Source organism: Vicugna pacos, chromosome 8 (assembly GCF_048564905.1).
Source record: "Vicugna pacos chromosome 8, VicPac4, whole genome shotgun sequence".
Classification (NCBI taxonomy): domain Eukaryota; kingdom Metazoa; phylum Chordata; class Mammalia; order Artiodactyla; family Camelidae; genus Vicugna; species Vicugna pacos.
In genome coordinates this window covers 53,364,172-53,924,312 of record NC_132994.1, presented here as the reverse complement: position 1 = coordinate 53,924,312, position 560,141 = coordinate 53,364,172, and the positions used below count along the sequence as shown (strand labels likewise).

Sequence of the window (560,141 nt, the reverse complement as noted above, 5' to 3'; positions counted from 1 at the left end):
ACCAAACTTCCCTTTGAACTATCTGCATTAGAATCATAGGTTGTTTCTGTAACATGCAGTTTTCTGGACATCATTAGATATTCAAACCTAATATCATAGATAGAATTCAAATCTATGGTGGGTGTGGCCCCTGTATTAAATTTTTAAAGCTCTCTCTCCTTGCTACTTCAATTGTGGTCCACAGATGAGCAGTATCAACAAGTGGCAGGTTTTTATAAATGCAGAATCTCAGACCCCAGAACTTCTGAATGAAAATCTGCATTTTTTTCTGTCTTTCATGATTTAATAGATTTATTTTCAACTGAAGTATATTTTTAATTTCTGGTGTACAGCATAGTGATTCAGTTATACAGATACATATTCTTTTTCATTTTCTTTTCCATTATAGTTTATTACAGGATATTAATCATAGTTCCCTGTGCTTCAGTAGGACCTTGTTTATTTTATATATAGTATATATATACTAGTTAGTATCTGCAAATCTCCAACTCCCAATTTATCCCTCCATCGCTCCCCTCTGCCCCTTGTAGCCATAAGTTTTTTTCTCTATGTCTGTGAGTCTGTTTCTGTTTTGTATACAAGTTCATTTGTGTCATTTTTTTAAGATTCCACATATAAGTGAAAATCTGCATTTTAATAAGATCCTCAGATGATTCACATGCACATTAAAGTTTGAGAAACAAGAGTAGGAGATTCTAAAGTGCAGCCAGGGTTAAGGATGACTGCAAGTAAGCAATACATTCTACAGTTTAATAACAAATTACTGTTTCTAAGTTTTTTTCCCTTTGAAACAAATAGCATGGAGTTAAAGGGAACAAGAAAAGTTCACTTTGCTCTCTAAGATAGAATTTCCTATAAAGAGATGGGAGGAGAAAGAGGAAGTCCTATAAAGGGGAACATCTCTCACTAAAATCTTAATTTCTCTTAGAACGTTAAAAGGAGATTTCTCAGGCTGGAAACAACTAATTTATTACATTTACTAGGATATTCCTTTAGTTAATTTTATCTGGGGATATTTCTAAACATTCTTGAATTACCAATAGATTTACAGCCTGGATCACTGATCCTTGCAGAGTTATAAGGTCTCAATTCTCTTTCTCTTTTTTCCGCCAGTTACTATGAATTAAAGATATATAGTGTTTTATATTATCCTTTCTCACATCAAAAATACCACAAAATGTTCTCAGGCTTTAGAAAAAATGCAGCAGAACAATACTATCAAAAGAGAGATAGGAGCAGCAGGCATGCTTGAGGGATTGTGTGTGTGTGTGTGTGTGTGTGTGTGTGTGTGTTTCGGGGGATTGCTTTCTCCATAGTATCAAGAACATTATTCTGGGCTAATAATCTCTGATTTTATTTTTAAGTTTTTGTTTGCTTTTTTGGTTTAAATCATCAAAAAGCAAGCTAAGCATACAAGATTACTTTGCTAAACACCAACATTTCAGGAGAGTTTTACTTTGTTCAATATCTGGAAAGATAAACTAACCTACAATCTTTTGCACAGTCTGTAGCTCTCCAGATCTGTAAGAAAACCACAGAAACAACCACATTTATGCACACTGGCAGCATAGTAAAATCATGTGAGCTACAAGGTGGAAATAACAGGCTTGGACCAGAGTCACTGGAATGCACTTGTGATAGAAACACCTAGAAGAATGGCCCTCCAAATAAAGCCCCGTGAACAGCAAACAGCATTTAACCTGTGTGTTATATAGCATGTTTTCTCAGTAGCAAGTGCATAAGAGAAACTGCACTCCTTGTCATCTTTATTGTATTGTTTCTCCTTCAGGGTTTTAATAGAGGATTAACTATTAACTCTTAACAGATAATTAAAAGAATTACCCTATTAACTATCAAACTGGCCACAGCTATTTTACTAAGCTTCTCCAGGTCACCCATGGACTAGTTTACTATGCAAGAATGCCCGTTCTGTTGTTTCTGCCATCACTGTGAGTGGGTAATAAAAACCAGTGTTACCAGTGTAGTTGACCCACTTGTGACAATGGAATTGGGGCGTAATCAACGGGGGTGGGGGGCGGTGCGGCAGCAGAGGAGAGACACTAGCTAGTCCCTGGATTATTTTGCTTCGATAAAGCAATCTGTGATTTGTACAGTCTCTTTCTTGAACAGCCTGGTTCTTGGTACTTGGCTGGCAGCTCTGTCAGTTTCCTTGCCTGGAATGTTCTTTCATTGATTTTGCACAAGTGGTTCCTGCTGACCATCAGGTCTTCCCTGACTGCTTACTCCGAAGAAGCCCCAGGTCCCTCCCTATCAAAGGACTCTGCTTTATTTCCTTCAAAGCACTCATTACAATCATATATATATATATTTTTTTTTTTTTAAATTTGAATACTGTGTAGCTTTTCTCATCAGAGTGTTTGCTCCAAAAGAGAGGGACCTGTCCATCTTGTGACCAACTATATTCCCAGAACCAGAAGCGAGCTTGGCCCCTTGAAGTCTTTCAATAAATATCCATTGAATAAAAGAATGAGTCATGTTAGCCAAAGGAATCAATTGTCAAGAATATCTAATAATCCAGTGTGTCAAATATCAACATTAAGCTGCAATGAGAAAGCTGTAGTTGGGCAGAACAATTTGTTTAAAATTAAAACTTGGATATTTGTAAAATCTGCCACGTTAGATCTATTTAGATTAGAACAGGTTTATTTATCTTGTATTGCTCCTCTCCATCTGTTCCTCACAGAAAGAAAGTAGTACCTCAGCCCCCACCATTAACACTTGACCCTGTGGTTCTTACGCCTTAGACCAAGACAGGGAGGAATGTACTAATTTTTAAATGCTGGATTTTCCATTCTTGCAAAATCCTTACCTGGAAAACAACTGAGTTTTCAACTGAAATTAAAAAAAAAAAAGTCATATTTTGGGTGCATACTTTTTTGCCTTGTAACCCTCTACAAATGTATCTATTTCTAACTTTAAGTGCTATTTATTTGATTACAAAACAAATTTATTCACTGTACAACCTTTCAATCTAAGAGGTTTACAGTTGTCAACTCTTAAGTATCTCTGTAGTAGCATTTTATGCCATGTAAGTTTGAAGTGTAGCATTGCCAGAGAGAAAAAAAAAAAAAACTTGCTAAGGCAGAATTCCTGCTCAGCCTAGGCACCAGAACCTCCCATTTAATAGTTGGTGGGGTTCATATGATCCAATTATCCACAAATATCAGTACCTGAAAGTGTATTGTACCTTGATTATTTGCAAATGACATACATGCACAAAATCTGTAGTAATATGTGAACTCCACGCTCTAAAATCTTCTCTACCCCTACTCCCCAAACTCTAAGGAATATCCAGTAGATTCTGATCAGTTTCCAATTTCTGCTTATAAAAGATTTGATGATGACATTCAGTCAGTTTGGGACCTTAAGAAAGGTGCCTGGTCTTCCTGAACATCGGTTTTCCAAATGAGGAAAATAATAGTCTGCCTGCCCCACAGTGTAGTTGTGAGTAATTAAATGTACCAAGGCACATAAACTATTTAGCACAATACTGGACACATACTCAGAAAGAAAGGTTAGCTATTTTGTGACTAATTTAGTTCCAATTTGTAGTGTATCTTTTAATCATATTGATTATATTAGTAAAATACTGAAATTTTCATTTTGTGAAGATTTCATCCAATCTATACATGTACTTAATTTCTCAGTTGTAGGTGGCTTCCAGCTATTAGTACCAGCTGTGGGACTAGTACTGATGCCATGTGGGTCCTTTCATTGCACACTATTCCTTGTTACTCTTGTCCCACTCTAATGCATTGTCTCAGCATCTTTGTGTTTTCTCTTTCCATTTTAGTCCTTGATCATTCACTTTCTGAGTCATTAGCTAGTGAGTATTAGCTGATTATTGTGTAAGGCTCTGAATCCTGCTCATGTGCTCTCTGCCCAAAAGTCACACCTGTATCTCCCTGTGATTAATCTGTCCTCTCATAGCAGACAGGCCTCTCTGTTCTTCTCTCTATGGCATGAAACTGGCTTTCCATACGAAAAAGGGGTTTGGTAGAATGGGACTTTTTTTTTGGATGAAAGAGACATTTCCTCATGAAGTTAGAGTGAAAACAGATTCTCCCTGCCTCCATTGCCCACAAAAGTGAATATCATGACATTTCCCATCTGACCCGTTTAAGTACCTGCCCCCCAATAACTCAGGATATTGCCACTGAGTTGCTACTTGCTTAATGCCATGTGATATATGTGAGCATAGATTTGATGAAAAACAAGCACAAGCTCCTCAACAGCTTCTCCAACTACTGATGATTTATATGGTCAAGAGGCAGGAATGTTCTTTCTTATATTCAGAAGATTATTAAAAAACAAGAATTTTTAGTTTTCTAGTATAAATTGATATTATTAGCTGATCAATTTAAGTGTTATCATCAGTTACAATTTCTATTAGTATAAATTTAATAATAACTTTTTAGTACAAGTTAATGTCAGTTATTCGTGCTCAATATTGAGTTTTCAATGCTGCATTTGCCTTGATGACATTCTTCTAAAGTGATGCTTTTATTTTTCTGATTATAAAAGTAAAACGTATTTGTTGCAGTTTTTTAACACATAAAGACCTATAGATAAGAAAATTTAAATAATCTGGGCTTACTCTTCTCTTTCTCTTAGTCTATGCCCCCATCTGGCCATTATCAACACTTCTCATTATAAATTTGAATCATCAAGCCACAAATTTGGGGGAATTTTTTTCTTTTCCTGATCATTGAACCTATTTTCTGTCTCAGGCCTCTTTGGTGGTAGAAACACAATATTAGCCAATACACGATACACTTATTTCATTCTAATTTTTCCCAAAGTAAAATCAGAATTTTCTGATCTACCTTTTTTTTTTTTCAGGATTATATTTTCATTCCAGAGGTTTGCATAGGAACAAGGCATCTGGAAGGATGTGGATGTGGAGGGTGTCTAGTCCCCAGTCACCAAGCTCCAGGCCAAGTCTGATGGATGTTGTTTGCTGATGTCACCAAGGCATCATGCTCTTCACATGGTCGACACACAAAATGGCTGCCAGGAACCAACCCTAAACTGCTCCCAATCCTAAAGGATCATACTATTTAGGATATTATTTTTTCCCTAAAAGGCTGTCTTAGATTGAGTTACAATGCCTAAAGAAGGATCACAGTGTAGTCTGGCATAAAGTGAAGTGAGACAAATTTCCATTCCAAGGAGAACGAGTAATGGATCAGAAAGAACGAGACAGGGAAGGACAAAAAGCCTATATAAAGGGGTGTTACTGAGATCAGTGTTATGAACAATGGCTTTTGAGAAAGAGAAAAACGGCCTCTAACAGACAGGGCTGGCCTAGAACTATCAGCTAGACTGATATCTGGCTTGGCACTCAGAGCTAGGTCTCAGTGTTCTCCCTTTAGACATGAATAATTTCACAGAACACCAACATCAGACAAGGCCACTCTGCAATTATAATAGATTAGGACAAAAAATTCACTTTATAATTATATCTGAAAACAGACAAAAACACGAACATTCTTCAAGCCATAAAAATCACCAAGCGTCTCTCTAACCTCATTAATGTGACTGCTACCTCTTTACCAGTTATTGACAGAGCCTCACTTTATTAGACAAGATTTATGATGCCTAATCATAGAATTATCCTCACTTCCTGACAGCATCAGATCGAGAGCCAAGACAAGACAGAGTCCTGTCTTGAACTCTCCCCAAAATACCAGCTAAAAATTCTTTAAGTCTTTTCTAATTGCCTCTTACAGTTCCACAGCTGTCCCACAGTTCCCTGTGTGGTATGTTCTCTATGTCTGCAACCAGCATGAAACCCACCTTGTTCAACTTGTGTTTCTGGCAGTCTCTGGTTGTAGGCTAATGACACATTCTTCTGCTGGAACCTTCTGATGAGTTTACAGAATGCCTCTCAGCCTTGTCCATGAAAGAAGGAGGCCAAAGTAGCTATGCATGGACAAGACCAAGCAAGTTCCTGTCAGCTCCCTTGGTAACAGAGGAGCCATGAGGCAGAAAGTAAAGTTAGCCAAATTTCAATTCCAGCTACCTTTTGAGTCAAAGATATGAGTCTTCTCCAAAACTCTCTTATTAGTTCTTGCCACAGCATTCTGATCTTCTATAGATACTTTAAGTAACATGGGATTCCCTTGGACACAAAAGCCAAGTGGTTGGGCTGCTGGCACTGCAGCCTGGGCCAGTTGGAGAGCCTTCCTTTGCTTTGGGCATTACTCAAAGCTGGCAGCTTTTTAGGTCATCCAGTTAATAAATTAGGCAGTATTCCAATATGTGGAATAAACTACCTCCAAAATTTAAGCAGGCTTATTGAACATTGAAGAGTTCAACAACTCATTGTTTGTGAAGATATCTATCTTTCATGTCCAAGAGTCTCATATTCTAAAAAATTTACTGAGGTGTCAAACCCCTGGATTTTTAGGAGTACATGTCCTCTAAAGGACCTAGCATACAAGCAAATTTTCTTGTCCTGTCAGAATGATATCATCAATGCAATGAACGAATATGATGCTCTATGGAATGGCCAATGCCCCAGGAGCCAACTGAATCAGGTAGTGAAAAACTAATTCTTTGGGTATCTTCTGTATTTTGGCACAGAAAAAAGGAAAATACCTGTAAGATCCTAACAGGAAGACCATAAATAGAACAGTTGCTGTAAACAGAGTGACTACTTGATTAATCCGCCATCATTCTCCAAAATAGTCATCTTTGATTCGGGCCAAACTGAAGAATTAAGTGGGTGTGTGAGAAGAATCTCTATTCTTAACTTTCACGATGGCACTAGTCTTTGCGATTGTTTTTTACTTTCTATTTTGAGAAGGAGAGATAAACTTAACAAATTTCAAATAAAACCTGTACACTCAAAGTGACAAACAACGTTGAGGAAAAATTAAATGATCCATAAATGGAAAAGATACACATGTTTACGAATCCCCAAATTTAAATTGTTTAAACTGACATTTCTACCCAAATTTGTCTATAAATTCAATGTAATTCTAACTAGCTTTTTTTGGTATAAGTTTCCAAGTTGATTCTAAAATTTATGTAAGAATGCAAGAAATATGCAGAATAGCCAGAAAAAAAAATGGAGAACTTACACTAGCTGATCTTAAGACCTACTATAAAACTACAATAACCAAGGAAGTGCAATATAAACATAATAGATACACTGATCAATGGAACCAAACAGAGAATCCAGAAATAACACCCACACATATATAGTCAATTGATTTTCAACAGAAGTGTCAAGATAACTCAATAGGAGCAAAAGATAATTTCAACAAATGATGCTAGAACGGCTGGATATTCATATGGAAAAGAATGGAGTTTAGTCCTTACTTTTTACAAGATTAACTCAAAATGGATCACAGATGTTAACATAAACTAAAATTGTAAGACTACTTGAATAGCTAAAATTTCTAAAAACCACCAGTAGCAAGTGCATCTTTCCTATATTGATGATGGGATTGTAAAATGACATAATCACTTTGGAAAACTATTTGGTAGTCTCCTAAAATGTCCATATCACAATGAGATAGCAAATATGACTATATTCTCTAGAAAAATAGTAAAATACACTAAATTACTCACATTCCATTGGAAGTAGCAAATTTATTTTTTATTCTTGAAATTGAGAGTTAGAGAACCAGAAAAAAGATTCAAATGTATTTTTGAATATTAAAGAGATCCCTACTAGAATTAGACATAAAAGATACAGATGCCTTACAATTCAGAAGATGATAGAAAAGAGAACAAAATGTGGTCCACTCAACACACATGCTAACCCTGAAACTTAGAATACAGAAGTACTGGCATAGAAGATGAAGCCTTAGAAACTATAAAACAAAATGATGGGAAGAAGACTCAATATATTTGTTGCAACGATAAATTCAAGTTGCCTGAAAATCAAGTCAAAAAGAGGCAAACACTTAAGAATAATTTATAAAGCAGCATTCAAACTATCCTCTTTGGAAAAGTTATGTATAAATAAATCTGTTAGAAATATTGCAAATGAAAAAATGAGAGCAGCTAATTGTGGCAAAAATAAAGTAAAATAAGTAAAAATGGCAATATTGATTTCACATAAAGTAAATTTCATGGTAAAATACATTAGATTAAAGGAAGAACGTCAACATTTATAAAGAGGTATAGTCAGTAAGAAAAATATAACAGTTACGAATTTTCAGCCTGAAGACTTTATTTCCTTAAACATTTCTTGTTACACAGGTCTACTGGTGACAAATTTTCTCAGCTCTGTGTGTGTGTGTGTGTGTGTGGTGTGAGAAAAGTCTCCATTTGCCCTAGTTTTGAAACATATTGTCCATAGTATAAAATTCAAAGTGTTCTTTTTCTCTCAGAACTTTGAAAGTTATCTTCTAGTTGGTGTGATTTCTGACAAGAAATCTGTGATAATTCTTCTGTCACTCTACATAATGAGTACTTTTCCCTCTAGTCTCTTTCTAAAATTTCTGTTTATAATCAAATTTGGAAATGTATTTGATCCCTTTTTGGTGAATATTTTTCTGCCTCCATACCCACTTTCATCTAGGAATCTAATTACACGTATATTATACTGCTTGATGTTGCCCCCTAAGTGACACGCTCTGTTCATTTGTCTCAGTCTTCGTTTCTCTCTCTGTGCTTCATTTTGTATAGTTTCTATGTCCAAAAGTTAGCCCATTTTTTTTTCTACACTGCTTAATCAGCTATTGACCCCATTCAACTGTAGTTTCTGTTTCAGATACTGTATTTTTTTTTTAACTTTAGAAGTCCCATCTGGATTATTTCTCTCTCATCATGTGCATCTTTTCCTCTACCTTCTTGAACATATGGAGTATATTTATTATTACTGTTTTAACATCCTTGTATGTTAGTTCCATCTTCTTCTTAAATCCTGGGTCTATTTTCTGGAACTGTTTCTATTTTCATTTGATTATAATCACTTTTTTTTTTTTTACTTCTTTGCACTCCTAGTTATTCTGTGTTTGACAGCACTCATTGTGAATTTTATGTTGTTCTTTGCTGGGTTTTATTTTTATTATATTCCTTTAAATAACATTGGATTTTGTTCTGGCATATATTTAAGTTACTTGGAATCAAGTAAATCAAGTAAAACAATCATTTTGAAGCTTGTTTTTAAGTTTTAATGGGTGTGACAAAAGCATAAAGCCATAAAGCTTTAGCATAAAGCCAATTTATCCTCACAACTAAGGTGAAACTCTTCTGAGCAGTGCATTTTGTATGACAAATTATTTCCACTTGAATAGTGGAAACATGAACTACTACCAGCCAGTTTGAGCTCTGGGAATTGTTCTGCCTATTCTGTTTGTGATGTGTTCCCTCTCCATCTCAGGTAGTTTCTTCCCATGCATTAAGGAGATCAATATTCAACCAAGGACTTATGGGAGGTCTCTGCAGATCTCTAGAACTCTGTCCCTGTTCTTCTCCTTCCTCACTGGTACACTGCCCTGCAAATTCTAGCTGACATGGCCTTTGTGGATGCAAACCTCTTTCTCCTCAACCTAGGTCCCCTGGTCTCTAAATGCACCCTCCCTAAGCTAAGCAGTAAACTGATGCAATGTAGATCTCACTTTGTTTCTTTTCTTTAAGAGATCATAATATTGTGTTGTCTTTTGTCCTATGTCTAAAACCAATTGTTTTATAAGTATACAGCCTCGTTTTCTATTTGTTCAGTTGGAAAGTCCCTGTTACTACAAAAACAAGAGAATATGTTACACCTGGTAAACCATATCTTCAAATACCCCAGCATCTACAAAAACATAAGTAGGTGTGTTGAATTTAATTTTAATTGTTTAAGGGAATGAGGATATTTCATAGTATTGTTTTTCTCTTTAGTTACATGACATTTTTCCAAACTCTGAATGTCTACTTATTAGGAAAATTCTTTTTGAATCAGGGAACAACAACTAATTCAAAGAGATTGAAAATAATAAATCTTTCCCTGATTGTCTCTTCTACCCCTAGAAGAAGAAAGAGATTTCTAGGAAGTCATTTGTGTTCCGTCTTCCTCATGGAATCAATCAACTGATTCATCATGACAAAATGAAATTTAGTAACATAATATTGTTATGCCCTGTCTGGTTTCCAGTGCTCCTTTTAATATCAAAATTGCTTCCTAAAGGCATTGCATAATTTCTGCCTCTTTTAACAAGACTGGCAATTTCACACTTGTGAATTACCCAAATTTAGACACCAGAGACTCTTAAGTGCCTACATGTTCCTAAAGAGTCATTAAACTCACCAGCATTTGTTAACAGTAACTCCCTCTTGCCAAGCCCTTGATGAGTAATTCACTCTGCTGATCCATGTCTATATTTGTTCAAAGATAAAAATTGCTTTGAGAGGTGCTCAGCCCTGTAAGTCTGTTCACCAAAATAGTGCCACAAGTGATGTAGTAGTAACCACTGTGGGATGCACTTACCCTCATGGCCTTATTGTTGCTTTTTAATATGGTTTTAAGTGTGCCACAGCACTTTATTTCCCCCACAAAAGTCCCACATACACAAGGTGGCTGCTAATGTTTGTTCCTCTCCAAATGTAATCAATAGAAAAATAAAAACAAAAGAAATCTTGCCTTTCAAAACTAAAAATTAGACGTGAACTTGTGAACACAGAAAAATCCTGTGAATTAGAAAAAGCCCAGTATAATGGAAATCCTAAATCACAGAATTTTTAAAAAAGAAATCAAGTACTGTAACCCTAATAGGTTTGTACAAGCAACTATCATTCGAGTGTGCTTCAGTAAAGGACTGAAGTCATTAACAAACAAATTTGCCATCAATAAAATAGCTTGTTTTAAAACATGAGTTAAATACAACCACCATCACTCCCAAACTCACAAGCTTTCCTGTAATTTTGTGTAAATTATTATACTAATTGTCAAATTATTTCTTCAAATAATCTGTGCCAATGAAAACTTCAACTGCAGTGAAATATCTTAAATTATGAATTAGTGGTAATCTTACTATGAGTTTAAAAATCCTTGAAGATGTTGCTTTTTGAATATACAAGAAAGAAGTTATGTAAAAAGACAAGCTATTAATCCATCCTTCTAATTACAATAGAGAAATTATGTTGGAGTTCAACTTCCAGACTTATTCCTGATAACTTGAATGTTCTTGAAATAATTTAAATAGCTGTGAAATACTAATTTATTTGCCAATGTTGTATAAATCAGAAGCTCTCTGTCTCATCAGCATAGGTGAACCCAGTAGAGGGCTCAAAGGGCAAACATGTTTGCATTGTTGGGCCATTTTTATTGACCTACTGCAAAGTGCCTGGATTTTGAAATCAGACAGCCTTTGGTTTGCATTACCAATACATTTACTTCTTATGCTGGGAATTATGCATGGCATAGTTAGGGCTCAGAAAATCTATGTAAAATGAGCAAAGGAATGAACTGGGCAATTAACACACCATCCCTTTTCATAAAATGGAAGCAATATTAAGTTACTCTTAGGGTAAATATATTAGGTTATAAATATTAGAAATAATGCCTGAAATGATTTCAATGCAGTGCTGAAACTGTTAGTACTCAAAAAATGGCTTTTAAAAATCCACGTATCATTGAACAAACAACCAACTAGCACTTATTATCATCCCATAATCCCTCTCTCTTTTCTCACCACTCTTGTTACCAAATCTCCCTCACTCTAAGTAGACAGACTTGCTTTAAACTTCAAGTAGAAAATAGGGGCCAGTAAGGAATGCTCTTACCATCTGCATCCAAAACTACAAACACAGGTACAGGTGCACCCATCCTTTGACTCTTCCCTCCAGTCTCAATAGAAATGTCTCTTCTTTCTCTTGACCATTTTCCACAGAGTCCCCATTTTCTCCTATCTTCTCAAGGGCCATATTCTGCCCACCCCTCACCTCCTTCCTCTCTTATTTGTCTTCAGCACTTCTCTCTCACTCTGTGTTCTTTCAAATAAGCTCTCTCATGTGAAATAAGATAAACAACTGTTCCTTGACACCACTTTTCTCTCTGGTTGCTCTCTTCTCTCTTGTTGTCAGTATGGCTACACTTCTTGAAAGATTCACTTCTCCATGCATGACCTGGGAGCAGTTCCTCAATGAGGTTCCCATGAGCCTCTCTTCCTGAAAGAAATCTTAGAAAAGAGAGATTTGTAGGATGAACCATAGTTTCTGTCCTTGGACTCAGAGATGCAATGTGCACTCATCTCTCCCTTCTGCATTCAAGACTCCACTCATCTTTAGCAGTAACCTCAGAAAGTCTTGAGGCTGACCTGGTAATTTGACCCAAGTCTTCATTCTTGGGACCTAAGCTCTTTGTAATTATAGCCTTCCTCAGGTTAGGGTTGCTGAATGTGTCCTTTCAGGGTTACAGTTGGGTAATGGACCCCAGAGGATCTCCTGGTTCTGTATGTGTCCCTCCTTGCAGCTACTGTGGAAGAGCAGCCCAACTTTCTCCTGCTGATTGCCCCTGCAAAGATGGTGACTCCTTTTCTCACTGTCTGCTCCCGAGACACAGGGAATCCAAAATATTCTGACAGTAGCCATAGCCTATAACTCAGTGGGAACTTTACTGGTTGTTCCCCAGCAAGAGTGTATTCTCTTTGGGGACACAGACTTTGTAGCGATTAATTTTAAATGTCAACTTGACTGGGCTATGTGTGTGTCTGTGTTAGTGTCTCTGGATGAGATCAACATTTGAATTGGAAGACTGAGTAAATCAGATTGCCCTTCTCAATATGGGTGGGCCTCATGCAACCCATTAAAGGCCTGAATAGAATAAAATGGAAGAGTATAGGAGAATTTGCTCTCTCTGTCTGTCTTCAAGCTGGGACATCATTCTTCTCCCATCTTCAGGCTTGGATGCAGATTGGAGCTTACACCATCAGATCTCCTGGTTTTCATGTCTTCAGACTTAGACTAAAATGATACTATTCCCCTCCAGGGTTTCCAGCTTGCCAACTGCAGGTCATGGGACTTCTAGCCTCCATAATCATGTAAGCCAATTCCTTATAATCTCTTTCAAGGTATATGTGTGTGTGTGTGCGTAGAACCAGACTAATACAGATTTACAATCCTGCAGAGTCCAAAGTTGGAGAATGGTGGTGGGAATGTAGTTTGTTGCAGCCATTATGGAAAACAGTATGGAGATTCCTTAAAAATAGACTTACCATATGATCCAGCAATCCCACTCCTGGGTATATATCTGGAGGGAACTCTAATCTGAAAAGATACATGCATCTCAATGTTCATAGCAGCACTATATATACAATAGCCAAGCCATGGAAACAAACTAAATGTCCATTGACAGATAACTAGATAAAAAAGTTGTGGTATATTTATACAATGGAATACTATTTGGCTATAAAAAAGAATAAAATAATGCCATCTGTAGCAACATGATTGGACCTAGAGGTTGTCATTCTAAGTGAAGTAAGCCAGAAAAAGAAAGAAAAATACCATATGATATCACTCATATGTGTAATCTAAAGAAAGAAAAAAGAGGACACTAATGAACTCATCTACAAAACAGAAACAGACTCACAGACATAGTAAACAATCTTATGGTTACTGGGGGAAAGGGGGTGGGAAGGGATAAATTTAGTAGTTTTGAGATTTGCAAATGTTAAACACTATATACAAAAATAGATAAAAACAGACTTCTTTTGTATAGCACAGGGAACTATATTCAATGTCTTGTAGTGGCCTTTAATGACAAAGTATTTGAGAATGAATGTATGTATGTATGTATATGCATGACTGGCACATTGTGCTGTACACCAGAAATTGACACATTGTAACTGACTATACTTCAATTAAAAAAAAAAGTTGCAGAATGGAAAGCACAAAGGCCCCAGTGGATCACTAGGAGCAGGGCTATACATGATTCCATCTTTGGTACCCAGAACCATGTATTCTTCCTATTGGGGTCACAATGCCATATGGAAATCTCTGAATTAATGCATATACTACATCCTGAAGGACAGCACTCCATTCTCATAGAGTATTACTTTCAAACTGGCATTACCACTGTAATTTTGGAAGGCCATTCTGACCTCTGTGCTTCTAGGAAGCAATATAATAAGCATATCCCATGGTCTTAGCCTCACCCTCATAACACCATCACTATGAATTGGGTCCCCCTGTCTGATGCTGTGCTGTATAGGATGCCATGCCCATAGATCCAGTGTTCCATAAGCCCATGGAAAGCAGAGCTGGCTGAGTCTTTGTGGACAGGAACGACAAATCCACAGGCATCATATGTATCTATCCTAGAGTGGACAAAACGCTGGCCCTTCTAGGAGGTAAGAGCCCCCGTATGGTTGACTTGCCACCAAGTGGTTATTTGGTCTCCTAGAGAAATAATGCCATATCAAAGACTTGGCACCAGTCTTGACTGCTAACAAATTTGACATTCAGAGGCAGCAGTAAGTAGCTCAGCCCTCTGTGAGGCCATCTCTGCCACCATGGCCACTATGTTCACATTCCCATCCTGTCAGATCCAGGGTAACTAATCATAAAGACTGGATAATGTGAAATGGCCAAGTCGTTTTTGTCTACTTGGTGGTTTAGTGCCTCTTCCATGGTGTGTGCTTTCTAGCAGGCATTAACACCTGAAAAATATCTTCACTCTTTGTCCACTTCCCCTAGCTTTTATATTCTTTCCTCTTCTGTCTGCCACTTCCACTTCACTCAGATGATTGCTTTCTTCTGGTTTCTAAGATACACCAGAGCAGAAAGTTTGTTCCACTGCCTGCAGTCCTTGCCAGAGTGTTAAATTCTATCTCCCAAGAAAGCACCCCCAAATCAATAAAATTTTGTTTTTATAGTCTAACTTCTGGGCCCCTTGATCAAGCCCCATCCAAACCCCATCACAAGTGCACTTCCCTGGATCCTGCCACTACGTGCTAACTAAATCTGCCCACTCCTTTGATGTGGTATTTCTTCTCCCTCTTATCGGGCCCATCACATTTCCAGTGGGGGTGTATTAGGATTTAACCTTAGTTACCAGGTTGACAACCAGGAGACAGGGTGGGAGAATTCCTGAAAGGGACACTCATTGCCTTGTTGAGGGGAGGCCTTTAGCAGCACCTTCCAACAAGGGGAAGCAATAGTCCTTGCCAGGGAGAAAGGGGCCACCGGAATACGTTCTGAGGCTTCAGGAGATCTGTAGAGTCAAAAACCCCTTGGTAAATGGGGAATAATTATTCCTGGGTCTCTATCCCATGTGTCAGGGTCTTAGGACCCGCTTTGGCTTGGCATTTTGTTAGCGATGTTTGTCTCCGAGGCTCTGTGGTTTTAACTACAAAATCCTACAACTACTCCTCAGCTGGGTTATGTCCCTCCACTATAGAAGACAAGGGCTTATTTGTAACCTATTAAGAAGTCCCTCTGGAGCTCACAGTTTATCTTTTAACTATCTGTTAATCACATCTTAGTTTCCTATTATCCCGTGTAGGACATCAACACAACTTTGCAGTAATCAGCCCTCTAGCTGTCTGGTTTTCCAAATCACAATAAAATCTTAAGTAACTGGGTCTCCAACTGTACCAGCGTTCACATTCCTCTCAGGATGAGATCCTCCTCATTACCTCGGCAAAGAGCAAGGCAGTCCCCACATCCCATCTTAGTGCCTGTTTTTTCAGAACCTCCCCCTCAGCACCCCTGTGCCAGTTTATGTCCTCTAGAAAGCAGGTATCAAGATGATATTAGACACGCAAGATATTTATTAGAGTGAAATGTCTGAGATGCATAAAGGGGGATGGAGCCGAATTAGGCAGGGAGAGACTTGAGACTGGGATGCAGATCTGACACCTGTGAAAGGAGAAAGATGAAAGTGGTGCACGTCTGTGGCCACCACACTTGGTTCATTTTAACATACTGAGTCAGGAAAAGAGATCACCCAGTCCTGTTGGGGAGCTTGAGAATAAATTAATGATGAGTATCTAGGAAACTAACCTTGACAAGTCAATTCATAGGGAAAATAAAAAGTTGTACAAGAAAGAGATATGATTATAACTCACTATGGTTCAGTGCTGAATTATATTTGAATAATCATAATAAGCATAAATTTAACCATGACAAATTTACCAAAGTGATTTAATCAAAAACTACATTGGAATGATGGGAAAAGGAGAGTGTGAACAGAGGAGTAGGGGGTGGAAGAGACCAAAATTCATATCTTCTATAGTAGAAGGTCACTAGATAATTTCCAAGAATGAAGAATTAACAATGTAAGGAGTTTATTTTTAAAATATTAAAGTAACTAATAGATTCATTATTAAATATTAAACTAAAATGATTGAAAGTGGTGTCTCTAGGAAGCAGGAATCTGTTGTAGAAAGAGGTTTAGCAGAGGACTGCTGTTTTTCTTTTTAAGCCTCTGATATTATATGACTTTAAACTCTTATCAATATTTAACTTAGATTAAAATATTAAAATTAAATTTAAAGAGACAAATAAAGACTGTCTAATACTTAGTTGTAAATTCTAATGAACGATCTATGCAATTTCCAGATATTCTGCTTTTGAAAAGTACATTCATACTTATGTTGTGTACTGAGCTCATATTCATTTAAGGAACGTGCTTTTACTGTCATTTCCTATTTCACTGGAAGTGTTTTAGCGTGCAGAATTCAAAATATCATCTACCTTGTCGTTAAGCAGTTTTAAAAGAAAAGCTTTCAGGCCAGGCAGTGGGGGATTTCATGGGGTTTTTAGCTCGTCTTCTGATAATACACACTTGGCTTAAGATCCTCATGTGTCAGCTGTTATCAGCGGCCTGTGTGCGTCACTGAGTTCGCTTTGTGGTATTATCTGTAGCCAAAGGAAACACAGAGGAAATCATCACAGCAGCTCCACACATTTTAATCAGCTAAAAGAAAAATCCGCTCCCCCACTGGTATTGTCACACTTACTTTCAACAGCAAGCCGGTTATATTATAGCAATTGAAAAATGCAAAACAAAAAAAATATGGATTCTGATAGCTGCTAATTCAACCTTAAAAACAGTAATTGTATAAAGTCAATAATTCTAGGAAACCCTCTAGTGTCCAAATTTGTACGGGCCTTTTCCACAATTAGTGTCAATTAGACTTGTGCTCAGGGCCATTTCTACAATCTTTCCCTCTTTCTCTCACACATGATTCAGGGAAAGCTTTGTCTTCCGGTAGGTAAAATCCTTCGTCCCCAAAAGTAGATCTGGTGAAAATCTGAAAACAAATGGTAAGCAATACCACATCATCATCCATCATATGTATCATGCACAAGTTGCTCCACAACACGAGGTGGTAGAATTGCTTGATTTATCTTCTAGATCCGATTAGTCCTGGATCTGAGCCCCCAGCCACCTAGCTAGGAAAACAGCTGATCAAAATCAGGCATTGATATTTACTCCCATTCTTTTCAAGGGCGCCAGGGTTGACCAGGTCGAGAGGAAGCGGGGAGGACCCAGGTTCTAATCCCACTGTGGTTGCCCCCTTACAGTTCCCCTTTCAAGCACAGCGTTCTGCCACGGCACATTCATCCTTTCCCATCACCGAGGACTGCTGCAACCTACAGAGATTACAAAGATGTATCTTCCCTGTCTCCTCAATGGGCATCATCTCAACCACAGAAACTCTGATGGCTGCTCACAAGCTGTAGCTTCTAAGATTTCACCTTCACAAACGCCCTCATGACAATCTTTCATGGGAGCAGTCTGCCTCCTACTTTTTCCCTTTCCTTTTTTCTGTAAGTCAGTCTGCTCCATTAGGGCAGGGAAGAGGTGGGGCATGGGGGAAATGGCTCCATTAAATTATTAATGCCTTGTCCTGCCACACATATTAAAATGTTTTCAGTTACTTTCCAATTTTCCTTAAGGTAATGAAGAGTGAGTGTAAAATGCTTATTTTCATTCCTGAAATAATTACAGTAAGCCTCTGCCAACCCTGCTCTTGAAAATTTCTGGGGCTGGCAAAACGGTTGGCAATATTTTTTCACAGAAAATAAAGGTTGAGCAAGGAAAAAGTTTAAATAGCTAAATATACATAATATTTTAAAACAGAGTAAGTAAAAATATGGAAGATATATTGTCCAAAACAAATCATATTTGTTGTTAAAAATCTGTTCTGGGAGGAAATCTTCCATGAGCTCCTCCTTCAATGTTCTAGAACCACTGCTGCTGTCCTGTGATCTGTCAGGCAGATGTGCTCATAAATAAGTCTGAATATCCAGTTTAAAAAAATGAGACTCATCACCTACCAGCTTGAAATTTAATATCTTATATTTGCATTCTTCCTATATAAAAACCCCCAAAGCCCTGCCCTACACAGGCCTCATGAAAAGCAACTGAAAGAAGAAATTAAAAAAAAAAAAGAGGAAGAAAAGAACTACATCTATATATAGCACTCCACAACATTTGAGGTGCTAGAACTATAAAACTGTCAAATTTCTTTATTTTTCTACATCAACTAAAACCTGACTGTGAACCCCCATGTAACAAGAATGGCAATAATTTCTATATTAGTTATTATTGGTGCTCCCCTAGTTCCTTTTACAAAATGCATATGCCTTTTTATAAATTATCAAGAAGATTAAGCAGTATTATTTCCCCAAACTAGTCTGCTATACATTTGTTAAAAGGATAAAATATAATAAAATTTTTCCCTCTGTGTGATGCCTATAGACCAATATCCAGGTCTGAAAAATAAAAAAGAAATTCGAGGATTTAGTATTCTTTTGCTGCATGAGGATCATTGAAGCAACTGTCAAAATACAAATTTTTGGCTACCATCCCTGGAAATTATGACTTCATAGGTCTGGGGCAAGGCCCAGAAAGTTGTATTTTGTGTATTTAAAAAGTTTAATAAGTGATTTTGATAGCCAGATTTGGAAACATGTATAAAGGACTGAACTATGTGAAAGATTTCAGATTTTTCAAATTTGTTATAAAAATTTAAATCACTGTAAATGGACTGTAGAGTTCCAAAAATTGTGGTTGGCAAGAGATTACTATACTTTTATGAGATACAGTTTCATATGTATGGCCCTCAGCTTTTTGTTATTGTGGCAAAATATACCTAACATAGAATTTAGCATTTTAACCACTTTTAAGTATGTATGTTCAGTGACATTAAGTACATTCACCTAGTTATGTAGCCGTCACAACCATCTATCTCCAGAACTTTTCATTTTCCCCAACTAAAACTCCATTAAACCCTAACTCCCTGCCTCCAACCCCTGGCAACAACCATTCTTTCTGTCTCTATAAGTTTCACTACTCTAGATACCTCATATAAGTGGAATCGTAACAGTATTTATCCTTTCGTGACTGACCTATTTAACTCAGCACAATGTCCTCAAGGTTTATCCACGTTGTAGCATGTGTCAGAATTACTTTCCTTTTTTTAAGATCTTATTTATTTATTTACTCATGGACTTACTTATTGGTAGTTGAGAGTTCTCTGCCTGGGGGTGGGGATGGCATGTCCTTAGAAACAATTTTTTAAAGTACATAGATTTTTTTTTTCCCTCAATACAAAAATTTCTAGTATGAACACAGGAAATGTTTGCTAACTAAATATTGTGTACCGTGCACCTATTTTAACTCCTGTATTGTACCAATTTTGCCATATAGTTATGTCTTTATAGGTAAGGCTTTAGAATTTCCTTCCTTTTTGAGGCTGGATAATATTCCATTGTATGTATATATCACATTTTGTTTATCCACTATTGTGAATTATGCTGTTATGAATGTGAGTACACAAATACCTACTCAAATCCTTTTTTGAATACACACCCAGAAATGAAATTGCTATAATTCTTCTAATACTATTAATAAGATAGAGGAATGTTTGCATCTATTTATCCTAAAATTCTTAGTACATAATTCAATTCTGATTTTCTAAAGTGACAAATGTAGGCTTTTATGACATTTGTAGATCAAAGCGACAGTGTATACAAAAAACTGAACACACTCATGAGTTTTCTCTCCACTTGCTCCTTTTCAGGTCTGCACATCTAAGTTTGCTTTTATTTTTCTGTCTTCTGCATAATCTCCTATGACAATTCATCACTCCTATGACTTCAGTTATTTTCTCTAGCTTATGGTTTCCAGATTCACCATCAAGCCCTAGACTGTCTCCCCCAGTTTTGACTGGCTGATCAGCCATGCATTTGTGAATGAATAAGCTATCTCCTAGCCATTCCTTCTCTTTCCTGGATCTTTGACCTCTCTGAGTCTACCAGCTTCCCCATAGTTTGCACAGCTACTTAAAAAACAGAAGTTCCTTCTTTCCTTAAAAACAAAAATACTCAAGTCATGTCCAGTTTAGTGGGTCACCACACCTATTTCAAACTCTAGACATAGGTGTGTGCATGCATGCGCACACACACACACACACACAGACTTGGCCTTTGCTGTAATTAATGCACAGTATAAAGTGTTCACCTTACACTTTGCCCTAGTTAGTAGATCCAGTAACCAGAGTAGTAATTCTAGTTCTCAACCAAGACAGAAGATTAAAGTTCTTTCAATAAAGATTAAAAATAAAAAACAGGGCCATATCGGTCCCCTCACTCCTGTGTTGCTCAGATAACAAACGTAATTCCAAACCCCATGACTTCCCATGCCAATGCACACACACACATGCATATGCACACACGTACACACTGTCAAGGTGGAAGGTTATCACCTTAAGCCTGAAATACAGTAAGTCTCTGCCAGGTTCCTTTGTCCTGCCTGCTACCAGCTGCAGAAGCAATTAAATTACTTGCTCTCATCGACCAATAGCCAAAGGGCCTAAGGCTGTTTGAAGTCTCAGGTCTTCCAAGTACCAGAAATTATAAAACACGTTTCAAAAAAATCAACTAGCATCTCCAAAGTCAGAATTTCCATTCACAAGCTGCCTCCTTATCAGCCAGTACTTGGGAAGCCTCTGCAGAACTTCCCATGGCCACAGAGCTGTGACAGTGGGGGTGTGATCTAGGGTCCAGGGTAAACTTCAGATGAGATCCCATGTTCAGCTAACACACACAAAGCAGCATCTGGGGGGATGAGAGTTAAAAAATCCTTTATTAGAGTGGCACATGGCAAAGATTGTTTCTTTATTTCCAATAAATTCATAAGAGAACAGGATAATAGGACAAATTTTAAAGCCCAAATCTCAAAACCCTGAGATTTTGAATGGAAACCCTTCCATATTCCATCCATACCCAGCTGAACACCTCCTTTCTCACCTTTGCCTTACCTTTACTAATAAACTCCACCAAAAACACATTGAGTCTCCTGCTCCATCCTCTCTAACTACAACTGTATTTCCACAGCAGCACTGGACCTATTCTGCCAAGAGTTTAAAACAAAACTCAGAGAGGTACTGTTAAGTCTATTAAATTAGTTTCTTTATAAACTATATGTTGATAGTGGTGCAGTGAAACTGCCAGATTCACATATTACTAGTTGTACTGTAAAAGTTTATAATCGTTTTCTAAAGCAATTTGGCTATATATGTGACAAGAACCGTAAAAAAGTTACACCCTTTGATTTAATAATTATGCTTCCTTGTAATATAATCCAAAATGGGTAAAAATGATTATTTTTTATGATCATGATTTTTAATAGAAAAATGGAAGGCTATCAAACCAATGAGCAATGTTTAAGCAAGTTATGGGACAAATACTTAGACTGTTGCTATGTCTACCAATATAAATAAAGTTGTAAAATATAGTAAATGCAGAAATGCATTTGGTAGACTACTAAATACAGATTAATACAACTGTAACTATATAAAAATCTGCCAAAGACAGGAGCTTGTAAGGATAGATAACAAAATTTACAGGATGATGTGTTAAGGTAGTAACACTGTGCTCTTCCTTATATTGGAATAGCTTGTAAAATTTTTGCATTATTTTTTATAATAAAAGTATCTGACATTTTCATTCTAAGTGAAGTAAGCCAGAAAGAGAAAGAAAATTACCATATGAGATCACTCATATGTGGAATCTAAAAAACAAAAACAAAAACAAACAAACAAAAACAAAGCGTAAATACAGGACAGAAATAGACTCATAGACAGAGAATACAGACTTGTGATTGCCAGGGGGGTGGAAGGTGGGAAGGGATAGACTGGGATTTCAAAATTGTAGAATAGATAAACAAGATTATACTGTATAACACATGAAAATATACACAAAATGTTATGATAACTCACAGAGAAAAAAATGTGACAATGAGTGTGTATACGTCCATGAATGAATGAAAAATTGTGCTGAACACTGGAATTTGACACAACATTGTAAAATGATTATAAATCAATAAAAAATGTTTAAAAAAATCTGACATTTTTAAATGGTTAGCATCCTATGGCCATATAAAATCATTATTAGAACAGTTTAAAATGAATATGAATGCATATTCTCTAATATAGAGAATTTCAGTTTTAGTTTCTTTTTAATGCACATGGATTCTTTTTCTCATTAGGAATTCATCTAAGATGATTTCAAACAATCTAAAAACCTAATGCATTTACTCCATTTAGTCTGCTAAATCAGCTATTTTATAGTCTATTGACCAAATGGATGTCTCAAATGTGTGCAAATACAATGGGTTTTCAAGCTCAATTTCTTAATCATATATCCTGACCAAGGCTTGAAGTTTATTTTACCTCAAATACTAATTAAATGGTTCTGACTGTATAATTTTCGACAAGAGCAAATGAAATCCTCACAAATTATACGACTGTGGTGCTTTTATTGTTATATACATGTGAGAAAAAGTACCAACTAAGAGTAGAAAATATGAAAAATAAAAGGAGCAGAGGTGAGACATTTTGTTTCACTGATTATGTTCTGGACAAAGAAATGTGAAAGACGCAAACTGGTTGAGAAATGCTTTTGTTCATTTAAAAATAATTTTTAAAGTATCAGATCAGAACAAATGTATACAACATCTCATTCTTGTTTGTAGATAATGCTAATGAAAGATGTACCCAGACACAACACAGAGGCCACAGAGATAAAGACGAATAAAAGTTATGTGGAGTGGTAATTTAGGGAGAAGGAGAAAGAGTTGCAAAAGCAGGGGAACATATAAACTACCTTTTATCATCCACTCCTTCCCCATCTCCTGCCTGAGCTAAAGAATAAGGAAAGTTCTCTACAGACTGTTAGTGAATTTCAGAGCTCTCCAGTCTCTTCTTTTGTAAATGAATTGTCACTCTCAAGGATAAAAGAAAAAAATAAAGAAGAACAAGAAAATGTTTGTGTTCAAATGTTTGTTTTCAAAGCACATTCCAGGTGGCGTTTCAGCAAGTTCCCATCTGTTTCCTCTTTGCCAGTGAAAAGTCAGCTGAAACCAGTTTGACCTTTCCAAACTTCCGGATGTCCTATATGCCATTTGCACAATCATTGGATAACCAGACTACCACCAAAAAGGACATGTACTTTCCCTCCTCAGTGTCTTCTGAGCAGTAGTCAATCTGAATTTTGTACTAATTCAATCTGTATTTTTTATGGTTTTATGATACTTAGTCTCATGGTTTTATCTTAAATTTTTGTTGTTGATTGTTTCTAGCATTTTTCCAAGAGTCAATTTAAATTTGTCACAAGGCTCCCATTATATCAAGTCAAAATTGATCAACACACAGGATTGGAAGAACTTAGCAGACATCTAGTAAAAGCCTCATCATTTTATAGATAACCAACCTGAAATCCAAAGAACTCAAGCAGCTGGCTTAGTTTCTATAACTGTAAAACTCCTGTAGCTGCAAGCCACATGTCCTGGCCTGCAATACCGTATTCTTTCATCTTGGCCACCTGTACCCTATTCTCACTCCACTTTAGTTTCCTTTTTGAACTTAGTGAATCACAGGATTACAGGATCTGAGAGTTAAATTTATCTTCAGATTAATCAGTTTGATCACATAATTTTTAAAATATCTGTGTAGCAAAGGAAAAAACTCACAGACAAAATCAAAAGGCAAAAATAACTAGAGAAACAATTTGCAACAAGATAAAGGGCTTATCTCCTTAATAAATAGTTATTTAAGTCAATGAGAAAAAGATCAACAGCCCAAGAGAAAAATAGGCAAAAGATTTAATTGAGCAACTTGTCATCATCCTGGGAATCCCCTTTGCTGCTCTTCTGTGATAAGTCTCCTGTTTCCTGGGTCCTCTTTTTTGATTTATCTCATTTTCGAGGAGTGAATCCTCCAACATCTTCCTCAGAAAGGTTCCAAGAGAGGTAAATATTTTGAGATTCTTGAGGTCTGAAAATATTCTATCATACCTTTGATTGATATATACAGATCTCTATGCTTGAAAAAGTAATACACATAAATTGAAACAAGTATATTTATTTCATTCTTAGTCACAATTACTCATGAAAGGGATATGTTTGATATTGGGCACTGCACACTTCTCAAACCCTGGAATCAGAGTGGACACTATCACCCTCATTTCCAGTCCGGCATTGATTTTCACAGAGTACTTGCTTTTAATTACATCAACCCAGCTTTGTAAAGTTGACATCACTGAAAGAAATACAGATCAATCTAAAGTCAGAACTGTGAACTACCTCAGTCAAGTAATTTGCAAGGTATCCAAGAGATATCATTATCATTGCATTTCCTGGAAATTTTTAAAGTTTATAAGGACACCCTGTGAGTTTGCTGTAGTGCCCTGGGATGAGTCAGTGTATGGTTTGGGAACCTGTGGGCTAACCAATAGGGAAAAAAATAAATTAGGCCCCTTTTAGTATGTATGTATAGAATGTGTACTTTTTTTCTGTATCTGTGTATATATACACTAAATATACACACAATGTGCATATATATATACACACACACATATAAATGCACACACACAAATGTATGCCTTTTTTTCTATGTGTGTGTATATACTGAGATTGAACTACTTGTGGCAATGGTTGTTAAGGTCAGCCTGTAGACTTCATTGACTATGCTTATGTACAAGGGGCTATGATCCATTCAAGTAGAAAGGTTACTCTGAGAGAGGGTGAGGAGTCAGGGGAACAAACTGATAAATGTTGTTTAAAATAAATGATTCATGTACAGTCTAAATAATACTGTTTTATGGTATAAAAGGGCCCACTAGAAATGTAAGACTATCCATCCTTTAGAAAAAATAAAGGAAAAGGTAATAAAAGATAATTAGATGGGTTACATAATAAAGTGTGATGTACTGAGAAATTAAGTTTAAAACAAAGTGGCACAGTAAAATTGAAAATAAGAAAATCAGTAAAAGACCTATCCGGGAAATATAAACCGAGAGAGCACATGATAGCAGTTTCATATAATGTTGAACACAAGTCAAAAAGCACCAGATTTGGCAAAGAGGGGCACTTTAGAACAATAACTACAATCCACAGTATAGATCTCACAGCCATGAGTATTCATGTACCAAATAATATAAAGTATCCTTAAAACAAAAGCGAAAATACAGAAAGAAACAAATATAAACACAAATAGATATGAGTGGCTAATCCATCTCCCTCAGTGATAACAAATTAAGTGGAAGAAAAAACAGTGATGAACCAAATGACCTAACCGATAAGATAGACATGTAATTTAATCAAACTCATTGCATTTCTCAAGTGCCCATAAAGCATGTTTGAAATCAACTATTAGGCCACAAAAAACTAATACGTTCCTGAAAGTAAAAACAATATATAGATAATGTTTTCTACAACAAACATGGCAATTAATCACAAAATAAGAAATATTACATAACCTGCTACATGTTAAATTAAAAATTATTTTTCTAATATAATTTTTTATCAAGGAAAAAACTCTAAATTGAAATCAAGCATCTAAGGAATAGCAATAGCTCAAATATCTCATATCAGAGACAACAGGACACAGCTTGAGCAGAGAGAAATTTATGTACTCAAAAACATACATCTAAATTAGTAAGATTGAAATAAATTTACAAGGCATTCAAATAAGAAAGCTGGGAAAAACACAAAGTAAGCAAAAGGAAACAATAAGGATAAAACCAGAAAATAATGAAATGGGAAATAGAAGTGAAGAAGAGGTCAGTCTTTGGAAGAAAAGTCAATATCATAAATTATTAGCTAAGCTAATAAACCTTGAGAGAAGGAGCAAATACATAAACAACAAATAAAATGGGTGGCAGGGTTTAGCATAGAGTCTTGCACACTTGCACATAAAAGTGCTCAGTAAGTGTTTGTGGAATGATGAAAGGAATTAACTAATTAAACTATCTCAGATAAAAATTGTTTTATTACCATATTTCACTCAGTTCTAAGATGCACATTTTAACATCTTTGAGGTTGAGACTTTACTTGCTATTAATGGTATCTCACAATTGCTATGGGTGAATTTGGTTGTTATTTCTGGTCGCATGACTGGATAACTACAACACATCCACATTTCCCTCAACAATAATCATTTCAGAACATTTCAGAAGAAATACAAGTTCTATTCATTGGCTAAGCATCTTCTATTGTCACCTTCCAGTAAGATACAGTACCATCATCAAAATGTACAGAATGGGTATTGGATACAACTTGGAAGAAACTCCGTGAGGCAATAGTAGAGTTTTGTTTTAGGAAGTCCTGCACCTTCATGTTGGCACAGAAAACAGTGTTGTGTGGGAAAGCCTGACATTAATAACTTTGCCTCAAAAAGTGAATAGGAAAGAGGCAGACGTTGAATGTGGAGTTTCAATAATTGTCTCCAGAACCCTAATCCATTCTCTCTCTAGTTTGTCTGGTCCCTGTTGTAAAGTTTCTGATATAATAATGTAATAGGTCTCCTAGGACAAGAACTCAAACTGGCTCTCCCATTCCTTTGTCCCATTCTACAGCCCTGCCCAAGACTCAGCCCTGGGCTTGGAACCCTGTATCCTTTTCCTGGACCCCAGAAACTGACTGCCAAGATTCCCAAGCCTCACCAGACCTCGTGTCTCCATAGCTGAATTCCACTCTGCTGGTGGAATAGCCTAATACAACTTGGATGTCAATATATCAAACTGTTTTCCAGAATTATGACTGGAGATGACAATATCCTTGGAATACCAGTCCTAGTCAAACCTCCATGATCTGGACTCCTCCAAATTACGCAAGACTCAATTCACTAGAAATCCTTTGGCAAGACATGATTCTTGGCTTCAACAAAACAAAACAGTAGAGAAGAGCTCACACTTGGCATGAGACCCACACAACAGGGGGCTGAGAGGAAGGTCCAGAAAAAAATGTATTAAAACTATTCAAGTTTTCTAGGCCTATACACTGATACTTAGGGTTCACGTTTTTGAGAATTTTAAATAGTAGCCAAATATTATGGTTTTAGTATACATTTTTCTTAATTTTGAGAAGTTGAAACTAAAATAGAGGGCTATAAGAGCCTCTATGTAATTTTAATGGCAAACATTCACAGAAAGACATGAATAAAATTGAACAGTTTGGTAGCAATGTGGTCAGCATTTAACCACAAAGAGTGAGCCCTATGGCAAGACAAATAAGTGTATATTAATACAGCATATTAATTGTTTGATTAATACAGGAATCATTAAAAACGGTATCAGTATAACCTATTTACCTTTATCCATGTAGGGATTGCTAACACAATTTCTACATTTTTAACAGGAAAAAATTTGGTACAATATTTTTGCATAATATTTAGAAACATCTATTAGTAATCTAAATGGCCACACCCTTTGGCTCAATAATTCTACCTCTAGAAATCTATCCAGCAGAAAATACTTCCATAAGTGTACAAAAATGTAATGACATTCACTGTAGCATTTCTTATAAAACTAAAAATTTGGAAATAATCCAAATGGTCCTCAATAAGGACCTCAATAAGGAATTGGTTAAACACGTATAGTACACTCATTCAGTGGAATACTAGACAGTCAATATAAAAGAATTAGTAGCTCTTTATGTACTGATATAAAAAGATGTACAAAATGCACTTCAAAGTAAAAAAAAAAGGAGGGCTAATTGTAGAAGAGTATGTACAGTATGATTCCCATTTAAATTAAAAATACAATTTAAAAAACATATTCCTATATAGATATTTCAATAAAGATATACCTATTACTGCTAAAATTGTTGGACCAAGATAATAACATTTTTGCTTTCTGTGTTTTTTAATGTAGTTTTTACAACATATTATCACTATAATAAAAAAAGATACATAAATATTTTAAGACTCTGTTCCATTTGCCTTCACTGCAGCATTTTCTTATAACTGAGGTTCTTGAAAAAGAAGAAACATGTGTGATGCTGCCAGTACAAGAACAATTCAGAAAACGTCACTCCTGTATTCAAACTCCCTGTTACGGGTTTAACAGTGTCTTCCAAAAATTCACATATTGAAGTCCTAACTCCAAGTACCTCAGAATGTTCACTTATTTGGAAATAGAGTCACTGCAGGTGTAATTAAGTTAGTTAGTTAATAATTAGGTCATTAGGGTGGGTCACTAATCCAATATGATTGGTGTCCTTATGAAAAAGGGAAGACTGGGACACACACACACACACACACACACACACAGGATGCCATGTGAAGATGAAGGAAGAGATCAGGGTGATGCTTCTACAAGCCAAGGAATGCCAAAGATTGCCAACAGACCACCAGGAGCTAGGTGGGAAGCTTGGAACAGATTCTCTTCCACAGCCCTCAAAAGAAATTCTGCCTCCAGATGTAAAAGTTCTGTGCCAGTTTCCAGACTTTGGACTCAAACCACAGCATTCATTCTTAACTGAATTTCCAACTTGCCAATCTGTCCTACAGATTTGGGATTTTCCAGCCCCCAAAATCATATGATCCAATTCCTTAAAAATCTCTCTCTGTATACAGCCCTTTCCTTCACCCTGCCCCACTTCTAGTGAGTGGATTCCATAATCGCAGTTGAAAACTTTTCTCCGCTGGCCTGGGACACTCTTTCCCCTGGCAATCGTTGGTTTCTAAATAATCTAGCCAAGTAGAACTATCCCTTGCTTTCCCACATCCATATTTTTGTTTACACATTATTTCCACTCAGTACAAAAATAAATTATAGTATGTGAAATTAGCATGATAAATTGTGAAACATAATCGTGGTCTTGTTTTTGTGCTTTTAACAACCATAATATCAATACCATGGAATTTTATTTTTTACTTAAAAAGTTGGTAACAACACACTCAGTTAACACACAGTCTCCTTTTGAAAAGGGAACCCTCCTACACTGTTGGTGGGAAAATAAATTGGTCCAGCCACTATGGAAAACAGTCTGGAGGTTCCTCAAAAAACTAAATCTAGAGTTGCCATATGATCCAGCAATCCCACTCCTGGGCATATATCCAGAGAAAACTCTAATTCAAAAAGAGACATACACCCCAGTGTTCATAGCAACACTATTTGCAAGTAAGACGTGGAAGTAACCTAAATGCCCATTGACAGATGAATGGATAAAGAAGATGTGGGTGTGTGTGTGTGTGTGTGTATACCTATATACATATATATATACGTGTGTGTGTATATATATATATATGTAAACAGTGATGTATGTGTGTGTGTGTGTGTGTGTGTATATAGTGGACTATCACCAAGTCATAAAGAGTGAAATAATGCCATTTGCAGCAACATGGATGGACTTAGAGATTATCATACTAAGTGAAGTAAGTCAGACAGAAAGATGGATATCACATGATATCATTTATATGTAGAATCTAAAATATGATACAAATGAACTTATTTACAAGATGGAAATAGACTCACAGATATACAAAACAAACTTACGGTTGCCAAAGGGGAAGGTTGGGGTAGGGGAGGGATAAATTAGGAGTTTGGGTTTAGCAGAATCAAACTACTAAATATAAAACAGAAAAACAACAAGGACCTACTGTATAGCACAGGCAACTATATTCAATACCCTGCAATAAACCATAATGAAAGAGAATATGAAAAAGAATATATATATGTATAATTGAATCACTCTGCTGTATAACAGAAACTAACACAACACTATAAATCAACTATACTTCAATTTTAAAAAAAGACAGTCTTCTTTTAAAATTTGCTTCAAACATAAAGGAATTATCCAGCTCTCCAGGTTCTCCCCTTTTCTTTCCTCCCTTTTCAATAAATATCCACATTCCTCTCTGAATCTGTAAAAACCCTGCCATCCCACTAACTTGCTCAGATCTTACCTCCTTTCCTGATTACCTCAAAAGCAGTGTCTCTCAACCTTCACATTATTGTTGACGTTTGAGTCTAGAGAATTCTCTGATGGGCGTGGGGCGCTCCTCTGCATTGTAGGATGTTTAGCAACATCTCTGGCCTCTTTCCACTAGATTTCAGTAGCTCCCCTTCCCCATTTCTCCACCCTGCCAGTAGTAACAGCCAAAAATGTCTCCAGAAATTGTCCAAAACCCTTATGTGCAAAATCATCTCTGGTTGAGAACAACTGACCCATAACACACACACCTTCCCTCCGGCCAGAATAACATCAAGGGCCTCCTTCTGCGTTGCCAGTGGAAAGCTTTTATCATAGCTCACTTCCTTTTCTCACCTCGCTTTATCCCCAGGTGAAGGATGAGAGAAACAATATCAGAAAAATGAAAGAGATTTAGAAATAGAATAGATTAATGACATTGTTCTTTGGTTGAAGGAGAATTATTCAGCACAGCTGTTATGTTAATATTTCCACAAAACCTGCTGTGTATTAGAGGAGGGAAACAATTATACAAGATAAATGTGTTTTTGTTCTGTTATTTCATTGGTTCTATGTTAAAGAAAATGAACATCTCTCTCAAGAGCTTCCTAATGAAACCCAGTGATTCACCCTTTCTCAATTAAGAACAGACATCATAGTCAAATGAAGAAAAAGCGGTTCTTCAAGATGAACAACAGTACGTTGCAACGAAGCAAAATCTAATGACATGAAATACAAATAACTGTTCTAACACTTGCATGCTGTCGGCTGCTGGTGTGCAGCCAAAATGGAACTGCCGTACTTGGAATGACTGAGAAGTGAAGTCAGCTCTGGATTTTCTACACTAACGGAGACAAATGTATCTGACCTAGAAGGTCATCAGTCTTCATCCATAAACTCGGGTGTGTGAGAAATTTGTTTATTTGACTCAACCTAATTTCTGTGTCAAACTCTGATGCTGCAGCAGGAGTAGGAGGTGGTGAAAATTCTATTCAATAAATTCAGGACTCTCCTCTCTTACAACTCCACCTAGGAATTTTGCCACTTCCCTGGGTTTCTGCCAAGGATGGGCCCACAAGCCTGCCTGCACCATGGAGGGAGAGAAGGAGGAGTACAGACAGGAGTGTGAGGGCTACAGTCTGTCTCCCCTCTCTGCACCCTCACACCAGACACCCTTGCCACCCTCCCCAGGATCCACCCAGGCCTGTGCATGGCTGTGCAGCCCACACATCCCATGGTGGAGTCCAGGGCAGGTGCAGGAAGCTTCTTGGGTCCAGTCACAGAATCCAAGAGAGATGCCCCAGCCAGGCTTCAGGGGTTCAGAAGCCCTCTGTCTGAAGCCCACCTGCTTGTACCGCTATCACAACCTCTCTGTCTGTGTTTTCCATTCCTTTCCTACATACACTCTGGAGAATCTTTTCCTCTTGACAAGGAAAAAGCAACACTTATCCATGATATTTTATTTAATTTGTTTACACCCAGAGACCCACTATCACCTTAAAGTTGTGATCTTTTTGCCAGCAGTTTCCTGGATTTGTGGGGGATTTTGGCTTCTTTGTTTTGTTTTCTACCATGTCACAACTTTTCTCTAAGATACTGAGCAGAAAGCAAGTCTGCAGTTTAAATGGAAGGGTGTGGGATTAATAAAAAACAGATTTATATTTCTAAAAATATTATAATCAAAATATTACATGAATTTGTATTCTTATTTGATTATGAGTCTGTGTTGGATATTTCGAACACTCAATTCAAACAGAATAAGGGAACATATTATGGAGGTTTTCCCTCCTGAATACATTTCATTTAAATTTAAAAATACAGTAGTGTTGCTACTGTGTACATAGAAATTGCAGAGTATATAAGAGAGAAATCATATATGGGTAATTTCAATACGAGGATATAAAAATCCTGTCCGGATAGTCCCCTGGTGTTTAACCTAGGGAAGACAGAGATGTGCTGTAAAGTCAAAGTCTTAGACACTAATTGCATCTCTCCAGCTTCAAGGATTTCTCCCAGAAAAGGACAAATTCAGATCACAGAGGGTGCTATTAAGACAGCTTCCCCATCTTCTGCCAGGTGTCTGCTGTTTTCACCATACGGCAAAGATCTTGAGGACTAATTAATCCTGTTCCTCCACACCTAGAGTAGGATTTCTTCCAAATGACTTTAGCACTTAAGTTTCTTTGGATACAAGCAACAAAAACCAATTCTAGCTAACTTAAGATTAAAAAGAAGGTACTGACTCACATAGCTGAAAATTCCACAGTGGGAATGGTTTCAGACCAACTTGATTAGAACCTGACGGCTCTTGACATCCTCAGGTTCTCAGCTGAGGCAGCAGAGATGCTAGCTGGCTTCCTCAATAGCTCATACAAAGGTCTAGGTGGTTAATCCTAGGTCTTGTGCTAAACTGCGCACTGCAATCGTGGGAATACAATCGCCCACTGATAGTCTGGGATAGGGGTTAGCAAATTCTTCCTGTAAAGATCCAGAAAGTAAATGTTTTTGATGTAGGTAAAATGGTCATATGGTCTGTATCACAACTATGCAGCCTTGTAATTCAGAAGCAGCCATACATCAGTGAATGAGCAGGCTACCAGAGAACTTTATTTACGGACACTGAAATTAGAATTTTGTATAATTCTTACATATCGGGAGATATTATTCTTCTTTTGATTTTTTTGCAACCATTTCGTGATGTAAAAACCATTCTTAGGTTACAGGCTTTCATAAAACAGGCAGCATGTAGGACTTGGCCCACAGGCAGCAGTTTGCCAACCTCTGCTCTGGGGAACCCACTTCACTTGATGTATGCAGGCTGAAAATGAAGAGGTGGGTCCCTCTAAGCAAATTAGGGTAATGAGTGCTGAGCAATGCACACAATGTATCTTCACCCCAGCACCATGATGCTTCACAATTTTAGGCAAGGAAGGCTTGAGAAGTTGTTGCCTATTGAGAAGTTATTGCCCAGTGAACTCATAGAATTCATCCTGAAGCTGGAAGCATGACAAACGGCCCACCTCCAGCTCCTCAGTGCTGTTCCTAAACCTCTACCACTCACCACTAGAGTTTTCCAGGAAGCAGAGCCCACCTAACCGTCTATTTTCTATGCCGTCAGCAAAACAAGCAAGTCACCAACGAGGATAGCTCTCTATGTTCTGGATGTGGACCACGTAGTCAGTGCTCAGTTGCCAGTGTTACCAAGAAATCATATTGCTTGGAGCTAATCTGTGTATCTTTTCACTTATTTAACAAAGAGCTAGTTATTAATCCCCACCCATTGTTCTCAGCTCGACGGATGCAGCAGAGAACAAAAGAGGAAATATCCTGCTTTCCTGGAGCTTATTAATTAGTTAAAAGTAAATGAGGAAAACAGAAAAATAAAGCAGAGAAAGGAGTTAGAGAATGTTGTTTTAAAAATGTGGACAAAGAAAGCCTTACTGCAAAGATAACATTCAAGAAAAGATGTGAAGGAGAAGATTTCCCAAATATCTGGGGGGAAAGTATTTTAAATAATAAGACTAGCAAGTGCAAAGGCCCTGGAGCAGGAATAGGACTGGCATTTAAAAGGCAAGGATGGTAGAAGCAGAGTGAGTGAGGGGATGAATAAAAGGAGATGAAGTCAGAGAAGTAGTGGAGAAGGAGGCACAAATCACAAAGAGGCTTGGAGGATGTGGTACCAACTTTAATTTTTACTCTGAGTAGAGGTGGCATAAAAAGATTTTGAGTAGAGAAGGCATGATTTGACTCACTCTCTTAAGTGATCATTTTGACTACTGTGTTAAGAGTAGAGTTGTGGTGGGAAGGGCTGGAAGCAGGGAGACAAGTTGGGAGACTGTTATAATAGCCTCAATGCCTCAGCCCCCGCCCCCCCAAGCAAAGAGTATTCCACGAGTTGAACTAGAAATCTGTCTTCAAAATAATAAACTTCCATGGGCAGCCTATAATAGAAGAAGGCATCACATAGCTTTGAAGAACAGGTGTAAATAGTTAGCCCAGATAGCCACTTACCCCAAGCTGGATCCCACGTGAGCAGACATTATCAGAGGAGCCCCACCTGACACCCCCAGCACTGTACACAACTTGTTGAGAGAACAGGCTATCTGTAACCTGCTGCCTACTATTATCCTCAGTCTCTGAAAACACACTACTCTTTTCATTCTAGATGATGTCCACCCCATACTTTGGCTCAAATCCCTATAGCCAGCATTGTGTGCATTCACTCAAGCTCCTCACTGAGCTGCCTTTCTCACTGCTTTAACTGAGATAGGTTAACCAACAGGAATCATATTTGTGGCAAGAGGTAGCAGAGATGCCACCAGTGTACTTTCATTATGCACGAGTGTCTACTTCCTTATCCAGCATGCATATGTCCTCTTTGAGCTCAAAGCCTCTGCAGAAATACGCAGACATCAATTTTAGGCTATTTTCTGGCCTTGCAAGAGCCGCTTACTTCTTGTGAAAAAGAAGAAATAGCACCACAACCTCTACCATTTCCAAACCGCGATACAACAGCCAGTTCAGCAGCGCCACCTTGGGGGCTGCCACGGGAAATGCATATCTAAGGACATAAATGATAGTTTTTTACTTTCAAAACACACATTTGGTGTCAGGAAAAAGATGTTATCCTAGTATGAGTCGGTTTCAAGATGATCAAAGATGTTTAATGAATCCAGAGACTCATAAGATAATGGCAGAAATTCATCCCCCATTTCCCCACAATATCTGCCCAAATAACTGCTTTCACCCAAAAGGGCAAGGGTTTGAACATGGTTTAGTGTCTTTGTGGCCTCAAGGGCGCTGAAGTCCACGTTTACTGCTGACCTGCTGCTCATCTACCCTAACTCATTCTGACCCTAAGCCTGTATTTTTAAAATAAGCTGCACAGTAGCATCACAGAGGGAGAAGGTAAAGAATTCCAATGCCCATATTTCTCCCCAGGCAGTTAACTCAGAATTTCTGTGAGTGAGACCCAGGCATCACTCGGGGTGACTATACTGTGCAGAGTTGAGAACCTCACCTATAGCTATCAAAACCAATGCTTCAATTCCTTAAGTGGGGGCCAAACTCACTCAGGAAATTCCAACAAGAGTAAAATTTGTCCCTGAACCTCATTTAACAGAAAATAGGTCCCAGGCAAAATCAGTTCTCCCTGTGGGCTTGGGAGCTGTTAGTTATCAAAGCCCCCTTGGAGGTATGATGGTACTTCCCTCTGCCTTTGTTCTGTAACCCTGTAGCTAAGGCAAAGCTGCCAATCCAGCATCCTCTGCCTGCATCTATACCCCGTTCCTAGAAAAAAAGTGGTTCAATTTCTTCTTCTGCTTCTTGCCCAGCAGCCTCGTTGCCTTTGCACTTGTTATTCTCTCTTTTTTGAACACTCCCCTTTCTGCACCCTACTCCACTTGCCTGGCTTCTTCACCTGACTAGCTTGTGCCCAAGGCAATAAGCCTTCCCCAGTGACAAGAGATGGTCTCCTACCTGCTCTAGAGCAGTCCCTGCTTCTTGCTGCTATAGCAGCACACTGTATTGTGCTGCTTTTCATCAAGTCTAAGACACCATCAATTACGAGATACACTGTTATTCCGGAATGCTAAGGAACCAAAAAAGCTGTCAATAAAATTACAACACAGCTTTCTTATAACTTAGAATTTTCATTTCATACATATTGAAAGAATTCTTTTCTTACAATTTTGAGATATATCAAACAGTCCAGTTTTTTAGTCTTACTTATTTAACCAAATAATAGTCTCAGTTTTTATTCAATCAAATCACATGTCACAGAAAGTTAAGCAGCTGCTGTTCAAACTTAGCAGAAAGTTTCTGATATTGGTGTTTGACACCTGAATGATAGTCCTGCATGACAAAGGAATTGATCACATCAACTCCCTGTTTCAAAATTTCTTCCATCTCTTCAAACGGATTAGGCAATCCCTCATGCCTTTAGTTGAAGGACTTGGCATGTGATACCAGGATTTCTCAGACTTTAATGTGCATCTGAATCACCTGGGAATCTTTTTAAAATGTGGTTTCTGATTTTGTATGTCTGGGATGCAGCCTGAGATTCTGCATTTTTCACAAGTTCCCTGATGATGCTGATGCTGCTGGTCCAGAGACCACATGTGACCGGCAATCCTTTGCACGTACATCACTCACACCACCTTACACAACAAATTTAACTCGTAAGTATTTTCCATTTTTAGGACCCATCAGGCATTTCATTAATTTACAAGAAAGTAAAAAACAGGGTTCATCTCTCCAATGATAATTACCTCATTGATACCAAATAGACATCCCACTGCACTGTTTCTAGCCTTTCTGCACACAATACCTTTTCATTCTAATGCTGAATTATAGTGAATTTTGAAAAGCATTTTAAATGGCAGTTAGCTCAGCTCATACAGTGTCAACACAGTGCGTATCAGTGAAGGGAAGACAACGTAAACAGTGGTGACCAAGTTCTCACCCACATAAGCCAAGACTACTTATGACTGCTGCCTTGCCAACAGCATTTGTAAGGTGCTGTGAATTGGAACATGCAACCTGATTTCTGAGATGTGAAACTGAGAAAAAAAAAAAAAGAATGCCTTAGTATAGATGCAATACTGTAGTTGTCTATGTTCTTGCCTCCTTTCCCCAACTATGCTGTGAACTACTTGAGTGCAAAGACTAGGAAAGTGTTTGTCGTAAAGCACAGAACTCAGGGTCAGGCACGAGGTAAGTGAGTGAGGGATCATGCAGTCCTAATACTTTTCAGCCAATGTCATTTCAGCTGTCAGTGATTTGCTTATTTGTGAACACGTATTTGAAATCTCCAGTTATGCCTACCCAGGCCTTACTAGGAGTAAACTGGGACAACTAATGTGCCTTGTGAGCTAGCACCAGCCCAGGGTGATGGAGTAAGTGGGAGTGGTATTTAAAAAGGCTAAATGTGTGATTCTTTGAGATACTGAAACTGCAATTTGCTTTTTCGTATATTATGACTGGTTCGCTCCTGCTGTCCTGGCTAGACTGTTCTGTTTATCCATTTTTCTGGGTGATGGTTCAAATCAAATAGAAATCAGTATCCCTGTATTATTATTTACTTGGGCCTTTTAGTTCATGAACATCTTTGATACAAGTATAAGAGCCTCCCACCTCCAAAACGAAATGAAGAATTATGTGAACCGTATTATAAAAGCATTTCATGAAACAGTGTGTTCATTAACACAGAGATTGGAAATACACACTGAGTAAAAAAAGCCAAGGAAATCATGAAAACTCTCAGTAACTGCAGAAAATTAGATTTTCAGGATCTGAATTTTAACTCCTGAGCCATCGTGCACAGCAAGACAACTATTCAAATAAGAAAAGCCCTGCACCTAAAGCAATCTCGTTGAAATAGAAATGGACATTTTATAATTCAAAATATGGAATTTAAATAGAGTTGTTATATTTTCCTGCTGGAAAGGATCAGAGAAATCATCTTGTCCAAATCCTTTTATGTTCATAGAATTGGCATCTTTACAGAACTTTTCATCTTTACAAATCTGATTTTCTTTATTCATAAGAAAACATGAGAATGTTCAAACACTTGATTCACAACAGTAAAATTTCTCTTTTCATATATATTTAAATCCCAAAATTTTAAGTTACATATTCCCCACTTAAAGAAGGGAAGTGAAAAGATGGAGAAGGTTCTGACTGTATTCCCAGCCCTATATAATATAACCCATTAAGAAAAATGCAACCAGTGATCCTGGCTAGAGAGATATACAGCCAATGTTACTACTCAAAGGTACTAAAACAAACATTATTTTGTCTGAGATCTGGGAAATGGAGAAATTAAAGAAAGATCTCATATTTATATTAGGGTTACATGCTTGTAATGGTGGAAATATCCTTAAGATTTAAGCTTGCTTTTCTCTAAAACATAATTTTTAATGTCTTTTAATATTCATGTTTACTGTGAAGAAAATAAAGGTTGTCCTAAAAGAACACATTGTTTTAAACCAAATTCTTTACAGGAATCTGCTTGAGTCTAAAAATCCTCCCAAGAAGTAGTTAGATTTAGCAGCAATTTTCCACCACTGAAAGTACTTTTAGTATTTCTTTATTCAATCTTCTCCCAGCAGGTATTTCTTGAGTTTAGTCTTCTTTTCTATCGTCCTGGTATGAGCAAGAACCTGGAATGTCAACCAAAGCCTTTAAAAGGGTCTCATTTATGACTAAAGGAACTTAGTTATTGAGCTCAGAAGGTGCCTGGTTGTGTTCCCCCTTTTTTTCATATTAGTCCCTTCAGTGGATACCCACCCAATGGAGGGCCTGTGTAATGGCTGGCTACAAACTACCTTAAGCTGCTTTGCCCCTAACTAAACCCTGCTTCTCAGTGACTTACTTTCGTGTATAATTGGAGCAGACTGGCGGATCTGCCTACTGAGCAGGCAGAAAACCAAGAAACAAAATCTTTTTCAATTCTTTTGCAAGAAAAACGAAGTCAGAAAAGTCACACTCCAAAAAAAAAATTGGAGCTTTGGTGACCTCTTGTGGGATAATTTATTAGCAGTCTATAGTAATACAGTTCCAGAATGGAATCTGAGACAAGTTCTCTCTGTAGGTCCAGTACTCCGATGGGCCTGTTACAACCTAGAACTGCCTATACATGCATAAAGGTATCAATAAAGTGTTAACAATTAATTACATTAAGTTATACGTTCAGGAGAGCTTGTGTGTATATAAACATATATCAGGAGTGATTTAAATAAAATATTAAATATATTAAAATATCCTTGGAACTTCCCTCCAGAGGATGGGAAGGAATAGCCCAACGACTCATCAAATATTTGGTGTTCCTTGCAAGAGATCCAATCACAAGGGGGTTTGGGAAGAGATTATGAATAAATCAAAGATAATCTACCAGACACAGAATAAGGGCTCAATAAATGGAAAAATAAATAAATAAAACGAATCAGCTTCATACTTAATATTTAATATCATAGGTCTACAATGAGTAATAAAATAACTTGGGACATCTTCTGGCTAGATTCCTGATATATTTATGGTTGTTGGAAAGTAGAACAAATTTATTCATCAACAAACTATCCATTGCTATCATACACCAGGGACAGGATTCTAGGCTCAATGAACCAGGGTCCTAGCCAGTAGCATAATTACTATGGTAATTCTTTTGTCTTTTGTGATTAGCAAAAGCATGCAAAATTTGAAGAATAAGTAAAATTTGGTTTTTCTGCCACTTAATATTCAACCTATTTGTTACCCTTTACAATGTAGTTAAGTTAAAAAAATTACTGTTAGTAAAGAAATTGGTTTTCAGAATTTCAAAATTCTGATTTTCTTTTGAGTTTTTCAGTATCCTGCTATTAAATTCTTTTTCTTATTTCTCCTATTTAGAGATCATAATGCAATATAAGCACATGGCAAGGACAAGGAAGCATTACTAGTACTTTATATTCCTATTCTATATATTCTGCATTATTTGCATAGATTTGTATGTTGCAATTGGGTACCTGGTAAAAAAAATACACAGAAATATATGGTAAATATTGACCACTATTAATGAATAATTTATATTTTAAAAATTTAACTGGATTTGCATTAAGAGAAATTTGTCTCAGTTGGTCAGTTTGGCAGAAAATACAACTGAAGTGAAAAAATCCAACCTAATAAGAGTTTTCTAAGTAAGAGAATTTGTACTCATATAAAGAATGAACAGGAGAACAAGTAAGTTTGCTAAAAGCATCAGAAAATAGTAAGTAGGAAAAATAACTCCCTGTTTAGTCCTGTAACATTAAAATGCAACATACATATTACATCCCTCTCAGTACCTTTGGTCTTTTTACTCCTCTTCATCACGTATTATGGTAAGTTACCTCATTCACAGAGACGACTGTCAGAAGCAAAAACATTTTTTTTTTGGTTCACTGAAATTAGAGTTGGATGACACTGATTAGGTCATCTGATGCAATCTCTACTAAAATAAATCAGTATTCCTTCTACATCAAGAGTATGACAATTTGCTGTTTGATGATTCTGGACACCTCAAAGGTGACAACTGATGAAGAAGATAAAGTCATTGTCCCACACTTAGAACAATACTAGGATATTACCAAAAATATATAATACTGTATCTTGCTATTGAGTGGGAAGTAAAATAACTAAAAGTGAATTAATTTAAAACATCAAGCAACCAGACCTCAGGTTGTGATGTGTTTAAGCATGGCCACTTGGACTTTTACCATTGGCATTTCATCAGAATATCTCAATTTTCCATATACAATGGATATCACTTTTCAGAATTCTGTCTTAAGAGTGTTTCCTTAAGAATCAGATTTGTTTATAAATTCTTGATCAAGAAATCTAAAATATACCTGAAATTCATATAATTGACTCATTCCTCTCATTTTTTTCTTCCTTAACACCCAGTCATGGGATCAGTCTCATGATTCTGAGTGCATTAAGTTGAAATCTGAAATCTGAGTATTTTAGAAGAGAGGTAAATGGAAATAAAAACTGTTGAATACACATTGCAAGGCTAAGAACCAGTTTATCTAATACAGTTGCCCAGTATTAACCAGTTTTCCTCGCTTATGCTTGATTCTAAAGCTGATTATTTAAGAGATTGTGCCTTGAACACAAGCCATCAGAAACTACTCATAAAATAATATTTTTTTTATTTTTTTAAAAACTTATTTCAACCTTGGAAGTCAGGGTGTGTTAATAATTTATAGCTAGGATTTAGAATTAATATGTAAGAAGAATAATTTGAGAACTTAGTAATTGCTTTTCCTTTGCCTGGAGTACTTATCCTAGTTTACATAAGCATAATATTTTAATATCCTAATACTGATACTCATAAAGTATTTAATTTTAATTTTTAATGATATAAACTTCCAACATTAAAAACAGTCAAGTAGATTCTACTACCCAGATATAATTCTCTTCATATTTACCTATTACCTTTTAGTTCTTATCCAAAGATTGTCTTACTTTTACATAGCTGCAATGCTGGAGTAGATACACCCTATTCTAATAATTATTTCTATTTCCATGTTTTCTACAGTTTTAAGTCTCACTGTAGAGGCAAACAATACTTTATCATGTCAATATAACATCATTTACTAATCATTTACTTTATGGTTATATATGTTGTTCATAATTTATTTGCTACTGAATATGATGCTACAATGAGTGTCTTCAGTTTTTGGAGGGTTTTACTATGACCAATAGTTTGTTCTATGTCTCTTCTGAAGTAGTTTAGGAGCTGTCAGGATCATAGCCAAAAGGTGATGGCATACTTCAAAGGGTTTTTACCCAAGAGAGTTTAATGAAAGGACTATTTACCAGTGTGTGGGCAGGATAAACTGCACCCTCAAGGGAAGGTCAATTACATAGAAGCTAGCAAAAGTGAGACACCGTTATCAACCGAATAGAACTAAAGTGCAGAGACAGAAAGTTTGGTAAGAGGTGGAACTGTGGACAGCGGGGTACCCAGTGATAAGCAGTGGCTGTCGAGGAACACAGACATTACTAGAATTATGGTGAAGTTGAGAAAGGAGGGATAAACACCCCTACTTATCTCTCTTTCTGCTTTCCCATCTCCTACTTTGCCATCAATTGGATGAACTTGACTGGAAGCCAGGAAGGTAGCCGGGAAGAGAGGGTGCCTAGTGATGCAGTCTATAGAGGGCAGCATAAAGAATGTATTTGCATGAGGAGGTGGGATGGTAGACATAAAAACTAGCACGGAAACCCTGTAGTTCATTAATTCAAAAACTGAAGCAGAACAATATTTATTTAAAGTTGTAAATGTTTCTCAGAACACTCTGCCCCCTTTCCCGTTTTATTTTATTCCATAGCTTTTGCCATCTTTTAACATATTCTATAATGTATTGCTTTATTTTATTTATTTTCTTTCTCTCTCACAAGAAAGTAAGCTCTTTGAAGGCAGAATTCTGTTTTTTCCCCAATGCTGTGACCTCAATATGTATTTGTTGAAGGAATGAATATATTAAGTAAGGCGAAGAAAAAGAATCTTCATATAGGACTCTTTAAAAATACAAATAACTGTAAAGGTAAGAGATTTACTCTACATATTTAAAAGTTATAATATGGTTTTTTCAAAGCAAAGTCCTTGTACTTAAAACCATTTTCAAATGTTCTATAATATTCACAATAAATAATACAATAGGACTCAAATTTAATACATGTAAAAATATCCCTAATAATGCATATTTACTAATATGCATTAGTAAAATGAACAGAGTGCTTTCTTATTTAAAACTAACACCATTAATACAGTGTAATGCCAAAAGAGTTAACAGTAAAATAAATGCTTTATGTGAGTTAATTGTCTTTTAGAATGTCATATCTCTGAATTGAAAGCTAAGACACATAAATCACATTTTTAACGCTGCTGCTTTTCTGTGCAAGCTTGGATCTTCTGTTTACCTGCATTCTTAAGATTAAAAAGTTTTGAGACTAACGGTTCCAGCATGAAGCAGATGTGTAATGTACATCCAGTCCCTGCTATGTGCCATGTACTCTGTAGAAGCATCATCACATACAAATTGTGACAGATTGATATTAACTAATGTGTTTCCCCTTTCACCCCAACCTCCACCCCACCCTCAGACACTAGAATTTAAGCTTCATAGTAACGGAGACCTTATCTTTCTTGTTCACCACTGTATCGCCAGCTGCTTCAATAGCACTTGGCACACAGTAGATGCTCAATAAATATTTGTTGAATAAAAGTTTTCACTCCTTGGCAGCAAAACTGTATCAGGGAACTTAGGGACATTTTGTTTACCTCAGAATAGCAAATGACTTTGTAATCAAATCAATAATAACAGAATCAACCTAATATATTGGACATTTAAAATACATTAGGCAACAATCAAGTGAACCAATCACATTGGTGACCATATTTAACTCTTAAAAAGTAAAAAATGATAACTATTACTATCAATCATTATAGTATTATCACTACATTTTTACTGATGTTCCTTCCAGCAAATATTTGTAGATCCTTACTGCACCCAAGTAATGAACTTAAAAATTTAACAAGAGATGGTCTTTTCCCTTCAACGAGCTTATGAGTTAGCAAAGAAGACAAGACACACTTGTGTAAGAGAGACAGAAGCAAAATGCCACTGAAACAGAGGAAGTTGAGTCAGATTACCCGCTCAGGGTCTCCAATTCCCCACCTGGTAGCTGTTTGTCCTTAAGCATGGTACTTTCCCTTACAGCGACCGCTTCCGCAACATTAAAATAAGGACAATAGCACATACTTGATAGGGTTTTGTGACAATTAAATAAAATAAAGTATATAATGTGCTTAGCAAAATACCAAACATACAGCAAGAACTCACTAAATGCCAGTTGTTAGTGCTTCAGTTCCTATTAAAGGATTCTTCAACTTATTTAACTTTCATGCAGTCTGTTTTACATAAAGCTGATGAAACATTTGCTGGTATTACCTCTGATAATTGATCATTACAACCCATTCTTATTTAACTAATTAGTTTGGACAAAGAGTAACCTGCATCTGAACTTCACGGTATGTGTCTCAACAAACAAAATTATTACTCATTAATTAACATTACTGAGTAAGAAGTGATTATATGGGAAGTAGCTTTCTCAAGTTACTTCTCATCCAGTGAATTACGAGGAAAGCAGGGATTTTATTAAAAATGGAGAATTGTTAATGAAACTGGGAACCTTTGCCAATCTGTGTAAATAACCTTTAACTATGAGAGTTTAGCTCACTAAACTGCAGAAATGTCTATCATATAATCCTATTTTCCATTTACTTGCTTCTGGCACTATTCGAAACTTATTTCTCTCTAAGGTAACTATGTTTTGATCTATAAAATACTATCTTTAAACATAAATGTCTAGGTCAGAAAGTCATATAGAGCAAAATACTGTAGGAAATATGCTGGAATAGTGTAAGAATGATATAAAAATTGGATCAGTTATTAGTATTTGAGCAAGATTTTTTTCCCCTGGAAAGTAAAAGTCATTTGGTTTTTATGTTCACAGATGTAACATTTGAAGTATAAAACCAAAAGATTGATATTCTAATTCGGATATCATCACATAGCTATGTAAAATCATTAAGAAGATTTATCTGGTGTATCTTGCATTTCAATCTGCTTTCTACTAATAAATATTTGAGAAACAAAAGCCAAAAAGTTCTAGGTATTCAAGCATGCAATTAAAATTAGAAGTCTTCTGAAAAAAGTTTGATAGTGACATAATTGGCCTGGTTTCTATCCTATGCACATACAAAACTTTTGTCTCTGCATTTACCTTTATTATCGTAAAAGCATTAAAAAATGTAAATATGTGATAAAACTGCTAAAATTCTGGAACAACATTTTTAATCTAAAAAGTCAAAGTTGATTTATTCCAGACATCATGTGACAGAAATGGTATATCAAAAAGAAGTACATACTATGAGATTTTTGCTGCAAAGAAGGTTCACATGTACTTTCAAAGGAAAAGAATAGGAAAAGTGAGCATCTTTAAATGTCTTCAAGATTAATGCTAAGGTACTCTGAATTGACCGTGTCACAAAATAGCACAGGAATGTGTAACTTAATTTATAGTCTCTACATATTAAATGCTATGATTTTTAGAGACAGTTTTCACTTCAGCTATTTATTCAGATAGTATTTTTCCCCCAAATAATAATGTTTTTTTTCATCATTCTGTTTTAATCAGATTTAAGCACACGGCTGTAGCATGTTGAATTTGTAAGAAGCAAAGTCAGTCCAGTTTCAAGAGTTTGAGCTTCTTATTCCATATTTGAATTTATTTTTCCTGGAAAGGAAAAATAGTTATAGCAGTACTTGGGATGGTGCCATAAACATAGTGGAGGATTAATAGATATTTATCACTGTTGAAGTTAGAAGAAACACTGATCTGCACTCTGAACGGTATGTTGGAATAGGACCATATTGCTTGCACAAAAGTATAAACATTTGGTGAAGCATCTGAATCTTAGATAATTTTTGAAAATCATTATTTTGCAGGAGGTCTAATCTGCTGCAGAAAGGATAAAATGTTACTGATAATTGTGATTATGATGTATTAAAATACAAAGAACTGTTTAGAAAAGTAAACTCAACAGAATGCTGAGAATTCTTACTCTTTTGTATTATCATCTGACTGGCCTTGGCAGCCGACCCAGAAGAGAACCTCAGATGTAGACTTGTAGGAGACAGGGAAGTAAGCCAAGGTTGTGGGGACAGGGCCAGCCTGATGGATAGCACTCCCCCCAATTTCAGCTTCTAAGGGGACACACCAAACTTGAGTCCAGTCTAGCTTAATGTTGTCATCATTTCAAATAAGCCAGGTGGGAGCATGGCACCAGAAATTGGTTATGTGGGAAATGTTATTATCTAATGGATGACAGTTTTATGATTGGAGTGGGAAGGGTTGTCTGGGTTTTAAAGGGGTCTTAGCCAGTGGGCTGCGGAGAGAACACTGAGATACGATCCAGATCCCCCAGAGAGAAAGGGCTGGCAAGACTAGTGAGGTTCATTGGCCCAGACAACTTGGCTGGGGTTCAGGGCTGTAATCCATCACCAGCAACAAATGAAGTGCAAAGGCAGAACAGAGGCAAGAGTCTAGGTACACAGTAGAGATGGAGTCAAGACCAAGGAGCTTAACGTTGGTGGCCACATAGATGTTTACACAGGCTCACTCAACAGCATGCTTAGGGCAATAAATGAGTTCTAGACACTGATTACTGATAACAATGAAACTGCTGACATCCTGTCAAACTTGAGTCTCATTTGAGTAACAACTTGATGGAGTTGTGTCTATAGGTTGACGTCATGTAGTATCTGCTTGTTGGGCATGCCTATGCAAGAGCCGTCATTAACTTTTTTTCAAATTTTGGAATAAACTTAAATAAATCCAAAACTGTATTAAAATTGGCAATTCACTTATATACTAGAACGTCAGCTCCACAAAAGGTGCCTTTGTCTTTTCATTCACTGAAGTATGCCATGTGCCTAGCTGCCAAATGGGTGACATTCAACAGGCATTTGTCAAATTAAAGAATAAATTAGACAAATAGTAAGTGCCACACAAATGACCTGAAAGCTTCTATATGCCCTGAAGGTGACCCTTATCTCCTGTAGCCACAGGGCTGAAATTGCTGAAAATCAAACTCAGAACTGTATTCCACAACTGGCTGAATGACAATGAACTCCCAACCCCACAGGGTGTCTGCTGTTAAAGTGGAGGCATTGATTGGGAAGGGTGTGATCCTGAAAGTTAGAATGCGGATATGTGGGAAGATTCTGATGATGTTGGGGGTATTGAGCCCCGAAATTCTGATGAGTAAAAGCAACCTCTCCAACCCCAGTGGAAGAGATCTCTCCATCCCTGTTTGAGGAGATTAACTCTGCTTTGCCAGAGGAAACTGTAATGGCCTCCCCTGAGGCAGTTACCACGAAAACAAGGCTTAGTCTCCTCAGGACCTACTACTACCACACCTCTTTGCTTCTAAACCTATAACTAGACTTAAGTCTCAGAAAGCCCTTAACAGTGAGGTATAAAATGTGACCTATGAGAGGTGTGCCACACTCACAAAGACCAAACCAAAACAAAACTTAACTAGTTTTCTAGTTACTGTAAACAGAAATCCAAGGAATGTTTGTGGGAATGAATATTAAGATGTGGGATAATGGTAGAAGGAATATAAAATTGAATCAGGCTGAATTGATTGATACATACTCACTAAACAGAGATTTTGTATTTAGTGATGTTGCAGCTTGGGGAGTTAGAAAGAGTTCTAACAGTCTGGTTGGTTGGTTGGCTGGCTGAAACATGGACCAAAAGGTGGTCCACAATGAGTGAGTTCAAAATGCTGACCTGTAGTAGAGAATAACCTTTGTTTTGTTGGAGGTTTACAGGGACACAATGACCTGGCCCGCAGGGACGGCTGCAAGAACAAAGAATGCCTGCAGCAAGAAGATTGCAGCAATCAACCACACCCTCTCCCTTGTTTTGTTTTGTTTTGTTTGTATAAAAGGAGCTTGTATTCTGACTAGAAGAGGATGGTTCTCCAAGACATTAGTCGGCCATCCTCTCGGTCTGCCGGCTTTCCGAATAAAGTTGCTATTCCTTACCCCAATACCTTGTCTCCCGATTTATTGGCCTGTCGTGGGGCGAGCATAACAAGTTTGGACTCGGCAACAGACCTGCCTTAGTTTAATGTAGGGAAGGAATTCAAAGGCTTAGAGCAACTGGAAGTTTACAATGGATTTGTCATTTAAGACTTATTCACTCTGGGAGTCACCAGAACGCATACCTCTCACCAGAACTGTGAGAAGTAAATTTGTGAGTGGAACTCTAGCATTCATGAATAGCTCTGTGGTCACTCCTCTCTTTAAGCCAGACCTTACAGTGGGAACTGTAATCATTGATCTTGGAAACGTAAATGCAGTAGGAGTAACTGGATCCCGAGGAGGGCAGGGGACAAGTGAAGGCACTCAGCCACCAAAGGCAAGGTGGGTGTGATTACCATAATGGACCACAGAGTCAAAGCAGCAATCAGAATAGTCTCACTTGGACAGACCTATGGCATTGGCTAGTTGATCACGGTATTTCTAAAAGAGAAATAAACAGGAAATCTACTAAATTCTTACACTATCTGTATAAGCAAGAAAATTCTAAGTCATTTGAATAAAAATCTAAACTGATTCACAAAAACAGAGTCACAGTCTCTTAATCATTTCCCAGACTTGAGCCAGTTTATAGACCCAGAACCCCCTGAATGAAGGGGAGGCCAAATTCTGCTGAGGAAGGACCTCAATAAACTGTCAAAAATGCATACTGTTAATCTTTCTCCTAGTTTTTCCCACAGGGACCTATAGCTCCTTACCAGGGAACCTGGGCACCGAAGAATAGGAAATAATCACATCTTTCCAGGACTACTAGAAATTGGCGCTGAACTGACACTAATTTCTGGAGACCCAAAACATCACTGTGGTCCCCAAAGTAGAGTCTTATGGAAGTCAGGTGGTCAATGAAGTCTTAGCTCAGGTCCATCTCACAGTGGACCCAGTGGGTCCCCAAAATTATCCAGTAGTTATTTTCCTATTTTTGGAACACATAATTAGAACAGATACAGTCAACAACTCGCAGAATTCTCACAATGTTTTCCTGACTTGTGCAGTAAGGGTTACTAGGGTGGGGAAGGTCTAGTGGAAGCCACTAGATCTACCTTTACTTAGGAAAATATTAAACTGAAAGCAATACACCTTCCTTGAGGGGTTGCAGAGATTAGTGCTACCATGAAGAAAGGACATGAAAGATGCAGAGATGATGATTTCCACTACTTCCCCATTCAACTCACTTGGCTGTCTTACATAAAACATAGATGAATCTAAAAGAATGCCAGTAGATTATTGTAAGCTTATAGATGTGGTGACTCCAATTGCCTTACCAGATGTGGTTTCACTGGTTGAACAAATGATTAGCAGCCTTATTTGGTCTGGTCCAAAATGTCCATAAGACATTTGCTCCATGCCAAAAGATTAAAATCTGGTTCGCCCCAGAATGTCCATGAAATGATTTTGAACAGGACCAAATATCAAGGACCTTTTGGCACAGACCAAATTTCTCCACGGATGTTTTGGACCAAAACCAAATATGACCAATTATCAGACCTCTGTGAACGGGCAAAAATCCTGAAGATATTTGTGTCCTATGTGAATGTTCACCAAAGGATGACCTCAGCAGAGGAAGATTTTAAAAATCAAGTGGATAGGATGACCTATTCTATGGATATCAGTCTCTTTCCCCCGCCAACCCCTATCATCACTCATTGGGCTCATGAAAACACTGGCCATAGTAACAGGGATACACAGGGGTTATACATGGGCTCAGCAACATGGATTTCCACTCACCAAGGCCAACCTGGCTACAGCCACTGCTGGGTACCCAATTTGCTAGCAGCAGAGACCAACACTGAATTCCTGATATGGCACCATCCCCTGGGGTAATCAGCCAGCTGTTTGGTAGAAGGTTGATAACATTGCATCCCTTCCATCATGGAAGGGGCAGAGTTTTGTTCTTACTGGAATAAACACTGGATATGGATTTGCCTTCCCTCAATGAAAAGTTTCTGGCAAAACTACCATCTGCCAACTACAGAATATCTTATCCACCATCATGGTATCCCACACAGCATTGTTTCTGATCAAGGAACTCACTTCACAACAAATGAGGTATGGCAGTGGGCTCATGCTCATGGTATTCCCTAGTTTTCCTATGTCCCCCACCATCCTGAAGCAATCAGCTTGAGAGAATGGTGTAATGGTCTTTTGAAGACTCAGTTACAGTGCCAGCTAGGTGCCAATGCCTTGCAGGGCTGGGGAAAGATTCTCTATTTTTGCTCATATCTTTCATAAAAGTGCACAGCCAACTTTGCATAATTTGCTTTAAAAACAATGATCAAAATGTATCAGATTCATCTGCTCCCATGAGAAGGCAACATCATGACTAGGAAGGACTTAGGATCTCAGTACCCATTTGAAGATTTTCCAAAGGATCTGCCATAAAAAATACCTATAATATTCAAGGCACTGTCTTGGAGATACAAAAATTAATAAGATACATTGCTTTAAGGAGTTTATACCCTGGGGAGCAGATGGAGAAGTGAAAAAAATGTAGTGTGATATGCACAAGGGGTAAGGGTAATTTGAGATGACCCAGAATGTCACCTCATTCAGCCTACAGAACAGGGAAGGTTTACTAGAGGTAAGGCAGAAGAGCGCTTAGCAGAAGGTACACTTGCAAGGAAGAAGGGAGTTCCTGAGAGAGAGGAACTTGTGCATAGGTCCAGAGGTGAGAGCAAACAGGAATCATTCTAGAAACTGAAAATGATCACCAGTATATTCCCAGCACCTAGAACAGTGCCTGACAAATAATCAGTATTTGCTAAGCAGATGAGTATAAGGAAGGAAAGTGGTAGCATATGATGTTGCAAAGGCACACAGGTGTCAGATCATGAAGAGTCTTCCTAGTATGTCAAGTTAAAGATTTTGAAGCTTATTCTGAAGGATATTGGAAATTAAAAAATCTAAGCATGATGGCCATGAACAGAGTTGCTGACAGTTATGCACAGAATAGATTTAGAGGCACAACTGAAAGCAAGAAGTCTAGTAAGGAGGCCATCACAGGAATCCAAACAAGAAATAATGAGGGCTTGGGTAAAGGAAGCAGAAATAGGGAAATAATAAAGATCAACGAATTCTGGAGATGTTTAGGAAGTACAATGAACAAGACTTGGGAAGTATTTTGTGTTTGTATCTTTGGTGAGAGACAGACACTATTTGCTTTGAAAAACCTTAGGAATTTTACTGGCTATTTTGTGTCCACCACACAGTGTGTTAGTCAGTTGTCCTAGCTGACCCTATCTCTGAAAGGAAAACTTTCACAAGGTTATTATAATCCCTGGTACTACCATGCCTTCTCTGGTTTTCTGTCAGTTGTAAGTCCTTTCATTTCCATGGTAACCCATGTAATAAAGGCAAAAGAAAGAAAAATTTCTATATTTTTCAAAGCCCTTATTTCATTCTTTGGTCTTTGGCACCAAATTTAAATTATTCTGAAGAAATAACAAGTTAATTAAATATTTCCAGTGGGAAACATGTATTCTGTACCTTTCTCAGTCTATATTCGTCTATAAAGAAAGCTGTAGCTGGACTCAGAGATACTTACAGACCTTAATAATTTCCTTAAGAATGATAGGCTGGGATATTCAAAAGCAACAGGACGATCAGGCTGGCCACTCAGTGTTAGGCCACCTTGAAGAGATGATCTCAGATAGCAAAGACAACTGGGGAAGGGAAATAGTAAAAGTTTTATTCTCTCCCAAGTTCACTTCCGTTGTTCTGTTTTAATATTAGATCTTCTGATCAGTATCAGTCACCTATAGTTAATCTCAGGAATCTGCAAACTTAATTTATTGATACTTCTATATAATTCCACTTATCAGTAAGTTGAGATGGGGCCAGGAGACAATAATTTTTTTAATGACAAAAGATGAGGTAGAAAAAAATATCATGATTACTTTATTCACATAAATTACCCACTCTTCTTACTAATAGGCTCACAGTAAAACGAATGGTGAAGGAGAAAGAATAAAAGTTTTCAACTTTAGTCCCAAGGCTAATGTTAATATATGTTAATACTTTCATCCCCATGTGTTAAAATTCTTATTAAGTGAGGTTGAAACATCTTGTGGATCAGGAATCAGGTGGCATCATCAAGCAGGTGTGCGCTACAGCCATTATAAGCAGTCAGGTCTGTCCAGCAGCAGAAGATTGGACCACATGGCATTTCTTCCATATGCCCTGTTTCCTGTTGCCTTTTCTTTCCTGCTGATTCCTATTATTTGGATCCCATTTGGGATTTCTAGTTTTTTTTTTTTCTATTTGACTCTTAGCATTGCTTCTTCAATAAAATAATTGTCTCTGAATCTACTACACTGCCACTTTCCCCTTACATTAAACTTGAGGGCACCAGCAGATCTCCAGGCCTGACTGCTATGTGCCCAGGTCAGTCTGTGCAGTACGTGATGTTAGGATCCATTAGTGAACCACGGAAAATATTCACATCATGATTGGACAGGAAAGGAGTAGCTATGATTCAGAGAGCAAAGTCTGGATGTGGTGAGCATTCCTGGGCAGCCAGAGTGTCCAGTGCATATCAGACCAGTGATCAGCCTAGGAGCACCCACCTCTGTCCTCTCTTGTTACTCCCAACCAAGTTCCCCAGTGGGTTTTAAGTCAATTTGATAAAATGTTAGAACTAGCTCAGTAATTAGAGATCAGCATTTATTAGTAGACCCAGCTGTTTTTTCTTTTTCCAAAGGAATTTTCAATGTTTTCAAGAAGTTAAAATGCCTGAATTTCTAAAAAGTATCAGATTAAAATTAAAACTAGTGGGAAGGAGGCTTTGAGTTATTATGAGTGTTATGGAGGCTTTGACATTTTTCTAAGTGATATGGAGAGAATGAAATTCAGTCAAGATATAATTAGTGCCTATTGTATGTAGAGCACTGTGATAGATACTAGAAATACAAAGATGAACAGTCATCATCATTACCCTCAAGATACTTGCTATGAACTGAATGTTTGTGCCACCCCCGACCCCTGCAAATTCATATGTTAAATCCTAATGCTCAAGGTGATAGTATTTGGAGGTTGGGCCTCTGGGAGGTGATTAGGTCATGAGGGTGCAGCACTCATGAATGGGTTAGTGCCCTTTTAAGAAGGCTCCAGAGAGATCCCTTGAACCTTTCTGGCATAAGTGGGTACAGCAAAAAGATGGCAACCAGGAAGTAAAAACTCACCAGACATCAAATCTGCCACCACCTTGATCTTGGACTTCCCAGTGTCCAGAACTGAAAAAAAAATCAAATTTTTGTTGTTTATAAACTGCTTAGCCTCTGAGTATTTTTGTTATAGCAGCCCCAAAAGACTGAGACAGTATTTACCATACAGTAAGGGTATAGAAATACAAACATTCATTGTATACATAAATGTAATGTATGTAGTGTTAGTGTTCAAAGGCATCAGAGCAGAGCATAAATGTTCTAGTCTATTCTGAGGAATCAGAGACCATGTCAAAAGAGAGGTGGCAGGGCAGTTTGAAAGTTAAATAGCCTTTTTTAAATTTTTTACTGAGATGTAACTGACATATAACATTATACTAGTTTTAGGTGCCCAACATAATGATTTGATATTTGTATATATTGCAAAATGATCACTACAATAACTCTAGATAACAGCTGTCATACATAGTTACAAAACAATTTTATTCTTGTGAAGAGGACTTTTAAGATCTATTCTCAGCAACTTTCAAATATGTAATATATTATTATTAACTATAGTCACTATGCTGTACATTATATCCACAGGAACCATTTATTTTATAACTGCAAATTTGTACCTTTTGATCCCCTTTGACAGGTGGACAAGGTTGGTGATAGCATTTCAGCCAGAGAAAATAATATGCAAAATTATAAGAGCATGTGGTATTGTCCCTCCTTTAAACATAAGAGAAACTGACCTCTTCCAGGAACCACATAAAAGTTTTTGGGGTGGGGATGGGAGAGGAGTGATAGGGCTGGGAAGGCTCATTGTAGGCCACGTATGTCAAGTAATTGAGGCATGCCACTGGAAAATTCTGAACAGGGAAGTGACATGTTAAAGTGCTTTGGAAAATCCTAAGAGGGGTGTCAATTAAAGAAGGATGAGGCTTCTGCTCTCAGGGGCTTCTTCACCATCCAGGTAAGACGTGATGAGTGGATGTAGAGAGAATGGAACAGATATTTAGTAGGTTAAATGGACGGCAACTAATATAACAGTTAACACCTATAAAATTCTATTTGTTGGGCACAGATATTATATAACAACTAAGAATCCAGGTTCTGTAATCCAACTTTCTAAGTTCAAACACTGTGTCTCCATTCATTATTAACCATCATGAGTAAGTTGCTCAGCTTCCCTGTACCTTAGTTTCCTTATCTGTAAAGTAGGACCTACTTCATTGGACTGTGAAGATTAACTGGTTACCATATGAAAGACATTTAGAATGGTGCCTTAAAAAAGTATTAGTAATTCTTGTTACCTTATTTTACAGATGAGTAAACTTTAATATACTTAGATTAAGTATATTCCCAAAGATAAACAGCTAATATATGAAATGTATTTGAAATGCGTGTTTGTCTAACTCCGGAGCATGACTCCAAGTCATCTGACTAACAGACTGTGCTCAGTGATAGAAGCTTGAGAGAAAGGAAAAAATATTTCAGATGATTGATGATCTGTATATGATTTGAATGTTTTATTTACATTTTGGATTTCCTATAGTTTTAGGTTTGGTCCTTACATAATCTTTAATTCTAAGGATTTATTAAAGATACTAATTTTACCCTCTTCCAAGAGAATATTCTTTCTTCTCCAATAGTCCTTGGGTCCCCAGTTATCACTAATTAAACTGAGGGTGAACAACAGACCTAGAGGCTGGGCTGGACCAATCAAATTCTCTTTCTTGAATATTTGCACTAAGGAAGTTGGTAGATGACTAGATGATAGTGGATGGAACAGTGAGGTGAAACAATATTCTGTTTCAGGTTAACAAAATTAAATCATAGGCAGAATACTGACGACTTTGAATTGCAGACTAAAAGTTCTGATTTTATCATATTGGCAAGGGAAAAATCACCAAAGGTTTTGAGCAGGAAATTTACACTGTGAAAATAAATAAGGATATTGAATTTATAAGGTACATAAGGTGAATTGAAGGCCAAAGAGGTCAGGTTTATAGGGAACATGGATTTTTGTATCAAAGTAGTGATCTGATATGCAAAAATAAGGGGGACAGTTGCAAAAGTCTTCCTAAGGGAGAATTTATTGGACATGATGAGTGATAAAATATTAAATGTAATAAAAAAGGAGCCCAGACTAACTAAAAGATTTAAGTTTAGAATGCAAGTTACTAGAAATACAGACTCTAAGAAGCAAAGATCCTTTTAGAGCATTGGGTTAAAATTTTTGACACGCTGAGTTCTCAGTAATGACAGAACATTTAAGTGCAACTATCTAGTGTTATTATTAAAATACTATTAAATATTATTAAAATACTATTAAAAGATTCCAGAGCTGGAAAGTATCCTAGAAATGATCATAGTCAAATTGCTTTATCGCTCAAGTGAGAAACTTGAGCTCTAGAAGGCTAATTTATCTGATACAACACAAGTAATTAATATAGAAACAGAATTAGAACCTAAGCCTTTTGACTCCCAATTCAGTGCTTTTTTCAACTACATTCTACTGCCTCCTCTAATTTCGTTAGAGCAGAAGATGTATCAAAATTACACCACTGGGAGATACATATAGTGATAAATTATACTGAAGTCACGAAATCTGTAGAGAGTTTAGGGCAGAGATGGCAATCAATTTCCAACTCATATGCCAGCTGCAGTAAGTCAGTAATGACTGCATGGATGTTATATTTCATTGAAAATAATTCTGAATCTGTGTCTAGGTTTATTGAGAAAAAGTGATATGACTATTAGTAATCCTGGCCAACAACAAAGTTGAAGAAGTGGGCAGTGTCTATGCCACCTATTGCTATCACTAGTCAGAAGGAAAACTGCAGTCATAATCATGAGAAAGACCTGAAAATATTTTTTTTAAATAACAGCCAGAAAAATATCAAAATGATCAGCTTTGGATAAGGTAGTAACATGTCCTTTCTATTATTTCGTTCCTATCTTAAATGGGAGGTGTTAGATAAACTGCTGAATGCTTATGGGAAGCATGGAGAATCTGAATATTTGGGGAGCCATGATGGAAGAGGCTAAAATGGAATAAGGGAGAGAGAGAGAGAAAGAGAAACATAAACTATAAGTTAATCTCTTTTATATACTTTTTCTATATGTTCCAAACTTTAGCTTAATTTGATTTTACACAGAGACTACCTAATACAAATTTTTATGAAATAAATTGTATACACCAGAGTCAAGATTATTAACTGACTACATACATTTATCTCTTATTCCTAATAATCTAGGACATGGTTACAAAGAAAATACCCACACACACACACATGTATATATATGTACTGTATATAAATATGTACATAGAATCAATAAGGAAGACAGAAAGTAGATCATCAGACAAGAAATGTCATCAAATTTATTTAAGAGAGTAGCAGGTAGAAGAGAGGTATAGTGAGTTGAATGGTTGCCCTGCAAAAGATATCTTCATATCCTAATCTCCAGAACCTATGAATGTTACCTTATTTGGACAAGGGGTCTTTGCAGGTCTAATTAAGATAAGAATCTTTTTTTTTTTTTAATGGATGTACTGGGGATTGAACCCAGGACCTTGTGCATGTTAAGCACACACTCTACCACTGAACTATACCCACCCCCTCCAAGTTAAGGATTTTGCAATGAGGAGATCACCCTGGATTTTCCTGGTGGGCCCTAAATCCTACAACAAACATCCTAATAAGCATGCAGCACATGGAGATTACACAGAGAGAAGGCGGCCATGTGAAGACAGAAGCAGAGACAGCAGTGATGTGGCTACGAGCCAAGGAATGCCAACGGCAACCAGAAACTGGACAAGGCAAGGAATATATTGTCCTCACAGCCTCTGAGGGAGTAGGGCCCTGTTAACACCTTGATCTTCAACTTCTGGCCTCCAGAAGTAAACAGAGTTCTGTTGTTTAAAACTACCAAGTTTGTGTTAATTTATTTAAGCCACAAGAAATCAATGCAAGTGGTTTCTAAAAAGGAGCTGAGAAAACCAGCCTTGCAGAAATACAGAGAAGCTCAGAAAACAGCAACTGGAAGTGGGGAGTGGAATGTGGAGTTAAAACAGGGTAATTAATTTAAAGTGAGTATAAGTTATAATTGTCCCTCCCACCACACCTTCATTCCAACAGGGAGAATGCCCAGGAGGCAGGCATTCTTCTCTACAGAAACTGCATTGTTGAAAGAAGCAGGGTAGCTGATGTGGCTGTTCCCCAGCCAAACACCCTAAAGCAAGGTTGATCAGTTGGTAAGCCCAGTCCCCAACCATACAGCACTCATTGACTTATTTTTAACAAATAAATAGTGAAGGAATCCTAGCCATTTTTAAAGGCTCTAGGATTATGAGAGGACAGAGATAAACAAGGAAAAAAGAAGTTCACAAAGAAAGTTGAAATAATTCAAGAACAGGAAAGAACCAAAAAAAGGAAGGCAGTCTATTTATTGAATAGATTCAGAGATAGTTATGCCAGTTATTAATTTATCACCTCTCAGCTCCAAACTCATCCTTCTTTTCCCTGCTGGTGATCCTGAAAGTGGACTCTGCTGTCAACATTGGGCTTGGCTTCCTTGCTAGATGTACCGTCTGCCGACAGAGGGCACTGTGAGGACACTATAAGGTCAGGAGGGGAGGGGCTTTTTGTTCTGAAGTTCTTCGTCTCTTATGATCCAGTAGGGGTCCTGCAGTGTTTATTTGGGCAGGAGGGCTGCGTGCTCCCATGGCAACCACGCCCCCTCCTCAGATGTCTGAATCTCTGCCTCTGGGCCTCCTCCTGTGGAGGTTCCAGGTTCCTTCCTTATTCACTGTTCCCTCAACTTTGGGAGTAATAGCTGTTCTCTGCAGTTACTACCTCTGTATACCTTATAGTTCTCTTTTACCCCTTTTATTAATGAATACATCTTTTACTTAGTTCACAATTTAGTAGTTCACAATTATTTTCTCAATTCAAATTATTGGTGTAGTAATTTTTGTCCCCTTACCATATCCTGAATAACACAACAGTCAGTAACATTCTGAATCTTTAAAAATCTTATAAAAATAAACACTAGAGATCAGGTAAAACTTTCAGATTGCTAAAGTAAAATTTTCAATAGATGGTTAGAAGATAAAAGTGAGAAAAATCTCCCAGAAAATAGAACATCCAGTTAAAAAATAGAAATATGGGAGGTGAGATTGAGGTGCAGAAAGGGATCAGAGTGAAAGGGAAGTGTAAGGTTGCTAAGTATCTTCATCTTTAAAGATGTAGTGGTAAGAGATATGATACATAGTTGATCAAAAATTAAAGAAAATGCATATTCTGTAAACTTACAAAGATAACCAAAAAAAGGAAATACAGTAACAGTAGTACTTGCTTAGTGCTTTAGATGTATTGATCCACTTATAATAAATAGTCTGTTCAAGGAATGGACTATTATTTTCCCCATTTTACAGATGAGGAGAAAGGTTCAGAGAGATTGAGTAACTTGTCTAAGGCCATGCAGCTGGTAAATGGCAGAAGTGGGATTCTAGAGTATGTGCTCTTATCTATTACACTCTACTGCCTCCTTATATGACTTATTGGGAAGAGATGGTTAAGGAAGGTAGAAGGCAATGTAAATGAGTTTAATTGTCTCTCTTAGCAGTAGATTAAGGCAATATTTAAAACTGATGAATTAAGAATAGTGATAAGTGATAGAGAGGTAATCACTGGAAGAAACAAAAACAGAAAATGTTTAAAGAGGTTTACTCTCAAGAGAAGTACCTTGAGAAGAAAGTGATGAACCAGTGATTTTCTTCCAAGTCTTTCTGTACTATTAACACCTTGCTTTAATAATAATTTATTCTAAACATTTTCAAAGACATATGTTGGGGAGGAAGAAATGTTCTTCTACCCTTCTAGATTCTGCTGGCTGGTCCAAGAATTAAATTGACATGAGACAGAGTTACAGGACAAAATCAAACAAAAGCTTAATAACATGTATACGTGGGAGAGACCCAAGTGAACTGAGCAATTTACCAAACTGGCCAAAGCCCTCACTTTAAATACCATCTTCATCTAAAGACAAAAGAGGATGTTGGGGTTAGTGGCTTGGGACTTCAAAGGGGAGGAGGGCAACTGACATGGAGATGGAAAAGCAAATGTTTGGTATACATGGGACAAAGTAGACTCTGATGTCTAGGCCCTACCTGAGTCTCTTCCACCACATCTGGCCCATAATCCTTTCAGATATCTCTGGTGATAGCTGGAACAGGCCTTCCAGCTAAATTCTTTGGGGCAGTCAGGGGGAAGGTCAAAGGTTCTTCCTGAGTCTTTAGGGCCTTGATTGTTTTGAGCTTGAAATAACCTCCATGCCAAAGAGACATTTTGTGACAACAAACTTTGCTCTCCTACATACAAAATTATAAATCAACTTAGGGGAGAAAAAAATAGGATCATAAAGCTAAATTACTCACAAAAATATGTATTTCAAATTCTACATACTAATTATACCAAGATAATCTTACATATGAAAACAAGGGAAGTCCCTTCTCCCTTGTGGTAGAAAATATCTGACCTGAATCCCTCAGAGAAGGAGGCCTGGTAGTCACAACAAGGCTTAGGAAGCCCCTGTTTTCACATTTCACAAGAGAGATTAAGCTAGTTTTCAAACTAGTAAATAGATACCATTTGAACAAAAAAGATGAAAAGTTATGCATAAGCAGCCACAAAAGGCCTTATAACTCAGGAAGAGGAAGAAGTATCCAAAATGTGCCTTCTGTCCAACCAGAGGGCCTCTCATCATAGATCAAAGATAAGCTGTCTAAAGAGTGATGACAAGAAAGAGCTCTGGACTCCTGTAAGTGTTGCTAAACAGACTCTGGTGGTATAAGTACCATTCTCTACTATATTTAATAATCTATATTTTTAGCCCTGGAGTTAAATGCATATCATGAACTCTTATAAATTCAAACTAGGAGTAAATTAAACATCTGTAAGTTAAGTGATTTGGATAACAAATGGGTGCATAAGGTCTTACATATCTTTAAACTGAGATCTTTTAGGCACAGGGAGTGATATATGTTGATTTGCTGCCATCTAGTGCTCACTGCTTTAGAGACCTAGATTAAGAGTATGCTGCTTTTTTTTTTTTTTAATTCTTTCCTTAGTTTGCAGCAGTTTTTGTTTTTCATGGGGTTCTCTGAGACCCAAAACATTTTCCTAATAAAATGGTATTTGTATGTAGACAACAAATGTATAAACTGCTTTATATACTGTGGGAAGCTCAGTGAATTCTAACCTAACCTATACTATTGGCTCATTGAGTTTTCTTAACATGTCACCCTACAGAAAGTTTATGAAGAAGGCTCAATTATTTCCATGTTATCTGCTAAACTTGAGTTACAATTACTCTTAAAAGGCAACTACTATTAACTCATAAAATTCCCTGCAATGTGTACTAAGAGTTGAGAGAGAGGAATTCCTTTCTACCCAATGTGGCAAAAAGATACTCTGTGGGAAAAAAAAATCAGAAAGTAAGCTAGAAATGCTGACTAAATTGCATTGTTGAGCTCACTGAAAAGCAAATTAAATTCTCAAGGGCCCAAAAAGAGGAGAGAACTGAAACAAATGTGGTAAGCAGGGACTGAAGACATACCTCCAGACACATTTGCTGATGTGAGAATGTAGTCTGAGAGAAAAGAGGCAAGATGGCGGAGTAGAAGGACGCTTGTAAGTCACCCTCTCCCACAAATACACCAAGACCCACATCTACAGACCCACTCAGCCAACCAGAGCACCTGCGGAACTCCGACAGAACATCGCCCTCTTCAAAAGATAAAGACGCCAAAAATCTGGTAGGAGAAAAGGAAAAAAGAAAGAACAAAAGGCAAAGCAGCGCGGCACGGGTCCCGCGGGGAGGGAGCGGCAAAGGAGGACTGGTGCTCGCTCGCTGGGTCTCCCCTCTACAACTGAGAGGCCAGCGGGACGGAGGGGGAGCCTCCGAGGCTCGGATCTGTACAGAGCAGCCCTTGTCTGACAGAACTAAGTTAAACGGGCACAGAGCGTCCCCTTGACACCCAGCCTGAGACGCGGGCCGGCAGCGGCGGGCAGGGCCAGGCTGCACAAGCCGGGCGGAGGCCGGGGGCGGCTGCACTGAGGCAGCTCCGGGGGACTGCAAGGGGCTGGGCGCCGTGGCTGTGGGTGTACAGGACAGAACAACCTGGGCCCTCCATAAAACAGCAAGGTTGATGTGCTCTCGGGAGAAGGGTGCATACCCCCATCTCTGAAAACCCGCGGAAACTTTTCAGGGGAAGAGAGGCGGGGCCCAGGCACAGCCGCCATATTCTCCGGCGCTTAGCACCCAGGCGGGGGCAGGGGCGAAACCTGCATCTGCACCGAAGGGCTCAGCAGCCTCGAGGGCCAGACTGAGACGGGCTGTAGGCAGGTGGGATCCTTCCATCCTGGTCCCTCAGAGAACTTGCTACAAAGACAAACAAGGAGCTGGGTCTTGGCTCGGAGCAGGGACGAGGCTGCCCCTCTGTCTTCCCCGAGCCCACCCGCGGAGCGCGGCCAGGGCGGAGCGCGCAGCCGCACAGAGCAGAGGAGCTACCCAGGGCGCAGGCAGAGGGAGAGCGGGCCCCCCCCCCCCCCGCCTGTCGGGCAGGAACACAGCCCCTGACCGAGGTGCTGGGAGGGGGCACGACCCACCCTCCTGCCTGGCCAGTCTGCAACACCTGACTGCGGCATCCGGAGGGGCAATGACCCGCCCGCCCACAGCAGAGGAGAGCTGCATCTGACCCCGTGTTAGGAGGAGGCGCGATCGGCTTGCCGACAGGTGCTGGGAGCAGCACAGAAGAGGGCGCCAACGGAGGGCCTATGAAAACAAGCTGAGCTTCCAAAACAGGATGAAGACAGAAGGACTTCACATTAAAAGCACACAGACTCCAGGAGAACACCGACAACCCCTTTTTTTTTGTTCTTGTTTTTTTTTTGTTTGTTTGTTTTTTGTTTTGTTCTTAAATCTGTTTTTACCTGTTCTATTTTCAATTACTCTCTTAATTTTTACTTCTTAATTCATTTCTATTTCTCTTGGGTTTTGATGTCCTGTTATTGATTAGACATAGGCTTCAAATACATCTATTCATCTCCCCACCCATTTTTTTCTTTTTTTTTTTTAAAGGTTTTAAAAGGACGTCTCAACCCGATTAATACTCTGCTTCAACTCGCTCTTCTATTATTCATTATACACTGTTTTTAAACCCTCTTTCTCCCTTCTTTTAAAAATCTTTCTCTCTCTCTCATTATTTCTTTTTTTTCTAAGTTCTATTCATAAATAGGCATTAGATAGATAAAATCCTTAAGATCCAAAATAGACAACTGATACTCCATAAACCACAGTGCCAGAGAGGTATGAGCAAGATGAAGAAGCAGAGAAACCTTTCCCAATTAAAAGAATAAGAGGAATCCCCTGAAAGAAAGCTCAATGAAATAGACATTGATAGCCTACTAGATCAAGATTTCAAAAAAGGAGTGATCAAATTGCTGAAGGAATTAAAAGAGATAGTGCTTAGAGAGATAAAATATGTCAAAAATGAAATTGAAGCTATAAAGAAGAGCCAAGCAGAATGGGTAAACTCATTGACAGAGATGAGGAGTGATCTAATAGCTGTGAAAGCCGACTAGTTAATGCAGAGGAACGAATTAGTGATCTAGAAGACTGGCCAATAGAAAGCACCCATTCAGAAGAACTACAAGATAAGCAAATAAAAAATAATGATAATAGCATAAGGGACCTATGGGATAATATAAAGCGTCCCAATCTTCGCATAATAGGGGTCCCAGAAGGGGAAGAAGGATCACAGGGGATTGAAAAGGTTTTTGAAGAAATCATGACTGAAAACTTCCCAAACTTAAAGAAGGAATCAGATATCCAAGTACAGGAAGCTCAGAGGGTCCCAAACAGGAAGAATCCAAATAGACCCACACCAAGACATATCATAATCAAGATGGCCAGAGTCAAGGATAAAGAAATGATTCTAAAGGCAGCAAGAGAAAAGCAAAGAGTGAATTACAAGGGAACCCCCATAAGGCTCTCAGCTGATTTCTCTACACAAACACTACAGGCCAGAAGGGAGTGGCAAGATATATTCAAAGCCCTGAATGAAAAAAAGATGCAGCCTAGGATACTTTATCCAGCAAGGCTATCCTTTAGGATAGAAGGAGAAATAAAGAGTTTCACAGACAAAAAAAAAGCTGCAGGAGTTTGGCAACACTAAACCCATGCTAAAAGAAATATTGAAAGGGCTATTCTAAATAGAAAAGCAGCAGGATGCTACAGAAATGAGAAACTCACAACTGGAAAGGTGATAACTCATGAATTACAAATAAAGAAAACACGAAATTATAAAAGAAGACATACAAATCACTGAGAGTGGGAGAGGGAGGCAGGGAAATATAGAATTTTTTTTCTTTCTTTTTTAAATTTTTTTAACAGTAGGATGGGTTTGAGATCATGTTATTATCAGTTTAATAAAAACAGGTATAGGTTAATAGATTTACAAAAAAGGGTAACCACAAGTCAAAAATTTACAAGGGAGTCACAAAAATTAAATAAAATCCATGATAATACAAAGGAAAATTACCAAACCACAAAAGGAAGAAGAAAGCAACAAAGAGGATATACCAATTCAACTGCAAAGATAAGTTCAAAATGGCAATAAACACACATCTATCATTAATTACTGTAAATGTTAATGGACTAAATGCTCCAGTCAAAAGACATAGGGTGGCAGACTGGATAATAAAGCAAGAACCTTCAATATGCTGCATACAAGAGACCCACTTTAGGGAGAAGGACACATATAGATTGAGAGTGAAAGGATGGAAAAGGATATTCCATGCAAACGGAAAAGCCAAAAAAGCAGGTGTTGCAGTACTGATTTCAGACAAAATAGACTTTAAAACAAAGGCCATAAAGAAAGATAAAGAGGGACATTTTATAATGATTAAAGGAGTGATACAAGATGAAGACATTACACTCGTTAATATATACGCACCCAATATACGAGCACCTAAGTACATACAAGAATTACTAACAGAGATAAAGGGCGATATTGATGGGAATACAATCATAGTTGGAGATTTTAACACTGCATTAACATCACTAGACAGATCTTCCAGACAGAAAATAAACAAGGCAACAGAGAAATTAAATACTACAATAGAAAAACTAGATTTGTTGGATATTTTCAGAGCATTACACCCCCCAAAAATAGAATATACATTCTTTTCAAGTGCACATGGAACATTTTCCAGGATCGATCATGTCCTTGGACACAAAAGAAAACAAATTTAAGAAGATAGAAATTATCTCAAGCATCTTTACTAACCACAATGCCATGAAACTGGAAATCAACAACAGAGAAACAAAGGAGAAAAAAAGAAAAGCATGGAGATTAAACAATATGTTATTGAAAAAACAATGGATCAATGAGGAAATCAAAGCTGAAATTAAAAAATACCTTGAGACAAATGATTATGAAAGCACAACCACTCAAAACCTATGGGACACAGCAAAGGCAATGCTAAGAGGGAAGTTTGTAGCGATACAGGCCTTCTTCAAAAAAGAAGAACAATCTCAAATAAACAAGTTAACCCACCACCTGAATCAATTAGAAAAAGAACAACAAAAAGCCCCAAAAAGCAGCAGAAGGAAGGAAATAATAAAGATCAGAGAGGAATTAAATACAATAGAGATTAACAAGACCATAGAAAAAATCAACCAAACCAAAAGCTGGTTTTTTGAAAAAGTAAATAAAATCGACAAACCTCTGGCCAAACTCACAAAGAAGAAAAAAGAGAGAGCACAAATTAGCAAAATAAGAAAAGAAAATGGAGAAATTACAACAAACAAAATAGAAATACAGAATATCATACGAGAATATTATGAAAAACTATATGGAACCAAACTGGGTAACCTAGAGGAGATGGACAAGTTTCTGGAAACATACTGTCCACCAAAACTGAATCAAGAAGAAACTGAACACTTGAACAATCCGATCACTAGAAAGGAAATAGAAATAGCAATTAAAAACCTCCCTACAAATAAAAGTCCAGGACCAGGCAGCTTCACCGGGGAATTGTACCAAACATACAAAGAAGAACTCATACCAGTCCTTCTCAAACTCTTCCAGACGATTGAAAAGGAGGGAATACTCCCAAACTCATTCTATGAAGCCACCATCACCCTGATACCAAAACTAGGCAAAGACACTACAAAAAAAGAGAATTATAGGCCTATATCACTGATGAACATAGACGCCAAAATCCTCACCAAAATTTTAGCAAATAGAATCCAACAACACATAAAAAAGATTATACATCACGACCAAGTGGGGTTCATCCCAGGGACACAAGGCTGGTTCAACATACGCAAATCAATCAATGTAATACATCACATCAACAAGAGAAAGGACAAAAACCACATGATCATCTCAATTGATGCAGAAAAAGCATTTGATAAAATTCAACACCCATTTATGATAAAAACTCTCGCCAAAGTGGGTATAGAGGGAACATATCTCAACATAATAAAAGCTATATATGACAAACCTACAGCCAGCATAGTTCTCAACGGTGAAAAACTCAAAAGCTTCCCACTAAAATCTGGGACAAGACAAGGATGCCCACTATCACCACTCCTATTCAACATAGTCCTGGAAGTCCTAGCCACAGCAATCAGGCAAGAGAAAGAAATAAAAGGGATCCAAATTGGAAAAGAAGAGGTAATAGTGTCATTATATGCTGATGACATGTTACTATATATAGAAAACCCTAAAAGGTCCACACAAAAGCTACTAGAGCTGATTGAAGAATTCAGCAAGGTAGCAGGTTACAAAATTAATGTTCAAAAATCAGTTGCATTTCTTTACACTAACGATAAATCAACAGAAGAAGAAAGTAAAGAAACAATCCCCTTTAAAATAGCACCCAAAGTAATAAAATATCTGGGAATAAATCTAACCAAGGAGGTGAAAGAATTATACACAGAAAACTATAAACCATTGATGAAGGAAATTAAAGAAGACTTTAAAAAATGGAAAGATATTCCATGCTCTTGGATTGGAAGAATCAATATTGTTAAAATGGTCACACTGACCAAGGCAATCTACAGATTTAATGCAATCCCTATCCAATTACCCAGGACATATTTCACAGAACTAGAACAAATCATAATAAAATTTATATGGAACCATCAAAGACCTAGAATTGCTAAAGCATTACTGAAGAGAAAGAAAGAGGCTGGAGGAATAACTCTCCCAGACTTCAGACAATACTATAGAGCTACAGTCATCAAGACAGCATGGTATTGGTACCAAAACAGACATATGGACCAATGGAACAGAATAGAGAGCCCAGAAATGAACCCATAAACCTTTGGTCAACTCATCTTCGACAAAGGAGGCAAGAATATACAATGGAATAAAGACAGTCTCTTCAGCAAATGGTGTTGGGAAAACTGGACAGCAGCATGTAAAACAATGAAGCTAGAACACACCCTTACACCATATACAAAAATCAACTCAAAATGGATTAAAGACTTAAACATAAGACAAGATACAATAAACCTCCTAGAGGAAAACATAGGCAAAACATTATCTGACATACATTTCAAAAATTTTCTCCTAGAAGAAATAAAAGCAAGAATAAATAAATGGGACCTAATGAAACTTACAAGCTTCTGCAGAGCAAAGGAAACCAGAAATAAAACAAGAAGAAAACCTACGGAATGGGAGAAAATTTTTGCAAGTGAAACCGACAAAGGCTTGATCTCCAAAATATATAAGCAGCTCATACGACTCAATAAGAAAAAAATAAACAACCCAATCCAAAAATGGGCAGAAGACCTAAACAAGCAATTCTCCAAGGAAGACATACAAATGATCAAAAAGCACATGAAAAAATGCTCAATATCACTAATTATCAGAGAAATGCAAATCAAAACTACAATGAGGTATCACCTCACACCAGTCAGAATGGCCGTCATTCAAAAATCCAAAAATGACAAATGCTGGAGAGGCTGTGGAGAAAGGGGAACCCTCCTACACTGCTGGTGGGAATGCAGTTTGGTGCAGCCACTATGGAAAACAGTGTGGAGATTCTTCAAAAGACTAGGAATAGACTTACCATATGACCCAGGAATCCCACTCCTGGGCTTGTATCCAGAAGGAAATCTACTTCAGGATGACACCTGCACTCCAATGTTCATAGCAGCACTATTTACAATAGCCAAAACATGGAAACAGCCTAAATGTCCATCAATAGGTGACTGGATAAAGAAGAGGTGGTATATTTATACAATGGAATACTACTCAGCCATAAAAACTGACAACATAGCACCATTTGCAGCACCATGGATGCTCCTAGAGAATGTCATTCTAAGTGAAGTAAGCCAGAAAGAGAAAGAAAAATACCATATGAGATCGCTCATATGTGGAATCTAAAGACTCATGGACAAAGAATACAGACTTGTGGTTACCAGGGGGGTAGAGGGTGGGAAGGGATAGACTGGGATTTCAAAATTGTAGAATAGATAAACAAGATTACACTGTATAGCACAGGGAAATATACACAAAATTTTATGATAAATCACAGAGAAAAAAATGTGACAATGAGTGTGTATATGTCCATGAATGACTGAAAAATTGTGCTGAACACTGGGATTTGACACAACATTGTAAAATGATTATAAATCAATAAAAAATGTTAAAAAAAAAAGAAATTAGAATATAGTCTGAGAATGTAACGGCCTCCTAAGACATAGGAGATGAGGCCTTGTTCAGCGTGGGCACTAAGATCTTTGCATAAAACTGGCATCCTCAAAAGACCACACTAGCAAAGGGAGACAAGGAGGTTTGACTATCTAGGCTCAAATTTGGGTGGAGAAAAAAAACTCCCTTCTGAATTACACATATAGCTTCTCTCGTATGGGATCTGGGTTCAAATCTATACTTACCTCATAGATTGCAAGTGAGGTATAAGTAGAGGAAAAAGGTCAAAGATTACTCCAAGGTGTTTGGCTCGAATAACTGGAAAAAAATGGAGTTTTCCATTATGTGAGACGGAGAAAGCTTCAAGTGAGGTTTGTCTGAGGAGGCAGAAGATTAGGAGTTCAGGGTCAGAAAAAGTAAGTTAGAGTTGCCTATTAGACACCCAAGCAGAGATACCTAGCACGCACTGGGATATATGAGTCTGAAGTTCAGAGAAGAGAATGGGCTGGGGAGATAGCTTTGGTAGTAGTCTGTATGACCTCGGTTCTAGAGACTGGAAGAAAATCACTAAGTGAGTAAGTGTAGATAGAGAAGAAGTTCAAGGTTAGCTCTGGGATGTTTCAATATCAAGAGGTAAAGGAGATAAGCAAAAACTAGCAAAGGAGACCGACCTAGAAAGGGGAAAAGCAGGAAAATGTGCAAACAGTAGTTTAAAAATATAGGAAGGGAAGTCATTGTATTAAAAATAGCACTAAAATTATATAAAATGCTGATGAGTAAACTTAATAAGAATCTGAAAAACTTATAAAAGATCTCAATTTTAAAAACTCATCATATTTGGCATTTTTATTATAATTAATAAAGAAACTCTGGAATAAAAATTATATAGTATGACTCCATTAAAGTGAATGAAATAGATATATATTAGTGTCATAAAAAAACCTTTTGGAATAATAATACATGATAAACACAAAAATAATGGGGCAGGACAAAATCTGTAGTATGAAGTCGCCTTTATAATTAAGATATTTAATATATACATGAAAGTCTAGAAGAAGGTATAAAAAACTATTACCAGTAATTAACATATGGCAGACTTTTGGTCTCTACATTGCAAACATCTGGATGATTGAATTTTTACTATAAGCAATTATGAACATTATTAACAGAATTTTTAATGCAGTTTATATGATATATATAATTGTGTGGAAATGAAAGTATAATATAATGTTAATTCAAGAAACCAGAAATAAACATCTTACTATGATACGACCAAAATTAGAATATGCATGAAAAACAGGCTGAAAAAAATTGCCAAAAAAGCCAACTGAGATTTTCTTTGGGAGTGGTACTGATTATTTTTTTCCTTGGTTCTATGCCTTTTAAAATCTCTGTAAAGTTTTCTTACTTTTGTTTTTCTTGTTACTATGAAAATTTCCAAACACACAAAGAAAAAGCATAATAAAATACCAGGTACCTATCAGCCAGCTTCAACAACCATCAAAATTTAGATACATATGTGTCATCTTTCCCCGACCTGTTTTTATTGTTTCTGGAGTATTTTAAAGCAAATCTCAGACATCTTGTCACTCTATAGACTTAAAAAGGTCATATTCTTACATGACCACAATATCATTTTTTCATCTATTAAGAAATAAACAAAAATTCCTTAATATTGTATAATACTGAACCCATACTGAAACATCTGGAATTGCCTAAGACATGCCTTTATACAGTTGGTTTGTTTTTCAAGAGAATCCAAACAAGGTCCAATTACTGCATTCCATTACACTTCCAGAATCCTAATCCAGCAGGATTATGGGCTGGGTTGTCCCCTCAAAACTCGTATGTTGAAATCCTAACCCCTAGAACCTGAGAACATGACTATTTTTGGAGATAAGGTCTTTAAAGAGGTAACTAAGTTAAAATTAGGTCATTAGGGTGAGCCCTAATCCAATATGACTAATGTCCTTCTAAGAAGAGATTAGGACAGCACAGGTACAGAGGAAGGACCATGTGAAAACTCAGGGAGAAGGCAGCCATGTACAAGCCAAGGAGAGAGACCTCAGAAGAAAGCAACCTTGCTGCCACCTTGATTTTGGACTTATAACCTCCAGAATTGTGAGAAAATAAATTTCTGTGGTTTAAGCCATCTAGTCTGTGGTACTTTGTATGGCAGCCCTAGCAAACTAATACAAACAGAAGAGCCAACATCTGTTCTAATTGGTTTAATGTTCTGATTGGTTTTAGTCAATGAATTTATTGAATAAGTTTGGTTGATATACAGAACAGTTATTTCCAGTAGAGGTTAAATTGTTTTATTCAATAAATTCACTATTTTTATTTATTTAATGTTTTAAAAACCTTAAATCTATTTTCATGAATGACTGGCCAATTTAATTATTATTACTACCACTACTACTCTTAATTGTGTGCCTCTCCTAATACTAGTAGACTGACCTTGGTCATGTACTCTTGATTAATGAGAGTGAAAGCAGCATATTTGCTTTTCCAGTTTGAATGGGGCTAATGAATATGTTAACTATATACTCAATTGCCTACTGGATATATGCCACTGAAACCAAACATCTTTCCCTCTGTACCCATTCTTCCTTCCTTTCCACTGTTAATTAATCAGTCATTCTCCATCCAGTTACCCAAGCCAGAAACTTCAGTACATCTAAAACATTTTCTATGATTTTGAAATACTTTTAAACTTACAGAAAATTTTCAAGAATAGTATAAAGAATTTCAGCTTTGCTCCTAGACCTTTTGAGCAGAGAGACCTGGGGGGGAAAATAGATAGATAGATAGACAGATAGATAGATAGGAAGGAAGAAAGATAGATAGAAAGAAAGAAAGACAGACAGACAGACACATACACATACACATACACAAATACTTTTATCTGTATTTATTTCTGTATGTGTTTACATAAATATTGGAAACTGTGAGTTCACACAGACATAATCAATTCCATCCAATCCAATACCACCACAAGAGTCATTCTGGAATTCCTCCTTTTCCTATTTGTAACTAACTAATTTGTTTCTCTGTTAGGGAGAAACTTGGCTCCCATTAGCCTCAATATATTTATTTCTTTGCTTCCCTTTTGTTTAACCTTTATGGCCCTGACATGCTTGCCACCTCTTCATCTGACAAGAGAAGCAGCTGGTCATCATTTTTGATTATTTCCTATCACTCATTCCTCCATCCAATCAATCACCAAGTCCTAACATTCCTACTTCCTAAAAATCTCTTGCATTAGTATACTTCTCTCATTCTGACTGCTCCTACCCTTGCCCATACCACCATCATCTCTCACATGCCTTACAACAACAGCACTTTATCTGATATTCCTGGATCTAGATTTGCTTTCTTCCCATCCATTTATTACACTGCAGCCAGAGTTATCTTTCTGAAATTAAAAGTTTTACTCCATCGTTAAAATCCTTCAATAGTACCTCACTGACCTCACAATACTGCCTTCAGGGTCTCTTCATAACTTGCTTCTCTCTCTTGTCTTACTTCCTCCTAAAGTTGCTAACCTCATTCTAGACCTTTCAGTCAATCAAGCTGAATTGATTTCAACTTGTGGATTATGCCAAGCTTTCTTTTAGTGAACACTATATTCTATCTTTCTCTACCCATAAACCCTTCCCAACCTGGACAACCCTACACATTATTTAGGTCTTTACTTAAATGTCACTTTTACTGTAACATATTCCCTGACACCACTCCTCCCCCACCATCACCAATATACCTCTGCAAGCTATTGTAATGGTCCAGGCCAGAGATGATAACAGGTGTACGTCTCAGCCAGTCTGATAGACAGGGAATGCATTATTAAAATACCTGAGTAAGAATGACCAGCCAGAGTTACAACTTCTTTTTCTAAAAGTTGGTACTTACATTAGAGTTATGAGGATAGGTGCAAAGTACATAAAACACTTAAAATGCAAAGCTTCTGGAAAGAGCTCAATTTATGTTATCTATTACTCATTCAACAAATGTTCGTGAAGTATCAACTATCTGATACACAGTGATAGACACTGAGGCTAGAAAAATTAAAGTATAATGTAAACAATTAAAATATAACTTAGAGAATGAGCGTCCAAAGCATAGCAAGATATACATATAGCAGGACTGTTTGGCAGAATTAGTCAACCTGGTTAAGATTCAAAGGATGGACAACATTTGGGCTGAGACGTGAAGGAGCAGGAGTTTACAAGGAAGGATTCTTCAGGGAGAGGGGACAATATGTGCATGGAAAGATACGGATCATTTTTCATGGTATAATTCAATATTGCTGAAGCATAAAATTGAAATGACGCAATGAGAGATGAAAAGTCAGGGAGATGGGGTATCTTGTATCCTAGACAAAGTAACTTGATTTTCTCCTACAGATCATTTCTGAAGAATTTTCAGGAGGAGAATGGCATTATCAGATTAACATTTTTAGTGAGGTCATTCGGGAAGCAGTGTGCAGAATGGAATTAAGGGAAAAAACCTGGGGCCAAGAGATTGCTAAAGACGCATCTCACAATAATCCCAGTGAGAAGAGATGAAGCCTGGCATGAGGCAGTGGGATTTAAGATGGACAGGACTGCACCCTAGAGGGTTAAAAAGGTAGCATGGACATGATTTGATGTTAAGAGGCATTTAGGATATTCTACAGGAATTTAACTAGGACACTGGGAGGATCAAACCAAGATAGAAATCTAGAAAGAGAATTAGATTTAAAGTACAAAAATGGGGACCCACTGGGTTGGTAATACTTCTCACTGACTTCCCATAGGATTTAGAGAAACAAATGCTTTGTGGGGTGCGGTGATGTCAATGGGAATGGAAAAGCTGGCCTCCAAAGAAATACGCATAGTGCTCTTACCGTACAAACGAAGCAACAGGTTTTAGTGTGTGACAACAACTGCAGAAAATTCGAGACGAGGAGGACTTGTCTAGTACTTTTCCATCCCTGGTGACTCAGAGCTAAAGATGGCGCCTGTGGCAAAAATTAGAACGTGGGAGGGGGCATTTGGTGTAGAAAAAGATGAGTTTTTTTAGGTTGCTGTTCTGCTCTGAACACATAGTGAGATAACTCAGCACCAGACGAATCGTGGGTATTAAGATTTGGTCTGAGTACAACTCTGCAGTCTCCATGCTTCAAAGGAAATTTCATTTCGTGGGCGCGATGGCGTGGGGTAGAGGGGTGATTAGTGTGTTTCTTTGCCTCATTCTTGTTTCTGAGCCTTGGCGGGTTCCACCACAGCCTGACTCACTTTGTCTCCTCGCGTCTTTCCCAGCGCTGGATACAGTTCTGAGAAGAAGAGCGCGTCTTCGGTGATGGTAGCAGGCTCTGGGGGCCACCTGCGCATTCCCAGAGCCCCTTCCCGCTCCAGCGCGAGCAGACTTTCTCCTTCAAGGGCCGCGGCCACGCGCTTTCCGGGCGGGCGCGATGAGTCCAGTGCGCGGCCCGCGAGCGCGTGCCCGGCCGCAGTCAGAGGGCTCGCAGGCGGGCGCGCGCGCCACCCCCGCAGCCGCCGCACTGCAGTACCTCGGGCCCAGGCGCAGGCGGCGCGGGGGCGGGGCCAGGAGGAGGGGCGGGGCCGCGAGGGGCGCCGAGACCGGGCCGCGGTCCAGGCGGCGAGCGCTGGCCGCATCGGTTGTCATGGGAACGGCGGCGTAGGCAGGCGCTGACGTCAGCTGGCGGCGCTTGCCCGCACTGCGGCACCAGGCTCCATCTCAGAGCCCGGGTGGCTGGCGGCTGGGGCGGCTGTGGGGCCGCCTCACTCCCGGCCTGCCCCGCCTGGAGGGAGGAACCGCCCTGGACCGTCCGGGCGTCCACTCCAGTGGGACGAGCTGTCGGCTTCTCTGCTCCCTCTTCTCTGTAAGTACCCTGTAGGCCTCCTGGTGGCGGGAGCCCGGGCGCGGGCGCTCGCCCTGCCCTGGCCTTCTCTGGGGACAGCGGCGTGGAGGGCTGCTCGGGTCCGAGGGCGCGGGGGCGGTGCGCCGGCGGGGCCGTGCGGGGGCCGCGCTGAGCCACTGAGGTCTCGGGCCCAGCGCCGCCGAGTGGAGCGAGGTGGTTTTCGAGAGGTACGTCTACGTACTTTCCTGTTCCCTTTCCTGGGTTCTTCTCCAGAGCGTTTAGCGTGGTGTCCGGAAAGAGGGAATGCAATCTTTAACTTTATGTCTCCGGATTCTGGTTTAACAGCGTTTGAATGAAATGCGTACTAAGTACGTTTATTTCCTTTTAGGCTGTCAACCTGGTGCTGAAGCTTAAATCTATGAAATGCCTTTTTAATTACACCTGATAAAAAGTGATCGATGTGCTACGTTTAGGAGTCAAGTTACATTAATAGGGTCGTTTCAATATGTATACAAGCAGAAAAAAAAAGTATGTTATTTAGGAATCCCTACCAAATGGTTGTGCTGCATTTCAGAATTACTGTGAAAACATCGACTGAGGTGTATACGGCTTTTCCTTCTTTTGAGAAAAGGATGCTAACAGTTTTTTCACCTGTTGCGTTTACGATTGCTGTTAGTGCTTGCGCTTTCAGGAAGAAGATTGCCTGCTATGAGGACTCTGAGAAATAAAATATTTGAAAGAAATTCAGACACCGAAATTTTTTAAAATCGTATTTAGAATCTTAAATACTTATGGAGACTATCTTGATTTATTAATTGAATTATGTATACAAGGTTTTTGTTTCCTTTTTTCCTGCGTTATAAAATTCGGTTATGGAATGAATTATCCAAGCCTCTGCTTTTTCTTCCTGTGTTCTTTAGTCATTCATTGGCTGATAATCAGGTGTTTAGAGAGAAAGTAAAATGAGATGAAATGTAATGCAGTTAATTTTCCAATTTCGTATCTCTTAGCAGGTCGTGTAAAAGGGTTTTTGAGGGAGAAGCTTTTAAACCTAATGACGTATATAAGGTTCATGGATGTCATTTTAAGTTTGACCTTAATTTTTTCTGATGATGTTACATATCTAATATTAGTCATTAATTGTATAATGTATTTGCTGTAACATACACTAACATTTAGAGATAATCATTTCTGTAATGTTTTGATGTGTATATCATTAAATAATTTTTGTTTATTAATTGAATTGTTCATTAAACTACTAAATAATGGTAAATAATGGAAATAACTAGTTAATGTATCTTATCTGTCACATAATTATTTACTTTTAATACTGTAATAATGGACATAAAGCAATGTGCCAGCGACTGTGCTGATCACATTGTTTTTCAGTATTTTCTCCTTACAATATAGTAGGTGCCATTTCAATTTCCCAGGCAAGAAAAAAAGAAAACAATAAAACAATAAAAAACAAGAGTTAATGAAATTAAGTAGCTTGCCCTAGACCAGACATTCAATAAGTGTTAAAACAAGAGCCTGAATATTTTTGCCGTAGAATCATTATTACTGCCCCCCTCCTTTTGAAATGGGACTACATCCACGAAGACAGCATAGGCCCAGCCTGCCACAAGCTAGCTGTTTGGTGGTGGTCACAGAACATTTCAGCAGGGTGAAAATTCAGGGCTGAGGCAGAAGGAGGTATGAGGTATGAAGATCAAGGCACCATAGGAGCACATAGGAGAAATATTTAACTGGGAATTTTTTAAAAGTACATTTGAAAGGAATTCAAATACCAGAAGTTTTTTAAAACCATATTTAGAATTTTGTTTATTTATGGAGACAGCTCCCCGGAGAAGAGACTGTTTGCATTTAGTGTTAAAGGATAGTTAGGAGTTTGTTAGAGAGAGAAGAAGGGCATTTCTCTGGAGAAAGAGGCGTATAGGTAGTGGTATGAAGGCAAGAAAGTTTGGCATGTTTGAGGGCTTGTAAGTAGTTTCAAATGCCTGGAGCTTACAGTGGAGAAGTGTGGTTGGGGAAAGAGAGGTAGAAAAAAGGCAAGAGGTCATTTCATCAGTAGCCTTGGACCCTGGTGGTCAGGGCCTCATATTTTTTTTCTAGTGAATGAGTGATTGGGAGTTAGTGAAGAGGTCTAAACGGAGAAATGATACCATCACATTTGTATTCTTAGAAAGTTCCTCTGGTTGCAGTGTAGACGATGGTTTATTTTTTTAAAGGGTAGGGTGATAGAAGCATGGAAACAATCTTAAACAGCAAACTCCTTCTGTAGTTTTTTTTGTCCCTCAAAGCTTACTGCCTCATGTCACTGCCTTTCGGGGCAAGGGAGGGGGGAAGACAGTTGGAAGGAGAATTTTAGGAAGAATCATATACACGTTTCTTCTACAGGTCTTACCTTCCATTCATCCCTCCACCTGTGGCTGTCAGGTTTCTGGCCTTCCACAAACAACTTTGCCCATGTGACTTCCTCACTGCAGATCCAGTGCACTCTTAAAAACGCGCAGCAACTCTTGGTACCACACAATGTAGACCACTTCTTTCTTGAAACTCTTTTTCCCTTAGTTACTTCTCTCTCCTAGTTTTCACCTCTCTGATGTCTTTTTACTTTATTTTTTGGGGTTCCCAGAATTCTGTCTTTGGCACTTTTTTTTCCTGCAGCCATCACAAATGTAAATGATGCCCAAATCTTCAGCCTCTATCTGCTTGCTGGATTACTACACTGCTTACCAAACATAATCTGAATATATGTGCATGGATATATTGCCCCACATGCAGGTGTGTGTACACACATGTATACTGTGTATATGTGTATACACACACACACAAAAACACACACAAAAAGCAGCTGTCACTTTTGAAGGGCTTGCTATGCTCTAGGTATTGTGCTAAGTGTTTGACTTGCATATTCTTATTTAATCTTTACAAAAACTCTATGAGTGATTTATTATTATTATTCTCCTTTGAAGAATTAGGAAATTGAGGTCCACAGAGACCTCAGCTTAATCTACTGAAAGGTCGAACTGGATTTGAATCTGGGGATCTGACAATAGAGCCAGTGCTTATAGCTGCCTAGCACCCGTCAGATACCCAGCTCAACATGCCCCACTAAGCTCACTGAGTGCCCCCATAAGAAGTATCTATAGACACTGTGAACTCATCTACAAAACAGAAACAGACTGGCAGACTTAGTAAACAATCTTATGGCTACTGGGGAAAGGGGATGGGAGGGGATAAATTTGGGAGTTTGAGATTTACAAATGTTAGCCACTATATGTAAAAATAGATTTTTAAAAAACTTTCTTTTGTATAACACAGGAAACTATATTCAATATTTTGTAGTAACCTTTAATGGGAAAAAATATGAAAATGAATATATGTATGTATATACATGACTGGGACATGGTGCTGTACACCAGAGATTGACACATTGTAATTGACTGTGCTTCAATTTAAAAAAAAGTATCTATTATAGTTGTAGCTAATGTTTATTGATGCCTGTTCTGTCTAAGGTACTGTTTTAACCTTTTAATCATGTAACCCTTACAACAATCCTTTGCCTCTCCCTCCTTAGTTACTGTTAGATTTATTTTACAAATGAGAAAACATTTCCAAAGGTCACACAAGTAACTATAGGAGACTAGTTTCAGGATTTGGGTTTTAAACTACTGCACTGTATTCCATTTAATGGAACTACTTGTCTAATTATTCTGGCTTGAAGAACATGAGAATCATAGTTGACTCTTTGTCCTATCTCTTTAGTAGTTTTTATTGTCTAAAACGTCAATTTTCTGCTCAAGAGAAAACAAAGAAAAGAATGTCTTTTCTTGATAACTCATAGGCATGATATAGTTCATCTGTTTTCCTGTGTATTGAATGAGCATGGAATCTATAAATGTTAAATCCTTATTTGCTTTATATTTTTCTACTTATGTGCTGTCAGGTTTCAATCACTGATACATTTGCCTTTGCAGCCTTTTTTTTTCTCTTAATTTGGAGTAGATTGGAACATAGATGACCAGGCTTATTAGTTGTATATTTATTAGAGAGAGTAAAGGCTGACTCCTATCATAAAATAGAGGATTTTCTACAACGTGCATTTGATGACTGCTTTGTCTGTGTACTGGATAGTTGTTACATGGGTTAACTCACATAATTAGGTGTATTTGTATGATCATTCTTTTTTTTTTTTTTTAGCATTTCTGTCCAAAGTACCCCTAATACACATGACTGTGTATCCCCAGGGATCTGGAACCTTAACCGATAATTACTAAGTCAAATCAGATTGTTTTCCTTTTTTCTTTTTGAACACTCTTCAGTTTTATTATTAAAAACATATGCATGTTGTGTTCTAATGCAGGAATTAATATGTTTGTTTTGGACATACACCTCTATCTTTAAATAAAATGGGAAATTCAGGAATATATACCAAGTTTGTGGTTTTGATATGCAATGATACATACCCAGGTTATTTATTTGAGGAAAATGGAATGAATGCTTTGCTTAATATTTTCCAGCATAGCAGCATTTTCAGTGGTAGGTACAGAAATGTTAAATTCATTATCTGTGAATGTGCTGCCCACAAGCATACTTTACAGATGTAATAGTGATGCTTTCGGGAAAGTCAGTCCTGAGGTGGTGTTTGGTTTCTTAAAAGTGCACTGCAATGTTCATTTTTCACTGAAAATCTTTAAAAAGTGTATTAACGTTCTAAGTTACATGTTTATTGCCTTTCAAAAATTAAAAAAAAAATTTGTTTCAAATATATAAATACTTTACTAGTAGTCCAGTTTGCTTCACTTTAAAACTTTAAACTGATTCAGATGTATTCAAGTCATTTGCATAAGGGATAAGGGAACTTAGCTTTTTGGTATAAATCTGGTAAGGTAGTGAACAAACAATGACATAATCTTGCATGAAGAATATTTTATAATTTTTATTTGGAAATTTCATATTACAGATAAATCCTCTTTGTTTTATAGGTTCCTAATTGAGTCAGTGCTTTGCATTATAACTCAATGCTCTCCATAAAACTGAGATATGCCCACTGGTAAGACTTTTATGAAATTTTTATATGTAACACGTATTATTTATTTTAAAGTTTGGATTATTTTAAGGAGTTCTTTAGCCAATTAAGGAATAAAGTAGAAGTCATCAATAAAATATTACATGTAGAGAAATTTAATAGTTTGGTATTCAGTTTTCTATTTAATGTTGGTGATTAAAGTTAGTATGTATTCAATGGATGGCAATTTGGGACTTAGGTGGACAGGGTAAATAATAATGACAGCATATTTTTTATGATCAGAATGGATGTTTTACTGTAGAGCAGACTTTGGCAAACTTTTTCCTAAAGGCCAGACTAGTAATATTATAGGTTTGGTTTCTGCTATAGCTGCTCAACTCTGCCATTGAAGCGCGAAGGCAGCCATAACAATTCTTAACAGAGTGTGTATGGCTGTGTCTCAATAAAACTTTATTTATAAAACATGTGACTGGCCTACAGGCAGTAGTTTGCCAGCACCTGCTGTGAGGCATTCATTAATTCACTCGGCATTTATTTATTTAAAACATGTGTATTGAGTTCTCAACTCTATACTAGACCCCATGATAGTAGCTAGGGATGTAGTTACTAACTACTTAGTATAGTGGGGGAGATACAGTATATTTATATGTATAGATATGCAAATAATTATCTAAGTTCAAGTTGGCTTAACTGCTATGAAGGAAAAGAAGAGTCTGCCAGGGAAACAGGGAAATTTAAATGAGGTTGTCAGGAAGTGTTCCACCTTAGAGGCAACATTTTAACAAGCAGTTTAACACCAACCAGGTGTGAAGAGTTAGAGGAAGTTTGCACCAGGAAGAAGCAGCTTCACACGGGAAATTCTTGTTCTGGCAACAGAGCTAGGAAAACGGCAGTATGGCTAGAATGTAGGGACCTAAGGGGATATTTGTCTTGATTTGAAGCTGTACAGATAGGCAGACCAGGAAGTGAGAACCCTGTAGACCATATGAAGGATTTGTTTTATTTTGCCCTAAGTGAAATGGGAAACTCACAGGGTCTTAAGCAAGCATGAACTGATTTATGCTTTAAAGAGGAAATAACTTTCAGCTTTTTAGTATTTGTTGAAGGCTGATTATTGATCAGGCAAGTGTTAGTCATTTTTCATGCAAAATGATCTTTGACATAGGATTATTCTGATTTTACAGATAAGGAAGTTGAAATTTAGAGATGTTAAGTAACTTGTTTAAGGCCACATAACTAACAGTAGTAGATGCTACTGTGTATCATAAATAAAGAACTTAGCAAAGGAAACTTTTAGAGGGAATAGCCTGAAAGGTAAGAGGGATACAGGTGAGTGTGGTATCACCAAAGCCAAAAGAGATGTTTTTTGAGAAAGAAGATCTAGTCAGTTGTTTTAGTGTAGCCAGAGAACTCATGCTGGTTTATACAAGACAGTGGGATTTTTATGTTGTTGTTTATTTTAAGCATAATATATGTGATAATGGAGTTGTTTCAAAAATGACGTGAGTCTTTATTTCACTCATAGTTGAGAGTGAAGCCAAAGTGAAGACAAAAGTTCGCTTTGAGGAATTGCTTAAGGCCCACAATGATCTAAGACGTGAAAGGAAAAAACTGAAGAAAAAAATTGGCAAATCTGGAGAAAAACTCTCAGTGAGTAATTAATCATTTGGTAATGATGACTTACATATCTGCACAAAATTACAGCTTTCATATGAAAACTCTGAAAAACTGGAAATTTAAGAACAGTAAATCTATGTCATGGTCAATAACATGGTAAAATAAAGCTTTCTTTAGAATCAGCCTCCCTCTTGGAGTACTGAGTTCTTAAGTGCTGTCCTACAAGGGTAGCAGACAAACTGGTGAGAGTGACTGCCAATAACCGGGAAACTCAAAACTAGCCGTATTACACATTTTTTAAGAAAATCAAGATTTTATCCCTGAATTATGAAGAATTTATGAAGGAAGTAATATCTTACTTCAGATATTCAGTGGCTTATCTTTATTTAGACTTACTCATCTGTTTCTACCCAGCAGAACCGGAAGAAATCAATGGAATCATAAGGAGATAATTATTCTTTTGTACTTGAAGTACAGTTTCAAATGATAGAATTTTGGCACCACACTTGAAAGGATTGAAAATACAGAACTCAAAGCAATACTAAACAAATCAGCAATTAACATCAACCCAGTTCCCAGGGTTTTTAGAGTTTGTAATAGTATGTCAGCTAATGTCCTATTCACTCTTCAAATCTATCTTGCTATTTCCATTAAATTTTTTACTCCTTTGACCATAATCTCTGTGTACACACACACACACATACTCACACACACACACAAATGCACAAATAAATAACTTCATGCATGTTCTGCTAATTGATACAAAGAATACATACATTTCTTTGGCAGGAGTTTTATGAGTTATATGCATCCTACATTTTACTTGTAGCAAATTTTACCCTAGTCTATAATTTGAGACTTGTTCATTTTAATATTCCATCTGGCAGCCATCAGTATAACAGGTATATTGGCAAGTGAGGCAAAAAAAATAAAGTAATAACGTTGGCTAGAATACAGCCACCCATGTGTGAGGGGTTCATAGTACACCAGTGTACTACTGCATACCAATTAAGAACTGCTGATGGAATGGAGCAGATTAGGTCTCCCATAGTGGATGCTGCTCTAAAATGGAAAATGCTGCTGCTTCTGTACCTTTGTATGCAGCTTGGTAGGGAATAGTGGCATGAGGAGGATGGAACACTGCCGTCCCCTTGAGCAGGTGGTGTATATTGGGCAAAAGCAGAAAGAATGCTGAAAACAACTGCCGGATATTTTTATGGACTCAAAGTAGAACCTCATACTTTCTCTCATCGTCAGAACTGGGCTTTGTGAGCATGAACAAGGGGCAGTTTGGGCCAGGAATGTGAAATTAATTGGATAACCAGAAAATGGGCAGAAGACATGTCCATTTATTTAGGGTCCAGTTTAGATGTTGGGAACAACACAAGTGGGAGGCGATTAAACATGATCCAGTCAGCCTCTTTTGGCACATACCAGACTATTCAAGATCTCTCTTTATTTAGAGATAAGTATTCTAAAAAATGACATTTAGGAAGAGATTTTTCAGCTCAGAAGAAGAGGATTGTTCCTGGAAAACTTAGAGGAAACAAAATATTTTTGAAATGATTTATTTTAGCAAATAGAAGAGGAATACTTGCTTTAATTTACTAGCTAATGGTGTTTTCTATGTTTCAAGCACTCTTCTGAACATTTTATGTGTGTTCACCCATTTGTAATACAAACAATAAAATTTTGAAGTTTTCTTTCCTTTTTTAGATGGAGAAATTGGATCACAGAGAGGTTGAATAACTTACCCAAAGTTACATAGTTAGTGGTAGAACCAGGATTCAAACTCTTGACAGTCTGACTGCAGAATCCTCTCTCTCAATCACAACCCTTTAGGAGCTCTTTTAATAAGGCATGAACAAGAACAGTGAATGCCCTGTACAGAGCAGGCATATATTCTGGAATCAGAAGGATCTTCAGTGTTTTATAGTTATGCCTTAACCAATCTTCAGAATAACTTTATGAGTGAGTTCTGTTCCTGTTAACATGTAAGGAAGTACTGTAAGTAAAAAACATAAATAGGAAGATCATAAATCTTTAAGTGAGCTAAAGGCATGAGGAAAAAAACTAATTTCAATCTAACGTTGACTTATAAAATAAAAGCACTTTAAAAGGGATTCAGATTGGAACCCAGAGATGGTTTTTTTGCTTACCAAATAAATGTCTGAAAGTTTAGTAGCAAGGTAGAGAGCAAGGCTTTTAAGTATAACGCTCATAGAAAGGTGAAGTAGTGCAACAACTATAGACAACCTTTTCAGGAAGTTTGGTTGGGAAAAGGAATATTGTGAAGATGATACTCACTACATTCAGATATTTAAATACTGATAGCAGGAAAGTAACGGAGGGACTGATGATATGGGGCAGGAAGTTTTTCTAGAACACAGGTAAGGAAGACCACCTCTTTATAAGAAGGAAGGAGAAAAATATCATTTGGGGTGCATGCAAATTTATAGATTTGGTAGCAGAAAGTTCCAACTTCCCATATGATGGCTTCTATCTGTGAAAGCAAGTCCAGAAATGACAACATTGGACATTAGAGATGAGTGAAGAGAGTTTGAAATGGCCATTGCGTTCATGGAGTTAAACTCATCTAGGTGTTTTCAGTGCCAGGTATGAAAGAGTTGCAAATGAACAGATTATGCAGCATAGAAGAATTGTCCAGTATCTTTGAGATCTCAGTTGAATTCGTAGACCGTATTTTTATAATAGTACCAATTTTTGAAGTGGTTCAGGGTCTTCCAGCCATGTTCAACAGCCTCCTTGTAGTTACAGAGATGAAGGTCACTTAATTTGAATGATGCTTGCAGTTTTTCCATATAAGTGTATTGGATCAAAAGTACATGATATTGGCAAGTGATGACTGAAGTGATGGATTATGAAACCAAAGTATCAGGAGATGAAGATAAGAGGGACAGGATAAATAAGAAGGATATGTTGGGTTCCCAGTATAATGAACTGTTGATTATTTTACAGCACTAAGTCTGGAATGGTTTGACACTCAGCAGTAATAACTGGAACAAATGAACATAAATTGCTAAGTAGAGAATAAACACTCAAACTGTAGCTATTATCAATTTTGAAGTTGCATCTGAAATTTTACCTTTTAAAAGGGAGAATTTAAATCATGTTTTGTTCATTGTCCATCCTATATCATCTTGATTTCACTCCTTGATTTTCTCCTGTATCATTTTATCCTTATAACAGTTACTTCATAGGGGCTATGGATAACTTCTTTTATGAATAACAGCTTCCAAAAATGTTTTTTGTGTATTAAATTAATTTTAAAGGGTGGAAGATATTCTAAGTTCTCTCACTGTTAGTAATATCCTTTAGTTGTTTCATGTATTCATTCACCTTTATCAAGTACTCTGTTCCAAGGGCTCAGAGCTCAGTTCCCAGCAACCTGCTAAGGGCTGGTCCTGAAAATAGTCATGTCTTGGGATTTGCAGATTTAAGCAGCTAGGGCTGCTGGGTTAACCCTTTTCTGCACAACTTCTAAACATATCAATTAGGAAAAAAGGAAAGAAGACACAAATTACCAGTATTATGAATGTAGGAGGGCATTCACTGCAGATGTGTTACAGACTTTAAAAGGATAATAAGGGAGTATTATGAATAACTTTTTGACAACACACTTAGCAGCTTAGATGAAATGCATAAATTACTTGAAGGACACAAACTACCAAAGCTCACTCAAAAAGAGACACATAACTTAAATATTAAATATCTTAAAAAAAAAAAGTATCTGTGGTTAAGAACCTGCCCACAAAGAAAACTCAGTGGTTAGTTTTCTCTGGTGGCTTCATTGATAAATTTTACCAAACATTTGAGAAAGAAATCATATTAATTCTGTAGAAATTCTTTCAAACTATGCAAAAAGAGGGAATAATCCACTCTTTTTTGGAGGCAGTCATTAACAACCCTGATACTAAAGCTAGACAAAGACATTACAAGAAAACTACACCAGTACCTCTTTTGAACATAGAGCAGATATCTTCCACAAAATGTTAGGGAATCAATCTTGCATTATATAAAAAGGATAATAATACACTATGACCAAGTGAGGGTTTATCTCAGGAATATATCGCAACGTTTGAAAAATCAGTCAAGGTAATTCACCATATCATAAGTTTAAATAAAACCATTTGATCATCTCAATAAATACAGAAAAAAAACTTGACAAAATTCATCGCCTATTCTGATAACTATAAAAAAGAATAGAAAGGAATTTCCTTAGCTTGATAAAGGGCATCTACAAAAACCTACAGTTAAGATCATACTTATAAGTAAAAAACTGAAAGCTTTTGCCCCAAGCTTGAACACATCAGTCTCAAAAAAATGCCATTAGAGCTATTGAATGATTTTAGCAGAATATAAGGTCCAAATATAAAAACCAATTGTTATTTCTATACCAGTAATGAATATTTTGAATTGAAAATTTTAAATAGCATTTATGGCAGTAACAAAAATATATAGCAATCAAGGATAAATTTATAAAAAAAAATACAAACCTGTATACTGGAAACCCCCAAGCTGCTGGAAATAAAGACCAAATAAATAGATGCCCAATGTTTATGGATTGGAAGAATCATCATTGTCCAATAATTATTGGCAGATTATTGTCTATTCTTGGAAAATTGACCTATTGATTTAGTTGAGTCCTAATCAAAATGCCAGCAGGTTTTTTAAGAATTGAAAATTTAATTATGAAATCTATTTGGAAATTTAAACAACAGACCTAGAATTGCCAAAGCAAATTTGAAAAAGAACTAAGTTAAAGAAATTTTACAATCTGATTCAAAACTCATTGTAAAGCTATAGTAATTCACGATAACCTGGTATTGTCACGAAGACAGTTATATAGGTCATAGGGCAGAAGAGAGTCTAGAAGGAGACCCTAATGTATATAGTCATTGTTGACAAAATTGCCAAGGTACCTCACTGAGGAAAAGGTTAGTCTTTTCAACAAATAGTGCTGGAACAATAAGATATACGTATACAATTTTATGAACTATGACTGTTCAAATAGAAACAAGTCAATCACCTAAAATACAGAAGAGCTAAAACTGTATAACTTAGAGAAGAAGCAGGAAAAAACCTTGGTAACCTTAGTTATGAATAGATTTCTCAGGATACAAAAACATGAACCATAGAAGAAGAAAGGGATAAATTGGGCCTTGTGAAAATTGAAACATTGCTAAGAAAATGAAAAGATAAGTTACAAGTTGAGAGAAAATATTCACAACATATTGTCTGATAAAGTGTATTTAGAACACTTAAAGAACTCTCAGAACTTGATGATTTTAAAATAAACAATCTTATGAAAATAGGCAGAAGATTTGAACACTTAACCAAAGAAGAGATACAGATGTGGAAGGATAGGGGTTGACTTTGTAAAAGAACACATGGGTTGCTGGAAATGTTTTACATCATGATGTGGTGGTGTCATGGCTGTATGTATTTGCCAAAATTTACTTAAGTACACACTTAAAACTGGTGACTATTACAGTAATTCATGTAATTTATTAAGTTATGTCTCAATAAAGCTGATTTTAAAAACAAACAAATTGAAGCGAGAAACCTAAATGATGCCAAGACTGCAAAGACCAAAGGATAGGCAAAAATATAATAGAAAATGAACAGATGTATTTAGGACACTTCAAAATTCAGTGATAATCCATGAATTATGAAATTCCATAAAGTAGACCTTTTTTTAAGTATAGTACAAAAAACTAGAAATCAATAACAAAAGATTAAAATTTATAAACTACTTAGAAATGTAAAAACTGTCCTATGAAACTGTTAGCAAGAAAAAGGAAATCCAGAGCACCAGAACAGGATATTTAAAAAGTAATGAAACTATCAGTTCAATGAAGTGAAATGTATGGAATGCTACCAAAGATTCTCTGTGAATTGTATTTTAAATGAAGTTAGTACAAAGGTTGAAAGATCGGTAGAAGAGTGTAAATGAAAAACTGGACCTCATCTGATTAGCTTTCCCAGAGTTTCATTTACAAAATCTTTTCTTCTAGACCATTATTTTTCCTTCTAGTTCTGATTCTTGGTTATCTTTTCCAAAGTTACTTCCTTCAGGAATGTCCTCACAATTTGTATACATTGCCACTACGTTTCTGGTACTCACTGAGAAAGTAGAAGAAATATGCATATGCCCCATTTTGACATAATGGAAATTCAAGATTATTAGATATGACTGTATTCATAGAAAAAAGGTAGAAATAAGTTTCTGAAATGATTAGCAATGATTTTCCTAGTATGAAACAACCAGGATTGAGCTTTGGGTCTTTTTTCCCCTAAATGTTTTCTGATTTTTTCTTTTTTTTCTTTTTTTTTTTTTTTTTTTACTATTTTAAGTTTGGCATATATTATATCTATGAGAAACAGAACATATGAAAATGAACTTCTTTGAGAGAAAATACTTTTATTATATTTAATTAAGAGAAATTTTTTTGAGGATATGGCTTCATAATTTGTCCCTGAATAGATAGAATTTGGAAATACATTTTAGGTGAGCAAAAGAGTCTTGGAGATGGTACAATATTGGATATATATGGGATACTAGTTGTTTTAGCATTTTTCCATCTTTTTACATATATTAGATATTTTCTAACTACTTTTAAACATGGAGATTTTAAAAAATTGAACTTCAGTCTTCATCAGTAAGCTCATCCATTTCTGGGACAATTCTTCATTGATAACTAGCTTTCATCTTGTAAGCACTTTGGTTTTGCCCATTCTGTTTTTCAACATGTCTCTTAAGCTTTTATTTCTGTCACTCAAAATTATAATTCTAACATCTGCTGTTGTCTTTTTTAATCTCATATGCTTTTTAATTTCATTATATTAATTTCACTTATTTTAAATTATTTTGTTTATTTTTCTTCACTGTTAATTTTTCTGTTTTATTGGATTTGATGGCTTTTCCTTCATTGTGATACTTTCCTTCAGTGTTTGTCAGCTTTTAGTTGTTAGTCATTTTTCTATATGAGTATTTCTCTTCTGCCTGTTGGTTGTTTTCAACATAGTTTGCTTCTGCTGTTGGTGAGGGTGTGCCTACCTGAATAGATGCTGCAACACTTCTCTGTACACAACTGCTTTATCCTCTGGGTGAAAGTCACCAGGTAACACAGACGGAGGTGGAGGACAGAGCTGTCCTTACCAGCTTCTCAGTTGGTTGTTCTCAGGCTTATCCTTCCTTCTTGTATTATTTGACTCTGAGCTTATGGCTTTTTCAGAACCACCCTTTTCTCTGGAGAAGTCTTTTCCTGTGGGTTATGGTTTTTTCTGGTAGTTTCTTAATAGATCTAATCATGCCTATTTTTTATCCTTGGGGAATTTCTCAAAATATTAATTTTATTACTAGTAACATTCCTTTTTGATTTCTAACCTTATTTTCTATTAAAATATCTCTCATTTTGAATAATGTTGATTGGGGAAAGACGTACAGGTGTGTGCTTAGTTTGTCATTTGATGTAACTTGATAATACTTGATACTTAGCAGTATTTGCAGTGATACGTTTGAACTAATTGCAGGTAATCCGAGAGCTATAGACCTTTAGTTTTAGAATGTAATTATAAAGCAAGATAAATGACGTGTATGTGTTTTCTATTGGGGAACATGAAGTACTATAACCATGGCTCTTTTAGCAATTTCTCAAATATCCCTTAACTAGATTAGAGTATGGATCATTCTGCCAAAGAGGAAAGTAACATTTGAGATTCGAGCAATAATTCACTTCTGAAAAGTCAGTAAGTACTTTTCCCCATGTTAATTAACTAACTCATTTGAGCTGAAGTTAACTCACAAGATTACTAATCTAATGCTGGGAAAATAAACTAGGAAAGTGCCCACCATTGCCCTAGAGTGGTGTCACTGTGCTCAAGCAAAAAATGAAATAATCCTCACAGTATTACACATGGTTGAACACTCATTGTTATTTTATCTTCATGTAACTAAGCTGTGCTTAGCTGAAACTTTGTTATTGTGTTGTTTTTTCCTAGCTTGACGCTGTTAGAAGCAATCTTCAGAAAATTAAAGAAACTGAAAGTGATTATATAAGTGCTGCTAACATCAATAATCCAGATAAGACCATGCGAGTCCCTAAAAACAAACCGAGGAATCTAACGTCAGCCGCTGAAAACCCAGATGATGATGTTAGTGTAGAGGAAGACACGCAAGAAAAGGCAACTAAAAAGGCTGTAAAGACAGCGCTCCAGGTGACTGCACAAGAAGTGGAACTGGAAACTCCTGAGAAGAAGGGGGATTCCACACCTCAGAAAGCACCGACCAAGTCACAGCCGGGTGCCACCCCTCAGAAAAGTGAGAGGGCCAAGGAAGAAAGAGAAAATAACAGTTTAGATGAGGAAGATGAGCTGATGCAGGTATACCAGCTCCAAGTGGCTGAAGAAATGGCGAAGGAGATTAAGAAGAAAATCAGAAAGAAACTCAAAGAGCAGTTGACTTACTTTCCCTCAGATACTTCACTGCACGATGACAAATTGAGCGGTGAAAAAAGAAAAAAGAAAAAAAAGAAAGTTCCAATTCTGCCTAAATCTGAAACAAGGTATGTGACACCGATAAATATAAAATGTCCTCTTTAAAAAAACACTCTTATTTTCAGCTTTTGAATGATACCTGTAGTTTCACAAAGAAAATGTCTTCCAATTGGACATGTGGCCAGGACGGTACTAACAGCTCACCTGTATGTAGCACCTTCCTGTGTGCTAAATGCTTTACAAGGAATATGTACTATATTCCTTATAACAACCCTATGAAGAATAATAGTATTATCATCCAGTTCTGTGGATGAGGAAACTGAAGGGTTTTCAGTCACAGAACCAGTAAGAAGCACAGCCAAACCTTGGCAGTCTTGCTCCAGAGTCACCCACCACCTTTAACTCTTCACTTACATCTGCTTCTTAAATAATTACCCAATTATTACCCCCTTTATTGAGTTACAAGTGCCTATTTGAGTATATGAAAATAGCATTTTTCCATATTTTACAAATAATATTTACTCATTGAAGACTTACAGACACAGAGAAGAAAATAAAAGCAATCCAACCATCCAAAGATTACTATTAGCTTACCATTTTAGTGCATGAGAAATACATGTATCTCCCAATAGGAAATAATACCTATTTTAGGATTATCCTTGCCTCAATTCACTATTCACTTTGCTGCACCATAAGTAGTAATAATAGTTGGTACCTTTCTGATGGCTTGTACTTGGATTGTATTTGCAGTACATTGGTCGTCTCTGATGACCCAGTCGAAGCTGAACAAAAGGAATCTCCAGTTGGAGTAGTTACTTCAGATTCTCATCAAGATGATGAAATAAGCTCAGTGGAACAAAATGTAGACAACAACATGCAAGATGACACAAAATCCAAGCTGAAAAAAAAGAAAAAGAAGGCTAAAGCAGGTTTGTTATTCAAATTAAATGAAAAATGCATATCTTGGTAGGAAACACCTGATTCTAGGACTTTAGTCCTTGAAACTAAAGAAAATCTAGTCCCAAAGGGTATAATTGAAAAAAATCCAATGTAGTATATTTGGTACTTACGCTTGGATTCATCTAGATTATAGCATTCATTTATTTGTAACTGTGGGTCTCTGTAATATCAGTCTTACTTGTCGTCTCTAATTAGTGACTTGATTCAACTCTAGAATGACATTAACTTTATAGTTGCTATTGTGGCATAGAAGATTTTTCTTCTTTATGTCATTGCCCGTAAATAATTAAGACTTATAGCATTGAAATCTGTAAATGGTCAACAGCCCATAAACATTTCAGATGTTAAAGCTGCGTCTCTGTCGAACGTGGTATCTTCCCAGTGCCTCCTAATTCAGCGTCTCTCCTTCCTGCCCGCTTTTCATTTTACCTCTTGCATTCTCCCTTCCTCTTTACTCATTTCTTTTTTCTTATTTTTCTTTACTTATTCTTGCCTTTTTCTTACTTCTTACATCTTTTTTTTCTTTTCAATTTCTATTTAATTGCCAAAAATTGAAACTAAAATAAGCAATTTTAGAGTATATGGTACTTATTCATTGGATGATGCAATTGATGGTGTTCTGTGGTTCCTGTAATTAAATTTTTAAAAAGAAAAGTATACGTATTACAAATATGCTACTTACTGAATTTTCACAAACTGAATATGCCTATAAAGTCATCATCTACATCAAGAAAAGAGAACATCATGAGCACCCAGTAGTAGGACAACTACTCTCATGACATCTAACACATAGTTAATTTCCCCCTATTTTTCTGCTTTATTATAAATAGAATCATAAATACTGTGCTCTTTGTATCTGCCTTTTTTGCTCAAAATCATTTTTGTGAGATTTATACTGTTGTTGCATGCAGTTGAGCTTATTCATTATCAGTCCTGTTTTTGTACCGTGTAGATATCCATTGTGTGAATAAACCACAATTAATTACCTATTCTATTGATGGACTTTTGAGGTGTTTTCTAGTTTTAAGCGATTATAAATAAAGCTATAGTGAACACTCTAGTCACATTTTTTGGTGAGCATGTGTATACATTTTTGTTGGGCATATTCTTAGTAGAGTTGCTAAGTCATAGAGTATGTATATTTTAATAGAGACTTCCCACTTTCCACACTTGGGTTATCAATTGATACCACCAATATTTGAGAGTTTCCATTGCCCTACATCTTCACCAATATTTATATTGTCAGTGCTTTAAAATTTTAGTCATTCTTAGGAGTGTGTAGTGATGATTTCATTTTTGACTTTGATTTGATTTCTGTGTAACTGGTGAAGTTGAACATCTTGTTCATGTTTATTGACTACTTGGATTCCTTCACAGTAAATTTGTTCATATCTCTTGTGTATTTTTTAATAAATGAAATTGTCCACTTTTTTCTTATTAATTTGTGAGAATATTTTATATAACTAAATAGCAGATTTTTCCCAGATATGAATACATATATATTGCAAATACCTTCCCACTCTGGGTTTTATTATTTTTCTCCTATTGGTATCTTTTGAAAAACAGAATTTTTAAATTTTACATAACTCCATATTATCCATGTTTCTCCCTTTGATGGTAAGTGCTTTCTGTAATTTGTTTAAGAAATCTTTCCCAAATTCTGAAGATACTTCTCTATGTATTATTTTTCTAAAGGTCTTTTGTTCCACTTTTCACATTTAGATCTGCAGTTTATTTGGAATTGAGTCTTGTGTATGGGGATAGGTAGTACACAATGGTCCAGACCCATTTTTTCCTCATATAAATATACAATTGACCTAATACCACTTACTAAAGAGACCAGATTTTCATCTACATTTCAGTGTCACTTTTATCACAAATAACATGACTGTGTAAATGGGTCAGTTTCGCTAGTCTCTGTTCTTAGATGGTTTGCACCACCACCACCACCATGTCTTAATTACTTTAGCTTTATAATAGCTCTTGCTATTTGGTATTGAAAGTACTCCAGTGTTTTTCTTCAACATTGCCTGGGCTGTCCTTTACCCTTTGCACTTCCATATGAATTTTAGAAGCAGCTTCTCGATTCTTCATTCCTCCCCTCTGATTTTGATTCAGATTGGGTGAATCTGAAGAGATATACAATTTAGCAACTCTCTAAATAGATTTAAAATCTTTACAAAGTATTCTTGCCATCCGTAAAATTGTTACGCATCTCTGTTTATTTGTAAATTTCAGCAGTCTCTCTTTAGATTAATTTCTAAGTATGATTTTTTTTGTTTAATGGATATATAATTGACATACAATATTAAATAAGTTTCAGGTGTACAACATAATGATTTGATGTTTGTAATATATTGCAAAGTGATGTTTCTCAGTGCTATTGTACATAGCATTGCTTTTTAAATTTTTGTTTTCTGTTACTGATATTTATGTAGAAATGCAATTTAAAAATTTTTAATGTTGTATCCAGTGTTCTTGCTAAATCCATTTACTTCTTAGAGTTTACCCATATTTTGAATTTTCTGCATACACAGTCATATCATCTGTTAATAATGATAGCTTTATTGCTTCTTTTTCAGTTCTTATCTCTTATTCCTTATTCTTCATACACCGGCTAGGACTTCCATTACAGTGTTAAATAGAAGTGGCAATAACAAGTCGTCTTCTCTAGCTGCCAGCCTTGGATGAAAACTTTATTATTTCATCATTGAGTGTGATATTTGCTATAAGCTTTTTGTAAATACCCATTATCAGATTAATGAGCTACCCTCTATTCCTAATTGGCCAATAATTTTTTTAATCATGAAGAGATACTGAATTTTATCAGGTACTTTTTCTGCATCTGTCAACATCATCATATTAAATTTCACCCTTTTTTTTCTGTTAATGTGGCTTGTTATTTGATTAAGCCATCTTTGTGTTCTTGGCAGTGGTTGGGGAGACCCACTTTGTTGTGATATATTAACTCTCTCTTTTTTAATCTATTACTGGATTTGATTTACTGGTACTTTGTTAAGGGTTTTTGTATCTGTGTCATGAGAGAGATTGGTTTGTATTTTTCCTTTCTTAAAATACCCGGAGTTGTTGATATCAAGGTTTTGATGGTCTCAAAAAGAATGGAGGGATATTTCATCTTTTTGAAGCTATTGTATTGAGTATATTCATGTTTAGGATTGTTACATCTTTCTGTCAGATTGATGTTTTCATCATTGTCTTAGTCCATTCAAGCTGCTATAACAAAATATCGTAGACTTGATGGCTTAAACTATAAACATTTATTTCTCATGGTTTTGAAGGCTGGGAAGTCTAAGATCAAAGTGCCTGCAGATTCAGTGTCTGGTGAGGGCCCACTTCCGGGTTGCAGACTGGTGTCTTCTCACTGTCCTTATATGGTAGAAAGGGCAAGAGAGCTCTCTGGGGTCTCTTTGATAAGGACACTAATCCCATTCATGAAAACTACCCTCATGACCTAATCACCTCCCAAAGGCCCAGCCCCTTAATACAGTCACATCAGAGGTTAGAATTTCAACCTATGAATTGTTGGGGGGACACAGCGTTCAGTCTATAGCAGTCATTATGCAGTGTCCTTCTTTATCTCTGATAATCCATTTTCCCTTAAAGTCTGCTTATGATTTGAGTTTGCATAGTATGTTGTTTCCCATCCTAATTTCTCCACCATGTCCACGGTGCACCCTTAGGTGGTGCCAACCTGGTCAGGGAGGGGCAACCTTCAAACCTGTGTTTGGCCATGGTCTCCAGGTCTAGGCAGGGCTTGTTAGTACTCCATTCTGCCCCTCCCCATCCACTGGACTCCCTGCCTGTGTCTGCTTCACATCCCTTTGTCTGGGCCACAGTGTCTCTGCATTGCTTTCCTTTTTGCCTTCACCTCTTTTCTCCCCTGACCCCAGCACATGTGGGGTCTCAGTCCCCAGGCTGTGAACTCCCTGGGGACAAGCCCCCAGTAAATGTGAAGTGCTGTTGTTCACACCCCGGATATCCTCTTGTTTGTGATCTTTCTGTGTCCTTATATTTGTCATCTCACTGTTAGTCTTCTGTATGATCTAAGTATTTTATATTCTGTATTCTCCTTATCTTTTGAATTATTCAGGTTATTTTTTTAAAGTTTGCTCCCTCTATTTACTTATTAATTATACATCCTTCTATTATTTTTAAGCTGTTACTCTAGAGAACATTAAGTTCATTCTTGACTTATAATACAAATTAACTCCCTCACAAAATACACTTGCCCAACACTGCTAAACATTAGAGTAGTTTGACTCCATTTGAATTTTGTCAGTTGCTGTCTCTGCATCTGTCCCTCTCCTTTCTAGTTCTTCTCATGTATTTTAGTTCTACATACATTTTAAACTTCACAGGTATTAGTTACCATTCTGTAAAGTTGATATTAATTTATTTTCATCCCCAAATTTACTTTTTCCTTTATTTCCATTTTTCATCTGCTTGAAGCACTGTTTATTCTCTCTCTCAGTGCAAGCCTGCTGATTCACTCAGATGTTGTTGTGTTAAAATGCCTTTACCTTCATTTATGAAATGTATTTACTAGTATATAATTTCAGTTTACAGGAAATCATACAATTGTCTTCTGGCTTCCATCATTTTTGTTCCCAACTGCATTCTTATTTCTGCCCCATTGAAGGAACTGTTGTCTTTTTTTCCCTCTGGCTGCTCTTTAGGTTTTCCTTTTGTCTTTGGTGTCAGTATTTTATCATACTATGCCTACATAAAGCTTTATTGGAATTCACCCTGCTTGGAGTTTACTGGTTATACCATTTATCAGTTGTGGAAAATTCTTAGTCATTATTCCTTTGAATATGGCTCTTCACCATTCTCTCCTGTTTTTCTAGATTATAATTTCACAAACTCTCAAGTTTGTACACATGTTTCTTTTTATGGGTTTTTTTCCCCCATATTTTTCTGCTTTTTTCCCCATTAGGCTTTGGTTTGGATATTTATATTGATTTTTCTTCAGTTTCACTAATCATGTCTTCCTTTGTGTCCAATATGCTTTTAGACACATCCATTGAATTTTTAATTTCAGACATTATATTTTTCAGTTCCAGAATGCTTATTTTTTATGAATTCCAATTCTCTGTAGAAACTACATTTTTAAAAATTATTTTGTCCATCTTTCCCTTTATTTTCTTGAGCATATTAGTCATAACTTAAGTCCTTGTGTGCTAACTCCAGTTTGGATCATTTGTGGGTCTGCTTCTGTTTTCTGGTTTTTTCCTTGGTTATTAGTCATACAGTCTTGCCTCTTTCATGTCTAGTAACTGTTTATTGTATGCTGGCCATTGTGTGTAGAATCCCAGAGACTCCAGATGATTTTATCTTCCACTAGAGAGGATTTCCTCTTTGCTCTCTTAGACAGACAGAGTGGGCAACTGATTTCAACTAATCTGAGCTAAGTCAGATCTGGGTTGTAGTTTTGTTAAGGCTCTATCTCTGATTTGCCGTGTTCCTAGGCTGTGGCCTTCCAGGTGTTTCAAAGTGAGAGCCTGGCAGATATCTGTCTTCAGAGATTTTCAGCTTAGTCCTTTAGCCTTCTGCCCCATGCAGCTTCAAATTTTGGCAAATGTCTTGAGGGGGAGACTGGCCGTGTGTTTGAGGCCCCTCAAGTCTCCAATTTTGTCACTCCAGCCCCGCGTGAACGCCAAAATCTCTGCTGGTTTCTCTGTCCCCCAGTAGGGGCCTTCTGCCAGGGGCCACGCCTGGATTCTCAACCTCTAGATGCGCCCAGAATTGGTAAGTGACCCCAGGTGAAAAGTGGCTGTAGGCTGGAGGAGAATGACCATGTCCTCCAGGGCTTCCTCTTTGCCTGTTTTGTTTTAGGCCCCTCCCGCTGGTGGGTCATTGTTTCCTAGTACCACAAGACTGGGAGATTTCACTACCTCTTCAGCCTCTCACGTAGTCCCGGTATTCAGTTTTGTGAGGAAAATTATCCCTGTGTTTGAGACTCCTCAAACCTCCAGTTTTATCACTCTAACCCCATGCAACCACTAAAAATTTTGCTGGTTACTCCTTCTCTAAGTAGTGACCTTCTGCCTGGGTCCTCTGCTCATAACAAATGTCCCCAGACATTGCAACAGCTGCCAGTCCATCACCTCTGATTGATTCTCCCTCTCTGGAATTTTAGTCCATCTACTACTATACATTGTTTCTGTACTTTTCTGATGCCTTTAAAAATAAGGTTTTTGTCTTTTATTTGGCTTTTCAAGTTGTTGTTACCAGAAACATTGACCTGCTATGTTCTACTGCATCCTACTCAGAAGTAGAAATTAAAGTTATAAATGATTTGAGTGATACATATTCCTCTTAGAAAATACTTAGATATTTGCCTCTTATTTTTATTTTTGTCTTTGCCTCTTATTTTTTTCTCTTTGTGTTGTCGGTCCTTGCTAGGGAAAAAAAGAAAGATTCCTCGCCCTATTTTAATGCATTAGTAAATGCAGTATTTACTCTAAGAATGTAGTCTGCTCTTGTCTGGCTTTTTCTTTCCTTTTCCTTGAAGTGCCTTTGTTAACAAAGACAAATAATCATGGATCGAAAAGATTAGATTATATGCAAATTCAGTGTTTATTGTTGAGTATATTGTTATGGGAACAGTTAGGTATAACTTTGATTTTCTTCCATGCCTGTAGTTTCAGATGATAATGAAGACACTGATGGCGATGGTGTTCATGAAATAACAAGCCGAGATAGTCCAGTTTATCCCAAATGTTTGCTTGATGATGACCTTGTCCTGGGAGTTTACATTCACCGAACTGATCGACTTAAGTCAGATTTTATGATATCTCACCCGATGGTGAAAATTCATGTGGTTGATGAGAATACTGGTCAATATGTCAAGAAAGATGATAGGTAATTTTTTGATTGGACAGTTAACCCTTGCAATTGTAAATGTGTACAGTAGAAGTCCTCTTTTCTGCCTTTGACAGTCAGTGGGAATAGAGCTATAGATTCTAATTAGAGAATATGACAGTCAGTAGGAATAGAGCTACAGATTCTAATTAGAGTATAGTTTACATTTCTAGGTGTTTATCAGCCATTGATATTCATCAGTACGTTTTACAGAAGAAATGGGGAACATTTATTAATTCAGTAATTCATTTTAAGTGGAGTGGAGTTGAAAGAATTTCTCCCAAGCTTAATGGCTAACTTATGACATTTAAATTGCATTGTGAATCGTCTTATGTTGCACTGTAAATGCTTAGTTTTCTAACCTCATATTTTTCTTTTGAAATTAATATGTTATCTGTGCCTCAGGTAAGGCAAATATCTTGAATTTAATTTTTTTCATAATATTAATTCTATAGCTAATATGTGCTTGAAACCCAAATAAAAAGTATAATAAAAATAAATGACTCTACTAGAATTCAAAATAATTATTTGCTTAGAAAAAATGACAAGGATAGGAAATACAAAGATTATAAAAAAAAACTTTATTCACTTACTCATCTTGGAGCATACAAAGAAAATATGGCACACCTCAAAGTGCTTACAGTCCTGTTGTGCTCTTTTTGTTATTTAAATCTGCTGTACTAAATTAATCACAAACTCATTTAAGATTCTGAACGGTTACTTTCTTCCAGCTCTGCATGCCAAAAGTATAATCATACTTGTCACTTTATATTTAAATAGTAAAATAATTCTGTGACACTGACTGTTAGTTTATAAATGCAAGATGAAAGCAAGTTACTACCACTTTTAAGTCTCAAACAGTTTATGATTTTCTAGATAAAATAACTTTTCCTTATATTTCATGGCTACTTATTATTCCTGGTTGCCTCACCTTGAACACTCTTGTTATTTTTTCCTTTCTTTCTCAAACTTACGAAGAATTGTGTTAATGTAAGTATCTTTTTTGAACAGTGAACGGCCTGTTTCATCTTACTATGAAAAAGAAAGCGTGGATTATATTCTTCCTATTATGACCCAGCCGTATGATTTTAAACAGTTAAAATCAAGACTTCCGGAGTGGGAAGAACAAATTATATTTAATGAAAACTTTCCGTATTTGCTTCGAGATTTTGATGAGAGCCCTAAAGTCATCCTGTTCTTTGAGGTATGAATTGAACAGAGCAATTTAAACTAAATTTTAGTTAATATTTTAATAGCACAAATATAAGCTGTAATTTTAGTAGATCAATAATATAGCAAAAGTACTTTTTTTTTTTGCTTAGTCAAAGATGAAGGCGTTTATTAGCCTCTCAAATTTTCTTATCTTCATCTCTTGATTGTTCCCTCAGAAAGATAAGAAACTCTCACAGTTTGATCCCTAGGAATAATGTACTTGTACTGTGCTATAGAGATACAAGTAATAGTGTATTTGCTGAGCATTTACTAGTGCAAGTAGTTAGCCATTTGATTTACTCTTTATTGTTTAATCCTTACAACAATGCCATGACTATTAAGTGAAGTGATGAATCTAATCTGTCTAAACAATCTTCCATTCTTAACCCTTTTCACAAAATATAAACTCATTTATATCAGACTTCCTAAGAGTTTTTATACTACTAGAAGAAATAAAGATGAAAATACACAAATTACTTGACTAATGTAATGTGTCATATAACCACAATGAAGTAGAACTTCTTAAATGTGAAGGGTTAGTAGAGGGTCATAGCAGTCAGGGAAAGCTTTATAAAATGGATAGCCTTTGAACTGACTTTTTTAAAAAACTGAATTTGTTTAAAATAAAAAAACAAAAACAAAATGAGTTCACCTATTTCTTTCAACCCCCAATCCTCACCTCTAGCAACCACCAAGCTGTTCTTGTATCTGTGATCTTGGTTAGTTAGCTTAGATTACACATATAAGAGAGGTCACGTGGTGTTTGTCTTTCTCTGACTTATTTTACTTAGCATAATGCCCTTGGGATCCATGCATGTTGTCACAAATGGCAAGATTTCATTCTTTTTTATGACTTAATAATATTTCATTGTGTATATACACCACAACTTCTTTATTCATCAGTGGACACATGGATTGTTTCCATATCTTGGCTGTTGTAAATAATGCTGCAATGAACAGTTGCTGCAAATAACTACTTTTTAAATTAGTGTTTTTTTTTTTTATGACTACGCAGAAGTGAAATTGTTGGATCATATGGTAGGCCTATTTTTTATTTTTTAAGGGACCTCCGTATGTCTTCCACAATGGCTGCACCAATTTACATCCTCAACAACACTGCACAGGGGTTCCCTTTTCTCTACATCCTCACCAGCACTTGTTATTTAGTCTTTTAATGCTAGTCATTCTAACAGGTGTGAGTTGATAGCGCATTGTGGTTTTAATTTGCATCTTTCTCATGATTGATGGTATAGAGTATCTTTCTATCTTTTCATGTACCTGTTGGCCATCTGCATGTCTTCTTTAAAAAAATGTCTACTCAGATCTTCTGACCACTTTTTAATCAGATTTCTTTTTTTGCTATTGAGTTTTATGAGTTTTTTAAAATATAATTTGAATTTTAGCTGACTTATTCTAATTTTTTACTGTAAAGGAAATAAAGGTTCAGAGCATAAAGTGATTACCCCAAAGTTACTCTTATTTTAAGTGCAGAATTAGTGTTTAAAGATAATTTGAACTTAAAATACTACATTTCCTTTTTGTACTTCATGGTATCTCTCCGTAAGCAAGGAAAAGTAAAGAAAGCCTCTCCTCCAGTTTAAAAAAGATGAGAATTTTAGCATGGGAAAAGCGAGACATGACCAGAGCCAATAACTGATTTTGTAGAGTTACTTGTTTTTATGATCCTTAACTCAGATAATCTATGTGTGTTTATGATATGAATATTCTACCATTTACATCTGTGATGGTGTTATATGATTTGTAAAAGCTGTGCCTTTTAAAAAAGTGATGTGATTTATATATCAAGGTACTGTTTCTTTGTCATAGAAATTTGTCATTTTTTTATCATAATGTTCTATTATATTCATTTTAGTAACATGAGATTTAGGAAAGATTGTTGGATTATAAACACTTTCAATTACTTTTTAAGTTTTGACATTAAAATATTATTGTCTACAAAACTAATTTCTGATTTCAACTTTTTAAGGGTTTGTTGAGGACGACTTGATATTATCTATCAGCAGTCCTTAAAGCTATTATTCTACTTTTAGATATTTCTCTTAAATGACAAGTACACAAAAGATGTGTGTGTATGGATTTTTATTTAAGCACTGTTTATAATAACAGAAGTTTTAAGGAAACAGGTCTCTTCAGTAAGAGGTTTGGTTAAGTAAATTGTTTTTTTTTTTCAATTTATGGTATTTGTAATATAGAATACTAGGTAGCCATTAACATGATGGTATACATTTTATGGGTTGCATGTGTATATTGACTTGAAGAGCTATCCACTACATATCATATGAAAATAGTTTGCAAAATAGCATTGGATTTGTAGTAACATATGTATATTTAGGAAGACACAGAAAAAGGTTTAGATATGTGTAGACCTGTGGTCTTGATTACAAGTCGTTCTTACTCTTGTATACTTTTCTTCTATAATCAGTGTTTTTTCACTGTGAATGCATTATATCTGAAGGCAAATTTAAGTATATAAAGAAGAGGAATAGATGGAGTCTGTATTAGTTTTTAAGCAGTCTTCTGTAAAGATTTGTTATCTCCACTGAGCTTTTGATATTAACACCAGTGAGCTCAAAGTGATAGTCTGTGACAAGTACCTAGAATACAGGTAGTCCTGTGGCGGGTTGTGATTGCAAGTCCATAACATCCAGACAAGATGGAGATAGAAAAGAAATTCTCCTGAGAAGCCTAATGACAACATATATCCAAAGAGAAGATACCCAACTTCAGGAAGGTGATCCAAGGAAGGGCCCATAGATGAGGCCATGAATTTTTCAAACAAACTATCCTTTGAAATCTGCTCTCATACATAAAAAAAATGAGTAAAGCTTAAGAATTCTATGCCTGGTGTATTTGTGCCTAGACTATATTTGAGGTAATTAATACTTTGTCATGGATTTTAAATAAATCATAAGGGTTTATTAATAAAAAATGAAGTGGTCAGAAAATGAACCTCACTAACTCGGTGAGTTAACTTAAAAGTGAGTGAAATGAGATAAAAATGTTTTTCCTCTAACGGAGGATTTTTTAATTTTGGTAATATATTATTAGAAAATATTAAATTCTAGGTAGCTTAGTATTCTGTGAAGTAATTTTTTATGCTTATTTACAGATTCTTGATTTCCTAAGCATGGATGAAATTAAGAATAACTCTGAAATTCGAAACCAAGAATGTGGCTTCCGGAAAATTGCCTGGGCATTTCTCAAGGTATGTTTCTTATCCATTTTAAGCAGTTTTAAAATAAACTTGAAATCTGATTGGCCACTTTTTCCCAAGTCAGTTTGGTTTCGTATAAGGGGTAATGTTAACAAAGTAATATTGTGGTGGTGAAGGGTTATTAATTCAAGCTCAGGTGTTGCTCATTCAGATTCTTAACTATTTACTGAGTGCCTAGTGTTTCCAGGTACACTTTTTGGCTCTGAGGCTCCAGCATTGAAAAAGGCACAACCCTGCCATCATTATTCAGCTCAACAAATATTAATTATTAAACTCTTTCTATGTGCCAGCCACTGTTCCCATTGGTGAATAAAGAAGATAAACTCCTTGACCTCAAGGACTTCATATTCTAGCAAGAAAAATAAACATAAAACAATTGATTATACAATTTATCATGTAGTACAAATTTTGTGCATACTGTCAAGAGGCATGGGGTGGATGATGAAAACATCCTGCAGGGTCAGGAAAAGGTTTCCTATAGAAGAGACATTGAACCTGAGCATTAGCCAGATGGCAGTAGCAGGGAAGAGAGAGTTCTAGATAGAAGGTACAGTCTGTGCAAAGACCCTGATGTTAAAAAGAGCAAGAAATTCCTAGATGAGCAAAAGAAGGCCACTGAGATTGGAGGACAGAAGCTGAGAGGGAAGGTGGTGCCTGAAGAGCTTGCTGAGGTAGACAAGGTCTTGATTATGCATGGTCTTTGAGCCATTATAGCAACAGGGAACCATTATAGACTTTAAAGAGTGGTGGGAAGCCATTACAGGATTTTAAACAAAAGGATAAAATGATTTAATTTTTAGAAAGATTACTTTGCTGGGAGGAGAATGGATTGAGAAAGGCACAAATGTATGTACTGGAAATCAAGGTAGAAAATTCTTGCAGTAGTCTAGGTGTAAAACAATGGTGTCTTTGTCTAGGATGTCTAAGCAGAGATGAAAGATGTAGATAGACTGATGTTTAAAAAGGGAAGTTTTAATTTTATAGTTCTTTTATTTCTGGTATCCTTCATTTCTGATTTCAAACATAAATTTGAGTTATAAAAAGTTGAATAATTAACCTGTTTTATAGTATAAGACTTTTTCTGTTTGTGCATCCATCCATTCAACAAATATTTACTAAGTGGCTATGAAATGCACGGCACTGTGCTAACTACAGGACATTCACAGATAGATTAGGCATTGTTCTTTCCCTCCAGTTCAGTTTCTATATAAACATATTACGTACATGATTATGCTTTATAGAGCAAATGCTGTGAAAACCCAGTTTGGGCATTCAGTCCACGCTGAGGGTTAAAGAGAGACTTTAGAACAAGCGCAGTCTGATTGCTGGATGGCAGCCAGCTTGGCTGTGGTGAGGAAGTAATTAATTCTAGAGTGGCCTTAGGAATCACTTGGTCCATTGTACCTTCTAAAATCTTTCTTCTGTAACCTTTATACCTTTATCTAGACCCCCTCTCACACTAAATTTTTTTAGAAAAACAAAAACAAAAAAAGGTCACTTTCACATAGTAAATGTTGCCACCTTGTGGTCTTATTAGAAAGTGCACTTACTCCTTTTATGCTATAGTTTGTGCAGAACTGCAATGTTTACTATAAACTGCGCTTGGGAAACAGTGTATCTTGCAGCATTTTTACCTTAAGTGTCAAATGTATTTTTATTTATTTACCCATTTTATGCCATTGGCATAAACGGCAATCAGGAATAAAGGGTATGTTATTCTATGTGCTTCCTGTGTTATAACACTTATATATCTCTTTCATTAGACTGTAAGCATTTCAAGTCATCGGTGATTCTTTTCGGACAATTTGTTGAACATATTTTAGTCCTTATTTTACCAGACCTCCTTGTGTTTAATATATCACTCTTTAAACTCACTGTTCCATAATATCATCAACTTCTAGCATATTAATGGCACAGAGAAAGTGCTCCATGAGTACTTATTGAGGGAATTAATAAATGTATGGAAACAATGACTAGGAAAAATCCATCTTTGAGAAAGTGGCATGAATCAAATTAAAATACAGATGTTTTAATACCTATACCATTGGTTCCAGGAATGTCCTAGATAATTGTAAAGTTATTATAGTGGTCCAAATGAACCCCAAAGCACCTTTGTCCAGATAAAAATGAGACTTTATCCTAATTCTCAAGTGGAGGACACTTTCAGTTCTTTTAGCACATATATATGACTATTCTTTTAAACTAAAAAATAATTAAGCCTTATTTATTCAAGTTCCACATTATATGTTTTATAACCACAATGGCAGGATCTTGGCTGGATCTTAGTTTTCTTATGCTAAGCAGCTTACTAGTATAAGCTAAGTTGCCTGGTGAATATTAAAATAACTTATGGAAAATATGATTTAGAATCTGGGGAATAAATATCTTTTAAAAATGATATTACTCCTTTATAATATTCAGGCAGATAATACTACAGTTTATGAAGGGAGTCTCGAATACTTAATATTTAATGACTACACATCTTATTGCTCAATTTGAAACTATTCTTTACCCCTCTATATCATAACGGCACCCCTCAGCTTACAACCTCCATTGACTTTTTCCCTTTCCTCCTGTAGAGGGTAGGGAAAAGATGGGCTGTATTTTTGCTAAATCTCTTTCTTTACTGATGCCTCATTCCTGAACACACTGCAATCTGGATGGGGCCTCAGCTACTGAAGCTTCTCCAAACAAATCACTATGACTTCTATGTACCAAATTATTGAACATTTTCTAGTTCTTCTTTTATCAACCTATGTGTGTGATATCATTCCCTTAAAACTCTTGTTACCTTGCTTTTCTTGACACCATCCTTTCCTGATTTTCCTTATTCCATTCCTTCAGTCTCCTTCCAGGTCTTCCACTAACCTCTTTAATATCAATACTACGCATAGTTTCACCTTTAAACCGCTTCTCTTAGACCCACTTTTCTTGCGTGTGCTTCAGAATTAAGACGTTTCAGCTTGGGGTGACCTATAGATATCGCAGACTCTCCCAAACTGAACATCCTCCCTAACTCTCTTCCGTCTCCTCTATCTGCTTCTTAAGTTGGTAGCCCCACCACCTGCCCAGTCTTCTAAGTTTACAACCTTTGAGCTGCACTGTTTGTTTTGGGAGCCACTAGTCACATGTGGCCATTTGAATTCAGATTAATTTGTTAAAATTAAATATAATTAAAAATTAATTTCCAAAGTTGCACTAGCCACACGTCAAGTGCTCGATGGCCACACGTGACTAGTGGATGCTGTATTGGATTACACGGATAGAGAGCATGCCCGTCATCACAGAAAGTTCTGTTGGACAGCTCTGCCTTGACGTCTTTCTTGATTTTCCCTTTTTTACTTTCCAAGTTGCGTAAGTCAGTAACAGTTATTAAGAATGTTCCCTGTTCTCAGTCCCTTCTCTTCTAGTTTGTCACCTTCATGTTGTGAAGTGCTGCAAAAGCTCCCAACTGTCTCTGCTTATTTATAAAAGACATGAAGGTTAACAAAGATATTTTCTACTTAGAGTCATAGTCCAGTGAAAGAGCACCTATTTTGAATTGATGAGATTTTTTTTCTCATAAGAATATCCATTTATTTAGCTTAAATGTAAGTTGTCTTGTTTAGCAATTTTTTTAATTGAATAGACCTTTTAAAAAGATAGACTAAAATATTTTTAAAACATAATAAAGGGCTCAAATGAGTTTAATGTCTTAATTACTCTTTTAAAATAATTTTGACTTTTTAAAAATTAAAAAATCACAAAGTTTTACCATTAAAATATTGATGCTGAAAAAAATGGAAAATTTGTTTCTGTTTAAATAATAGCTTAATCTTTATCATTGTCATTTCAAACAAACATGTATTGATCACCTCCTTTGTACAAAGTAACACCTGCCACAGTAATGTCACTGCTTTACCAAGGGTCTGAAATTGTATAAGGGAAAAGATAGCTATCAGGAACACATTTTAGAAGTCATTTGGGTTACCTTGTGAAAATGATCTGAAACTGTGCTTAACCAGCTGTGTCAGTGTTCTTTCCTTTGCTTTACCAATCTAAGGAATTTCAGCATACCATATTAATCTTTTTAAAATGAGTTTTTGACTGTCTGCTTTCGCTTTATTGGATGCATTTATTTTCAATGAAGGTAACGTTTTATTTGAATTCTTATTTAAGCTTTTAGGAGCCAATGGAAATGTAAACATCAATTCAAAACTTCGCTTGCAGCTGTATTACCCACCTACTAAGCCTCGATCCCAGTCAAACGTCGTCGAGGTTTTTGAGTGGTGGTCAAAATTTCCAAGAAATCGTTATCCATCAACGCTCTATGTAACTGTAAGAGGACTGAAAGTTCCAGAATGTGTAAGTTAATAGCACATGCAAAAATATATCTTGTCTTGTTGAGATTAAAAGGTGACATGTTTCCATTTCTAAAAAGATAAAGTATCTAGAATTATTTTAATGGGTTTCTAAAATAGAAAGATACCTTCAGGGATTATGTAATAAGCATGTAATAGCTGATACTTAAAAGATACTTGGGTGAATTTTAAATACTAAATATAGATTTCAGTTTTAGGAAAACAGTTGTTTTTTTTTTAATAATACTAGTTTTTAAAACTTAAAGGTAAAATAGTGACTTAAAGTAGGAGTTGAAAAATATTTTCCATAGAGGACCAGCCAGCAGCTGTTTCAGACTTTGCAGGCCATGCGGTCTCTGTCGCAGCTACTCAGCTGTGCCGTTCTAGTGGAAAAGTAGCTACAGAGACATACGTAGGCGATAACTAAGCAAATGGATTTGGATGTGCTCAAGTAAAACTTTATTTACAAAAACGTCATCAGACTACGTTTGGCCCAGACTGTAGTTTGCAGACCTATGAATTAGAGGCACATTTTTTACAGTATTATTAAAATAATCAGAAAGTAATATTTCTCCTTCTGTTTTCCATAGATTAAGATTATGACTATTTTAGTAAAGCATTTGTCCTAAAATGAACTTTTGCTTTTGTCTTATTGCTATACGATATTTCAAGTCAGGTGCGTATTCTGTAGTTGATATTATGAACTGTGACCACAGGGTTGGTTTGCATTGGTTTGAAAGGAGTTAAATCAGTTTTAAGAAGTGGAGAATTTAAAAAACTTCAGAACTTTATGTTATCAGTTTTGTGATTATAAAGCCAGAGCTACCATAGCACAATGTCAGAGCCATAATATAACATCTCGTAGGTATTGGTGAAGAGGTGGAAACCAAGGGGCAGAGTTATTAAAACCATTTCTTGTAACTGTTTAGAGTTTTGTTTCTTTCCTTCCCACTTTTAAGGCTTTTTGGTTTAAGACTATAATTTCAAGCAGTTTTCATTTTATTTAGAATAATGTATAAATAAAAGAATTTTTTTTCTAGGTTACATTATTAAAACATTTCCACATTATATTGTTTGTTTCAATATTTTAATAACCATGCATTCTAGAAAAGAGAAAAAGATTAACATGCTGTATAAATTTTCTCATTTCCTATACATATTCAGATAAAGCCATCTTACCGCTCTATGACGGCTCTTCAGGAAGAAAAGGGTAAAACAGTGTATTGTGAACAACACGGTGAGTCAAGTTCAGTAGACACAGAACCTGGATTAGAAGATTCAAAGGAAGTGGTGAAGTGGAAGCGGCTGCCTGGGCAGGTGAGGTCTTCACTAGCTTTGGATTCATTTAGTTATTTTCTTCTTTATTTTTAAAACTCCAGCAGCTCCTATGGTAACTAGCTTGCTGCTTAAAACTCTCAGATTATCCTTGTTTTTAACCAGTCTTGTCTTTCTATTAATTCATTTGACAAATAATAATACAGTACCTACTAGGTGCATAAAGGTGCTATTTTAAGTTTGTTAGGAACCTGGGATTTTATTTGTTTTAGGGGCTGCAACAGATTGGGGGACTTAAACAACAGAAATTTATTTTCTCACGGTTCTGGAGGCTGGAAGTCCCAGGACTAAGGGTTGGCAGGGTTGGTTTACTCTGAGGCCTTTCTCCTTGGCTCCAGGTGGCTGCCCTCTTGCTGCCTCTTCATGGTCTTTTCTCTGTGCATGTGCATCCCTGGTGTCTCTTCCTTTTCTCAGAAGGACACTAGCCTTATTAGATCAGGGCTCTACCCTAACAAGCTCATTTTAACTTGGCCAGCTCTTTAAAGACCTTATATCCAAATGCTATTACATTCTGAGGTACTGGGGTTAGGACTTCAACATACGTATTTTGGGGGACAGAATTCAGCCCATAAATGCACCGTTTATGAATTTGTGAAATTTTTTACAGCCCCTGGCTTCTTCCTAAATCACACTTTGATAAAGATAGGTACATTCATATTCTTTAACCACAAGTTCAGCAGTATTTAAGCTTTTAGTGAAGTTTTCTTACTTGGTTAGCATATTTTGCAGTGGCAAGAATCATTATTGATCCAGTTTTGCAAATCGCTTACTTGTTTCCGTAAGAGTTTAGTGGTTCATTTTATACTCTCAGTATGTACATAAGTGACTATTTTCCTAGACCTTTTCACTGTCTGAGTTTTGCATCATATTTGATTTTCTTTTTGAGGGCAGTTTTACAGATACATCTTAAAGTCATTTTTAAGTACGTCAAACATAATAATATGGAGAAAATGACGTTTAGACTGGTCCCTTGGGGACCTTTCACATCAATTGGAGACATAGGAAACAGTTACAGTATTGTTCACTGTCAGGTGTGCTGCAAAGAAGTCTTGAAGAAATGTAAGTGTAAAAAGAATTGTTTAGGTCAGCAATTCTCAAAGTGTGACTGGGGACTGCTGGGGAAGTCCCAGGACCCTTTCAGGGGTCTGTGAAGTCAATCTGTTTGCATAATAAGATAGTAATGATTCTAATGATTTCATGATTGAGTTTGTCTTTTTGACTTTCATTCTCTCCAGCATGTACTGGAGTTTTCCAGAGGCTAAATGATACATGATATCACAAAAGAGGATGAAAACAGAAGCGGTAAATAAAATAAAAATCTATCTTTTATTAAGCCAGATATTAGAAAGATTTTCAAAAATATAGAGTAATTCCATTTTATGTATTTTTTCATAAAAAGAAATTATTTGTTAACATTTAATGGGGTTGCTCTTTTTTTAATAACAAATATTTTTAAAAATTATCCATTTTTATCTCTAATATTATAAATACCTAATAGATCTAGCCACAAAAACAAAAGCTTTTTGGGGTCCTTAAAATTTTTTAAGATTGGGAAGCATTCTAAGACTAAAACAGTTTGAGAATTGCAGATACGTAGAAGGTGAACTGGCGTGGTGGAGGAAGGATTCATTCAACAGGTTGGTGGATCTTGAGGTAGACTTTTAAGGGTGGCCAAGATAGGGCTGGGTGAGGAGGGCCGGGAAGAGTGTTTCATATTGGGGCAGTGTTGTAAATGGGAAAGGACCTGCTATGTTCCTTAGGCCCTCAAAACTTGGCTGCCTGGAAACCCGAGCTTGTGAAAGAGATAAAATGGTGTGATAGATTATGCCCACATTGTGCAGTGGCTTAGATGGTAGCCTGATACTTGATTGTGTGGGACTGAGAAATAAAGGGAATAAATAGAATAAATAGAAGGGAAGCATGATAGCAGTTGTACTCTAGGACAAATGCTGGATGGCTTGTAGAAGATCTTGAGGTAGGTTCCATCAGAATGAGAGAAATCTAGCAGGTGGCAGTTGCAGTCATTGATGATGTGTGAGGTAAAGAGGGTCCAACCTTGGGATATGGTCAGAAAAATTGAGAAATAAGAGGTGAATACAAAAGAAAGAAGGAAACTTAGTGACTCACAAGGTAGTAATGGAGGGAAAAGAGTTGAAGATGTTGAGGAGCCTGTATTGTTATTATTAAACTTTCATCATGTGCTAGTCTGAGTACAGTGTCAAACCCTGGGAACCCCAAGAAAATAATGGTGCCTTTGGTATCTTGGCTTAAAATGATGAGGCACAGAGTTTTCTTCAACTACATCTCCTCTAGAAGCAGCAGCAAGTGGCTATAAAACCTGACTTTTTCTTCAACTCTTGTCCTCTTTTTATCCCGCTCTCCCTTTTCTGACTCATCTGAGTGGAGAATAGAAGGAAAGAATGGGTAGCATGGTGTCTGGTACATTACTGGCACCTAATGTCTATTGAATTTTTCAGCTTTATATTAGCTTCTCTTAGTGCTGCCTTCTCATAATGCCGTTAAATCTTGATGCTACATGTGAAAAACCTGGTACCTATCTAGAAAGCAGGTCCTTGAGCTAATAGTCTTTGATTAGGCCAGTTAAACTGGGCTTAAGCCTCTGAATAATCTTTATTAACTATATTTAGTAATAATGGTTACTCACAGGGTTGCTGTGATGAATATATGAAAAGATATTCATAATAAAGTACCACATTCATGGCATGTAGTGAGGGCCAAATATATATTCATTTGAACTTTTTGAAAAGTAAGAAAGAAACACAAAAAGAAAAGCTCACTGAAGTTTTGAAGAGGTAGAATTCAGATAAATAGAAGTAGTATTTTCTACAGTAAATATTAATACACAAAAAGTTTTGGTTTCATCTGGTACTAAGGAATGAAAACATAAAAATTATGAAGAAATTTTTTTAAAATTAATGAATGAGAAACCAATAGGAGATGAGTGATTGCTTTGAAAATACATTTTTGAGCACAGCCAGAAATGAGGGTTATTTTAAGAGAGAAAGGGAAAGAGAATGAGTAGTCATACATCCTGGACTTCAGCAAGGCCCTAAATGGAATTGATACCTCAGAACAAGTTTGTGGTTCAGCAAAAATAAGGATATGACATAAATTCTTTTCTGTGGGTATGTAAAAATAATGTGGTAGTGACAACACTAGAGGATCAGATATTGAAATTTTCTATTTATATTTTAGGTAAATTAAGTACTAGTTAGACATGGAGTATAAATCCACTTAATTTTATAAAGAACTGAAACTGATTCTCTGTTGCAAAAGTAATTTATTGCAGTTTTCCATCATTCTGCTTATTTGCTTTTCTCTTCCTCTGAACCACAGTAAAGGATCTTTAAAAAAAAAATCACCAAAACACCACTGCAGTAATTGAGATTAACTAATTTTTATTAAACTAATTAATTTTAATGTTCCTTAATTTCTATTTGTAAAATGTATGTTTTTCAGGCTTGCCGTATCCCCAACAAGCACCTCTTCTCACTAAATGCAGGAGAACGAGGATGTTTTTGTCTCGCTTTCTCCCACAATGGAAGAATATTAGCAGCAGCCTGTGCCAGCCGGGATGGATATCCAATTATTTGTGAGTAACAGTTCTGCCTGTTTAATCTGATTGTCTATATGGAGGATATTTTTTTGATTTTAAAATTCACTGATATCTTAATTTGTGTAATTTACCAGTACTACTAAATTAAAATAGATTTGTCCATGTTAAGTAACAATTCTTTTATAATTTATACTCTTCTATCCAATGTATGTTCAGAAGTGGAATGAGGATGAGCATGAAGGATGGTAAATCTGTTTTTAAAACACACAGGAAGATTTTTTAAAAGCATTTTCCATTTTAAATACAGAAATTTTGCAACATGAAGGATTAACAAGTTGGTTGACAGCAGCGATAATTTGATTATGAAAGTCCTCAAATTTGTTATGCACTAGAACGATTATAATGGATTCTGGAGATCCTAGATGAAAAATTCTCATTATGTTAGAGAAGTCAGCAGAGAGGCCAAAATCATACCCTTAAAATGAGAATTATTATGCTCTTCTAGACTTAGAGACTTTAACTGCTTCCCCTTTACTTTTTATTTAATCATGAAAACCAACTCACCTCAGCAGGAAGCAGCTACTTCTCCATGGGCGTCTGCCCTAAGCACTGGTGTTGAATTTTCTGGGCTTAGCACGATTTATTCCTGGCTGATTCCTTTTTTTCCATCAGGGACTCATAACTGGCTTGGTTAGCATCTATTAAATAGATACTCCTTCTCACTGTTAGCTTAAAGACAGTTTGTGTAGTTTGATTACAACTACGCTGTTTTAAAAATTCTCTAAAACGTATGCACTGGGGGTAAAAAGAGGCTTAGGAAACATACTCCAGAATATTAATAGTTCTTTCTTTTCACTGTGCACTGGGCAGTAAAAAAATTATTTTCATTCTGATTTATATGTTTTTAACATTTCTATGATAAATATGTGTTAACCTCAGCTTAAAAAAAAGCTATATGAATTTAGATGTAATTACTGCTTAATCCTCAAAAAGGAAAAGAATAATCTTAGTCTTTGGTTTTTGATTGTTTGATTATGATGTGTCTACTTGGAATTCATTTAGATTGTAGGATGTGCAGATTAATGTTTTTCACAAATTTGGAAAGTTTTCCATCTTTATTTCTTGAACAATTCTTTCTTCTTTCTGTTGCTTCAATTCTTGAGACTCCTCCCATTTCTGTGTTGGGACACTTTGTGGCCTCTCTTAGATCTCTGCAGCTTTATTCATTTTTCTTCATTCTTCTTCTTTCTGTTGCTCAGACTGCGTAATTTCAATTGACCTATCTTCAAGTTTACTGATTCTTCTGCCTGTCCAAGTCTGCTATGAGCCTCTTTATTGAATTATTTATTTCACTTACTGTACTTTTCAACTCCAGAATTTCTTTTTTGTTTTTTGTTTTTTGGGTTTTTTTTCTATCTCTGTTTATTGGTGAGAAATCATCCTCACACCTTTATTCTTTAAACATGGTTTTCTTTAGAAAGGGAACAGGGTCAAATTAAAACACCCCAGAGCTCAGTGTTCTTACCAAGATTCAATTGTTTTTCTTGAATAAATGTCCCTCAGATTGTTGTGAGCCTTTGTTTAATTTCCAGCATTCTGAAAAAGTTAATTTTAACACTTTTAGCCAGTGTTCTCATTGCTTATAAGGGGTTGCAGATTTTCTAAGGTCCTTATTTTACTGTTCCGGTTCCAGTTCTGTACTGCTTAAAGGACAATTGGTTTTACCACTAGGTGGAAGTAGAGACTTAGAAACCTTGTTCTGTGTTGTCATTATCTTAGAAGATTTCATGTATACATAACATAGCGATACCACAAATGCCTTGTTTATAAGTTTAGATCTCTGTTAATTCTCTTACTATGTCTATCGTTTTTTAGGATTTGAATTTTTTCTAGCAATAGTGCAGTTTAAATTTTTTTTTGTTTCAAATAATTAAATTTTGTTTGAAATTTGATTGATTTTCAGATAAAATAATACCTTATTCATGAAGCCCAAATTACAGAATCTTTGAAGTGAATTGCAATTTAAAAGTTATTTAATTAATAAATTAATTATCAAAGATTATTGGGAGAATAGCAATGAAGAGATGAGAATAATTAATTGTAAACATATAAAATTTTATGTATGTAAATTCTTGTGTCTAAAGCAAATGAAAAATTATTTTTAAGTAGATTTTGAATTTTTTATGATGAAAATGTCTTTGGTGTAATATTCTTAGTGCTTACCTTATATACAAATTATAAATTATGCATCTTTATATTATTGGATTAAGAATCCTCTGTCTGGAAACATACTAATTTTTTGATACTTTCATTAGTGTATGAAATTCCTTCTGGACGTTTCATGAGAGAATTGTGTGGCCATCTCAATATCATTTATGATCTTTGCTGGTCAAAAGATGATCGCTGTATCCTTACTGCATCGTCTGATGGCACTGCCAGGTTAGTGTACTTGAGAAATAATCACTGTGTATGACGTTTGTCCTCAAGGAAAGCAAAGGGAGCATAAAGTGGTGTAATTACTCTTATGCTTCAATTATGTCTTGCTTATCAAGGGACTGTCTTGAATATGCATCATACAGGTCCACTGATTAAGTTAGAAGTAGTGAAAACTTTTTTCCTAAAGACATTTTTGTTAAATATATTTCATTTATGTAATACATAATGTTTCTTGTCCTCACTGTCTTTAAATGATCATTACATATGCTGTTCAGTTAATACTTTGACATGAGGTTTATTAAACAGCTGAGATCTTTCTTGGAATATAGGCTCTTGATGGCAGGGATTCCATCTTCACTGTTAGCCAGATGCAGAGGCCAGGACATGGTGGTGCTCAGTGCATAGTATAGGATCAATACACAAATGTGCATCTTTTGTTTTAAGAGCTTAATAGATTGTCAGATATTTGTACTTTTCAGAATGACAGTCTTAAAATAATTCAACTCCTTTCAATTTAATAAGTGTCACAATAAAATATTTAAAAGCTACTTTTTAAAGTTTTATTTACACTTTTTTGGCTGATTGTTTTACCATGGGTGTATTCTACAAATATTATTAGGCAGATTTTCAAGATGCTTTTATATATGTCACTTAATTGGATTCCAACAAATGTAAGTGGATACACGTAAGTACTATAACTATGGACACTGAGAGCAGTTTGAGGTCCACTCTGACTTCACCCTTATTTACTCTGCTTCCTGCTCTTTTAACACATGCTCTTTGAAGACACCTCTAGCGTCTAGCTCCCATCTTCTATTAATCAGCATCCTTTTCAGTATAAAATGTCTAATTGATTAAGATGTTATCATTACTGATTAGTTTATATTTAAATGAAGACCTGATTTCTGGCTAGCTGGGAACCTACTTTTAGTCCCTCTTAACAATATCCCCAATAACACATCTGGCTTCTCTGTTCTTTCAAGCATAACCATTCTGTCTGATGCACGGCTATGTTAGAGAAAAATACATAACCTTGGTAAGATCTGTCTGTGGGTTTGTAAGTCTTAAAATCACCTGAGCTCTCATCTCTGCTGAGCAATCCTTTTATTTATCTTTATTTAGCCATCTTTTCTCATTCTTCCAGCAGCAGATCCAAACTACATGACTCTTCAAGTTCTCTACACTAAAACACAATCTTCCCACTTTCATTAAATGACTACCTTCGGTTTACAGTGAAATTTAGCCAGACATGAAAGTCCTATATTTCCCTCTGATTTCCTACCTAATATTCATAAATTTACCAGTCTTTATCTCTGTACATCTCTCTTAACAAGGAAGTGTGGAGTAATCTTTGACCTGTGCTTTTAATCTCAAATCTTTCAATCCATAGTCTTGTTACTTTTATTTCCTATCTCTCTTGTTTCTTTAGTATCTTTCTCTATTGATTATGTCCTCTCATCTTAGACATATGATTAAGTCTCCTTAAGAAAATCTCCCTGCTTTCCAGACTACCACATTATTTTTCTTTCTATGCCATCAAGAGCATTCTGCTCACATTGTCTTTCCTTCAACCCAGTTAGGCTCATTTTCACTTCCACCGTGAGTTTACATAAACTTATTTTTGAGAGATCTCCAGTTTCTTACTAATTTTTAGATCTGCTGTCTAGTTTTAGTCCTTAACCCTGTTTGCCTTTACTGCAGTAATTATTGACCAATATATAAATATTGAAATATTTTCAAGTCATGGGTTTCATTTTACAACCTCTTCTGTTTTCTTCTTTTCACTCTGACCAATTCTCACTCTCATTCTCCACTTCCCTTTCTTCTGCCTGTTGTCTGTAAATGCTCATCCCCAGGACCCTTTACTCAATGTCTTCTGTAGGTTGGTGTGCTTATCCTGGTCTCTCTTATCTCCCTGGGTCTGACTGTCACGTACATGCTAATGATTTCTAGCTCCTACACTTTTTCCAAATTCAACTTTGTATTACAAACTTCTGTCTGGATTGCCTAGTGGCATCTCTAATCCAAAACAAAACTTACCTTACCCAGCCTGTCTCCCAAGCTGGGAACTCAAGAGTAGTTCTCATCTCTTCTTTCCTTTCCACATCGAAGTAGTTCTAAAGTGTGTTAGTTCTGCCTCCTGAGAGGCTCACATTGTCACATTCTGACCTCGCTGCTGTTGCCTTAATTCAAGCCCTTGTTAGTTATCTTTTGCTTAAACTGTTGTTACTAAGCTTTCCCAGTATTCAGTCTCTAGCTCCCCTGTCCTTGGTATGCTAAAATTATCTTTTCAAAACCATCTTTCGTAACGCCTTGATTTAAAAAAAAATCGATTACCACTGCCCTTTGGAAGATGTTCCAGTTCCTTAGCATGTCATGACAAGCATGACCCTCATTGACCTTACATCTTCTCTGTGCACCTCCCATGTACCTTCTGCCTCACCCATGTGATCTTTCGAAATACCCTTAACATCTAATCTTTGTTAAATGCCCTTTTCTTCCCCTTCCTGCCGAACTCATTCACTCAACAACATCTAAGTGCCTTTGATAAGCCAGAGTGGGCTCATAGTGATCATTTAAAATCCAGCTTAGATTTATCATTTCTTGAAATCACCTTAGATTTCATCACACAACATATATTTCAGTAAAGTATACTTTTTTCTTTATGTGGCTTTGAAATTGATACTACTTTAGGATTCTTTATATCCTAAAAATAATATTGTGAAAGATTAACTGAGCAAGGAGATAAACAATGTGACTAGAACCGAAAAGACAGTGAGATTTTTGAAAGAGGTAAGGAATACCTTTAATGAGTAACCTAAGTTAAAAGGAAGAGAATCAGAGTCGCTAACGCTCAAAAGTGACAAGAAGTTGGGTTTCTGCCCAGGTCTTTTTCTCTCTTCCCTTGGGGTCCCCGTCACATGTTATTGTTAGTATCCTGAGTAACCTTTCCCTACTGGTTAGCTCTCTGCCATGTGGATTTAACCTAAATCTCCTTTAGTTATCATCAGTGTAATTGGAGAACAATACAGATCATTAGCTCCTAATATAATCAGAAAGACTTGTCTGCATATGATGGTTCCCAAATAGATCCGTATGTCCTCACTCTGCACACATACTGTTTTAACTTTAGTATATTTTTTTCCTTTCCTAATTCTAATAATTTTTTGTGTTCATCTAGTCTTTACGAATTTGTATATCATTGTTCTTTGTCTATGATCAACCTGATTTTTTTTGACAAATCCATTAATGCGTTTCTTTTGATCTTGGATTCTACCACTGCTTGGGTGACTAAAGCCATCGTTGATACCAGTTCGACTTTTACATAAAAGCTGTATTCTTTTAAAATATTGTGTGTTTTAATTATATTGAGCTGTTTTTAAGATACAGTTGCTTCATTTCTGCTTGTTTCATAGTATTTCAGATAATGCTACTAAGATTTATTAGCAGACAATGTTTATCTTTTAGCAGTTTTCTTAATATTTCCTCCAAAAGTTAGTGATTTTGTTCTTTCAATAAGTACTATGTTTCATGTAGCATATGTTCATTGAAAGTGTTACTAGTAAAAATGTTTATGCAGTGACACACGTGCTTTACTTTTACTTGAAAACATGTTCTTTCACTTCCTTCATTATTAGTTTTGATTCTTAGTAATTGAAGATCATATCCTGTATTTTAAGCAGCTGCTGAGAAAACTTAAAGAATGTTATTCTTGAATAGCAACTGTATTTTTTTCTTTGTTCAGTAATTTGGAAAGGGCTTAATTTGCTTCAGTTCTTAGTAATTAAAAGGATGAATTGTAAATCCTCACATTAAAAATTAATAGATTTTTCTAATTCTGATAACTTAAATTTTTAAAACTCGAGTGCTTCACACTCATAAAGCTCCTGTTTGTTGCTAGATTTTTCCTTTTTACACATTGACTAGAAATGCAGAATATCTAACATGACACTTTAACTTAGAATTTACTCTTGTCAAAGCTGTAGCAATGACAGTAATAATAATTTCTTTTAAATCACCTATTATTTAGAGGAAGAGATAACAAGAGTATTAAACATAAAGTGAGTGCTCAATAGCGTGTTTTCTATCAAAATATTCTAATTATTTTAATGTTATTTTATTCAAGTATTTATATGGTAATTTCAGTATGGCTTCTAAGTCTGAGATACGTTCATTATGTAGGCTTTGAAATTACGAGTGAAAAGTTAATAGAGTATCCTGTTCTCTAAACCTCAACTGTAAGCACTTTGCAAAAGCAATTATATACAACTTAAGTGGGAAATCATTGAAATTTCTCCTCCTATTTTATTTTTATATGTATTTTATTAAATGCACTATTTTTACCAACTATTCAATATATGTTTAACCAATGTCAAAAAATAGGTTTAAAAATACAGACATTTCTAAATACAAATACAGTTTTTCATTTTGCAGTATAGATTACAGTTAGTAGGCAATCTAATTATTATGCTTGATAGTAACTATAAGAAATAGCTTTGTCAAAATGGAAAGAACTCTGGCCATCAAATAATGTGATCACATTATTTTTATTGTTATAAAATTTAGTTTACTATTAGTTGTTGTCACTTGCTTATTTATCAAATCCACTGCCTATATTGGTTCTTGGAGAAACATCTGCCTTTCAGGAGCAATATATAACTTTTTATCCTTTTCCAGGATATGGAAAAATGAAATAAACAATACAAATACTTTCAGAGTTTTACCTCATCCTTCTTTTGTTTACACGGCTAAATTCCATCCAGCTGTGAAAGAGCTGGTGGTTACAGGATGCTATGATTCTGTGATACGTATATGGAAAGTTGATATGAGAGAGGATCCTGCCATACTGATCCGACAATTTGACACTCACAAGAGTTTCATCAACTCTCTCTGTTTTGATATTGAAGGTATGTCAGAGGGTATATTCCAGCTGAAGTCTAGTTGAAGGAAAATTTTTAAAAATGTTTTTTATTTTACAGGATAATAATTATTTAAGTTTGAGAGGGATTTTGTGTATTGAATAAAATTAAATATGTTAGTGCATATGTAGATTTATGCATGTTTTGCAGATCATATGGTAGACCTAGGCATAGATTTGGCACTGAGGGAGCTCTGTTAGTAATTATAACGTCAGCAAATTCCTCAACATTTAGATTCAACTAATCTTTGCTGTAACAACCAGTCCTGTTCTAAATTTCATAAATACATTTTATTGGATTGGTGATTATTCCCTTAGTAGGTTTTTTTAAAGGGGGTTTTTTATGTTAAGGATAAAATGAGGAAGATGAGGGGAAAATCCCAAAAGAATATTGAAAATATATATTTTATTTATAGCAGCAGGATTTTTTTTTAAAGTACAGAAACATACAGAAGGGAAATTTATAATTATTTAAAGATTTAATCTTAGACTATGAGTATTGTAAATGGTGTTTTAAAGACATAAAATATAGATTATCAGCTGAAAGAATAAAGAAATTCATTATATCTATTAAACACAGTCACCTTTACATTATTTCAGACACTACATGTCTGTAGCTATAGTTAATTAGTATGGGATCTAGATCAAAATGATAATACTGCTAATGTACTCATTCTAGCCGCAAGGATGTTTATAAGGTGAAACACACTCGGGACAGGTCAGCCAAGGATAGACAGGGGTCTGAAGACTCTGCCATGATAGAAGTAGCTCAGATTATGAAGGAGGTGAAGAATTTCTTCAAATATTTGGTAAGATGTGAAAAAAAGAGGTCAGTCTGTTTTTCTTCGGTAGGTAAATATAGGGCCTGAGCTGCAGAAGACCTATTTTCTTCGCTCAGAATTAGAAAGAACATTCTAACATACAGAGCAGTTCATCGGTTGAATAAGCTGCTTTGTAAAATATTAAATTCACAGTTGCTGAACAACCATCTGTTTGTAATGGTTTGCAGACTATTCCTGAATGGGTGTGAAGTTGAACTTGATGATCTCTGAGGTCCCATTCAGCTGTAAGATAGATTGACTCTAAGAATTGTTGTTAAACTGGAACACCTGTTACTTAATAGTTTTATTCATTCCCTGATCATTTATTGAGTTCCTACCAGGTCTCAGACGTCATGCCAACTGTATATATTAGAATATAGGTATTTTTCTAGGAATATAAAATAGGTTATATATGTTAACAAAGGTGAGCAATACAGATCATATTGGATAATTCAAATGATTTATTTGGCTTTGAAGTTTTAGCCATGTACACATGTACTGAGATGCTTGTTTCTTTTTGTTTTCAAATTCAGGTAGGTGGCAAAGGGAAATAAATCATCAAAAATAATTCAAAAGAATGAAGAATTCATTTAAATTTAATTGAGTTTTGATTGTATGCCTTTTTAAAAACTATTTGCTTTTGTTTAATTTTTTTTAACAAATACCTTTTAATAGCCCTCCAGTTCTTTGTTTTATTGGGGTATAGTTTCCCTATTTCATAATATTTGTTTCTACCTTCATGTAATATTGATATGTGAGTAACTTTATTTTTTTAAATAGGCCATCACATGTATTCAGGAGACTGCACAGGGGTGATTGTTGTTTGGAACACGTACGTCAAAGTTAATGATGTGCAACATTCAGTGCGCCACTGGAGTGTAAATAAGGTATAAGGTCATTTCAAATTTGGGGATTAAAGAAATTGGAAAAAATCAGATCGCATGACTTTAAGATGTCAACACATTCTGTTTACTCTTTTCAAAGAAATTAAGTTTTTCTCAGTCCCTGAAAAATCAGTTACCATTGATTATCATGTCTTCCTGATGGCTAATTGATAATATAGCACCTTAGTGAAAATTTTCTTCATTTTGGCCAGGTTTTACTTTTTTTTTTTTTTTTTGAGCCCTCATTTGCGCAGTGATATTCAGGGATCCATTACTGAAATTTATGCAGAATGAGGTATATGTTATATACCAACTATATGTAATAACATATTTTCTGTTATTCATATTCTTTTTTTCTTGGTCCAATAACATCACTAAAAAATTGCTCAAGGTTTGTTAACAGTGCTATTTCTCAAAATTATGTAAGTATGAGGGGGAGTCTATCATTTAATCACAGTAATTATTTCATTTGAAATTTGCTAAATCAGCAGAAATGGATAATCTCATTTGGGGAGTAAGGTGTTTTTAATTTTTAAGATGGGTTTGTACTAAGCAATTTTGTTGGTGTGTATTTAGTATTTTTTAGTTAAAAATACAGAATAAATCATTAAACCTGAATTTGTTTTATATAAATTGATACAGTTTTTGTCTTACATGCTATACTTCTGTTCAGTTTTTTTGTTCTTCATAATTGATTATAACAATTGTCCTCATTTGAAAAAAAGACACTCTATGTGAAAAAGAATTTCCATGAACTTTAGTTAAATCTATTGAGTCTATCAGATCTGTTTAAAAACCAGTCTAGTCTATTTTCAGCCGTTCTCATCTAGTCTGTCAGTTTAATGAATGATGGCTTAGGATTCATGTTGTAGCCTAATTTCACACACTTTGAAAAGAGCTTTCTGATTACTTATATACCTGAGGGATTGGCAGGGCTCCAAAGACACTGTTGCTACTCATTTGAGTCTACAATACAGTGTCTGTTATTTGTATTAAAAATCATGTGTTTTCTTACCTCACTATAGTAACCAAAAGGCACATATACCTTGGAAATCTGCAGCCTGGTGGTTACTTGAGATAGTCAAAAACAATAAGTTAAGAAATGAGCTGGGGTGTCTTTTTGGCAGCTGATGCCCTCATACAGACTGGAGACTGCCATTTCTTTCTTGGTTCTCTCCAACCAGTGGTGTAGAGAACTTATGCAAAGTTATGCTCATCCGTCCCATAGGGTGAAGTGTACACTTGCTGTTACACACACTCCCTGGTATTGGACATGGTCTTTAAAACTAGAACGTTTTTAGTTTAAGCATGAATATAATAAAGAAAAATATGAAGGAAATCACTAACATATACTACAGACATTAAATCTGCCAGTACCTTTCTTAAATTTATACCTAACACTTAACTTGTTATGCAGCCTTGTTTTTGATTTTGCACATTTGCATGTGTGCAGGTGTTGCTCCAGTTACTCAAACCTCCAACAGTGCATCTCCACCCCCAAATTGGTGTAGTTTGGATCAGTGGAATCCACATCTGTGGTGTCAGTGTTTGACTTTATTCTGTAACTTTTAAAAAGTATCTGACAGCAAGTTTTAGCATCAAACAGCAGTAGCAGAGGCTCAGCTGCTGATAGTAGGATGGTGGCAGTTTGTATTCCACTCGACTGGCACCAACCCACCTCTGAAGAGGAGACCCTCTAGAAGTGAGCAGAAATAATAAGGGAACTTCGAGGGATAAGGTGGCCAAAGTCAGTATTCTGCCTGCAGGTTAAAGCAGACCCTCTTTTGACTCGTCAGACTTTAGTCTAAGCAGTTTTGCATTTGCAATGTTTTTATTTCTCCTGGTAATCCAAACTAGAAGGACTTTTGGAAATTCTTCTTATGCAAGCCTTGTGTAAGCAGATTCTCCTTCAGTGTTTTTGTCTTTCTTGACAACATTAGTCAGGTGTCTTGTATAGCTGCCTTATGTATAAAAAAAAAAAAGCCTAAAATTACAATCTAAACTAAATGATTTCAGAGTAAGAACCATATAGTTTACCTTTTTCAGGACAAGTGGAAGTAAATGTATGAAGAAATAATCTAAGACTGACATAGAACTTGAAATCTAATCCTGTACTTTTGAATTTATAAAAATTAGAAAGTTTCTTATATGATGATAAACAGAAAATGTAGTGTTAGAAGATGTGTTTGTAGAAAGTGCTTCTTGTTTAGGAATATACTACAAAAACACATACTAATTAAATATGACATTATGTAACAGCCAGAAATAGATCTTATCAGCTTTATTTTCATCCTTAACCTGAAGTTACTTGGAATAATTTTGCTAACAATTTTAAAGCATCCTGAATTGTGTAATTGAAAATGTTGACTTAAAATTAAATTTGTGTACTTAAAAGGGCTTCACTTTAAACAGAATGTATGGTGGTAATATTTTGTAATCTTTTTAAAAATCATTTTAGGAAATTAAAGAGAGTGAATTTAAGGGGATTCCAATAAGTTACTTGGAGGTTCATCCCAATGGAAAACGTTTGTTAATTCATACCAAGGACAGTACTTTGAGAATTATGGATCTCCGAATGTAAGTATATTTCAGTATTTATAGGTTAAACACTCATGGAATAAGTAACAAATTAATTCACATTTATAAAATGCAGCCATGGTTCTCAACTAGGCAGTTTTGTTCCTCCGAGGCCTCTGGCAGTGTCTAGAGGCATTTTTGAATGTTTATTCCACTTGTCAGGTAGATAGAGCTCAGAGATGCTCCTAAGCATCTTGCAGTGCATAAGACAGCCCCCCACAACAGTTATCTGACCCTAAGTGTGAACAGTTCTGAGGCTGAGATGTAGTCAATTGCTTTTTATTTTCACAATAAAAAGGAAACAATAAAAAAGAGTATCTTTTTTATCTCTCTGATATTGATATGGCATAATATTATGATCTATTATCATACCTGAATGAGAGGGCTTTTGATCAATACATCCTTGTTTTTCTTTTTGTTTTATTTCTAAATAAGGCAAATGAAGGGAAATATCCTTAATGTAAAAGGCAGAAGCAGAGTTCTGGAAAAACCAGCATGGATTTCTTTTGTGTGCTTTTGTTTTGATGTTAAAAGTTCCTGTAAAACATTTGAGAGAAAGCTGTTTTATAAAATTTCACTCCTGTGTTTAGAAAGGAAAATGTGGTTTATTAGTTTATTCTGCAATTATCTTTTCAGGGCTAACCATCAAGCCATTCAGTATTTATGTAGAACTGTTCAAGATACTGACATGGGTGCTGTGAGAGAATGAGAAGCAAAATTAGTTCATCAGGAGTTTATAATCTAGTTTGTACCTCCAAAATAACATTCAGTTAGGCTACATTATGGAATCTTTGAGGACTAGAATCTGCTTATTCTTTTTTTCTGGACATAGTACTCACATCATACCTGGCAGATAGGAAGTACTCAATATGTATTTTTTAATGAATATAAATAAATAATGTAAGAGTTGTATTTTTCATGGCAACAGTAAAGCTGATAGCTATCCTATAGTCTTCTGTTAAGGGCTCTCTGGTCTTTGAGCTCAGTCTTGAAGGATGGGTAGAATTGAGACAAGATGGTGGTGTTCTCAGTGGGATGGAAAACATGAAAAACCTGAAATAAAGTTCTAAGCTGGGATAACAGAAGTTGTGTTAAAGACAGAGTGAGTCAGTCTATATGAGCCTAGGTTTCTTGCTAAGGAATGCTGAGAGAGAATCAAATAGAGATTAGAGCCAGATTTTAGAAGGCCAGGCCTATGGAGTTTGGTTATTCTCTAGTTAAGCAGTATAGTATTCCACTTGTGATCATGCTTTCGCTCTAGAGGAACACTGAGTATAGTCAGATACTGCCTTCTCCACCTCCCTGTGCCTCTCTTTCCTCACCACTCAAATGGAAGAAATAATATACCATCCTCATAGGTGTTTTATGGGGAATAAAGTTTATTATACATTTGAAGTACTTAAAACATAAATACAACAGAAGTATTTGACCTCGTAACCTTGGATTTAGGAATTTATATTAAGAAAATAATTATAAAGCAGTGAAACAAATATGCAAGATTGTTCATAGAAATCATGTTCATGGTAAGAGAAAGCTGGAAATAACCCAAGTGTTATCCAACAATAGAAAATTTCTTAAGGTACATTTAGACAATGATATATGCCTATTAAAATGATAATGCATAATCTTTATTTTCTGACATGGAGGACCATTATTTCTGATTCCTTGTTGATTGAAAAAAGAGGATAACAGAACAGTATATGTACTACCCTCCCTGTAAACCAGGGATGATAATAGTACTTACCTGATGCATAATAGGCACTAAAACACTGTTAGCTGTTATTATTATATGTAAGAAAAAAGTCTGAAAGATCATATACCATATTTAATAGATGACTCAGTAGTATATTTTCTCTAATATTTCTGCAAAGATCAAATATTCATTGTTTGGTTTTTAAAATTTAACACATGGAAAAAATATAAGATTATAAAAATTCTGTTTATTTTTTAGTAATCAATTCCAATACTGTTTACAAAGTAGTCTCTCTCTCCATAGCTAGAAATAATCTCTCTTTTCCAAATCTGCAAAGAGCTCTTTCTGTTCTTCTTTTGTGATACTTTCTACATCCACTTTCTATTTTACGCTGATGCATTTCTTCTCTTTCCTGCTAAATTGTAAGCCCTCCTGAGCTCTGGGACTGTCTCTTCCTTATTCTGCGTCTATCATAGAATGTATCCTACATAACAGATTCTCACAAATTGTTTGTTAAATGCAAATGAAGTATTTAAAAGTTTTTCTATCGCAAGTCTTTTAAATGGGTAAGACAGGTTACATTTGTAAAATCTTTTTTGTTTCTAGATTAGCAGCAAGGAAATTTGTAGGTGCAGCAAATTATCGAGAGAAGATTCATAGTACTTTGACACCATGTGGGACTTTTCTCTTTGCTGGAAGTGAGGATGGTATAGTATATGTTTGGAACCCAGAAACAGGTAAATAATATTTCATTGAACTTTAAAATTTTATTTTGTTTTGTTTTTGGTGAAGTATAAAATCTACCATTTTATGGAATAATTTTCAAGAAACTTCTGATTTCACGTTCTCAGTTATGTTTTTCAAAATTGGAAACCCCATAATAAAATTCAGCTGCAGTCTGAATATATATTGAATTCTGATCTTTATTGTTTTGGTATTTTCACGGATTTAGAATTTCACATTATAATTCAAGGTTTATTCTTTCCTTGCCTGTAATGAGATATTGTCGGTCTTACAGAAGTATTTAATGAGGACTGTAACATAAAATACAGTGTTATAAACTGAATTTAGAATATAACTAGATATACAGATGGTTAAACATCTACAATACATTTTTATTAGAAACAAACATATTCCTATCAGAATTTTGGATGTCTGAAATGTGATAGCAATTTACCCAAATTACTGTAATTTAATTTTTTTTCAATGAAACAATTACATTGGGCAGTTCATTTGTGCTTCATCTTGTTTTTTAAAAGAAAAGCCAAAACTATATAAACTTTTTTTTTTAGCAACAGGAAGAATTTTATGAAATTTACTTTAAAATTTCTTTAATGCACAGCATTTGATTTGATCCCACCTTTTTTATTTTCTTGATCTTTCCCTTTGGGCATTTTTAACTAATCAGTTCACTTAGGTTTTTTTTCTTCTTTTTTTTTTCTTACTGCATTTTGATACTTTAGCATCAATTCATAAGTGTTAAAACTCTTTTCCCCTGCAATCAGTGAAACTGGATTCTTTGCTTTCTGAGTTCTGATTTTCATAGGTTCCTTAAACTTCTGCTATAGGCCTCTTTTAGTCATTATAACCATATGTATCTTTAAAGCAGATGGTACCTCAAGCAGTCTCTGGAAGAAATATAGAAAAATTAATTTCCCACTAAACCTTCCCCAACCAGAGAGCTCCTTCAGTTTTAGTCCTGACATTCCTCCCCTCGTTCTCCCTGGAGTTCTTTGTTAGTTGGCGTTTGCTCAACTCTGTTAGTTCTCAGAGTCAGGTTTCTCTGCTTCCAAGTTCTTTGTCTTTATTTTGTGCCTTGAAAACCTTAGTGAAAAGGCTGGACTGAAAAGTAGCAAAAGAAGGGCCAATAGAATGAAAAATAAAGATAATTATTTAATATAGTGGTACTCAAATATAAGTATCTGAGGTTTTCATGTTAAATAATGTGAGCTTTATCATTACTTATTATAAGTATTTTTAATAAGTTTGCAGAATAATCTTATAATGAGAACTCTCTGAGACAGTACAAATTATTGAATGTCTTTTCTTATTTAGGAGAACAAGTAGCAATGTATTCTGACCTGCCATTCAAGTCACCCATTCGAGACATTTCGTATCATCCACTTGAAAATATGATTGCATTTTGTGCATTTGGGCAGAATGAGCCAATTCTTCTATATATTTATGATTTTCATGGTAAGTCCATTGCTTGATAAGTGAAGAATATTTAGAGTAACCTTTACATTTTAGACTGAACCGTAAATTATGAGCTCTGTAAAAACTATCATTCTTTGTATTAACAAAGCTCTCTTGAATATACTATAGAAGCCAAACAGCTTAAATAGATCATATTATTATTATATTATAACATTTTATTTTTTCCAAGTGCTATTATTATGGAGTTTAAATATCATCAAAAGTACACATAATGGTTGTGCTCTAGTGTTGTAATCACAGAAAGGTAATTATCACTTTCTTTATAAATCAATTTAAATAAACAAAATTTACCTAAAAGTTATTTGGGAATATGGTAACTAAATTTAAAAGATAAGTAACATTTAGGAAATATGAATCTTTAATATTTATTGTTGTGTATTGAGTGAATTTCTTACTCTATGTATTTCTTTTTTACTAATGTGCAGAGTTTAAGTAAGTTGTAGTTTTGAGAGTTTTTTAACATAAAAAAGGCAAAAAGTCAAGTGTCAATGAAAATGAGATCTAGAATTAGAAATCTAATGTCTTTTTCTACACTGAGATTACACTATTCTATTATTTGGGGAAATAATAAGAAAATAAAGACTTTGGACACATTTTTCAGGAATAGTATGGCATTCTTAGAATTATTTGGATTTATGCTGTTTTTCATATATTTCTTTAATTTCTGTCCTGAAATTAGGATTTCATTGTTCTGCATCGTACCGGTAGTGCTGTCACTCTCAAAATTGCAGTTCCATCTTCTTCATACATAAATTCTTTTACAGAAATGAAGGTTGTTTTTACTAGTCTCTGGTTTGTTTGGGATATCATGTATATCATTCACTGTCTTTGCTAAGTTGGCTTAGGCACAATGTCATAAATGCATAAATATACGAATATGTATGTAGGTTATACTGCTGTGGGACTATTTGGACAGAATGTCTTAAATTAATGAAATGTGAGTGGCTAAGCCTATTGCATTAATACAGAGTGAATGGTTAATGTTTGTGATAAGTTGTTAGACAGTTGAGTTAAGTTCTAAATCTGAAGTCTTAATCATAATGTGGATTTTATTCTGCCTTTATAGGTGAATTATATTTGAAAATAATGTGTAAAATTGAGATTTATCTTGTTTTAAAGAATTTGACAAAGCAGAAATAATGAATTTCTCTAACACACATTCAGATTTACAGAACACTGTTGCTCACGATGAAATTGTTAAACAACACAATACTACTTACTATTATAAAACAATCTGGCAGAATTTAAACACTGCCTGATTATAGGAAGAGACAAGTGAATTTCTCAAATCACCCTATGTCCAAATCTGTTGTTTAATTCAAACATATATCCTGAAGCAGCTCTTTCTTTTGTCTACTTTAAATCTTCATATAAAGGAGGAGAGTTATACCTAAGTACTTTATAACTGGATCTGTTACACAGCAAAGAGGCGCACTGTTATTCCCTCGGCCTCTTAAGAAGTTTTACAACAGGTTTCATTTAAACTCTAATTTACTTTTTAGGCTTTTGAAAATTTCACTACAAATGCAAGTTAAAGTTCCACTCATCCTTTTTTCTTCAGTTTACTTTTTGTCTTTGATAGAAGGAGTTCATCATTAGATTAGCCCAGTTAAGTTTGCCCATTTGGTTTTTAGACAGTAGATATTTAGACTAAGAAGTCCATTCTAGAAGCGTAAATAGAAAGAGCCAAGTGTTTTAGGAGTTCAGAAACATTGGTTTTAGGCTCAGTTCTGTTTCCTTAGTGACCTTGTGCAAGCCTCTGGCCTTCCCTATCTAGTAGATGGTACTGCTACCAATACCTGTCCTAAGAGAGTTATTGTGAGCGTACTGTGAGACAGGGGCTGTGAAAATACTTTGTAAATTTGATAAGCATTATATTAAAACAAACAAACAAGATAAAATGGGTTGTTACCATGCCCCAGCCAGTATACACTTGAATTTATGGAATCATATGTTTTAGTATGCCGATAAGCATCTCTGTATGGAATAAAATTGAAAAAAGTTTTTTTTCCCCTTTTACTCTTTCTGTTGGTCAGCCTTTCCCTTTTGTTTACTAGAGTGTGTACCCTTCTAGGTCAGTTGTGTTAGAAAGTAAATGCATAAAGCTAAGAACATTATGTTATGTCTACACTGTCTTAATGTAGAGGAAGGATTTCCATGAATATTTTAGAAGTTTAAATATTCAAATAATATATATTTAAAAATTATTTTGTACAGTGTATTTAGAATACAGTTTTTGCTATACTAACACATGTTTACAAACAAAACTCAAAATGTTTCAACACATTTTCCCAACTCTTTGCTGCTTACTTGTAAAAAGCAGCAGCTTAGGAAGAAGTTATGTAATCTCAAGCAGTGCAAGATTTAGCACAGTTTTTGTGAATGGTATATAACCATGAAAAAAATGAAACATTGTTTCAGTCTTTAAAATATTTTACTCATTACATACAGACCAGAATCATGAAGTCACAGTCTTTAAATTTTTCATTGAAAAGTGTAACATTTGTTACTGACCCATTATCTCTTTGCCTTTTATTTTATTTATTTTTTACCACAGTAGTATTTTGCTCAAACTTTCTTGTCTGAAAATAAAGTTTTACATGTAGCTTTACATAAATGTTTTAGTGGTATAAAAATTGAAAGATACGAAACAGTTAACATGATTTTTAAAATTGTGTTTATCAGAGCTGCTGATACATTTTGGCAATTTTCAAGGAAAATGGAGCAAGCTCATTTTTTTTACTTTTATCAGTTAAATAAGCTGCAAATGAGACCACAGTGGTAACTGAATGTATCATCCATCTTTCAGTTCTAGCAAAATCTGTGAAGAGTCAGCAAGCGTCTTTCCCTGTTAAGCATGTGTTCAGGTTGTGGTCTTTTAAGTCTTTCATTCTACTGACTTTTTGCTTTTTTTGGTAAGAAATATGATTTTTACTTTCAGAAGGCAGTTTTATTTGCCTGATGTTGAAAGGGTTAATCATCTAGTAATACAAAATTTAGTCACAGAGTACCACAAATAATGTACTTTTAGGATTCCCATAATAACAGAGTACTAGTCAGAGAAACGGCTTCTACTGACTTAAATTTATGAAGCTAGACTTTAGCAGTTAATGTTCTGTTATTAATATTTGTCTGCCTCAACCTCTAGAATCCTGTACTATATTTAATAATAATCATAGCTAATACTTACAAAGAACTTTCCATATTTCTGGTACTGTTTTAAGCACTTTACATATATTTAAGTTTTCACAGTGATCTTATGAAATAGATATTATAATTATCCCCATTTTATGGGAGCCAGGACTTGGATCTATACAGTCTAGACTTGCAGTCCATACTTTCATTTGCTACAGTGAACTGCCTTTTAAACAGATTTCCTGAAATATTAGCTTTTAATTGTCTAATATGCAAGCCTTTTTTTTTTCCTACAAAACCATTTGCTGTATGCCTCTCTGTGGAGTCTGTGACTTCTTTGTATTATCTATATTTTGTGGAAAGTAGAGATGGAGGCTTACCTAGCTTTAATTACTAGTACCTCGTCTGAATACTGATATGTATTGAATATATATGTAGTATTGTGAGTAGATTCAAGTCTTAATTTGAAAAGTTCTCAGTATTACTTGATAATCCTAGGTAATGAGCCCAATTTTTTCACTAGGTGGCAGTATCTCCTCTGAATCAGTATTAACTCGGGCATGCTTTTCAGTCGTTGTGTCTTAGGTAAAACAAATCTTTACTGAGCATCTATTGTGTGCCAAGTTGAACACGGCTGTGAAACCCAGGCATCAGAACAATGCTCTTTTCCAACCTTTTGTGCTTCCTAAGTAGTTGGTAAACCTCTAGAAAAATTTTAGTTAAACTGAAAAGCAATCTACCATTGACACAAAACATAATTTTATTTATAGAATCCATGTTCGTTAATGACTACCTGCATTGTCATTGTTGAGAGCCTTATTTTTTACATTGTGATGTGTTTTTCCGGAGTTCAGGGCAATATGTACCTTTACAGTCCTATAAAAATGTTGTTACATAATTTGCTCAGTAACAAAAAGCCCATGGTGTTTATAAGGCCCTCTGTCTAACATACTACTTTTCTATGACTGATGTGCAATAAATATTTGAAATAATAATTAAAAATCCCATAGAATAGCATTTTCCTTTACATTTTATAAAAATATAGAATAAAAGGCATGATCTGTTAGTAAATGTGGGACTAATAATAGTCGTAGTAGTAGCAGCTGACATTTATCAAGTACTTATGCTAGTAAGCATGTGCTTATTCAGTATCCCCTACTCTCATGAGCATTTTACATACAGTGTCTCGTACAGTCCTCCCAAATCCCCACAAGGCGAGATGCCATTATTATCCTCATTTTGCAGATGATAAAACTGAGGCACAGGGAGAATGAAGTAATTTGCCTGAGGTCACACAGTTGGTAAGTGATAAAGCTAACCAGGCTGTCTGACTCCAGGGCCCTGCTCTTAAACATTCAGCTGTCTGTCACAGCTACTTATTTAGTCTTTCATTTCCTATTTCATGAAGTAACTTAAAAAGGTAGCCACATGTACCTGTGGTGACTTGTAGTGTTTGTTTTCAATTTTAATATGTAGGAAGACCCTTTAAGATTAAAAGGAACTTTAGTTATTTAGTATCATTATTGATTGTTCACTTTTTTACAAATGTTGGGGGTAATTATAATGCATTAAGCCATTATATTTTTAATGTAGTCCAAAATATGAGTTTTCTTTATTATGTAGTATTAAATTTTAATGTAACTACTTTTATAATATTTTTGCAATAAGATAATGCCTAGTTGAAATAAATTTGATATTTTAGTTGTATGTATAATTTAATAGTGTTCTCGAAGTACTAATTGTGAGTGATTCAAAAGTAAACTCAGATATTATAATCCTCATGCTTAGATAAGATTATGCAGTAACATGTATAACTGATTGTAGGTCAGAGTTTTAGATGCCCATCATTAGCCTAGTAGGATAAATTAAGAGATAGAAATGCCAAGTTTTAAGACATACTGAAACTACCTATTTCTTGGTCATTTCCTGAAATATCTATTCTAATATTCCACACATGATGTATACCTCTGATTGAAAGCTGTGTCATTCAAGGATTTAGGACATATGGAAAATGGCTTAATGGCTTGAGCACAAACTAGAGCCCTGAATTCCTCATCCAGGCATTTTCTTATGCTTATATTGGTGCTTTTTAAAGTGCCCCAGGAAGAAAGGATGGTACTGTGCAAAATAGACAACAGTGTGGTGGGAAAGACTGAAGTAGGAGTTAGAGCGTTGGGATTCTAGACAAAATGCCATCACTTTCTTTTTGACCCTGCTTAAAAAAAATTTAGCATTTCTACATCTGTTTTTTTCCCCTGAAAAATGGAAAAATACTTGTTCTATTTTATTGTAATGTTTTTATCAAAGTGAAACTATAAAGCAAGTCATGGAGTAGAGATATGTGAGCCAGGCTGCAGTAGGGAAATCCTAGCCATTTTCTGTAGCAGTGTATATGTTGTACACTTTCAGTTGAATAGCATGATGTGTGATAACTGACTGATGATGGGAGAGGAAATCAACAAAAGTACAATCCAGGTACTTCAGGGGAGTTTATTACATTTTGATGTTCAACTAGTAGATGTGCTGAATGATGGAAGATGCTCTCCCATTTGGTTGTCTATGAGACATGAATCTTTTACACTTTCTTGTGTAGCTTTTTGAGCAGTTTTATTAGTGGCACTTGTACCTTCTCCTTGACATAATTTATGTGTCAGGGAAATACAAGATTATTAACAGGCCCTGAAATATACCTAGGCTACTAGAATTGAAGTATTACTCAGTAGAACATCTTCAATCCAATGACATAATTTCTTAAGACTAGCTGAAGCAGGAACAAGTCAGGCCAGATAAAATACAATTAAAATATATATATATAAACTTTTGAACATTCTTGTCTTAATCAATTCAGACTGCTATAAAAAAAATTCCAGAGACTAGATGGATTATCAACAACAGAAATTTATTTTTCATTTTCTCACAGTTTTGAAGGGTGGGAAGTCTAAGATCAAGGCACCATCAGGTTCTGTGTCCAATGAGAGCCGACTTTCTGGTTCATAGACAGCACCTTTTGGCTGTAACCTCACATGATGGAAGGGGCAGGGGAGCTCTCTGGGGCCTCTTTTGAAAGAATACTAATCCCATTTATGAGAGCTCTGCTCTCATGATGCAAACACCTCCTAAGGGCCCCACCTCCTCCTACCATCACCTTGAGGGTTGGGATTTCAACATAGGAATTTTAGGGGAACACAACATTCAGACCACAGAAATTCTCTTCACGTAGCAGATACAAGAGGAAGAGGAGGGTGCTGTGTGACTGCTGGAGGTGGGGAAACTAGAAAAGTAGACCTGCCAGCTCGCACTAATCATATTATAATTAGAAATAGAAATATTTATAAGGAAATTAGGTATCCAATAAGATGGCTGTACACAGTAACAGGGCTCTTTGTAATAACACATCTTGACTGAAGAAAATATTACTGAAATATAGTGTAAGAGGAAGAGCATGCTGTTTTTAGATGTACTTTATTATAAAGTCAATAACATAAGTACATGTTTTAATAATAACAAGCCTTGTATTCTCTTCAAATGCAAAGGGCACAGGATTAAAGTATCTTATTTCGTCCATTCTTCCTCCTATAAAGATAAAAATCTCCTGAGAAAACCACATTATTCTTTTATAATTGTTTAAGGCCAGAACATACACAAAAGCAGTGAACTTACTATATAAACCAAAAGAGTGTCAACTATGAAAATATTAAAAAATTTTTTTTTAATTCTGTAAAATATGGAATCCCAAATTACAGTTGATTGTAGGTAAACTTAGAAGAATTTGGATGGATATAGCAGTCCTTTAAGCAAATGTAGTTGTCACCTCTGTCCCCAGCCCCTTGTCCGTTCCTCTGCTCTACCCCTTAGCACATAGCAGTAGTTTCTTGTTGACCTCCAAGAATTCAAACCCAAGAGGAGGCCAGTGTCTTTGTGTTCCCAGAGCCTGCTCTAGTGCACTCCTCAAAGAGTCATGGAAGGATAGGGATGAGACTGTTAAAATTGTGAGTTAGATTAGAGCGAAGTATTAACCATACAGAGTTAAATTAGCACAAAGCAGAGAAAATACCAAGTGAAGAAACACAGTATTTTAATTGCAACATCATACTCTAACCATGACCTATATAAAAATGTTTTAGAAACCTTTGAAATGTTAAAAACATAGAGCTTGAGGGAATTTCAGAAATCATCTATTATAACCTATTTTACAGCAAAGTAATCTTATACAAATGGATGTCTGTATTTGTAAAGGGTGGGGGAGGGGAAAGAATGCAAGAACTTGTAAGCGGCTTGTGTTTGTAGCATCTGAAAAACTAGGTCTTTGTGAATATTTCTGCAGTTTTTTTTACGGCTGTCTTCACAAAGCTAGAGGTGCTAAAGATAAAGTAGGGTGTTAATTTGACTCCTTGAAATCCAGTCAGATGGTTATTGTATAGAAGATTCCCTTTAGACAACAGAAGCAAGTATTCACAATTGTTAGAGGTTTATTTTTGTTATCTACATCCATATAGGTCATTTTAATCATTTCTGAAAGGCATCTTAGTGCCTGGAAAAATAAAGAAACATACATATTTAGGCAACGTCTTCTGTTATTTTCTACTAGTTGAATTCCTTTTTTAAAAAAGGAAAAGTATACATGCTTAGCATAACATAATACTTAGAAAATACAGTTTGGCAAGAAGAATAAGATAAACCAAAATCCTACTATCCTGTGTAACTGTTGCCTGTATCACCATACATGCTGTGTGTGTGCTCACTCGCTCAGAACTTGAAGTGACATCGTGGTTGGCGAATATGTTTCTGGCAAGTACAAAAATAGGGGGAGTCAGAAAATGCCATTAAGTAGTTAACCCCAGTTTTACTTTCCATTCACACTAGCAAAAAACAATTAAATGTTCAAAAGACAATTTTGAAAAGCAAATAAGGCAAAGTTCATGGAACACAATTTTTATTTGTTGATTCATTCATCCTTGACTTATCTACTGATGTTAAACTTATAGTCCATTGAGCACTTTTCTTTTATAGCCTCAGAGTTTCTGTTTTTATTTTTTTTAACATTTTTTATTGATTTATAATCATTTTACAATGTTGTGTCAAATTCCAGTGTTCAGCACAATTTTTCAGTCATTCATGGACATATACACACTCATTGTCACATTTTTTCTCTGTGATTTATCATAACATTTTGTGTATAGAGTTTCTGTTTTTAGACAATCTTTTATTTGAGGTAAATAAATGTTCTGAGTGTTATGAAAAGTTCAAACTATATACTGAAAAATAGTAACCAGACCCACAAAATCTAAGTATAGAGACAGCTACACTTCCATCTGAGAACAGTAGTTGGTGCTGAGGAATGCGCATCACTGCAAAGGGGGGATTGTAGGCATGTCTTCTCCCTCGATTGTGTCCTCTGGGTCTTACTACCATCAAAGTCTGCGGGGAAAGAGCACCAGTTATCATTGAGCTATCCTTCATTTAGAGCATGTGAATGAAGTAGTACACGAATACAAAGATCAAAGTCCTAACATTTTTTTATAGGTGCTATCTCATATTCATGCTTTGTGAAACCAAAGTTGATAACTAAAAAAAATAGTGATCATTCTTTTGCATATTCATTATGTTGCTTTATAAACTATTTCCTTCTGATTAATAATACATTATGAGCAATTTTCCATCATGATAATTATACATCTGTATGATTTTAGTGGCTGAATTCCCTTTTATTAAATGGATACACCATAATTTATTTAAACAACTATTGTACAATTCCACTGTTACATGTTTCTCAATATTTTAAACAATACTTCATTACACACCCGGCCACTCTCACTTAGCTTGTTCCTTGGGCAGAAAATGCCTTGAAGTACAGTAGGTTAGTTGAACAGACAATAAAAGAAGCATCACTTTCTAATTTGCCTTTCCCCCCTCATTTCTTCTTTAATTATTAGTAGTTTGAATATATAGTTCTTCTTTAGTGAATTTTCTCTTACTAGACTATTGTCATTTGCCTATTTTTCTATTGGATTATTGATTTTTAATTGATTCTATGATTTATTAACCCCTTCTAGCACTTCTTTTTTGTGAACAGTTTTATTGAAGTATAAGAGACATACAATAAACTGCATGTATTTTTTAAGCATATACTCTGATAAGTCTACACTTACTTATATACTTATGAGCCTGTCACTTCATTCTAGATAAGGAACATATCAACATGTTCATTATCCCCCAAAGTTACTGTGTGTGCCTTAGTAGTCTCTCTCTGCCTCCCTCTCCAGCCTGGAAAACACTAGGAGTTTGCATTTTCTAGGATTGTATGTAAGTGAAACAGTATATACCTTGTACTCTTTTTTGTTTGGCTTCTTTCACTCATAGTTACTTTGTAGTTGATCTGTGTTTTAGAGTGTATCAATAGTTCCTTTTTATTTCTGGGTGTTTTATTGTATCAATGTATCACAGTTTGTTTTTCCATTCACTTGTTGATGGGCACTTGGGTTTTATCCAGTTTTTAGCTATTACAAATAAAGATGCTATGAATATTCGTCTAAAAGTTTTTGTATAAACATATGCTTTTATTTCTCTTAAATAAATTCCTAGAACTAGAAGGGCTGGATCCCATTACAGACATACATTTAACATGTTAGGAAGCTGCCAAACTGTTCTCTAAAGTGATTGTGCTGTTTAACCTTCCCACTGGTAGTGTATGTTTCAGTATCTCTGTATCCTTGCTAAATTTGAAATGGTCAGTCTTCTTAATTTTAGCCATTATGGTAGGTATGCAGTGCTATTTCATTGTGGTCTTAATTTGCTTATCCTAAGTGACTAATGATGTTGAGACCTTCTCACGTGCTTATTTACCATCCATATATCTTCTTTAGTGAAGTGTCTATTCAGATCCTTTGCCCGTGTTTAAAATTAGCTTTTTTGTTTTCTGATTACTGAATTTTGAGTTAGTTTTTCTATATACAAGTGATGCTGTATCAGATATATGATTTGCAAGTATTTTTTCCAGTCTTTAGCTTTTCTTCTAATTGTCTTAAAAGTATGGAAGAACAGGTGTTTGAAAATTTTATAAAGTCCAAAATTGTTCATTTATTCCTTCATGGACTTTAAAATTATATAATTATTTAATCAAGGAAATACTATTTTTAGTGATTACCTTTTATTTTTTCTCCTTTGTGTATACAAGCATGCATTTAAAATTTTTCAAATGCATTTATTTTAAGTGATCAAATGAGATAATATATGTGAAAGCAACCTAAAAAATCACAAAGTACAGTACAGGTTCTGTTGTCTTCATCATCATCATCATCATCATCATCATCAAAAATACTCCCCCTTGGAGTCATGTCTTCCACTCTGGGGAATTAAATCAAAGAAAGAATTCTTTTAAAAAATAAGTTCAACTATAAAAGTACTTATTCATACATGGTCTATAATGCACAAAAACAGAAAACATTATAAATATTTAGTAATAGGAGAATGTATAAATAAACTGACACTTCCGTAGATGAGATATTGTAAAGCATTTATAAATCATAATTACATAGTTGTAGAAATATGAAAAATCTGCATTTGAATTGAAAAACTGTAAAATTGTGTTTACACTGTGATATCTTACATATAATGTACATATGTATAAAGATTAAGAGGGGTAAGAAATATGAAAATGGTTGTTTTATGGAGATGGGTTTGTGAATAATTATTGTTTTTGCATTTTCTTTAATTCTGTTATGCTTTTGATTTTTTAATACTGTATTTTCTGTATGTATCTCTTTAAAGTTAGAGTCCCATCCCAATTTGTTCTGTTTATCAGATCAAGATACTGCATGGCCTTCAAGGCTCAATTATACTGCCCGACATGAAGTAATCTGTGAAATTATTTCATTTCCTTCTTAATGTTTATAGTATTTAGTACTTTCACATTTTGTCATTCATGTTGTATTATTATTACCAGAATTTAAAATGTAATATGTACTTTCTGATCATTCATTTAATGCCACAGTTTCATGGCTTAATTATTGCATTATGCTTTTACTGTGATGCTTTGAACTAATTATGGACTCATTTTTCCAGTTGCCCAGCAGGAGGCTGAAATGTTCAAACGCTACAATGGAACATTTCCGTTACCCGGAATACACCAGAGTCAGGATGCTTTATGCACCTGCCCTAAACTGCCTCAAGGCTCTTTTCAGATTGATGACTATGTCCCCACTGATAATTCTTCAGTGAAGATGCAACAAGTGAAACAGAGACTCGATTCTGTCACAGTATGTTTGATTATTTTATGTGGTTAAGAAATTGGAAATTTTAAAACCATTTTGATCCTATTTTACATTGCCATTTCAATAAATTTTAATCAAACAAAATAGCTACTTAAAACTAGACCTTCTTATACTTTTATAGTTCCTTTTTGGTACTTGTTCTAAAATCACTAACTGCAGTAAACAGACTGAACTTAGTTAAGATAATCTGTCATGCTTTCCTGATTTGGTATCTCTGTAAAGACTAGCCCAAGACCTGTTTCTCTGTTTAAAAATATATATGTATATATCTGCATGTTATATACCTGCAGATATACACACACAACAAATACCAACCCGGGGAAATATTGACATAAAATATGTAAAAGGATCAGCCTTCTTAATATTCAGAAACTAAATAATAAAGAAAATGGTGAGACTTCAACAAAGAAGTGGATAAAAGAAATAAACATGTACTTCCAAAAAAAGAGTAGGTACGAGTGTTTCATAAGCATAGTTTAAAGTTCTGTCTCACTCCTAAGAGAGGTGCCCAGAAACCAGGCGTTGTTCATAAAACTGGAAAACAGATAATGAAAATGAGGCTGAGGATACTTGGTTAAAAGTCGTGTGCTATTCTGTTAGTGTATTACTACACAGTCTTTCTCCAAATGTATTGAGAAGCTTGACTGTCCTTAAAAATACTTAATGCTCTCTGTCCATAATAGTTGTTCTAGTTAAAATTAGCCTGAGCTCCTTGAAGACCAGGACTTTGCAGGCTTGATCCTTGTGTTTTCATCTTTTGGCGCAGTGCCTGGCACTTAATAAATACCCCTCTCCCTCCTCCTTTGATAGGAATCTTGACCAGTTTTAAACCAAACATAGGAGGAACTACATTGAGACATCTTTGGTTCTGACTATGTTTGGTTCCTCTCTCCTTTTCTTTCTTTAGAATGTTAGAGAGTTTGAGGTATACCAGGGTGCAGATCACACTCAGACAGCGGGGTTAGGTTTAGTTGGAATTGGGGGAAGTTTTTTTTTTATATTTCTCAGTATAAATTTTAGAATGTGTGACTACAAATGAATAAATATTTCAATGTTGTAATTCTTTATATTTTAACATTTTAAAATAATTAAATAATGCATGGTATTCCAAATTTTAAAGTGTGAATAGGTAAATGGAGTTTTAAAAATTAGAGAAAAATATTTCTTCACTGGGAAAAAAAAGAAATGGCCCTTATCAGAAACCTTGCATGGCAAAATGACTTCATTTACAGACTTAAAGGCAACTCACAGATAGATATATAAAAACAAGTTTCCTACAGTCTGTTAGTCTTTTACACTATAAAATGTAACATCCTGGAATCACCTTAGTCTTGTAGCTTTTCTCCTGTGTCATCTTATATAGCTGTCATCCTCAAATAAATAAAAGTAGATGTAAAGGAAAAATAAAACCAGAAAAATATTTTTTAAGATAGGAAATCAAAGGCAAGGGGAAAATAAATTGATTATTATAAGAGAAAAACTTATTTCTCTTAGAATCATAGATTTATTTAGCTTTTACTAAATATTTTCTTTTAAAAATTATTTAGTGAGTATGTTTGCTTTGGGATTGAGATAGATGAAACTGTCTTTGGAAATGAAAGCTTTGTCTATTTGCTGTGGTTTTTGAAAAACCATGTATTTCCCGTGTTGAGAGGATTCTCTGAACTTTTTTTTCAAATGTTTTCTGCAGTGTCTTTTCTTTCAGAATGTATTTAGTATGTATGGAAATAAAACCAAAATGTCTTTTTTATTCCCAGAGAGCTCCATTCTTTTTATATTTTGCAAATTTTTAGGTTGAGTTGATTCCCACCTTTTATCACAGTTCCTTTTCTCTTGTTTCTGGAATTGTGTTTTGGTAGACCCCAAATTCCTTTGTCTGTTACATTTGTTAGCCTGTAAAAGGCTGTGTCACTGGTCTTCTATGTAGAAGTCTATTGGAGAAGACAATATGACTCCTGTATCATAGAAGACTGTATTACTGGAAATAGTTCTTTCTTTATTACCATAGTAAGAATGTTTTTCTAGTGAAATGTAGTTCGAGTTTAGGACATGATTTGTGTGTGTGTGAATTACATAATAAATTCAGCTCTGCAGGTATTTAATAGGTGTTTACCCATTCATGAGTAAAGGACACCAAAAATAGAGAATTTTCTGTTCTTGGTAGCTTTATCATTTACTCATAATAAAACTCATTCAGCTGTTTCGTATTTAACAGAGTTGACTGTGTACTACTGCTACAGCAGCACCTAAAGGGTGTTCTGCAGCCCAAATGAGACCTCACAGGTGGTAGACAGTGTCTTGAGAGCATCCATACAGCTCATTCTGGATTTTCAGATCCAGAAATTTGGTCTTTTCGGTGCATCCAGAGCTGCTCAGAATCTGGGGTACCCGCTTAAAGTAAGCAGTTCCACAAAAAGTTGGTTTATAAACTTAAAAACATCTTATAATAAAAGATACCACTCTCTAGCTGCTTTGGCACTCAAGACCATTCCCTCTCTTTAAAATTAACCTGAAGTCTAGGTCAGTGACGACAGAGTTGCTTGTCAAGCAGAGTCATAGGAATAGGGATTGAATGGGATTTATGCCAATTTCGAAAAACAAAGATTGATTAGTTTTCTCTACCCCACAGGCGATTTCACCTTATAATGATTGGTGATCAGTAACATGTGTTTAAGTATGAGTAATAACTGACATACTGAATTCCTGGTACTATGCTAAGTATTTTACATGTTCATTGCATTAAATCCTCAAAACCATCCTATAGTTGTGGGTGCCAGTATTATCCGCATTTTACAGAAGGTGAAGTTGAGGCTTAGAAAGATCAAGTAATATTGCCGAGGTGACACAGATGGAAACATTGGAGCTGAGATTCAGTCCAGGCAGTCAGAATCCCATGCCTACAGTTTTACTGTTTCCTTTTAGTGATTGAAATTACTAATATCCTTTAGACTTAAGCGTCTGTCCCTTAAAAATTTCTGGATTTAAAAAAAAACTGATGTCCTGTCTTGCAGTTCTCTTTTTTTCTGAACTCCACATTAATTGTTACCATTTTTCTCTAGTTCTGTGCTAGGCTGATGATCCATGCTGTTAACCTTAGACTTGAACATTTTTTATGTCTCCTTAGCAGCAAATTTTCAAATTGTCTATTTTATGTTGACTTTTACTAACTTCCTTGACCTTTACTAACTTCCAAGAAAAGTGACCTTTTCTTGGCCTTGTACCATAAGTTGTAAGCTGTTTCTTGCTGTAGCTCCTCCAGTCATATATTTTACTCTTCTATTACGTTTCCTCTGAAATAAATTATTAATATGGGAATTATATGTATGGTTATTGTCATTTATGGAGATAATTATATACTGTTGTTCAAAGTGTGTCTTTTCGAGGCATTAGTGTTCCAGGACAGAAGTTTAGTATTTCTGCTAAGTTTATTGAGGAGACAAGTTTTTCTTGAGGCAGATACATGTGGGCCCTCCAGAATCTTGTTTGTCAGTGCCCCTTTTTTTTTTTTTTTGGAGGTTAGATTTACCAAGGTCATATCATCAAGTCTCTTTAATTTACATTCTTTCCAGGTCATTGGAAACAATGCAGAGTGACACCTGCAGGGTGATAGATTAAAAAAACAAACAAACAAAAACTCTCCCAAATGTTGACTTTGGTTATTAAAAGATTAATATCTGAATGTATTTAAAAGAGTTGATATTTTATTAATATGAAGGTATGAGCATTTCTTTACTTATTTTATTGTATTTCTTTTAGGAGGTGATACGAGCCTGTGCTGCAAAGGTAAGTACTTTTTATTACCAGGAAGATAACTTTCGTTTTCATTGTGATACACCAAATAATTAAAATGTACCACTCATAGTTTTTAATAGAACTTTCACAAAAGTTCATCTTATACGTATTTTCTGTATTTGAGCTTGAATTTATCAAGGAATCATAATACTGGAACTTGAGAATTTAGCAATCAGCTTAATATTTTTGAAGATTCAAGAATATTTAAGTGATGGGATATACTTTCAGTAAAGAGCCAGCAAGGTCATTTCCGTCTCTGAGAAAAAGATTCTGTGATACTTTATAGGTAAGAGACACCAATACAGTTCCAGGAATGCCAAGTAAAGTGTGTAAGCCTTGAAATGAATGCAAGCTGCCCATAAATAGCAATGATATGTTGTGCTAATAATGTTCTTGATCATTTATACCATGTTCATATTTCTTTTCCCTTTTAACTATGTAACAATTCTGAGGAGACAGATTAGATACTATTGTTACTCCAATTTTAGAAAGGAGGGAACTGAGGCTTAGAGAGGTTAAGTGATTTGCCTAAGACCCCAAAGTTGATCTAAAAATGGAGGTATACAGAAAGGCTCTTGATTATTAAACAATTTTAACAAATTTGTATCTGAGATGCTTTTAACACAGCATTCTTCCTTTTACAAGAAAGACTATTTTATGTACCATCTTTAACTCAGTTGTCAAGAAAATAAGTTTTATTTAAAAGAGTTAAAATGACACCATATGTTCATCCTTCCATCTTTTCTTCTGTTTATTCCCAAAGTTCAGTTGAATAATGAGACATCCATTTGTTTATCAAATTTGATTGTATGTCAAAACAGTAAAAGAGTGAGATTTCCAGAAGGCAAAGAATTAGAATGGTATTAGTATGTTCAAAGACTACTTTATATAATGTCAGTGCAGTAGAAATGCTGTTTTTATTCAGTAGACACCTCCTACCATGTGCAGGTGCTAGGGCTACAGCAATAAATAGGCTATTGTCTCCTTCCACATAGGGGAAATTTGTCAGAAAACACTGGGCTTATCCCATCACTGAGCTGTTCAGTATCAGTCAGGACCCATCACTTTTATACCTAATTATCACAAGTCAACAGGATATAGAATATAGACAAGGGGAAGGAAGATGGGGAAAAAAAGAGAACAAACTATATTCTGACTTGGCTGCAGATGTTCAGGAAGTTTGTTCCTGATAGCAATGATTGGTGTAATGATTGTAGCTCCAAGATTACTAAATCTTCTTAAGCATGTATAACATATAAAACTGGAGTCAAAAAAATTTATTATCTTGACTAGCAGTTTAGAGCTATTTTTCTTTATTGTAACAAATGTATGCCCTTCTTTTGTAATGCTGTCTGAATGTGCAAAGAGTAAAGTGTTTTGCACATATTTGGCAAGACTTTCTAGAGAACATCCTCCAGTAATCTGGAAATTCCTGGAGGGGGGAAGGTCATGTCATTCATCTTTGTATTCCTAGTACTTAACAAAAGTAGAATAAACAGTCATTGAAAATATGATAACGTATTTGGAAATTAATCGAGATCTGAAAAGGTTAACCTTCCTCATGTCTTTAGTTATTCTTTATATAACAGTTTTATTGAGATATGAGACACACATCATAATATTCACCCTTTTAAAGTGTGCATTTCATTGGTTTTTATCATATACATAGAGTTGTGCAACCACCACTATCTGATTTTAGAACTTTTTCATTCCCTCTGAAAAGAACCCCGTATCTCTTAGCAATCAGTCTCCACTTTTGGGTACAAGTGCACATGCACACGTGTACACACACACACACACACACACACATACACACACACATATATCAAACCCTCCAGTTCTTGGCTACCACTAATATACTTTCTGTCTTTAAAGATTTGCATATTCTGTACATTTTATATAAATGGAATCATAAAATATGTGGTCATTTGTAACCATCTTCTTTTGCTTAGAATAATGTTTTCATGCATCCTCCATTTGTAGCATGTATGGGTGCTGCTTTTTATTGTCAAATAAGATTCCATTGTATAGGTATATTACATTTTGTTTACCTGTTCATTAGTTTATAGACATTTGTTTATACTTTGTGACTATTAATACTACTACTGTGAATATGTATGTATAGGTTTTTGTTTGGCCATATGTTCTTGTTTCTCTGGGGTGTATATCTAGGAGTGGAATTGTGTCATATGGTAACTCTTTGTTTAACATTTTGGAAAACTACCAAACTCTTTTCCAAAGTAGCTGCACTGTTTTAGAATCCTACCAAGTGGTTCCGGTTCCTCCTCATCCTTGCCAACACTTATTATTTTCTGTCTTTTTCATTGTAGCCATCCTAGTGGGTGGAAAGTGGCATCTCATTGTGATTTTGATTTGCATTTTCCTAATGACTAATGATGTTGAGTATTTTTGGAATGCCATTGTATATCTTCTTTGGAAATGTGTCTTCAATTCCTTTGCCATTCTTCAAAAAATTTTTTAATTTCTTTTTATTATTCACTTTTAAGGGTTTTTTTAAATATATTCTGAATAGAAGTCTTTTATCAGATCATATAATTTGCAAATGTTTTAGCCCATTTTATAGGATATCTTTTCACTTTCTTGATGATATCCTTTAAAACAAAAAGGTTTTAATTTTTATAAAGTTTAGTTAGTCTTTTTTCTTTTGTCACTTGTGCTTTTGATGTCCTATATAAGAAATCATTGCCTAACCCGATAGTCTAGAGATTTACTTTCTGTATTCTAGGATTTTTGTATTTTTAACTCTTATATTTAGGTCTGTGATTATTTTGAGTTAATTTTTTTTAGTATGATGTGATGTAGAGGTCTAAGTTTATTCCATTGGCATCTGGCTACCTAGTTGTCCCAGCACCATTTGTTGAAAAGACTATTCTTTCCCCATTGAATGGTCTTGGCACCGCTGTCAAAAGACTTTAATCTTAAGAGCAGAGTATATTTATGTTGTTTCTCATCTGTTACATACAGGATAATGAATTTTACCAGGTACTTAACGTTTTTCCTTCCCTAAATCCCAGCCAGAGTTTTGTATTGTTGAAGATTCACTTTTTTTCCCCAGTAACATTCTTTAAACAAGTATTTAAGTGTTTACCAAGTATGTGTGTGTGTGTGCACACATGCAAGATTCAACATTGAATAAGAACATTTTACTGTAGGTGACAAACAATTAAAAAGGAAATAAATAAGATAATTGCAGCAATAAGTGATGTGAATAAAATAAAACAGGCCCAAGGGACAAAGAATGAGTGGGAGGGAAGGCTGTTTTCTCAGAGGATGATTGTGAAAGATCTGTCTGAGAGAAACATTTGACGAGGAGCTAGTCCTGTCCTGCAAATGTCCTTATCTAGAAATCAAACTGGCGTGCTGGAGAAACAGAAAGAGGACTATTGAGCTTAATTGGGATAGTGAGCAGGCAAGGAGGAATGGTTTCATGACACGGTTGGAGAGAGGATCAGGAGGTCACGCATGCCTTTTAAAGGGCCTTGTAGGCATGGTGATGTAGGGGGGGGGGAAACTACCTTCTACTCTTCTAGGTTCTATGGCTGGTCTAAGGATTAAATTGGCATAGACAGAGTAACAGGACTGAAAAAGACAATTTTAATTACAGACGTATGTGAGCCCCACAAAGTTTTGAGATTCTAAAGGCTACTAGGGAACTGACCCTAGGAAAGGGATGGAGGAACTGGTTGCCTATTATGCAGGCAAGTCTCTCAAGTGAACAAATTAGTCCTGATAATCGCTCTCTTTCTGGTAGACACCCTTTCCAATGTGCATTTCCCTTATGAAAGGGTAACTTCCACTCTGTTTAGAGAACTTCTGTGTCTGCAGTTTCTCAAAGTAATCCTTATGCCAAAAATAATCACATATTTTGGGGTGACATATTCTGCTGTCCTTCAATAATGAGTGTAGGATATTGCTTGAATTAGAGAAACAAGTGATTGAGATGCTAAACTGCAGAGAATATGAGAATGGATTTTAAAAAGAGAATAAGAGTCTTCAGTTCAAGAAAGAGGAGACTGTAGCCTGGACTAGGGTAGTGTTAAAAGATAATCTGATGCATATTAAGTATTTTAAGAGCTTTTTTTTGAGCAAAAAAAAATTGATTCCAGTTGGGCAACACCAAGCTGGAAATCAGAAGCATTTCACCTATAGGCGCTGGAGAAAGACTTCTAGAGAGAAAAGGCAGAAATGAAGGAAAGTATTGATTGGTTGTAGTTTAAAGCCTAGTTGGCTGTTTGTGATTAGTTGTCCTTAGGCTTCAATTTTATAATCTTGAGAGATTTACAGGCTTAGATTTTGATTTGCTTAGTGACCATAGGCCATCCTGGCATTACAGCCACCTCAGCCTAATGGTCTCCTTGTTTAATTTAACAGTGGTAATAATAAAAATGCAAGTAATGGACAGGTTTGGGGACATATTTTGGAAGTAGATTCAACACAGCATGGTGATGGATTGGATGGTGATGTAAGTAAAAGAAGTAGATTCAACACAACATGGTGATGGATTGGATGGTGATGTAAGTAAAAGACAGAAACAAGGAATAAATTCTATGTTGCTGCTTTCAGCAATTGTGTACATGTTAGTAGTGCATTAAAGGTGAGGAATACTGGAGTGGAGTTTTCAATATGAATATAGATATGAAGTAGGCAATTGGATATATGAGTCGAGCTCAGGAGAGAAGTCAGGGCTAAAGTCACATTTGTTTTAGACTGTCAGATTTAGTAGGATCACCTGGGGAGAGAGTATAACCAAATACCTAAGGCACTGGTCCAGGAAATAGTACATCAGGGATGCCTTGAAGTATTTTAAGAAAGAGGAGTGATAAGCTGTCACATGCTACTGAGAAAATGAGTAAAATGAGGACAGAAAATTGGCATGATGACGTCCTTTGGTTACCCAGGTGAATGCTATTTCAGTAAGTGGCTGAGACAAAAGGGTTGAAAGGTTGAAGACAGAATGGGTGACAATAAAGCAGACTATGTGGACCATTTTTTTAAGAAATTTTGAATGGGAAGCAAAGAAACAGGAGCTGGTGGGGAATATTAGATGGACAGTATTAAGCCATATTTATTTGCTAATGGGAATAATTCAGTGGTGATGGAGAAGTTGATAAGGTACCATGGAGGGAGTAATTGCTAGACACAATGCATTGAAAAAGTGAGAGGGAGTGTAATCCTGAATACCAGTGGAGAAAGTAGCCTTAAGAGAAGGGATTTTTCATCGTTTCTAATAAGCAAATAGGTAGAAACTGTGGGTAGATAGTCAGATACAGATTTGATGATGGGAAGATAAAAGAGTTCTCATCTGATTGCTTCTGGGACTGTAATTGGTGTTAGAAGTCTTGCATTGTTCTGAATTGCAATAGCCCTGGAATATTTACACCTGAATTTATGATTTATGCCAGGATGGCCTATGGTCACTAAGCAAATCAAAATCTAAATTTCCTTGCTCTTTCCTTTGTTTAGGGGTAGATTGAAGTGTACCACAAATGGTACTGCTTGGAGTCTATTTCCATTAAGCTTTGTATGATTCCTCACAAATGAAATCAATCTGTTTTTCTCATATTCCCAGACGTATTTATTCATACCTAGCATGTCATAATTGGGCCTATTCTGCCTTTAATTATAATTAATTTTGCCTGTGTTTCCCAGAGTTAAATTATGAATTCCGTCTGGTTGGAGCAACTCTTTCTCTCCTGTCTTCCTTCCTCCCTCCCCTCCCTCTTCTCCCTCCCTTCCTTCTTTCTTTCTTTTTAAAATTGTACATAGTATCACTTCTACCTCTAATCTTTACTGAATTTCTATGCTCCTCTAAAGCTTCTTGAAGCCAGAGGACTTTATCTTTTTTCCCAACAAATTAAGGTCACCTACCCTAGATGAATATAAATGCAACCAAGCTCAAGTTTATAGAAGAATGCTCTTAAGGTAAAGTAATGATTTATATTATAGTTTAATCTATCTTGGAAAATATTATTCACTGAAAAATAAAAAGGTTTTAAAAATAGAGAATACAAAGAAAATAAAATTTTAAATCTCCTTTAAAAAGTTTATGTATTTTTATCATAAAGAGGAAGAAATTAAGTTGAGATTTGAGAGTAGCAGTTTTTAGTTATTTGGAGGGTTTTTTTATTTGTAATTGATCACAATTATTTATTCTTGGCATTCCAAAAGAGAAAATTAATGTTTTATTATTATTATAGTATTTGGAAGATTGGCTTTACTGTAGAAGTAGTACAAGCTACTAGAGGCCACAAAAAGAAATTGTGGGATTTCATTACTGGAAGTCTTAGGAAACAGGAAAAATCTTTGTTTTAGAAGAAACCAGTTTTCTTTCTGTCTCCTTTCACGTTATTAACCACACTTCAGTACTACTGAGGCCAAATGGGTGGGGGATTTCCCTCACCAAACAATTCTGTGACACCAGCTGGGTATCCTACAACTTAATTCTGACACAGTCTCCCTAAAGATAGAGTCAGACCCTGCAAATTAAAGGCTCAAACCAACAAGACTGCCCACTCCCACACGCCCTTCAGACGCTATTTGCAAGTCCAGGTTACTTGCACTTCTGACCAATCATCTGTCAGTTTAGATCCCCATGACCCCCTCCTTGGGTTTGGTTAATTTGCTGAAGTTGCTCACAGAACTCAGGAAAACAGTGGACTTTCTATTTACCAGTTTACTTTAAAAGGGTATAGATGAACATCCAGATGGAAGAAATGAACAGAGCAGGGCATGTGGGAAGGGGCTTGGGTCTTCTTTGTCCTCTCTCTGGCTGTGCCAGTCTCCTCCACACATTCACCATCCTGGAAGCTCTTTGAATCCCATGTTCTTGGGATTTTTATGGTGGCTTCAGGTAGGTATGGTCAGTTATCAACTCTGTTTTCAGCCTCTCTCTTCTCTCTGGAAAATGGAGAGAGGGGCTGAAAATTACAAGTTTCTCATCATTTCTTGGTCTTTCTGGTGACCAGCCCTCACCTAAGAGCCCACAGAGAGTCACTTCCATGGAGCAAAAGATTCCTACCACCTAGGAAATTCCAAGGGATTTCAGACCTCAGTCTCAGGAACCAGGGTCAAAGATAAACTGTAAGAAGAAGAGATGCTCCCTAGTGCTCTTGGAAATTACAAGGGTTTTAGGAGCTGTGTGCCAGAAATTAGGGCCAGAGATCTGTGTATATTTTTTCTGTTATTTCACATTTCTGTTTCTAGATTTAAAGATGAGAATTAAACCATGTAAACTAATGAATTTCTTACTTTTAAGCCCATTATTTTGTAATTCTTATCATCAAAAAGTTACATACATTGAGAAATCTTTCATACACTTACTACCTTAAATTTGGCTAAGATTTTAAAACATGCAGTGCTTTCACATGTATTAATTCATCTGACTTCTGTGTAGTTATTAGTGCTGTACCAGCCATTTACTAAAGAAAGATAAACAAAACCTGTCCCTTACCCTCAAGAAGATTACAGTCTGATAGATGATAATGAGCAAAATAAGTAAGCATACTAATGTGTCACCAGTGCTGGATACTAGAAATGTGGGACATAGGGAAGAGACAAGGAGGGAGAGGTAAGTTCTATGGGGAGAGTCTGTAAGGCTTTCGTACACCATGCAGTACTTGGACTAAAGCTTGACAAAGGAGTTGGCATCCACAAGGAGGATGGAGTCAGGAAGAAAAAGCCCATTCCAGGAAACAGGAACAGTGTGAACTAAGTCACAGAGACAGGAAACAGCCTGGCGTGTCTGAGGAGCTATATGCAATTTGTTGTAGCTGGAACACAGCATATGGAGCAATAAGGTTGGAAGGCCAGGTATTTGTAATATAGAAAGCATTGTATGTCATACTAAAAAGTATGGATTTTATCCAGTGGGACAATTGATGATGGGTTTGAAGCAGAAGTGTTAGTCAATATAATTGGCATTTTAGAAAAATCACCCTGGTAGCATTGTAGAAGGAGAACTAGAGAACAGACAAGAGGGAAAGAAATCAGGAGACTACTGCAGTGGTAGTGCTGACTGTGGAGAATGTGGGATCAGATGCCAGAGCTTCTGACTGACTTAACGAGTGCCTGTGTGTGGAGCGTGGGGATGCAGTTGAGGACGATGCCCGTCTGTCTGCTGGACCAGCTGGGTGGATTGTGATAGCTCTCCCTCAGGAAGTAACAGCTGGGGAAAGTTTCGTTTGGTTCTGAGCTTACTGATCAGAAGAGTTTTAGACTGAAAAAATATCAGTATAGAAGGCAGATGAAGTGATGAAAACAAACGCTATTGCCCAGGACAACCATGTGGTGTGAGGGAAGAAGAGGGCCCAGTGGGTCTAGCAAACAACACTGATAAAGCAGCAGGAGGATAGCCAACAGAAAATGGTTTTCCAGACTCAGGAGAGTGATTAACAGTGGCATTTAGGCTCAGAGGCCTAGATGAATATGCTGAATATGATCATTTGAAGTCTACAATGACTCTAACTTCAGATTTAGTGTTTTAATGGACAGAAGCTTTGTTGTAGTTGTTTGAAAGTGAATGGTTGAGGTATATGGGAAGCAGTTATGTGCTATGTTTTCAAGAAGTTTAGCTTTCAGTGAAGCTTAAGGAAATTAGAGAATCATGGTGAGAATTTTTGTCTTCTGTTTGTTTTTGTACTCAAGTAGAAAGATTTATGCATATAGCCTGTAGGGAAGCAGCCAGTAGAGAATTTGGAAGTTTTACGTATATCCCCAAGGGAACATCTAAAGGGATTAATCTTGACTAGAAGGATACGTCTTCCTCTGGCACTGAAAGAAAAGAGACCAGGGTAGGTGCATGAGGTATATTCTTCCATGGATTTGGAAATGAGGATTTCAGGGGGTTCAAGACCAAATCTTCTGTCTGAAGTAAGGAAATACCTGGAGAGAGAAAGGAGGTGAAGGTTTGCATTGCATTGAGGTAAACTGACGTTCCCTGAGGCATTATTACTGGGTAAGTGGTGTGACCCAGGACTAGATCTTAGTTTTGAGCTTCACAGGGGGATAATATCAGTAATCTTTGACCCACCAGTCCTTGCTATATGTATCAAAGGCTCAAAAAGTCTTGATTAAAAATGACAAAATAAAGCTTCTCTGTGGCTGATCCCAACTTGAATTGTGGTTTAGTTAATGCAGTGGTGATGAACTGACTTGTGGGGGGGGTGCGATTTGTAGCACTTTACCCCAACGTAAAGAATTTCTTTTTAATTCATAGTGTTTCTTTCTAATCCCTCACTTCACTGTACCAACTTGTAAGGAAATCATCTGGGACCTAAAGACATGTTTGAATTTCTCTTTATGACATCATAGCCTGCTCATTTCTTAGGTTTTACTAACTTAGAAATCACAGAAATGTAAGCGGCTCTTAGAACTTACATTATGAGAATGTTGAGATACCTGACTTCAGATACCTTGAATCTTACTTTGGCTCAAGTTTTCTGTTTAACATGTTCTTTAATATTAGGATTGTAATTTTTATAACAGACATATAATTTGCAACAAAACATTTCCTAAGTGTTGGTTTTTGAACGATCTTCCAATTAAAATATTCTCTGCATTGTTTGAATTTAGTGTGTAAAATAGACAGCTGTCTGAAGGGAGGGGGTCAAATTTTTTTAGCATAAGTATATAGACAGGATTAGTATCTTTTCAGTTATTATTTAAAGCCAATTTAAAGTGTGTTCACAGTTTTAAACTTTACAAACAATTCTTCAGGTGAGTGTAACTTATAAAGTCAGCTAAAATGATTAGACTTGTAAGTATATATAAAAATAAGTGTTGTATCTCTCCCAATGGCTTCAAAATTAAATCACTAAAAGGTAAACTATTGTTAGTCTGTTTAGTTTTGTGCGTTCAGTTTTAGGTTAGAGCTGCGACTTTTTTAACATGAAAATTAACCCCTCCTAGAGAATTAGTATTTGAATATTTTACACAAAGCTGTTTATACCCTGAAAGAGTAGGCAAAACAGTTCTGTGATTAACTTGGCAGAAGTTCTAGGTGTTTTTTTTTTCTTTTTCTCTATTATGAATTTCATTAAATTTTTATGTTTTTAGTTTTCTACAGTATGGAGGTATTAAACTGACTTTGGCAGACTGTGGTTTTTGCGTGAAGCAAGCAGAAAAGTGTGTTGTGAAAAGAGGATAGATTGTTGTAGGGTAGACTATCTTAGCCAACTTTCTGTTGTTGTAAAATTATTAAGCAATTCTTTTCCACAGCATATATTTCAAAAATAGATATTGCTTCACTCTATTTAATGGTTGTTATTATTTTTCTTCCTCTAAATGAATTAGTGAATATATGTAAGCTAGCTTTGAAAATACTTTGAGTTCTAATTTCAAATCACTATAATAATTAATAATTTTCCCACAAAATTAGAATTGAGTTATCTGCCCTATTATGTTGCCACATATCACTTCATGGACATCTGAACAGTCTCTAAAGTAATGTGTTAAGAAAGAGCAGAATTCACAGTGAAAAACAATGTGACAATGAATATATGTATGTTCATGTATAACTGAAAAATCGTGCTTTACAATGGAATTTGACACATCATTGTAAAATGACTATAACTCAATAAAAAAAAGTGAAAAAAAAAGACATTCAGCATTACTAGTCATCAAGAAAATGCAAATCTGTACAATGAGATATCATCTCATACCTGTTAGGATACCTATTATTAAAAAGTCAAAAGAAAAAATGTTTTAACCAGGATGAGAAGAAAAAAAAAACCTTCTGTGTTGGTAGTAATATAAATTGGTATAGACATTATGTAGTACATGAAGGAAGTTTCTCAAAAAATTAAAAATAAAATTGCCATATAATAAAGCAGAATTATAAAAATACTTAGGAAGAACATGTAATTGTAGATTATAGTCTTTTTTTTAACAGCATTTTATGTAAAAAGAATGTCATGTCTTTCTGTTTAATCCTATTCTAGTCTTCCTGCTATTCATTTTTGTTTTAGCACAAGTAAATTTCTGAAGAGAAAGACTGAAAAGCAGATTTGTGCGTGTGTGTTTGTGTGTGTGTCCCCAGCATGCACCTGTTCTTTTGCACCAGATTTCAAAATGTATTATTTGACATGTAGAATAATAATTTTCAAGAACACAGAAGTAAATCTGAAAAATGATTCTAAAAAGAGAAGTAGATTAAATAGTTAAGTGATAAACTTATCATTTTGTATGAGTACTTCCACTTAAAAGCATAGACTCTGAAGAATTTACCACATTATCACCCTGCATCACGTATTTCTAATTACCCTTACTACTAGCAACGTTAGTAACTGATATTTATATAGCATTTGACTTGTATAGCACTTAATGGTCCCCTTTGCCAACATACTCTATTTAATCTATTTCTTATTTAATACGTGATTTAGTGCTTTATGGTTAGCCTGTGTGAATAGCGCTTTATGATACCAGTTCATCATTACTGTTCTTCAGGCACATTCCCTTTGAAGTATACATGCTATTTTTACTATCTCCATTTAAAGGTGGAACATAAAGTTCAACGAGTTAGGTGGTTTCATTGTTACTTTAGCTATTGTATCAATATAGATAGTCAACGTTAATTTTGGTCAGTATTTCATAATGCCTCCTGATAGAATTTTTAAAACTGGATAATCTTTCTTAGCATTGATGTGGTATTTGATCCCATCAGACTTCTTTGAAAAATACTTTTATTTTTTATAAGATGATACCATAACCTTAGATACCTTAGAACTATATTACCATATTATCTTAATTAATTGACTTTATTCACCAGCTTATCTGAATCTCTTTGCTTCAAGAGAAAAACTTAATCTAAGATATACATTTACTATCACTGTTTGCAAGAAGAGAAGCATTTACAAACATGTAAATAATGGGTCAGATAAAGGGCATATAACCACAACCCACTGCTGTCTTAAACAGAACATCAAAAGGGAATTTTTAAATACTAATACGGTGGAAATCCTCTGTGTAGTTTTGATTATTAAAAGGAGAGAGTGAGAGAGAAAGGAGCTATTTTCATATACTAATATTTATGTACCATAAACTATCACTGAACAGTTTGTTAATTCACAGATTACTTTTTTACAGTAAATTAGACATGCAAAAACTGTTCCAAAATTTTTAAAATTAGGTCATATTTTATTGTCATTTTTGAAACTGATAAAAATAATAAAGCTACAGTGAATGATTTATTAATAATGACCAAGAGAATAGCTCACTGCTGAAATTAAGTCTGAGTTGCAGAGTGAATTTACTAATTTACTAAACATTTAAAACATTTTCTGTGAACTGAGTTTTTCTATAATAGCTGTAGTTGATTTCTGTGGGACCATTGTACCCAGACACTTAGAATAGGATTTTTGTATTACAGAATATTGTATTTACTTACAGAAATTTCGCTCGTTTACTGTTTTAATGCTGTTTTTTAAAATTGTCTTAAGAATAAGGTTCTTTTGATGCAGTGGAAGTTATTTCACTTGGCAAGTTAGGTTACAGCTGTCTTATCTATGTCACCATGATGTATATAAACATGAGTATTACAGGTGTTTTCTGTGCAGCCCCTGAAAAGGAAGTACCTGCTCTTTCACAAAATGCTAGAGAAATGTGAAACATTTTAACTCTTTCTTGATTGAAAGCAGTCAGTGAGTCACTTTTATTTTTTGCATTTTTTGCACAATTTTATTCACCACTCTTAAATTATTAATAAAGTCAATTCTCTCATAAGCAAGCTTGTTTTCAAAGTAAGGTGGATTGACTTTCATATAGCAACACTTCCATTACCACTGTATTCCTTCCTTGATGAAAACTATTCTGTAAAAACTATAAAGTTCTGTAAACTTAAAAAACTAAGCATATAAATCATTACCACTCCTTTTGTCCTACCATGTGTCCTGGTTTGCATCGTAAGCAAGTATTTCTCATCCAGTTTTTGCATCAGTAACCCAGGAAATTACGCTTTCATTTCTGATTTGCCTTTCCTATTACAGGTCAACAAAAATCTCTCATTTACCTCAACACCGGCCTCCTCACAACAGTCTAAGTTAAAACAATCAAATGTGCTGGATGCTCAGCAGATTCTACGTCAGTTTGGTTTCACTCAGACCGGTGAGCCCCTTTCTTACTTTGACTAGTCTTTAAATGTTCAGATGCCATTTTTTTAATGGACATCATTTATTTCACTTCAGAAGCACAGGTCATAGCGTTGTACTGGTCAGTTTTCACACTTGATGAATTATATCCCAGCATTTTTTTTTCTTTAAAAATCACTGAATTCTTTGGTAGATTTGAATTTGGTAGCTTTAATAGTAGATACTCTCAACCTCTATTCTGTTGAGCAGATAATAATTTAAAAGTAGCAAAACTTGTGAGTTTTAAACATGTATAATATTAAATCTGATTCAATTTCCCTTAGATAAAGGAACCATATAGTTTTTGAATGATCGCATTTTATAATTCATTTCAAAGAAAGACCAGATAAAATACATGTTGGTAGAAACAGGATGCAACCTACCTGTAATATCATGTTTCTTCAAAATTGGCAAATTAACAAAATATGCAGAGAAGCTAGTTATAAAAATGTACATCAGTCACTGAGTTGAAGCAAACTATACAGTTGCAAATTTTCAGGCTAGTGTTCTGAATTAATTTGAATACAGTTTTCAAAGGATATCAAAGAAGAAACATCTAGGTGAGAAATACGTATTTTTGGTAGTGAAAGATGATGATTTCTCTTCATTAGCTATAGCTTTTGTAGTATTTTTTCTACTGAATTCTTTTAGAAGGTGAGACAGCTGCGAGTAACAAAATAGTTGTGTTTGACGGAGACCTATAAGAAGAAGAAGAAACTTGAGGTTGTTAAGATCAATATGATTTATTTAGAAATTTGGGAATAATACTACTTTTCTGCTGTGAAAGTATGTGGAGTTTATATATGCAAGTTATTTGAATATTCTTGCATTTTAATAACACTGTACAAGTTACATATTACAAAGGGAAAATACTTGGACTAAGAACTCTTACATTCTGATTCTTGGCCGTACCTTTTATTATCCAGATTATTATGTGCAAACATTAGAACTGTCATTTCAAAACTAGAAATGATGTTTACATTGTATATTGTTGAAGTTCAAATCACATAGCACTTATGAAAACACTCCATAAGCTTAAGGTGCTATATGAATATAACATACTTATATTGTAAACATGTGAGTATATGCTTTGAAAATACTTTGAGTTCAAATGACAGTTATCCAAAACCTTAGAAGTTTTTAATTTCTAGTGTTTCCGATATCTGCCAGAAATCAGAGCAATAGTTTTGTCCATTCTTCTGTACAATGGAGGGCCCAGCATGCACCACTCCCGTAGACTTATTCTCTAACTTGATACTTGGCTGTGCCTTCAGACAAGTCATTTTACTGACTTGCGGGGAGGGAACCTATCCCCACCACTGATCCTTGTCTCTCTGCTAAGGTCTCAAATTCTCCTAGGAACAAATCTTTCATTTCACACTTCAGAATTAAGGGCATAGGACATAAGTGCTAGTTGAATTGGCAGATTGATTAAAGTTCATTGGAGTAGTGTCTTAAGTTTATCAAACAACCATCTGTAAATAATAGCTATAAAATTCTTTATTTTTCTGTAAGTGGAAAGAGCAGAGAGGCTATATAGGAAGGCCTTTGAAATGGAAGAGTGATTGCTACTGTGACAGATGAAGATAAAGATAGAGAATGAAAGGAAAGCCAGGTATGATAAAGACAAGCTTGACGTTTATACAGAGGGCTGGCTCCACTTACCTTCAGCTTTCCACGACCATATGGGCCCTGAGTGGAGCTTTTCTGTCCTGCATGTCCTCTGTGTAGGCACTATCCCAGCAGCATGTACCATTAAGCCATGCCATCCATGGTAACACTTGACTTGATTTTTAGTTATTAATATGCCTGACCTCATTTTAAGGCAGATTCTTCCTATAAAATTTACTGAGACATCACTGTATAGAAAATTATAAAAGCAAAATATGTAGTTCATTGCAAAGTGGCCAGATTCATCTTAGTCATTAGGAAGCCAGTCTTTGTGGGAACAAATCCTGCACAAGGAAACAGGTGAACTAGTTTCTACACTTCTAAATGGTTATAGACTCCCGAGTAATTTCTGCAGGCCTCAGTTTTCTCACCCCTACAGGTCAGTGAGGGCTCTGGATTTGGTGAGTTTCTGTCTTAAAAATTCTGAATATTTAATATTCAAACCTGTTTTAAAAGGGGATAAGTGGTTAAGTGTTCTTGACTGTACACATAATCTATTAGAATCTGAAATAAAGGACTGTGGAAACAATGTAGTTGGATGTTTAAAAATAAAACTCTTGCTGAAAACCTATCTAAATATTCAATTCATATCTTTGGATGTTTGGTTTTGTGCAGTATAAAGAAAGGCTATTTACACAGAACTAATCAATAATGACCCACTAACCTTCATGCTAGAGACTTAAGAGGAGATATTGATTTGATATTGATTATATATGAGTGAGTTTATATGCTGGCAAGCTAGACTCAGAGGTGGGTTTATGGTCTGCTGTAACTTCTTTGGACCTTATTCAGGGTGAGTTCTAAGTAATGGAGACCCCTAAAAAAGTAAGTATTTCTTTCTCCTTTGGTTTGTAATCTTCAGAGTTTCTAGAATACTACCTTTATTTATTCTAAAATCATTTTAAGTGGCTACATTGTTTAAGACCCCTTCTTAAGGCTATGGGCTAAATGTTACAGTCTCCATTCTCAACAAGCCTAAAGTCTGTTTGGAGAGACAAATGAGCATGCAACAAATTAACGCCAGTGTGATTAATTCTAAAAAACAAAGCGTCACTGGAATAGAGTGGGTAAAGCAACTAAGCAGTCTCTCATGCTTTACATGTCCAAGCAGAGCCCTTGCCCTCAAATCCTCCTCTGTCCACCTCCACTTCCCCTGCCCCACACCCGGTCTCCCCACCTCAGCAGTCCTGGCACATGTACCCCATTGTTCAGGCAGAAGCAGCAGCCTTTCAGGATCCCCCCTCCCCTTCTCTCTCCACTTCCCTGCTTCCACTTTTGTCCGTTAGCTTATTCTACCCAAAGTAGACAGTGTGATTCTTTGTAAAATAAATTGTTACTTCCCCTGCTTAAAATTCCTAATTGGCTTTCTATCATAGAATGAGTTTCAGAGTCCTTACCATCTCTCATAACTGCTGTATCAGTATAACACATATTGTAAACATGATGAGTATGTGTACAGTAGCTTTGAAAATACTTTGGGTTCTAATTTTAAGTCACTGTAATAATTAACAATTATCCCAATCCTTAGAAATTTAAATGGTCTTGCCTCTATCTTTGTCATTGACCTCATCAGCAGCTGGGAGCTCAAGAGGACACACCAAGCCAAGAAGTGGGTAACTGAACATATAATTAGAAGAGAGCTTGGTTTGGCTAGGCAGTGGTTTGAATCTTAGGCTAGCTGGAGGAAATGGTGAGATGGATGTTTAGGAGAAACTGAGTCTGCAAAGGTAGATTGGGGTCAAATGGTACCCTACTGATAAATTCACATTTTATTCTCTAGGTAAGATAGAGCTATCCAAAGGTATGAGGATGAAGGAGATATGATGAAATGTGTTTCTAAAAAATACAGCTGGTGTCTCAGTGAGGGATGGGTTAGAAAGGAAAAGAGCTGGATATGACTCTTACGAGATACTTATTGTAGGAACTGTTCATAAGGCTGTTACTCTAGACTCTGAATTAATAAAATAATGAATCAGCTAATTTTATTATAATTAAAACCATAAATCTTCCCTTAGTAATTTGTATAAGAAAGAAAATTATAAAATTTTATTTGTCAGTTATACCTTAATGGAGCTGGAAAAAAATTTAATTTTAAAGTTTTATGTTAAATTGTAGGTTATAGCTCATAAATGTCTCACCATATAGTGAACATGTTATACTGCATCTCCAAACTCCGTACTTCCTAGTATAATGAGGAAAACCTGTAAAACAATGACATCAACTTCTGTTAGTATGAAAAAATTATTTTTGTATATATATTCATTTGATCCTCTACAGAACTCACTAAGAAGTAGGGTAAACATTAAAATCATAAGGAGTAAACTCATTTGACAGCTTCTAGTACCTTAAACCTTTGACTGTCAGTCCCCTTGGAGTGAAAGTGAGAAGCAGAGGGGCTGACTTGGCACAGTTCCCGTGGCTAGTGGCAGTCATGTCTGAAGCAGGATCTCCTCACCCCTAGCTCAGTACTTCCCACCCGTGCCACCACCCTACTGCCTGCCTCTGTCTAGAGCCGGGCACTGGCCCAGAGGGGAAGTGGACCCTTGGTGAGGCTGTACCTGGAGCCACTCCTTCATTCCTGGCCCATTGTTCTTCCACTCTGCCCAGTGGTCCCTCTGGGCATGAGTGTTACCTTTTCTTACTAGCTCTAGAGGTCTGTGATATATTTATTGCAAAGGAATAACCTGGTACTTTTCACAAAGGTATTTTCTGAGAATTAGTGAACTTATCTTTTTATTTGACCTTTAAATATAATTCTAGGTTTACTAGTCATTAGATTTCTCAAAGCCTAGTTCCAGTGAAACTGGTATTTAGCCTCTAGTCAAATCAAGAGATTCTCTGCAGAGAAATTTTGCTCTGTGATAGTTGATGTGAATCCCAGATCCCATTCGACCATCTCAGGAATCCTTATTATGGTAGTAAATTTTAACATGTGGATTATTCAGTAATAAATAAAATGAATCTGAGTTATGAGGGTAGAAATCAGCAGGAAGTACTTACCATCTTTGTGTGTCTGTATTTGAAGGACAGCATCTTTTGTTTTTTGTGTACTTACATCTTTTCATAGCATTGTGCTAAATTTAATTTACTAGATAAGTAGATAAGTAGTAATGCAGAATCAAATGATTCATTTTTATGAACATAACTATTAATGTAATATTTATATCATCTTTTCTAATTGTTGACTTGGAGTATGCTGGGGTGCAGAATGTGACATGGCCTTCAAAAACAGTCAGTAGCTTCTGTCTTCTCCATATTTTTTTTGCATTCTCCTTTAGACCATATAAATATATATTAAACTTGATAGCCAACCATTTAATCTAACTTTTTACAGTACCCTAAACAACCGAGATACTTGTTTTAAACAAAATCATAAAATAATTCAGATGACTTCAGTATTGGTTGAGAGATCTGTCAAGTTAAGTTTTGTGCTTCTACATGTTGAATAATATTTGAAAAACTGTATTTTTCCATTTATTCTGCATGTCTTTGCCAAGTATACACTTATTCCCTTGACCAATTCTTAAAATTAGGAGCAATTTTTCCAGTTAAATTTTAATTTTATTGTTTTTAAGATGTCAGAATTTCTTAAGGTTTTAACTTTTCATAGAGAAATGCAGAACTTTTTAAATAATATAACTGAAATCTATTATTTATGTGTCATAATTTCACTAGAGATTCTATGATATCCTTACATAAACCCATTGTAGAAGGTAGAGTTACATCTAAGCTGGAAATATGATGGTTCTTATATTTCAAAGGGAGAAAAAAAAACATTTTGGCAAAAATTAGGTTAGAATGACTCTCAGTAAACACAGGTGATGGTAAAAGGGGGTTTCCATTTTAAGGAAGGTAAAATGAGCTCAAAGAACTTTCTCATACTATCAAAATTTCCAGAGTTTTCTGTTAGTATTACTGAATGAACTTTAAACTATTAATTGAAAAAAAATGTTTCATTGAATTCTGATTTCAAACTTCAGAATTCTAAGACTTCAGTTCAGGTGTGGAATGGATGAAAGGACTTAATTCACTACCATAGATAATCTACAGAATTAATTGATTTTCTGTAAACAAAGGTCCTTAAATGTGCTTTATGATACTAACTAACCACTTTCCTGAATTCACCATGTGTGTGTTTTGGTTGGAAAAGTACCGTCCCTGGGGTCAGAAGGCCAGAAGAGTTGGACCTGAGCCCTAATTCTGCCACTTCCCAGCTGTTACATTGGGTAGTTGACTTTATCTTTCTCAGTATAATGTCTCTATTTTCTACTTCATATGAATTTTCTACTTCATAGGATTGTAAGGATCAGAAAGATATTTTTAATACTTTGAAATCTGTAAGATCCTGTGAGAATAAACACCGTAAGATTTTATGGGAGATTTCTTCTTTCTTTCTTTTTTTTTTTTGTTTTGTTTTGGTTTTTAAGTTTCAAATTATGCAGTTTGCATTGTGGCCAAAGAGATAAGGAATAGAGAAAATCTTATTTTAAGACATGATTTAATAAAATGTGTTAAGTGGTGATGGTAGAAAAGAACATGTCAGAGGGGCAAACATGGATAGAGAATTTTGAGAAGCATGCCAAAGAAGACATTAAGATGAAATAATTAGAATAAAGTTTTCAAACTTCTCAAACTTAAATAATCCACTTGAACTTGCTTAACTTTTGAAGTTGGCTATCCATGTAAGTGCCAGTCAGCACAAAGACCCTGGAGGTGGAAATGTTTTCATATTTGGATATTTGGGTTTTTCTGGACACTGAGCAGAAGACCTTGATCACGTGGATTTTTTTCTTTAACATATCACTATTTTATATTCCTCTTCCACAAAGAAGAGATTCGTTTGTTAGATTTTTGTTGTTGTCATTCATAATTGGATTCTCTAAAATTAACGTTTGATTGGTACATTAAATGTATAAGGTGCTATTTTAGCAACCAGTATCAGGACTTTACTAAGTAATTCTCCAGTGATCTGAGTTAATCCACTTCTTGAAGATTAAAACTTATCCTAACTTGTGATAAATGCCCCTATATTTCCTGGAAGTAAATGTCATTTGAATTAGTACAGTGTTTCTAATCACGTTGGTAACTTAAAGTACATTCTGCGTATTTATTGTTTTCTAATTTAAACATTATTTTTATCAACTCTAATGTATGTTAATATACTTAATGAATGGTTCTTCATACCTAAGGGTATGCATTTGATATTACTGTCCCCACTGAGATCTGAAATTTCTCCTAATATCCTCTAAAGGGAAAATATGAATGCAAATATTTCTTGGCATTTAAATCTGCTGATTTGAATGAACTTAAATTTGTGCACTATTTCCTGGCCATTTATTTTGTAAGAAGCTATTTTATGTAATATTTATAAGGTATATATGGTTCTAACCTTAAAATTTTCAACCTTTTCCCCTCATCTGTTAAAAAATAGAAAACTTTAAGTTTTTATTCTCTTTCAATCACTTTCCTGTGTGCATGTATGTGTGTTTTAAGAATCTACTAAATTTAGTTGTCAAAATATACTGTGGCATTTGTCCAGTGGGTTAATTTTAAAAGTAAAATAATTACATTAATAGTCAGTGAAAAATAAAAAGAAAGCAACTGAAAACCATAAATATGAAAAATTAAAAAGAAATCTTACTGACTTAATGAATATGAAAATGACATAATTTCATTCTCACATAGCCAGAGTACATGCCAGGTCAGTGAATTTGCATTTTACAGATATTCTGGTGTTTACCTTTTCTAAAGCTTTCCAATTGGTGTATTAATAACTTCTTAATTTGTCTTTTTCATATTTTAAAGATTTATAGAAGTTCTTTGCTTACGGTATGTTTTTTTTAAAAGATCAAATATAAAATTTTTAAGAGTTTAGGCAAAGTTAAACAGAGCTTTTGTAGTACATGTATCTCTGAAATATGGTATCTAATCTCAATAAAGATACTCAGCCTCAAACTTGTGTAGCAAGATACGTAAGCTAACCACTTTGTCATGAATGTGACAGAAAAGTAATCATTGCCATGAGTGAGGCTGAGTTTCCTGAAAGGAGTTTATATATTTTACTTCTGTCTCATTTCTGATGATAACATTTCCATTTTTCAGGAAGAAACTGTTGGACAACTCCTCCTTTCCTTTTTCTAACTCATCGGTCTCAGAGCCTTCTCATTTCTTTATTCTAAATCTTTCTTAATTCACTAATCATCCATTTGATCTTCATGGTTTCTTTCTTGTCCTGTTCGTTCTCTTTTTCATAGTAGCAAAGTTCTGTGGATGTCATGACATCTTCCTGAATCACTACGTTCTCTTTTCTGAATTGATGTTTCCTCTATGTTCAGCTTTTTTGTCTGTTAATGTATCCTGTGTTTTTCTTTTATGCCAGTGATTCTTCTTCATATTCCATGATCCTTGGTATCTATTGTTTTTAAATGAAGGGCTAGGCACCAATATGGTGTTCCTCTTCTGTTGTATAAGTAACTCTGTAGTCAAACTATTTAGAAGGTCTATTGAGAACTTTGTGTATATGGCCAAAACATATTAACTGGCAGCTTATATTTAGGATAAACAGGCAAGATAAATGAGTCCACCTGTCAGGCTGTCAGAGTAATTGCCAGAATGAGAATAAGCAGGACAACAGTATCCACTCTAGAAGTCTTCATTCTTTCCAAATGGTTTGTTCAGTGTAATTTTTAGAGACAATGAGACAATGCCACTGATTTTTTTTTTTCCGCATGTGGTTAATGCTGAGCAGCATCCATTTTTTTTTTAATGTGGCGTCTGCAGCCTGTTTGGCCTGAGTGTTTTACGTGTGAACCTTCAGTTATTTCCCCTGGGTTTTGTTTTGTCTTACCCCCTACCAAATATGCCGATTCTGTGTTCACAGTTCCTCTGAGTTTCATTGTCAGATAGATTCTGTGTCTGCTGCAGTCCACTGTAAAGTTTTAAGACAGTTGTTTCTAATCACTTTTCATCTTTTATAAATTTGTTGAAATTTCTGATCTGTTCTTTTCAAACTCACCAGTGACCTATACACATTACTGATTCCAGTGGTCAATTCTTTGTCCTTATCTTGCTTGACCTATCAGCAGCATTTGACACATTTGATCACTTCATAATACGTTGGTTTCTGGGCCACCAAATTCTTGGTTTTTCTCTTACCTCATTATCCAATCCTCTTCATTCTCCTTTGCCGATTCTTCCTCTTTTCTTCCATGTCTTAATAGACTGTTCCACTGCAATCTGATCCTCTTTTGTTCCTTATATATATTCACTTCCTTGATGGTCTCTTGGCTTTAAGTAAAACCCATATTGCCAGTGATTCACAAATGTCTCTCTTCAGCCCAGACCTCTTTCCTAAATTCTAGGCCTACAGAGTCCCGTACAGGGGCCTCTAGCTTCATGTGGCAGTTAAATACTTGAAATGTGGCTCGTGTGACTGAGGAACTAAATTTTTATTTTGTTTCATTTTAATTTAATTTTAAATAGCCGCATGTGGCCAGTAGCTATCATATTGGACAGTTCAGACCTACAAAGTCTATTTTGATGTAAATATTCAACCAGACAAATCAGGTGTTACAATATAAAGAATAGATTATCTTTTTTAATCGAATACAAATAATGGTTTTAATATTAAAACTTTCCTGAATATATTATCCTGAAGGTTTCATGGATTTCATCATCATGATTGCGCAGATGTTAGTAACAAGCAGTATTGATTAACTTGAATAGAGACTTCAGACATTTCTTACTTTTAAATCAGTACCTCATATTCTGGTAGCCCTTAGCTAAAAGGTCAGAGACACCTGAATTTAGATTGAGATTCTGTTTCTTATGCTATGACCTGGAGCAAGTTATTTCATCTTAGCGACTCGTCATTTGAAAATAGAGGATAGGAAAGTGTTTACTGCAAGTGAAAGTTTTAAAATACCAACCTGTGTTTGACTTACAATGCAGTAAGAGTGTAGATAGTATCTTTATGACTATATTCAGAACTGTTTCAATCACTGAGCCTTTTGATTTTAAATTTACTTAACTTCCCACTAAATTTTAGAAAGAGAAATCACTATGCTCTTAGAATTAAACTTAGTAAATGTCTTATGTTGAAATCCATATTCTTTTAGTACATACATATTTTTTTCAAAATACAACTTCTAGGCATACCGATTAAAACATTTCTGTGACTAAAGTAGTTCACATTGTATAATTCTGAAGTAAGAGATTTTGAAGGTTTCAGCTTCCTTATCAGAACATAATTCATATCATGGTGAAAATAGTGTTTTGCATTTTAGTGCTGTGCTTCCAGGGTAAATTGATACTATGAGTCAGTAATCAATTCATTCAAATGAGAATTAAAGGAAGAATGACAGCAACTTTATATTGACAGCAGCAGGCAAGGGGAGAGGGCAGGTTATAAAGTGGCAGCATTATTTTTGATCAGGCATAACTATTTTTTTATAGTTTGAGAGTAAAACTACATTTAATGTCATTTAATATCAACCATAAGATGCATTTTACTATTTTTATAATCTCAAACTGAAATGGATAGTTTTTCCATTTTTAAGACTGGCATACAAAAAGATATTGTGGAATATGTACTTTTAAGATTTATTGTTAACTTTTTTTTTTGATAATAAACTTAGTGTCTGGTCTGGAAGAAAATGAGTATTCCATAATTTTGAAGCCTTTCTTCAATTGCTAGAGCTTAACGATTATTTTTAGTTTTTCAGTATTATAGTGAGTATATCTGTGTATCAAAGTGTTGACCACATCTCTGATAATGAAAAATATTTTAACTCATATTTAAAATAGAATAAATTTTATTCCATATTAATATTACTCATTCCTTCCCTTTATGTATCTGCACATTAACATTTTCACATATTTCACATCATTGTCCATGTCGATCTTTATGTTCTGTTCTTTGAAAAGTTATGAATTTAAACAGTTGGTAATCATTTTTTATTTACTGAATTTGCTTGACGTGGGCACTGCTTCGAACCAAGGAAGCAGCTCCTCGTGTTTCCTCTCCTGGTCATAGGGAAAAAATGTAATACCATTCGTATCATAAAAATAATCATGTTATTTCCTTTATAAATTTCTATGTCCCTTTTTATAAATTGAGTCTATGAAAAAAGAAAAAAAAAACTTCAGTGTATAAACGTTTTGGTTTGTGTCTGTTGAAGGCCCTGGAAATTTGGAGGAGGAAGACAACCTTAGTTAAGTTTTCAATTACTCTTACTCAGTTAACATTATACTTTGCTAAGAGTGAACTCAGAATAGCCCTAAAGTTTCTCACAGAGTAGCTAACTGCATACTCTTGCTTTTTGTGGTTTAGTCAGTTTGGTCTGGATAGTGAAGAGACTATGATATCATAGAATTTACTGGTAATGTTTTCTGGAAATGAATATCCATCACTTATTGAAAATGTCAACCAACAGTGGAAATTAGGTTGAGGAACCAGACCTTCTGGTAATGATAGAGATGTCTAGATGATGTTGATTTGTATTTTCCAGAATTTTAAATATATGTTTTCAGGAGGCTTGTTCCTTGAATGAAAAGTGGATGAAAATGTAAAGAATCACTCTCTGCGTTTTTCTGCAAGTCTGAGAGCAAAGTTGATGACAGATATGGAAACTAAGAAATGACTAAGTGGAGTGACTGGTCATTTTTTAAAAATAATTTAAGCAGTTTTTGCATTGTAAATGTTTGATAAGTAAAAAGTAGAACATTGTTCTAATGTTCTAATTTCAATCAATTTACTTTTTTTCTCAACTTTCTCCTCTGGAAAAAAAAATTCAAGTATAATTTCATGAGGAGTAAAATTGAGAATGATTTTTGACTGATGTCCATCTTTTTTCTTTTCCAGCAAAACCAGAAATACTGTATTTAAGTAGAAGCACCTTAAAAAAAGCTGTTATTCAATTGAAAAAGTAAAAACCCTTTTATACTTTATCAGAAAATAATTCAGACAGCACATCAAAGCCCCCCCGTCTGGTTGGGGAGTGAGTTCAACCGGAGATAAGCATCAAACACCACGGGAGCACAGGGAAAGGCATCAGTTTGATTAGATGTAGCAATTCTGTGTTGTCTTTACAATGTAGAGTGTTGTCCATTTAGAACTCCTCTAAATGATAGCTTAGAACCAGGAATTTGGATTTTGTTGCTGGACTTTTGCAAGACTAATATATGGCAAGTCATGTGATAACCTTAATTAGTATGTTACATCTTTCAAATCAGCCTCCCAGGGGTTTTCTGGGAATAAGTAAGTGAATACATAGAAAGTACTCTAGTTTCTTTCATATTAATTTGTGAGTGTGACTCTGAGTGTGTGTGTGTGTGTGTATTTGTGTGTGGTATGTATTTGCCCTTCTTTTGAAAAGAATCCAGTCTTTCAATCCAGTCTTTTACAGCTTAAATTTGTTAATTGTCTGACCAAAGTAGGCAGTGAGCAGGTTTTTTATTTTGGCCAATCCAGAATCAATACAGTTTATGAAGGTTTTTTGGGGAGGAGGGGAGACAGTGTCTCATTTTCCTTTTTTTCTTTTTCTTTATTTTTATAATATTATGAGGCTCAAAACTTAATGTCATCGCAGTCTTTTCAATCTGTATATTTTCAAGTGAAGATTTAATAAAGAGTTGAAAGTAAAACATTTTAAAAACTATATTGACAGGAAGGGAAATAGCTCAGTGGTAGTGCGCATGCTTAGCATGCACGAGGTCCTGGGTTCTTTCCCCAGTACCTCCATTAAAAAAAACAAAACCCCAAAAACTAATGTTAAAAAGGCAGTTATAAATGCACCACTATAGCAGTTAGGTAAATTAATGAACTTCCTAATATTCATTGAACTTTGACAGGAAAATGTTGATATAGCATAATCATATTTTTAAATGACTTCTCATTGCTTTGAGTTGTGGAAAACAACTCATAAATCATCACGTTTATATTCCAGAATTTAAATTCATTATCTCTTCCTAGAATTTAAATTGTCTCTTTTATGGATGGACCTGGGGAGATAAGTTCTCACTTTCTTATATTCTCAGACCCATACCAGTGTAATAGATGAAAAGTCTTCCATTATTAAACCCTTTCTCATGTTAATAACGTTCTTCTTTTTTTGTTTTTGTTTTTAATTCTAAAGGATGTTTAATTCCTGCACATGCAGATACTGGGAATGCAAGATTCATTCATACATTCAGTAAGTACCCAGTGAGTACTTACTTTGTCCCAGGCACTGTTCTAAGTGTTAATGTGAATGTATCAGTGAAAAAGACAGATAATAATCCATGTCCTTGTTTAGCTTATCTTCCCAGTGGAGAAAGCCAGACAATAAGTGAATAAATACAGAATAACTAACAAAGCAGGCTAGGGGGATAGGGTGAGCTGGGGAATGGGGTTAGGATACTGTTTTTAATGGGTATTAAGGGAAATCTTCACAAAGAAGGTGACACTTGAGCAGAATTTTGAGGGAGAAATAGTCATGTAGTCTGGGAGAATAACATACCAACCAAGGTCCCAAGTCAGGAGTGTGCTTGTTGTGCATTTTGAATAGCAAAGAGGCCAGTATGGCTGGAGTGGAGGAGTGGCTGGGAGAGTAGAAGGCCAGAGGAGCATCGAGGGGCCAGATTGTACCGAACCTTGTATTGATGAAGTGCAAAGCACCACCCCATCCCCAGCACTGGCAGTATTTACTGGAGACATATTTTTAGAAGGGGGAGGTGGGTGGGATTGTACAGTCTGATACTTGCTATAATTTAAAAAATTAACAGATTGTACTGGAGAGTAGATATGATATAATGACAAATAATTCCTTATAGAGAAGGCAATTTTTAAAGTGATCATTATAAGATGAGAAGACTGTTAATCATAAAAGGTATTAGGGCATTCCAGCTAAGAAGGCCTGTTAAAAGATTATTTTAGTAATTGAGGTGGGAGGATAGGACTGAAGTAAGAAACTAGAGATGTTAAATCATTGAAGTATTGGAAGTTTGTAATGTGAACAGTAAGGGATAAAGAAGTAGAATTTGAGGATAAGTGAGGATTCTAATTTAGGTGAATAAGTAGATGGAAGTCCATTAACAAAATTAGGGGAACATAGGAATATAGAGAAAATGGTAATGAATTGTATTTTGGATATATTGCATTTGGGATGCTTAGCAGACATTTGAAGTGAGACATCTAATAGCTTGCTCATCTATTTGAACCTCATTTACTAAGTGTCCCTACTATGACTCAAGCCCTGTGCTAGGAACTAGACTGCAAACTTTGGAATGTACTTGGAGCATGAGTATAGATTAAGGAGTCAGTGGCATATGTGTAGTCTTTGAATCCACAGGCATTAGCAAGATAAGCTGGAAGAGGTTATTGAAGAGACTAAGAGCCATTAGGATAAGTATGAGATTGATAGCTTGGATATTTGCTATTGAAAAAGACAGTATAGGAAACAATTGAGAACACAGGCAAATACAGGAAGCTTCTTTGGATGCTAAATGTCTTTTTTTTAAATTCCTCACTGCAACAACAAATCTGAGTAAAAAATAAATACCTGAATTATATATTATGCCCTTCATCTTTTTGGTAGCTATACTTGTGATTTGCAAGGTACTGTAAAATTGTTCTAATAATTAATATCAGTGTTAAGGACTTAGAGATACTAAATTATATTTTAAGGATTGAACACACAAAATTGAAGTATTTTGCCTTTGTCTATACAGTAAATAAGTCACAGTTTTGTTAGAAACATACGTGGTTATCCTCAGATTGAATACCTACAGCATGTCACAAAAGTTATGACGTGAACATACTTCAGCCTCTTCTTAGAATTTACTGAGGAAATTGATCAAATACTAAAAGTTGTATGCAGTTCTTGGTAATTTTCAAATAGAAATAAGTCATATTCAAATAGAATAAATTACTGATTAGCACAGTTAAATTATTTGGGTATCAGTTTAAAAGTCAGTTGAACAAACATTAACTTCATATATTCATTGGATCAGTGAATTTAATTTTTGGCTAATATTTGGGAATAAAAAGCACTGTTCATCAGAGACTAACATAGCCCAGGAAATCTTCCCAGAAGGTATGAGACTTAACTGAAGCACAGAAAGACTGAATTATATTCATTATTGGTGATGGGGCTGAAGCCAGGAGTCACATTGTCTGATTGATGTATTCTACACCAGACAGCTACCCACTTCTCCCTGCTTGCTTTGTACTTTTCCACAAGCATCAATTTGCTAGTCTCAAATTTTAGGGAGCATTATCGGACTTCTAGTGTCTCAGCTATTCATTCGTGTTTACATACTCCTGATGAGTGGGTCACTACCTGTTTCCATGACTAACACAGGAAAGCCTACAAATTTGTGGTTTGAATATTCACTGCTTTACCTCTGTGGTCTGTGTAGACATCCAGAATTTGTTGACTCAAGGCCTTAGCTTCTGATGTTTTGGAGTTTGGAGAAATTTTTTTCATATGATATATAAAAAGTACAGTTTTCAGAGAATATTCTCTTTCTGAAATCTTTGAAATATGTACCCAGTAAATAGAGGGCTTCTGATAGCATCCTGAAAAAATCCAATATGAAATGAATGTTAACATTTTACTTGGCTAAATGACGATACGCCGCTTTAAGATTCACATTTGTTAAAAGTTCACTTTTAGATGAATATTTATTAAAATATGTAAAATGTGAGATGATGTACCAGTGGAGAATCTGTAGCCTGTTTCGCTCTAAGATGTTTTTATAATTCTCATTTTCTCTATTTATGTATTTAGTCATTTAACAAATATTTACTGAAGATGGACTATATGACACAAGCAACTAAAACAAGTTTTAGTAAACATAGTGAGGAAAATGCTGTGATAGAGGATTGTGCAGGAATACTAAGGGAAGGAGAGATGGGGAGGAGTATCTAAATCAGAAGTGGGGTGAGGAGAAGAAAATCACGCAGTGTTTCCTGGAGAACACTGTTTGGCCAGAACTTTATAAAGGACGTCTGAATGGCTTCATGTGCCATTTTGAATTAAGCAGTTTGAGTTAAACACTTGAGGAGGGTGATTTTTATTCTAAAGATTAAACTGTAGAATGACAAGATAACAGTTTTCCCTTTGAAAGAGTCACTCTGCAGTGTGGGTTGTCATGGAGCAAATCAGGGAGTTGGATTAGGAAGCTATTTAATCATCCAAATGAGGAGAGAGTAGTGGGATAAAAACTCAGTAGTGAGACAGAGGAGGGGGCAGATTATATATATATACACACATATATATATCTCTATACACATATATATATATGTGTGTGTGCATATTTTATAACAAAAATATCTTTATTAAAGGTATGATAAAGTCACCTCAGGCTATATGAGGCAAGCCCTTAAGTTTTTTAAAGCAGAACTCATTAGAATAGCTAACCTTTGTCAAATAAATATTTAATTATAATGCTTACTATTTTATTCCTATATAAACTTTAGTTTTACATATATTTAAATGCTTTTGAAAGCATAAGACAAATATAGGATTTTTTAAAGCTGAAGTATAGTTATTTACAATATTGTATGTTTCAGGTATACAACATAGTCATTCAATATTTTTGTAGATTGTACTCCTTTTAAAGTTATAAAATATTGGCTATATTCCCTGTGCTGTGCAACATATCCTTGAAGCTTATTTACTTTATATGCAGTAGTTTGTACCTCTTGATTCTCTACTTCTGTCTTGCACCTTTTCTCTTGCCTTCCCTATTGGTAAGTCTATTTCTTTTTCGTTATATTCACCAGTTTGCTTTACTTTTTGGAATTCCATATATGAGGAATATCATACAGTATTTTTCTTTCTCTGTCTGACCTATTTACTAAGCGTAATACCCTCCAGTTCATCCATGTTGCAAATAAAAAATTTTATTCTTTTTATGACCAAGTAATATTCCATTATGTATATATACCACATCTTTATCCATTCATCGGTTGATGGACACTTGAATTGCTTCCATATCTTGGCTATTGTGAATAATGCTACAGTGAACATTGGGGTTCATGTGTTTTTTTGAATTAGTGTTTTGTTTTCTTCAGATATAAACCCAGGAGTGGACTTGCTGGACAAATGGCAGTTCTATTTTTAGTTTTCTGAGAAACCTCCATACTATTTTCTGTAGTGGCTGCACCAGTTTATGTTCCCACCAGTAGTGTAGGGTTCCCTTCTTTCCACATCCTTGCCAACGTTTGTTGTTTGTGGTCTTTTTGATGATAGCCATTTTGACAGGTGTGAAGTGATATCATTACAGTTTTGATTTGCATTTCTCTTGTAATTAGCAATGTTGAGCATCTTTTCATGTGCCTGTTGGCCACTTGTATGGCTTCTTTTGAAAAATGACTATTCAGGTCTTCTGCCAATTTTTAAAATCAGGGTTTTTTTTTTTTTTATAATGAGTTATATGAGCTGTTTATGTATTTTGGATATTAACACTTTAGTGGTCATATCATTTGGAAATATTTTCTCCCATTCAGTAGGTTGTCTTCTCATTTTGTCAGTGTTTTCCTTTGCTGTGCAAAACCTTTAAATTTAATTGGATTTTATTTGTTTATTTTTTATTTTTTTGTCTTTCCCTTAGGAAACAGGACTCAAAAAAATGTTTGCTACAATTTACGTCAAAGAGTGTTCTGCCTGTGTTTTCCTCTAGGAGTTTTATAGTATCCCGTCTTACATTTAGGTCTTTAATCCATTTTGAGTTTATTTGTGTATATAGTATTAGAGAATGTTCTAATTTCATTCTTTTACATGTAGCTGTCCCGTTTTCCCAGCACCACTTATTGAAGAGGCTGTCCTTTCTCCATTGTATATTCTTGCCTCCTTTGTCATAGATTAATTGACCATAAGTGCATGGGTTTGTTTCTGGGCTTTCTGTCCTGTTCCATTAATCTATGTGTCTGTTTTTGTGCCAGTACCATACTTTTTTTTTTTAATATTTATTTATTTATTTATCATCATATTATTTAATTATTTTATTTTGGCTGGGGTGGAGGGGGAAGTAATCAGGTTTATTTTTGGAGGAGGTACTGGGGATTGAACCCAGGATCTCATGCATGCTAAACATGCACTTTACCAATTGAGCTACACCCTTCCCCAGTACCATACTGTTTTGATTACTGTAGCTTTGTAGTATAGTCTGAAGTCAGGGCTTGTAATAGCTCCAGCGTTGTAAAGATTGCTTTGATGATTATGGGTTTTTTTGTGGTTCCACATAAATTTTAGGATTATCTGTTCTAGTTCCTTGAAAAATGTCATGGATATTTTGATGAGGATTGCACTAAATCTGTAGATTGCTTTAGGTATATGGGCATTTTGACAATGTTAGTTCTTCCAATCCATGAACATGGCGTATCTTTTCCTTTCTTTGTATCATCTTCAGTTTCTTTCATCTTTGGGCCCCTGATATCCCCCTCCTCTTCTGTGTCCCCTCCTAGGGCCACAGGTCCTAACCTGGTCACTTCTTCTCCCTTCCTACCTGGCTCTGTGTGGATCTTTCTTTACAGCCTTGGTTGTAGAAGAGTCTTTCTGCTGGTCTCCAGTTGGTGCTCAATAAGAACTGCTCCACATGTAAATGTATTTTTGATGTGTTCATGGTGGGAGAGGAGCTGAGCATCCTCCTCTGCCATCTTGATCTCCTTCTGGATCAGATATTTTAAACATTAAAGTCAAAATAAACTTTTTAAATATATATATCAATTATGTTCAGTCATCAGTATGCCAGGTCCAATTTGAAGTATTTTTTCTTTTATTAATTAACTAATTTAATCGTCCCATTAACCTGTGAGATATGTATTGCTTCCAGTGTACTGAATGAGGAAAAGAAGACATAGAGTAGATAAATAACTTGCCCATGTCACATATTTAATAATTGCCTGAGCCAGTCCTTCAATACATACAGAGTGGCTCCAGAGTCAGGATATATTATACTAATAAATTGTCTTTGAAATGTATTTGTAAAGGAACAAAATTTAATAGTAGAGAATTATAAATAACTCATATCTCTGAACAAGACCATATTTCCCCAAAATTATTATTTTTAATAAACATAGTAGATTTATTGAGTGGAGCTATCAACATGTAAAATATGAATACATATTATAATATCTATTTGTTTATTCATACATTAATTGTGATCTTTTCTCTCATTTTTAAGAAGGTGTTCTAATTAATCCAGAATTGGAGGAGGAGTATTCTGGGTTTTTGTTGGCTGTTTGTTTTAAATAATGCTGAGATATTTTTTCATTGAGAACTTTAATCTTGTGTACTCTGCTTATGTGGAAGATTTTGCAATTTTCAAAACCATTGAAAATTTGCTTGCCTTCTACATAGGCCATAAGAAGTCTATTAAGGGCTTACAGTCCTTTCCCAAACTTTATCTTAAAATACTTTAAAATCACAAAAAAGTTACAAAAAAATAGGTAAAATAAAATTCTAAATTTACAACATTTGCTTCTTTCCTTTTAAAACTTCATTCATGTATCTGCCAAGAAGAAGGATATTGTCCTACATAACCATAGTACCATTATCACATTTAGGAAAATTAATGATACTATCATGTCATCTAATAAACAGTTGATAGTCAGACTCTCCTAAATGTGCCCAAGCTGTCTTTAGTAACTTTTTATTTGCTTACTTATTTTATCCTGCATCCAGTTCAGATTCACACTTATCATTGGTCGTTTTATCATTTCAATCTCATTTAAGTTGTTAATCTAGAATCTTTTTTGTTTGTTTTTCATGACATTGACTTTTTTAAAAAGTCTGCCTGAGCCAGTTGTCCTGTAGAATATCCAACATTTTTATTTCATCGTGATTAGATCCAGGCAGACATTTTTGTCAAGAATACTGTAAGTGATATGTGCTTTTTTTGCATCACATCCGGTAGCATATAATGTTAGGTTGTTCCACAGTTGGTGTTGCTATATTTAGTCCTAGGTCGTTCTCTGAACATTTTAATACATTCTACTGGTCTACTCATGTGTCATTACCACATTACTTTAATTACAGTGGCCTTTTACAATAATATATACTGATACTTAGAAGTGTTTATTTTCAATCATTGCTTTTTTTTTCCCCAGAATTTTTCTAGCTATTCTTGCATATTCTTCTATATGAATTTTAGAATCAACTTGTGTAGTGCTAGGGAAAAAACTTTTTGGGGAGAGGATCACATTAAATTCATAAATGTGCAGTAAATCTTCACATTATCTTGGAGAGAATTGGCATTTATATGATGTTACATTGTCTTAAAACAAGGCAAATCTTCCAATTTGTTCAAGACAACTTTTATGTCTTTCAGAAGAATTTTAACATTTTCTTCATACTGTTCTGTGAATTTTTTGTATTCAAATATTTTCTCTTTTATAATGCTCTTATAAATGAGGTATTCTTTTTCATTATATCTTCTAACTGGTTATTTGAATATGTAAAGGCTATTGATGTTTATATATTAAATTTTATATTATGCTTTCTGATTCATTAGTCCTGTTATTAGTTGTGTTAATTTAGCATTGATTCTTTTGGACTTTCTAGGTATGAATATTATCTGAGTAACAGTTTTACTTCTTTTTCAGTTTTTAAGAAGGGCTTGCAGTTTTTGTACAGACATCTTTATATTAAATTTGGCAAGAATGATATTTGCCTTCTAAAACTCTATATTTTACTGAAATATAATAAATTGTATTTCATTTTCTCCTAGCCATAGATAAAACACAGTTTTCCCTCTGCCCTTTTAGGGATTAATGGCAATGTTTAAAACTCAGTTGCATAATAATAATGTTGCCTGGAACAACTCTTTAGAAAATTTCATAGAAGGTCAGATCGAGGTTCTCCTGTCGTTAGCACAATGCCTTGTGCTTGGTGGGTAGCCCATAATTATTTGGTGAAGATACGTGAGATTGCAAGATATGTGTTCTGACTTCAGAATTTGGCACATATTCCTGCCTGCTTTCTTTTTGCAGTAAATCTGATCATCTTTTTTCTTTCTTTCCTTTGATCATGGTCCCAACTTGAAGATTGGTGGAGTTTAGGGAAACTAAAAAATATATAATTCTGCTGTTCAAATCAGTCAGGTACAAGTAGGGTAAAAATTCCATGTTCTGATTTTCCTTAAAATAAAATACCTAAAGCATCTCCCAAGAAGCATAAAATTTCTTCATTATTTTCTCTAGAGTGTAGTAATGTCTGGAAAATTAGGAAATTTTTAAAATAAATACATTTCAGTTTTACAGTAGGTTTGGAAACATTACCAAAGGAAGTAGCTAATTAACATTTTTTTTTAAAAGCAGTCCTGGAACATTACCTCAGACATTCTGATGACTAATGCACACAGTTATCACTGTGCTGTAGCATATAAACCCTGTGGATAGCGTGTAGATTAATTCATTCAGTTAATATTTGAGTCAACTCTTGAGAACCTTCTGTGTTTCACACATTTGGGCCAGGCGGTGTGAATAAAAGGTGAATTAAATCAGATCCTGGTCACAGGGGCTAAACAGTCACACAAATGGGCCTGGAGGGTTTGTGGCTTAGACGCGTGGGTTTCAGCGAGGGAACTGCTGCTCCTTGGTTGGTTGACCTGTCTTCTTATTTACTCTCTGAAAGCTGCTGTTTCCTCCCTTTAAAATCAGATTATCTTTGTTGTTTGTTAATTAACCATCTTAAAATTCTTAGTTGTTGAGTTTTGTTAGTTTTACTTTAATTTAAGAGATTCTCTAACTTTTCCATTGTTATCAGTGGCACTACTGCTACAATATCAGTTGTATAAGGTTATTTGCTTGTCTTCGGGTTACTGAAACTCCTTGTAGGAGTTGTTCGTTTTCTTTGCATCCCCATGGTTGTGGTCCCAGCTCTACCGCTAGAGGTGAGCTGTAGCAAAAGAGCAAAAACAAACCTGTCCAGCTGTTAGCCTTCTGCTGAGGGACAGGAGTAAGCTTTTCCTATCAGGCCTCATCAGTAGCAGGTTACAACCATCTCCCAGTGACTGGTCCTGGAAGCAGACTTCTCCAGGTGGATAGGCCCCTTTGCGTTATCAGTCCCTCTGAAGGTCCCTGGGATCTGCCAGCCCCTTGATGTACTACAGACATCATACTGACAGGTAATAGCCAGCAACCCAGAGGATTTATAGCTTCAGCTGGCTAAGAGCACACAGGTCCTTGCTCAGCACCAAAGAGAGCACAGCCCTCTCACTGCTGCCCTTTACCTGACACCCTGGCACTGAGATTCCAGGGAAAAAACTTCATCTTCTGAGATACTGTCCAGAGTTTGCCATCCCTCTCTCCTTAATCTTTGTAGGCCTCTGGAAAGGAAGTAAGCATGATTTGAAATTTTAAAATCATTAGACAAAGTGAAAAAGAGGATGCTCACCTAGAAGATTAAGTGGAACAATTATCAAACAACAAAAATTATGACAATAAAAATAAAATGAGCTCCAGCATTAAACAGATAGCAGAATAAAATTTCCCTGAGCAGAAAATAAGACTCTGCAGATTAAAGGGCATATCAACTCCCAAGAAAGATTAATTAGAACAAAGACACACTTAGACATACCCTGGTGAAAACACTCTATTGGCAAAATTCCCTCCTTCAGGGAAGGTCAGTCTGTTTCTTATGGTTTTCGATGGATTGAATGAAACCCAGTCACATTATGGAGGGCAATCTACTTTACTCAAAGTCTACTACCTTAAGTGTTAATCCTACCCAAAAATACTTTCACAGGAACATCTGGAATGTTTTACCAGATAAAAGTGAAATATAATATAAGTGTAGTTTTTTTTAGGTAAAATTTACTTAGAATAGGAAGCTATTTGGGGATGTTTTTCTTTAAGCTTATTCCTTTCTGTATTGAAAGGAATTGTTGAAAACTTGAACAAATATGTATGATTGTATTTCCAAATGATATTATTTCAGTAGGCAATCTAAATTTAAAATAAGCATATATCTTATAATCCATTTTAAGATTCTGATTTTCAACACATTCTCATCCTGAATTTGAAACTGTAAAATATATAATTTTTTTCTTTGTTCTTTTATAAGCTAAGGATGTAGATTTTAGGGTTTTTTTTTTTTAAAGTTTTTTATTTACATCATTTTGAAATTGCTTTCCAATTGGATAAGAATTTAAAAAATCAGCTATCAGCCTAGGTCAATTTTATTGCAGTGAGAGTATAGTAGTGAGAACACACATGTAAGATATTGCTAATTCCTGAACCCTGTGTTATGACCACTCTCGTTTAAAAGCTAGGGTGTCATTTTGGACTGTTCTTAGTGGTTGCAGCTAGAGAGGGTTGTGGGAATGTGGGGGCTTGGGAAGTGGGAATTTTACCATTTATTCTATATACTTCAGTATTATTAAAATCTTACAATAGGAATCAGCATTATTTGAGTATTTTCAAATATGTATTACTTGGGTTTTTAAAACATTTTTTATTCAACCAATGTTATCTATGAATAGAAATGTCTTTCCATCAAAATTGAAGACTTTGTTATTACACTTAAGACAGAACTGTTAATTTGCTGTGTAGTATTTCTTCACAAAAGAACATCTGTTTTACTAGACTTTTAAGGTCAGAAATCATTATTCATTATTTATCTTTTATAATCTATCCTTTATAATTTATCTTTTATCACTGAGTGACAAATAACCACTTATAACAGTTGATTGAATAAAGGGAGTATAATGCTTTATACTTCACTGGCTAACAGTAGAGGTTGAGAGTATTTTTTAAGTGAAACAAATACAGTTTTTTAAAAATCATGTTTCATGGTACTTTGTTCATTTTGAGAACACTCTTGCAAAGTGATTTTAAAAAAAACTATTGTTTTGTGTTAATCTTACTTAATTCCTTATTATACTTTAAGAAGAATGAGTTAAATACCTGTAAATGAGAACTACTGTTTTGTTTCAACTAGAAATTGTGCTGTTTGCTATTAACAGTACATTATAGTTCTCACTTCTAACCAGCCCAACATGTGACAGCCTTTAGCATTATTTGAACAAACCATTCTAATAGCGTAACTCATATGTTAGTTTGCTGATTGAGAGAGATTGAAAAATAAATGAGATCCACACCTGTGTTCACTTTAAACTGGATCTAGACTTTGAACCGGTATCTTTATAGATGAGACACAGTGCATTACATCCATAGAAGCTGTTTATTATAAAGAAATGTGGTAGAGGATATTGGGAACAAAAAGATAAATCCATACATGATAAAAAGATTTTTCTCAGGTTCAGCAGTCTATATTGTCATTGTAAGGGAGAGAATTAGGGGAACTTTTTTCTTTAGGAGCTCTATGGTAATTGAATAAATAGCAGACTATGTCATAGTAGGAAGTCGGATTATCAAAGAGAAAATCAAATAGACTTTTTTTTTGAGAAAATAAGGAAGCGATTCTTTTCATAGACTTTGTGATATTATATTTCTTTATGAAAACTTGATGACCTCAAGTCAGAAGTAAAAACTTCCATGGAAGAAATGCAGCAGAGCAGAGATAACGGTACAGTTTGCGCTGAGAGCAAGATAAGGACACATCTTATGCTGTTGCTGGATGCCACTTGAATGGGAAAACTGGCTCAGGTCACCTTGAGTCAGGTCTCCTAGTTAACCTGTCCAACTGTTTCTGACCAAAGAAGTCATGATAACACTTTAAAGGATCCTGCCCAAGTGAGACTTTTTTCTTGTAAGCTGTAGGAGTCATGTCTTACTGACATAAATGCTTTCAAATAAAATAGACAAGTATAATAAGCAAATATTCACAATCTTTTCTTTTCACAGAGATTATCAGCATAGAAAGAAAGCCTTGTAACCATCATGTAGACACAGCACCAACGGTAAGGCAGTCTGTTCCTGTATTGTTAAAACTGCTAAGAAGCTGCAAAATGATACCGGTTATAGTGACACAAAATGCCATTGTAGAAAACTCTTATAATCTCCCTTTTGCCAAAAGTTATATGCCTTTTTAAAAGATTAACCTTATGTTTTCTAATTAATGAAGAAAACTTGCCAATCTTTGTTAATATGTAGAAAAGTAAGATACTGTATTGTTTTTACAGGTACTTGTATATATTAATGTAATAAATAGAATTTTTTTAACTTAAAAATACTTTATACTTTTGATAAAGTACTGTAAATTTCTATGCAAATTGATTTATACCCTTTTAAAAAGGAGTGCTATTTTGTGCACTAGCATCATTTTTTTAGAGTGAATGTTTTGTAATCATGAAAATGGGCCATTAATGCTTCTTTTCTCTTGTAGATTACTATGCTTTATTATTATTATAGAAGTGAAATTTAATCTTTTATCCCTCTTCTATTACTACCAGACAAGAAAGGCATTTAATAATTACGGTATCTATTTGCTAAATTAAAAACAATTATAGATAATATAGAAGGCAGATTTCCCTTTAATCTCTGTATATAATATGTGTATGTATGAAATATACATCAGTTGCTGGTTCCCACTTGCAGAAGTCATATGATGATACAGACTAGCGTGTATCTTACTGTTCACTAAACATGTTCTTATTACTTATCCTTTCTATACAGTAAATCTTTCAAGCACTCCATATAATTCAACATTTCCTATTGTGATAAAGATTTGATAATGCCTTTTTAAAGAAAATTAAAACAGTATTAAACCATATTTGAATTTTATTGATAATTAATATTTTCCCCATGGACAGATTGATTCCATTTTCTATTTGTAATAAATCCATATATTGATTCAGCATGTTTGGTAACTTAATATGTGGGGCTCTGGAAAAGACTAGTGTTTGAAGAATTATTCATCAGCATAATCATAAAAAAGTCCATGGGTATAGTATATGTGTTCTGGTTATACTTTAGTAAGTATGCTAAAAGAGTAGCCATAACATTTTGTGAATTGTATTAGTTAATATTAAAAATTGAAGGTTAGCAATTGTGGAAAATAAATTATTTTAATGTATTTGAACAATATACTCATTTGATTATTTTATGTACTTTTGAAATATATTCCTATAGGCTTTCCTGCAGCACCTGTGTTTAGATTTCTGGTGTTTTTTGTACATTTTGGAACTCAGAAAAGTGCAACCTGGCAGGGTTTTTTTGTTTCTCCTGGTAGGCTGATGGCAGATTCCCATGTTAATTAAATAATAAAATAATAGAACTAAATGTTCATGGACTCATGAGAAATAATGTTATTAAGGTTTACTCTAGTGCCCTAATCTCAAAATGACTCCAGTGAATTAGAAACAAAATCTAATGAATAATGGTTTAAGTATTGTTGGTCTTTGGTTATGTTTTCCCAGTTGGATTATTAAATAATGGCTCCTAATATAATAATATCTCTACTCTGTGTAGTCGATACGTTTTAAAATACTTGGTTTAAACAGGCACTCTTCAAACACTCATTATTAGTTCCCCAGGTTTTGACTTGGGACAGTCTTCCTTTTTGATGTCTTTTTCTTCTGACTCTTCTTCTTCTGTCTCTTTACTGTAAACTAAGCATATTCTGCTATCCTCTCCTCTCCCCCAAAGTCCCCCAGCTTGCTGACAATTAACCTTGACCCTTTCTCCATAACCTCTAAGTAGAGTCACAAGTCTGTTCATTACCCACTCTCCTCTGGGCCCCAGGATAGGTAAAGACTGATTTTTACAGAAATACAATTTTACCTAATTTTCACCCTTTGTGTCAGTGCACCCTTAGGTTCCCTAAAAGCATCCAAGAAAAGAAAATTAAATTTAGAGATAAAAGAAATAGGAAAAAGTCTGTCTAAAAGTATAACAAAGTGGGATATTTTTAAGTTCAAACTTTGTACTATACTGGCTGAAGAGGAGAGAGATTCCTTGGGCCTGAGGGGGAAAAAAAATAGCAAGGAGTGGGCCAGGATCTCAGAATGGTGGAGGCTGGGCCCTGAATGACTCTCGTCCTCATACCTTAACCACCAGTTTCTAGCCCACCTCTCTAAATGTCCTCCTGCTCCAACTACTCCCATGATTGGGTCTGGGAGAGTACGAGATGCTAGTTACAGCTCATCAGCAGGGGAGGGAAACAAGACTTTCTCAAGCCTCTCTGACAGGGAAGGATGTGTTTCTTAATGTTCCAAGTTGGAGTGAACTTTTCTGTAAATACTTGGTTACAGAGGATAGTTTGATCCTATAGCACTGTAATGTGATGCAGTGTCCTTTAAGTGAATATAGGTTAGCCTGAGAACAAAACCACTTTTGGCCCTCGATTCTGTGTTCTTTTTCACTTTCTTTTTAATTTACTTGTTTCCCTTTTTCATTTATTCCTTGAATTTTAATTTTTGTTTGGATTTTTTTGATGTAATTAATACCATATCTGTATACGAGATGCCTTTGATAGAAAGTAAAACGGAGTATTTCCCCACATGGCATGACCCTCCATCAAAAAGAGTCAAACCTTTCTTCTTAACTGGCTATCATCACTACTTCCTTTTTTTCTTTGGCATTAGGAGCTTTTAATTTTGTTCATATTTAAGTGCATTTTCAAGTTATTTTTTCAAGAAGTAGAATTGAGAGATGTATTACCTGAGTATACATATTTTAAAATATCTCTTAGTTGTCTTTGCATAAGACAGCTTGCCAGAGTTTTTAATTATTTGAATGTAAGTTTTTTCCTTCAAAACATTGTGGAAATTGATCATCTTTTGACATTTAGTATTTTAGGAGAGACGTTGGATCTCAGCCTGATAGTTACTCCTTTGTACAAGTAGCCTGTTTCGCCTGCTTGTGTATTATAGATTTTCTTGTATTTTCTTTATACCTCAAGTCCTAGCTCAGATTTGATGTATAAACATGTAGCTTTCTTTTCACTGACTTTTGTCATGAATGGTATTCATTCAAACATATTACCATTATAGGAAAAGCAAATAAGAAATTAGATAATCATAATATTAGATTACATGAAAATAATTAGATCATGCCACTTTAAGAGCTAGTTGCTGCACCTGCTTATAGTCTACAGCAAGTTAAGGATGATATCAGACTCAGATTAATCAGAGGTCACTGTCTGAACCCTGAAAGGCAGGTGTAAAAGTTAGTTAATAGTTAAATCAGCATAGGCTTGAGTCCCATAGTTACTTTAAATGAAGGACTTATTTGCAAACCAAAAAGAAATAGCAACTAGCATAAGGAAGTCTTCCACCCACGTTTGATCTTTTGTTATTTTAGGTTATTGCATGAGGAACATAGTTAAAACATACCTGCCCTTTAATGTACAGTCATATGCACAGCAGTTCCCATAGTTTTTCATATTTTCTAGTGGAATTAAAACATAGTAATCCATGCTGTATATATAAAGAATTTTTAGTGATTTAAGGAGAATTGTTTTTTAATCTCTTCCAATGAAAACTGATATGGTAAAATTCAAACAACATCAGTCTGACCTATTGTAATCGATCATTGATTTTTGTAAAGCTCCTACATTCCAGACCTGTAATAATAATACTATTTCTTTTTCTTATTTTATTCAGTGATCCCACAACCCCCACTAATGAGAACAAATTTTCCTTTAACAAATGGATTTTTTGGCAGTTTATAAAATTCAGCTTACATTTTCATAGAAGTCTACACATCCACCACAACAGGTTGAAAGAAACTCCAGGCTGTCCTATCAGGATAATATCAGGCTTGGAACACTTTTGCCATTCACCTAAATTTTGTATAAATTACTAAGAATTAAAATATCTTAGCGTGATTGGAAATTTAAATGTTGATTCATTATTCTTCATTGTTTTAAGACCACTTTAACAAGTCAATAATTCATTCATTCATTCTGCAGTTATACTCCTTCTTAGTATTCTTAGGGCTTGATAATAAGTTTTTGTCTCGTAGTTTTCATTATTGGTAAACTTTGCTGTGTTTTAGAGTATTTTATTACTCTGAAAATTTATTTGAGATGTTTGTATGTTGCTTACCTTTAACACTAAACTTATTCATAAATGTCCTGATATAAATGAAATTTTATTCCAAGACTCTTTTGAATTATATGATTATGGATTATATGATATTCATTCTACAACATTTTGAACTGCTTTTCTTGTTAGGTTGTTATCATTGTTTAGCCCTAGTTTCACAAGATTGCTACATATTGCATTATTGCACATTAGCTTAATAGACTTTATACATATGTTTATGTAAAATATGTCTTTTACATTTTAACATAATACTTGGGGCAGCTTGTTTATGGATAAGTACGTGATTTCAAGTGAAATGTCTTTGATCCAAAGGAAATACTTTATTTTTTCCAATCTATAGTATTTTCCAGGAATTCATAGTATGTAAATTGGGATGAATGTACCCCTATAAAACTCATAAAATAGAATCTGTGGCCAATCTCTTCCTGAAGGTAATTGCAGGGTGGAGAGGGAACTGATAAACTACAAGCTTTTATAACTTAAGTCATAAAAGAATCTGTTTTCACTTATCAAAGTAGCAATTCAAAGCAGTTCTATTGAAATTCAAATATAAATGCAAAATAGGTTCTCCTTTAAGACCTTGTGAGTTGTCCATGATGTAGCATTTTTCTTAAGTCTCTGCACATTAATTTTTCTCCAGACATTGTAAATTATGAAATTTATGTTGATTTTTCCATTAGCATACTCTGCTGACATTTGTTTTTCTTAGACTTTTTCCCCTAATTCTTTTTTGACTTTGCTAAATTTCTCTACCTGATAAAGTTGTGACATTCTGAAAGTGTCGTCTTATTGGAGGACTGTACCATAACAGTGGCATAATAGGAATTTATTTTCTAAATCATCAGCAAACATTAAGTGTACAATGTCCATAGGATAGTGCAACACCAAGTGCTGGATAGAGTTGGGAGTGGTATGGGGAAAGTAGAAATGCAAAAAGTATAAAACGTGCTTTGTGTCTTTGACTAGCTCTTGGTCTAATTAGACAAGTAAACCGTAAATAGTTAAATCTCAATACATGAAGTAGATAAAAGTTCAGAGCAATATGGAACAGATGTCATGTCACCGAGGCAACTTGTGCTCAAGTGTAGGAATATGGGCCTTGAATGCTCTCGGGATTCCCAGGGCTAGAGTGGTCTGGGAAGGCTGTTTAGGGTATGAAGGTGCTCAACTGGGTCATAAAGGAAAGATGGGATTTAAAAAGGTAAAAAAGAATATGAGAACAAATGTATGTATGTTCCTGTGTGACTGAAGTATTGTGCTCTACACCAGAAATTGGCACAACATTGTAAACTGACTGTACTCCAATAAAACATATTTTTAAAAAAATTTTAATGAAAAAAAGAAAAAGGAATAGGATGTTCTAGACCAGAGTGACAGTGTGAACAAAGATCATAGGAGAAGGAAAGTGCACTCAGTTTATAGATGGGTAGACAGTTTGACTGGAGCAGAGTATTTCAGAACATGAGATAGATTAGAAATGGTAATCTGGGCATGATTTATAAAGATCAATGGATGTTAGGTAAAGAATTAAAACTTTATCAATATAAGCAACAGTAAGGCATTTGAGTGTGAGAATAATATGATCAAGGGGGTCATGTTTTTAAAAGTTTGGAATAAAATCAGCTCATGAAATTGCAGGTGGGTAGAAACAGGAAGTAGGTAAGTGAGCTGTGAAGCTACTGTAATCCACATGCAAGGAGATAGGGTCTGAATGAGGAAGGGGTAGTGCAAATAAACAGAGGTAGGCTTACAAGAAAGATTCGAATACTAGAACTGATGATAGGGACTCAAAAGAAAGGAAGTAAATGATGATTCCAAGGCTGGAGACATAAGTTCTGAGAGAATGATGACCCTGTTAATGGATTTGGAAAAAAAGGAATGAAGGCTGATTTTTAGAGAATAATGGATTCACTTTTACACATGTAAAATTTCAGGTAAGCGGAAGTCATGAACAAGTAGAAATGTTCAGTAGAGAACTGAGATTATAGGACTTGGATCTCAGAAAAGAGGATGAGTTTGAAGATCTAAATTTGTTGTGCTTGATAGAGCCACATCATACAGCTTTGCGCTTCGGTTTTCCTCGTCTGTAAGTGGGAATACTAATACCTGCCTCACGGATTGTTGTGAGGAATAAATGTGTTAAGAAACATTCCACTCAATATGTTTCTGTTTACCAGATACTGAATATTGTTTAATCATGAGAGATGGCCAGATAAGACAGAACATATCCCAAGCCTGATGTCAAGAGTCAAAGGGAGGACCCTGGGGTCCCAGCCAGGGCAGGGACATCAGGAAAAGGGAATTGGATGCAGGTTGGCACAGCAGCTTGCCTGTGTCTCAACCAACCTTCTTTCTTTTTCTCTTTAATTTTTTAAAGTTTGTTCTATTATGTATTTATTTGTTGTGTATTGTGGCTCTCACCTGGAGTTGATGCAGAAGTCCAGTTACCCCAGGACAGCAGGCATATAAACTGAGACTGTCTTGGGTAATCCTAAGTGTGTGATCACCTCATTCATCTGTTCTGTAAGTCATGGCAGCCAGAGTTGTCTTTTTCAAATGTGAGTCAGAATGGGTTACGCTTCTGCTTATTAGCACTCTTCAGTAACTTCTCCTTACTTATAGAATAAAACCCAAACCCTTTCCTGGGCCTACGGGGCCTTGCATGATCTGTTCTCTCCCTGACTCTTCAGCATCACCTTATCATGCTCTCTGCTTGAACACAGCCAGCCTTTCTCCCACTCACCCATTGGCCTTGAACATTTGGTCTCTCTGTCAGGAATATACACATCCTTTTTCATAACAGGCTTTTTCTGTAAATCCCAGTAAATGTCAGCTTTTCAGAGGATCTTCCTTTACCACTCTATCGGACATAGATACTCCCCACTTGATCTTTTTTATTGCACTTTTTTTCCTTCTTAATGCTTATCCCAATTTGGTATTTTTTTGTTTAGTTGTTTTCTTGTTTATCTTTTGTCTTCCTCAGTAGGCTGGATATAAGTTCCATGAAAGTAGGACTCACACCTGCTTTCTTCACCATTTCTTATAGACTGTCGGTAGATACAGCTTAAGTAAATAAATGATTACAGGCTGAAACTATAGAAATAAATAAGCTCAAGGAGCTAGGCTGGACTTCAGAGATGTCCATATTCAGAAGGTTGGAAAAAAGAGCCATCACAGAAGACAGAGAAGAGAGACACAGGAAATCAAGAACAGTGTCAGATCTTGGAAGCCAGGCAGATCTAAATGGAGGGAATTTTTGTGCTGTCATAGGTAGCCAGAAACATTTGGGAGAATGGTGCAGGGCCCTAGAAAGGAAGCTAGATGGTTGCATTAGGAGGCATGGTGAACTGGAAGCAATTCAAGGAAACCTGTCATGAGAAGAGGATGGAAAATAGAATAGCAGTTAACTTAGCCTTGAGTGCATGTTGCTGAATTACTTCACAAAAGAAAGTAGTGTTTTTTTCTTAAAAAAAAAGAAAAGTTGTGGTTTGCCAAAAGGGCTGCCATGAGTTGAACCTATATAGAATGTGAAGTAAATGTTTCTTTTCTCATGTTCAAAAGTAAAAAATTAATTTTTAATATTTATTCAACATTATTACATTCAAAACATATCTCAGGTGGAAGGAAAAATCCAACAACATAAATGGGGAGAAAGATGCAGATTGTATTGTAGCATTTGATAAAGAAGTAGAGGAGAGCAGTTATAGCAAGGTTCCTTACTAAGTACTTAAAACTTTTCTAGTTGGTAAAATGAAGAAGGTTGAAGAAGTTGATTTTTTAGGTCTGTTTTTGGAATTAAAGTTCTATGAATCTTTTTAATCTTCTCTTACTCCAGGATAACATCCTAAAGCAGAACAACTAAGCAGATCTCTGATAGTCGTCTCTTGAATGCTCACTCATCATTTCTCTCATTCTTACTATTCTGAGGATTCAGTTAGAATTCACCCATATGTTATACACATGGCAGTTATGTCCACCAGGTTAAGTAACAAATGCCCATCACCACCATTGCTATTGGAAATTTCATGCTGCTTAATTAGTAGACTTAGGTTAGTTGCCTTCAGTAGATCAAAAACTAAGTCCTTTCACTCCAGGACCAAATCTCTCCACCTTTGTAAGCCCAGTGCTTAGTGAAATGATGCCTAGCAGTAGAATATGGTGTCCAGATGGCTGTTTAATTTAGCCAGCAGGGGTTAGAGGGCATATGCAGTACAGTGGGAAGGCGGGGGGCACCCACTGGTCAGGCTGCCTAGGGTTCTATTGAAAGAGCACCCAGCAATCTCTTTTGTCCATTTCAAACTCTTTCACTATCTTTCCTAACACAAGAAATGGCATGTTCAGTTTACACAAACTGGTAAAACTTGAGGAATAGATTAATCAAACTATGAATTAAGAACAACTCAAAAGTACGCAAATACTCTAAAATGTATTTTAGTGCATCTAAAAGCATTAAACTAAAATTAAAATTTTAGACTCTAGCTGAAGTACTGTCTTAGTTAATAGTAAGATGCCTAGAAGTATGAACACATGGTTCCCATGAGACCTTACTCCAGAGGAATTATTTTGGTCATTTTTCTCCTGCAAGCAACAAAAAAAGCAAGTGCTGGAAGGGAGTCTGCTTCCTCAGGACCTTAAAATGGGAAGATAGGAGCCAGAAGGCAGGAGCTCTGTTACACCATAAAGGGGAGGCGGTGATATGCCCCACCCAAAACACTTAACTTCGCCCTGACTTGTTTCTTTGGAGTAGTACTTACTGTCATTGTAAGTATAGTCTGTGTTTCTCTGATGTATATTAGCTCATGTGCAATTGATAAATAAATAATGTCAATAAGATTGCAGAGTATTTCTTCCTGCATGTTACAAGTTTTAAAGTCATCAGAGGCTTTCACATAATCAAATGGAAAGACTGAGCAATTTTATAGTAAAGCTGAAATGCCTTTTGCTAGTGGCTAGTTTAGTAGCATTGGTAACTGCTAGTACCTATGAAAAAGGTGCAAAGACATTTCCCCTAATTTAAAAAAAAAATTGTTTTGTTTGATTGATGGAGAAATCTAAAACCAGTTGGATTTTCCATTTTGATAAACTGGTCTCTGTTGAAAGTAAATTCTTTCATGGACCTGACTTAACAGTAATGCTGGGTACGGATGCCAGCAAAGATTTAATACCACCTTAGTACTTTGACTAGGACTGTTTGTTTCTATCAGTGCCCTACTTACAAGTTCCGTAGATTTTTTAAGTAGTCTGCAACAACTGCATTTTTTCCATAAGCCTCGTTCTACAGAATGTAAAGCCTTATATCAGAAAGGCCTGTAAAAAATTACAGAATTTTGTCGCCCCTAATAAAATGTATATACCACCAAAAGGGGAGTTTTCCATGTTCTTCAGTGCTACAATCTGAGAACTGTCCAACGTATTGGACATAACACTACTAGCTATTATTATATTACTGATACTCACAATGATCCTGAATCTCCAAGAACAAGTTAATCAATAATTAGATCAAACTATTATTTAACTTTGTTATGAACATCAGTGATATGTATCTGTTGAATACTTACTCTGTTACCATTGTGTCTTTATGTCTACCTTTTTTCCATCTGCGTGATTCTTAGGTATTATTAGCCCATTTTATAAATTATGATACTGAGGCATGGAAAAATTAAGAAGCTTGCTTAGGATTACACAGATAGTAAATATAGAGCCAGGAAATTGTTTTCTTTTTTATTAACACGTTACTTAAGAGCATCTGGAGTTCTTGATATTTGCATCATGACTTTCTCAAAGACTGCATTATATGCAAATAATGGGATGTTGTGATAAAGCATTGTAACATTTCTAATTTCTACACATTTTTAGCATTCAGCTTCAGCATATGAGAAGGATGTGTCACTGGTTACTGAAGGAAAAGTTCCATTACTTGTGGATATGTTCTTTCTTGGAAAACAAAAACTGTTTCTACCTTAGAAACACTTTCATTAATTACTCAAGATAATTAATATCTTGGTTCTACTCTGCTTCTAGATCATTATAGAACAAATCAGATTCCTCTTCTCTAAACACAGCTCTTGAGATGCTTGAGAGTGTCTGTTTCATGAATAAATTTTATAATGTCCCTTATTGTCTTTATTCGAAACATTAGGAAAATATTGATCTTCTCTTTTTTAGGCTAAATATATCCATTTTCTTCTACTTAACCTCGATTTATAATGATACCATCCAGTTTGTTCACATTCTTCAGGAAAGTGCCATCCAGAATTGGACTTACTGTTCTAATTGTGATATGAAAAATAGTGGTATTATTGGTTTCTGTAATCTGGATACTGTGTTTGATACTGAATCATGACCTACCATAACTCCGTATGTTTTAAAGGTGTACCATCAAGACCTATTCCCTTATTTACATATTTGTGCCTCAGTATCCTCATCTCTAGAATGGAGATAATAATAGTACCTACCTCATTAGTGTCGTTGATTCAAGTAGTAAGTACAGTGTCTAGCACATAGTAATCTCTCAACCCTAAATGCAGAGTTGTCTACGTACCTATCTTGAATTTCTTCAGTTTATTTTTGACTCTCTATTCTCCTGCCTGTCAAAATTCTTTTGAATTTTTATTTTTTTTAGCCATGGTGGTAGCTCACTCCTGAACTCTGTAGCATGAATAAATTTTATAATGTCCCTTATTGTCTTTACTCGAAACATTAGGAAAATATTGAACAGTTAATGAAATCAAAATGGCAACAATGTCTTTACCTTTGGCAGTTTACGTTTTTATTTATAAGTCATTTTGTTTGGGGGATGTTAATGTTTGAAAGCAATTTCAGTGTTGCATTACATTGTCCTTAACAGAGCATTTACTTGCATGTCTTTCAAAAAAAGATTTGGCAATCACTTGAAATTTTCCTTTCAATTAGTATAGAATTTGATTCCTTCAAGGAAGCATTAAATAAAGACAATAGCAGAAACCAGAACTTGAGTTGATCATGCCATAAAATGAAATAATTATTTAGAAAAGAAAAATTTCATACTCATCATTTTATGGAGTATTATTTTCTATTTTGGGAAATTTTAATTAAATAATATCAAGTTATGCTTTGTTTTTCCTGCCTAGGTGGACATTTGCCATCTGCCATTACTAATGTTCCATAGATTCATTTTTGACCTTGATAAACATGTATGAGTTCACCAGGTTTCTTCTTACTGGGATGCCCTTTGTCCTGCCATCATCTCAGTGTCCCCAGAGATCAGTGTTTGGCAGAGATGACAGTGCTATCCCTAATCATAACACAGACACCTCTTGGTGTAACCACATTATTGGATCACACATTTGTTTAACACGTAAGATAAATCCCTACAGGAAGTGAAACTTCTTGTTTTGTGTTTTTAGTGAAACTTAATAAAGTTTTCATGTCACCATATCTCTGCCTGGTAATATCTTACGGCACCATGAGCAAACTTCTCTGGGGGCACTTTTTGGATTCAAAGCTTATTTAGCCAAACCTAGAAATAAGTATTCTTTTCAGAAATGGAATTGGAGTTAGTAGACCTATATCTTGTTTGGGAAATACAATCATGTTTACAGTTCTACAGGAAAATTGTACTATAAAACACCATTCCTTTTTTGATAAAGAGCTTTAGGAATTGAGTAATAACAATTATACCTAATATTTATTGGGCATTTACTGTGTACCAGGCACTGTGCAAAGTGTTTTTTGTAGGTTATCTCACAAATGTCATAATTCTATAAGATAAAAGTATTTTTATTATTATCATCATTTGCCAGTAGGGAAACTGAAACATAAAAAGGACATTAAGAATCTTCTAGAAACATTAAAATTGAATGTGTTAATGCATTATGGTAGATGAGCCAAAAATATTAGCTCCTTAAAAGAAGAGTTAGTTTATGTGATTAAACCATTAAACTCCAGTGTCACTCAGTGGCACAAGGCAGATTCTGTGGAAAATGGGAGCAGTTCAGTTAATACTAACAGCAGTTAACACATAAAAAGAATTTTCAGTTTTGAAAGCCCTGCTCCACAGTGTATATTATCTCAGTCTGATCTTTGTGTCATCACTGTAAGTTGTAATGGCATTAGGCAGGGGATGGAAATGAAGAGAGTGGAAAGCTGAGCACTACTGGAAAGACTGACAGAATGACAGCTAAGACGGATCATGAAGGCCTTGATTTGAGGACAGGACAGAACCAAATACAGATTCCTCCCTCTTAATAATCTACCGTGGAAGTGATTAAGAAAGCCAATTTCAAAATTTTTTCTTGGAAAGCACCCCATCCATCCACCCACCAAGAAATTTCAATCAGTTATGATTTGAGGTTAGCGGGCAGAGTCTTAGATTCCCTCAGAATAGTGGCCCTGAAGTTCTCATAGCTGTGGGGTGGGTTAAAGACACATGAGTAGCAGACAGTAGTCTGGATGTGAGAAGGGGATCTTGGGGTTTGGTGGAAAGAAAGGGGCCCAGAAGCTGTGGTTTTTCTAGTACACTGGCAGAGTCACCTGTGACCTTGAGAAAGGAAATTACAAACACCTGCTACACATTAAACTCTGCTACCCACATGCCGCAGACAGCTGTTTGAAGAACGGGACTAAGAGCAGGAATATAAAGGTAATTGTGAGTATCACTCAAGAATGAGGTGATGGGGCTCTTGTCCCTTCTTCCGTGAGACCTACTTATAAAACTCATTGTACACACTTAAGTTGCAGCTGGTGTCTAAGTGTGAATGATTCCTCTTCTGTTTCTAATCTTAGTTATTCTTTTCTTTCTCCATTTCTACTATAAAAATCTTTATAATGAACACTTAGGCTGTTAACCATTTGGTAACCAAAGATCCTGAAAATTAGTACAGCTCAATTAAAATGCCTGTCTTCCCTGGGACTTATTTTGAGCCTTTCTACTTTAATCTTCTGTCACTTGTACTACGAGCTAGCTGCTTAGTTCTTACCAACAAAACCTTGGTTATATATTGTTTATCTATATCTCTTATGTCGCACATACACACTTTCTTCCTCTGTTATGTGTCTACAGTGTTATCTCTTTTATCCATTTCCATAGCCAGAATCAAGGCTCTCCTCTCTGACACGGAGAGCTGTTGTCTCCATCTCTGCGTTTTGGCTTGTATCTGTTCCTTTGTTTATCGTGACTAACTTCACCTTCCATAACCATAATTTCTATGATGTTCTTTTTTTATAACAGCTTTATTTGAATATAATGCACATAGCAAAAAATTTACCTTTGAAAGACTACAGTTCATTGGGTTTTAGTATATTCACAGTTTTGCACCCATCACCAGTATCTAATTTTAAAACATTCACCAAAAAAACCCTACACTCAGTAGTAAGTCACCCACCTCCCTCCACTGGCTTCTCTCCCTAGCCCCTGGCAAATACTAATCTACTTTCTACCTCTCTGGGTTTGCCTGTTGTGGACATTTTATATAAATGCAGTTGTATCATACATGACCTTTTGTATCTGACTTCTTTCACTTTGCATGTAAAAAGTTCATCCATGTCATGCATCAGAATTTCATTATTTTCTATGGCTGAATAATATTCTATTATATGGACAGCCCACATTTTATTTATCTTTTAATTCACTGATGAACATTTGAGTGCTTCCATTTTTAGCTATTATGAATAATGCTATATGAACATTTACATATAGGTTTTTGTGTGAACATGGGTTTTCAATTCTCTTGGGTATATATTTAGTAGTGAAATTGCTGCATCATATGGTAACTCTGTTTAACATTTTGAGGAACTGCTGAAATGTTCTCTAAAGTACCTGAACCATTTTACAATCCAATCAGCCAACTCTGAGGGTTTCAGTTTCTTCACATCCTCACCAACACTTGTTACTGTCTTTTTTATTATAGCCATATTATTGGGTAGGAAGTGGTATCTCCTGATTTTGATTTGCATTTCCTTAATGATTAAAGATGTGAGCATTTTTTGAAGTGCTATTTGTATATCTTCTTTGAATAATTTATTCACATCCTTTGGCCATTTTCTGATTGGGCACATTATAACTTTGTTTACTATATAATTATATAAGTTAGATATATTTTTTGAATGTTATATTTATGTATGTATATATGGGATTCAGAGCTTATTATACCAAATGTAGAAATACATTTTTGTTTTTAGAAATGGAGTTGAAGTTAGCAGATTTACATTTAATTTGGAAAATAGGAACACATTTATAGTCGTGGCTGTCCTGCAGAAATTTTTTTTTTATAAAACACCAGTCCTCTGTGATAACTCAGGGAACTTTAGGAGTTAAATAATAATAATTACACCTGACACATACTGTGTACCTACCATGTGCAGGTATATAGTATATAAATATATATTATATAAAAATCATTGTATAATTATGTAAATTATATATGAGTATAAATGTATCTATATCATATTTATATGACCTATATCATATCAAATTGAGTTTTTCTTATTATTGACTTATAAGTGTTCTTTGTATACTCTGAATACAAGTCTTGTATCAGATGTTTGATTTGTAGATATTTTCTGCCTATCTGTAGACTGTCTTTTTCTCTTTTTTTTTTAATTATAGTCAATTTACAATTTGGTATTAATTTCTTGTGTACAGCATAGTGATTCATTTATATATATATGCCTAAATATATATATTCCTTTTCATGTTCTTTTTCTTTATACACCACTACAAGGTATTGAATATAGTTCCCTGTGCTATGCAGTTGGACTTTGTTGTTTTTCTATTTTATATATAGTAACTAGTATCTGCAAATCCTAAATTCCCAATTTATCCCTCCCTAACCCCTTTTTCCCCTGGTAACCGTAAGTTTGTTTTCTATGTCTGTGAGTCTGTAAGTCTGTTTCCATTTTATAAGTATGCTTTTTTTTTTTTTTAGATTCTACATGTAAGCGATATCGTATGGTATTTTTTTTTCTCTCTCTGGCTTACTATACTTAGTATGACAATCTCCAGGACCATCCATGTTACTGCAAATGGCATTATTTTATTCCTTTTTATGGTTGAGTAGTATATATATATATGTATACACACACACACACACACACACACACACCATGGCTTCTTTATCCAGTCATCCGTCAATGGACATTTAGGTCACTCCCACGTCAGTACATCTACATGTGGAACAATTCTCACAGAATACCTGCTGACCTCTGGCAGATCTTTTTTCTCTTTCTTGATCATGTTCTTTGAAGCAAAAAAAATTTTTTAATTTTTATGAAGTTTAATTTTTCCGCTCTTTTCTTTTGTCTCTTGTGCTTTTGATATCATGTCTAAGAAACCATTGTCTGATCCAGGTTCACAAAGGTTTACTCCTATATTTTCTTACAGAGTTTTATACATTTAGCTCTTACCTTTAGGTCGATAACCCATTTGGAGTTAATTTTTATGTATAGTGTGAGTTAGGGATGTAACTACTTTTTTCGCATGTGTCTGTCTGGTTTTCCCAGCACGACTTATTGAAAAGACTAATATTCCCCCATTAATGGTCTTGTACCCTACTCAGAAATCACTTGACCGTGAATATGAGGGCTTATGTCTAGACTTTCAATTCTATTGCGTTGATCCATATGCTTGTCTTTATATCAATAACCCACTGTTTTAGTTCCTGTAGCTTTGTAGGTAGTTTTAAAATCAGAGCATGTCCTCCAGCTCTGTTCTCTTTCCAGATTATTTTTGCTGTCTTAAGTCCCTTGCATTTCCATGTGAATCTTAAAATCACCTCAGTTTCTGCAAAATTTTTGATAGAAATTGTGTTGAATCTGTAGATCAAACTTGAGTATTTTCATCTTAACAGTATATTGTCTTCCAATCTAGTAACATGGGTCTTTCAATTTACCTGGGTCTTCTTTAATTTCTTTCAATAATATTTTATTTTCAATATATTAAGTCTTAGATTTTTGTTTCAAGTATTTTATTCTTTTTCATACTATTATAAGTGGAATTGATTTTGTATTCAGATTGTTCATTCTTTAGGTATGGAAATATAATTGGTTTTTTGTATTGACCTTGTATTCTGCAACTTGATGAATTTATTTACTGCTTCTAAAAGATGTTTTTGGGTTTTTTTAAATAGATTCCTTGAGATTGTCTGTACCCAAGATCGTGTCATCTGCTAGTATAGTTCTTTCTTTCCATCTGGATGCCTTTCTTTTTTCTTGCCCAATTTACTGGCTAGAATCTCCAGTACAGCATTGAAGTAGCAGAAGTCAATTTCTTTGTCTTGTCTTGTTCCTAATCTTAGGGGAAAAACTGTCAGTCTTTGACCACTAAGTATGTTGTTAGCTGTGCGTTTTTATACATAACCTTTATCAAGTTAAGGAAATACTCTTACTCGGTTGAGTGGTTTTTATCAGGAAATGATGTTGGATTTTGTTAAGTGATTTTTCTGTATTTATTGAAATGATTATGTGGGTTTTCTCCTCAGGGCTATTAATATGGTCTGTTACATAGACTGTCATATATTAAACCAAATTATCATTTCTGGGATAAAGCCCACTTGGACCTGGTATATAGTCCTTTTTATATGTTGTGGATTTGTTTACTGGTATTTTGTTGATGTTTTCACATCAGTATTCATAAGACATATATAGTTTTCTTGTCTAGCTTTGGGATCATGGCAATACTGACTTCATAGAATGAGTTGGAAAGTATTCATTTCTCTTTTTCTTTTTTTTTTTTGAAAGAGTTTATAAAAGATTGACATTTCTTCTTTAAACATTTGGTACAGTTCACCAATGATGCGTTCTGTTCCTAGACTTTTCTCTGTGGGAAGTTTTTTGATTGTTAATTCAATCTCTTTACTCTTACAGGTCTATTCACATTTTCCTTTTCTTCTTCAGTCGATTTAAGTTGTGTCTTCCTAGGAATTTGTTCCTTTCATCTGGGCCATTTAATTTGTTAACACATAGTTGATAGCACTCCATTATAATCCTATGTATTTCTGTAAGACCAGTAGTGATATCTTTTCTCTCATTCCTGAATTTATTAACTGGGATGTTACCTTCCCCCACTACCCTTGGTCAGTCTAGCGAAAGTTTTGTCAGTTTTCTTGATTTTTCAAAGAACCAATTTTTGGTTTTGTTAATTTCCTCTATTCTTTTTCTATTTTCTATTTCATTTATTTCCATCCTAATGTTTATCATTTCCTTTCTTCTGCTTGTTTTGAGTTAGTTTTATTTTTCTAGTTTTAAAGTATACAGTTAATTTATTGATTTGATGTCTTTTTTCTCAATACAAGCATTTATAGCTGTAAAAGTTCTTAAAAATCATTGCTGTTGCTGCTCCATGTACATTCTGGCATGTTGTGTTTATTTTTTTATTTATCTTTTTCTAATTTCCCTGGTGATCTCTTCTTTGACCAGTTGGTTATTTAGGAGTGTGTTGTTTAATTTCTACACATTTGTGAATTTCCCAAATATCTTTCTGTAACTGATTTCTATTTTCATTTCATTGTGGTTAGAGAACATACTTATGATTTCAGGGTTTTTTACAGGTTTTATGATCTAGCATATTATCTATACTAGAGAATGTTCTGCACCCACTTAAGATGACTATGTATTCTGCTTTTGTTAGATGGAGTGTTCTATAGATGTCTCTTAGATCTTGTTGGTTTCTAGTGTTGATCAAGTCTTCTGTTTCCATTTTGGTCTGCCCAGTTCTGTTTATTATAGAAGTGGTGTATGGAAGCCTCAGCAATTGTTGTTGAATTATCTATTTCACCTTTCAATTCTGTCTGTTTTGCCTTATGTATTTTGAGGCTTAATATGTATTCATACTTATTTATGGCTTCCTGATTGATTGACCCTTTTATAATTTAAAACATCCTTCTTTATCTCCACTGACAGTTTTTGTCTTAAACTCCTATTTTGCCTGATATCAGAATAGCCTCTCCAGCTCTCTTTTGACTTCTGTTTGTATAGTATGTCTTTTTCATGTTTTACAACTTTATTGTGTCTTTAAAATGTTCTTTTTGTGGAGAGCAGACAATTGGATCGTGTCTTTGTTCTATTCTGATAATCTCTGCTTTCTGTTTGGAGTGCTTAATCCATTTGCATTTAATTTAATCAGTGATTAAATTAGTCTGCAGTTTGGTTTTGTTTTCTTTATGTCTGATGTCTGATTGCTCCTTCATTCTTTCACCACTCAGTTTTTGGGTTAAATTAATATTTTAATATATCAATTTAAATCCTTTTTTTTTTAAATATTTACTTGAGTTGTTTTCTTAGTGGTTACCCTGAGAATTACAATTAACATCTTAACTTAAAACTGTCTAGTTTGGATTAATACCAACTTAATTTCAGTAGTATATAAAAACTTTAATACGTTTCTCTTCCCTTCTGCTTTCTCTGTGCTATTATTGTCATACAAATTACATCTTTATACATTGTAAGCCCATCAACACATTTTTATAATTATTTCTTTACAAAGTTCCCTTTCAAATCAAATGAAGAGTTTCCAAAAAAGTACATTTATTACTGTCCTTTGTATTTATTTGTGTAATTACCTTTATCGGTGCTCTTATTTCAGTCCAAAGGACTCCTGTTACTTTGTTTTTTCTTTTGAAGAGCAGGTCTACTAGCAACAGACTCTCTGGGAATGTATTAATTTCTTCTTTTTTACAGGATAGTTTTGCTGGGTGTTGAATAACAGGTTGAGCCTTCTTTCCACACTGAATGTTGTTGAAAGCACCATCTTACTAACTTCTAACCTTCAAGGTTTCTGATAAGTCTGTTGTTAATGTTACTGAGAATTCCTTCTGTGTGATGAGTTGTTTTTCTCTTGCTGTTTTCAAGATTCTTTGACTTTCAGTAGTTTGGCTATGATATGTCTAGGTGTGGATCTCTTTGAGTTTGTCCTACTTGGAGTTTGTTTAGGCTCTTGGATACTGAGGTTAATTTTTTTTTAATCAAATTTGGGATGTTTGGGCCATTAGTTCCTCAAATAGCTCTTCCTTCCTTTCTTCTGTTTTCTCTTCTTCTGGGTCTCCCATTATGCATATGTTGGTACACTTGGCAACAGCCCATAGATGTCTGTGGCAGCCCATACATGTCCTAGGTTCTGTCATTTTTCTGCACTCCTTTTTCTTTCTGTTTCTTAGACTAGATAATCTCAGTTTACTTATCTTTAAAGTTCAATTATTCTTTACTCTGATTCTGAGATAGCATTCTTATGTTTTCTCTAAATTCTTTAGACATAGTTTCCTTTAGACCTTTGAAAATATAAATATATTGATTTAATTAATCATATATAATTTATTAATTAAAAATATATATATAATGATTTAAAATCTTTTTCTAGTAAATCCAGCATCTAGGCTTTCTCAGGGACAATTTCTATTGACTTCCTTGATTCCTATTAGGGTTATACTTTACTCTTTCTTTACATGTTGTGTAACTGGACATTTGAGATAATATAACTGACAAACCTGGATGTCAGATTCTTAAACCCCACATTGCCCTATGGTTTGTCATTTTTATTATTATTGTTGTTGGTATTTGTTTAGTTAGGACTTTCCTGGAATAATTATTTAAACACTGTATTTTTTTGTATTGTGCAACCACTGAAGTATCTGCTTGGTTAGCTTAGTGGTCAGCTGATGACTGGACAGAGATTTTTTTTAAATGCCTGGAATCTTTTCCAAAGGGCTCTATGTGTGTGTTAGGACATGTGTTTAGTGCTTCAGTATGTAGTTTATGACTCTGCCATACTTAGAGTTACTTTCTGTTATATTCTTGTCTTCTTCCCCACCAAACCAAATGCTCACATATGTGTACATGAGCTTTTCCTAGAATGTTTGGATTGACATTAGAATTAGAAATAGACAAACCTCAGTGTTTAAATAAAATGAGCAGTTAATTATTGGTGTCTGACTGTCAGCAACCTAAGAAGCTTTTCTCTTTCCAATTAAATTTATTACTCAAGCAAGATTCCTTCACAAAGTCTTTCCAAGTTAACTCTGCCTGTAGTCATTTCAGTAGTTCCTTCCACCCTTAAATATATAAACTGCAGTGATCAGATGGACACACATGTTAGTATACATATGTAAGCTGTCACCTTGGCCTAATTTCATTTTACCACATAACTTCCCAGTTTGATGGCCTCTTCAACAGATTATGACTGAGAAGCCAATATGAAGGAAAGTGCTTTGATGATCTTCTTCAGGTGCCTTCTGTAATAGAAATACCAAGTCTTAAACATACTTCTTTTGGCATAATCTTAGCAAAAGTCTTAGGCAGTGAACCAAGCAGACTTATATTTAATTGGTTCCACAAAGGCCTCTAACTTCAAACTTAAATATGCAGGTTAGTGATTAAGAGCATAGACTTAGGAGAACAGCAGACCTGCTAACATCTAGAACCTGCCAAACTGTAACACTTAGACAAATAGAAGTTCTTTTAGTTTATAACTAAGGAAACAAAGGCATCACAAATGCTAGATAAGGTGTGCTAAGGCATGTTCAAATGCTAAATGAAGGTATGAACGTATGGGTGAACAGAAAAATGTATGCACTCTATGTGTGTATATATTTAATGTGTATGTGTATATACATACACATGTATATATAGTATAAGATGCTTAGCACATGCCTGACACATAGCAGATATTAAATAAATGGTAGATACATATATTTCTAGGTACATCTAGAGCAATACATAGACATATCTTTGACATAACAGATTATTAAATAGATGTGCATCGATGCTGAGAAAAAATAAACTGATATTTATATACTTATTTTAGAACTAGTGAATTAAACTTTAAGAATAAGAATTTTTAAGTATATAATGTTTGGAACAGTATATTTTTTCTTAATCGTATGTTAAGCATCTTTAAATCAAGAGTTGTATGCTGTATTTCTTCATATTTCCTGTACTGTGTACAATGCCATATATAGCACACACTCAAGATACTTATATGAATGTGTTACTAACTAATTTATCTTTTTAGAAATTGTTTATAAATTTAATGAACTCTGTTAATAAATTTAACAAATGTCCTTAGGAGTACTCTTAAGCAGTTCTCAAAGATGTCTTTATTTGTTGTCTTAAAATATCAGATACTACAGCTCCTTGTACGTAGAGTCAGTGCCTGGGAAATGCTGAAGATGTCATTGGGCGTTGAAAAGATTAATTTCATTGTCGAAAGACTTATCTCCAGACTTCATGTTATTTTTGATAGGTCTTTTATCTCTGTTATGTATATTTAAGCACAGAGAAATACACTGATACCTCAACTCTAAAAGAGAAATGGAAGTTATAGCTCATATAGATATTTTTGAGCTTCTGTAGGTGCCTGTTCAATTTTAGAATCAGTTTTTCCAAAGTAATTTTGCAACAAATCTATTTGAAGACCCTTTCATAGCTTATTTATCTATTTATATGTTTATTTGTAAGTTTTATTATTTATGTATTCATGTGTTTATATCCTTAACAAACTTAATTAAATAATTTTTATTTCAATATTTATAAACTTGTATGTTTATGTATTTATAAAAAATTTTTGCTACCTCTCACGACAAGGTGGCAATGGAAAGGACCTGGCGAGGAGAGTAGCATCTATAGGCAAATAAAAACAAGTTATGGTTATGGATGCAATAGGATAAAAAGAAGAGCATTCCACTTATTATAAGGGACGTGTTTCTCTTTATAATCTCTATAAATCCTTCTTTGAACTATGAAGTACAAAATTTATAACTACTCAAACTGTAGAAATTGTGAATATATTGTTTGCAAATACTTGAATTTCTTTTTGTTTAAAAATATTGTCTTCATCTAGGTCTTTTTTACGAATTTTATACTAATTTCATAGCTCATGGTTTGTTAAGAGAATTTAACTTTTCTGATGTAATCTATAAATAAATTATTATTTTAATATTCGGTATCGGCATGCACCCTGGTACTCTTTATTGGTAACTTAAAAGTAGAGAAACAGAAGAGTAACTTGTACAAATATTAAAGGTATCCCTTTTTTGAAAAGGCCCACTAGACCAAAAACAATGAAATACCAATAAAATGGGAGCTCCTGAGGGCAGAAATTGTTCACTGCCGTTTCCCCAGCCTGTCAGAGTAGCTCAGACACAACATGTATCTAATAATGATTGCTGGATGGACAGATTTAATCTTTCAATTGTGCTTGTTTTTCTAATTTAAAAATTTCGCTAATTCTTAAGAGGTTGTAGGGAAACCTAAGAAATGTTTACTATGACTCCTAGTTGCAGTTTGAGCATGAGCTTGTTGAAAAAATGACGAAGTAGATGTTAAATTACTCAAATCTGGAGCTAGTCAGCATTTCAGTGAGATGAGGCAAACTAAGAAAGATAAGTAAAACTAATAGGAAAGTAGGAACAGGTTTACTTTTTAAAGTTTTGCCAGTAACAATTTGTTATAAGGTCTGATTTTATATTTTAAATGATGTTTCTTACCCATTCAGTTGCATTACTTGATAAATGCAGAAAATAAATGTACATGTTTTATAAAGTAGGTCATTGAAATGAAGTTCCTTGCTAAACCTTAGGTGCATCAGAATCACCTGGCAGGCTTGTTAAAGCAGATTGCTGGGCCTATCCCCAGAATATATGATTTCAGTTGGTTTGGAGTGGGGCCCAAGAATTTGCATTTGTAACCAGTTTCCAGGTAATGTTGCCACTGCTGGTCTGGTGAGACCACACTTTGAGAACCCTAATCTACACCAGTGTGATTCATAATTCTCCTTTTGCTATCCCTCCCAAGAGAAAAAAAAGTACACCATCTTTTTTTTCACTAACCAAAAAAAATCTGTAGACCAGTGTATAAAGGTCTGCATCATTCTTTTGACTTTTTTTTAAGGACATAATCAATACAGAGATACATGGTAGAGCCTTTTTCAGTGAAGCACCAATGATTCACTGTAACAAAGTATGTGAATTGTGATTTCCAGTAAGAAGAGCTGTAATTGATACCAATCATCATATAAAATGAGTAGTTTTATTTGTGAAGTCCAAAAGTCAAGTCATTCCTATTAAAGAAGACTGGAGTATTTCCAAATGATAAATTCCAAAGAAATGCTTTATCTTTCTTCTTTAATCATTAGTAGGAGACGTTTCCTGTGTATTAGAGTAATCAAACAAGCCTTTCTAATTCATGTGTGATCACAAATGATACTGTCACACTGTTACCCAACAAATTAATATTTTGAATTTACTTTAAAATCTATGAATGCTGTTCTTTTGGAACAGTTATTTGAGTACCTGATATGATAGAATTTTAAAACTGGAAAATATACCTAACCTAGCATATGGTCCAAACCCCTTTGTTTACAAACATCCAGTGTGAGTGTTTTATGATATGTTTTAGCCTAGGAGGCCCAGCCAGGACTGGAAACTCACTGTCTTGATTTCTAGTGTGGTATTCTTTCGATTGCCCTTAGTAGTTACTTTACCAGAAGGTATTTAAAATTAAATATTTTCAAATATTTGTTTGGTGATGTGTTCAGTGTTCACAGATACTAGCATTGTATACCAGGATAGGAAGATAGTTTGGTACAGAGGCAATAAACTGTGGAATTATTTACTTTCTTTATCTCTGTTTCCTTAATCTGTTATTATCCAGATAAGATCAACTAACAATAACAGGACCTTGTTTTCATTTTTATAAATATCTTCAGAGTCGTCTAACTTAGTGTTCATGGAAATATTCATAAGAGACTATATATTTCTACCACATGATGCTAGAAATAGGATTATGTGTTTTATTTCATGAAGTAAAATATAGTCCCATTGTCACTATTAGTAAGGGGGTTATTTGAATATTTAATAATGTACTGATGTACAATTCAGGATTTATTGTTAACTTTGATTTTATACTAACTTTATCTGCTCTTTTTTCTATTTTAATAATAAAGGTCGGATGTTCCTTAATTGACATAATTGAGAAATGAGACTTTCTTGAAGTTTATTTTATTTCACTTGTTAAATAATTACTGGGGGGCAGCCTGGAGGGCAGCATGCGGGCACACCTAGGAGAAGGGACTGGTAGAGATGGAGCTCCATGCCCAGAGAATGGCCAGCCACAGCATGGCTTGAGGACCAGCACAATGATGCTCAGGTGCATGGTGGTTGGTGCCTGGACCACGGGCAAGACCTTCCTACTCATGATCTATGCCAGTGATGCCCTCCTGGAGGATTACTTGCCAACTGTCTTCAACCACTACACAGTCAGTGTCACCATAGGGGGCAGCTAGTACCTCCTGGTTCTCTGGCATGGCCAAACAGGAAGACTATGAACAGACAAGAAGACTACAATCATCTGAGGCTTTTTATCTTATCCAGTGCCTGACGTCCTCCTTACATGCTTCTTTGTGGTAAATGTAGCTGCATTTCAAAATGTGAAAAAGGAGTTGGTTCCAGAACTTTAGTAATAACACTAAGTATATCCTTTGTATTAATAGGACCTCAGATTGATCTCTGAAGTGACCCCAAAACTATAGCAGGACTGAAAGATATGAAGGAAAAACCTGTGTCTGAGACAAGGGCAGGAACTAGCAAGAGAAACAGGAGCACACTGCTACGTGGACTATTCAACTTTAGCCCAGTGGGGACTGAAGTTTTTGTTGAGGCTATCATAGTCACTTTAACTCCAAAGAAACACACAGTTTAAAAAAAAAAAAAAGAATAGGATCAAAATGTATAAACTGTTGTTTGATTACACGAGAAACATCTCCAGTGGCCAAGAAAACGGTCCATTTCTCTCAGAAAGCATATGAAATGGTACAGCTGTACCCAGACCTCTTATAAATAATGAAGCAGTTATGAAACTTGAAAGAGGTTTTTAAAAAACCCTGTCCTCATAATTTTATAAAATTCATTAAGAATATTTCCCTAAAGGTCCAAGAAGCAGCAAACAGCATCTGAAGCCACAGTCTATTATAAATACTTTATTTCAACTAGAAGGTACAATCTCTCATGGGTTTCATAGTTTAAAAAGCTACAATCACTTCGTGTTGTAACTATGTGAAAAGCAATGCTGTAAATTCAACTGCCTGACTTAGACCATACACATTTCTGCTAATCCTTATGGAGTCTGTATCTACCTTTGTTCCAGTTAATTGTTCTTGTATGTAAGTTGCTTGCTAGTTTAGTGTATCCAGAGCAGTGAAATAACAAACCAGCCATATAGCCAAAGTCACTCCAAGCACACAGGAGAAGGGGCCATACCAGAGGGGAACATGTATAAAAATCAAAAAAGGACAAAGGTTTTATCATCACTTTAGCATAAGTGTAACCTACATAATTCTGTATTAAAGTTTGATGTGCTTTCTTTAAGAATACCAAAAGTATAATAAAATCATAACTTCATTTATCATGAAGACTAAAAATGAACACATTTTAGTTAAGGTGCACTAAATACTGTAACAAAGCTTCTGCCAAAAAAAATAATTACTAAGATGTTAGTTTTTGTTGCATCTTACATTAATTGGTAATAATCCTACCAGTAACCATTAGAAGTACACTTAGTAAGTCTTTGGCTGAGTACTGGTCTGCACCTGCATGGCATGGGGGAAAACTCTATAGGGAAAGAATTAGAAATTCCCAACTGCACAACTCAATGGGAATGATTCACATTCCTGACAGCCAGAATGGAAAACTCCTAATATGCAGAGGCATCAGGTAGAATTATCAGGAGAATCACACCTTGGTAGTGAAGTTTGTTGAGTCCTAGAATAAAGTCTTCCTGAATCTGTTCCAACAACACTTAAAAGCAAACCTGGAAAAAGTCAAACTGATCTCAAGTAACTGCAAACCCAAAAAAGGTCCAACACTCATTAAAGGAATACAAGAAAATCCATCACTTACCAAAGTAAACTTCATGTGTATTAGTTTTCTAGGGCTGTTGTAACAGATTACCACCAGCTTGATATGGCTTAAAACAGCAGAAATTTATTCTTTCACTGTTCCGGAGGCCAGAATTCTGAAATCAGGTTAAGCAAGTAGGAAGCAGAGGGAAGGAAGATGGTGGGATCTAGATGCTGCACTGGCTTCAGGCTGGGACAGAGAAGTTTCCTGATGATTATGGACCCAGCAGATGCAGTGCTGGAGGAGAAAGTGCTCAAGTGTGGTTTATTCAACATAACTTAGCTCGTTGAGTGACTTAGGGCCATTAAGTATATCGATTTTTGGACTGCATCATAGATAATGTTGCAAGGAGAATCTGCTGCTGGACAATACTGACTAATGTTCCACCAGCACACTGGATCCAAGAACCATCGAGAATTCTTCAGAGACAAGTGTAATAATGAAAACCTCTCAAAAGATAATGCAAAGAAGAATTCACCTAAATGTCTTATAACAGCCTGGTAGACTCTGCTTAAACCAAGAAATAGCATCTGGCAAGCACTGTCATGAAGAATGAAAAATGTGTCAGGCAAAAGGAAGCTTGCCCATGGCACTTCCACCATGAATGTGCCCAAGCAACTCAGCAAGCTTTTTAGAAAAAGAAGGAGCTCTCTTCAAATGCATGAATAGTGGTCAAAGTGTGACCAAGTGGATTTTGTGGAACATTTCATTTCCCAGACCTGTCATTACCAACATGGGCACAGAAACACGTGTTTCTAAACTTCTGTCTGAAGAGTAAGAAAAATTGCTGAAAAATTTCATAACCACCTTGTCAGCTCAAGGTTTATATCATATTGATGAGAATGTTCCATCATACCTAAGTGCCAGACCACCATGTGCAAAGAAGGGTACATTATGGAAGATACTTCTCAAGAGAATGATCAGAACACATTTTCTGTGACAAGACCTACTGGAATAAGAAGAAGATAGAAATAGTATTGATTCAAAGCAAACCTCTGCATGGGACTGTGTCTTCCAACACTAGGTGAGGAAAAGCTCCTGATGGAGCTTTATTTTACCCAAAAACAGTGAGATGACAATAAAATTTAATTGGAGATGGAGGTACATGAGTTTATACAGAATCCACTGCAAATTAAAACAAGCAAATTCTGTGTATATACTATGATGCTCAGAAGAGAGAAAGTGTCTTCAGATGAGAAGATAAGAACATATTGATAAACACACACACTAGAATACAAGCAGATTGTCATGAGCCACGTGGCTTTTGTCATGTGCCTTCAATGTGATGAGAGAATGGTCACACTGCTCTGCCAGCACGTAGGCTGTTGACATGTGAAACACACTGACTCTGCATTGTGTAGCACTTTGTGCCTAAATGTCAGTCATGGTATGATGGTGACAGAGCAAGACTGCTGGGGGGGTAGTCTCCCCAGCCGTCACCCTCCTAAGGATGGCATTTGTGGAGTTTGGTAAGAGGGACATTGTTTCTACATCAGGAGATAGCATTGTAGGAGTGTGGAACACAGTGTTTTAAGCAAGTAAGGACCCAAAATGGATGCAAGTGAGGCATTGTCCATGTGCGGTATCTTTAAGAGGCTGGTAACACGTGAGTCATCTGATGCTATAAGGTTGTGAGACTGTGTTATATGATGGTCTTCCAGAGTATCTGTAACAAAATACTATAGACTGGGTGGCTTAAACAACAGAAATTTGCTCACAGTTCCAGCGGCTGAAAGTTTAAGATCCAGTAGCCGGCCAGGTTGGTTTCTTTGAGGCCTCTCTCCTTGGTGTGCATACGGCCACCTTCTCTCTGTGTCCTCAAATGGCCTTTTTCTCAGTGCGCGTGTGCTCTTGGTATCGCTTCCTCTTTTTATAGGGACCCCAGGATGAGGAACAGTGGGAACAAATCCCCACACAGTTTCTGAAACTGGGTTTCAGGTGTCGTGAAAGGGACATGGTGGACCCGCAGTGACCCTGGGGAGTTGGTCTTCTCAGCACAGCCAGCTGCTCGAGTACTGCTCGAGTCCAAAAACGTGTCTTATCTTTCGTTAGTGATTAGGGTCTCCTGTCCCTCCTTGCCTCTTTGCTTCTTCTTTCCTATGTTTGATCCTAGACAAAGATGACTTACAAACGTATTTCATTTTGGGGAAAAATGAGAAAGCAAGAAGGAAAGAATGAGAAAAACACAAGTTCTGATTCTACCACTTATTGGTTTCCTTGACTTTAGGCAAGTTACTTAATTTCTCTGTATATTATACTCCTTATTTATAAAATTGAGATAAGAATCTATGCCCTCATGGGATTGTCATAAAATTAAGTAAGCAACTTACATAAGCAACTAGCAAGGGACCCAGAACATGGCAGGCACTCAGATCATTTTAATTAGCCTTCCTCTTCTATGACAGTGCCACCCAGGAGAATACAGGAGAAGAGGTTTAGAGAAGGAACAACAGAGGGAAAAGTTGAAAATTCCACTTTTACATAAGTGATTTGGCATCAATATACTGAGAGTTATAAGAGCTTTATAAACTTTAAACAACATCCTGCAAGCATGTTGTAAATTAGGGACTGTGCTAAGCAGTACAGTAGGAATTGTGTCTTTCATTTGAATTAAATTATCATTATTGTCCTTGTATAGTGACAGCAGTTAATTCCAAATGTATCCATTAAAATTCCCTGGTTAATGTGTTGGTAAATATTCTAAATTAATTTAAAGTTACCACAAGATTGTTTTATGGACTGTGATGGAATTCCTTGTTTCCAGTTGCCCGTATTCTCAGTCTGAACCTTTCAGCGTGCATGATCTGGCGCCTACTCACTCCTGAAGCCTGTTTCCTGCACCCTTCTCTCCAGGCTCTTACCTCCAATGCCAGGTTCCCACCATATTGAACTGTCTAGCATTTCTCTTCCCTGGACCCTCACACATGCAGTGCAGTCTGCCTGAGACACACTTTCCATCTCTCCTGGTGGCTATTTCCTGATTATCCTTCATTCTCCTACAAAGCCTAAGCAAGTTACCCCTTCTGGAAATGATCCTATTCATTATTGTGTATTCGGGCCCTAGCACGGTACCAGGCAAATTAGGATTTCAGTAAATACTTGTTAAGTGAATGAATCAGTACTCAACCTAAATGCAGAACATTGAAATGATAATTTCCCATTACGTATGGAGTTCTATAACTTGTAAATTTTCAAATCTCATTTACATAGGGAAGAAGTTAGGAGTAGTTTATTCTTTAGTGTACATACTATGTCCTCCTTTATACACTGCATCACATCTAATGAGGTCTGGCTCTTTCTTGTAACTCTGAGGAATTTGTAAATGCCTTTGGAGTTATTCATTTTGAATTCTGTTTTTCAAAAGGAAAATGTCAAATATAGTAACTACTATAATAAAATGGAGAAAGAGGATTCTCATAGAAAGGCGTTTCCTCTTAAAGTTGTATTATTTGAAAATAAGCTTACAAAGGTGTTTTAAAAGGTAGCAGAAGATTTGGATTATTGATGTAAAATACCAAAAAAAAAAAATGTTTGCATAGAAGTACACCTCAAAAAGAGACATTAACAGTAAGCCACAGTGATGACAATGAAATTATGTAATCAGGTTGTTGCATTGAATTTTTCCTTTTTGTAAAATTGTTGACATTCTAAAGAATTTTTTTTTCAGATGCATCTGCATAGCAGAGGGAATGGGACCTAAAGGTAGTATAAAGCAATTCTAAGAAAATAAATAATGTGTGAACTTTTTTTAATTTGCTCCACAAGTAATTTACTTTGAAAAAAAATTAACATCTGGTATTTTGAAGCTAATCTTAGTGTATTGAATGTTCTTAACCATTTCTCAATCCCACAGCCTTTTATCTTGCTTCTCCTGCTGTGTTCCCACCACCCCTGATCCCATTAGCAAACCTTGAGAAGGCCTCAGACTCACCAAAGTACTGCTTTGGTTTCAGCTGCTCTTCTGCAAGAGGAAGTGAATGTTGGGGGTTTTCTCTGTGGTACAGTTGTGATAAAGCTGTGGTGGTCTTATCTCTCTCTTAGGTGGTGGCTCTTTATGACTACACAGCGAATCGATCAGATGAACTAACCATCCATCGCGGAGACATTATCCGAGTGTTTTTCAAAGATAATGAAGACTGGTGGTATGGCAGCATAGGAAAGGGACAGGAAGGTTATTTTCCAGCTAATCATGTGGCTAGTGAAAGTAAGTTTTATGCTCCCTTCCTGGTTCACTAATATGGTGTAACTGATAGTCCAAGATTTTATCATTTTCTACACTTTAACTTACTGTCTTTGTAACTTTTGCATGTTTCCCAGTGGGTATTGCTTTTCATTCTCATGATGCAAAAAAGTAAAAGGGGCACTGGAGCATTGGTACACACAAAAGCAATTACATTCTGAGATTGGAATATTTGCTTCATGGACTTTCCATCCCAGGGGACATGCCCGTCGCTACCACCTTTCTTTAGCGCCTCTTCCCAGCCACCTGCTTCATGCACTCTTCTGTCACCTCTCCTTTTGCTGCAGTGACTCCTCAGGTGCCTTAAGAAACTAAGCTCCCCAACTCTCATTCTTTCTACTTGTGTCCCCAGGCATAGCTGGTACCCGCTAAAAGAAAACTACATTAGACTGTTGCATTCTCAAGTAAATTAAGCCCTCACTTGTGAAAGGAAAAGGAAAGGAGCTGGAGAAGAAATTCAAAATCCGAGTTTCTGAAAGCTGGAGATTTGCTACCAGGCCTAGAGAGATAATAGAACCAACACAGAGAGCTTGAAAATAAAATAGTTTAATGACTATGAAGAAAAGGGTGGAGTATAGCCGAGCCTTGCAGGAAAAGCACAACCCTCAGGGGTCAGGAGAGCCGACTGCTAGGCCTGGTTTGACGGCTAATACCGATGTGCCTCAGTTTCCCCTATAAAACGAGGAAATTGAGCTCCGTCATCTCTAAGCCTTCTTCCAGAAACGTGGAAGTTGTACAGTTCTGATTTAAAGTGTAGTCGAGGCAGCCTTGAGAACACTCTGTGTTTTGAATGTTTAAGTCTTTTGTTTCTGCAAAGAAATTATTATACATCATAGTTGGCTTTCAGGCTAGTCTCTGAAACCCCATTTAACCCAAACTGTAGTTGAATAGAAGTACTGTTGATTTCTAATCTAAGTTTTGAATTTTGAAGGGAAAAGAACTGAAGGAAATGAGGAAGGAAAATTTCTTTCATGAGTCCTGGCTGCTGGGCTAAAATGTTTTCTCTTGGGCCCCCTTCCAGGGCCCTGTCTGCACCCAGCACTTCCCAGTGCTCCCTCCCCAAGAGCTCTTGAGTCTCACTGCGGCTCCTTCTCCAGCTTATCTGCCGCTTTCAGCAAACTCCTCCCCTTCAAAGAGCTCAGTGTCTGGAAAATTACCCACTTCTCTCTCTCATAGCAAAATTTATAATTTCCTCTGTGCCACTGTTTTAATTCTTTTTTCTGAGTAGTAAATTACTAATAGCACTTAAATGCTCTCTGAGGTATACATTTATGTTTAAAGGAGGATGCATGATGGAGAAAACTTAAGATAGTGTGGAAGGAAGAAATGTTTGGACAGGTTAATTTCCAGTCACCTCTCATAAACTCAGCACTTCTAACTTCCAGATCAGAAGATCTCTGATCTCCAAGTTGCTTCCCTCCGCTTCCCAGCGCCAGCTGTCCCAGAGGATCAGCAGCTGGATCAGCAGGGGTAGCTGCTGTTTTTAAATCAAGAGCTGCCTGCACGGTCTTAATCACTCTGGAGTGTATCAGTAATTGTAACTCGATGTTATAATCCGTTTCTTCCAAATACAAGTGGAAACATTTCAAATATTTTTTCACTTGACAGTATAAAAAGATTGTATTTCCAGGCAGAATGGTGTTAGGTGTTCTAACTTTAGAATCTAGTTAGTTTGCAGAAATAACCTCTTAGGTTTATAAATCTAGAGAGGCTATTGATATTTGATCCACAGGGGATTAAAGAGTCAACAAAATGTGGGTTTTTTCCACAGTAACCAAAGTGCAACTTCTGAAGCATGCAGCAGTGATACTACTTGGTGGCTGCATGCAGAAATCAGTTCTGTTTCTCAGGGGCTGGCCATCTCTCAATTGCCATAATTCCTTACTGTATCCCAGAATAATTGATGTTTTCTTTTGACATCAGTCACTGCATGTTGGAAAGCCTTGTAGAGGCCAGAACAAACAAAAAATTTTCAGAAAACCGAAGAATATAATGATTGAATTCTCATTTCATCAGGGGTTCTTTTCCTTTTGTTTTAGACTACTTTTTACCTGAATTTAATAAAAACTCATCTCTGCATTTTTAACATTCGAGAAAAAAATGACTGTCAGCAGCATATTCCACTCTAAAAATAGTAGGAAAAAAATTGTCCTTTATCTGAAGCCAGATATGCAAAGCAAATGATCTAAGGGAGCGTGTGTGTATTTGTATGCATACATACATACATACATACATACATACATACATAATCTCTATTATCAACCCTTCAATTGAAAGCCATGTCCTCTCAGAGAACGACACAATAGAAGAAGTTGGTACTCTGTTATCACAAAGCACATTCCCTTTGTATCTTACACCACTGGAAAAAAAAACTTGATCAACTTCCGTTAATGACATTTAGCGTCCTTTCCAATAAGAGATAAACCCAGTAATAAAATCAACCCATACACAAAACCCATTAATATATCTCATAATTTTAGAATTTTTATCAGGTTTATTTTAGCATTTTCTCTCAGTTCAGTGTTGCCCAAGTCATTTAACCAAAGCAGGTTTCCTTTTTAGCCCTTTAAAATTCCCACACAAGTTTTTAGATTCAATACCATGTGTGGATTAAATAGATTATTTAGATTATAAGAATCTTAGCTCCAACACTGTGAATAGATTCTGTGTCATGTTTAGTGCCAGCCCCCTGCTTGTTTATTTCATACCGTCTTTGCAAATTATCCACACCTCCACCTGGCAAAATCCTACCTATTTTTCAGTCTGACATACCTACCACTTTTTCCATTAAGCATTTGCCATCCCCACATCAGGATTTGTCTTTCTTTTATCTCTCTTTAGAATAATATCCCATTCTATTTCATATTACAGTTAACTGTGAACATATCTGTCTCTGACCGGATTGTAAGCTCCTTGAGAGCAGAGACTGTCTTTGATCATCTTATCTCCTCCAGCAGTACCTGACAGATAACCTTGCATATAGCAAGTTCTTGCTAAATTTGTATTAAGATAAAACGAAATAAGCATCTGCATGAACCACATACACAGTAAGTGAAAATGACACCTTGTACATTTCTGAAATCCTGCTGATGAAAACTTTCCAATAATAACTTACGTTCTTTTGATAACGAATGTGTAAGACTACAAATCGCCTTAACGATAAGTGCTGGGTAGCTTATTATACACCAAGGAAGTGCATATCAGTGTCTCTGGTTTCATACCTGCCCCCCTCCAGTGTTGTGTTTCCACGTGGGACAGTGCTCCTCAGTTTGATGACCAGAATTCTCTGTTCAATTCCAGCACTCTATCAAGAACTGCCTCCACAGGTAAAGGAGCGGTCCCCTCCTTTAACTCCTAAGGAAAAAGCCAAAATGGAAAAAACTTTTCCGGCTCCTCAAAAGGTAAGGGTTTTCAAGGATATATATTACATATACTTTGATTTTCACTCTTTCTGGATAAAATATTACTTTATTTTTCATGCTTATATCCTTCATTGTTTACATTGTTTCTTTTAATACTGGCACCAACATTTATAATATATAAGGCAAATATTATTATAGCCATTTTCCAGATAAGGAAACTGAGGAGGCTCAGAGAGATTAAAGTAGATCCCCAGCCTCAGCCCAAGTGTTGGGACGAGAACCCAAAGTGGAACTTGGTGACTTTAAGTGTGACACTATTTCTCCTCTACATATGTTTCTGTAGCTGTGAGACTGACCCCATCATCAGCCCCACCTGAGGGGTACATGTTTCTACTAAAAATCGCTGAAGCCCACAGAATAAAGATGCTTTATCTTCCTGGAGCATTCGTCTCACTTGCTAGTTATTTTAAAAATTTTCAGCTTAAAATAAATATGGATATATTATCAGCCAGAGAAATGTCATGTTTTTTCAGCTGTGCCATCAGCTCCCTCAGGGATATGTTCTGATGTTGGTAGTGTTTTGGCAGAAAAGTTTAATAGGCACTGTGCCATCATATATAGGACTTACAACGTATTATGTGACATCAGTGCTTCCCTTAGACCGAGTAACTTCGCTTCTGTATGAGTCCATGAACTGGCTGGCATATATATACATTTTTTTAAACAAACATCATGCCATGATGGAGTTTTTGACAGCTGAGCCTGTCATGTATCGTTCAGCCATTCAGCCTGTGTTTGTTGAGTGCTTCCTTGGTATGAGTCTTCACTGAGACAAGATCGAATGGGCAAGACACTTGAGGAGCCTACAGACTGGTGGGTGAGAACACCGGCCAGCAGGCGATTCCAGCAGACTCTGGTAGGAACTGAAAGGAAAATCTGGGCAGGATGCTTTGGGCACCGACAGGAAGAAACCCTCTACATCTGCCCTGGGGGGGTCCAGGAAGAGTTCCCAGAGGAGGTCAGGCTTCAGCCGAGGCTTACAGGGTGGAAAAGTATGTGCTAGGTAGATGATCTTAGGAAAAAAATTCTAGCAGAGGGAGTAATTTGAGTAAGGCATGGTATGGAATGGTTGTGTTTGGGGAGCACAGGGTCTGAGGGAGAGAAGAGCAGGAGAAATGGGGGAGCAGGCCTGGTGTACTCTGCTAAGGTGCTTAGATGGTGTCCTTCAGACAGAGAGGAGCCCCTGGAGAAGGTAATTCAGGGGGTGACAGGTACAGCTTTCCAGGATAAAAGTACCGTTCTGGTGGCAGCATAGCACTTGGGTTAGAGACAGCTGAGGCCTAGGGCAGGGAAATTGGTTAGGAATCAATTTCCTAACCAATTTTAAAAGTATAAAAGCCTGAAGTAGTGGGGGGGGGCAGTCATAAGGTATAATTGACAGGATTTTATGATTGATGGGATGTGATTAGTGAAGTTGGAATCTAGAATTGTGCCAAAGGCCCTGGCTTATTATACAACTGAATGGATAGTGGTATCACAGAAATAATAAAAGAATAAGGAAGATTTGGGGAAATAGAGACAAGGAATGGTGTGAGTGGGATGTGATGAGTTGTTTTAGATACCTTGATTTGTCAGTAGTGTCTGCAATGCTCCCAGGTAGAAATACTCCCCAGGGAGCTAGGAATGCAGGATTGGAATTTGAGGGAAGAGCTTCACAGTAAAATGGAGAGGAGTTAGAGTATCCATGTATTATATCAGGAGAGTTGAAACTTGTAATGAAGGAGGCAGCACAGGAGAAAAGGGTTCTGAGAGGAGGTGGCCAAGGACAGAATCCGGTTGACCATGAACTAGTATTTAAGGGACAGTCAGATAAAGAGAAGAAAATTAAGAAAGAATAATCAAAGGAGAAGGAAAGAACCAGAAAACAAAACAAAACAAACAAAAAGCAATGGCCTGGAAGCTAGGGAAAAAGAAAGATTCAAGGAGGATACAGTCAAGAGTGCCAGAAACAGCCAGTCAGTTCGGCTGTCTAAGCATTTGGCTGGCAGGAGGACCCTGGCCCCTCTGCACTGGTGTCAGGGATGGTACTAATATGACAAGGATTGAAAAGCAGAATGGGCCTCAGCAAGTGAACTCGTGGAAGCCATTCCCAGAGCTCAAGGAAAAAACAAAGAAAAAAACTCAAAGGAAAAAACAAGTCAAGCAGTGGCTGGAGACCTAGCTCTAGGAATGACTTTTTAAACACTGGAATGACGTATAGAATTATACACTAAGGAATCAAAGCCAGTGGACAGGTTCAGGCTGAAGATAGATTAAGAAAGCAGACACGGACCTTGGAGGAAGCAGGAGGTTTTTCGGGGAAAGACAGGTTGATAGACTTAGTCTTGGCTTAGAGCCGGGGTTCTCTACTGAGGGTGATGATTCTGCCTTCCAGGAGACATATGACAATGCCTGGAGATACTTTTGAAGACATCTGCAAGGCAAGGGGTACTAATGGCATCTAGTGGGTAGAGGTCACAGATGTTGCTAAACATTCTATAAGGCACAGGATAGATAGCTCCATTCAACAAAGGACTGGATCATCTGGCTGTGCTGAGCTTAGTGCATTACTCCTCTGAACAGATAAAGATGCAGGTAAGCTTAAAGCATGGAAGCCTAGAAAATAAGGCTGTTTTCATGTTCTCCAAAACAGAAAGGAAGGCCCACTTCAAATGTGAGTGTCAGAGGAGTGAAGTAGGAAGAAGAGTAGTGGAGGTTAGAATACCTGTGAGGACAGCAGGGGCTCACTGGGGACAGGTGAAGAGATTCCTGAGCAGTTCTGGAAACTGCTGTTTGGACACCATAAAAATCCAGGTGGCGTCATTCTGTGCAGTTGGATTTTTTCTTCAATGGGGCTCAGCCTCTAGGGCGTAGCAGTGATGAGGGCAGATCTGGTTTGATGCACCACTGGAGTTGTTGTGGGTGTGACAGAGAACAAGAGGCTAAGAGACTTGATAGCATTGGTCAGAGAGGCCCTAGAGTGACACACCAAGGAGGATCAGCCCAATTGGAAAGGACGGGAATCAGGGGAGGACTTAGAAAGCAAGGTTCTCTGCCAGGTTGCAGCAGGCCACCCATGCCCCAGTGGCAGCATAGGGTCAAGCAAGTAAAAGGGTTAACAAGCTGGAACTGTGGCCTGTAAATACAAAAACTCTTTTGTTTAGTTGCTGTATCAGATGTCAGGCAGCTCAAGGTTATGATAAATTCACAGAGTTGTGTAAGAGCTGAAGTGAAATCAAAGAACACGTTACTAGAATTGAGCTGGCCAAGGAGTTAGGACCCAGAGTACTGGGCGGATTGTCCTGTTGGACATTCAAATTCTGGGATGTTTGCAGGAGTTGGCATGAAGAGGACACGAATGATCCAGGAGCTGAAGTCCTTAATTCTTATGTTGGAGCAGATGTCTCAACCTTGGCTTCACATTGAAATCACCTGAGAACTTAAAAAAATAAATGCCTGTCCCCACACCCACAAACTGATTTAATAGGTCTGGAATGGAACCTTGGTGTGGGTAGGTTTCTGAAGCTTTCCAGGTGATTTTAATGCACAGCTAACATCGAGAACCATTGTGTCAGAGTGACCGCAAGGTCCAATGATAACAGCTCCAAAGATGATTAGAGGGTGGTGTAGCCACATGTCGAGGCACCCAAGGAGGAGTGCTTTGAAAGTATAGTAGCCTGAAATCAGCAGCAGAGAGCTAAGAGGAGGCCAGTGTGAACTTCAGCCCCCGTGATTTGTAGCCGGGTTGTGCGTGAATGAACAGCTTATGCTGCAAAGAACTGAAATAAATCCAATTCTTGGTAAAACTCAAATATAGCAAGGATTTATGGAGATGGTTGCCTCTAACAGTATGGGGAATACAAGGGATACAGTTGAAAGGCCTGGCAGGGAATTTGACTATGGGGCAAATGCCACATGTGTAATAGTAAACATTGTTTGGAATTCACCAGATCTAAGAACTTAGAAGGATGTTAATATAAATTTACAACCTAAAGGTATGTAATTCACTGGGAGCTTTTGCAACATTGGCATAGAGCCACTGTGAAAGTTAACAAGATTTATAGTCTATGTCAGGAGCTGTGTAAGATGCTATGAAAGACACAGCCCTTACTTGTACTGGCTTACTGGTATTCCCGACTGCATCATGATGACCTCTGAATGTGGGGTTACCTGACCCCCACCTTTGTTTGTTCCTGTTGAATAGCCTTGAGCTAATCCTGCTTCAGCCAGAGGAGATGCAAAGAACCCTGTCAGTATCTGACTTATGCTTCTTCCTGCTGCACCCGTGTTCCTGTGGATAAAGACTTCCTACCCCCTTCCATGACTCCCCAGTTCTCGCTGCCTATGCCGCTCCTCTACCTAGAAGAATTCGCTGCATCAGAGTCTTAGTTTAGACTGTAATTGATTTTGTAATTTTCTGTGCCTTTGCTTTTCACAGACTGATCTCCATGCTTAAAATAGGTCTTTGTATTCCTATCCCAACCAACAGTTCTTCACATACCCAACTTTACCCTCGAGGTCTGCTTCAGGCTATCCCACTGCTACCCAATCTCTAATTCTAATAGATCTCAAAGAACTTGTAGATATGAAAGTAAAACATTTAAAAACATAAATTAGGTAAAGCAAGGGAGTTGCAGAGGATAAGAATGCATTTAGGCAAGGGAATAGAAAAGTCAGGGAGAAGATGGAGCTTGAATTGGGCTTTAAAGCTTAAGGTACATGGATTTCTTTTGTTAAAGAACGTGATTTGATCGGCTTTATCAGAATCCATGTGTTGGAATAGAATCCTATGTATCTTTCCTGTTAGGAATGTACCATGGGCGTAGTTAGACAATGGTTTACTTTCCTGGGGGAGAAGCTATAAAGAATGATCTACACTTCATGTGAGAAGTCCCTGAGGAACATTCTTGTTGTCCCAGGAAACCAAAGTGCGTTATGTGCACTCTGAGCCATGATGCCAACAGCCAGCCCTTGAGAAATATGTAACTGGGCTTCCTTGGCACCTGGTATAGTTCATTTCTTCAGTTTAGTCTCTTTATCAGAGTATGTATGGTTTGATTTTATCAAGATCCTGTCTTATAAACTTACCACAAAATCTACCAGATGTTTAATTTCATATGCAAGTTTTATTTTTATTATCACCTATGAGATATGTTTTAAAAAAAAAAAGAACATGAAAAGTGGTCTTTGATAAGTGTCTAGAATTGGGGGAGGGTCCTAAGTTTGTTGGATTATAGAATTGGTGACATGGAAGGGACCTTAGAGGTCACCCCTGGTGCATCTAGTCAGCTCCTTCACTTTGTAGGTGAGGAAATGAAGATAGATCCAGAAAGGTTACAAGAGGTTCATTCAGAACAACACTCCTAGTAGGAGCTCGGGCTCCATGCTCTCAGGCCAGTGCCCTTTTCCCCCACTGCCTACTCTGCAGCAGCGGCAGACAGCCGTTACCTGCGCATCTAGCCACCTTGTCCGTCACACTGCTTTCTCGCATCCCTGTTTCATGTTTGTTTCATTGTACCTGTCTTCATGTGGAAGTCTTTAGAACTGTGTTCTCCATACTTTTTAAGGAAGACAAAAAAGGAAAGAAACCTCCTCAGTAGTTTTCTTCTTTAAATAATTTCTATTCAAACTATAGAATAAGAAGTAAAATTATACCTTTTAATACCTTGGCAGCTGCTGAATCTTGTAAGTTCTTCCAAGTGGAACACACCTGTTCTGTTGCTAAGTGTGCCAGGTACCTTCCCACTTTTCATCTGGTTCACTGAAATGTGAGTGGGTGAGGGCAGCATTTGGCTCTTCCACTGGAGGAGGAGGAGACCAATCTTGTTAGTTACTGTCTGCAATTTGCCTGAGTCCCCAGATGAATTAACCTCTAGCACAGGCATATAGGAGAATAGTTTTCCTCAAGCTCATTCCAGAACATTTTTATCACAGTGCGATGTAAATTTGCATCTTGTAGAAGGAAGAATATTGGTGCTATCAGGAAGAAAAGAAACTCAGAAGTTTTGGGGCAAAAAGTAGTGCTGACAACCTCTGTTTATTTGGGTTTATATCTTGAATCTTTTTTTTAAGGCTTTTTACTTTTGCTAGCCTAAGCATTAACCTTTTTCATTTATTTATTTGGAGAGGAATTTATTCATTGTAAGTTGTTATTAAAATTCCTTTAAAATTTTTTAAAATTATCTTAAGGATTTATACTATAAAAGTAAATGCACTCAGCACTCATTTCTAAAGATAGTGTAAATGAAAAACAAAACTCTGTCCTGCTAATATTCATATTCACTCTTAACATTTTCTTGCATATCCTGTTAAAAATGTATTCTGCATATGTAAACATTCATGTCTTTGTTCATGTTCATTCTTTGCTTTGATGAAAATGGGATCATATTTAATATTTTTCACCACTGTATCTTGTACATCTTTTTTAATTTTTTGAAGTATAGTTGGCACACCATATTATGTTAGTTTCAGGTGTGCAACATACTGATTTGACATTTAAATACATTATGAAATGATCACCACAGTAAGTCTAGTAACCATCTGTCACCATACAAAATTATTACAATGTTACTGACTATACTTCTTATGCTGTGTATTACATCCCTGACTTATTTATTTTATGATTGGAAGTTTGTACCACATAATCCCCTTCAACTATTTCTCCCAGCCCCCCAGCTCCTTTTCCTCTGGCGACTACCAGTTTATTCTCTGTATTTGTGAGCCTGGTTCTCTTTTGTTTGTTCATTTGTCTCGATTTTTAGATTCCACATGCAAGTGAAATCATAGGATATTTGTTTTTCTCTGCCTGGCTTACTTCACTTAACACAACACCCTCTAGATCCATCTATGTTATCACAAATGGCAGGAACTGATTTTTATGGCTGAGTAATACTCCATTGTACATGTACCGTATCTTTATCTGTTTGTCTATCAATGGACACCTAGGTTGCTTCATATCTTGGCTATTCTGAATAATGCTGCAGCAAACATAGCAGTGCATGTCTTTTCAAATTACTATTTTTGTTTTCTTTGGGTGAATAACCCAGAAGTGGAATTGCTGCATTATAGGTTAGTTCTAGTTTTAATTTTTGAGGAACCTCCTTACTGTTTTCCATAGTGGCTGCACCAATTTATGTTGCCACCAACAGTGCACAAAGGTTTGCTTTTCTTCATACTTCTCTCCAGTAATTGTTATTTGTTGTCTGTTTGATGATAGCCATTCTGACAGGTGTGAGGTGATACCTCATTGTGGTTTTAATTTGCATTTCCCTGATGATTACTGATGTTGAGCATCTTTTCACGTACCTGTTGGTCATATGTATGTCTTCTTTGGAAACATGTCTATTAAGATCCTCTGCCCATTTTTCAGTTGGATTATTTGTTTGATATTAGGTTGCATGAGTTCTTTATATATTTTGGGTATTAACCCTTTATTAGATATATCACTTGCAGATATCTTCTCCCACTCAGTGGGTTGGTTGCCTTTTCATTTTGTTGATGGTTTCCTTCTCTGCGCTAAGATTTTTTATCAAGATATAGTACCATTTGTTGATTTTTGGTTTTGTTGCCCTTGTCTGAGGAGACAGATCCAAAAAAATATGACTGAGACTCATGTCAGAGTGTTCACTGCCTGTGTTTTCATCTAGAAGTTTTATGGTTTCAGTGCTTACATTTAAGTCTCTAATTCATTTTGAGTTTATCATTATATATATTGGATATCTATTCTTATTAGCACAGACAGTTTTGTTATTTTAATAGTTTCAAGATACTGAAATGCCAGTTATCTTTTGTTTGGCTCCTGAAATACCCAGGTTTTTTTTTTTTTAATTTCTGAAAATGCTTGATTTTCTTTTTTTCTTTTCAATTTCTAAAAAAATGAAACCGTGGCAGAAGAGTACCATCTACCATCAATAGACTTTTTGACATTAACACAACCAATTATGTTTTTGTATAAATATGAAGTATATAGTAATAATTATGCATAGGAATGTTAGATTATTTCTGTGAATGTGGAGAAATTACTGTGATGTTTTACTTGTCTTTCTCTAAAACCTCATTAAATGAATAATAGTTATTGGTTTTTCTATTCCAAGATAGTTATTGAAATATCCATTATAGTTCTTCTCTTCATGTAAGAAAAATATTTTAATTATTTTCAGTATTTTACTTAACATATACAGTCAGTGAGAGCAGGCTGGGTTAATTCAAAAAAGCTGGCTTCCAAACCAAACTGTGTACTCCAGTTATATTCAGGAACAGCTGTTTTCTTGTCTAGTCCAAAATAAGAACAGAGAACGCAAAAGCATCAGATAACACCATGATAGTTCCTCTTCCAGCCAAACACATGCAACCAAATTTTACATTGGTAATTCTGTCAGCCTATCAGAAAAACAGTTGGCAATGAACAAGTTGCCCTGAATGTGCATGTATCTGCCTTAGCCTACAAAATACCTGATTTTCATTTACCCTCTTCATCCCAAAGGTAGACAGTTTATTAAAGCCTGGATTAATTGTGCTCTATAGCACTATTTTCAGAAGCCACTTCATATAGAAAAAGCTTTTCCCATTTACTTCTTCTTGTACCAAGAGTGCATCTGAATTATTATTAATCGTAGGAATGACATGATTTTATTACTGTGTTAAAGTCCAGCAACAAATTTGTAATAGACAGTGGTAGCAGATTTTCCAGCTGCCTAAATTTAGTGTACACTAAATCATTACAATCTTAATTATTATTGCCTCCTTCCTAATGCTAAAGAGTAATATCAACTTATATCCTTTTTACTTTTAGTCCATTCTGTTTATCAAATACAGTTGATTTAATCTCTAATTTATATTAGATAGATAAAAATGAATGTATGCTTGGATTTGCTATGAAATTTCAGGAATATTAGCATTTTCTTTCTTTATCTGAAGAGAACTAAGTCAAAATTTTAACTTATAAGTAGATTGAAACTTAAGTGCTTATTTGTGTGCCATGAAGAACCTCAGTGCAGACAACACTGCTGTGTATTTTCTTTTTTCCCCATAACTTATTTCAATAATTTATACATATTTTGAGGAAAAAAGTGTAATTTTCATTTGGAAAATATCTTTTGGTCTAGAGAGATACCATGTCCTGCCGAGAAAGTGAGTGGGACCTGATGACGTGACAGCAGAGCCAGGGTCAGTCACCACACACCCACACATTCCACCCCTGACAGTAAAGCCCCCTAGAGTTCTACGTACAGGAAGTCTCAGAGCCTCCAGAATCCCTCCTGCCCTGAAAGGAACCCAGAAGGACTTGCCTCTCTAAAAAGTATGGTAACTAGTTTTATACGCATTCTCCTTTCACACCGTGGCCTCAGCCGTTGTCCATGGCATGTGTGCCAAGTTTATGCCTTATCTCATCCCCCCTCAGCTGTGTCTCTTGCTACTTTGGGCAGTTCCTTTCTGTGTTTCTAGGACCCTCTTACTCTCCATAGAGTGAGACCCCACAGACTACTTGCCTTTTCACTTTCTCTCTCCTGGGAACAGGACCCAGATCATTTTGCCAGTGATTCTGAAATAAAGGGGCTGTGAAATAATCCCTCTGTACTCTCCATCCCAAAACAAGGTTTGGGAAATGTTTCATTTTCTTGAAGTCTTCCAAACTCCCATTACTTAACATGTATATAAAATAACATAAGGACAGAGTTGGTTTCCAGTTTAGCAACCCACTGATAATTATCCACGTAGTTGAGTCTCTGACCCCATCCCCCATCACATCTCATTTTCCTATACAAATCTTCTGAGAAAACTTGATTTAAAGATTAATATAAATTCTCAGTAAAGATTTCATAATTGTTTCAATAAACCATTAATACATGTTTGTAGAACTCCTTCATGACTCTGAGAAGGCAAACTTGGATTTTAATCTTTGAATGATGATGAGATATATAAAAGTATAAAATAAATGATGTACTGGATCAAACCAGTGTTCCCCTTGGCACAGTACTCTCTCTGACAGTGACTTTAAGGGTTGTTTGCTAGAACAATACAATGTTTGTTCTTCATGATGTTATTTTCAAAAGTTAACCTAAATATCAGTAAGATCCCTCTTACAATCTATTACAAATCTGAAATGTGAAAGATGTTATTGAGAGAACTTCCCACCAATCATTCCTAGCCATAAATGGCCCTTTAGATAGTGGCAGAATTGATTATTATCAATCACCCTGTCTTCTGACTTGACAATCAGCAGGACCTTTTTTCAGAAGTTCTCTGATACCCTAACTCTGCTGTCCTCTTGTTTTGTCAAGCACTCCAGGGTTTCTCAACCCTGGCACTGCTGGCATTTGGGGCTAGATGGTTCTTTGTTTGGGGAAAACATGTGCATTGTAGGAAGTTTAGCAGCATCCCTGGCCTCTATCGATGGGATGCCTGAAGCACTAACCCCCCTCCCCAGTTGTGACAATCAAAATGTCTTCTAGAATTGCCAGATTTCCCCTGGGGTGAAGGAGGTCTCAGTTACCCCACCCCCACCCCAGAGCTGAGAACTCCTGCTCTATTTAATAGAAAAATATGTATAATACATAGTATTTTATACATATACATAAATGGATATAAGTGTGTCTTTCCTTAAATTATGTATCTGCTTTTAAGATTTTGTTAAGGAAATTTTGTTTTTATTTTTCCATTACGTGCAAGTATATAAGTAGTGGTGTTAGAATTATAGACTACCCTACCTAAAAACGACTTCACAAAAAGATGTATCCAGTTATGTGAGGCTCAATGTGATGAATCTATATAAAATGTCTTGATTAAATTTAGGTATCTCTTGACTACCATGTATTTCCTTTGCTTAAGAAATTAACTATATGCTAATATTTACATAAACTACGGAGGATTAACTGCTGATGTTTTTACTGTTATTACGTAGCAGTCCCAATAATGTGGTCATAGCTATCTCTGATTTTAACATGGCTCTCCTTCAGTTGACATAAGAAGAGAAGAATCTTTTTTTATTTGAATATCTTTTTTGTTCTCACAAACCACATGCACAGTGAAAGGTGTCTGAACATATTGGAACAGATTGGCTTGTATCTCTCATTCACTAAACTTTTTTGTGCTTGATGAGTCTTTTCTTTCTTTTTACCCCGACTTCTGCCTCCCTGTTACTGTGGGTGTGTTTAAGCAGCAGCCTCTGACACACCGCTGTATCTCACACGGAGATAGAATGTTTTATCGACCCCCAGAGGTTGATGTCTCCCTTGTGAGGAAATGCTCTCGGTCCACGTCCTGCCAGCTTGCAGAGTCACTGACTGGAAAGCAGTATCGTTCCCAAGATCACTGCAGAAAACATTCCTGGGCCAAGATCATGGAGGCTGTGTTGCCCTGTCCTTAAACTCACTGGCAGGCATAGGTCTAAATTACATTTCAAATTGAATTTTTCCATATGAATAATCTTATTATCTGAGTCACATTTTTTATCACAACTTTTATAATTACTTCAAATATCATGTATATTTAGTCTGCTATAACTGATATATGTGTACATGATAAATATCGTAAAACAAAAATGGTTTGTGCTTTAGTACACATGGTTGAAGAAGACAACTAAAGAACAAATTTTAAAGCGACATACCAGTTTTGTTTAAACTAATAAGAATATATATACATATGTATACATACTGGGACAATGTAGAATAAGGAATCAGTCTTTTAGATTGGGCTGCAGAAAGGCCAGCTAGAACCTCCATTTGTTCAAAGGAATCCTTTTTTCTCCCATAATCTCGTAGCACATTGTCTTTTACCGCATTTATCACCTGCTAACTTAGTGCCAAGTTATGTATACATATATTTGCCCTTGCTAAATTATGAGCCTGAGAGTTACTGTGTCTGTTTAATATTGTTTGTTGGGAGGGAAATCGAAGTTCTTAGTGGACAGCGTTGGTACAAATTGAGATTCGAATCAGAGGAAGGGAAGAAGGAGAAAGGAGACAGTAGAGGTCACAGCAGTCCCTGGCAACTAAGCAGTACTAAGTCAGCTTCAGACACACAAATCAAGAACTGGCCATAAACAGCAAGGTCCTACTGTAATAAACAGCAAGGTCCTACTGTATAGCACAGGGAACTATATCCAACATCTTGTAATAAACTGTAATGGAAAAGAATATATATATGTGTATATATACACACACACACTTATATAATATATGTATATATGTATCTGAATCACTTTGCTATACACCAGGAACTAACACAACATTGTAAATCAATTATACTTCAATTTAAAAAAAAAAAGAATTAGTCCTGAGGTCTCCTACCTTCAGAAATTACTGGTTCGATATATATGAGATTAATAGTTCTCAAACTGCTAGGCTTCAGAATCACTTTGGACACTTCTGTAAAAATACCAGTGCCCAGACTCTACCCTAAACAAGCTAATCTTTGGGAGATATTCCTTTATATTTCTGAAAGCTCCTTTGTACACACAGAGTTACCGAATTTTGCTGGAGAATGTTCTTCTAACCTCATCAGAGGAATAATATATCTATGTCAGTCCCTTTGATCGCAGGGTATAACTTCCAGTGGACCTGACTGTGTAGCAGTCTATAAGCCGTTACACATAGCCAGGTGAAACCAGTGGGAGTCAACTTTCCAACATTCATATTCCCCTCAAAGTTCCCACCTTAGTACTTTACATATAGTATATTCTCAGTAAGTGATTACAATTTTGATTGAGGCAGAGCTCCCAAAAAACTTCATAGATTTGTCAAGGAATAAGCTTAGGAAATGTAGCAGCTAAGGACAGTAAGTTAAAAATTTGGTGGATGCACAGAAACTACGATGAAAAATATAGTCAGTTCTTGTTATTTACAGTTGTTACGTTCTATGAAGTCACCATGAACACTGAATTAGTGAATTCTAAACCAATGCTCCCAGAGGAAATACACGATTAGGTTCCTGAGAGCCTGTGGTCACATTTTCATCAACTGATCAATACTTAACCTTGTTTTATGTGTGTTTCTGTTTAAAGACACTTTATTTAATATTGTCGATCCATTAAAATCGAACTCATGCTCTGTAACCTGCACCTGAATGAAGCTTAACTAACACATATATTTTATTTGTGAGGCACATCAGCTTCTTGCACTTAGTCACACTGGACAGCACTTCAACACTATGCTTAGGTACCATTTAAAAAAATAACCAACAAAAATGCACAAAAGTGCAAAAATCTATGACACTAAATAGACCACAAAAAGGACACTTATTTATTGCATGAGAGCTGAAGTAGTAAGACAGAGCATTAGAAACATGCCAAAGCATTAGAAGGTTCTGAAGTTCCGACCTCAGCTGGAAATGTGTGCATTGGGCTGCTCAGGTCTGTCCCCACTCTGCACCAGTGCACGTGTTCCACTGGGAAAACACCACACGCTTTGATTTGGGGCTTACTAACAGAGTTTAGTGAGCAGACGAATTTGCAAGTATGGACTCCACAAATAGGATTAGCTGTAGTTTGAAACTTTATTAAAAATACATTGTGGTTTTATAAAACCTGTAAGTCTTTATAAAGATGAAGAAGGAGAAAGTCAGACATAGGAAATGGGATCAAAAGGAAAGATGTAACCTACTACTTCTAGCATGGCTCATGCATATGACTTTTTTCTTCTATCCCTTTCCTCCTCTTTGGATGAAAATAAAAGGGCTAAAAATTGTTTGAAGGCAAGGATTATGTTTAATTTAAAATTGAATTCCCAGCATCTTGCACAGAGCAGGTTTACAGTAAATGTTCATTGAATGAAGGAAGGATCAGGTAAACAAATAGGAGCAGCCGTACTGAGGTATTTATTAATCTTCCAGACAGAGCTGACCCTGCTGCAGACCTCAGTGGTGGTGGCTTTGCACACGAGCGGATGGTCAGCAGTATGCAGAGGGCCACATGGACTTGATAAAGCTGGCAGGTCTCCTTCAGTCTCTCCAGTTTCCTTCCCTCACCTCCCATCACTTGGGAATAGTTCAGTCTCGAAAGAGGCAGGAGATGACCCAGATGATTCTTATAGTTTGCAGAATTTTTTCTTTAAAAAAGAGGAAGGTGGCTAGCATGCTGATGTTTCCTACCTTGTTGGTTATCTGCCATCAGTTTTCTCTCTCCCTAAACCAGGTCACTTAGACCAGCAGGAAATAAATGCATGGAAGCAACAGTTACTTAGCAGTTTGATGCCAGACACGTACAGGGCACTTGGAATGTGTGACTTGGCATACAGGTTTTACCAGTCCCCAGGCCTGGGGGTAAACCAGTTATCCATCTCTCTCACTTCCACTCTTCTATCATTGCTAAAGAAAAGTATGTAATTGTGGTGGTTGTCTCTGTGCTGTATTTGTGATTCCCAGTCTCAGTGAGGCCCATGATCATCTTCTTGTTCTTCCCGACCCCTTACCCCATTCTATACAGTGTCTGGTCAAAATCAGGTCCACATTTCTCAGGCTCCTGACCTCTCAGTCCAGGCTGACTTTGTCTCCGTGCTTTCTTGAAGTTACTCAATGTTAATTCCCTCAACATCTCATCTGTACTTTCTATTTCTGTAACTTCACCTTCCTTCTCCAGCTGCTTTCAGGTCTCAAAGCCCTGCCCTCCTTTCTGTGTCTGACCTCTCCACTTGTATTTTTGGTTATTTTCCCCTCCCACATTCTTCTAGCCCTCACTCAGCTGGTGATCTCCATCCTCACTCCTCCACCCCTTTGGTGTCTTCATCGCCTGCTGTTTTTCCTGGCACTGTGGTAGAATGTTGTCTGGATGGTGTAATGGTGAGTTAAACAGAAATAGTCCCTCCACTTACAGAACTTACGGCCTAATGAGTGAAAGTAACTGTAATTAATGAGTCATCAAGCTATATAAGCAGTGAAAGGACAGTGAAGGGAAGCTGTGAGGCCTTGTGGTGAGTAGTAGATGGGTTGGTTTTTATAAGGTATTGGGAGGGAGGGGAGTGCAGAGGAGGATACAGTTGAGGCATTAGAAACAGCTGGTGCAGAAGCCCTCAAGTGGCCAGAAATGCTCATCAGAGAAACTGAAAAACCAGCTGGTCACAGGGGGACGGGACAAGGGATAAAGCACAGGTTGGAGGGAGGAGCTCTTTCCAGCAGATTACAGACAATGTAAAGAAATACTCCGTACCCCAGTGTTCTGGGTCATTAACACCATTGTCTCCGCTGTTTTCTTTCCTTAATGTTTGTAACAGTGCTCTTACCTCTCCTTTTCCTCTCTCGTTCTTTGACTTTACCTGCTACTATAATACAAGCCTTCACCAAGATGTATATTGCATGTTTTTTTGTTGTTTTTTTATTTTTCTCTAACATTTTTTTTCTGGATTATCCTCTTCCCCTATAATTTCAAATATTCCTTTGGTATTTCAGATATCTCAAATTTTACGTCTGTAACCCTGTCTCCTGTTCTGAATTGCCCAAGTGTATTTCTAACTGCCTACTAGAAATTTTCACATAGACATCATTCTGAAATATCTAGTCCAGTATTCTCAAAACCAAATCCATTTTTAAAAACCTGGCTTTTTTCTTCTATATTCCAGTGTGTTAATAGAATCATCATCTACCTTCATCTTTAAGGAGTTCTCTCTTGAAAAAATAGACAGTCAGACATCAGGGATTTTTACAGCATAATAGTCTGAGTGTTTTGATAGAGTTCTACATGAAATGCAGGAGAGCAGATAGAAACGTCCCCTGACCTAAGATTAATGAGGTCAGGAAAGGCTTTCCAGAAGGGTTGATTCCCAAATTGAGTTTTATGGGAGGAAGGGCATTCCAGACAGACTGAACAGATCAGCATGGCACCCGGGCCAGCCTGAGTATTTCATCATGGCTGTAGTCTAGGATGCAAAGTTAAAGACAGAAAGAGCTGAGCCTGAACAAGGGGACAGGATCAGGAAGATCCTTGTATGGCATGTTAAGGAGCTGGATTTTGTCCTGAAGATAGTAAGGAACCACTGAAGGATTTAAAGCATGGAGGATGGCATGATCAAATCAGTTGTTTCAAAAGCTCATTCTAGAAGCTCTGAGAAGACAAGAAAAAAAGCAGTTCTAAAGGAAATAAGACCAGGAGAGGCTATTGTAGTAATCCACACCAAACATAAAGAGACAGTGGGGTTTGGTGACTAAATCCATATGAAGGAAAACGAGAAATCTAGGTTTCTAATGTGAACATCTTGGTGTGTAAGAATTGAAGGGGAATTTCCATCTGAGACTCGATGTCTGTAGTACCTGCAGTAGCCAATGTAGACCTCTCATGGGCATCTACGGGACTTGGGAGAGATTTGCTGAAAACTCGGACTTGCAAGGCAGTTCTGATGAAAATGTTTGACTCCAAGTGCATCTGCAGAAAAACTGTTGTATTTACAAGATTTACTGAAAACTGACAATTGCCAGGTCATTGTCTGGGTTCAGGGTATTGATTTGGAAGTCATCCATACTGGTCGAATCCATGGGAGCAGAGGAGTGTGCAGAATAAAAAGGACAGAGGGTAGAAGGCATTAAGTAAGGGTGCAAGTTTTTTTAAAGAGTGAGGGGGAGGAGCTTCGAGAGGAGATGGCTATGAAACAGCCCCCTGCCTCTGCCTACCGCAGTCTCCATTCTCCCGTTCTTCAGTCTTTACTGCACCGTTTACCTCCTCCTGGAGCTGCCTTTCTAAAATGGAAATCAGCTCATGTGATTTACCAGCTCATCTTAGTTGGTGCTTCATTTGTCTTTAAAGTCCAAATCTTGTAAGTAATCTAGCTCTCATCCCTCAAAAACTGAATAGCAGTTCTGCCCTACTTTTCCTCATCTTCCAAAACACCCTCCTAAGTATGCTGCCCTGCAGACACAAAACCTCAAACCTTTGCTTACCCTGTTTTCTCCAGCTGTGTATTTTTTGTGCTGCTCCTGTTATCAGAACTTCAGTTTATCCCTTAAGATAGCTGAATGTCCCTCTTCTGTGAATCCTTGTCAAAAGCCTCCAGTTACAATTCAAGGCTTCTGTTCTTTTATATATGCACATTTTTTTTACCTTTATCACAATGTGTATCTCCCTCTGCCTTATTGGTTGTATCCATGCCTTTTCCCATTAGAGTCTAAGCTCTTAGAGCCCACTTAGCTTTGTATCCCTAGGTACCCAGCACCGTGCCTCGCCTCCAGAGTGGTGTTCCCTAAGTATTTGTTGTTACTGTTTTTAATTGGCACGGTTAGTATTTGAAACTACATATCATGAATCAAGATGAAGATCTTCACTTTTTGTTTTAATATACTTCTAGAAACTGCATCTTTTTGTGGGGAGGGGGGTAATTAGGTTTTTATTTATTTATGTTAATGGCGGTGCTGGGGATTGAACCCAGGACCTCCTGCATGCTAAGCATGCACTCTACCACTGAACTATACCCTCTTCCTTTAGAAACTGCATCTTAATACAGAGGAATCTTTTGTCCTTAAGGAAAAGCGTAATTAAAGGATTTAGCATCAAATGCAACTCACATAATAATAGGTTCTAAAATCAAAGAATCAACCCCAAAGTGATAGGAATATTTTAAGTCATAAAATTATGCTCCTGAAAACAAAATCTTAGCAATAAAGAAAACCTGAAAGAGCTTGTCTAGTCCAGCGGTTTGTAAAATCTCCTCTGTAGAGCCCTAGTCTTCGTGCTCTGGGGGATAGGGCTGGAGGGGCAAGGTGTTTGCCAGGCCACCAAACCTCACTTCACCTACAGAAATTTTACTTTTAAGCTTTTGTATGTGAGGCTTTCAAACAAAATTGTATTGAAAAACAGTTTCGCTGTTGACTCAGTTTAAAAAACAGGATTCAGGCTACTTCTGAAATCTTGGTGACTCTGGGCCTCCATTTCCTCATCTGTAAAATACGAGCATGGTGCTATGATAGTTCATGCTTTTATTCTGAGCACCTCCTGTCCATTTTCAAGTGAGAAACACACCCCAAGAGAAGTTGAGTGGCTTACTCAGTCCACATAAAGAGTTAATGACAGAACCAAGATTAAAATATAACCAACAGCTCTGGTTGTTGGATTGGTTCTCTCTTTTTAAAAAATTCCTACAAAATGGGTATGAAAAAAACTACAGATATTAATTCTTTGGAAAAGGTAGATATCAGGAGGTATATAAATAGCATGTAAAAGCAGAGCTATACCGTATCTGAAGTTTGCCTTATTTAAAGCTGGTGTGCTAGCTACAACAAACGTTGATCATTTACCTAATTTTACATTCATTCTTCAAGTTTATAGAAATATTTGGGTGAGTTGTTTGCATGGCCCATTTCTCTTTTACCAAGTTATTTATGAGTTGTTTCTTCTTGGTAAATCTCCATGTAATGAGTAGAGGCCCTGAAAATCACTCCATTAATCATTCCTCTCATATTTGTCTCACTGCATCTGAATTTAAAAGCATCATTCCGAAGTTGTGAGGGTTTGGGAAGCAGGAGTCTCTACCTTCTGATCCTTTCATTCATCTCCTTTGCTTTGCTCATCTTCCTCTCTTCATCCCCTCCTCTCCAAATCAAGGGTATCCGTGAAGAGGAAACGAAGTCACAAAACAGCTGTCCGAGAGGAGTGTGTGGACAGGAGGGAAAGAAGGGCAGCCATGCTCCTTGGCCTTGATGGTGGGGGGTGCTCATGGGCTGATTGTCTCATAGCCTTGGGGGCTTTTTTGTTTAAAGATAAAGTGAAACCAAACAGCTCACAGAGACACCTCCTTCTTCCCCCTCCTTCTGCCTCCATGAGTAACTACCCATATGGCGTGCTGCTGCTGAGACCAAGGAATGAGTGAGTAAAGGTGTTTAGAAGTGAAGTATTGGTCCTGATTAAATAAGTGTCCTTTTACAAATAAGTGTTAAGACTTTGTCATGTGACTCCCAGATTAATTTGTGATCGACAGGATTCAAACACAGGGTAAGCCAACCTTGCATCATGAAAAAGGACTTGGATATGCCCATAACAGTAATGGAGTAACACAGTAGGAAAGATGTCAGGGACAGTGTTTACTCTACTTAAGCTCAATTTTCTGAGAGCATCACAGCATCCATTTCACATGAAAAGACTATTGAAAGCAGGTTTGGTAAGACCTGCATGTGGCAGTATGTTGTTACTCATTTGTCGGGGTCACAACAAACAAGGAGAAGTAGCACTGACTTAACAGAGATGTATAATTCAGTCTGATGTCACTTCTCTCAGCCTCTGGAGTAGGCTCAAATCTGATTAGAGCCATTATGTTGGGGTTTTTTTTCTTAATCCGGTTGTTTTAAAACATTCCACATACAGTCGGCCTTCCTTATCTGTGGGTTCCACATCTGAAGAGTCAACCAACCATGGATCAAAATTATTCAGAAAAAAAAAAAATTCCAGGAAGTTCTAAAAAGCAAGACTTGAATTTGCCATGCTGGCAACTATTTACATAGCATTTACATTGTATTTACAACTATTTTCATAGCATTTACATCATATTAGGAATTATAAGTAATCTAGAGATGATTTAGAGTATACAGAAGGTTGTTAGGTTATATGCAAATACTACACTATTTTATATAAGGTACTTTGGCATCTGCAGATTTTGGTATCTGTAAGGGCAGGAGTGTCCTGGAACCAATCCCCCTCAGATAAGAGGGACGACTGTATATACATATGGTAAGATGTTGGTCTTGCCTTGGGCAAAGAGAGAGAAGTAATGCTTATACCATGTTAAAAAAAAAAACTTACCTATAATTTGATTGCTCTGTTCGGAATTTATTTCATAAATCTGGGGGAAAACAGAAGAAATTTGGTTATAATTGATGCTTTCTGAGAGGTTTTGATGGTTTTCTTTGCTTCTTGTTCTATTGAGTTGAGGGCAGGTAGACTATTCTGCAAGATGAATTAGCCCTTGAATTTAAGTTTTCCATGTGTTTATACTTTTTTTCCCGAAACACATTTTAACTGAGTCAGATCATCTTCACTGGTGGAGAAAAATCAAGAATTGTTCTTTCTTTGAATTGGGTCACTTACTACAACATCCACCTTTCACCACTATGTCTTCTTGTTATTTAACTCTTGTTTTTATCATATGCATGATTTAAAGCTGCATAGCTAGCAATAATATCATATAACTGCAGTCCAGAAAATGACAAAACCCTCTTGAAATCTTTATAAGAAAAGTTATACTTGTTTGAAGATACTCAGTGCCAAATCTTGCTGAAATCTGATTATGAAGGAGGAAATCTAAAAAAGCAAAAACAAACTTCAGTAGAGATAAGACTGGCAAAGCAGTAGTTACTCAAAGAACTCAAGACTGAAAGAGAAAATTGTCCTCCTCTTCTTTCATTTCATTTTGGGTATTTTTGTTTTCTGAAGTTTAAAAAATTTAATTAGGTGATTATGGTATATCTCTTTCATTTGTATGTAATTCAAAACTTTAACATATTAGCAGTTTATATTTTCTATGTGAATTTTAAGTAGATCCTTTCCATAGCATGTAATTATCTCTAAAAAATTTGCAAGACTATTTTATAGCAAGATTGAGTTGATTTCTAAAACACTGTCGCATATCAGGCACTATTTTTCCACAGTATGCTTTCATTTGGAATTAATGTTCAAACTGTAGAGAAACCATCTAACACTCAGATATCATCAGGCACCACAGAAAGCACTTATTTGATTTCCTGATGGAGGTGCTGTTAATAAAGCAGATATACTGAACAAATTTTGTAGTAGATTTAAAGAGCTTTCAGATTCAAAATTTTACATACAGTTCAGTGAATATCTCCATGAAAACAGAGTATGCTGAAAAGATTATAAAGGAAATTTGCAATGCTGAAAGATAAATTTAGAATTTAAGTAATATTACATAGTATTACTAAACTAATTTAGGCCAATTCACAACCAACTCTTCGCCACACACCTAAAAGCTGACTCTATTTGCGAAGAGTACATAACCGACCTGGAGCACTGTTTCCTTGCCTTCTCATAGGAGTGAATGAATGCATTATGCTGATAGACACGTATGTTCCGCACGGGCATGCTCTCTCCTCACTCAGCCAGTTGGTGGGTTTTCAGCATGTGAGTATTGCCTGTGTTGTCTTCTGAGGTTTGTGACTTACTCTCTGTTCTTCTTCTTTCACAGCAGTCAGTCAGGTCCCAGGATTTCAGACTGGGCTCAGAGTCCGTGACACAGTAAGCAGCTTTCCCTCCTAAATAATTTCCGATGATAAATAGTGGTGGTGGTGGTGGTTGTGGTGGTGGTGGTGGAGGTTGTTGTTCGTGATGTTGGTGTTTTAAGGACGGTTTCTCCATTTCCCTCTTCATAACACCACACTACAAGTTAAATTTTGGATAATTGATTTCTAAAAGAGTTTAGATCATTTAAGGAGAATATTTTAACGATTAGACTTTGAGAATATGTATTGCAAAGTTATAAGAAATAGTACTAAATAAAATATCATGCTGAGGTATTGTTTTGTGGACCATTCTGTCATTTATTTTGTTTGAATAACATTTTGAAATGACATTAACTGAAAACAGGTAGACGATGTGGCCAAAGAAATTATGAAATGCCTATTTTGAGGCATTAAAGAAAAAAGCTAATACCCAGAAAATTATCATTATATGTATTTTTACAAATGCTTAATGTATTTGAGCAATTTTGGGGGTGTTAATTTTAAAATATCTCTAGAAAGTTTTTGTATTTTTATTTGGTACTTGCTTAATACATAAATAGAAAAATCCCTCTTTCACCTCAGGAAAAAAAAATCAAAAACCTTCCCAAAATACTTCCCAATTTTTATCTTTGCAAATCATTTTATACCTAATTTTAAGCCCAAACTTCATATTCACACATGACTAGCCAACTATCACATGCGTGTAACAACCTTCTTAGGTATCTGTCGTGCCCTCCCATCCACCTCCACTGTCCCTGTGTCTAGGTACGTGCTTACACGTGCACACAGCTAATCCCTACTGACTGTCCTTCAGGAAAATATTTGTTCAAGTTGACCCTACTCTAGACTTTGACATTTTGAAGAATGTTTCTTCCAGCTCAGAAATTCCGATTAAAATGACAGTCTAATTTACAGGAATTATCAAATAAAACCATACATTATTTCGCAAGATAATCTTTCATTCTACAGATGAAAGACAAACAGAATTTTTAAATTGTATTTAAGAGTCACAGAATCATGGCCTTGAAGATACCTTAGAAATTCTATATGCTCTCTGTTCTGCAGTCAGGAAAACTAAGGGGAAAAGCCTTGTGCACATTTCACAGGGCATGTTTATGTTAGCACTTGAACTAAAGCAAGACCTAAATCTTCAGATCCCCAGACGTCTGGGGTGTATGTTTGTTTTTTGTACTATATTCAGTGTTATTAGTCTCCTTGGTAAGATCCCATTTTGTTGTAGATTTAAAAATCTTTCTTTTTGAGAGAGAAAATCTACTGAAGATTATATAATTATGTATAGCCCTGTGTCACTTCAGAGTGCAGTCATTCACATTATGTCACCATTTCCCTGCAGACCAGCATTCTAACCCCTCTCTTACATGTGGAGAAACAAGATCTGAGAAATAGTGAGAGGCAGACCCAGTACTAGAACACAGATCCCCAGTTTCCTAATCTGCTCTTCCCATGCCTTCTCTCTGCTGTCATATGATGCAAACACACATCTCAGGTCTTGCAGGTTTTTGTTTTTGCTTTTGTTTTATCTGCCAGGTATGTTTTCAGTCCCAGTCTCCAAACAATTAAAATTTGACGTAATAGTTGATAATATAATAACCAACTCTGAGGAGTGTATGTATACTCAAAGACAGATTACACATATAAAAAAATACACAGGATCAGTGAGGACCAACTCTGTTTCAACAACCAAATTCTATATGACCATGTTTCAACAACCATATTTTATACAAATGGGAGCAGCTCTCTCTTTGAACACGTTTTATAAGATTTTTTACAACTTCTACGTAATATGTGAGTGAAAGACTCTGTAGTCAGTCTGACTGCATTGGATGCCTATTTTCAGATGACACAGCGATCCATGCAACACTCTCCAGGTTAAAATTCAAAAAAGCCTCACAAAACATCCCAGCTTCTGAAGCCTGTCAGGTTAGCTTCGCTTCTTTTTTTGAACACAGAGCACTTAAGAAGCTTCTGAGAGGAAATTTTCATGAGAAGTTCAGATATGTCTAAATGCTTGAGTTCACCTAAAACCTTTGGGTTTTCCCTACACTCATAATTTCTTAGAAGTAAGGATGAATTAAGATATATTTCTCATGACTTAAAAACTGTAGGCGAGTTGAAGGTGGAAATACTACAGCCCAGTATGTACAAAAAAATCATTTCTTTATTTCTCTCATTTGCTTAAATGAGCCCATTGTACCCAAGTAAATCAACAGAGGCAATTTTTTGTTTGTTACTTTGCAGCCCTGTCATTCAGTTTCTAACATCTTCTTATTAGTTGGTTGACCAAAATATATAAATAAGCCACATAGGACTGCCTCTCACCGCTTTCCTCTTGAATTTTGTGCCTCGTTTACTCTTTTTATTTATTTTTTTAAGAAATGTCAATCACTTCTGTGCAAACATTTTAGTAAAGCTACATTCTTTTTTTAAGATACGAAGAAGAAACATTTTTAGGTTGATTTAAAGACATTTGCTTGAAAGTCTAAAACTTCTACTTTTTGTGTCTCATGCCCCTACGATGGTATTATCTGCTCCCAAGTCAGAGCTTGTAATGAAGCTTCTAAAATATGTTATAACCCTTAAATAGTATTACTGATCCTTAGTTACTAATATATTTTATCTTGAGTTTGTTGGTTTTTTTGAAAAAACAGAGTGCTTTATTTCATTAACTTCTTTAGTCAGGGAGAAGTTAATTCAGATGGTCAATTAGACTAAAGCCCTTTATTTATGAACACTCAAATGTAAACCAAATGAATGAATGAAATCTCTTCTTAATGTAGTGCAGCCATAAGAGTTAATTCCAAGTATCCAATCTCTCCTCCACTATGTATTTTTTCTATTTTTATAATCCTATTCCTGACTCCTTCAGTTTCTTCTCTTCATGAGAAGGAAGTAGTTCATCTTTTTTCCTTAAAATACCCTACTACTTGCAACTTCTTTTTCTGGATTTTAATTTCTTTTATTTTTATCTTTTTAAAATTTCTTTTATTTTTATCAGTCAGTTTACAATGTTGTGTCAATTTCTGATGTACAGCGCACAATGCTTCAGTCATACGTGAATATGCATATATTCATTTTCATATTCTTTTCATCATAAGCTTCTACAAGATATTGAATATAGTTCTCTGTGTTATACAGTATAAACTTGTTTATCTATTTTATGTATATCAGTCAGTACCTGCACATCTCGAACTCCCATTTTACCCCTTCTTATATTCTTCCCCACTTGTAACCGTAAGTTTGTTTTCTATGTCTATGAGTCTGTTTCTGTTTTGTAAATAATTTTTTTTTTTAGATTCTTGCAACTTTTTTAAAAGTTCTTACTTTGATTATTCATTTGAAAAATGAAAGCCTTTTTTCTCTCATCCTTCCACCCCCTACCCTTTCTGAAATCAAAACCATCCATTTTTGGGTAGGTGACATCACGCTGTTCTTTATATATTCTAAATATGTTCTTTATCAGATACATGATTTGTGGTATTTTCTCCCAGTCTCTTATGCCTTTTCATTCTTTAAACAGTAGTTTTAGAAAAGGAAACTTTTTTGATTTTGATGAAGTCTAGTTCCTCAATTTTTTCCTTTTTTAAATCATGCTTTAGTATAGTATCTAAGAAACCTTGCTCCAAAGTCACAAAGGTTTTCTCCTGTGTTTTCCTGTGAAAGTTTAATACAGTTGGTTTTATTTTTTGTTGTTATTAGGTTTATTTATTTATTTTGTAATGGAGATACAGGAGATTGAACCCAGGACCTCACGCTTGCGAAGCATGCATTCTACCACTAAGCTGTACACTCCCCCGCTTAATTCAGTTGGTTTTAAATTTAAGTCTGTGATCTGTTTTGTGTTAATTTTTGTTTATGGTGTAAGGTTTAGATAAGAGAATTTTGTTTTGTTTGCATTTGGATATTCATTTGTTCCAGCATTATTTGTTGAAAAAACAATCCTGCTTCAACTGAATGACCTTTGCACCTTCATTGAAAATCAGTTGTCAGTGTAAGTGTGGGTCTGTTTCTGGACTCTGTTCCGATCCTTTGATTTGCTTGTGTCTTTACACTGTCTTGATTACTGTAGTTTTATAGTGTGTCTTGAAATTAGGTATTATTGGTCCTCCAACTTTGTCCTTTTTTGAAGTTGGTTTAGCTATTCAAGGTCTTTTGTATGTCCACGTGAATTTTAGAATAAGCTTGCCAATTTCTACATTATAGCATTCTTGAATTCCAGTTGGTGTGCCTTGAATCCACAGATAAGTTTGGGGAGAATTGACATGTTAAGAATATTCAATCATCTGACGCATTAACAGGAAATATTTCTCCATTTATTTAGGCCTTCTGTAATTTCTCTCAGCACTGTGTGTTAGTTTTCAGTGTATAAGTCCTGCATATATTTGGCAGATTTATTCCTGCATATTTCATAGGTAAATGATATCATTTTTCAATTTCAGTTTACAATTGTTTGTTGCTAATTTATGGAAATACTACTAATTGTTGTATGTTGATCTTGTATCATGCCACGTTACTAAACTGTCTTGTTAGTTTTAATAGCTTTCTGGTAGACTTCACCAGATTTTTTCTACATAGACAGTCATTCATATATGTATGTGTATGTGTATGTGTGTGTGTATATATGTGTATGTGTATATATATATATATATATATATATGCCAGTTTAGTATCTCCCTTCCCAATCTAGATGCCTTTCCTCCCTCTCCCTCTCTCTCCTCCTTTCCTTCCCTCTTTCTCTCCCTCCCTCCCTTTCTTCTTTTCTTCCTTCCTTCCTTGCTCCTTGTGCTGGCTAGAACCTCCAGTACAATGTTGAGTAGGAATGATGAGAGTAGATACTTTTATCTTCTTTTATCCTTAAAGGAAGTAAGTGGGAAAGCATTCAGTCTTTCACTATTAAATAGATTATCATAGGTTTTTTCTTAATAAATGCCCTTTATTCATTCATTTTGTAGTCTGCTGATATAGTTTGTGTCAGGAATAGATGTTGGGTTTTTGTCACATCCTTTTCCACACTGTTAATTATATGATTTTTCTTTTGAATTTGTTAAAATGGTAAATTACATTGATTTTCAAATGTTAAACAACCTTTTCATTCTTAGACTAAACCTCATTTAGTCATGGTGTGTTATCCTTTTTATAAATTGGTGGACTTACTAAAATTTTATTTCGATTTTTTTGCATTTTGTTCATGAGAAATATGGGTATATAGTTTTCTTTTCTTGCAATGTCTTAATCTGGTTTTGGTGTCAGAGTAAGCTGGCTTCATGAAATGAGTTAAGAAGAATTCACTCCTCTTCAGTTTTCTGGAACAGTCTGTGCAAATTTGGTATTATGTCTTCCTTTTGCAATTTCTATTTCTTTATTAATATGCTCTGATGAGATGTTCTCATAGTTTGCATTAGTTCTTTAAATATAGTTTTCTTTAGTTCTCTAAATGTATTTACAATAGTGGATTTCAAGTCTTTGTCTAGGAAGTCCAGTGTCTTGGCTTCCTAAGGGACAGTTTCTGTTGATTGCATTTTTCTTGTATGTAGACCATACTTTCTTGTTTCCTTGCATGTCTTGTAATCTTTTGTTGAAAACTGGGCATTTTCAATGACCTAATATAACAACTCTTGAAATTAGATTCTCCCCACCCCCAGTCCCCAGGGTTTGTTGTTCCTACTTATTGTAGTTGTTGTTCTTTGTTAAGTCACTTCTCTGAACAGATTCTTTGATTCTATAATTGTAATGTTTGGCCACAGGAGTCTCTACTGAGTTAGATCAGTGATCAGCCAATAATTGGACACAGATTTCCTTAAACACCTGGAACCAGTAGGTGCCCCTATCTTGCTAGGGGCTCTGTGTGTTCTGTGCACACCCTCCACACCCAGCCAGGCAGTTGACAGCTCTGTCTTAGCCCTCAATTCCTGTTGGCATAGAGTGTTAAGGTCAGCCAGCAGTGAGGGCATAAAGCCTTCTCTGGTCTTTTCTGTGCACACACAGCCCTACACATGGGAGAGCTTCCAGACTCCCAGGACTGAGTCTGAGCTTTTCAAAACCCCTGTGGGCATCTCATTCCCCCAGCTTTTCCTTTACATCTTTTTAGTCAGTCTGTTGTTTGCCTACTGTTACTCACCACTCAGGCATCCCTGAAGTTATCTGTAATTGTTCCTGAGGAAGATAGGTCAAATGCAGACAGGCTTAAAAGTGGTGTCTTCCAGGGAACCACCAGACAGATCAGATAATGACAGTTCCTTGGGAATGAGACTTTGAAAGAGCTTCAGCCCTGTTCTGCTCCCCTCAGTGGCTGCCAAGTTGCTGGCTTTCACCATAAATGCAGGCTCTTCTTTTTAAAGGTACCCACAGAGCCACAGTGGGAATGTAATAAGCTCAAGTATAAATACCACAAAGCTCACTGTTCTTACCAAGTGTCAAGCATTCTTCTTGAATAAACATTCTCCAGTTGGTACAAGCTATTGGCTAATTCCCAGAATCTGAAAAAGTTGATCCAAACTATTTTTGTTAGTTTTTTCATAGCTTATTTGGAGGAGAGAATTTTCAGAAGTGCTTACACTACCATTGCTGCTGATGTCTCTCTCTTTCTTCTTCAGATGTTGGGTGGATTTACCTGTAAAGCTATCTGAGCCTAGAGTATTCTGTTTTGGAAGATTTTTAACTACAAGTTCAATGTGTTTAATATAAGTAGAGCTATTAAGGTTATCCGTTTCTCTTGTATAGGGTATTGATAATTTGTGTCTCTCAAGGAACTTGTCCATTTCATCCAGGTGGTTGAGTTTATTGACATAAAGTTGTTCATAATATTTCCTCATTATCTTTTCAATATTAATAGAATCTGTAATAATGTTGCCTCTCTAATTCCTGCTGTTAATAATTTATTTCTTTACTCTGTTTTCTCCAGACACCCTGGCAAATGGTTTATCAGTTTTACTGAAAAGAACCAGCTTTGTTTCATTGATTTCTCTTTATTGTTTATCTGTTCTCTGTTTCATTGATTTCCACTGTGATCTTTATTTCCACTTTTGGGGGGTTTAATTTCTGCTTCTTTTTCTAGATTTTTAAAATAGAAACTGTAGTCGTTGATTTAACTCTTTTCTTCTCTCTTAATATAAACATTAGTGCCATAAATTTCCCACTAAGTACTGCTTTAATGGTGTTACACAAATTTTGATGTGTTGTTTCATGCTCATTTCATTAAGTACACTTTCTTATTTTCTTTTGGATTTCTCCTTTGGCTTGTGGGTTACTTAGAAGTGGATTATTTTATTTCCAGTATTTAGGGATTTTTCTAGAGATTGTTATTTCTAGTTTAAATTTCACTGACATCAGAGAACATACTTTGTATGATCTGAGTCCTTTTAAATTTATTGAGAATTGGTTTATGATCCTACTATGATCTCTGTCAGTAAAAGTTTTGAGTGCCCTTGGAAAGAATGTGTATTATGCACTTGTCTACTGTAATGTCCTTTTATAAATAAATTAGACCACATGAGTTAATAGTGTACTTAGTGCTTATGTTGCCTTAACTGTTTTCTGTCTACCTGTTCTATCAATTATTGAGAGTTGGGTATTGAAATCTCCAACTAATATTGTAGGCTACTTTTTTTCTTCTTGTAGTTCTGTTAGTTTTTTGTCATGTATTTTGAAACTCTTTATTAGGTACCCATATATTTGGGACTGTTACGTCCTCTTGAAGTGTTGACACCCTTATTATTAAATAAGCCTGCTGTCCTATATTTTGGGTCATGTCCTCTGTTTTAAAATCTCTTTTGTTTAATATTGGTAAAGTCATTCCAGTATTCTTTTGGTAGTATTGGAATGGTACATATTTTTCATATGTGAAAATACAAGTAGGTTAAAAAAAGTATTTTTTAAAGGCAGCATATTTGAGTTAATGTTTTTTTATTCACTGTGACCATCATTGCCTTTTAACTAAGGTAACTAGATAAACATTTACATTTAATATAATTGTTTTTTATATTTCTATATTTTGTATATTATTTATATATTTATATAATATAATTGAATTTTAGCCATCATACAGCTTTTTGTTTCCTGTTTCATTAATTCTTTGTTTCCTGTTTTCATCTTTATGTGCTTTGTTTTAGATTGAATATCTTTTATACATTTTATCTTGTTTAGTTTCTTAGTTTACTGTCTATGACTCTGTTTCTATTTTAGTGATTCCATTAGGGTTTATAATACAAACCTTATCACACAGTATATCCTCAAGAGATTTATAATAGCGTTTCTTCCCTCCTGACCTTCATGCTTCTGTAGTCATATGTTATAAACCCCTCACTAGATTGTTATTTTTGCCTACACTGTTATCTTTTGGCGAGGTTGAATAATAAGAAAAATTTTACATGATGGCACATTTCATTGCCATTTTCAGTGTTTTTCATTTTTTTGTGTAGATCCGTATTTCCATCTTCTACAGTTTTCCTTCTGCCTGAAGGATTTCCTTTGACATTCCTTGTAGTGCAGTTTCTTGCCAGTTAGCTGAAAATGGATGCCTTCACTTTTTGCATGTCTGCAAAGGACTATTTCACCTTTGTTTTTGAAAACCGTTTTCATTTGGTATACAATTTTGCATGGAAAGATTTGCATTTGTTTCTTCCTGGTACATTAAAGATGTTGTTCCACTGTCTTCTCACTTGCAGTTTTTTCCAACAAGAAATAGGCTATTATGCTTATCTGCATTCCACAGTGCATAACATGGTTTCCCCTACTTTGGCTACTTTAAGATTTCTCTTAATCACTGGTTTTGAGCAATTTTATTATGATGTGCCTTGTTGTAATTTTCTTCATATTTCTTGTGCTGGGGGTTGGCTGGGCTTGGTTTATAACTTTTACCAAATGTTGAAACATTTTAGACCATTTTTTTTTCTTCTACTTTTTTTTCTGTACCCCAATGTTTCTTCTCTCCTTTGAAGATTCCAATTACACATATATTAGGCCGTTTGAAGGTGTCCCACAGCTCACTGATATTTTATCTTTTATTTCTTTTTTTTCCTCTGTGAACTTCATCTCGCAAGTTTCTGTTGCTGCCTTCAGGTTATCTCATCTTTTCTCTGCAGTGTCTAATCTGCCTTTAATCTCATCTAGTATATTTTTCACCTCAGACATTTTAGTTTTCATCTCTGAAAGTTCAGTTTGGGCTTCTAGGTATCTCTCATATGTCTGTTAACCTTTGGAGCAGGTGGAGGAATATAGTTATCTTTTACTGTCTTTGATCATTTTAACATCTGGGTCAGTTCTGGGTCAGTTTCAGGGGTTTTTTTGGGGGTTTTTTTTTTGTTTTTTTATGTCCTCATCATGGGTTGTATTTTCCTATTTCACTGCATCCCTAGTAAATTTTTGCTGGATGCCACACATTGAAAATTTTATCTATTGGTTGCTAGATATTTTTGTATTCCTATGAATATTCTTAAGCTCTGTTCTAGAATGTAGTTAAGCTACTTCAAAACAATTTGATCCTTTCAGGTCTTGCTTTTAAGATTTGTTAGGTGGGACTCGAATGGCATTTAGTCCAAGGCTAATTTTTCCTTACTACTGATACAAATCCCTTTTGAGTATTCTACCCAATGCCCTCTGAGTTGTAAGATTTTCCATCCTGGCTGATGGGAATAGGTACTGTCCCTGCCCTCAGGAAATTTCCTCAGATGTGTATGCTTGTCTCTACGCTGCTGAGTACTTGAAGCGAACCCCTTGCAGGTCTTCAAGTTCTCCCACTACGAAGCTCTCTCCTTTCTCTCACTCTGTGAACTGTAGCCTCCTTGTGTCTCCTCAGACTCCTAGCTCTCACTCAGGGAGTCCTCCAGGCTCCACACAGTTTCTTCTCCCTCTGCTGTGGCCTGGAAACTCTCAGGACAATAAGCCGGGCAGATGTAGGGCTCATCTCATTTGTTTGCCATTTCTTGGGTATCAGTTTCTTTTATTTCCTGTGATTCATTACCTTGAAAATTGTTTCACATATTTTGTCTAATTTTTTGCCGGTTTTAGGTGAGCAGTAAATCTAATTCCTGTTACTCCATCTTAGATGCAAGCAAAAATCCAGATGTTGTATTTTTCAGGGTAGTTTTCTGTTAGATTGTATGTATGTTATGAGAGAAAAAGAATGGAGAGGATCACACAGTCTGATTTTTCTGCAGTAGTCAGGGAAACCCAAAGATGTAAGATAACATTTAAGTCTTAAAAACTATGTAGATACAGAATGAACAAAAAGAGAAGGACTTAGAAGTCAGAAGGATGGCAGGAGCTAAGGCACAAAAGCATGGACATGCCTGAAATACCCTGAGGCCAGCAGGTATGTCTAGAACAGGGCAGTATAGGACCACAGAGCAAAAAAATATTTTTTTTTAAATTGGGCCTGCCAGCAAGATCCATTGTGAATAATTTTACCCATTGCCCAAATATAAAAGGATTTCGCTTAAATATAGATTTCTGACTTCTTTTGAAGTTCTGGACGACAGCTGCACCTTCTTCCACTACATCCCTCCACTGGAGCTGAGCTAGTGGGTTGCCTTCCTTAGATGAATTGTCCACTCCCCAGTTTGCCAGGGTCTTTTTGTATCATCCCTGGCTTGCATCCCTAGTTCTCCTTGTTACTCTGGCATCCACAGACTTTTGCATTTTTATTTTAATGCTAGAGCATAGATTCCCTGGAGAAAGATTGAGAGTTATTCGTGCTTTTTGTTTCAGAGCTCATACTTTCCTTTCTCTCTCATCATTCTCCTCCTTTCTAAACATATGTTATTCGTTCGTTCTTCTTTGTGATTTCTGATCATTTCCTTCTCAGTCATCATTTTCCTGGCTTGTTCGTCTCCACGGCAGTCTTCTCAGGCTGCCGTAACAGTACTATAGACTGCGGGGCTTAAACAAAAGAAACTTTTTTTTTCCATGGGTCTAGAGGCTGGAACTTCAAGATCAAGGGTCAAACAGGGTTGATTTCTGGTGAGGCCCCTCATCCCGGCTTGCAGATGGCCACCTTCTTGCTGTGTCCTCACATGGCCTTTCCTCTGTACATGTGCAGAGAGAAAGCGCTCTCTGGTGTTTCTTCTTCTTATAAGGACACCAGTTCTGTGGCTTAGGACCTCACCCTCATGGCCTCATTTGACCTTAATTTCCTCCTTAAAGGCCCAGTCTCCAGATATATTTGCTCTGGGTGTTAGGGCTTCAGCCTGTGAAAGAACACAGTTCAGTCCACAGCAGTCACTGTTCAGTCCTACTTATTGCTTGATTTTGAAATCCTTATACCTGTTTCAGTCTTTGTTTTCTCTATTTTGATGTCTGCCACCATTCCTGGACATCTTAGAAAGGAGACACTGCCTTCTGTTCTTTGAATTTCCCTTTTTTCATTGTTCTTGCATTTTACTTTTTCTAACATAAATTTCATTACCACACACTCATCCACAAAATATTTGTTTTGTATTTTACTGTTCAACCATTGGGAAAACAGTATTCCCTATCCCACAGTTCAGAATACCACTGTTTTCTTTTGCATAAACTTCCTCACCCCTTTCTTTGTCATTAAGGAATTTTCTGTACTTTTATACACACACAGAAATTTTCCTATTTAATTTGATAAAATCTTTCCGATTTTTCCCAGGCAGCTAATATTTTTCTGAGACAAGTAAAATTTTATTCTTGCCCCTTCATACAGTAAAAGAGGAGTTCAGCCAGCCAAGGGTTATGTCTCCACATTATTTTCAGCAACTCCCTGTTCTCTCACCCACATAGTAATCACTCGTGTTGTCTGTTGAATGTGTTTCCCTCAGATCCTCCCATTTATCTCCCCGTTTTATTCCCACTGCCACTTCCCTAAGTCAAAGCCTCATCCGAGCTGTGGCAGCAGCTCTCTTATGGCTCCTTGTCTCCCGTCTTCCCTGCTGCAGTTCTGAGGTGGGCAGAGAGCAGAGCCGGGAGGACCGAGGACACATCACGGACATGCAGGTGAAGAAGAACGAGCAGACTGGCCGAAAAGTCACCCTCATAGAGGTAAGAGGAAAGCCAGGAGAAGGTCACGTCACGGAGTCAATGGGAAGAGATTTAGGAAAGGTGTGGTCAACAACGACAAACGCCAAAGAGAACAGAAGTAAAACACAGACTGAAAAATGCCTTTAGGATTTGCACCCAAAAGGCCATCTGTGACCTGGAAGAGGGTGGTTTTGATGTGGCGTCCTGGGAACATGAGTGAGTCAGGTTGTCTCCAGATAAAGGCTACTCCTTCAAGCTGTGTTTTAAAAATAGAAGGAAAAAATTCATTTTCTATAAAGAGTTGATTGAATTATGAAACATTTATATACTAGAATATACCATGTGACTATTATTTATTACATTATAGAAGTATTTTCATAGACATGGAAAGATCTGTGATAAATTTTTAAGGAAAAGATGACTATAAAATAGTTTATATATATATCATACATGTAAAATATTGAACAATATGCATCAAAAAATGTCAGTAGTTATCTCCAAGTGGTGGAATTGTGTTTTTTTTCTTCATTTTACTTCGTGTATTTTCTAATTTTTCTACTCAACATGTATTGATGTATATATACTGCTTGATCTTTTCTTTTGAAACAAAAGTAATTTCAAAAATTTTCTAATATAGCCCATTCTTTCTACATTTAAAGAAATAAGCATCTCAGAGTCAGAGTTAAGAAGTACCGGAACTAGGACTTGATCTCCTGGCCCCAAGGTCAGGGTTATTTCTGTTACACAGTGCTCTGCCTCCTTATTCTGATTAAATGAGAAGTGCTTGTGGAGAGGCTGTAACATTGTCACATTTTTTTCCCACAGGACTTAGCCTGGTGTCTGGCCCCATAGCAGACCTTCAGGGAATACTTACGGGATTGAATTTCCTGTGGGGCAGGGCCCAGTACTTCTATGAATCTTAATTTTCGCACATAACGTACCCACCAACACTAGCTTGGTTTCATATTCATTTTCAAAATCTTGCTATGAGATTTCCCTTTCTCTTTTCATATGATTTGCTCTAAAGGCCCTCCCTCTGTTCCTCTCTCCCTCTGTCCTGTTACGGGGATGCTTTATGAGGAGATGCTGCAGAGAAAGCCAGGATTCGCATTCCTTCTGGCGTCCTGGTTAGAGGACACCTAGCCTGCCCTCTTCGGCAGACCTCCGCCGTCTCTTAGCTGCTCCATCCCTGCGCCGTCAGCGTCCATCATCGTGGGTTGTGCCATCCTCACTTATCCCTGTGGTCAGAAGGGGGCTGCTCCTTGTCCGAGGTGTATGCTTGACCGTCTGTTCTCCTTTTCCTTTCATTCTGCCCCTTTTCTGCCTTTCCTGGGCAGTCTTTGTCATTCTCTATCCTTCCTCTCCTTAATTTGATTCATTTCCCTTGAATATGTTATCTTTACTGCCTACTCTAGCTTTTTCTAGTTAAGTTTCTCTTCGAGTTCCCTCTCCTTACTTCTCACAACACATCCTCTGATCAATTCAACCTGCCCCACTGTCTCGGGCAGGGTCCATCTCACTGTCTCCAGCTGTCATCCCCTCCCCCTCCTTCACCTTACTGTTTCTCTTCCTTGTTTTTGTCCTGCGGCTGTCCTGCACCCTTCCTCTCACTGCTTCGCCCCGTTATCCCTCTGAGGTCTCCACCTGCCCCACTGCCCCTGCAGGGGTTCCCACAGTCTCCTTGTGGCTCATGCCCCTCATCCACTGGTGCCTTTTTGACTCTTCCCCATCTTTATTAGACTCTCATTGTAGGCAAGTTTTCTGTACTTCACTTGCACATACACCAGGACAGAAGTGACACCCTTTTATGCCCCCAGTGCGATTGTGCTTCAGCACACTGTGTCTCTCCCATTTTACACTCTACCTCAGGTGCTGTTGTGAGCATGCTCACTTGAAACATTGTGGAGCTTCTGTGTATAACACTGGTTAAACAAATTTAAAATTAAGAATCATGGACTGACAGAGGATGTTTTTTCCCCTCAATTTGTAACTGTTTTCCACATGAAAAGGTAGTCCAACCATTTGTTTCAGATTGGGCCCATTCCTGAAAGCATAGGTGCTCCCTAACCCTCCTGTTTAGGGTCAGGAAATGGTTATGAGCACATCCCCCTTTGCCATAACGCACTAGCCTCTGCTTTTCTCATGAGTGATCACTGAAACTCACCCCCACCTAACGAGATTACCATCACCCTTAGGCTGAAGTTTGTTTTCTAAGAGCAACCAGATGTTAAGTCCTTTCTATTTAGAGGAAAGACAGCAGCAGTGTTGTGTAAGTCCAGGTACTCACCACTGATACGTGAGTAACTACATTACAAAACATCAGGTTCGAGGCGTTGGTGGTATAGTGGTGAGCGTAGCTGCCTTCCAAAACGTCAGGTTCAGCCCCTGCTCTATCACCCTCTGGTTGGATTTAACCATGTGGTCTCTAAAGAAACAGCTTCTTGTTTCTTCTGCTGATTGGTTGTTGACTTTTATTAATGGTTTAAATTGTTTTATTTCAAAGCTGCATCTAGATACATGGTTAGCCATCACTCTCCTCGTCAATCAGAAATGACACCCACCATTTTTTGGATTTATTTGAAAAGCTGTAATAGTTAACCCACTTGGGGAAGTAGACACAGCCGTGGAGTAAATGAAAGAGTGTTGTTTAATAACGTGCTGCTTTCCAGTTACTAACCCTGAAGCATCATCCATGACAATTTTTTTTTCCAGTGAATGAAGAACTTCATAAACTCTGATTGCCTACACTTAACTTCTGGAAGCTACCCAGGGTTTGCAATGCTTAGTGTCTGTATTTGAGAAATGTATTTCTTTTTTGCTTGTATTAACCAGTCATTGGTGGAGCAAGCCGTAAGCAACTGCTGGTCCTACTAAAGGTGTTAACAGTATGTTTAAGAGGCAAACTAGAAGTGAATTCTGGAAGTTCAGCTAGCTAAACTAGAAGTATGTTCAAGAAGGCAGGTTAATATTTTGGTCCTATTTGGTTGTGTGTGTCTGTTGCACAGTGTGTTTTTCACCTGTGCTGTTGCCTGGGCATGCCAACATTTGTTGTGGCCAAAAGACATTGTTTTGGTTTATTTAGAACATTTTTGTATCATTTTTCTCCTAGTAAAGAGTTAAAGAAGAATGATGAGAGAAAGAACCAAAAACACAGAAATGAAATGACAAATTAAACCAAATGGAATTTCTCTTCAGAATTTAGAAATTTCAGATGGCCAGGGAGAAAGAAAGGATCCACTACTTCTTATGCTTATGAAAGAATCTAGAAAAATCAGCAAGGTATGTGTGGAAAAATAAATGTTGCCTTTTGAGCTTAATAGTTATAAACCATTGTGTTTGTTGTTGATCGAAGTATTGGTAGTTGTATTTATTAGTAATTGCATCAAAATCACATTACCATTGTTGGAAAATCAATAAAGAAAAAACTGTAATTGCTACTCAGCAAATATGAAGAAAAAGTGTTTGAATTGTTAGGATGTCCGTTCCAAGTGATCATTTAATATTATTGTATCTATAATGTGATTATATGTGTGATGTTGTGCTCAGAATATGAAATATCTGCTATTGAAATTTAACTTTATTTAAAATTAAAAGTAAGCAGCTTCAGGATTTCGTGTATTCAAAATGGTCCCAGCAAGAAAAGCATTAAAAGTAACAAATTTGTTTGTTTATAACTTGATATACATTAAAAGGTAACAAATGTGTTTGTAACTTGATACACGTAAACTAAAAGTGGCTTTTGGCTAGACTGACAACAGTGTTCCAAACTTTTTTACTTTTTAGAACAAGCATTTTTATGTTGAAGTATTATAAGTGATTTGTTAGACTTATGCTGTTTAATATTTATTTGCTCTTAGTACTTGTTTTTAAATGTTTACATTGCATTATTTATTTCTTTAGTTCCAGAATCACAGTGTCATTACTATGTGACTATATATTTTGAAGTGTGGTGTTATAAAATAGGAAAATTCATCTCTTTGTTTTTTACTTGACTTTTCTCCTTTCTCCACTATGTGATTATAAGCTTGTCAATATTTAACCCCAAGAAGGTCAAAACTAATATAAAATTAGAAGACTTATTTACCAAGTAAGACAATTGATTCTATTAAAATAAGAAGTGAGAAAAACAGGGCACTGAGGTGTAAATTTTGCCCAGATGTATACCCGATGTGAAAAGTCTTCTAGTGAAAATATATTTGACTCTTATCCCTGCACATGTTATAAAAGCATGAAAATTGGTGGTAAACAACCCCTTCTGTGTAGCGCTTGGGAGAGGGGGGTTGCCTTTGAAAGTGGAAAGTGGCACTGATGACTGCAGAAGCCCTCAGTGATCAGCACAGAGGACTGTTCTGATAGCACCAGCCTCCCCTGTTCTGGACGCGTACGTCTGTGCTTCAGGTACAGCTACACCCAGCCAGCTTGAGTCATCCTTGTACAAGCTTGTTTTTTCTGTCTTGTGAATGTACCTGATAATTAAAAAATTAAAATATGTGGCTCTCTGCAGTTTCAGCTCACAGTTTTGACATGTGTGTCGATTCTCTGATTTTTTATTTTAATTACAAAGAATTTCAAAACTTGCAGAAAGATTTTTAAATCAAGACAAGTAAAGTAATGTCAGGGGAGCTAAACATTTGCTGAGATCTCAATGTTCATATGAAAAAATAAAGGGTTATTTTTATGTTGCAACTACTAAAGACAAAAATAACATTTGACACAAATAACCAAGTAAAGTGGTTTCTACTCAGAGCCCGTTTCTTTTCTTTTTTGTCCCGTTGACAAAACAAGACTTGCGTTATGTTTGTGAATAGATTAATAAAATATCTTCATCACACTTTCCAAGATGGGTTGGGGTGGGGAGGATCAAAACTGCCCTCCAAGTAATAAGTCCAAATTCTGATCAGGCCGAGAAATCAGACACAAGAATCCATTTGAAGATGTATAATGCTACCTATTTACTTAGCAATAAATTATTTTCTGTATTTTATCTTTATTCTGAAATTATTGAATTTTATCTCTTTTTATGAAGTCTCTTATCTCCAAGCAAGTTAACAATTTGACACTATCTTTTCTAGATATAATAATATCATTCTTTCATATTTATTTCCCAATTATGGATTCTACTCTATCTTAAAGTTTCTTCATTATCAAAACTATGCAATGAATAGAATTTACTAAGCTAGAATAAAAATCAAGTTTTAAAAAGATTTAATACCATGAATGCAAATTTGTTTAAAATGCACATTTTAAATATGAAATCAGAATTTTCAAATGGCTAACACTTGGTACTTCTGAAGCCTTGTGTAAGGTTTCTTTTTCATTAAAAAAAAACCCCCACACTTAAACTTAATTTCATTTTTCATTTACAGTAAAGTTTTATTAAAGAAGGACATTTTCTCTTTAGGTAATTCAGCAAGAGTCTATCTGGGAAATAATTTACCACTTTATAGCCCACTCATGACCTTATACTTCTATACACATTTAAATGATTTCCATCTGAGGTCCTTATCTGTTAAGTAGATTATGGGAACATTTATCACCTATCCACCTTTTTAAAGCTCTGTGTTAGTTGATTTCTACCTCATTGAACTTAGCTACAGAAGAGAGTCCACAAGTCTTCTTCACTTTATGTACATGAACCATTTTCTCTTCGTTTCAAACCCATGAGATACATAAAATGTTCCCTGCCGCAAATAAGGAAACCAGGGCTTTGAAGGTTAAATGACTCATCCAAGTGCGCATGGTCAGTAATCATGTTGCTCGCTGTCCATGGAGGTTTGTCAGGCTCCGCTGGGAGGTCTTGAAGGGCCCCAACTCAGGTGCGGGGCAGAGGGAACCAGTAACACCTGGAGTCAGCCTCCAGCCCACGCAGGAGCGAGGAAGCGAACTGATGCACCCATGACCACCCTCAGGCCCTGGGGACATCTCATGTCCTCTGTGCTGCAGTGACCTACATAAAATGAAATACCAGGTCTGAGTAAAAATTCTTTTAACTGATAATAGCTTTGCCCCATAACTGTTTTGCGAAATCTTTAATCCATACTATAATTCGTACAGTTTTTTAAGAAATCAATTCTGTGGGATCAAACTAATACACATACAGTAACATATTATTCAAAAAATAGAAAAGGCGCCATCCCAGTCACATAGAGAAAATAAAAACATCAAGAGTCACGTCAATCAAAAGCCTCTGCTGACTGGCAAACTCAGTCTATAGATGGACCCAATTATCTGCAGGAGATTGGATGTCAGCATCATTTAGGGTTAACAATGGACCAGCTAGGCAAAAGCAGACAGCTACTCTCTGCAGAGACCCGGAAAGCAAACTTGGTAATGAGGCACTTCATTCATCATATCCTTCTGCTCTAATTATTAAAGTGAATAGGAAATACTTTAAGTTAAGGCGGGAACTGGATAACATAAAAACATTTGTTTTGTAAACACAAAGAATGCTTTTTTCTGATGCTCCCCTTCAGATCTACATCAGGCATATGTTGTGAGCCCATTTTCTGAAGTTGCTCTTCTAACACTTCAAATTCATCCTGATTATGGATGAGATATTTTGATTGTCTCAAAAGGGAAGATAGAGCTGCTAAGAAGCTACAGTTTTACTGTCTACTCTTAATCTAAAGGGGAGGGGGAGTCATAAGTACATATGTAACTGCATAGCACATGGTCCCCTCTGTTACTTGTGTCAAGATGGTCCTAATGTATAGACTTCGATGTCATTTCCAAAAGCACTGAACTATCTGATTGTTATTCACTCTAGTTCATTTTGTCTTAAATCATCACTTAGATACTTAGGAAGAATTAAGAAAGAATTTGGTAGAGGAAAATGTAGGAATAGTTTATTTATACAAAGGCAACTAAGTAAACATATTCCCAGTCATTTAAAATTGCTTGGAATGAGATGATTTACTTACTGAAGTTAAGGGGGGGAGGAGTCCAAAAGGAGGAAAAAGCAAGAACATGAGGGAAATTTGCCAGAGCAAAAATGAATAACTGAAGCTTGTGAAAAAGCAATCATGAGACCAAAGGAAGAAGGTTCCCTGGAGAAAAAACGTGGTCGCTTCAGTTCAGTTTTTCAGTGTTTTCAACTGAGAATCAGTAGTTAAGTTTTTTTTTTTTCTGTTTAATTTGTTCACAGGACCGTTTTATATAAACACTCCATACAACTTTTTTTTCTGAGCTACTGTTCTTCAGTTTTAAAGTAAATGCAAGACGGCAAAGCACGGTGATGTTTTTAACCATCCCTGCCTGTTATACAGAAGTTAATGTTCAGAAGTATCTGTAGATGCTACTTTTAGCAACTCAATAGTTCCATAGTGGTAAAGAAATGTCAGTGAAATCTATGCACTTTAAGAACATCAAATTCTTATTATACTTATCATGTGTGCAGGCAGAGTACATAATAAACTCGTCTGTAGCAGCTGTAAATTTCTGAGGATTTATCTAACCACAAATACATTGAAATGGGGAAATGGGGCTATATTAAACCATGCAAGATGCTGCTGGAGCTTTGCCATTTCTGCAACATCCTGTCATTAATTTCTCATGACAGGTCTGGCAAACTGAAACATCCAATACACTTGCGACAGACTGTTAGACTGTAGTTGTTGCAGATCCTGCAGTCCCATAAAGTGAAGGTAGTTTTTTCTTTCAAACGTGAATATAGAGTGTCCTGTAGCCAAAGACAGACTTGTCACTTTTTAATTTCAAAATAAAGAAGGCCTAGAATATAGAAAAGATCCTGAGCTGAGATGGAGCTTAGACTGTTCTCTGCGTTGTGTGTTTTTTTTCCTGAAGAGGGATGGCCCTGGTAGGGGAATGATACCGTCTGGTCACCCCTTCGCATGCCTGCCTGGTGTAGATATGACAGGATTCTCTGCTGGGAGATTTGAGGTCAGTTCTTTCTTGAACACACCCTCCCCCTGTAAACAAGACTCCCAAGACCACCTTCGGCGTGTGTTTGTCATCCTCTTCTGGAAGCCACAGACCTGCCATTCTGCAAACTTAGAGCACAGAGACATACAGAAACGATCACTGCTCCAGCTCCCTCCAATCCAGAGAAAGAAAAAAAATGTAGTTTTTTTGGCCAAAATAGATTTTCGTATGTAGTGATAACTTCTTTGTCAGTTCATATCGGTGTCAAAGAATGATCCTCTCTTAACTTGATGTGTATAAATTGATGCAGATGTTAAGTGGCTGGTGTTGAGGATGGACCTCAGTAAACAGGCTCCTTCTTACTGAGGGGGTGGAGATTTTGCCCCTAAAAAGTGAAATCAACATTATGTCTGTGTCCTCAGCCTTGCCCATTTCCTTTGGAAGGTCAGAGCTCAGACTACAAACAGGAGGAACCACAGGGGCCTGGGAACCTCGAATCTGGAAGTGTTCATGAGAAGGGAAAAGTTGCAAGTGATAAAGAATAGGATCTGTCCTGCTTGGTGGAAGCAGAGGTGAGGAACCAGGCAGGCCAGGGGCAGTGCTTCCAGCCCAGTTACCAACGGGCTGCCTGCAAACACTTGATGTTCTTTGTATTTTCTCCAGTGATTGTCTTTCCCTTTATCCTTGCTATTGAAAATGTACCCTATCCAGAGGACCTCAGAAGTTTGTTGCTTGGGCCTAAGTTTTAGGGAAAAAAGCAACCACAGAAGCCCAACTGAATAACCCAAGGGAAAAGTGAACAAGAGCCAGTGTAGAAATGGTTCCATACCCTCCCACTCTTCTCCACTGGAAAAGCTCTTTTCAGAGCCCTTCTGTGTAAAACTGGAAATGGGAGACAGAGGGAGAGATGAAAACATAAAAACAAAGACCCTTTTTTCACACACCACAGTTAAGGAACATGTCCAGGATCACAGAATCCAGGGGCAGCCCCTTGCCTCCTACTTCTGATTCTCCTCTTCCTACTGCTCTTTACCAGGTTACATTTTCACTCTTTAATTAGGGTGTATTATTACACCCTAACTCTGAAAAAGTCCTAAATTTTCTCTACCTCTGACATAACTAAAAGTAAATGTCCCATATAGAGCATGGTCTGCATTCAGGTAAGTTCACCTTTAGAACTGGCTTATTGCCAGTGATGAATCTGAATAAGTGAAGGCTGAAAGTAGGAAAACATGTAAACGAGGCGACATCAGAGACTTCTCGGTGCATGCATGGTCAGGTGGTTTTCTTTGATTGTTGGTTTTTCACTATATTGACAACTGGATGCTGATAGGGACTGATTCTCGTTAACATATCAATAGCAGGCTTTACTGACTACTTGCCTAAATATATTTTTATAACTCAGCATCATCAATAGTTCTAACACTTACCCTGTTTTTTTCAAAGTGTTGTGATCACATCAGTTATTCACCAGCTAATCCTGAAAGTTGGGCGTTGGACAGGGGCTGGGTGAACGGTCGGACCCGGCGCCTCAACTCTTCCACTCTGGGTTTCACCTTGAAATTGTCATGTGTGTATTGCCACTATCACCCCACAGTGCTTTTCAGAGGACCCCCCACACACACACATTACTAACCTTGAGCCTCATAACAATCTTTGTTAAGCCAAAGGGGCATTAGTCCCCCATTTTTCAAACCAATCACAAGGAGGTAAGTCGACTCGCCCAACAACAATTGGTCAGAGTCCAGCCATCCTCCTCCCAGGGCTATGCTCTTTCCAACGAGGAATACTCTTCACTAACATCTGAAAAATGAGGAAATAAGCTCTATGGAAAGCCAATGGATGTCCCCTGTACAGGGGCAACATTACTTAATAATACTAATTTAGCCACGTGTCTTTTCAGATCAGCTCATGATCTTCTGTGGTCAGCTATAAAGTGTTTGTGTTTTTGCTGCTGTCCTGTATCTTAAAGTATTTCTTAAATACAAGAACTTCAAATGTGAAGGTATAACAGAGTCCAAATAAGAGCATGTGAAAAAAATGTTTTTATTGTGATTTGTAGGTGGAAGAGAAAAGAGACGTGCAGAAAACACCAGAGTCCCTTTTCTAAAGCCTTTTCATGAACCAAGTAAAACTAAATCATTTCATGCATGGTCTATTCAAGCTAAATGGTTATTGTTCAAGTTACCAAATAAATTACATTTTCTGTTAAAGAGTTATAAATTCCCATTTGACGTAAAACTTTATTAGGTGAACTAACTTGGAGGTACCGCAGCATTTTTCCTAAAATGCAAACCCGACCACCGTCACACCCTGTTTAAAACTCTTCATGGGGCCCCACCTACTATCACTGAATCCATTGAGCTTTTCCCATTTGCTTAAGAATAATTCCTATAAATCCAGTCCTCTCTGACATCACAGGAAACTCTCAAATGAAATTTAGTCATCTCAGAAGTGACAGCAGAAGTAAGAAAGTTGGCCCGCCCAGGCGGAACCATACGGCAGCGCCAAGGAAGCCTCGGTAGGCCTCGGTAGGCCTCGGTAGGCCTCGGAAGGCCTCGGAAGCCTCGGAAGGCCTCGGAAGGCCTCGGAAGGCCTCGGAATCCTCGGTAGGCCTCGGAAGCCTCGGTAGGCCTCAGATAGCCGGTCCCCCGCTGTCCCCGCCGGCGCACCCCGGCCTCGCGTCGGGACAGGGGTCCAGTGCGGAGAGCCCTTCGTCCTGGGACGCGGGGCGCGGCCGGAAAGGCGGCCGCCCCCTCGCCCGTCAAGCACCGCACGTTCGTGGGGAACCTGGTGCTAAACCATTCGTAGACGACCTGCTTCTGGGTCGGGGTTGCGTAGGTAGCAGAGCAGCTCCCTGGCTGCGATCTATTGAAAGTCCGCCCTCGACACAAGGGTTTGTGAAAAAAAACAAAAAAAGAAAAAAAACAGAAAAAAAAAAAGAAGTAAGAAAGTTGGTTGACGTCTGAAAGTCCAGACAACTGAGCACAGCGAAGGCTTCCATGATCTGTCTCCTCTGCGCATCCGTTTCGTGACTGCATGTGGAGGCCCTCTGGTCCCACTGCAGGGAGACCATGCCGCCAAGGGTCATTGCTGCTTCTAGCCCTTGACTTGTTCTCTTGACTTGAAGATACCTTTTCCCAAAGCATCTGCCAAATATATTTCTATTCAGGTTTCATCTCAAATATCACATGCACTAGGATTCCTTTCCTAATTACTAACAATAGGTAATTGTGCTCTCATACAATGTCAATAAAAACACTGAGCACATGGCACTGAAACTGACAATCTATTGATTAATGTACTATTAAACATTAATACATAACTTATCAATCATTGTATTACTTAATATTCCTTGTGTGCCTGAGATAATTCTTTTTTATTGAAATATAGTTGTCATATATGTAACATATATATCAGTTTTATGTACATATTCTTAAAAATCTTTGCTTGTGCTCCACATCACAGGATGTTCTCAAGTGGAATTTAGTCTTTTTAAAAGTCTTAAATGCCCAGTAAGAATAGGGACTTGATGAACAAATCTAAGATGTCATTAGAACTTTACTTTTTTTTTTAAATTGAAGTACAGTCAGCTTATAATGTGTCAATTTCTGGTGTACAGCACAATGCTTCAGTCATACGTGAATATACATATATTCATTTTCATATTAAGATGTCATTAGTCATTCTGCAACACCTTTCCATGGTCACAGCTGTCTTTTGTCTGTTTTCATTCTCTCTTCACTTTCTCCCAGTCTCCCCTTTTCTTCTTTTTTTCTGGCTCACTTTTTCCTTCTTCTCTGTCTGATACCAGCCAGTGACTTTCACCGAACTCAACATTAAACCATTAAAACCATCACTGATGGCCATCTCATTCTGCTTCTGAAACTAGGGGATCCAGGATGGAGGCTCCATCCCAGCAGTGGCTTTGTACCTCCTGCTCAAGCCCCCAGTGCACAGGGAGCAACCCTTTATTTACATAAAAACACAATCTTTTAATGTGGATGTAATCTTCCTTTCATGTCTTTCACTTTTTTTACTGAGGCAAATTATCCCGAAGATTAAATCCGATTTGCATAATATTTTGCATTCCCATTCATCTGAGGATAAAAATCCTTCAAAAGCTTTCTAAGGTTGGTATATCTGAACCCTACTGCCTGTGGATCTGATATCATTACCACTCTTTTCTTAAAATTTCAGTAGTTTCTGGAGAAAAAATTTCCCTAGATTCATAAACGAAGTCCACAGTATCTCTATGCCCGAGTCGAAGCATCTAATTTTAAGGATTCACTGTTTCATGTTATGAATTTCTATGCCAGTAAGTGAATCTAGTCATTTCCATCCCCTATTCTTTTTCATCTTAAAAAAAAAAATCTAAAAGCTTCAAACAGCCCTTTGTTCAACAAGCAAGCCCAGTATCCAGCCCAGCAATGTTTACATTAGAAGTTTCAGGAGCCCCTCCCCAAACCCCCGAGGCAGAGGTGTACCAATCACACACAGACCTGGCTGCCTGGAGAGGAGACACGGGGCTCGACATTTGTTGGCTTGGCTTCGTTCAGCTAAGTCAGGTCCACCAATGGTCATGACACTTGCACTCAGGTTTCTGCGTGACTGATGTTCGAGATGTTACTGAACACCCTTAACTTTTACTCCTGATGTGCTTTCAACTTTGAATCTTCTAATTCTCCTTAGGATTAGTGGAACTTCTCCTGAATGTAAACATTCGTCTGGTCAGCTTCTTGAGAATGCAGGCCATTGTGGGTAACCTTGCTGTGACACTCACTCTTCACAGCCAGGGAAATGTGATTTTTGACATTTATCCTATTAAATAAATCACTCTTCAGCACTAGCAGATCATTCTACTCAAAAATTTAACCCTTTTAGTAGGCTGTAGCCATTAAATTCATACCAAAAAAACAAAAAGATTATTCTGTTTCATTTTGTCCTATGCACAATCATAATTTAGCAGGGAAAGGAAAGTATTTATTATTACAGTTATTCATGATTAGACACTAATCATAGCTACCTTATGCTGAGCACAGGCTAAGTACTGGGCTTCTCATTGGGGCTTTGTATGTATTATTATCTCACTTAATTTTCAAAATAAGCTTACAAGGTAGATATTATTATTGTTACTCCCATGTGAAAACAAAACAAAGACCCTGAAGTTCAGAAAGGTACAGCTTTGTGTTGGAGATTGCACACCTTGTTACTTGGGATGTCAGAATTTAGATCTCTGGCTTTTCTGACTCCAAAATTCCCCTCTTAATTATTACATTACTGCCCCTGAGTTTGTCAAACTACAGACTGTATTTTCTTTTTAAATGAAATGGCTTCTTTTTAAAATGCGTTTTGCCCTTAGAGTTGACAGAAAGTGACTTTCTATTATTTAAAAAATGAATAAAGAAGTTAAACATTTAGTATTTTCCAAATTTCTAATGCCTTTTGCAGAATAATCTTCAACCAAATAGCTGCATCAAAGATGAATCTCAGAGTTTCACATGGCCCCAAAATATTCATATCAGCCTTTAGCACTTCAGTAAAATGTTTTATTTCCAATCTTCATAGACTACAGAGATATCCTGGTCCAAAAGGAATGAGTAACAAAAGACCATCACCAATGCATTTCACATCCTTGTGGGAACTGTGTCTATTGGGGTTGCTTTTGGGTTAAAGAAGAGGTTTGTGTAAGATCTTCCTTCTTGAGTTTCCTCATTTGTCCCCTTTGTCCATCCTAAGGAGACACGGATGGCCCCTTACGTTTTGGTGACCATGTACATCATCATGACAGCCATCTCATAAGTGTTAACTTGCCTTCTGACTGTAGCGTGACAATATCTTTTCATCATTTATTCCCAGTGTTTACTTTAGTGCCTGGTGCATAATAGGCACATTAAATACTCAACAACGCAGATCACAGGTCCAGAGGCTTATTTTCTGTATATCGGTAAGTTGAGGGAGAAATGTATGTGGGGATATTAACAGATCATGGAAAAGATGCAGTGGTATCACACCAATCCAAATTTCTGTGCATTCTTCTGTTTCTCTAGTAAATCTATTTCCTTTCCCCCTCTTCTTTTCCCTCTCACTGCCTCCCCTCCACACCTTTCCTGGCTTTTAAACTCTTAGTTTCTCTTTATTTACAGTCAAAATTGTTTGCAGTGCCCCACCCCTTCTGGCTTCCAGCTGGTACTTGTATTTAGGTGCAAACAAAAGCAAGACAAACACAGTTCGCATCTGTACCTTGAAACAGCCTCAATTCCAGGTGGTTGAAAGGACTCTCTGGGGCACCTGAAATTCAGGTGGGGCCACAGCAGTGTTTCAAGTCCAGCCCTCCTGTAATTCCCCTTTCCTCTTGGCTGCTGGGCAGTCAAGAGCTGGGTGTGCAGAACTGATGGCTCGAGTTCTACCAGACGTCGGCCGCTGGCATGTGCAGCGGTGAGGGACAGGCTGATGCTTCAAAACGTCTTCAGTCTGCCCTTCGCTGAGGTCAAAGCCCGAGGACTTCACATGTCCACATCCGTTTCTGAAAGAGCATTTTCCTCCTGAACTGAAGGGAAAAATCCAACTTCCTATGGTTTCTCTCCAGAACTACTGTGCTGTATATGAGCCGGGGAGCCTGCCCTCTGGGACCAGGTGCGCTCAGCTATTCCACGCCAGGTGGGGATGCTGGGCGGGTCCTGATTCTTCCTCTCTCTGCTCCCTAGGACCTTGCAGTGCCCGTGGACCTCAGCGCATGTCCACACTGCCATGACCAGCTTTCCTTGTCGCTGATTCATAGTATCAGCACAAATAATCATCTCGCCTTCATCCTGGCAAGAAGAAAAAGATGTAAAAGGTAATGTGTGCGAATAGTTAGGTATTAGCTAGCGTGCTTTCCGACTGGAGAACCAGCTAGACTGTGGCAACATTATTTCTAACCCCACAGCTTTAACACTTTCCCAAGTGGACAAATGGACATGAATCAGAAAGGGGGTGAAGTGAAGTGGGTTTGAAAAATAAAGACATCTTCTTTGGGTGTTTGGTTTGAGTTCCTTTTGGCCAAGAAATGAAGAAAGCCTCATAACACCTTACACAACATTTCCCGTTTTCTTAATTCTACCAAAATGCTTTTATTTAGAGTTCAGTTTTTCAAATTGGCACATCAAGTAAGAAGGAAGTCCATTTCCTTATGGCAGGGCTGAACGAAAGGCCCAGGAGGAAAACCTCTGCAGAATCTTTATTCCCAGCACTAGGGGAAGAAATTTACAAGATGTATTCGAAACTTCAAAGCGAGCCCCTCCCTACACACGCCTCCCCCTTGCGTGGGTGTTTCCTTCACCCCACCACCACCAGTGTTGGTTTTTCTGTGAGCATAATTGTGCTTTTGTCTTGGAGTTGGCTCACCTCACCACACTCTAGTCTGAGATCCCCTGGCCTCAAGCCCAGGGTGGGGCTTTGCCCTCAGGACTGTAAATAATGGTAATTACCTTTACAAAGTTAAAAAAAAATTTTTTTTTTCCCCAAGGCCAAGAATATCCAAAGTCTAGAGCGTTCCCTATAACTCCTTGTGCATAAATCTGATCGAATCCGTGTGATGGTTAGAAAGAGTTTCTCCCTCTTGAGATGTCCGAAGTGAAAAGACAGTCACCAGTTCTCAGCTGCCCCGTGGCTCCCTCTGGGCCTGGGTGTTCGCCGCTTCCTGAGTCCAAATGAAAGGAGTGAATACTGAAGTGGAATTTAACATTTATTCTCACCACTCATGCAGACGTTTTTTGGGAATTGGGCCGATACAGAAGCACGTTCTGTATGCCCGCTGTAAACTCCGATGGAGTGGAGCTGGGCCACCTGACTCTAGACTGAGCTCTTTCTGAGGCTTTGCTTCCTACAGGATCTCTGTCTGCTCCACAGCACCTATTGTGCTGCTTAACTTGACACACATCCAAGCTTTTGCCTCATTAGATTATCACCATGGCGCTGAGGCTATAATTTCTGCATAATCTTGGTGTTTTATTTCAGGCACAATCGCTAGCAGCTGTTATCGATATCTGAGATCAAAACAATTAATGAAAATTAAAAAAAAATTCAACTCAATAGCTTTTGGCCACGTAGATATATCACGACTCATACCGAAGGTCTGATTTATGAATGAGATAGATTGGTTTCCAGACCGCAGAGTTCCTTTGATTATTTTACTTCCAGATTAACTGGTTTGAGTGTGGAGACCAGAGCATCTGGACAGATGCCCTCCACCTTGCAGGCACTCGTTTCAAAGGCCTTGTCAAGACGAGAGACAGAGTGGGAAGCTTCTCGGGCACGTGTGATAATGGGAAATTTACTAACTCTCAAAGGAAGTATCAGAGTGGTTGGCATGTCATTTTTTCCATTCAGAAGACAAACCATTGCTCCATGGCGGTGAGAGTCATTGAGGTCATCTCTGTGCTCATGTTACAGTGCATTGCAAGCATTTAAATTATCAAGCATGTTCCTCTGTGCAGTTTCTTGTGCTAAGAGGAGAAGGTTTATAATGCACCTTCCAGAACGTGAAGCCATCTAATCCCCAGTACCATCTCTTCATTCACAGTCTCTTTCCCTTGGTTCAGGATCCCGAGGGGCCCACCCCTGGGCTCTGGAGCCCTCCTCTGAAGTGCTAACTTGTAATCAGCAGTCACAGACCTCCCTTCTCACCGGGAGGATTCAGTGTTTGAAAAATAATTCCTCCTTTGCACCTGGCCTCCTTTCAAATGTTCAGAACCTCTTGTGGAGGTTCTGAGAGAGATCCATGCAGCCCTCATGATGCGCGCTCATTTGCTTGTTAAAGATTGCCGCTATCGCCATGTGACCCCTCGATCCATCCACCATGCAAGTTCCAAAGCCTGCCAGAGAGAGCACCATGCAGATGGCTGGCTGTCTGGACTCTACACAAATTCAACCCCTCTGGGGGGACTCCCCAGGTGGCAAATGTCCTTGTGCACAACTATGCAAGGTAACTGCACATGTGATGCAGTGGGAGTTGCTGGGGGTAAAACACACCCACCAGCGCAGAGCTGCTGAGGCGAGGCCATCTCATTCACCATCTTTGGAAATTTTAAAACTGGGTTGCATGACAGTGTCTCTTCTCTCTGCTGCGTGGTATCTAAAATAACTTGTTTGATGGTGATGGAAAAAAGCTGAGGGCGAACAGGAATTGGTTTTCTAGGTCAGGTACTTTACTGAACACCTAGAGAATCCAGCACCTAACATCGCCCCCATTCTAGAGGCACAGCCATCAAGCACCGTCTCTCTCCGTGTCTGTTGATACAAAAGGAGTGTCTCAGCCTTGGCATCAAAGCCAGAGAGGTTGAGGGACAATTTTTGAAAACTGGTCTGAAAGTGTTTAGTTCTGTCTTTCATTGAAGGTAACACTGGTTTGAAGTACGGTTGCCATTCATTTGCGTTGAGTTTCTTTAGAATAGACAGAGGGGTAGGAATTGTTTGCTCAACTAGGAGATTTGACTCTGGTTCATCTAGGAGGAAAAAGGGTTAAGTCCTCTGGGTAAAACATTGTCAGTCACTAGTGACTGCCACCAAGATGAAAAACAAGCTGCACCTGTACATGGGCAATTTAAGAGATTCTGGTCAGCTATTTTTCTCTGCTGCTTTGTTCTGCCAGCTGCCTCTGCTTTGGATGCAGGTGGAAGCATGGACTTTGCTATCTATAAAAAAAATTTAATGGTGAAGATCAACTTCCGCTTCACCTCCCCAGGGATCAAAGTTTGGGGGCTCTTTTTTTTTTTCTTTTCCTGAAAGACTAGTAGAGCAAAGCTCAGATCAGACAATGGGTATGTTGTTGAGAAGCCCATTCTCCCCCAGGGAAGTAGCAGGAGATCTTTGGTGGGTTCTTTTTTTTTTTTTTTTTCCCTTCCCAATTTGAAGGAAATAATGGAAGCAGAGAGATGCGTGCCTCCAGAGGGTGAGGTCAGGCATCTGCTGAGAGGAGGGCTGGGGAATGACAGCTCGGGGAGCCTCGTGACCGCCACTGCGTTTACAGTCAGCCGCCATCGCGAGCCACACGGGGAGCGGGCGGAGGCGACGTGGGGGAGACAGGCTCCGTGCCTGCCAGCGCGAGAGATGTGCTTCCGCGCAGCCTCCTCTCCGTGGAAGCGAGTGTCACAAATCTTACGTGGGTCAGATCACTTTCCTTTACACAATCAATGACCGGTAAAATGCGTAAGTAGAAAAGAAGCTTAAAAATCTAACGCTCTGGATTAACGAGTACAAGAAACTTGAAGTGACGTGCCGCACCAATTTTAATTCAACATTTATTGCTACCACATATCAGGCACCAAATTAGTTATGGGACATACAGGGGTTGTTATGCGCTGAATTGTGTCTCCCCCAAATTCATATGTTAAAGTCCCAACACCCACCACTGTATTTGGAGATGAGTCTTTAAAGAGGTAGTTAGGTTAAAATGAGGCCATTAGGGTGAGTGCTAATTAAGTCTGACTGGGGTCTTCAGAAGAAGAAGAAATTTGGACACACAAGGAGACACCAGGGGCTCGTACACAGAGGAGAGGCCAGGGGAGAACACAGCCAGAAGCCAGCCATCTGCAAGCCAAGCGGAGAGGCTGGCACCTTGCTCTTGGACCTCCAGCCTCCAGAACTGTGGGAAAGTAAATTTCTGTTGCTTAAGCCACCAGGCCTGTGGCATGTTGCGATGGTAGCCCAAGCAGATGGTTACGGCAGCGAGACAGACATGGTCCAAGACCTCACAGTCTCACGTCCATTAAGCAAAGGGGAAAATGACCAGTGGCACTTTTAAACACAGCCTCGAGAGCCAGGCTCAGTAAAAGAGCCAGGACCAGGAATTCCAGCGAATCTCTGGACATATTTCATTATGACACACACGGCCATCACCCTTTATATGGGAATTAAGGGTTAAACAAATTACGACTTGGCTTCAACAAGAGAAAGCAAGACATCCTGCACTGATCATGTGGTGGGGGAAGGAGGAAATCTAACAGATCTGACCTGAAAGGTTAAATGGAAAAGAAGCATGTGGCTAAACGCACATCACGTGCAGATGTATCACAAAAGCGTGGGCTGCAACATCGCCAGCAGAAGCAAAGGAAATCTGAATATTTTTATAATCACTACACAGGCGCTTATTTTAGATTGTTTTCTTAAAAGTTGTTAGTTTTTTTTTTAACCTCACTGCACTGTATTTATTGGCTCAAAGGAAGCATAACATAAGATAAAAATACAGAAGCAGCTATCTGGAGTGCAACAGGTTAAAACAGAGCTGAAAATAGCTCCCAGGCATGTCATATGGTCGGCTGACTATTTAATCCTCTGACATGTAAGAGAAATGGAAGTGTTCTCGCCTGCATATCTACCAACTGTCCACGAAGCTTTACTGTCCTCGGGGTTTTGAGCATGGTGACTGGGAGACTGAATTTAGTATCCCACTGAAAAGCCCAAAGCTCCCCTATGCTGACTGGACAAAACTGTGACAGAATGTGCAATTCCTGTTGTGTGGGTGACATGCTCATCATATGTTCAGATATTGTGATTCTGTCCAGACAGGCCAAAGACCCCTGTGCATGTAGATACGGAAGTAGGTAGGGTCTCAGATAAAGGGAGAGGTCACTTACTGGGATGGTTGTCAAAACACCACCAGAACCCTGACGGAGGTGGGGAGACTTCAGGCTGGAATCCAGAATCAAGGTCTAATGGAAAGACCTTATGCAGGTGGCAGAATCAAAACCTCTTTCTTGGCCTTAAGTAGGGTTGCAAGATGAAATAGGACCTGCCAGTCAAATCTGAATTACACGTAAACAATAAAAAACATTTTCATCATAATTACGTTTCATGCGATATTTGAAACGTGATATGGAAACATAAAACTTTTTTTGTTATTCCTTTAAATTCAAATGTAACTGAGCTTATTTTACTTGCTAGATCTGGCCATGCTGTCTTAATGGCAAGCACTAGCTTCAGTGTGGATGGTCCCCGTCTGCGGAGCTAAGACTAGAGCTGGGTCATGTCATCTGGGAAAATGTGACCATCTTTCGGGGATGGAACTGAACAGACTTTCTGCACAGTATGTGGCGCCAGCGCTAGCAGGTCTAGAAAGATGAGAAAATGATGCAGCATAAATCTGACAGCTTACTCTTTCCAAATTCTCCTGGCCTACTAGTCTCTTCTACTCCCTTAGCACTGAACGCATCTTCAGGAATTCCCAGGCCTGTGAATTCTCAGCTGTGCCAAGGTGAGAAACCTAAGGAAAGAATTTAAAACCATACTTTGGCAGGAGCATTAAAACTATATCACAGATTATCCAGTGAAGACATGCAAATGGCCAATAGGTACATGAAATAATGCTCAGTATCACTAATGATCGGAGAAATGCAAATCAAAACTACAATAAGATATCAACTCACACCAGGCAGAATGGCCGTCATTCGAAAGTCCACAAATGATAAATGCTGGAGAGGGTGTGGAGAAAATGGAACCCTCCTACACTGCTGGTGGGAATGCAGTTTGGTGCAGCCATTATGGAAAACAGAATGAAGATTCCTTAAAAGATTAAAAATAGACTTACTATATGATCCAGCAATCCCACTCCTGGGCATATATCCAGAGGGAAACTTATTTCAAAAATGTACATGCACCCCAATGTTCATAGCAGCAATATTTACAATAGCCAAGACAGGGAAACAACCTAAATGTTCATCTACAGATGACTAGATAAAGAGGTTGTAGTATAGTTATACAATGGAATACTACTCAGCCATAAAAAACATAGAATAATGTCATTTGCAGCAACATGGGTGGACCTGGAGATTGTCATTCTAAGTGAAGTAAGCCAGAAAGAGAAAAATATCATAAGGTATCACTCATATGTGGAATCTGAAAAAGAATAGCCACAAATGAACTTATCTACAAAACAGAAATAGATTCTCAGACACAGAAAATAAACTTATGGTTACTGGAGGGGGAAAAGGGGTGGGAAGGGATAAATGGGAGTTTGAGATTTGCAGATACTAACTACTATATATAAAATAGATAACAAGTTCATACTGTATAGCACAGGGAACTGTATTCAATATCTGGTAGTAACTTATAGTAAAAAAGAATATGAGAACAAATATATGTATGTTCATATATGACTGAAGCATTATGCTGTGCACCAGAAATTGACACAATGTTGTAAACTGACTATACTTCAATTAAAAAAAAAAGTGAATCACAGTCCACAGGGGACAGGAAGGGCTGAAATCAAGGAATCAAATTGCAGTCGTTTAGCCTGTTCCCCCTTCCTCCCAGGAGGCTCTGGGACTCATTTTATGGAGGGAGGAAAATGCTGTTCCCAAGTGTGAAGAAATCACAGAACATGCTAAGTCTCCCTGGTTCTGCTGTAGCCACTCCCTCCACCTTCAGCCAAGGGATTATTTGATTCCTCAACAAGTATTTATAGAGGACCTACCAGGTACCAAGCACTGTGCTAGGGCTGGGGTACAACTACCCCAGGAGGCACCCTTACCCCAGGGAGTCTCTGGTCTCGAGGGGGGATTCCCCTGCTGCTCTTCTTAGACTCAGCTCTGGGCCCAGGCCTTGCAGTCCAGCTTGCATCTCCATTATACAGGCTCATTCCTGTACATTCTACACCACTTCAGAGTGGGGAAGCAAAGAGTGCATCATAGATGCTCGTACTGTGCTCGAGTTCCCCGTGAGAAATCACATGGGCCTGGAGCTCTTTACCTTCATTCCAGCTCGGTTACACTCAGTGCAGCTCAGCTGTCCCCTCACGCTAAGGCCATTCGATCCCTACATTCTGTTGGGTTCCAGATGTGTTTGAGCTAAAATAAGCACGACCGGAGTAACCCCCACTCCTTGTCACTCTCCATCACTGCACTGTTTTCATAGTCCTCACCGCACATATCGCTATCTGGAATTGTTTCCTTTATGTGTTTACCACCTCTTCCTAAATTAGGATGGAAACATTGTGAAAGAAGCAAACTCATCTCTGGTTCACCATTGTGCCTTCAAAGCTTAGAGTAGTACCTGACACTGGTAGACTTAATAGACTTAAATATCTATTTAAGGGATGAGAAACTGAATGAATAAGCGAGTGACCAAATTACCTCTCTTAGGCAACCTGTGACATGCAGGGGGTAGATCTCATGTGCTGGAGCATGGCTGCATTTGGATGTTAACTGTGTCTTCTAAGGATGATGAGCACATACTCTGTTTTCTCATAGTGTTATCTGGTGCCATATCTGTCTTCCTTAGGGGCAGGGGGCAGGGCATCAGCTGGTTACCCACACTGGGAACTTGGAATCAGCTTAGTCTCTTCCTCTCTTCCTCTCTTCCTCTCTTGCTACATTGAAACTGTAACCAAGTATTATTTCTTCTATTTCAACAGTGGTAGATCTAGTGATACTGCCCTCTACGCTCCGCGCCCCCCCCCAACTGTATTAGCTAAGATTCTCCAGAGAAACAGAACACAAATAGGATCAATAGGTTTGTGTGTGTGTGTGTGTGTGTGTAAGAGTTTCGTTCTCTTGCCATTTCAGAAACGTTTGAAAGAACCCAGTTCCTTATATTATGTCCCTATCTGGTTGAAATATCTAGAGAGGTCACTATTTCCTGCACCTAATACCCGAACAGCACCATCAACTCTCTCATATTCATCCCATCCCTTCCAGCCCCACCATCCTGCCCTTATGCAGGCCCTCTTTTTAATCTCTCCCGTATCCTCTCTAAGATGGTTTTCAGATCACTGTCAACTCACCCTCTTCATGCATTTATTTTGCTACATTCTTTACTCCCTACCCAGAGAGAACTGTCCTCTTCCCTGTAGGCTCACTCTTAACCATATAGATTCACCCTGTTTCCAAAGACTTAAATAACATTAGCACTTTCTGTGGGAAGTCTGATGTCTAAATCCAATATGAAAAGTATATAGAATTTCCCTAAGTTCTCAAGAAGCCTACATTCATGTCCTATCTTCTGTTTCCTTTGAATTCTTCACTTCTTGACTTCATACATTCTGCATATTCTCTCACAAGGCCTTTTGATGCATAGAAGACCTTACTGAACAGTTGCATGCAAAGCAAATTCTTAAAAAAAAAAAAAAACCTGTATCTTCTCTCTACATTGCTCAGGAATCCTTGATTTCATCCTTCCTTATCTCTTCACCTCCCCCCCGCCCCAGAAAGAAGAGACAAGAAAAGAAAATTTTCTGATTTTCTAATGTACTTCATTTCATCCGCCCTGTCATTACAGACGACGACTGATCATTCTACATGCAGTTGACCAAAGTTTTCTTCCCATGAAATGACATTACTTCCCAAAGAAGACTTCTACAGCTCAGTTTGGGAATATGAGGCTGGCAAAGCTAAATTAGTCTAAATAATTGCATCAAAGTACTGGGAGTTTATGGGAGCACTCTATGAGAAGCAGTGAGAAAGACCCAGGTGAGGAGAGGGACCAAGACAATGGCTGGAAGCCAGGACACTCCATGAGGAGCTCTGGCCAGTGGGAATTCCCAGGGAAGTGGGAGAAGAACTTTCAAGAGTAAAAGTGTCTGATGGTCCGTTACAGCATGGGTGAAGGGGAGCACGTAGCGTGCCAGAGCTCTGGCTCGGGGTGATGACTGTGTTCAAAATGCAGCCGTACCGCTCACTACCTCTGCAACTGGCAGGTTCCTTAGCTTCAGGTTATTTCTGTAAAGTAGGGTAGTAATTGTTTTTTAAAAGCCTACTTCCAATGACTACTGAAGGATTAAGTAAGATACTATGTGAAAACTGTCTCACGAAACAAGTCAGTTGTCTGAAAAGTGTTTCTGTGATGGTAACATAAACAACAATGCTGAACAGACGCTGTTACTGCAGCCACGTAGTCCTTGTGCACCCAGATCGTCCATTAAATGTCTGTGGGTTGGATTTTAAAAAATATTTAACATATGAATGCCTGAATTTTACAGTCTGGTTAAAGTGGTAATAAGACAAGAGCAAGCAAATGTATTAACTGACCCAATGCAGCAGAAGCAATTGCTCTCAGACACAAGCAAGCGAGCTCTTTGGGAAATAACTGAAATCTTGGAGATCGACTTTCCTGAGGCTGGGGATGGAGGACTGAGTCAACTGCACCCAGATGTGAAAAGGCTGGAGGAACCCAGCTGCTGTCTGAGTAACAGTTCTTCGAGCATTCACTATGGAGATGGTCACTACATGGCAGACAGGTCGCCCTTCCCCACTTCTTGAGGTTGTCGCAGGCAGCACTGCTGTGTTGAGAAGGATTCTGAAATGATGCCCAAGCTTAGCTTGAGCTGGTAGGGCCTTGACTGATGAAGGACCCCGTGTCATGAGCCAGAAATGTTCTATGTCTGGGGTCAGGAAATTATAGTCTACCACTGGTTTTTGTGTGTCCCAGGACCTAAGAATGCTTTCTACACGTTCAAATGGTTGGAAAAAATGTTTAAAAACAATACTATTTTGTATTGGAAACAACCAAATTTCATTGGAAACTCAAATTTCACTGTCCAACAATGGTTCTGAATTTGGTCAATTTAAAAAAATTGTGGAAAAATTATTTCTTACTCTTGTCATAAAAGTTCTGGATTTTATCTTTTGGCCCCCAAAGCCTGAAATATTCACTATCAGGCCCTTTACTTAGAAAGAGCCTGCCATTCCTATTTGACCTGATCCTGAGATGTCCCGTGTATTCCCATGATGGGACTTCTTCCTTCCATGGTCAAGCCTGGGCTTTTTTTTTCCTTACTGAAGTATGGTTGATTTACAACAGTGTGTCAGTTTCAGGTGTACAGAAAAGTGATTCAGTTATATACATTTTTTTCGATTATTTTCCATTATAGCTTATTACATGACATTGAATATAGTTCCCTGTGCTATGCAGTAAATCCTTGTTGCTTATCTACTTTATGTATAGCTGTTAGTATCTGTTAATCCCATCCTCTTAGTTTATCCCTCCCCCTCCTCCTTCTCCCCTGTGGTAACCCTAAGTTTGCTTTCTATGTCTGCGAGTCTGTTTCTGTTCTGCATATAGATTCATTGCTATGTACTTATTATTTTTAAATTGATGTTATCATATAGCTATTGTCAGTGGAAGCTCAAGAGCCCTATGAATTTTCTTTCTTTGGGGAGGACTTTCTTTTTAAAATTATTCCGTAGTGACAAGGATGTGGTAAGTCAATAATGCAAGCCTGATCGACTTTTTTCTTTTATCAAACACTAAAAATAAAGTCGGTAGCTCTCACCAGCCTCTGCATTAATGCTGAAGTGTAAGGCAGTCCTCATCAGTCTCATGGTGAGCACCTTAGTGTTCTTAATGTTTCTTCTGTTCTCCTGGAGACTGCCAGGTCTACTTTACCTAATTTTTATCTTTATTAAAAAAAAATTCTTAGACTCTGCCCACTACTACCCACAGCTCCTCTCTGACTAACTGCAGACACCTGGGAAGGGTTTGCTTTCTTAGGGAGAAGTGGGATGTGGATACAGTACCTGCCAGTTGGGTACCGTGCTTTCACAATGGCCCTGACCTTGCACTTTCCCCACACCCGGAAGCTAGGCATCTTTCCTGAAACCTGAGCTGGGGGGGTGCCCTTTCTCCAGAAAAACTGTGTGAACTTTGAATTTTTTCAATGTAATAATTTCCCTGATAATTCCATCATAATATCACTGGAGCTTATCTTTATTTCTGATAGATCTTCAATTGGCACCGACTCCTAAAACTTTCTCTCTCTAGGCCTCACCCCTCTGGCCAGCCCTGCAGTTAATGATCTGTAAGAGTTTTCATGAAGTTGCCTTTTAAAAAAGAAGCCTGTGAAGATTGTTTAAGAGAAGAGGCAAATCCTTTAGAGAATGAATAACAACGCCCTAATTGTACATTCTGGAGATTTTTATTTTCTTATTCAGATTTTCTTCGAGTTTGCACAACAGTAACGATAGTCTTTCTTTTCTGAAAATGTCTTTCCTAAAGCCTATTTATTCATTCATCAACCATTTGCCCTATTTTTCTTCACTGATTTTACAAAAGCAACATGCACTCTTTATGACAAGTTAAACAACAGAGTTATAAAGAAAATCACTCTTCCCCTCCTTCCTCCAGCCTCACTCGCTGGGTTACAACCAAGGACTGTACCTAGGATTTCTTTCATCCACGTCGCCATGTTCAGATGGGCAAAAATAAATGTAAAGAGTTATTTTTTTCTACCTTTTACAAAGAATTAAGTGTACCATACATATCACTCTGAAACTATAATCGATACACGTGGGTCTAACTCATTCTTCTTGGTAGTTACATGTTACTTCATGGGAGAGCTCTTGGTGCTTCTGTTGATGACTGTCAGTTCGACAAGCATTTACTTTGCGCAAGATAAAGGTTAGACACGTGGATGAATGCTGGGGAGAGAAAAATGAATCACATATCACCTTTGATGAAGTCAGAGTGCCGTGGAAGAGATTAAACAAATGATTTCATGTGAACACCATGAGGAGTGTACAGTTATATGGAGAAGGGACAGAGAACTTGGAGGGGGTGCAGATTTATCAAGAGACGAACCCAACAGACAGGGGAGCGAGGCACAGGCTTAGGGAACAGCAAGTGAAAAGTCAAAGAAGTTTGATGGAACATGGACCTCTCAGGAAACTGGCTAATACATGGATGGCATGGAGCTACTGGAAAAGGGCAGAATGGTGGGTTGGCACAGAAGTGAATGGACTTGTGTACCAAGCTAGAGGGTCTAGACTTATCCAGTGGGCTGGGACTAAAAGGAAAACATTGCAAGGATTTTAAGCAGGAGAGTAAGATCCTGGTTTTAGAAAGATATCTGGCAGATGAACTTGGGAGGAAAGACCAGATGTAACAGATGATGGCAAGAAGCCATTGACCTAATCTAGTCAAGAGAAGATGGTGGACAAAGAGCAGGGCCAAAGAATGGAGGGGAGAAGATCAGATTTGTTTTTGTGGTGAACCCATTAGGTCCCGTGGGTAGACTGGAGACTGACAGTGTAGGAGGGTTTTTAGCCTGGGCAATCAGATGTACCCACTGAAGGAAATGCAGGGGAGGGCAGGTCTGCCCAGCAGAGGTGATAACTTCTGTTTTATATATACGTGGTGTTTGAGATGCCTGTGGAACTATCTTGGGCTTTTTGAACATTTTCCAAATACATGGCAGTGATGGCCCTTCTAAAGTACTTTGTTTAACTCTGTAATAGGTTTCCGCCTTCACAGAGAAAAAGGAATGAAATGACTCAGCAGGGTTTCAACCACGGACTCCAGTCTCAGGGGGTGGGAGCCACACAGCCCCAGGGACCCTTCTGCACTCAGTGCCCCGAGTAAGTTCACAAAGCACCTCCTCTAGCTGACACTCTGCCAAAACGTGACCTCTGAGGAGACCAGTGAGTGAACGGCATCCTTCCACTGGGCTGCGGCACACATGTCAGAGGCGTGGCCAGGACAGTGGACTGTGGGGGAAATTGCATCGAGTCACCCCCACCCAGAAGCACTGTGTGTAGGTTCCAGTCTGCACAGCCATAGGCAGAAGATCCCAAACAGCCTGTCCCCAGTGAGTATTTCTTCTGGAATGACCACAATCATCCATGACCTAATTCCTTAACCCAACTGATATTTATCAACCCACCTGGTACTTTATTTAGTAAACACAATACTCCACTCTGCCACGCACATTGGATGCCAAGGACACCGTCATGAGCCAGACTTGCCCTTGAGGTGCTCTCAGACCAGGAGGAGAGTCTGAAGTGACATTCCTCAAAACCCATTACCACATGATGAATAATTTCAAACTGATAGGTGCAAAGTATAGCCTTTGACAAAAGGAGAAGCTGTTTTGGGTGGAGTTACAGAAAGATTCAGGGAGCAAAAGGCAGACAGAGTCTTCTGGGCTTAGCAGGAATCCTCGAGATGGACAGGCTTTCATAGAAGGGAAGATTGTGGTTGCCAGACATGGTCAGAAGCCTCATCTGGAGGGCTTTGTTGGGTACCAGCAAGGGAGATATTTGCAGTTTCAAGGAATTGTGTTTTCTGTTTTAGAGAGCTCAGCTTGGCACTGGGGTGGTGGTGGTTGATGGGGCAGAGACTGGGGTGGGGGGCCTGGTCATGAGAACTGGTGGTGACCTGAGCTATGGGCCCTCCTGGGGCTTCCTGTGTGTGCACCCACCGCCCACCCTGCCAGTCCTGCATTCCCGTTGTCTCCCTGGGAGTGAGCGTTCTCCCTGCCAGCAAGGTGTCTTCACTTGAATTCCCATGGCCTGTTGTTGAAAAAAAGATAAAACCCAACATGTTTGTCTTTCATCAAGACTCCATCTCTGGAAGACAGGGACAGAGCCAAGGCCAAGAGGACCTTTTCCTGTTCCTATTTTGGAATCCTGCTAGAATCTAGCTTCTGTATCTTATCAGAAAGTCAGGAAATTGCTAAAGCAAATACCTGCTTTTTGTATTAGGCTGGGTGCAGCTTGAGTTTCAAAAGAGGATCCTGGCTCCTTCCTTAGTCCAAGGGCTCCTCTAGCGCCCGACTTTCTGGTAAAACGCCAAAAAAGAAATTCGGATGCTGCTATGTTTACAAGATGATATTTCAAAGGTGTCCCCAATTAAAGTTGAGAAGAGGCAAAACCCCTGTAGGGAACTTCTTCCCTTAGAAATGTGCCCTGTGCTCTCAGCGTGAGGGACAACATATAACAATCACTGGGCATAATAAAAGGAATTACCTCTAAACTGACCCAGCCTCCACCCCCTGCACCTCCCTTTTTAATGTAAATGTGGGCAATACCAGGAAATGAGCCGGGCACAGTATTTGCTGTCTCCATATCTCCACTCTGTCTGTTTGGAGTCTTGGGTAAACATGCCCCCAGCCATGGAGCTGCGGCCTCTGCCATTGGGCCACTGGGCACCTCCCTGGTAAGCTCTGATTAACATCTCTCAAATCCACTGCAATCTTTTGGAGTCAAAGAACAAAAGACACTGTACCGGAACTTGAAACAGGATGTGCCTGACACAGGAAAAGCCTTCCACATATCATTTTTTTCCCCGAACATCAGGAGAAAAGTTCTACTTCAAGGGCCCTCTGAGTCTTCATGGACACTTTAGCAAATAAGTCTCAAACATATATACCAGGAAGCTGTGTACAGTGTAGGTATAAATGTGGTATTCATGGTACAGCCTCCTTCTGCTATAGCATGAAGTAATAGTGTATCACATCTAAGTGCATGCCCCACAATGTGGCGTGCTTCACATCATGCTCACATTTGTACTATTAATAACTATTTACCATTCAAAATGTGAATTGTCATTTCACAGAGTCCAGGCATTTGTTTTGGAAGAACAAGGCCACCGCTCACATTGTTCGAACAGTATGGCCAGCTGCTGGCTTTACCACAATGAGACCCATTGTTGGGTAGATGGAGTCCCTCAGGTGAATGTAATTATGCAAATCCTTTCCTAACTACCAGCACTCTCTTGGCCCTCTCCCCCGGGGCCTCCCACCAGTGGGAACACTGTCACTTTTCATTATGGGAGGCCTCGCTTGTTTGCCCGGAGTGTCCCCTGCCACGTTCTCAGGCCTGATGGCCTGAGCCTGACGCTGGCCCTGCCCCCATAGGCCTGCCAGACTCATGAAGGAGCGCCTGGAAGACCAAACCCTTTTCACCAGCAGACACATTTCTTCACAATATGTCAAACATTGGCAAACAGACCCATTAATTCCCTAAGGTGGTGTGTGTCTACCCCTGATTCAAGGTAGACCTGCACACAGGTAATTCTAAGGCCAGAGGCCCAAGAGGTGGAATGAGGCTCCTTTGTGAAAGATGCTGGAAGTTATGTAGACCCATGGTGAAATTGAAAACACACACGCGCGCGCGCGCGCGCGCAGGATTACTCATCTTCACTCCAGAACAGTCCTCTGTGATGGCTGAGCGTTGGCTTCCCCCAGTCCACAGACAGGAGAAAACTGAGCTGCTTTTGCTTATTTGTTGACACAACCATAGACATACCTAGAAATAGGGAAACTGGACAAATAGATCTCTTGAAAATCCCCACCTTTTAAAATTGACATGAGTCACTCAGTGAGCAGGGGTCATTTTTCCCACATTTTTGGTGATTTCCCACAGTCACCAAAATAGAACTCTGCCTACAGTGGGTCCTGCATACGTGTTGAGGGAACACAAACCAACTTCTTCATACTTTCTAGAACCAACTCAATGAAATAAGAATATTTGTTAAATCATCGTATATACTATTCATGAATAACCATTCACCTCGCAACATTCTGTATGTTGTCCTCGCTGCTAAGTATTACGATGAGAGAATTTGAATGTAAAGTGAAATGTAATGGCAGTGAACCAAAGAATACTTTTCTGGAGAAAGTAAAATAGCCAAAGGAGTTTAGAAACACAGAACTACTAATTACATAATTCATTTAATCTAAATCTGACTTAGCCTTGTTATCCAGATGATCATCAAAGAATGAAATCTTCTAAACGCCAGAGGCTCTGTGAAATCTGTCAATTGTCAGTGAGGATACAACATTAAGCTTTGGTTAGTAGAATGAGAGGGGACAATGGGGTCAAACTTACTGGAAAAGAACTCTCATAATTCAGAGCTGAGGCCAGGCACGAGGGAGGTTATCAGAGAGGATGTTCGCTTATTACTTTATTCACACAAAAGCTATCTGACTATTGTGGGATGGACCTAGAAGAAACAGAATGTATGTGGGAGTAAATGAATAGGGTTCTGTGTATTTTTAAGCTTTTCCTGGATCCTGCAGTTCCAGTTTGAAAAAAGAAAAGGCGATCTGGGCTCTGTAATAAAATATAGCTTTGCATAATCTTTCATATTAATTCAAGAGAGCTTAGGTTTAGGTAGATGAAATAAAAATAAATTCATGTATCAGAGCCTACTGCAATATATTCAAGATTTCTAAAAGGGTATCTATCACGCGAGGAAATAAGAAACAGATTTTCTAACTGAATTGTTTAATCACAACCAGATTATGATATTTTAAACTTTTCATTGTTTTTATCTGTCATTTGTTCCATCCTTTGCAATGGCCATCAGCTGAGCCAGGTACTTACTCATTGGAACAGATTTATTCCACAAAGCAGTCTCATGAAGAGTTATGATCTCTGTTTTGCAGAAGAGGAAACTGAGACCTGGTTACATCAAGAAAGAAACATAAACAAGAAACGAAATAAATCCACCATGAAACAGGCCCTAACACTGAACGGATCCTGGGGACTCCTGCCCTTTGTGGCCTCTTCTCTGATGTTCCCTCTTAGAGATATGGCCAGAGTGGCTCCAGGCACAGAAGTTTGGAGCCTGGAAAGGCAGAGTATCAACTGTCAGGGTCCCAAGTAAAGATGACACTCAGCCCTTGCAGAAGAAGCCACCAGTAAAAACAGCCAAGATACCGCGGGCACGTCCTGCCCTCACTCTTTGGAAACTGAATTATTTTGTCTAAAACTGAAACCATATTTATGTGGACCTAAAGATTTCTTAAAATTACTTTGAACTCTTTACAGTGTCATGATTCCATTTGGAAATTTTTCTTGTTTCCTAGAAGTACCTGGTACGTTGCAATATGTTTACAAATGGGAGAAGGTAAAAACTAAAATTAAAAAAAGAGCACTTTCGTAAAAAAAAGATTTCTTGGTGAGGCAGGTAACAAATTGCCTTCAATATTCCATAGGTGAAACACAATTTTGCGTCTTTTTGACTAATTGTGTATATGGATTTTAAACAATCCTGGCAGCAGCACTAAATTTACAATCAGGATCCTTGTCCTGTGTAAGTTTACTGTCCATATCAGTTTCTAAAAGGGAGTGAATTCTTTATCCAGACCCAAATCATATCAACTCTACAATACAGAACAGCAAATGATGTGTCAGTCTTGAGGCAGAACTGCACTGAAAGGTCCATTTTTTTATTGGACCTTTTATTTTTAAGATCCACAGATAGTTATTTACATACAGTTCTTATTGCAAGAACATCGTGCTAGCTGACAGTCACTGCTTTCTCCTGGATTTTTTCCCAGGGCCATTCAGGGAAACCAGGGCCAAAGCTCTGCTGTCCTCAGAAAGCTAAATTTTACCTAGCCTTTCAGGATGTTCTAAATCCACCAATGTGAATGCGAGCACTTAAAACAAAACAAAACACAACAAAAACAACCACATCTCAACTTTAAAGATTTTAATAACCTGTCAAAAAGACAGTTGGGCAACCATAGGAGTAGGAGGCAGGAATTAGAAATCTTTTTTCTTGTGTTCTAGTTTTGGACCTAGGTATTAAAAGGAAACAGGCACTTGTAGATTTCCACAGTGAAGGAGGCAAAAGCAGGTATGGTTGCAAACCTGACATCTCTTCCATCCAAAGTTGTCAGCTCCAAAAGCTGCCGCTCGTTGATCCCAAGCCAGAGCAGTGGTTTCTGGGGTTGTTCGAGGGTTTTTTTGGCTGTCAGGCTGACAGCAATAGAAAGCTTAGAAATGACAACCAAACAATAGAAAAATTCCACTATGTTATTATTAATCATTAAAAAGGAAAGCTGGTTCTCTGATACCAGTTGAAAAAACCTACAGCAGGGCAGTCAATTCTTTTGCTCCCTCCCCACGACCAAACTGGGGAACCAAAGAAATCAAAGTGTAAGATGGAGGAGAGATAGGACAAAGCCTGCCTCAAAGGTCAGATTTTCCTATTTTATTAAAAAAAGTATCTTTGTAACTAGGGTGGAGTGCATTGTTATCAGATAAAGGCCAGTGAAACAGCATGTACAATGGAATGACTAATAAATCATTTATTATTCAACAGTGATGATTAACACAACAAAATGCCAATAAGTGACTCAATACTCAGTTTCTATTTGGGAGTTTTTATCAAGTGCTTTTGTGAAGCTTGCATGGAAATGTAAACAACCATTTACCTGAATAATTTCCTCTCGTGTGTGTATATAGAAAGTCAATGCTATTAGATATCTCTTGGCTTAAAAAAATGAGTAAATAAAATGATCTTTTTTTTTTCTGTTTTTTCTTTGTTATCCCTATTTCAGAAACTTTCGAGGTCAATTAAAAGCTATTCTATGAACAATGAAGAACTCTTCCCGGCTGCCAGGCTACCTGCCAGCCGGGAAGAGTTGGTGGCTGCATCAGCTACACTTTATTGTCTAGGAAACATAAAGTAACAGTAAAGACAATTTGGAAGAGAGAGTAAATCCCAACTATTTTTACTTTTTTTTAATAAACATTTTTTTTATTGAGTTATAGTCATTTTACAATGTTGTGCCAAATTCCAGTGTAGAGCACAATTTTTCAGTTATACATGAACATACATACATTCATTGTCACATTCTCTTTTGCTGTGAGCCACCACAAGATCCTGTATATATTTCACTATGCTACACAGTACAATCTTGTTTATCTAGTCTACATTTTGAAATCCCAGTCCCTTCCTACCCCTCATCCCCCTGGCAACCACAAGTTTGTATTCTACGCCTATGAGTCTGTTTCTGTTTTGTATTTTTTTTTTAAATTCCACATGTGAGTGATCTCATATGGTATTTTTCTTTCTCTTTCTGGCTTACTTCACTTAGAATGACATTCTCCAGGAGCAACCATGTTGCTGCAAATGGTGTTATGTTGTCAGTTTTTATGGCTGAATAGTATTCCATTGTATAAATATACCACATCTTCTTTATCCAGTCATCTGTTGATGGACATTTAGGCTGTTTCTATGTCTTGGCTATTGTAAATACTGCTGCTATGAACATTGGAGTGCAGGTGTCATTAAGACCTAAACAAGCAATTCTCCAAGGAAGAAATACAAATGATCAATAGGCACATGAAAAAATGCTCAACATCACTAATGATCAGAGAAATGCAAATCAAAACTACGATGAGGCATCACCTCACACCAGCCAAAATGGCCATCGAAAAGTCCACAAATGACAAATGCTGGAGAGGCTGTGAAGAACAGGGAACCCTCCTACACTGCTGGTGGGAATGCAGTTTGGTGCAGCCACTGTGGAAAACAGTATGGAGATTTCTCAAAAGACTAGGAATAGACTTACCATATGACCCAGGAATCCTGCTCCTGGACATATATCCAGAAGGAACCAACTCTTTTTACTTTTTAAGATTCCCTTCTACTGCAACTGATATGCATTCAGTTTGGGCATGGCAGCTAGTTTAACATGTGCCAAAGACTATATCCTGCTTTCATTTACTGAACATTACATAATAAGCATTTCACTTGCTTTTTGTAGGTTACATAGTATTTCACAGGCTGCTTTCTTTGTTCCATAATTTAATTAATGCCCTAGTGTTCTCTTCCTTTCTTTCTTCTTTCTAACTCCTTAACTTCCTACCCTCTTTCCTACTTTCCTTTCTTTCCGTCATAAGTCCCACTGCTTCTTATTTATTTTGGCTTTTTTTTAACACCAAGTTTCCGGAAGTGGGATTACTTTGTCAAGGCAAATGATGAGTTTCATTGTTCTTTATTAGCGTATTAACTTGTTTTCCAAAATATTTATAGCAATTCCCACTGCCAGCAGTGGTTGATGACTGTATCAAATTCCAGAGGCCTCTTCTAACAGTTATTAAGTATGTTTGAATTGTTCAAAAATCCTACTTGTTATTTTTAACATATACTTTTAATTTTTAGCAAGGTTCATAATTTTAAGTCTTTCTGTTTGCAAATTATGTTTCCTCTTGTTTAAATCATGCATTCATTTACTGGGATTTTTTGGGTATGTTTTTCTTACCAATTTGTCTGAATTGTTTAAGTGATAAGGAATTTGCTGTATTTATCATATGTGTTCCACACATCTTTTCACAGCCTTTTGTAGATCTTCCTACTTTGGTTAAGGAAAATATTTTACGAAGATGTAAAGATCTCTTTAGCTAAATCTATTGACGTCTATTTTTTGATTCTGTCTTTTACTTCTAAGGCAATCAAAAGCAATCCAGCATTTAAGTATTTGATAAACATTCAATTCTTTTTCTATAAATTAAAATATTTAGTTAGTGTTTTTTGTTTTTTTTTTTACTGTGTTATACAGCGTGTGATTCTGTATAAATTGATTTTCTGCTCCTATCACTGACTACTGACCACAATCCCTCTCCTTCCTGGTCGTTTTATGAGTCCTTCCTTACGATATACTAAATTCTTATCACTCAGAAGCTTTCCCAGCCCAACTCCGCACAGGTATTTATCGTGGCAGTGCTGGTTTCCCTTCTTAGCCTTTTTCTTTTGTAGAATAGTCTTTTATATTTTTACCTGTCTCTTCTTTGAAAGAAAATTTAAACTCCTATTATCAGATTTAAAAACAGCATGTTGGGATTTCCTTCAACATGAGAAATTCTTTCTTGTACTTCTTGGGATAAGGTGGCATATGATGACTGGGATGTTTAAGTGACAGATGTCCTGATCCAAACTGGGTTAGGTGAATTTTTGCTCAAAACAACCTGAAGCAGACATGAACTAAGAAGCCAACATAAAGTGTAGTTAAGGAGTGCTTTCTAGATCCACATTCCAGGAAAAGGTCAAGGATCAGGTCCCAGGGGAGTGGGTTAGCCTTGAAAGGTAGGAAGGGTACCAAGAAATTAAAACCGGGGGAAAGGGTTGGGGGGAGAAGAATAGATTAGGAGTTTGAGATTAATAGATACACATTACTATATATAAAAAACAGATAAACAACAAGGTCCTACCATATAGTACAGGGAACTATATTCAATATCTTGTAATAAGTTGTAATGAAAAAGAATATGAAAAAAATACATGTATGTATAATTGAATCTCTTTGCTGTACACATGAAACTAACACTGTAAATTGACTACATTTCAATAAAAAATAAGAATTAAAAAAAAAAAGAAATCTAGAACCCAAGAGAGCAAGAATAAATCAGAAAACAGACTTTGTATGACCATTGGCACCTAACCAAACTCTTGGTTCTTTTCTTGGTCCTTTTCTACAACTCCAGTGAATTTTCCTTTGTGTTAGTGGTGTCATCCTGGGCCTGGCCATGCACTTTGTAAACTAAAAAGAAGCTTTTACAGTCTTGTGAAATCTGTCTCAATGAAATCCAAGCATCTGTCAGACTTCCACAGTGTCTGATGTGTTCTGCAGGGATTGTACACAAATTGTCAATGAATCTTTCATTGCATTTGCCTCATTACAGATTTTTGAATGAAGCTGAAGAAACATTTACTGTGTGATCTGCAATATTTTGTTTTGAAATGTGTACTTATTTGGAATCAACTGTAAGTCATTTAATATCTGCCTTTGACTGTTTTCCAACCTCAAAATTGCCTTTTTTTTTTAAGATCAGAAAGACATGTGATGCCCTCTTAGCTATAAACATCGTTTTCTAGGAAATAAAATACTTTCAGCAACTAATTTCAGGTATATTCTGTTTCCTGAAATGTAGATCAAGATAACAGAAAATAATATGCCAGATTCAGTTCTCCAGAATTCTGTCTTTACTCAAACATTGCTGTAAGTTCAAATACATTTTATGAATGCCTTTTCACCTTTTATTCTTTCCATTAGAAACTCTCCATTATAAATGACATCTTCATAAGTAAATCTAATTTAAAGGAACAAGCATCACAAAGAACAGAACGTTGCATCTTCTATAATACTGTATCCCAGTGGTAGACCTCAATACCAGGATTCTGCAGAATTCGGGTTGAAAATGCTGCCTTCACTCTTCTTAATCCTTGGGGAGTAGATATAGTAGAAAATTACATTTTATCTGTCTGTCACATTCCCTTAGGGGAACTTCTCCCATCTCTAACCGTGAGATCTAAATAGTAGCAGCCATCTTCAAGTAACCTCATGGCCACAGTGACTGTTCAGGAGGAAAGTCCCTGAATCAAATGAAGACACACAGAATCCCAAGGCAGTGACCATAGCACTTAAGCCTGAAAAAAAACACATGTAACAGACACTCCTGGTACTTTGCACCCATCCCCTCTGGTACCTATTTTTGTGTGCCCATGCCCTGGCTTTGATGCACTTTGCATCTATGACGTTGCATCTGTGACTCTTCTGAGGCCTGTCTTGGCCAACTGGAGACACTTTGCTTACAGATATCTGCAAGCAAGTGCAGAGAGTCAGAAGCATCTGGAATGGGGTGACCTTTAGCCAATGACTAGCTGGTGTGGGAGTTTAAAAGTGCCCAAAACTTGCCCTATGTCTGGACAAGCTCTGAGCACCACTTGCACCCCAGGGCTCCCTGCAGGACCAGGTTGAAGTTGGAAATTGGCCAGAAATCGCACCCTTGATTGATTTCTTTCCTCTTCCCCATTCTGCTCCCTCGTTCCCTTTCCCTTGAGAGCACTTTCAGTATAAGCAACTTGAACACATCGCCTCTTCATAGGCTCTGCTCCTAGGGAATCTGACCCAAGTCAGCACTGACTCCCACAGGATCAGTGAGTGTCTCTCCCTGAGATTTTCGTACCTGGAGTTGGGAGGTAGAAAGCTTGCCAGGATAAGTCTGAAACAGACCCACCGAAAGCTGCAGAGACAACCCTGAAATGCTACCTCTTTGCCTCCAGAGAAGCATCTTGGGCCCCTTCCAAGGTGTGGTTGAGACAGAAGCTGTGGTTCAGACAGTTAATTCCACTTAATTCCTGTCATTTGCACCCAAGAAAATCTCAACTAATATTGTCCAGAGGGAAAAGCCCTCAAATACTAAAGCCCCTCTCCGTGGAAAACAGCACACTTACTCAAAACTTTGCACGTAATTTCAGAGGTTCACGGTCATGGTCATGAATTCTTTATGGCTCAGCCCTACCTATGTTAGCGTCATCTGTGCACTTCTGAGTTTTCCAGGGTTAAATACTCACAGGTTGGCTGTCACTCCTCCTGGCCATAGTGCTTGCCTTGCTGGGTAATCCTTTAGATGTATTTGAAAAAAAAAAAAAAACCAGGAACTAGGACTTCTGTTTTGGAATTTTCCCCAAATAAACACAGATACCAGTATAGAAGTCACAACTGATCAAGTCAATAAATAAGGAAGCAAAAAAAAAAAAGTATATGCCAAGCAGAGAACCTAGTCATAGCTGTGCAAATGTCCCCATGAACAGGGAGTACCTGAAAATCAGTGGGTAGAACAGAGAGAGATGGTATCTTTGAACTATCCTCTTCAACTGAGCAATACCTAAGTGGTTGCAGTGCTTCTTTAATTAGGGCAAAAAAACCTGTTTACGCTGCTGCAAGAGCAATGGAATCATGGCTTATGCTCCGTATTTCACCTACCTGATTTTATGCATTTTTGTCAGTTTCTCCATGTGTCCAAATGGAAAAGAAAATTGCTCTCTCAGGACAGTTAGGCGAACTTCTGTCTCACCCCTCAGCAGACCTGTATCCCTGCCACACCTAGTACATTATGTCAGGAAGATTAAGTGGCCTAACATCTCAGGCCCATGGTGACAGCACCATGAACAAGACCCACATTTCTTCTTTTAGCCCTGGACCTGTGCTCAGAGGTACCTCGTACTCTTTTCTCCAAGCCCTTTGAGGTGCCCCTCGGTCACGGGAGACCCCCTGGGTGTGGACCTGAGGCCAGTTGAAACCTGGACCTGTCAGAGGTACTCTTGGGACATTTGCTTTGATATCCCTTCACCTCACAGCAAACACTCAAGAATGTTCTGGGATTGTTTTGCCCTAGTTCCTTGACCCTACTAAGTAGGTGGGGAGGCGGGGTCTCTCCTGGTGTCAGACAGGAGTGGGAGCTGGGAGGGGACAAAGGAGTTCTTGGTGCCTGGCTGGGTCCTCACTCTAAGATGGCAGGATCTTCTACAATTGTAGCTAGATGTCCCTTGGGGGAACTTGTTGGGACCTGGGAAACTTTATCTCTGGCTGTGTTACCTTCTGCTTTGCATAAAGCCATCTTGGGAGTGGGGGTGGGGGAAGTGGATGAAGATGGCTCAAAAGTACAAACTTCCAGTTATAAGATAAGTAGTACTAGGAATATAATGTACAACACACTAAATATAATTAACACTGCTGTACATTATGTATGAACATTGTTAAGAGAATAAGTCCTAAGAATTCTCATCATAAGGAAAATAAATTTTTTTTCCCATTTTTAAAACTTTGTATCTATATGAGATGATGGGTGCTCATTAAACTTACTGTGGTCATCATTTCATGGTGTGTGTAAGTCAAATCATTATGCTGTCCACCTTAAACATACACAGTGCTGTATGTCAATTATATCTCAAGAAAACTGAAAGGCTAAAAAGAAAAAGAAAGGCTATCTTTATAAAATGTAAACTTAAATTTATATAACTCTTGATTCTGTGAAAAAAAGAAAAAGAAAAAAAAATAAAGGCAAAAAAAAAGAGCAGACCCTACCCTTGATAATGGTATCTGTCAGCATCTTTCTGTTGAACACATCATCTTCTCATTTTGACAAGCACATGTTAAACGTTAATGCTGCCTCCACCTCTGGGCCTTAACTGAAACTCAGTTTTGCCTGATGACAGTTTTCCTTCTAACTAGTTCTCAAGAAGAGACTACTCATATTCCCTCTCCTCTTTGAACTTCACACCTTTAAACACAGAGTCATATGTTGCTGCTTAACAAATTACCACAAACTTAACAACTTCAAACAACACCTAATTATTAGCTCACAGTTATGTGGTCAGCAGTTTAAGACAGCCTGGCTGGGTTCTCTGCTCAGAGCCTCACAGACCGGAGTCAGGGTATTGACCAAAGTCAGCTCTTATCTGGAGCTTCTGGGGAAGACTCTGCTTCCAATCTCATCCAGGTTGTTGGCAGAATTCGGTTTTTTGGAGTTGGTTAGGGCTGAGGTCCTCATTTCCTTGCCGGCTGTCAGGTGGAGGCAACTCTCAGCTTCTAGAGATTTCCTCTCTGGTCCTTGCATGAAGCCCCCATACATCTTCAAAGCCAGCAGTGGGTGTGAATCCCCCTCACACTTCAAGTCTTTCTGGCTTCCTCTTTTGCTGCTTTCTGGAGAAAATTCTCAGCTTTTAAAGGGCTTAACAGGTCTAGCTCAAGCCTACCAACAGACTCTCTATTAAGGTAACTGACTCAGGACTTTAATTACATCCGCAAAATCGTTTCGGAGCAGCACCTAGATTAGTGTTTGACTGAATGACGAGGGCACAAGAACCTTAGGGGAGGGGATCATCTTTAGAATTCTGTCTACCATGGCTACCAACTTAGAAGCATTTTAGTTCCTTTTGAGGGTCCTGGATTAGTGCGGAAGCCTCCACGTTCCACAGCTGGTATGAGTATTTTCTGCCAGGGCAACTTCCGCTGATTGGATTTTGTCACCTATGCTGCTTCATCATCTTATTCTTTGTCTTCTTTGAGTTGGGTTGGGGGTAGGGGAGTTAGAGATTCCTTTGACTTTCTTGTGAGGCTAAAACATTCTTTAAAAAGTATGTTTGTTGGAATCTGTGTAGGATCTAGTTATGTTGTAATGGAAGGGCATTTTGGAGTATATAATCCCCTATATTGATTCATTCACTGCCCACGGGAGTCTTTATTAAATAAATGAATGTATGTGTGTGTGTGGTGTGTGTATTTACCAGTGACACAACATAGCTACTGAGCAATCAGACTAAACACCAACCATGAATGCCCAGTACAATTAAATAGAAAACTTGCTACTTTGTAGTGTTATGAAGGACACAAAGATGAATACAAAAAGAAGATATGACAAACAAATCTTGTGAGGAAGAAGAACTATGCATGTAAAAGATAATGGATACATTTCTAAGTGTTAAAAAAGAAGGAAAAATACAATGCTTTGTGTGAGAGGGGAGAAAGATTATTTCCAGCTAAGAAATCCATAAGATTCCAGGGGAATACAACTCATGAGGTGAGACCTGTGGAAAACAGGCATCCCAGGCCTTTCACAATCTTACTTAGGGAAAAATCATTTTTCAAGAACCTGCTGGAGTGCCCTCTGTAACATGCATGTTAATGTGCTGGCAAACTATAAAAGATGCTTTCGTGTCTAATGCAGGTGTAACTCTGTTTTCTGTGTTAGAACTAATTTTGATTATTTAAAGAAAAACCATGAAATCAAGACATCAATTTCATAACATCAAAAGACTCAAAGATTAGCCATTAGGTTATCTATTGTCTGTTATTTTCTGTTGCAAGTAATATAAAATATTCAGTTATTTTCACATTGGGTTTTTTCAATGAAGTATATTTGACTTTCAATATTATCTTAGTTTTAAATGTACAACATAGTGATTTGATATTTTTATAGATTATACTTCATATGATGTTATTATAAAATGTTGGCTATATTCCCTGGGGCATACATTACATTCATGTATCTTATTTATTGTGTTCATTGTAATTTTTATCTCTTAATCCCCTTCACCTATCTTGCCCCTCCCCCCCAGTCCTCTCCCCTCTGGTAAACAACCACTAGTTTATTTGCTGTATCTGTGAGTCTGTTTCTGTTTCATTTGTTATATTTGTTTGTTTGTTTTATTTTTTTAGATTCCACATATAAGTGGAAAACCCACAATATTTGTCTTTATCTATCTGACTTATTTTACTAGACATAATACCCTCCAGGTCCATCCATGTTGCAAAGAATGGCAAAATTTCATTCTTTTTTTATGGCTTAATAAAATTCCACATCTTCTTTATCCATTCATCTGTTCATGGACACTTAAGTTGCTTCCATATCTTGGCTATTGCAGACAATGCTGCTATGAATATTGGGCTGCATAAATCTTCAAATCAATGTCTTCATTTTCTTGGGATTTACGCCCAGGAGTGGAATTGCTGGATCATGTGGTAGTTCTATTTTTAATTTTTTGAAGAACTTCTGTATTGTTTTTTTTTTTACAGCGGCTGTACCCATTTACATTCCGACCAACAGTGTACTAGCATTCCCTTTTCTCCACACTCTTGCCAACACTTGTTATTTCTTGTCTTTTTGACAACAGCCATTTTAGCAGGTGTAAGCACATTGGTTTTTCATAGCTCACAAGATGTCATTGTTTCAGGCCTCTCACCTTTTGGTGGTCAGTCCCGAAACACAGGATTTGGTCCACAACTACCCATTTGCTTTAAAGAGGAAGACATGCTGACCCTTTTCAGCAGTACCTTTCAGTGAGGGATGTGGTGATTGCTTTGACAGACCATTTGCAAACATGGCTACAATTATCTGACTCCCTTTGCAATGTGACTTTGTGGCTCTTCCCATCAAGAAGTGGAGCCTATTTCCCCTCTCCTTGACTCTTGGCTGACCTTGTGACTTGCTTTGACCAATAGATTGCTAAAGAGGTGACATCATGCCTGGTTTCCAGAGAGTGTGTCCCTGCGGGCCACCCCACCCCCACCCCACTGCCTGCTCTTTTGGAACCCTATGCAACCATCATGTGAACAATCCCAGTGGCTCATGCAGCCAAATTCAGAAGTAGAGTTGGATTTCAGGTGCTTGAGGAAAACCAGCTGAGATCGGCAGATGTGTCAGTTCCCAAGAAAAAAACGAATGGCTGTTATTTTTAAGATGCTAAGTTTCAGGTTCCTTTGTTATACTATCATAGTTCCATTCCCTTCTGAGGCAGGTTAAAGGGACACATCCCACTCTGTTCTTTAATAACAGCATTAAATAGTGACCTGGGACAAAGATTTCTCACAGGAACTTTGCAAGCATGACATATTTCATTTGTTTTAATAATGTGCAAATTCTCTTTCTGTGATAGGTACACACAGATTTTTGTGTAATTTATTTAAGAAAGGTCGTAATATTTTATTTCCATCTTTTTTTCCCCTAAGAGTGAAGAAAACCATTAAATGATGTGTTCCAGGAGCTTCAGAAGAAAAAAGCTGAGTTTAACTGAGAGTCTCTTGGACTTCCAAGCTTTTGAAATTCTCCAGCAGTGCTATTACATAGCATTGGCCAAATCTGGGAGGAGTTTATCTGAAACACTGGAATAACATAAAAGTCTTCTTGTTCTTTGTAATTCTTATAGTTGATTTCTTTTTATAAGTAACATTTATAACTTGTTGACTTTAAGATATGGGCATTATCTCTCACCACAGCCCTTCCAGCACATTTTGTGCACAAAAAAACGAAGCTCAGAGAGATCGTCACTTGGCTTAATGGAAGAGGCAAGGCATTTTCCTACTGCCATCTGATACCAAAACCCATGCTTTTTCTATGTGTTAATAAAGGATCAGTGGTTTGAAATTTAATTGCATATTTCACTTAAAGTCTTCAAAATGCTAACTTTTCCTGCATAACATCTATATGTTTTATCTGGAAAATATTGAGTAGGAAATAATTATAACATCATTTGATTAAAAAAAAATAAACCTCCACAGTCTTCCTTGCATGCTCAACTTTCAAGTGTTTATGGTCTACTAACCTCGTTACTGACATTGTGTTCATCATCACCCCCTAACATTTTATTTGTGAATATTTTAAGCATCCAGAAAAACTGAAAGAATTTTAAAGCAATCACCCATCCACTCACTGCCTTGATTTTATAATTAACATTTTATATTGCTTGATCTATCAGATCACCTACTCATCTACCCTTTCCTATCCATCCACCTGTCTTTCTGTTAGTCACCTTTAATCAGACAGCTCCACAGCCCAGGACAAAACACTATTGAGAATATTGCTTTGTGAGTAAAGGTTTGTCACCTCACCTTGGCACCAGGGTCTGCAGACAAAACCACTGATGATCTGAAAGCCAACTTGAAAGGAAGGATGCCAAATAAAGCACCAACTGCAGTCAGTTTCAAAATGACTTACAGAGTCTGAATGGAGGCATTGCCCGCCTGCTGGTAGGGAGGGTTGGCGAGAATGCAACTCCTGCCCACTGGCCTAGAGAATGTTCCTTTATTGCAGCTCTAAGTCTGAGTCATATGTTGGCCTCTTTTTCTTCCTTCATTTCCTTCTTTCCTTCTTTTCTACCTTTCTTTCTTTCAACATTTGGGGCTTCCTCTCAATAGTGATATAAACAAAAATACAAGACATGTAGGAAATCATGGGATCATAGAATATAGAAGGACAGAAGACCACCTCATGACTCTGCCAAAGGGGCCAGGGGTCCAAGATTAAGAATAAAGTCCACTTGGCACAGAAAGCTAAAATATATATACAGTGATGGTCAGAAGACATAAGGCAACTCCAGAAGAGTAACACAGCTAGACGTTAAGGAAAAGTGGTCAATATGTGCTACCTGGGGTTTGGAAGAAGGGCCCTGGAAATACTCCATCCACTAGTGTTTTAAAACCATAAGGCCTATGTAGCCTGATAATTGATTTTTCTGTCCCTGGAACATTATACCTCATGCCTTATTCTACTCACTTAATTCAAATATTGAACCAAAGGGAACCAGTCTCACAAATGAATTTGAAATTTATGGCTTTGGGAGCACCCAAAATTCCAGTGTATGCTGAAAGTTTCTGTAAACTGTGTGGGAAGGTCTATGGCTAATTAACCCTGGCTGCTGGGAATTTCTCCAGTGAGTGCAGCCCATTGCCTCCTTCTCCCACTACTAAAACCACAACCATCCTGTTTGGGGATAAGCAGATGTTTACAAAATGTTACCACCTACCTGGAGAGCACTCAGAGGGGAGCGGTTAGAGGAATGGAAAGGGAATTCTGGAGGAACTTAGGCAAATGTCTTGCAGTATGAAGAGTAAATAAAAATTCTACTCCACTTAAGTCTATTATTATTGGTGTAGCACATTATTTCTGGATTTCCCTATGGACAAAATTACTGGGCCTTGGCTTGAAAACTGAAGGTCTCTGACGATAGTTTGCAGAAAAGAATTAAAAAATTTGGCCCAGGCCAAAAACAATCATGGCATCCTATTGTTATGGCGAAAGTAGGAGGCTATATTTATTGTGAGATAAATGGACCAGGGCTTGGAGACAGCACTTATGGTGGGAAGGGCTGTAGAACCAGAGTGGCTGGGAGAGAAGAGCCACTGAGCCACAGGAATGGAAGACTCCTTGGGGCAATTGGACCATCACAACTGCCCTGATATCCCAGACAGCCATCTAACTCTCCACAAGCCCTGATTGTGAATGTGTCTTAGGTCTTTATCATCTTAAGCAGCTCAAATAACTGAAAATGTTGACCTTCTCTCATTCTAAGGTATAGACATCCCAGAAGCTCAACGTGTGTGAGAGGAGTGAAGGGTCATGTAACCTTCACTCACACCTCGGTGTTTTTCCCCCTAGGAAGTATTAGGATCTTATATTAGAGACAGTATTATTTTATAATTGATTAGATAAGCCTGTTTGTAGTGAGTCGTTGTTGTTGACTAAATTGTGTCCCCTCAAAATTCATATGTTGAAGCCCTAACCCTCCAGTGTGACTGTATTTGAAGACAAGGTTTTCAGGAGGCAATTAAGATTAAATGAGGTCACAAGGATGGGGTCCTTATCCAATAGGATTGGTGGCCTTTTAAGAAGATGAAGAGAAAGATCTCTTGCTCTGTCCATGGGCACACACTGAGGAAAGGCCACAGAAAGATCCAGTGAGAAGTTGGCCATCTACAAGCTGGAAAGAGAACCTTCACCAGAACTTGACCATGCTGGCACCCTGATCTCAGATTTTCAGCCTCCAGACTGTGAGAAAATAAATTTCTGTTAAGCCACCTTGTTTGTGGTATTTTGTTATAGCAGCTCAAGGTGACTAATCCAGTAGTAACACGATCAAAGTAGGAACCTAGATCTGACTCCCAGTCAAATAATTTTTTTTGCTCTTTTTTTTAAAAAAAAAACCTATCAACCAGCTCCATTTCATTCTTGTTTTTTCTCTCCCCCCAACCCTCTCTTTCTCTCTCCCTCTCTCCATCTGTTTTCCCAAGTGAGTGCTGTGTTCTTGGATTCCAGCTGACCTAGTAATGATAGAATTTGGCAAAATGGAATTTAAAATGGCTTTTCAGAAGGCAAGGAACCATCAGATAGGGGATTTCTGTGCTCTGCTATAAAATTCCATGTTTCCCTGTTGTAGCATTCCTGTTTGCCCTTGAAGTTCTGTGTTTCTCCCTAGAGCATAAGCTCCATGAGGACAGAGGATGTCTGTCTTTTCACTGCTATAATCCTAGCATGTAGCACAGAGAAAATCGTCCACTTTACCTTCTGTCACAATTCCATTTATCTGGTTTAACAAACGTTCACGAAAGACATACCACGAACTAGGCTCCATGCCCATGGAGGGAAGTGATGGTGCAGTGGCTTTAAAGTGTGGATCCTGGAGCAGCAGCATCAACATCACCTGGGATCTTGTTAGAAATACAGATTCTTAGGTCCCCCCCAGGCCTACAGAATCAGAAACTCTGTGGATGGGGCTTACCATCTGGTTTCACAAGCCCTCCAGGTGTTCTGATGCAGCTTTAGGTTTGTAGTAGTGATAATTTCAGTTGTTCGTTACAATTGTCCCCATTATTCTGTCTCAGTAGAAGGAGCCCTTAACACCTAGCAGCTGGATATTGTCAAAAGGTCTTAGTAGCTCAGTGCCGCTTAAGCCTGACTACACATTGGAATCACCTGGTATGTTTCCCCAAAATACCAAATGCCAGGCTCCTCTCCTAGAAGTTCGGCTTCAATAAGTTCTGCAAGTGGCCTGGGCATTCATATTTTAAAAGCTCTCCAGGTGATTCTAATATGTAGCCAAGACTGAGAATCACTGAGATGCTTGGAAGACTACCAAGGGAAATCAGAATCAAAATTGAGCACGCTGAAGGAGGCTGAAGTATGCCGTTGAATCGCATGAAGTTGCCATATTTGTCACTCAAACCCTGTCAAATGTTGGCAGTGATATAGGGTTTAACCTACTAGATGTTCTCAACTCCCCCAGAAAAGCAGTCATGGCAGATTGCCAACAAAAGGGCTCAGGAACTGAAGAAAGAATAATAAGCTCAACCTGTTTAACTGAAGCAGAAACCATTATCTTCTCTGCTAATAATAGAACTACTAGTGTGATTTTTGATTACTTGTCCTCAAGAGCTGAGGTCACAAGCTTTCTGCAAAGGGCCTAATGATAAATATTTTAGGCTTTGCAGGTCACATGGTGTCTCTTGCAACTACTCAACCCTGGCATTATTGTGGGGAACAAGCCACAGACAATGTGTAAATGAAAGGGTATGGCTGTGTTCCTATCAAACTGTACAGGCAGATTTGGCCAAGGGCCATAATTTGCCAACCTCTGTTCTATGGTATGAATTTTCCATAAGTGTGCTAGAGAGTAGATATAAGTTGTCTAAGACTTTTGCATGATGAAACAGCTAGCCAGTTGACTTAAGTAAAGTTAAACAAATGAGCTATAAGATGCACAGAAAACTTCTATATGTCAAGTAGCTTTCAAGTGATATAGCGGAGTATTGTTGAGTTCCTTAGAACAGAAGGACTCCCATTTAAGCAGAATTTGTGAGACTTGGGAACAGAGATGGAAGGAGTCTCAGAGTGTGGAAATTCCTTTCCCCTTCTTACACAATTTATGTTTTGCAAATGTTATTGGATTAGTTTGCTAGGGCTACCGTAACAAAGTACCACAGGCTGATTGTCTTAAAGAGCAGAAATGTATTCTTTCATAGTTCTTGAGGCTGGAAGTCTGAGATGCGGATGTTGGCAGGGTTGATTTCTTCTAAGACCTTTCTCCTTGACTTGTAGATGGCCATGTTCTTCCCGTGTCTTCACATGGTCATTGTGTGTGTATGTGTCTGTATCCTAATTTCCTCTTCATATAAGGACACCAGTCATATTGGATTAGGGTCTACTGGTATGAACTCACTTAACCCTATTACCCCTTTAACGGTCCTACTTCCAAATACAGTCACATTTTGAGGTACTGGGGGTTAGAACTTCAACTCATTAATTAGGGGTTGGGGAGCGGGCATAACTCAGCCCATAAAAGTTATCAGATGCATTACCTTCATGAGCAGTACACATGTCAAATAAATCCTCTAAAATCATTGTAGTTTCCCATTTGCTGTATTTTAATGACTTCTCCTTCTCAAAGATGGTTAAAGCTGGAAGGAGTCTCTAGCTGAGCTTATCCGAACTCATTCTGTAGCGAGCAAACAGACTCAAAGAGGTGAAGTGGTTGACCATAGTCACACCAATTGAGCAGAGGAAAGACCGTGCAGGATGCTAACTCATATTCTTTCATGGATTTTCCATACATTTATTGAGCACCTACCCCATGTTGGACATTGGATTAGATGCTAGAGATTAACCCTAGAGTGGTTTAGACAGTAGCAAGCCATGAACCATAGGCATGTGGCTCTGATGTGGCTAGGAAAGTGAACGACATTGATGGGGGACCTGAACACTTGTTGCTTCATTACTAATAAAAAGCTAGGAAGTGTTTTCTGAAATTCCTGCTTTCTAAGAATTCCAAGCTCTTTATTTATTTTATAGATTCACCAATTATTTGGCCTTATGTATTTAATAGCAATTTTCAAAGAAAGAAAAACTCAGACTACGCTAAAAAGACACATCCTGATGTAAAAATGTTAAAACATGATAAAGGACATTTTGGATTTAGAGAAATATGCTTATGGTTATGTTTATTAAGATTTAGAAAAAAATCTGAACAGACCATTACTTTTTGGGGTATCTAAGACCATATTGCCCTGCCAGTAATTTGAAAATTGTGTATATCAAATTATGTATGGTGTTGAATTTTACCTTGCATAAAAAGTGTTCTATGAATATTTGTTCAATAAGTGACTTAGATCCTTCGCAAATATCTCTTACCTGTTGTTTTCTATTCTCTTTGACTTGTACACTTATGCCCCTCATTTCTGCCTTCATTGTCATTTGGTAGAATTTCTTGATAGTATGTCATTAATTCATATCTTCAATGCACTATGTTTAACCAGAATACATGTTTCTAATGTCTTTTCATTTTGGCATATTTGAAATAGGGGAAGAGAATGGATTTGGGGTGATCTAAGTAAAGCCAATGGCTACTGCTCTACCCAATGACCATCTTTCCAGTGTGCTTCAGGCTGGACACTTGGAGACTGCTTACACTGGCTGACTCGGAAACCGACCAAGGAAGAGAAGGTAGAGAAGTCTTTCCATCATTAGATGCTAGAAGTAAGAATTTGCATTCTTTAGAAAAGTGAGTGAATGAAGACAAATCCTAGCTCTAGCCTTAACATTTGCCACCAAACACAGGCTAAGGGTGATTTATTAACTTTCAAATTCATTTCAGAGGATGTTTTCTAGCAGGAAAACCTCACAATTCTACCCTAAGTGTTTCAATGTCTTTGGCATATTGAAGCGCTCTTCAAATTTTATTTGTCTTTGATCTGGGGACCTTCATGTGTTTCATAACTATTTACAGGATTAAATACTTTCTGTATTTAAATAGAAATCCCAAAACACAGAGATGTAAAGTGACCTGAACAAGGGTTTTTGGCAAATTGATTAGAGACTGGTTTAGACCCAGGGGCTTTTGGACTAAAACAGTGTTGTTTTGTTTTGTTAATGTGCTAAACTTCTTGAGCTATAAAATCCCTTTTGATAGATCGTGTGCAAGAGAACTATATTAGTAGAAAGATTCAAATGTACTGTGTGTAGAACTACACTTCCCCACATACTGCAAAAATCAAACAAGATGGATCTGAAGGCCAAGGTTATCCTTAATTAGCAATATCTGTAATATAGTAATTCTCTGAATTTAAAAAATTCTATTTATAGTTATTGGCTTAGTATTTTTCAAATATTCTATAGATTAGTGGGCATTTTAATGAAGAATTATGGGCTCTACAGATACATATTACATATATAAAGTAGATAAACCACAAGGTCCTACTCTATAGCACAGAGAACTGTATTCAATGAAAAAGAATATATATATGAATATGCATACATATATATGAATATATGTTTATATGTGTATATATATATATATGAAACTGAATTATTTTGCTGTTCACCAGAAACTAACACAACATTGTAAATCAACTATACTTCAATAAAAAAAAAATAAAAGAATTATAAGCTCAACTGGAATTGAAAGCTATAGGAAGTGTTAGAAGAAAAGCACAGGGTTGGGGGACTAAAATGTTTTTCCTAAGGCAGGGTTTTTAGTGTGATCCCCTCAGGCCACCTGCATTAGAATCACCTAGAAGCTTGCTGAAATATTCCTAGGTCTAGCCTGACTTATGAATCAGAATCCCTGAGGGTGAGGTCAAGAATTTTCATTTTAAACAAGTTCTTAATGTGTTTCTTATGCCCCCCAAATCTGAAAACAGCTGGACTATGAGAATGTCTTCTAGATTAAAGAGTGTAATAAAGTAAATATCAAAGAAAGCTGAAGACACCTTCAAGAGCAAATATTGGCAGGATCCCTTAATGGGTAAAATATCAGGCAAATAAAGGATTATACCATATTTTTAAAAGTCAATTAAAGATTTAGTGTTTGAAAACAAGGAAGATTTTAGATAAATTACTGGTTATTGTTTGAAAACATTTTACTCTTACAGGAGAAAAGTGTTTTATGTAAACAATTCTTTCTGTACTAATTACTCTATACATGATAAAATACTCTGTATATGATAATATATGAAAACAGGTGTCATAAACTTCAGATCAAAGGATATTTTTCAATAAAACTTTCTTGGACTAAAGCACATTCTTTTGAAATTAAGAAGCAGTAGGAAATGTACTCTGTAAAATCCAATTAACTGGGTATAAAATTCAGACTTGCTGCGATCATTTGGCCCTGCTAACCTGAGGTTTAAGTTTATACTCGGGAAAAAGGGATTTGAACAGAATTATTTCTATAAATCCGGTATAAATTAATCATTTTATTTCCCTGACTAAAGCCATTCAATGACTCCCCATATCTCTAAGGACAAAGTTCAAACTCCTTAAGAATATTTATACAACTTCCCTCTCCAGCCCCATGTCTTTCCCGTTCCCCCAGGTTTCCCTTTTGGCTTCTCCTCATTCTGACCTCTCAGATCTCACCATTATTATTCTCTCTGCCCGGCACCTTCCCTCCTCTCCTTTCTTCCCCAGCATGTAGTGAGCACTTAACACATACTGTGTTATTACTTATAATATCATTACTGACAATGAAGAAAAGTGGACAAGTTTAAGATATATTTTCAAGATAGAGTACTCAGGTCCTTTTGAACACTTGGGTATAAGAGGACTTACAAAGTAAAGAGAAAAGTCAAGGATGACACAAATTTTTGGCTTGAGAAATAAAGAAATCAATTTAAAAATTAGGGCTAATTACTACAAATGAGAAAAATAGAAGCATTGAGTGACTATGACCTTTGTTTTGTTCATACTAAATTAAAGATGTTTATGGGGGTAGCAGGGGATGTTAACCTGGAATAGGATACAGGAGTCTGGAATTCCAGAGGGGTTAGAGCTGAAGATAGAGATGGTATTTAAAGCAACAGCAGTAATGAAACCCCTTGGAAAGAGTAATGCAGAAAGAAAGTGGAAGGGCCACTTCAAGGGCAAGGGGAGGAGGAGTAGCAAGCAGAGGAAACCAGTAAAAAGAAACAAAACCAAAAGAGTGGTACCCTGGAGCCGAGAGAGGAAAGTGGTTTAAGAAAGTGAGAGTGTCAATCCTGTTGAAGGCTGCCAATGGGTGAATTAAGATGAGGCTGAGGAGGTGACCGCTGGATTGGGCAACATGGAGGCCACTGGTGACAGTGATGAAGGAAAGCTTGGTGAAGTAGGGGCCATGAAAGTTCGTCCAGTGACGGCTTCGGGAGGAGGCAACAAGAGGAAATGTGACCATAACCATAGAAGTTCCCTTAAGCAGCTTGGTTGAGAAGAGGAGCAGATAAATGGGGCTGTATGAGGGTGGCAACTGGATAAGGAGGGTGTGATTTTCTATTGCTGGGAGACGCACCCCATGTTAATATGAGAAGAATGATTCAGAAGAGAGGAAGACACTACAATATAGGAGAAAGGTAGTACCTACAGGATGAGGTCTGGAGGAGACTAGGAAATAGATTACAAAGAACAAAAAGAAGGGCTGGCCTTTGGTTGCAGCTGAGAGCATTCATCCATGCTAACAACTGGGAATGCAAGGATGGCTTTGGTGCGGGAAGGTGAATGTTTCTATTTTCTCATTGATGTCCGAGGCAAGGTTCTCAGCTGGGAATTGGATGGAGATGGGGTGAAGAGGTCTGAGAGGAAGTGGTGTGAAACCGTTGTCCAGAGCAAGGGAAAAGGTAGATACCTGCAGTAGCATTGCTTAAATGCCCATTTGCAGTTTGTCATCATGGCTTTAAAGACAAATCAATATATTCTGATGTTTTTCTCCAGGAAACTTCAGATGCTACCCTCACCCCGCTGCCTCCTCTGTAGCTTTGTCTTTCAGTCCTGCTAGCCTCTTCTGTGGAAACCTGTGTGGCTCCTCCAGATCTAGGTCTCCAGTGTCTCTGTTACCCCTGTTATGAACCTACTGTAATCATCCACTCACTCAGCGGTAGCTCCCATCAGAACACAAGCTCACAGAAGGCAGGCATTTTCTGTGTTGTTCTGAGTTCTAACCCCTACTTCAGACACAGCGCTTGGCCCACAATAGGAACTGAACACATGCTACTTGAATAAGAAAAATGTGGCCCGTAAAGCAAGTATCAGTCTCTCCAATTTCCACATTAGCATCAAGAACGTTTGTGCTGAATGTTAATTAAAAAGAATTCTTACCTATTAATGACCAAAACACTAACAATTTCCCTAAGATTTATAATTCAGCTTCCCCTGCTGTATTTCCCAGTGACTATGTATGGTTGTGTATAAGTTCACTTCATTTCTCAAAAGAGGTTTGCCTTTTAGCTGCCTTCCTTTCCAACTCTATCCTCTAAAAATGGTGAATAAGGAAGACTTTATTTTGTAATAGCAAATTGAAGGGAGAAAAATAAATAACAAACTTGTTAGTATTTTAAGGTCCAAGTCACAGATCTGCACATCACGTTTTATCTACCAGGTAGTTTTCTGTTTTGAATTAGAAACCCATACATTTAAAGAAACTATACCCCGTATTTCCCACATACATTTGCACAAGAAGGAGAAACATATATTTAAATACGTTTAGGAATATTTTGAATGATTAGGAATATTTTGAAAAGATATAATTTAGATTTAACTTTAGTTTTAATACAACGAATAGGTTTAACATCCAATCAGGTGCGTGGGTCTCACTTGTAGTCACTTCCACATTGCTAGGGAACACACGTGCTTTTCCTTGCCCACAGGTGTTACGGTGACCTACCTTATGGATCGGCACTGCGACATTCTATAAAGGTGCAAGAACGCGTATCCCATCTCACATGATCTTCACAATACCCATCCTTGAGATGTATTTTTATATCCAATAGAAATAAAAGTAAAATGAGGTTTATGGAGACTCAATAAGTCTTACAAAGTCACAGAGCTGATAAAGGGCAGAGTTTGAATTTAAACCAAGACTGTTTGGGCTCCAAAACTGGTTTTCTTTCAGTGAAGCAATGTGGTGAGCCCCTTATTGGAAGCGCCTTATGATGTCAAAGGTCCTTTTCAGTTCTAATATTGCATCATTTCTAAAGAAACAAAGAAGTTCTTTGAATATTTTACTCATCTTGGATTATCAATCCCATTAATGGCTGGGAGACAGTTCAAGGTGTTCTCAGTGTCTCTCCTGTTCTCCAGATATGCACTTGTGGTCGCAAACTTTATACAGAGTAACTCAAAAGGACACCTGTTCTTTGGATAGTAAGTAACACTGTTTACATTTATTTTTCTACCTGAATCTCTGCTGTAGAGAGCAGGAGGATTAAAGAAAATGTCCAGGACAGATAAAAATTTTAGAGATGCTCATGAAAGGAGTGTTACATTATGTTACAAATGGGTATTTGTATATAAAAACTGAAATTAATACTTCTTTTTTTTTGGGTTTCTAGTTTTTAGTTATTGGGTTATGTATTGTTACAAAAGTAAATATTTATTTCAGTTCTGTATAATGCTGAGTTCACTCTTGCCATTAATTTAATAGATATAATATGACTCCTAAGTTTAACTCTGCAATAAGCAAGGCACATTATTGACCAGATGAACATATGACACACTACACAGCATGTGTCACTTAATTATGGAAAGCATATGTAATAACAAACATTTGTAAAGTACATTATGTAGCAAGAGTTCATTGTAGGAATGAACTCATTTCACAGATGGAGAAAAAACGACTCAGAGAGGTCAGTGACTTGTCCAAGTTCAAGCTGCTAGTAAGGGATGGAGTCAGCCCCTGGAAAACACTCTGAGGGTTCATGCCTATAAAAAGATTCCTAATACTGGGATGATGTGTTATCATTTATTAGAAATACAATCAAAGAACATTGAACAGTCTTGAAGACTAGTGACTAGAGGCAACAAATCCTTGGCTCTAGGAAGTGCATTGTGCATATGAGAGTTCAATGTCTGAGTTGGAAAGGAGTGACTAAAGGAAATTATAAGGAACCTGTGTGAAAGGATATTGTAGCACAGTGAAAAGAACACTGAGCTGAACGATGGAAGCCAGCGAGAGGTCATCCGTAAGACAGGGCGTTGGACTGAATGGATGACTCGACTGGGACACCCTGTTCTTACCTCAACAGAAAACTACCCTCCGGCTCTGCCCTAGGGGGCTAACCAGCGGCCTTACATCCAGGTGCTACTGTGCCTTCTATTTTCTGGTTGGTTCTGCCAAGGGGACCCTTGGCTGAGATGGGAAAAGTAAGGGATATAAAGTTAGGGATTACCCTTGGCTCTCTTCCTGTGAGTATTCCAAAGGTCCCTGTTCCTCTCAGGGACTCCTGTTTTCCATGACTCTCGCCCTACACGTAACAGTGTCCTTCAGACCTGTATCCATGTGCGTGCACGACCCTCGTGGTCCTCCTACCGTCACCCACGTATGCAGCATCAGTACCCTTGTATATGAACTGTCCTCGCAGTATCCTGATTCAAACGCTGCGGGAACCCTGACTGATAGATGCTAGAAGATTCCTCCCAGCTGTCGTCCTGCACGTGACTGATTATTTTGTGAACTTCTGAACTTGGTTTGCTTGTTCTTCTTTCTCCCAAGTTGTAATTCTTGGCTTCTTCAAGTGAAGTTCAGATGGTATACAAATTATTAACAGAGGAAAATGCTCAGTCCATTTTCTTAGAAGTATAACTATCATCCATAACCAAAAGTAAGACAGAAGTCAAAAGTAAGTAAAATAAGGGCACAGCTTTATTTCACTACAAGGCAGTAAGTACACTGTCATATCAAAAGTTCAGTGCCGGCCATCTTGCACCAAAAGTTCTTAAGGCAGCAACTGGCTATGGACTCCCATCTCTCGACCCCAGCTGCAAACACAGGTTCTGTGTGGCAGTTCTAAGACCATACACTTAGAGACCACAAGGAATGCTGATTAAACACATAACCCCTGAATTAAAGAACAGTCAGGCTGAACTCAAAACAAAACATAGGACATCGACAACACAGATCTCCCAAAATAAAAGAAGTGCAATGCATGCTCTTATAAACCAACAATTACAAAAAATAAAACAAAGAACAACAACGAATGCAAAAAAAATCTCCCAAATAAGTTTTCCAATGTATTACAAAAGGAAAAAAAAGTATATATATATATAAAAAATAAAAAAGTTTGAAATACTAGTGCATAGTCAATTACCTAACACCAAGTTTCTTGTCGTTCCGTCCCAAGCTCTACTGCCCCTCTGGTACTAGCAGCATGTCTACAGGCTAAGACCATAGCAGCAAAACACATTTTTTTTTTCATTTGGCATTTACAAAATTAAATTACTGAATAAAAATATAATTTTTTTATAAAACTATTTCATACAGTAATAATTTTTAAAGCAAGCTAACAAAAAAACCCTCATAAAATGGTTAAGTACAATAAATGTACCTCCAATGTTATTAGCCATAAATGAACATTTACAATATTGATTTATTATTCTATGGTATTAAGCCAACATTTATAGTAATGCATTGTGTTTAGTGGTTGAGAAAAGTGAAATGTTGGAGTACCTTTTTTGTGTGTGTAAAATTTCAAAAACTTCATCACAGGAAAAAATACTGGTCTGTTGGATCTTCTAAAATACAGATAAATCATTTTATGTTTAAAAACAATCTGCATCAAGATATTAACAACTGACTACAACTCGTTACCTAATAATTTAGGTAAGACTGTTATTTATTTATTTAAAAAAATCCTTTTAGTTGAGTGAAATCGGAGATGATTTCATCCGCCTAAAACGCACTTGGTGCTGCTCTCAACTGTTGTACCACAACAAAAATAGGCTCTTCTCCCACTCATGAAAAGTTTCATGTAGAGGAACGATATATCCCAAGTCAACGTGAAGTGTTCTGAAAACCATAATGCTTGTCTGGGAACGCCTCACATCACCAGAGTCCGGGCTGAGAAGGCGTTCCCGTACTTCCGAGCCTGGCCGGAAGCCGTCATCTGATCGTCTGTCTTTCCACAGGATGCAGCTTCCCAGGCTCCGCTACAAGGCTAAGGGGAAGAAAGAGCGAGGGCAAGGTCAAGACCGCGAAGCACATGGTTAACCCGCAAAGGGACCCCCCCGTCCCAGCAGGGCCAGCAGGAAAAGTGCTGACCTCCAGAGAGCAAGTAGTAGACACAGGGGAGCCTCGGTCAGATAACATCTTCGCTCTCTGACAGCCAGGAACCCAGCATTCTCAAGTGATATTAATGATCAGAAGTCGTTTATCACTCAGAGAGAAAACCCACTCCAAACAGGATGATAAGCTACAGCTGCATCTTCATACTTGATGCCTTCTATCACAGGGTTTTACCAAGCTGGACGCAGGAGTGAGCATAATCCTGTGAGCTGTGGGCGTTTACTCATTAAGCAAACTGGTGAGTGCTTGAGCCGCCCCAGTGAAGCCCTGTAGGAGCTGGAATTGATCAACACCAACTAAACATAGTATATATTTTAAAATATCAATTAAAATATCGATTAATTTAGAAATAGCTGTTTACTCAGAGAGTAAACTTTTTAAAGATACACTGGAAGAGAGAAGATGGAGCTAATACGGGTAGCATCCGGATCCACCTCTGGGGTTTGACACGTGATCTCACTGACACAGCACAACCACCTGGGAGGGAGGTTCATTCTCTCTTTAACTGGCAAGAAATGGACACGGGAGTGCAGACAGCTTGCCCAAGGCCGCTCTACGGGTAAGTAGTGGGGTAGTTTCGAACCTTTGTCTCCTGCCCAGCTCCGCTCCTGCCTTCCCTCTATGTTGCTGCCAACCAAAATACATACTATTTTGAACCCTATTTCGTTCCCCAAACCATTTGAGGTGCATACAAATTTAAAAAGGTGGACAAGGCAGGGTCACAGAGAATGTGGCAAAATAATATAAAGATGAGGTGAGATTTGAATTCAAAACACTTGCCATGAACTTGCAAACAGCAGCTAGGTGTCAACCTCAAGCTTGGCTCTGAGCTCTCTAGCAGTCAGTGCAAAGAGGGAAACAGAAACACAAGCAGACATGATTCGGGGTCCATAAGCTCAAAACTAAACTGGTGTTTATAAAAAGCACAACTATTCCTAATATTGACATCTAAGAGGGATTCTGATCCCCCCTGAGACAAAAGAATAAGAAACGGAAAGCCTCTACTCTTTAGAGACTCCAATGTCCTTTAGGAGACAAAGTGAACACATGTGAAACAGGTAAAGTAATGACTGGCAGTGTGGAAGGTTTGTGATGCCATGGCCAGATAAGGAGGCGATAGGACACCGAGGAATAGCCAGGGCAATGCTCTGGGGAAATAGGCAAGACCTAGATAGACACGTGCTAAAGAGGGTGGGTCACTCAGGTAGAGAAATAGCATGAAAGAGTCGGAAGCTAGTTTGTTCGCTGCTTGTGGGAGGACTGGGAGACAGAGAGGAAGGGATGCAGTGTGGATTAAATGACAACATTTAACAAATGCTTACTCTGCACCACCCATGCTTCTAAGTATTCTACACATATCATCTCACTTAATTCTCGCACAAAACACCTGTGGCATAGGTATGGCTCATTGCACCTGTTTCACAGAGCAAGCAATTTTAAAGAATGAGAGAACTTAGGCAACATCCTTAAAGCCACCCAGCCGGGAAGTGCTGAAGCAGGAATGTGAATCCAGACTCCATTAAGTGTAAGCTGCCGCTTCCATCAGAGTTCTTATCAGTGGGAAATGGTGGGGTGAGGTCAGCAGGGCCTTGGAATGCAGGAAGAAGCATTTAGATGAGCTGTCACAGTCATCAGACTTTTTAGCAAAGAGGTAAGATCATTCCGAATGGATGTATTATTTGAATGGTGACGGGGCTTCCCCGCCTAGGGTCTGGAACAAAGTTTCAGTGACATAAGGCTTATAGCACCATGTTTCTAGCTTGTCAGCTTTCATAGGACTAGATTTCTCAGTTTCTGCCTAATCTGTTGTGCATCTGACCACCGACGCAAAAGGCACCATCCAAGTTTACACACATTTACTCTCCAGGCTCAGAGGCTTGATACTACATAAGCAAGATGGGTTATCATGTTTTCCTGGAACTGTGAATCACAAAATAACAGGACAGAGATGAAAGGGGGCCGACTTCTACTACTGAGTCACATTTAATGTTTTCCTAAATAAAATCACCAGGGTAGTTAAAGCATTCTTTAATACAGTTCTGAATAAATGACGTTTCTCTAGGTTGAAGGAAGTGGCTTAAATATGCGTATTTCTCTGGTGTATATCTGTCCACCCAAATCCTGTATTTTAGTTGATTGCTTACACATTATTGCTAAAATTTTTGAATGCAGCACCAAAACACCAAATTGACACAAGAAACCCAATTAACAAATAAAATGTACAGAGCTTGTGTTTGCAGAGACACATAGAGAACAATATGACAGTGTGACACAAAGTAACAATGTGACTGACATATAACAATGTGACATGTAATACCTAGCATTTGAGAGTGAACAGTTAAAAGTTGGTGGCTTGTCCACCATGAGTACCATGCAGGGCTTAGAACCAACGATGTGCTTAGACTTAGAACACAGTGCATGGATCCTAAAAGCAAGTGACTGAAGACGACACAAGATGAAATATCTTAATATACTAATATCTTATATGTAACATAAAATTACAGAAAGCTACACATGAAACCCAAAAATACATATTTTGAAAGAACAGAAAGAAATAGATGAGGGGAAAGTGAGAATGGAGATGAAAGCGAGGAGGAAGGAAGGAAGGATTGTTTCTGTCTTTCTCTGGTTAAGAATTTTTCTGCTTAGCTGAGCTTCAATTACTATAGAATTAATTTTCTAAATGTTTAAATTAAGTGTTTTAAAAACTATCTTCAAAGAATCTTATGCTTGCTTTGACAATGCCTCTGGTAAAAAGCTCTGATCCTTGGCAATACAGGACTTGAGTTAATTCAGAATCCCAATGTCTGTTCAGGAGAATTATCAGCTTAATTGATTTTCCACTTGAACTTTGACTGTGCTCTTGTTGGAGCTCCCAGATGGCTCATCACTTTACTCATGTTTGGCAGTTCTTCCAGAACCAGATATTTAAAACAGGTCAATATAAAGAACATACCATATATTTTGAACTACTATTTTGGAAAAAAAAAAGTTTAAAACAGTCAGCTTCTCCTAACTTGAAATGAAATTTATGAAGCAATAAAACAAATTGAAATATCTTAAGTCCAGAAAGCAGAGCATTTCAGGGGCAGATAAGCCCTGCAGCTCAGAGTCTAGAAGGGCAAGACGACCTGGAACACCTGAATTCACCTCCCAGCATAGACAGACACCAGGACACAGGAGCCACTGTGTGCAAGAACCACTGAATGCTGAACAGAAAGGCGAGCATGAGTGGGTGGCTCCTTTCCTGTACCGTGAAGGGGGAGAGCAAGCACTTCTTATGGCCATGAATGGGAAAACTGGTCAGAGCAGACACACACCTACTTCATGAAAGTACAGGAAGAGCAGCAGGTCAGGTACCCAGGTAAGAAAAGAAAGGATGCTGAGGTCTACCAGCCAAAATGGCAGCTGCCTCCTCTTTTGCTATTTCCTTCTCCCACCTTACCCTGAAGCCCTGGGGCCCCAGGCCAACTTTCCATGCAGATGGAATAGTTTTGACAAAGGGGATTACATGTCTTTGTGCTAGAAGAATATGTTTTAATGCTGTCATATATGATCCTTGTGCATCCTCCTTATTCTCTCTCCTTAAACGTTACTTTCACTTACACAAAAGAATTGATAAGAATTACGGATTTCTGCACAGGAATTCTTGTTAAATTACTAACCCAGGGTGCTGTTGCAGACATGTCACTCTACCCCCTATTCATTTCAACATTAATAATCCGCCCGCACATCCTCTTCCTCCTGCCCGCCAGTCATCTTCCTTATCCCGTAATGTACCTTTAATTGCCCCTGGGCAGAAGTGAACTATAAACAGACTGTCAGAGCTTTAACTGGGATATCCTGCTGAAGCACTTTAAATAAATACACAGATCCTTTGTAGAAGACAGAAGAAAGAAAATGAGACAAGACCATGTCCACAGGTGGTTTTCTGTCAGAATTAGATTATTTTCACATTTTCGCTTAGAATATGAATGGGTTTTTTTCTCCCTCATCATGCTGAACAAGAACCACTATTGTTGTTATATTCATAGAGCAGCTTCACACAATAGCTGCTGATGTCAAAAGCTTTGGCAGGTATGTGCTTTACAATTCACAGGCCTCAACAGAACTTGCATAAGTTATAAAAAATGATTTTGTAAAACCAAAGAAACACGAAATGGTATTATGTTTTTCTGTTGTTTCTTTTTTTAAAAACAGTAAGCAGATATAAATGGTGTCCAAAAGACTAAGAATAATCTGATTATTCTATTTCACCCATCTGAAGAAAATACTTACTCTGGACTATCACTTTAAAAGTCAGAATTCCTTTCCAAAGGGGCATCTTTTAAAATGCATTAGTTATGAGAGATAACGTAGAAATCTTTAGCTATATTTTGAAAGTCAAGAAAGAACCTGAGATGAAGTGTCCCTAAGGTAAAGTTAATGGTTACCAAACTTTTTCTACATATAAATGCTTCCCTATGTTTGCACAAGACAATTAAAAGCTCCGAACTCTGGGGCTGCTAACTTTTCATAGAAAAGAGCCTTAAGCTGTAGTGGATCAAAGGTCCAGATGGTGATTTAAGGTTGTACCATCCAGCAGTGCCTCCACATCCCACGGAAGTGTAAGCTGACAGTTGCTAACTGGGATGGACTTCCTAAATTTGGATTTTGTCCTCAGTGTTTCACCTTACATATTGATAGACTTTCTAACAATTTTAATCGCATAGCCTCAGTGTCACAATTTTTTGGAGGAATAGTTCTTTCCTTAGTTACATATTAGTTTTAAACTGTTAAGATTAAGACAAGTGCCAAGCTGTTCTAAAGCAATTCTATCTCTGCAAGCCCAGGGAAGACTCAATATCACAGTGTTTACTAAGCCCAACCAAACAAAAAAAATCCACGTCCTGTACCCTCTGGGGTAGGGCACTCTGAATTTGAGCTCAACTTGCGTTCCTCACTCATTTAGCCTTTCCATGTTCACCCAAAAAGCTGTACATGGCAAACTTGCTTATTTTATAAGATGTGTTGAAAGCAGGTCACTGACCTATTACTGACAGCTTTGTGAAATCTTGCCAGGGCAAGTGGAAAAAAGTGACCCAAAGGGAGAACCAAATGAACACAGAGGTATCCAAGGGAGCAGGTCAACAACAGCCCGCTGCACTAGGAATTGCCCAGAAAGATCTGTGTCACATGGAGACAGTTTGTTTCCACATCTGTTGACATGCCAACACAAGCAGCAGAAAAACAGAGAAAAGCAGTAAGTCAGTTGTTTCATCTCCATAACACCAAAGAGATCTGACTACCTTTATTTCAGGAATCAGTTGAATCAGCAATCTCTTTCAGTGACCCACTGACACAGTTCTGCAAGAGTGGAACAAGGGATCAGAAAGAACACGCTGGAGGAAACAATACTCCACGGTGCAAATGGACCTGGCTGCTGGGAAGTCCTCCTTGCCTGTGTTTCTAAGGACAGGGAATGTGAACACCCTTTGCCTAGAAATAGGTCCCACCAATGTACAAGGGGCAAGTGCGCTGCCATTTTCAAAGTCATGTCATATCCATCTGATCTTCACAGCAACTTTGTATGATCAATGCAGGAAATAGTATGGGGGTCCGCAGTTTCTAGATGAGAGCATTTTGGTCTGAGCAAGCTAATGAGTTAAAGACATGCAATTAGAAATGATGGAATCTAGGCTAGAACCCTGGTGCCTGCCGCCTGCATGCTAGCTTATTACACTCCCTAGCAATGCCGATCATGCAAAAAGGGCTTGCCCTATTTTTTTTGAAAAATTCATAAACAATTCATATAAAGGCAGGAGCAATCCAAAGCACATGGAACTGAAAAAGTGAGCTTCAGTTGCTAGCAATAATATTTTAAGATTCCTCGATGCTGTGTAAATGTGTTTATTAATGACTTGAGAAATTTACTTAAATTAAACTCACTGTTTTAAAAAAAAAAAGTAAGGCCAGGACAAGCCAAGTCAGGAAATTAAAATTTAAGGCTGTCATTCTGTGGTTACAAAAAAGAGGAAAGTGAGTGAGTAAAAAGCATATGAACACTTCTTTAACATTTGGGTTTTAAATAGGAATAAAAGGAAATTATAATTTAAGAGAAAATACAGAAGTTCAGAGGCTTATAATTTAAGTACAGTTTCAGATCTACGAATGAAAGTGTCTACCTTAGGAAATGTTTATTGGCATAATATATTTATTTCAAAATTTAAAGTAAATTGAAAGCAAACTGAGAAAAACAGGTCTTTCCTTGCTGAAGGAGGGTGTGTGTGTGTGTGTGTGTGTGTGTGTGTGTGTGTGTGTCTGCCTGCCTTGGGCTTTCTCAGGGTAACTTTAAACAGCAGAATCCAGTAGTGTTCCATAGTGAACCTGCCTTTCCTGCTCCAAACTGAAAGCTTTCTAAGCTGAACGTCTATTACCTCATTTGTGACTGTTTTATAAGCTTCAAGGCTCCATTCTCTACTGCCACACAATGTGAGAAAAATACCATTATGGTCCAGTGTGAAAGTCTCACACATTCTGAGCTACATGAAACACACAAATATTAAAAATGTCTCAGAGCATTTTTATTACAAGAGCCCCTGTTTATTTTTACAATTGAAATTAAGGCGACTAAACACAAGAAGAAATCCAACAATTATACTATTATGCAGCTGCTGCAAATTCCTCTCAAAAAGGTCAAGCATAAATAATTGAAAAACAAATATAACTTTATTTGAGCATAATGGCTTATCATAGCCTCTAAGCATTATAGTTTATGGACTAGGGGATATATGAATAGTTCTGAATTATTAAAATTCTTTGCTTCTCAGTGACAACCTGCATAACAAATGGGCATACTTAACACCTTGATTTTGGTTTCTACCCACCATTTCCCTCTAAAAGAATCAGAGCACCTTGGGGGAAATGGCTGTTTCCAAGAAAAGAAGAAGAAAATGTGGCTATTAAAGTAGTATTTAATTTAAGCCACAATTAAGCCAGGGATGATTAACATTGAAATGACAGGACACAGAATTGCACAGTTAGTGTAGTCTTCAATAAACTTTTCTTTTACCTAAGTAAACTTGTTTAGTCAGTTGGATGGATAGACAACTGCACTATACAAGTGATAGATATTTTACATTTTATAAAATAATTTAAAAATATTTTAGAAATCATACTTAGTTGTTTTAACTAAATGCACTATGACAAGAGGTGGTTTAGATTGGATAAAATCCCATTTAATATTTGATTTATTGTAAGTACAAATTAGGAAACTTCTAGGTTATATAAAGTACTTAAGTTGAACAGCCAGATCATTTAACAAATGCACAATGTGTTTGACACTACCCTGCATGAGATGGTTGCCTAATTAGGTCAAATTGATTTATCAATGGAAACATATGATAAAGTATAATGTTTTTAACAAACAAAATTACCAAATTGCTTTAAAACCTATATAAATATTGTTAGGTCAGGATCATATGAAATATAGACAATCTATGTTTAAATATTTAGAATCATTTGATGTATTTTTTGATAATTATCACAAAAATTTGAAAGTTTTAGAAATCACATATTTCTATGGTATCAGAAGCTAGGTTTCCATGACATGCAATCACTCCTTTAGTGAGTATTTCTTAAAATGAATTAGTTATCTATTATAGCAGTTTATTAAAATATACTCGAGGGGTCTAAATTCATAGCAAAACCATACACTATAGACAGAAGCACTGACTCCAAAATCAGTTTGTAGGTCTCAACTATTCAGTGGAACTGACAAGTGTTACCTTCACTGTGTGACGTACATAGATGGCTTAATCTCAATATATAATATTAGAATCTGTAGAGTGCCAAGTATGACTCATTGATATGCTAGAAAACATAGATTAATAAAAATAGAGCTACTACTTAATCTTGAGTTTCAAAGATAAGTAATATTCCATCGAATAAAATATAAATACGCTGATAATAAAGTTTCATACTGAGTTTTTAATGCAACAGCATTAAAAACTTTAAGGTAAAAATTAGACAACTGATTTTTTAAATAAATATTGACATTCTTATCAACTTTATATATTTTTGATAACTATACCATGTTCAGCTCGATACATTTTGTATCTGCATAAAGGTTTAGGTTTGAGTTTTGCTAAATACTATTTGGTTAGGCCAAAAGCTTTTAGGATTTGGTTTTAAGGAAAGTTTTCAACTTACACAATGTTAACTGTCCCCAAGCATACTTACATTCTGCATTTTGCAACTTAGAATGCACTTGTTCTATCCTACTAGAAATATAAGACAGATCCCAGCCTAGGTTATAAAATACACACAAAACTTGCCCTAGCTTATCTTAATTAATGTACTAATCGCAATAGTCAAATTCTATGCTCTGGAAACCTAGGCCAAGTAATTTAGTAAGGAAGAGGGAAAGGAAAACAAAAACAATGCCTCCCCCGGATCTAGGATCAGCTCCAGGTAAAACTTTGAAGTGGCTGACCTTTGTCTTCACACCCTTCTAACCCCCTTTCTGTGTCCCTGTTCTGCAGCGTTCCTTCTTTTCCTCATCTCCAATTCTTTGCAGTACTCTGAGCCTTCTTCACATGCCTCCCAGACCTGATTGACTGAAAAATGACTCCAGGTTCCCCACAAAGAATGACTTTCCCTACTGCACACTCCGGTCAACAGCCAACTTCCATCAAAGCAGTCAGATCAGAAAGAGGCCACAGGGAAAGCAACTGGATGGAATGAAGAGACGAAGCGTGCCTACAGCCCTTCCAGCTGTATTTGTATTACTTAAAAATAATGCTAAATATCACAAGTGCTTAAAAAGGGAAAGTTTTAAGATTCTCACAATTTGGAGAGAGAAGGCCTTCGGCAGAGATGGGACAGCCCTTCCAGAAACAGGACACTCTCTCAAAGTACCCCATCCTATTACAGTGCCTTCCCCTCACAGGACAAGCGTGACTTTCCACTACTGAATCTGGGTTCTCCACATTTCCCTCAGTGTAGCACAGTGGGGGAGGGAGGGAAGGCCTCAGCAGGTGGCTGGGTATTGATGCTACTTAATGTTGGGAACTGCTTTAAATAATTTAGGGGAGCAAATTTGCATTCTTATTTACATTTGGCTCAGGATTAATTTGGAATTTGTTGTATTTCATCAATATACACCTCCTTCAGAAAAAGGGAAATCTCTTTTGATATTAAAACCTGAGAGCAGATGTTCAACTACAGATTAGCCACATAACACTGACAGTTGACTTTCTCACTCTGATAGTCAAATATATTGTAATTATTTTCCAGCTACCTAATTTCAAATTCCATTTAAAATCCAAGCAGAGCCTGAGCTTGAATGGTTTAGTGAGGGAGCAGAAAAACATGAAAAATTTGAAACTAAAAGTAAACTATAACAATTTTGTATAAAATCATTAAAAGCAGAAGAAGGCGATATTAACACAAGTGTAATAAATGATCTTAGTCTCAGTCACAGTAAGAAGTGTCTCACTTCATCATGCTTTGGGAACCTGCTCTAACAGAAATTTCCAGTGCGTCTCATAGGAGTGGAAACAAGGAACTTAAGGAGTTTTTAAGACATTGGGAGTTGTTTAAAAGCATCACTCCTCTATGTCTAAGAGGAGGTTTTTTTAAGACACTTTTTTAGTGAATGATTTTTAAGACACCAATGTTGGAAGAGTAATTACCTGCAAGGGACTTGCCAGAGACCTGTTTTTAGGTACTGTAAATGCTTTGAGAACATTGTCTTCATCTTCTGATACTGGCGTCATTAAAACGGAACTTGTAAGAATATTCTGAAGGGAAAGAGAATGATTGGAAATTTAAATGAGGTTGGATAGTATGAGAGCAGACACAATTCTAACGCGTTAGAGAGTAGATTACTATGAGGTGACACACATTAGCAGGAAAAAAAATGCAGGTATCTGCCAGAAATTCTCTTCCCAATGAGCTAAATGGAGGACTCAACTATGTACTAACCCTAATCCCACTGTGGCAAACACCATTAAAACAAAAAGCTTTGGGTCTCATACAGTTCTAGACATGAGGTAGGCACTCAAAACACACTTGCTGAATGAATTAATAAATACGTGCTTTTAAAAATGAAAGATTTACTAAGATCTGGTGGGAGAACTGTTTATTTCATATATCGGTATGGAAATATTTTAGAGTTACAGATTAATGGTAGCATGGTATAATGATGAGTTTGGAATTGAGAACTAGATGAAAGTTCTAGCCCAGAACCATCACTTTACAGGCCATCCAATCTTGGGCAAGTGACTAAGCCTCCCAGTGCCTCGGTTTCCCCCTTGGTGTAATGGAAATGATAATGTTAGCAACCTTGCAGGGTGCTTGTGAGGATTAGATGAGTTAATGCATCTAAAGTTCTTAGAATATTACTCACTGCTTAGTACATCCTGAATAAATATTAGCAATTGCTATTAGCTCTGATTCTCCATAAGAGAAAAGGGCAACCATTCACATAATATAAACTTTGAAAATGATGGCTAAGTACTAAAAAAAAAAAAGAGAGAGAGAGAGAGCTACCAAGCCCCAAAAGCCACAGAAGCTATTTAAGAGCATATTACTAAGTGAAAGAAGCCAGTCTGAAAAAGCTGCCTACTGTATGATTCCAACTGTATAACATTCTGGAAAAGGCAAAACCACAATGACAGGAGGAAGATCAGTAGTTGCCAGGAGTTAGAGAGGAGGGAGGGATGAATGGCAGAACACAGAGGATCTTGAAGGCAGTGAGACCTCCCTGCACAATACTATAATGGTGGATACAAGTCATTATAAATTTGCCCAAGTTCATAGGACATACAACCCTAAGAGTGGATCCACATGTAAACTACGGACTTGGGGTGATGATGTATCAATGTAGGCTCATCAGTTGTGACAAATGTGCCCCTCTGGTGGGGGATGTTGATAACGGGGCAGCTATGCATACGTGAGGGCAGGGGGTATATGGGAAATCCCTGTACCTTCTGCTCAACTTTGCTGTGAGCCTACAACTGCTGTAAAAATAAAGCCTATTAAGAAAATGGCGGTGACGAAAGCAATGCAGTATTGGGTACAATGAAGGGCATTTACTACAGACACCATGAGTAGTGCTACGCTGCACAATAGCATAAAACCAAACAGGAGACAACTTTACAAGGAGGAAGTACGAGTACCCTCCACTCTTCGATAGTTCACTTCACACTGCTGTGCTTTTACATGAGTACCTGTTACTGCTAACCGAGAGGAATCCGAAGAGGACTTTTGCTTTTGTTTTGCAGCCAGCCATTTTAGAGGCAGCACATGCCCTGAGCAGTTAGAGTGGCGCCACCGAGCTCCCTCCCCGGGCACAATTCGCAGCATCTTAGCATCAAGCCCCATAGCTCTGAACTGTGTGAGCATCTGTGCTTTATCTCACTTTATTTATTTTTATTCATTTTTTATTAAGGTATAGTTGACTTAAAATACCATATTACTTTCAGGTGTACAACATGGTGAGTCAATATTTTTATAGATTATACTTTATACACAGTTATTAAAAAACATTGACTATATTTCCTGTGCTATGCATACACCCCTGTGACATTTCTTTTATAACTGGTAGTTTGTATCTCTTAATCCCCTTCACCCATCTCACTCCTCCCCTGACCCCCTCCCACCTGGCAACCACTTGTTTGTTCTATCTGTGAATCTGTTTCTGTTTTGTTACATTTGGTTGTTATTTTAAATTTTAAATTTAATTTTTGCACCTGTTATCAAGATATGTCCTAAGGTAATTCCTTTTTTTGCTTTATGCCTTTTTAGCCAATGAAAAGTTTCACAGTGAGGCTGTATTTTCAGATAGTAGGGGAAACCTGCACTACATTTAGAAGACAAATAAGTGAATTAAAAGAAAATGTAAAAATTAGCATTGTTTTCATGGAAATATATATATACTCATGCAGCAGATTTTTCAAGTGGCAAGGACTCTTCAAATCATAAGAAAATAAATAATAAACAAATCTGCAGTGGAACAGAATCTCTTTCCAAAACAAACAAAATCTCACTTAATATTCAGCATTAATAACCGTAAGGAAGTAATCGTGTGGGAGAGAACATTTAGAAGTAGGATGCACTACCGAGTGCTGAAACCACAGGAGCCCCACATGCCACACACAGAATTCTGTGAGGCCCCAACATCTCATACATGGGCGTGTACTTACTGGCACGTCTGCCACAGGAGATGCCTGTGTGAACAGCTGAGTGTTCAGACTCTCCCCTTCCCAGTGGTTTGAGCAGAAGAAGTTTCCTGCCTTATCAGTTGGAGATTCCACCTAAAAGCAAACAGGAAGTGCTTTGTTGTTTCTAGAACTAGAACATCCCATGAAACAGCTACAGTCGAGTAAATTTCTGTAAGATGAATAAGGTCTGAGGATCTTCTGTATAACAACATGGTGACTGTAGTTGACAACACCGTACTGTATAACTGAAATTTGCTAAGAGAGTAGAACTTAAATGTTCTCACTGAGAAATAGGTAAATATTGCATTAATGAACTCAATGGGGGAGAATCCTTTTACTCCACACACATATAACAAAACATTACATTGTATGCTTTAAATATCTTATAATTTTGCTTGTCAATTATATCTCAGTAAAGCTGAAAAAGAAAGTAAATTTCTGGCCATTCTCTCAACCACTTATATGAGAATAAATTCAACAGGCACTGTATCTAACCTGTTGGAAATGCTTCTTGCCAGGAAGCTAAAACTTTCATCTTGGCAGGTTAAATTCCTTTTCTTTTATACTATGAATTAAAGATACTATTATTTCAAGTTTAATTCTCCATGATGTCCAAAAATTAATTACCTATGTATAAATCAGTCTTCTATCCATCTATACATCAGTGATTAAAAAAAAAAACACAACAGTGAAATACTGCTTCCTTTTCTTTCCTTTCTCCTCTCTAACATGTTTTCTGTTCAAACATGAAGGAGATAGAAGTAGCCTGGCTTCCCAAATGCAAGGTCACATGCCTACAGCTTGGCAGTACCTCTTAACTGCATCTTGTATGAAAATCCAAGTAGTGCTGTTACACAGTGTCCCTGCCCAACACATCAAGCTGCCCACAAGGAGCAAAGGCAACAAGGTTGTTCCTTCCAGAGGGTCCTGTGTTTACCTCTTGTTTGATCTTCTTCAGTAAAGGTGGCCCGTTTTCTTGAAACTCAGCAACAATTCCAGATTCATCAGTTTCCTGTTTGATCACATCCTGTAGGTCTTCTACTAGATGAGATGGTGTCTGAGGCTGGAGGGAAGATTGGGTATGTTTGCATCAGAGGAAAATTTCTGTCTCTACTAATAAACCAGCCAAACCTAAGAACTTCACTAAAACTTACTAGCATCTTCAGGGGACCATATTTAATTTCTTGAGCTGTGAGTGCATGTTTGAACGGTGTAGGAGTTCTTGGAGAGCTTTCTAGGATTGACCTTTTGATGGCTGGAGTTCTAAAACTTTAAAAAGAAAACAAGTGTTGGTTCAATATAAAAGAACATAGGTTCCTTATAGTTCTCTATCTATTAAATTTAATATTTTTCTACTGAATACAATAAACTCTTATTAACATGGAATAGGGTATGCTGAGGAATCATATATGTCTTGTTAAGAAAAGGATAATATGTTCATCACGTATTTCCAAATATTTCAAAATATGATACCCTAAAACTAAGAACACTGAAATATTTCTCACCTTTCTTTAACCATTCTGAAAACACACGCAGTGCCCCTAAGTCTTTATAATGACCATAGCATTGTGAAGATCGCATGTCATTTACGAATCAGTCTTATCTATTCATTATTTACCCACAGCAGAAAACATAAGTTAATCTTTTAAAATGTATTTATTGTACTTGGAAATTATAACATTGCATTTTTTAAAAGGTTTCTTATAATTTATACTGATATTCTCTGCTATTTCTTCAAAGTGGTTAAGTCTTTATTGAATATAAATGACTGCTTAATTACTCCTTGGCTTCTAATCACGTAATTTTCCTGAGGATGGCAAAAGAGGTCCTATCTATAGATAAATTTCAAAAAGAAAAAAAAAGGCTTAAAAAAATGAACTAAGTAAAGAACAATACTCATTCTTATTCAATTACAATCAGAGAGGAAAAGAGGTTGAAAATCTTGTTTTCAGTAAGAAGAAAGGGTCTCATTGAACAAACAGAAAAACTGAATGGAAAGTCATATAAAAACTACTTCTGCATTTACAGGAAATTCTGAAGTGAACTACAAGATGTAATTTAGTTTATTCTCTCACCTTCCACCTCTAGGTAGTTCTAACATGCCCAGGACAGATATATTCAATGTGAAGATATGCATGATTATGTACATACAAATGGATCAGTAAAATTATATACATACAGACAGATCTATTAATTAAATATAAGTAAATAAAATAATTTTTTTTTCTTGAAACAAGGACTTACATAGTATTTTCCTTTTGCGTTTTCACAGTCTGGTCTCTATGAAACGGTGTTGTAACAGTCAATTTGTGACCATTAAGAGGGGTGGAAGTTAAAGAAGGCATTTCCAAGTCTAAGTTTTCATGGCTGTTGGAAGTGTTTAAGAACTAAATATGGGATGAAAGAAAAAAAAATTACTTAAACAGTGATTCTTTATTCAGCCCAGTTAAAAAATCACATGTTGTTAATAAGCAGGTATGTTTTACTGACCCACTATATGAAATAATAGTGATGTTAACAAGCAGATAGAGTTTTATTTGAATTGAGCACCCAAAATTTGGAGTATGATTTACAAGAAATGAAATCTAGCGTCAATGCTGGAAAACCTGCAAAATCCTAAGAAAATATTCTCAATAAATGACACTTGCCATTAAAGAGAATGGGATGCACTCTTTAGTAACATTAAAAGCGTTAAAGTGATTTGGGGGGAAAGTAATGATTGTTTCTCTTTCATACTTTGTTTTTTCTCTTTAATGATCTACGAACCGTTATTATAGAAAGTTGACATTATGTGGAAGATTCTTGAATAATAAGCTGTGTCTCTCAGAACACTAATGTTCTGGAAAGATAATAGATGCTCCTTAAACAGTTCTAAGGTAAAATAAGTTTGGGAAACACACATATTGTAATCTCCTCCTAGAAATTCACAATGCACATTGGTATATTTAAAACTGTGGGAAAAAAAAAAAACCCAAAAAACAAAGAAACTCTGAGTGGTCCTGCAGAAAAGAAAACATTTTAATTTTGTTTGATTTGGTGTTTCCCAAACTTATATACCTATGTATTTAGATGTTTTTCTGGAACATCATTAAAGTCTTCCAGAACTAACATTCTCTGGAACAGAGTTTGGGAAATACAAGTAAAAAACAAGATAGTTTTTTTCGTGAGCATGTTGTTTGCTCACACTTAAAGCTGTTCTTAAAACAAACTCAACAGACATAATTGGAAAAAATGTTTTAAAGTGCCAAATTACCTATTCATTTGAATTATTTTAATAATTAAGGAACAAGTCTCTGATAAGAATTATAATTTCCATTCCTTAAAAAAACTGTATGAAACAGGAATATTCATTGGCAAAAACTGTGCAAATAAAATATTACAGCACAACCCAAAAGAGCCAATGTTGAGAAACTGAAATTGAAATGTACGTTATTTTTCTTAAGCATTTGTTCCTCATTTTCTTCCAAAGCTTTTCCACTTAAAGATGGATTGGAACTTGAAAATTTTCCAGTTGCAACTCAAACGTTTTCTAAACATAATTTTGGTTCCCTCCTCCCCTGGGTCAGTGAATCACATAATAATAAGTGAACAAAGAGGCAGAAAAAATCTGTTGAAGTTCTTAAAGGGAGGGAAGAGATGGGAGAAGAGGAAAGGATAGAAATGTTAAATTCTAGTGTTGAAGGAAATAAAAGCACATCCATGCAACTAACCATCTTTCAAATCACCAAGAAAGTCACAAAATTATGACAGAATCATCAGTCAGCCTACAGACAGTCTAAATTCTGGGAGGCAGAATGACTTAGCAACAGCTAGAAACAACAAGGGAACAAAATCAGTGAAGACAACAGTAATTAGTCATTTGTTCCAAAGGATTAGTTTCTAGATTATTAAGGCTCAGGTGTCTGTTGAAAATTAGTAACAGCTGTGCAGAAATTGTGCTCTACCTGCGAGGGGGAGAAGGGTAGGCTTTTGACAGGGGAGCACTTGGGAGTTGAACTGCTGACGTCAGCAAATAGCAAGGAACTAGATTGTCCAGAGGCTAAGGGGCTGGCCTGGCCCCACTTTTTTCGCAGGCTGACCCGTGGCATTGCGCTGGGCCTCGCAGGAGGGAAGGGCTTGAGCGGGTCATGTGGACCCTCACTCAACTTGCGTCTGTTCACCCTCGTGTTAGGTTCTCCTGCAGGTCTATTCACCTTGCCCTCTCTTTGCTGAAGCTGGAGGGCTTTGCCTGCGTGGTGGTGGCTAGGTGAAAAATCTGCTTCTTCAAAGAATTCAAAACTGCTGAGATCACACCATGATGAAGAATCCTGAAACAATGTGGGAGGTGCAGAACTTTGAGACAGTGTGTGCATGTTGTGTGCCATCACCTGAAACACAGCACTGAGAAAGAGATGCTGAATGCAGAGAAAACACCTGGTCCGTGTGCTGGACTTCCTGAGAAACAGCTTCAGGATGAACAGTTGTTCTGGTGCACTGCATAGTGTGTCTACGATGCTGCCTCTGTGCTATGTGTAGACACATAGTGTGTCTACAGCTGGCCCTACCCAGATGCTGCAGGGCCCCCCCCCCCCCCGGCTATCATTTGCATGCAACGCAAAGGAGAAAAGAAACTTTGGATGGCACATTTTGGCAGTGTTCATCCCCTGTCTGACGGGTATGCAGTAAATGCCTTTTAACTAACTGGGAAACAAAGGAAATGAATAGAGTGTCTGCTCTTGGGGTGCTGAACTCAAGCTTGTTTCACTAGAGATGGTTTATCTTAGTGACCCAACTGGGACACTTGATTAATAATCAACATTTTGTGGAGAAAGCCATGCACCACCAATGAACTTATTACTACTTTAAATACATTGAAAAATGGCTTGAAGCTCAGCATGAATGTAATTCTTAATGTGCTATCCAAAAGCAAAGTACAATTCTAGAGAAACACAAAGGAGTAAACAAAGTAAAAAAAAAAAACTTTAAAATAATTCAAATATCATTTCTATAACCCAAGCTCTACTTAAAGGTTATTAACTTTACTATTTTAGAAAATTATGCTGTACACCAGAAATTGACACATTGTAACTGACTGTACTCCAATAATTAAAAAAAATAATGCATTTTGAGGGAAATGTTGAAAAGCTACCTTTTATCTGGGTAGCCTAAGAAATCAGATATTGAAAAAGCATATACACAAAGACTAAAATCATACTTTTTACCTTTACATTAATGACATGTTATTTGCTACAGAAAATGGCAATGATTTGAGAAGTGGGTTTCCTAATTCCCCTTTCAAAAACATTAACTTGCCTTAAAAATTCTACTTACAGAATCTATAAATTGAAGTGTTTCTGCAAATTCTAGGAGGTTCTTGACATTGTCCAGAATGGTGCCTTGGTGGACGATCATGCACCTTGCTGGAGAGGCGCTTTCTTCAGGTAGGGAGCCAGGATCCACAGGCAGAGATGGAGTGGAGTGGTGCTCTTCCAAACAGGAAACAGGTGCACTGTCTCCATGAGGTCTGGTGTGGTCGGCAATGGTGGTGCTGTGCCACCCGGGGTAGCTGCATGTGTGGTTCTGGGTCTAAGGAGGGGGGTGGGGGAATAAAGAAAGAGCGGGGAGAAGAAAGGAAGAAGGAACTTAGCAATGAAGTTGCACAAGGTATCAGATGCTGTTAGAGGAAAGATAAAAGTAGTTGCATCATCCCAAACTTGCGCCTATGAAACAGTTGTCAAGATGTTTCCTTTTATCAATTCAGGACCCTGCTTTTTAATAGTGGTGTAGCCTGTCATCTCTCTGATTCCTTTAATGGTCATCAGTTAGTTAAAACTGCAAACAGAGGGACAATGTTACAAAGGGCTACAATCACACGGGATATCTTAAAAATCTAATATAATTTCCAAAAGGACCATAAATGTTTGCTGCCAATTAAGAATTTGGCTGTTCTCACTCCAACCTACAAAAAGGCTGGAGGATTCAAGAGTTAGAGTTGTTTTTATCTGCATATATTCTTGTGGCTTCTATTCCTTGTTAGTGCCACGGATTGCACCGATGCAGTGAGGGGCTGCCAAATCAACGTGGTTAGGAAAGCAGAAGAGCAAATTAACAGAAGTCTCCTTTCAGCATGACCATGCAACAGGAGAAATTGCAAAACATTAACTAAAGTTAAAAAGTGGTCGAACTATCATATGCATATGCACACAATCATTTTGTTATTTAACCAAAAGAAATCTACTCCTAAGAATACCTACTGGCTATCACAGCTCTTTTATTCTCTTTGTTGGTTAACGACATACGTTACAAAGTACATGCTGCTTTCTCAGTGTCCTGCCCCATCACTAGAAAGATGTCCAAATCCAGTAATGGTCCACACAGCTTTCGTGCATGCCAACAAAAGGGAATTATTTGTGTTATTTATGGAGGATTTTATATATATCATTTTTACGTGTATATACCGAACATGGATCAAATCATGTTTGAAATGATAAAGTATGAAAAGCTAGTTTAAAAAAAATAGAAAAAGAAAAGAAATCAAATGATGAGGCACCAGAGACACAGCTTTGTAAAAAAAGAAAATGCAGATTTTCATATTATCTCTGCTACTATTTGAATTAATTACAGTCCTTCAGGAGAAAAAAAATGAGGATGAGAATCACAAGTGGATATTGAAAAAATAAAGTGGATATTGAATTTCTATTGCAAGACAAAAGGACAACTTCCAACCTAGTCAACATCATTCTGACACCAACTCTCTGGTATTACAAGCACTGTCTAGTGTTTAAACAATATTAGTGGATAGAATCTTGATTAGTGTGACATTCAGAAGAGAAGGGAAAAGATATGGAAGAGCACTGGGGCCAAGCCACTATCCTCCCCCTCATTCAAGCACCCTGTGATGGTCTTACTGGTAGCGTCTGCTGTCCTTTGAGTTCATTTTCAGTAGACATTAGGAGCAACTCTAACTCCTTTATTCTCTTTTCTTTCTCAGGGTCTTCATCATTATAGTGTCTCTGAAATTAAAAGTTAAGGAAGGAGAGAAAGACAAAGGTCTGGTTGGAAGCTGTAAATACAATGATCGTGGTTTGCCATTCAGGAGGGACCATACAGAACCCACAGAGCCTTGGCATAGAATCAACGCCAACCAAATCTGCCCACTGTAGAAATTCCTGTGAATGTTATTCCAGATGTCAGGGAGGGATGAGGAGAGAGAAGATGCTCCCTGAGGAGCTGCTTCAACTTCCAACATCAGAGAATTCCGGCACACATTCGTTCTGGGAGTGAAGATTGTGGTAGATTGCTGGCCAGAACTCTGCTGACCTCTCCATGATTCCCTTTTCTTTTTGCTTCAGTGAGTCAGGTGGAAATGAGTGTTTAGATGAAGGAAATAGATCTGTGCTTTGAGCAGCTAATGAGTTTCTTTATGAAATGATCTTAAAATGGTCTTACCTGAATGGCTGCAGCAGCTGGCTGAGGGACATTGACGATATTTACATGTAACGCTACAGGATATGGGACATGACTGGAGACCTACATCAGAAAAGGCAACACAAACAAAGGTCGAGTCATTCATGGTACGGATACTTCAGGAGACTTGTTGGCTTCCCGAAGTTTTGCTCTAGGACTAAGGGGGAGAAAAAAACTTTTCTGACAAAATTCACCAAGCAAAATAAACAAAAAATTAAACCCAATTCTAATCTGAAATTTTAGCCAAGTCTTCAACAATGGTTCCATAGCTAAAGCAACATAGTGAAAGAAATTTAAAGTGCTCATCGATTCTGACAGGAAAAACACAAAGAAAAATATACTCTAAAATACATTCATGAATGTATGGAAGAAGTTTTGACAGCAAAAACTGATGGCACTAGATGTTTATAAATAAAAATACTTTTCTGTGAATTACTGAGTTTTAGTAAAGAGCACAGAACCTCTCATGTTTTCCTGAGACCTTTCAGGAAAGTCTGTAGTCAAATACATGGTACAGATAGAGAAGAGTTAAAAAACTATGTAATGAATATGTTTTGCATAGAATTTGCTTATGATCTCTGTATTCTTGGGTACATTTCACCATTTATTATTGTTAATTTTAAGATTAAGTTTCTTGATTCTTTTCTCTTTATTCTTCTTTCCCCACCCATTATGAAGATATCTTTCCATAAACATAAACATCAAGAAAAGAAGAAGGAATCACATCAATCCAAAGACAGATAAAAGGAGATGTCAGACAATTGTGTCACAAAACTGTTCCTGGCTCACAGTAAAACCATAAACATTTACTGAGTGAACAAATTAAGACATTTCAGGTAGATCATTACCAGAATGAACTGAGAATTTATCTGTTAAATTTCAGTGTCAGACTACCTCCTCTTTAAGTGCAATATTACATTCACTTTTCATTTTGGAAGAAAAAAGTATTAGATACAACTCTACCTCCATCCTCCTCTTTCTGCCTCAGCAGCACCTCGTCAAGTAAATTTACATTCAAAAGCTAACTTCAAATTAAGCGGGTTAGAATCAAGTAACTCCGATCCCAGGCTGTACTGTCTCTGCCAGCTGTGGAGCTGTGTGAGCCTGAGCAAATCACTTCACATCGCCATTTCCGGATCTGAATCAGGGATAACAAGACCTACCCCTATTGATCGATCACGATCCTGTTTGTGAAAGCTTTCTGAGATGTACGCAGCTGCAAGGTTATCATTAGTACTTGGAGCTAAAAGGACCCTCTCTCTCATCAAACGAAATTTTCAGGCAGGGCTTACGTTTTGTGCTTCAGAAATGTGGTAATAGGAATAGTCATTGTTAACTGAGGGCTGGCCAGTTGGAGGGAGCTGAGCTGAAGGTGGCGCATGAGCAAAACCCATCAGATGGCTGTTCTTCTGAAAACTTGTGGCCACTGGTGGCTGGCTGGCTTTAGAAGCCTCCTGCAGATAACCTTCCTGTTCCACCTTGCGACGCATTGTAGAATTCCAGTGGTTCTTGATAGCATTATCAGTTCTGCACAGAAATACATCACATACACATTTTACAAACAAAAATTCCAATTTCAATGACAGTTATTTGACAGAAAACTGTTCCTAAAGGAGGTCTTTTGGTCTGCTACTAGTGTTTTTCTTTTTCTTTTTAATTGTCTCTGTCTTCTCTGTCTCCTAAAAATCATGCTTCCCCTTATACTTTAGTAAAAATCCATAGGTTTCTCCAAATTACATAATACGAATATATAGTTTTCTATAGATTTTGAAATCTTTTAGCCATTTTGTTTCCTTGATAAAAAGAGGACTTTCAGTATGACACCCTCCATGTTTATTCTGACTATTTGTGGTACAAGACTCTAGTAACTTTAAGACTCAAAGTTCTAGCTGCTTAGAAAATTATTCCTTTGAGTGTGGCTTAGCAGGGCCTACCCACCACAACAGGCACCTGGTAAAGTTCGGTGAGCAGTGATGTTGCTGCCTCTCTCATCTCTATTCTTTATCTAGAAGAGCACCAGCCAGAAATTTTGAGTTAAAAAAAAAAAAACCAAAAAATTCCCACCTTTTGAAAACCACCTCAAACGGTTCCACAACCAGACAAATGGAACCACCAGCAGAGGTGAAAGTGTAAAACAGGATCCAGGAGGCTGAGATGTTAAGGCCCCATGTATTTTCAAATTGCAAAGCATTTTTACTAAAGTTTTTCAATTCTCAGGAAAACAGTTTCTCAATTCAGAAAAACCGTTTTAGGCCTCTCTTTTAACTATTTCGACGGGGGTGGGGGAATGTATGTTAAAAAAAAAGAGGAAGTTCAATCGCCCCTTAATGTTTTAGAAGAATCAACAGCATATCCTCTCAGACCATATGGGAGAAAAGGCCTCCTTTCATCAACCTCTTGAATTCTCTAAGCTCAGACTGACCCATAAGGAAGGAGATGCTCTGGAACATCACAAGAGAACACTCCATAAACCACCAGAGCCATGGCCCTCATTCAAATGACCCTTCCTCCACTTTTTGGCTTATGAAGCTCAAGAATAAAAATATTTAAAATACTTCCTATCTTAGAATATGTTTATGTAAGATTTATAATAAAAAGTATCTTCCAAATGAAACAAAATCTGTTATAAACTAAATGGGCAAAGTGGGAAAAAATGAGCTTCCACAGACATCCCTCATAATGAGGTCATCTTTGTGCCTGGTTCATTAAAAAGAAAGCATAACAAGGACACCATTAAAAAACCCAGAAGCAGTAGGATAATTCTAGAAATACAATCTTTCTTCATTCAAAAGAAAAAAAAATTAAGCCAAGTGGTAAAACTAAACAAACAAGGTAACAGGAAAATGGTAGCTGAATTCCTTCTGGTCACTTAACCACCTATGTGAACTCAGATCAAAGACAAACTATCTACCCTTGGTTTCCTTCTATGTGTTTAGAGTTTTGTAGTTTACAAAGTGCTCTTACATTCATTTTACTTTACATCCTAACATTGGCCTCGTGATGTAGGTTATAACCCATTTTGCAGTTCGGGCAACTGAGGCTGAGGAGAGTTCAATGAGTTGGCCCCAGCCAGGCTCACTGTTGGGTGGATTCTGTAAGTCCTCAAGTAGATAAACCCTCAGACCTCTTCCAGTTGTAAAAACTATGGAACTGGTTTATCTAGTGAAACATTTACCATCGATAAAATGTAATTCATTCACCATACATTTTTAAAACAGAATGTTCAATACCCACTCCCTCATTCTACCCAATCAATACATTTTTTTGACATATTATTACCGTCCAGGCAGTAGCTTTGCGATTTCTGCCCATCTGTTCCCCAGTCTCTTGTGTGCCTGGTAAATAATTCTGTCTTCCTCTTCTGTCCAGGAGGTTTTCTTAACTTCTGGATTCAAGTGGTTATGCCACCTCTCCCTACATTGTTTTCCAATTCTCCCCTTTAAGTGCTTGGCAATAACAGACCAACGTTTCGGACCGTATTTCTGTACAAGCTCTATCACCTTCAGATAAACACACAAAAATAACCTCTGTTTTAATGTTATGTAATGAGTCAGTGTAATCATTCTTCATGTTACAAGATCTTTAGAAAATTTCTAAAAATCTGCTTTCATTCACGGGAAATATGGGAATGGAGTCCTTCGCTTCCTGTTTGCACACTTGACCTGTTTCATGAGTTGGGAAACATTCAACAAAGACATTTGGGGAATATTCATCATTGTGAATCACATACCAATGAAGAAAGTACTTACTCTCTGATCTTCCTCTTTGGTCCAAGGACCCTTGATGAGCTCAGGGTTTAGTACTTTCTGCCATCGGTGCTGGCACTGCACATCTGTTCGATTCTAGACAAATAAGATATAGATATGATATGATAAGCACATGAAGACTTTGTTGTAATATAAATCACACATGGACAATATACAGTGGAAACATTCAAGAACATTTTAGGGCATGTTTGGAGAGCTCACCTAGCCCTCATTACTTACGCCTAAAGAACATACAAAGAGTATATCAAAGTTGCATCTAAAATTAGAAGCTCTGTCTCCTGAGGCAAAAAGTCCTGCCATGTGAACTGCAGGACCATCATATTGCATATCTGGTTGTCAATTTAACTTAAACTTAACCTCAGCATGTTGTATGTGGAAGTACCCACGTGTACTAAGACATCTTAGAGATTCCATATTGACGTTGGACTTTTTATGGAAACCCACTCTAAATGACTCAAGTTTGCTTCTCATTCAAACTAAAAGATGTGCTTCAATTTAGGGACATAATTTTTAATATTGCAGAAGGAACAAAGATGAATAAAGGTAGGCCCTACATTATAAGAGCTTACAATCTTGCAATGAGCAAAGGACAAATATATAATAACTAATAGAGGGTGGAATTTGATTCATATCCAAGAAGAAACCAAAGCAAAATGATATTGGGGTGGGAAAAGGAGAATCTCCTTAGGAGGAGAAATTGTGTTTCTTTAGAAGGAGTCTGGAAAAGCTCTTGACAGGACCTTTGAAGGATGGATGGAACATTTTAAGATGTGGCATCCCCAGGGACAAAGGCCCTCAGGAGGGAAAGCAGAAATGAATTCAACCAAACTTGCTTACATAGAGGAAGTAGGAAACAGAACTGGGGCTATAAGTTGATGCCATATGGGAGGGCCCTGGTATGCCAGGCTGAGGCAGTTTACTTAATCTGTGAGACTCTAAGTCACTGTTGCTAGCTTTGAAAAGTAAGGCACAGCTGCATATTAGGACGCTCCATCTGCCAATGGTGTTTGGGATGGATGGGCAGGTGGAAAGCTACACGTAGGTCACCCAGTGAGGAAGCCGATGCAATTGTCCAGAGAAGAGGGAAGGAGGCAGAAGATTCCCAGACTTCTCAGTCACTGCTTGGGTGTTGGGGGTCGAGGATTGGGATTCATCTAAAAGGACTCCAAGATTTTAAACCAGGGTACCAGAATTATGGCTACTGAAAAAAGAATGAAATTTAAAAGAAGCTGACTTGGGGGAAATATCATGAATTTAGTCATCTGCCATATAACAAATCATCAAAATGCCAATTTATATTATCCTAAAAAATGAAAAGATAAAATAAGAAGCAAATGTTTGAAGTATGTTGTAAAAGTCCTTTAAGGATACATTTAGAAACTTTAATTACATGCATTAAAATAGAAATATAAGTTATGGATAAGGCATGCCCCCTCCACTGCTTATATATGGGCAAATATGTAATGTCTTAATATCATCTCCTAGGATATCTTATTTAAATCTTTGGGAGAAGATTTCATTTTACAAAAAGAAAAAATTATGAACTTACCGGGAGAAAATTGGCAATAACTTTCCAGTCATCTGTTCCATTCTGTTCTACCAGCTTCTTCAGTTTTTCATCCTAAGACATTCAAAGGTAATCCTAGGATATCAGTCATTTACTGTACAACTCTATTCAAGTTAGAGTAAAAGGGAACCAACCAAAAAAAAAATCCAAATTCAACAGATATTAATGTGATATGCTGCTTTAGAGCATAGATTTATTTCGAGTTAGACAGATCAGAGTTTGAATGTTGACTCAGCTATCATTTAGTTGTATACATTTGGGTATATCATTTTGCTTTTCTGGGCCTTAATAGTGTCATCTGTACAATGGGAATGCTGATGTCAACAGGGTTATTTGGAGATTACATGAGGTAATTATGCAAAACATTAGTATATTACCTGAAACATTGAATGTGTAATATATGGTAACTTTTAAGAGTTTTACTTTGTGGGAAAAAAATAATGAACTCCAGTGTAAGATACAAGAGACATTGAACTATGGCAATGGATAGAATCTCAATAAGAAATAGCCTCTGCTCTAACATTTGGTAAGTTCAACCTCTTTCATATAAAAAATGGAAGATCACTTTTCTTAATTAAATTTGAAGGCATGTAAAATGTAAGAAAATAAATTAGTTTTTGTTTCAATATATTCACAGTTTAAATGAGGTCCAACTTATCAGAACACAGAAGACACTAAACATCAGGGTGAAATCTTTTGGTTCACAATGATCTTTCTAGACATGTTCTTTTAAGCAAAAGAGAATCCTCACGTTTCTGCAAAGGTAACTGTCTCACACAGTGTGGGTCCCTGTTGTGACAGACACAGGAATTAGGAAACCAGTGTTAACAACAGAATTCTAAATCTCTAAGAATCACCTAAGTGCACAATTTCCATAGGTAAAATATGCATTTCCTATGGACCTCACTGGAAATCCTGCCTGCCTGTTATCAAGGGCTCTGGTTTAAGTGAGGGAGGGCAGAATGAAACTGAAGAAGAGTCAATATCATTTATTCTAACATGAAATCCTCTATAGTCAGTTGCAAAATTTTTTGATAACTTTAAAGAAAAAAGCAACTTTTCTCCTATGTTAATAATTTTACTCTTTAAGCATTTTTCCATTCCTGTAAAGATCAAGTCTTTGGTAAGATAGCTGAAAAAGAGGTAAGAAACAGACACATCTCCATGCATTTTTGAATGCTTTTAGAACAGACATTCATGTACATTTCTCTGTGTAATAGTATATATCAAGAATGTTAAATGAACCCATTATAACAAGACAAGTTGTATAAGTGTTTTGCTTTATTCTTTCATTTGTTTTGTTTTTGGAAATAGCAATTCATTCATTTGTTCAGGGAATATTTGCTACCATCCCACTTTGTGGCAATCAATTCTAGGTTCAGGGAACACAAAAATGAATAGACATTTAGCCCTGACCTCAGTAGACTTGCAGTCTACTGGGAGAGGCACAGACGTTACAGTAACAATAAGTAAGATCATGCATCCAGTGGTTGGAGGATGCATGCAACCTGTCTGGGGAAGCCAGGAATGACTTCACAGAATTGATGGCTTCATAGGTGATGATGAAGTGGTAAGAAGCTGTGGGGCAAAGTGACAAGGACAGAATAGGCAGAGGGAAGCACTGATTAAACAAAACAAGGAGAGGACATTCAAACAACTGCAAAGAGTTTGGAAAAGGATAGTGGAGTGTCCATATAGGGGTGGTGGTGAGAGGTAAGAAGACTGCACAGACAGCGAGGGTAAGATTTCAAAGAGCCTATTAAGTTTGAACATCTGTAGTTTGGCTGAAATTTTGTCCTTCATAAAGAGGTATACTCTAGGTTTTTCTCCATGTTTGGATTATGTGATTAGTTACCTCTTCCCTGGTCCACCTAGTTTTCCCCAAGTGACGCTTTCCAGACTTGGGAAGCAGCCCATCGTAGTCATGGTCACACATCTCAATGTCTTCATCTTCCTCGTCACTACTGTAGATGCTGCAGAAATAAAAATGGGCAGACGTGGACTGAAACAAGAGGATTTAAACTATTGGATTACAAGACTTACACACAAAACTCTTCAACAATCTTTGCAAAGTTTACAGAAGATAAAAACTTCTGAAAACTTGCACAACAAGACTGTTTTCACAATTCTGTTGCTCTAGTATTGTAAACTGGTTCTGCTGTTACTGGTATCCACAGATACGGCAAAGGACCTGGCACTTTCTATTGCTCTGCATGTTTAAACCTGCTGTTAATGTTAGACCAGTGACAAGTTACACACTTGGCAACCTTCCAACCAATGAAGGTTCAAGTTTAAAACTTAATGTTAAGGACAGTAAAAGGAAGGAGAGCCCATGTCCTTTATATAAGTACACACTCAAAATCTTTGGCATACGTCACATCATTTAAATAATATTTCCCCATAACAATTAACAACTCAATTATGTTATTCCAATGGGCTAGTGTTTTATTAAGAGAAAAAATTCAAGAAGTAATACACTCAACGATATAATTATAGTCATCCCTTAAAGATAAGGAAGATTAGGAGAATCTAAGAGGAAAGGATTTAAAAACCTGAGGAAGGATAAGTAAGCAAGTGATCAACCAGCTTTGTAAGTAATATTAATATCAAACAATTCAAAACTCCAGGTCAAGTTGATTCAACTTGTGGCCACATTTACAATCCTCAGTTTCCAGGGTAACTAAGTGAATAATTAGGCCATGTGATAGAATCTTACTCATGTTTTTTTCTACCTCCAATTGAACAGTATTTGAAAGATCTTACAATGTATCTAATTAAAACTGAGGGATTCCCCCAGACGGGTTTTAACAAAACTCACTGCTGTTTTCAAAAGAGCTTTTTCTTTTGTCTATTTGACCAAAAACTATGAAGCTTGACGACTTTTAAAGTAATTCCATATTTAACATTTATTAATCATATAATGAATAGACAAGAGTCATTTTACAGCCAGTTAACTTTTAGTTATAATTTTACTTATAAAACTTAATATATAAAGGAAAGCTATACTACCTTAAAAGCTTCACTAAAGTTTATCGTTGTAATATTGAGAAATCCATCAAGTAGGGAACAATAAAAATTATGATATAAAGCCATATCACAACGCAAATTATTATTTTAAAAAGTGAAATTTATATTCATAGTAGGTTTTGTCTTCCTAAGGTAACTTCCAAGTATGTATTACCCATCCCTTACAAGCAAGCAAACATGTTTACTGAAAATCCTAAATTTCAGGTCCTTATAATTCAAAACTATTGTTCTCAGAAATAATCTGAAGGTCCAGGATGCATGATAACAAGTAGGATGTGATCCAAATGTAAGATGCCACCACCAAAAAAGGCCGCTAAAGTGTCTTTATAATCTAAAACCATTTTTCACTTAGTGTCATCCTTTTAAACAAAAGCTGATCCTGTTCCACACGGTCAGTCTAGGCAACTTCTGATTAATAATTACAATAGTTTCCCTTTAATAAAAAACACAAGCATCATAAGGTGAAAAAATGTTATTATAAATTCAGAGCTGTAAGTCCATCATCTTTTAAAATGTTCATAGGGAACTCCTTGGAAAGCCCCCAAATGAAGTGGCACCTTGATATAGATGAAATATCAAGGATATCAAGAAAACCGGAATAATCTGGAAGTGGAGCCATACATTCAACTGAATTTAACTTTGGGGGTTTGACTGAATCTGGAGAACACATTTTCAGAAGTGAAGACTACATTTTCCAAACCAATAATTGGGCACCACTGTCTTGGCAACAGCTCAACACCCAGGAATAAGCAACATATTCAGCCGCCTATAGAGGGCAGCCAACGTCAGGTGAGAGAACAGACAACAAACAGGACTAAGGTTCTGGAGGCAAAGGTTCCAGTCCCAGTTCTGCCTCCACCTAGCTGCATGACTTGGACAAATCACTTCCTCTCTTTCACGACCTCAGTTCCTCACCTATACAGAAGGATTTGGATTCTACTTCTAAGGTACTTTCCAGTGCTAATAAGGAATAATTCCATGCCGTCCGTGGCTCTTAAAAATTAAGCAGAAATGTGCACAGAGATGTGCAAAAGCAGTCTTGGTGAAAACGTGGTGTGTGACTTCCGCAGGTCCTGAAGAGTCCATGAGGGGAAGAGGGCGAGCCCAAGGCTGCTCACACAGTTAGCTCCTGGGTCCAGCAGCAGGCTAGGCGCGGGGGCTCGCCTTTGAGCTTTGCATGCGACTTCCTTGCTCTAAATTGTCCCGGTCTTCTAAGTAGCATGATTAATTTCTACTGGGGACCTGAAATAACTTTTCCTTTAGCAGCTCTGACAAGATCTCAGACCCAACAGTCAGAGGACTTTCAAAGGCTCATTTCAAGCTTGATGTATCCGACTCCCCACCTGCTAGACCTGGTGTGGTTACAAGAGTACGACTATGAATATTACATTCTGTCAAGGAAACAAACCGTGCAAAGAAACGAAAAAGAAAAGAAGTGTTGGGGGTTGGGAAAAGGGAGGGGACCGGGAGGAAGTGCCTTGTGGCCGCTACTGTGATTCTAGAAAAAGGGTTCAAACTCATTTCGCTGACCTGGTTAATAATCCCTGCCGAGTTGACGCTCGCCCTGCAAGAAACGGCTTCGAGCCCGCAGCCGGGTTTCTCTTCCCCACGAGGCAGGTTCAGGGTTCCCGCCCCTCCTGGCCGCCTTGCCTCTCCGCTACCTGGGAGCCATAGGGAACCTGCGCGGCCCCGCCCCGCGGAGACAGTCGAGATCTTGGGGCGCCGAGCTTCCCCCGCTCCTCCTCCCAGCACCCCTTCCCAGCTCCGTCCTCCTCCTCCCAGTTTCTGCCCTCGGAAAAAAATAGGTGACCTCGGCTGCTCTACTGTTAAGTTCCAAACGCGAAGATAAAACCACTGAGGGGGCAGCACCCCTGCCCCGCGCAGCCAGGCCCTGGCGAGGCATAGAGAACCAGACCTCCCCGAGTCGTCTCCCTTTTCCGTCCGGCGCGCGGCCCTGCCTTGGCGGTGCTCCTGCCCAAGCCAGACCCGGCCGAGGGTGCTGCTGCAGGGCCCTCAACCACGCTCTTTGCAACTTCCCAGCTCTGCAAGGGGACCAGCGACCGCCGATTCAAAAACAAATAAACACAAGAAAATAAAACAACCCGAGGAAAAGAGGGTGGGTTTCCTTTTTCTCCAGGGACTTTTCCCCAGAACCTCCTGGTGAGGATGGATCTTGTCTCCCTTCCTGCGCCGGGGCGACCTAAGGCGGCGGGAGCAAGGAGCGGAGGGGGAGCGGCAGCCTCAGCCACGTCCACGTGTGCGCGCCGCGCCGGGACCTCTTGCACAGGGGAAGAGCTCGCGGGTATTGCGTCCCGGTTGCACGGCAGCGGCTTTGGGTGCTGCCCGCCTCTGTCCCTTTCCGTTGGGTGGCAACTGTGATCACTGCCGAGCGAGCCCCCTACACCCGGCGGCTTGCAGGGAGCTCTGGCTCGTCCAGTCCGGGAAGTCCAGAGACTGGTGCAAGCGGGAGCGCCAGCAAGTGACAGTTCAGACCAGTATTTCCCTCCTCCGCTCCCTATTCCCCTCTGTGCGGTCAAATTTGTAAGGGCACTTCACTCATCATCCTGGCGAGCCTCTCCCCGAGTGCGGTGACATGTGCGGCGCGGGCGCGGGCGCGTGTGGGTGGGTGTGCAATGTTTGCATTAGAAATAAAAGCCTCTCAGATAAAGATTACTACCTTCAAAACCAGGGCTTAAAACAATTTGCAAATGTTCAGACCCTTTCCTCCCCTACAATCCTTCTTTCCAGCCGCCTGTCAGCTGACACACTTCTTCGCCCCCATAAAGAATGAATGAAATTTAAATGAACTACCTACAGCTACTAAACAATCCGGCATCCCCCCCTATATCTGCCATATGCTCTGCACTTCCAAGTCCAAACACATCGTAATGCATCCAGCAATTACGCTGCGACTCCCTCGCCGACACCCGCGGCATCAAGCCAGGGAGGGACATAGTGGACTCCCGGAGGCTGGTGGGCACCCTCTGCCCCTGGCTGGAACGTGTTGCTTTTTTCCCCCTAGAGAGAAATGTAGCCTAGTGCAACTTGCAAAATGAGCTGCAGGGCGTGTTTCCCGACGTCCTGCTGTATTTCCCGCATAGACTCTGCCATTCATCAGACTCTCGAGCGGCTTCTGCTGCCGAGGCAGGGGCTCTAGGTCCTCGCAGGATCTGACAGCCCCGCAGAAGATCCGGGAATGAATTCCCACCTGCTCTCCGGGCGCCGGGCGCCCAGCGCGCTCCCGCCCGCGGCCGCCCGCCCGGGATCCCCGTTACCTGTGCCGGGGTCTCCGGGCCATGGCGCGGCGGGCGCGGGGCTCCGCCGGGAGCCGCGGGAACCGCACCGGGCTGCCGCCTCCCGCTGCCCGCCGCCTGCCTGCGTCCCTCCCCGGCTGCGCAGTGGCGCTCCGCACTGCCGGGGCGAAGTTTCTCAGGAGAAAGAGGAGGAGGAGGAGGAGGAGGAGGTCACGGAGGAGGAGGAGAAGGAGGAGGAGGAAACAGGTTGATATTAAAGTGTAAACTCTGTAAACAGAGATGCCATCAAACAAAGAGCTTTGGACACTCCCCCTCCCGCCAAATCTGGCGCCCCTGCAGTGCGCACGCGCCCTGCCCGCCGCCTCCGCGGTCGCCTTGGCTGCCGCCCGCCGAGTTGCCTGGCCCGCGGGGCCGCCGCTCCCCTACAGCTCTCGCGCCGCGGAGCTGAGCCTGGCGCGAGGCGAGGCCCGGGCAGCGCGCGGGCGGGGAGCCGGCGGCCGGGGAGGGGCGGCCGGGGGCTGCGGCGGCGCGTTTTCCTGCGCAAACCCCGCTCCCCAGCACCGGCCGCGCGGGCCCGCGTCACGTCCCACTGATGCAGCCTCCCCTCTTTCTCGGTGGCCGCACCACCGGCGTCCCACTCGGCTTACTCCTGGGCACCAGAATCGAGCTGGCCGGGCTCTGCCTCACTGTCGCGGGGGCCGCAAGGGGCTGGGGGGTGGAACTCCCGCATTTGAGATTGGATTTTAGGCAGAGTTTAAAACTCAGCTCCCTGGAGATGGGGGGATGTTGGATTGGCGGGTAGAGGATGGGAGTATATGTTTTCATAAGATATTTAGCTAGGTCTTTATAGGTCTTTATATATATACTGTGTGTGTGTGTGTGTGTGTGTGTGTGTGTGTGTGTGTAAAGAACATCTCTAACTTGATGATTAAGAACACTTGTAAATACCAGTGGAGCTGGTGCTATCACCGCTCACACATGGGGCACCTCGGCGGAGCTTTCACTCTCCACCCAGATCCTGGAGTCGACACAGCACCTTCGCACATGCCCTTCATTCTCATCGGGACACACGCCCGGCCCCACCCACCCCGCCTGGCCCAGGCGGCGTCCACCGCACATCTCTGCCCCTGCAGAATGCAGCGCGCACCCCGGATTACACACCTGCAAAATCCATGGGGTTCCGAACAGCCCGCCCCTAGCAGAGCTCAGGAAACCCCATGTGCGCTTGCATGATTTTAAAAGTTAAAACAGTTTGTGTTACAGAGATCGGTATCCACGTTTAGTGTAGTTTAGGACTGTTTTATGAGATAAAAATCACGAAAATACTTGCGTGTTCGTATAACTGGGGGCTCCCGAAGAAGTAAAGGGAGAAGATAAGTGCCAAATTTATAAGGATTGATGATTGGGGGATTTTAGGGGAGTTTTAGTTTTACTTCCGTTTATACACTTGTACCATTGGGGATTTTTTTTTTCATTCTCTGTACACACTAATTTATTTTCCTTTAATCTTATAGGAGTTTGAGACTTCTGCTGACTGGGTTTGTGGGTGTCCCATGTGCCGCAGCAGTTCAAACTTAGCTCAGAAAGCATTTTTCTTACTAAAAAAGCATTTTCTTACTGAAATGAGTCATAATTTTATTAAATGGTGAAGCATGCGTGGTTTCAGGGCTTTATCTGGTGTTTTAAACTTTGTTTCTGAACACGGTAATAGAGTTTAAATCCTTATCAAAAAATGTTAGTTGCTAGTTAGGTTTTAACATTCCTCTTTCCTGAGAAAGAAAAAGTAACACGGAAACAAAATTTTTGTGAGCTATTTCAGTTCACAGTCCTGAAAGACAAGTCATTTGCAAGTCAATATATTTTAAAAGCCAATATTTACTTCTAGATTCTATAATAAATTTTCTTTCTCCACATCAAAAGTAAACAATTTTTTAAAATATATATATCAAAAACAAACATCTAGAAACCACCCGTAAAGTAATTGCATGCCTCTTTGGGATTACTTTATGAATCCAACTGGCATGATTCCCAAACACTGAGCCTCTTTGGCACAGTTAGAGTACCTGAGCCCTTCCCAAAGTGAGTTTATAGCCTCTTTCCCAAGATTCTTAGGAGATGGAACTGTTCTATGATTCTTAAACTCCTTTTAAGTAGAAAGATTCCAAATTCAATTTTATTCCCTTTATTCCCTTTGTGCATAATTTCAAATATATTGTTTTGAAAATTTATAGTATTTTCATCCCCCAGTCATTTTGGGGTATAGGTTTACATTTTTTCCCTCATATATGTGACAAAAAAATGTACAGGGACAAGTATAGTCTAACAAAGAGTATACATGCAATGATTTTACTAGGGTAATTTGGGACATATTGCTGCCTGATAAGTATATAGAAGAATAGAATGAAATGGAGTTATGAATTCTTGTATGGTTGAAAATATATTTTCAAAGACATTATAGAATGTTGAACTATATTTATACATTTCCTCCCTCCCCTTGTAATTATTACAAATATGTTTTAAGATGACATTATGTATTTCATTAGTCTCTCTTTCTCTCTCTCTCTTTTTTTTTTTTAAGATCTGCTGCATCAGTTGTGTCAGTGTGGCAGGCCTGTGACAGAGCTAAATTCAGATACAACCTTTTAATTGTGATGTACTAGACAAGTGTCAGCAAGCTTTTCTGTAAAGGACCAGATAATAAATGTTTTAGACTTTGTGAGCTGTGTTGCATATTCTTCTACTTTTCTTCTTCTTCTTCTTCTTCTTTTTAACAACCTTTTAAAAATGCAAAAACCATTTTTAGCTTGAAGGCCTGCAAGCCATAGTTGACCAACCCTAAAACAGTGATCTTCAATCTTTAAAATAAGAATCACTGGGTGTATCCATGAAAAATGCACAGTCCCAGGCCATCTCCTTGGAGACTAGTTGATTCAGTAGGTTTGAGGCAGGGCCCAGGAGTGTGAATTTTAAACAAGTATCCAAATGGTTTTCATGGAAGCCATCTGCAGACGACTCACTGACAATCTCAATGTTAGAGTGAAGGCAGGCTGGGTCAAAACACATTTCCCTTTGCCCATTGTCTCTCACCACCTTCCTCTATCTCATTCTCTTTCACCTCTCTAGGGCTAAGGAATCAGGCTCTCAAAAACTCAAGACAATTTAAGTCCATGGGAAAGTTGGTGCCAGTGACTGCAGGGCTGTGGCAGCCTATTTCTTTTTCCTTTACTACTAAATGTCAGCCTCGTATTTGAACTTGAAAGAAAAGGAATTACTTGATCACTTGCTGATCATCATGACTCTCTTCCCCAAGAAAGCAATCGCTTAAAGCATTTTATCTTATTCTAAATGTTGGGGAAGGGCTAACAGGAGAAAGATGTGTAAAAGACACATGCTCTAGCTGTTTTGCTTCTGACTGCTGAGAAGTTCTGGGCATGTGGTGGATCTTTAATACCTGTGAGCAGTGTCCCAAAGATGAATGAGGATTATCAATGGTGGTGACAGACCAGACCTCAGGGGCCCCATGTCTCTAACCACCCACCTTTTCCCACCCCCTCAACCCAATTTGGTTCAGATCATTAAGTGGGAAATAATTACAGAAAACACCAAATGGTTAAAGTACAGATAATTCTTGATCATTTCAGTTAATGAATGACAGCTGTAGCATATATAATTGAAATTCATAGGTTTGAGATAAACCTCATGTTGCCTCACAGCAAACCTTTTAGTAATAACAATGGGGGAAGTGCTACCTTAGTGCCAGATGTTTCATAGAGGCTCCTTATGGGGTAGTGACCAAAGAAAATTTTATCCTAAATGATTCCTGGATTTGGCATTTTCTGTTTGTTTTCAGCCTTCAGATTCTCATAAATAAATATATATATATATAATATATGTAATATATATAATATATATATAATAAATGAATATATTATATATATATATATATATATATATAAAACAACCTGCATGTTTTCATTGCCATTTGAACTGAGTATTGAATAAAAGGTATGAAGGTTTGGTGCATGTGTGTGAGGTAAGAGAAGGATATTCTAAAGGAAGGGAAAAGTCTGAGCAAAAGCACACAGTCAGAAACCACAAGGAGTATTCCAAGTACAGGAATAAGGCACTGTCCAGATTCCCTGGAGCAAGGAGAGCTTTGAAGGCCAGATCAGAGTGTGTGTGTTTTGAATGGAAGATCTACATTATCAGAACTATGTATTTGGAGGATTAACCTAACAGTATCACAGAGAGATTGGAGTGAGAAGAAGGCGAAGGACCAGACTAGGACAGTAACCCTACTTCAAATGGAAAGGAGGGGGCAGAGCAGAAGAATGTTGCACAGGCATAACCTTCAAGGCTTAGCAACTGATTGGATGGCTATTGGAGGTACCATTAATAGAAATAGGGAAGTCAAGAGGGGAAGAGAATTGTGTGCTAAGGACACTCAAAGAGGAAAGTGAGTTTAGATTTCTGTATGTTAAGTTTGTGGTTTCTCATGGAAGAGATCCGAGTAGAGTTGTTCAGCAGATGGCAGAAAGTGTGGGATCAGAGCCTGCTGGAGAGGTTGAGCTGGGACAGCGTCGTGCTGGAGCAAACCTTTGTGAGCCAATTGTTAGACATAGATGTTACTAAATGTTAAATTATATAAACTTACAATTAGATTTTAAAAGGTAATAAATATTCAACACCCATCATTTCCTAATTATTTTACTACATTTCACTGTTAGTTATGCTCTTATGGTTATTTATCTCTATTATATCTCCATGATGGAAATACTATGTAATACATGCAAATGTGCGTATCTTTCCAATTTTGTGTTCAGTGAAGTCATCTGTGTAGCTTGAAATTGGCTATGGTTGGAGTATTTGCTCCACAAAAAGTGACAAGTGTTACAAATAAGGGCTTCCCTTTCCCTGGAAAACTAGTGGTTAAACATTTGCAAGAGCAACCCTGGATAAATGCCATATTTAAGAGTTACCTGTGTGAAGGCAATAATTGTACTATAGCATGGCTGTGCTAATAGGCATTTGTATAGAGAGATGACCAAGGGAGTCTTTGGAGAATATTTAAGAGGTTACAAATGAAGTTGAGACTGAGTGTCCTGTTGGGTGGAGAGACTTGTTGGGAAATAAAGTTTCCAGAGATATGCAAATAAATCTTTTTATCCTTTCTTCTTTTGATAGAATTCTGTGTTTTGTCAACTGATTTTTGAAAGGTTTTCCTTTACTTTGAGAAAAAGTATTTATTGGGAAGTGACTTTCAAGTATTTTGGCCTGTGACTCACAATATTCTATTCTGTTCTATTCTAAATACATCCTGGTTAGGGAACTCTCTGTTGTTTCTGTGCCCTGCTTATAGGTAGTGAACCACAGTTTGAAAAGCATTGCTGAGAGGATGAAGACCTACCTCTTTCTGCTTTAGAAAATCTGCTTTATGGAACTGCTAACTTTGCCCCAAGTGGCAGTCCTATCTTTCCAAAGCTGTGGGGGAAAGTCCTCAAAACCAGTTTACAGAAGTTATTTTCCTTTCCTCTCTTCTCACAGCTGTTCTTAGCCAATTCCTCCTCCCTCTCCATACTTCCCCCCATATGTAATAAATCTAAAATAGCTTTCAAAGTCAGTCAACAAAATAGCAAGCTTGTATTATTGGAAATTGTAACATAAACAAAAACAATAAAACTTAGGGGCTTATTGGAGTAACAAGTGACAAGGTGCGTAAGGCAGGGTCCTCAAATGTACAGCAGGTTGCAACTCCTCTGAACTCCACATTCTAAACCCTCAGAATGTGGAGACTGCAAGAGAGAGCTTGAAATTGCCTCCAGTCTTTGCTCTTCTGTTTTACCCCAGATTATCTAGGTCTCCCATTTGGCTTCTATATACCTGACAGTGTTTCACAATTTGTTTTTATTGGTCAACATGAAGAGTATTTGCTCAGTATCCAGCACTGAGCTAGGCATGAACTTGCAGAAAGAACCGGGCCTTTTGATTCTTGCTCGTTCAGGGCCTCTTTTCCATTTCTGTTGTCCCCATCTTCTCCTAGATTATCATTACTTCACCATGAACTACCATAACAGCTCAGCTCCCTAACTAGTTTTCCACTCCACAGTCTCTTTCTCCCCCATCCATTCTCTCCTCACTACCAGATCAGTCTCACTGTAACTACTTTTCGCTGTTTAGTCATATGTTAAAATCCCATACCTGGCTCCCTAATGTTGAAAAGATAAGATCTGAACTCCTTCACTTGGCATCTCCGGACTTGAGCTTGCTCTGGCCTCTGTGCCTACATAGCCTTTCCCTGGGGTGATGCTACTTAATGAGGAGGATGGCTCAGGTATGGATCAATCAGAATGGACCTGGCTAAGCACAACCTGTATAGAAAGCTCGAGTTGGCACACTGCCTGAGTGTCATTGCTTTACAACACACCAACCTTCCAACCTTATCTCCTGCTGTGCTCTGTTCACTCCGCTTCCTCCCCAAAAAACCATTGGCAATCTCAGGGCCTTTGCTTACACCATGGCTCCCTCCTGCAATGCCTTCCTTCCTCCTCTCTGCTTACATAAGTGCCCCCCTCCCCGCCAATCCCTCAGGCCCCACTGATGCCCAGCCTTTCTTCTGAAGTCCTCTAAGATGTCCCTAATCCACAGCCATCGCGCCCACCTGTGAGTTGTGTTCATGCCTATCTCCACTGCCTTTTACTGAGCGCATGGCCTGTACAGACTTCCTTTGCTATTTATTTACTTATCTCTCTCTGTGTCTTTATTGTTTATAATGTGCCTTATCTCAACTCGAGTTTTGATTATAACCTAGAGGTGAAGGGCAGTATCTTCTATCTTTCTGTATACTCAATTCCTGGGGATGGGGGCAGGGTATAGCTCAGTGTAGAGCACATGCCTAGCATGCACAAGGTCCTGGGTTCACTCCCCAGTACCTCCATCACAAATAAATAAATAAACAAATAAATAAATAACCTACCCCCCCATATATACTCACTTCCTGAGCACAATCTTGAGCACAAGGATGTCCATAAATGTTCATGGTGCTCATGACAATTGATGAGGTATTAGCTGGAGCTGTTGTGTGTGTTGCTTTTTAAAAAATACACTTAATACCTTGTATTTGGGTTTTAGAGTTTACAACAGGCTTTTGTTGTATTATCTCATTTAATCTCCAGTTCTTGTCTTTCTACCTGTGGTTTTTCCCCTCCTTGATATTGTTTTCCTCATTTTTGGGTGGGGATAACAGGTTGAGAATGGCAAAGTGCCCAAGGTGATACAGATAATACATTGAAGAGCTGGGCTTGTTTAAATCCAGGGTTTTTTAATTCCAAATCCTGTGTTCTTTCCACTACTCTATAGTAGCCCCCAACTGTTCATTCCTGCCGTGTTATGTTCCTGTAATTCTTCTCAAATTGTGAATCCCTCAATTTCTGCCCTCAGTAAAGGTTAATAACCTTATAAATTATATCAGCACCATCATTTTAATCTTAGTAGTAGTGCTTTATTTTACATGAATTTTATTTTTTCCTTTCCTACTCTATCATTATATTTTTATCTCTATTTACCTAATATATCTTTATGTAGTGTTGAGTTCTATTCCTTTAACTCAAGGAGCCATTCATTTTGAAACTAGTCATAAACTCAATGAGTAAATGAGTGTTTAATTCCAGCAAATATGAAAAGCTTTCTTAGTCTTTGTGAAAACCATTTGGTAAGAACTGGCATCTTTTCACTAGTATGTCTTTTTCCTCCCTTCCTTCCTTCCTTCCTTCCTTCCTTCCTTCCTTCCTTCCTTCCTTCCTTCCTTCCTTCCTTTCCTTCTTTCTTTCCTGAATCCACAGATTTAAAAAATGAAGTTCTTTCTGCCTCCAGAACAAGAACAGGGGAATAGCTTTAAGGTAGTTATTACATTTCTTTGGCTCTAGAAGTCAAGAGGGCTACATAACTTAAAATGTGAACCATGTTTGAATAAAATGTACCAGAACTCTACTCTTTCCATTTAAATTTACGCTAGAAATATAGAAAGTTTGTGGAGGTGTGGAAGTGTAAAACCAATAGTATAGCACTGTGACATCTATAGAGATTATTTATTCTGATTTTCTTTTTGGTATTAGTAATTGTTCTAAGGAAATAAATAAAAAGAGTTAATTGGCTTATGAAAAGTATCTATTTCCAGAATTATCTTAATTTGGCTTAAATACTGGTGTTAAGCAAACATTTCACTTTTTGTGAAGAAAATAGCCTCTAAAGAAACTATATCAAATTGCTTATAATCTTTTGTACTATTCTGAAAAAAGTTCCAAAGTGCTAGCCCTGCTGGGAGCTTGGGGAAGCTCATTTAATCCTATTTTTGTTTAGAGCCTGACGGAGAGCACTTTTGCAACCGAAAGGTAATATTTTGTTTGAAAAATGTTAAGTATATGAAAGTTCTATACAATTTCTACTTTATATTTTAGTTTAGATTACATATAGTTTCTTTTCTGAAAGTCTTAGTGGTGATTTTTCTTTTAAATAACTGGAAGTTAAAGATATAGGGTGATTAAAGAGCAACACATATGCAAAATACTTTTAGAAATATGATGTTTTTATCTTCAGGCTATTACATTTTTAAATTAACAATTTGATATGTATCAATATGTGAAGTAAGTGTTACTAATGCTTAAAAACGTTTGAAAAAATCTCACGGCAGTGTACTTAAAGATATCAGCAGTATGTAACTATCAGAATTTTCATGATGATAATATTGATTCAGATCCCAAGAGCATTTCATAGTAAAGAGGTTTCTTTGAAAAAGTAACGTGGGAACAGATTTTATTAATGCAAAACCTGATGCGGTTCCTCGTAGTGGTATACAATCTTGTGCCATGTTATGGATTTATTGGTTTCTTTTGAAGACTGTCAACAGGTTTTGCTTAGAATGACTCATTCAAAAGAACATGCCAAACAAAGTTTTGAAATCAGAATAGGCTGGGTTGTTGGTGTTCTCTCTCAGTGAAAGGCATCGCCACCCTTTCAGTTAGTTAAACCAGGCACTTGGGAGTCACCCTAAACTCTCTCTGCCCCCACATTCAACCAAGCACAAATTCTTGTTAAATTTACCTCCTTAAATAGTTTCCCTCCTTTTTATCCCTTCTACCGCCACTTCAGTTTAGATACTTAACAACTCCCTGATGCTGGGCTAACCTCCTTAAAAGCCATTCTCCTCACAGTTCTCAGAAAAATTTGTAAACATCCATAGGCTTCTTTGGCTAAAATCCTGTTTACAGCAGTGGCCCTGGACCAGAATATCAGGATCATCTGGAAACTTTTTGCAGACTATGCACACCTCCCTCACCACCTCCACCACTGTCCCCTTCACCCTGAAAAACAACCTACCTACAGGTTAAAGATCAAAATCCTTAGCATTACATCTAAACCTCTTAGTGGCCTCATATCATGCTTCTGCCGTCATAACAGTCCACTGCTTATGTGCCACCACGTGTGCCGGGAGGGTCTGTGCCCAAGCTCGTTCTGATCCTCTGCTTGAGGTTCTCCTCTCATCCTTCTTTGGTGACTAATTGCTGCTTGTCATTCCAGCCTCAGGTTAGAGGCCTCCTACTCAAGAAATCTTCATGGCACTCTGAATCAGTCCCTCTCGCAGGGTACTGACAGGATGTCCAACCTTTGTTCTGTTCTGCTTGACCCTCTGGAACAGTGGCTCTCATATTTCAGTGACTTAAAGATTGCCATTCAACATGCAGATTCCTAAGTAACTATGTCCAGAGGGTAAACAGATTCTAGATTCAACAGATCCTAATTCAATAGGGGTCTCTAGCATCCAGGAATCTGCATTTTTGATAAGCAGACTCTGTGACGCTGAATCGATGGTTTATGATAAGCACCTCAGAGACCTCAGAGCATTTTGGGTTCTATTAACCTGCATGTAACAAGTCATTTTCACTTTGTAGATATTCCATAATATGTGAGGCACTGAATTAGACTGACCACAGCTTTTAATTCAAGAGTTATGTCAATTTCAGGATTTTTTTTTAGGTCTTTTGCCTGTCCTTCCATTCCTACCTCACCAAAATCCCCCTAAACCAAACAAAAACCTCTACCACCACCACCAACAAAAAACACAGTCTTGCCGTATGTCTTGCTGTCTCAGAAAAAGTAGCATCCTTTATAGATCTTAGTAATGAAGAATCCGAGACTCAAGCCAGTCAAAAATTAAAATTTATCAATAAAATGAAAAGCGATATTATCTGTAATTTTTCCCAGTTACAAAAAAATTGAATTTTCTGTAGAGAAGTGCTGGCAAATAAAATTTAATGCCAGCCATATAGATATACTTCAAAAATTTTTGAGGCTGCATTTTTAAAAAGTAAAAAGAAACTGATAACCCTAATTGTAGTAATATTTTTATTTAACCTAAGATATCTAAAGTATTATCATTTTAATGCCCAATCAATAATAAAAATTATTAAGAAGATACTTCGCATTCTTTTTTTGGTACTTATAGAACATCTCAACTCAAACACTAAATTTTTGTCAGAAAAAGTTGATCTCTTATGAGAAATCACAAAATGTATAATTGAAAAAGTTAATTTACATAACCAAGTTGTTTCAGATGTACTTAAAAGTTCTCCAGTAACTGAAGCGTCAGGTTTTTAATTTAATATTCAATAAATTAAAAACATAATTAGAATTTAAAATTCAGTTCCTCAGACACACAAGTCACAGTTTAATTAATCAATAGTCAAATATCGCTGATGGCTACTCTATTAGACAGTATAGCTATAAAACATGGAATTGTTCAAGATCAGATACTTATTAATAAGCTGTCTTCAAGCTTTTCATGCTCACCCTCATCATTCTTTTAAAGATTAAATTTGCAGAATTCTGAATGCTGAAAATAAGGAAAAATTTCCCAATAGATTCCATTTAGATTATTTAACATTAGAATTTTACTTGACTAGTTAACATTTTGCCTTATTAAGTGAATGAGTCAGTGATAGGAGGCAGAGCAGCATGAAGGCAGAAATACATATCTGAGTCAGAGTCAGAAACCCTGAGGTGTCGTAGCACTCCTAAACAGACTGTGTAACTTTGAGTAAAATGCCTAGCTTTGTAAAATGTCTAATATTTAAGCCTATATCTTCATCTGTGTAACTATTATTTCTATTATATAGAAATAGAAGCGAGGATCAAATGCGTAATGTATGTCAAAATGTTTCATAAACTGCTAGATCATTTATTATGAGAACACAAATATGGTTTACAACTATTAAATTAACAGCTGCCACTTATTAAGCATTTTCAATATGGCAGGCCCTTTGTGGGCTAACTGTAATCCTCAAAGCATCCTTGCCAGGTAGGTGATAAGATCTTCATTTGACGGAGAAGGAAACAGCGTTGAGAATTTAAGTACATGTGCAAAGTTACGTGACCTTTAGAGCTCAGACCCAGAATTTGAACTCAGGCCCTTTTGACCCCAAACCCTATACAGACTTTTCCAGAAACTTTACAACCTTCCCCTGCTTGAAAAAAATAAAGAGGTGAAATTTCTGAATTTCTTTTTAATGAAATAAGATAATGAAATGAAATGAAATGTTAATGAAATAAGATAATCCAATTCTGGTTTTTGGAAATAATGAGTGGTGAGCGTAGAAAATAACTCATTTTGAGAGGGGTTGCAGAATTTCAGGCCTAGAAGAAAGCTAACTCACTACAACAAGCAGAACGCAGACTAACTCCACAGAGATTTTTGAATAAGGATTCACTCCACATGATTTCCCAAAAAAAGAGTATGAGACCTTCTGAGGTCAGTAATTATTGGCATTTCTGGCTTTTGAGTCATGCCTGGAGCCATGAAGTTAGTTGTCAGTGATTAGGCATACACTTATTGAAGAAAACAGCTGGGGGTCAGTAGTGCTGCGATCAGGTTTCATGTACATCTAAAAGCTTTTCTTTTATGGAAAACCTGACTTGATGTTCTGAGAAGAAAGGGAATCAACAACTCAAACTGTCAGAAGTGACAAGTGCTGAAGTTAGCTACTTCCAAAAATCAGAAAGGCAATGCTTGAATTATCCTGACTTATTTCGATAACCCGCTCAATCCCCTATTTGTACCCAAAAGGATGCAAGACAGCACCAGGAATGCGGCTTACAAAATTTGCTTTGGTATAGTAGGAATAAATTGTATTTGCCTTTTATTTTTGCTTCTGGGATTTAGAAAATAGTTTCCAGGGTTCAGAGCAGAGTGCCGTGTTGGCCATATTCACATAAACAGAGTGTCTTATCACTTCTTTGGGGGCCAACAAACATTCCATCAGGATTTACTCTATGATGACCACGGTAGACTGGGACACCCCATCGACCTCCTCCTCAGAAGAGAGTCTCTCTGCTGCCACAGCCACTGGCCCCATCTCCTGGGTGCTGGGCAGGCCAGGGCTTCCTTCAGCGTGCTCCCCAGGCAGCAAAGAGGGCAGCACTACTGGAAGGCCTTGATCACCTTCCTTAGGGTCAGCAGGAAAGGGATCAGCAGCAAAGTGACAAAGCTGAAGGTCAGCACAGCTGCCAGCAAGTCCTTCAGCATCGGTCGCAAGATGAATGTGACAAGTCCCTGACTTGCTCAGTGTGGGGAGACCAGCATGTTCTAATGATCATACAAGGTGTTTGAAGTTCTGTGGGAGAGAGCTTAGGTTATCCATTATTAGACATCAACCAGAGAAGATGTTGGTGAAGACCTGCACTGTATCACCTAGTCTAATGTGTTCTCAGTAGACTGGCCTGTCCAAAGGTTTCCCATCTACCTGACACTTAGTAAGCCTAGGGTGATGCCAGATTCCTGTTCAAACTGTTGCTTTGAATTAAATGACCATAGTGATCCATATGTAACTATTACCTCTTAGTGTGCATTCAATTTTGAGTTGGAAGTTTGGTTGAGAATAGGCTCAGATTAGACACTATAGTGACAGACCTCATTCAGTAGGAGAGAAATCCTAGTGAGTGTACCTCATTCGGTGGCCTTGAGCAGAAGCCTAGAATTAACCTGGCTTTTTCAGTTTTGTCTAGTTCTTCCTCTGCCACTAATAAATACAGTACCCATCACAGGCACATTGTATTCAGCATGTTGTAAAATGTTTAAAAATTTAAAAAAAATTTTTTTCCTTCAAAGGCATGTGCTTTTTTGGATATGATTGAAATCTTTAAAATTAGACATGAGACTTTTATTTTTCTTAATGTAAACAGTCATGCTGAGGCCACTTGAACTACTGTGTGAAGATAACTACCTACCTGAGGTGAGTTAATCCACTGATGGTATCAGCTACTCTGTTTGTAGTCCAATATCCCGGGATAAACTCTGTGGCCAGGCATGTGATCCTAAAGTCTTATTTACTCTGGTTGAGCAAGAGATTAGCTCCTGAAATTACTTGCCAGAAGGACAGAAACTTCAAGTCAGTATGAAAAATGCAGTTTTCACATTGCTTTTCCACCTCATTATAGATCTAAAAGAACCTTGATTTTGGAGGTAGTGTTGCACAGCCTCACTGAGAACTTTCAGATGAGATCATGGCGTGGCTGTCACCAAGTGGAAGAGAAGCAGCAGATAGTTTCTGGGAAATTTAGATCCCTTCTCTAAGGCTGGTGCAGTATCTCCTGCCCAAATGCTCTGTTTATTGAGTTACAGCTTTGGAGGTGATGCTCTTAGGGATTTGGTAAATGGGTTAAGATCTCTCCTATTTTGTTTTTGTCTTCCTAGCCAGCCCCCTAGACTCTGCTGGGGTTTATTTGGAAAGCAACCTGTCTTCAGAGCCATGCTTCACGTTGAGAAGACCAGATTGCTCTGAAGGTAGGTGGATCCTGAAGTGAGGGCAGAAGCCGACAGCCTGGAGCCTGCAGAGAGAACTGCTGTGGCTGCCTCACTCGAGGGGCCAGATGTGATGACAACACCGCAGGATCAGAGAGACAGTGTTACCTCCGGATATGCTGGGAAAGAGCTTATCCATATAAAATATTCTGAGTCTGTATGAAAATTCATCAAAAAGAGGGAGGATGAGGGGAGTGGAACAAGCAATATTTGTAGTACTTGTGTACTAAAAGTTGGTCTGATTTCTGACCAGTGTTTGCCTTAAAAGTATTGCCAGTATCCTATACTACACATTATTGTCAGCCATGATTTCCTTTCATTAATGATTTTTGGTTGATTTTTCATTTTTTTGCCCAACAGGTCCTAACAGACTACACTCACATCCAATATATATTGAAAATTCAAAGAGTATTTTGGGGGTTCCCAACCTGGGTCTGTGAGTAGACTTCAAGGGACAGTTGAAGTTGCATTTAAAGTATAATGAATATATTCATTTCATTTTTAAAGGGGAGAATTTCCATAGTAATCATTAGATTCATGAAGTCATTGGAGGACCCAAAAAGTAAGGTATGTTATTATGTGTCATTTTGTGGAATGAGTTTAATTCTGCCTCAGGAAATGAAGCTGAAAGAAGGCAGAAATCATAATAATTCAAATCTAATTTTTAAATAACCATTTAGTCCATAAATGCGAATTTGATGAAACCTTAGTCAAGTATGTTATTTCTACAGACAAAGATTAGAGACAAATGGAGGTACTGTATTTCATAATTATTAAAGATAAAATCACGTGCTTTCCTCCAAAACTTAGAAATTTCTGCTTCAAAGAATGAGAACTTTTACAAGATAGATGTTGATTTCCAAAAAAGATGAAACTTCGTGCAAGATTTTGGTATCAGAACAAAGTTAACCTTTTCCTCTCCCCAGAAATAAACATTAAACTAAAGAGAATCAGAATTCTAGTCATAAGCTTTTATTTTTTGCCCTTGAAGAACTGAAAGCTTTCTCTGTTTGTTATTTTCTGAGGGAGGGGGTTTCCTGTGTGTCTTTCTGAAGCTCTGGGGATCCCCTCATCTTTTTGGTCCTAGTTACCTTTTCCTTCATAGCAAGCATCCTTTGAACCAATAAGGGCTTTTCTGGCCATCATTTGCCATCCTCTGGCCGAGCTGTCTGCATTTTTTTTCCTTCACTGAATCAGGATTCTGTTTCCTGGTATAGGCTTGAAGTACCTCCAAATGCAGCCTGCAGGGCCCGCCTCAGGGGGAGGCAGAAACTGTCTGATTTGAAGGGATAAGAGACTGGTTTCTCAGCCTCCCAAATCATGCTTACGATGTCTGAGGTTCTGTCTTTGAGATTTTTACTCTTCTTATGTTTCTAGCCTTTAAAATGCAGTCTTACCTGGGAATCCTATCATTAATCTACTATTTTGGCTAGGGGCATTGGGTCAGCTACTCATAGGCACGGAGGAAAGAGGTTGGTTGCTAGGTACATGAGGGAACAGGTGGGGGCCAGTCCAGCATGGGAGGCAGACATGTCCTCCTGCTGGGCCTTGGCTGTGCCTCTGCCAGGGGAAGAGCTCAGGGTTCAAGCTCTGCCCACTCCCACTGCAATTCCAGGAATGACCACTAGGGATTTGGGTCCAATTTGGGTCTTGCCAATTTGCGTTCTATCCAAGTTGGTAATAAAGGAAGTCTAAAATCTGTATCTTTTTCAAACCATTACGTGTATGAAAGATACATTTTTCTTTCATGCCTGAGATCTTGAACTTTAAAAATCACAGGTGGTGTTTTAAATGGATTATTAGTGCCGAGAGCTTTATTGTAATTCAATAAAGAATTCTATGTCTCCATTACACAGACCAATGACACCTCCAGACATATTTACAGTAATTTTCCCAGCTGATATAGTTTAATTAATGATATAAGGACATAATTACATGTTTCAGTGGTCTCTCACATATTTACAGGAACTGCTGTAACTAGCTTAATTAGAGTCATTATGTAAATAGCTGATAATGCCCAACAAATTACAGAAAAAAAATCTCCTAGAGTCTAGTATATTCAGTTTCTAAGCAAGCTTATAAAAGGAAAACATTTACATCTGGGGATTAAAGTTAAGACTATCTGGCCTCTAAATTTTGTTGTTCCTAAAGCAGGCAAAACGTAACTGTTGGAGGTTTAACAGTTAACTTTCTTCCTTTTGTAGTTCTGTTGCAGACCTCATGTCCGTTGTTGTTCTATGAAATTGCTCATTCTGCTTTGCCACTGGCTCGAGTTTCACGATGAGTTTTCTGTCATGTTGGGTAGTATGCTGCACTCACTGAGAACTGGAGAGGGTGCTTAGAGAAACAAACCTCTCACCCCTGTTTCGTTTCCTTTCTTGTCCTTTCTTTAACTGATACAGTCTTGTTTCCATCACACTCACGCACAAAGATGTTTCTCTGGATCAGGCTCTAAGTCCTCCTTCTGAAGTTCAACACACATCTCTAGTCTATAATTGAAGTGCTGCTGTCAAGTTCTAACTCTGGTTTGCCCACTGCTCAGTTCCTTTTGATGTCGCCTTTCCTATTGAAGTGATCAGCTTCTTAGTCCCTAGGAGGAAGCAAGAAGCTCCTTTTAAAGTGAAATAATGCCCCTCCTTAATCAGCTGGTGTGTTTCCGATGATTGACATCAGGCACGCCCTCTCCCTTTACTTTCAAAGACGACTGGATCCATGTCACGGTGCTTCTTGTGTAAGAAGACCTCAGGAAACAGAGCAGAGCCGAAAGAAATATCAGCCTGAAGTAAAGGATAGGGTCAAGTTTTAATTATAATTTGCGCAAATTAATGACTCCAGCAGGCTTTGCACCTTCCTCCTCTTCCTAGCTTTTCGGGCTTTCCTCTGCCCTGCCTGATTTCCCACTGTCTCACCACAGACAGCCTCTCCTTCAGTCAGGCCGGTCTCTTGACTGTCCTGTGAATACATTCCAGAACCTACAAGTTCTTTTCCTTTTCATAGCCTGTTTTTTCTTCTGGATTTTACCCACTTCTGAGGCCCTTCTCAAGTTCACCTCCTGCACAAAGGCTTTCATTACAACGGGTTTTTTTCTCTTCCAGGACACAGTCTACATCATGTAAATCAATGAATTCTGCACTGTACTGTGCTCCTGGGGGAAAGAGGACTGTGTCTGATACTTCTTTACTCTCTACCAGTTCCTATCCTGGTGTGGGTTCCACAGCAGGCATTCAGCAAATTCTCATTCATGGACTCAAGTGTATTCAGTCAGGATCCCTGCAGTTGGCTGTGCAGGCTGTGTATGCACAACTCTAGGGGGCACCATCCAAAGTCAACTTTGCAATGCTTTTTACTGTTACAAGATGTCTGCCCCTTTCTTCTCAGTGCCTCTTGCTGCAGTCACTGCTGTCTTTAGCTCAAAGCCCTGACCAAGTTAGTCTTACTCTGCTGAAATCTGGAATTAGTCAATTCACCTCCACAGTAAGATCCAGTGTCCTCCCTTAATAAGTTCACAGGCTAATAGGAACACAGACATAGAAATACATAGCTGCTAAATGTTTTGATATATGGAATGATAAAGGTATGCGGGAATTACAGAAGTGGTGTAGGGGAGGAAGTAATATGTAGATTATTTGTATAATCTACAAATTAGTTGTAGAATTAACAAGACTAATTGGAGGTTGAGTTGAGAAAGAGGTGGATGAAAGAGTTTAGGGTCATTCCTAGGTTTCTGGTTCTGGAGACTTCGTAAATGAGGATGCATCTTGTAGGGGATGAAATTCTGGATAAAGAGGAGAGGGTTTGGAAAGAAAAATAATAGCTTGGGATGTGTGGCTTTTGAGAGGCCTATGAGAGATGGGAATGCCCAGTGAAGTATTATTTTTGTTAGTACCAAGAAATGGAAAAATGAGGAGCATCAATTTCATCCTCAGTATATGGGTGTTGTTTGTGTCAGGTGTTTGAGCGCCGAGAGAGAGAGTTAGGTTGAGAAAGGGAAGGGGCCAAGAAGAGAGTTCCCCAGAGTTCCTGATGGGAAGGAAAAGCTAGCCAAGAGCAGAGTATGGGCAGAAAAGCCCCAGGACCTCAAGGTGTCACAGACCAAGTTATAACTGAGGATCTTGCTTTAATAAATCGATAGAAATGATTTCTAACAAGCACAACCAAATGTCAATGTAAGCATAATATTTTCTTTGCACTTGAAACAAATGGGTAAACACTTCCTTTCTAAACTTTTTTTTACATTATTTATTTGTATAGTAAATCCTTTAGTAAGTTGCTATCTGTTCAATGGAAAAGTTAGGATTAAATAATAAAGCAGGTGTCCCTGAAATGCCTATGGAGAGTAGGTTGAGGTGTAAGAACTGACAGTAAGGTGAGATCATCAAGGCCTATTGGCGGGTGAGTAGGAGGCAGAATTGCTCATCTTTGTTCACAGCCCTGCCCCAGGCCAGCTTCCTGTTGTAGTGTGTTGTGCTTGGCATCCTTGACCTTGAAGCCCCTTGCAACAAACTATCATAACCCATCCCCTTCCATTTCCATGTTCTTTTTCTCTGGTATCTTCTGCCCTGCTTGTTCTAAGTCTGTTTTAGGTGTTTATCTCATTGGTGCTTTACAGTTTCTTACAAATGGCTTTAAATGTCTTCTATATTTCTATGTATTTTTGATTCTGAAGTTTTATCTCCAGTTTGGAGCTGTCTCTTCATATCCAGATTCAGGTAGCGAAGTGCCTGGTTCTCATCTTTGGACCCATCCAAGTCTTTCCTTTCTCAGTAAAGGACAACTCCAGTCTTCCATTTATGAAACTTGGAGATTATCCATCCAGAAATCTTGTTGGCTCTACCTTCAGAAAATATCCAGCGTATGACCACATCTCACCACTTCCACTGCTACCACTCTATGAGTTGCCATGTTCATCTCTTACCTATGAATTATTCTACTTTAACTGACTGCCTTCAGTCTACTTCCAAAATAGTAGCCAGATCCTTTTAAAAGATAAATCAGGCCATGTCACTCTTCTGCTCAAGACCTGAGGGTTTTCTATTTTAGAGTAAAAACCTAAGACCCTGTAATGATACATACATGATTCACCACCCCTTGGCCTCCTGTACCACTTTGTACCTTGTATCCTCCTATTCTTGCTCAGTCCACTTCAATCACTGTGACCTTATAGCTGGTCCTAGAACATGGTAGGCAACTCCCACTTCAGGGCCTGCTTTTCTCCTGTGTGGATGTTCTTCTTCTATCCACATGACTTGCCTCTTCTTTCTCTTTAGGTCTTCATTCAAATTTCCCTTTTCAGTGAGACCATTCTGTGTACTCTATCTAATATTTCTACTCCCCATCCCCAAATTCCCAGTGCCCCTTTCTGAATTTTTCTCTCTAGCACTTAACCACTTTCTGATGTGCCATATTTTGGACTTCTATATGTCACTGTCTTTATCACTGTCTCTTCCTCCGTAGAACATAAGCTCAAGAAGGAAAGAGGCCTTGTTTCTTCTCAGCTGTATCCCCTTTGCCTAAAAAAGTGCCTGGCAGATATTAAGCACACAGTAAATATTTCATGAATCAATGAGGGAATTTTTAAAAGGGATATAATTACTTCAGCACAGCCTGGCAATAAACTCGACTTTCCTCCCCACATTTCCTGGATGGAGGGAAGAATTTTCGAATTCTGTCTAGAATACGTGGGCTGGATCTAGAATAACCAAAACCATTCTCTTTTGTCCTATATCATCATGGCTTCACCTTTGTTGTCATTATCATTTATTGATCATGTTTTCCTGTTCCAGGTACTAGATAACAGCTTGATATACATTATCCCATTTAATCTTTATAGCGACACTATAATTTAGGTATTGTCCTCCTTTTTGAGATGAGGGAACTAAGCATTAAAGGAATTTTCCCAATGTCACACAGATGGTAAGTGGCAAAGTCAAAAGATCTCAGACTGCTACCAACCCTAATTGGTCTAGATCAATATTAGCATACTTGATATATAATTAAAAATGGGACTTTTTACAAATGGTTTGGACTACATATTAACAGGCAAAGTAATGAGCCTAAATACAAAATAAAGCCACAACAACAATAGCAAAATTGCATTCTTTTAAAAGCATACGCTCAGTTTGGTAAGTTGAATTATGCTAGGCACTGTTACATTTGAGAGATCATTTTTCAGGCAAGAGCTCATGTCGACTACTTTAGTGAAAAAGAGATAATAAACTTTATATTCTTCTTAAAAGCCAAAGATCAATTATACCTATGGTAAAGAACAGAAATTGAAGAAAATAAGACTGTAACTATGTCATTTTGTCTTAAATATCCCGGTGAAATTTTCATGAGCTTTCCAAAGGAGGCAGTTTAGCTTCCCAGGATTAAGAAGATGGATTTAAGAAACTAGTTTTTAAAGTCTGTTTATAGGCTGTGAAGCCCATACATTTTGCTGTTCATTCAAGTAAAAGCACACGTTTAATTTTAAAAACTGGTGACAGGAAAGGATTTAACCATGATAATAGATGTTTAGAGTGATAATGTGGAGACACACTTTCTTCCTCTCAGAATAAGACATTTCAGTTCTTCCTCTTAATATCTCTACCTCTTATTTGCTTATAGAGCAAAGGTTTGGGGGGCATGAGATTGAGAACGAATATTCTGAAGCCAGGGCCCTTCTAACGGCATAAACTGAAGTCAGAGATATTGAACACAGTGCTTGAAGGGGCTGTTATTTCATCATGAGTTTTGTAACTTCATAGAAGACACTTGAGGAAATTAGTATCTTATACTTAGACGTGTATGTTTTATTTCTTCAACAGGATTTTGTAAGAGAGAGAACACTTTTGTAAAAGCATGCCACTAACTTGATGTTATACCAGAAAAATATGAGGTTCCTTGAAGTCACTGAAAATAACACTCCCACATAAACTTGTCACCTTACAGACACTACACTTCCTTTCATTTAAAAACTGCACAGCTTGTCTTCTAGGTGAATTACTACATGCTTCTTTCTTCTTTCTTTTTCAGCAGCTAATGGAAAAGAAGTAAGAGTAGATTAATAGTAGGAAATAGAAAGGATAAATTTAAATGCATGCAAGCACGCGCTTGTCAGAGACCTTCAGTGAGAAACTAAAGGAAGTGCTCTAGAATTATGTAAGAGAGCACGTGTGCCTCTTACGGTGATAAAGAAAAACCTATTACACAAACCAGACTATTGTTATTTATTAGCACGGAGTATTAGTTTTGTTGTTATGATGTGTGCAAACCATTGCTACTTTTCATATACCTCATTCAGTCAATGACTGTTCAACTGTTTCCCCATATTTTTACTGCTTACTGGAATTAACTTAAGAAGCAAGCATACGAGATCTAAAGACCATGTAATGGGTAACTGATGCTTTGGAAATATGCAGCTGACCTCTGGTCCACCTACCAGTCAGACCTTAAGATGCTAATGAAGTCAGTAGTTTCCTTCCCTTACCCTTCATTTCTTAGTGAAAGGTTCAGAAAAATGACAATTCCTTCTTGTTTTTGTTTTTTCTTCCCCAACACTCATTAGAGAGTTTGAACCTCTTACCTCTGTGATGGAGAAGAATATGTTCATAAACAACTCTGGAAATTGTCCTTCCTTAATTGTAAGAGCAATATGATTACATCTGAAAATGTTTTCAGGTAGAGACTGTAAATCCAAATACTTTTGTGTCTATGTTTTCTTCACAGTTTTCCCCAAGTGTACTTATTGTTTACATATCTGTATTGGAAGGTTTGAACAATTATGTGCCCTACTTTCTGAATTTGTTCTAAAACAAGGATTGCTCTTATGTTCTTAACTGTCTTACTACCCTACTCTTTTCCCCACTTTAAACCACTGTTAATAATCTGATGCCTGGCTCAGAAAAAAACCCATTCCTCCTTCAGTGTCATGGGAATTAGTTCACCCTTTTCTATATCATGTCATGACTCTCTTGGACACTTATCCATTCATTGGCACCTATGCTAACTACTGGCAGTGAAGAATTAAATAGATCCAGATTCTTGAATTTGAGGGAACAGGTAGTCAGGGAGTTGATACTTATAATGAACTGTAATATATTATAATCGGTCTAATGATAACAATATGTGTAAGAGATCACTGGGAAAAGAGACAAATGCAGGACTTCACAGTGGAGGGGATACTGAATTGGGACTGGTGGAAGTCGATCAGAGAGGAACAAAAGAGCCTTTCCCAAAGAGGAACATGTATGAGACAGTAGTATGGAAGTGAAAGTGCATGGCCCCATAGGGAAAAGGCAGGTAACAAAAATGAATGACTAGGCTAAGAACAACGCAACAAAAAGGGATGGGGATTACGGACAGCTAGAGCCTGCATGCCACGTCTAAAGCAGAATGCCGTTACTTAGCTTCAACTGGCTGCCAGCTGTGGGCCCAATGTGAGCAGATCTTCCATTTTTCACGAGAAGACAGAAGTCCCATGAAATGTCCAAACAAAAACCTTTTTAAACACTGTAAGACCCCAATAAAAATGTCTATAGGGTGGTTGGATCCACAGACCTCCAGCTGGCAATCTTGGCCAATAGCACACTCCAAAAACAGTTAGTTCTGGATCAAGAACAGGGAATATGTTCTAGGGGATGAAAGAGATGGTGGTGAGTGGTAAAAGATAAAGATGGAGAGGTAGGTTGGAGATAGTTTATACAAGACCTGTTCTTCCTTATCTTGGCAGTTTGGATTCATTCTAGACGTAATAAAGGCCCATAAAATAATTTTATGTAGAAAAATGCCATGCTAATTGGATTTGTTATAACTTCCTGAGAATGTTCATGATAAATTATTTTTTTAAAAATTTAAAACAATTTCTGAATATAGATTTGCAGGATCTGTTCACAGAAGGTAGTGTGGACAGGAGTAGATCCAGCACTTGTTTGTAGTTCCAACTGGGATTAATCAAGTGCTCAGAAATTAAACAAACCACAGGACAACTCTGTTGCCATCACCACCACATGTGTTTGCAGATGCAATTGTGGAAAATTGGGTGCTTGGCTGGAATTTTCTTCACTGTTAAAGAGCGTTGTCAGCACCCTCTCATTCTGAACATTAGATAGGAAATCAGTCCCGTGAAAAATAACTTGACAGGCACAGGTGGAATAAACAGGCAAACATTTACCTATTTGTATGCAGAGCTGGACCAGGCTAGGGCGATCTCACGCCAGAAGGATGTGGTTAAGCTGTAACCCACTGTTTACCTGCCCTCATGGCCATGACTACTGGCATTGCTGTAGCCATAGCTGTCTACCCTAAGCCGCCTCTGCCACTCCTCTCTCTCTGCTCACTGAGGCCTGGCAATGAACGGGCTAGAAAGTACAACAGCCGTATTTTTCATCAGAGCTCCTGGGGAAGGTCCATACGCTGCCGTTGCTGCGCACACATCTATCCTGTTGGCCTAAATGAAAGCTCAGCACTTCATTAGGCAAACTGAAGTGGGTCTCTGATGGTGTGTAGTCACGTGTATGGAGAAAACTGACTGTTCCTGTGGGTGAGTGTTCCTGGCATCCAGTTTTGGGTTGGGTTATAAGCACTGCGGGAAAGATGTGTTCCTTGCCCACCCCCCACCCCCACCCCCACTACAGCTTTAAGTAGGGTCTCTGGGTTTACATAGATCCAGTGTGAGTTTGGGGTCAAAAGTTGAAACTAATGACTAAAGTTGGGCTCTGAGCTCTTAGTCATGGTAGGTCCTGGAACTAGGACACAAGTGTCCTTAATAGTGAAAATGTAACCTCAAATCTCTATCAGGCCAGAGGTGATAAAGCAAGAAAAGTCATTTAAGAGTAGAACTCTGGATTGGGGGTGATGTGATCAGCTCCATTTAGAGGTCTTCGTCAAATCAATTTTTCTCTGTTTCTCAGTTGGTCCAGCTGCAAAACAGAAATCATGACTGTTCTTTCCTACTTGATGGAAGTGAATATTCTCTGACTGTGTACTGAGATCTTCAAAAGAAAAGTTCTTGAAGGAGATTACTGTTTTTTAGTTAAAAATTACACTTGTATAAAAAAGAAAAGACAATTTCCTTACCCTCTATCCCAAATACTGCATGTTAGAAGACTTACCATATAAAATGTAGCCTTTAACCAGACTCTTATCTTCATTAATTTCTAACAAGTGGCATCAGTTTTTTGCGTCTCTGGAATATAATACAAATGGCAAAAGTGAAAATGAAAACAATTTTAAGAATAAATGATGCAATAGAAAATTCCTGGCTCTTCGGGGCTTCTGTAAGGTGCATATTGACAGTCAGGGGAAAGACATACCAAGTTTCCTCACAGATGTTGTCCATATAAAACCAAAATCTTCCATTCTCACTTTCACCGAAAGAGGGGAATAAAGACATCCATGATTAGGGGGAACTTTGGGACTCACTTCTATGGTTTGCCAACTTCCTTGTTCAAACTTTCGCTACTTTCATTATCAGTTTCAAAGGCTGTGTATTCTGGAATCACTTTTTGCTCATTTCCATTCCAAGTTTTTTTGTTTTGTTTTGCTTTGTTTCCTTGGTGATTCTTTTAACCTAATTTTTCATTATTCTAGGAAAGACTCTGAATTCTTATTTTCCCCATCACATTTTTAACTTCCTACTCACCCTCTACCTCAAGCTGATTTACAAGGAAAGTTTTGGTTCTTCCATTTAGCACACAACGCTGGCTCTTTGATCTTTCTGAGAGAGGTGAGCCATCTACTGTTGCCTTTTGGTATGACTTTTGAAACTAGAACATTCTAGTGGCAGAGCTCAGATGAGTTTATTAGAAAACAATTACAAGCAGTCACATACATGTACAGATTAGGCCTATGAGCAAAAAGGATTCAGAAATACCGAACGTTTTTGCTGTTATCTTCATTATATGATGAACATTTTTTTCACTTGTGTGGTGTGGGAGGAGGAGGTAGGGAAGGCAGATGAAAGGCTTAGGAAGCATTTAAAAATCACCAAGACCCAGGCTCTATCCCCTAAGAAATTCTGATTTAATTGGTCTGGGGTGGGTCCCAAGTATCAGTATTTTTTTCACAACTGCCCAGATTATTTGAATATGTCAGAGCTGTAAACTATGATTTTGCTACTTCTTATTTCTTGGATCTAGGGTTTTTTTGTTTTCTTTTTTTTTTTTCCCAGTGAGCAAAGTGGCTGTGTGACAAAACTTCAGGCTTCTCCTTACACAGCAGAAGCTCCCTCATGGAATATGCTTCTAAAAGTTTTCCATAAAGAAACTCATGTATTGACATGGCCAAATCCTCACATCCCGTGAGTGGCCGGTCAGAGCTTTCAAGGGAAAATTTCCTTTTAAAATGTTTGTATTTTTCAACGATATGTGTAGAGTGACTGAGACAGAATTTTGTCCAAAACTCTTCTCCGTAGCTCACTGACTGTGCCAACTTGAGCTAGTTACTTCGCTTTTCTAACTCTAAGATGTGGATAGCAGTAGTAGGCGGATCACAGGGGGTCCTAAGAATTAAATTAGGAAAGGTCAAGGGAGGAATAAATTAGGAGTATGGGATTAACAGATACACATTACTATATGTAAAACAGATAAACAACAAGGACCCACTGTATAGCAAAGGGAACTATATTCAATTTCTTGTAATAACATATAATGGAAATAAAAAATACATATATATATATATACATGTATATATATATGCCTGTATATATATAACTGTATTGCTTTGCTGTACACCTGAAACTAACATTATAAGTCAACTACACTTCAGTAAAAAATTAAAAAAAATTTTTAAAGAATTAAATGAAATAATGCATGCACTGAGCCTAGTGCCCGGCACGCAGGAAGTTCTCAGTAAAAGTAGAAATTCTTGGTAAGGGGAATTGTACGACTGAGTAACACCTGTAGTGTGTGATGTGTATTGTTCTCTAAAAGTATCTTTTAAATTTTTGTGTAAGCCTGGCTTTATACCCTAATGGAGTCTTTAAAGAAAGTTATATTAAACTGCATATAGGCAACTGTTGATTTTTGATGCATAGCCAAGCAGTTTAACTAAATTTAACTATGATTTTACTGCCAAAATATGTTCCTACTACTATGACTAGGCTAGGGCACAGCTCATATGGTTATAGAGGAATAAACTGAAGTCTACCATTCCTCTCAGAACTCTTAGCAAGATGCTAATGACAGTGTATAGGTATGCTCTACAGATCAAAAGATGCAAGCAAGGTTTTCATCTTTAAAAAAAAAATGCTTTACAACAATCTCAGATGAAGGTTTAAAAGTTAAAAAGTGCCTCTTACCCCAACCTCTTACCCTAGCATGTTAGTTTAAATTTCTTATTACCTTTTTCCAGTTCCATTTGCATGTCTATACCCATATCACGTGTTCCTTGACTGAAGGGTCACTGTCTCACTTTTGCATTTGCTCTTTTCCCAGTAGGCTGCAGAGTTTAGTAATTAGAGGCATGGGTTCCAGTATCAGAGTCCTTACCTTCCTAGTCTCCACCAGCTGTATGACCTCGAGCACTTTAACTTCCTCTGTGCCTCAGAGAGTTGCTGTGAGGAGTTCGCATAGAGCTACTCCATAAATTTCAGCTATTATTGAACAGTTTTGCGGCAAACCCTTTCAACTTGCTACATGATTTAAATATTTTCATGATTTAAATGCCAATGTCATTTTTCACTTGTGAAACAACACTATCTTGAGGACTGGAAATTACATATATCCTTAAACATTCCAATTTCTCTTTTTATTATTTTCCAGATTAAATTAATTTTAATCGGATATAGCCAAGTGTGTTGAACAGATATGTACAGATAGAAAAGAGCAATAAATACATGGTTATTTGATGAAAGTTCTAGCAGGCAAGCACACAAGAAAGTGTTATGTAGCTCTAGATTACACAAAATGATTTCTAAACCTCTGTGTGGTTCCTCAGATATGAAGAAGTTGCCATAGACTCGCACTCCAGTGAGTCTGATCTAGCTAGTGCTCCTTAGTCTGAAGCATCTCCAGGTACGGTCCTGATGAGAAGAAAGATTAACTCTTTGTGCTCTATACTTTCTGCTGTCAGTGGAAGTGTCCAGCTTGTGATTTACTGGGATTAGGGGATGATCTGTGAAGTTCATTCAACAATTTGTCATTGCACACCTGTTACTTGCCAGGCCACGCAATGTGAACAAAAGCAGAAGCGGTCTGACCTCCTGGAGTTTACCACTGAGAAGGGGAGACAGATATTAATCAAATAATCAATTAAGTGAGTGTAAAACCATACATCTTCTAAGCAGGAAAGGTGCATGGCACAATGACAGTCTAGACTTAAGGTACTTGCTGGCCAGAGAGGTCAGAGAAAGCTTGCCTAAAGAAGTCACAATTGTGCTGAGAACAGATGGATGAATAGACATTGATTAGGCAAAAAGGAAGGAAAGTGCATTCTAGGCAGAAGGAACAGAAAGCACGGAAGTCCTGAGGCAGGAGGAAACAGAGCAAATAAAGAGAATTGAAAGAAGGCCAGGTGGCTGGTCCTGTGACAGAGCAGAGTGAATTGCTGTCACATGGATGGAGCCATCAGTGTGCTGGCACTGGTTTATACCAGTAAATAAGAGCTGATTTCACACACCTCTTCCCAACTTCACCTTCAGTGACGTGAAGTTTGTAGCTTGAAATTGGCCAAGGAGGGTGTACCTACACTATAAAAATCTTCAACTCTTTTTTCCCCCCAGAAAACCGGGTTACTCACACACCACTGGATAGAATAAAGTGGAGCTATGCCCAGATTCAGAATCCAACCATTTCAGATGGTTCTTAGTCTGAGAACTGAAGCAGCCAAGTGACATGTCTTAGAAAGTGAAAGAGATTGTGACTTTCAGTGATTATCACCCCTCACACAGCAAGAGCAGACTAATTAGTATGAAGCCTATCCTCTGGCATTCCCTGGCTTTTTCCTGTCCTTTCCTTTTTTTTATTTTTTATTTAATTTTCTCTCTCTCTCTCTCTTTTTTTTTTTTTTTTTTACAAATAAAATGATTCAAACATCCATGCCAAACACTGTGGAAAGCCTAGTAATCTCCCTGAGATTAGGAAGGATTCCCAGGATGGGTGCCCTCTTCCTTCTGGCCACCTCTCACCTTGACCTTCTGCTGAGTTCCCTGTTTGCTCTCTTCCTCCTGCTGCCTCTGTCTGCTAGAGGTCATTGCTATACTGCGTTACCTTCACAAAATCATCACTCATCACAAGGCTATCATTCCATCTTCTTTCCTCGCCCAAAGCAGCACCAACACCAGATGCAGAAATCACCTTGAACTTCAGGATTAGACCTTCCTGTCCTAAAGCACCTGCTTTGAGTGGTCTCCTCCCAGGCCTCTCAAAGCCCTATTGTATCTTCTTCACCCCTCACTCCCCTAATCCCCCCACCTTGTTCTTGTAATATTATTTGGAAAACTTTAATTTGCAATCTTTATTCCAGATTAGGCTACAATGTACATCTTTTCATATCCAGAAAGTTCATCATGTTTTTTACTAAACCAAGGAGCAGTCAGCCAGAGTCACCCTCAGAAGTCGGAAGAATTAACAATATGTGTGGAAGTGATTTTTTTTTTTTAACCTTTAAGCAGAGTTCATTTTTCCACCAGTCAAGGGTCTTGGGTTTTTATTCTTTATTTTACAGAAACATTAACTGTCCTTCACAATCGTAAATTTTTTGCAGCTGAAGAACCAGAAATACTGTCTCTTCTTTAAATCTTAGTAGGCCCAGTTCACTTGAGACTGCAATAAACAATCTTCCAGGATTATTGAGAGTTGATTTGATTTTTTTATTCAGACACCTTGGCATAATTAAATTGAAATTCTGCACTCCTCCTCTTCCTCCCTTGATCTGGAGCCCTGGACGCTGGCGTGTTGCTGCAGGTCCTCGTGGCCAACTCAGCCAGCTTGCCTGCTCCGAGGCACAGAGGGAAGGCTTAACCTCAGGGTCTATGTCCTCCACCTCCTCACCTTCTTACTCTCCTAACACAGAATTCCTGGGTAGCCTTTTAAAGAAAAGATTTTATGTGCTATTTCAGCCACAGAAGAAAACAATTACTACAGGAGAACAGAATGGAAACTGCATTATTATTGGGAAAATACCAGGCCAGGTAGAACTGAGCAAGGTTTGTCTCATCTCCTGAGACTTCCTTTAAATTTCCCTTTCCGGTCTGTTCCCCACACTCATAGAATCTGCTCAGTTCATTCACACAAAGGTATACATGACTGATAAGACTCAATATATTATTGCTTCTAGAGCTGTTTGCATTTCATCAGAAGGAAAAATATTCAGCCTAAGGAAACCCATTGTTACAGGGTGGAGAACATTATTTTGCAAAAGGGCACCTTTGTGACACCTTCAGAATTATTTGTCCCAGTATAAGGGCTACTCTTTGAGACTAAATATGAGCAGAAATAGAAGACATGTTCTTTGGATGGGGAGGTCCTGTTACAATCAATTCAGCACAGATATATAAAGTCAGTCCTCTCTTTTTAGAATTAGATTGAAAGAGCCCCTCTCTCTTGAGGGAAATTTCTTGGAAAGATTAAGAGAAAGGAGTTAGTGGTTTCTATTCCGTCCTTTATAAATGCGTATTGCCCACCAACACTGGCCCCGGTGCTCATCTCAATAAACTATAGAACACGTCTAGAAAGAAAAGAAAACATTTAAAGCTTGTGTCAGTCTTATTCTGAGAATAAGGAGTTCCCTGAGCTTTTAACCCTTGTCCTTCAACAGATCTAATTCAAATGAGAAATATTATAAAAGCTGAAACGTCTTTTCAATGCCGGGTCCTTGCTCACACTGGTAACTTACATTTTAAGGCTTTGATAGCATATTGAGGCAAAGTCAAAAGAATGTCACGAGGTCATGACTGGGTTGGATTTGGCAATTTGATCTACTAATTCCAGAAATGAGGACTAGAGATCTGTGCAGATGGAAATGAAGGCCAATTAGACATGATTAACATGCAGATTCAAAAATAAGATAGCGCAACATTTTACTCTGAGTCTTTGCCAGTATAGTTTAATAAATTAAAATGAAATGCAGTCATGTTGCAACATCAGAAAATGAGGTTAGGCAATATTATGCAAACATCTCAGGACCTGGTTAATGGATTCTGGCACTTTGGGAAGATGGATTCCTTAAAGCTGACTGGTGGGTTCTTTTGTGGTTTGATGGCTTTGTCCAATTCCTGAAGGAAAGGGCCTACACGACGAATAGGAGTGAAGACAGTATTTTGAGTTCAGGCAAATAGGAAAACTGGAGATTCACATAAAGTTTTCAAGTTGCCCAAAGCTTTTAAAAATTACTGAAATTTAGGAGTATTTATTTCCCTTTATTTATTTATTTATTTTTGTTTTATGAGGGGGAGGTAATTAGGTTTATTTATTTATGTATGTTTGGAGAAGGTACTGGGGATTGAACCCAGGACCTCATGCATGCTAAGCATGCACTTTACCATTTGATCTATACCCTCTTCCCTATTTCCCTTTAGTTTTACATAGGTCTCCAACCACAAGGTTTGTTTATAACTACACTACCTAGCTGCTACAGATGGAAAACTAGAGTTAAATAAGAATTATATTTTGTGGATACAGAGGGTAGGGGATTAGAAAATAGATGTAAGGATCCTAATTCCTGGATTATTTTTTTAAGCACTGCCTTTGCTCCTCCTAAGGTTTTGTTTTCATAAAGCTTCAGGGTCTTATAGTGCAAATTGCACCTTTGCTTAAGGGCAGCAAGATTTACTTAATGACTGTCTGCAAATCATTTTAGAATCTTAAGGGAGGAATGTTATTAGAGCGGAGTGGGGTAGAGGGGAACCTTCCTCAGCTCATGCCCGCAGGCTTTGATCTCATCAGCCCTCATGATGAATTTCTGCCTTGCTTTTTACAGGGACTTTCTTCTAAAGAGAGCAAAGTTCAGTGCAGACATTATCTCATTCTTCCTAGTAACATTCATGTAAGCTTGAGTAGGCAGCTGTTATTACTACCTAACCCATTCTGCAGATGGAGAAATAAAAAAGAAAGTTAAGTGACTTGCCCAAGGTCAAAGAGAAGCTGAACAAAAGCCAGAGGACTCCATTTGGGGTGTCCCAGTTGTCAGCCCAGAGCTTTCATCTGTTGACTCTGGCATCACCAAGTAGCAGCAGGGAAACGAGCAGGTCATGCAGGGCTATGACGAGAGGGCAGTGAATAAGGATTCTGAGTTAGTTTGCCCCTTTCTACACTAACTGTGTGATGCCAGGTAAGTTATTGGTCTTCTTCTGCAATTAGTTCTTCTTCTCTAAGACAGGGCTATATTAAAAGTATATTCCCCACATGTCTACTGGATTAGACAGAATAATACATTTTCCAGTTATGGCACATGACGAAATAGTCCCACACGTTAATATCTTAGAGGGTAAAGTCTATACCCATGAGGTTGAAATTCATAAATATAAATATGCAAGTTGATAAATTATTATCTAGATTCATTTCAAAATGTGCAAAATAGCCCATCATTATATTTACTATAAATTTTATATGATTTTAATGCAGTATATTTGTGTACCTTTGATTCTTCTGTCCATTATTTCATGACTCTCACTCAGATAGTCTCATCCGTGCTCATAATAAAACAAATCCTACCAGTGACCGTGGGTCTGTCATTTTCTTTCTTTTGAAGCTTTTCTCCTCACCCCTTGATGTCTCCCGTAGAATCCGTGGGTACATCTTGTGGTACCCATGGGAAGTCATCTCCACCAGGGGCAGTCGCTGTGCTGGGTTCCCCGTGGAGCCTGAAAGACACTGCATTCTCTGGAATTTTCAAAGTACCAAGGCCAAGCTGTGTTCCGAGCAAGAATGGGGGGGCTCTGTCCACCTTGGCTGTTCCACCTTTCCCCATGGCTCCCCCTCCTGTGTCCTGATGTCACAAAGTTTTTAGGATAATATCTTCTAGAAGAATACAGCACCTGGGGTCTGAATCAGGGGAGAAAATTGAAGAACAATAACTGTTCTGTGCTTAGGACCCCTTCTCTGATCACTAAGCTTTTTTTTTTTTTAAACTGGATCATAATAATTGTGCTTGTCTGAATCTGTCTCTCTCTCTCTCTTTTTTTTTCCCCAAGGAAGGGTTTTCTCCCGAGAGGCACTTCACACTTTCATGTAAATGATTTTTTTCTTTTTTTAAAAATATTTTTACTTATTTACTTATGTTTGTGAGGGTAGGGGAGGTAATTAGGTTTATTTTTATTTATTTATTTTTAATGGGAGTACTGAGGATTGAACCCAGGACCTTGTGCATACTAAGCACACACTCTACCACTGAGCTATACCCTCCCCCTAAATGATTTGTGATAGGCAAACAATCTAGAATCATAGACGTGCCTAAATAGTGAGTTGAGCACAGACATCACTCCTTATTTTCCCATAGAGATACAACTATGCAGTAAATATATATATATACACACGTAAAGTCAAAGTTAATATATATAAAGTCAAAGTTAATATATATCAACATAATTTTAAGGTTAGCTATTTACTCAATATTTTGTATAAATCCTATGAACCCCTGGGTTTAATTGATTTTATTTGTACGTGAATGGTCTTCCAGTTTAGAGTAGCTAATCCTTACCCTTCAAACAACTGAGAATGAAAATAAATAATCATCGACCACACATACTTAAAGTTTCAGAGTTTATAGCATTTCTTAGGCCAGTGTTCCTATTCATAGATGAGAAGTCAGTGTTCCAGTGATTTACCCAGTCATCTTTTTGTGAGGGGGGAAATTATCATAAATATTTTTTTCCTTTTCCTTCTTTATTCACTCAGTCTATTCTATGTCCAAGCTCACATCTAGAGATATGAAATATACAAATTCTAAAATGAGATTAATTGACATCTTGTTGCTTTCGTTTTCAGAGCCTGAAAAAAAACTTCCCTTGGGGGCGGGGTGGGGGGGGAAGGCTAATGACAGTATTCAAAATTGAATTGTTCAATTTCTGCCAGGTATGCAACACCTAAAAAATAATATCACTTTTTTTTGGCTTGAAATATCTAGAGAATTTCTTACTTGCTATATAGGTATTACTGTTTTTTGAGGTTTTGTTAAACTGTATCTGAGACTTTGAACAGAGCAGACCGTTCCTGGAGCTTGAACACATGAATTGAACCTACACCACTACCTTTGCCCTGTAAGTGGAAGCTTGGCTCAAATATAAATTCCAGAAGAACCTCTGTGTCCAAATCAGAGGCATAAAGAACTAGAGATATTATTATATATCTAGACTAGACTTTTAAACATACCCTCATGGGAGTATTAAGATTTATAATGTTGTTTTTTATAACATTCTGTTTCAGGACTAAAGGTACTAGAACAAAAGCATTAAAATTTTGTCTTCCAAGGTTTTTCGAGGACTATATTCATGACTGTGCTGGGGAAAAAATCTGAAAGTTTACAACTAAATCAATGCTTGTGAAATTTCCAGTCTGTTCTCCTTGGACTAAGAATGTTAGACTAAATAGTAGAATGTTACACTGAATTGCATTTTGGAGGTTTTCTTGAACCCTGAAAAGCATGTATGTGTGTGTGTGCGTGTGTAATCACACAGTGGTGATTACCCAAAGAAATAGTTACATTGACTGAATTCCTGATTAAAGGGACTAGAGATCATTTGTTTTATTTATTTTATTTTATTTTATTTTATTTTATTTTATTTTATTTTATTTTATGCTATGGGCTTTTGACTAGCAAACCTTTATAAGATGCACTTTAGAACTTTTTTTATTTTATTTTATTTTATTTTATTTTATGCTATGGGCTTTTGACTAGCAAAACTTTATAAGATGCACAATAGAACTTTTACCGCTTAACAAATTTTAAATGATCATTAAGAAGTACTTTCCCCCCAACCGTTATTTAATACTGGAGAAGAATTTATCTTTTTGGTGCATTCAAGGCTTGTATCAGTTACATGGCACATAAATAAAGGAGTTAAGAAAAGCTAAAGGACTTCCAGAATGACTGTAGGCTACAGGAGCAATAAGAAAGTACAAACAATGTGGTATATTTATAAAAATTGGCAAACAACAGACTGAGGCCGGGGATAGAGGGGAGAGTTGCCTTCTCTCTGTTGGTCCCTGTGCAAGAACAGTTAAATCAAGTTACAGCCTGACCCGCGGGGAAAGTACGGTTCAGCAGTCTCACAATTATCACTGTTGTTCAGCTGTAAGAGAAAGAAGGGTTTTTTGTTGTTGTTGCTATATTTTGTTTTGATTTGAAGAAGTGTTTCAGCAAGTTTAGGAAGAGGAAGTTAAATCCATGCCAAGTGATCTCTGATTTTTGTGGGTATTCCCTTTTGCTTTGCTCCAGAGCTGGGAATTTCCCTTTCTTTCTCCATGTTTGCTCCACTCCAGCTCATTGGTGGAGCAGCTTGCAAATAAGCCTTTTCCTAGATCTGCCCCTTTTTATGGAAGCCATGCCTAAACAGAAAGTTTTTGATCTATTTGAGTACAGTACAACAATTCAGGCAAAATTTCATCCTTCAAAGAATCTTTTTTCCCAGCCCAGAAGACAATTCATAGACGCAGAAGAACATTTTCTCACCTGATTATCTCAAAGTTAGCATATATAAAGATATACAATTTGGTAATTTCAAATTAGGAATTTATAGTTTTGTCAATTTAAACTAGTTTTGTAATTTAAAAGTTTAAATGATTGCATATTAACTATTATCATTCATTAGAATAGAATAAAAATATGAAGATAATAAACTAGGGCTTATAATCTATTTTCAGTTTCTTCATTTATGGCACAATACTGAATAGTAACTGAATATTGACAGTTTCCATCACCTGCAATCATATTTCTTATTTGACTCATAGATTTAAAAAGCTTCAATAAGAAACCAGTGTTTTTTTTTTTCATTTTCAAAGATAGGTATAATTTAAAATAATTTTAATTCTAAATCTTGTTATTTTATGCCCATAATTTGGCTGCAGAAGAGCGTAATGCTGAGCACAGATTGTAATGGTTCATGTTAGTCCTTGTATAAAACATTCAGGTGTCTGTATTAGTCTGTACACTGAAGTTATTAAAAACAGAGTCATATCTGGAGGGAACTTTAATTCAAAAAGATACAACCATCCCAATGTTCATAGTAGCACTATTTATAACAGCCAAGACATGGAAACAACCTAAATGTCCATCGACAGATGACTGGATAAAGAAATGTGGTATATTTATATAATGGAATACTACTCAGCTCTAAAAAAGAATAAAATAATGCCATTTGCTGCAACATGAGTGGACCTGGAGATCGTCATTCTAAGTGAAGTAGGCCAGAAAGAGAAAGAAAAAAATCATATGATACCACTTATATATGGAATCTTAAAAAAAAAAAAGACACAAATGAGCTTATTTACAAAACAGAAACAGACTCACAGACATAGAAAACAAACTTATGGTTACCGGGGGAAAGAGAGTGGGAAGGGATAAAATGGGAGTTCGAGACTTGCAGATACTAAATACTATATATAAAATAAACAACATGTTTCTTCAGTACAGCACAGGGAACTGTATTTAATATCCTGTAGTAACCTATAATGAAAAAGAATACAAAAACAAATATGTGTATGTATATGTATGACTGAAACTTTATGCTCTACACCAGAAATTGACACAACATTGTAAACTGACTATACCTCAATTTAAAAAGAAAAAGACATTGATTCTACTCTGGGGTTGAGTATGACCCTGAGGGCCAAAGACATGAACATACGCACCTTGAATGATTGGTTCTTCTCTATATGGCTGGACTGGGGCTAAGGATCAGTATTCCTAATTATGCCTTTTGCCTCAGGCTCCAATACAGCTTTGTAGGACCTTACAAATTTTGATATTTTATTCTTTGTGACTTTTTGGCATAAATTGAGATTTTAAAAATGATTACATTAAAATATGATTTCTCTAGATTACTGAGTTTTGAGGGCCTTCTTAAATTTTGTGCCCAAAGCAAGTACCTCGCCCCCCTTATTCTGGTTCTGACCCAGCTTTTCTGTTTGGGCTCTGTTTTCCCTAGTCTCTAGAGTGAAAATCGAGGTTATCTCTAATTTCTTGGAATGCTTAGTACCTAGAACAGTACTCCCACAGAATAGATGTTTGATAAGTGGTTAGTGAGATTGCTGACGAAGACGGGTTTATTGTTTAAGCCTAGTCTCTTCCAATAAAATGAGCCCAGTGATATGGGCCATGGGGCCCTGACAGTGTGCTTCGCGACCTCTCCTGGGCGGTGGGGAGAGAGGAGTGGCACCTCTGGAGAGTCATAGGCTCATTCTCTACGTGTGAGCAACTGCAAACTGATCTTGAACCCAGCCCCTGCCCTTGAGTGCGGCTGCAATCTACATGACAGTAGCACACAGAGATTGTGGAACCAGATCCCCTGGGTTCACAGCTTGGCTGGGCCACTCACCGCCTTCATGGCTCTGGGCAAGTTACATAACTTCTGCGCTCAGTTGTTTTTTTTTTAAATCTATAATATGGGATTTTAATAGTACCTGCCTCGTGAGATTTCTGTGAGGGCTAGGTGAATTAATATCTGCATCTTGAACCACATTCTCGAGAAGACTGCCTGAGGCAAAAGCTTAGATGTTACCTCTATTAGGGAGTGAGACCCTTGGAAAGAGGAGGGGTTGGAAAAGGAATTTAGTGAGGCAGGAACGGAGGGAGAGCAAATTCAAGAGGGTGTGCTGCTGGGCTGGCCACGGTCTACTGGTTGCAAGGTCTCACAGGACCTCTCAAAGAGGCTGTAGGAAAACATGTAGAAACAGGATCTCAGAGAGGAGGATGAGCAAATAGTTCACCTGCTGGTCCCTTCCCGTCTCCTCCCTTTCACTGGTCAAAGTTGACCCATGCAGTTTTAACTCCACCTCACATCCAAATTATATTGGCTGGCTCTCCAGACAGCTGTTAGGAAAGCAAGAATGTCCATGGATCCCAGCCACCTGGTGTGCAGGTCACGTGGTCTCTGTGTCAGTCAGGAACTAGCATAGTGTTTCTTTTCATCCTTGGAGGCCACCGTGCTGTGGCTTTACATAAAGCCATATTATTGGAATCTGGAGTTTTCCCAATATCACCAACCCTGGAAACCAGCTGCTGCTCCCTCAGCAAAGGAATTTTTTGTAGGTTTGAGGAAGCACTTGTTTTTTGCACTGACTGGTCCCTCTGCCTTGTAAGTGATACTTGTGGTCTTCAAAGAGCAGGATTCTTTGGGTCATTTAGAGCTCAACACAAAAGCTACTGCCTCAGAAAGGCCTTCCAATGACCAGCACGGCTCTCCTCATTCTCATATGAAGAGATACAAGGGCACTCTTCTTCCCTTAGACTTTTATTTCTGTTTTTAAAAAGGTTATACCTTTGCCTCACAAATGAAGGACACTTTATGTCATAAAAGGAAAGGGTGTGCATCTGGGCCGTCAGCTTGCTCTCACACCCTGCCGCTTGGCAGTTCACACAGTCAAACCACAAATGGAACTAATGTCTCATTATTAGCTTCCCATCACATCTGACCTATTGTGAATCAGCCCCCTCTCCCTATCAATATCAAAATTGGCTTGTTCAGGATGTGAAACGATGTCATTTCTCTTCCTGTTTCTTTTTCGTTTTCTTTAGAACCATTAATTTCGACTTTGAACTTTTGGCTTGTAGTACCTAAGGCTGGCAACTGAAATTTGGAAAGAAGAATCCATGAAACACAAATATCAGAGATACTTTTTACCTTATTACCTTCCCTCTTCATCTCTGCACTTCCCTGTCCCCATGGAACAAGTGTCTGGGGGACCCTGTGCTACCCACATCCTCAGTTCTTTATTGCAGATATTTGTGTTACTCAGGGTTTGATCTCATCTTTAGTCAATACAATGCTAAGTAATTCTCAAATCTTGAGAATTTATCTTGTGGCAAAGATAACATACAATTAAAAAATTAAAACAAAATGTTCTAAGATGTGTCCTGTAATTATGGTTTATTTAATTAAGGGAAAACACTTAATTGACAGGTTACTATCCCTGTTTCAAAATTAACAGGGGTCTTTATGGCCTCTGTTTTCTTATTGTCCCACCACCCACCACTAAGTAAGTTCTGTATAAAGGATAATGATCAGAACTGGCATCTTTATTTAACAAATCCAGGAATAAACGCTGTCATCAGCAGCTGAGTCTCTCTGCTTTCATGCAGCACAACCATCTGCTTGCTGGATGCTTATTTCTATGACGTCTTGACCATAATCATCCAGGATCTGGTTGGAACCCACCAGTGATGGGACCGTACAACCCTGTGAGACAAGTCTTTCCGTTTCAGAGAATCTCTAATCATTAGGAAGGTCTTTCTGTATGTTAAGATGCAATCCATATCTTTCTGATATTGGCCCACTGATTCTTGTTCACCCTACAAAGTAGCATTTCACAAATTGTGCTCTGTGGACCACCTGTATCAGAGTCACCTGTGGTTCTTGTGGAAATGGAGTTCCCTGACTCTTCTCCACGCTGGGCCATTTGAATGGCCACTAGCAGCTACAGAGCTTAGATCCCTGTTTTCATAAGCTCCTCCTGCACAACTGTGTTTGAAGATCAGTGCTCTGAAGCTGAAGAAAATAACAAGGTCAGTGTCTCTTATGCACCCAGCCCTTCAGATTGTTGAAGAGAGGTATTATTATCTCTGTTTCTCCATGTCATCTGTTCTCCAGACCAAGCCTTCCAATTTTTCCAATTAGCTCTCATAGGACATGGCTCCAAGTCTCATTCTCTTTGAACTGGTTTCATTTTAATGGAGTTTGCCCTAAAATGTGATGCCTAGAACATTCTATAATGCTCCAGCTGTGCCCTGCCAGCGGTAGGAGGTGAGGCGAAATGAAGGGACCAGTTCCTTAGCACAGAAACTGTATTCTTATAAGAGAAGCCATTAATGAAATTAAATGCATTTATTTGGTTCAAGAAATTCAATGAGCCATTGCAAATTTGGTCTAGAAAGAAATAGCTTAAATATAATTGGATTTTCAAAGAGAAGACTACTTACATGTTAGCTTGAGTGCTATGTATGGTAAAACTTCATTATTCTGGATTGCCAATTTGCAATTTTGTTGACATAGGTTTAAGATAAAGATGTCTTTGGCTTATTTATGCTAAGCGGATTCAGTAAAAGCAAAAAATAGTATAAAAGATTGCAGGGAGATAATTAGCCTACTTGAGAGAACATATTTTTCAAGCATGTGGTCTGATATTATCTATTTAAGTACTCTTAATTTATATATTAATAAAATATTTTTGTTATTTATGCTGAGCTTGTGTGAGGTACTTGGTTCGAGTCCCAGTACCTCCATTTGAAAAAGGAAGAAAAATGAAATCAAGTTCTTTTTGACCTAATAGAATCTCATCATATAGCTATGAAAGAACAAAATTGCATTTATTTAAAGAATATAATATAATTCATAGTTTTCATTAGTTTAGACTGGTCTCCTCCCCGGCTTGTCTACTGCGTCTAACACTTGGTAGACCAGCTAAGGACTGATCATTTTCCTGACATAATTTAAGATGTTTACCTCTTCGTACTTCATATGGTAACCTGGTGGTTATTTCTAAATAGCCTGGTGGAGCAGATATTTCTAAAAATAAGTGTGGGGCAGTTTGTACGTCTTTGCCCCAAAGTCATTTAACATCAATACCAGTCGATCCTGGTTTTTCTGCTCCCTCTTTGACAGATTCTAGTCTCCTTCCCACAGCTCCTCTTCCTCCTCCCTGCTCTCCAAAGCTGGTACTTCCATCCTCCGCTTTCTCTGACCAGCTCTCTCTCTTTTGGAGTGTTCATTCATTCTGATGGCCTTTTCTCAAATTACCCTCTACCAGTGACTTCCCAACATCTCTAGTTCAATCCTCTGGGCCAATTGCTGCCATTTGATTTCAAAAACAAAGTAAATGTTTATCAAACATCTGCTCTGTGGTCTTTCCTAACAGGAATCTTATTTTATCTTCATAACAAGGTTGTGATGTAGGTTATGTTACTCCTGTTCAAATATGGGGAAATTGAGGCTTACAAAGTCATATTCAACATTGCCTTAAACTCAACATTAGTTTGTGAGGATGGTTTGGTTATTGTCTATCCCCGTGACGTCTCTGTGATGTTTGGAGATTGTATCTGCTTTCTGCTCAACAATTGTATCTGGCCTGGTGTAGAGTAAGAACTAAATGAACATTTGAGAATGAGGGAACGAATGGGTAGACAAACATTTTAGGTAGATGATAGGTAGCAATTAGTTTGATTTGAGGAGTTCAAAAACAGCAGGGAGACTAGGAAGCAATTGCAATAGCCCAGGTAAGAGATGTAAAGAGATGGATGTGACTTGGTGGTGGTGATGGTGATGGTGATGGTGATGGTGATGGTGATGGTGATGGGGGACATGGAGAGACATGCTCCTAGTTTACAGGAGAGAGGACTTTCATTCAGAGTGGACTGTGCCTTACAAAGATCTTTAGGCTCTTATACTCACAAAATTTGGAATCTAGTGACTAGACTCCCAATGTTCTGGCTGGGTGATCAGGTACAGGATGTTGCCATCAACTCAGTCTGGGAATACAGGAGACAAAATCTTCAGGTTTTTTGTTTGTTTGTTTGTTTGTTTGTTTGTTTTTGTTTTATGAGGGAGAGGTAATTAGGTTTATTTATTTCTTCCTATTTGGAGGAGGTGCTGGGGATTGAACCCAGAACCTTGTGCATGCTAAGCACATGCTCTACCACTTGAGCTATACCCTCCCTCCATCTTCAGGTTTTTGAGCATTCTGTTTCTCAAGCACCATTTTCATCATGTTACTCTCCTACTCAAGAATCCACAATGACTTTCTACTGCACCTCAGAAAAGATACTGATTTTTTATTTTGGTACCCAAAGAACTTGTTTTGATATGCAATAACTTTTTACTGTCTTCTCTCCTGATTCTACTCGGATTATAAGCCCCTTTAAGGGCTGGGAGAATATCACATAGTTTTTATTGTTGCTACTGTTACTGTTACAATACAGGACCTAGCACAGTACTTGGTGAATTTGTGTGTGATTCTAATTTGCTTAAAGAATTTGAAAAGTGATACCTTTGAAATTCATGATCATGAATGTGGAGTGATTTAGCAACATAATAATGCCACTTACCTTTACCTGAATCTATGTTACAATTCATAATAATAGCAAACACTTATATAGTATATTTTATATGATAGACATTAATTCTAAGTGCTTTAGTTCTATTGACTCATTTAATCCTTACAACAACCCTGTAAGATAGATATCAGTATTATCCCCATTTTATAGGTGAGGACACTGAGGAGGTTAAGAACATTGTTTAGGTTGCACAGCTCCTATTTCTAGTCCAGTATTTCCATAGTACTAGTGATTGGATGTCTGACTTAAACAAATGCTTTCAAATGAGAGCATGTATCTTAGGGAACAAACTACAGAATCCAGTGTTACCATGCATATAACAAATATTGAATTTCTGGCTGAGATTTCCTAGGTCAGATGTGCATGTGTGAACCACTGAAATACTGTAAGAATACTTACTAAAACATCTTAGTCAAAGTAATCCTATATCGTGTTTTGAATTTCTGAAACGATGGACTGTTTATGTCCTGACCTTCAGGAGTAATTTTTATTGAACAGTTAGAGGAAAGTTTGTAACTTAGTAATTATACATTTTTACCACTTGGCTGAATTACTGATAGTTATTATTGCTATCAATTTTTCTGATTTGGTGACTTGAATTTAAATAATTAATTCACTAGGAATCAGTCCAGGCTCATCAATACACCCAAATAAGGGAAAATAATGATAAGCATCACTTAAAGTTGTTCTCAGGATTGACTATTAATTTGTAAAATGTTTAAAGTAACTCTTGGTCCATGGCAATATGCAGTGAATGTAAACTATTATTATCATCACTGTTATTATTAACCGAAGTGTTAATAGCCTATAACAGTGATCTTCTCAGGACAGCATTGCATTTCAGATAGTGGCACCCAGAAAAAGAATATTTTCTATGTATCCAGCTATCTCTGAGAACTCCTTTGGGATATCTCATTCATTATTTTTGCTTAAATCCTTGCTGACCTCACTTACGTTATTCCAGACCCCTGTGAGGGCTGATAATGGCCCTAATCTTACTCTCTGTTACATCAAAGTAGTATTTTTTCCCCAAGTGTATGTTCTGGGTGACATCTGGAGACCCAGTACCCTAAGTTCAAAAGTAGAGCAAAGAAGCATCTAGCTGTAGTATAAAAAATGTTTTATTGCTCCTAACTACCAATTAGCAATGTATTAATTAGAGAAGATTAACATTGTGATCATATTTATCAAGTGCACCTTGCAGGATTGATGCCTCTGAATTCAACTTTATTTTTTGGTGATGGTTTCAACTACTTTTCCGTTTGTTCTGTCACTTGACATTAATATTGTTTAACAAATCAGGAAACAAAATATTCAAAACAAAGAAATCCACAAGAAAAAGATTTTGACTCATGAACGGGGTACCCCTAACTTTCCTTGCTGGGTAGAATGAATCATGCCTGGGTAATGACCTCAGGACAGATTTTTTTCAAACAAAATATTATATTTTCATTTTCCTTTTTCTTTGAATTTCGCTCTTACGGATTTGTGGTTATAATGAAACATCCCTCATATTTATTTCAGAGCTATCTTTTGAGCTTAGAGCCATTTCTCTGCCAAAGCTATAAACTTTAATGATGCCTAGGTAGGTACATTGGGAAATTGGTGTGAATAAATGAGCCACTGGACCATGGTGCTCTGTGAGACTAGTGGAGAAGTAGGCAAGACTCCTCCCAATCCTCAGGGATTCTTTTCCTTCTCACTCCCTGCTCTTGTCTCCCTTTTCTCTTCCCTTGTCTATTTCTTTTTCCTTTTATATTATCAGTTCCTTTCCTTTACCTTCTTGGCTCCTGTCATTTCTCCATCCCTCCCTTCCCTTCCCCCTGCCACTCTCACTTCTTCCCTCCATTATTTATTTCCATCCAGGCAATTCTGTGGGAGCTTGTAAATCCAAAATGCAAACTGCTGCTAAAAGACTAAAGGACTAAAGCTAAAACACTTGTCCACGTAATCTTTTTGTCCTTTCTTGCTTTCCCTACTTCCATAAGGATTCAATCCCAGCATAGCTTTACCTCTTGATTTACTCTTGCATTTACAGTCCTGCTCTTAGTCCTACCCATTTATACTCTGCATCTGCATGTGATCTCACTCTTCTTTTTACTATTAGACTGCTGAGTTCTGCTCTGCACCACTTTCAGTGTCAGGCATCAACCTAGATGTCTTATGGGCCTGCACTGGGCCTGCCTGGCCTGCATAAAGGTGGGCACGGCCTGCCTGGCCTGCGTAAAGGTGGGCACGGCCATCTCTCAAGCTCACCCCTTCCCGAGATTTGCTAGGTCAGCCTCATCTCCTAGACTGAATGGTTTCACTGTTAATTTGGTATGACATTTATTCGTTCAATAAGTATTTATCAAGCCCTATACATGATAATAAAGTGAAGAGCAACAGGCTTTTTTTTTTACATAAATTGCTTTTTTTTTTTTTTAGTTTCCTACTGTAAATTCTACAGAATGTAAGAAAGCAAATATTGTTATACATTTCATCTGGCCTCCTTCAAATAATACTGAATAAGTAACTTTTACACTAAATTTAATCCAACAGACATTTTTTTAAATTGAGTTATGGCCAGTTTACAATGTTGTGTCAATTTCCGGTGTAGAGCACAATTTTTCGTCACACATTAATATACGTATATTCATTTCCACCATGAGCTACCACAAGATCTTGTATATATTTCCCTGTGCTATGCAGTAGAAACTTGTTTATCTATTCTATATATACCTGTCAGTATCTACCAATTTCAAACTCCCAGTCTGTCCTTTCCCACCACTCTCCCCCCTGGCAACCACAAGTTTGTATTCTGTCTATGAGTCTGTTTCTGTTTTATATTTAAGTTCATTTGTCTCCTTCTCCTTCTTCTTTTTTTAGATTCCACATATGAGTGATATTGTATGATATTTTTCTTTCTCTTTCTGGCTTACTTCACTTAGAATGACATTCTCCAGGGACAACCATGTTGCTGCAAATGACATTATGTTGTCATTTTTATGGCTAAATAGTATTCCATTGCATAAATATACCACATCTTCTTTATCCAGTTATCTGTCGATGAACATTTAGACAGTTTCCATGACTTGGCTATTGTAAATAGTGTTGCTATGAACATTGGGGTGCTGGTGTCTTTTTGAATCAGAGTTCCTTCTGGATATATGCCCAGGAGTGGAATTACTGGGTCAAATGGTAAGTCTATTCCTAGTCTTTTGAGGAATCTCCATACTGTTTTCCATGATGGCTGCACCAAACTGCATTCACACCAGCAGTGGAGGAGTGTTCCCTTTCCTCCACAGCCTCTCCAGCATTTGCCATTTGTGGACTTTTGAAAGATTAACCCAACAGACATGTTAAAGTACAGTCCACATGGCACCAAACACTTACTCATCTTGTTTCATTGGCTCTAAATATGATGTTCTTATAAAATTAAACAAACAAACAAAAAACTCTTAGTGATTGATAGAATTCTTCATTTTTGATTCAGACAGAATTCTTCATTTTTGATTCAGACATTTTGGTTTTACTTAGAGCCTAAGCTTTAGCTAGATACAATAAGAATCCACTAGTATATACATTTTCCCCAATTATTATTTGGTGGTTACATGTGTTTATCACATGAGGAAAAAAAAACTTCATGAAAGATATAGAGAAGTCCACGAAGAATCTGCTTTATCTCAAAGAGCACACATTCACAGAAAAATAAGTTTTTCAAAGCTGTGTGTGTTGAAGTGAATGGAAGAGAGATTAAGATCCTTGTTTAGTCAGAAAAAAGAGCTTTTCACCTGACTCACAGTCAAAAACAATCCTCAACCTTTTTTACTTATGTGTCTTTATAAATTCAACCCTGAAGAACTCGGAAAAAATCTTTAAATTTTTGATAATTGGTTGTTAGTAGTAACAATGTCATTAAGTATTTTTACAATTATAAGCACTGGTAAGTTTTAATTCGGTTTTCTTTACAGATAATAATGAATTTAACAATGAATCTTTTATTTGCAAAGTAATGTGCATATGTGAGTTATGGGTATGTTGTTTTTCATAAGATTCTCCTTTGCTAGACAAATGCTCTAACCCAAGCAGATAGCATGAAATTACCCTGGTTCTAGTAAAATACACACTTTGGAATATGTATCCCAAATGAAAAAATAGGAGACTTCTTTGAGCCTCATGTTGTTTGTGCCTCAATGCAAAAACACCACATTGCTTAGGACACTGAACAAGGAAGTCATATGAAAAGGCTAAAAATAAACAGTCTTCTAATTTTCCACTAAACTATCCTGGTTTAAGCCTAAGATTAATATGCAGTATCTTCTCTTAAGGAACTCTTGATGGTAAAGAATTAATATGAACAGTTTCCTTGATGTGCATTATTTCATTAATTCTTTTAATGTTTTGAGGTAGATATTAGTGTCCCCATTCCACTGCTGAGGGGACCCCATTTCCAGAAGGGTAGGTTGTTGATTGTTCAAGGTTACCATGGCAGAGATGCTATTCAAACCTAGCTCTGTTTGACTCGCAAATCCATGCTTTTTTCCACTCTGCATTATTTTTTCTCCTCCTTATGTTCAAGTTGATGGAATAAAGTCACTCTGTCATCCCTAGATCCCGCAAAGTGTTGTTCACTGGCAAGACCTGAGGATAGCCTTACAATCACCCAGCTTGAGACTTTGCTAAAACCCCAATTCCGAGAACAAGGAGCACGGGATTAGGTACAGGAATGGTGAAAGAGGGTATCGGAGACCCACTCACAACACTGTCGTAAAACAGGTGCAAATGGAAGCTAGTTGAAAATTCCCACCAGGAAGCTGAAGAAAAGAGGCAGACGAAGAAGAGATGGAGGTGGGAGGTGGGTAGTGCAGAATAAAGGAGAGGAATGTGGCTCACAGGTGGAGAGGGGAAATGGTCAGAGAAGGAGAATGAATGAGGATTATCAGGAAGACACAAATAGGGCTTTGTGGTGAGAGGAGAGGGTGGAGGGCAAGGCAGAGATGAGACAGGGAAGAAACTTTGCCTAGAGAACAAAGAAAAGAATAAGCACAGTTTTATCTCCATTAGAAAAAGTGGAAGTTTGTCTTCTGTGACAGGTTGTTCCAACCCATTGTGTTGTGCTAAGATACTGCATTATCTCAACTGCTTGCCATTAGAAATGTGTAGATTCCTGGGGCCACTTTATAGCCAATGCTTAATAACGTACCTGAGCTTGTGAAATTTACTGTATGCAGTGATGAGATGAAAACAGTATATAGTTGTAGCCACCTAATTTCTCATCAGTTAGCCAGAATCTCTCCTATTTAAAAGAATATACAGAGATGAAAAATAATAATTTTACAAAGCAGAAATAACTCATCTCTTGGGACCAATTATATGTGATTCATAGATTTCTTGGAGGTGAATTATAGTTTAAAATATAACATGTAGATTATTCACCAGGTTTTAACAATCCTGTTTAAGTAAAGTTTGTTGGAAACTTTGGTAACCTTCCTTAGACACCCACAGGTCATATGAGGTTCACAGCCGATTTTACGGAGGTTTGCAAACCTTTCAGCAATGATGAATTGTATTTCAGCTGAATTGCATGCAAACTTGGGCCAAGTTTTAAGGAAACACTGTGTAGTTCTTTCAGGTAGAAGCCAGGTGAAACTCAAAGAGTCCAAAGTGGGTTTTGCTTTGAGTTTCTTTGGGGTTCTGCTTGAACTTGACACTCAAAATGAAACTCAGGAGATCTGAACCTCTTGCAAACTCAGGCTAAAAGGGAGGTTTTTGGAAGCAAACTTGCATGTTGAAAATGCTGAGCTAACAGTGCTAATTGGTGCTTCAGTTTGCTTTGCCCAACCCTCTGAATAGAGTTTCATCTGGAAAAAGAAGGTTTCTATTAGCAGGTCTAGAGTTTAGTAAAGATTTGCAAGAGGACTTTGGTCTTGCTGACAGATTATCTGCAACAAGGACAGTGCACAAATTGCCATAATGCTAGACTAACAAGGACACTCCACAAACCAGCCTATTGAATGGATCAGACAAGTCCTTATATCACATCCTTAGACTGAGACTAGAGGTATCTCGGGGCAATTCAAATGAAAGTTGAGTGTATTACAAGCGTTACCTAGATAGTTGCTACTCTATAGATTTGACCACAGTGACATGAAAATATTGTTTTACTGGTGAGAATGAATAACTGGAAAGAGAATCCTGTCTCCCCCACCCCAATTAAACATATCCATAAAGACCAATCTATGACAGTCCTTTAACATAAAGACACAGTAAGCCTTAGATGAACCAATCTCCAAGACATTTTATAAGATATGTTCCTGATCTGATCAGGGGTTGGTGTTAGAGTAGAGGGGATTTAATTTACTTTTGGAAAATAAATCCAAATACTAAATTAAACTTAACAGAAATGAGGATTTTTTTTTTTTTGAGAAAGGAAACAGGTTGGCAGAATTTTGGCATACCAACAAAAGGAAATCACACAAAGAAAAGGATTAGTCAAAATAAAGATCAAATGGAGATCAAAAATAAATTGGCTTCAATCCAGGAAATATTTGTTGCATTTTACAAGCAGGTCTTTCCTTCCCTAGTGTGAAGAGCAGAGGAACCATCTGATCTTCCCCTAAAGGTCACCATGCACACCACATGCCAGTGCAGAATTGTCCCTCAGTCCCTGAGAAAGCCCAGCACAGGTGCAGTATTGGAAAGATATTCAAACCTCCTAGTCTTACAGCTATAAACAACATGAATGCAATGAATGTTGGTAAGCAGATTCTAAGGAAGTGATGTACCAGTATTCATACTTCAGAAATATTCACAAAGTGGGTGCTTTAACTGAATGAATGAACAGTATCTATCTTATCTATCTCTCATCTTTCTAGAGAGTAGACATTCTGGGAGATATTGAACTTTTTCAGACTTCAAAGGATATTGTTTGATGCATCATTCAAACCAACACCACCTAATCTGTGGGGCTCAGTTCAAACTGAAAATGCAGAAAACCTTGTTGAAAATGAGGGAAAAATGCTGTTAAAAGTACTAAATATAAGTCTTTTCCCTTCTTTCTGGGGACTCTCCACTTACGGGTTTTTAAAATTTCCTATTTAATGCCATTTTTAAGTAAAGAAAATTAAAAATTGAAATCATCAGCATAAGTCTTGCTGCTCATTTTAATTTTGTGCCAGTCTTAAATGCAAATTTAAGAGCAATGACTGTGCATGCATAATTACTGAAATTGCACAATTTGTATTTTGTAGCTCATCTGAACACTTTTCAGTCTTACCAGAACAGTGGAAATTTCACAGAATTAACTCAACTGTTTTTATTTCTTTTCTTGATATGCACACATTCTACCAACACTCTCTACCTTCAGTTTACTGATGAATAAGGAAGGGCTGGAAAAAAAAGGAACTAGAGAATTTATAGACGGCTTCCTGGAGAAGGTGACACCCAAAGATAGTAGGAGTAAACTATAGCCATGAGTTTCAGGATAAAATATCATTCTGATGAAGAGGGAGAATTACTATATAAGATTAAAAAGGCTTTAGCACATTGACGATTTTGTTTTTGGCTTATATTTCCTTGTTCTTGAGTCTTTTGGATTCCTTACAATCAATTGACACATTTTGTAAATGAGGTGTTCATATTCATCCTGAAAATCTGATTGTCTCCAGCAAACTTCAGTGTCATTCAGAAACTTCCATTATTCGGTTGCAGATTATAAACCCAATCTTGACTAAGCTATTCACACAAACATTCAACATGTGTTGGCAGTTCGAACACCTTTTCTAGAATTATGTCTAAAAAGAAATTCTATAACGAACACTAAATCCTAGATCCCATGAAGGAGTTAAAACGGGAAGTTTCTGGAAACTGAAATATTAAATTGAAATGTGGCCTTCAGTGAAATCAATTCTGAGATCTTTGCAATAATATAATCATTCTACTGGTATAAGGAACTGATTGGGTCTACAATTTTAGGGAACCACTAGCTTTAGTGTTTATTGTACTTATTAACTTTTTAAATGAAGAAATACAAATAAGATATTAGTATGTCCTTAAAAAGTGTTACATATTAATTTCTGAGTTTGAAATGCATTTACTCTGCAAGTTGTTTCACTATACTGCAAATAAACACATTCAGAACCTAAATTACACACACGTGCCCTCATTTTACTGGTGTATGCAAGTAAATAGATACATAGATAAATCTACTTAAGGAGCTATTACAGAAGGATGGATAAGTTAGATGAATGTGAGCAGGAAGGGAAAAATATTATCAGGGTTCATATTGTAGTATCTCCTCAGTTTTGTAGCCTTGGACCGCTGGGACATACAAGGAGCTAATAAACTGGCTTAGCATGAAGTGATAAAGCTTTGAAATACCCATTGGGGAAAAGTCTGCACAGAATCTGAAGAATTAATGGCCTATACTTTTTATTGAATGTGTGAGTCCAAGAGCCAGAGCAGAAAACACAGGTTTCCTTAACCATACAGTTAGAATTGAATAGATTATCTTTAAAAATCAAAATGGAAGAGAGAAGAGGAAAATGGAGGCTGGACAGCCAGCTGTGTGAAAGCACGCCCAAGATGGGGGCTCAAGTCCAGTCAGCACTACGCACTCCAGGGCCACACACATTCCCCTAAATCATAACCTCAGAGCTGTGCTTCATTAGTCATATGGAGAATCGCAGAAGAAAATGTGGGTTCGTTCGTGCACATGAAACGCTACTCCAGGAAAAAACAGCTCAAAGTGGGTGCCCTGGAGACCATGGTTCAGAAACGTTTTACACAAGGGAGAAACATTTATAAACAGCAAGTGCCATGTGCTTTTGAATTGTTTTAATGGTAGACGTGACTTTCCACTCTCATTCCATTTCCCTGGTGACCAAGCTACACAGAGCAATGACCACAAACCCTGTATTTAGTAGGTCTATACTTACTTGTTAAACAGGAATAAATTGCCCATTTAAATTTTTATTTCTTATGATCTAGATCTTACCTCAATTATCTGCCTTTTACCATTACAAGTCTGAAGAGGAATGAAGAGTTTAGTATGGACAGACGTTTTGGGGTTCAACTTCTGGGAGTATTTTGTGATCCTTTTTTCTTTTTGTAAGTTTCTCTGTGGAAAGGACAAGCCTTAAAAAGCAAATGGACTGACTTTGTGGTCTGTTTCTGTAGTCTTGCCAGGCAGTGTCTACTCATTTCTTCCCCGCCTGACCTAAATGCCACAGGCATAGGTGATAATGGCACAGGCATAGGTGACAGAGCAAGAAAAATGTTAATCAAGTTAATTTGAATCACTAAGGCCAAGGCTGCTCTTATTCCTGGACTTTTCACTAATGTATTTTTATAAATTTTAGAAAGTGGTAAAAATTGAGCAAATAAATGATCATGAAAATAGTTTGATCTTGTGGACCCTGAAAGGACCCAGACTGTACTTTGAGAGTCGTTACTGTGACAGTGATTATCTCCTAATTAATTAATAGCTTTATAGATAGAATACTATATGCGTCATCTTTGCCTGGCTTGTTTTTCATTTAATGTATTCTAAAGATCTTTCCACATCAATGCAAGGAAATGTTCTGCACTTGCTTTTATAATAGCCTACTATTCTGCCATCTGAATTTATCATCATTTATTTTAGTAGTTCTCTTTTGATAGACACTTGGGCTCCTTTTGCTTCCCTTAAAACTTTTCCTATAATAAACAATAACAATGAATAACCTCGTAAATACAGCGTTTTATGTACCACTAGGTGTCTGTGTAGGGGAAAACTGAAGAAATGAAATGCAAATTGCAGTTTGTCGGGTTAGGCCAGATCGCCATTCCTGGCATTTGCTCCATTCTGCATGCCTGCCCAAGTCACGTGGACAGGGACTTTCTTTCTAACTTGCTGTCAGGAGCTTTGTTAATCTAGTAGGTGAGCAGTATTATCTTAGAGCAGTTTAAATGTGCATTTCTCTTGTTATGAGTAAGACTGAACGTCTCTTCACATTCTAGGACCCTTTGTATTTCCTTTTCTGGGAACGGTAGGTTGTTTTTTAGATTCTTGATCTTTTTCTTTTCAATTTCTAGGATCTTTTAAAGGATTAGCGAAAGTATGTAGAGGTCTTTAAAGTACTGCTCCTGCTGTGAATTTCAAATGCTTTATCTCAGTTTGTCATTTGATTTTAGATTTGCTCATGCTGCCTTTTGCCATGTAGAACTTTCCCATTTTTATGTAGTCTAGTTTATCTGCCTTTTTCTTATCCTCAGTTTTTGCATCTTGAGACTTGGTTTAAAAAGGCTTTTTCTATCCTAGGGTTATAATGGAAAGTACTGAAATTTTCCTCTTGTACCTTTAGCTTCTTATATCATAGTTTACATTTAATCATTGGCACATTTGTAGAGTACCTTTGTGTACAGTGTGAAAGATTAATACAGTTTAACATTTTTCTACTTTCTACCCACTTTTCACAGCCCTGTATATTGAAAAATGTCCATCTTTTCCAGGCTGAATTGAGAAGTAACCTCTATTATATAATAAATTCTTGAACATATTCGGTTCCAGTAGTATATGAAAAAAATTAAAATCTCATAAATTGGTAGGATATCGTCCAGCAATGCAAAAAGCACTTAACATTAGAAAATGTGTTTATGTAACTTATTAGATTAAAAGATCTTACACCCATGTTGATAAATGTCAGTAGTAAGATCAAATTGACTGAGAAACCAGACAAAGACACCTCCTGATAAATCAAGAAAATTTAGTTATCTAGAAGCTACAGAAGGAAGTCTTTGCAATCAGGATACACAGTGAAGAGGCCAGCAGCATTCTCCAATAACAGACAGAGGACATTGGCAGATGTACAATTGCAGATAGGTAAGTCCAAATAAGTTAGAACCTCATGAGAACTCCTAGAAGTTTAACTGACACCCTCTAAGCTCAGCCTTACATTCCTGTGGCTGCAGCAATTTTCCTACAGACCAGAGTGAATATTTGTGAGGGACCTGTCATCAGTGTTAGGTATATCATTGGTCTTGGTAGAATCCAGGACACACTAGACTACCTGACACAGTACAAGACAGTGTGGTTTATTTAGTCGAATTACCCTCCTTAGCCTCTTCAAGATACAGATCCTATTCCAATTATTTTCCTAAACTTAGAGCTACAGAAAAAGAAACAGTATCAGTTATAAACTTCTTTAGTAGTAATGTTAACAACTTCTTAGCTGTTAAGACCCAAGCTATGATGAGAAAACAATATAATTATCTCAGCAGATGTAAAAAAAAATTTTTGTCAAAGAAAAACTCATAAAAATAGAAATCTTAATAAATTAGGACTTTATCAAGAACCTATAGCCAACATTCTTATGGTGAAATATTAGAAGAATTCTTATAAAGATAAGAACTCCTGCTAAACAACTACCATTTAGTATGTATTGAAGGCCCTGAAAAATACACTCAGAAAAAGAAATTGAAAATATAAATATTAAACATTTACTAAACACTGAGAAAAAGAAATTGAAAAAATAAATATTAAATATGATACCTAAAAAGGAAATTAAAAAAGAATTGATAGATAATCTTTAACATCTAAAAATGAGTCCATTAAGGTGGCAAGATACAAGATGAAGATACAAAAATAGTATTGTATATAATAGCAATAACTGATAAAGATATAAAAGGAAAAAAGCTTTGTTCATAATAGCAATAATAATGATAAATTATAAAGTACTTGATGATGATGATGATAATAATAATAAATTTGTGAGATCCATATGAAGAATACAATCAAACTTTTCTTAAGGCTGCAAAAGAAGACTTGAAAAAATAAGCCCTGTTCTTAGATGGGAAGAGTTAATATTGTTAAAAAATGTAATTCTAACGAAATTCACTTGTAAGTTTAACGCAATCCCAAATACAATATTACTAGAATTTTTAATGAAGTTTAATTTTAAAATTTCTCTGGAAGAAAATCTAAAATTCAAAGAGAAAAATAAGCAAAAATATTTAATAAAGGATTAGGGGAAAATCACAATCACCAGAACTTGCATTACTATATATGAAAACCTAATGTTTTACTAATGAAAATAGTATGATATTGGTGTTAAAGTAGACATAAAAGTCAATAGAAGAGAATAGCTGTCCCAGAAGTCAACCCTATTTGTATATGGATATAATATGGTAATTTAAATCTAAGGGGGAAGGTTTATAAATGTTATTGAAAAATTTTGCTAATGATTTGGGAAAAGTAAGGCTAGACATCCTTCCTCAACTCATAGACATAGACATACTCAAATTTCAGATGGAATAGGAGCTATGCATAAACAGAAACAAACTAGGAAGTAGGAGTTGGTTGATTTCCAACTTGCTTAGTAATGAATTAAAATGGGAACATAATAGGCCCTCAATGAATAAAGACTCTTTACTTTCTCCTTACAATGGCCAGCATGAGGTCATATCGTTTATATAAATATGTTCAGAAAAGGTGGTACCCTTGCTCATCATTTAAGTCATCTTTTACTGTCTCTAGCCTTGGGTCTAACCAGGAGCATCTCCTTATGGTAGGTTCTGTAATATATTTCTTATCTTGTTAAAAAAAAAAGCAATCGCTTAGAGACACAGCGCATTATGGATCAAGAATGCTCCTTTAGGATCAGATTTCTAGGATTCAGTCTGACTTTTTGTGCACGTCTCTTAGAGCTAGCGTGCCCATGTCTAGCATTTCAAAACAGCCTGAGTGCTTTCTGAAAAGAGTAGTAAATGTTTGTTGTAGTTAAATCAATGGTCAGTCCCAGACTGCTCTCCTAGTGGGATATTTTAATATTCAGAATGATCCTAAAGAATTTTCTTCAGCGTAAAAATAAAATGGACTAACCATGGGGTGAAAATAATCATAGTAAAAGTAAAGCATTCATTTAGCTAAATGCTACTGGCTCTTTCTCTAAAGGCCCACATTATTTTAGCAGTTTTGAGTCATATTTTATGAGCACATTTATCGATGCAGTTTCAATGTAATGAGCTTTCAACAGCTAAGTCTTGAAATTTTGCACAATTCTGTCCATACATACCAACTTTCATAAACTACTACGTGCGCTGATTCCATATGTGTTTATTTATTCCATATTTGCTTACTGTTGTTTGTAAACTTAATAGGCATCTATTGAGGGCATAAAAGGCGTTTTCTTTTCTTGTTTGTAGTATCTGGCCTTCCAAAGCAAGGAGTGCTGCATAAGTATATTGACGTTATCAAAACCCAACATATTCCCTAGGCAGACCTGCTCCCCTTAAATCAGCATAGAACTCCATCATATCAACATTTCTGGTGATAGGTTTCTTAATCACTGTATGGGTGTTGTAAACACCTAATAGTATGAACCAAATACAATGCATATTGATTATGAAGCAAAATTGGGAATCTTACAACAAAATTTATGAAAGCAATGATGGAAAACTTCCAATTTATAGGCAAAGCTATTGACAAATGAGGACATGGTAGAATTAGATCAATTAATAACCAAAGAAGAAATAATTGACAAGAATGATAGCATAATAGACATTGCAGAGAGACTTATTTACAAATCAATATATTAAGAGAGCACCTTGGGAAATTAAAGCTCTTGAATAATTTTCAGTGACTCTTACTATGATCATTTTGCAAAAATCATACAGGTAGTAAATGGTATACCTTGCTAGCCTGCATCTTCACCAGAAAAATTACCTTACAAAGAGCTCTTGATACATTCTTTGTTCTAATAATTACTGCAGCTATAGTGTTAACTTATATTCTGTTAAATATAAGAAGAAATAGTTTTATAATTTTTGGTTTTATTTTTCAAAATAAGATAAACCTTATTTTTTTGACTCTTTTATATAAGATTCACATTAAGCAAGGTTTTTCCAGGACAAATTATCTTCTGATAACGAAGACTTGTGTTCAGTAAGCCAGAAAAAACCATGAAGAACAAGTCGAGTAAGACATGGTCAGTATGCTAAAGAAGCTTACAGGTTAGTCAATAGTCAATATATATCATATTTTCTGGTTTTCTTATCTTATCTCTCAGGACATGCACACTATTTTGAAAAGGGAATCCATCATGTTTTTCCCTAACCCCTTTTCCTCATTCCCAATAAAACTAGTAGCTCCAAGATGGTAAAGACAATGGGCAAAATGATTGCAAATTCGAGGTAGAATTTTCAGCATTTTATTAAACAAGCGCTGCTTATATTTTCTTGGTTGCATTATGTAACGATCTTATTTATTGGTCCTGCCATTTGATGGAAAGAAAATGTTTTATTGCTGAGATTCTGCCCCAACAATGATATATACTCGGAGGGAAGTTGACTTTTCTGAGGAAGCTGTATTATGTTTGATTATGAAGAGTGTATTTGAAGATTTTCTCTTTTATATTTCTTTGTTGAGTTCCTTTTTTATTCTAAAACTTGTTGGGGGAAAGAAACAGAGGCCTTTGTTACAGCATTAAAATAACCGAGCTTTTCATTGGTAAGAAGGAAAATAGAAGGAAAAATTCTGAATGTCTATGATATAAATGAGTTGTTACTTATACACACAGCTTAGCCAGGGCCGTTTCAGAAATGAACTTCCTACAGTAAATGATTGTCAGTGCCTATTAAAATGTATTGCTAGCCAGGATTTTATTTTTTCATTAGTAGAAATTTTACCCTCTAAAAAGCTGTCAAGCCAGTATTTATTTTATTTCTCTCTCTGCTCTACCTTCATCTTAATATCTATGAAAATACAGGTAGATAGATGTATAGATAAAGTATATTCATAATCTCTGTGTGTTATAACTGCAATTTATAAATAAGAAATTACACTTGCAGTCTCCCTCAAAAAATGATATGCAATTTGATCTTCAGTTAGGATCTCAATTTGAGGACGAGACAGGCACAACTGCTTTCTGTGCTAGGCCAAGTTTGCTAAAGTTAGCTAAACCAGAGAGATTTCAAAAGAAGCCTCACTGTGCCTTCTGTTAATTTGGTGACCAGCTGGGTCCTAAATTCAGAAGGATCGTTCTCTTTCCTGGGTTTCGAGAGCACCTTGGGAAATTAAAGCTCTCGAGGCTTGGTATGCAATCCAAATGTGATTTCTTAGTTATTCTGGGCAGAGGGAATTTTCTCCAAAGCCCACGTTTTGCAAACTTCTTGGGAGAGCACTGCCCTCCAAATATCTCCCTCTACAAACCCTAAACAAGCCACAGGCAAGGCCCCCTTCTCTCTCACTGCTATCGTCCTGGCTGCTCCAGTGCCCACATCGTTCCCTTCACCCCAAGTCTTAGAAGGGCCACCTGAGGTCCTCCAGTCCTGTTTCCAGACCCCAGTCGTGGCAGCTGCTCGGCATTACCACGAAGCTGTTGGGGGCTTCTCCTTTCTCCTTTGCCAAAAGTGCTGCCACCATTGCCCATCTTTACTAGGGACAAAACTGCCCTTTGTTATTGCCACAATGGAGGCTCTCTTTCAGTGGCGTACAGATGTTTCCTCTGCTTCTCTGTCTTTACTAGAATGATAAAGAACAGAAAACAAAAGATCTGGCTCAAGGGCTACACTTTAAACTTATCTGCTGTCTTCTCCCAGATGCAACAGAGGACTGGAGTCAGTTTTTTCCATTTCTTCCATTCTGCCCCACGGAAATCCGAGGTTGCCAGGTTGTGGATCTTCTGGCCCAAGTGCTTCTGGTTCTTCCAGATCTACTTGTTCAATTGGAAGGAACAACAGGAGGAGCCCTGATTCTCTCTCCTGATTCCCCACCACCATTTTCAACAATCACAGTAGTTTAGTCTTATTGCGAAGGGGATATCATCTTACTCACTACGATGAACTTGGCTTCTGGTCTTAGCCTCCAGGGCACAAGCAAAGCCCTTGTGTGGCTTTTTAGGATCAACTCGTACCTATGTTAATGTGCATTTTATGTCGTTACTTCTTCCCCCCCCCATATTAATGTCGATTTTACATAATCCATCAACGTTTATTGAATATTTACTATGTATTAAGACCTACAGTGTATGTTTTATCGGCATGCTTTATGGTAGATATTCAAAGAAAAGAGAAGAAAAAGGAAAGGAAAGGAAAAATGAAAAACAGTGGTGATAGTGTTGGCCAGTGTCTTTCCCATTTTGCCTGTGCTCCTTCATATGTGCTCTCTCCCCGTGGCCACACCCCCACAGCAGCTTGTCCCAGATGGTACTGGGGCCTGGGGAGTAGGAACTACTCAAGTCTGAAAGGCTTTCTCAATGGATGGATGAATGGATGGGTAATCATGTGTTTACTTTACTATTTTTAGTGTTTTGTTTCTGAAGTCAGACTACAGGCAGCATGAACAGGCTAGGCAGACTTTGGCCTACAGAGGTTGGTTACTCATTACTATTACAGGCTGAAAAACAGAAAAAATATGACCATCGATTTTGATCGATCATATCACAGATCAAATCACTTCTTGGCTCAGAAGCCTCCACTTTCTCTTTGTCTCAAAACAAAACACAACACCACACAACAAAATAGGATGAAGTAAGTTCTCACTGTGCTCTACAGAGCCCACACAATTACTCCCATCTACTTTTCTGACTTCACCAGCTGCCATCCTGTTCCTTACTCCCAACAATCTAGCTGGCACCACTGGTCTCCTTACTCACTCCTGAACATGCTGGTATTTTCTTATCTCAGGGTCTTTGCCCTTATTCTTGCCTCTGCCTGGATCTCCCTGCCCCCTAGATACCCAGTAGGCTTTCTCCCTCACTCACTAAGATCACTGCTCAAACATCACTTTACAGAGAGACTTTCCCCAATTAGTTTACAGAGAGACTTTCCCCAACCACCCTTTCTGAACTAGTTCCCCTTCCTACTCCCATAACCAGTTTTATTTTTTTTAATATTACTTACGATCTTTTGTTATATGTTTGTTTATTGTCTATTTTCCTAATCCAAATACTTCATGAGTTTAGATGTTGTTTATGGCCTATATTCTGAGCACTTTAGTACTTAGGAGAAAGTAGACATTCAAGCAAAATAGACACTGTCAAAGCCCCTCCCTTGGATTGTACAATATAAATGTGCACTGGCCAAATTTGAACTACCAGTTTCTCCATCTCCAAGCTTGAGGATGCTTTCCAGAAACTGTATGGCATTTTGTCCACCTATGCATCTGACTTGAGGATTTATAACTCCACCCCCACCAAAGAGCAGTCTTCAATCGATGATTCTCAATATTTGCTGCATAAGTACTATAGCTCATATCCTTCAGTGGAGGAGGGTGGGAGTAAGGAGTAGCTGTCTTAATGATATACTGTTTATTGGCTACCATCCCTTCCCAGTATCAATTCTCCAGTTCCCTACCAACTTGCATTTCTCAAATAAATATTGTCCCTTAAATTCTCATCTCAGGATCTGTTTGGGGCAACCCAAACCAAGATAAAAAATATTTGTTATTGTTGAATGAATTACTCACAAGGGATTCTGGATACATGTTTAGAAAAAAGGCTGAAAAGGGGACAGTGCAGCATAGTTTCATGGACGGTGGACAGCTGGTTCAGCAACCAAGAAATGGGGCCACCACATCCTAGGGAGGAGACAAAATGGCTATACTACAAAGAAAATGAACACAAACTCTTGGCAGCATCTGAGAATCAGTATCTGCAATTGAGTCCTCAGAAATATACAAGGCTGAACACAGAAACAAGGGCACATAATACTGACTTTCTCACATGAAACCTATGTAGTTGCACAGGGCCCCATGCTCAGAGTGAACCTGGACTTTGTTTAATACTCTGCTGTTGCCATCTTGAAATTCTTAATAATTTTTAAAAATCAAGGATCCTTGTGTTTTCATGTTTTTACTTGGCCCCACAAATTATGTAGCCAACCTAAGGTTCCCACCATATTTTCTCATTACAGTTGAGGACGATGAATAGAATATCAAGGATTTGGAATGGAAAGAAATAGAGAGGTTTTATACAGCTAGATGGTAGGTCACTGAAAAATCCTTAGGGTCTTCTCATAGTCTAATTAAGAGTGCTCATTTTTTATTTCAGATAGCTATAGCAGTCTTGGAAGCAGAAATAAGTGATCTAGAAATATTTCATGCTACTAATGACTTAGTATAAATCATTAAGGCATTTTTGGATGGATGTGATATATATTCTTAGTTTTTGGTTTGATTTGTCCAGAGAAAAAGATACAATGATGCTAACTAGAAAAACTATGATGGGACTCTTACAAAAAAGTTATATTTGTCATCTTCATTGACCTATAATATTCTGTTTTTGTGGTATGTGCCCTCTTTGCTGCTGGTGACTGACTTTTTAATTGATCATTCGTCTGACTTTCCAGTTGGAGACTGCCAAAAATTCTTGTTATTTCAAGTCTGACAACTGGCATGTAAAATGCTATTTTTTCCAAATATACCATTTTCTTTATTCCCATTTAAAATAGTAGAGATTTTAAATGCTACACTTAAATACTAAAAAGATACCTTTTGAAATGAAAAATAAAAAAATATTTGAGAAAAAAACCAATTATCCCTTATAGGAAATTTTAGATTGTGAATTTTCAAGTCGGGTGGCAAGTAAGTAGAGTATTGCAGCATTTTCCACTAACTAAAAACAGATGTCATGTGATGCTGGGTGTTACATTTGCAGCTGACACCCACTTCAAAGAACAGGTGCCTCTAGATGTTTATAAAAGAAAAAGCAACTCTTGTACCAGTCTATAGCAGCCTGCAGGAAGTGATGAGTGGGAGCGATGGGAAGACTAGCTCAGCGGCAGCTCTGGGTCACTACGTCGGGAAAGTTCATCAGGGCACTTAGGTTCTCATTGTACTTTCTCGTGGGTGAGCTTTCAAAGTCAAAAGCTAAATTACTGGATAACAATTATTAAAAAGTAATGACTTTACATGAAAAAGAATGAAGTTGGATCCTTACCTTACATCATGTACAAAAATTAGCTCAAAATTGATGAAAGACCTACATGTAAGATATAAACTACAAAACTCTTAGAAGAAAATAGGGAAAAAAACCTTCAAGATATTGACCTTAACAATGATTTCTCAGATAAGACACCAGAAACATAGGCTACAAAGGAAAAAATAGGTAAATTGGACTTTTTCAAAATTGAAAAGTTTTATCCATAGAGTGAAAAGGCAACCCACAGATTAGAGAAAATGTTTGCAAATCATATATCTGATAAGGGACTAATATAAAAAGAATTCCTCTAACTTAACAACAACAAAATCAAACAATTCAAATAAAAAATGGGCAAGGGACTTGAATAGATATTTCTCCAAAGAGGATGTGTAAATGACCAATAAACACATAAAAAGATATTCAACATAACTAATCATTAGAGAAATGCAAAATCAAAGCCACAATAAGCTATTGCTTCATACCCATTAGAATGGCTATTATCAAAAAACCAAGAAATAAGTGTTGTCAAAGACGTGGGCAAATTGGAATCATTGTGTTTTACTGGTGGGTGTGTAAAATGATGTAACTATTGTGCAAAACATGGCCGTTTCTCAAAAAATTAATCATATAATCATATAATCAAATAATCATGTAATCCAGCAATTCTACTTCTAGGTATATGCTCAGAAGAATTGAAAACAGGAACTCTAACAGATATTTGTATACCAATGTTCATAATTATATTATTCACAATTGCCAAAAGGCAGAAACAACCCAAATGTCCATGAACAGAAAAATGGATAGGCAAAATGTAGTATATACATATATACAATGCAATATTATTTGGTTTTAAAAGGGAATTAAGTTGGCATATGCTACAACATGGACAAACTCTGAAAACATTATGCAACATGAAATAAAACCAGATACAAAAGGACAAATACTGTATGATTCCCCTTAAAAGAGGGACCTAGAATACGCAAATTCATACAGACAGAAAGTAAAGTAGTGATTACTAGGGGCTGGAGAAGTGGGGAATGGGGAGTTATTGTTTAATGGGTGCAGAGTTTCCATTTGGGATGATGGAAATTTTCTGGAGATGGATAACATTGATGGTTGCACAACATTGTGAAGGTATTTAATGCCACAAGGCTGTATACTTGGGCTAAAATGGTGAATTTTATGTATATTTTACCATGATTTTTTAAAAAAGAAAAGAAACCCTTTAATCAGTCAGAAAAAGGTAATGACTTTATTATGTTTTTAAAAAATGCTAACATGGGCATATGAATTTTAGGCACTAGAGAATAGCACCAAGTGTAAAGCAACAAGTCTCACATTTGCCTCACATTCTGATGAAAATCATTTCAGGCATCTCTCTCTGCATTTATTTAAGATGGTTGAATGAATGAATAAATGGGTTGGCAGTGGCATAGACTGTGAGAAAGAACATAAATTGACTAAGAATGATGGAGATTCCTCAAAAGACTAGGAATAGATTTACCATATGACCCAGTAATCCCGCTCCTGGGCATATATCCAGAAGGAACTCTACTTGAGAAAAACACCTGCACCTCAATGTTCATAGCAGCACTATTTACAATAGTCAAGACATGGATACAGCCTAAATGTCCATCAACAGATGACTGTATAAAGAAGATGTGGTATATTTATACAATGGGATACTATTCAGCCATAAAAACGACAACATAATGCCATTTGCAGCAAAATTGATGTCCCTGGAGAATGTCATCCCAAGTGAAGTAAGCCAGGAAGAGAAAGAAAAATACCATATGAGATCACTCATATACGGAATCTAAAAAATAAAGAACATAAATACAAAACAGAAACAGACTCATAGACATAGAATACAAACTTGTGGTTGCCAAGCGTGAGGAGGGTGGGAACTGACAGACTGGGAATTCAAAATTTGTAGACACTGACAGGCATGTGCAGAATAGATAAACAAGATTATACTGTATAGCACAGGGAAATATATACAAGATCTTATGGTAGCTCACAGCCAAAAAAATGTGACAATGAATATATGCATGTTCATGTATAACTGAAAAATCGTGCTCTACACTGGAATTTGACACAACATTGTAAAATGACTATAATTCAATAAAAAATGTTTACAAAAAGAATGAGATCATACTATACATACTACTTTTAAAATAGAAATGTTATATTTAATTTGATCTAAATAAAACACAAGGGAAAAAAATGAAAAAGAAACTGAAGGAATTACTAAAATTCAGAGAAATGTTTCTTTTTATCACAAGAATACTATGGTTAAGAAAAGAGGTTTGAATCATTTATTTTTTAAGCTACACGATTCAGTTTTGGATAATGACTCCATACTTTTATACTTTTATACTTCCATCTCCTCTACTCCAGTCTCCCAATTTTTGTTGCTTATATTATTTTCACTTTACTGGAGTTTATAGTACCTTATTCTGAAAATACAGTCTCCCAGGTTGTTTTGTAGTAATTTTAAATTTAAATGGGTTTAGTGATCAACATCGCTTCCCTACTATCTCTATTGTTGAGTTTCATCTCCAAGTTGTTAATTTTCATTGTTAAAGTAGATTTTGTCAAGAAGGGCTCTTTTCCCTGAAAGCTTTCACACTGAAGTATGCCTGTACCTCTATATTTGAATGTTAAGTTGGCAGGGTATGGTATTCTTGAGTCATATTTTCTCTCCTTCAGAGGACTGTAAGCAAGCATGGCTCTACTGTGTCATGGTATTGACTGCTGCTATGAAGATGACCAAGTCCTGACTGATACACCCCCATCCCTCATCTGTAGATAACTTCCCTTTCCTGCCTGCATGGATTTCAGAAGAACTCTTTCTTTGACCTTGAAACTCGAGAACTTAACTAGTGTATGTTCCAGTGTTGGCAATCAGTATCAATCTTTCCTAGTATACAGTGAGTCCATTTGACCTCCTATATCAACTACTCCTTCATTTCAGAAAAGTATTGCTGAATTACACCTTTAAATAACTTTCATTAAGTTTGTTGTGATGCTTTTTCAAGGACCAAAGTATCTATATGTTGGATAAATTTTCTGTGTTTTCTAATTACTTAATTATCTTTGCCCTCTATTTCCCTAGTCATTTATTTTTTAAAAAATCTTTTGGATTCACAGTGGATATTTCAAGCTCTTTTTCACTGAACATCAGATAATTCAATGTTCATATATACTATACATATGTACATAAATACATTCAAATCCTTATGACTTATAGATATTAAAATCTATAATTGTATAATTTTGTTTCAATTTATTTTATTGATTGGGAGCAGAGGTCAGCAGGCTTTTTCAGTAAAGGGTCAATATTTTAGGCTTTGTGAGCTTTTATGAGTTCTCTATCACACGTTCTTTGTTTTTTATTCTTTACAACCCTTAAAAATATAAAAAACAATATTAAGTTGCAATATTAAGTTGCAGTCACAGGTCATACAGAAATAGCTACAGTTTGTGGACTCCTGCTCAAGAATCACTTTATCATCTCTTTTTATTGTTTATCAACTTGACTTTTTATTGAACTTATACACATATTTGATTATTTTATATACAAAGTACTCTTGAGAAATCTGCTTCTGTTTCTTTGTTTTCTTTTTTCCTCTTTCAAGCAAGGTTCTTCACCTACTTTTGCTGCTAAAGTATTTTACTTCTTTCCATTCTCCCTCCCTCTTTCTATTTTTTCCTCTATTGCTCTTTTCCTTCCCCCTCCCCACTTTCTTCTCTCTCTGTTTCCTTCTCTCCTTTCTTTTCTTTCTCTAGTGTGTTTGTCTAGTTGCCCTGACATTTCTTTTCCTCTTGTGCAGGTTTGCTTAGATGGCTTAGTTCAAACACTCTACCTTCTGTAACAAAGTGTGGATGTGCTCTCTCTAAATCTCTGGGACCTCTTTGTTCTTTCCCCTCTGGGCTTATATTTGAGGGTAGTTTTATTCTTTCAATCCACTTTTTCTGTAACGTAACGACAAAGACAGTAGGGAGGAGAAGGAGCGCGAGTTTAAGCTGGGCTGGTGCAGTCCATGCTGGGAATTCTTGTTCTGCAGAGCTCCCTAGGATGTTACATGTCCTGTCCTATGGCTCACTCCACTTAGCCCAGAGGTATATCTCATCTATGGCTTTGGCTTGCCACCCCCAGATAGCACAGAGCCTTGAGAGATGGTAAGTACTGAGGGCCTTCTGCCAAGCTTCTAAGTTAATTGCAAGTGCTTCTACTCTTGAGGAATTTCTCTTGACTTTTTCCTAGCAATAGGCACCCTAAGTCTAAACTACAAAATTTTTAGCTCATCTTTTTTATTTCTTACTGATTATGTCTGGGGGAAAATGAAAAGCTGTATAATGTCATATCATGTCCCATCAAAAAAAAATTTCCCTCCTATTCACCCCTTTTCTAATTTTATAGTCCATGTTTATTTACTTTTCCTAGTATGTTTAGAAGGGAGATTCTGTGATTCTGCTTTATTCTACAATTTTCCCCCAGAAATCTTGAAAAACATACATCTCCAACATAAAGATTCTTATATGATCTATACTAACACAATGACAATCATTGCTCATCAACAATGAAAGTTAAGATATTTTAAATCCAGCAAGCGTTATAATACTCAAATACCAGGGCCAGACTATAATAAAATTATGACTATGATTGAATAGATAGTATAATCTTGGGGAACTCAAAACAAAAACATAGACTCACAGGATTGGAAATGACCTCACAGGACTGTGTATTGTCTTTGGGGCACGGGGCTGGCAGAGTGTTTGCAATCTGCTGTAGAGACTGGATACACACAACAGCACACACACATAGGGAAACAAGAACGCAGTTTGTGAACAAAGTGGCATTTCAAATCCTTGGGAGAAAGAAAAGTTATTCAGTAAATGGTGTTATAACAAATGGCTAATCATTTGAAGGAGAAACTATGAAATATATATTATAGACATCCTTTTATGCAGGAGTCTCTATGTATGTGTGTATGGCTATCTCAAGTAATGTCCAAAAATAAATGACAGAGATAGTGTTCTTAAATGTTAAAACCCAAACCTTTAAGTGCCAGAGAATAACTGTTAATATTTTTATAATCTCTGGGTAGAGTAAAAATTTCTGAGTTTGGTGCCAAAGGTAACAGATTAAATTACATAAAATGAAAAACTTGAGGTTTTTTTTTTTGGTTAAAAACATCAAAAATTAAAAATCAAAAGAAAAGAGACTGAGGAAAGTATTGCTACATATTTAACAAACGGTAACTACATATATAGTTCTCAGAGATAAGTAATAAAAATATCCAATGTGAAAATAACAACGTAGATAGACATTTCACAAAAGAGGAATATAAAATGAGAGATAAATATATTTTAAAATTTGGGTGTCATTAGTAACCAAAGAAATACAGAGTTTTAAAAACCTAACAAGATATCATTTAAAGAAAAATAACAACAGATAGCCAAAGATCATTTTAGTGATAATATCCATTATTGGCAAAGGTCATTCACTGCCGGAAGTAGTTTGGCGAGAATTAAAAATATTTAAAGCTTTGACCAGGTGATTCCACTTCCCAGAATTTTATTCTAAGAATTTAAGTGTATCTGTGAACAGGAATCTTCATAGCAATAGTGCTTATAGTAGTAAATAAAGTGTAAGCAAACATATGTTCAGTTAACTAAATTACTGTGCATCCACGCAGTAGAATTCCATGTAACCTTTTAAGGTGATGTTGTACAAGAGTAGTTAATGGCATGGAAATATGCCTATTATAAAAGTAAAATGCGAATTACAAATATTGTATACTCTTCAGAACAGCTCTAATTTTTTTCACAGCCTGTGTTTTTCTCAATGTTGAACATTTCTGGAGATTTTTATTTTATTATTATTTTTTTCTTGGTACTTTCTCAATTTTCTACCATTAACTCTTAAAAAGAGAAAAATGTTAAATTTTTTGATAGTAAGTGTCAGAAGTTTTTGCCAGTAAGTGTCTTCTGAGGGAACCGCCCTGATAACATTTTGTGGTTTTGATACAGGAACATCTGCTTTCCAGAGTGAATTTAATCCTGATGTAGTGTCAGTAGAGCTCCTTAATCAGAAAGACCAAATTGCTTTGTTCTCCTGCAATGTCACGAAATTATTTTCACAATCAGGCTTAAAAAACAGAACTTAAAAATGGTATGCACTGAAAGTATGTCTGGTGGTGGTGTTAGCTGGATGTAAAAGTTATTTAATTTGCCCCGGTAACCACAGAGGGGAAGAATGGCAGTGGGCGTCTGGACTGGCTGGATTAGAAATCCGAAGACCTAGCTTCTAGTTCCATTTGGCCCATCAGCTAGAAGTGTGCTTTGGAGCTAGTAAGAATAATAGTAACAATTACAGACATTATTTTTTTAACCCCTTGATTGCTATGTGCTACTTTCTATAGCACTTTACTGTATTATCTCTGATTCTCACAACTTCTTTCTCAGAGTTTTAAGTATCCCTATTTTACTGATGAGGAAACTGACATTCAGAAAGCGTGCTGACTGTTAGCCAACTTCCTAGTTGCAGAAAAAGGTGTGATAATATTTCCAGCTTGTTTCCTTCACGAAAGCCCCGATTGCCCCAGTAAACATCGATGAAAGGCAGTAGCTTTGGTTTACTTTGGAGACTGACTTAGAAAGAAAGGCTCACTAAACTGTCCTGATCAAAAAACTTTCACAATTCTATTCAGCAAATACTTAAGAGATGTCTCTAAATACAGAATTCTGTGAGTAGGTATCAGGTGTAAGTCTTATTGTAGTACTTTAATAGACTTGAACATTAGCCTTTTAATGAGTTTGTGACACCATACAAAGTTCTGAGTCTGTATCCTTGCCTGGGTTGGCAGGGACAAAGAATATAATATTCATACATTTATAAAGTGAAAAAAGAGAGTCCCATTTCATAGATATTGAGAAAGTTATTTAAACAAAGAAACATGTAGAAACGGGAGTAAGTGACTTGGTTGAGCTCATGATGTAAGTTAGTACCAGTACTAACTAATAAAATTCTAAAATTCTTGGCAAAGAACAGTTTTCTGCCCAGTAAGTCAGATGAGATTGTTAAAATACATATGCAGAAATACACACCTCCTTTCTTAATTTGGCTTAGTTTTCTGTGATTTCATTGCAATTCAAAGAATAGCAAAAGAGAACAAGGGACTGCCATGCTCGGGTGATGACCTGCTTTTGATATTCCTTAAAGTATTTCAGATTATTTTCTTATTCGTAAAGTATCACACATTAAAAAAAAATAAAGTCAATGACTTAATGAAGAGTTCAGTTGTATCCGATCTACCTATCAGATGAGTTCACTCATTAATGAGCAAATGGAGTAGTGAGAATATCTGAAGTGATTAGCATCTCAGAAGATTCTCGGCCTCAGGCCAGGCCGTTTTCCCTTAAAATATGACCATAATCATGCACATGTCAAAACTCATTTACTATGAAACTGATATTGGTTTTGAAATAGGGTAATACTTGTTAAAGTAGAGGCAGTGAAAATGTCTCGTGGACTTCTCCCTACCTCCCTCTCTGTCTTCCTTTGCTCATCTTTAAATGCTCAATATTTGAAATATATTGAAATAGCATTTTATAATATGTCTTTCAAAATTCTACCTTATAGCTAACTTGCAATTGGAAAAATCTTCTTATGCTTTCAAAAAAATGATCTAGAATAGAAACTCAAAATACATCCTGTATTACAAAAGTGTAACCAAGTCTTATGTTAGACTTGAAAGGCTCAGAGTACATTATGTACATTAAACAATGGAATAAAAATCCAACAAAGCCTCAAGGGTTTAAAAAATTGTTTTTGGAAATAAGAAAAGCTTAATTTAAGCAGTAAAGATAATTATCACGCTTAAAAAAATAAGTAGCGGTGAATCACCAAGGACCATTTTACTATGAGTCATAATGATATGTGATCAGAGTCTTTAGTAGGTAGACTTTTCTTTTTTTTAAAGAATACCCTTTGGTGGTTTTCTTCTGCCTCCGGATTTTTCATAATTTGACATTGCTTTCTGGGGCTGAGACTTTTCATCTCTAGAAGATTCACTACACTATAAATACTGTTCTTGTGGTTCACATGGTACAACAGAGTTGCTCATACAGATGAGTCCCTTCAGTATCACCTGTTCAGCTTCTTTCTCCACCTCATCCTGTCTCATGTGCAGACACATAATATGTTCAGTTGATAAACAGGATGGTTTAAGGAGAAAGGTGAGAAGCAAAAAAGGATAGTATGAAGTTTTCTGAGGGTAGATGTGTTACATCTTTGTGTTCTCCCTCCCCTTTGTAACTAGCACAGTTACTCTGCCAGTAACATATAATTGGATGTTGATAAATATTTGTTGACAAAGACAATGAACGGTTCAATGAGGAATTTTTGAGAATGGTTTGTAGCCTCTTTTATCGTATTTGGGAAAGCAATTTGAATAAAACAAAATTGTAAGTTAGTACATTGGAATAACAATATATGTTAATAGTACTTTATAAAACATATAAAACACTTTCATATGATTTATCTCATTTGAACCTCATGAAACTCCTGTTAAGGAGGCGAGTGTTATTATAGAGGGAAAATAGAAGGTTCAGGATCAAAAGATGACAGTGCTTTTCTTCAGTATCTCACTACAAAACACCAACCTCTGAGAGTGTCTATCTTCTGGATAGCATATTGCTAGTTGTGGTCATTGTGGTGAGCAACAAACCATCCTGAAGATTAGAATTACACCAGTTTAGGGATGAAATAATTAGGTTAATGAGTAGTTTTAGGTATATATGGACAGAGTGGTGGGGAATGGAATGGGATAGAAGCTTATAAACGAATATACAAACAATAAACATTTAATGAGGACTTACTATGTGCTAAGCACTTTGATAGGTCCCTTCGCATAACATTTTCTCCATTTCACAAATGAGGTAATTGAACCTCTTAGAGATTGAGTGACTTTCCCAAGGCCACACGGCAAATATGTGGCAGGGGTGGGATTTTAATACCCAAAAAGTATGATAAAGGTTTCTGTCTTCAAGAGTTTGAACTTTGGTTGGAGGAAAAACCATGAGCTACATGCATCAACTGGATAAACAGAGATACAGCACAGAACAAACTCAGCTGTTCAAATAGTGTATATGGCCTGAGCTAGAATGGTGAAGTTCTTAGGAGAGGTGGAAAACTTGATTTGACCCTTGACAGGTGGGTAGGATTTAGTTACGTGTAAGGGAAAGGTGTTTCAGACAAAGTGAAATGCATCAGTAAATTGCCAAGATAAGGGTGAACATAACAGAGTCAAAGGACAATCAGAAGTCTGGAAAGATTTTCATGATCATTAACAGCTGTCGTCTTCCATGGTTTAGGGTATGGTGCTGGATATGTCAGAAAGTTCAGAGGCATTAGTCATGTCATACAAGGGGTCAGAGAGGGCAGTCAAGGCCTGGGTTCGTCAATAAAGGTTTCATGGAGGAGCTGGATGCTGGATCATGAGCTCAATTCTACTGAAATCTCAGAACTGAGATATGCACAGAGGAGAGACCAGGAGAATGCTCTCGATAAAGACATGCTGGCTTTATGGTATGTTTTGGTGGAGAGCAACATTGCTATGGGCATTGGCTTCCAGCTAAAGGGTTTGTGCTTTTTTCAGCCAAAATTTAAAACCATTGAAAGTTTGGAATTGCCTGTTAAGAAAAGACAGAGATATGACTTTGGTTTTGTAAAACTGACTAAAGAAGAAAAGAGACAGCAGCTGGAATTAGAGCTATTAGGAGCCTATTAAAATAATTGATCACTAGAATATGGACTGGGCAGTGGAAAAGGAAAAGAGAGATGGAAAGGTCTGAGGACCTATTGGACATGGATGGAACAGAGGGCAAAGAAAAAGAGGATGTGAAGAAGTCTGGTCTGGCGACTAGCAGACTGAGGGCATCTTGGTCCGTCTGCACGATACTGCGTAACAGCCACAGCTCTCCAAACTTAAGGTGTTATTTCACCCCTTGCCCTTATGATGAACCTATGGAGTGGATCCCCAGGGGCCAGGCAAGTATTGTCAGTGAGCATAGGAGGTTGGTGGCAGGGAGTGGTGAAGTGGTGAAGAGCTCATTTCCTATCTTCCATATTGTGTAGATTCTATTGGTTTTAACATTTTTGAAATTAGGGTACATCTTACAGTCTTACAGTCATTGTCAATGTGGTGACAACTGCAATGTAGTTGATTTCGCCTGAGCATGCATGAACTTGTCATAGCTGTTTGTGTTATGGTCGATTCAATTTAATTACATGCATCTTGATATTACATGTATTGAGCTTAATTGTCATATAAACGTCTTTTAATGCTATTATTTGGCATTAAAAGTAAAGGTAACTGTGTACATAAAAATTCACGTAAACAAAGCAGTGGGGCATACCATTGATATTTGCTGTATTAGTTTTCTATAGTTTCTGTAACAAATTTACACAAATGTAGTGACTTAAAACAACACATATTTATTATCTTACGGCTCTATAGACCAGAAGTCTGGCACAGGTTCCACCAGGCTAAAATTAAGATGCTGGTTGGGCTGCATTCCTTTCTGGAGACTCAAGGAGAGAATCTGTTTCCAGCTTCCTGGGGCTGCCCACATTCCTTGGCTCATGGTCCTCCTCCTCCATCCTCAGTGCTGGCAACGACAGGTTGACTCCTCAAGTCACATCTCTCTAATCCTTCTATAATCACATCTCCCTCTGAGCCTAACCTCAGCTGGGAAATGTTCTCTGCTTTTAAAGACTCATGTGATTAGGATCTACCTAGATAATTTGGGATAATCTCCCCATCTCAAGGTCCTTAACCTTAATCATTATATTTTTACATCTTAATCTTTATGTCTGTAAAGTCCTCTTCCCCCTATGTAATCTAACATACTCCTAGGTTCCAGGGATGGGGGATTCGGATGTCTACGGAGGCTAATATTCTGCTTACAACATTAGGTAAAGGAAAAATTCATCTTTTGAGAAATGACCATGGCTTCATTTTTTTCTTACAAAGCAACAACCAATACTTTATGGGACCCAGAAAAGGGAGTGATCACAAAGCATATGCAACTATATTATGTTTCATTATTGAGATACTTAGAGAACATTTTCTCATAAGCCAAGCAGTGCAACTGGGTGATGGGGAAATTGTCCAATACTTCAGGATGGATATAAAATATTTCAAAGCCAAGAAGCTTTCCTGAAAGAGATTTAGAGTATCAGAAGGGTAATGATTTTCTAGACTGTGTAAAATCTGAGCCACATAAGTTCTCATTGTTTTAGTGTCTGAATTAGTTCAGCATTTTTTTGCCCAGTTAAGTTTTTAAATTTAATTTTATTTTTTATTGACATATAGTTGATTTGCAATGTTTCAGGTGTACAGCAACGTGATTTTGATATTTTATATATATATATAAATCTGTTCTTTATCAGATTCTTTTCCATTCTAGATTATTATAAGATATTGAGTAAACTATAAGTCCTTGCCCACTTAAGTTTTAATGTATTTCAACTTGGCTTTGTTAGAACTGTCCTCTCTTTGCCCCTTGACCTCTTCCTAGGTAAGAGTGAAAGAACAAGACAAGCTTTATAAGTCAGAATATGTGTTATTCCTGGGCAAGAGTACGTTAGTGACAATTTCCAGTGTGGGTGGATTTGAGCTTCTGAAGGATGAATATTTTCCAGTCTGACTTTCTATCAACATCAAAGACTTTATTGTCATATCTGCCCCCATTTACTACTTCAATCTTGTGCCTATTATAAAATACGTTCTCAACCTCAAGATCTTTTAAGAAGTCTTATTTCATATATTTAAGTTTATAGTTAGTTAAATACAGGCTTTTTGAGTACCTACCTGTGCCAAAACTGTGCTAGCGGCTCCAACATGTGCCAGAGGCTTCAACATGTGCCAGCATATCACATTTAATCCTCAGAGTGTGTCCAGGAGGCATATAGCCCATTACTGGGAGCTGAGCTTCATTTGTTCCCAATAACGTTCCACAGGTTAACTCTCGCCAACGGATAGTCTGGACTTGGAGCTATGTGATACCAACTACAGTGACCAATACTCCTCCAACGTCAAAGACTTACTAACTTGGAAGCTACTGAATGCTCCGAAGTCTCTGGTAGATGTTAGAAATGTTACAGTGCATAAGCAAGGCAACTGCTTTTAAGAAAACAACAATTATTTATAGATAATTGCCTTCTGGTACTTTTATTTAACAAAAACCAATGTTAACTGTCAGTTATATTTGTGTGAGGGCTGCGAGTGATGAAAACTAAACATCATTTAGATCTGTATCCTTAGCTCCTATAGATTTTTTGCAATACGTGTGATTGCTCAGGAAATGTTAGCATAAATATGGGAGTGGAAAGTAAAATATTAGGAGCTACAAAAACCCTAAAGAGAAGTAGCTGGTTAGATTGGGCATAAGTAAATAAATGAATAAATCAGAAATGTGAAGCAGGTAACTTGTTTTTAGAAATTTCCAATTTCGCGTCCAGTACTTCGGCTTCCTTCTGTCTATTGGGGTCCATGGAGGCTGTTTCTACTGGTTCTTATTCTCACTTAAAGTGAAGGCACTGTCTGATAAAAGATTAAAATGCCAGCTGTCTTTGGAGGATACTCACTTTTGCAGTGGCTTTAAACCTTAATAAACATAAAAGAAAGAACTCAAAGAATAGCACCTCTTATGTAGAATTTTAGGAACAGAGACTAGGGCAAAGAAATTTTGTTTAAAATCCTTCAAGGTTTAATTTTGTGGCTGTCTATTAAGCTGATTTTTTAGCTGCCTGTAGAGGCCCAGACAATAATTTATAGAGTAAACATTATTTTCCTTGTTTTAGATTAATAACATTCTGAAATGAGAATCCATGTTCCCAGGTCACTGTTTCCCCAGAGTTCAAAAGTGAATCCATGTTCCATCAGACAAAATCCTAAGTATAATTTCAATCATATGCAGATTAAAAAAATTAACATTCTTTTCCCAAAAGAGTTGGCTTTTCCTGGTGAATCATTTGCATGCAACTTTATTTCATGAGGTCTCTAATTACATACTACCAGAGGACAAAAGGTACTGTAGGTTGCTCTTGTGTCAATAGATATGATAAACTAACAATGTAGTATTTAAGAATATCCCCTACCCCTGCATTGGAAAGTGATCTCAGGCTGCCTGTGCCCTGGTCATTGGAAAAAAGAAAAAAAAGAACGAATATCCCTGGCTGTGAGGCAACAGTAGCCTAGTGCTGGTTCAGACTGGCTCATGAGAACTGATTGCATACATTTCTTCCCAGCTCAACCCCAATGACTTCATGTTGGCAGCTTGAAGTTGGATATGGTACAAGTATTTATACCATGGAAACTGGCAAACAATGCAGATCAGGTTTGTCGGTCTGTTTGTTTGTTTGTTTGTTTACATAGCACTGGCTTACCGGCTCATCACTGGTGTGGGTAATTTCTGTCTCCCAAAGGAAGAAATATACACTGTCCCTCAGTATTTATTCACTTTATCCCAGCTGACCCCAAGCCAGGTCAGCTGAGCTATTACCTTAAGAATGTATAAGACTGCAGGCAATAAAACGATCGCAATTGTTAACAAATATACATTGAGTGCCGGCTACACACTGTGGATATACATGTAGGTGACCACAGTTAAGGATGGTCCCGTCTTCTCATGATGCTTACAACTGATAGAGCCTGATGTTAATCAAAGAACAGAAATGTAAAAGTCAGCTGTGGTAAGAGCCTTGATGGAGAGGTGCATAGTATCACCAACATGTATCAGAGGATTTGACCTCTTCAGGGAAGGAAGGAAAGTCCTTCCTGAGTAATGATTCCCTGAGATTGAAAGAAACAGGGGGATTTAAACAGACAGAGGTGGGAGATGCCCAGTACACAGGAGGTGCTCAAAAAGGCAAATGGTGGGTAAATTGCCTGCTTGTGTGCTGGAATCTCTGTTCAACGTTGATAGCGATTTCCTGGGAAACCCAGGTTTCTTTCGATTTCAAAAGCATATCACTCTGGCACAACAGCTGGAGGTGTCTTTCTGACCCCTCTTCGATCTCTTTTCAAAACTGGCTTTCAGGGACCGTTGGCACCTGCTCACTGGAAGAGCTCCAGCTCTGTGTGAGATCATGTGACAGGGGAGCCATGGCCTTTAGTTACACATCAACCACACAAGCAGCTGTGGTTTGCCTAGTTCAAAAAAAAAAAAAAAAAACTAGTCTACTTTAGAAGCCCAGAAACTGCCAGCCTCTCATTGTTGTGACGCCGTCTGTCTTCGTGTCTGGTTGTTAGGCTGTTTGTTCCCATGTGCACTGTGACACGTTCTGTCTTGCCCCTTTGCTATACGGTTTATAAAGGTAAAATTCCCTCAAGGAAAAGAAAACACACACACACAACCACACCATCATTATTAAAGTAGCGGAACTTAGATTTGGAATGCAATTGTATGTGGAACATCAGAACATTTTGCTTAAAGACATAAAATATAATCATAATATATATATATATATATATATATTTGTTGGTGGTGAAAGGGCAGGGAAGCATGGAAAGCCTGCAGGACGCAAGGGTTATTTGATGAGAGTCACTGGTGGATATGCCAAGTGAGATCTGTTGTAGGAGATCTCAGCAGCCTCAGGCATGGAGGTACAAGCCTCACACAGTATTCTAAGATTTCTGGGTTGGGAAGGGGAAGAAGAAGGTTGTCCTCAACCCTTGGTCACTGTGTTGATTCAACCATCACTGTCCTGATGCTTACCCTGAAGCACTCCCAGCTCTTCCTTTTTCATTGACTTTCACAAAAGAATAAGAAAGTTCTATGTCTTAATTCCTATACCCATGACATCACCACAGAACCCAAAGTCTGTGCATAGTCATTGTAAATACCCTGGTCCATTTCTTAACCACTGTCTATATGACGAGCTGAAAGAGGCTCTCCTAGTACTAATAGCTCCCATATATTGAGGGCATATCACATGCCAATTGTTAGAGTTCACCCTTTGTGCTGTAATCTGCACAGCAATGCCATGAAAGAGGTATCATCTTCATTTTCTAGATAAGGAAACTGAAGTGTAATGATAATAAATAGCTTCATAAAATGCCCTTATCCAGGGATTCATGTCTATGTGAGGCTCTAAAACCCACACTCTTTTGACTAACACAGTATTTTTGTTTCTGTTTGTTTTTTTCTCCATACTCTATTCATTATGGGAAAAAAATTGGAATAAATTATTTAGATTCTCTTTCCAAATCTCAGACTAATTTTTTCCTAGTTTTAACAATGATGTAACCGTAATAGCCAAGTGATGGGGTTCATAATAAATTTCCTTATCTTCTTTTAAATGCTGCTGAAGTTAAGTAAAAATAGGTGCTTTAAAAAAACCCACATCTTTTAAATATAAAGATCTTTAAGGGTTTATGAAAGCCTAGGATATTCAAGTAAAAGTTATCTGTGTTGAGTTCCTGCTGATGGAATATTTTAAACAGTCACTGATCTTGACTTACCATGATTATCTTTAACTCTTTAAAGTCCAGAGTGTAGAACTACAACAGTAGTGACAGACACAAAGTGTATAATAGAGAAACACAAAGCTCAGAGACTTTATCAAAGTCATAATAAATCTAAACCCAGACAACCTAGAGGAAACTATTACATAAACAAAAAGAGAAATTGCATTGAGAGAACTACCTTTGTGAAAGTGAAGTGAAAGCAGCTGAATTTGTCTTCCTGTGGTACAACTGCACACGCAAAACACATTAAAGGTCAGCCTGAATGCAGTGACCTGGATCAGACCATCCTTAGAGTCAGTTTGTAGCAGCACTTTCTCCTGTCTGTCTGTAGCCATGGATAATTCCAGCAGGAAATGTGCCAGGGATGTCAAATCAACATGGGTCATCCCAGACCCCACCTCTGCAAGCCCCAAGGAAGGGTAAAGCAGATCTGAAATTAAGCCTGAAGCCTAAACCAAGAGCTTAATTGAAAGTAATTTTAAAGACTGGTTTATCTACTTGTGAGGTGAGGGGAGTCCCAGGTTTGACTCAAAGACATATACCAATGTCACTGTTTTAAAAAATGGCTTGTAATTGTCATCCTCCACCTCTTACTAATCCTGAATATTTTTTACTTTGACAACTGAAAGTCAGTCACATAGATTCTTGTTCTTTCTTAGGGTTTTCTTGGTGAAATTGTCTCTCTAATTTTTAGTAAAAAACACCTCTAAAGTTTGGTGATCTTACTCCTACTTATTTTGATGATCGCAGCATCTCCACCAACTTTACGAGATTTTTCATTAATTCTGATTTTTTTTTTGAAGATCATGCTTTAAATTTGCAGCATATATTCCATTCTCAACAAGTTGGTTAGAGTGAAAATTGAATTTTGGGAACTGATGTCTATCTATTCATTTTTTCATTCACTTATTTTTGCCGCTCTTCATCAAATTATGGTTTCCTATATTTGACTAATACTGTAAACTCTATTTCTAATTAAGATTTACTTATGGCTATTACATCATAGATAAAATGTATTGATTTTTCATAAATATTTATTTGGGACCTTCTCTCTGAGTAGATTAATGGGTTGAGCAGCTGTAAATAAAACCTGCAAATAATGAAGGAAATATGCATTCTAAGCCATTATATTTATTGATTTTTTTAGTGGAGGTACTAGGGATTGAACTCAGGACCTCCTGCATGCTAAGCATGCACTCTACCATAAGCTATACCCCCAAACCATTATATTTATTAAAATTAGATGGCTATATTAATCAAATGTATGAAAACATTCAATAAAATCATAACTATATATTTTCTTCATAGCAGGAAACAAGTTAATTTTTTGGTGATTAAACTGAAAGGTTCCTTGACTCTTAGCCCAATAGATAGTTCTAAGAATTTTGAGCTCTTACAATAAGAGCATCTTGTAATCTGGGATTGCTGACGGAGAAGTTACTTATCTCTAAAGAATATACTTAGCATAAATTTTCAGTTTATTCTCATATGAACTCTGGTGCATGGCAAAAGATGAGGAAATACACAATTTCCAAGAACTGAGTTTAACTGTAGAAATTCAGGACTCTATAGCAGAATAAGGATATTTCAGGCAAGGGGATACTAGGTAAAGAAAAAAGTGAAAAGGGATTTCATTATAATTATAGAGTTTTAAAACATAGACAAAAGTAAATAGTCTGCATGTTTTTCCAGTCCATGTTGGGTAACCCTAAGTCACCATTTGAAACATTTGCCTCTGGTCTGGTGTTCCCTCTTCGTTAGATGTTTCAAATAATTTCTTCTTAAGAGCACAAACCATATTCTCTGCAGTTAGTGACTATGCAAAAGTGGCTTATTTTTGAGTTTCTTTATGTCTTTGTATTTTATTTTCTCTGCTAGGTCGTCCAGATAGTAGTTGTTCCAAGAATCTGCTGTAAATCAGTCCTCTCGTATGTCAGCCTTGGGAAGATAACCATGGTCTGCTGTTGATGGCCTTGCAAGAGATCTGACCACTTCACGTTTTTACTTTTCTTCTTTACTTTTACTTTTGTTAGAAAAGTATTTGTGTATTACTTCAAAGGGCAATACAATCTATAGAGCAATAAAATGGGCATTTAATATGATACACAGTGATATGATGAGTAATTTCAGATTGTATGCAAGCACTAAAAGTGTGCATGAAAGGATGTGGCACAAGGAGGTATGTGGAAATCATGGTCATCTCATCATCTGTTAGGATAAAATTTTCTTTGGTTTTGTTTGTTTTTCTTCTTAAGTAATTAATAGTGGAGGAGCGATAGACTCCAGAGTTAAAAAAAAAAGTAGTAGGGTAAATAAACATATTGCTATATTTGAGTACGTTCTATTGAATAAGTTATGAAAATTCACTGGCAATTGAGTAAAAAATTGCATGTCCATTATGAAAATTCAAAAGGAATAAACACACAAACATCTCTTCTTACAGCAAGACAAGGCTTTAGAAAGAATAAAAAAGATTTCACTGACCAATAATAGATCTTTAAAATAGTTTCCAGCAAATACATAATGGAATCTGGAACTGAAATGTTATTGATGTATTATACAGTCCTTTGCTGAAATAGGTTTTTCCCTTTAGCATGAGAAACCCATTTAAGCTATCTTAAACAAAGGGTAGACATACCACTGCTTAACAACTCCCCTATTGGCTCTATCCACTTAATTTCCTGTCATTACAAGTAAGAGTTGTAATCAATATCTTTGTACTTATATCCTTATACTGGCTATGAAATAGATTCCCCCGCAGTGAGATTGCTGAGCTGAAAATACATGCATATTTTAATTAAAATTTTAATAGGTGCTATTAAAATGCTTTCCAAAAATGTGTTAATAATTTACTTTTTCAAATATAATTTTCCTGTATTCTTAGCATTAATATTTTAAAATTTTAGCCTTAAAACAATTTACCCTTGTATAAAAGAGTAAAATGAAATCTATTAAAAAAACCTAGTAGAATTAAAAAGTGACTATATCAAGATTGCAGAATACAAAGTCAATATACAAAAATCAATTCTGTCTTTCCATTCGCAGTAAATAAATTGAAAACATGCATATTAAAATAGCATAAAAATCATGAACTACTTAGGGATAATTTTAAAAACATAAATGCAAGACCTTGTACAATGAAAACTACAAAACAATTTTCCTCAAATCTATAGAGCCAATACGATCCCAAACAAAATATTTCCTTGGTGGATTTAAATTATTAAAAGTAATTTCTCATAATCAGATAATCAGAATGTTAAAACATAATGCCCCATTTGCCCTAGCAGTTAGTAGCCAACTATGAATACCAAACAATCTTTGATACAGTACAACTAAACTGATTGTTCAAAATACCTCAACATTTCTCTTAAAAGTAGGAAGTAAGATGATCTTATGTCCTGGTTAGCCAGAAACAGTTCCTATTTAAATCTTTTGTCCTAACATAATTAGTAATAATGTCCTCTGCCACTCTCAAAAGTACCTTGATTTCGATGATAAATTTTATGGTCATCTTAGTTAAGATATAAGAACGCAGTGGTTCAATTTTACCACATTAAGCAAAAAAGTTGAATGAAATTTAATAATAATTACCTGTTTTTATGTTAAATTGATATAGTCTTCTATAAGATGTTAATTCTCTTGTTTCTTTTATTTTATAAAAGCATACATATTATATTATATTATATTATATTATATTATATTATATTATATTATATTATATTATATATATACAATTCTTTTGTATGGGTTCCTTTAGTTCTTTAAACATAGGTAATAGTTGATTTAAGTCTTTGTCTAGGCAATCCAATGACTATGTTTTCTTAGGAACAATTTTTATTCACTCCTTTTCCCCTGTGTATGAGCCATACTTTCCTCTTTATTTGTGTCTTTTAATTTTTATGTTGAAATTTGAACATTTAAAATAGCTTAATAAGGCAATTGTGGAGAGCTAGAAATCCAGAGATTTATTGTTTTGTTTATTTAGTGACTTTCCAAGCTAATTCTATCAGGCCTCTTTATTTTGTAGTGTGTAACGACTAAAATCTCCATTTGGGTAGCTTAGTGATCAGTGAGGGATTAGTCTGCAGTTTCCTTCTACCCTTTGCTGAGGGGCTCGGTGTGTGTGTGTGTGTGTGTGTGTGTTGAGGCACACTTTCAACCTCAGGCAGCCTGTTTTTATGATGCAAAAAAGGAATAATTTTTATACATATACCTTCTGTGTCTTAAGTTAAAAACAATTTAAACTTTCCTAAAACATTTTTAAACAGAAAAACTCAACACTGCTTCTTTCTAGTCTATCCATTGCTTTTGTTTTAAAAAAAAACAGACTGTTTTACTATGCTCAGACATCCCAAGGACCATGTGGCAATGCTTACAAACACCTTCTTTCCGTAGCAAAATACTTGCTGTTCACATAAATAAATGTGTCAGGCTTACATAGACTGTAAATAATTGAGCAGGCAGAAGTCTTGAACAGATTGTCTGCTTAAATATCATTGTTAGTATACATAGTGTTCTAGAGAAACCACACTCCCAACAAGTCACTGTAATACTGCAATATGCCCTCCTGCATATGGAGGGGCAATGTTCCAGAATGGCCTAAAATGATCTGTTGCATTTGATGTCTTTTTGTGTATACTCCAAAGCATGATTAGACATTTAATGTTCTTTAAATTAATAAAAATCCTGAAGACGCTATGAAAACCATGTATAAAAGCTTACTTCATCTAATTTAAGATTAAAATAAGATTAAAGGGTTCTAAAGGAAACTCATGGTTAGAATTTGGTGGCACAGCTTTCATGTTTCTTTTTTTCATATTTTTAGCACACTGTTATCGCATGGATGCTGCTGACTTTGAGTGTCTTTCTATGAGAGTCTAAGTGGGAGAATCCCTGAAAAATAAGGCATATTGTAAATATCAAACATGATATTTAACTAGCCTCAGTATTTGTGATTTGTGTTTCCCACATTGCACACAACTAGCAATGTCTGCTTTAATCAGCACATGGTAACTGAATCAAAATTTCACACCAGGGGTATGTATTAGCAAGAGGAATTTACAAAGGTTTCTGAATCTCATATAAGAGTTTGGGCTTCAAGCTGAAAACATCAATAGCTATTCAATGAGTGCCTCACTGAGAAATCCAAATGTTACTTCAAAATCTGTTTTACAGTAGAGAATAATGAGGGAAGGATTTAACATCTGTGAAGAACTTTAGAGTTTTGTCTTTAACTCTGTTCCCTATGGGACACGAGCATTTTCTGATTTTTTAGCATCACAGCAGCATCATTGTGTGCTGAGCACCACCATATGCAATTTAGCTTTTATCATGCCAGTGTGGCACTGTGTTTTTGCAAGAATGGGGGGCAGAGCACTTATTCCCTACAGTGTGTGATATACTTCGTCATGTGGAAATCCAAGATGTACCCTTAGTGCCTTGTGTTTTACAATGACCCCAGGGATATGATCTCTTAAGCCTATTTACAGTCTCTCTCTTTTTCCTTTTAGGATTCCAAATTTGTCAAAAAGACCAAGCTAGGAAATGAATGCCATGCTATACTCTTTTTTCAATTGAAGTATAGTCAGTTTACAATATTGTGTCAGTTTCTGGTGTACAGCATAATAGTTCGGTCATGTATATACATATGTATATTTACTTTCATATTCTTTTTCATTATAGGTTACTACAAGACATTGAATATAGTTCCCTGTGCTATACAGTATAAACTTGTTGTTTATCTTTTTTATATACAGTAGTTAGCATCTGCGTATCTCAAACTCCCAATTTATCCCTTCCCACCCTGTTCCCCGCCGATAACCATAACTTTGTTTTCTATGTCTGTGAGTCTGTTTCTATTTTGTAAACAAATTCATTTGTCTTTTTTTTTAAGATTCCACATATAAGTGATATTATATGGTGTTTTTCTTTCTCTTTATGGTTTACTTTACTTAGAATGACAATCTCCAGGTCCATCCATGTTGCTGCAAATGGCATTATTTTATTATTTTCTATGGCTGAGTAGTATTTCATTGTATAAATATACCACAACTTCTTTATCCAGTCATCTGCTGATGAACATTTAGGGTGTTTCCATGTCTTGGCTGTTGTAAATAGCGCTGCTATGAACACTGGGGTGCAGGTGACATTTTGAAGTAGCGTTCCTTCTGGATACATGCCCAGGAGCGGGATTCCTGGGTCATATGGTAAGTCGTTCTGACTGGTGTTAATTTGCATTTCTCTGATAATCAGAGATACTGAGCATTTTTCTCATGTGCCTATTGGCCATTTGTTTGTCTTCATTGGAGAAATGCTTGTTTAGGTCTTCTGCCCTGTGCTCTTTATTCTCCAGTCTTTCTCCCTAGACACTTGAGCACTAAAACCTATTTCCTCCTCCTTGAGCCAAAACAAATAAAAAGACAAAAAGCAAACAAACAAATATGTCAACTGATAAACATTAACTTCTCTTAAGCCAGTCTCACAAGTTCAGTAAATATGTTTAGATATTCCTAAATCACGATAGTGGACATAGTCTAGGTGCAAGCTGAGATTTTTCTTCCCTACGTGCTGTCCCAGCTGGAGAGTGCCCCACCCTAAGGGCCAAGTCCCAGTTCTCCATACCTCTTCCTCTAGGTTCCTGAGGTATCAACACCAACCAGGCCTGGCTCCTCCTCAGAGGCTTTGCTGGGTCCTTCCTCAGGCCTCTAGATTCTGATAACTCACACTTCTTTCTTTTTGCCTTTGTGTGGTGGCTGCTTCCTGGGGTTGCTCATGTCAGTTTTACCTCAGTGCCTCCTTCTGCTTTTTCAGTCCTCTAAACACATGTTTCATTACATTAACCTGGTGTCATTTCTGTTTTCCTGACTGCACTGCACCCTGGTTGTACCAAGGTAGGGGCACCACGAGGCGGACAGGAGACAGGAATCATTGCCTCGATCAGGATGAGAGACCTTTGCTAGGACAACACCAACAGAACAAGAAGCAATGGGAAGTAGCAAGTCCTTTCTTCAGCCCCAGCTTTCCTGTCTTCCTCTAACGTCTTCCACTGGCTGAGCCCAGCAGGGAGACAGATGGCAAGGGAGAAATGTGCTTTGCTGAGTCTCGGCCCCAGTATCACAAAACAGGATTAAAAAGTGGGTTTGGAGCTAAAAGATAATCACTTTATAATCATTACACATAATTTTGACCATTGCTTTTAAATGTTAGTGACCTCAGCTGGACTTCTGACGGTATTAGGAAGTCAATGTATGACGTTAGGCACTAGAAAGAGAGGCTTTGTACACAGTATACAAAACACTCATTTTTTAAAAATCTTGAATAAGTATACAGACATGTACCTTGTTATTTCATTACTAACAACTTTCATTTAGTAAAAAAAAATGTGGATATGTACTCATATTATCCAAGATTATTTTATGGTTCTAAAATCTAGAAAGCCTATAATCTAGGAATCAGAAAGTAATGAAGACAAGAGTTACAGAATTCAGCTGTAACATACTGTGGAAAGACTTGAAAGTGGGTCTGACTCTGAACAGCAGAAAGTTGCAGTGCTGAAATCACAATACTATTGTGTTTTAATCTTTGCTTTAAAAATATTGTTTAACTTTACTCAACCTATTTATTACATAAACATACTTTTTCTTTATAAATGTTGAATTGCATCTATTTATTCATTTGTTAATTCATAGAGTATTTACTGAGCATTTGTTACAAGTCTAGAAATGTGCAGGGTATTAAGGATATAGTAGCCCCCCAAAAAACCAAAAAACCAAAACCAAAAAAAACCCAGGATGTTTCTAGCTTTAATTTCCAAAGATAGATATTAAGCAAGTAATATAATAAAACTGTTGGGTTTTACTATAAGGAAAGATTGTGAGTTTATAGCCCATGTAGCTGACTATGTTGACAGAATTAGAGAAGGTCTTCCTGAAGGGGTGAAGTTTAAGTTGAAACCTGAAGGAGGAATTGGAGTTGAACAAGCGATGGAAAGTAGGATGGAGTGAAGGAGGACCATGGGGCAGTGTGCGTGAATTGAGAAGGAGTTAAGAGAAAAAGGAGGGGAGAAGAGGATTCTAGATCTACAATCGTTCATATTCAATGGCACTATTGTTGTCTCTAGACTGGACTCTCCTATAATTTCATATTATTTTTCCTTTTTCAGTTTGTATCTCCAGTTGTCTAATGAAAAGTTTGTCACACAGTGGTGTTCAATAAATAAATGAAAAAATGTATGCATCAATGTGTTTTCCCTTTTCCCAAAATATTCAATCTCACCGAGTTTCCTGGTGACCAAGTTTCCATGACTAGACACTTCTACCTTCAGGTTTAGGCATGTTGGTTTTAGGAAACCCAGTTTAAAATCCAAAGATCTCACACCCTAAAAAGAAATAATACATTGACTTACACTTGGTCAATAACAGAAACATTTGAGACAATACTAGCATTTGAGGGTTCCCAGAACTATTATAAGTTCAGGACCTCAAAGAGGAAATCAAATGTTGTCATGCTTTGGCTTTACCCAAAACACTCAAATATAAAATATCAATATTATCTCATCAGCTCACTAAAATTCAGAGTCAGAAAACATTGCATCTAATTCATTGAAAGTTTCTATGTTTGCATTTTAAATGCACATAGGAATAGAAAGCTGTCTATTAGTCTGCGTGGGAATTTTTCTAATAATATTCTTAAAGATGTGAGAGGTGAGATGTTATTCTAAAAATATAATAATAATAAAGATAACAGGAGGTTTTTCACTGGACTATAATCAAATTTCTAATTAGACTAAAGAAATAGGCAAAAACACACAATAACCAACAAAACAGAACTATTAAAAAGCAAAACAAAACAAGTGTTTTAGTTAAATTCTTAAATTCTTGAGTAGAGTAAGTAACAAGAAAGGGAGGAAGGAGGAAAGGAAGGAAAGAGGGGAAAAAGGAAGGATAACTTTTATTCCTGCCTCCTAGTATGATAGTAAAATGGTAAAATCAAGTCAAGGTCAGGTAGACGTGAGAAAAGTCAGGTGAGGAGCAATTAATTATCCATATACTAAGTAATGACAGAGATCCTAATTTACTATAATTAAAAAAAATTTTGAGTCCCTGAGAATAGCAGAGTACCCTAACCAATATATCAAAGAAAAGTATTCTTGTTTGAAGCTGTGTGTGTAGATTTGGTTTCTGAGGTTGGAGGGTGGGGGCTTGCAGAAATAATTAGGCAATGTGGCTTTTCAGGGCTGGACTTTGTAAACTTAAAAATGTTCCCACCTTAGACTTGTTTTATTAGATTTTAGAGGACCAGTTTCTCATGTGAAATTTGTCATAATTAAATTAGAGTGCCTTATTAAAGTATTAATGCATCTACAGAAAACAATCTTCATATTCAGTTACAGGCTACTGGACTTAGCCAATGGCTTCTACAAGTAAAACTATAATACAATATATTCACAGATAACTAAATAAAGACTCCGGGGCAAGAAAATAGGGGAATCTGGGAAATGGTAGGTAGACAGAGTAAGGAGAGAAGTCTTCCTCCCTACTAGTATGCAAAATTGATTCTAATATTTGAAGCAAAGAAGAATTATATTCCCAATTTTAAACATATCGTTTGAGAATGAGTCATGACAATATGTGTAATCTCAATTTTAAAATAATGGCTAAAGTAAATGAAACCTTTCTCAGGATTTACCAATGTTTCAGGCAAATTGACAGTTTCTCTCTTTGTCCTCATGTAATAAAGCCTAAAAACACTTGTTAGACAATTTTTTGTCTGGAGCTTAAAAATATGTTTCTTCTTTTCATCTTGTGGCTAATGTTTTCCTATTATCAAGACTTTGCATGCTTTTAACACCCACCCAGCCCCATCACATTATTTTTTTTTGGGTGAGCTCTGAGTGACAAGTACATTGATACAACTGAATCATCCTTCTGCAGGCATGTCTTCGTTATCAGATTGGTTTTCAAGTAGATTTGTACATTTTAAAAGTGCATCCGTTGAACAAGATTAGTCTTTGCAAGATACGACATTTATCCTAGCTATGGGTGATAGAACTTTATACTTCAGACACGTGAAGCACTCTGGATAGTAAGCTGACATATTGTTAAGTAGTCCTTTATTTCTGGTTATCAGATTAATCCACCAAAATGAAGCTGAAAGAGTGTTATCATGAAAGTTTGTTAGGGCCAAGTTTCCACCCTCCTGTGATGCCAGGATTTTCCAATAACCAAGCCAAGTTAAGTCTTGCCTTAATATAAAAGAGAATTCAGAAAAGCTGACAACTGAGAGGTGAAGTAAAGAAGCAAGCAGAAGTTGATGTTTTCTTGGATTTCTATGGTGAGTCTAAAAAACATTCTGAGGAGGACCGTGCAAAAGTTGAAAGTTGCTTTCCATCATGAAATTTTCAGAAAGATGCCACCTTGCTAAATATGAATAATGATATTAACTTATATTCCTTAATCATGAGGATCCATAAACATATATTACTAACATAATAAAAACATACATTGCTAACATAATAAAGATCCAAAACGTTGTTGCTGGGAAAATTGTTAACAACCTAAATTTAAAAAGTCTTTTTTGAAGGATGTAAAGAATTTGATGACTTTTAAAAAGCTAAGACTCACATTCTACCACGTAGTAAAATGATGTGAACAACTCCAGACATGATTTATTAGCTTTTCAGGAAATGAAGTTTGACTTCCCTCAATTAAACAGCAGTGGGTTTAGGTAGGGAGAGAAATTATTTGACTTGAAATTTGACCAGAATGTGGAGATATTAACATACCTTCCTCTTGAAGTAGTGTGTAATCTTTAATAAATACAAATGTGTTAAGGGCTTAGATTTTTACTGATTTTCCAGAAAATAATTCCCTTTTGCTTGATGAGGAAACAAAACCATTATGTATAAATTCTGCAGGCCTTTTGGAAAGTTCTCTCCCTCACCTTTACACAAATTCCTCACATTTCCCTTTCATCCATTTCTCCCAACTTCTCACCTTCTTTCCCATCCACTCCCACATATTCCTTTGGTATATATTGTGCAAAATATATGATCAAGGATTTAGCCCACATCCTGATCTTCTCCCACCTAAATTACTATATTTACAAAGTCAGTGGGTGCCTGACTTACTTTTAGCACTGAGTCAACAGTCATCACCCCCACTCCTCTAAAGCATCACAGATTCTCTGATTTGTCTCCTTTCCCTTCCAGTTAATCTGTCATTGTATTTTTGGTTCAAGGCCTCATTATCCTGAAGGTCAAAATGCTTTACTGTATCTGGCTAAATCTCTTTACTGATCTTGTCTTTTCCTGTTCCATACTCTCTTCTGCTTAAACCCCATTAAAATCTCTATTACATTTCCAATGCTTAGCTTTCTTTCAGTCTCTATTATTCGCTTTAAATGTTTTCTTGCCTTAGCTTATTATCTGATTAAAAATTGATCAACAGACCAGAGTTGCATGAGCTTTAGAAAGGACATCTAGTGCAATCTCTTCCCAAATGAAGATATATTCTTTAAATTTTCTCAATAGAATGCTTCCCATAATGTAAAATTCACTCTCTCTTAAGGTACTCCGTTCCACTGTTAGAAAACTTTGCTTAAATTGTCCTAGTATTCAACTGAAATTTCTTTGTAAAGCTTACCCTTCTAGGGTAACACAAAATAAATTGATTCTATTACCCACTGGGTAGTTCTTAATATATTTGATAATAGCAGTTATATCTTCCTTTGGTCTCCCCTTCTCTAGGCTAATTGATCATAAGCCTTTCAATCATTTTTCCCTAAAGCATGGTATTCATTCTCTTACACCATCTTGGTCCATAACTCCCTCTCAGTCTTCATGTCCTCTGGATATGATCATCCTATTACCATGGTTCCCTTTCATTGACTTCCCAGAAAGCATTTATCTCAATATTAACATTTATTTGATTATTTAACATAACTTTTGCATCTTATCTAATGTCCAAACTTGTATATATTGCTTATAAACAAGTTTAGAACAGGGACTATGTTGTTTCTAGCATTGCACTTATATAACATACATTAAAAGACAGAGAAATGGGCAAGTTTTTCAATTCTAAAATAATTACCAAGATAGATACCAAGATGAGACATCTCAAACTGCTTTCTACACGTGGAAATCAGCATCTGTCATATAGCTTATTATTTGCTATAATCTATACAGAGTTCCTTACAGAGTGATCAGGTCATATCAGCATTAAACATTAAAACTAGCACCTTGCTCCTATTTTCAGATCTGGTAAAGAACACTGTAAATGTACTTTCTTCTTTTACATTCAAAGATGACAGATGCTGATATTGCTGTAATTCAAGAATCAAGGAAATAATAAACTGGGAGGAAACTAATGGGTCATGTAGTACAATCTGTTTAAAAAGAAACAAACAAATGAAGGTAAAATGAGTTACCGGAAGACACAGTTAATCTTGATTAGTAAACTAGACAAGAGCCAGAGCTCCTAAATGATAATCAGTTATTCGTTCTCTTACACCAAGTTGCTTCTTAAAAGAAAGCAAAATAAAGGAGTTTTTCCATGTATTTCTTCTTGACAAAGTTTTCTCTAGCCACTTCTTATATTGATAAATGAATTACTGTACTTCAGCTCCCTGAGACACACATTAAATCCCGGAAATGTGCTATGATGTGCATGACTGTGGAGTTTAGTTCTACCGCAGCTCAGAATGATCTAGATCTTTCTAAATTCCCCATTTGTGACCTTTCTAGAGTGCCTGTCCTAAGGTATATCAATGATTTAAATATCTCTCCCTCTGAGATACTCTCCCCCTAGACATCAGTCCGACTCCCAAAAGGTTCTTTACCTGAAGTAGAAAAAGCCAGCAAACAGGCAGTCTTTCTGTGGACAAGGAGTTCAGAATTCATCAAGCGAATACCCCTGGGTCATGGCTGAGAGGAAGAAAGAGGGGCCAATATAAAGGCCAGCCTATATCTGGCTCTTCTTATGTTCGCCAAACTGATTTTTTTTTAAATCATAATTTCCAATATTATTTTCCTCTCAAATTTTTTACTGTTTTCTCTTTCTGATTGACTATCAATGGCTATGAGTTACTTATGCTTACCTATACATTAAAACAGCTGTGTGTTTACTAATATGTTCTGAGTGAGGGAAAAACATTCTCACCTTTTCCATGGTCTAAATATCTGGACGGGAACAATTAATTTTTAAGGATTTTACTGAAGTTTTAAAAATGTTCTTATAGAAAATATTGTGTGTTTTATTTAATTTGATGAACACTGTTTTAGTGACATAGATCATTATACCTTGCTTAATTTCTTACTCCCTTTCTCTTTTACTACTCAAAAAAATGACTTATGGAACAAATAGTCCTTAGGAAAAGTCTGAATCAATTATCAGCACAATCAAAACATAATAACATTGTAATAATATTTAAAAGAAATCATAAATGACCCACATTAATATTATTTTGGAAAGGGATATTTTATCAAAAGTTTCTTTGTTGAGTTGTGGTTTTTAAAAAAAGCATAAATCTTTGAATAAAATATTTGTTCCCTAAAACTTTTCAGGCGATTAATGTGTTGGGTAACATGTTAAAGAGTGGAGACTACGGAATTTCATAACATACATTTTCCAGTTAGAAAATCAAGTCCTTGTTACACTAGCTTTCCTGAGTAATTTCAGTATGAAATATCAATGGAATTGAATAAAAAGATCTTTTGTGATTATTCACAGAATACCTAGGAGGCAGTTTTCAGAATTGTGGCTAGTGATCAAAAAAAAAAAAAAAAACCCAAACCAAAACCTCACTTAAAACAGACTTTCTAAACTTTTATTCTTTGTCATAAAAATGATCATAATAGATAGTGTTGAACATTAACTACCATTAATATTTTTATGAATTATGAGTCTGTAGGTACATGGAATTCTTTATTTAAATATGGCAGTATTTATTGCTATCTCCCTTTGAAATATTTTTGGGTTAACAATTATTCTGGTTATCTGTTGCTACCTATCAAATTACTGCCAAATTTATTGGCTTAAAACCAAAAAAACCCATTTATTTTTGTTCATATATCTGTAATATGAGTAGGATTGATTAGGACAGTAGGTTTTCTCTATTCCAAGGCATATGGAAGGCTGGGGTCTGGGATCATCTGAAGCCTCATGGTTGTGGATGCCGGCTATCATCTGGGATCTAAACTAAGGCTGATGCAGGAACATCTACACATGGCCTCTCCGTGTGGCTGTTTGGCTTCTTTACAATACGTGGCTAAGTTCCAAGAATGAGCATCCCAAGAGGATTGGATGGTGGGTGGAAGCTGTATCATCTCGTACGGCAGCATAGAAGATGCATAGTGTTGCTTCCACTGTAGTCACTGATCAACCCGGTTTTAAGTGGGGACATATAACCTCATATCTCTCAGCGGAGGAGTGCCAGCATTGCATAGTAAGGAAAGCACATTGGATAGAATACACTGTTGTAGACATCTCAGGAAAATATAACCTACCACAACAGTGATGGGAAATCATTAGGACTAATTGCTGCTCAATGCTCTACTTGAAAAGATTAATGCCTATTCTATTTATCTAAATGCAAACATGGCTATAAACCTTCTAGTCATATCAACCTGATTATGTATGTTTCAACCAGAGTCAAAGTAACTCTTGCTTACTTAAATCATACCCTAGAATCACAAATCAGTATGTAAGAAAAATAAGGAGAATATGACTAATCATATTGAAACTTTTCCTGGTTCAAGTAAAAATGATGAGCCAAAAGTCTCCTAAATTATCTGTGGCCCAATCACATAGAAAGTTAATCAGTATCAAGTGGTCACTTCTCAGTGCCATTTTTTTCAAAACTGCTAACAGATTTTATGGGATTGTCTGCAAAATCTATGATCCAATATATAGGCAACATTGTTGCATGACTTTCCCATATCCCAGTTTTCCAAGATGATCCAACACCTCCAGTCTTATACACATATCGAGATGAGGAAGAAAAAAGTGCTTCCCTTCTGCTTTTCCCATTTTCCAACTTGTCTCTCTTAAGAAATTCTAAAAAGAGTTATCCCACATGGCTTAAATGGTTTTGATAGAAATTATTTTACTCTTGCCTTCTAAGAGTTTCTCCTGATTTAGTTTCCTAAATAACATATACCTCCATACCCCCTCCTCTGCCTTTTCAAAGAAAACAGTGCATGACAAGGCAAGGAAGGGAAATTCCTCCAACAGCTCACTGTTCTAAATGACTTCTAATGACAGCCTATTTTATCTTTTCAAACTCTACCTTTTATGTTTGTACTTTTTCTGATTTAAATTTGATTTGCAAATTTTCTTTGCTTTGAATTTTCCCTTGGGATTAGAAATGCTTTGCCCTTTGATTTGTTATTAATAGTCTGTTGGTGCCTTGGAGCATTTTGTACTGTGAATACACCTCTTTCCCACAGCTAAGGAGCGGTATATGTCCCTCAACTAAATGTACATAGGCAGCATTCAAGATGATACACACAAATTGACAGTTTATAGAACTAGAAGAAGTTGTGCATATGTTAGCAATGTATGTCCAGCAAGCCTGAATTGAGACCAGGATGGGCAAATAAGCATTTCATCTCTTCACTGAAGTATTCCCACTCAACATTCTCTTATCCAACTTTCTTCAATTTTCCAATCTGAACTAATGCATTTCCCTTGGTCATTCTTTTTCAGACAATACAACAATCAAACCACATGATGCTACTTTTCTTTTTCTTTTAATTCTTATTTTTTATAGAAGTGTAGTTGATTTACAATGTTAGTTTCAGGTGTACAGCAAAGTGATTCAGTTATACATATATATACATGCATATATATATTTCAGTTTCTTTTCCACACAGCTCATTATAAGAAATTGAATATAGTTCCCTGTGCTATTCAGTAGATCCCTGATGTTTGTCAATTTTATATATAGTAATGCATGTCTGTTAATTCCAAACTTCTAATCTATCTAACCCCCACCCCTTGCCCCCCTGTTAACTACAGTCTGTTTTCTATGTCTGTGAGTCTAGTTCTGGTTAGCAGATAAAATTTGTAGTTTTTTTTAGATTTCACATATACGTGACATCATATGTTATTTGTATTTTTCTGTCTGACTTACTTCACTTAATATGATAATCTCTAGGTCCATCCATGTTGTTTCAAATGGTATTATTTCATTCATTTTATGACTGAGTAGTATTCATTCATTCATATATATTCATATATATGTGTGTGTGTGTATATATATATACCCCACAACTTCTTTATCCAGTCATCTGTCAGTGGGCATTTAGATTGTTTCCATGTCTTGGCTATTGTAAATAGTTCTACTTGTGAACACTGAGGTGTATGTGTCTCTTCAAATTACAGTTTTCTCTGGATATATGCCCAGGAGTGGGATTGCTGGATCATATGGGTAAGTCTTTTTTTAGCTTTTAAGAAACCTCCATACTGTCTTTCACAATGGCTGCACCAATTTAATTCCCACCAACAGTATAGGAGGTTTCCTTTTTCTCCACATCCTCTCCAGCATTTATTATTTGCAAACTTTTTAGTGATGGCCATTCTGACTAGTGTGAGGTGATATCTCATTGCAGTTTTTATTTGCATTTCTCTAATAATTAGTGAAATTGAGTATCTTTTCCTGTGCTTGTTGGCCATCTGGATGTCTTCTTTGGAGAAATGTCTATTTAGGTCTTCTGCCCATTTTTTGTTTGGGCTGCTTGTTTGTTGATATTAAGCTTAATGAGTTGTTTGTATATTTGGAAACTAGTCTCTTGTTGATTGCATCATTTGCAGATATTTTTCTCCCATTCTCTAGGTTGTCTTTTAGTTCTATTGATTGCTTCTTTTGCTGTGCAAAAGCTTTTAAGTTTAATTAGGTCCTGTTTCTTTATTTTTGCTTTTATTTCCATTATTCTACCAACTGGTTCAAAAAAATATTGCTGCAATTTGTGTTGAAGCGTGTTCTGTCTATGTTTTCCTCTGGGAGTTTTAGAGTATCTGGTCTTATATTTAGGTCTTTAATCCATCTTGAGTTTATTTCTGTATATGGTGTTAGAGAATGTTGTAATTTCATTCTTTTACATGTAGCTGTCCAGTTTTCCCAGCCTTCTTTATTGAAGAGATTGTCTTTTATCCAGTGAGTATTCTAGCCTCCTTTGTTTTAGATTAATTGACCATAAATGTGTGGGTTTATTTTTGGACTATCTATCCTGTTCCATTGATCTATGTGTCCTTTTTTGTACCAGTACCATACTCTTTTAATTACTGTAGCTTTGAAGTGTAGTTTGAAATCAGGGAGTGTGATTCCCCCAGCTCCGCTCTTCTTTCTCAAGATTGTTTTGGCTATTTCGGTCTTTTGTGTTTCCATACAAATTTTAACATTTTTTTTGTTCCAGTTCTGCAAAGTATGTCATTGGTAATTTGATAAAGATTGCATATGAATCTGCATATTGCCTTGGGTAGTACAGCCATTTTAACAATATTAATTCTTCCAATCCACTACCTTTCTATCTGTTTGTATATAATGTTACTCTTCTTATTTGGTATTTTCCCCACCACCTCTATGTTATTCCTTGTCTAAGAAACTGTAGACTTATAAACTGCAACTGCTGATTGATGCTTGAAGGAGAGAAGTAAAATGGAAGAAGCTAGCACATTATTTCAGATAATTCATCCTTGACTCCTCTTCTCAAAGTAGATTCAGTTTGATGGGGTCTGTAGCATATTCAGTTTGGACTCCTTTAAAAAGAGAAAAATGAAATGATTATAAAATTATTTTGAAAAGTAGATATGTATTTAGATTGAAAAAAAATCTCAAAAATAACAAATTTATTTGAAAAACTGACAAATACCACAATCATAAAATCCATAAAATAGCATAATACACCTGTGAACTGCCTATCACACTTCTATAATACTTTTCCCTACATTTTTACCTGCATATGATTTGATCACTTCTTTCCTTCCCATGACAATAATTATGTGATATTTTCTGTAGAGAGAATAGGAAGATAATTCAATCTTTCTATTTGTGTAAAATTTAAAAAAAATTTTTAAAAGTCTACTGTGTGTCTGGCATCATGAATTACAAATATGAATTTATAGTTTGGTGAGTTCAGATTTCTTGAAAGCCTACTTTATTATATATATATGTGTGTGTGTGTATAATATATGTATATATTTATTGAGGTATAGTCAGTTTACAATGTTGTGTCAATTTCTGGTGTACAGCACAGTGCTTCAGTCATATAGGAATATACATATATTTGTTTTCATATTTCCTTTCACCATAAGTTACTACAAGATATTAAATATAGTTCCCTGTGCTATACAGTTTAAACTTGTTGTTTGAAAATTTACTTCAAATTGTGATTTGTTGGCATTTTCAACATTCTTTCAACATGTAACTGTCAAATGCATTTATGCTTTATGGTGGAATTCTACAGGTCTAATTAAAGGCATCATCCCTGTTAAGAGGCAATGAAGTATACATATTGACTATCAAATATAACTACAAAATAATTTCATATAAAATGTTTGAGTACTAACAGAATAATCATTGTGGAATAAATTTTTATAAAAATCTTGAAGTTGTCTAAAAAAAGTTGTAGGCGTGGAGTGAAAAAAAGGATTGGGTGTGATGGGAAATAAACAAACAAATAAATACATAAAATACTACAACTATGTTCAATATCTTGCAATAACCTTTAATAAAAAATGAGAAAACAAAAAAAAATACCCCAGAGATAATCTTGTATGAACCCCTTATATATTTGTGGGAAATTAGGGTCCACAGAAAGCAAGTTACTTGCTCAAGAGTCCATAACCACTACAGATTAAACAACTTTCAGCTGCAGCAAAAAGAAATCAATCATTTATCATGCATTTCAAAGTATATCCAATGTGATTTGTTAAAACTGAATACTAGCTAGATCAATGTCACTGATTGTATAGAGAACCAGTGTATGGAAGGCAGCTAAAGGAACCTATATTATATAGCAGTATGTTAGTTTCAGGTGTACAATGTAACTATTCAATATTTGCATATTTGCAAAATGATCACCACACTAAGTCTAGTTAACATTTGTCACTATACATAATTACAAAATTTCTTTCCTTTTAATGAGAACTTTCAGCAACTTCCAAATATATGATACAGTATTATTAACTGTAGTTGCCGTGCTGTACATTACATCCCCAGGAGTTATTTATTTCATAACTGGAAGTTTGTACCTTCACCCATTCCACCCTGTTCCCTCCCACCCCCAATCAATCTGTTCTCTTTATCTATTAGCTTTTTTTAAAAAAAAGTTCCACATATAAGTGAGATAATACAGCATTTGTCTTTCTCTATCTGATTTATTCCACTTAGCATAATGCCCTCAAAATCCATCCACATCACAAATGGCAAGATTTCATTCTTTTTTATGGCTGAATAATACTCCATTAAATAGCTATATCACATTTTCTTTATCCATTCAACCATTGATGAATATTTAGGTTGCTTCCATGTCTTGGCTATTGTAAATAGTGCTGCTAGGAACATTGGGGTGCATGTATATATATATTTTTAAATCCATTTATCAGTTAACGGACATTACAGTTGTGCCTATCTTTTGACAACCGTGAATAATATAAAAATGTGAACAACTTTTTGTGTGAACAGGTGTTTCATTTCTTTTGAGTATATACAAGAAAAGACTTGTAATCTAGAAATTTCTACCCTCAGCCTATATTTCCAAATTATCCACTCTCCTTTCTCATTCCTTAAAGTTTCTCTTTCCAAAATCCTATTGGTATATGTCTCCAAAGTTATGAAATTCTTCTACATTGCAAATATATTTATTTTATATGTTATAAATTTATTCAACAATTACTCAACAAAATGTATTTTATCTATTCCAGTTTTGTACTAGCCACTATAATGGATGCTGGAGATACAAAATTAGGTAAAGGATGTCCTGCTTTTGAGGAATTTGTATCTAGTTGGGGAGATGGAGAAGGATAGATACAAACATAGAGAATTAGAATATTATTAATATGTGTTATAGCAAAGACAGCCAGACAGAACTTTGAGTGTCCAGAGTAGGGGTACTTGTTCTGTCAGAGTCATGGAAGATATCACAAAATGTGTGATGCTACTAGGGATCTCCTGAGTAATATAAGAGGGCATGAACTTTGAAGGGTGTTCTAGGCAGAAGGAATAACATGTGCAAATGTCCTAGGGCAGAAAAAGCATGAAATCCTAAAAGTAGGAACTATGACATACAGTGCCTCAGGTAGGGCGGTGCAGTGGTGGCAGGTAAGGTACAAAACCAGGCAGCAGTGAAATCACAAAGGATGCCGATGTCTTTCTAAGGATTTAAACTTATTTTGTAAGTAATGTGGCTCCATTGAAAGATTTTAAATTGGAGGATTAGTTATTTCTAGAACACTTAGAACAACATGAACCTCGAAAAAGTTAATCTTATAAAGAACTCTTGAACCATATTTATTATTGTATTTCATGACAAAGTGCTTGACAGTCAGATAGCCCAGGATTGGTAGTTGAAAAAAACCTACCTATGTAGGAAGCAGGTTTTGCCCGGGCATTATTGTTTTGCTGGTATTCCCCATTGAATGTAGTTCATATCTAAATATAGAACACTTTGACTTCTATTTTATTCTTGTAGGAAATTATTCTGCCTTATAAAGTTCATGACTCCACCTTTGCTTTTCAAAGTTTTGATATGTTCTGCATTAAGCTCTATAATACCACACAGAAATTAAAAAAAATCACCTACTGAATTTCTTTGAAGATGTGATTCAGCTTCCCTGAACACCTTCTTGTTTGTTTAGTTACACTGTCAATGCTTCTGTCAAACACGGAATCCTTGGATGGCCTCAAGCTTTTTAGGGGCAAAGCTTTGCCTTGATGAGGAAACTATTCACTGGATCTTGCCAATTTTCACTCAGTTAAATGTATACCTTTAAAAAAGAGAGAGAGAGAAGGAAGGAAGGAAAGAAAGAAAGAAAGAAAGAAAGAAAGAAAGAAAGAAAGAAAGAAAGAAAGAAAAAGGAAGGAAGGAAGAAAGAAAGAAAAAGAAAGAAAAGAAGAGAAAAGAAGGAAGAAAGAAAGATGGGAGGGAAGTCAGGGGAAATTCCACAGAGGAGAGTAAGAATATCAATAGCTCAGACAGAGGGTTACATGACTAATATAGAAGATCAGGAGGAAAATTAAGTCACCTGTTTATAGATTTTACAGATATTTGATGATAATAATCAAGATGAATAGGAGGAGGGTATAGCTCAGTGGCAGAGTGCATGCCTAGCATGCATAAGATCCTGGGTTCAATACCCAGTATCTTCATTAAATAAATAAATAAACCTAAATATCCCTCCCCCGCAAACCCCAAAAAGATGAGTAGATTTACATTATTAATGTGTAATCATAATCACAGAACTGCAAAGGACCATAAGAGGATCCTTATACTCACCTATGTCATTTTATAGTTTGGAGTATAGGCCATGCTTTCCTATAATTTAATTAGAAAACTCTAGAACTTTTCTTAAATGCTGTGTCTAATGTCACAATTACAACCATCCACCCTCTCTTCCTCTCTTCCTTTCTTAATGATTAAAATCAATTCCTTTATTTCTCTTTAGGAATTATAGAGTGCAGAAGCCACCATAACGTATTTGCCAAAACGCCTGAGTATTTAAGTAGCTGCCAAGAGTACTGGGAATTGATGCTGAAATGGATCTGTACAAACTTACTGAAATATCTCTTATCTTGCACTGGTTTTACAGCCCTTCCTTTGTCCTCTTGTCTCCAGCATACTTTTCCTAGTCACGTCCCCACAACTTACAACCCATAGACCAAACCAGTTGTCTTGTCTGTGTAAAATCCTTTTATTATTCACTCCTCTATGAGTTAGATACTATCACTATCTCCACTTTCCAGAAGACAGGCTACAATATAGACATTACCTAAAAGTGTAAAATAAAGAAAACACTTAAGCCATACAAAATTAGCAGCTATTTTTACATAAAATTTTGTCTTACAGTTACAGTGAACAGCAATGAGAACAAACATTTGGTAGTCAGACACAAACGTGTACAAATTACATTCCAAGCCACTTACAAATATGAATTGAATTTGTATTATTATTTCTTTCCATTATGGATAATAGAAAGCCAAGTAAACTTTTAATTTATTTCTAGAATTTGATGTAAATTGTCACTTCAAAAAACATAAACTATAACTGAAGTGTAGTTTGTTCAGTATAATAAGAAGGTTGGTTTTTTACATAGCACCATTCACTTTGTGATCAAAGAAATGACATTTAGTAATAGGTTATAGATTTATTCATTAATAACATTTATCAACATTTAAGGTCATTGCTGTGTCTAAGAAGCAAAGCAATATTCAATACTCAGCACGTTACACATGATTATGTGTTCAGTGAATGCTCAATGAATCCTTCTTTATGATGCTGCTGCTGATCATTTACATGGCTAAGGGCAGATAGCTGTTTACTAGAGGTATCAATGCAGGATGGAGCACATACATAACATGAACTAGAGGCACAAATGCATGGTGACCTATTGTAGCCAGGTTCTCAACTGAACTAAATCCGTTTAAAAAGAGTCCTTTTCCCCTTCTAAAGCTCCGGCTAATTCTTATACCAAATGCATTCAAGGTTATTAATGCCTGTTAGTGCCTAGCGTAGGTCCCAAAGACGAAAAGTTGTATTAAACAAGGTTCCTCCTCTTTCTCAGCACACAGTGAGCTTTTTCACTAGATTATGAGAAATCAGATTTGGAAAATAATCTGGAACGGAGGTAGAGGTCAAGGATCCCTACTCGTAATATTTGCCCCAAACCAACAAACTATAAATAGCTTGATTCCGCTACTTCGAAAGCCCCGTCAGTCAACCTGTTCGTGGGCAGGGCCAAGCCGAAACGTACCCACCCATGAGCATGATTGCGCATGCGTCCTCAGGGAGGCGGATGACCCTGAGATGATGTTGTATGACCCTGAGAGGTTGCCGTACTCAGATAAGACGTCGCTCATGCGCAGGAGCTCAGCGCCGAGGCCTGCCGGAAGCCAAGATGGCGTATAGGTGTTCTCCAGGCCGCAGTTGGCGCCTTATCAATATCTGAGCGGGTATTTTGTAAGGGGCCGTGCCGAACGCCCTTTCCGCCGTAATGGCCCGGCATCGGAATGTCCGAGGCTATAACTACGATGAAGGTAGGTGTCAGGGTCGTTCCGGGACGTCATTTTCACCGTTCCAGCCGGGATCGCAGCGGTTTGGCACCCACTTCGATATGTTAGTTTCTCGTCAGTCGTGCCAGGCTGGAGTTCAGAGGAGGCTCATCTGGAGAAAATAACAGGACGTTTGGGTACTAGCTAATGGCGTTAACTCGTAATTTTTACCCTCTAGGATTGATTTTATTTAGGGCAGGGGAGGTGCTGCAGGACGTCATATGGGAAGGACGTTTGACGAGGTTGGGATCCGGTGATACTTACGCACGTAAGCATATCACCTCTCCCATTGTTTTCTCCCAGGTCGGCTACACACTTTCCTAATTCGAGCTTCGCTCCTCTCCTCGACCCGCCTTTTAAAAATGCCCGTGAAGCGTTCTTATTTGTAAAACACGGATTGCCTTAAAGCTTACATTCAGCTGTTTTGATGTAACTTTAGATTTACATGGTAAATCTTGTGTGTTTGTTCATACATATTTAGTGCAAAACCTGGCTTGAGTTGGCTGCTTTATTTTCTATACTTTTAAAGTTAAATTGGAAACTTAGGCGATGGTAGAAAAGATACATATTAAAAAGACCCCAAAAGTAAGTTGATTATATGATCTTGAGGTGAATACTCAGTTCTTGGTTGATCATGCTCAACATAAATGTATTTTTTGGGGAAAAAAAGCAGTATTGGAAAAAAGTGGGTTTCGAAAAGGACTTACTGAATTTAAAGATGATATAAAAGAAAAAAATGTGAATGTTGTCTAGTTTACATTTAGACCAAGCACAACATCTCTATGCAGTGGTTACTTATAGGCATCAATCACCAAGCATCATACAAACTAAAACTATAAACAAATGTGAATGAGTGCAGAAGTATAAAGACCTGTCACTATCACTTTGTAAAGTATAGAGCATGAAGCTTGTTTATTATATTGGTGGTTGTTATTGGCACTCCCAGCAGATTATTCTACAACATCAGTATGCTGTAATCATAGTGGAGGGCAGCTAACACCTTTTGCTACATTTAGTGAGTGTGATCCAGTCAGCCTGGCACATGTTAGGTTCCTGGTGTTGCCTTCAGAATGGAGAACTTTTTAAATATTGCAGTGGATGTTGGTATTGCATGTGGATCACTATTACCAGAGTAATAACTTTAGCCTGGGAGATATTTTTGCGAATATGATGTAAAAGACATGAGTGGGCCAAATTACTGCTTATTCACTTCTTCAATACAAATTTATCATTTCATCGATCAACATCAATTGAGTGCTTAGAGAACTGTTTGAGCTTTGGGGACCAACAGTGAGGGGTTTGAGGGAGTCTAAAGATGGAGATACACAGTAGCAGAAGATGATGAAATGCTACCAAAAGTGCTCACAAAGTGCTATGAGAGCTACTTAAGTGAGGACACTGTTCAGAATGAGTTTAAGCAGGATTTCTATGTAAAGGAAGGCATCCTGAAGAAGAGGTGCTTGGCTTGATGGAGTAAGTACTAAATATCTTCTCACCTTGGCAACTCCAATCAGGCTGTCAGGGTGTCAAGTTTCTTTGGAATAGCTGATGACATCATAACCAGGCTGTTTCTATAGCATAAGTTCATCCCCTATTCTTGCTTATATGGGTTCTACTTATTTTAAGTGTCCAGTTTATTTCTCTTCTTCCTAGTTAAACTTTCCTTTTTCTCAGATAATAATTTAAAAATTCCCAAAAGAAGTATAACTACATTTCAGAGATTTAGCGCTCCGCAACCTATTGGTTCCTTCTCTTAACTCTCATTTTGTTCTTCTCTGTAATTTGGGTAGTATTTTACATGACTATTTTACCTGCTAATTAATAAAAGTGCGAGGAGGGCAAAGCCCATACTTAATTTTTTTATTTTTTCCAGTAGCCAGCACAATGCTTTCTGTACAGTAAATACCCCAAATATTATGGGGGAAAAGAACTGCTTTACAAAAATCCCAGGAAAGAATTCTCTTTATCTTTTGATATTGTGGCACTTTTAGGGTCAATTTTAGTATTGAAAAACTGACCTAGTATGAAAATTCCTGTTGCTTTTAATGTCTAAATACATTTTTTTTTTGTGAATGGTGTCTCTTTTGTTTGCTAATACATTTTTATTAACTCGGGATTGAGCATTAATTTATTGAATGTTACACATTTTTATCCAATAGTAGCATGTATCTAATTTTTCTTTGCCGTAAATATTTGATTTCAGCCTTTGAACATGCTGTTTCTGCTACTGCTACATGAATACCCTCAGAAATCAGTGAACTATCCTTTGGAATTGGTTTAAATATTATATTCCTGGGTATCTTTCCCTAGCCACCCCACTCTTAATTCTGTTTTTGTTGTTTGTATGTGTGTTCCCTAGTCATTCTGTATTTCTCCTGTCTCAAGCACTTGTCGTATGCTTTTGTTATTGCCCATTTTCTTGTCTGTGTTCCGTGTTAGATTTTAGGTTTGTAGAGATCTAGGAATATGCCTGTCACTCAGTCTTGTACCCCAAATGTCTTTTATAGTCCCTGGCATAGTCTTAGTATTTGTTGAATGAATAAAATGCATTTATGTAAACATACTTATATTCCTTGTGGATTTTTAGTTGTAGTTTGTTTGATTCATTAACTTACAGTAAAATAAATATTGATTTATGCCAAACATGTGTCAGGTAGTTGGCTAGACAGTCTTGCCCTGAAGGAGCTTATAGTCTCATGGAGTCAACCAGCTATGGTGATTTGAAGACATTCAGTTGCAGGAATTGTGCTGGGGAGTTAAAGTGGCAGTGAGGCTGCTGCTGTACCCCGAGGCGTCAGGGAAGGCTTCTGCAAATAGATAACGTTCTGTGCTGAAACCTTAACCAGGAGAAGGAAACAGCCTTAGGAAAATCTAGACACAGAGGATATTCTAGTCAGTAGGAAAAAAGGCCAATTAGCTAGAGTGAGGGAAGTTTAGGATAAGCTGGTTTTTGTACATTACCTAGCTCTACATGAAGAAAAACTGCTTTCATGGTCTAATTGTATACCCTCCACTAGTCAGTTGTATAGAAAATAAGTGCTTTGGTTATAGAAGGCACTTGGTGAAAAAAAATGGGTGGATGGCTTATTTCAGATTTTTGTCAATCCTGGAAAGACAAGCACTTGGTCTATAGGATTATTCTATGATCACATGAAGTAAAAACTTGGAAAAACTTCATAAAACTCAATTAGCTTAAAAACCTAAGAACATGTATATCTTTATAGAAAGTCAGTGCATATCAATTTTGTGTAGAATTTTTAGAATTTTTTTGAAAAGTGGACATTCCAAGTTCCTTTCATTTAGATGAACAGTTTATTTTGGAGAGAATTCAGAAGCTTCCTCATTAATAACTGAGAATATGAAAAGAACTTGTAAATGAATGTATCTCTTGTATTTTTATTTTAGATTTTGAAGATGATGATTTCTATGGCCAGTCTGTAGAGGATGATTATTGTATTTCGCCATCAACAGGTAAATTTTTAAAAATAATTTGATTTTATTTGGGGATTTAAAGATGTTAAGTGTTATTGTCATTCTAGGAGTGTTCCAGAAGGCTATAATATTATGTACTATTTAGAAAGATTCTTATATGTTAACTTTTAAAGGTATGTAAAATAATTTCCTTACTTATGAATAGAATGTACAGTTTTAATTCCATCATTTAGCTTTAAACAATTTGAAGAAAAGTCTAAAAGCTATGGTTTTCCAATATTTTTTGCAGCATGCAGTTAATCTAAGTTGAGTCAAATGGTAATTTAGTCAGTAATGAAAATCTAAAACTTTTGAAGACAGACAGCAGTTAATTTTTTGTCCCCCTGAATTTCTTGGATATTGGAAACATTGAAGTATTATGCATAGACTTCCCTTCATACAGTACTTTAGTTTATCTACTGTTAAACAGTTTGGTAAATAAATGAAATACATGCAGTTCAGACTTCTGATGGAGCTGCAGAGTAATTTAGAGTTCAAATTCCTGTAGGATTCCGTATTAGAGCTGCATCTTCTGTCTCATCTACTGAATGATATCTTCTTTGTCATCATATCAAGAAAACATTCCTGTATTCTTTACAGCAAAAAACAGAGTCTTTGACCCAGATCTTCCTCTCATTTCCCTAACAATACATTTGTCTTCAAATTTTAGCGTATTCTATAAACAGTTAGTTAAAATGCTCTGCTAAGTTTTACTATGCCTTAAAAACAGGTGCAGTTAGATATAGTTGTCTACAAAATAAATATAATTCATGAAACTCATTTCCACAAGTTTAAAGGTTCAGTGTAGTAATTTAAATTTCCATCAAAGTCTGCTTTGTCTGTAATACATTATGGTCCGCTGAGCTGTGCTGTATACTTACACCTGCTTTAAGCCTCCTCTTAATCTTTGCAGACCACATATGTCCCTTCTGACTTTTTAGAATTTCTTTTTCTTTCTAAAGGCATAGGTAGGTGCTCTAGGAGTTGTCTTAGCACCTCTACTCCTCCTGTCATCTTTTTTCCTGTTACTTATTACTCTGAAATGCATCTGGTTCTTTATGTGGACTTCCCTCATTTAGCCTAACTAATCAGGGCCTTCCCTCTCTTCCTTTAATGTTACATTGTTATCATTTACCATCCCAGGTTCCTAGGGGAACAGGTAGACAAAGTTGAATGCAACCTTTCGGAACCTTGTGGAGGCGCTCCTTGGAGCTGGGACTTAGACCTGTGACGAGAGGGTTCTGCTTTGTTGCTATGCCGTTGAAGTTCAGAGGAGGGACTGTGGAGTTGGGGCTCAGACCTCTGAAAAAGAGGACGCTGCATGGCTGGTTCTGGTGTTTCTGAAGAGATACTGAAGTTGGGATTCAGCCTTTTGAAGAGGGAATTCTAGCTAACTGGATGGTCATGGTTGAAGCTGGTTCTGGAAGTTTTGGAAAAACTGCAAACTGATATTCATTGCTGTTACTGGTACAGACGATTTATACAAGGTGAAGTGTTGTGGAGGTGATGGTAACCAGTCAGGAAGCAAAAGGTAAAGGAACATGTGTGTTCCTCTTCCGGCCTTCCAGTCTCCCTTTAGCATCTTCCTGGTGGCTGATCCTAAAAGGGAGCCAGCTGTCAAAGAAGAAATATGCTTTGCAGAGACTTCAACCCCAGCATTGCAAAGCAGAGAAAGGAAGGCTGGGTTAGAAGCTGAGGGGTGGCTCACTCAGCATTCCTTTAAAGCTCGTTACTCAGAGATTCAAAAAGACCGTATTTTGTAGGGATTGGGGTTTTTCCCAAGGAACCTTCCATGCACTTGTCATTTGTAGCATGTTAAAAAAAAATTAAGGGTTAACCTTTTTGGGCTCCTGTAATTCATCATCATCAATTGACTAGGGGACAAAGTGATGTCTGGTAGCACTAACTTCATCACTTGTATTGTAAGTGCAGTAGAGAGCATGGCCTGTTTATGAAACTGAAAAGATGATGTGGGTGTAATAATTAGGTTTGAATTTAAAAAATGTCTTATACATAGCAGAGACTGGATTGAAGGTAGTACATAAGTGGATGTATATAGATTAGGAGACTATTTTAATGATCTAGAGGAGATGAGGATATTTCAGGACTTTTCAAAATGTGGTCCATGTATCATTTGCATCACTTTAGAATTTATTAGAAAAGTAATTCTTGGCCCCACCCCAGAGTTAAAAACTCTGAGGGTGGGTCACAGCTCCACCAGGGTATTGCTGATGTTTCCTTTGAGAACTGTTTGTTTAGGACAGGGGTGATAGCACTGGATTTGAAAATAGATTCAAGAGATGATTACAGGAGCTAAAGTCTACTGGACTTGGAAGTTGGTTAACTGTGGCCTGTACAAGGAAACCTTCATAGAGAGAGGGACAACTGAAAGACATTTTAATGTTGCTGGTTAATGCATTCATTTATCTAGGCTTATCTAAATAAATCAAGCTGAATCTTGAGTAATGAGCTAAGGGTACACAAAGTCAGGCATTCTGAAGGTGTTTTTCTGAAATTAGCTTTTATGGCCTACCTTCCTTAAGGTCATAGTTTATCCCTTGTCTCTCACATATCTTGATGTGTGTTGTGTGTGATTCATATTTAGGACAGTCTGACTCTGAGAATTACCTTTGTACACACCAGGAAGTCAACCCACTTTATCAAAGCAGGAATTAGTTTAATGGTTTTGAGTTTCTTCTGTGACAAACTTGTATTTTTAACGAAAGCATGTGGTTTTAGATTTTTAAATTTTTCCAAAACATGTATAAAGAAGCAGTCACATCAGATCAGAAACTTACTTCTCCTCTTTAGTGGTATATTTTTCCAAGTGATGTTCAATTAAAAACTGAATAGTTTTAGAAGGATACTTTCTGTTCTTAAAGAAGCAGCAAATGTCATTGAAGAGTTGTGTTATATTCATGGTCTAATGAATTCTGGTAGTTGAGTAACTTTATCAGCTAATAGGAATTTCTCTCTAAAATTCACTATGTATGTTTTTGAAACTCTAGTAAGCACAATTTTCCTGGTGGAAAGGTGATTCCTAATGTTATAGCTTTTTTTTTTTTTCCCCTTTAGAAACATTAACTTTGGTACTGAGTATTGAATATACATTAGGGAGCTGGGGGTAGCAAAAAGAGCCTATGTATAAAACTTTATTTAAACAGTTATAAATTTTGTTTTAACTAATTTAATTAGAAGTTTTCAAAGATAAACTGAGGCATATTGAATTTTTAAGAGTTTATCTGAGCAAACATCAGTTTGAATCAGGCAGCTCCAAACTGGAAGTGGTTAGGAGTACTCCACTGACAGGAGCTGGGGCAAGGTTTTTATAGAGAAGACATGAAGCAAGGCACGGAAATTATTTGATTGGCTATAGCTTAAACTGTTACATTATTTGGAAGAGCCCAGGTGGCTTTTTGTGATTGGTTGTTCTTAACTCTGAGGAATTTATAGAAATTGACTCTGAGTTGGCTTTCCCCTTGCTTCCACTTCAGTCTAATGGCCTCCTTGTATGATTACTTAAGCAAAAGTTATCCTTATTCAGTCCATTCCAACTCAGAACCTTTATTCAGCATCAGTTAACACGTTGGAAAAACCCTATTGTAACTAAGTTATAAATGAATTTGTGATAAGGCAGCTTGTTAAAAGTTCCATTTAAACAACAGTATGGAACAGTATTGGGGGGGGTAGAGGGATAGTCCTGCCTGAAGAAGTCTGGAAAGTCTTCTGGAAGGAGATAGGATTGGGACTGGTACATCTGGGAATGAGAATGGCCTCCTAGCTGGAGGAAACAGTGCTTGAGCAGTCGTGTCTAAGTGAGGTGTCTTTAGGAAGATTCACATGATTGATGCAGTTGCACCAGGAAAGAGGGCTAGGAAAGGAAATAAGAATCAAACTGTGGAAGGCAGTTTTTAATTTTCAGTGTGTAGTGTCAGCTTACTGTCAGCTTACTTGAGTAAGGGGGTAGTATTTTAGGAAGGTAACTGATGATGGTATACAAAGTGGACTACAGCTGGGGCAGACGAAAGAGGAGACTTGTAGGCTACTGTTTCCTACCTTAACTGACGATACGATGCCCATCAGTTGGGAGTGATTGTAATAATACAGATTCCCTGCCCCATTCTAGCACCACGTGACCAGAATCTCTAGGCAAAGAAGTCTAGAAACCCGTATCTTTGAGTGTCTCACATGATTTTTATTTTAAGATGTTTAGGAAGTAATATTAGGCAGTTTCAAGAGTCAGGTTTTGAATTCTCTGAATTTTTATGTTTGTCAGAATGCTTTAAATTTTGAAAGTCACTCTGGGTGTCCAGTTTTTCAGAGAGCGTTTCCATCAAAATTTATGATTTAGATTTTTAGGAAAAAAGAGCATTTTATATTTATCCTTCTCCCCATTGCTTTTCTTGCACTCTTTTGATCGTATTTGTGGCCTTTTGGGCTCTCATTTCACCTTCAAAGATCTGGACTATTTCTTTTTTCCCCAGTAGTGATTTTCCCTGGGGAAGTTTTCTATCCACCCTCCCTCCCCGCTCTCTGGCAAATCCAGCCATTATTTACTTCCAAAACAGTGGTCACAGTACAGGTTTCTGAGTTGGATTTGTGTGTGGGACGGGGTAGAAAAAGCCCCCAGGAAGAGTGGGTATTTGAATATAAAGTGAAATCCTGGACTTTGAGAACTTCCTTTTCTCTGTTAATATTTTTTCAGTGAAAATCGTTGGCAGAAGTATGTGATTTCTTGCCTTACTTAATTTTTGATATGTCTTAGGTTTTTCCTCAGAGTTCAGAGCTGTAAGTTGGGGAAAGTATATTTGTTGCTTTTAGGCTAAACTGAATGGTTTATTACCGCAGGACAGTGACTTGAAAATCATCAGGCACTAGTTGATGAAAATGGCCCTGTTTACAATTTTTAGTACTACCACATTTTATTGTATCTAAGATGCCATGGTTGTAAGACATATTATTTTATATACCACTTAAAAAAATCAGCTGTCAGTCTGAATATTACATAATACTAAGATGCCATTTGATTGTAAGACTTGTCCCTCATTCTGCGAAAAAATGAAATGGAAAAAGTGGTCATCTTAGAAAATCTGTGAAATCGAATGTTTTTCCTGCTGTTTAACCATTGCTGATTTTATAATGGCAGTATTATATTTTTCTTGCTTGAGGAGGGGGAGGGAATAGGGAGATATATATATATATATATATATATGTGTGTGTGTGTGTGTGTGTGTATGTATAAATACACACACACACAGCATAATATGTCATTCTTGAAAAACCTGTGACCTTCAAAATTGTGTACTAAAAAATAACAAAACCTCTGGGAAAAAATAGGATCATGACAGACCACTCAGCCTATAAAGTACTTAAAAAAAAAACAATAATCATCTAATAAAATGCTTGCACATTTAGAAAGTTACACTAACTTCCTAATAAAGATATATTCCAGTAAACATAGGACTTTACATTTAACAAAACAGGTGAAAGCTTGATAGAGGTGTAAGGAAGAGTTGAAACCAATGAGTGATGTTGCAAAGACAAAATGCTCACAGGTCTTGGAGAGTCAAGCAAGAAGCATGCACAAAACAGCACATGAAGCTGAACTTAGCCAAGAGGAAGAATGTGGGACTGGCTGGCATTACAGGACAATTGCAGTTACAGTATAATGTTCTGTCGTTGGTGTTATTGGACTTTGCAGCTATTATTTGATGATGTGAAGTATTAAAGTGTTGGGGGAAAAAAATCTCATCACTCAAAGCAACTTGAATGCTATACCCTCATCATTCCCCTGTTGATTATTTGGTAGAAACTAGTTTGTGTTAAGGAAACATGCATTATAGCAGAATAGAATGGATTCTCTCAACTGCTTTGTGTTTCTCTTATTCTGTTCCCCTGGGTCAAGATATTTCCTACCTCTTCTTCAGTTTTTCTGATGTTCTTGCCTTCCTAATTATAACTGCTCCAATCTTTAGTAATTACTTAAATCTTCTGTGCTTCTGCAGTGCTTGTCATCTGTGTTACTCATTTGACTTTTTAGAATATATCATTACATTTTCTTTTTTTTTTACCTTCCCTGCTAATCTGTAAGGCCATCAGTGATTTATACTATGAATAGATAGCACTTATGCCATGGCCTTTTGAGTATAGGTGTTATGCGGAAGCCATAGTTTTATCCATTGTTTATATATGCATTGTCTATAATTTTGAATGTAGTTAGCTTCCCTTACTTTCATGGATAGTGCCTTCCTGAAAACATGCACAAAAGTCAAATGTGGCAACGCTAAGCAATAGACTTCCATGTTATGTGCTCTTCCAGAAAGCTAACTAATATGAAATCCCTGATAACACCTTGCCTTTAGAATACTGTATTGATATTTTTATCCTTCTTAAACTTATTCTTTAATTTTATTCCTTCACAATTGAACACATTCTCCAGGAATTGAGTTTGTTGGTCATCTGGTTGATATGGAAAAGTGAATGCTTTGGGCCTGCATGATGATTTTCTCCTTTGCTCACTTGTATTTCATGTATGATACTCAAGTATGATTTAGAACTTTGATATTTCATTTTGTCTTTTCACCTCTTAATGAAATATATAATGCCTGGTTATGTATTGAGTGATGACACTGCCAGTACTGCATAGTAGCACAGACTTATGTCTGAAAGTCAGGAGTTAGGTATACAACACTAATACACAGTGTCAGTGTATGACTGAAAATAAGTTGTTTCAGAGTTAAAACCTATGATTTTGGTCAGCTCTTGGGTTCAGGCAAAATTAGCAGCTCTTTGAAAGTGAAAATAAACCTAGTCAGTTTTGACTATTTTCTTAATTATGCAAATGAGCAAGTTTGATACGAGGTTTAAAATATTTGTACCAAAGAGGAGAAAATTTCAGAGAAGATGGAGTAGTAGGCAAGAATGAGATATTAGGAAAGGTAATATTTGAAAACTAAAGAAAGTAAGCCCAGTGAAATGGTTTTGGAGATAGGAGGAAAGAAAGAAGATGATTGTAAGAGGCTAGTGAATGGTTAGTAAGGACTTTTGAACAGGGTTTGGGGTATGATATGTTTTGTCTTAGTTTCTGTTTTCATCCATTATTATAGAATGTGGGCAAATGACTGTAGGTAGTAGTTCAGAATTTTTAATTTTTACTTTTAACTTTTGTAAAAAAAAAAGTTAATGGGAAATGGGCAATATTACAGCATTTTTCAATCCTTTTATATTCTAGCTGCTCAGTTTATTTATTCACGACGTGACAAACCGTCCGCTGTTGAGCCTCTGGAAGAATATGATTATGAAGACTTGAAAACATCCTCCAATTCTCTTTTGAACCATCAGCTAAGTGAAATTGATCAAGGTATAGTAAAAAAAAAAATAGTCTGTGTTTTATCTGAAAATGATTAATCAATTTATTGAAATTTACCAGTTTTATTGTGATTGTTCATAATAATGATTGGGTAGTTATGGTTTAGAACATATATCTTATATCTTCAAGGAAAATTTACATCTTATTAATTATATTTTTTGAAAAGTGTATGGTTAATTGTATGGTTGAAAAACTGATCATGTAGCTGTTATTTAGTAACAGATTTTTGATTGGACTCTTCTTAGGAGAGAAACTTAAGTGACGTGTTTTCTTTTAGCAATATTTATTGTTTCATAAGCTCTGTGTAGAGCTTATGGATAGATTACAGAAGCTCATTTCCTTGCAAAGTGTTAGGTCCCAAAAGTCTGGTTTTAGTTAAAAAAAAAAAAGTCTTTTTAAATCCAGAGTAACACTGTACAAGTGTTCTGATTGGTCGTAGCCTTGAAAATTAAATTTCAAGATAGAACTCGTAAATGATAATGATATTGTTCCTGAATTTGCTTCTTTTTGGTTCTCTTAAACATTTTAAAAAAGATGTTTTGTATTTTGGCTTTCCTCTTTTATAAATAAATTCCAGGTATGACATTGTTTCAAACATAGTAGTCAAGCCATAGGTTGATAAACAATGTAGTAGAACTAGAATTGCCTGATACAACAGTAATGCCATCTGTTGGTAGTGAGCAGGGCTGAACTGATTTGCTCTTTCTATAGAGTGTGGCTTTGTTTTGTAGATGTTTTTAAATTGAAAATTTATGACAATTTGGAAACAGAAGAAATGTATGAATCTGGGAGCTGATCTTTGGATAAATAGGTAAAATATGTATCAGCCACTAATTAAATAAGAAAAATGGAGAGAAAGCACAGATACATAAAATTAGAAAGCAGAAAGGAAAACAACAGAGAATAAAAAAAATTCTTTATCAGTTCTGTGAATACATTTGACAATCTGGATAAAAGTTTGTAGAGGAGTTGCTGTATACACTTAGTAGTCTTAGTATTTTTAAAAAAATGTGTTACAGTTGTCCTTGTGGTGTTAGAGGGCAGAATAGAGTAGAAGTCATACTTTTATGCTTTAGAATGATTAAGGAGGTATGAAATTCAAAGATAGTGTTTGAGAATAAAACTTAATCTTTCCCACTTGACATATGTAAGTAATTGCATGGTAATAATAATAATGATCGTAACTAACCGCTGCTAACTGCTTTCCAAGTATTGTTCGAAGTGCCATTTCAAGTATTAACATATTTAATCTTCGTAACAACCTTATGAGGTAGGCCAGCTGTTGTCCTCACTTTGCATGGGAGGAAAATGAGACACAGAGAAGTAACTTGGCTAAAGTTGTACCAGCTAGTAAGTAGCATTAGGATATGAACCAAGACAGTTTGACTGCATATCTCTACTCTTTGTGTATGTGTAAACAACAGTTGCTGTAATTAATTAGAAGAGGCCCTACTCTAGCTATATGAAATATTCTTTTGCATATTTAGTAATTCATGTATTTATGAAAGAAGTGTAATTTTCCAGGTTTAGCTTGTTAGCTGAAAATTAATCTTGGACTCAGGTAAAACAGAATTGCCCAATATTTGAGGAATTTATATTTAATAATTTTAAAGGGAGCAATGGAAAGGGTATTAAATACTTAAAAAAAAGAAAAGGATATTGCCAGTAGATTTCATGTTCAATATGTAAGCATGTAAAATGTCATGTAAAGTGCATTCTGTGAACTGGTTTCATAGAGTAAGGAGTCTGAAAATCTGAGTTCTGTTTTAATTATTGCTAATTTCATAGTACCATTATTTTCAGTCATCTTATCTTTATGAATTAGAATTTGCCTGATATATCTATCATAGAGTTATTAAAAGGATTACAAAAGTTATTTTTATATATATGTATATATATAAAGTATTTTGAAAATTGTCAAGTGCTATTCAAATATAAATTAATATATTCATCTATTTTTATTCAGTGGCCTCTAGGTACCAGGTACCATTTTAGGATCTAGGAATATAAAGCCTTTGCTCTCATCATTAATGATTATTATTAGTAATTGCTTTTTATAATAATATAGTCATCAGAAAATAATCATTAAAAATTTTGGACTTTCAGATTTAAATTTTTTATTTTTAAAATGAATGTCCATTCTCTTAATCTACTGAACTTCCTTATTTTTATGGCATTTTTATACAAGTTATCTTGCCTATTTTTAAAACATTGTTGAGGATGATTTTATTTGGCTAGGAAAAACTAAAGTTAGCTTAAAAGAAAATTTAAGGTAGTAATGCAGGAAATTTAAGAAGTACGTTTCACTAACAAGTTAGAAATATTTTCATAATGAATGCTACCTTTCTATACATATGAAAAATAACCAGTACAGACATCACTATCATTGACTGAAGCAGTTATTTCTATATGCAGTTTATACTTTTTTCAAACATTAGTCAGTAGTACTTTGGAGACATTTATTACAGTGATTTTTTAATTATTGAAATTGTTCCTCTGATAAGGGGAGGTAGGTATATTGTGGTTAAGAATAGAATCATTGTAAATTTTGCCAAAGAAAAACAAGAGTTGAACATCCTACTATTTCACATGCTTTTTTCAGTTTTGAAGATTGAAGTTTCTTTCATGACACCAGTTAGTACAGCTTTTAATTATTGTTGTCTGTTCTAGCTCGTCTCTATTCATGCCTTGATCACATGAGAGAGGTACTTGGAGATGCTGTGCCAGATGACACATTGATTGAAGCAGTTCTGAGGAACAAGTTTGATGTGCAGAAGGCTTTGTCAGTGGTTCTGGAGCAAGATAAAATGCAGAATTTGAAAGTCAGGAGTGAAGAAGCAGTATCTACAAGAAAGATAGCAAAAGGTATGCTTTTACTTGTTCTCTTTTAGCTGTTTTACAGTTAATACTTTAAAGAGGCTTTGATTTGCTTGAGCTGTTAAAAAAATGGGCAGAAAATTTTGTATGTTATAATAATTCTTGATTATGATGAATTAATTTTCCAATTTATGAATTTTTAAGCTGAGTGCTATGTTCCCTTCACTGTACTAAAGCCTGCTTTTTGGTAATTTCCCTGCTTGTTTTTGTAACTAATGGAATATAAAGGAAATAAAAGTAGATAAAAATAAGACAAAACACTTTTTGCTTCTTGTTAGTATCTTACAGATCTTTTTAATTATTGCTGTTGTTTTTTTTTTTAACTCTAATGGGTCAGGAGATGGAAGTAATAGTCAGACAATGTTAGAAAATCCCTTTATGCTTTTAGCATTTAATAAAATATAATTTAATTTTATTTAAATATCGTAAGGTATCATAATTCTACCATGCTTCTGTTTCATAGACAGATCCTTCATTTTAAATTTTTAGAATTTGGGGTTAAATTTGGAATTTAGTCCACATGAGAAGGGAACCACTTATATTCATTGATATGATATTTGTCAGTAGGAGTGTGGTGATTTGTTACCTGGGTTGATATTTCTTAGAACCTGAAGACTAGATTTTTGCCACAACCAAATTGTATGTAGTCTGTTACTATGAAATAGGGGTCATTTTTATTTAAATTAAAAAAAATTTATTTTGGATTGGGGCAAGATGCACTTTTCACTGACCAGTAACATGAGAATGAGTCTGTAATATGTCATCTATATTAATAGTTTATCCCACTTCACAGTGGAAATTATAGGGTATATTTGTTTGCTTGTTTTTAATACATAAAAAATACAGAAGACGAACTTTACTCTTTCCATTGGTTTTTTTAGATGTTTTGAATTTGAGACAATCCTGACTATAATTTAAGTATCTTAAAACCTTACATTATAAAATCTGTGAAAATTAGAACATTGACTAACTTGGTAATTACCTTTGTATATATCAGTGAACAAAGTATGAAGGTCACTTAAGATGGTTAAAGGAAGGTAAAATCCTTTATTTTTGTTTTTTAGAATATTTACTTTTTATTAAATAATTAAGTATCACTTTATTCATGTCATAATCAAAAGAAACATTTAGTAATTAAATGCCTCATTTCATGTTTCTTTTTGGTTGCTGTGACTGTCTTCTGCATATGTCAACCTATTCATCTGAAAATTAATGGCTCTTGTAAGGTAAGGAGTCTTATTATCTTCCTCTGAAGTTTCAGCTGATAATGCTCAAAACTCTTGTCCTCAATCTGCAAACCATCTGGATTGCAGTAGCAAATCCTTTGATTTTTCTGCCCCAGGAGCAAAATATGGATTATGTCATAGTTCCTCCATTGTACCAAGTCGCTATTTACTTCATAAAAAAAAACTTGACAGACCTAAAAGTGAAAAGAAGCTAGAATCATGTAAGTTAACAAAAGAGCTGTCACTAGCTGACCTAATTGATTATATGCCAAGAGATTCTTGGAAAAGTCAGCCATCAGTCAGATTATCATCCACAGATAGTCTGGAGAGTCCACCTTCAAAGAGTATAGATGCTGATTTGTTTAGACCTCATGCATCTGAATGTATTGCTAAAGATGATTCTGCGTTCAAAGAAATACCAGATTTAAAATCCTTAATGATAAAAAATACAACACCTAATAACTATCTATTTATTCAAAATAATTCAGTACCTGATTTGCAAAATATTCCAGTACAAAACAGCTTTGAAAGTTTAAATAATCCTTTGCTCTTAACTAGCTCTTCGGAAAATATGGCTGTTGATGATTTAAATGCTAGTAAAATGGCTGAAGTTGGAAGTGTTTCTTCAGTTGAACAGAGTGCCAAGAATTGCATATTAAGAAATGACAACTTGCAGTTTTCCCAGTGTGAAAGTTCATCTTTAGCTGAACTGTTTCAGGAGCACAAAGAAAACAATCCAAGCGAATGCTTTACTTTATCTGATCTTTGTAACCAGCCATCTGCCAGTTTCACAGATCTGAGTTTGGGATCCTTCCCCTTGTCACAACTAGCAAATCGGTATCAGTCTTCAGCTGGAATATCAGAATTAACAGGCTCTCTGTCATCCTTGGCATTTCGTAAAGCTTCTCCGACAAGAGACCTTGAGAATTTGTCACTTTCTGATTTGATTGCAGAAACAATTGATGTAGACAACTCTAAGATTAAGAAAGAGTCCTGTCCGCTCAGTTTATCTGAAGTGAGGGCACCTGAAATAGATTCGAATATAGATCTCAGTGTCCTCATAAAAGCCCCAGATAATGTTCCAAGATCTGTAGTAGACCAATCTGTTGCTCCAACATCAGGAACTAAAGTTCTAAGTTCAAGGTTAGGGAAAGATTCCAATTCTGCTAAGGATAATAAGAAAAACAGTAAAGGCTCTCTGACTAGGAAACCACCTTTTTCTCTCTCTTGGACCAAGGCTCTTGCTGCCCGACCTTCAGCTTTTGCTTCAACACTGTGTCTTCGTTACCCATTGAAAAGCTGCAAACGACGCACCCTTGACCTCTATAAGAGTTTTCTTTATAGCAGACAAGTTCAAGACGTAAAGGACAAAGAAATAAGTCCTCTTATAGCAATAACACCATTTGATTTCAAATCAGCATCTCCTGATGACATTGTAAAAGCTAATCAAAAGAAAGCTTTTACTAGAGAATAGTAACAAAAGGAAAACTTGATAACTTTTGTAGAGCTCTTTCTTTTAAATTAATTTGACATCTTTATAGCATTGCTTTATATTATGGGATTTAATTTGTGATTTTTATATTAAAATTGTCTTAACATCAGTTGATAGCTTTAGTTGATACATATTTTTGCACTGAATTTTTTTTAACAATCTTCTTTAGTGATAACTGGCTTTAAGTTGATAGCCTATTGAGTGTATGTTTACCAAGTACATATGGAAATTTGATGTTGTGAAATCAAGCCTCAGCTATTTTTGTTTAAAGCATTCAATTTTACAAGTTTTTACAATGAGATGTTTTCTTTTATAAAATATTTTTGTGCTTTGTTCTCAAGTGAGAATGCTACCACTTGGGATTATTATAGTTTAGTGATGAAGATTTTTCTTATATGTAGCATAGCATCGCTGAGACAGTATTATATTTTAAAATATTAATGATATCATTCCAATTTCATTATTTTCTGCAGGTGAATACTAAGACTTTTCTACTAGAAAATCTTACAATTCCTGACTTTTAATAATACTGTGGAGGTTGTTGAAATACATTTTTCATGATAATAAAATGAAAATCCTTTTAAGGGGCCATGTACATATTGAAGATGGATTAATACATAAATTATTTTTATACATTTTCAAAACCATTTGTCCTAAATGCACACGTTAAAATAAATATACAGAAAGCCTTTTCAAGTATGGTTGCATGTTCTTTGAATAGATAATCTTATCAGAGCTCTTTAACTTTTTTACTATAAGTAATGAAATGTAGAGTTTTTGCTCTTTGCTGCTGATGGCTTGTACATACTATAATGACACAGTTTCAGCAATGGCAGACCAAATAAATCTTTTAGTCAGTAGAACAAATAGGTAATTCAGCCCTTAAAGCAGTCATCCTCAACTGGCAGCCAGAATCACTGGGGGAGTTTTTTTCAAAATACAGATACTGCGGCTTCACTCCAGACATGGTGACTCAATCTCTGAGGGATGACACTTGGGAGTGTGTATTTTCATATTGGTCCCCAGTTGATTCTGATGGGTCACTTCTACTTGAGAATCACTGCCTTAAAGAAATCAATAGAATGATAGGAATTACTAATGCTAAGAATAATATCCAGCCAACTTGAATTTTTAATTTGTATTTTTAGTAATTAGAAATACTAAAGAAAATTGCTAATTAGGAATTAGGTCTTTTGCATAAGAAGATGCTGCTATAATATTATTAGTATTTCTTGCAGAAAAAAATATATAAAATGTTATTTCTTAATAAAAATAAAATAGCTATATTTTCCCAGTAAAGAAATATTTTTCTCTGACAGCTACTTCACTATGAATTTGATAATTTTTTTTTTGTATTTCTTGTATGTTTATTTTCAGGATGACATTCCAGTATTTTTAGCTATATGTGATTTTTTTATATCCAATGTTTTGGTGGAAAAGTTTATGCCAGCCTTATGGCTTCATTGTTCTTGACCAAACACTTTTTATGATGTCTTCAGTTCTTGTTTTTAATGGGATATTTCAGTGCATATCATACTGATGCTTAGATCATATAAATTACAGGTTATATTTTATGATTGATTTTAAAGTTTGAATTACCCACCCCAGCTGCTGATTTTCTTTTTCTAGTCTTGAACCTTAATTAAACATTTTAGTAATTTTGAACTATTAGTCTATGACTCATCAGCTGGATTTATAAATGGTAGGCAGTCTCCAATTTGGAAGCAAATTGTATTCTAAGTGTTTGTTTGGAACTGTCAATTCCTGATGGATTAAATGCTACACAGGTGGTTCTTAAACACTATTTAACCCATATTGAAGTTGAACAGTGTTACTGTTATTTTATTTTCTTTTATAACTAATTTTCAAGTGGAAATACACTACTTTTTAAGCCATATAGTAGGTTTTGTAGCATGAACTGTATCTCCCTTTGTTGGCTGATGAGGATTGTAACTACCATTTAGAAAATTTTGTTTTTTTAGGGGGAAGAATTCTATATTGCAGGGTGATAGGGAAGGTAACAATTTTTAAATAGCTCTCCCTATTTTTGTTGTCATGGCCACTGGTCTGTCAGGTCTGTACCTGACGTGCACTTGCCCTGTTGACTAAGGAAGTGTCACAGTCTCTGAGATTCAGAGAGTGGAACCAAGAAGACCCACTGCCCCTTCTACCCTTGGCCATTGGCCCTCGGTAAAGAGACAGGTGCTTGCTCGTTCGTGGATACATCCCTAGTGATGACTGTTGCTTGCACTAAGTGTATATTCTGTACCAGCTGCTGTTTATTGACTGACTGCTGTCTTGGTAGCTCAGGTAGGCTAAGTGTTTTTGGTTTAGCTTCCAGTTCAAATATCAGTTTTGAAGTGCAATGCCATTTTTACTTGTGTTATGATCAAATGCATTAGTAGTTTACTTTAGGAATTAAAATAATGTGATTATATTCTAAATGATATAAATGTGAAAGACATTTAAAATGACCATTTTTACTCTTCACTTTTTAAAATTTTTAAAAGAGCTGATGTTCATAGATCTTTTTCCCTCTTGCATTCTCAAGTCTTTGGTTGGTTTTTTTGGTTATGGTTCTTGTTACCATTAATTGTCAAGAACCAGGGTTTCAGTTTTGTGCAGAGCACTTTGCTTAGCTTTTCTTTCTTAATTGTTCTATCTTTTTCATGTTCCCAATCTACTGAACTGGTATTCTAACCCTTTTTCCTCCCTTTAGCTTTGAATCTTCCTTTCTTAAGCTTTTCTTTCACCTGTTTTCTTCTCATATTAACAGTAATACCATTCCCAATGTATTATATTTAATTTTTAGTAGTCAGCGGGAGGTCGTGCAACTAATTGTCACACCAAGAATAAAATTAGTCCAGTGCTTTTCTATATGTGGACCATTGCAAATAAACAAGTATACAGTCATATATTGAGGAAGAACTGTGTATCAAGTTTTCTGTTTTGTGTTCACACAAGTATATATTTGCTTGTAAAATCAGATTTATAGCAGCCTAGAAATTGTTTTCTATTACCTGTATAAACAAAGGTAATACAGACTGGACAGGGAGGGATTGATATGACTACTTTACTATTACATAAGGCTCAGTGTATGCAGTTGTATATTATAACTTTAATTTTCAAGGTATAAAAAACTTGTCACATTTTGATTGTATATATGCATTTTTGTAAAAGCTACGTTGAAATAAATTATAATTCTGAAGTTTTCTTAAATCAAGTATGAAAACACAATTTATCCATTAGGAGTTTTTACATAAACTTGGTATTTCAGAATGGTATTTTAATAATTTATACTGAAGGTTTCTGTAAACAAATTGAAAAACAAACTACCTGGTTGTGAAGAATTTCTTTGAACTTAGTTGTCATTTAGAATTCTTGTTTTCCAAAAGGTAGAATTTTATATTTTTACTTTTTAGAGCTCACATAGAAACACTATCAGAGTATAGGTTATGGTGATTTTGGGTAATGTGATTGCAAAGATGACAGTGAAAGGTAAAAAAATTGATAAATTGTACATTTCTGATGTTGACATGCCTGGTTTATATTACGTGACTTAAAGGAAAGCATCATTTTAGTTATAGAATGTATCCCAAGATGAACAAAGATGTAGTTCTCAAATGGGAGGGGAAAATGAGTACTTAAACACATAATTATATTTATTATACTGTGCATAACGCTCTCTGAGGTTGACATCTTTGTCTTCCTGATCCAAGCTGCCATTGCCCTCTGTTTCCTGTCTTTATTAGTAGTATCGCCATCTTCCAGTTGCTTAAGCCAGAAACTTAGATAGCATCGTCCTTGATTGCTCTCCCTCGTTTACTTATAATTGATTACCAGTCCTATTACTTCTGCTTTACAAATAAGTAAATATATGTGTGTACATATACAGTTGATTGTTATTTGTGGTAGTTGTGTTTTATAAAGTCATAAATTAGTGAACATTGAACAAAATGTGCAAACATTGACTTAGTGAATATTGAACCATTGCTTCTACAGGAAATACAGGGTTAGGTTTCTGTGATCCTCTGGTCACATTTTTGGTCAACCAGTCAATACATAACCTTGTTTTATGTATCTGTTTAAAGAAACTTTATTTAATATAGATTATTTATATGTTATTGATTCACTGACATTAAACTCATGGCCAGTAGCACTATAACTTAATGCCTGAACAAAGGTTATCGAACATGTATCTTTTATTTGTAAGGCATATTGCAGCTGCCTTGTGCTTAGGAACACTAGACAGTGCTTCAGACTACTCTTGGGGACCATTTTAAACAGCAAAATTACCAACTAAAAATCACAATGTGAAAAATGTGGCAGTGAAGATTAGATCATGAAAAGGATACTTGTTTACAGTATGAGAGCTGAAACAAGAAGGCATCACCTTGTTCAGCCTTAACTGGAAACAGGCATGCTGGGCGACTCAAATACTTTGCTGCTCTGCACCTGTCCTCAGGAGACTGCAAAAGTTCTGCAACTAATAGTTTTGGGGTTACAAATAAATTTTAGCAAGTAGTTGAATTCACAAAGGTGGAATCTTCAAATGAGGATTGACTGTACATTTTTCGACCCACTACTCTCCATTCTTATTGTTACTTTTTCTCTTAAAGTCCATTAGCTTTGGGTGGAATTATTAAAATATTTAACTAGCTTCTTTACTTCTCAGTTTATTTTCCCCAGAACACTTTCTATAATACAGCCAGAGTAACTTTTCCAGAATATAGCTCTAATAATTTTCTGTTCCCTTTTATAAACCCTTTATTTTATAAGACCTTTCATCAACTGGTTTCTGTTTGTGTAACCCCCTATCTAAATCCACCCAAGAACACCTACCTGAGTTTCCTCTGCTTCCATAGTGCTTTGCTCTTCGCCCTCTGTTTCTCCTTCTGGCAATTAGCTCTTGAGGTTGTAGTTTGTGTATCACTTTACTCCTAATCCTGGAATAGGGGAACCTTCATCTGGACCCATAGTTCACTGCATTCCTTTTATTGCTACCCCATGTAAAATCATAACTATCCCCTCACACACCCATACATATAGTCCCTTTCCCTTATTACTCTTTTTTATTCCTAATAACCCTTACATATTTGACATTGTATGTGTATACAGTTTTTATTATCTCCCCATCGCTCCTCACACTCTCTCCTCATGCAGTTTCTATGAATGTAGGGTTTTTATATGTTCATATGCTTATATGCCCCAGCTTAGAACGTATCTGCCACATAAGTGTAGGAAAGGATTTAAAGTAAAAAGTGAGTCTCACTCTTTAATACAGTCCCATATCTTGTTCCCTAGAGGAAGCTGTGAAACAAATCTGTGAAAAAAAAAGTTTTTTTATATTCTTCTGAAAACATTGCTTGCATGTTACACATGTCAAGTGTGTGTGTGTGTGTATGTGTGTGTATAAAGTACCTCTACCCAAATGGGAGGATACTATAACACTGCAATATGTGTATCACTTAGCAAAGTATATTATATGTCTTTGCTTACCAGCATATAGAGATTAATCTCATTCTGTTTAACAGCTGTGTAGAATTTCCTAATATATACATTAAAAGCCCCTGTTGATAAACATTTTAAGTTGTTACCACTAATGACAAAGTGAGCATCCTGCATTTCTAGAAATTGAATTTCTAGGCCAATAAGTATAAACTTAAATTTTTTGATAGATACTGTGTTATTGTCCTTAATAGAGGTTCTGCTAATTTCCTTCCCACAAGTTTATGAGTGTTTCTATTTAAATTCTCACAGATAGGGTTATTACTCTTTTTGGTATTATGCCAACCTGATAATTGGAAAATATTTTTTCACTTATTTATATGTCTTTAATGAGTTAGGCTGACTACTTTGTCATATATTTAAATCTATATATGTTTCTTTTTCTTGGAACTACCGGTTCCTCATCTTTACCCATTTTTCTGCTAGCTGTCTTTCATAATGGCTTCTAGGAATATATATATGTGTGTGTGTGTGTGTGTGTATTTAATATATTTAATTTTTATATTTAAATTCTGAGAAAATCATTATATGCATGGAAACTACTTTTTCTAATTCTCAGTTTGTCATTTTTAGAAGACAAATTATTTTATCATATTCAAATGTATTAATCTTTTCTTTCATGGGCTTTTGTTTGAAAGTTCTGCTCTACTACAAGATAATAGATAATTTTTAAAAAATTGTTTGTTTCTTCTAATACGTTGGACAGGTTTTTGTTTTTGTTTTGTTTTTTTTACATTTAAGTGTTTGGTCCAGCTGCTATTAAGGGGGTAAGGTAAGATTTTTCTACCAATATCTTTTCTCTTTCCAATAGCTGGATTTGTTATAGTTACTTTTGTTGCCTTACAGATCCTTTTTCTTTTTAATCTGATTTGAAATGCCATCTGTGACATACACTAAATTCTTCTCTCTCCCGTTGTCTTACCTACTTTGGGACTCTACAATTCCGTTTCTTTGTGTTGTTCTATGCCATTATCAAGTTTTTAATTACTGCAGCTTTTTATTACTGTCAGTTTTTTAATATTCTGTAGGCTGTCTTGGTTTTTTTCCTTTCCTTTTTCATAGTTTTCCTGAGTTATCTCACGTGGCTGTTTTTTCCACAGGAGCTTTAGAAACAGCTTGTCAGATTACTGGAAAAAACCCAGTTCTGACTGTTATTGGGATGTTTTTGGAGAAAACAGATTATTTAAATAGATTATTACATTATTTTAGTAGACTTTCTGGTATTGATCTAGTCTTGTAATATTGGAACATTCCTAATTGGTCATGGTGGATTATTCTTTTAATGGAATAGATTTTATTTGATAATATTTTATATAAAATTGTTCTATCTATTCATAAAATTGATTCACAATTGTATGTATATGTTCTTTGTCAGCTTTTGGTTTTTCTTGTGATGGTTTTATAGAGAACTTACAAAGCTTTTCTTTATCCTTAAATAATTTGAAGACCATTAAAATTATTGGTTTCATGATAGGAATTGTCTTTCTTAATATTATAAGGACAGTTTGGAAGTTTTAATTTTCTGAGAAAATTATCCATTTTGTCCAGGTTGACAAATGTATTTGTTTAGCATTGTAGCAAACATTGTCTTAATTTAAATTCTTCTGTGCTGTAGTTAAATCTCCATTATTTTAAATATTGTTTTCTCTTCTCTACTTTTCCCCTCTGTCAGCTTCTTCCCCTTTTTTTTTATCTTATAATTTATTTTTCTTCCCCAAAAGATGGGCTCCTAGATTGATAATTGGTCCTACTGATTTTAATTTGTTGGTTTATGAGTTATGACCTAATCTCTTTTCTGTTTTTAATTTTCTTCCTTTCTAAGTGAACATTTAATTTAAATACATTAAAAATTAATATTAATTTATGAAATTTCAAACAGAAAATGACATTCATGAACCCACCATTTAGTTTCAACAGAAGGTAACATTTTACCACACATACTTCAGATCTCTCTCTCTGTTCTAAGAAATAAATTGTTAGATGGGAATCCAAGCTCTACCCTTCCCTCATTCCTCCTCACTGCCTTGAAGTTGATGTGTGTTGTTCCCATTCTCTCTTACTTAACTTTTGTCTCTGTAGTTTTTATTTTTCTTATGAATACTATATTTACTGTGACATGTGGGCTTTTTTAGGTTATTTTTTTCTGGATTCTGTTAGAGTGACTGTTATTTTCTGGATATTCTGCAATTTAATTTTGATTTCCTTTTTAAGCCAAGAATCTAAGTTAAAAAAAAAAAATCCCAGGTTGTTGTGGGATTTTTGTTTGCTGTTTTCATTATGATTACTGGTTTCATTGTATTGTTATCAGAGAATGTGGTCTGTGCCTTTTACTTTTTGAAGTTTATTGAGTTTTCCTTTGTGGTCCAATGTAGTTTTATGATGATTTCATAGGTACATGTCAAGGATATGAATTTCATCTGAAGAATACAACTTATGATATATTTCTGTTCCTTTTCAAATTTTCATCGAGTTCAGTATTCTTAATTAACTTCTGTTTCCTTGATTGGCAATAGGCAGGGAGGTAAGTTAAAATATGTCTTATTACTTATAGATTTCATGCTAAGTTTTATTTGCCCATTCTTTTGCTTGTGTTTTGAGTCACTTTGGTTTTGTTTTGTTTTCTGTATTTGTGTATAATTGGATTTGTTAGGGACAAATAATTATTTCCCACTTATGGCGTTGATAGAATAGATATAATACCTTCTGTCACTTAAAAAATATCCTGTTGTCTTTTATATTGATGTATTTTGATATATGGCCTGTGCTTATTTTGACTTTGTATATACCCTTTGATAACTTGGAAATGTTATAGTTCATCTTTATAATATAATAACATTACCATTTAAAAAAATTTACCAACTTTAAACAGTATGTATGTGTTGATCTCATTATGAAAGATGAAGAAATTAACATACTTATACTTCACCTCCTCTTTATTTCTCATAATTTTGGTTAATATTTTAAGTTCTTAGGGAAAGTATTTTTATACCTTTTATGATATATTTAAATTCCTATTAATTGAATTATTATCTTTAAACTGTTTTTTAATAAGTCTTGGCTTTAAAAGTTGAACTCATCAGTTATATTTTTTCATACTTGACCTCTTCTTGCCCTTTATCTCCTGATATTTTTAGTCATATTATTTTTTTGTTGCCAAGATTTATATAGTATTTTCCTTAGATTCTGTACTCAAAATTTCCTTTATTTTAAACCAGCCATAGTTATCTTAAAATTGCTTGGTTTCATGATTAGGCCTCTGTTTATCTCTTGTTTGACTTTGCCATCTTTTCTACCTCTCACCTTCCCCTCCCCCCCCAAAATACAGATGTTTGAAATATTTCCCAAACTGCTGAATATACGAAAATGATTCTGTGATCTATACCTGCATTATAAATGATAGTCCTTGTCCTCTTTCTTTCCTGGAAAGCTTTGTAGACATTGCAGTACTGTTTTCTATTATTGTATGTTGCTAGCTGACCCCATTTGCTTCCACTGTGGCTTTTATTTCTGTAAGAGGTTTTTTTTTTCCCCTAATGTATATTTCTTGTGAGCTCAGTTGGTCTACTTTTTAACTTTTTCTCCTGTTGTTTTTGTCATCTTTTCTTTTATCCTCTTTCTGTGTTGTGTGTGTATATTTTTGGGGGGGGGGAAGTGGGATAGAAACATCTTTATTTTGTCTCTTTAACTGGATATATGTTTCCAACAGCACTTGATTAGATTAAATGCCCCCATCAGCTGTGAAACTAGTTTGAGTTTAGACGCTTGTGAATAATTTCTTCCTGGGTATGTGGTATGGCAGACCTTGTTCCAAAGGTTTAGATGCTTAGATATAATGATTCCACTGTCCATATTGACCTGACTTTATAATGACATACCACTGAACAGTCTAGGAGAAAACTTCTTTTAGTGTACTTAAGTTGGAGAATTTTTCAATATTTTTGTATTTTTAGAATTTGGAATGGGAACTTAATATCTATATGAAAGTGTTTTATCATGGTAATAAGTTGGAACTCTTTAATTTCTAAAATAATGTATTAAATGTTTATGTATCTCTTTAACTTAGGTAACATTTTAGTTTATTTTATTAACATATATAATATTGAAAGCAACCACTGGCAAATACAAATAACCTTAGAATGGGTTATCATATAATTTTGTTATACATTTATATGGTTGGACTGCTAAAAAGTCTTTATTTACGGAGTAAAATTATGAGACAATCTTTATTTTCTGATGGTATTTTCTTTGCCTAGCGAGGGGAAATATACTCCCAAAATTATAAAACTTAGTAACAAGTTACTCTTGGGTTTTTTTTTCCCCCACAAAAAAAAATCCATAAATTGAAATACCTATAGTATTATTGTTTGGGAGGAAAGTTCTTGGCAGAGAAATCTAATTCATGGTTTAAAATTTTGTAATCAGTCAGCCAACTTGAAAGAGAAATAGTTTTCAACAAAATGGATATTACTGTCTGAAATAAGGCTTAATTCTTTTGATTGCTGTTGAGGCTTTTTCTAACATTGGGTTTATTTTGACACTTTTAGGAAAAATAGTTGATTAAAAAAAAGTATGCGTTACTTTTGAAAAGAAAAAAATAGTTGGTTTACAAATATGGAAAAGGAATCGTGTAATTTAAATTTAACATTTTATGTGGTTCTTAAAATTGCTGTTTCCATTGCCTCACAAATAAAGTAGCCAATAAATGTTTATATTAATCAGATTATTAAGAAAGTTGCTTAAAAGTATTAGAGGCTTTGGAGAAATACTGGGCAGTTCAGCTTCTCCTTTTGATAAGATTTGTCTTAAGTAGTATTGGTTTGCTCATACTGTTTAGAAACCTGTTATGCATCATTTTCCTTTCCCTTTGAATTTAATCTAGTTTTCTCTTCAAGTGAAGTTTTCATTTACAAAATAAAGCCTAATTTTACATAATGAGGATATAGTTATTAGCATTGTTTTGCTAGTTTTGTAGTATTAATAGTCTATTAAACAAATTTCATATAGTGTATCTATATACTGCTATTTGAATATCTGTAAATATAACTTGTACTCAGATCATGATTATCCTGTTCTTGAGTCTTAATGGCAGTTTGTTCCCTAGAGAAGGTACAGGAAATTAAAAAAAAAAAAAGATAAAGCAGAGCGATAAACAACTGGAACATGATCATTTTTTTTTCTACTTGTTTATTGTGCTGTATTGCCTCTTTCTTTGACATTACCCAAGTAACTAAATAGGAGTAATAATGATGTTAGATTTTTAGAAGGAGATGTAACCTCTTTTTTTCTCCCTTCTCAGGTCAAATGTATTATGAAACTTTATCCTTATCCTGGAAATAAAGACTGATTAATTTGAAAAGTCTGTGTTACAAAGAAAAATTATTAATATGAGATCTTATGAACACTTCTAAATCTGCATGAACTTTTCAGTAATATCCTTAAACTATATATTTTATTTTGCTCTAATCCTTTTATGTAGGGAGTTTAAAATAGGCATATTTAACTAATTTTTTATGTCCCTTTTTAAATGTATTTTTCTTTGAAAATTTTTTCATTAATTTTTCTATTACTTAGTAATTTTATTCACACAGTTAGAAGAATTTTGTACTTGTACAGAAAACTTCAGAATTAAGTGGCTTTCTGCTTTAAAATTATGTGGGCTTTTGAAAGGAAGTGGTTTATTTCAGTGAAAAAGCTTAAGTAGTTCAGAATGTTCTGATATGTCTTAAGATTCTCTTTGTATAGACACCTACACTGGAAAAACTGAAGCACTAATTGCTTAATTTAAAAATAATTTGCTATAGATTCTCAAAACAGCTTATTTTCTTCATGAATAGCCATTAGCTTATAAGAATTGCATGAATGTTAAATGTAGTATTCTTTTAATCCTAATTACTTTGCTTTTTAGTAAACCATAAAAATTATAATTAGATTACATGTATTTGTATATACTTTCTTATTTCATTCCAAGGCAATCATAAATTCTTTTTAATATTTTTTGAGTGCTTGGCATGTGCAAAGAACTGCTGAGTATTTAACAAGGGATTAGGATTAGAGTTGAAGCAGATAAATACAATTCAGGTTAGCCAGCGTTTATTACATTTTCTTTTTATCAGAAAAAATGTGGTAGCCTTTGGGAACATAGATTTAAGTCCTAGACTTTTCCCTGGAACTTTATGGTAGCCGCTCAGGAGATAAGACTGTTTAATAGAAGCACCAAATAAAGCCAAGGTGTTTTCCATGTGGACATGTTGCCTGTTTCTTTTTCTTGGCTATGTGTAAAAGTAGTCTGTTCTGGGAGCTGCTACCGCCTTAGTTAACATAGGGAAGTGAATTAATACATTGAGTGTAACTTTGTGTCAGGCTTTGTATGTATTTTATTTGGTTATTATGAAACTGGGAGGTAGGTGGAAGAAACTGAGCTATTTCACACAGCTATTAAGAAGCAAATTGCAACTCAAACTGAGGTCAAACTGAATGCTCTTTTCATTGTTATGTATTACTTGCAATAAATTTTTATATTGTAATGACTTTATCTTTGTTTCCTTAAGATACCAACAAACACAGTCACTTGTTAGGGAAACAAGTTCTGTCAAAAAGACTCCGGCATTCCTATGTAGAGAATTGGTATCAATTTCTAAATTCTTGCAAATTAGTGGTCCTCAGAAATGAAGTCCTTTTCTAGTTAATTTAATTTTAAATCACTATGTTGCCTTTGATTCCTTACTTGAGCTACAATTCTGTTTCATTTAAAGTCTTAAAGAATTTAATTTTTTAATAGTTACTAGCTTGGTGCATCTTGAAGCACATGCTTAAGTAATGAATAATAGTGTTTATTGAGTAAAGCTTAATCCAAATGAGCCGATGGATACCTAAGCCCATTATTCAGAATTTAAAACTAAGAGCAATTTGATGCATTTAAGCAATAATAGTAGGCAATATTAATGAAGACTTACTACACACCGGATATTATACTTAACTCTTTATATCTGCTATCTTATTAAATATTCACAATAATCATACAGAGTAGAAATTATTTTTATCCGGTGTCAACCAGGAAGCTCTGAGGCTGAAAAATGGCTACACACCTTGCCCAAGGTCACAAAACTAGTAAATGGTGGAACCAACATTCAGAATAAGATGCTTCTAATACTAAAGCTCTTCTGTCTTTTATAGTTTGTGTATGTTTCTAAATATAGAGAATGCCAGTTCCTTTTTTAAAAAATGAGGCCACACTCCACTTTTTAACCCATTTAACCTAATCATGTGCTACAGACATTAATTTTTTTTACTGTGTTTAATTTTATTCTTAATTGTAAAATACACATAACATAAAATTTACCATGTTAACCATTTGTAAGCATACAGTTCAGAAATGTTAAGTATATTCACATTGTTGTGCGCCCAATCTCCAGAACTTTTTTATTTTGTAAAACTGAAACTCAGTACTTACTCAACAATTCTTCCGTTTTCCTCTCCCCTAGTCCCTAGCCAACTACTCAAAGCCCTTTTTTTGGTATGCCAATTAATTTAGGCTACATAGTATTGTTATTTTATTTAACTAAATGGCTATTATAGGGATTTAAGTTTTTCAATATATTTTTACAAAAAATGCTTCAGTAAACATGTTTTTACATTTTGTGTGTTTTTTCAATTAAAAAAAGGATTTTTCTAAAGTAGTATTGCTAGATAAAGTATAGTCATTTTTAAGGGTTTTAGTATGTATTGTGAAGTTACTTTCAGAAAGATTGTACCAGTTTACTTCTTACGTTTAATTGTTAATCATAATAACATTGATAGCATTAATGTATAAGGGATAACTATATTCCACAGAAGGATTTTATATTCATATTGAAGTTTTCATTCATGAATAGATAAGAATCAGAGATGAAATATGCCTTTGGGAGGGAGGGATTGTTGTGATGAGAGTCACCTTTGTGTCCCTGAAAATTGTGTCCATGGTGCATTGTGCATGCTGTTATAGGTTGGCAGTGTCTAAATTACCATTTTTTCATGAGAAAATAGTACCTAACCTAGAAGTTTCTATCAGAAGTAAAATAACCCATGACACAAAAAGAGTGCTCAACAAGTGAAGTTAGTTCAAAAAAATAAAGTGTTCTTTTACTACCACCTAAGGAACAAGTACTGCTAAAAAGTGATTGTGTCAGTCTAATGCACTGAGGTGCTTACAGGATTTCCATTGACTTTTTTTTTGGTCATTCATGATATTTTTATGTCAGCCCTTTTGGGGAAAATTACCTAGCCTCTTTCTCCTCATGTAGCCACTTTTAACAGCCTGGTATAGATTATTCCATGCATTTATTTTCATGTAATTTTATATAAAAATAGACACATATAGGGATTTTTCACTACTATTCTAAAAAAAATGTATATTTTCCTTATACTGTCCACTGGAGTATTTCCAATGTATTCTTTGATTATATAATATTCCATGGTGTGGCTGTAATACAGTTTATTCAAGATTTCCCATATTGAAGGATATTCATTGTATTTCCAAATTTTGCTTTTGTGAACTATGCTGTTTATAGAACATCTGTGTCCATAGCCTTAAAACTAGGGCTTTTGAGTCTGTAAGATAGATCCCCTCTGATGGGATTGCTGGGTTGAGAGGTATATTGTTTGATTTAAATAGATGTGGCCCTTGCTTAATGAGAGGTAACGTTCATCCCCCTTCCAGAAGTGTGTCATTACTTATCTTGATTTTGGACATTGCTGCTTTGATTTGCATTTCTGTGACCATTAATGAAGTTGTGTGTGTTGTCATATATTAGCTTGCCATTTGAACTTGTTCTGTGGATTGCTAAGTATATCTTTTGCCCATTTTTTAATTGAGTTGTCTTTTTCTTATTAATTGAAAGTCTTTTAATATTATAAATATTAATCTTTTATTAGCATATGCATTGTAAATAATTTTCCCAGTCTTTATTTTCTTTATGATTTCTCTTTCTACAGAAAAATTTAAAACCTTCATATTGCTATATCTTTTTCCACTTGCCAGGTTACAGTCTTGAATTAAAAACAAAAACCCTTAACCTCTTTGTTATACATATTCTAAGTTTTCTTTTGAGAGAATTATATGTGATTTTTTTACATTTAAGACTTAATTCCTCTAAAATATATTTCTGTGTAAAAGTGTAAAAAAGGGTCAAAATTTATTTTCTTTCAGATTTTTATTAGAATTTTAAAAAGGCATCAGCTTGTATGCCGTGACCTGCAGCATGTAGTATAAAAGAAGGAGATGGTAGCTTTCAAGTTAGATTAATGTTGTTTTGCAACCTAGCTCTTTCGTATGTTATCTGCATGACCTTAGTAAAGTTACTAGATTTCTCTGAGACTTGGTTTTCTTCATTAAAATGGCAATAATATTATCTACCTCAAAATATTACGATAATATTATGATGATTTATCCTTAATCCAGCTTCTACCATGTAGTAGTCTTTTAAAACAGTGTTTCCCTTTCCTTCCCTTTACTAATTGCTTTAAAGTTCATTATATTCCTTACTATGGAGTTATTTCTGGATATGGGGTAATATTGCATATTACCAAGTCTTCTTAAGTTATTTAGGAATGACTCTTTGTCCCACATATGAATTCAAGATGATGTCTGGAGATAGTGTATGATCTATTGTATATCTTTTTAAAACTTAAATTTATTTGGAATTAATCAAATACAGTAGCCCCTCCCTGTCTTTACAGTCTTATTGTAGAATATGTCAAAGCAAGCGGTTAGGAAAGAAATTGAAGACCAGGTTGAAATAAGGATTAAGTTGGCCTGTGTATGTGTGTGTATTTTACAGTCACTAAAACAAAATGGTGTAAATGACACCTAAATAATGAGAATATTAATGAAATTTCATGCCTTTGTAATTTGATTATTAATGCTGGTTAAATTTTCATTTATCATCTCTTGCTAGTTGGACCCTTTTCTTGAAATTTTCAGCAAGCTTCTTGTAAACGTTTTTTCTTATTTCAGCTCATATGCGTCGTTTGAGCCTTTTATTTCCGCTATGCCTTTTCCTCTACCTAGATGTTTAGTATTTTTCTGATTGTATGACTAGGGGTTGTTGATTCTCACTGCTAGTTTCTACAGTAATTTTGGAAGAGCACAGGTACTTGTGTAGGCTGTTTGGATTTATATTCCAGCAGAACCACCTATCTGTTAGCTGTGTGCCCTTAGCAGATTACCTGTGTCACAGTTTTCCCATGTGTAAAATTAGGATATAATAGTTCTTATTTTTTAGGGTAGTTTTGATGTTAAATGAAGTCTTATATTAAGCCATTGTAGTATTTCTTGGCAAATAATAGGACCTCATTAAATTTAGATTACTTGATGTTGTTGAGATATTTCTCAAATATACATTCTTAGCTTTGCCCATAGAAGCATCATAGTGAAGTTTAAGACATGAAGGGTTAACATGATTTGTTAGGGAGTTGCTGGAGGATAGGTAATTCCAGGAATGATGATACTGATGAGATCTCTCAGGGAGAGTTTAGAGTAAGCTAAAACAGGCCTACAGAGGAATGGTGGAGAACACCGATACACTTGTCTAGTTTTCTTTGAAAGAGTTTTTATGTTTACAGTTTCATTCTGTAAAATAAAAAGGCTTTATTTTTTAGGCTGTCGTATTTCTTGTCTAAAAAAACAAAATTTTTATCACAGCAATGATATTTACAAGTGAAATATAAATGGCTTTTTTAAAGGAAAATTATTAGTAACACAGTATTGACTTTATTCCTTTCAACTTTTGAAGTAGCAAGAATTTTTATTAGTCATAATATCGTAATTTAAATTAATGGCACATATTAGATTATAAAATTTTGTGGGTACTACTTCAAGGTACTGTTCAGTCTAATAAAAGGTTGAAATCTGTTCATCAGAAGTTTTTTAATTTTTAAGAATTGCTAGCTCAGTGATATTTATAGAAAATTGAGGTTTAAAACATTTTTTCTTTTGTGTAATAGGAGATGGATAATGTATGATGAATTTGATGAGGCAGGTTTTTCTATATGAAGGGTGTTTTAAAATAATTCATACTGAACAAATCACAGTGTGGCTCTAATACTGAAGGAAGTGGTTTATTCTCTGTAGCCTAGTTGGTGTACTTTCTGAATGTACATCTGATAACTAGAATTTAAATGTGTAGTCAGATTCAGTGAAATGATTTCCTATTTGAAATAGTTTTTCATTGAAAATTTAATGCTGATTTCTTTGAAATTTTGAAAATCTTTTGTGTGTACCTATATTGAAACATTTATAGGAACAATAATGATTAATGGCAAAAAGTATATTTACCTGGAAGACCTCATTTTTAAAAAATAATCTTAAATGTTCTTTAAACCCTAGGTGTTTTGATCTGAATGACTTTAAATTGTAAACTTGTCTTCTATTTTAAACATTTAATACAAAAAATAATTTCTCCCTTTTGAAGTCTTTCAAATCACCTATTAACTTACTGTTTTCCTTAGTATAGAAAAAGGAGAAGTCACTCATGATTTTCTTACCCAAAGACAAAATCTTGTGTTTTCCCACATTTCCTTTCAGTATTTTTACTCTTTATGTTATTAAGGTTTGTACATACAAATTATTATACATACAGTTTTGTACCGTGTGTTTTCCCTCTTCATTTTCTATCTACATGCACATATTTTAAAATGTAGAATCAATTTTTATATCCCAGTTTGATTCAGAGAATACTTTTAAAACATTGATTAAAAATTTTGAAAGGCATTTTAAATTTAAAATAAAAATTAGTGTTTCTGTACTAGTGTTTTCACATCTTTATAGGTACTATTCAAATTTGAAATTATTTAATGCCATCAGCTAAATAAGCTTATTTTTAAAAAATATCCCTTGTAATACCTCTCATGTTTAGTTTTGGATTTTATATCAAACAAGCAAACTTCGGCTGTTTTGACTGGATTTAAGAATATTATTTCCTAGAGAACTGTTTTCACTAACTAGTACCCTATTTGATGTGCGTGATAGTATTAAAATGTTCAAAAATTTTAATTGATGTCATTTAGATATTTAAAGATACACATATGGGAGCGAGATTCTCACTGAATAGGCTAAGTAGTTACTTTTAAAAATAGGAGGTTGAGGGCAGTAACCTTAAAAGGTCATTTGAACTGATTTCCTGACCTAAGGCAGGCCTTCAAGCATCTTTTTAGTTAGAAATCTGAAACCAGTCAACAAGAATAGATAGAGTTTGCAAAGAATATTAAACTGGATTGGACAAACTGTTTAACTTACATGAACTTCACTTCTTCATCTATAAAGTTGGTTTTATATCAGTTAAGTCTTTCTCAACTAATTTTTCTGTTCCAGGACATCTGAGATGTAACACTTTCTTATAAGCATCAGTATTTGTTAGTGACAATGATTTTCAAAGGAGGAGGGGTCAAGGATGTACTTGTTTTCTGATCTACCTTCTCCCTCCAAACTGAGAATCACTGACTCAGAGAATATATTACTTTTTTCCATATATAAAATTGTACAATATTAGTAAATATTTGAGTGCCTAATATGTACCAGGCACTGGACTGGATCTTGTGGAAAGTATTCTAAAAATACCCTTCTGGAGCTCAGAGGTTAGTTGGAGAGGTAAGGCACATACTTTATAATGATATTTTATAACACAGATTGAAAACAACACATGCTACATGAAGATACACAAAAGTTTTTTATTTCATGTCACATCATTTTGGCTGGAGTTATCATTTTCAGGAGTTTGGAATTATTGTGTGTGACCTAAAATTGATGGCATTATGCTATGATGTATGCTTTAGACCCTAAATATCACTTTCCACACCTAAAATTAGCATAAGCAAAAGGTTAAGAATATAGTATCCAGATGTTTGTTATTGCAGGAAGACTAGCAACCCATGGTTTCCCACTGGAAATTAAAATTGTACTAAGCAGAAACTTTTCTTTATTAAGCTGAGAATGATTTACCTGCTAGGCTCTAACTATATATATTCTTAGGAGATTTTGAAATGCAAATGTTAAATGAAGTCAGAATTAATTGATTTTAACATGAACTATTATCAGAAGTATCTGAGTAGATACTAAAATCACAAAATCATGATCTGGACAAAGCATTAACATTTTATAGAGGCACTTACTTGAGCAAATTTTGTGTACATTTAACTTCAAAATAAACCTGATTCAGTTATCTTGGGAAATCCACTTCCATGAGGTCCTGAGGAGGTGCAACCAGAAACAGGGTGGAAAGAAGAGGGTGGCTTGGAAACAGCTTGAAGAAAGGAAGCAGACTTCTATTAATTAGGCATGTGATCTTTAGAAATCTACTTAAATTTTCATCTGTACAATGATGGACTGCACCAAATGACCTCTAATAATACAACCTTCAAAATTGCATGCTTGTATGAACCTAAATTCCATGAAAGTTCTCTACAAGGAATGTGAACACTTATTTTCTGCCTGCCTCTTTATTAGTCAGAGTTCCTTCATTGACTACCTTCTCACCCTTCATTTTCTGTAAGTTGTTTCATCCATTCCCAGGTCTCAGCTTACTTCATGTGTTTTACTGGTGCTCTCATTGCTTCTGCTCTGCAAACTTGATTGTCCAAGTTTCCATCCAGTTTCTATTGGTCTTGAAGGAATCTCAGATCCAATGTGTTCTATGTTCATATCTAATTTACAGTCCTAAGGATTTAGAGCTCTATTTTTTGCCTCTCTAACATTTAATTCATCACCATGTTCTATTAATATATTGTCTCTCATGCTTGTCCTTTATTTCCTGTGCTATGGTACTTGCTCAGCTGTAGTCACAGCACTGTGGTCTCCTGCAAATTTCTTTTAATTTCTTTGTCTATATTTTCTTTCAGTCTTTCTGCATGTCTATCACATCTAGAATGAAAGCTACCTGAAAATAAAGATTATTACTCATCTTTGTGTCCCCAGTACCAAGAACATGTTATAATTTTACTTGCAAAACTCAAAGGGCCCGAGGTAGTATCTAAGCACAAAATATTTGTTGGCGATCTCCATCTGTTTAGGAGGAAGCAGTTCCTCTATGGACTGTTCTAATTTTGCACTTGATGAAGGGACCGTCCAAGAGAAGATCCTGACCAGCAGCCTTCTCTTAGTTCTCTGCAATATATTCTCTATTTGGTAATGGCATAATCATCTACCCTTCCTTGCTAGAAAATTTGGGAACTGTTCTTTCTCTTACTTCCCTACATGCATTCAGGCATGAAATGTTCCTTATTTTACCTTTGAATGTCTTTTAAGTAACCCTTTCTCCAACTCCATTGTTCTTAGGTCAGTTTGTAGAATTTCTTACACATAGTAGTACAACAGTCTTCTAACTGCTCTCTCTCAGTCTTCACATTTTAAAGCACAATATGATGTGTCACCTCAATGTTAAATTCTTCTAGTGGCTCTTGTATTTAAGAATCAAGTCAAGTACCTGAATGTTATACATGGCCCGAAATGAGTTGCCAGTTTTTCTATCCTTAAGTCTCACCCACTTAAACTCTTTTCCTGTATCCCAGCCATGCCTATCTTCTGTCCGTTGCATGCACCGTGACATGTTCCCCCATCCTCTTTTCCTTGTTTTTCCCCTCCAAGATTCATTAGGCATCTTTTGAAGGAAACCTTGCCTAATTCTTAGAGTTTGATGGGTTAGTATGTTTCCTATGTACTGTCCCTGTACCTGCATAATAGCAGTTCACATTGTAATAATGTTTGTGTGGTATCTCTATTAGACTTACGTTTCTTGAGGATAGGAGTCATGTCTTAGTCTTTGATCTGTCTATTCTAGGACCTAGAACGGAGTCACACAGCTGGCATTTCCCTCCTCCCCCGCCATGAATTAGTGATTGTCAGAGAATGATTTGTGTCTGTAGATTCCCTGGTGTCAAATGAGGAAGAGGAAGTTGATACTTCGGTGATATTAGAGGCCCACAGACTTGTTGCTTTCTGTCACTGATGTGAGTCATTGCATACTTAATATATGCCAGGCATGGCTCTAAACACTTTACTTGTGTTAACTCATTAAATTCTCCTAACATACTTGTTTGGTAGGTTCTATTATTATCATTTTATAGATGAGGAAACTAGCCACAGAAAGAGGTTAAATGATTCACTTGAAGTCACATAACTAAAGTGACAGGGCCTGGATTCAACCTAGGCTATCTGGCAGCAGAGTCTATTAAGTGACTACTTTACCAGACTCTTAAGTGACAGTGAATCGGAGGATTTTGACATGTAGTGGTTATTGGAGTTCCCCTATAGGGTATGTAATATGTATTTAATTCTTTTGCTAATAACTCTCTAGAGCAGTACTCAACTGGAGGTGGTTTTTGCCCCACAAAGGTCATTTGGCTATGTCAATAGATATTTTGGGGATGCTGCTAAACATCCTGCAATACATGGGACACCTCCCCCGCAACAAAGAAATATCCTGCCCAAAATGTCAGTAGCCCTGAGTTTGAGAAATCTTGCTTTAGAAAAGCTGAGGAGTGCAGGATAGATTTTACTATGAGGTTCCCACCCCTCATAAGAGGTTACATGTTCAAGGAAGTCACATTTATTATTCCCTTTAGTTTTCACCTTCATTACTTTGGGCATTTATTAGAGCACTGAAAGAGCTACCAGAAAATGATTTTGTTTACTTGATTCAGCACTAAGCAAACATATAAATGATGTACAATGTATTAGATATTTATTTTGCAGAAATAGAAATATCCAGAAGATTCAGTTCTTGCCATCAGGAAGCCTCAGAGCCTAAACAAGGGGGTTACTTAACACAAAAGACTAAACTATTTAGAGCATTACTTCCAGCCTTACTAGAGCATTCTGAATGTAACGTTGTCATTGGATGAGTGATTGGATGAACTTTGTTCCTTTGTTTCAAAACATGAAATAAGGAAAATCAGGAGCATCTCTGAGGAATATTATAGAAATAAGTTTTTAGTGTTTTGAAATGTTTTAATATGCTTTTCACTTAAATGTTTTTAATTATAAAAATTGTATGTAGTCATTGTAGCATAGAAGTATGTAAATTTTGAAATGAAAGTCACTTCTCTTTCCTGATGTCACTTTCTAGAAGTAATCATTTTAAAAAGTTCCCTTACATTCCTGTCGACTTTTTAATGTCAATAACATAGTGATATAGCATCTTTGCTATATAATATTGCAGTTGCTTTTTCCATTTAATATGTCATGGTTTTCTATCTGACTTTTATATCTGAAACAAACTGCTTCATTGTTTGGCTGCATCATAATTAGTTTAACCATTCCCTTATTAAGGTGCATCTACAGTTTTTTCACCATTGCAAACAGCGCAATAGTAAACAGTCTTGTTCATATATTATGTTGCACAGTGGTGTTAGTGTTTCTGTAGAACACATTCTCAGAAATACAGTGTATATATATGGTAATTTTTTGATTTTATCAAATTTCTCCCTGCAAAAGGTTGTACCAGATTGTACTCTTGCCAACAGTGTCAGCACTCTTCCCCATGTTCCCTTGCAACTCTGGATGCTAATTTAAAAAAAATGTAGAAATCCTTCTACTTACTCCTCTCTTCCCTCTCCCCTTTTGTCATTCCTTGTCCATCATCTCCTCTTTTCAGTCCTTCCTTCCCTCCTCATCCCTCCCTCTCCCTGCATTTCTTCTGTTACACCTTTCTTTGACTTGTGTATTTTGAGCTGGTCTATTTATTGCTCACTTTCTTTTTCTGAGTTGTTTTCTTTTATTGGTTTGTGTGTGTATATATATATATATATATAAATTATATGTATTATATCTGTATATATAATATGTAATATTGTGTGTATATATTATATATTTATTAACCCCTTGTATATACTTCCCCAAATATGTTATATTTGCTTGTGGTATCTTTAATCAGGGAGACATTTTAAAATTTTTATGTAAAGTTTGTCAGGCTTCTTTACCTGAAAATTAAATATATTTTTTTTCTTACTTTATGATCATATCTTTAATCAACAAGGAATTTATATATGGTACATCATAAACATATGATAGAGCCTTCTCTTTGAATAAATAGCCAATATTCCTAATACAGTATTGAATATAACCCATTCTTTCTCTACTGATTTGAAACATCTCTTTGCACATACTGAATTTCTAACTACATGTAACATATATATCCTCATAATTTCCATATACTAAATTTTAATTTTATGTATAACTTATAAATATATTCCTATTAATTGGTTCATTTGCAGATGCTCTGTTCTAATTCGTCAAGCTATTTTTATGCCATTACCACATTTTACTGTACTTCAACTTTACGATGGGTGGTAGTTCCAGTCTCCTGTCATTATCCTTAATTTAAAAATTTTATTGGTCATTCCTACATTTACTTTTCCAGATGAACTTCAGCATCAGCTTAGCATTTTTCCCCCTAAAATAGTCCCACTGGATTTTGTACTACCAGATCATTCTTTTTTTTTTTTTCCTTGTATGTACTCTTGTAGAACACTTAAGCAAATTAAAAAAAAAAAAGACCCACTGGGTTCAAGCCAGCATAAGGTATACTTTTTGTGTAATTGTTTATCTATGACTAGGTATGTGTTTATTCTAGTACTTTTTGATTCTGTAATTCCTAAAATTACTTTTAAAAAGGGAGGCTAATGGATGCAGCAGCATCCAGTCAAACTGAAGATAATTACAGTGAATATATATTGACCACAAACTTCAGCAATTATTTTTGATTTAGGGGTTTTCTGGCAAGGATAGTTTATGAATAATGATGAGATTATACCATAGAATAAAGGCCTGATTTATTTATTTTTTCAATTGAGAATATTCTTACAATAGTTTGAGTACTTTACAGCATCTTTGTCAAGTACATGATTTAGGTGGTGGTATTCTTATTTTGCCTATGGGATAGACTTGGTCTCTGGAGTATTTGATGACTAGATCAAGGCTCAAGTTCATGAATTTTCTGGTGGCAGAACCTTAGATTTCTAGCCATGCTAGACTAATTAGAACTGATTACTGCAAGGTAGATGATATCACAGAATTTAAATAACATCCTAGGACTGAAGAGTCGGGGATACCTCAGTAGTAGCTAGGGAAGAGGTAAGGAATTATATAGACTGATGAGACATGGCAGCATGTTTTATGGAGAAATCATTATTACAAGTTTCTATGGTTTTTCTCTAACCTGTTTTTAATTTAGCCTTCCCCATTTCTAATAGTCTCAGTAATTATCCTCCCTAATTTAGAATATTTAATACTACTTGTTTTACTTTCTACTTTTTGAATGAGAAAAATAGTCCTTGAAAGTAAATCTGTAAAAGGTCTGTTTTGTTTTAAAAACATCTTTCCTTCAAAGCTTCAGTTATATAGTCTTACTTTAAAAGTTTATTGATCATTGCCCAGTCTGTTTCAGAAATTTTGTTCCATTAACCCTTAAATATGCTTTTTCTCATGTTATTTTTGCCTCTTCTTTGTTTATTATTCAGGATCAGGTCAAATCTCATTTTGTTAAGTTGTCTCTAAGTACTCAGGTACATACTTAGAATTCTCTTCCTTATTGTTTCTACAGCTTATCTCCACAGCGTTTATAATTGTCTGTCAAAATGGTGTATAAACTCCTTGAGAATAGCTACCATGTGATTCATACATACCTTTTTTTTAAATCTAGCTGTGTCACAAGCCAAGGTTGTATAATCTTTGGCAAATTAGCTACTTTGAACCTCAGTTTCTCTGAAGTAAAGTTGGGATGATGATGCCCACTTTGTGTGGTTGTTAGGAAGGTAAAAGAGCATATCAAAACCACCCAGCAGGAAAGCATACAAGAGTGCCCATAGCCAGTGCCAGATCGGCTTTCTAGAACCCAGATCTCTAAACATCAGGAGGTGGCTGGTGTTAAGTGCAAAAATTAGGAAGAGAGTAAGTTGAGGTTATTGCCTGAAGAAGAGGTCTAAGATAACTTAAAAAAACAATAGAGATCAACTCACAGTTTCAGAACTTAAACCCTTAGGGGTTAATCATTACAATCTATTTCTTGAAAGCTTGTTGTGAGCAGAGCACTGTGTCATGTGCTGTGTGCTGTGAAGACACAGTTCCTACCCTCAAAGAGCTAGTCGTCTAATACTGATTGTGCTTTAAAAACCAAAGGGATGAGTCAGAAGAGGGAAAATCTTGTGGCTAGGTAAGCAAAAATTTCATTAAATTCAGCAAGTTTGATAATTGTGTGGTGCTGGGAGATTTAGCTGAATCTTTTACAAAGAAATACACACTGGAAAAAAAAATCTTCAGGACAAGAGACTTGGGTCATTTCATGCTCAGGAGAAAACCCAGATTCTGCTATTTGGATCTTAGCCCCAGGAACAAAGCACTGGAGTTCTGGAGGAAGCAGCCCAGCAAGGGGTAACCACCAGGGACAGAAGGCTTTGCTTTAGAGGCAGCTGGGGTATGAGAAAGGTGAACTGGACAGGTAGGTGAGCTGGTTAGGTACAGGGCCTGCCACTGAGGTGAAGTCCCTTTGTTCCTTGAGGCTTTTTTTGTCTATAAAATAAGCAAGTTAGACTTAACTGAGTAGCTGTTATTTCAATCCAAATGAAAAGTCTTAAGTGATGATCAGTTCTCCACCCTACCGAGACGAACGCTAATCACAAATATATGGCTCTTTAGAATGTATTTCTTTTTGGTACCCATGATTTGGTGAATGAGTTTTTGTGTGGCTTAGAGGAAGACATTGATAATTTTCCTTTGGAATGGCACATTCTACTTTATCTCCTAGTGGCCTGTTTGATTTAAAGGACATCTTAGTGGTTTGGGAGTCACAGACACATACATTCTCAGAACTAGGAATCATTTAATGTACTTCATTCTGTAGGTGAGAAAACTGAGGCTAGTGAAATTAAATGAACTATTTAAGTTGTAAGGCAGGTAAAAGTTAATTAGTGGCAGAGTAGGAATTAGAATCCAAGCTCCTTTTTCCCATCCAGTACTCATTCCATGCTGCCATTATTTGGTGACTTTCTGAAAATGTAATACTCAATTTCTTGAGGTTGTTATGCAGTAAGTGAATTTCTAGTCGGTTGGGGAAGATGAGGGAACACAGTGAACTTTTTACACTTCTATATGATGGATTTGAATACTCATAAATGTATCTCTTATTGATCCATGACTGGTTGTTTTAGTTATTAGTTCATTTCCGAGCTGTGTCAGTAGATTTGACCTGTCGTCAGCATACTGCTCGTTGTGAGGGAGACTTTGTAATGTCATTGGATAAGTGGAAGTACATTACATTGCTGTTAACAACAGCTTAGTGCAAAATTTACTGAATGTGTTTCACTGACTATGGATAACATCAAACTGAATTAACATATTTCCAGAATACCCTGAGTCAAGGTTGTCTCTCAAGGGGAGCGTTCTAGAGTTGGAATTATTGAACCCCTTGAAATAGCATGCAGAATTTTGTGTGTAGTGTATTTTTCTGTAAGAGTATCCCATTGTTTTCATTAGCTTTTTCAAAGGGGTGTTTGACCTAAACAAAAAGGTTTAAAAACCACTGCTTTAATGGGTGATATTCAGATCTATATAATACTAGGCTTACTTTTTCTCTAAAAAAGACTTTCATTATTTAAATAGGTTTAAAGATTTGAGGTTTGATATCCTGTAGAAAGAAATCACCAGAAATGAAAACTAATATTTACTGTGTACCCAGAAATATTACAGGATCATATTGTGATTTTTCTCTGTGCTTGAAGACCTTTTATTTCCTTTTATGACCCACTTACTTTTTTTTAAATCGAAATTACAGTATTTCAATGTACTAAATGTATAAGTGAGTCAGGAAAGTTTTTTACACACAAAATGGTTAGAAGGTATTAAAATGAATCTTAATGGGAAGTGGGACTCAACTGTGTATCGCCTGGATTGAGACACTTTTATGCTTTATGGGTCTTTTTCCCTTTTTTGACAGAGGCCAAAATCCACCATGTCTCTTTTTAGGGTGTTCTCCCCACCTCCACACCTCCCTCCCCCCACGTCCCCTTCCTCCTCATCTTCATCATCGTCACCATGCTCTCAGTTTTCTCCTTCCTTATCTCTCACTCACCTCTCTTTCCTCTCTACTTTTGCTGTAACTTTGGAACTGCTTTTTTCATGAAACCGAAACCTTTTCATAATTCTCAGTGTTTTCCCAGTGTTTTTTCTACTTTCTTGCCTTTTTTCTTGTGTATCTTCTCAAATCCTAGGGTCTGGAAGATCAGCTTTATTCTTTTTGCTGCCTCTTCCAACACCATTATTCCTTCATCCTCCACCCCCCTTTTGTCCCCTTAAATGTCTACTCCTTTGAAGTTCCTGTCTTTTGCCTTTTATTAGTCTTCACTGTTGTCATCCTCATAGTCACTTTTCCTTATTTGTTAAAGACTTTGACAGCTGGCTTACAATGTCTTCTACACTCTAAGCCCTTCATGGTCAAAGCTTACTTGTGCATCGATATGGGAAAACAAGTCCAGCACCCAGGACTTTCAGTTCCTTGACCACCTCATTCCAGTGACCTTTACCTCTCATCAGCTATTCACTGTAACTCCCCCTCCTCCAAAGTCATGCAATCACTTGTTCCATTCTGACACAGCCATCTAGTTGTACTTCTTATATCATGACCTTTTCCTGACCTTTGGACCCATCAGCTTTCTGCCAGCACTTCAGTACTCTTCCTTTGTTTTATTTGTTTAATCCAGTTCAGAGCTCATGAATAACTTTTCCCCTATTTGTTGCCAGTGCCTTCGGCTACCTTGTTTTGGCACCTGTTGGATAGAAACTTAATCCTGAATGAAGCAGTGCCTGTTCCTGAATGGCTGAACATTGCTAGAAAAAGCATATAGAAAATCAGTTTTATCCTCTTTATCAGATGATCCCATATCCCCCTTTTGCCACCATTCTACCACATTTCTCCTTTTCCAACCAGATTTTTTTAAAGAGAATCATTTGTCCAGATCTACAGATTGCTTATCTAAAGCCCTTGGGACCAGATTTGATTCAGAAATCAGAATTTTTTGGATTTAGGAAAGTATTAATATCTATGGAGTGATAACCCCAGTGGGATATGGGGCGCACCCTATAATCATCACGCTGTTATTTCTGCCCTGAGATGTGTGGCTTTTCACTTTAGCCTAGGTCAGGCTTTGCTTCCAAGTAAGTTAAAACAAACCAAGCCTTACTTTTTCAGAGCTCTTGAATTTTGGAATTACGGATAAGATAGTGGACATGTACTTGCTGCTTCTGTTTTCTCAACTTCTTTTTTTTTTTTTTTTAACCCATTCTGGCTTTTCCTTCCCTCACTTCTCTCAGATGACTCTTGCTAAGTCTACAAATGACCTTTACCTAAAGGGATCATGTCACTAGTGAGCGTTTTCAGTCATTTCTTTTCACTTGACTGAGCAGCATCCTCGGACTCTGGTGATACCAGGTCCAGCAGACACTCTCTTGCCTTAGCTTCCTTGGCACCATCCTCCCCTGGCCCCCCTCTGTCACTGTTTTGCAAGCTCATTGTCCTCTTTTTTTCTGTCCTCTATCTTGTGATTAACAGTTGAGTTTCTGCCAAGGCTTTGTCCTCCAACCACTTTTTTTCTTACTCAGTGTTCTCTCCCTTGGTCATCTCACTTATATCAGTGCTTGTAGCAACTAATTATGTGCTGATGAATCATATGCGCCAGCCCAGACTTTTCTGAACTTAACCATTTATTTTATCCTCTCCTCTTTTTCCCTTCCCCCTGCTTTCTTACATCATTTTGTTGGCTTCTGTTAGAACAAACATTAGGATCTTTGCTGCGGCTCAGAGGTCCTGCATTGCCTTGCCACTGCCTCCCTCTTCAGCTTCATTTAACTGAACTCCCTCTCCTCTGCTTTTACTCCCTCTGAAGTCCATCCATGCTGCCTCCTACTGCAGGGCCCTTATGCAAGCTACTCTCTGTTCAGAGTGCTCTTCCTGTGTGTGTAGTTAATTCCTACTTATTTTTTGTATCTTCACTCAACTCTCACTCTCCTGTGGAAGCACTCTAATTCGTTTACCCTGTCACCAAATCTTAAGTGTTATGCAGATTATAACACTAATAACAGTTTTAATTTTACTTTTATTTTTTGTGATCAGTTAATACATTTTCTCCACTAGATTGTAAGCTTTCTCAGTACAAGGGTTATGTCTGCTTTTGCTCACCATTATATTTCCAGCATAGTGCTTGGCATATAGTAGCAAATAGCAAACATTTTGAATGAATTATATACATTAATTTTTTATCTAATTTTTTTACAGTAATTTCTGTATATATATTTACCAATGTAGCACATGCAATTTCTGTAGTTCTATGTGGACCCAATCCTGATGGTACTCTTACTAAAAATTATAAAGATACATTCTAAAGAATTCCATGAATTACATACATATATTTTTAAGGGATCAAATGCATGAAAGTCTTACTTTGATCTAGCTTATAATTTATACTCTTTTATGGTATTAATTCACTTTTTCTATATTGAGCTCTTCCCCCATATTCTTTATAGATGTCAAATATCTTACTAAATCTGGTTTTGTGCGCAAGTAAAATGTATGCAGTGTCTAGCACAATTCAGCAGACTCTCAGCTTGCTGATCAGTTTATAGGTATCACAATTAAAAATAGTTTAGCCATCTGCTAACTGACCAAACAATTTTAGTATCATGAAAGGGTGTGGTTGGAGAGGGAGCTATAGGGTCTAGGTATAATGTCAGAACAAGGCTCAGTGCAGAAACCACCTTGTGACCTCTTAATACTGAAACTTAAGAGTCAATTCAAAATTAGGAAGAGATTTGGTGGAGGTTAAGCATAACAGAGCCCTGACAGTAGGGGATTTCCCAGAATAGGGTGACAGAAGAATTTCTTTCAGCATTTTAATATTTCACTGAATTTTTTAGGGAAAAAATATGTATTTATAAAGATGTGATTCTGTGAAAATTATCATAATATGTATTTAATATGTAATAAATGTTTCTAGGAATCAACTTGAATTAATTAGCCTTTTATATTTTACTCTTTAATTAGGAAAATCAATAGATTCCCAGTCATCTCGCAGTGACTCTGAAATTGTGCCAAAAGTTGCTAAAATGACTGTATCTGGAAAGAAGCAAACTATGGGATTTGAAGTGCCTGGGTAAGGTTTTTTTAATGCCTCCCCCCTTTTTTGAAATTAGTATTGTCTGCTTATTAGACTATGAGAAAGAGAATCTGTTTCAATTTTGCATAATATATCATAATCATTGGTGTATGTAATGGGTCCTCAGTATGGCATAGTACAAACAGTATGAGAAATTAGGCTTGATTCTAGGCTTATCTTGGTGTGTTAACCTGTCTCACTGTCAGTTTCCTCATGCAAATTAAATATAGCTACTTTAACATAAAAAATGTATGATTTTGTGAAATCTAGTACTGGGAGGTAGGGAATCCTTGTGCCACTAGATGGCGTAGGTAAGTAGTGTTTAGGAATTAAATGTAGGTGAATCATGGAATCATTAATTAAAATTTTTTTACTATTATCTTTAAACTTTAAGATTTTCACACTGAATAAAATAGATCAGTATAACAAAGAGATAAATTATAAAATAAAACACACCCAGACTTGCAAGTATCTAGTGAGAAATGATAGTAAGTCATTTTAGTAGTACCTGTTTCACTATCTTTAGAATTCTCTGAAGAGTTTTTATAGACAAGGGCATTGGGTTCCTTGGAACATAACAGCACAGTTTAAAGACATTAACTTTATCTGTTATTTATAAAGTATATTTATTTTGTCTACCAGTTAGATAAGTAAGAAACACTATAATCAAATATAAGCAATACAGGGTTTTTTTTTTCCAGTTTCAGGAAATATAAATTCAGCAGCCCTATTCTTCCTCCTTTACAATATTCTTTTATGTAAATTAATGGAAGTATCTGAGTCTTGGCTGGGAAGAATGTTAACAATTACCTAGTTCGTTTCTTTGATTTTGTAGAAGCAGCACTTTATTCATTAGATTTTAGGTTTAGTGAGGGAAGGAACTCCATTTCTAGGACATAGTGGGCATTCAGTATATGTCAGTTGAATGAATGAATGAATGAAAAAGTTAATTTTTAATTTGAGTAACTTTAGTTCATTACAATAATTTTGATCTTGATTCAGTAACAGAAAGCTCAATGTATGTCTTTTCTCTCTGAATTGGGGTTGGGTTGCCAGAATTATAAATACCTTTTTTATCCTCATGTCTTAAGTACCATTTAATCCTATTAGGGGATTATTTCCATTGAGAGAGGAAAAAATAAATAGAATACATAATGCCTTGTTCTAAGGATTTTATAATCTTATGTGAAAGGTTTCAGCAGTCTTAGAAAGCAACATGCAAATGAACATAGTACAAAGAGAAGGGAATGAAAAAATAGGCTTGATTCTAAAGTTATCTATGTATGTTTGTCTATACATTAGAAGTATATGCATAGTTATCTATGTGAATATTTATAAAAATAATGGAAAATAAATGAGCAAGAAAAAAATAAATAGTAAATATAAGAAATAATTCTTGCAAACCCACCTCTATGCTTTACAAGTGTAATGCAAGCCTTTCAAAATCTTACAAGATTATATGCTTCATGAGGACAGGGACCATTAATGTTCATCATCATATTCCTTTCACAGTATAGTTGTTTAAATATTTATTGATCAGAATCCTTGGGAAAATACATTTTATTTTTAAAGTAAACTTGTTCATAGTATAAAGGTAGAAAGCAGCCTGTGAGCCAGTATTGTGATGTGGTCCTATGGGAGAAGTCATCAGAATGTGAAAGATCTGCAGGTGCAGATGGAGATACTCAGAAATGCATCATGTTGCTCAAGGACCAAGCTATGTTTACATCAACTACTTTTATAGGATTTTCTGGGAAAATTTATAGTAGGGGTAATGCTTGGGCTGTTGTTTTGATTTGGTCTCAAGGAAGCACAGAGAAACATAATTAAACACTTTTGAGTCAAGACTTCAGCATCATAGATTTCTACTTTGTATGATTCCCAGTGGCAGCTTATAAAAAAGAATAATGCATTTCTTAGAAGAAAGTGAAACTGCAGATTTTTCTCCACTAATATTAAAAATAGTAAATACCCTCTAGAAAATGCATGTAAGTAAAAATGGTTAGAACCTGGCATAGAGAACAGATATCTTGGTGGTTAACCTTTTAAGTCTAAGTTAGCTTTTCAGTATCGTTTAAATAACTCACAAAGAAAGATTAAGCCTCTATAGTCATGTAGAAATATTCCCACTTTTGGAAAAATGGTTTTAAAAAAAACAGACCATTTTATAATAATAGATGAGATTACAAAATTATATCAGAAAGCACCCGAAAATGTATTCAACCAACTTTTTCTTTTGTACCAGTCAGTAATTATAGCCCTGAACCCAGAATGGTCATTTTTAGACATCATCTTGGAGCTTTTCCAAAAATCTTAAAACATTGACTTTTGCTTCATAATATGCAGAAGTTTTTAGTAAGTACAGACTTTACCTAGGATGCTCTTCTAATCACTTTGGCCACTCTCCTCTAACCCTGTACAATTTAGTGAACTAATTTGCAGTTTACCTAAAACTTACTTGAAAGGGGGTGTTACCATGATAGCAAGAGAAAAGCAACCTTTCATGTTACTGAATTGTAACTGAGACGATCAAGTCAGACCCATGCTTTGTGACACGCTTTCTGTTCTGAGCATGGCTGCCTGGGTTGGTGGGTGAGTGAGCTTCAGGCCTCGACCCACTGTGTCAGCCATAGCTGTTCTGCTTTTATCTGTTTTCCATGTCGTAGTTAGCATGAGCTTTCCTTTGAAGAAAAGCTTCTGTCACTAACAGCAGGAAGATTTGAAGCCACAGATTGTGATTTCTCCCAGGTCTGATCAGAACCAAGAGTCTGTGTCTAGTCATTCTGGCTGAATACTTTAATAGTAATTTGTAGGGTGTTTTTTTTTTTTTTGACTCCTCTAAATGTAGAGTTGTCATGTTTTTTGTTTCAGAACTAGCTCAGGTCATTCAAATAAATGTTTGCAAATTATAGTCTCCGTGTGATATCCTTAATTTAGTCCACTGGAATATTATAAAAGAATGGGAATATTTTCCACATAAATTTTTTCCCTGTAGTTCAAGATGAAGCTATTCTGTCTGAACAGTGTTAAAAACTGAACACCAAAGTTGCTTATTGGAGATTTGCAAAAGCAAAATAAAATGGGAATGGATATGAGGTTTTTAATGAAGTTGCAAATATAAAACTAATGTGGCTCTTTCCTGAAGCATAGTATGAAGGGTTAGTATTGAGCATATTAAAATACCCTGAAAGGGAACAACGAATCTAGAAGAAAATAGGTTTACTCTTCCCACACATTTCTATTGTGCTGCAGTTCTTAAGTGATTTTTTTAAACTGCTTTTTGCATGTAATTCTTCTCTGCCAGCTCTAGATTGAGTTGTAAATAATTGATTTCATTCTTAATAACTTGGAATTTAACCTGTTCTTTGTCCTAACCCTGTTTATCTGTGTCATTGCTTCTCGGCCTTTTGGCTACGATCAAGTATAGTATCTGTTTATCTGTGTCATTGAAGGAAAGGTGAGGCATATCATAGTCTGGTTGATTAGATCACATTCTTTATAGCTATCCATGGGATAGCCCTGGTACAGTTTCTATGGAGGATAGTCAAAGAGCTAATGAGGAATTAAGATCAGTGTTTAGTTTTGGAGGCATTGTTACTGTCAGGGAGAAAATAAATTAAGCTAGATGATATTGTTTCTATTTCATATATCCCAGTCCCTCACTAGACTGTAAGCTTTTGGAATCAGTTGATAACTTTTTCATTTCTGTGTCGTCATTTCTTCTCAACATCAGTGCCAAGTATATGTTACAGTTTTAAGTGAATCAAGTATTTGTTGAATTAATGAATTAAAATCCTTTGCCAAACTAATAAGAAAATGTAGACATTTAGAGATATCTCCTTTAAGGATAGTGCTTGAGCAGAAAAGATGGTAAGTCTGTGTCCTGTTGGAAGAATGAGTTAGGGTTAAAACTGATTAAACGATTTTTTTAATGCTAATTTATCTCCAGGAGCACAATGGTGCCAATTCTTACAAAACATCTCCTTTATGCCATCTGTTTTGATAGGATTATATGGCTAAGCTATGGGCTTAGACATTGAATTTCAGTTATTTTACGGGATGTTTTCTTCTTATCTTAGTTTTTGGTAGTCTGTTTTTCTCCTGGGATCTCCCAAGTCTGTATTTGTGTGGTTTGGGTCTAACTACTTATCATTTCCACCTTAGCAGACTCTAGCCACGTAGCGGCTAGAGATCATTTGGGTCTACAAGTGTAAGGAATATGAAGAGACAACTTCTCTGCTCTTCTGACATTATAGGAGGTCAGTCAAGTTGGTTTAAACACTTTATTCCTCTCTCTGCTTTCTGTAGGGTAACTGCTGAAGAAAATGGTCATAGTTTCCACACACCTCAAAAAGGACATGCTAGTGAAGATACCAACCTTGTTTCTTCTGATGCACCTGACACCGTTCCTAAACCAGCTCTTCCATCCCACACCATTCAGGCGTCAGAAGAGCAGAGTTCAGTACCAACACCAGTGAAAAAGTCTGGCAAACTGAGGCAACAAATAGATATAAAGGCAGAACTGGAGAAGCGACAAGGAGGGAAGCAACTCCTCAACCTAGTGGTCATTGGTAAATGCCGTTTGTTCCTCTGGGTTGTCAGTCAACTGCTTGAGCCCAATAACTTTCTAGTGGCAGCGTGGAAGTTCATTCCACTCTGAGTTTCTGTGTGAGTGTAAATAGACATGAAGCAAGAAGGCCTGGCATCATAATGCCAAGTTACCAAGGGCACTCTGGGTGAAAGAATCCCCAGTTACCGAAAAGGTCATTAGATTTGGTTGTATCATTTTCATTTTGTGAACATTTGAAAATGGCATGTCTTGTTGACAATTTTAATTTCCAGAAATCAAGGAAATTTCCCCCCTCTCTAAAGAGACATGTTCTTTTTTTCTCCATTTAGACATTTTAACTGCTATTTGATAAGAACTGGTACTACTCTAAACACTGACACGAACTATCAAATTATCTATTCATGCAGTGCCTCAATGTGAACAGCGTCTGGAAAATGTACCTAGTATTAATCCTGAATCAATTTTCCTTAGGTCATGTTGATGCTGGGAAAAGTACTCTGATGGGCCATTTGCTTTATCTTCTGGGTAATGTGAACAAAAGAACTATGCATAAGTATGAACAAGAGTCTAAAAAGGCTGGCAAAGCTTCGTTTGCGTACGCATGGGTCTTGGATGAGACTGGCGAAGAGAGGGAAAGGTAGTCACTGTATTTCAACATTTTCATTTTGAAATGATATAAAGTCTTTTAAATAAGTATGTAATATATGTTGAATATCCATGAAATATACCATGAAATATTTGAGACACTTTTTTTTAAAGCTTTCAATTATCAGGGAAATATTTTTATTGTAGTCTTCATTATAATCTACATACATTTTTTTATTCTTCCAAATTCTATGAGAATCATTTAAAAGAATGTTTATCAAAAAAATTTAAAAGACACAGAGAAAAAGGCAGTGAAAACCCTTAGCTAATTAATTTTTAGGGAAAAGTTTCAGTTGCCACTTCCCCAAGCATATGTCAAATTGTCTTGGTTTTGGATTAAAATTATGAGTAAGACTTAATTTTCTATCAGGTTATAAAGGAAAGGTAACTTCTTGTAGTAAACTGTCTTCTGTCTGAAATCAAAATGACCAGTAAATCCAACTTACCAGACTTAATTCATTTTTATACTTTCCGTACTATGTTTTTATGGGACAGAGTCAACAAATAATTAAACCTATCTCCTACCATATATATCTAATCCAGTCAATTACTCCTATATCTGTTACTGTGTTCAATGCCAACTTTGGAGAGATTCTAGCAGGAGAGTGCAGCTAATCATATACTTCTGGCCAAACTATTTCTTTTGAAGTCTTTTAGAGTGGTGACATATACCGTGTTAAAACTGTTAGGGATGGGGACCCCAATAGCATCTTTGTCAGAAAGAAAGAGGGCACCTTAATAATTAAGTGAGGTTGTAGATGTATCAACTATGTCAAAATAATACTCTACAAGTCCTAAATTGACAAAGAAATTACTCTGTGTTCCCTGATGTCTTCATTCTGAATATGATTAGAGAATATATTTGGATTTTCATACTTTAAAAAAAATGTGTGTTAATTTTCTTGAAATATTGGATAGTCTATCTACATTGTAATATATAAGGTAATTCTCAATAAAGAGGATCATAATATTCCTTAGTTATTCTGGTAAATAGAATCTTATATCATAGTGGTTTGGCTTCTTTTTTCTACTTGTTAGAAATCTTTTTTATTTCATATTGTACACAAACTTATTTTCCAACCTAGTAAGAAAAATCAGTTGGACAGTTGCAAATTTTTGGAAAATGACTATTGGAAAACTAGAATTTTATATGATATCAGTATTACAAGACTAAATAATTTCCACCTGTCAACTTACCAAGCAGATTATTAAAGTATATGGCTTTTTAGTTTTCTTTGTACTATCTATTAGGTAGATAAAGGAATTGAGAAGAACATAATTTAAAGTAGAATGACTTGTTTGAATTTATTTCATGTGTAAATTGACCTGGCAAGTGAACTAATAATCTGTCTCATTCTTTAGAATAAATAGTAATTTTATTGTTTTTTTTTTTTTTTGATAATACGTCTGCTGGATGGCTGTTTTATTTTTGCTGCTGGTAGTTCTCTATTGCTCACTTTTTAGAATATTCCTGAATTCTGTAGATAGCAGGAGAGTCCAGATACATAATGGGAGTTTTAATTCACCACTATACATTCCTTAATAGCATCTCAAAAATACAATGTGTTGATAAATATTTAAAAATCCTCTGTTCTGCTTATGTGTTGAACAGAAATTAGTAACATGAGTGACATTTTCATTTCCTTAGCATTACAAGTGCAGAGCAGAGCTGGGTCAAAAGAGAACGGTCAAAGCAGCCTAGAGAGGAGCTCAGACTCAGTCTTGGTTCATTAATATTCTCAGGCAGTTATTTGGGGATTATTAAAGAGACATGAGCATCATTTTCACAAACTCAAATGGCCCATGGTTTCAGTTTCAACTAGAATAACTTGACTCAGGAGACCCACGGTTATCTTACTGGTAGAGTAAGCACATGATTTACCATTGTAATTGTTGGGACACTTTGGTAGTAAAAGGGAATGCTTATTCTTTACTCTGGACTATCCTGGGCAAACAAGGATGAATAATTACCTAGTTTATTGTCCACCTGATTTCCCTTTCTAAATTCCAGACATCTAGGAAGGCTCAGGACCTCTGTAGACCCTCCCTGGGCTTTCTTACAATGTGAACGCAAGTTTTTGTGCTAAGAAGAGACACTGCATTGATCTCCAAGAATGATGACATGAGATGTGAAACCACTACTGTTTTCCCTCTTTGAATTCTAAAAAATCATGCATCTCCTTTGATATTTTCTGTTTTCTAAATAGTAAAATACTAACTAGCCTTGGAAATGAAAGTTTTATAAGTTTATTTCTATAATTAGTAAGCATAAATGTAAGAGGATGAGGAAAACTACCTTCTAGTATTGGTCATTCTTCATTTTATCTTTTTTCATCTGCAGTATTTACTGCCCCTTCCAGAGTTGTCCCCAGATATCTTTATCTGTTCACAGTTTACACGACTTCTTACCCCAAAAAAGGAAATGGGAAACATCTATCATTTTGATTAAGCACTTACTGCATCCACAACCTTGTTTAAAAGCCATATCAGTGTAATTCTGTTACAGCAAAAATTCCAGGTAGCCTAATTATTCAAAATAACAGACGTTATATAATAGAATTCCCATTGTTGCTTAAGACTTTAGACTGTCATTTTCGCCTATATTATTAAATAATTTAATTCATAACACTGATTGTTTCTGTAGTGCATACTAACCATTTTATGTTTTCTTTAAGGGGAGTAACAATGGATGTTGGCATGACCAAATTTGAGACCACAACCAAAGTGATTACATTAATGGATGCTCCGGGCCATAAAGATTTCATCCCAAATATGATTACAGGAGCAGCCCAGGTACCAGATATCTCCTTAACCAAAGCACTAACAATACATAAAATTTCCTGATGCTGAGGTTGTAAATCTAGGATTGTAACTTGTAAAATGTTTTTAAACTTAACATTTAAATTTTTTTAAAAATTTGAAAAAATTAAAGAAATACTGTATTTTTCATGATCTCTTTATTGATACTTTATAAAATCTTTTCTAATTTATTACAAGGAGTAGATGTATAAAAGCTATACATTTATAATAAAAATAATAGTCATTTTCTTGATGAAGTGGAGCTTTATATTTCATTTATTAATAATTTGGAGTGGATGTTCAACATCTGCCATTTTGCTTTATTTATATTCAAGTCCTATATCTTTTTAAGGAGCTGATTTATTCAGAAATACTGAAGCTTGGCAGTTTTCCCCCTTTGGGAAATTTACTTTCTTTATAATATTGAAAAATATTTGCATGATTACATGATTCTTAATGAGGAGATTGAAAAAAATTAAAAGAAAATAACTAATTAAGACAATGAAAATAGCACTATACATATAGGACATTGATTTCTTTTATAATAGGTGACTATTAGAAAATATGTAGAGTTCAGAAGTTTGCCTTTGTCACTTGGCAAAAGTGTGACTTCAGCAATTGACCTTTTCTAGATTTTTCCACCCATTTAAAGGGAATGTTAATATGAGCATTTTGTCAATCTAAAAGGGATGCTATATGAATAAGTTAGAACATATTTGAAGATAAATGAAAAAGTATTGGATTCTATTTTAGAAAGTTGATAAATAATTTAAGAATATTAATTTAAGGTCCGTGGACTGATTGAGATCATGATGATGGAAAAGTAATAATTATTACTGTTGACTGAGTACTGAATATGGGCCACTGTACTAGGTGTTTTGTATGCATTTAGTTTAATCCTTATAACAACTCTATGAAGTACATGTTATCCTCATTTTAAATTGATGTACCTCTAATCACATTTACCAAAGAGTATTATATGTTTTTCTCTTTGTTTCCTTCTATGTATGTGTGTATGTGTGTTTTCATTCAGTGAATACTTATTGCATGCCTTCTGTGTGCCAGGCACCATGGTAGGAGTGTGGGGATATGATGGACTACAAAGCACATTTTGAGAGGTAAATGGGAGAGGCAGACACCAGAAAATGCTTTTGAATTCTGGAATCTTAGAGTGCAGAGTAATCATAAGGATCATTTATTCCAAATTCTTATGGTATTAGGGTAGGAAAGGATTTTAGAGATTATCTAATGGAATTCTATATGTGACAAATGAAGAACTAGGCTCAAAAATATTAAAAAAAAAAAAGGTAGGCTTTTGAGGATACAAAGAAACATACAAGGCATGCTGCCTCTCCTCAAGGAAGTCACAGTGTAGGAAGGTGAGACAGGTAAAGACAAAAGGCTAACACGAATGTCCTGCAAGAAGAACATGCACAGTATGCATGACAAGGAGAGATCCCTTTTTATAGCTTAAAAGGCTTCTTTGAAAATATATTAGCATTTGAACTCCCAAAGACAAGCTGTTGCATAGGAAAAATAGAGAAATCGCCCAGTAATTTTTTGGTGATGGTAATAAGAAAGAGGATTAGGAAGAACACTTGCTGCTTTGGGTATCTTCCCAAATCAGTAAACTTTAAATTTTAACCTAAGAAAGTGAATCAAGTTTGACAGTTATTAACAAAACTTGATGAGGAGATTTATAATCATTGGGCCTAGGATTTATAAAGTCAGGGCTGGGTGCTTTATATAGACGACATTTACCCACCACTGTTTCTGTGAAGTGAGACAGACAATTTGCCTGAGGTGTGAGACCTATTAGTGACAATATGTGAGTGTAAGAGCCAATTTTCAAATTGATTGCTTCAGTTTGTGCTCTTAACCAAGAATCCTTGATCAAAAGAACTGGATTTTATTGAAGAAGTTTAGAGTTTAACAGTATAAATCATGAAGGATTGGAAATTAATGCTACATTTAACAGTAGATATAAAGCATTGGCAAAAATCATTGATGAGAATGAAAATGGAGGAACATCTATGGTTGCGCAAACTGTTTTCCTGCAAATTTTCAAAGGCTGCATCCACATGATGCAAGTGGAGTCACATAAAGACATATCAATACAAAAGAACAGTGGGAACCTGTTGAACTAGTATCAGTAAAGCTAAAGAAGAAAATGAGCTGGGTCAAGGTTAATTTCCTTTCTTCTTTGTGTGTGTGTGTAAATTGAGTATAAGAGAAGACAAATCTTTCATCTGATTGTCAAAATGATCCACAGAAGTTAGGAAACTTTGCTATTTAGGTACTTTTTCAGTAGCTGTAGTGCGAGAATATATTATATTTTGCTAATTCGTTAGATTACAGCTTTTATCATTATGAACAATACTCTGACAAATATCTCTGTAAATCCATAATTATTTCTCTAGGATAAATTCCTAGAAGTAGTTGTTGGGAAACAAAATATACATAATTTTAAGGCTCTTGACACTTATTGTGAAAATGCCCTCCAGAAAGGCGGTGGACTCACAGGCAGTGTTTGTGTCAGTGTCCATCTGCCAGCACCCTTGCTTATAGTAAACAATTTCGTCTTTCAAATCTTTGCCAATGTGATTTGTATAAGTGGTCTAAGGGAAGAATACATTGATGTATTTTTAATGTCTTTTTTTTGTATTCTAATACATTTGAATTTTTGAATATTGGCCATTTATATGTTTTCTTTAGCAAATTGTTAGCTAGTTTTCTGTGGAGCTGTGTCTTTTTCCTTTTTTGGCAAAGACTTTATATTAAGATTATAACTTTTACCATATGTGTTCTATGTTACAAATATTTGTTTTATTTACTTATGTTTTAATTTTATGTTTTTCCTCCTTTGCTTAGTTATTGTGATTGTTATATAACCAAATATGACAATCTTTTATTCATTATGTTGTGTTTTTTTGGCCACATGCTAGTACTTTGTTTTAAAATTTTAATCCATCTTTGTAATTCCTTTGTTTGATTTGCTTTGTGTTTGGTGTCAAGTTAGAGTTGCCTTTAAAATCTGACCAACACAGTTAATTGAATAATCTGTCCATTGAATTAAAATGCTGTGACATTAGTTTTGATGATTTTTTTTTCTTCTTTAGGCAGATGTAGCTGTTTTAGTTGTAGATGCCAGCAGAGGAGAGTTTGAAGCTGGATTTGAGACTGGTGGACAAACACGGGAACATGGCCTCTTGGTTCGTTCTCTGGGAGTAACCCAGCTTGCAGTTGCAGTCAATAAAATGGATCAGGTATTTCAAGACTTGAGAATTCATTTTAGATGCTAATTAAGATGATTCTCTGCCATATTGATGACCTCAGATATGACAAGTTTACATTTTATTAGTCCAGTTGTCAAATTTTAAGAAATAAATTCACAATCCTGATAGTAAATGAGATATTAGTAATTTTAAGCAAGAAGATAAATTCTCATTTTCAGAATTAATTTCTAAATCTTTATTTTCAGTTAAAAATGCATATTTATTTTAGTATAAAGAAAACCTGAAACAACATGTATTTGCAACTCTCCCCACCCCTAATTTTTAACTTTTCATTTTGTACATCCATCCAGTGTATTTTAATATATAAAAATCTTTTTCTTTATAACATTGAGTACTAATCTGTTTCATTATCTGCTTTTTCAAAAAATTGACAATATTCTTGTTCGTGTTTCCAAGTAATTAATAATTTTTATATAGAGTTTGTTTTTATAGCTTTATTCTAGTATATTTTAAAGATATACTATAATTTACTTAAACAATCCCCTACTTTTGGATATTTCTAGTTTTGTGTGTGTGTACATAGAAATAGTTTATTCTATGGAAATTTCTGGGCCTAAGGACATACACATTTTTAAGACTTACTGTACATGATCGAAATGCCTTTGAGAAAAGCTCTCGTTATTTACTTCTATATGGTATGTTCACTTTCCCAGACTTTTATCAACACTGCTGTTATTAAAAGATTGTATTCCAATTTGACATATAAAACATGATTTTTCTTTTTTTAGTTTACTCTTCTGTGAATGGTAATAATATTTAAATATATTTTGTATGTTTATTTACCATTTGTATTTTTTCTTTTGGAATTCATGTAATTTGGAACTTTAAAAAATTTGTAATTTGTAAAGTAATTTATTTATTAAAGATATTAATGTTTACTTTTGATTTATTTCTTTATACTTAGGTATTTTCATACCCTGAGATCAGATACATATTCACCTAAGTTTTTCTACATGGTTTTTTTATAATATCAGTATTATATATATCTTTTATTTTTTCTCAGTATTTTAGTATGAAAGAAAACTTGAAAAAAATTTACAGTAAATACCTACATTATCCATCTTATTTTGACATGAATTTCCATGTAAGTTATAATTTGCAGTCATTGTTCCATTTACCCTTAGATACTATATAGCATGGGTGTGGATATCTAGAATTTTTATTACATACACATTCTTAGTCTGTTTGACTTGGGTGCGGGTGGTCAGTAATTTTATTTTATTTCAGCAGTTGGTCTAAGCACAATTTAATAAGTTATTCACTTTTTCTCCCCAAATTTGAAATCCCTTTTAGCATACACAAAAAATTCTGTATGTACTGGAGTTTGTTTCTAGACTTTCTGTTGTAGGAAAAGTTACTTTTAGATCGTATTAATAGTAGGATCTGACATTCTAAGCTTTAATTTTAATATATTTCATATTGAATAGATTTTATAATTATATTTTATAGTCTTGATTGTTTATATTTTATTGCAGAAATTTAAATTTTATATAGCATGGTCTGAAGCATAGTTTTAAAAATAAATTGGATCTTTATCAGGTTAATTGGCAACAAGAAAGATTTCAAGAGATTACTGGAAAACTTGGGCACTTTCTTAAGCAAGCAGGTTTTAAGGTAAAATAATTTTAAATTTATTCAGTTACTTTCCTTATGTCTAATTTTACTGATATGAGAGAAAAAACTAGTTTGGTATTCTTGTCTTGTTCAGTATGTTTAATTCTTTTTGTTTTTATGTCCCCTTGGGATTATGTATATCTTATTTTATATTTTTTGGATTACTTCATTCTAGAAAATTGCATGCATTTTATAAATTGGCTTGGATTTAATATAAGTAAAAGACTTTATCTCCACCTATTAAATTAAATGTGTAGGTTTAGGGAGGTCACAGTGGAAGAGGAAAATTAGTAGAGAGAAATTTCTCCAGCAAAAATGTGAAATATGCCTGTGTTACCAGGTAAAAATGCTTGTGTGTTTTGGAACAAACTTGTAAGTTTCCCACAAAATCAAAAAAGTTGAAAACTGTTGGATTAGATAATTTCAGGGCACTAGTTCTGTGATTTCTGTTACTTTTTAAAAAGTACATGGTTGCTTTTGCAAACTTGGTACAGTTATTGTATGCTGTCCCTTTTAACATTTTAAAAACAATGCTGTATTTAGTTTCATATCTTCAATCTTTTTTTTAATAGGATAATGATGTAGCTTTTATCCCTACAAGTGGTCTCAGTGGTGAAAATCTAATCACAAGATCTCAATCAAGTGAACTTACAAAATGGTATAAAGGCCAATGTTTATTAGAACAAATTGGTAAGAATTCTGCCACATTAATTTTATTGCATTGTGAACTTTATTGATTATTTAGAGTTCTTTATGGAGGGAAGAGTGATGTATGTGTAAAAGCATAGGATTTGTAATCAGAGGAGCTCGGTTACCAGTTTTGAAATTACATGCAATATTCAAACTAATGCTAAATTTTTCTTGTTTAATTAATGAGGCTCATGCCTACCCTACCTACCTCACAGAGTGTTGTGACATTAAATGAGGAAACATGTTGAAAACATTTTATAAACTGCAAAGCATTACGTGAATGCCAGCCAATTTGCTATTAGCATTTATTAAAAAGAATATTTTCTAGGAGACATGAGACCATAATGGACTTACTGGAAATGAACCAAAAATTACTTCTGCGTTAAACCTTTCTATTTTGCCCCTTTTTTCCAGATTCCTTCAAGCCTCCTCAAAGATCTATTGATAAGCCTTTTAGATTATGTGTATCTGATGTTTTCAAAGGTAAGTGCTACCACCACTGTGCTTCTTCAGTAGGGACCTTGCCTTTTCATTACCTCTTTTGTTGGACAAAATTCTTACGTCATCTTTAGATTCTCCCTTCTTTATGCCAGTGGTACACAATTCTAGTTATTTAACATCCCTGCCCAGAAAAATCTTCAATTTACTTACCATTTCCCCGTCTCATACTTATCCTCCACGTATGAAAAAAACCCTGATCATTTATCTTTCTAGCCGCATAGGTCTTTTTTTTCCTGTTAGTTTCCTTTAGTTTCTGTATCCTTCAACCAAACTGGATCGTTCACTTAATCACATAGGGTCTTTACTGCCACTATGTCTGCCAGTGTTTTACTCTTCTCTCTATTAATCTAATTTAATGTGTACAGGACCCTACATAGAAAAGTATATAGTAGAAATGGAATAAAAGATCTCAATAAATGAAAGGATATAACATACTTATGTATTGAAATAATCCTTATGGTAAAGATGTCAGCTGTCCCCCAAATCTCCATTATCACAGAGCAGGCAGTGAAGGGTGGATTCAGAACTGAGCAGCAGTAAAGTGATAACTGGTGAGGCCACCCACACACATACCCCACGATGCCCGTCCATGTTCTCTGTATCCTCCGTCATTGCATTTTTCATGCAGTGTTATAATTGTTCCTGTGCTGTTTGTCCACTTAGATTGTGAGCTCCTCCAGGGCACATATTGTCACTTCTGTATCTGTATTTTGCAGGACCTAGCTCAGTGCCTGGCACATAACACATATCTAATAAATGAATAAATGAAGGTGCTTCATAAAAATCATTCAGTGAAATTGAAATGTATATTATTATCTTCCAGCTTTCTAGTAGTAGAGGAAATATGATAATGGTATTCAAAATGTCTATTATCTATTTAAAATACAAGAGGTGTTTAATTTTCTTTTTGTTTAACAATGTTTGCTGACTCTGCCTTTTCGCCTCCTGTTCTCTCTTCAGGCTGCTTCTTGGCTTCTGCCTACACTGCTCTCTTCAGCATGTTCCCACTGAGACTACCAAATGACTTCTTGGTTGCCAACGTCAGTACACATTTTTCAGTTCTGTCTTACTTCCATCTTACTTGAATTTGGCATTACTTCTGAGGCTGGTAGCCACATCCACCTTGAAACTTTTCCCCCTTGGTTTCTGTGACCCACTTTCTCCTGCTCTTCTATCTGTCTCTTTGACCTCTCTGTGGCCTCCTCTTTCACTGTCCCTTAGCTAATGTTCTGTTGCTTCACTACTCTTCTTAGTCTACAGGCTCCTTTTGGACCAACATTAATGAGTTCATTTATCTCCTGCGTCTTGATGCATCACAGATTTCCAAGCTAAACATGTTCTCGCTCTCCAGACACATCTGCTAACTGCTGCTGGGCATCTGCACAGGGAGTGTGTCCCCAGGGTGCCATGCTCATGGCTTTGGTGTGCTTGGTGCCCCCTGGAATGTATCTTCTCCACCTGTGTGTCTTGCAGACACCTCAGATTCCCCAAGGCTACCATGGATCTTGTTCCTTGACCTCCTGTCTCACAGTTAATACATCATCATCTCTCAGATTTCTCTGTTTTTGCCTTTATTCCCCACTTACTGTATCACCCTAAATCTGTCGTACCTTTTTCTCAAATTCTTGAGTTTGCTCCCTTTCTACAGTCAGTGTATGCATTTCAGTCACCCTCCCCTCCTCTCTGACACAGAAATACCATCATGTCTCTTCTGTGTTCACAATTCTTTACTGGTTTCCCTTTACTTAACTGAAGATAAAATTCAAGTTCTAAGCGTGATTAATGGGGCCCCTTTATTATTTGTCCTATGCCCACCTCTTTGCCTCATGCCTCACCTTTCCCTCGTGATTCCATATGGTCCCATATAAATTCCATATAAATGACACATGGGTCTTAACATGGCCCACATTCAGTTAAGTGTGCCTTTGCTCGTGCACACAAGCTACTTGATAAACCTTCTCCTTCTGAGTGCCCAGCTAAAGTGGAATCATCCCCCCTCATGGATTCTTTGATGCACGTTTTTTTGTTTCCATTGTACATTATAAATAGCATTTGTCTCAGTGTGATTGTTTTCATCTTTCTCTTCGCTAGTGTGAACCTATATGGTTAGGGGCTTATATTTTCATCTCTCTATTCCCAGAGTTTAGCATTCAGTAAGTATTTGAAAAAGGAATGAATTTCCACTTTTTCTCATATAAATATTTTTATTTGTAAGAAACTCAAGAGTAGAATGTAGTGTACCATATTTAGTAGATATATTAAAAATTCTGAAATGATCATTGCTTAGTGTTCATTGAACTACTGGTTTTGTATAACTAGTAGGGAAGTAAGTATTGCTAGCAGTTTAAACATCAGATAGCATTGCTGTGTGAGCATTTATTAAGAATTTGGCATGTTTTGCAGATCAAGGATCTGGATTTTGTGTAACTGGTAAAATTGAAGCTGGTTATATCCAAACTGGTGACCGACTACTAGCAATGCCTCCTAATGAAACTTGTACTACAAAAGGTATTCCTCTGCAAGATTCTTTTGTTAAACAGCCCTTAAGTTTGAGACAGCAGATTTTTAAAAGTAGTCTAGTTATTAACTCGAGAGTAAATAACCTCTTAGTGAAATTGTAACTGACTGTCAAAATGATACTAACTGTTAAAGATAAAAATGTGAAAACATTAAACGATTTTTTTCTGTTGTGACTATGTGTGTATAAATGTACATATAACATTCTAACTGTGGTAGCGGGTTTTTTTTTTTTTTTTTTTTGAGATTGATTCAAAAAGCCTGGGTAGGATTGAACCAGATGTATAGACACCTGTCAGATATATTTAAAGTAGTACTGAGTAGCAGAAATTAAGTCTGACCCCGTCCTGGCATTAAATAGTCAATGGCAAAGCAGATTGCTGTAGTCTGTTGTTTTGAAATGTGTATTTCAGAATTACTATAAGTTAACAATGTTGGTCATGTTTATACCAAAAAAAAAAAATTTTTTTTTTTACAGGAAGACCTATGTAAGAAAATAAGATGCAAATACAGAGAATCCTAATGTCGAGAAGAGAAATTGAGCTAGTTTTAAGTGCCACAGTTACTGCTTTTGCACATAGATTTAGTATATAACCTTTCATAACAGCTGATAACTATTTCTCTCTTCTAAACATCTGACTTTGTGTGTGTACATGTTCTTCTTTTCTGAATTCTGCTTAAAAGTTTGTAATTCTCTATTTACCTTAAGCTAGCTTCCAACTAAGTCTCTGGCTTCAACATAAAACCAAAGATTTGTTTAATACTAGAAAGTAATATGATTTGTAACAGTTTTCAGCTAATGTATAACCTACTGGTAACATTAAATTTTTTTTTAAATTCAGTACTTTTTCTTCTGTTACTCTTTATGTATAGTTTATATCCAGAGTTGTACTTTATGAATTTGAATGTATATTTTATTTGAATTATTTTACTTATTTAAAAGCTGATTTCTTAAGGATTGTAAGAAATTAATGAATATCTGTTTAGGTAGCAGAGTTAACCTAAATTTAAAGATGAATAAGGAAATGAAAGCCAAAGTTATTTCTATTTTACCTTTTTCTTTCTCCTTGCTTAGGGATCAGGAAAATTCTCTTTGGATCAAAAGTAATGTACACTTTTTAAAAAAGAATCATTTCCCATAGACCCGTTGTTTGCAAGTTTTTATCTCTGCTTTTGTTTTTTTAAAGTTATCAAGAGCTACAATACTTTAGAAATGCTCATTTCTTTATATGTTAAAGAGTTTTTTGAGAATAGAAATTTTTATATATATATGATAGATTTATATCTAATATATAAATATGTATATATATAATATAAATATAGTAATAGACATAAATTAAAAACATGATCCTAAACCATGATCAAGGAGCTTACAGATTGGCTTCTTTGTGACCTCCAAAATCCTAATTTCGTCACCTCTAAGAGTTCTACATACTTTCCCTTTTTCCTTCCTGTCCCTACCCCACCAGAAAAACTCCAACCACTTATCTTTAATCCAGTGGTTCTTAAAGGGAAGCCACATCAGAAGCCCTGCTTCATTCCTTGAGAGCCACCGTTCTAACCCAACTTGGAGATTCTCAGTTTTCAATTTCTCACCCTATTGCTTTTGTTCGATTCACTTGATTGTTCAGTGCACCCTTTGTCTGAACATTTCAGGTAGAACTGTGGCTCAGTAACCAGTAGTATCCTAAAAAAGGCAACTGACTAAATTTGCTACCAACAAATGGAAATTCTAAATTACATTTCACTTTATTAGCATAAGTTCATAAAGTGTTAAAAAAGAACTTCTTTCTCCACTAAAGAAAATCCTTAAGAAGATAAATATCATAAATAGGACAGTGTAACATGTTTAGGGGAAGGAAATCAGATTATATTTATCTTTAGAAAGTTTTATATTGTTAATCAAACTTCTAGTGTGAAAGCTTTTCAGAATCCTAAAGCTAAAGGCAATCTCTAGCCTGTGTAAGTAGCTAGCTCCTGACTTCAATTCCACATTTCATACCAAAAATCAGATATGGTCATTTTAAATTCACACTTAAAAACTAAATTTAACTAGTTGAAAATTTAACAAACATCTTAAAATATAGTTGTTAACATTTTTGAGGTCAAGAACCTCTTTGCTCGATTGATGAAAGGTGTGACCCCTCTTCTCAGATTAATACAGATGTGCACCTACATGAAATTTTGAATAAAATTTTAGGTGGTCTCAGAGCTCTTAAAGTTCTCGAACTCCCAGAAAGTCTCAAAGAAACTCACTTAAGAATATGCTACATGGGAAAAATAAGTATTTTCAGAAAGATACGGGTGAATTACAATTTACTAAAAACATGTCAATTGAGAACTATTCCCCAGTGGTTGGCCTACATTCTGTCTTCAGCAGAAGACTCAAGGTCCCATGGAAAGGAACTTCCCCCCACAGGATTAGCAAAATGAGAAATCCTTTAAAAGCCTTTATTCAAATACCTGAGTATTACTGCCCTTTGCAGTTGTACTCCAGGATTATCCCTAGGTAATAAAGGTATATAGCAACAGCTGGGATCATTTTTAAATTAAAATCTCTCACACTTTTAATCTCTTCCATTTCATATAACCGTTTATCATTGTGCATATGTCACTATGGGAAACCATTCTTTTGAGCTGGAAATAGTGAAGGGGCCCGCAGAGAGCACATCTGTCTGAGTACTGATGCCCTGCGGTACTCGGAGAACACAGGCCATTGTTTAGGTGGCTGTCTGAGTAAAGCAAAGCTCAGGAGAATAAAATACTACTAGGCATCTTCCCCACCCTTTATGTTATTAAAGGTAATCGAAACTGTGCTATTATACCTGCATCTATTAAAATAAGAGAAGTATTAGAATGGGGCATGTTTAGTGAATATACCACTTATGTAAATGAGTTTTAAAATATTGATTAAATAAGTAGGAATCAGCCTTTTATGGACAGATGCAAGTCACTTTGTGTTTAGGGTGGTGGTCCAGAAGAGTCAAGTCTAGAGGAAGTGTGTTTTCCTCAACGCTCACAGTTAACACTTCTCACTCTCAATCCATTCATATTGAAAATGATGAGTAGTGACTGATGAGGCACAAATCAGCCAAACTCCCTTGGTTGTTATGGTTTGCTATTGAGGTGTTTCACTGTGTGCTTTGGTTTTTACTCATTTCCAGGAATCACTCTGCATGATGAACCTGTCGACTGGGCGGCAGCAGGCGATCATGTTAGTCTTACGTTGGTTGGGATGGATATCATCAAAATCAAGTGAGTGAGAAAATGAGTTTAAGCGACAATTGTTTTGGATATAGGACCGCAAGAAACGTAGAATTTGCAGTTGGCCAGCTCATATGAAAGAATGTGTGTTAATTCTGAATCTCATCTGGCCAAAAGTAGGCACTTGTGGAAGTATAAGGATAATAAGCAAAACCTACTTAAAATTGAAATTAATACGCATCAGTGCACGTACCTGACGTGTTCTTTGAAGGAAAGCTGTAATGTATGGAAATGATATAATGGTATAAAACCATGCTTTAACCAAGAAGGGAATATTTAGAAAAAGTCCCTAATTTACTTGATTGTTTTGCTTTGTAAATGGTTTTAGAGGTATTCCTACTGGATGTGTATTTAATTATCCCCCCAATTACCTGCTCTCCTTTTTTGTTTGTTTCTGGTTTTTTGTTGTTACAGTGTTGGCTGCATATTTTGTGGCCCCAAAGAACCCATTAAGGCCTGCACTCGTTTCAGAGCCCGAATCCTCATCTTTAATATTGAAGTTCCTATCACGAAAGGATTTCCTGTAAGTTTCAAAACATTTAATTGTTACTGTTTTTATAAATTCAGCGTAACTTTATTCTAAAAAATAATAACTCTCTTCACAAGTGATGACGCTATGGTTATTTTCAACTGACATCTTATTACTCTAACCCAGAAAAACATGAAATTAGGATTTGAGAATTTTTTTTTTAATTTTGATCCTTAAGCCTGGGGATTTTTTCAAAGAGGCATTGAGAAGAAATTTCATAATTGATAGGATACAAACTGATGATAATAATAAAATTCATTTAGGGGCAATGATAGAGAATTTTTTGCTGTGTTCTGAAGGTTACCTGACCAATCTTCTTAGGTTGGGCTTTTCAGGTTTTGTTTTGTTTTAATATGCTTATTTGTAATTTTTCTGGTTATAGAAGTAGTAACATTGTTATAGAAAATTTTGGAAAACACAAAAATAGAGATAATAAGAATTCCTGTAGTTCTGTAATGTATAAATGTCTACTCTTTACATTTCAGAGTATTTTTTTGTCTACATTGTGTCCACCTGTTGATATTTATGGGTATGTTCTGGGCATGCTCGACATAGGGCATCTTTAATTGTGCTGAAGCAACACATTCAGACCCTGTGTGCTGTGAGGGGGGTTTGCAGGTTTTCATTGACTAGCATCATCTGAACACACATATGTATGGGAAGAGAGGGATTTTATATGGTAATTTTACTTATCCAGAAAACATACTCCTTGTGAATAGCATGAATCCTTCGTTTTCTGTGTAATCTTTTTTCAGATATTTGGGCCCCATGCTCTGTTTAGTTGGGTACCTTCCATTTGTCATTTAACAAATGGGCATTTTTTTCCCATTAGACTTGTTTCTTTTCTTGATCAGCTCATATAGCACAGGCTCTGCATGGCAATAAAAAATGTTTCTCAGTGGGATTAAATGGCTTGCCTTTGAAATATAAACAGATCATTTTCACTATTTGATGCATCTTTGAGATAAAACTAAGGCAGTAGTAATGCTAATTGACCTTTAAACTTCATTTAAAGTAGTGATAGTATTTTAAAGGTTAGGAATAAATTTATTTAGTTCATTTAAATTTATTTTATACCTCTGCACCTTTATTTGAGATAACCATGTGATGATTCTTAATAACTTTTCTATGAAAATTTGATCCTATAAAACTAATATTTATAAAATACTGTGTAAGTATTTTAGTTTTATAATTGTATTCCATTTCTCCCATATGCTGAAAAGAAGGGGGCAAAAGGTTCTCTCCAAAAAATACTGTTATTGTTGAAAATACTTAATTTTTAAACATCCAAAATTCATGTGTTGATAGGCAAGAAATTGCTACTGAGCGAATGGCACTCGTTCTTAGAAAGCAGTATGCCCAGTGGGGAGGAGTTGGAGAGGTTGGTTACTGTGTGTTTTCACTCGTGCAGTAGTAACTTTTGCCAGTGGAGAGGTAGAAGGGTCAAGAGGTTAGTAGTTACTTTGAATAGTAATACTGTCTTCCTGTGTAAGATAGTTTCTTTTATGAATTAAAAGTTTTTCGGTGCGGCTTTATGAGATTTCACCCGCGTATATTGATTCACGAATACCAGGATGAAATTTGTTTCAGAAAAAAAATGGTCATGTTTCGTCATTTAATTTACTTCCTGTGGGGAGAAACTTTCACAATTTTTTTTTTATTTAACTAAGAAAAGGCTTCCTAAGCAGTTAAAATTTCACTATTTAGGGACTAGTTCCTTAATATATAAATATTTTTGTTTCCCTCTGTTCGTATGGTAAATGCTCTATATATTTTAGTAGGAAAAAAAAGAGTGGAGTAGATTTTAATTAAATTCATGTTTTGATTTTTTTACTGTGATAAAATACTTATAATGTAAAATTTACTATTTTAACCATTTTTAAGTGTTCGGTTCAGTGTCATTAAGTACATTCACCTTGTTGTGCAACCATCAACACCATCCACCTCCAGAACTTTTTCTTTATCCCAAACTCTGTTCCCATTAAACAAGAACTCCCCCATTACACTTGCCCTGTATTGTCTGGTAACCACAGTTCTACTTTGTTTCTGTATGAATTTTCCTGTTCTATGTCCCTCATGTAAGTGGAATTATACATTTGTCCTTTTGTGTCTGACTATTTCACTTAGTATAACATTTATGAAGTTCATCCATGTTGTAACATGTATCAGAGTTTCATTTCTTTTTAAGGCTGAATAATATTCTGTTGATGCATATACCACATTTTGTTTATCCATTCATCTGTTGATGGATGTTTGGATTGTTTCCATCTTTTTACAATTCTGAATGATGCTTCTGTGAACATTGGCATACAAGTATCTGTCTGAGCCCCTGCTTTCAGTTCTTTTGGGTATATACCTAGGAGTGGGACTGCTTGATCATAGGGTAATTCTGTGTTTAACTTTTGAGAATCGCTAAACTGTTTTCCTACAGCAGCTGTGCCCTTTTTACGTTCCCACCAGCAGTGCACAGGGGTGCTTGCTTCCCCATTTCCTCATCAGCACTTGTTATTTTCCTTTCTGGGAGTATGTGTGGGGAGATGATTTGTTTGTTTGTTCATAATAGACAAACTAATGGGTTTGAAGGGTGTATCATTGTGGTTTTGATTTCCATTTCCTTAGTAGCTAATGATGTTGAACATCTTTTCATTCCTTTATATATTTTAGGTATTTATTTCTTATCAACACGATTTACATATGTTTTCTTCCATTCTGTTTTCTTTTCAGTCCTAAGTGTCCCTTGATGCACAAAACTTTTAAATTTTGATGAAGCCCAGTTTATCTGCTTTTTGTTTTGTTGCCTTTACTTTTGGTGTCATATCTGAGAAATCATAGCTAGAGTCAACATAAGAAGATCCCACCCCCCACCCCCATTTTCTTCTATAAGTTTCATAGTTTCAGTTCTTTTGTTTAGGGCTTTGACCCATTTTGAGTTAATTTTTGTATGTGATACAAGGTGAGGCTTCACCTTCATTCTTTTGCTTGTGGATACCCAGTTTTCCCAGCACTGTTTGTTGAAAAGACTGTACTTTCCCTATTGAGTCGTCTTCGCACCCTTATTGCCACTTAGTCTTTTTGATATTAAATTTCTTTACATATGAAACATGAACAATAATAGCTAATATATAGGGTCACCCGCTAACTCCATGTTTACTATGTACTAGGCACTACTTTAAAATAACATTATCTGGTTTTCCTCATTTAGTGACACGGGACCTGAGGCTGGGGACATTGAGGGGAGAAGGGTTGTTACAGGATTTACCTCAAATCACACTCAGGATTTGAACTCAGGTCTGCTTGACTTCAACACCTGTCTAAACTCCCATATAATATTTTATTCTCATTAGCTGGCAATGAATACAGTTAATTACTACTATCATGTGATTTCCCTTCCCCTCGTTTTTTATGATGAAATAGTTCACATTCGTTGAACATCTTATTGTGCCAAGCATCATCTCTGATCCTATGTTAACTCTTATCAAAATCCTGTGAGGAAGGTTATGTCATTTACTCAGGTTTACACAGTAGGTGGTGGGGGAGAAATTGGAACTTCTTCGCATGACCTCTTCCCCTAGTAAATTAAGGGACAACCTGATTAGAGTGGTGGGACTTGGAGGAAGGAACTGGGGAGGCTGACAGACTCTGGGCAGCACTGCTAAGTTTAGTATGATTAAATGTGTGTGCTGGAATAAAAGGCCAGAGATGCTGTGGTGAGCAGCTCTTTAGTGTTACAATTTTTTGTTGTAGGTGCTGTTACACTACCAAACTGTCAGTGAACCCGCCGTTATTAAACGATTGATTAGTGTCTTGAACAAAAGCACTGGTGAAGTCACAAAGAAGAAGCCCAAGTGAGTGTTTTAATGCATAAATGATAAGCACAATTTAAGCACATTCTTTACAGATTAATTTGTTTGTACAGTATTTCTCTGTGTCGTGAGGGAAGTCTGTTTCACTTGTTCCAGAAATCATTTTTATTAAGGACTAGACTAAAACACAAAAACAAATATTTAAGCTCCTGTTTTAGGTATGAATGCTAGATACAATTTCTGTTATGTATGGTGGTGATGGGTATTAATAAATATGTAAATATAAGTCTATGTATAAGTATCAAGCCTCAGATACTGATGATACAGAACTGAAGGCATTTAAAAAATTAGTCCTACATTTTTAAAGATGAATTTGATTTATGCCTAGCCAGTTGCTCCAAATTCCAGTTGATTATTCTTAACTTTCTTGTCACCTCCTCCTGAGACTCACTCCCTATGCTAAGAATACCCCAGGAAGAAAGCGAACTACACACTGTTTTTCTCCCGCCGGGAAAGTGCTCTTTTTTCTGCTTGAAGTCCACCTGGAGCCACCATGGTCACCGCCATGGCAGTCCCCTCTGATTACCATTAATATTTAAGTCTAGGTGTGGACAGCTCCCCTTTGGCTGGGATAGGCTTGGGATTTTTCAAAGGAAGTGCTTCCTGAGAAACTTGTGTTTCTTACTCTAATTCATATAGGCCAACCACAGTTTGGCTTGGCTGCTTCAGCTCTGGGGTTTTCCTCACTTCAGCCCTATGGGGAATCCCACCCAAAATCCCCTTTTTTCAGTCCTTGGGTGTTCCTCCTCATTTGCACCTGTGTAAGAGACCAAAGGTGGTTAGAGGGTTAATTTAGGGTTGGTTGCAAGTGGAAGAGAGACGCTTCACACTCCTCAAAACTCATGCCTGTTTCTCTGTTAGTTAGAAAAAAGTGGCTACTCAATCTCTCTTTTAAAGATCTTTATTTTTAACTTGAGTCTTGAGTTTCTGGCATGAGTGTCTGCCACAGCGTGCTGAGAAGTGTGATGGAACTAATGGGTGGCATTTCTGGAGGACCATTCTTTTCTAAGCTCTGCCATAAGTGCTTTTGCGTGGTTTATATTCTCAGCAACCATACAAAGCAGGTAATACTGTTTTCCCCAGTTTTCAGATGAGGAGACTGAGACTTAGAGAGACTGTATATCATATTCAGGGTCACAAAAGCTAGCAAGTGGCAGAGCCAGAATTCTAACCCAGTCGGTTGGTTCACATAAATTATATATATATATATATCTTGGCGGGAGCCAGCCTGTTTAATTTAGGCAAGTGATTTGGAAAATTCTCAACCTGAAATTGGCTCATCAGAACTTCCCCCTCCCTGCTTCTGCTCCTGCTCCAGCCCCTGCCGCACAGTCCTAGCTCAGTAATGCTAGGTCTTAGGACGTTCTCATGTGTGTTTTTCCTGTCACCTTATTTGTAGCTTCATCCTTTTCTCTTACTTTACACCAAAACCATTTGGCCTTTCCCCTTCATTTCCACTCCAGGCACATCGTAGGCTCAATTGCTTTATATGGGATGGAATCAAACTTTCTAGAACCAAACTTAGATGCAAAATTTGCATGTATTAGATGTTATTCTTCCTTAGGAGTGGAACCTTACGCTGAAATTCATCCCAGACCAATATTTAGAATTTGGGTAATACTTTTTAGAAACCTTGGCTTATTCTATGTGTCTGTCCCTGAACTAATCTTTCAGAAGAGGAGTTTATGATTGCTATCCTCTGTCCTTCTAGAACACATCAAAATTGAACTAGAGAACATTTCAGAATGTCCCCTTTGGGTTCTGCCTCTTTCTATAAATCTGGTGGGGCACAGGTTTTTTATTTGTTTGCTTGTTTGTATGAAGCTGTTTACAGTCTGGCCCAGGCCTCATCCCCCTTCATTTCCTACAAACATCAGACTCTGGAAAAATCTTATGTGATTTTGTCCTGAACCTCTGTTAAAGATCCGCTGTTCCTATGTGAGAAAAAAAAAGGAAGGAGAGAGAGAGATTTAGGGCAGTGTGCTGGCACTGGGACATTATCCTCTTTAAAGATAACTTTCTGATGCATAGTCTACTAGGTAGGGTTTTACCTGGGAAGACATAGGGCCTTGTGTTCCTCTTTTAAAAAGCAAGCCTGTCACTTTCTTTGTTAGAGAATTAAACCCCTGAATTCCATGAGGGAAGGAAAGGAAAGGCTTTGGTGGAGGGGTCTTGAGTATTTAGATTATAGAGCCCTTCAAGGGATAGAGTTGAATTTGCAGGATTGTTAAATATATAAATATTATAACTAGCTAATATTTCTTAAATCTAGAATTCTCTCATTTCTTTCAGCTAACCCAGAAACATTTAAAAGCACATATTTTCATTTTTAAGAAAGCCTTTTATTTCTTTTCAAGCTTTTGAAAGACTAAGTTGATTTGTAGATTGAAAGTTAAATATTTATTTTTCAAGTTTTAATTACATTTATTTACTCTATTTGATACCCATTTGTTCCTTTATTTTATTTTTCTTGATAGATTGTTGACCAAAGGCCAGAATGCATTGGTGGAGCTACAGACACAACGACCAGTGGCTCTTGAGCTGTACAAAGACTTCAAGGAGTTGGGGAGGTTTATGCTGCGGTATGGTGGTTCCACGATAGCTGCCGGGGTCGTCACTGAGGTAATTTAGTGGCTGCCTGTGTATCCATTAGTTATTATGTCTTTTTTTCCCCCTACTTTTTAAGAATGATTACAGAGATTTTATGGCCTGGCGGGGTACAGTTATGATATTGTAGTAACATTTAAAAATTTGTATTAAAGTAATTAAAAGAATGATAGGAAGAAAGTATTTGGTCTTAGATATTCCACGCTATCTTCTTCACCAGTATTAGTGCTCAGAATTAAAGGAAACTCATTGAAAAATAGATCTATAAGTATGCAGTCCAAATTATGAGAATATAGACTTGGAGTCAGATGAATTGGGGGTAGTGACTTCATTTAACAGAAGAGCCCTTGTTAAATTTTTTTTTTTTTAAATAACTGGCTCTCGGTGCATTTGAAATGATTCATTCAAAAAGTTCAGTTAATATACTAGTAATGTTTCTGAAACATACTTATTATATAATGAAAGGTACAATTGAGTTTTGGAGAAGATAATGAGAAATGAACCAGAATCTCAGTATTCAAATTTTCTATCACACTATCATAGTTAATATAGATCGTATGAATACAGGCGTGCCTCACTTTATTAGCCTTACAGATACTGTGTTTCTTTTACAAAATGAAGGTGTGTGGCAACCTTGTGTCGAGCAAGTCTGTGGGTGCTCACTTTGTGTCTCTGTGTCATATTTTGGTAATTCTTGCGGTATTCCAAACTTTTGTATTATTATTATATTTGCTATGATGCTCTGTGATCCATAATCTTTGCTGTCACTATTACAAAAAGATTATGACTTCCTGAAGGCTCAGATGATGGTTAGCATTTTTTAGCAAAAAAGTATTTTTAAGTTATGTGTATTTTTTTTTAGACATAATGCTATTGCACTCTTAACAGGCAGTGTTAGAGTGTAAATATAACTTTGATGTACACTGGGAAAGCCGAAAATTCCTGTGACTCGCTTTATTGCGATTCATACTTTATTGCAGCAGTCTGGAACCAAACCCACAATATCTCCGAGGTGTGCCTGTATTATATTTTTAAAGGGGGCTTCATTACTTCATGTGATTGTTTTCTGCCTAAAACTTACTCAGGCCATTTAATTGCATGGTTATTTTGAACATAAGGCTTTAGATTGCATCAAAATTCATTTATTATACATGTATCTTGTAAAAGGCTCTGGAGTTAACTTTAAGTCCAGGTTTGAGGTACTGCTCCATGGGTTCCTAGCAGCAGAAGTACCATATTTCTCCTGCAATTTATTCATCTGTAAAAATGGGGTGAAAGAACCTACCTCCTGGAGTTATGAAATGAAATAATCTGTACAAAGCACTTGGCACAGTGATTGACATTCAGAAAGCATTCAATAAATGTTAGCTAATGTCATTGTCATCAGCATCACATTTAATCTGTCAAAATGTTCTTTATAAAAGAGCATTCTAAAGTAAGATACAGTTTCTTGTGGAAAATAATGGAGCGATTATAGAAAATCTCAAATAACATGAATAGGGAAGGAAAGAAGTTGCCAGAAAAAGAAACTTGATGTAATGTTTATTCCACTGCCATTTTCCTCTTGTTGTTTGTATAACGTGATTGGTTAAATTATAGCAAATATTTTTTTTTCCTTTACAGATAAAAGAATGATGGGTCAAAATTTCTACCATGTTTCTTGTTGCAGTGAAATAGCTAACCTCTGTTTTTGAAGAATCCAGTTCTTCAGTTAAGGCAACAATGTGCAATTGATATTTTTTAAGATGAGAGAGAAAATTAAAGTTATAATCAGCTACAAAGAAGTATTACTTATCACTCCTGCAAAAATTTCAGGTTGCCAACTGGTAAAGAAAGGCTAATACTTTACTTTCATTTAAAAAACTGTCTTTTCCTTTGGAATCTTAGTAAATGGATTTACCTCGCTGAGATCAATGGAAACTATGAAACACATGTGTTAGAAGACATTGAACCATCATGAGGCAAACTCTACTTTCAGACAAACCGCAAAATGTTTACAGTTTTCTCTTGTGATTTTCAAGTCTACTACATACGTTCTTAAGGAAAAACAACTAAAATTGGCCATTGAGTTAGTTAATATTTGACCTGAGCAGTTTTCTTAGTTAACTCTTAGAAAAGATTAGGCGAAGGTTATGATAAAGGTATTTTGTGTTGCGCCTAAGAATGTTCTTCCTTCACCAAGCAACCATTTGAAAGCTTAGTTTGGAATCAGTGGAAATTGTTCTTTGTAACCAAGATACTATTTAAGGTGTAAAGCCAGCTAATAAAATGTCTTAGTTTGAGCATAACAGCAAAATGTGTTGTGTTTCTTGTGTTGTTGAGATTCTAAGTAGGACTTGGGGGTTTTATAGGATCTTTTCCACCTAAGAGTTTTCTGACTCACATGAATTCTTGCTTTCTAATAGCAAATTAAATGTAGTCTCATCCATTTCTCACCATAACTTAACTTTATTTTTCCCAGTCTCACTGGTACAACCACACACATGATGACTTTACCTTGTGTGCCTTGTAGACCATAAGTCCCCCATGAGTCAAAGTCATGTTTTTCTTTACAGTTTTGCCAAACTCCAAGGCGAATTTCACTGACAAGTATTTGTTGAACCCCCTCCTAGATACAGTAGCTTTAGAGTAGACTTTGTCCTCAGCTGAGTCCGAGACTCCGAGCTGATGGACCACAGGATGCAGTTTTTTCTTGGGAAACGGTGTGATTTGTGTATTGATGGCTCACCATGTTCAGCAGCATTTCTTCTTAACTGAAGGGTAACACTGGTGTGGGGAAGTGTACAGAGCAGGAACGTGCTGCTCAGTGGATATCAGAGGGAACCCAGTTCCTTACCGAAAACTGTGTAGTTGTCACTTGAGAGTAACCTTCTAAGGCAAGAAGGTGTTTTATGTATGTATTATATTGATCAGAAATTTAACAGGTATATCTGACAGAAGACTAACTTAAAGTGACTTCAGCAAAAAAGAAAGATGAGTGGTAGCATTCAGTCGGTCTAGCCCGCCTAGCCCCCGGTGTCAGCAAGGACTCTGCTGGTCTCTGCCTTTTGCAGTGTTGGCTTTGCCCTTAGACTCTGTGCAGAACACCCTGCGATTCCACTCTAGATCCTCAGAGCCTCTGTCCAGGGCATGAACAGGCTGAAAGAACATGTCTTTTGCAGAAATCCTAAAAACATCTCACCATTAACTATAATTGAGTTTAATTTCTTTCCTTGGGGGCATCTTTTGGAAGGGAAGTGAATATCACCCAAAGCGCATAGCTGAGGACTGTGGATGGGTTGGAAGGAAATTCAGGATACTGTAGGGAAGGGGAAATGGATTGGGGGTGGGGAGAGGAGGCTTCGAAAGCAAGAGACATCCACTCTGCTAGTGTGTATAAGGCCACGATAGAATTGAGAGTTTTAAAAAAGAATTTAGCATAAAACAAATAGTAGCAGTAGTAGAAATGAATTTATTTCTTTTTAAATTGGGGTAAGTGGTCTTTTTATTTACATTATGTTCACAATTGATTGCTGTTGACGGGGATGGCGCTATAAAGAGGACCCACAGTGGGAGGTCGGGTTTAAGTGACAAGATGTGCAGGAAGTATGTTCCAGCTCAGTTTTGGTCTGAAATCCTTTCCCTGAAACTCATCCCCACCAAACAGTACGTCCATTTGGGGTCATTTTGCTTCAGATACTTTTTGTCTTTGCTTCTTCCCATTTATGGTTTCACTGTCTCTTCACACACGTGGCTTGTCCCCTGCCCTCCTCTCTTCATGGGTCTCCACTAGATCAATTATTTCAAGGGTAACTTGGCTGAAAAAAAATTTCAGATCCATGCTTTGACAATAGAGTTTTTCCACATGTTCATTATTTATGACAGTATTTGAGTTTCAGATATTCAAATATTGATTTAGAAAACAATTTCTAGACATAGTGTTTTTTCCTCCCATGAGTATGTGGATCAATAATAATTCTAACCATTGTTAAAATGTAATTGGTCACTCTAGAAAATTTGGAAAATACAGAAAAGTAGAGAGAGGAATCAAATTCACCCATAGTAATATTGCCTACATATTACCGCCTCTACCATGTTGATATGTTTCTTTTCTGTCTCTAGTGGATATTTTTTGTAGTTGCGATCATTAGTCAGTGTCTTTTCATTGCGTAATGTAATCAAGATTTTTCAATACAAATATTAGTAGCTTTTTAAAAAATGATGTAAAATTATAAAATTACAAACCCCGATATATAGGAATAAGTCAGGATTATTCAGCTAAAAAAAAAATAGCTGGATAAGAAGGCCTGATAAAAACTACTACATCATTATTTTTTAGCTTCTCTCTAAAGTATCCAACAGAAATGTATAAATAGGAAAACCTTCCTCCCTAACGCGAGACTGCCGTGTTCCAGGCCCAGGAGACAGCTCTGGAGCTCAGGCATTCCTGGGACTGACAGTTCAGCCAGGGGGTTTCTCAGCACCACAAACTACAGATGAGAGTCAACAGTACGAAAGCATCCCAGGAGGATGCAGCCTAAAGACAGCGCACGAGGGGCAAGGTGGGGGTGCGGGACCGTTAGTGCTGAAGGAAAATTTTACTTACGTAAAAGACTCTCTTGAGTTAAAGTAATTCAACCTGCAAATTATAATCTACTCCCAATTCAGTGATTAGGGGAGGGAGGGAAGGAGGCAGGTTTTGCACTGGCAAAATCATCCAACAGGTCAGCTTTGGGCCTCTACACCAGCAACACTTAAAATCCCACCAACAGTAAAAGCCATTCTTTAGACCCCACCCACCTCCAGTAAGAACCACACCAATGGGGATCTTGACAGTGGGGCTGCAGCTGACACAAGCCAGCAGAACAAGTGACATGAGGGATGGGTCCAAGAGACAAGGTGAGCAGCCCGAGAATGACCCCCGTTGAAGGTAACGTAAACCCTTCTGCAGCCGAGGGCTTGGAGTCTTGCCAGCAGAGGAAAAGTAGAATGGATCAAGTAATTTACAATCTGGTTCTTTGAAAATGCCAAAGATAGATTTTTAAAAGGAAAAAAATAAGTGAACACACTAGGGATGAGATGGAGCATAAACTATACATGATGAAGATTAATTAGAATCCCATGCAGATCATTAGGTTCAGTTCCCCAGGGAACCCTGGCTTCTGACCACTGTAAAGGAAATGGGTTACTGTGTGCTTCTAAGGGAACTTGTCCCACCTTGGAATACCTTCATGGCTGCAATTTTATATTAACTTGTAGGTTAATTATTGTTTTCTCCTTTCACTAAAACACAAGTCCCAAGAGGACAGAGACTTTTTCTGTTTTACTTATGATTCTTTTTTAGCAACTAGTGTCGTCCCTCACACGTAAGATTGTTAAATGAATGCAAGAATTAAGGCTGGTGGTAGCAGTATGGATGATTTGAATTTCTTTACGTCTGTATTGTCTGAAAATGACAAGCTTTTGTTTCTATTATAATGCTATGTGTGAAGGGGCTATTTTTTACAGTGAAGGAAAGAGAACTTATTAGAAGCAAACTTTAAAAATGCTTTTAAAAAATGCTTCAGTCTGTCCTTTTGTCTGGTGAACAGCAGCCCCATCTTGGGGTCTTTCCTGAACTGAGGTGACCCTCTTGAGCCTGGAAGATTCAAATGTGCTTGCCTTTCAGAAAAGGAACCAGAAATGAACTGGCTGCCAGGGAGTCTCCCAGCTCTCAGGTGGACTGTGCGACAGCGGGGGGTAGAGGATACCTTGTACTTTCTAATCCTGGGCTTGGATGTATTTCTTTTTATTTAAGGATGGTTAAGAAATACCGTAACAGGCCTGTGGGAAAACCTCTAGTACTTCAGCACGTGCAGGCAAAAACCTTTCTGAAATTTCAGGTATACTGCAGGAAACCAAAGTTTTCTTTAACTGCTGCATGGTATCTGGAAGAGGTACAAGACTGTTGCTTACTTGAGGAGACAACCAAGACAGGTTAGAAGAGCTATGTGGGAACCTAAATCATAAATAGCAAAATTCAAATATTCACTGAAGGCTGTGAAGTAGATAATCATTGGAGAAGACTGGATGATTATAGAAGTTGTCCTTGGAAACCAATCCTAGAATTCAGATAGGTGAAAATGATGAACAGGAAGACCCGGAGATTGCATGTGAGGAGAGCACACCATATCTTAGGTCCAACATCACAAAGGACTTACAACCAGATTAAACAAATCTTGGGAACAAAACTCCCCAGAAAATGATCTTCAAAGAAGCAAAAACTGAGCCTCAGTCTTCTCAGCAATGCTAAATTCCAAAAGGCAAAGGGATAAAGGAGCTAAATATGTAAAACTTTAAATTACAGGGATTATAACCCACAAATTCCTTACTCAGCTCTGGCATTGTTTACAGGTGAAGGAAAGAACGTCTCAGAAGATGCCCTTCTGGGAGAGGAATGAAGGAATTTAAAATGCTCAGATCATAAAGAGGTAGTTCAAAACTTTAAGACTGGGGACAGCGTGGTAGAAAATTCTGCAGCAAGCATATGTTGAAGCCCATCATTTATTGATGCCATCAAAGACCACCGGGACACAACTGAGCTCAAAATTATTTTATTGATGCGTGCTGCAGCCAGAGAGACCACACACCGTGGAGGAGTTGAGGTCTTCTAAAGGTGTAAGAAGGGGCTTGTTAAAGAATTTGAGCACAAGTAGGTAACTATGAGGAGGGCTCAACTGAGCGAGGGTCTCTTCTGGATTGGCTGCTGTTGGAAAGTGGGAGTAATTCTGTTGTTGAGTATCAGTTTTCATGTAGGAGGAGGTAGGAGAAACGGAGCAAGGTAAACAGCAGCAGTCACCCATGTTGGCCACAAGAGGGCGATGTTTAGTTATTTTTAATTTTAGTCTGTTCTCAGGTGTGGTTCCAGGATCTCATTTCATCAGGATCAAACAATAACCTTGTCTGATGTCAGAGATTTAGGAATTGTCAGTGTTCAATAGGAGAACACCATGGCCTAGTTGCAAGTGCCAAGCCAGCTTTCAGTCTTCAGAAGATCACTTTTGTCTCACACTGAAACTACTTAAATATGTAGAAGTAAATTAATAGTGTAAAACAAAATAATGAAGTAAATCAATTAAATTATACCTTAAATATGGTGACATGAAGTAGGAGAAGAGAAAGCATTAAGTTATTTATAGTCTATAAAGGAGTTGATTAATTTGTTAACTCTGATAATCACATAAAACAAAAGTTTTAAGAATGTTTAGGGTACCCACTAATGGAACTAATAAAAATATTCATATCAATGCAAAAGACAAAAGCAAAGAAACTTAGTCTGTAGTGCAAAAAATAGAAAGGAAACAGCAAAAAAGTTAATCACATGAAGAAAAAGATAGCAATTATTACAATAAGTGAAAACAGTTCAGGATTTTCTCATAAAAATGTACACTGAAACTGCAAAGCTATTGATGCGCTATTTACAAATGATATGCCTAAAATCAAGCTGTAGATTGAAAGAAAAAAAGAGGCACTGATGTATCAGGGAAATAAAAATAATTACCAAGGGTTGGGTGTCCACTGTGCCAGGCAGTTTTCACGCAATAGTTCAAACTAATATCCATTACAGATCTTGATTATGATTTGACTTTGGATTTAAGATACGAAGTCTCTTTCTGGAAAACTCCTGTTTATGTCGCCCCCCAAATCCCACATTTCACAGAGACCCCATCTCTGGTTTGTTGTTTGTATCACCTGAAGAGGGTCGTGTCAATTTCTGGCATGTATTCTGCTGAGATCTGGTCCCTCTGTTCAGCTCCATCTCTGCAAATCTCTGCACCTGTGCTTTGCTCTTGATCTCAGGGTCAAGTAGTCAGAAGGAAGATGGGTCCAGAACAAGTATTTCCTCTGCCTGGAATTACCTACTCCTTTTTGTCTTCTAACTTTCTCTCCATCCTTCCTCATCCTCTTCAAAGTCTCATTCCATGACCTCTCCATTCAACCTCTGGTGAATGTACTCTCATTCCCTGCCCTGTGTTCTGAGTCCAGTGCACACCCCCAGGGGCACCCTCGAGCTACTACACTGTGATCTGTGTTCACCGCTCTCTCTTCCCCTGTTCTTCTAGCATCAAGTCTCTCTTTCCCCATGGCCCCTGGAATCTAGGAGATGCTCACTTGACAAACTTGCTGCACTTCCTGGTGGCCCACACAGGTGGTTCCAAACTCCAGAAACGCCCTAAAGTTTTTAGAGCGCCTACATCAGGGATTGCCTCACTCCCTTCAAAGGGGCTAACTTTTGTCTAGGAGGGGAAAGCACTCTATTCTCTTCTGGAGTATTCTAGAACTAGTAGTTCCCTTAGAACTCCAGTATATCTAATACCTCACATCTATAATTTTTGTCAGTTGAGCTCAAAGTCTTGAGTTCTCTATCCTCGCTGTGCAGGACCTGGCACTCAATCTGCCCTCAGAGGGATGGTGGGGGCAGATCTGGTTGCTGCTAATGGCAGTAAGTACACTGCCCCCTGGGGTAAGAATGATATTCCAGGCCTCAGCAGATCGTGCACTGGAAAGCTGGTGGAGCCGGCCAGGAGAACTCAGGAGCAGGGGATACCCAGGGCACAGTAAGGCAAGTAGAACCACCAGGGAGTAGGGCCTCTTCCCCTAGGCCTGGGTGCGGGATTTTATGTCTTCTTAAGGGAAACAGACAAGCAAAATATTGGTCCCCAGTTTAGAGGGAAGGACTTGAAGGCATGTCAGGGCTCCGGTGTGAGGACTGGGATCAAAGGAGGTGGCCAGACTCTCAGGGAAGCCACGTGCTCTGTCCTCAGCGGCTGGACCTCTCTCCCTCCTCGGCTGAGCTCTGGCTCCTGCAGGTGGGGATCAATGGTTGTGCTGTGGATGGAAAAGAGATGAGGGGACAGAGGGGGAAGGCTGGGGAAAGGACCACTATGTTAAGCAAAAATGGACCAGGTCTTGGCTGTTGTAACTAGAGCTGCTGAGAACATTGAGGTTCATGGATCTCCTTGAAGTAGAGATTGCTCTGGATGTATGCCCAGGATTACTCAGCCATAAAAAAGGAATGAAATAATGCCATTTGCAGCAACGTGAGTGGACCTAGGGACACCATACTAAATGAAGTAAACCAGAAAGACAGAAATACCATATAATATCACTTACATGTGAAATCTAAAATTAAAAAAAAAAGACACAGATGAACTTCTTTACAAAACAGAAACAAACTTAGATATAGAAAACAAACTTATAGTTACAAGGGGTAAAGGTGGAGGAGGGATAAACTGTGAGTCTGGGATAAAATGGATACAGAACACCCCTTCAGTTTTTCAATAAAAGTTTGAAAATCAGAAAGGACCAGGTTAAGCCTGAACAGCAAATGGAGCGTTTCCCCCAGGACGAACGCCGGCGCTGCTGGTGGCGGGGCCCGATCCGGGTGGGGAACCGCTTTCTCATAAACATCAAGGACTGGGTCCAGTTCCCCACCCTCTTCTGCTATTATGGGGCAGAAAGCTCCTTCCTGCCTGTGTCATTTCTTTCTTTAAAAAGATTTCCCTTCGATAGTCCTCTAATTATAGTCTTCTGGATTATTAGGAACTATATAAAAAGAAATTCTCATGGATCAATCAACATGAGACCCAGTTGCTTCAGTTATATAATGCAGCTTGGGTGAGGTAAATCACGGTTAAGTGGCTTGAAGAAAAGAAGGGCGATGCATTATTTTTGAGCATGAAGTGCTGGGGCCAAGGTGGGCTCCTAGGACGTGCTGAAAGGGCCAAGTGAACACTAGGAGCCGGGAGTGGGACAACCGGGGAGGGGCGGAAGGGGACAAAAGTCTTCATGTGCCAGTGGTGACTTGTCGACTTTCTGCCCCAAGCTCACTCCTCAGGGCTTCGCTCCGGGCTGCCAGGGCTGGGAGCTGCAAACCGTCTGTCTCACAGACACTTGCCAGCCGGCTTCTAGCTGAGGGGAGGCACTAGGAAGAGCCTGGAAAGAGCGGGAGGAAGAAGACACTGCCTCTCCAGCAACAGCCGGCAGCGCCTGCTCCGGCCTCGGCTGCCCGGCCCTGCCCGCATCAGCCACACCAGGTGCCTTTGAAGCACCCGCCCCATCTGGGGATGGAGGGCGGCGGGGGCTTCTGGTAGCGCCCCCCTCTGCTTGTTCCCAGTCTCAGAAATGCTCCTTGCTTTTTGCAGCCCCTAATGTCTGGGTTATCTCAGCAGACCTGGGGTGCTCTGTCAGCCTCCAGCACTTATGTGACCATCTCCCGGTATTAAACCTTGAAACGCCTATCGTGCTTTCGGTTTTCCTGAAGGGACTCTGGCAGTATCTAGCATTGTATTTCCTTGTCCGTGTATGCATGTTTTTACTTACATGTGACCAGATTCTAAAATATATCGGAAGAGGACCGAAAATCATCAACACAAGATTGAAAAAAAATTAACCCGAAAAAGGAAGTGTTAAGAATTTTAATCTGAGAAAAGAAATTTCACCTTTACACTGTTTCCTGCTTCTTTAGTGGGTGGGGAGAGGGAGCCTCGGGAATCTGGCTCTGTTACATGAGTTATGATTCCAAAGTTTCTGCAGAGGCTTGGCGCTGCAAAGGAGAAAAGGTGGGCAAGTCCGTTCTTTGTTCAGTGGGTCCTCATAGTAGTTTTAAGATCCACAGGGAGAGGGGCCTGGAGCTTCGCTGCACTGGCACTGGAGGGATGATTGCTTGCACTGGTGATTGGCGAGCATCTGGAGCTTATCCAGAGAGAGACCACTTAAAGGTGGAAGCAGGAAGGGCCTAAGGGGCCAGCGAATGTCTCGAAATGACCAATAAATCTAGAATACTGACATTTAACATTTGATTAGATTTTAAAAAATCAACTATGTAATGGATTTCAAAACATTGTTATACTCTAGTTGAGTATACCGTAATATTTACAAACTCTACATGTCCTCTTCTCTGTTTGACATGATCCAGATCTCACTTGACCATCTCAGATTCTCTCTACAATCATTTCTGCGTATGATAGTCAAGAATAATTTCTTTTTCCTTCTCAAGAATATATATGTATATAATATGTTTTATAATACATATATTATTTTGTAGTTTGTCAGTTACTTAGTAAAAGACAAGTAGAAATATTTTCCTTTGGCTTCTTATCTACTTTTTTTTTTTCCCCAGTTTCATTGAAAAATGGTAGACATACCTCATTGTATAGGTTTAAGCATGATCAACTAAATTTTAACTATAAAAGTGATGTACTATTATGAGCTCAAGAAATTTAAGACTACATGGCGTAAAAAGAAGAAACCATCCACTCTCCCCTTCGATCCCTCAGTCATATGGGCATCCAAGGAGATTATATCATATAGATTATTCACCCATTTTCTTTTCCACTTAGCAATATATCCTTTCAGTGCTTAAATGATATTCTTCATTATGGATGTAACAATGAATTATAATATTTACCAGTTAGTGGACATTTCAGTTGTTTTCAACTTAAAAATTTTTTTAATTTTATTTTTTGGGGGATAATTAGGTATTTATTTATATGGAGGTACTGGGGATTGAACCCAGGACCTCGTGCCTGCTAAGTATGTGCTCTACCACTGAGCTATACCTTCCTCCCCTTGATTGTTCTCAATTTTTTAAATTACCATAAAACATGATACTTTATGTCTTATCTCCTTGCACATGAGCAGGTAATTCTGCAGGAGAGAATCCTGGAGAGGGGGAGAATGCCAGACCCAAGAGAGGCAGGTATAGAGGTTAACAATGCCAAGCTGTCCTTACTGTGTTCTGTGCACCCTCCCAGCAGCCGAGTAGGAAAGCACATTCTGTCCCACATCTGAAGGTGGAGTGGATGTTTCAGATCTTTGAAAACGTTTTCCAGTCTGCTAGGCAACTCAGGCATCTTTGCATCTCACATTCCCAGACTGTCAGAGACGAAGAGCATCCTTTCACACACTCATTAGCTCACTGCGTTCCTGCCAAGGTAAAGGGAAACTGGTGAGTGATGGAAAGAGAGAGGCTGTCTTCAGCCATCTCTGAGGATGAGGGCAGTGATGCGAGGAAAAAAAGCACATGATTTGGAGACAAACAGATTCAGGTTTACCCTTACTAACTATGCAACTTTGGACAAATTCACCTCTCTGGTGCTGTTTTTTTCTACAAAACAGGAGAAGTAATGACATTTACTCTCTATAGGGTTGTTGTGTGAAATAAATGAATAAATTCATGTAAAGGACCTGCCTCAGCGGCCTGGCATTTAATCAGCATTTGAGCAATGAATAGTTTATAGGATGAACCCAGTAAAATGATATACACAGATGCCTTTTGACCATTTTAAAGGGCTATGAACACATAAGTTGATGTGAGTTTAACATACTAGCATCCATTTCTCATGGTGCACTGGACGGCTGTGAAATATTTGGGAACTCTCTTCGTCAGAGCTGGGAGCCTGGAATATTCTTGGAGAATGTCAAGTCACCTCCCACTTTCACTGATTGGCCAGTGAGGACCTTGGGGCTGGAAATGAGGAGGAGGCCAAGTCAAGAGTCAGGAGAGTTGGGGGAGAACCTCACTGAGCACAGGCAGCTGTGGCCTTCACCATGGCTGCATCGAGGGCACTTCTGACGCTGGAAAACTTCATAGGTGGAAAATTTTTACCTTGTAACTCATACTTAGACTCCTACGATCCCTCTACGGGAGAGGTGTACTGCAGAGTGCCAGACAGCGGAAAAGAAGAGGTGAGTGTATTCACTCAGGGAAGATTGAAATGTACTTAGCCTGTGAGAGACTTGATTTCCTGGGATCAAAGGAGATTGAGAAAAGGCGTAGAATTGTTAAACATCAGCAGAAGGAAGAGTTTAGTTCTAGGAAGATTTACTTTGTAATTGGGTACTTACCACACACGAAACAAATCTCAGATTTGCAGAAGCAAATCATGATCTAGGTAGCTTAACACACCATCACTGTTCTCAGACACGACTTAGTGGTTGCCTGGTAAAAAGCATTATTTGTAAGAATTATCAGTGTTACTACATGCTCCCTTTCCTCTACCAAGTGTTGCCTAAATTTGCCATTATATTCATGGATTCCCCCAAATGTGTTACTTCACTAAAACAAACAACATTTAAAAACCCAGGGATTTATTTTAGATTATCCTCTAATAATTCTTCATGTCTTCAAAATACCTAGGAAAGTAAAACCAGTCATTTAAATGGTGAAATGCAGAATCAAATTCCTATACATTTTTGGAGTTACATTTAACACTATCCTTTTTCTTACTCAGCGTACATAATGGCACCCACATTAAAATTCTTTTCAGCGATGTAGAATTAATATTATTGAGGAATTTTGTAAAATATTTGAGATATATTTGATTAGTCATCATTATTGCACAGAGAATGTAAATGTATTTGGAATGATAAATGTGGCTGATGGATATATACTCATCTAAAGCCTAACAGATTTTAATTTATTTTTTAAGGCACAAAGAACTAGATTATTTAAAAGCTATCTGTAGCCTTCAAATATAAATATTACATGCATTTTTTAAAAAATAACTATTATTTCTCTCTTGTTAATAATGTTTTAAATCTGTCTTGCATTAAAAAAAAACCTTTAGACTTGTGGATTAAAGTTTGCAAATATTGGCTAATTTGTTGGTTAAACTGTAACCTGAAGTTTTGTTTGCTTCAAATGACCTAGGATAGATGTGGGAAATCCAGCTTTGTGTTTTCCAACCCTCCTTGTCTCAGAGTGCTTTCCAGAGTAAAGTTAAAAAAGACAAATATGCCAAATTCAGGTGAACTTCTCTGCCGCTCAGGGCTCAGCCCTTTCAGAAGAGAGAATGAGGGATGGAGTTACAGGCTAGTAAAGTAAGAGAGTTTGGATTTCCCAGCAATCCAGCTCTCAAATATTCTGCCTGATCCCCCAAGTCCTAGGTTTTTCTGGCTTGAAAAATATGGTTACCATGCAAGCTACATGTCCATTTCTCCAAAAGTCACTCACTGAGCATCCTGCTGGTGCTGCCAGCGGGGCTCCCATTTGTTCAGCGTTTGCTTTGTGCTGTGCAGTTACTAAACAGCTTAATGTGAATTGTCCTAAATCTGGGTCGTAACAACCTAGAAGTAAGACTCTATCATCATCCTTATGTGACAGACCATAGTGTGTTAACACTCTCCTCTCTGACACTTAGATCAGTGATCATTCACACACACATGTAGGCGCACACCTGTGTTGGCACCTGCACTGCAGCCCTGCGGTCATAAGCATGGACTGCAGTCCGACTGCCTGGCTTCAAAGGTCAGCGGCTCCGCTCACTCCCTGTGGTCTTGACTTAGAGCTGAACCTCCCTGTGCCTCAGTCTCCTCACCTACAAAGTGGGGATAATAATAATACCTACTTCATAATGTCCTGAAGATTAAACAGACCAACATGTGTAGAGTCCCCTGTGTCTAGCAAATAGTAAATGCTACGTATTAGCTTTGCAAATAGTATTATACAATATTACAAGTATTGTATGATATATATGTATTATATATAGTAGATTACTATGTATTCTATATTAAGTGGACATAGGACATGTGACATAAGACAACTTAGAAAATATGACTGGACTTGAGTTTTCCGCTTTTCAAAAAGCTCAGTGTTTCGTTGCCAGCTGTAGGAAGATTCGATCTGCGCTGCCCCCTGCAGGAAGGCCCCCTCCTCTCGCTGGTGGCAGCAGGCAACCTGGGGCTGCAGCTCCTGGTGGAGGTCACTAAAGCCCCCGTCCCTCCCTTCATTCTGCCCGCAGGCCCACTTTAGAGATCTAGTTTTTGAGGTGAAACCACCAACTTTCCAGAAATTTATCAGTAGGATGAGAATCATTTTCAACTTCACTTCAGCTCAGTAGAAGGTGACTTTGTTCACATGAAGAAAACCAGAAGGAGTGTAGATCAGGCCTGGGGCGAGAGGGCAGCTGAACTGTCAGGTCACGTGATACAGGAAAGGTGTGCTGGCTGCCGGGAGCCTGTGGAAAAGGGCTCTGAGACTGAGCCCGGGCCCCGTGGTGGCAGAAAGCTGGGAGTGATAGTGAACGCTTGTCGTGCACGTGGGAGAGGAGAGGGTGGGACACGGGCCCTGGATTTGCCATCTGGGAAAGGCATTTGTTAGACATTGCCTCACAGAGGAGGAAGGCAGCAGACAGCCTGAAAGTCATTCTGTCTGCGTGAACTGGCCTGGCCGATACCTTCCTGAGCATTGTTTCCTTTCGGATTAAGCTCTAAAGCCAGGTCGCCGAGGTATGTGTTCAACCACAGAGGACCTCCTCTCCTACAGAGGCCTCTTCCATCAGGCGGAGCCAGGCCGGGGGCAGGCCAGCTGTGGTCTTGGGAGCCACACAGATCTGGGTTTACGTCCTGATTCTGCCACGTGTTAGCTGTGTGACCTCTGGCAAGTGACTTGAGCTCTCTGTGCTTCAGTTTCCTCATCTGTAAAATGGGCATAGCGCTACTCATATTATAGAACTTTAAAAGGAATTTAATGAAATAATTTGTATAAAGCACTTAGCACATTCCCTTATATGTATATATATATATATATATATATATATATATATATATTAGTCAATAAATAACTAATATGATGAGTCATTTCAAGTGGGAATGACAGTCTGGGATGTGATTTCAAACAAAATTTTTGATTTTATCAGAGATGTCAGGACTGGATTATGGGTTTGGAAATTCTACACACCTTGGCTCAGTTTGTTCTTTCATAGCATATTTTAAAAATTAGACATTTTGAAATGATTTAAAATGTATATCTGCTAAATTCAGTTAATGTCTTTCTTATTACCTGACTGCCACATCCTGGAGAGCTTGGTGCAAATGGAGCATTTTCCTTTGTTTTTTACGGTGCCCCTGCTTTGCTGATCACATAAACACCAATTTGTGGGTAACTCTTCACTGGGAAGTGTTGAATGTTTGAAGTTAGGCAGAAAAAAAAGTTAGGCAGATACAGATTTGTGGATTCCAGATTCATCCAACCCCTGGGGAGCAAGACTCTTAGGGCTACACTCTCCCCTCTCTCCCATCTGCTGCTCTAAGATTGAAGCCGCGGTGGAAGCAGCCAGAGCAGCTTTTCCAGGCTGGTCGTCCCGGAGCCCCCAGGAGCGCTCGCAGGTGCTGCACCAGCTGGCGGATTTGCTGGAACAGTCCCTGGAGGAGCTGGCTCAGGCTGAATCGAAGGACCAAGGTGAGACGCACTCACCCATCTCGAGAGCCACCTCTGCCGGCCTCCCCACCTCCCCAACACTCGCTGTCTCTAGCAGAGCCAGGAGCGTGCCCCTTCTTTCTGGAAAGTTTACTACCTCATCAGAAGCTGCCCATTCATACCCTCCTTCCAGGTTGTCAGTTGATTTCTTGCCTCTTAACTGTACAGCTGGAACACAGGACACTTGCTTTATGTCTCCCCTCCTAGGCCCACCTGGCTAAGCCAACCACGTGTTTTTCAAGGAAAACCAGCCCAGGCCTCTGCAGGTCGAGGCTGCAGCTGGCCCACTTCTGCCTCATTCTCATGGTCAAGGCAAGTTAAGGCCGAACCCAAGTCCAGGAGGCCGGGATGTCAATACACTGACTGTTTGGTGGAAGAAATGGCAAAGATGTAGAGCAAAGGCAGGGATATGGGGTGAGAGGAAGAGTGAGGGCTGCTCTCGCAATCCTCTACCGATTCTAAGCAGAGAGTTTCAAAGCAAAGGTCATTTGAAAAGCAGTCAGTCAGTTACTTAGAGTTCCAATATGACAGACACTGTTCCACTCCCAACACAATTTGCCAATTTTTTCGACTCCTTCCCAGAAGTCAGGGTGATGGAGTCAATGTCTGTAAATCTTTGTAATGATATCTGTTAGGAAAGGCCAGCATCTTTTAAAGTCATATACAGGTGTGCTGTCAAGCAGCCTAAAGTTGGGAAGCAGTATGGCTCCAAATCCTTAAGAAGAAAATGCTCCCTGACACTACAGAGTCTCACTGCCTCACTAAAGATAACTAAGGAACAGTCCAGGTAAGTTCCTATCTAGGATGTGTACTGGGCACGTGATGGGTGAGCAAGGACCACATGGCATCCTGGGCCGGGGTCCCATCACCTGTTCTGCCGCGTGTCCATCTTAATGACCCCATCCTGCGTTGGAGGGACAATTCATATCACCCCGTGTTTATCAAAGTGGTTTTTTTTGTGATGTGCAAATATAGCTGTCTTTACACCCATTATTCCAACCCCTCTGTAGCAAATGCAGTGATTTTGAATTGAAAGAGCTGGGGTGGACAGAGTGGTAGCATCTGCTGAATACATGACGATGGCTGTGAATTGTTCAGTCCACAAAGCGAAGATTATTTGATTCAACTGTAACCCCCTCGACATCATCTTGCAACCTCATACTTAATTGTTTCATAGTTTTATCCAACCATGATCAACACTCCCTGAGGCCAAGGAACACCCATCCCAGGATTCAAAGAACAGAGGCTACTTCTGTGTGAGTTAGGATATGTGTACGGTAGTATCTCCACTAAGTTCCAGGTGAAGTACACTGACTGGACCTTCTGTTGTTGGCTTCTTACAGGGAAAACCATTACACTGGCAAGAACCATGGACATTCCCAGGTCTGTACAGAACTTCCGGTTCTTTGCCTCCTCCATCCTGCACCACACATCAGAGTGCACGCAGATGGACCACCTGGGCTGTCTGCACTACACGGTGCGGGCCCCCGTGGGCATCGGTAGGTGCTGTGCTGTGAAAGCCTGGACCACACTTGCACACAGAGATGCTTGGTCAACTCTATAGAGCTGGTCTAAAGGAGCAGACTAAGAAAAAGGGAAGTAGAAACTTCTTCCACTTTATCTGAAACCTAGTTGGCCTTAAAAATTGAACTCTAGTTTATTTTCTTTGTGTCAAATTCCCTACTCATTCCTGGAAAATGGCTCTTGAGAAATCACAGGGGAAAGAATGATACTGAGAGTAAATTCACAAACCAGGACTTTTTTCCCTTGTAATTTTATCTTTATATATTTTATGTGGATTAAATAAATTAATAAGCATAGAGCACTTAGAACAGTGCCAGGTATGTGGTCAGTAAGCCTTGAGGTGAGGGAAGAGGGAAGATGATTTTACTTCCCTTGTTCATTTCTCTGCCTCCTGACCTTTAGAGGACATATATGTACCTGCCATGTGTCAAGATGTCCACTGGATGTCGCTGTTTCCTCTGAGAAATAAACACCAAGCCTACATATTTCACTAGTTACATTTTATGACAGGATAACAGAAAATACATTAAAAGGAAAGAAAATAGGACATTTTACTACTTTGATTATTTGAACCCTTCGGAAATGGTATTTTCAAGGCATTATGAAAAGCTCAGACCTCCTCCTAAGAAGGGTGCTAACAATATGTCATGCTGCAAAAATTGTCCGTTATCCCCTAGCGAGCAGATTCTTTCAGTGGGAAATTTAATAATATAAAATATGTTTACATTCATAGCTCAGGCTTGAGGGCAGAGTGTAAAATAAGGTGAATCCATTTACTCATAACATGAATCTTATTTTTGCGCCATTTTATGGTCAGCAGCCTGCTGGTTTCAGAATACTACATGGAGACACACTCTAGATGTTGGTTCTGCTGCTTATCCAGCAAGCTTATCTGGTCAGGTTACAGGTGAGAACTTGGAGAGAGTCTTTTTACTAAAAAATGCTCCGGCTGGCTAAAACAGATCTTACAGCCTCAGAGCCTATTTGCTTTTACTTTACAAGTAACTCTAAACAGCTTGAGATTTTATGTCTCAATCCACAAGAGTTTAAAAACAGAGATGAAGACACTTAGAAGAAATACTGGTGGGCTGTTTAATAACGAGAAGGGCTGCTCACACAATGTAAAGATCAGTCCGTAAATCTCAAAACTGATCACTTTCTGGAACTGTTTGGGGACCAGCGACCGCCTTTTAGTCCCAGAACTTATATTGCCATTGTTTGTAAATATAATTGTAAGTCATCAAGAAAGGGGTAAACGCCATTGATTCTAACTTTAAAAGGTACAGATGCTTGTAATACATTTTAGAGTTGTTTCCCTGAAGTTGGCTACAAGTTTGGGGTTTGGGAACAGTCATCTGAAGTTTCGGGTAGCATAAGGAGATTTTCATGAAGAACCCCCGCCTGGCACGTCTGCTTGGAGGGGCATGTCATTGCTGGCAGTGCTTCCCTTCTCCTCTGTTAGCTGGTCTGATCAGTCCCTGGAATCTGCCACTCTACTTGCTGACCTGGAAGATGGCTCCGGCGATCGCTGCTGGCAACACTGTGATAGCCAAGCCCAGCGAGCTGACTTCAGTGACTGCGTGGATGATGTGCAGACTCCTGGAGAAGGCAGGTAATAGGCGTCAGGGTTTGACAGAGGCGCAGGATTGGCTTTTGGGCTGTATGTTTGGTAGGCTTCAGCCACTTAAGGTCACTCACTGACATTTGAACCTTTTTTTTTTTTAAAGTTTTTTTTTTATTTATTTTTTGGGGGGAGGTAATTAGGTTTATTTATTTAAAAAAATGTTTTTAATGGAGGTACTGGGGATGGAACTCGTGCTTGCTAATTAAGCACTCTACACTGAGCTATACCCCATCCCCCTTGAAATGTTATTTTGGATAAAATTCTGCTCACCAGCAAAACAGATTCCAGGGACACCTTTGGTTTCTGTCTCCTTGATCCTTTTCTGAGAAATCCCCTTCATCTGTGGGGTTCACCCCCACTGCTTCCTTTATCCATCCCCAGAACTGAGCTACTACAGGACAGTCCCTCCCTGCAGGGGGCTCCAGGGGCAGCACAGTGAGCACAGGATAGCAGTGCAGGAACCGGCTTAACAAGCTGATGAAATCCGACACCAGCCTGCTCCAGAGAGTGTCTTCAACATCAGTCTTATGATTGAACCACAAGTAAATCTTGATGAAAAGAAGACTATTGCTGGGTGCCCCGCTGGTTTGCACAGCTACAGAATACCATCGAAACAGCCCATTTTCGAGAGAATGGAATACACGTCGCTCCATTTTCCCTGAGTTTGGAACCGCTGCCGGTGGTTACACTACGCTGTTGTACGGTGGCTGCTTGCCTTCCTTCTGCTGATGGTGGAGTGGCTGCAGCCAGGGCGTGTTCCCAGCTTCCTTCTGGAGTGTTCAGCTGACACTGCACCAGGGTTGGAAGGTAGCAGGCAGGAGGCTCCACCTTGTAACCTACGAGGAAGCGCCTCATTGCTAGGTCCTCAGCCCCTGTCTCTGCCCAGCCTGGGAGGGGATGATGGGCAGGTGGTGGGGGACAGGCTGTCTTCCTGGCTCCGTCCATCTCTGCCTTGCTGGCTTCCTTCAAGCCCACTGAGGAAGCCTCTGGGCTCATTCAGAACCACAGACAGGGTGGTTGGTAAAAGTGCATCTCTCTCCCTGGATGCCTTTTCTCTCAAAGCAAAAACATACACATTGGCTTCCAGGAAAGCTGAACCCATTCTTTATCCAGGGTTTAGATGACATCTTAAATCATGCCTGTTTAGGGAGAGCATTGGGCCTGTGACCCTACTTTAGTCGCCCATCTCCTTGTGTCCCACGGAGGAGTGAGGCCTCCCAGCCGAGGTCTTTGGGATGATGTCGATGGATGCCCTAGGCCTCTGGATGGTGGAGGATATGAACTTGCCCAACCCCTTGAGTCCCAGAATGTGCCACCCTCCCTTATAGCAGTGATCACTTTCTAGCCCATTCTTTGCCAAGTTGAATCTCTAGTATCTGCAAAGGTCCAGGGCATTTCTTCTCTGCCTGTTAACAGCAGCTTCCCTGGTGTGAGACCGAAGTGGGGCTTATGCTCAACTTCGATGGATCCCATGTCAGGGAGGATGCACGAGGGGGTGGGGAGGGCACCACAGAGCCGTGTTCCAGAGACTTCTCTCTCCTGCAATCAAACACGTCTTGATCTATGATGCCTTCTCTTTTCTAACCGCTCTCCCCTCGCACATAACCCGGAATCTGGTCTGCATGAGAGCTTTATGTTTCTGTTTATTTACACAGCATTGCTCTTGTTTCTTATGAATGAATAGATTTATTAGACCAAGATGGTTCCTCCCTCCCTGGGCTGGCTTTGCCAAATTTTCCTCCACTGACAATCACTGAGAGTGTGATGGTCCAATTGCAGGTGATTTAAACCCTCAGTTTCTCCACTGGGACTGGGCGGGGGGTGGTGGTGTGTGAATCACATCTGCACAGCCCTGCTTTAGAGCACTGTGAGAGAAACTTTTAATAGTGTCAGGAAGGAAAGCTAAAACAACCTGCTAATGCATAACAGGTATTTCAGAAGTCAGTTCCTTTGGTCCTGAGTGTTCACGCCGTCTTAGCAGATGACCTTCTTTTGAAATAAAATCTTTTAAGATTTATTTAAGCACACCATGAATACCTCTTGGGCAGTTCTAGAATGTTTGTTTCTTTCTTGGAGGCACCAAATGTTTGCCCTCATTCCTGGAGTGTCCACTGATGGCAGGTTTCTTCCTATTAATTTTTGTTCTGCTCTATTTAAGCTTAACATTCTCCTTGTTGCCACATGGCCACATCCTGGCATTGGAGCCACCTCCTTCCTTTTGCTGCCTCTTAGCCACCTCCTCTGAGTTCTCCCCGATTGTTATCTGCCAACTAAACTGCCTTCCTTCTCTTATAAGCAGAACCTCTTAAGGGCAGAGGGTGGATGTCTCTAGAAAAAGTCCATTAACATCTGTATCAAATGGCAAAATGGTACTGAGACATACTGGCCAGTAGATAGCTCTTAATAAATTAACAGCCGGGCTCAAGGAAACACAATCAAAATGTTAATTCCATTGTGTGGAAGACACTGTCCGCTGCAATGAGCTCATTTTCCTAGGGTGATAAATATGAGGTGTTTCTGTGTTTCCTCTCACCCTTTGTTAAAATGGTGCTGTAAACATTAGAAATGATTGGAGCCATTTTTTGCCAGGATTTTTTGTCAGGATTTATAAAGCCCAATGGTCCACGTTCTCTGGCCCCCAATCCCCCGCTCAAAAAGATGCATGACCCATCCTGCAAATAATGGGAAACTTGTTCTTGTTTCTCCCCTCATCAATGGCTGGGAGGGTCTTTTCCCAGAGCTTCTTCTTTGCCCCAACCCAGATGCCAGCTGCTCTCAGACAGTGCCTGGCCCTGGGCCTGCCCTTCTCTGGCAATGACCTGTGTTCAGGACCCACCTAAGCTGGATTTCAGCAAGCGTGTGCTCTAAGTGCAGAGGTGGGGCTCTGCTAGACACCTTTCTCCTTAGGTGCTCACCTAAATGGGGCCTCAAGGTGATCAGGCGGAGGCTCTGCTCAGTGGGAAGTTCTTCTGGATGATAGTAGATCGTCAATGAGAACTTACTACTTATACCTTAAAAATGTATTCCTGAAGAGATGATTTGAATCTAAGAGAGTATGTTTCCTCTGAGAAGAGAGTGTCTAACCTGGAGCAAGGGAAACTAGGAGCAGGGAAGTGGTTACTTTCCAAACCAGAGGATTTCTGCACCTACTCCAGCTCAAGCCTGAAGCAGCAGCGGGAGTAAACTCAGCTACCTCCAGGCAAATCCTAAGAGCTTCCTGGTCATGACGAAATTGCACACAGGTTTTTTTCTGAACATGTAAATCTTCCCAAAGTCAAGAACCTTTTCTTCTTCTTCTTTCTTTTTTATAGGATTGTTTATTACTGCTGATTTTTTTCTGTTTTTTTTCTTTTGGGGGGGTGTAATTAGTTTTATTTATTTACTTTTTTAATGAAGTTACTGGGGATTGAACCCAGGATCTTGTGCGTGCTAAGCATGCACTCTATCACTAAGCTATATCCTCCCCCAAGAACCTTTTCTTAACTGAAAATGTACACCAAGCATTCATTCATTCATTGATTTAACAATGACTTATTAACCTACACCCAGTTTTGCCTTTTACTGGTTGTTGCTTAAACTTGCTTTGCTTCAGTTTTCTGATAGGTGAAGTGAGGATGTTACTATTTGGGAAATCTGAAGGGTGTAACCCAGTTACAGCAATGTCTGACCCACAGTAAGCACCTAATAAATGTGAGCATTTATTGGTGTTTATTCTTAACATTTTTTATTTTTATTATTTATTCTCCTTAAAATTATTGTAATAGCATATATATACATATGTAGCATTCTATCTTCTTTTTCCATTCATTTATTTTAAATGTGGCGCATTAGTTTTTTTAAACTGATATTCATTCTATAAGGCAAAGTAGGCGGTGGCACGGGGGATACCACGGAGGCAGAACACAGATCCCACTTCTGCCCTCAGCTAGCTACCTCCTAGTGGTCGGTAGGTAATGAGCAAGTAAATCCATAAAACATGTAAATGGATACGTGCAGATTGAGAGCAGTAGGGTTTGTGATAGAAAAGATTGGGGCCCCTATCTGGGGTGTTCTTGGTCAGTCAGTCCTAAAGGGTAATGGTGCATCCATCTCTCGGGTAACAGGACCTTCAACTCAAATCTCACCTTCCTGGGGGAGCCCTTTGTCATGCCCTGGGGCCCGGTAGTCAGTCTCTTCTCTGGCTTCTGCAGCATTTACACTCCCCTCTACTTAACATTTGCACACTGAACTGTGACCCCTGGACGCCAGCTCAGAGCAGGGCTCTCCTCCCTCGCAGGGTCTGACCTGCCTGGGGATATGGCTGCATCCTCTTGAAGCCTAGTTAATACCCTGGAATGAATTATGTAGAATAGTCAACCCCCAGTTTTCTAGGGCAAAGCGCCTGGAGAAATCCCACCCAGGTGCACTATAGGCAGAGGTGATGTTGTAGTCTTTGCTCTTAAGCCAGAGAGAGCCATCCATATTGACCCCCAACGCCATTCAAGCTATTGGACTTTGAAGGGAAATCTCCATGTGGCCTGAAGTCTTTAACACACTGAGCAGAATGACTGTAACTGATGCTGCTTCCCATGCAGGTGTTCCAGCAGGCGTGGTCAACATTGTGTTTGGAACGGGGCCCCGGGTGGGTGAAGCCTTGGTGTCCCATCCGGAGGTGCCCCTCATCTCCTTCACGGGGAGCCAGCCCACAGCCGAGCGCATCACGCAGCTGAGTGCTCCCCACTGCAAGAAGCTCTCGCTGGAGCTGGGGGGCAAGAATCCTGCCCTCATCTTTGAAGACGCCAACCTGGAAGAGTGCGTTCCCACCACCGTCAGGTCCAGCTTTGCCAACCAGGTAGTGCTCTGGTTTATTTTTTTCCCCTTTGTTTATTTGTTTCAACTCTGTAGTTGAAGTAGTGCTGTCAAGCTGCATCTGTTGCACCACAGTGCAAAGCCAGCGGGGGAGCAGGTCAATGCAGGGCTATGTCACTGAAGGGAGGCTCGTTACATTGTGTTATTCCATTGACTAGCTGGTCAACCTTTTTTTTTTTTTTTTGAGAGAGAAATTTCTGTCTTATTTTTCTTTTCTTTTCTTTTTTCCTTCAGCTTTTTAAATTTTTTAATTTTTGGGGGGGAATTAGGTTTGTTTGTTTGTTTGTTTATTTTAATAGAGATACTGGGGATCGAACCCAGGACCCCGTGCATACTAAGCATGTGCTCTGCCACTGAGCTCTACCCTCCCCGCTATCTGTTCAATCTTAATGCAGTTGGAGATCTTGCAGCATCACAGCTCCTGTTCAGCCAGCTCCTCTTCCTGAGTTACACAACTTTTATCAGGTACCAGCCCTGGGCCAAATGATTGCTTTTTTGCTTCTCTAAGCTTCTCCGTTCCTTTATTTATAGTTTCCTTAATCTTTTCTTGCCAAATGTCCTAGCTCCAAGAAATCTTATTCTCTTGCCCAAAAGCATCCCCAGTGCATTCTTACTTAGAAATAAACACCTGAGCCAATCTCAGCAGATTTCTTACCTGAGAGTCATAGACAAACCTCAGGGCAATCTCCGCATCTCTTGAAATTGTGTAACATGTTTTTCTGGGGCCCGTAATTTTCCTCAGATTCTTCAAGGCCATGCCACCCCAAAGGGTCAAGGACACTGGATCAGACATTCTAGACTGTTGCAGCATCACAGCTCCTGTTCAGCAAGCCTCATAAGGGGGGCAACTGTGGCTGCTTCCATGCAGCACTTTGTCTTCAACACCAGGATAGTGTCTGGGATGGAGCAGGGTGCATAAGTATGGGATGGTTTTCTCCAAAGGGTATGTGCTTTACAAATTTTAGCAGAGAACAAAGGCTTGAGCCAAGAGTTAGAGAGATGTGTGGAAGGAGACATATATTTACCTAACTTAAATAAGATGCATACCTTTCGGACCTGCATTCCTTTATCTGTAAAATCATGAAAGTAAGAATAATGATGCCTTCCAATAGGGATTTTGTGAGTGTAGAATGAAAAACATCCTTTACAATGATTATTTCATGATCATGTTTCTTTCACAGTAATTCCTAAAGAAAGTAGCTTAGAAATATATCTATATCTGTATCTATCTATCTATCTGTCTATCTAAATATATACACACAGAGAGATTTTTCTGGATCAATAAGCAAATTTTAAATTTCAGAAAATAAACAACAATTTTTATGATACTATTGGTTTAATCATCAAAATAAACCAATATCGAAGTGAACAATTAAAGCAGGCAGGGAAGAGACTACCATCTGCTCTGCGGCTCAGGCCAAAAGTCTGGGACACATCCTTGTTCTTACCTTCTCTTTTCCTTACACCTCAGTAACCTGTCAACAGGTCCTGTTGGTTCTGTCTTTAAAATATACCCGAATCTCATCACTCCTCCAGAGCATCTATGTCAGTTTCCTTATGCTTTGGGGGGGGTCCCATGACCCTGTAAGAATCTCTTGACCTTGGTGTATCCCTATCTTCATTTTCATCTCCATCAGTCCCGCCCTGATCCAAGCCAGCTCCACTTACCTGAACGTCTGGAAAGCTCTCAGCTCTCCTCTGTTCTCACTCCTGTTTTCTCCAGTTCTATTCCCCACACAGCTACCAGAATGATCATTTAAAAATGTAAATTCAGTCACATCATTTTGCTCCTGAAAGCCTCCCGTGATCTTTTCATGGTAACTGAGGATAAAGTGCAAGCTTCTTGTGAGCCTGTGAGATGCCGTGTGATGTTGCCTTGTATTCTTCACATCCTGCCTTCATCTCCTACATCCCTGTGAGCCACGTCCCTGCCTCCACCGCCCGTCTCTGCCCACCTCACCTCGCTGCCTTTTCTCACAGACTCCAGGCTCATTCCCGCGGCAGGTCCTCCATACTTACTGCTCAGAATCGTCTTCCTCCAGATCTTTGTCCATCTAGCTCCTTCGTATCAATCCAGGGTCAATTCAAATACCCCTGTTCACAAGGGCCTTCCAGAGCTCCCTTTAATAAAAGAGAGTAAAAGCTGCCCCCTCCATTAGGTCTCTATTCTTATCTTCTGCTTGGTTTTCTTGTATTGCTCTGGCCGCAACCTGAAGTTGTATTATACACTGAGTTACACTTGTGCTATTTATTGCTTGTCTTCCCCACAAGACAGTGTGTTGCATGTGGTGAAACTGCCTCTGGTTTACCACTGTGCCCCATTGTTTAGACCAGTAATGATACACGACAGGCACTCGGAAGTGCAGGGTGACCTCTCCATGAAGAAGGGAGTCCTCTTGTCTTGTCATCGTTCTCACATGTCATTCTTGGCAGGGGGAAATCTGCCTCTGCACCAGCAGGATCTTTGTCCAGAAGAGCATCTATAATGAATTTTTAAAGAGGTTTGTGGAAGCTACCAGAATGTGGAAGGTTGGCATTCCCTCCGACCCATCGGCCAACATGGGCGCTCTGATCAGTAAAGCTCATTTGGAGAAAGTAAGTAAACCCCTGCATGTAAGTGACAGAAAGAGTTCTTATTTGGAGAGAAGCTCAGAGCCAGGCATAGCAGCATCCATGCTTTGAAATACTGTTCATGACTACCCTATTAAAAAAAATAAGACCTGTGGGAAATTGTCTCTGGATACAGACTCTGAAAGGGTTAGAGACAAATGCAAAATGCAATCCAGGTTAAAGCAGTGTCTACATGAAATGAACTGGAGACGTCAGCATGGAGATACCACTAGTAAAGCGAGGAAGGCTGAGTTCAAAGTATAAAGCTCAGCTGATGAAAATGACTCGGACGTGGGGGAGAGGGTATATAGCTCAGTGGCAGAGCGCATGCTTAGCATACACAAGGTCCTGGGTTCAATCGCCGGTACCTCCATTAAGAAAGAAAGAAATAAACCTAATTACCTCCTACCACCGAAGAAAAGAAAAAAAGAAAAACAAAGGAAGAAAAACAAGTGAGAGAGTGGCAGGGATTTCCACAGGTAAATGTTCCCAGTCAGTTCCCAGACAGTAAGGTTCCACATCTGGCTTACGACAGGTGGGGTTCTGGAAGCACGAACACACACAATTCCAACTGCGTGGTCTTGAGTTGGTGGGGTGACTAGTGGAGGCCTCCAAGGGAGACGCTGTTGATGTTCTCTGGGTGGCTTACAGAATTTAGGTCTTTAGGGTCATTTTAATTCATTGCCTGATGTGACTCCATTATGAGTCATAGAGTTTTGGAGTTCGAAGGACCTCTTGCTCAGCTGTGGTAACTGAGACCCCCCACCAAGGATAGTTAGCCAGTGAGAGACACAGCCTTCACTCAGGTTTGAAGAACTCTGACAGTGCACAGACTCGGCGGATTTACTGCATTTTCACTTAGACCTTCGCTATATTGTGAAGCACAGATGCCTGTAGGTGGGGCGGTGTAGCTTCTTGCTGGTCTCTTATTTCTCCTGTTTTCTCAGTGACATAGGCAGCAGGGTGAGGAGGAGAGGTAGTGCTGAAGGTTTCAGGAAGGAGGAGAAGGCATGCGATTGTCTTGCAGGGGATCAAGAGAGAGAACGGACTTTGAAGTGACTGTGTTGTCAGCAGGGCAGCTCCAAGGGCTCACCTGAGGCTTGAGGTCATTTATTTAAAGTGAGGTTGGCCGGCACGGCGGTGCTTCCCTCTGGTCACATTCACTGGCAAGACTGCAGGCGCACAGGCAGCAGCCCCCAGAGCGCCCACGGGGGACCTGTGGTTCTGGATGTCCTCCGCCTGGAGCGAAACATCACCATGTGCAAGAAGCTCCCTTGTCCTCTCTTGTCCGGCTGTTTCTAGACACCAGGCCTCCAGGTCTACCTGCCCCCATATGCTGATAAATAGTGAAAAATAAATTCTGCACGTTCCCAAATACTTCCTGTGGAGCAAAGTTAACTTCCCAGAAGCATCGTCCAGTAAGCTCGGGGCATGGTGCCATCTCAGGTCCCCTCTGCAATTTACCACTCAGCCGAGACTCAGTTCTCTCCATCCACTCAGCAGAGAAACTAGTTTCCTATCATAGGCACTGTCATAATAGCTTTTGCTATCCAATGAGAGGAGATGTATTAGTGAGGCAAATCAAAATGTTTGACTTTTCTCTATCAGCTGAATGATTTAGATCCCCTTTATGCATGTGCACATGGGTACACATACACACACACACACGCGCGCGCGCGCGAGCGCACAGATTCTTGTGTGTGTAAGAGAAGTTGATGCTGCTCATTGACTCCTATTGGTAGTTAGGGCTTTTCTCTGTCATCCTCTGAGTTTTTGTCCCTTGTGCCCCACATGGTGAACTTGGGCCAAATACAGGCTTGCCAGGTTTCAATGTATTGTAATTCCTGTGGACTTTAATACAATATTTGTGATGTTCAGCATGTCCCTGCTTGACCACAGAGCCCTCTCTTTAGCCTGCTCCCTGTCCTCCTCTGTGCTCCAGTGTAACCCTCCCACAGGCATCTCTGCTCTCCACAGCAAGCAGCCTCAGGCCACCTGAGATGGCCTGCCCCACACAGGCAGCAGGACCTCTCTCTACCGGGCTCTGGTTCCTTTTGGTGGAGAATAGTAATCAAGGCCAGCATCTGACGCTGTGGGTGCCCCTTGGAGGATGCCCCATGACAATGAGGCATCCAAGAGGAGGTGACTTAGAATCTGGCTGTGCTGAGCTCACATGCTGCCCTTTTAAGAAGTCCAGCTCGGAAACACGATACCTCATCTCAGAAAGCTCCAAGGTTCTATCGCTTCTATGGGGAAAGATTTTGCACAAGATTAAAAACAGTCTTTTTCACAGTTAAAAACTTAAAAAACGTGTTTATCATTGGCTATTTATTTTTATTTTTTAGGGAAGAACAAGAAAGATCGTATTTCCATTACTGCACCACATAAAACGGCGAGTAGCCACGGGGTTCCCCTTGTTTTGTGGTCCCGTAGGCAGATCCCTCCCACCTAGAGCAGGGCTCTGGATGCAAGGAGTCACAGCCCTACCCTCTGGGTCTCCCACCAGGTGTAGCCCTGGTGGGGGTCTTTCAGCGCTGGGCTGGTAAGGAAGCCCTGGGTGTCTCTGCCCTTTGAGAGGGAGCCAATGGAAGCGGCTAGAGAAGGCTACGTGTGTCCTTTCCAGGCTGTGACTCTTTTCAGCTCTGTGTGTCAAACCTTGATCTGGGATCAAGGAGGCAGTGGACACGCTCCACTGGCAGTCATCCTTCCTCGCCCCTCACCAGAAAGCTTTGGGGGCTGCGAGCCAAGGAAGGGCCGGCTGCCACCTTTGCATTCCAACTCTCTTCTTCTGTATCTTCTCCAGATCAAATTAGCCACAGAGTCTTTGTGTCCCTCCTACTTCTGTGTGCTTGTCACGACGGGTGGTGATGCAGTGACAGAAGAATCCGATTAGAGAGTGCAGAAGCTGTTCTGTCATGGCAAAGGGCTCCCAGGTGGAGGTGTGACTTCCTGGGCTCCCAGGGACTGAGGGGGAGGCACGGGAAATTACCTGTTTCACAGGGTTGCTTTTGGTTTTCTTTTTACTCTCCTGGATCCTTCCCACTTGACTGTCTGGAGAATCTGGCTCCAGGCCAGTCTTCCCAAAGATGCTAGAGAGAGAGGATTCTCAAGCGTTTCCAAGGAGGCTGGAGGAAACCCAGAGGAAGTTCACGGGTATATCCCCCAATAAGGCAGGGCTTCAGGCCGAAGGTCCAGTCTTGTAGTCTTTGTCCTCCCCTGTCAGGTATAAAAACTGACATACCAGGGAGGGGGGCATCCCTGAAATCTCCTAGCTCATGTCTGATCTTGCATTACATCATCTTCTTCACCATCATCATCACTGTCACCGTCAACAAAACAACACCGCTGACCTTCGGAAGACTTACTATATGTCAGTAGTACAGGAAGTAGTTTGCATATATTATTTCATTTGATCCTCTCAAGACCCTGTGAATAGGTGGCCCAGTCAATCCCATCTTTCTGATGAGGAAACTGAGGCATTGAGCATTTAAAGTCTCTGCTGGTAAGTGGAGGAACTGGGATTTGAGCAGTGCTGAGCTCCTGAGCCCACTCTTCGAACCTCTATGCTTTGATTTCATGGTCAAAACGAGTAAGGACTAATGACACTCTGCTCTCTCCTCCTAAGAAAAGGTTTTATAAGAATCTTTCACTGAATTTTATGGCATGTTCCCAGTCACAAGGTTGTTCTCTAGAGCTGCAAGTGTAGATAGAATTGTCATGTCATCCCTAGAAAATAAATTCAGTGTAGTGTGAGTCACCTTGTAAGTTCACAATTTGAAAACTGACACTTTCTTTTATATTTTATTATGCTAAGAGCTTCCAGAGATAATCATGTAATTTTGCCTAGACATGATCATCCACAGCCAGAGCGCCCCTTGCGCTGTTCGAATCACTGATTAAAGTCCCAGCCCTGCATCCGGGAGACTCACCTGCACTTGCCTTGTTCACACAGGATGCTGCCTCCGGCATCTTTTAATTAATGTCGGTGGGTTGTTTCAAAAGGAGCAAGACTGTAGGGGAAAGAGAAGTCCCGATCCATTGGAGGCTCTACCCACAAACTAGACCGGGGCTTTGAGATGATTGTGTGTACAGGAGGAGGAGGAATAGTGGAGTGGAATGGAAAGCAGTCCCAAATGTTCTACTTTTCAAACATCTTTGACTTCGTGGTGTATGAAGTGTTCTACAAATTGAAGCAAAATTAATAATGAAACATTACCTTTTAATTTTTACATGGCCAACAGATAGCTCTACCCTGACTAGAGTTGCACAATGGAGTACTACCCTAATACTGGGGCAGGACAGATGATAAAGGATATAAGTAGGATTCCAAAACATCATTCCAAAATTTACCCTGCCTTTGATGTATTACTTGACTGTTGTTTTACACTTTTAATTTGGGGGAAGACTTTTCTACTTCTCTTATTCTTGTAATGCCCCTCAAGGGTGGAATAATGTATTATTGTGACTTCAACATTTCCAAACATAAATATATATACCATTATTGTGAGTCATTTCTATAATCATTATTAATGAACATCTATCATTATCTCTGAGCCACTGGGTCGACTCATTGCATAATTTATTTCCCATTATTATGAGCTTTACTATATTACCTAGATATGTTTTTCCCAATATAATCAGTAAATGAGACAAGAAATTAGAAATTATTTGTTCTGGAGGCTCAGTTATTGAAGGGCGTCCTGGCCTTTCATTAAGTCTCATACACCGTTTGGCTTCCTATTTTCTGCAATGGATGTAGCGTCCCCGAAAGTGAGAGAACATTTTGTGTATTTAACGACTTGTGTATTTAACGTATATCTGAGTGTGAATCCCAGCCCTCCTGTTTATTAGCTATATGAGGCTTAATTTTATCAGCAGCAAATTGGAGATAATAATACATAGCTAATAGAGTTCTGAGCAAATTCAACGAGAATGTGTAAAAAGTGCCTGGCACTTAGTCATGAAATAAATAAAAGACTTTCCTCCCCTTACCCATGAGAACTGAATACCCAGCTAAGTACCCGGAGCACTTCTGTCCTCAGGCTCAGCATCTGACTGAAAATTGAATCAAGCTTAGATTTGTTTTGGGAAGGGCAATGACCTTTTACATCTTCCTTAGATGCTTCAGAAATACTGTATTTTCTCTGCTTGGTGTGAAGACAAATGATAAGATGCTACTATGTTTTTTTATCCACTCAGGTCAGAAGTTACATCAAGAGAGCTCGCATGGAAGGGGCCCAAATTCTGTGCGGTGAGGGAGTGGATAAGTTGAACCTCCCCCCCAGGAACCAGACAGGGTATTTCATGCTTCCCACGGTGATAACAGACATTAAGGACGAGTCCTGCTGCATGAAGGAAGAGATATTTGGTCCAGTGACGTGTGTTGTCCCCTTTGATAGCGAAGAGGAAGTGATTCAAAGAGCCAACAGCGTTAAATACGGGCTGGCCGCGACGGTGTGGTCAAGCAACGTGGGGCGTGTCCACCGGGTGGCAAAGAGGTTACAGGCAGGCTTGGTCTGGACAAACTGCTGGCTCATCAGAGAGCTGAACCTGCCTTTCGGGGGGATGAAGAGTTCGGGGGTGGGCAGAGAAGGAGTCAAAGACTCTTACGAATTCTTTACTGAAATCAAAACCATCACTGTTAAACACTGACCTTGGCCAATGCACAAGCTGTTACAGTTGATGCCTGGCTGCAGAGAATCAGTCGTCCAATGCGGTGAACAGAAATCCTGGCATAAACTCCAGCCACATCTTGACTCAGCAGAAGCTTGTCTCTCTAGCTTATCTCCGTAGTTAGTATTTTTACCCTCAGGTGAAGAGAGACTGTCTGTCTTCAAGGAGGATGCAAAGAAAAGACTTCCGAATAGGAAGGCACAACAAGGAATCCAAGCAAACAGCAGGCTCCTCCTAGGCTGTGTTTTCATACTATTTTTTCCATCATTTTGATTCAATTCTTGGAAATTCACATTTCCAAGATAACCACAATTTTTTTCATTTGCAAGTATATGGTTAAAAAAAATCTATGAATCACCATAATTTCCTACTTTGGAGAGATTGTCAAGATGGTCTCCCTCTCCATCAGCCACTATGGCTAATTGGTAATTGAAGAGGCTGCACCTCCTTATCCAAGGGGCCCATGAATGTTGATGATAAATGTTACGTGAATTTGTTGGAGAAGATATTTATGGTAGGTCCCACTGAATAACTCTGTATAAGGACAAATTAAAATAAAATAGCTACTGGGGGGGGGAGGGTAATTGCTCAAGTGGTAGAGTGCATGCTTAGCATGCATGAGGTCCTGGGTTCAATCCCTGGTATCTCCTCCAAAAATAACCCTCCCCACCCCCAACAAAATAAAAAAAAATTAAATAATACAATGATAAAATAAAAAATAAAAAAAAATAAAATAGCTACTACTTTTGGAGGAAACTTAGAACAAGGAGAGCTTGATCCAGTCCTACTGTGGAGTCTAAGCAATTCTAATTCTTCATGTATGCATCTCATGAAATTTAAAATTTACTAACCCTAAAGGAAGCAATAAATGTTAAGCAATTTTAGTAACCAGTATGGCATACACCCTCTTCATGAGTTGTCCTTTATTCTTCCTTATCTTCACCCTCTTAGGAGCATGGACTTTTTACAAAGTAACAGTGATATTTCTAGCATTTTTTCCCCCTGAATCTCCCAATGAGCAAAGGAGAAATCTGAGGTTTATAGAGATTAAGTAGCAAGCTCAAGATCATAAAAATGGTGTGGGGGCAGAGGAAGGATTTGAACCCAGGGCTCTCAGACTCCACACTCCACAGTCTCTGACCATTCCGCACTTGCCTTGGGTTATGCTTCAGAAGTGAAGTCCTTAGGGTTCATGCACCACATTACATTGGGTCTCCCCTCCTTATCTCCTTCTGTTTTGCCTCTCCCCTCCTCTCTCCTGCCTCACTCCACCCAGCCATGCAACCCAATCCACGCAGCCAGGAACACCTCTAGTACAGCCCTTTCCACACGAACTGAAATGACCTGTTTGCATGTCTCACTTCCTGATGGGACAGGAGTTAACGAAGTCCAGGGCAGGTGTTACTCTTCTTTGAAGTCTTGGTTCACAGCACAGTGCCTGGGTACAGAAGGTGCTCAAAATGAGTTCTGGGATGGAACAAAGTCCTCCTGGGGCTCTGGGGTATTTGTTGCATGGTGTACAGATGGGGTTGGTTCAGGGTGTGCAGAATAATCTTTATAATTTTGTGTAGGATTTGGCATATGTTGGCTGGTTTACAAATGCTGAAAAATATGTCTCTTTGAGATCAAGTGATGGTGTCAGGTCATACCTGGCTCTTAGCTTCTACCTCCTCTCCCCTCTCCTTTCCTCGCTCTCCCTCTCCCCTAGCTGAGTTCCCTTGACTTTGAACAGTTAAGTCTAGGAGCAGTTCTGAGTGTCAGCAGGAAGAATTTCAGTAGCTTCAGTCTCTAATAATCTGCATCCTCACTCTTGTATTGGTCTGGCCCGACCTCATCTTTATTTCTAAGACCTAAGCCCTATGCTGATTCCAAATTCTGGCAACGGAACCTCTTAGCTCCCTGTGCCTGAATACCATCTCCCACCGCACTGGTTTTCTGCGTAAGAGACTGCTCCTTCTAGGACTTGGAGCCAGCCCTTCTCTGGTCACTTCTCATCTGGGCCCTGGATCCCACCTTATGGAAGGGCCTGCTGCCTTCTGGCAGACATTCTGGATGCCATCTCCCTGCTTCTGTGTCCCTTGGGGTCCCTGGAAGCTCCCCCTGCGCTCACACGTCAGTCCCACTGGTGCATATTTGACCAGATGGTGTTCTCCTTCACCCCACACTGTCCCATTTCTCAGGGACATCAGCTATAATGTCTTAGATAGACCTTGCCTCATCTGCTCTATCCAAAGTGGGTGAGTTCAGCGCTAAGGCCTTACTTCTTCCTGGCCATCTCATGCAGACTCAGGCCTCACATCAGCTAAGGGAGCTGTCTGGGTCTGTGCCTGCCCCACGGCTGAGTCCCACCAGATCTATGCATCTGTGGCCACAGGACTGTTGGGGGCCCTGCCGTGTTGTGCTCAGAACTAAAATAAAGAAAATCAGGGGAAATGGTCACAAGGATTTCAATCCTACATGTAACATTTCATTTTTAAGCTGGATGTTGGGTGCTTGGATGTTTCCTGTACAATTTCATAAGTAGGGAATACTTATATACCAAAGGGAGGGTGGCTGATAGTGAAGGACAATCCGGAGCATGTGCAGGAGAACGCTGACAGGAGGTGGAGCCGCTTCAACCTCCAGGCTCCAACATCAGGGACGGAGAGCCAGGGATGGAGGACAGGAACAAGGACCTTGTGGAGCAGCGCTTCTCAGACTTTGACATGCTTCCAAATCGTGAAGGACTCCTGTTAAAATGCAGATTCAGAAGCTGTAGGTCTGGGGTAGGACCTGATTGCACTTTGAGGGTGGAAGGACTTAGAAGAAACTTTGGAAACTGCTGGCTGAGGTGCCCCCTCCCCACTTCCCAGGTCTCCCGAGCAGCTGGAGGTAGCATCAGCTCCTGCTGGAGACAAAGGAAGTGTTCAAACACCGGGAGTAGATGGCCCTCCCCAGGAGGCCTTCCAGACTGCAAAGAATAACTTTGCTAAATACTTAAAATAATCAACCAATGTGTTTTTTATTTTAAAATATTACTGATCAACCAAGGATCATCAAATATTTGGTAGAAGAGAAATACCAAGATATGTGACAGAGCAGCTGACCACCAGAGAAACATAAAAGAAAGAAGACAACAAAAACTGAATTAGCATTCTCAGAGAGGTTTCAGAGGATAGTGGGTTCACACACAAGTAGAGGCTACTATGAAAAAAGAGCAAGCACAGAACATGAAAGAAGCCATGAAAAATTAAACACTGGTTCCCCAAGTACATTTTAAAAATCAGTAGAATTGAATTACTGGTGTGACTGAAAACTCAATTAGTAATCTGGAAGATAAAGTTAAGAAAACAGCTCAGAATGTAGAGAATGACAGAGGGGAAAATATCCAAAAGTTGAGATGGAGGATAGATCTAGAAAGCTATTAATATGTAACTAATCCAAGATCAGAGAATCAAGATGAATAATCAACCAAATAAAAAAAGATAATTTCCCTAAACTAAAAACAGATTTTCAGATGGAAAATATTCACCATGTGCCAAGAATTGTTCTGTTGAAATTTTGAAATTCCTGGTATAAAGCTTGCAGACAGAATTACCAGGATACTTACAAAAAACTAAAGAACCAAAATACACATACATAGAAACAAAAAACCCCAGAAGATTGTCATCCCATTTTGCATTAACAATTTTGATGCTAGAAGACAGTAGAGTAAGAATTCAAAGTTCTCAGGGAAAATTATTTTGAACCTAACTTAAAGCCAGCAAACTGTTACTCAAGAATTAAGGCAAAATAAGATACCCAGAGAGTTTCTCCTATTTACTCTTCCTAGAATAACTGGGGATGTAATGCAGGAAAAGGAAAGCTGAATCCAAGGAACAGAAGAACTGTCTGAGGAATAAAATGAAAAGAAGTTTCAAGTTGTCCCAAATAGATGGAAAGATATACTGTGTTCTTGGATTGGAAGAATCAGTATTGTTAAAATGACCATACTACCCAAGGCAATACAGATTCATTGCAATCCCTATCAAATTACCAATGGCATTTTTCACCAAACTGGAACAAAATTTTTTAAAATTTGTGTGGAAACACAAAAGACCCCAAATAGCCAAAGCAATCTTGAGAAAGAAGAATGGAGCTGGGGAAATCACGTGCCCTGACTTCAGACTATAGTACAAAGCTACAGTAATCAAAATGGTATCACACGAAAACAGACACATCGATCAATGGAACAAGATAGAAAGCCCAGAAATAAAAATATGCACTTATGGTCAATAAATCTATGACACAAGGGAGGTAAGAATATACAATGGAGAAAAGACAGTCTCTTCAATAAGTAGTGCTGGGAAAACCGGACAGCTACATGTAAAAGGATGAAATTAGAACATTCTCTAATACCACATATAAAAGTAAACTCAAAGTGGATTAAAGACCTAAATGTAAGACTGGATACTATAAAACTCCTTGAGGAAAACATAGGCAGAACACTCTTTGACATAAATTGCAGCAATATTTTTTTGGAACCATCTCCTAGAGTAATGGAAATAAAGGCAAAAATAAACAAATGGGACCTAATTAAACTTAAAAACTTTTGCACAGCAAAGGAAGCCATCAACAAAATGAATATACAACCTATGGAATGGGAGAAAATATTTGCAAATGATATCACTGACAAAGGATTAAGTTCCAAAATATACAAACAGCTCCTACATCTTAATATCAAAACCAAACCAACCAAAAACAAAAACAAACAATCTAATCAAGTTGTCAGCTGCTAATCAGGCCTAGAAAGGAATTGGCCCAAACTAGAACAGGGAAGACGGGAGGTAGTGATTGAAGAATACTGATTAAAAAAACAAGCCTATGTTTAATCATATGGAAGACCTTAGGTATGTAAAAGATACACATGTGGCGATTCTATCCATTAGAATAAAGGAAACAAAAAACTATTCAGAAATCATGATAAGATGAAGCAAAGTGAAATGTGACCCAACTTGGAATATTAGAAGGAGTGGAAGTTAAAAAAAATCCATTTTCCCATCATTTTTTGTATGGCTATTTTTGGTAACATAAAGTCACATTTCTATCATTAAGGGCCTTACATTACTACTTGATACTGCAATTAATATTTATATATTTTGAATATCTGAATATCTGTTACTGATTTTCAACTTTCCAAGTCAAACTATTTTGGAAATGTCACTCTATTAACCTTGGAAGATGCCCCCAGTGCCCTGGGCGCTGCCAGTCAGCCCAGCAGGAGGCTCTAGAGGGGCTGACCCTGGAGAACCCTCCTCCCACCTAACTTGTTCTTTCCTTCCTGCCCGGACAGGGAGGGTGACAGGCCCTTCTGGGATAGCTCACCCGCCTCAGGCCATCCCCACCGGATGCTTCCCTAAGCTTGAACCCCCACAGTTAAAAGAAATCTCCAAAGCCTGTGGTCCTTCTTTGCTTTGGATTTGTGTTTCTCCTGGAAATTTCCGGTGTCCTTTTCTGGGGGGTGCCTGAAGCTTCCTGCGACCTCCATCCAGTTGGGTGCATCTGCCTCTAAGATATCCCAGCAGTGAGCCCCTCACATCAGACTTAGCAGATGAGGACTTCAGGGTGTACTTTTAGGAAGACATTTTGCTCGTGGGTATCTGAAGCAAGCCTTCTGGAATATGTTCTGGTGTTCCCTTGCCTAACAGTCCCAAGCATTCACGTTGTCAGTCTCTGTTGCCACGCTTGTCAGTGCCCCAGTCAGTGCTGACTCATCCCGGGCTTGTGCAAACCATCAGCGTCACTATTCTGAGGCTTCTGCCAAACAAATGAGGGGTAGCTCTTCTGGGAAGAGTCATATTTCTGATTGCAGCTGGCCATTTGTCAAGCATCGGAATTTGTCTAATCTTGTCTGTCGGCCAGGATATGCCATCTCCATGCTCTGATTAAGCCTTCCCATCCCACACCCCATGGCATGCCTCATCCACATTCCTCAGTCCAATCTTATTTCAGGAGATACCGTTATACTCCAGTCTCATATAATTGCCATTCCAGTGTGACTCAACGATTTCCAACAAAGCATTGAAAAATACTCCTTGGAATAATAAGGGCTGGTGGAGTCATTGAATCATAACAAGGTGGAGTTGCCAGAGATCTTGAGATCAGCCTGTGTAGCTCCCTCGCACTCCCACACAGACAACTGAGGCACAGAGATTAACTGACTTGTCAAAGTTCTGACAGCAAATAGTGCCTCTAAGTGGAACTGGATGTACAGAAATATACAAGTATCAAAGAGGTAGAGGTATTCTGAGGACAATGGAAATAATTGCAGTCTGCTAAGTATTTTGGAATTCCCTCCCACAGACAGTAAGCAGCTGGGCTCTGTCTCCATGCAGGATAAGATATGGGGGTGGGAGGGTTCTTAACAGCAGTTTGAGTTTTTTATGTAAAAGAAGTACTAACTTTGAGTATTTCAGTCTCAGAAATAATGCGTGATGGGAAAGGGTGGGAACCCCTTTCTGGAGGACTCTAAGCATGGGTGGTGCCCCGTCCCAGGTGGTTGACCTGCAGGGGTGTGGGTGGGGAGCACTCTCTGATACTGTGTAATTTATGTGATGGCACCAGCTGTGGACCCCGCTGCACCAGGTGTGGGTTGCGCCCTGTGGGAGCGGATGGCTGCACGGGCATCAAGTGCTCTCAGCGCAGCATCTCATCAAGGTGTCCGCATAGCAGGTCACAAGGTCTGCCACTGGGAAATGAGCAGCAGGAGTTCATGCATTTCTAAGTAGGAGAAATCTGATTTTCGTGCAACGTCCTTGAGAAATCAAAGTATGTGAGAATCATCAAGATAGGTTAAAAACTTGAAGATCGCCTTTTTTCCCCCCACTCTCTTCAGAGAGATTTTTGAACTATTTCTCTGATGTTTAAAATTGAGCAACATACATGCTTCTCAAGTCCTTTTTTGCATTCCTCCAGGTATCTTCAGGGAAATGAACTCTCCCACTTAACAGTAATAAATCACCAGAAGGCAGTGCTGAGGGGTTATTTATAACTCCTTGGATTCCCATGGCCACTGGCTGGGTCTTGAGCTGAGTTAGTAGTCTTCGGTCAGACTGAATTCTATCACCAGGGTGGATAGGGCCCTGTTCTTGGTGGAAGAGATATGAAGCGCTTAGGAAGGACTTACTCAAGCTGTGACCCGACTCTCCTCCCCAGTCCTGCCCTTCCTCTGACAGCCTAAATAAAGGGAGAGAGTTCACCTCTCCGGAACAGTGGTCACAGAGAATGCACTGCACCCTTTCCTCAGGATGTACTCAGTGCATCCTATTCTTGAGAAAGCTCACTCCCTGAACTTTAAGGTTAGAAATAATTAGACAAGAAAATCCCTTCCCTTGATTTCTTGTAACTGTCAAAAATGATGAGTAGTAAAAACATTGCCTCAGGCCAGACTTCTCACTCTCCGTGAACCTTTGCACCATATTGTTTATAAAAAGAATATGACACCCCCTGGCATGATAAGGTGAGCGTTGCTATTTCTGCCTTTTGACTGTTTTTTTTGTGCTTTGTTATCTATGACAAGCACCCAGATGGCTCCAGGACCCTCAGTAAATGCCGTGATGACTCGGGACTGTTCAACATGCTCTCCCACTTTTTCATCTTTCCTTCATTACAGGAAACACCTCCTTTTGTCTTAACCAGCCCATTTCAGAAAAATTATTTAACTCATTTTTTTTGTTTGACAACCAAAGAAAGCTTTGTATATCCTACTTTGATTGCCTTAGAGGTCAACCATCCAGAAAACAACATTTCATTTTCAAGCGTTGAAGAATCTTAAGGTGGTCTGGCTCTGCTTTCCTATTTTTTATGATATATATAGAAACGTATGTAAGTATCGTCTCCAGGCTTCACACACAGTGCTCTGAAGATGAGTTGCAACACCCTTCCATTCTCCACAGAGTGCGAGCTCCTGGAAGGCAGGGCTCTTGTTTTACATTAGGTACATGTTAGGATTTCTTTTTTCCCCACAGATTCTAGATCAGTGCTTTTGACAGAGTGGAGACTGAATACAAGTTTACTGTACTGAATTTAATAAAAATAAAAATCACGGTATTGAGATGGGAAGGAAGGAGACAGGGCACAGCCTTTCAAGAAATAACACAGCAATTAACACCAAGGTGGCAGAAAATTCAACTCCCAACAGGCCTTGAGGCCCAAGATGGCCAGAGATTTGACTTCTAGGAGACCTTGAGCTTTCTTACATGCTCGCTGTAATATACTTCCATGCTAAATGGCACTCCCACAGGCGCTATGACAGTTCCCAGGCTGGCCATAAAAGATCAGAAAGCGGCTGGTGGCCCAGTTCCTGAAAGTCCCAGTCCCTTTCCCAAAACATGTGAAGTTACTGAGCCCCTGAAAACCAACAGCCCCGCACCTGGTGGCTGCTCTCCCTTCTGAGTAAGACAACCCGCACGCTAGCGACAGAGTGTGTCACTACTTTTACTTTAAACTCAGCACCCAACCCTCGCACCAAGTGGCCTTTCTCTTGCCGTCTGAGACAGCCTGCACTCTATGGAGTATGTATCTCTCTATAAATCTACCTTTACTCAATTGTGGCTCACTCTTCTGTTCTTTCCTGTGTGAAGCCAATTACCCACATTTGGCAGGGCAGGTCCCAGGGGCTCAACCGCAACCTGGGACATGGCCATCTTCTCGCCCCACGTTCATTTTCCTGTATCAGTATGACTATACGAACGGTCTTGTGTTCTGGAGAAAGAACACACTATCTGTGATGAGGCTGAATGAAACCAATTTGTAATAATTAAGTTCATCTTTACTGATTTCTGGGCAGGCTTATTTATCTCACAAACAAGAACACAGAGGCCAGGCACCCTGGCCCCTCAGACGGTACAAGATGCCGGGTGCTTGTTTCTTGGCAGACGGTTGTAGGCCAAGTGGTGGGGAACGGAGCCAGGGCCCTCAGACCACTCAGGCAGGTGTGGCCTGGCCCAGCCCAGTGTTCAAGTGTAGTGTATTCAGAGAGTTCATTAAATGTGACACCCCTGACCCCCCTTCAAGGGCCTAGGCTCCATTGTGTGGCTGAAAGGCAGTGGTTGGGCCAGCACTGCCTTAGTTCTCTGAGAATGAATCACAGAATTTCTGTAATGCTCTCCAAAGTGTGTGCCTGGGTTCTGGAGGAGAAAGAAACACTTTGTACTTGAAAATTTAAGAGAGAGTGTAGGTATTAATAAATCAACCTAATAACAAAAAAGTCAAATTGGCAGCATGAACTAACATTTTTGTGGGAATTTAAAATCAGAAATGCATTGACTCCAGTGCTCCAGACTAAATTAACTAAAGCAATTAAGTCATACCTTATAAAATGGAGCCTTCTAGTGGGATGACCTGGCTATTCAACAGAAGGTGACCTCGTGGGCCAGAAAAGTCCCTGGGGCCAGAGCTTGGACGTGTCATTCTCAGCTTCGACTTTCAGCTCCTAAAGCCATTTTCCCCCCTTTCCCCACCCTTTATTTCTGTAATAGTTCTGTTAGCACGGCAAATATAAAGTTCTGAATTCAGTCCATGCCTGCAAAACAAAAGTTTTCATCTTATTTCTATAGGAGAGAAAAAACTTTTCCTCTGTCTTCATAGGTTTGTGCCTGGGGCCTGTAAATTAAACTAACCAAAGAGTAACAAGAAAAAAGGCATAACAATTATATTTTTAATTTATTGTGTATGGGGACTCCAGAGAAAAGAAATAAAACCCCCCAAAGTAGCTATATTTGGGGAGAGGGGCTTATATACCATTTTAACAAAGGGCAATAAATTACAGAGAAGTGATCAAGTGAAGGAAAAGGGTTAGGGCTTTCTAGGGATGGTAAGTTGTGGTCAGGTAAACACATGGGGGAAACCAGTGATGGATAAGGGTACTTGTTTACTCAGACTCATCTGCGTGCTGCTTCCACCTCAAGTGATAAAGGAGGTCCTCTTCCTGGTGTGGGAGAGGGCAGGGGCCCCTCACAAGGGGAATTTATGCCCTGCTTTTTGATAGGTATTTTGTTTTCTGTTCAAAATACTAATTATGCCAAAATGGTATATTTGAGGGTGGCATATACTGATATATACTGATCCCCTTAGTTTCATGTATTTCCCACCTCTTAAAGAAAAAAATGCCCATGATGGTCTAAGTGAAGAAATATTTGGATGTTATGCTTGGATGAGAATGCTCTGGGAAACATGCTCGGGTGGAGGGCAAGTAATGTGGATGCTGCGAGTAACTGGGATTTTTAAACATAGGGTTTTCAAGACCCTTTGTGCTCAGAGAGCAGCATGTGAACCAGGATAAAATGCAGGTGCCAGTACAAATTCTGGGTTCCAGGCTTGTTCTAAAACAGACATGAAAAAGGTGAGCTCCAGTGGGTAGAATCATCATTGTCAGAAGGTCTGTGAAAAAAAAAAAGAGTTGAACTAAACCACAAGGACTTTACCAAGTCTCACTTTTATTAGTCTGTTGTGGTAAAGTGGACAGGAAGTCCAGGTCATAAGTGTGGACTGGAAGTAGGCATTTTTCATATTTTCCTCAAGCTTTAGTGTCTGAAAGGAATCTTTTCAGTAATAACTTAGAACAGAAGTTTCTATTTTTATTTTTGCTTTTGTTTTTTGGGAGGAGAGGGAGGTAATTAGGTTTATGTATTTCATTACTTTCAGAGGCAGTACTGGGGATTGAGCCCAGGACCTTGTGTATGCTAAGCATATGCTCTACCACTTGAGTTATACCCTCCCCTCAAGAGTTATGTTTTTAATGTGTGATACTTTCAATACTCGATGGGAATGTGTTGAACCCCCTGTTTATTTTTAGGATCATACAGCGGAACAGAAAGAGGAGAGCAGATTCTGAGTCCATTGCTTCCCAGAGCTTCTCAGTGAGGGAGAATGAAAAAAAGATGACTAAGGAATAGAAATAACATTAATAAAACAAGCTCATGTAAATCAATAAAATATAATGCAAGATGGAAATTATCACAAGGCGGTATTTTCCTCCTGAGAAACTGTCAGGAAGGTCTGGAAAAGCATAGAGTTTAGCTGATGGGTGGGACACTGGAATGTAGAAAAGGAAATGAATTTACAAGCCTGGGGACAGTTTGAGTAAAACATTATTGTGATCATGTTACCCTTTTCTAGAGGATGATTCCATTCTTCAGGAATTGGTGAGTTTTGTGGCTTTTGCAAAAGAGGATTGCTTCTAAACAGACACCTCATCTATTTCTTTGCCTAGCCAGAGGTAACTGTGAGTGAATTGTGTCCAGTGCGAGTTTCCTTAAAGAAGCTGTGCCCTCTGAGGGAGGATAACTAAGGCAATGCATTCTGGTCCGCGGCGTCTCTCTTTAATTTGGGGACACTCACTGTCTTCTGGGGAGGTATTTGGTTCACGATGAATTTCACAGCCTCATTTCATGTCCTCCAGGAATTTCTGATCCCCTGTTAACCTTTGCTTTGCCTGTTAGATATTTATTTTATAGTATCCCCACTTGGATATTTATTCTTGACCAGATTTTTTTAACTGAATGTAGATTTCCTGAATTAAATAATCATGACCCTGGAAGCATATGTTTTGTAAGGAAAACTTCCTTGCTTTTAACAACTCCTCTAGTCTTTTATAGCCTGAGTGTGCGAACAGTTACATTTCTCTAGCAGGGTTTACTTTAAAAATGTTAGCATGTGATTTTAAAATGCAAATGTGTCTATACCTACTAGCCGGTACTGAAGCTGTGAAATGATGTCCATATTGGAACTGGCCAGATTCAAGGGCAAACCACGCCTCAATCCTATTCAACCTTATACAGTCGATTCCCACTTGGCTCTTTCTGATTATGGTGGATGGAAAATACCAACGCTGAGAGGCTCCCTGCAGACCTGTGGCTGGCTGGGAGGGGGTTCATTTATCATGCTGAGGGGATTGGCAAGTGGCTTTAAACTAAGGGGAAGAGACTCCAGAGGTGGACTAGTTCTCCACAATCCCAAATCCTCATTGGGAATAACATCAGTGAACTGCGTCTCACAACTGCCGTGGGAGGGCAAGGCATGGGATGGGGGTGGGGGCATCGGGACCACAGCGCTCACCTTTGTTTGCTTTCAGAGCCTCAATGTATTGGGACAAAATTGTCCGTTTTCCCATCCTGGTGACATCTGTCCACTAAAGTTGAGGAGGCAGGGATTGCTTCTCTGACAAACATCATTAAACCCTCTCTATAGAATCAGACAGGGGTCTGCCATGTTAACTGCCTTGGCGTGTGTGATGCCTGTGTGGCCTCCTCAACCGGGAGTGGGGATGTGAACACCTTGTTCTTTTTTACATTTTATTTTGGTTACAGAGTAATTTTATTTGTGTGCCAGTCTCTGGAATTTTTTTTTTTTAAATATCTGCATCATCAAACATTCTCCACCCCCTCCAACTCCCCCGCCCTTAGTTATTTCTCAGATATGGTCGGAACAGCCTGTGCTCAGAGCTCAAATCATGGGGCTACCCGGTGATCTGTGCACGCATTTCTGTCACTGAGTATTACTAAGTAAGATGAAGTGTTAAGATTACGGGGATTTGTATTAGGTTACAGATTCTTGAGACATCATGTGAGGTGGCGTGACAACGAATGTTCCCTGGTACATTTTTCTGCAACCTGTGCAGTTTTCAAGGAAACAGCTGAGTGGTTTTGTTCTGGTTGAGTGGCAGGGAATGGGGATAGATAAGGAGACACATCTTATCCCCAGATTGTGCCAACGAGGAGGAACAGAGAAAAAGAAAAGTGCAGCCTGGCTAGTTGCCCTTGGCATTAACCTTGTGTTTGAGCTGTTGTACTCTGAGGTCCCCTTCTGCTATGGCAGGATGCTGGGGAAATATGGGCTTCTTTTGAGCTGGCTGTTTTCCTGCACAGGGCTGCTCTGTATTGGGAAGAGTTGATGCTTTTCATTTCTCTGCTGCCTTGAGGGCCCTGGGGTGGGAGAGCCCTGAGGTGGGAGTGTCTTGGGGTGGAGACCTGGGTGGGAATTGCACCCATTTGTAGCCTTTCCCCACAGGAATCCTGGCGGACCTCAGGGAAGAGAAGTGAGTGAGATCTGGTGGTATCTGTTTGTATACCCTGATCTAATCATCACGGATCCTGACCATTTGGTTTATGACTCATGGTCTCTGCCAACCTGTGGACAATGTGAGGTTCATCAGGCTGAAGATGGCTTTGTTATGAATGTTTCTTGACCAGTGGAGGAAGTACACACTGAGGACGACAGTGCTCCTTAAGTAATGAAAAAAAAAAATCCCTCTCTAATCATGAATTATTCTTTACATCTGAATCAGAATTCACAAACCCAATTAACATGGTTAGATTTATGTGCTAGTTATAGGAGTTGGATGGAGTGAGAAGAGTCCTGGCTCTGAGGGTAAGAAGAGGTGGCTCTGCTGTATAGTTCAGCCCAGGGTCTGGTGCAGCTGCCACATGGCCTGATTAATTGTCGAAGACTAGAAGACCCTGCCCTGGATGTCCCCACAGGGGTGGAGCAGGTACTGAAGGGCTAGATGCCTAGCAGAGCTGGGGTAGGAAATGAGAACACAATTGTTGGCCACTAGGGGGCAGTCACTGCAAACAGCTGGAAGCCAAAGGGCGCCTGTCCTACCAGGGGCAGACATCACCATGGCAAATACAGAGCAGCAGAGGTTACCAAACTCTGGCAAGCAGAGCTGGTCTCAGGAAACGTGGCTGTAAACAGAAGGGCTCTGCTGGACTTCAGGGCTGGGCTCTGATTCCCAGAAGGGAGACAGGAAAATGCAAGCCAGAACCCTAATGCTAGACAGTAACACCAGCACCAGGAAGGTTAACCAGAGGAGGAGCTGTCACTAGTGAGGCATTAGGGACTTGGTTGTGAGAACTGAGGCAGAAGGTCGGGGTTAAGCCAGCTTCCACGTTGGCTTGAGCCTGGTGCTTTCTTGACCCCTTCTTTCCCAGCCCAGAGGATGCTCAGCCCAGTGGAGCTGAACCTGTGTGTGAAGTTCAAGTGGATGGTGTGTGTGTGGAAGAAGGAAAGGAAGTGGACCGAGAAACAGACGCAGATGCTGGGACCGAGCCCAAACCTGATCGTTCTCGGTCTAGCAGAGCTGTTGTGAGTTCTGCCAAACCCCTTTCTCCCTCAGCCTCCAACTGGTTCACTTAAGTAACTCCTACCTTTTCTACTTTTCTTTTAAAACTCATTGCAATCATCCTTTCTAGGGGATTGAAGCCTTTTCTGTATCCCTGGCTGGGTGACATCCTCCTTCAAAGTTGCTCAGAGAACTTAGCTGAGTTAGAATTTTACATAATTTTGCCTGATTATTTAATTACTTCGGGTCTTTCCCCCCAGAAAGTAAGTTTCACGAGGACAGAGAGCGTGTCAGTCCTGTTGGCTGCTGTGTGTCTAGAACCTACACAAGTTCTTGGTGTATTTCAGGTGTTTAATAATTATTTGTGGACTGAATGAATATCTTGAGGGAAAAGGGACTTATTTTTGTGGGTGAAAGGAGGGTGAATGTTGGCATTTGGTACTGCAGAGAGCTTATGAGAATATATCAATCTGCAAACACATTTCAAAGACCACCAACACATTTGGGGAGACCAGATGGGAGGGAGTTATAAAGCCTCTGAATGCTGACAATTAAGTCCTTATACAGTAGGTCCAGGTTTAACATAAAAATAAGCAAAAGTGAAGATGAGTAGGTTCTTTAAGGAAATTCAAGTTCACTTCGGAGCAACTAGATGACAACAAACTTCAATTTTTCCTTCTCCCTACCCACTGCATGCTGGATCCTGTCCAGACATATCTATACAGATAAATAATATAAAAATAGACATTGAATACATTCTTTAAGGAGGCCATATGACATGCTTGTAACTAGAACACTGGCTGTGGAAGTGGGGTTCCACATTCATCAAACCCCTCATTTGGTTTTGATGAATGTTAGAGTTCTTTGGTTTCTAGTAACAGAATCTACTATTGGCTATGGTGTGAGTCACATAATCAAAGGGAAGGCTGGGAGACCAGGCTTGGGAATTAATAAAAACTGGAACATCTCTATATATCCCAAACTACTACTCAGTCTTACCTGGTTAGGGCTGTATTTTTTAACCCTCTTCCAATTACATTCTATTTATCATGTTGCTTGGGTTTCAAATTCTAGAAGAGAGCAGCTTCTTGGGTTGTTTCCAGCCCAGAGCATCTTAATCAGTACTTCTACCAGACATCGTCCAATAGGCAGAGGTAATTTCTTAAAAATAACTGAAGTCTTATTACCCAAGGAAGGAGGTGAGAATTCAGGGCACCTTGAACAAACGAATAAATAAACAAAATGTAGTGTATACATATAATGAAATATTATTCAACCTTAAAAATGATTGACATTCTGATCATTGCTACTGTATGGATGAACCTTGAAAACTTCATGTAAAGTGAAATCAGCCAGACGTACAAGGGCCAATAGTGTGTGATTCCACTTATATGACAGGCCTAGAATAATCCAATTTATAGAGACAGAAAGTACATCAGTGGTTACTAGGGAATGGGGAGGAGGAAATGGAGAATTGTTGTTTAATGTGTACAGAATTTTCAGTTTGGGATGAGGAAAAAGTTCTGGAGGTGGATGTTGATTGCACAACAGTGTGAATGTACTTAATACCACTGCACTGTACACTGAAAAGTGGTTAAAATGGTAAATGTTATATTATGCATATATTTTACCACAATAAAAAGAGAGTGAAGGATAGATAGCCAAAGTCAGTCAGTGTCAAGAGAGGGCTGATAGAAGGTCTCGGTCATTGGAAGGAGAAGGAAGCCCCCTGGGCCCCAGATGCAGGGGACCAGAAACCTCCACCCAAGCCCAGCTCTTCTGTGAACTCCAAGCAAGTCACCAAACCTTCCTGAACTTCTTTTTCTCATTTGTGATTGGAAACCATGACCCCACATCCTACGTCACAGTAACGGGTTGTCTGTGAAAGTATTCTGTAAACTTATAAAACCCTACACAAAGGCGCTGCTACCTGAGGGAATGGAAAAGACTGTTGGAAACCCTATCTCAGTGACCTGGAGGTGAGTGGAGACCACCTCTTCCTTAGGCTGGTATTCTGGAGGCGGTTCTCCCAGAGAGATGAAAGGGGTTAGAGCACAAATCAGAGCAGGACAGGAGACAATCATTCACAGACACACTGCAAAATCGAAATGCGCCTGGACCACCCTACGGTGCTGCTTCCCCATTAAGACTTACAGTGTCAGCGGGGCGTGGACACTTCCCCAGCGTCAGTGAAGCCGCCGCTCTTTCCAGCTGAGTGTCTCTAAAGGGACTGCCAACAACGAAGCTGTTAATTAACATCCATAAAAACCAGTGAGGGGTGCCTGTTGGATACACCTGACCTATGTCTGGTATAGGGGTTGGACAAATACAAGAATGATTGATTCCAGGCAAAATTCCAAAGATTGGGCTTTAGAAACCAATGGCCTGTTTCTGTGCTAAATGCTCATTTGCTAATGTGAGATGCAAAATACAGAATTAAAGCAGGTTTCATTGCAAGGTTCCTCTGGTTCTGTCATCCGCATAGATTAAAACCTTCAGCGAGGGCCATTTAAATTAGAGTTAAGGTTTGATCAGCTTCAAAGGTTATTGGAAGAAATGCTAGCAGCTTTAAAACGTTAGGGTTGAATTTTCTGGTCACTCATCAGGGGAGACACTTGGCTTTTTCGCTCTTGGCTTTACATAGGGAGCCCAGTTCCAACCACCTGTTCAGTAGCGGTTTGGGGCTTCAACTTTAGAGCTCCAGTTTACAGAAACATTGCTCCTCCCAAAACACCTGAGAGCTACCTGGCCCAGATGCCTTCTCCCAGCTGTGCCCTTGGAGGTCTTCCTCTCAAGATGTCATTTCTTTTTTTGAATTTGAATTTGACTGTATTATATATTGTGTAATGCATGTACATGTATTATTTACAGTGCATATATATATATATATATAATATATGTTTTATCTACTACTTCTACCTCATCTATATATTGGTAGTAGAAGAGGTTTTCCCTATGTGTGTCCAATTTATCATATCAATTAAGGATGGAGCTTGGGCATCCATATTATTAAATTCTGTAGATTTTGCTACTTGGCCATCCCGGCAACTGGGGAACCAGGATGGTGCTGCCTTTTTGGAGCTTGGTGTGTCCTCCTTGGGCTGGTGATCCATGGTGGCCAGTCCGTGACCATTTGGACTCACTGCAGCCTTTCAGGAGGAAAGGGCAGACCCTACTTATTACTGTAAAACTGGTCTTTTTATGAGACTGAAATTACTGATTTATATTGATTGAGAGTGACTTTATTTCTATGTATCCAGCAATAGACAGACCAGGACTGGAATTGAAGATTAGGGGGCAGAGGCATGGTAAAGGGGGAAAAGAAAGAGAAAAAGGATCAGAGAAGGAGGAATAAGAATGAGGACAAAGAAAAGGGAAGAAAGGGAAAGCGGATGGTCCCAGACAGAGGGGAGAGTAAGTAAGGAAAAGAGATGGGGGCGGGGAGAGGGGCTACCGCCTTCCTCTCTCCTGCTCTCTGGAAGGAATAAACTACCTGCTCTACAGCGGGCAGCTTCCAGCAGCAGCCGCGTCTTGGTCAGTGATTCCATCTGGTGGTGGCAGCTGGCAGGCGGATGCGCCCTCAGCTGTGTCCTTTCTTGTCCCCTCCCTTCATTTGTCAGACATCCTCACAGTCAAGCTCAGCTCCCGGAGCCCGCCTTGGTTTAGCTGAGGGACACCCTTTTTCCGTTGGACACATCACCCAGCAGAGCCATCAGTTGCTGTTTTTCACAATTTCCAGATACTGATTTTAAGGCAAGGCTGCTGTCACCACATTTGTTTTCTTTTTTGAACTGGGGTGGGGTGCGCTGGGGAAAATTTTTAACCAACCCAACTACTGTGCCTCAGGGAACATCAGTGAAAATTGCACCTGCAAACATTTGTAATGAAAGGATTTTGACAGTGCTCTTGAGTTCTTGAAGATCTGAAGACGCAGTCCGTCTGACCCACCTGCATTCACATAACCTGCCATACACGTTTTGCGCCAACGCACAAAATTAATGTGAGACATCTGAATCGTGAAATTGATGGATTCCAATTAGTTCTCTCTTTAAATAGCTATGTTTGGTGTGTGGTGCTATTTAGAAACTTCTCGCATCCCCATGCTATTTATAAACTGCTTTTATAAAGCATGGGCTTTAAAGGCTGAAAGAGACCTTAGAAATGCTGTAATGAAAAGAGCACTTTCCAGCTCCAGCTCTGAAACCCAATTGTTTGTGACCTTGAATAAACCACTGATCTTCTCTGTGTCTGATTTTCCTCCTCCGTGAAATAAACTGCTTGAACTGACTGTGAGGTTACTTCAGTTCCCACACTCCTTTGTGTATTGCTTCACGGTTGTTTCTCGCTGTGAAACGGAAGCTGGGGTGTTCAGTGTCCTAGCCAGGGCTGCCCCCTAGTTAGGAACAGGCCACCCTGATACAGGAAAAACATACGTGGGGTGAGAGGAGGGCTGTGTCCCAGGTCTCGGTTGAACCCCTGGGACATGCCCCGGCAAGTGTGGGTCCTTGGCTTCCCACAGGAAAGAATTCAAGAGTGAGCCACAGTTGAGTAAAGATAGATTTATTTAGGGAGATGCATACTGCATAGAGTGTAGGCTGTTTCAGAAGGCAAGAGAAAGGCCACGAGGTGTGGGGGGTGGGTGCTCAGGTTAAGGTAAAAGTAGACACACACTCCACAGACAGAGTGCAGGCCGTCTCCGAAGATGAGGGAGCAAGAGAGGTGGCCACGAGTCACAGTGTTGCCAGTTTTTATGGGGTTGTTAGCTTTACATGCCTACAAGTGGGAGGACCATTCCAACTACCCTGGGGAAGGGGCTGGGATTCCCAGGAATTCAGCCACTGCCCACTCTTTGACCATTTTTGGTCAGCCTTGAAGCTGTCATGGCACCTGTGGGCATGTTGTTTATCATATTAATATATTCCAATAAGCATATAACGAAGCTACTAGAAGTCAAATCTCCTGCCATCTTGAGCTTCAAGGTCTACTGGGAGTTGAATCTTCCACCATTTTGGTGTTAATTGCTGTGTCATTCCTTGAATGGCTGCTTCCTGCCCCCTTCCCTCCTGACTCCCCGGACATATCAGATACTGAACTCATTACTCGTGCCTGCCCAGCCCCGCTGCTCCCCCTTCTGTACCCGTCATCACTGGCATCTGCCCAGTGGCCCAAGCCAGGCATATGGAGGTCATCTCTCATCCCTTCCTCTTCTCGACCACATATCAGTTGGCCTCTGCATTAGTTTTCCAAGCCTGCCCTGACAAAGTACCACAGATGAGGTGGCTTAACACAACAGAGATTTATTCTCTCCTAGTTCTGGAGTCTGAGAGTCCAAAATCAAGGTGTCAGCAGGGCCATGCTCTCCCTGAAGGCTCTAGGGGAGAATCTGTTCCATGCCTTTCTCGTGGTTTCTGATCACCTGGCATTCCTTGGCTGGCAGATGTATCACTTCAATGTCTGCCTCGGTTACCAAGTGGCATCTCCTGTAGGGGAGGGGCAGCTTCCCCTCTTTCCCTTCTTTGTTCTTCTGCTGGCAATTAAAATGACATAAAGCAGATTAATGGAAGAAAGTCAAATTTATTACACATACAGGGCAATTCACATAAATGCGAAGAATTCCAAAGATAGCCAGGTAAAGTGAAGTATATATACTGGACTAAGGAGAAAAAGGTAGGGGTCTGAGGCTTTAAGAGGAAATACGGTAATTTGCAGGAAATAGAGTTAGTGTTTGGTAAAGGAATGCTTGCTGGGCCCTCCAAAGACAATGGGACACAGAGAGGATGTGGATCAAATGGGCTTTGCTGGGTTCCTCTCTGGCCATCTCATCTAATGCTTTACATGGTTATCTGTGGTGATAGCTCCTTCCCGGGACAGACCTCCTATCTTACTTTCTTCTAGGCAGTGAGGGGGAAGTTCAAAGGTTCTTCCTGAGTCTTTTGGGTCTCTATTGTTTTCAGCTTGAAATAATCTGCAGGCCAGTGTTGCACATCTTGGGGCGGCCTGCCCTGAGCCCCATCAGTCCCCTGGGTTTCTGGGTCTTTTCTCCTCTTCTCAGAAGGACACCAGCCAAATTGGATTAAGGACCTGCCCTGACTTACTATGACCTTATCCACTACTTGGATGTCTCCCTTTCTCCTTCCACGAACCTGACCTTCTGCTTCTGGGGGATGGATGGGGCAAGGGGGTGAGGGTCAAGGATCACTTTGGCCAGCCCTTTACAAGGCTGAAGGGAGTTGGGGCAGCCCTTTGGCACTGTATGTACAATGTGCGGCTTTGTTGAGACTACTGGCTCCAGCTTTGGAACTTTAGCCAGGATCTCAAGGCTAAGCAAGAAGACTCCGGCAACTTTTTGCTCCATATATGGTTTTAGACGTACAAAAATTTAAACATTAATAGCTCACCTTTGGGAATCCCCCTTTTACTAGGCTGTAGAAAGCAAAGGTATCAAAACGTGAAAGATTTTTCCTTTCAAAGGAAAAGTACTAATTTTTCAGTTATTTCCTGAATGCATGTCCTATGCATACCTTTGGAGCAAGGCCTATTGTCTTTCTTTTTTCTTTTTTGAAGTTCCACAAGACCTTGTATAGGTATTCGCAGATAGGAGGTGCTCAAGGGAGAAAGGAAGGAGGGAAAGAAGAAACGAAGGAAGGGAGGGACTGACTAACCAATGACAATGGGACCCTGAGGACTGTACAGAAGTGAGCTGGGCTGTCTCATTCTCAAGACTCCTTAACTTCACATAAAAGAGTTCATTGTTATTTAAATTTATCTTGCAAAGATTCTATTGCAAGTTGGATTCTTAGCTCAATAGGGAGGTACTAATCTGATCACAGTCTGCAAGGTCTCAGAGATTTTTTTCTCCTCAGAGTGGCACAGAGAGCTCTTTGAAGTTTTTTCATTAAGTTACGTATCCCAGGGCTATCTGTATCCAGAAATCTACTGTGCTTCAAGAGTTGGGCGAGTGCTTGATTTGCAAATTTAAACAATGGATATAATTTGCCACCTATTATTCTAACAGATTTAAAAAAGGACAATATCCAATGAGGAAGGAATCAAGCACTATGGTGTACTGCTGCTAAGGGTTAATTGGAACAAAATTTTTAGAGTGTAATCTTTGTTCACATATGTGCATAAATTTGAACCAGCAACAACACCTTTAGGAGTTTATTTCAGAAAACATCTTAAATATGCACAATGGTTTAGCTACATGCTGCTTACTATAGCCTTATTTAGAGAATTGGGGAGGGGGAAAGGTATGGTTCAGGGGTAGAGTGCATGCTTAGCATGCATGAGGTCCTGGGTTCAATCCCCAGTACCTCCATTAAAAATAAAAATAAAAAATAAATTGATAAAATAAGCGAAGGTTTAAAAAAATGACTAAACAAAAAACAAAAAGAATGAAAACCTGGACATAAACAATTTGTCTTACAAAAGAAATACTCTTGAAAATTTATGGTTCATGTTGTGGGACATATGGGGAGGCAGGTTGATGAGCCAGTGACATGCAGATTGGTAAAAGATTTTTACCAGAGGTAGAGCATGGAAATAGAAAAGAGTTTATTAGGGTACACAGTCACAGACAAAAGCAGACCACATAGACAAGAGAGCCTGTGTGTGTGCCAAGGGCCAATTGCTGGGTTGTTTTATAAGGTTGGGTCACAAAGTGCCTGATTGGTTGTGGGTGAGGTAAGGGGTTTAGGGTCTGTGAAAGGTGGTGGGGTTTAACTCTGGTCAAGATGGGCTGGAACAAGCCAGACTGAGCATTACTAGGGCTATTAGTTTGTTAGGGGAAACATACCCAGTAAAAAATGTGCTTAATCTATTGAGGAATAACAGGCAGACATCTGAGAGCCCAGAAAGCGGGAGTCACTGGACTTCGAAGGACATCAGTTGGCCCAACAGTTCATCCATCAGTAAAATGCAACTCAACCATTAAGATGGATGTTGGCATCACTACCCCTCCAACTGTACTCTGTAGGGCCCAGGGGTCTCATGCAATGATCTTGGGAAGGCTGAGGGTGGGGGGCTCCAAGCCTCTCACACCCCTCTCCAATGAGAATAGCAAAATGGGGGGAATACTAGATGTGAGAGCTACTGCCAGCACAAACCAGGAATTTTAATACAGTGAAACAAGCTTCCGGTATATGAAAAAGGAAAAAGGCAGCGGAGCAGGGTAAACACCATTAAAGAGAAAACCACAGGCCCCAAGTGGGGCCACTTGTGCTGAAGCCCATGATCTCAAACTCTCACTGCAGATTCCATCTTCCCGAGAAATATAGTCTTAATCAACCGGTCTAGAATGCTCTGGTCATTCTAGAGGTGATCTGTCACGCAGGCCCTCTCCACCCACCCCATCTCCCACTCCCCAACGAAGAAGAGCCAAGGGGCGGGGTAAAACCCTTGCTGTTCCCTTCTCCCACCCCAAGACGTCCTGACCTAAAAATAATCCTTTCCTTTCTTTTGCTAATAGCTCCCTCGCCCCACCCTTCTTCCTATAAAAACGTCCCATTTTGTACAGCCCCTCCGAAGGCCCTTCTGATTGCTTGATGGGCTGCTGCCCCACTCGTGAAGTGCTGAATAGAGCCAATTTGATTTTCAAATTTACCCGGTTACATTTTGTTTTTAACAGCACCCTGAGTCTGCTTTTTTGCTGGCTCATGGTTTTGGGTTTTCCTTCCCAATTTTCCCTCCCAGAAGCTTTTCTGTCTCAGGGGAGGCAGGGCATATACAAAGCATAACAGAAGGGAGTCCCTCAAATGGAACTCAAAGAGGAGATGAGAGAGAGACAGGCTTGCAAGCACACTAACGAGCAAGAGTTGTGCTAAGAAGTAATCACACTGGCAGAGGGAAAGCCTGTTTTTATTGTCCTTTTTTGTTTGTTTTTGGAACTGTTGCCCTTGCCTTCCATCAAAATTAGTCGGACTCTATGTCTCTCATTCCCCTGGAACCCACAGGATTAAAATCGGCTACAGAATCCAAGTGGTGTGCTTGTGGGAAGGTCTGTGGTGGGGGAGGGCGCAGGGCTAGTGGAGGCAATGACTTTATAGTTTTTTGTCAATGCTGGCGCTGGAAATTTCAATCTAGGTACAATGACGGGTGCACTGAAGAT

General features: G+C 37.3%; 4 protein-coding genes, 1 non-coding gene and 2 pseudogenes across 15 annotated transcripts; 5 read left to right on the top strand and 2 right to left on the bottom strand.

The window, feature by feature from the left end:
• Positions 1-56,062: 56,062 nt before the first annotated feature.
• TRNAV-AAC (transfer RNA valine (anticodon AAC)) lies at positions 56,063-56,136 on the bottom strand. The gene has a single exon. It is a non-coding gene; the product is annotated as a tRNA-Val (tRNA).
• A 16,769-nt stretch (positions 56,137-72,905) lies between these two features.
• AHI1 (Abelson helper integration site 1) lies at positions 72,906-321,338 on the top strand. 7 transcript variants are annotated; one of them, XR_012075019.1, is made up of 33 exons: positions 72,906-73,138; positions 78,109-78,176; positions 79,678-79,802; positions 87,795-88,357; positions 89,040-89,218; positions 95,915-96,134; positions 97,146-97,338; positions 100,477-100,572; positions 104,740-104,925; positions 106,086-106,238; positions 109,737-109,869; positions 112,149-112,272; positions 116,947-117,176; positions 118,789-118,895; positions 121,351-121,469; positions 123,769-123,899; positions 125,218-125,358; positions 136,576-136,769; positions 140,541-140,567; positions 153,578-153,695; positions 166,525-166,581; positions 178,182-178,237; positions 208,228-208,390; positions 211,727-211,827; positions 232,935-232,984; positions 244,884-244,986; positions 248,075-248,244; positions 259,554-259,684; positions 287,624-287,807; positions 293,744-293,885; positions 312,735-312,847; positions 318,986-319,093; positions 320,644-321,338. XR_012075019.1 is itself a non-coding variant. In XM_072965904.1 (27 exons), the coding sequence occupies exons 2-27, from the start codon at positions 78,167-78,169 to the stop codon at positions 248,075-248,077; spliced, it is 3,582 nt and encodes a 1,193-aa protein (XP_072822005.1). In that variant the 5' UTR covers positions 72,906-73,138; positions 78,109-78,166; the 3' UTR covers positions 248,078-249,711. The 7 variants fall into 7 exon arrangements, 2 of the variants coding, with proteins under 2 accessions (XP_072822005.1, XP_072822006.1); XR_012075020.1 differs by lacking the exon at positions 287,624-287,807; XR_012075021.1 differs by lacking the exon at positions 312,735-312,847.
• On the top strand, positions 202,338-203,127 carry LOC140697903 (rho-related GTP-binding protein RhoQ pseudogene; annotated as a pseudogene).
• On the bottom strand, positions 300,027-332,996 carry MYB (MYB proto-oncogene, transcription factor). 2 transcript variants are annotated; one of them, XM_072965907.1, is made up of 16 exons: positions 332,756-332,996; positions 328,309-328,426; positions 326,436-326,507; positions 324,869-324,961; positions 324,399-324,619; positions 322,412-322,646; positions 321,102-321,182; positions 320,561-320,665; positions 318,984-319,238; positions 317,618-317,980; positions 315,918-316,060; positions 314,828-314,942; positions 314,611-314,736; positions 313,656-313,766; positions 311,142-311,249; positions 300,027-301,339 (listed from the first exon to the last, which is right to left on the bottom strand). In XM_072965907.1, exons 1-16 carry the CDS (start codon positions 332,776-332,778, stop codon positions 301,223-301,225), a joined length of 2,286 nt encoding a protein of 761 aa, XP_072822008.1. In that variant the 5' UTR covers positions 332,779-332,996; the 3' UTR covers positions 300,027-301,222. The 2 variants fall into 2 exon arrangements, with proteins under 2 accessions (XP_072822008.1, XP_072822009.1); XM_072965908.1 differs by lacking the exon at positions 317,618-317,980.
• Positions 332,997-431,265: 98,269 nt separating this feature from the next.
• On the top strand, positions 431,266-506,745 carry HBS1L (HBS1 like translational GTPase). 2 transcript variants are annotated; one of them, XM_006200076.4, is made up of 18 exons: positions 431,266-431,436; positions 434,857-434,922; positions 442,154-442,282; positions 444,962-445,156; positions 477,451-477,559; positions 481,871-482,133; positions 482,604-482,769; positions 485,453-485,570; positions 488,696-488,842; positions 490,412-490,486; positions 491,059-491,176; positions 491,591-491,659; positions 494,081-494,185; positions 497,359-497,449; positions 497,873-497,981; positions 501,732-501,832; positions 504,328-504,472; positions 506,081-506,745. In XM_006200076.4, exons 1-18 carry the CDS (start codon positions 431,394-431,396, stop codon positions 506,090-506,092), a joined length of 2,061 nt encoding a protein of 686 aa, XP_006200138.1. In that variant the 5' UTR covers positions 431,266-431,393; the 3' UTR covers positions 506,093-506,745. The 2 variants fall into 2 exon arrangements, with proteins under 2 accessions (XP_006200138.1, XP_006200140.1); XM_006200078.3 differs by lacking the exons at positions 477,451-477,559; positions 481,871-482,133; positions 482,604-482,769; ... (9 more) ...; positions 504,328-504,472; positions 506,081-506,745 and adding an exon at positions 446,400-448,582.
• LOC116281659 (U2 spliceosomal RNA) lies at positions 480,954-481,095 on the top strand (annotated as a pseudogene).
• Positions 506,746-517,025: 10,280 nt separating the features above from the next.
• On the top strand, positions 517,026-537,194 carry ALDH8A1 (aldehyde dehydrogenase 8 family member A1). Of its 3 annotated transcripts, XM_006200073.4 has the most exons (7): positions 517,028-517,165; positions 520,511-520,658; positions 522,020-522,175; positions 523,663-523,812; positions 528,399-528,655; positions 531,106-531,267; positions 536,482-537,194. In XM_006200073.4, the coding sequence occupies exons 1-7, from the start codon at positions 517,028-517,030 to the stop codon at positions 536,932-536,934; spliced, it is 1,464 nt and encodes a 487-aa protein (XP_006200135.1). In that variant the 3' UTR covers positions 536,935-537,194. The 3 variants fall into 3 exon arrangements, with proteins under 3 accessions (XP_072822420.1, XP_006200135.1, XP_006200136.1); XM_072966319.1 differs by lacking the exon at positions 531,106-531,267 and having other exon boundaries at positions 517,026-517,165; positions 536,482-536,946; XM_006200074.4 differs by lacking the exon at positions 523,663-523,812 and having other exon boundaries at positions 536,482-537,170.
• The last annotated feature ends 22,947 nt before the right edge of the window (positions 537,195-560,141 follow it).

Bases quoted from the DNA above. Each gene is read 5' to 3' on its own strand.
- AHI1 (XM_072965904.1), top strand. The intron at 96,135-97,145 runs GTAATTTTTTGA...TTTTTTGAACAG, and splicing joins TATGTCAAGAAAGATGATAG to TGAACGGCCTGTTTCATCTT. The intron at 153,696-166,524 runs GTGAGCCCCTTT...TTAATTCTAAAG, and splicing joins GTTTGGTTTCACTCAGACCG to GATGTTTAATTCCTGCACAT.
- MYB (XM_072965907.1), bottom strand. From the start codon at position 332,778: ATGGCCCGGAGACCCCGGCACAG. The intron at 316,061-317,617 runs GTAGAGCACAAT...TCCCATATTTAG, and splicing joins TACCCTTCTCCCCCTCGCAG to TTCTTAAACACTTCCAACAG. The intron at 314,943-315,917 runs GTAAGTCCTTGT...TTCTTTTTAAAG, and splicing joins ACGCAAAAGGAAAATACTAT to TTTTAGAACTCCAGCCATCA.
- HBS1L (XM_006200076.4), top strand. From the start codon at position 431,394: ATGGCCCGGCATCGGAATGTCCGAGGCTATAACTACGATGAAG. The intron at 490,487-491,058 runs GTAAAATAATTT...TTTTTTTAATAG, and splicing joins TTAAGCAAGCAGGTTTTAAG to GATAATGATGTAGCTTTTAT. The intron at 497,450-497,872 runs GTGAGTGAGAAA...TTGTTGTTACAG, and splicing joins ATGGATATCATCAAAATCAA to TGTTGGCTGCATATTTTGTG.
- ALDH8A1 (XM_006200073.4), top strand. From the start codon at position 517,028: ATGGCTGCATCGAGGGCACTTCTGACGCTGGAAAACTTCATAGGTGGA. The intron at 517,166-520,510 runs GTGAGTGTATTC...TGCTGCTCTAAG, and splicing joins CAGACAGCGGAAAAGAAGAG to ATTGAAGCCGCGGTGGAAGC. The intron at 531,268-536,481 runs GTAAGTAAACCC...TTATCCACTCAG, and splicing joins GTAAAGCTCATTTGGAGAAA to GTCAGAAGTTACATCAAGAG.